The 576,716-nt window shown below is 32.8% G+C and overlaps 12 protein-coding genes and 6 long non-coding RNA genes across 22 annotated transcripts; 9 read left to right on the forward strand and 9 right to left on the reverse strand.

Moving 5' to 3' along the window:
• Positions 1-4,222: 4,222 nt before the first annotated feature.
• On the reverse strand, positions 4,223-41,525 carry LOC126887408 (zinc finger protein 239-like). Its single transcript, XM_050654925.1, has 2 exons — positions 41,263-41,525; positions 4,223-6,013 (listed from the first exon to the last, which is right to left on the reverse strand). Exons 1-2 carry the CDS (start codon positions 41,414-41,416, stop codon positions 5,001-5,003), a joined length of 1,167 nt encoding a protein of 388 aa, XP_050510882.1. The 5' UTR covers positions 41,417-41,525; the 3' UTR covers positions 4,223-5,000.
• Positions 41,526-51,717: 10,192 nt separating this feature from the next.
• LOC114328665 (zinc finger protein 227-like) lies at positions 51,718-93,307 on the reverse strand. 2 transcript variants are annotated; one of them, XM_050654917.1, is made up of 3 exons: positions 93,006-93,307; positions 76,043-76,687; positions 51,718-52,872 (listed from the first exon to the last, which is right to left on the reverse strand). In XM_050654917.1, the coding sequence occupies exons 1-3, from the start codon at positions 93,154-93,156 to the stop codon at positions 51,728-51,730; spliced, it is 1,941 nt and encodes a 646-aa protein (XP_050510874.1). In that variant the 5' UTR covers positions 93,157-93,307; the 3' UTR covers positions 51,718-51,727. The 2 variants fall into 2 exon arrangements, with proteins under 2 accessions (XP_050510874.1, XP_050510875.1); XM_050654918.1 differs by lacking the exon at positions 93,006-93,307 and adding an exon at positions 80,230-81,163.
• Positions 93,308-93,374: 67 nt separating this feature from the next.
• Positions 93,375-93,994, forward strand: LOC126887414 (uncharacterized). Its single transcript, XR_007699070.1, has 2 exons — positions 93,375-93,725; positions 93,825-93,994. It is a non-coding gene; the product is annotated as an uncharacterized LOC126887414 (long non-coding RNA).
• A 985-nt stretch (positions 93,995-94,979) lies between these two features.
• Positions 94,980-97,561, forward strand: LOC126887411 (uncharacterized). Its single transcript, XR_007699067.1, has 3 exons — positions 94,980-95,242; positions 95,440-95,736; positions 96,098-97,561. It is a non-coding gene; the product is annotated as an uncharacterized LOC126887411 (long non-coding RNA).
• A 1,180-nt stretch (positions 97,562-98,741) lies between these two features.
• Positions 98,742-106,109, forward strand: LOC126887413 (uncharacterized). Its single transcript, XR_007699069.1, has 2 exons — positions 98,742-98,996; positions 105,844-106,109. It is a non-coding gene; the product is annotated as an uncharacterized LOC126887413 (long non-coding RNA).
• LOC126887409 (uncharacterized) lies at positions 102,829-105,632 on the reverse strand. Its single transcript, XR_007699065.1, has 3 exons — positions 105,412-105,632; positions 105,178-105,326; positions 102,829-104,201 (listed from the first exon to the last, which is right to left on the reverse strand). It is a non-coding gene; the product is annotated as an uncharacterized LOC126887409 (long non-coding RNA).
• A 28,266-nt stretch (positions 106,110-134,375) lies between the features above and the next one.
• Positions 134,376-223,743, reverse strand: LOC114328666 (zinc finger protein 271-like). Its single transcript, XM_050652611.1, has 4 exons — positions 223,505-223,743; positions 148,620-149,313; positions 137,844-137,878; positions 134,376-137,488 (listed from the first exon to the last, which is right to left on the reverse strand). The coding sequence occupies exons 1-4, from the start codon at positions 223,650-223,652 to the stop codon at positions 136,851-136,853; spliced, it is 1,515 nt and encodes a 504-aa protein (XP_050508568.1). The 5' UTR covers positions 223,653-223,743; the 3' UTR covers positions 134,376-136,850.
• On the reverse strand, positions 200,484-201,315 carry LOC126887410 (uncharacterized). The gene is made up of 2 exons (XR_007699066.1): positions 200,970-201,315; positions 200,484-200,891 (listed from the first exon to the last, which is right to left on the reverse strand). It is a non-coding gene; the product is annotated as an uncharacterized LOC126887410 (long non-coding RNA).
• On the reverse strand, positions 221,738-223,481 carry LOC126887412 (uncharacterized). The gene is made up of 2 exons (XR_007699068.1): positions 223,077-223,481; positions 221,738-222,196 (listed from the first exon to the last, which is right to left on the reverse strand). It is a non-coding gene; the product is annotated as an uncharacterized LOC126887412 (long non-coding RNA).
• A 3,441-nt stretch (positions 223,744-227,184) lies between the features above and the next one.
• On the reverse strand, positions 227,185-319,160 carry LOC114328678 (zinc finger protein 239-like). 4 transcript variants are annotated; one of them, XM_050654921.1, is made up of 2 exons: positions 318,900-319,160; positions 227,185-232,808 (listed from the first exon to the last, which is right to left on the reverse strand). In XM_050654921.1, the coding sequence occupies exons 1-2, from the start codon at positions 319,051-319,053 to the stop codon at positions 231,775-231,777; spliced, it is 1,188 nt and encodes a 395-aa protein (XP_050510878.1). In that variant the 5' UTR covers positions 319,054-319,160; the 3' UTR covers positions 227,185-231,774. The 4 variants fall into 4 exon arrangements, with proteins under 4 accessions (XP_050510878.1, XP_050510881.1, XP_050510879.1 ...); XM_050654924.1 differs by lacking the exon at positions 227,185-232,808 and adding an exon at positions 241,466-247,177; XM_050654922.1 differs by lacking the exon at positions 227,185-232,808 and adding an exon at positions 273,467-274,710.
• Positions 319,161-319,266: 106 nt separating this feature from the next.
• On the forward strand, positions 319,267-383,503 carry LOC114328667 (zinc finger protein 226-like). Its single transcript, XM_028277586.2, has 4 exons — positions 319,267-319,508; positions 322,746-323,253; positions 360,085-360,450; positions 382,190-383,503. The coding sequence occupies exons 1-4, from the start codon at positions 319,383-319,385 to the stop codon at positions 382,558-382,560; spliced, it is 1,371 nt and encodes a 456-aa protein (XP_028133387.1). The 5' UTR covers positions 319,267-319,382; the 3' UTR covers positions 382,561-383,503.
• Positions 383,504-387,495: 3,992 nt separating this feature from the next.
• LOC114328661 (alpha-crystallin A chain-like) lies at positions 387,496-388,749 on the forward strand. Its single transcript, XM_028277578.2, has one exon. It carries the CDS (start codon positions 388,178-388,180, stop codon positions 388,610-388,612), a length of 435 nt encoding a protein of 144 aa, XP_028133379.1. The 5' UTR covers positions 387,496-388,177; the 3' UTR covers positions 388,613-388,749.
• Positions 388,750-391,509: 2,760 nt separating this feature from the next.
• Positions 391,510-400,030, forward strand: LOC114328671 (prefoldin subunit 3). Its single transcript, XM_028277589.2, has 3 exons — positions 391,510-391,801; positions 391,892-392,289; positions 399,646-400,030. Exons 1-3 carry the CDS (start codon positions 391,727-391,729, stop codon positions 399,737-399,739), a joined length of 567 nt encoding a protein of 188 aa, XP_028133390.1. The 5' UTR covers positions 391,510-391,726; the 3' UTR covers positions 399,740-400,030.
• Positions 400,031-410,729: 10,699 nt separating this feature from the next.
• LOC114328673 (c-Myc-binding protein homolog) lies at positions 410,730-430,433 on the reverse strand. Its single transcript, XM_028277591.2, has 3 exons — positions 430,096-430,433; positions 429,899-430,020; positions 410,730-415,324 (listed from the first exon to the last, which is right to left on the reverse strand). Exons 1-3 carry the CDS (start codon positions 430,117-430,119, stop codon positions 415,078-415,080), a joined length of 393 nt encoding a protein of 130 aa, XP_028133392.1. The 5' UTR covers positions 430,120-430,433; the 3' UTR covers positions 410,730-415,077.
• Positions 430,434-430,569: 136 nt separating this feature from the next.
• LOC114328672 (membrane-bound transcription factor site-2 protease) lies at positions 430,570-445,450 on the forward strand. Its single transcript, XM_028277590.2, has 2 exons — positions 430,570-430,940; positions 436,810-445,450. Exons 1-2 carry the CDS (start codon positions 430,866-430,868, stop codon positions 438,199-438,201), a joined length of 1,467 nt encoding a protein of 488 aa, XP_028133391.2. The 5' UTR covers positions 430,570-430,865; the 3' UTR covers positions 438,202-445,450.
• On the reverse strand, positions 445,382-450,504 carry LOC114328674 (LYR motif-containing protein 2). The gene is made up of 2 exons (XM_028277592.2): positions 450,168-450,504; positions 445,382-445,650 (listed from the first exon to the last, which is right to left on the reverse strand). Exons 1-2 carry the CDS (start codon positions 450,204-450,206, stop codon positions 445,432-445,434), a joined length of 258 nt encoding a protein of 85 aa, XP_028133393.1. The 5' UTR covers positions 450,207-450,504; the 3' UTR covers positions 445,382-445,431.
• Positions 450,505-492,682: 42,178 nt separating this feature from the next.
• On the forward strand, positions 492,683-493,582 carry LOC114328675 (outer dense fiber protein 3-like). The gene has a single exon (XM_028277593.2). The coding sequence runs from the start codon at positions 492,782-492,784 to the stop codon at positions 493,487-493,489; it is 708 nt and encodes a 235-aa protein (XP_028133394.1). The 5' UTR covers positions 492,683-492,781; the 3' UTR covers positions 493,490-493,582.
• A 72,360-nt stretch (positions 493,583-565,942) lies between these two features.
• On the forward strand, positions 565,943-567,174 carry LOC126886830 (uncharacterized). The gene is made up of 2 exons (XM_050653903.1): positions 565,943-567,069; positions 567,115-567,174. Exon 1 carries the CDS (start codon positions 565,980-565,982, stop codon positions 567,009-567,011), a length of 1,032 nt encoding a protein of 343 aa, XP_050509860.1. The 5' UTR covers positions 565,943-565,979; the 3' UTR covers positions 567,012-567,069; positions 567,115-567,174.
• Positions 567,175-576,716: the final 9,542 nt, after the last annotated feature.

The raw sequence follows: 576,716 nt of genomic DNA on the forward strand, positions 1-576,716 counted from the left end.
TATAAACACTATAATAAGAACTACGGGAAAGAAACACCTAACCAAATCTCCAAAGAAACATAAGGTGTGGATGACACCAGACATACTAGAACTAATGGATGAAAGACGCAAATTGAAGAATAATTCAGAAAAATACAGAGAGGTTGATAAGAACATAAAGCAAATAATAAAGAAGGCCAAAGAATCATGGATTACAGAACAATGTGTAGAAATGGAAGACTATGAAAGAAAGTATGACACATTCAATATACATAAAAAAGTAAAAGAACTTACAGGAACCCAAAGAAGACATCAGATAAGTTTGCTTAAGGACAAAGACGGAAATATTATTGTAGACTTAACAGAAAAAATTAATAGATGGAGTGAATACATAAGAGAATTGTTTGAGGACAACAGAAATAACATTGACAAGGTAAATGGTGAAACGGGACCTGAAATCCTAAAATGTGAAGTAGAAATGGCACTTAGAAATTCCAAAACTGGAAAGGCAAATGGACCCGATGAGGTTCCTACTGAATTACTAAAGCTCTTGAATGATGAATCAATAGGTATAATATTGCACTTATTTAACACAGTATACAATACTGGTATTATACCTCAAGAGTGGCTGCTGTCTACATTCGTTACACTGCCAAAGAAATCCAATGCAAAAGAATGTTCAGAACATCGAACAATATCTTTAATGAGCCATCTACTAAAGATATTTCTAAAAATCATATACAACCGAGTTTATCAAAAGTTGGAGTCAGATATTAGTAATACACAGATGGGGTTCAGAAAAGGACTAGGTACTCGAGAAGCTCTCTTCGGTCTGAATGTTCTTACACAAAGATGCCTAGACGTTAATCAAGAAGTACATGCATGTTTTATCGATTTTGAAAAAGCGTTTGACAGAGTACGCCACGATAGGCTAAGAGACATTCTTAAAAGAAAAGACATCGATAATAAAGATCTGCGAATAATTCTCAACTTATATTGGAATCAGAAAGCTAACATCAAAATAGAAAACGAGATATCAAAAGCAATAGAAATACGTAGAGGAGTAAGACAGGGATGCATTTTGTCACCACTGCTATTTAATGTATATAGTGAAAGCATCTGTCAGGAAGCCCTTTTGCAAGCAAATGAAGGAATCGTAATCAATGGAGAGGTTGTAAATAATATTCGATACGCAGACGACACTGTACTAGTTGCAAGAACAGTAGAAGAATTACAACGATTACTTACAAACATAAATATTGCTTGCAACAATTATGGCATAAACATTAATATCAAAAAAACCAAGTATATGGTCTTCAGTAAAATCATGACACAATCAGCACATATTAGTATAAACGGCATTCAAATTGAAAAAGTATCAAGTTATAAATACTTAGGAACTTTAATAAACGAAACTGGAGACCAAAACAATGAAATAAAAAGACGTATCGAAATTGCCAGGGCCACCTTCATAAAGATGAGAAAATTCTTCTGCAACAGAGATATAAGCATCCCTCTACGATTAAGAATGCTAAGTGGCTACGTATTTAACACGCTATTATACGGTGTAGAGGCCTGGACTCTCAAACAGAACAACATAAAAAATATTGAAAGTTTCGAGATGTGGTGCTACCGTCGAATGCTGAAGATAAGTTGGGTTGAAAGAATCACAAATCTTGAAGTAATACGGAGGATAGGAAAAGACCCAGAAATTTTATTAACGATAAAACGAAGAAAACTCGAGTATTTGGGTCACCTGATGAGAGGTCATAAATACGCATTACTTCAAAATATAATGCAAGGAAAAATAGAAGGAAAACGGAATCCAGGCCGTAGAAGAATGTCGTGGATGCGGAATTTAAGAGAGTGGTTTGGCTGCACCACTAATGAACTTTTTAGGTCAGCTGTAAACAAAGTCAGGGTAGCCTTGATGATTTCCAATCTCCGATAGGAGTGGCACAAGAAGAAGAAGAAAGTGGTTACGATACAACAAAGAGCAGTGTGGAATTCTTTATTATAAAACTTCATTAAATCCTTTGGAACCTTTTAAGAAAGTCAACTTTCAGCGAAGACGTCGCAATACAGTATCTTTGACCCCAAACCATTGTCATGAAGGCCCGGTAGCTATTTCTGAGAAGAAAAAACGAAACTTAATGGAATTACTACCTTACATCTCTGAAATTTTTAAGTTTGCCTTGCGAAAGTGATGTACGTGACGTATATACGTATATCCTGATTCTGTCGAAGATGAAGATGAAGTGGATGCAGATTAGTATTTTGTAATTAAGAAATTTTATCTTTTTTTTTGGGAAATTTTAGTATTATATAGCTAGGATATATGTTTTTCTGGTAGTGCAGGTTAATATAAATAAAATTGGTTTTATATAAATACAATTAGTTTTTATTTTTGTAACAGTAGAGTAAAACTCAAGTCTAAGGTCATTTATATTTTGGTGAATAAAGCGTTAAGTAGATATATTTTGTTGTGTCAATGGACATAAGTGTATTTATTTTCGAAAATCATTGTTACATTAAATAAATAAAGTTAGCAATTGGAAGTGTTCTATAAGTAACAATCAATACCCAGAAATTAAAATTTCGGCAATTAACAAAATTTGTTAAACTTAAGTTTGAAAAGTATCGCTACCTTAATCTCCATTTTTCTCAAAAGTTTAATTTCTTGACTTATAACCCTTTGCACAAACACTAACGATATATCATAGACATAGATTTAGCCATACGGCTCACACTCCCCCTAAGGGGAAAATTGACTCATCCCAGATACCTACGGTATCAAAAGAATTGAGCTCTGGTGGGACTCTTTCCCGCTTTCCGTGTTATCGAGCCCTAGGTGACTTGGAGTGCAGGTGTATCTCCCAAAAATTTTCGTACACTTCTGGCCGTCGCGAGTAGTACAGCTTTCTGCATGGTCTTATAAAGATGTTCATTCAGACCCAGCTTTTTTATGCTTTCGAGGAGGGTCTTCGGAATGACTCCAGTAGTAGACATAATAATCGGTATCGTCTGGGTACTTTGCACTCTCCATTGCCTTCGTATTTGAATTTCTAGATCTCTGTACTTGGCGATCTTTTCAGTAAATTTACTAGGTAGATTATTGTTGTAGGTATCGCCACATCAATTAGTGTTGTTTGTCTTGTTAATTTATTAACTAATACGAGATCTGGTCTATTATGTGCCACTGTTTGGTCTGTGAGCACAGTGCGGTCCCAGTATAGCTTGTAGTTGCCATCCTCAAGCATACTCTCAGGGACGTATTGATAATACGGGAGATGGTCCGTTTGGAGAAGTCCCAGCTTGATAGCTATCTCTTGATGAAGGATTTTTCCCACTGCGTCATGCCGTTCCTTGTATTCAGTTGCAGCAAATGCCTGGCAGCCCCCTGTAAGATGTTGGATCGTTTCTTGGGCTTGACATCCATATCGGCATCTGTCGATACGATCTGTTTTTTTATTACTCTATTTTATTTAACAATCTGTTCCGTTACAATCAGTTAAAGTTACGACTTTCTAAGGTTATGACATGTAGGTAAGAATTCCAATGAAAACTTTCCTTTCTAAATTATCAGCTAATGTATAGATCGTACCTACTACTAGTAAAATAAAGTAACACTTAAAATAGTTTAATTTTTCTAAAATCTATTTGGTAAGTCAGTTGGTTTATAACGCTTCAGTCTGCGAACTTCACCCTCCGTGTTTAATAATTTACTCGCGAAATCATTTGGATGCACACTAAGTCTTTTTTCATAAAATCCACAAGGAAAAGAAAAATTTTTCCTGTAGTTGGCTGTATACCATCAATCACAAAATTGGAAAGAAATCCTTTGTAAAAGGTATAAAATTTTTTTATTAAAAATCCCTTAAAAGGGCTACATCACAACAAAACGTTTTCGATTTTTATAAAAAATCATCATCAGTGTTCGATAAACTGGATGCTAGCTGAGCCACAAAAGAAAAATATCTGGGTAAAAACCCTTTACATAAAATATAGATGCCTTAAAAGTGCATACTTCAATAAAAAGGCCTGTGATGGTCACATATCCTGTTTGCCATGTGACCATCACAGGCCTTTTTATTGAAGTATGCACTTTTAAGGCATCTATATTTTATGTAAAGGGTTTTTACCCAGATATTTTTCTTTTGTGGCTCAGCTAGCATCCAGTTTATCGAACACTGATGATGATTTTTTATAAAAATCGAAAACGTTTTGTTGTGATGTAGCCCTTTTAAGGGATTTTTAATAAAAAAATTTTATACCTTTTACAAAGGATTTCTTTCCAATTTCTTTTTTCATACTTTTCATTGTATTTGCTGATTTCTTCTTTGATGCTGGTAACTTTCAGGTCTCTCTCTATTATTGCGTTGGGGACGTACCATGGAGTGTTTACTATGGTTCTTAATGCCTTATTTTGAAAACGTTGTATGATTTCCAAGTTAGAGTTGCTGGCTGAGGCCCATATCTTTCTGCCATAGGTCCATATGGGTTTAAGTATGGCTTTGTATACCACTAATTTATTTTCAATTGATAGTCTTAAATGTCTGCCCAGGATCCAGTACATTTGTTGAAGTTTGAGTCTAAGTTGCTTTCTTTTGGCGAAGATGTGTTTTCTCCATGTTAGTCTTTTATCTAGATGTATGCTCAGGTATTTGGTTGTATCTACTTATACTAATTGTTTGTTGTTTATGTATACTGGTGGACAGCTCTCTCTTCGCATGGTAAATGTAATGTGGGTCGATTTTGTTTCATTAGCTTTTAGTTTCCATTTGTTTAACCATTTTTCTATTTTATTCAAGTGGCCTTGTAAGTTATGCGAAGCTCTTTGGGGACCTGTGTGAGATGCGAGAATACCTGTCATCTGCGAATGTTGTGACTGTTGTCAATCTAGTTGTGTAGGTCACCAGTAAATAACAGGTATAATAAGGGACCGAGTACACTGCCTTGTGGGACACCAGATTTTATTTTAAATAGTTCTGAGTATGCATTTTAAGAGTTCTACTGGGATTTTATGCATAGTGTATTCTCAAGTGAGTCTTCAAATTACCTTTTTGAGTAAACTGCTTCAAACAAATTTCACACTTGTGAGGTTTTTCTCCAGTGTGTACTTTTAAATGACCATTTAAATGAAACTTATGATAAAACTGCTTCAAACAAATTTCACACTTGTAAGGTTTTTCTCCAGTGTGACCTTTCGTATGTTCATCCAAAGAACTTTTCTGAACAAACTGTTTAAAACAAACTTCACACTTGTAAGGCTTTTCTCCAGTGTGTGATCTCAAATGTGATTTCAAATTACTTGTGTTAGTAAACTGCTTCAAACAAATTTCACACGTGTGAGGTTTTTCTCCAGTGTGTGATCTCAAATGTGTTTTCAAATTACTTGTGTTAATAAACCGTTTCAAACAAATTTCACATTTATAAGGCTTTTCTCCAGTGTGACCTTTCATATGTGAACCCAAAGAACTTTTCTGATTGAACTGCTTCAAACAAATTTCACACTGGTAAGGCTTTTCTCCAGTGTGCACCCTCAAATGAACTTGCAACTGACTTGCTCGAGAAAACTGCTTTAAACAAATTTCACACTTGTAAAGTCCAGTGTGTACTCTCAAATGTCTTTTCAAACTACCCGCTTCAGTAAATTGCTTAAAACAAATCTCACACTTGTAAGGCTTTTCTCCAGTGTGCAATCTTATATGACTATTGAAATGAACCTTCTGAGAAAACTGCTTCAAACAAATTTCACACTTGTAAGCCTTTTCTCCAGTGTGCACTATCGAATGTGTTTTCAAATGTATTTTCTGAAAAAACTGCTTCAAACAAATGTCACACTTATAAGGCTTTTCGCTAGAGTGCGTTTTTATATGTCTATTCAAAGAAGCTATGTGGTTAAATTGTTTAAAACAAATTGTACATTTACATGTAGCACTCTTTACTGTTGTTTCTTCGGTGGTTGCATTTTGTTGTTCTGTAGGGCCTGCATGTTCAGTTTTCATGAGTTGCAATTTGTTCTGAGAAAAACCTAAAATAAAAAAAGAGTCTGTGTACTTTAAACGCACGTAAGAAGTTATACTTCTATTATTATGATTTCAACGAAATAAATATGTATTCTATCACAGTGGAGTGATGTTCGTTACTGTTTTCAATTTTAACAAGCTTTACACCAGTGCAGCGTTTCTCAAACTGTGCTCGGCAAAGCATCTACAAGTGCTCCGCTATATGGCAATAATAAACAGTTAAAACATTAGAAAAAAGCTCCGCTAATATGGCGATAATATGCGGTTAAACATTAGTTAAAATGCTGGTTTAACCAGTAAAAAACATTTTGAAAGTAAATCGCTAATAGTCTAAGAGCTAGTGAACCCTCCGACTAACGGTCGTCCTGTAAGGCTAGAAATTTTTCTAGTGATAATTCATAGCACACTAAGTCTAAAAACCATGACCTGGCAGGCATCAGCGGTGCACGTGTATCTACCAGGTAAATCCAAGAGTGCAAATTTAGGGGGTAAAATAAACTTTCTCCTGTAAGGTTTAAATTTAAATTTAAGTATGTGTTTAAGTAAGTCATTTAGAAGAAATATGTACAATGACAAGCGATTCTGAAGAGCATAAGACCTTGCCAGGCGAGGGGAAAGATTAGGGGTTTTTCCTAAAACTATTCTTTTTACATCGAACAAATTTTTTTTAGGTTTTTTGAATCATTTCAAACAGAAAAGGTCTTTAGTGATTTTTTTCGTAAGTTAATAGTTTTTGTTATATAAGCGATTGAAAATTTTGAAAATTGCGAAATCGGCCATTTTTAACCCTAAATCAGACATTTATCTAAAAATTTCAATGTTGCCAAGGTACGCAGATATTCTTTAAACATTGATTGATGAAATCTTGAAGAGGTTTTTGCAATAAAATATCTAAAACCCACTTGTTTTTTTAATTGCTAATCAAGCGGGCGCGACACTGTAGTATAAGTGAGGACGTTTGAGTTTGCATAAATTCATTATCTCGAGAATGGGCAAATTTCAAGAGAAATCCTTAGACAGGTCGATTTTTATTTTTGAATTAATACTTTTTGGCATAAATATATATATATATATATATATATATATTATATATATATATATATATATATATATATATATATATATATATATATATATATATATATATATATATGTAAATACCAAATAAATAAAAATTTAAATAAATGGTACAAAACAGCACACATCGTTTCTATCCTGGTTACGAGTTGGTGTTCAATAGGATGATACAGCGCTGTTTCGGACTCTCGTCACTCATCAGCCATCCGAGGAGAACACGAATTCGTAACCAGAACAGACTCGACGTGTCAGGGGAAATTCACAATTTCAGTGAGGCAGTACAAGAGCGCCATCTACTCTGATGGCAGTGCCGCACATCATCTCTAAAAGAGAAGATTCCTGCTATCTCTTGTACCGTATAGAACGATGCGTACATTCTGGGTTCGGCAGAGAGCGCTGCCTAACGCTAAGATGTAAATACCAAATAAATAAAAATTTAAATAAATGGTAAGAAACAGCACACATCGTTTCTATCCTGGTTACGAGTTGGTGTTCAATAGGATGATATACGGTACAAGAGATAGCAGGAATCTTCTCTTTTAGAGATGATCTGCGGCACTGCCATCAGAGTAGATGGCGCTCTTGTACTGCCTCACTGAAATTGTGAATTTCCCCTGACACGTCGAGTCTGTTCTGGTTACGAATTCGTGTTCTCCTCCTGATGAGTGACGAGAGTCCGAAACAGCGCTGTATCATCCTATTGAACACCAACTCGTAACCAGGATAGAAACGATGTGTGCTGTTTTTTACCATTTATTTAAATTTTTATTTATTTGGTATTTACATATTAGCGTTAATCAGCGCTCTCTGCAGAACCCAGAATGTACGCATCGTTCTATACGGTACAAGAGATAGCAGGAATCTTCTCTTTTAGAGATGATCTGCGGCACTGCCATCAGAGTAGATGGCGCTCTTGTACTGCCTCAATGAAATTGTGAATTTCCCCTGACACGTCGAGTCTGTTCTGGTTACGAATTCGTGTTCTCCTCGGATGGCTGATGAGTGACGAGAGTCCGAAACAGCGCTGCATCATCCTATTTAACACCAACTCGTAACCAGGATAGAAACGATGTGTGCTGTTTTTTACCATTTATTTAAATTTTTATTTATTTGGTATTAACATCTTAGCGTTAGGCAGCGCTCTCTGCCGAACCCACAATGTACGCATATATATATATATATATATATATATATATATATATATATATATATATATATATATATATATATATATATATATATATATATATATATATATTTATAAATTATCACAACAGTAATACATATTTGGAAATATCCCATTTTTAGCTAATATATGCTTATTTTGTCATTGACATTGACTTTGATTTATAAAAAATTTCTACCGATATTTTAAATTCAAAATTCAAATAATTATGTTTTTTATGCAGTCTGGGAAATATTCATTCTATTATTAACAGTTTTATTTTACCATTTATTGTTAGTTTAGTTAGCAGGTTTAATAACGAACCTAGTTTTATATGGTGAGTTACATTTTTACCACTTTTTGTCCACTTTATCAAATTGTTTATATTTTAGCTCTTGAAAAAGAATGCGATGGCATTCGAAAGCTTGAGAAATAAAAAATAGTCCTCTAAAATAGCCCCTTTTATTGACTCGAACCCACTGAAACTTAAATTGTTTTATTCCAAACAAGTCAACATAGTACTTCTTTTTCTTTACTTATAGTAAAAGAATATGGGTTTTTTCGATGACATCCTAAACGATTATGTTCAATCCACCGTCATAATTCTGAAGGAGTGGACCAAAATTACCATCAAACTTGCTGCTTTACACAATCAAAGGAATTTTTTACTGAAATGTAAATCAAATGGATGTTTCCCTAGACACGTTACAGATAGCCTTATTAATGTCAATTCCATCCTACATCATCGTACTGGGAATATTCACCATGATGCCCAAAGATTATGTAACAGGTTTGGAAAGAATATTATAAATTTGGAGATTAAGATCACTTTTACTGATATTTACTTTTTTGAAAAACAGTTAAATGAATTACGTACTAAAGCTTATAATGTTTTGAATTTTCACACATTCAATGAATTTAATAGGAAACAGAGAATCAGATATAATACACATTTTCATACAATTAAAAGAACACAGATCAATAAATTTAATAAATTGAAAGTTGAAGCTTTTGATAAGATACAATTTCAGGAAAAATGGTTTAAGAATTTAACTTCTGTTGAGTTTCCTTTTGAAGTAAAAAAACTTTTAGCACTGGGACCTAAGTTTTCTTTATGTCCATCTAAATCAGATATTAGAGTTCCACATTTACTTGCTGATATTGAGTCAATGATCAGACCACTCAATAATGGTCAAAAGGATATTGTTAGATCTAAATGTACAAATGCCATTACCAACTTCTTACATAAAGAAGTAACAGCATTTTCTAAATAAATATTATTTACAAACCAAACTATTTCTTAAGAACCATCCTGAAGTTTATATTGTCAAAAGCGACAAAGGTAATGTAACTGTTGCAATGTGGAAAGAGGATTACCTTCAAAAAACTGGAGAACTGTTAAATGATACTAAATATTACACTAAACTTAGAAGAAGTCCTGTTTGTACACTGCAGCAGAAAGCTAATAGTTTAATATCTGAATTGCACAAAAAGAAGTTTATAGATAACAAAGAAGCAAAGGAACTGAAAATATATAATTCTATTGCTCCACGTTTCTACGCTCTACCTAAAATACACAAACCCACTTTATCTATGAGACCGATTGTATCATCTATAAACACTCCCAATGGACCAATAGCGCAGCTCCTCACTGACATTTTAACTAATTCTGATAATGTTAATAATAACATGCATGTTAAAGACTCATTTGACTTCAGTTCTTTCATCAATAATTTTCAATTACCACCTGATTATTTGTTAGTTAGTTTTGATGTAACGTCCCTTTTCACCAATTTGCCTTTAGACTTAATTATAAACAGTTTGGAAAAGCATTGGAATGAGATTTCACAACATACCACTATTGATTCATTACATTTCAAATCACTCATTAACTTTGTTTTCGATTCAAATATTTTCATTTTCGATGGTGTTTTTTATAAACAAATTTTTGGTAGCCCTATGGGTTCTAGTCTTTCACCCATTTTGAGTAGCTATGTCATGGATGATATCATTAATGATTGTGTTAACAGTTGCAATTTTTTTATTCCTTTTATTAAGAGATATGTGGATGATTTGGTTTTAGCACTTCCAAGAGATAGAATTTATGAAACTGGCAACATTTTCAACAGCCATAATGAACATATACAATTCACAGTTGAGGAAGAAGTTGAGAATTCTCTACTCATTGTACAATGACTTACTCAAACACATACTTAAATTTAAACCTTACAGGGGAAAGTTTATTTTACCCCCCAAATTTGCACTTTTGGATTCACCTGGTAGATACACGTGCACCGCTGATGCCTGCCAGGTCATGGTTTTTAGCCTTGGTATGCTACGAATTATCACTAGAAAAATTTCTAGCCTTACAGGACGACCGTTAGTCGGAGGGTTCACTAGCTCTTAGACTATAATAGATTTTTGGTGTCAACTTAAAGACGAATTTAAAATTTTGTCATATAAAGCGAAAATTATTCTTCTCCCTTTTGAAACAACATACTTATGTGAAGCAGAATTCTCTGCCTATATGGCTACTAAAACAAAATATAGGTCTCAACTGAATGCGGAACCTGACATTCGATTGCAGTTATCCCAAATTCAACCAGATATTACTAACCCTGTGCAAATTAAGGCAGCGTAATTCTTCACATTACAATGAAGACATTACGTTTTTGAAGATTTTAGAAATAACATCTGTGTGTTTATTTTATTTTTGTTTTTTGTTATATGTAATTACTTAAGTTTCTTATGTTTGCGATAAAAAAAATTGAATAAAGTGAATAGAAAATGTAATGGTTAATATCCCCCCTCCCTCAACTGGTTTACTGTAAAGAGACTAAAATCATTAGACCGAAAGCAGTAGACCAAACTCATTAGACCGAAACCTCACTAGACCGAACAGTAAGAAACTGAAAAGCATTAGGTACATAATACAGGAAGCTCAAACAGGATTGTAATCTGAACAAGGGTAAAATCGACCTCCTTTGCCCTTTATCCAGGCTAAGGACTGGCAGCACAAAGTACTGGCAAGTTTAGAGGTTGTTTTTTGGTTTGCTTTTTGTTTAACGCATGAAAATTATTTCATATCAGACTGTACAGAGTAACAATTTACACAGTCTATTTATACAGTGCGTCCATAAAGTAACGCATAAATTCATTATTTCGTAAACCGGCGACTTTGAGGAAAAATCCCGAAACAGGTCGATTTTTATTTTTAAATTGCTATTTTTTGGCACATATATCATACTAGTCACGTCATCAATCTGGGCGTGATGACGTAATCGATGATTTTTTAAATAGGAATAGAAGTAATGTGATAGCTTATATGAAAGGGTATTCAATTCTCTATTCAAAAATACAAACCATAACATAAATTATTTATAGAGGGTGTTCAAAATTTATATTTATAAAATAATTAAATTATTTGAGACAAAAAGGAGAATTGTAATTTATTTAATTCAAAATACGTTTTCCTGTTGTCAGAAAACTGGAAAAAAATGTTCATTTGAAAAATAAACATTGATTTTCGCTTAAACGAATACCTATGTTCAAACTGCCATGAGGAGAAGGGTGGCAGCTTTAACATTGAATTTAAGTCAAAAAGAATATTTTTTTGTCAAATAAACATTTTTCCAGTTTTCTGACAACAGGAGTATTCTGAATTACATAAATTACATATATATTCTTGTTTGTCTCAAATAACTTAATTAAAAAAGTTTTTTTGAACACTCTACAAATAATTATGTTAATATTTATACTGTTGAATAGAGAATTGAATATCCTTTCAAATGAGCTATTACATGACCACTATTCTAGTTTAAAAAATCATCGATTACGTCATCACGTCCAGATGAATGACGTCACTAGTATGACATACAGGGTGTTAGTAAATAAGTATGAACAATTTTAAGGGCTAATTCTACATGAAAAAATAATGCCGGTTTGCTCTACAAACATCCGCAAATGCTTCGTTTACGAGATAAGGGGTGTTGAAATTTTTATTTCAAACTGCCAATTTATTTATTGCTCTAAGACCAGTTGAGCTATGAAAATAAAATTTGGTGAGTTTTGGGAGGTAGTTATTGTGCATTTTTTGACATACAATTAAGAATTTTGTATTCATCATTAGCGCGCATACGGGTAATAGTCTGAATTTTGTAAAGAAAAAAAGAGTACGCCACTGAGATATTTCAAATTAAAAATTATTTTTAAATTTACCGTTTTTATGCAGAAAAATGAAACATATTGGCCCGTATTTTTCATTTCTTAATACATCATCAAGAACTATCCAATATAATAATACTAAACTAGAACAATAACAGAAAATACTAATAAGATTTCAACTAGGTGCAAAGCTGCAAGTAAGGTTTAAAATGATCTCCATTACAGATAACAGAAGAATTTTATATTCATCATTTGCGCGCGTACGAATAATGGTCTGAATTTTTTGAAGAAAAAAATAGTACGCCACTGAGATATTTCAAACTAAAAATCATTTTTGAATTCCTCGTTCAATTTACGACAAACAATATTTCTTACCTTTTTTTCATATGAGGCGCCGTTTTATACAAAAAAATAAAACATCTTAACGCTTACAAGTTAGTTTCCATATGCATAGAAACTTAGTTCAAACACTTTATAAACGTTAAGATGTTTGATTGTTTTGCATAAAAACGGCGCCGCATATGAAAAAAGGCAAGAAAGATTTTTTGACGTAAATTGAACCAGCAATTCAAATATGATTTTTAATTTGACATATCTCAGTGGCGTACTATTTTTCTCTTAAAAAAATTCAGACCCTTACCCGTACGTGCGCCAATGATGAATATAAAATTTTTCTGTAATCTGTAAAGGAGGTTATTTTTAACATTTGTTGGTGCTCTGCATCTAGTTAAAATCTTATTAGTAATATTTTCTGTTATTGTTCCCGTTTAGTATCATTATACAGGGTGTTTCATTAATAATTGTCCATACAGTAACTGGAGAAACCTTAGCACAAAATACGAAGATTTAACCTAAAACAGTTAAATAAAATGTGGTTCCTTACTGAGTTACAGTATGTTTTATCTAAAAATTTAAAAACTATTTTTACTCAGCATTTTAAAACTATTCGACGTATCCTTTTCATACTTGGCAGAAAGTATACGTACTGTACAAACTACTAAATTACGTTAAACAAACGTTTCTGGCTATTACCAGAGGCGTACGACGGGGGAAAGTGAATGGTTGACCCTTTCCAAATTCTACGCCACTGGCATTGCTATTTTAGTTCAATTTTTGGATTCTCCAATACTTTCTATGAAAATAATATACTTCTCATTCGTAACGATAAAGTCATTAGTTTTCGAGATCTTTGAAGTTAAAAATGAAACGACACGTTTATTTTGATTAATGTATTGTGTCGCTTCATTTTTAATTTCAAATATCTCGAAAACTAGTCATTTTATCGTTACGAATGAAGAGTATATATTAATTACATAAAAAGTATTGGAAAATCAAAAAATTACACTAAAATAGCAATTTCGTCAGTTGCGTAGAATTTGGGAAGGGTCAATCAGCCACCATCCCCTGTCGTACGCCTCTGGTAGTAGCTAGAAACGGTTATTTATCTTAATTTAGTAGGGTGTACAGTGCCTACACTTTCTGCCAAGTATGATAAGGATACGCCAAATAGTTTTAAAGTACTGGGTACAAATAATTTTTAAATTTTAATCATATGAATCATATCATAAATGAATCAAAATAACTGTGCCGTTTCATATTTAACTTCAAATATCTCGAAAATTAATAACTTTATCGTTACCAATGAAGAGTACATTATTTACGTAGAAAGTATTGGAGAATCTAAAAATGGCACTAAAATAGTAATTCCTCCAGTGGCGTAGTATTTGAGAAGGGTCAACCATTCACTATCCCCTGTCGTACGCCTCTGGTAGTATCTAGAAACGTTTGTTTATCATAATTTAGTAGGGTGTATAATAATCGCACTTTCTGCCAAGTATGAAAAGGATACGTCGAACAGTTTTAAAATGCTGAGCAAAAATAGTTTTTAAATTTTTAGATAAAACACCCTGTAACTCAGTAAGGAACCACATTTTATTTAAGTGTTGGGTTAATCTGTGATAATGTATTAAAAAAATGAAAAATACGTGTCAAGATGTTTTATTTTCTGCATAAAAACGGTGCACCATATAAAAAAAGGCAAGAAAGATTATTTATCAAAAATCAAACGTGGACTTTAAAAATAATTTTTAATTTGAAAAATCTCAGTGGCGTACTGTTTTTTTCTTTAAAAAATTCAGACTATTACCCGTAGGCGCGCCAATGATGAATACAAAATTCTTAATTGTATGTCAAACAATGCGTAATACCTACCTCCTAAAACTCACCAAATTTCATTTTCATAGCTCAACTGGTCTTAGAGCAATAAATAAATTGGCACTTTGAAATAAAAATTTCAACATCCCGTATCTCGGAAACTAAGCATTTGCGGACATATGTTTATAGAGCAAGCCGGCATTAATTTTTCATGTAGAATTAGCCCTTAAAATTTTTCATACTTATTTACTAACAACCTGTATATCCCAAAAAATCGTAATTTGAAAATAAAAATCGACCTGTTTCGAGATTCTTCCTCAAAGGCGCCGGTTTACGAAATAGTGAATTTATGCGTTACTTTATGGACGCAATGTATAAAATAATACAAAAAAATACAATAAACAAAAAGACACATAATATACAAAATCTTAGCATAATTTACTGCAATCTTTTTAATTTATGTACCATTTCGGTCTAATGCTGTTCGGTCTAGTGAGGTTTCGGTAAGTGCTTTTCGGTCTAATGAGTTCGGTCTACTGCTTTCGGTCTAATTGTCGTGTACCCCCCCCCCCCCATATGGTAATAAGAGCTCCCTACAGAATTTCTTTCCTAAATAGTGCTCCTCGCCCAAAAAAACTTTGGGAAACACTGCACCAGTGGATACATAACTCGTAAGTAAATATTTCAACTTCCTGAGGAACTGTCATTTCTGTCATGTCATCATTCAGAATTTCCGTTATCAGTCTTCAGTTGCCACCAACTATTCAACATGTGAACCTGAGCAGAAAACATGTGATCTTTTGTGCAGCCATGTTCAATTTCACAATTATAATAATCAATGTTTCCATGACTGATCAAGTTTAAAGGGTTTTTATTTGAATATTTTTGTATTTTCGTGGTTAGCATCTTGTGAGTATAACCTATAACCTCTTTTTAAAACCGTAGTCAAAATTTCAAAAACTTTGCGTTAACTTATCAGGTTATACTTATTTTAGGTCAGCACTGATGATGATCTGTTATCAGATTGAAAAATAGTTCTGTGATGTAGCCCTTCTTAGGGAATTTTAATAAATATACATTTCATAAAGGATTTTACTTGTTTTTTGAAATAAATATATTTTAGTGAAATGAAGGTCAACTCGATTCAAGTTCTCTGTTAACCCAGATATGAAAATATCAAAAGGCACCGTTAGGAATATATTCCAACATGCAATTCAGAGAACTCATATGAAACGAGTCTTTGTACTCTGATACAGAGTATCTCTCTCTCTCTCTCCTGTCGTTTCCCCATTACTGAGGATCGTGATTTCTTCCAATATTCCTAACAATGTTTCTCCATTGGTCCCTATCCTCAGCTGCTCTAAGAGCTTCGCAGAATGAGTTTCCAGCTGAATGCTTTATTTGGTCAGACCATCTAGTTGGTGATCGTCCTCTTGATCTTCTTCCCGGAACGTTTCCAGAAACAATTAATCTCTCCAAACTGTCGTCACCTCTGCGAACCACGTGACCAAAGAATTGCAGAATTCGTTGCAGGCATATTGTGGACAGCCTTTTTTAATATTAAGTTGGTTTAGAATGGAAACGTTTGTCCTATGAGCTGTCCAAGGTATGCGCAGCATTCTTCTCCAGCACCGCATCTCAAAGGCATCAATTTTTTGGCGCTCGCATGTGCGAAGAGTCCAAGTCTCTGCTCCGTATAGAAATATTGAGAATACAAGGGCATTCACCAGTCTCATCTTGATATTTTGAGAGAGAGATCTGTCTTTCAAAAGTTTAGTTAGGCGACTCATCGCATTTTTTGCCATACCAATACGTCTCCAAACTTCTGCTTCACAGTTACCATCGTTAGATATTCTAGACCCGAGATAGACAAAGGTGTTTACTATCTGGTATTCCTGTAATATGTTGAATAGAAGTCAGTTGAATAGTGTCAAATCTGTCGACCACCATTATTTTTGTCTTAGCTTTATTGATTTTCAGACCAACTTTATTACTTTCGTACTCAACTCTTCGCAGAAGATCAAACATTTCTTGCTCATTTGCTGCTATAAGTGTAGTGTCATCAGCAAATCTTAAATTGGAGATTTTTCTACCAGCTACTGTTACTCCACCGGCCCATCCTTCTAAAACCATCCTCATGACATGTTCACCATAAATGTTAAATAAGTCAGGTGACAACACGCATCCTTGTCTAACACCTCTCTCGGTCTTGAATTGGTTTGAGAACTTCTGATCTAGTCGTACTGTCGCTATATTAGACTGGTACAGATTTTTAATAAGTGTCACCAGGTGCATTGGTGCGCCCATTTCTATTAAAATTGACCACAGATTTATCCAGCTTACACAATCAAATGCCTTTTGGTAGTCAATGAAGCATATAATCATAGGTACTTGAAATTCTCTAGACTTTTCAATGAGTTGTCTCAGGTTCAGGATTTGTTCCCTTGTACCTTTACCCTTTACAAACCCCGCTTGTTCCTTAGGTATTTGGTAATGTAGATAGGTTTTTAATCTGTTTTTGATGATATGCAACAAGATTTTACTAGCATTTTACTAGTGACAGTGTGCGGTAGTTTTCACATCTGGTAGTAGTTCCTTTTTAGTGTAGTGGGATATAAATTGAGGTACACCAATCAGATGGCCATTTTCCTGAATTCCAAACATCGACACAGATAGAATGGATGATATGTAATCCTTTGTCACCTAGTAACTGTAGTATTTCACATGGTATTGAATCAATGCCTGGGGATTTATTTCTCTTTAGTGATTTAATTGCATCTTTGACTTCAGCGAGTAAGACAGTAGGTTCTCTAGGGTAGTCAGAAGGCCACTGATTTTCTGCTGATACCTCGCTATTTTTATATAGCTCGCCACAGTAGTTTCGCCATGTTTCCAATATTTCATCAGTATCGTTATTTAAATTACCTTCCTTATCTATTACAGACCACGTTTGAGGTTTAAATTCTCTGGTAAGGAGTTTGATCTTCTGGAATAGGTCCCTCGGTTCATTTCGACAGCCATGTTCCTCTATATCTCTGCATATTTGAGAGATGTAATCAGCTTTAGAGTATGACATTAGTAAAAATAGAAAATATAGTTTCGTTTTGATTTAAATCTGTCTTCTGCCATCCCCCGATAGCGCTATTTCTAGGTCTACCTGTTGTCAAGGAGGCTATGCAAGAAGACAACTTTACATCAAAACTTCCGTAGTTCTCGGTACAAAATAAAACTATTTTTACTAATGCCATACTCTGTGGCTATGCAAGAAGACAACTTTACATCAAAACTTCCGTAGTTCTCGGTACAAAATAAAACTATTTTTACTAATGCCATACTCTGTATTAGAGTACAAAGACTCGTTTGGTATGGGTTCTCTGAATCAAATGTTGGATATTTTCCTAGCGGTGCCTTTTGATATTTTCATGTCTGGGTTAACAGAGAACTTGAATCGAGTCGACATTAATTTCACTTATTCCCCGTTAGAGGTTTTGATGTAAATTTGTCTTCTTGCATAGCCTCCTTGACAACAGGTAGACCTAGAAATAGCGCTATCGGGGGAAGGCAGGAGACAGATTTAAATCAAAACGCAACCGTATACTTTCTATTTTTAAATATATTTTAAACAGTTAAATTGTATTTTTATTTAAATATTAAATAAACTAATTTTAATAAACCAATACAGAAGTAAAAACTTCGAGATGTATTCTGGTATAAAATCGTTTATTTAAAACTATAAAATGTCATGGATTGCAGAACGTTTTCGTTCTAAACAGAACATCTTCAGTGCATCCTGCAGAGTATTTTGAAACTAGCACACTGTAAATAGTGTTAACATCATCATATATGGTTTACATCATGTAATATGTTAAAATGTTATGACTACAAGTCGATGTTAATAGATAAAGTGGAACACATGCTAAAAGGGTGCCATGGTTCCCTGCTCGAAGATGCTAGGTACTTGCCAATTCAATGGGCACAGACCAACCTTAATACTTAAAATAATACCAAAAATTAAAAACAATGGATGCATTCACCAGACTAGTGCACTGTGTCAGCGCTTTATTTAAGATTTTTCGAGTGAACGTCAATGTCAATGTAGGCTAAACTTCAATGTGTTGACGAAGACGTCGCCATTTTATTCAACGTATGATTTGCATCACTTCAATAGAGAGATATCGCAAAGTCAAACATTGGGGGCTATGATGTATCTTTACGTAAGCTGATTACGTACGGTAAACTCGAATTACAGGCTGTAATCTCCAATAACACATGTACGTAAAATCGGTATGATGTATCAAAGATATCCAAGCGGTTGCCTACCTTCGTATGTAATTTCTTTTAGGTAAACGCACGCGTAAACGTAATTTTTAAACTTCATTTCTAACTAAACTAAAATTATTATTTGCCGTTTAGTTAGGTTATGTTATGATATTAATGATTATTATGTTATTAAAACGTTTTTAACTATTTTTAATGGCAAATAAGCCACAACTTTACTAAAAAAATGATTTTATTAACATTATTATGAGTCATTAAAATCATTTTGTTTTGTAAAATTGTGGCTTATTTCCCATTAAAAAATAGTTAATTATTATAAAAATGCCACAAGGAAATAGCTTCAGAACAATTATTGTTATTTTTTATTTTGTGAAACCAAGTTGTTTGTGTGTTATACCTGTATTTAATTTTTAGTTTAATTAGTTTAGTACCTACTTCTATATTATATCATAAAGTGAGTTCTTGTTTTTGTTCTAAGTAGCTTTCACTATTTCCTACTAACACTACATCATCAGGATACAGTAAGTACCAGGGAATGTTACCCTGCTAGGCCTGGATCCCGCGTACCAAAAAAAAGTTGAATAGCAAGCTGAAAATTTGTTAATAGCTTAAGAGTGTCTAGTCAGACAAACTTTGAAGTACGCGAACACTGGAAGTTTTAATTGTGGAACAGTTTAAAAATTTGGAACGTAGATTACTAAAACTCTGTGTATTTTGTCAGACAGAACATCCAATTGATTTGTTACCCTTTCATTAAACTCTCATGCAAAAATCAGACTGATATTACTAACCAACATGATTCCTGTCATTTGGCATGTTCTTCTTGTTCCACACATTCAAATGCCCAGTTGGTGTTAAACAGCAGTCTGATTTTTGCATGAGAGTTTAATGAAATGGTAACAAAGCAATTGGAAGTTCTGTTAGACAAAATACATGGAACGTTTTCAAAAACGTTCCAAATTTTTAACCTGTTCCACAATTAATACTTCCCTGTTCCAGTGTTCCCATACATCAAAGTTTGTCTGACTAGACACTGTTAACCTATTAACAAATTTTCAGCTTGCTATTAATCAACTGTTTTGGTACGCAGGATCCAGGTCTATGCAGTTTCCTTGTTTACTGATCCAAAACTAACAAGTATAAATAAGAACTGAGTACTTACTGTGCCTCTCCCATATTTTCATGATGTGTCTAAGTAGTTTTATGACCCTGTAGTTTGTTCATTATTGTATTTTTTTTTGTTTTTTATAAACAGGTACAAATATACTGCTTCTCCATTCGTTTAGCATTTGTCCAACTTCCATAATTCTATTAAATAAACGTGTTAGCCAACTTATTCCTGTCTCTCCTAATGGCTTCCACACTTCCCCAGGAATATCCTCTGATTCCTTTTTTTTATTTTAAGTGCTTGAACCACTTCCTCATGGTTAATGCGACTTAACAGTAAAATCAAGGTAGGAAGTATATATCAGCATGTCTCCCAACAAGGATGGAAAAAATACAGTATGTTTAAGATATGCAACGACAGACACGTGTCTTTGACTCATCAGTACAGTATAGCCAAGTTAGAATAGGTCTGCGTTAACCTTTCCTTGTTTGAAAAACTCTAAACATTGATTGTTTTTAACATTCGGCATTCCTTTCCTCAGGTAGCTGTAGCTTCCTTCTTGGATGTATTAGTTGTTGCTCTGGAATCGTCAAGGTCTTCTAACATTATTGTTACAAATTGGTTGCATTGCTCCTGTAGTGATCTTTTCCCAAGCTAACATACACCTATTCTAACTTGGCTATACAGTACTGATGACGAGTAATGAGTCAGAAACATGTGTCTATGGTTGCATTCCATCTTATACATACTTTGTTTTTTTTTTCATCGTCATTGCGAGACATGCCGATATATACTTCCTACCTTGATTTTTACTATTAACTCACATCACTAACCTTCTCTTATATATTTGATGATGTTTACTAATTAGTAAACGTCATCAGTTCTTGTACGAATGAGTTTGATAAGAAACAAACATCCATAGAGATATAAAAATGCAACAGTTGTTGCCTTAAAAAGATTTTAACTAACAAGATTTAAGTAATGTAGCTAGTCAAATGAACCATTGAAAATGTAAATATAAACATAAAACATTAAGTTTGTCAAAAACCTATTGATTGAAAAACCCACCACTTTCAAGTGATCCTTATTTGATATAGACGGTGGAGAATAAAGGCAAAGAATCTGGCTACTTCATCATTTATTGAAGACATTTTCGTTTACAAATCTGTAAAAATTCTAGTAGGTATAGCATACAGAAATGTAGATAAACTGATAATGTTTATAGATTTGTAAACAAAACATCTTCACTAAATGGTTGAAGTAGCTGAATTCTTAGTCTGTTATCTGTATTTTGAGGTTGCAGTCATTAAGTTACAGGGCAGGATAAAAAAACTCTGTTAACACATTCATGGACACGCTTCACATGTAGGCACATCTTCTTATGGAGTAAGTTACTTCATATGCAGTTGTGTCGGTGAATGTGTTAATATCAAGCTTTCGCAAAATTTATTTGTTTCATCAAGTCTAAAATAAATTTATAATTATTTTCTCAATAAATACAATGAAATTAAGATGAAAAAGCATTGTATAAAAGAAGCATAAAAACTTACAACATGAGGTTAAATAGTCCATTAAATCTTAAACATTATAACTAAACATAAAAAATATAAGATTGTTAATCTATTAGTAATTACAATGTTTTATTTATTTTTATCTCACAGTAATAGTTTTTGGCACTGAAATATCTCATAAAAACCTGGTCGTCTGTTTCAAACGGATTACTGGTTGTCTTGTAATCCATCTCGTAACTGAAGTCACTCTAGATTTAAATTATGTCTTTCTGCCACAGAATTTAAGTTCACAAATAACAGATTTACAAAATTCATCTTTTCAAAATATAAACATTAAATTACTGGTTGTCTTGTAATCCATCTCGTAACTGAAGTCACTCTAGATTTAAATTATGTCTTTCTGCCACAGCATTTAAGTTCATAAATAACAGATTTACAAAATTCATCTTTTCAAAATATAAACATAACCCATTAAACTTAAAAACAAAGCAAAAGTTGGGTTAACATGAATTAACTGACAGTCAGGACATGACAGAACCCTAAATAACATAATACGTAATTTTTTTGATACATCATACCACTTTACACACTTCTGTTTTGACGACTGTAATCTGATGTACGTAATTCTGAACTTTACACATGTACGTAATCACTTTACGTAAACGATACATCATAGCCCCCATTATTACCATGTCAAGACGTAAATAACCGATAACTGTCTAATTCAACAAAGGCATCAACAGAGTTATTGCAAATGTTTTTTGGCGGGGCTTAACGTTATTAGGGAGTTTTTGTGCACACAAATACGTAAACGTAACGTATCATTTTGACATATACGCTTGCGCATTAATGGTTGAACTCCCGTAACTCGATACGTATTACCTAAAGTAACGCTCTGATACGTACGTGAGAACGCATCCCTATCGAGACGAAAGTCACCGAATGCACACGAGGATCTTGCCCGATTACCTACCAAATGAACATTTCATTAGCGTACTACCCTTAGACAAGGAAAGAGAGAGGACGAGTAATCCTATGACCAAAAGTGAAGCCAAACTGACACCAGAGATTTTGATCATCGACGTATCTTTGGGGTATTGTTATGCATTGAGTATTTAAAATAAAAACATGAAATGTATTTAAAATGAAGAATTTGTGTACGGTAAATGTTTTATTAAGTTTCTCATATTACGTACATATGTTTCAATACATACATATGTTTTTATTACGAATTTTAGATGATGATTTACTTTATTTTTTATGAAATTTTAACCTTCAACGAATACCCACCACTGGCAACCCATTGTTATTTTTGACGTGACCGCCATGTTTCTGGTGACAAACAAACCAAAAACCGGCTTCACTTTTGGAACGTGTGTGTTAAATGAGTGTTACCCGTCCTCTCTTTTTTCCTTGTCTAAGGTACTACCCGTTTATAAACATTTTAAGGTTATATTGGTTATTGGTTTAGTCTATTTGAGTAAAATTATTCTGTGTTTGTAATTGGAAATTGAAACTTCATAAAATATTTAAAATTTTATTGTTTTTTAAGTTGTCTATTAATAAAGCAAAACAAACAAATCTTGTAGTAATTTAATTAATAAATACAGTGATCACCACAATTAATAACTAGATAAACAAATGACCTAATTTCAGTAAATTTTTCAAATAAATATGACCAAACTATTTGCATTATACTGGAATTCTGATGTAGGTACAATAATTTACAACTAAAAAGTCGGAATAGAAGCAATTAAAACCATACAATTTCATCATTCATTTATCTTTTTTACATTTGTATATTAATTGTATATTGTGTGATCATTGTTTTATTTTTTTAATGTCAACGGAATTTAAAATTGACTTTACGATTTGCTTTACGTTACGTTAAGGCTGTTACAAAAACTACCTATTTTAACGTTCTTCCTCTATGACACGTTAGTCGCTTTACGTATACGGAGATGCGTTACGTTACGTAGCAACAAAAACTCCCTATTATGACAACAAGAATCTACAGGTCGAGCAAGTCTCGTAAATTTCACGATTGCGAGCCACGTTTCACGCAACCGTGTTTGCGTACTTGTGTTTCGAGTTGCGTGGTCGTGCGGAGTTATATTTACCAATTCGCGCAATCGTACTTGAGACGCTGTGTCAGGTGAGGTGTTTGAAAATTTGTGTAACTTGATTCTGCGGTGTGAAGGTGGTTAAACTTTTGGTTTATTTTTTTTCGCAGAAAATTTTTAGATGAAGTAATTGTATGATGAAGATAACACAGAAAATACAAGAGGGCAGCATACTTTGCAAAACAACTGTTACAATTTGAAATCAACAAGTTGTTGTCTTGCAGGTAAAAAATGTGACTTTTTAAAAAAATTATATCTTGGAAACTAAAAATTATTTTTATTTATAATTGAAACATGTAAAAGTATAGTACTCTCAAAAAAATTTCAGCCAAAAATATTCATTTTTGTAGAGTTGACTGCAATTTTTCGACAACAGCCCTTTTTTGCAGTGAGCAGCATAACAAGTCCAGTCTCATCTGAAATCAAAGTTTCTTGTAGTTTATACCTCTGGCTAGTGAATGAACAAAGGATTTTTTATTAGTTGAGGTCATTTTTGTTTTATAAAAAAAAACTACTTTAAAAATGAGAAAAATTGGGGTCAAAAATGTGTTTAAACTTATGTAAAATCTTCAAATTTCATTTTTTTTAATTCCTTCGTTCATATTCTAGCCAGAGGTATAAACTACAAGAAACTTTTTGATTTCAGATGAGACTGGACTTAGTTATGCTGCCAACGCAAAAAAAACTTAAACTCTACAAAAATGAATATTTTTGGCTGAAACTTTTTTTGAGACTACCTTAAGTACTATACTTTTACATGTTCCAATTATAAATAAAAATAAATTTTAGTTTTCGAGATATCGTTTTTTAAAAAGTCACTTTTTTTACCCACAAGACCTATGTAACCCCTTAAAAAAATGTTTCGAAGAATATGTTTGATGGCCAAGATGCATACATATATTTAGAAGGAAAGTTCCTGATTTATGTAGTATAATACATAATACCAAAGAGGAAGTAGCCCTAAGCGCCGGACTCCACTTGCGATTTGTAGTTGTGAAGATTGAACACATTCTTTCAAATAGAAGTCAATCCATGATTATTTAGTCACAAATGGATTGACTTGTATTTGAAACAATGTGTTCAATCTTCCTGATTACAAATCGCAAGTGGAGTGCGGCGGTAATAACACCAAAATATTCCATATAGGTCCATAGAAGGTACACAGACATTGAAAAATTCCTGGAATATCCCCGAAAACATGTTCCCTGAACATCCCAGGAAAATCCTGTGTCAGCATTTTAAACATTACCTGAATGTCTTATTGGAACATTCCATGAATGTCCACGAATGTTCTCTGGACATTCAAAATATATTTTGTAGACATTCCCTGGATATACCAGAAATACAGTGATGAGCGCTCTAATAACCGGCAAAATAGCACAAAAGATGTATTAAGTAGTGAGATAAAAAGACATTGTATACATTTAGATTGTATTGATTGTGTACCACCTTCAGACGTATCAGACGAGTTTGGAAACTACCACTGTCACAGTGACAATTTTAGTTGACATACTCCTCCGATATGTGTAAAGGTGGGATCAATATAACGTAAATTTAAAGGTTAATTTCGCTAAATTTCCCAGCTCGCCTAGTTTCATTTCTTTTTATCTCACAACTAAATATGTTGCCCATATTTTGCCGGTTATTAGGGCACTCATCACTGTACATCCTTGCTGATGTGACAATACCTCCTATCTGTTTTTTCATGAGTTTTGTATGAGAGATGGAAAAACATGTTTTAAGGTCACCTCCTGTGTTCATATGTAAGTTTTGACTTGTTTTGTAGTTCATAGATAGTTTAATTTACTACAAAACAAGTCAAAAAATATCATATGAAAACAGGAGGTGACCCTAAGACAAGTTTTTAGTTTCTCTTACAAAACTCATGAAAAAAAACAGATAGGATGTATTATTACATCACTGACGATATGTGGCCATACCAAATAATACATCCTTGATAAATATAAACATTTTTATTGAACAAAATCTTTTCATACATTTTTTTAATGCAATTTACTGATATTCCTAAATATTTCAAAAAAATGTGTCACATTTGCTTTGTAAACCTTTCTTTTGCCTTTCGTAGCCACATATTCCGTTTCCTTCCTGGTTTTTTGTAGACCACTTCTCCCAGCTGATTCTAAAAAAAAATAAAATAAATGGTAATTTTTCTATCCTTTACAATTAACAATCAGAAGAAATATTATTTACAGATAATGATATGCATAATAATAATAGGTTTGTTCTAGCATCAGTTTCAAACAGTTTGAATCCATCAGCGAATAGTGGACCAGCGCGAGTAGAGGGGATCGCACTGGTGACTGTATTATGTTCTTTTACTGACCAACTGTTTGCTGACGGTTTTTGACTAGTTTGACTGTTTGCTAGAATAAACCTAATAATAATGAATATTTTGTATTTTGACAATGACATCTGATGTGGAAGTCAAAACATTAATAAAATTATTTTTTCAAGTTAACTTTCACATGCGCGTCTTAAAATTGTACTTTTAATACTTATATCATAAATAACTATTAAAACTATCTTAAGAGGAAACAGTATCGATCAACAGGTAGCGAAAATGTGTTCCAAGATTGCGGCTGTAATTTTGAATATTTTTTCGAGATATTTGGCACACATATTCTTAATATAATAAAGAATGGCGGTACAGAGCCCAATTTGAAAAATATATTAATATGTGGAAATTACTCTGTAATTAAATACAATATAAAAAAAACGAGCTTGTACCGCCATTAAGAAGAACAAAAAATACACTTTCTTCAAATACAACTTTTTTATCTGATTTTGTGTTATTTTGGAACTACTAAAATTTTTTATTTCATTAGTAGTTCCAAAATTACACAAAATCTAGGCATCGGATAAAAAAGTTTATTTGAAGAAAGTGTATTTTTTTGTTCTTCTTAATGGCGGTACAGGCTCGTTTTTTAAATATTGTATAATTACAGAGTAATTTCCACATATTAATATATTTTTCAAATTGGGCTCTGTACCGCCATTCTTTATTATTTTACGAATACGTGTGCCAAATACTTCGAAAAAATATTCAAAATTACAGGAACACGTTTTGGCTACCTGTTGATCGCTACTGTATTAACTTAAAACATTGTAATTTGCTAAACCAGTATATTTTACTCTACTACTACTCTACTAGCTACCTCATTTTCCACTGTTTCTAAAGACTTGTTTACATGGGTAGAGTTTTGAGGAGAGTAGAGGTAGTACTCTACCAAAAATGGCTTGATACCATTCACATGAGGAGAGTACAAGTATAGTACTGATGCTAGTATAGTGAAACCGATTTTTGTATTTTTAAACACTCTTGATTATAAGTGCACCTTAAATTCTTAATTTTTTGCTTAAGCTCGTTTACTCCAAAGCCCCCTTTGCCATTCTTTCGACGATTTCATCCTGCGCAGCTTGCTGCAAACTTTTATTTCTGTAGTATACACTACCTAAATTCCATAAACACTGGTATTCGCCGTATTATAGCTCTACAAGTTTTAAAGTTTCATCTTCGGTGAACTTCATTTTCACTATTTACACAAAACACAATTCCAGCCAGAATGACAGCGCCCCCATGTACTCTCCTACCTACTCTATTCTGCCGTAATTGAGCGTGTTCCATGGGTAGAGTGTGCAGCTGAGTAGACATTTTGGCAGTAGTGGTGGTCATAGAGTAGTTACTTTGCCATAGGTTGCTAGTCACTCTACTTTAACTCCAACTATACACTCTACCAGCTATTCTACTGTGCTGAGCATTTTTACAGGTAGAGTTACTCTACTCTATCAAGTACTTGCATCATTACTCTACCCGTGTAAACAAGTCTTAAATCTACTGAATGAAAATCTACTTAATCTTAATCCACTCTTAATGAAAAATGTCTAAAATCATTTACCCACCTAGTATTATTGTAGAATTTAAGACAGTCCAGTGCCTTATAAATAATTTCAATATGAATATTTTTTCCTTTAATTCTCCTTTGATACCACTCCATTTTAGATTTTGGGGAACTTATTTCATTGTGTTTATAGCCCATATTTATTGAAGGAACCCAATCTGGAGATTGTTATTATCGATTAAGTCGGCTGGTTTTCCTATTTTCCTATAAGATTAAAATGTTAACATCTTCAAAAATCGTTACTGTTGTAATTGTAACTTACCAGATATAAAATGATTACAGCAGACAGGACAGGAAAATTTTCATTTCGCTAGTAAAACCTGTACATTGTATTGCATTTAACCATTGTTGTCTCTCAGATACCTTATTTAGTTCAGTTTAAAAGTGAACTTTATCTTGACTTTATCACAATTACTTTGCATTTCACACTTCAAAACACAACACCAATGAAGCATATTATCTTTCTAAATTAATACTTCCAGAGAAAATGTTAAATTAATCTTTGTACAACACAAAATTACAAAGAAATACAACTAAAATTATCTAAAACTCATGAAGAACAGATAGAATAAGATTTATCTTTTACACCCAGTAACCATATTGAGAATAGTATACCTACATATTATTATTATGAATCAGTAGAAACGATTATATTTAAATTTGGCCCCACCCACTCTTCTATGAAATTTGGTAAATATAACTCCGCACGACCACGCAACTCGAAACACAAGTACGCAAACACGGTTGCGTGAAGCGTGGCTCGCAATCGTGAAATTTACGAGACTTGCTCGACCTGTAGATTCTTGTATCATGACAACAGACGTTTGGTATTATGTAACTTAGAAATAATGTTGAGGAATACTGTAACGTTTTTTTTTATTGAAAAATGAATTTGGATATTGAGCAGGTTGACATGCATTTTAGTTTTGATGACTACCAACCATTTTATTGAATACAAATGTTAAAAAATTGAAATGTTGACCAAGTTAAAAAAGTTTACAGGCAAATCACATGCTTATCCAGCAAAAATATATGGGTAAAAACCCTTTAAATGTTAACAAAAAGTGTTACAATATTATTATTCAAAAATACAAGTAATGTTTAAAAATCTGTAAGGATATGGCCTTTGGCTTCCTATGACTCCCCACGAGGGATGTGGGTTGCTTAATTAACAATATGTCTTCACATTAAGGACGGTGAATATCAACTGGATTGAGAATTCAGAGCATTTCTGATTGACGTAGGAACGAGACTGTCGATGTAGCGTAAGGTTTTGTGAACTGATCTGATGGCTTCCTTCCAAATTGATGGCTAGTGCAACATTAGATCAATTCACAAAACCTTACGCTTTATTGACAGTCTCGTTTTAACATCAATCTGAAATGCTCTGAACACTCAATCCAGTTGATACTCACCATCCTTAGGGCCAATTTCTCATATCGAGTTCAACTCCAGTTTAACCTGAACTTTTAGTGAACATCAGTTTAAAGTCAAAATCGTCTTTCTCAATTCACGTTCAACCGATGGCAGTTTAAACTTGAACGATGCTTGAACGCTGGAATTCGGCCGTTCAAAGTTTTCAGAACCCAGTTCAGATGATTTTATGGATTACGCATGCGTTATATTAACACGAAACGCTGTCATAATATAAATATATTCTATTTTATTATATTAAGCCTAACGATACACGATAACTTTATTTCTGTTTTTATAACATTTATTTATAATTATTAAAATAACTAATTGACTATAAATACTTAAATTTAACTTTATTCAAAAACAGTCTTACAAAATGGCAATAGTTTTTTACCTTTTGCCATCTATTGGCATTTCTCGAAAGCTGTAGAACGTTCACTGACATGAACGTGCAATGAGAAATGCATTCCAAATAAAATCGAAGTTCACCGGTGAACTGCGGTCAACTGAACCATAGATTAAGGCAGGTATGAGAAATCGACCCTTAATGTGAAGACATATTGTCAATTAAGCAACCCACGTGCCTTGTGGGGGTCATAGGGAGCAAAGGCCATATCCTTACGGATTTTTATCCATCATTTGGATTTTTCAATAATAATGTCATTGTAACACGTTTTGTTAACATTTAAAGGGTTTTTACCCATATATTTTTGCTGGATAAGCATGTGATTTGCCTGTAAACTCTTTTAACTTGGTCAACATTTCAATTTTTTAACATTTATATTCACTAAAATGGTCATACTTATTTTAGGTAACAGCACTGACGATGATCTCCTTAGATCAAAAATGTTCTGTGATAGATGTGGCCCTTTGAGAGGTTTTTTTTTAAATAAATATACCTTTAAGAAAGGATTTTTATTAATTTTGTTACAAAAAAAGATTTTTGCGTGCTGTAAATGGGTACATATTTAACATTTGAAATATTTATTTTTGATATTTATTATTTTATTTTATTCATCAACGGTTAAACTATAAATTCATAACAATGACTATATCTACGGTTACAATACAAAAAGTTAATCAGTATTATTATACAATGCAATACAAAAAGTTATCTGTATTCATTACTCAAGTCAAGAGTACACAAAACCTGACGCAAGAATGAGCCGAAGGTGGCAAAGAAATCTATGTTATCATATTGATTGGCTAGTCTGGCAGTTCTTGAAATGAAGTTGTTAAATCCATAGTTAGTGCGATGTGCAGGGTATTGGAAACTAGCTATAGATCTGGTAGGTCTAGATGGAACATGTATATTAATTTTATTGAGCAAAGAAGAAGCAGCAGCTCTACCATGCAGAATATTGTAAAAAGTAATAAGATCTCTCTTCTTATGACCCATAGAAATGGGTGGCATATGGCATATTTAATGTAGCAAGTAAATCTGCATCATTGTAGTTGTCCAAGATGTTTAATTTGAAAGCAATATGTTTAAGGAATTTATGCTCAACACGACACAAGGTCTCAATATGCACACCATAAAAAGGTGACCAGACACAGGACGCATACTCAAGATGGGGACGGACAAGAGAGCAATAAAGCGTTTTTAAGGCAGTAATCCCAGTAAAGTCCTGTGTGCTTCTTATAAAGCCAAGCATCTGAAATGCCTTGTTGACTACATTATTTAAGTGATCAGAAAGTTGTAGAGTTGCATCCAAAGTAACACCAAGATCCTTGATGAAAGGTACAGTATCTAGGAAATGCTGTCCAATCTTATATTCAAAATGGATTGGGGATCTAGATCGAGAAAACGTAATGGCTTTGCATTTGGATGGATTCAGACTCATCCCATTTCTTGTACACCAGTCCAACAAATTGATTAACTCATATTGAAGGTTATCACAGTCATTGGGAGATTTAATCAGACAGCTCAATTTTAAGTCATCAGCAAACAGCAAAAAAAGGGAAGAAGAAAAACATTCGTGAATATCGTTTATAAAAATGTTAAACAGAAGAGGCCCAAGATGTGATACTTGAGGAACCCCTGAAGGAACAATAATTGATTTGGAAAGAAAATTACCAATTTTTACTATCTGTCTACGATTAGACAAATAGCTGCTAAACCAGGAAATCATTGGTTCATCAACACCAATCATTCTGAGCTTATGGACCAACATACCATGAGACACCCAACATACCCCCTCTTAAGGGAGTCCAACAAAAAATCTACGTAAGTTAATAGGTTAAGCTCAGTAGATCTCTGGGGTCTAAACCCAAATTGTTGATCGATAAGTTTAGGCTCGAGTAAAGGAGTTAAAAAGTCACAAACCAGACTCTCAAACAGTTTGGGTATCACACCAAGGACGCTAATAGGACGATAATTATTGACAAGAGATTTACCCCCGTATTTAAATATAGGCTTAAGAGGATGGGTACGTATTTTCTGCTGCAATGCTATTCAAATAGGGATTCATTTGTTTCGAATCCTGAGAAAGCTAATAAGTATGTTTAAAAAATTTAAACGATTTAAAAGAAGAATGAAAGATTAAGTTATTAGCGAGGGTCGAAAGTCCCTGAAAACTTCTATAATGTTTATTTTAATAAGTTACAGGGGTGAAAAACTAAGAGAAAATTTAGTGTGATTTTTAATTTCAAATATCTCATTCAAAATAAACTTTTTATTTATTCTAAGGGACTTTCGGCCCTCGGTAATAGTTTTATCCACTGAGATTGTTGGGAGAAAGGCTTGTTCTTAGCCCGACTGCGACCTATCTGGGAGTACTGTTCACCAGGACTCTTAACTGGGACGCAGATCTAAAGGCAACTTTAGATAGGGTAAGGAACAGAGCCAGACTTCTCAACCTTCTCTCTGGACGAATTGGCAAGACACACAAGAAGACTCTCTTACACACCTACAAGACCTATATTCGACCAGTTATCGAGTACAAATCATGCCTCTACTCTCTTTGCGCTAGAGCACAAAAAGAGAGGTTGTTGCGAGTGGAACGAAGAATCTTGCGTAGATGCAACTACGAGCACTGGAGATATCCCTCAAACGAAATCCATAACATCTCTAACATCCCCAAAATCAGTGAGAGAATAAACTCTCTGAACAGGAACTTCACAACCAAAGTAATCAACGGTCCCCCCTCCGACACACAAGAATCTCTCAAATGTTCCTGTTCATCTTCCGGCCACGTATTCTACCGCGCAAAGCCCAAATGCAAAAAGATTCATCCACCGTCTGCTCTAATGCAAACATGCATTGACGAACTCCCAGTAGAATACGAAAACATCCTCGAGGCTACCCCGTTAGCCTACCGCACCCACCTATAACACATCCTCTTCCCTACCCCGAACAGGGAGAAGTTCGTCCCAAGAAAATAGCCGCAACTATTTTCTCCACTCGAACTCACACTGTCCACGCTGCGCTCAAAGCCACCTCCTGACCGCCGACGAGGGACGCAGGCTTGCCTGTCTTGTACAATGGTTTCTAGGGAGATTGGTCGAGAGCAAAGCACGGACAGGACACGTAAATGTTTATGGAACCAACAACAATCCACCAAACTTTCTTCTCTGTTGTCTTTTTAGCCTTCTGGACACCACCGTCCGGCATAACCCAGGAACACCAGGACACGACACCTGCCCCAGTGTGTTTTTCGGACTGTTTGCTTTTGCGACCACTTTTTCGTTGTCCAACAATATACATTCATTACGAACCCTGAAGAGAACAAAATCCTAAACGGGGACACTCATTGATAGCATTTCCACATAGCAATTATTCTATACACGCAAATCAAACAATGAGATGATGGTAATAGTTTAGTCTTTCATTCTGCGTTTAAATTTTTCAAAAATATTTATTGGTTTTTTTCAGGATTCGAAAAAAATTAACACCATGTCCGTGGTAATATTTTCCAAATCTATCTTTGTCATACAACGCACTCAGTCTAATAGAATATTGTCAGTCAGACAGTGACAATCAGTGACAATTTTAAATATTTGACATGGCATCGGGAATATTTTGAGTTGTTGATTAAATAATATTGATATATTATAGTGTATTTCATAAATAATTGATAAAAAAGTTATTTACGTGAACTTTATAAAAAGTTATTTATTGTGTATTATTTATGGAAGATGCAAGCTAAGAATACATCAAGATATATTCTGTGATCCAAGTATTATGTTGTTAAAGATGTTCAAAATTGTAAGCATTCCATAGTAACAATATACATATTATTAAAAAATCTGATATTAAAATTTTATGATTAGTGATACTGGATGAAGATAGTTCATGGTTGGGCATATTGAGATTACTGTGAGAATAAACTGTGGAAAAATAATCAGCAAGTCGAGATTTTTAAGTCCATTAGGAAAAGCACTCTATTTTTTCCTTTATTATTAACAAAAGACCAGAATTTCTTGATATTTGAGGATATAGCTGTTTCAGTAGACTGAACATATTGTGAGTAGCATTCCAGAGTCAGTTTCTGGCACAATTGTCTAACCCTAGAAAACTCCCAATAGTCATTCAAAGAACCAGTTGACTTATATTTTTTGTGTAATTTTTTCTTTAAGATGATAAAATTTTTTAGATCCTGAGAGAACCATATTGGGAATTTTCTGGCTGAAAACTTCTTCAATGGTACAAATTTATCTATAGCTATAAAAATAATTTCATAAAATATATTTAACATAGTCTCGAGATTCGCGTTAATAAACAAAATGTCCCAATTAAACTGGTCTAGGAATAAGGAAATATTCTAATAGTTTGCAGACCTGACATCTCTGTAGTAACCATCATACTCGAGTCCAGGTTCATCATAAGTCAGGTTACATTTAATGGTAATTGAGAGTGGTGGATGAACCACTGGAGGAACCAGAAAAAAGTCTGCTGGCTCCATTTCTGCTAAGTGGTCATTTGTCAAGAAAAGATCTAAGAGACTGTTGTGTATTGTAACATGATGATTGCATTGGAAAAGGTTGTGGAAACTGCAAACATTTGACCTAATCTGGATGCAAGACACTTCCTGTAATGATGCTCCACCTGCAGTCACAACAGAACTAAAGGGACCATTTTGCCAGAGAGCATGAGGCAAATTAAAATCCCCAACCATGTGTAGGCTTAACTTAGGCATCAATAGAGCGAGTGAGTCCAGTGTCTCAGAGAAAGTGGTATACAACTGTGCCGGAAAGTTGGGAGGTAAATAGACTGCTCCTAATATAGAACTAAAAACACTGGATCCAACCTTAATGAAGACCTGTTCAATGCTATCTGGTACTTGGAGACGAGTCCTTGGTATTGACTTGTGTACAGCTATTAACACTCCTCCTCCTCCTCTCTTGAAGACACTGGTGTTAGCAGAGCGGTCACAACGATATATGTTAAAAATTAATAAATAGGTATTGAAATATAATAATAAATAAGAATAAAATAATAATAAATAATAATAATAATAAATAATAATAATAAATAAATAAATAATTAAAATAATTAAAATTTTTAAAAGTGTGTCTGTTAAAAATGAAATTTATTGAAATAAAAGTACAGTGGAACCTAGATAAGTCGGATTAATCAGGACCGTGGCCGATTCTGGTTATCGAAAATCCAAGTTAGCCGGAGAATATGGTAAAAATTAATAAAATTGTATATACTTACAAGTAAACCCTATTATAATTATTGCGAAAATATGAAATACATATGGACAATACGTGTAAATTACGTAAGTACAGTTGTATACAGTATTGTTCGTTTCTTGGTAAAAAACTCAGTCAGACTGAAAAAATTTTTGTTTTGTCTGATGAAAATCGGTCCAGGTTAGCCGGACTTTCAGGTTATCGGAGGTCAACTTATCAGGGTTCCACTGTAATTATTATTATTGGTTATATTGTTATTGGAGTACCTTTCCTGACCTATTTAGATTTTGTTAAAATTTAGAGTACTCATAGTGGATGATCAGCTGAAGAAAAATACAAAATTTTAAATTTTTATGTCAAGCCGTTTCCGAAATATGGTTATGTAAAGTTTTCCAAAAAGGTCCAAAGACAATACTTTATTGGAATAGTCGTAGAACCTGACCTGATTGAGCTAGAATGCTGGGAGAGGTGTCATTTTTCAGCATTTTTAAAGCTCTTTACAATGATATACAGCATGATGCTACGATAAACAAGTCTTTCTCAAACAAAAAAAAATATATTTTGATTAAGTTTTTTTCCAAAAAGTACATAATTTAAAATTTTCATAATATTCCTACAAATACATAGTACTGTTGTTAATAACATATAAAAATTTTATCATGGGATGGTGATGGGTTCAACATAAAAAAAAAAAATTTCACACATACAGTATGGTGCAAATGAAAGGAATAAATTCGTAATGTCGCAAACTGGATACTTTAAGGGCACCCAAAGTCCCATTTAACGACAATGTTAACATTATGTCACATAGCTCTATAACTAAAGCACTTAGAGACCTAATTTTTGTTTTATTTTGAAACTACATGTATTATTTAGTCCTGCGTAGATTTTTGTAAAGTTAGAGTAAAAGAAAAATTTATTTTAAAATTTTTTAAAATACTCTTACAAAAAAAAACCCAAAAAAGTTTAGATTTTATTTTTTATTTTACTTGTTTTTGTACATTTTTCAATAAAACTTTACGCGGGACTAGATATTGTCTATCTACAACTACTGTAAAAATTTGGACCTTCGATCATCTAAGGAACCAGCGATATTTGACATCAAAAGTTAAAAACCTAGTATTCAGGAAATCGCAAAGACGTAAAACACTCTAACAGGCTATAAAGCTACCGGTACACGGTAAGTTGAGTGCAGACGTTCAGAAAACAAATAGTTTTGTAACCATGGAAATTTTATATTATAATGTGTTATATACTGTTGGAAAGAGAAGATTTCAGAGAATAATTTTCAATCATAACCCAAAAAACTTAAAAAACTCAATTTTCGGACTGTGGGTGCCCTTAAGCAAAAATCCCAAAACAGGTCGATTTTTATTTTCAAATTGTAATTTTTTGGCATATGTATCATACTAGTGACATCATACCTCTGGGCGTGATGATGTAATCGATGATTTTTTAAATGAGACTATAGGTCATGTGGTAGCTCATTTGAAAGGTTATTTGGGATTTATAACTGGAATCTGATTCCATGATAAATAAAATTACCAATAAAATTTTTTTTGAAATGTGATTTTTTACATGAGAAAAAGTATTGTTTATAAAGAAAAATATATTTTGTGCCATAATGACTTAAAAACAATTGAAAGATGTAATTATATTACTATAATTGTGGCGTATAATATTGTCCACCACAGGAAACAACAAATACTAAAATGTAAATTACGATCTTCCCAGAACGCCTATTATAACTGAAACTAAAACCAATTGTAAAGCACATTCCAGTGATAGGTTAGGTAGATAAACAAGGTCAAAAATTAAATTTTTAAATATATTTGCAGTAGAATTCTTATATCTGGCGTACAAAATACGCCAGCACGTGTAGTTAAAGGTTAAAGTGAACATTAACTATAGTCCATCCGCTCTAACTTTTTCCATGCGTTACGACTTATTTTCAAACAAATTAAGTCAAAACTTAAAGTGAAACGTACGCCGATGTGTGTAGTATATAGTATACAGTATACAAAATGTATACAGGGTGTCCCAGACTAATTTACCCACGCTATATCTCTTAAATGAATAGAGATTTTCAAATGGGACAAAAGGTGGTATATTCTACTTGTAGTACACTTTAATATGGCGTACGAAAAAATCATCCCCTAAATAAACATCCCTTAGTTGCAACCCCTAACTTTAATTTTTTTAATAGCACTCTGTATATTTTTTTATACTTTTGGATGTGGTCTTCTATCGTCTATTCAACACAGTTTATTTATTTATTTATTTCTACGGTAGAACCATTTACAAAATACAAAAACAAAAAAAAATAGAATAAGTAAGATCATGTATAAAAAACAATGAATATAAGACAATTAACCAATAAAATTTGTAAAATAACACAGTACATATATCAAATCACAGTTAGAAAATGAAAAATATCACATATTTAACTAATTAAATTCTCAAGTTGCCTCTTGAAGTCATTAATGCCTAGACAGAATGGATCAAGTTTCATGTCATTGCAAAAACTGAGCATTCTCGACAAGGGAAAATGACGAGAATACTCAGTTCTATGAAAAGGAATATGAAAGAGTGCAGTGTGTCGAGTTCTATGAATTGTATTGAAGTACACATTATCCAACAACGAGGGACAATTAATATCATTGTTTAGAAGTTTAAATAAAAACAACATATCAGCTCTCAACCTGCGGTTCTTCAGTGTAGCAATGTTAAATTGAGACATTATTCCAGAATAATCTATGACAAAATTTTCAGTATTTCTTATATTAGTATGTGCTTTATAAGCCAAAGATCTTAGAAACTTCCGCTGAACGCTCTCCAATCCATCAATGTAGACTTGATGAAATGGAGACCAAACAACAGAGCAGTATTCAAGTCCTGAGCGCACTAGAGAGCAGTACAGTAATTTGAATACAGTAGGTGAGAGATCATGACTGTTGCGATAAATAAACCCAAGATTGCGAAATCCTGTTTCCTTAATTTTAAGATAATGGCTTCTAAATGTCAATGCACAATCCAATAATACACCCAAATCTTTAATCTCAGTAACTGAATTCAAGAGTACATCATTAAGAACATATCTATTAGCTGTTAGATTATTTATACGACCAAATGAAATACAAGAACATTTAGTCGGGTTTAGGCTTAAACCATTTTGTTTCGACCATAAACATATATTATTAACATCATCTTGCAGGAGATCTTTATCTGATATATCCTGTATGTAACGAAATAACTTAAGATCATCAGCAAATAGTAGAAAGTGTGAGTTTTTGATAGCCTTACCAATATCGTTAACGAACAAGTTAAAGAGCAAGGGACCACAATGAGACCCTTGTGGGACACCAGAACAACAATGGAATTCTTTAGAAACATAATTGTTGATACGAACTTGTTGTGTACGACCCATCAAAAAGTTTTTAATCCAATTAACAATGGGTTCATCAAAGCCAGATGCACGAAGTTTATGAACCAACAGGTTATGATTAACCCTGTCAAATGCCTTTGAGAAATCAGTATAAATGCTGTCGACCTGAATCTTATTCTCAAATGCACCCAACAAGTATTGTTGGTAGTTGACAAGGTTTGTTACAGTTGACTTTCCGTTAGAAAAACCATGTTGCTCATCAATAATTATGTTTCGGCAAGCCCAGGTAAGACCCATCGATACCAATTTATCTAGAAGTTTTGGGATTGCTGATTGAATAGTTATACCTCTATAATTATTTACACACTCGCGATTGCCAGATTTATGGATAGGTGTAAGAAAACTATTTTTCCAATAATGTGGAAATATAGATGATGATAATGATAAATTAAAAATTTGTTGTAAAGGGTTACAAAGGGAAAACACACAGTTCTTAATAAGTGCTGCAGGTATACCATCAGGCCCTGAAGAATATGTAGTTTTTAAACTCATAATTCCCTCAAAAACATCAGTCAGACTAAATTCCAGAGTTTGGATATCAACACTGTAGTCTAATTCAAAGTTAGGTAAATTATACTCACTATCATTATATATGTACCCGAAAAATAATTGGCAAATAGATTGACTATCTCCTCACCACACTGAGCTATTACATCCCCACCTTCATTAGACATCACATTAGGATAAGTGTTAGACCCACGTGTAGCATTAACATGTCTCCAAAAAGAGCGGGGATTGCTTGAAAGATTTGCTTGAATATTCTCTAAATAGTTTTTATAACATACTGCTTGTAATGATTTACATCTTTCCCTTAGCACTGAAAATTCCTCATATGAGTTGCCTGATGCTTTAAAATTCCGGTGAGCTATTTTTTTCTGTATGACAAGTTCAATCAATTCTCGTGAGAACCAAACAGGAAAGTTCAATGATTTAAACCGATTGACAGGAACAAACATACTGATGGCGTCATATAAAACATGGTAAAAATTATCTATGCAGCAATTAATATCTGATACATCTAATACCTCATTCCAAGGAATTGATGCTAAATGTTCATTTAAAACCTGATAATTACATTTTTTAAAATCATGATAAAAGACATCATATTTAAGAAACAAATTTAAATTAGCTGCTGGTAACAATATAGTATAAGCTGAATGATGCTGAGAAGTATTCAATAGAATATCAGTAGAAATCGACACAACTGCATCCCTCTGCGTACAGAAAACTAGATCTAAAAATGTATCATTAAGGTTAGGCAAAGTATTTACTTGTGACATATTAAGAAAATTGTAGCAAGTACAAATAATATTTGCTGAATAGTGTTGCGGACACTCAACTGTTACACCATCATTGAGATTATACCAGGATGCCTCAGGTAGGTTGTAGTCACCACAAATACAAAACTCACAGTCACTGAATCTATCTGCTAAGTCCAACATACAGGTGGAATGCTCCTCATATAATGACCCAGATGACAGCGGAGGAAAGTACACAGCACCAATGATTAACTTTTTAGTAGAACACATTACCTGTGCAAACACATGCTCCACAGAGGAATCGATGGGCTTAACCATCATTGAACGAAGACGCTTATGTTTTGGAAAATAAAATCGGTTCGTAAATAACCAAGAAAATATTGGTTTAGTTTTGTTAATTATGTATGTGTTCCAGACTAACTTATCAAGGCTATATTTCATAAACGAATAGAGATTTTCGAATGGGACAAAAACTGATCTATTACATTTGTAATACACTTTAATATGGCGTAGAAAAAAAATATCCCCTAAATATTCATCCTTTAGTTACAACTCCTAACTTTTTTTTTTGAATAGCACCCTGTAAGTTAGGGATGAATATTTAGGGGATGAATTTTTTTACGCCATATGAAAGTGTATTACAAATGGAATAGATCAGTTTTTGTGTCATTCGAAAATCTCTATTCGTTTAAGAAATATAGCCTGGATAAATTAGTCTGGGACACACAATTTAACAAAAATAAACTGATAGTTTCTAGGTTATTTACGAACCAATTTTATTTTCAAAAAATGTGTTGAATAGACGATAAAAGACCACATCCAAAACTATAAAAAAATATACAGGGTGCTATTAAAAAAATTAAAGTTAGGGGTTGTAACTAAGGGATGATTATTTAGGGGATGATTTTTTGTACGCCATATTAAAGTGTATTACAAGTAGAATATATCACCTTTTGTCCCATTAGAAAATCTCTATTCGTTTAAGAGATATAGCGTGGGTAAATTAGTCTGGGACACCCTGTATACATATCAACGTTCGCTTCACTTTGGGTTTTGACTTAATTTGTTTGAAAATAAGTTGTAACGCATGGGAAAAGTTAGAGCAGACGGAGTATAAAGTTACTTTAAAGTTGACATTTACCCATAGGAATTGCATTGCAAAGGTACCAACTTAAATTTAATGTTCACTTTAAGTTGGTTATGAAAGGGGGCGTGAGTTTGTGCAAAAAAATCGAATCGGAATATGTTACCTAACGGGGGCGACGATACAGCCTGGACTATAAGCTAACAACAAGAGTTCAAATTCCGATCTCCAGTTACGTCATGCGATGCGCGAACTGGGACGAATTTAAGGGAAGATACTATCTTGTTATTTATAGTATCATGCCTTATATGATATGTCACATTTGAAGAGGTGGATTCCAAAAGTGGATGCTTAAGTCATTTTTTTCACATTTTGAGGTTTTAGTTGGATCTGATTCTAGAGCATCATTTCTAACATTAGAAAAACAATTCATGTCATAACAGCTTAAGTCAAGTATACTATACAGATTTCAAATCAGTAATGTTTTCCAAAAGTGCTTTAGTCATGCCTTTTTCTATGCAGTTGTCTCCCATATTAATTTTCCAAAAGTGCTGACTAAGTCACTGAGTCACTAAGTCACTGACTAAGGTCATTTGAATTTTCCAAAAGTGCGTAAGTCATTGACTTAAGGACGTTTTGAAAAAAAAACCCAATGTTTAACTTCTTAAAAGCCAAGATTTTGTGTTCAAATCTTACTTTAAATTGTCTTGAAACAAGAATTTGAACCTCCAAATTATATGACTGATTCTATTCCAAAGTAACATTTAATTATATTCTTAAAAATAAAAAAAAAATCGTTCCTGAAAAATTTACCTTTTTGACTTACGACCTTTTGGAATCCACCTCTTCATTTGTTTTCATGAAAACTATAAAAATTAAACTATCATTCTACTTTTAATTATTTTAGTCTCACCTGACTCATCCTTGGGTTCATTCTTAACATCTTCAATTTCAATTTCTGTAGATAGCTGACTGTATAATATAGATTTACTCGATTCCAAATCATATTCCTCCTGCTCTTCTTTAATTTCAACTTTGAAATCTTTTATATCTTCTGTGGCTTCCATAATTACACAATATGCTAACAAACAAATAAAACTGACTATTTTTAATACAAAAGTAAAAAATTTTTACTTTTCAGTTTGTTGTTCACAGTTCACAAATGAAATGACATATGACATTAGTGATTCATCTTCTTCTTCTTGTAGTTTTATGGCCTCCACCTCCACCTCTTAGGTACTTGGCCAGTCCTCGTATTTAGACTAACTGGAAGGGAATCCTCTTTTCAAAGGGTCTGGATTTTTCCATATTCCCTTCTTTAAATTCATTGTAATATGATTTTGAAATAACTATTTTTATTTTATATTTTAATTTGAAATATTGTTAAAAATTGATTGATCTTTCTTAAGGTTTGGTCATTAATATTAGGTTATGTAGATTTTGTATTGAAATGGGGGTTGGACTTCCTACATTAACAAGTTCCTGATACAGGTCAAATTGATTTGTTTTGTTAATTGGGCATTCAAGTATCATATGAGTTATACTTCCTATTTGTCCACATTCACAAAAAGGAGTATCACTACAATTAATTTTAAACAAATGGTCTGGTGTGTGACAATGGCCCGTTCGCATTCTAATAATTGATGTCAAGTGCCTTCGATCCACAAATGTGAATTTGTGGAACCAAGGGTTTATAGAAAAATCACTTTGACATTGTTGATACCATTTCCCTTTAGTTTTAAACTGCTTTGTCCATTCAACTTTAAACTCATTTACAATTTTTTGTTTAATAAAAGGCAAAAAGTCAAATTTATCTATTTTAATGTCTGCAGGAACATTTAAAGTCTCGCCTATATTTGCCAATTTATCAGCCTCTGTATTCCCCTTTACTCCAGTATGGACTGGAATCCAAGCTAAGATTATATTAAATCCTGCTTCCATTGACTCAATAATAAGTCTTTTAGTTAGGTTTACAATATGGTTGTTTGTCCCCCAGGTGGTGTTATGTAATTTTTGGATAGCACTTTTAGCATCTGAAAAAATTATTGCTTCTTTAATATTTTTTTCAATACGAGCAGATACTGCCTTGTTAATTGCAATAATTTCTGCAGTGCTTATTTGAGTATGCTCATGTAATCTGGATGCAAAGTTATAATTGATTGAAGGTATGTGTACCCCAAAACCCACTGTCCTCGACTCGGGATCTAAAGAACCATCTGTAAATACCCATGTATAATTTCCATATGAAGCTGAAAATTCGTTAAGAAATTCCTGATGAGTATAGGTTTCCATTTTTTTGTGGGTTGAGAAAATTGTCTGAAATGTTCCCGTAAGATAATTCAGTTCGATCTGAAAGCAGGATTTAATGCTCTCTTTATATAGATTAATGAGGTATTTGTCAAAATTATTTTTGATTTCAATCAAATATGGTGGCTCTTGTGATTTCCAAAATCCTATTTTATAATTTACTTTGGTTCCCAACACTGACAGGATGTCGTTCAGTGGATTTTTCAGATCAGCTAGGATTTTCAGATAGAACTTAGCGCACAGTATTTTTCTTCTTGCATCTAATGAAATTTCTCCACTTTCTGCTAACAAAGCATTAGTGGGGGTAGATCTCATACAGCCTGTGATGATTCGTAAAGCTTTAAACTGAATTTTATCTAATATTAAGAGTGGGGACTTACTACAGGGTTTTAATATTGCACATGAATAATCCAAATGGGGTCTTACGATTCCTTTATAAATTAATGAGAGTGTATGGTGGTTTGCTCCCCACCAGGTTCCACATATTGCCCTCATTATATTCAAACCTTTTTGAGCTTGTGTTTCGATACGTTTAATATTTTCAATCCAGTTAAGTCGATTATTGAATATTATCCCTAAATATTTAATTGATTCTCTAATAGGAATTATCTCTCCCTCTATTTTTAACGGAATATTATTGGTGATGTTTTTCTTTTTGTTAAAGATTACTGCAGAGGATTTACCATGGGACAAGGGTAGTTTATTTTCTGTTAACCATTGAGTTATGTGAGTAAGACATATATTAGTTAATCTTATAAGATTATTTATATCTTCACCAACTGTTATGAGGGCTAGATCATCTGCATATTGAATTAGCCTGAAATTAGATGGAATAATGTCATGTAGCGCTTTGGTATATATGTTGAATAGTAGTGGGCTCAGGGGCGATCCCTGAGCCAGCCATTTATCAGTGATGTTGGGTCCAATTATTTGGTATTCTCTATCTCGGATATAAATATTTCTGTTATTTAAGAATTCAAAAATTAGGTTATTATATGTATATGGTATTTTTAAATCCGCCATTTTTCTATATAAAAGGTAGATATCTATATTATCATAAGCAGCTTTTAGATCAAGGAAGACCGTTAAAATCGCTTTTCTCTCAGTAAAAGCATTAAGTACTATGTGGGAAAGCGCTACATGCGCATTACTACATCCACTTTCTTTGCGAAAGCCCAGCTGGTAGCTGGGTAAAACACTATTATGCTCTACGAACCATTCTATTCTATTTTTAAGTATGTTTTCTAGAATGTTACCTACACATGACGTTAAGGCGATTGGTCGGTAACTTTCTGGACTGTTTGGACATTTAGTAGGTTTTAGGAAAGGTAATATTAGTGTTTGTTTCCACTGCCATGGTATCTTACTTGTTTTTAATATATTATTGAAAATTTTTATCAAATGGGATTCTGCTATTGTGGGTATGTTTTTTAACATCGAATAAGACACCTTATCCATACCAGTGGCCTTATCTTTTTTTGAGTATATTATATTAGTGTACTCAGTGTACGTTATTTGCTCAACAGTTTCATTGTTAGGGCTCAGAAGTTTAAACCAGGGATCTATTTGTCGTTCTGTATGTTCAGTTTTCATGACTTTCAATTTGTTCTGAGAAAAACCTAAAATAAAAATACAAACTAACTATAAAAGTTTGTTAGAAAGAAGCAGAAACTACTGGGTAAAACAAAGGTAGTAACAAAATTTAGAAGATGCGGGATCTTTCGAAAAGCAGACCATAAAAATCTACTTTTTTGCTGGAATCAAGGTTCGAAAATATACAGTAGATTCACAATTATCCGAGTCTAGGTTATCCGAGCCCTTAGGTTAACCAAGGCAAAAGTCAGTGAAGTTAGCCCGTATAGTCACCGCCTTATTTGCAGGAATTTCTTTGTAGTGTTTTGTCTACAACAACTGCTTTATTAAGAGTATATAGTTTAGCTCTCCAGGCCTAGAAGGCCCATGGATTTATTAAGAGCACAGGCGCAAATATTTTACGTCTATCCCTACCTTTTCTTTCTTTACATGGTAAATTACGTACAGTAAAATTCTCACTGGTATGGATATGTATATAAACACTACTTGACAATAACATTGTCACCATCAACTTTTACTAATTAAGTCAGTGTTTCAGTAATCATCTCTAATCAAAATCAAAATTGTATCTTGCTAACTTTTCGAGAAAACTGATTTTATTAGTACATTCTTTCACGGCTTTCGCTGTAAATTTTAAAGAACGGTTTGGATTGACATGAAATTTGGCATACGCATAGCTAACATGTCAAAGAAAAAAAGTGATATTGTACCGATGTGTGCTTTTGCCGTGGAGGTGTCACCCCCTGTTGGGGGTTAAAAAATAGATGTCCAAAATAAGTACGGAAATGGATATAGTAACTAATTTTAAGCAACTTACGTTCTATAGAGTTTTTTCGCCAAGTCAACACTTTTCGAGTTATTTGCGAGTGAATATGTTCATTGTTCAGCAAAATTACCACGTTTTTAGACAGTTTTTTTGCAAATAATTCAAAAAGTATTTCATCGAAAAAAATGTTTTTAGCAATAATATATCCCGTAAAGTAGTAAAAAAATATGTTGTATGCATGAGGTCCCTAGACCTAGTAGAACCAGAGTTATAGGTAATAAAAAATAGGTTCATATTCGCCAAATTCCAAAGAGAATATTTCAACGTGAAATATCAAAAAAAAACGAAGCACTTTTTGGGGAAAACTCATTACAACTTTTTTAAAGTGTATAAAAAAAGCTTTATTTCTGTTTTTATAAAAAAAAGTTTCTACCATCAAATGTAAGCAAGCTACGCTCAAAATAAAGTTGGTCCCTTTTGTTTTGGCAAAACAAAACGGGTCAAGGTCAAAGGCGACCTTAAATTTAAGGTGAAATTAGAAAAAATTAGGGTTAAGTTTGATCAGGTTATGTTTTAGTCATTAAAGAATATTTGAATGGTACACTAGCATTGTTTAAGAAAGGACACTTTCTAGGTCACTTTAATTTTCAGTTATTAACTTGTTTATATTATTTTTGATTAGGTTAGGTTTGATCAGGTTATGTTTTAGTCATTTTAAATCATATTTTAAAGGTAATATGTCACTTAAATTTTCAGTTATTAACTTGTTTTAGTCACTAAAAAATATTGAGAACTTGAGAATTATTTCAAATTATTATTTCACATTTGTCTATATTATTATTTCAAATATAATTTTTTTTATATTTTCACTTCATAAAAAGCGACTGTAGATGTGGTAACAATGTGAATGTATATAAACTTGCATATTTTAATCCGTGCGTTTAAAATAAATTTTGATCTGAATTTTATAGTGAAGTATTCTATTTTTTACAGTTCAATCTAGGGGCAATACGTAATCTGTTTCAACAAATTTTTTATTGCAGATACGTACATTTATTGTCATATATTTATCCCAGCACATATTTATCCATTTTTATTGCTACAATCCACTTTTTTCTCATCAGAATATCTTTGGGAAACCTGTGTCCTGATGTCCTCGATGAGCACAAATGCACAGCACAACATTGAGGGATTTTATACTCTTAAGTTTAATTCACACAGCGAAAAAAAAATGCAATATTTACTTAGAAATAGATTGATTTGAAGTGTTGACGTAAGTTTAGGTGACCTCCAACTACACGAGCGCCACCTACTGTGAGCTTTCCAGATTAGCTGCCATTACAATAGCTCTCCTACTAACTGGGATTTTATGCAGAGTGTTTTCTTAAGTGAGTCTTCAAACTACCTCTATGTGTAAATTGCTTAAAACAAATTTCACACTTGTAAGGCTTTTCTCCAGTGTGCGATCTCAAATGTATTTTCAAAGTACTTGTTCTAGTAAACTGCTTAAAACAAATTTCACATTTATAAGGATTTTCTCCAGTGTGCAATCTAAAATGACCATTTAAATGAACCTTGTGAGAAAACTGCTTCAAACAAATTTCACACTTGTAAGGCTTTTCCCCAGTGTGCAATCTTAAATGAGTTTTTAAATTTCTTTTATCACTAAATTGCTTAAAACAAATGTCACACTTGTAAGGCTTTTCTCCAGTGTGCACTCTCAAATGTACTCTCAAATGACCTGCTAAAGTAAACTTCTTAAAACAAATTTCACAGTTATAAGGCTTTTCCCCAGTGTGAACTTTCATATGTTCACCCAAAGAACTTTTCGGATTGAACTGCTTAAAACAAATTTCACACTGGTAAGGCTTTTCTCCAGTGTGCACTCTCAAATGAACTTGCAAATGACTTGCTCGAGAAAACTGCTTTAAACAAATTTCACACTTGTAAAGCGTTTCTCTAGTGTGTATTGTCAAATGTCTTTTCAAATCACTTGCTCGAGTAAACTGCTTCAAACAAATCTCACACCTGTAAGGCTTTTCTCCAGTGTGCACTCTCAAATGTCTTTTCAAATGACTTGCTCGAGTAAACTGCTTAAAACAAATTTCACACTTAGAAGGTAATTCTCCAGTGTGCACTCTCGAATGTATTTTCAAATTATGTTTCTGAGAAAACTGCTTCAAACAAATATCACACTTGTAAGGCTTTTCGCTAGAGTGCGTTTTTATATGTCGTTTCAAGGATGTAGCATTCTTTACTGTTGCTTCTTCAGTGGTTGCATTTTGTTGTTCTGTAGATCCTGCATGTTCAGTTTTCATGACTTTCAATTTGTTCTGAGAAATACCTAAAAAAAATACAAACTAACTATAAAATTTTGTTAGAAAGAAGCAGAAACTACTGGGTAAAACAAAGGTAGCAACAAAATTTAGAAGATGGGATCTTTCGAAAATATACAGTAGATTCACAATTATCTGAGTCTAGGTTATCCGAGCGCTTAGGTTAACCAAGGTAACAGTGAAGTTAGCCCATAGTCACCGCCTTATTTGAAGGAATTTCTTTGTAGTGTTTTGTCTACAACAACTGTTTTATTAAGAGTATAGTTTAGCTCTCCAGGCCTAGAAGGCCCATGGCTTTATTAAGAGCACAGGCGCAAATATTTTACGTCTATTCCTACTTTTTCTTTCTTTACATGGTAAATTACGTACAGTAAAATTCTCACTGGTATGGATATGTATATAAATACTACTAGACAATGACATTGTCACCATCAACTTTTACTAATTATGTCGGTGTTTCAGTAATCATCTCTAATCAAAATCAAAATTGTATCTTACTAACTTTTCGAGAAAACTGATTTTATTAGTACATTCTTTCACGGCTTTCGCTGTAAATTTTAAAGAACCGTTTGGATTGACATGAAATTTGGCATACGCATAGCTAACATGTCAAAGAAAAAAAAAGAAAAGTGATATTGTACCGATGTGTGCTTTTGCCCTGGAGGTGAGTGTCACCCCCTGTCGGGGGTTAAAAAATATACAGGGTGTTAGTAAATAAGTATGAAAAATTTTAAGGACTAATTCCACATGAAAAATTAATACCAGTTTGCTCTATAAACATATGTCCGCAAATGCTTAATTTCGGAGATACGGGGTGTTGAAATTTTTATTTCAAACTTCCAATTTATTTATTGCTCTAAGACCAGTTGAGCTATGAAAATTAAATTTGGTGAGTTTTAGGAGGTAGTTATTACGAATTTTTTGACATACAATTTAGAATTTTGTATTCATCATTGGCGCGCCTACGGACAATGGTCTGAATTTTTTTAAAGAAAAAAATAGTACGCCACTGAGATATTTCGAATTAAAAATTATTTTTAAATTCCACGTCTAATTTATGATAAAAAACGTTTCTTGCCTTTTTTTCATATGATGCACCGTTTTTATGCAGAAAAATAAAACATCTTGGCACGTATTTTTCATTTCTTAATACATCATCAAGAACTATCCAATATAATGATACTAAACTAGAACAATAACAGAAAATATTACTATTAAGATTTCAACTAGGTGCAAAGTTGCAAGAAATGTTTAAAATGATCTCCTTTACAGATAAAAGAAGAATTTTATATTCATCATTGGCGCGCGTACGGGTAATGGTCTGAATTTTTTGAAGAAAAAAATAGTACGCCACTGAGATATGTCAAACTAAAAATCATTTTTGAATTCCTCGTTTAATTTACGACAAAAAATCATTCTTTCCTTTTTTTCATACGAGGCGCCGTTTTTATACAAAAAAATAAAACATCTTGACGCTTACTAAGTATTTGAGGTAGTTTCCATATGCATAGAAACTTGGTTCAAATACTTTGTAAACGTTAAGATGTTTAATTTTTTTTGCATAAAAGCGGCGCCGCATATGAAAAAAGGCAAGAAAGATTTTTTGTAGTCAATTGAACAAATAATTCAAAAATGATTTTTAGTTTGACATATCTCAGTGGCGTACTATTTTTTTCTTCAAAAAATTCAGACCATTACCCGTACGCGCGCCAATGATGAATATAAAATTCTTCTGTTACCTGTAAAGGAGATCATTTTAAACATTTCTTGCAGCTTTGCACCTAGTTGAAATGGTACTAGTAATATTTTCTGTTATTGTTCTAGTTTAGTATTATTATATTGGATAGCTCTTGATGATGTATTAAGAAATGAAAAATATGCGCCAAGATGTTTTATTTTTGTGCATAAAAACGGTGCATCATATGAAAAAAAGGCAAGAAAGGTTTTTTATCTTAAATTAGACGTGGAATTTAAAAATAATTTTTAATTCGAAATATCTCAGTGGCGTACTATTTTTTTCTTTAAAATAATTCAAAATACAATACAAAATTCTAAATTGTATGTCAAAAAATTCGTAATAACTACCTCCTAAAACTCACCAAATTTCATTTTCATAGCTCAACTGGTCTTAGAGCAATAAATAAATTGGCAGTTTGAAATAAAAATTTCAACACCCCGTAACTCCGAAACTAAGTATTTGCGGACATATGTTTATAGAGCAAACTGGCATTAATTTTTCATGTAGAATTAGCCCTTAAAATTTTTGATACTTATTTACTAACACCCTGTATGTCCAAATTAAGTACGGAAATGGATATAGTGACTAATTTTAAGCAACTTTTGTTCTATAGTTTTTTCGCCGAGTCAACACTTTTCGAGTTATTTGCGAGTGAATATGTTCATTTTTCAGCAAAATTACGTTTTTTGCAAATTTTGCAAAAAAAAATTTAGGTGACCTCCAACTACACGAGCGCCACCTACTTTGAGCTTTCCAGATTAGCTGCCATTACAATAGCTCTCCTACTAACTGGGATTTTATGCAGAGTGTTTTCTTAAGTGAGTCTTCAAACTACCTCTATGTGTAAATTGCTTAAAACAAATTTCACACTTATAAGGTTTTCCCCAGTGTGCAATCTCAGATGATTTTTCAAAGCACGGGCTTCGCTAAATTGCTTAAAACAAATTTCACATTTGTAAGGCTTTTCTCCAGTGTGCGATCTCAAATGTATTTTCAAAGTACTTGTTCTAGTAAACTGCTTAAAACAAATTTCACATTTATAAGGATTTTCTCCAGTGTGCAATCTTAAATGATCATTTAAATTAACCTTCTGAGAAAACTGCTTCAAACAAATTTCACACTTGTAAGGCTTTTCTCCAGTGTGACCTTTCGTATGTTCATCCAAAGAAATTTTATGAGTAAACTGTTAAGGCTTTTCTCCACTGTGCAAACAATTGAAAAAAAAAAGATTCAAAATATGAAAAACGAATTAAAAAAGAAAACAGATATGAAAGCAACTGGAAATAAAAAAATTATTTTGAAAGATTGGGAAAAAATTGCTGGACATTATAGATAAAGATGAGAAAAACCCAATATTGCATAAAATTCCTGGAGCGGCGACAACGGGATTGAAGCCATTGGAAAATGTAGAAATGCAAAAACCAGCGAAGACAAGGCACGTTTTAGTCAGACCTCCTCCTCCTTCCTCTTATATTACACCATCACAAGCAAAAAGAAATAAGCTGGAAGGGCAAGAAACGGATGAGACTGCAAAATTATGCACAGCAGATCTACAAGGACTGGTTCTTCTTGAGCAGTTAAAACTTACGCGCATGCAGATCGAGCGAGAACAACTTTTATTGAACAAGCTACGTCAAAGTCTACCCGAAACCCAAGGTCCCGAAAGCGAAGGTCCCGAAATTTCAACTTCTTTATATTTAGATAAAATATATACAATGTTATAAATTATGAAATATGATATATTTTTTAAGGTACACACCCTGTATATTTTTATTTGTTTCAACAGTTTTTTAATATAATTTTGAATTTATAACTATAACAATTTATATAATTAAATGTTTAGTTGGTAAATTAAATGTTTGATTTCTTCTCTCTGTTGGAGTCCCCTTCTCATAACATTTTCAGTGTCATTTTCTAAATTGTATTGCTCTTCTTCTTCGTCATTCATGACATCTTCTTCTTCATTGACAGGAAGTGGATCATTTAAATACTTTGATATATTATGAAGTACAGCACAACTAATAATAACAGATGCAACTCTGTCTAGTTTTACTCTAACCATATATTGCAAAATTGGAAACCTTCTCTTCAGTTCTTCAGTGGAGAAAACTCCAATTTGAAATCCAGGATCACTTAAAAATCGAAGAAATATCTGCATTTCTTGTCTGGGATTAATTGCTCCTCCCCTTGTTTCTCCAGTGTCTTCAAGGAAATTTTCTGCTAACCACTCCACATTAATTCTCGAAAAACTATATAAATTATGATATTCCTCATCCCGACACTCACTTCGTTGAGAATATTTTCGACGTCTGATGTTCATAAATTGAGCCATTTTTAAACGTGTTCGATTAAAGTTCTATACAAGACTAATTTTTAAGCTGCACATTACCTGGCTTGAAAAATTCAAAGTTGTTACTTTAAAATTTCAGTAAATGCTGTATTTTATTCACATCTAAATAAGCTTTTACTACAAAAAGACAGAACATACTTAAAGCAAACAGAATAAACTTGTAAGTTTAAGCTACGACTTAATATTATTCACAAAAATGTTAGCTTTTGCTACGAAAAAGGTACTTTAGTTGCATACTACAATTTTATTCACACTGCCCAATAAATAGCTTTCCTACTAACTGGGATTTTATGCAGAGTGTTTTCCTAAGTGAGTCTTCAAACTACCTCTTTGTGTAAATTGCTTAAAACAAATTTCACACTTGTAAGGCGTTTCTCCAGTGTGCGATCTCAAATGTATTTTCAAAGTACTTGTTCTGGTAAACTGCTTAAAACAAATTTCACATTTATAAGGATTTTCTCCAGTGTGCAATCTTAAATGAGTTTTTAAATTTCTTTTATCACTAAACTGCTTAAAACAAATTTCACACTGGTAAGGCTTTTCTCCAGTGTGCACTCTCAAATGAACTTGCAAATGACTTGCTCGAGAAAGCTGCTTTAAACAAATTTCACACTTGTAAAGCGTTTCTCCAGTGTGTATTGTCAAATGTCTTTTCAAATCACTTGCTCGAGTAAACTGCTTCAAACAAATCTCACACGTGTAAGGCTTTTCTCCAGTGTGCACTCTCAAATGTCTTTTCAAAAGACTTGTTCGAGTAAACTGCTTAAAACAGATTTCACACTTGTAAGGCTTTTCTCCAGTGTGACCTTTCGTATGTTCATCCAAAGAAATTTTATGAGTAAACTGTTTAAAACAAACTTCACACTTGTAAGGATTTTCTCCACTGTGCAATCTTAAATGTGTGTTTAAATTTCTTTTATCACTAAACTGCTTAAAACAAATGTCACACTTGTAAGGCTTTTCTCCAGTGTGCGATCTCAAATGTCTTTTCAAACGACCTGCTAAAGTAAACTTCTTAAAACAAATTTCACAGTTATAAGGCTTTTCTCCAGTGTGAACTTTCATATGTTCACCCAAAGAACTTTTCTGATTGAACTGCTTAAAACAAATTTCACACTGGTAAGGCTTTTCTCCAGTGTGCACTCGCAAATGTCTTTTCAAATCGTGTGATTGAATAAACTGCTTAAAACAAATGTCACACCCATAAGGCTTTTCTCCATTGTGCACTCTCGAATGTGTTTTCAAATTATGTTTCCGAGAAAACTGCTTCAAACAAATGTCACACTTGTATGGCTTTTCGCTAGAGTGCGTTTTTATATGTCGTTTCAAGGATGTAGCATTATTTACTGTTGCTTCTTCAGTGGTTGCATTTTGTTGTTCTGTAGAGCTTGCATGTTCAGTTTTCATGACTTTCAATTTGTTCTGAGAAAAACCTAAAATAAAAATACAAACTAACTATAAAATTTTATTAGAAAGAAGCAGAAACTAATGGGTAAAACAAAGGTAGTAACAAAATTTAGAAGATGGGATCTTTCGACAAACAGACCATAAAAATCTACTTTTTTGCTGGAATCAAGGTTCGAAAATATACAGTAGATTCACAATTATCTAAGGGCCGGTTGTTCGAACGCTAATCAACAATGATCATTATTAAATATTTAATTACTGTCACCAAAACTGTCAATGTCAACTTTGTTTGGGTCGCTGAAAACATAATTATAATTACAATTATGAGATTTATTATTAATTATGTTAATAATTATTGTTATATTAATTGATTATAGTCTCAGAATTGTAATTAATTATGTTTTAACAATTGACATTGACAGTAATTAATTATTTGATAATGATCATTGTTGATTAGCGTTCGAACAACCGGCCCTTGGTCTATGTTATCCGAGCCCTTAGGTTAACCAAGACAAAAGTCAGTGAAGTCAGCCCGTATAGTCACCGCCTTATTTGTAGGAATTTGTTTGTAGCGTTTTGTCTACAACAACTGTTTTATTAAGAGTATAGTTTAGCTCTCCAGGCCTAGAAGACCCATGGCTTTATTAAGAGCACAGGCGCAAATATTTTACGTCTATCCCTACTTTTTCTTTCTTTACATGGTAAATTACGTACAGTAAAATTCTCACTGGTATGGATATGTATATAAACACTACTTGACAATGACATTGTCACCATCAACTTTTACTAATTAAGTCGGTGTTTCAGTAATCATCTCTAATCAAAATCAAAATTGTATCTTGCTAACTTTTCGAGAAAACTGATTTTAGTAGTACATTCTTTCACGGCTTTCGCTGTAAATTTTACAGAACCGTTTGAATTGACATGAAATTTGGCATACGCATAGCTAACATGTCAAAGAAAAAAGTGTTATTGTACCGATGTGTGCTTTTGCCCTGGAGGTATCACCTCCTGTCGTGGGTTAAAAAATAGATGTCCAAAATAAGTACGGAAATGGATATAGTGACTAATTTTAAGCAACTTATGTTCTATAATTTTTTCACCAAGTCAACACTTCTCGAGTTATTTGCGAGTGAATATGTTCATTTTTCAGCAAAATTACCACGTTTTTAGACAGTTTTTTGCAAATAATTCAAAAAGTATTTTATCGAAAAAAATGTTTTTAGCAATAATATATCCCGTAAAGTAGTAAAAATAATATGTTGTATGCATGAGGTCCCTAGACCTAGTAGAACCAGAGTTATAGGCAATGAAAAATAGGTTCATATTCTCCAAATTCCAAAGAGAATATTTCAACGTGAAATATCAAAAAAAAATGAAGCACTTTTTGGGGAAAACTCATTACAACTTTTTTAAAGTGTATAAAAAAAGCTTTATTTCTGTTTTTATAAAAAAAGTTTCTACCATCAAATGTAAGCAAGTTACGCTCAAAATAAAGTTGGTCCCTTTTGTTTTGGCAAAACAAAACGGGTCAAGGTCAAAGGCGACCTTAAATTTAAGGTGAAATTAGAAAAAATTAGGGTTAAGTTAAGCAAGATGGTTGCATTCGATTTTTAATCGATAGTTATCAATATTGAATAATTACTAAATCAGTAACGTTTTAATTTATTTTATATAAATATAATATAATAAAATACTACATAACTTCACTTTTTGACATAAATTTAATTGATAATATCGCAAATTGTGTATATTTTTTAAATAACTAAAGTAAATAAATTGTAAGTTACTCAAATAAATAATCGATTACTGCCATCGACCACTTACATTCAATCTCGATTAATCGCGGCAGGTAAAGTAAAATTCTTCTTTCAGTACAATAAACTGTTACTTTACTACCGCAAATGAGGGCAAATCAGTACAATAATGAATGACTTTAGTGACGGTTGGCGATAAAGATATTTGCAAGAAGTATACCATTGGCGACAGCGGTGGGATAGAAAAAGTATTTAATTATTTTTGAATGGTTAATACGAGATCTACAGAATTTAGTAAGGAAATGGATACGTCAGGACCCCCGCATGGTTTATAAAAATGAAAGAAGATGAAGAAAAGCGTAGACAAGAAGAGAAAGAGGAAAGGGAGCAGCGTAGGGAGGTGAAAGAAAAGCGTAGGCAAGAAGCCGAAGATATGCGTAGACAAGAAGAGGAACTGAAGAAAAAGAGAGTGTCACCGAAGAAGTAAGTCTCTGCATGACCACGGTTGAACAGGAAGAAGATAATGATCAGACTTCTCTGGAAAAAATTAAGAAGAGTCAAAAGAAAGATAATGACTTAAGTCTTACGAGAATGGGTTAAAAATGGGGTAAGACCTATTTGGCAGGAAATATCCAAATACAGTGGAACTATAAAGGCGTACTGGGCTCAATGTGAATTTCTATATCTTTCGAATGGTCTGTTATATCGGAAGTGGGAAAGTCCCGATGAAGTACGTATAGTTCAACAAGTGGTACTGTCAAAATCACACATTAAAAGTGTGTTGCAAGAACTTCATAGCAGCCTGTCTGGAGGACATTTTGGAGTAAAAAGGACACTGACCAGAGTTCGAGACAGATTTTATTGGATAAATTGTCGCCGAGATGTAGAAGATTGGTGTAAGAAATGCGATTTATGTAACGGTAGAAAAGGCCCTAGAAACAAGAAGTCGTGGTAAAATGGCACCACATCTTTCCGGAGATCCTTTTGAACGACTTGCAGTTGATATTCTCGGTCCACTTCCAACGACAGAGAGAGGTAACAAGTACTTAATGGTTGCAATGGATTATTTTTCAAAATGGCCTGAAATTGCACCCCTTCCTAATCAAGAAGCGACTACAGTAGCCGAAGCATTTATAACACACCTCGTATCAAGACATGGATTTCCTTTAGAATTGCATTAAGGACGAAATTTTGAAGCAGAATTATGGCTAGAATTAATGAAAATCTTGGGTATTAAGAAAACTCGCACTACAACTCTCCATCCACAATCAGATAGAATGATCGAAAGACACAATAGAACTATTTGTCAATATGTTTCTATGTTTGTTGCTGATAATCAAAAAGATTGGGATACTTTAATTCCTCTATTCCTGTTAGCCTACAGAAGTTCTGAACATGAAGCAACTGGTTATTCTCCATCTATGATGATCACCGGTAGAGAAATGAAGCTTCCTCAAGATCTTATTTTCGGAAGATTGCCTCCCTGCGAAGAAGAACGTTCATCCCTGACGTACATCGAAAATTTAAGAGAAAAATTAGAAAAGGTCTACGAATTTGCCCGTAAAAGTTTGAAGCTTCAAAGTGATAAAGCCAAGTCCAGGCTAGATATGCATGCTACGGGGACAAAATTCGAAAGAGGTGACCCAGTATGGTTATACAATCCAACACGTAAGAAAGGACTTTGTCCGAAACTTCAACGAAGCTGGGAAGGCCTGTACAGCGTCCTGCAGAAGATAAATGATATTATCCACCGCATCCAGTTTTCAGCTAGAAGTAAACCCAAGGTAGTTCATATCGAGGGACTTTTTCTATGTAGGATCAATCTACGGAACTGTCATAACAATATATTTTTTTGTTTGAGAAAAACTTGTTTATCGTAGCATCATGCTGTATACAGGGTGTCCAGAAACTCTACCGACAAACGAAGACAGGAGATTCCTCAGATAATTTTAAGATAATTTAACCCAATTCACTTAGTCCGAAAATGCTTCCTAAGGGAGCTAGAGCTCTTTGAAGATGGCGTCTTGTAATTAGTTTTTCTTAAATACCTCCAAAACGCTTCTATTTAGAAAAACGAAAATTGATATGCATATTTACTTTTCAGAGATGAATCGATTCCATCCATTGCAAATTTCTAGTACCGGTCATAGGCGTCCGTTTTGGGTAGAGCAACGGGTATTTTATCGCATAACTTTTTTGTCCTTAACTTTTATGCATTTTTGACACCGGATTATTAAATTATGAGGTATTCTAGTACTAAAAGGTACTCTTGATTTAAGTCGGTAGGACACACCGTTTTCTAGAAAAATCGATTTGAAAGTTTTTCGTTTTTGGAATTTGAAAAAAAAAATAAATAAAAGAACTTTTCAACAAAAAACGAAGTATTTTACCAACATAAAGTAAGAGTAACTTTTAGTACTCGAATACCTCATAATTTAATAATCTAGTGTCAAAAATGCTCAAAAATTCAAGACAAAAAAGTTATGCTATAAAATAACTGTTGACCTACCCAAAACGGACGCCTATGACCAGTACTAGAAATTCGCAATTAATGAAATCGATTTATCTCTGGAATATAAATAAATGTACCAGTTTTCGTCTTTCTAAACAGTTTTTTTTGAAATTTTTTTTTAATTCAAAAAGCGAAAAGTTTTCAAATCGATTTTTCTAGAAAACGGTGTGTCCTACCGATTTAAAACAAGAGTACCTTTTAGTACTACAATACTTCCCAATTTAATAATCCAGTATCAGAAATGCATAAAGTTAAAGATAAAAAAGTTATGCGATAAAGTAACCGTTGCCCTACCCGAAACGGACGCCTATGATCGGTACTAGAAATTTGCAATGGATGGATTAGATTTATATCTTGAAGATAAATAAGCGTACCAATTTTTGTTTTTCTAAATAGAAGCGTTCTGGAGATATTTAAGAAAAACTAATTACAAGACGCCATCTTAAAAGAGCTCTAGCTCCCTTAGGAAGCATTTTCGGACTAAGTGAATTGGGTTAAATTATCTTAAGAATCTCCTGTCTTCGTTTGTCGGTAGAGTTTCTGGACACCCTGTATATCACTGTAAAGAGCTTTAAAAATGCTGCAAAATGACACCTCTCCCAGCATTCTATTCTAGCTCAATCAGGTCAGCTTCTACAACCATTCCAATAAAGTATTGTCGCGGTGTTTTGGACCTTTTTGGAAAACTTTACATAACCATATTTCGGAAACGGCCTGAGATAAAAATTTAAAATTTTGTATTTTTCTTCACCTAATCATCCACTATGAATACTCTAAATTTTAACAAAATCTAAATAGGTCAGGAAAAAATTAATTCAAAGTGTGTTGATTTGACCTGGAATAGCTCTTTTGTATCACATGTTTAATATGCGTGAACTTGAACTAGGTATATTTGTTATTATTTAGATCGGTATAAAATATGCTGAAGAATCAGTATTGAAATATACAGGGTGTAACAAAAATACGGGTCATAAATTAAAGTACATATTATGGAACCAAAAATAGTTCGAATGAATCTAACTTACCTTAGTGCAAATATGCATATAAAAAAAGTTACAGCCCTTTGAAGTTACAAAATGAAAATCGATTTTCTCGAATATATCGAAAACTATTAGAGATTTTTTATTAAAAATAGACATGTGGCATTCTTATAGCAGAAACATCTTAAAGAAAAATTATAGAGAAATTTGTGCACCCCCTAAAAATTTTATGGGGTTTTGTTCCCTTAAACCCCCCCAAACTTTTGTGTACATGCCAATTAATTTATTATTGTGGTACCATTAGTTAAATTCAATATTTTGATAAATTTTTTGTCACTTAGTATTTTTTCGATAAGGCAGTTTTTATCGATATGCGGCTTCTTTTTTAATACGTTTACATACAAAATTTATGGGGGTTTTTTGCCTTTAAACCCACCCAATGTTTGTGTACGTTCCAATTAAACTATTACTGCGGTACCATTAGTTAAACACAGTCTTTTTAAAACTTTTTTGCCTCCTTGTATTTTTTCGATAAGGCACCTTTTATCGAGATGTGGCTTCTTTTTTAATATGGTTCAAAATATACCTAAAAATGTAAATCATAAATAAATTTTCATATTATTACCAAGTGTCCATAATCGTACTTAACCATATACAAATGTGGTGGATTTGACAAATATTCAAAATATCTCGATAAAAACTGATTTTTCTAAAAAGTACTAAGAGGCAAAAAAGTTTTTAAAACATCGTGTTTAACTAACAGTACTATAATAATAATTAAACTGGAACGTATACAAAAGTTTGGGGGGGGGGGGGTTTAAAGGAACAAAACCCCCATAAAATTTTTGAGGGGTTTTCAAATTCCACTATAATTTTTTCTTAAGATACTACTGCCATAATAATGCCACATGTCCATTTTCAATAAAAAATCTCTAATAGTTTTCGATATATTGAGAAAAATCGATTTTCATTTTGTAACTTCAAAGGGCTGTAACTATTTTTATGTGCACATTTGTACTAAGGTAAGTTAGGTTCAATCAAACTATTTTTGGTCCCAGAATATGTGAATAAATTTATGACCTGTATTTTTGTTACACGCTGTATAGATATATAGTAATAACTATGTAGGTGTTGGCCGATGTGTTACGAATCATTGTTATTATTGTTTACAATAATTGCTGTCTGCTACTCCGCTAAATAAAAGTATAATGTTAGCAGATTAATTCGTTTCTATTCTATTTAATTAACTTGGACCAGAATGGCATTATGTACACTTATTTGTGACACTGGGCAACAGGTACTCCAGAGATCACTTCTGACCTCATATTCGTTTTCAGCGAACCCAAAAACAACCAAATAATAATTTTTGACTAATTTTTTATGAATTTGCCGAAAACTCCAGAAGACGAGGAAAACAGTAGGTACCCTGCACACCAGGTACTACGGAGATCACTTCCAAAATCATATTCGTTTTCAGCTACCCCAAAAACCCCCGAGTAACTAAATTGAACTGATTTCCGTCGATAATAATTGACGAGTTCTGAATTTCTTTATTGTCTGTTTGAGATGCTCTTTAAGAATGCATTTTTTGTATGCAGTTTTTCAATATTATCTCATGGCTAGTGGTCACAAAGTTTTCTGGCGCATTCACGAATCGAATGCAAAAAGAATAGGGAACTTGCACTAAAAAATTTTTTTGCATAAAATTGTTAATTTATGTTTTAAAATGTTATATTCAAAATATTACGTCTTAAAAATGAATAGTGTACGTACAACATCTGATCAAAGTTCCGCGCCTAAAATTTCCGTTTCAAACAACTTTAAAAGCGAAAGCTGGGGTCTGACGTCACAGGCCACTCGTATCGTTTGCCCGTTCGGTGGGCTATTGCATTTAATGCAGTTTGCCCATAGATAAATAATATAGTTGAAATATTTTGTTTTACTCTGTGGCAAAAACGATTTTTTCTGTGACAGGCAAAATATTAACATTTTATCTCTGTTGACATGTATCAAAAAGTTCTTTTTTATGAAATTACTTTTGTCGTTTCTTGTGTTAAAGAACAAAGAAGAAACAAGTAACTTGAAAATAAACAAAACTTTTAGTAATAAAAGTAAGAGTAACTAAAAAGTATTGGTGCTACTATAGTATGCGGTCTACAGTCGGGTTTCTACTATAGCTTGCGGTCTACCGAGGGATTCGGTGTAAGTATAAGCTGAGATGATAAAGATATTATTAACTTGTAAAATTACAATAACGATTCTTCTTATTTATGCGTATTAGTAACTTTGTAAAGAAGGATTTTGTTGGCTATGTACACGTTCTATCGGTACGTCTGCTAATCACCATAATCTTTTCTCAGAAGGCTTTGAACACAATAATGAAAGGCTCCAGTAGGTACTAATAAACATTACAATAAAATATAATCTTTATTATAATGCAAATTACACCGTAATCTTTTCCAGGATATACGAAATCCTTCGATTAGAGGTAGGTAGATCAAACCCACGGGGTAAACCGTATACTATAATATAATGGTACCAAACTATTGTCATAAACGGTTTAAACATGCTAATTAATAACTCTTACTTATTTGCCTTGACACCTCGCATTTCTCCAATAGAATAGCTTTCACTACTTTTTATAAAAGTTGCCACCATGCAGACATCAACGGTAGGTAAGTTAGTCAGATTGACCTTTTGAAAAACCCTCGTCCGGCATATTATGCGTTTTACACTCTTTACAAAGTAGCACTCAACTTTATCAATTTCAGTTTAAAACTAAGCTGATTGGGGAACTATTATTACAATATATAAGATAAACATAAATAATACTTAGGAATTTTCCATTAAAGACGATTAAAATGTAATTTACCCATGATACCAACCCTAATCGCGTTGTTTCCGACTGCCAGCCCGGTTGACCGTGGCCCGTGACGTCGAACCAATAGAAGGACGTTCAAGAGCCTCCTAGAATATTTGTTTTTTTTTCGCATGCAAGCGTTTTAAGATCATGTTACCTTATGTTTTTTAATATCATTTTAATATTTAAAAATTTATGCAAGTTCCCTATTATTAAGATCCGTCTTGTCGTTTTTTTTTTCGGAGGTAAGGCCGATTTTAGTGTTTTATTGCTTCGCCTATAAGTATTACCGCAGCAGGATAAATCTTCGAGCATCTGACTGAATTAGACGTAACTTAACTGGACAGCTTTCTACTGGGATATTATGCAGAGTGTATTCTCAAATAGTGAGTCTTCAAAACACCTCTTTGTGCAAATTGCTTAAAACAAATTTCACACTTGTGAGGTTTTTCCCCAGTGTGCACCCTCAAATGAACTTTCAAATGACTTGCACAATTAAACTGCTTAAAACAAATTTCACACTTGTGAGGTTTATCCCCAGTGTGCACCCTCAAATGAACTTTTAAATTACTTGCACGATTAAACTGCTTAAAACAAATTTCACATTTATAAAGATTCTCTCCAGTGTGCAATGTTAAATGACTATTGAAATAAACCATCTGAGAAAAGTGCTTCAAACAAATTTCACACTTGTAAGGCTTTTCTCCAGTGTGATCTCTCGTATGTTCATCCAAAGAAGTTTTATGAGTAAACTGTTTAAAACAAACTTCACACTTGTAAGGCTTTTCCCCGGTGTGCAATCTCAAATGTGCTTTTAAATTACTTTTATCATTAAACTGCTTAAAACAAATGTCACACTTGTGAGGTTTTTCTCCAGTGTGTACTCTCAAATGTCTTTTCAAATGATTTGCTACAGTAAACTGCTTAAAACAAATTTCACAGTTATAAGGCTTTTCTCCAGTGTGAATTTTCATATGGTCACCCAAAGAACTTTTCCAATTGAATTGCTTAAAACAAATTTCACACTGGTAAGGCTTTTCTCCAGTGTGCACCCTCAAATGAACTTGCAAATTACCTGCTTGAGTAAACTGTTTAAAACAAATTTCACACTTGTTAGGTTTTTTTCCAGTGTGCAATCTTAAATGACTATTTAAATGAACCTTCTGAGAATACTGCTTCAAACAAATCTGACACCTGTAAGGCTTTTCTCCAGTGTGCACTCTCGAATGTGTTTTCAAATTACGTTTGTGAGAAAACTGCTTGAAACAAATGTCACACTTGTAAGGTTTTTCGCTAGAGTGCGTTTTTATATGTCGTTTCAAAGAAGCTATGTGGTTAAATTGTTTAAAACAAATTGTACATTTACATGTAGCACTCTTTACTGCTGTTTCTTCGGTGGTTGCATTTTGTTGTTCTGTAGGGCCTGCATGTTCAATTTTCATGAGTTGCATTCCGTTCTGTGAAAAACCTAAAATAAAAATACAAACTAAATATACAGTAAGAACCACCATACTAGATCCATAGGAACATTGAGCTATTGCATCCAGATACATCCCTAATAGCACACGACGTCCTTTGGACGTCCAAAATAGGTCCATTTTTGGTCCTTACGTCCATGGACTATAAACGGACGTCCTTTGGACGTCCCATGTTGGACGTCCTTCGGAAGGAATAAATATGGACGTCCGACGTTGGACGTCCTTCGGACGGAATAAATATGGACGTCCTTTGGACGTCCGACGTTGAACGTCCTTTGGACGTCCATACTGGACGAAATACGGACGTTTTATGAACGCTTATATATTTTATATTGGACACATTATACCAATTACGGGATCAAATAGCAAAATAATTCAATAAAATATCAACTTACGCGTTAACTTTACGTTAATGAAATACAGTCAAACCTGTCAGTAACGGCCACTAAAATGAAAGAACTATTGGCCGATATAGAAAGGTGGCCGTTATTGCCAGTTTTTGTAGTCTAGATATCCTGTAAAACTTGTGTTACTGGCCACCTGATAAAATCGGCCAGTTTAAAAATTCCCCAAACCAATTATATCTAGACTACAAAAACTGGCAATACCGGTCACCTTTCTATATCGGCCAATAGCTTTTTCATTTTTAGTGGCCGTTACTGACAGGTTTTACTGTAATTGGTTTGGGGAATTTTTAAACTGGCCGTTAGTACAGGTGGCCGGTGTTTGCAGGGGGCCGGTAACACAGGTTTTACTGTAGTTTAAATCGAAAAGATTAAATCTTAATTCAAAATTGTATATACAATTATTACAATTATAAACTATATAGTTTAATATCCAAAACATGTTTTTGATTTTATGTAATGTAATGAAAATCTTATTTGTAAATTATTGGTTACAATGTTTTACAATAGGAAATATTCAAGAATAAATAAAATAAAAGTTTAATCCTAACAACACAAAACATTCCAGGAATGTAGGTACTACCGTTCTATTCCGGATTCCGTGAACATCTATCTGATTAAATTATGGGTGGAAAGTTACCACAAGATATTCTATGAACATAGTACAATGTCTTCCTGGAGGGGTAAAATTTTCCATTACAAGATTTTAAGAGAGGCCATTTACTATTCAATTTGCGTTCATTTTCAAATTTGCCGCGCGAGTATCGATGTAGCGTCGCGTGGTCATTGGTCATCACATTTCATATATTTATTTCATTTTCATGGATAACCGATAACCTAAAAATTTAGTAAAAATTTTGACTGGAAAAAAATGCATCGATAAGGGGGTGTGGGAAATGGAAATTAGTGGCTTTTTTGCTGTACTCTCTGCTAGTTTTTGCTCTGGTCTCTGGCTGGATCTCTTGTTTAAACAATTTTGTAAGCATTATAAAATCCGTTTTCAATTTTCTTTATTCTTTATGAAACGAATCATTTATGCATGCATATTATTACCTGTAAATAGTAAGTATTTTTTTTGATTTTTAATTGTAAAGAATAGAAAAATTACCGTTCATTTTAATTTTTTTTAGAATCAGCTGAAAGTGATCTACAAAAAAAACCAAGGAGGAAATGTATAGCCTTGTGGCTATGAAAGGTAAAAGAGAGATATAAAAAGTGTATTGGCTAGTTGGAAGAAAGTCCACATTGTCCATGCATAATAAGTTATTACTTTATCAACAAATATCAAGAAGATAGCAGGAATAAGTCATGAGCAACAACTTCATAAGTTCAAGAATATTGAAAAAATCCAGCTCTTCGATACTACTGGGCAAACTAGAAGATTGAAGAGGACACAGCCTTTTGAACTAGTTTGAGTGATAGGTGATAGTGAAAAACGGAGCATAGTGCTTGTGTGCTGTGCCTGTGTATGTTAGAATAGTGCACGATCTTGTTAGATTAGTTAAGAGACGCTATGGGGTAAGCTCTTCATTTTAAGAAACAGTAGTAATTTAGGTTAAATTAAAATTGCTCATTGGGCAGTTATGACCAGATTGCTTTTTTATGTTTGGCAAAAAGGGCTTAAGTCAGAATTGCACATTGATAATGTTTTGATGATTTCTGGACCAGAAAAAAACTGTTGTAGATGTAAACTGTATGTACAGTAGAATCTACTACAGTACTGTAGAAATCATCAAAACATTATCGATGTGCAGTTCTGACTTAAGCCCTTTTTCCCAAACATCAGAGAATTTTAATGTACAATAATTCTCCTATCTGCTTTTTCATGAATTTTGTAGGAGACGAAAAACCATTTTTAGGATCATCTGCTTTCACATGTAAATTTTGACATGTTTTGTAGTAAATAGTTGAATTTACTACAAAACATGTCAAAAAATACATGAAAACAGGAGGTGACTATAAAAAAAGTTTTTAGTCTCTCTTACAAAACTCATGAAAAACAAATCGGAGATATGTCACATCAGTGACTATATCCAGGGAATGTCTAAAAAATATACTTTGATGTCCCAAGAACCAAATATAACCTACAGTCCATCTAATTTACTTACCGTTGCACGTCATTATCTACGCCAGAGATCTAAGTTGACATAGTTGCCAAAGTATAAAAAGATCCTGAATCCATTTTAAATCAAATTTATCACATAATTATTGTAAACGTGGATTATACAACAAAACAAATTAATATTCAATGTAAATAAGTAAAAACTTAAGAAATAGAGAACAAGAATTAAGTTATAATCTTTTAAGATTTGCAGTGCAAGCGTTTTTGCACTGCATTGTTAATAATTAAAAAACGGCTCCGAACTCTTGGCAAAAAGCCGGTAGGTTTCTTTGTATAAGTATGTCTACAATAACAACTAAAAAAGTTGTCAGATACCTCGATTATTCCAAGTCATTATAAAATTAGTTGAAATTTATATTTTTATAGTAGAAGATCTTTTTATAGTAAAGTAAATAATAAAAACAGTAAATATAATAAATAAAACAGATACTTATAGTAAAGAATATAAACAAATATGAAGTGTCATCACCGCAACTGTCAAATAAATGTTAGCAATTTATTCTAAAATGTCACCTTCGTTCGATTACAGTTACAGTGTGATCCGAACAAATCTGCTTCATAAAAACGCTTTATAATCCATTTATACAAATGAAATGAAACATATTATTGTGTATTTCTTTAGGTTAACATTAATAGAAATCTTCAAATATTATTTCTACGCGTATATAATAAAATATGTCTAGTGGCTGTAATTCCAGTGTACTCGGCAAAGTGATTCTAAAAAAGAACACACCTACCGCCTAAATATTTCGTGTTGGTATCATGCGACGTCACAGGCTATGACGCGGATGACGCGCAACAGTTAGTAAATTCGACGAAGTATGTAGATATATACAGGGTGTAACAAAAATACAGGTCATAAATTTAATCACATATTCTGGGACCAAAAATAGTTTGATTGGACCTAACTTACCTTAGTACAAATGTGCACACAAGAAAAGTTACAGCCCTTTGAAGTTATATATTATATTTATAATAGCACTAAGGGCCTTAGAGGCCCATGGCTTGAAAAGTTTGTTTTTTTTCTTCATTTTCACGTTTCTTTATGTACTGAGATCTTCTCTGGCTTGATATGTGATTTTTCTCCATTCCTTCCTGTTATTCATTTTTCTTTTCTGACCCTGTAGCACCATTCTTTCCAAATCTTTTTCGACCTCTTGCTTCCATCTATTTTTCGGCCTTCCTCTTCTCTTTCTTGAAGCTGTAGTGTAGTTTAGTACCCTTTTTGGAGTCCTCGTGTTTGGCATCCTTTCAATGTGACCTCGCCATCTAAGTCTCTGTGCCTTTATCACTCATTTGAAGTTACAAGATGAAGTGATTTTTTCCAATATATCGAAAACTATTAGAGATTTTTTATTGAAAATGGACATGTGGCATTATTATGGCAGCAGTATCTTACGAAAAAACTATAGTAAAATTTGGACACCCCATAAAAATTTTATGGGGTTTTGTTCCTTTAAACCCCCCCCCCCCCAAACTTTTGTGCACGTTTCAATTTAATTATTATTGTAGTACCATTTAAACACAACGTTTTAAAAACTTTTTTGACTTATTGCTTTTTCGAAAAGTCAATTTTTATCGAAATATTTTGAATATTTGTCAAATCCACCACATATTTGTATATGGTTAAGTACGATTATGGAGACTTGGTAATAATATGCAGACTTATTTATGCTTTACATTTTTAGGTATATTTTGAACCATAGTAAAAAAAAAGCCAGATCTCGATAAAACGTGCCTTATCGAAAAAATACAAAGAGGCAAAAAGTTTTAAAAACATTCTGTTTAACTAATGGTACCTCAGTAATAGTTTAATTGGAACGTACACAAACATTTGGAGGGTTTAAAGGAACAAAACCCCCATAAAATTTTTATGTAGACATGTTAAAAAAGAAGTCGCAACTCGATAAAAACTGCCTTATCTGAAAAATACTAAGAAACAAAAATATTGAATTTAACTAATGGTACCACAATAATAAAATTGAATTGGAACATACACAAAAGTTTGGGAGGATCTAAGGGATCAAAACTCCCATAAAATTTTTATGGGGTGCACAAATTTCACCATAATTTTTCTTTAAGATATTCCTGCCATAATAATGCCACATCGAGATAAACTGATTATTTAACATGTAAAGTTGACAAATAATAGATCAGCTGTATTAAATACAGTTGATCTAATTTTGACGTTTATAGTTGTCATTTTTTTAAAGTTGTAAAAGTTTTAAAGTATTGTAATATTCTAGGTATTTGGTGTTTGTAATATTCCACCCGCAGATACAAAACAACTACTAAAATCTATGACTCTCAATTTATGGAATGAAAAATGGAAAACATCTACGAGTAAGTTAAGAGACGTTAAAGAAGATACTGGTCCATGGAATCCACATACAATCAACAGATCGAATCAAGTCATCTTATCTCGTCTTCGGTTAGGACACTGTAAACTTACTCATGAGCATCTCATTACCCATACCGAAGCACCAAAATGCAGAAGGTGTAATATGCCATTATCAGTAAAACATGTGCTAACAGAATGTGATGAATTTGCCGCTTACAAACAATCTATATCTGGTTATTCAAACAATATGAAAGACATTCTTAACCTGCAAACCGACTGTAAACCTCTTTTCCAATTCCTTAATAAATGTAACCTAGCAAGTAAGATTTAATTGTACACAATTTCATACTTTTGTAAACTTATTAATTGTATTCTCGTTACCCCGCTGATGACCTTTGTGGTTAATGCGGTTATTTCTAAATAAAAAAAATTGTAGGTGTAATGAAAATTACATCTCTTGATCAACTATTTATGAATTTTCAAAGGGTTGAAATATTTAAAAATTACACTTAGAGCACCAAAAACTCATTTAATTCATCTTAACTAAATTTCACTGATTAAGTATAACCTTTTTTGTATAGTTCGTAATGAGGGGTAGTAAAATAAATTTAAGGATTGAAATACTCAGAAATTATATTAAGAATATCAAACCATTATTACCTAAATCATCCGTCCAAATTTTATCCTATTTAAGCTTTTTTGAGCAATTTTGAGAAATTAGGGGTAGTTTTTACCCTTAAAAATGGACTTTTAAAGGGTTAAAATAGTTAATAATTAAAGTTAGAGTATTAGATAATAATATTTAATGCATCTGAATAAATTTCACTCCTCTTAAGCTTTTTTATAGATTTTGGCAAAAAGGGGATAATTTTTCCCTTAAAAACTAAAAAGCGCCCTTCGGCACCCTATAGCTTTTGAAGTAGAGGGTAAGCTGAACTTAATTCCAAATTTTTATACAAATCGGTTCATTCTGCAAAAATTGCGAGGTTTTGTCCTGTTTTAAGCTTCATTTCTTGGACTATAACAACAGTGATGGATATAAGTCAATAGTCTGATAAACTAAAATGATTTTTATGTAAAGACGGTTTTTACGAGGGGATGATGGTATAGTTTTTGTAGTGTAGAGGATCCGATATAAGGTCGATTTGCACCGATCTGTTTAATGGATAAAAATTATTGGATGTGTAATTTAGTACGTTAACAATTATTACAAAAAACAAGGGTTGCCCGAATTAATCTTGTAACTATAATTAATTAGATAATAATTAAAAAATGACATTTTTTGGATCATTGTAAAAAAAGGTCTTTTATAATTTTTCTCTAAAGTTGATCGTTTTCGAGTTATAAACAATTTAAAACTGAAAAAAGGACGAGAAAGATGACAATTTTCAAGGCTCAAAAACACAAGTAAAATATATTATTTTTGTAATCATCAAGTACATAAATTCAAGTTCAAACCTTTTCCTATCAGGTCTCGATAAGAATTTTAGCCACGTTTTATTCCAGAACATATTTTTTTAATTGGTAATGAGGAAGGTTTTTTATGGGGAAACAAGTATTAACAACTAAAAAACAATGTTTCAGAATGAAATAAGTCCAAAAAACTGATCATGATAGAATAAGGTTTGAACTTGAATTTGGTACTTCGTAATTCCAAAAATTATATTTTATACTTATGTTTTTAAGCCTTGAAAATCGCATTTTTTCGTTCTTTTTTCAGTTTTAAATTGTTTATAGGAGACCTTTATAAAAGACCTTTTTTGATTAGAATGACCTAAAAAATCTGAAGTAATATCTGCCTGGGTCGAAAAATGTTTTTTTTAATTTATAAAAAAAATGTAATTTTTTTTATTAATTAATTACAGTTAGAACAAGATTATATCGGGCCACACTTGTTTTTTTTAACTGTTAACATGCTAAATTACATATCCAATAATAATTTTTATCCATTAAACAAGTAAACAGATCGGTGCAAATCGACCTTATATCGTATCTTAGACTATTGGATGTTGGTCAATTATTTATCCATCAACAGCAATTAATTAGAAATAAAATATGCCGTTAAAATGGGCTCTGCACTTTACAGAATGGGCATAGGGAATTACACTTATATAAGAAATAATGATACTCGAAGCCTCACCAAAGTCAACTACTAGATTCGCATATTCTTATGTTTTAGAAGACATATTTTCATAAAAAAAGAAGATATTCCAAAACTAATTCGAAGAAGAAATTAAATTTGAAGGAATATCTAACTGGATTTATTTGTTATAGTCTGATAAAGTAAAATTATTTTTACGTGAAGACGGTTTTTACGTTAGGGGATGATGGGATAGTTTTTGAATGTTGGTCAATTTAGCCATCAACAGCAATTAATTAGAAATAAAATATGCCGTTAAAATGGGCTCTGTACTCCTTTTCATTGCAGATATATAGGTTAGGGGAGTGCAATTAGAACGAAAAGACACAATGTTTCGGAAAAAATCAAACAAGGTTATATTTTTCTAATACTTTTTTTGTTAGTTTATAAATATGTTAAAGTAAAAAGTTCTACTCACAAACTTCGCCGCTAATTGTTTATTAATTGTTTAAACAATAACAATTATTATTTTGTATAAATAATGTTAAGAATATGGGTGAATTCAACATTTTATTTTGATAAAAAATGTTTTTATTTTAGTTTTGAGTATGCTGAACCCGAATCTGACATTAAAATTTGCAAATTAAAAATGGCGGATTTTTTCCTAAAAATCCTTAAAAGTAGTTGTAAAATCCGATTTTTTTTATAAAACGTGTTTGTTTACTTATATGTGGATATTTTTGAGAGGTTGCTGAACCTGAATCAAATTTTGATAATTTAAATTATAAAATGGCAGATCCAAAATGGCGGATAACTTAAAAAATAGTTGTAAAATCATAATTTCTTTACAAAATGTATTTATTTCTACTTATATTTATTCTTGAGAGCTTTGATAAACCTAACTTAAATGTTAACATTATAAACTATAAAATGGCGGATCCAAAATGCGGATTTTCTAAAAAGAACATAAAAAAGAACATTTTTCTAAAACATTTATTGTCTTTATTTTTAACAGGTTGTTAAATCTGAATTAAAGATTAAAAATTTAAATTTCAAAATGGCGGATCCAAAATGGTGGATATTTAAATGAAAAACAAGTAGAATCCAATCAAACAAATATGGAATTTGATTGTTAAAAAAACAATTAACAAATAATTTTCGCAATATTAAAAATTAAAATGTGTTAGAAAGAATATTTAAAAAAACAAATTTTCGATTAGAAAGATATAATTACATATTGGAACATAGTTTTTAATTCCAAACAACTTTTCTTTATAAAAATTTTCGTTACTGTGAAATATAAAGGTACTTTACTCTTGAGTGAAATTCATATTTTTTGACATAGCTCGTACAAAATTAACAAAATTTGATATTTGATGATTGCATCTTATGTTATATATGATGCAGAGTATTTTATAAAGAATAACTTTTTTCGTAAAACTGATATTAAAAAAGTTATCAATAGGTTCCCAGTTAAGCACACTGTATAAGAGCTAAAAAAAATTTTTTTTGTTGAACATTTATTATTGTTGAAGCTTATTATTAAATGTATTTTAGGTAAGTTTTACAGAAAAAAGTTTTGATCACTCTATATACATTTTTTCAGCTGGTAATTTTCGGTTTTTGTATTACATTTTTGCTATCTTTCTTAGTTTTCTCAAAAAGAAATTGTTTATTTCATTTTTAAACTAAAATAAGTCAGTGTTTTTTAAATATAATATCCCAAGTTTTAAAAAAATAGCAAAAAAATTGTATTAGATTTATTCAAACTTGAGTAATACCGTCTTAAAATGGTGGGAATTCTGTAAAACTACGTAGTTTTCAAAAATTACATTTTTTGAGACATCGTATTATTTGAATTAAATTTTTGATATTTTTTTTTGAATGAAACATCGTTTAGTAAGATGACTTAGAGGTAAGTTGTGCAAATTTGAGAGTTTTATAAGTAATATTGTATTAGTTACACATTTTTAAACAAAATTCATGTAAGGCTCACTTTCCGCCCACACCGTACTTATGTACATACATTTTATTTCTTTTTATTACAACCATAAGATAGCATATTTCATCTTCTTTCATGTCCAATTTGTAAAATTTCTTTTGATCCATCAGTTAAAGAATTACATTAAAAAAACCCAACCGTGCACTTCTTCCAACGCTAGTTTACAGTGCGCCAATGTGTGCGAGAAGGGTGACTTTAGCGTTATAAATAAAAAATTACAGAAGCTAGAGATTTAATTTTAGAAAAATCTTTATATAAGGTTTTTTTGTAAAAGTTTCTGAATTTTTCAACGCTCAAGTCAGTTTTTTTCTAAAAATTATATTTTCGGAGTTATTTAAAAAAACATCTAACTTCGCTGTTCATTTGTTTAATAAAAAATGAAGCACCCAATTCTCGAGTAGAACTTTTTGATATGTTGTTTATTAAACATTTCTTAATGAAATTACAAAAATTTTTATCTTGTTTGATTTTTTCCGAAGTGAAAATCTAAAAGCACTCCCCTAGGTTGTATGTTACTGTTTCTCGGAATCGTCTACAGCATTAAATTTTTTCTTTCCATAATAAATTAGCAATTAATTCCCGGGGGTTGAATTTTCGAGTTTTATCATTTTTTCGGGGGTGAGTTTTGCACTTGGGGATGCTGGGGTAGATTTTCGGGATTGGTTAATATACCAATCAAGATCAATTAATTAGCAATAAAATATGCCGTTAAAATGGGTTCTGTACTCCTTTTCGTTGCCGAGATATAGTTTGGGTGCTGCTAGCTTTACGGTAAAGTTAGCAGCACCCACTGTTTCTGGGAAACGGCTACAGTAATATTTTTTTTCTTTTCGTAATAAATTAGCAATAAATTAGCAATTAATTCCGTGGAGTTGAATTTTCGAGTTTCGTCATTTTTTCGGGAATGAGTTTTGCGCTAGGGGATGATGGGGTAGCTTTTCGGGATTGGCTAATATACCAATCACGAGCAATTAATTAGCAATAAAATATGCCGTTAAAATGAGCTCTTTACTCCTTTTCACTGCCGAGATATAGGTTGGGTGCTGCTAGCTTTACCGTAAAGCTAGCAGCACCCACTGTTTCTCGGAAACGGCTACAGCAATAAATTTTTTCTTTCTGTAATAAATTAGCAATAACATATAGTGTTAGTCTGAATTCGGTCTTATACAATGGTGCTGCTGACTTTACCGACATATATAGAAGGTTGACTTCTGTAGATTTGCCACTGCAAAATCCATATTGCTGAGACACTATTTTGTGCCTAAATACTAATGATAGATGTTCTGTTAATATGGCTTCATACAGTTTGGGAATGGTGCTTAATATAGATATAGGACGATAGTTCTGTATATCATGCTTATTACCGCTTTTATAAATTGGTGTTATATAACTCAATTTCCAGTAACTTGGGAATTGACCTGATGATAATGACTCATTGAATATATAATATAACGGACGTGCTAATAAAAAACTACAGTATTTCAATAAGACAGGAGGTACTGCATCAGGACCTGGACCTTTCGGTGGTTTCAGATTAGTTAGATGATGATAGACTTCGGAGATGCTAACAGAATAATTAGAAACATTCTGATCACTATCAGTTACGAGTATTTGATGTTCAGTTATATTATCCTTACGATACACGGGTAGAAAATAAGAAACAAACAGATTGGCAGATTCAGTCATAGAATTGGACCTAACATTATCAAGGAACATTTCAGAAGGTAGGGAATTCTGGTCCTTATTGGCATTCGCAAATTTCCAAAACAACCTACTGTCAGCCTGTATAGAACACTGGGCATCACTCACATACTGATTATAGCATTGTTTCGAGAGTACTTTACACTGAGATCTAAGACACGAAAATTTGTCATAACTGTCTAAATTCAACAATGTCTTGTGTTCTTGGTGTGCTATTTTTTTCCATATAACTAGTTTCCATCATTCAGGTGTAAACCACGGAGGAAATTTCTTAGCAGAATTTTTTTTTGGTGGGGACATGAATCTCGATTATTAAATATAAGACATTGTAAAATATATTAATCATTTCATCTAACGACTTGCCCAACAGCAAATCATCCCACAAAACTGCACATAAACAATCAATAATAACTTCAAAATTTGCATTTTTATTAAAATCGTAATAATATTGTTCAGGAATGTTATGAGTGTTAGTATTTTTAAATCTTAAAGAAGTTACAATAGGAGGGTGGTGACTATCGGGGGTAATGAGATCACCTATTGATTTTGAGACTATGAGAAAATACTAAATCCAATAGAACACCTCTCTAATTCACAATATTCGAGCACTGAAAAAGATTATTAAATGCAACCATATTTGATAATAAGTCAATAGCATTAGTTTCAAGAAGATTAGCTTGTACATTAGGTGTAGCTTCAGATGCCAGATTATTCATTCGCCAGTCACAATTAGGAACATTAAAATCGCCAAATATATGAAAACAAGCTTTAGAATATTCTTCGTTAGTGTGTCTACATCATGACAAAATGTTTCAAATACATCTAATGATGCCTTTGGCGGTATATAAACACTACCTATCACTTGAGGACAGTTATTACCAACTACAACAAACAACTTTTCAATAGTTCGAGAAGTGTCCAACTGACGGCTAGTGAGGGACTTGTGAACTGCAATTAAAACTCCACCGCCTCTTTGTAAGGTACTCGTATCTGCGGAACGATCTCTTCTGTATACATTATAGTCATCGAAACCTAATTCTCCATCATGAAATTCACCATTTAACCGGGTTTCAGTAAAAATAATTACAGTAAGGTCTCGTTTTATGCGGATTCTTTTTATGCGAATTCGAAGTTATGCGGTTTGTATTTCGTTCATAAATTTCTATTATTAACTATTCCCATCCAGATGTCAGTAATTTGACGGTTTGCAATTCGGGTATTCCCCTTGTTACATGATGCATGTAGCTATTATATCAAATCAATCTGAGTTTTGCATTTAAATCATAACCTGGAATTGTTTTGAAATTAAATTTAAATGTTTAAGTATTTAAGAGTATAAATGTTGCTGATTTCTAGTTACAGTATAATAAATAGCCCATTTTGATTTCTGGATTAAAACATTTAATTCAGTATCGCAAAGTTTTATGTTCCATTAGAAGATGATTTTGCAATTTCAATGTCATAAGTCTGCGTTTTTAACTTATTCTTTAAGATTCTACTTGGCCCAATGGAGAAACAAAAATCAAGGACATACACTTTTTGGTGGACGAACGTCCACCATTTTATGTGATTTTAGGAAACTACGGAACGTATCCCTACTTTTTCAATGCAAGTAAAGTCCTTTTTATGTGATTTTCTTATATGCTATTTCCTGTGGAACGTATCTACCGCATAAAACGAGATCTTACTGACATTCCTACAATTTTAGATGGACGAACGTCCACCATTTTATGTGATTTTAGAAACCTACGGAACGTATCCCTACTTTTTCGATACAAGTATAGTCTTTTTTATGCGATTTCTTTTTATGCGCTTTTCTCTGGAACGTATCTACCGCATAAAACGAGACCTTACTGTATATTATAATTTGTTGTGGAAATGTTGCGCTTCAATATAGATAGTTTTGTCCGTAGTCCTCTAACATTTTGATAATATACACTGAAATAGCCATTTGATGCATTATAATTTGTTGTGGAAATGCTGGGCTTCAGTATAGACAACTTGGTACGTGAACCTCCAACATTTTGACAAAAAATATTCAGTTCGTCAGAATTGACACTACCTAAAAGTCATTCATTTGTACGTGAACCACCTGCATTGCGAGACAGTCGAGGAGGTCTTGACACAAACTCTCTAGCTGTGAGCCTAGCAGGCCATGCATCTGGCTGCAGCATAGCTTCAAAGAATGATTGATGAATACCAATTTTAACAGAGCAATAGTAATCATTAGATGTCAATGACTTAAGTGAAAAATCTTTCTTCAACAAGGAATGTTTTTTTACTATGTAATCACACACCTGATGCTCAGATACACCAGGGCTAATATTATTTAAGTGAATAAATCTCATTCGCTCAACTCCGGCAAAATCAGCATCAGCAACGGTACCAACACTACGGTGTTGCGACTGTTGTCAATCTAGTTGTAGGTAGGTCAGCAGTAAATAACAGGTACAATAAGGGACCGAGTACGCTACCTTGTGGGACACCGGCTTTTATTTTAAGTAGTTCTGCGCGAGCATCTTGTTGTTTTACAAAAAGGTTTCACCACTTTTCACATGCATTTTAAGCTTTCTACTGGGATTTTATGCAGAGTGTATTCTCAAATATTGAGTCTTCAAACCACCTTTTTGTGTAAATTGCTTAAAACAAATTTCACACTTATAAGGTTTTTCCCCAGTGTGCCATCTCAAATGTTTTTTCAAATTACTTGCTTCGCTAAATTGCTTAAAACAAAGTTCACACTTGTAAGGCTTTTCTCCAGTGTGTACCCTTAAATGAATGTTCAAATTTGTTTTTCGAGAAAACTGTTTAAAACAAATTTCACACTTGTAACGATTTTCTCCAGTGTGAATTTTCGTATGCTCAATCAAAGAACTTTTACGAGTAAACTGTTTAAAACAAACCTCACACTTGAAAGGCTTTTCTCCAGTGTGCACCCTCAAATGTACTTTCAAATTACCTGCTCGAATAAACTGCTTGAAACAAATTTCACACTTGTAAGGGGATTCCCCAGTGTGCACTTTCAAATGAATTTTCAAATCTTGTGCAAGAGTAAACTGTTGAAAACAAATTTCACAATCATAAGGCTTTTCTCCAGTGTGCACGCTCGAATGTGTCTTCAAATGCATTCTCCGAGAAAACTGCTTCAAACAAATGTCACACTTGTAAGGCTTTTCACCAGTGTGTACCCTTAAATGAGTGTTCAAATTTGTTTTTTGAGAAAACTGTTTAAAACAAATTTCACACTTGTAATGATTTTCTCCAGTGTGAATTTTCGTATGCTCATCCAAAGAACTTTTATGAGTAAACTGTTTAAAACAAACCTCACACTTGTAAGGCTTTTCTCCAGTGTGCACTCTCGAATGTGTTTTTAAATGCCATTTCTGAGAAAACTGCCTCAAACAAATGTCACACTTGTAAGGCTTTTCGCTAGAGTGCGTTTTTATATGTCGTTTCAAAGAACCTGTGTGGTTAAATTGCTTAAAACAAATTTTACATTCATATGTAGAATTCTTTACTGTTGCTTCTTCAGTGGTTGCATTTTGTTGTTCTGTAGGGCCTGCATGTTCAGTTTTCATGACTTGCAATTTGTTCTGAGAAAAACCTAAAATAAAAAAAAGAGTGTGTACTTTGCACGTATGTAAGAAGTTATACTTCTATTATTATGATTTCAACGAAATAAATATGTATTATATTATTTATCACAGTGGAGTGATATTCGTTACTGTTTTGAACTTAGACCATAAAAACTGATAGACACGCCTTGTACCGAACCGTTGAAACAAAGACCTCCGCGAAAGTGACGTCACAATACGGCAAGAACTCGTTTGGATTCTTAGCAAAGCACTAATAAAATTACCCAATTTTAGATTAATTTTAATACAACTTCAATATTTTGTAGAAAATATGGAAGAAAAATCATGTAGCAAATTAATTAATAAATATTTTTGACTTACAAGTAATTTTGTAAAAATAAATGTTTTATTTGAAAGTATATCGTAGGTATATCTCTTCTTGTTTGATAATCAAAAATAAATTTAAAGGAGAGTAATTTTCTTTTGGGTGAAGTTTAAGTTTCAGGTTAGGTGAAAAAATATGTATGAAATCTATTAATTTATTGACCACAAAACAAAATAGCTTTTGTTAACTTACTTCTAACTCTTATTACATTATTTAGTTTTTACCTTCGTGGTACAAAGGTTTGAAACAAACGGTTTGTTTCAAAATCATGATCAAACATGTTTATGTACTTTGTATTCGTTAAACACATAACCATGCACGTTTAAGATCAATTTTGTTATTAATTTAGAATGGTTCAATTTTTTTGAATTGTACATAATTCTAATTTTGCTTTGAGCAATTTTGCAAATAGGTATGAATGACGTCTTTAGAAGGTTGAATTAAAAAAATTTTGCTATATTTGCTATGTATGATATGCTATAATTGTTGTGTCAAATGAATGGCGAATGTAAATTATCACATTCAATTGCACACAAACATATGTCACAATCTCATGTTTTCTTAACTTTCTTAACTACAAACCCAGCGATATAGTCAACAACATCGCACACATAAGATGTTTTTGAAAAACTTAAATTACTTACAGTATAATCATAGTTACTAGTTATTATTTCCCTATTATTTTCATCAGTTATAAAGTTGTCAATGAGTTGATGATCAACAGTTTTCATTTTCACAGTATTTGTTGTGCTCATTGCTAAAATTGGTTTGTTCTATGCAATTAGCCTGGGCAGATCCTGTAACACTTGTGTGCATTAAGAGTCTTTTATATGCATATTTAAATTATTTTGCCGTTGGGTTGTTGTTATAACCTCCATGACTCCTGTAATAGAACTAAACAAAACATCTAAGTGATCCTGAGAAAGTTTGTAGGCCGAAAGCTTCTTCAGACCTCTATCCATATCCTTCAAGTAATTTTTCCAAATTCGCATTAGTGACTTTAAATTAATGATCATACCAATAAAACCCGTTTTTCTTTGGCTTAGATGTAGTCTTATTTAGATATAGCACCATGCACCATTGTCGCTCTTCAATTTTTTGAAAAATCGCTTGTTTATGATGCTGCTGTAAACTGGATTTTAGGTGTTTTGCCCCTTTTTTTGTCGCTGCTTACAATTAAATGTACTGCAATATAACAACAATTAAAAAATTAGTGTATTGGAAAATTTTTAAATTGGAACAATTTAAAAAGCTTACAACGCCTATAAACACTTCTAATCTCTAACGTTTTCTGCCGTAAACTGACGTCACGCACAGCTGTGTGAATCGTTTTATATTGGCTTCACTCTTCGAGGCGAGAGAATAGCATTACGAGGTGTCTACAAGTTTTTATGGTCTAAGGTTTTCAATTTTAAGAAGCTTTACACCAGTGGATATATAAGTAATAAGTAAATATTTTAACTTCCTGTAGAACTGTCATTTCTGTCATGTCATCATTCAGGATTTCCATTATCAGTCTCCAGTTTCCACAAACTATTCAACATGTGAACAACTCAATTTGGGCTCAAATGGTACCCTGAGCAGAAAACGTGATATTTTGGGCATCTTGTAATCAATGTTTCCATGACTGATCGTGTTAAAAGGGTTTTTACCTGAATATTTTTGTATTTTGGTGGTTAGCATGTCAACATCTTGTGAATATAACCTATAACCTCTTCTTAAAACCGTAGTCAAAATTTCAAAAACTTTGTGTTAACTTATCAGGTTATACTTATTTTAGGTCAGCACTGATGATGATCTGTTATCAAATTGAAAACTAGTTCTGTGATGTAGCCCTTCTTAGGGAATTTTAATACATATCCCTTTTATAAAGAATTTTACTTGTTTTTTGAAATAAATATATTTTAGTGAAATGAATGTCGACTCGATTCAAGTTCTCTGTTAAGGCCATGGGTACATAATTTGCAAATATTTTACGGCTATCCCTACTTTTTCTGTCTTTACACGGCAAATTACGTGTAGTAAAATTCACACTGGTATGGATATGTAAACATTACTAGAACGTCTTCTTCTTCTTACTCTCTTTCTTGGCTTGCATATACTAGAATGTCATTCTACTTGAAAATGTCATCATTAACTTAAAGAAATGGCTTTTGAACGTTCTTGGATAACTGTTGTTTGTATAATTGCAAATTATTAATTCAGTTAATAAATATGATAATTTTTCACTAACTATGTATTCAGTGATTGTAATAATTTATACCTATGTACAACAAAAACTAATACTCAATCGAGAAAAGAGGAAAAGTGTAAAGTGATTTTTTAATAATATATTGTTACTCTGGAACGCTTATAATTTTGAACATCTTTAACAATAAAATACTTGAATCACAGAATATATTATCCTGATATATTCTCTGCTTGGATCTTCCACAAATAATACACAATAAATAACTTTTTATTAAGTTCACGTCTTAAATCAATTATTTATCAAATACACTATCAATATATTATTTAATCAACAACTTAAAATATTCCCGATGCCATAATAATATATCATGTCAAATATTTAAAATTGTCACTGATTGTCACTTCTGACTGACAATATGCTGACAATATTCTATTCGACTAAGTGCGTTGTAAGCCAAAGATAGATTTGGAAAATATTACCACCGACATTGTGTTCATTTTTTTCGAATCCTGAAAAAACCAATAAATATTTTTGAAAAATTTAAACGCTAAATGAAAGACTAAATTATTACCGAGGGCCGAAAGTCCCTTAGAATAAATAAAAAGTTTATTTTGAATGAGATATTTGAAATTAAAAATCACACTAAATTTTCTCTTAGTTTTTCACCCCTGTAACTTATTAAACTAAACATTATAGAAGTTCTCAAGGACTTTGGGCCCTCGCTAATAACGTAATCTTTAATTATTCTGCGTTTAAATTTTTCAAAAATACCTATTAGTTTTCTCAGGATTCGAAAAAAACGAATCCCCATTTGAATAGCATTGCAGCCGAAAATACGTACCCATCCTCTTAACCCAGATATGAAAATATCAAAAGGCACCTACGAAAATATTCCAACATTCTCAATTTATTTAAGAGTCATTTAGCTGCTTGAGGAAGAAATTTGTTTTCTATCCTATTTTGAAAATTAGTTTTTAAATTTGTAAACTCCATACCTACATCTGTCGCAGTTGAGTTAGTCTTTTCCCTAGACTCAATGGTTTTGTTGAATACATTTAACTGTCCCAGCACAAACCAAAAAGTGCTCCAATTTCTGTTGTGAAGAACTGTCGTAATACTAGAGGACAGTTTACTTCAGCAAGAAAATAGGATTTTAGGCCTTCGTACAGCTGCAGGATTCTTTCCACAACTGGTAATAATGACCGAAATCTTGTATTTCCATGTCTCACTAATTTTTTGTACTCGATGTCAGCTGTCTCATAAAACTCGTTTGTAACGCGTAGGTACAGTATACAAAAATATTTATATATTTTTATGATAGTCTCTATTTCGGCAGGAACCATCAACTCCATGTTGGATTGTATTGTAAACGATGTGTGCGCTGCAACCAATGCCTTTTAGGTTAACCTTCCTTGAGCCTGGAATAGACGAAATAGAGTAGATATGCCTTTCTTAGGTACAAAGTACTTAACAACTATCGGTGCCAATTTAGCACAATGTCTGTTTGATGTATCTGTTGAAATGCTCAAAAAACTCTTTCCTTGTGATCTCTTTCTATCAGTGCTATCACTCCCGCGATAATCGGTTGGCACTTGGTATGCACAGACCCGAATTTGAGCTCAAACAGCTTCGATATTAATTTAGAGAAGCAATCAGGTGTTTTAAAAATTATAGCTGACATTGCTGCATGGAATGCAAATAGCTTCTTTACAGTAATGGAAAGTTCATGTTTTGCGGGTTCAGCATTTTTCAAAAACGATGGTAGAAGAGTTTGGGACGAGAGAATGGCACTTGCGCTGGTCTTGTGTTTCGAGCACTTTAGATGATCCTTGATCAATGGCCGGGATGTCGGTGTTGTTCAAGTTTGACCGGGACGCTAACGCAAACCGGCCGGGACACCGGGACAGGGATCACAAACCATCCCGTTCGAACCGGGACGTATGGTAAGCCTATGCAGAGTGTATTCTCAAGTGAGTCTTCAAACCACCTCTTTGTGTAAATTGCTTAAAACAAATTTCACACTTGTGAGGTCTTTCTCCAGTGTGCACTCTCAAATGTATTTTCAAAGTACTTGTTCTAGTAAACTGCTTAAAACAAATTTCACAGTTATAAGGCTTTTCTCCAGTGTGAACTTTCGTATGTTCACCCAAAGAACTTTTCTGATTGAACTGCTTAAAACAAATTTCACACTGGTAAGGCTTTTGTCCAGTGTGCACCCTCAAATGAACTTTCAAATGACTTGCTCGAGTAAACTGTTTGAAACATATTTCACACTTGTGAGGGGATTCCCCAGTGTGCACTTTCAAATGTCTTTTCAAATCACTTGCTCGAGTAAACTGCTTCAAACAAATTTCACACTTGTAAGGCTTTTCTCCAGTGTGCACTATCGAATGTGTTTTTAAATGCATTTTCTGAGAAAACTGCTTCAAACAAATGTCACACTTGTAAGGCTTTTCGCTAGAGTGCGTTTTTATATGTCGTTTCAAAGAACCTGTGTGGTTAAATTGCTTAAAACAAATTTTACATTTACATGTAGAATTCTTAACTGTTGTTTCTTCAGTGGTTGCATTTTGTTGTTCTGTAGGGCATGCCAGTTCAGTTTTCATGACTTGCAATTTGTTCTGAGAAAAACCTAAAATAAAAAAAGTCTGTGTACTTTGTACGCACATAAGAATTTATACTTCTATTATTATGATTTCAACGAGATTACATGCAAAAGTAATAAGAAAATACCAAGAACCACAGCAGTGGCGGCCGGTCAGGGTCGGCAGTGCCGACCTACACATTTATATAGATAGATTTTTTTAATATTTGTATCTGTGAAGTAAAAAAAATCTGTCAGATAATACAGACTAAATTTTATTCATGGTTTTTAAAAGGATTTGATCAATCCGAGCGTTAAGTGATCCCTGCGCATAACAGACTTCTCAAAAAATGAATGATCCGAGCCATTCATCTGACTTTTCGGCTAGCCGTACAGAAAGCATCCGTAGCTGATGATTTACACGTAAAACTCACCGAAATAACAAGTCGATGAGCAAGCGAACATACATTCTCTCCGTAGGCAGGTACGGCATTTTTAAATCTGCCGGTCGGTAGTGCATCGCCAGATCGCATCGGCAGAAATTGTCAAAAATAATCACGCCGTTTTACGTCGTTTAATTGATATTGTAATTTTTTTAAGTTGTCAGGAATTATCATGTAGTGGACATGATGGATCGAAGCATTTGTTAAAAATCAAAGTAATTATAGAGAAAATAATAAAATTGTTTTAGAAATATTTACTTTCTGATTCGAAGTGTATTCGTAATACAGAATGAACTAATACATATAATCAAATAGTTACATTTTGAATAACGTTATTGAATCTGAGATTTAGAAAACCATTTGCTTTTCGCTGGAAGTAGATGAAACTTCTGATTATCATGTCATTCACAATTATCAATTATTATTGTTGTTCAATACGCGTTACGTCGTTACGTGGTAATATTTATGACAGGTTTTTAGGTTTTAGCAACGTGAGTAAAAGCAATAAGGCAGAATATATTTTTGATGTTTTAAAGAATTTTTTAAAATTTTTTGATATCAAAAATAAATTTTTAGGGCAAAGTGGGGCAATCTTATGACGGCGTTGCTGTGATGTGTGGTGAATTGCATGGTCTCCAGGCAAAAGTTAAAACTACATATTGTATCACAAGCTTTATTTACTCACTATTATGCGCATATAATGAATTTAGTTTTGCATGATACGTGTAAAAAATAAAGAATATCGTCTTTTCTTGCCAGTTTAGCTCACCTAAACGGATTACTGCTTTAGAACAAATTTGTTTCGAAAAAAAGCGAACAGTTTGTCAGACGCGATGAAATTTTAAATCTCGGTTAGTTTTATCTAAGCAGATTATCTCTGGTAGTTTTAGTATCTGTAGCAGATTTTCGTGAACAGCTTTTGGAAGTTTTTGATTTTATTATTGATTTTATTATTGATTTTTATTTTGATTTTGAAATTGGCGATACCTCGATCCGTGAAGCAATCGATTTGAGAACTTTCTTTTAAATTTAAATTCTTTTAAATATTTTTAAGACAGAGTTTGCCCAAGATATTCATTATTGTTCAAAATCAGTCAACTGACATTATTTATTCAGAGAATAGAATACGAAAGCTGGTGCAAAATCTCAGAGATTTTCGTATGGATAGTTTCCAATATATACGCAGTGACATTTTGGACTCGCTTGATATTTCCGAACCATACCAAAAAAGACAACAACATGATACATATCTCGAAAAACGAATAGGTATATCTTGAAATTTTGGATACCTACTAATATATGCAAATAGATACTCGTTTTTCGAATTTTGAAGATTTGCAAATTTTTGACCTCTTTTCCAAAGAATTTCCAAGATATGTATTATAACAAGTTAGGTACTTAAAAATTATGCCGATCCAAATATTTTCAGACAGTGGGATAAGTTACAAAATATGTATGTATAATTCTATGTAGTAAGTACTGCAATTCATTATAACGAACTGTTCATCAATTATCTTATCACCACTACCACCAATTTCTGCCTCAAATAAACGGGATTTATCTTGTCTCAAAAGAATCAACACGTATGGTCGAAACACCATGAAACAAGAGAGAATGTCAAGTACATCAAATAAAAAAAACAAAAAACAACAAAATCTCATATGATGATTTAAGCCTTTTAGTTTGATGGTATACCTATATGAGGAGACAAAAAACCTTGCCGACCCTGTCTCCAAGGCCACGAGCCGCCACTGTGCAACCTAAAGACCAACTGGGAGCTATTCCGACAAAAACTTGATGAGAACATTGAACTAAATGTTCCACTCAAGACATCACAGAACATTGATGAAGCCGTCGCAAATCTAACAAAAGGAATCCAAACAGCAGCCTAGCATGCAACTCCCAATGTTGCCGATAATAAATCCAAAGGTGATAATCCAATTATTGTAAAAAAAATCATGTAGAAACGAAGACTTCGTAAAAAGTGGCAAAACCATAGAACTAAAAACAATAAAAGAAATTACAACAGAACAGCATCTGAATTAAAAAGACTACTACACACAATAAGAAATCAGAACGTACAAGAGTACCTCGAAAAACTAACACCTACGGAAGCAACAGATTATTCTCTATGGCGTGCTACACGGAAAATGAAAAGACCAATACAACAAATACCTCCGCTTAGAGACTCTGCGGGAACATGGGCCAAAAGTAATAATGAAAAGACCAAGGCCTTTGCTGAACACCTAAGCAACGTCTTTAAATCCTACAACATGGACCAAAACGACGAAGATAATAATGAAATCTTAAATTTTCTTGATATACCTTTTCAAATGGATCTCCCAATCAAAAAATTTAAACCTAAAGAAATCCGAAATTATCAATGAAACCAATCCAAAAAAGGCTCCTGGATATGACCTCGTCACTGAAAAAATCTTGCAAAACCTAACTAAGAAAACAATCATGGCAATAACACATATATTTAATGCAATACTTACGTATGCACATTTTCCCAATCAGTGGAAAGTAGCAGAGATCATAACGTTACAAAAACCAGGAAAAGACCCCAAAGAACTGAACTCATAGAGACCCCATTAGTCTCTTACCTATATTATCTAAGCTATTTGAAAAAATGTTTCTACGTCGATGAGAACCAAAAATACAAGAAACAAGATTAATTCCAAAACAGCAATTTGGTATTCGTTGCAAACATGGAACAATAGAACAAACACATCGTATAATCCAACAAATCAGCAATGATCTAGAATCTAGAAAGCAACGAGGTACTATAGTGCAACTTTTCTAGATATCAGTCAAGCATTCGACAAAGTGTGGCATACAGGACTCCTCCATAAGCTGAAGAAAGATATTCTGTATCAATATTATTTAATTATAAAATCGTATCTGACAGATCGCTTTTTACTATTTAAAATAAAATCCGTTGTCCCACAAGGTAGTGTACTCGGTCCCTTATTATACCTGTTATTTACTGCTAACCTACCTACAATTAGATTGACAACAGTCGCAACATTCGCAGATGACACAGGTATTATCGCATCTCACACAGACCCCCCAAGAGCTTCGAATAACATACAAGCCCACTTAAATAAAATAGAAAAATGGTTAAAAAAATGGAAATTAAAAGCTAATGAAACAAAATTGACCCACAAAACATTTACCATGCGAAGAGAGAGCTGTTCACCAGTATACATAAACAACAAACAATTAGTACAAGTAGATACAACCAAATACCTTGGCATACATTTAGATAAAAGACTAACACAGTGAAAACACATCTTCACCAAAAGAAAGCAACTTGGACTCAAACTTCAACAAATGTACTGGATTCTGGGCAGCCATTCAAGACTGTCAATTGAAAATAAATTAGTGGTATACAAAGCCATACTTAAACCCATATGGACCTATGGCAGAAAGCTATGGGCCTCAGCCAGCAACTCTAACTTGGAAATCATACAACGTTTTCAAAATAAGGCATTAAGAACCATAGTAAACACTCCATGGTACTTCCCCAACGCAATAATAGAGAGAGACCTGGAAGTTACCAGCATCAAAGAAGAAATCAGCAAATACAATGAAAAGTATGAAAAAAGACTTAGTGTGCATCCAAATGATTTCGCGAGTAAATTATTAAACACGGAGGGTGAAGTTCGCAGACTGAAGCGTTATAAACCAACTGACTTACCAAATAGATTTTAGAAAAATTAGAACTATTTTAAGTGTTACTTTATTTTACTAGTCGTAGGTACGATCTATACATTAGCTGATAATTTAGAAAGGAAAGTTTTCATTGGAATTCTTACCTACATGCCATAACCTAAGAAAGTCGTAACTTTAACTGATTGTAACGGAACAGATTGTTAAATAAAATAGAGTAATAAAAAAACAGATCGTATCGACAGATGCCGAACTTGGAAATCATACATTTTCAAAATAAGGCATTAAGAACCGTAGTAAACGCTCCATGGTACGTCCCCAACGCAATAATAGAGAGAGACCTGAAAGTTCCCAGCATCAAAGAAGAAATCCAGTGAAAAGTATGAAGAAAGACTTAGTGCGCATCCAAATGATTTCGCGAGTGAATTATTAAACACGGAGGGTGAAGCTCGCAGACTGAAGCGTTATAAACCAACTGACTTACCAAATAGATTTTAGAAAAATTAAACTATTTTAAGTGTTACTTTATTTTACTAGTCGTAGGTACGATCTATACATTAGCTGATAATTTAGAAAGGAAAGTTTTCATTGGAATTCTTACCTACATGCCATAACCTAAGAAAGTCGTAACTTTAACTGATTGTAACGGAACAGATTGTTAAATAAAATAGAGTAATAAAAAAACAGATCGTATCGACAGATGCCGAACTTGGAAATCATACATTTTCAAAATAAGGCATTAAGAACCGTAGTAAACGCTCCATGGTACGTCCCCAACGCAATAATAGAGAGAGACCTGAAAGTTCCCAGCATCAAAGAAGAAATCCAGTGAAAAGTATGAAGAAAGACTTAGTGCGCATCCAAATGATTTCGCGAGTGAATTATTAAACACGGAGGGTGAAGCTCGCAGACTGAAGCGTTATAAACCAACTGACTTACCAAATAGATTTTAGAAAAATTAAAACTATTTTAAGTGTTACTTTATTTTACTAGTAGTACTATCTATACATTAGTTGATAATTTAGAAAGGAGTGAATGAAGTATTCATTGGAATTCTTACCTACATGTCATAACCTAAGAAAGTCATAACTTTAACTGATTGTTCCTAACGGAACAGATTGTTAAATAAAATGGAGCAATAAAAAAATGATTTCAACGAAATAAATATGTATTCTATTATTTATCACAGTGGAGTGATGTTCGTTACTGTTTTCAATTTTAACAAGCTTTACACCAGTGGATACATAACTGATAAGTAAATATTTCAACTTCCTGTGGAACTGTCATTTCTGTCATGTCATCATTCAGGATTTCCGTTATCAGTCTTCAGTTGCCACCAACTATTCAACATGTGAACAACTCAATTTGGGCTCAAATGGTACCCTGATCAGAAAACATGTGATATTTTGTGCATACATGTTCAATTTCACAATTATAATCAATGTTTCCATGACTGATCAAGTTTAAAGGATTTTTACCTAAATATTTTTGTATTTTGGTGGTTAGCATGTCAACATCCTGTGAGTATAACCTAAAACCTCTTTTTAAAACCGTAGTCAAAATTTCAAAAACTTTGCGTTAACTTATCAGGTTATACTTATTTTAGGTCAGCACTGATGATGATCTGATATCAGATTGAAAACTAGTTCTGTGATGTAGCCCTTTTTAGGGAATTTTAATAAATATACATTTTATAAAGGATTTTACTTATTTTTTGAAATAAATATCGATTCAAGTTCTCTGTTAACCCAGATATAAAAATATCAAAAGGCACCGCTAGGAAAATATTCCAACATGCGATTCAGAGAACCGATACGAAACGAGTCTTTGTACTCTAATACAGAGTATGGCATTAGTAATAGAAAATATATTTCGTTTTGATTGAAATCTGTGTCCTGCCATCCCCCGATAACGCTATTTCTAGGTAATGATTCGGTCTAGAACTTGAATCGAGTCGACATTAATTTCAATTATTCCCCGTTAGAGGGCCTTCTAACCTTACTACGGTATAAATAGTTTTATTTTGTACCGAGAACTACGGAAGTTTTGATGTAAATTTGTCTTCTTGCATAGCCTCCTTGACAACAGGTACACCTAGAAATAGCGCTATCGGGGGATGGCAGGAGATAGATTTAAATCGAAACGAAACTGTATATTTTCTATTTTTACTAATACCATACTTATACTTCGTATTAGAGTACAAATACTCGTTTCGTATGGGTTCTCTGAATCGCATGTTGGAATATTTTCCTAGCGGTGCCTTTTGATATTTTTATATCTGGGTTAACAGAGAACTTGAATCGAGTCGACATTCGTTTCACTTATTCCCGTTAGAGGGCGTTCTTTACTACGGTATAAATAGTTTTATTTTGTACCGATAACTACGCAAGTTTTGATGTAAATTTGTCTTCTTGCATAGCCTCCTTGACAACAGGTAGACCTAGAAATAGCGCTATCGGGGGATGGCAGGAGACAGATTTAAATCAAAACAAAACCGTATATTTTCTATTTTTAAATATATTTTAAACAGTTTAATTGTGTTTGTATTTAAATATTAAGTAAACTAATTTTAATATTTAAAATAATACCAAAAATTAAAAACAATGGGTGTGTTCACCAGACCAGTGCGCTGTGTCAGCGCTTTGAAGCTGCTTAAGATTTTTCGGGTGAACGTCAGTCAATTTAGGATAAACTTCAATGTGTTGACGAAGCGGTCGCCATTTTATTCAACGTAGGATTTGCATCACTTCAATAGAGAGATATCGCAAAGTCAAACATTATTACCATGTCAAGACGTAAATAACGGATAACTGTCTAATTCAACAAAGGCATCAACAGAGTCATCGCAAACGTTTTGGGGCGGGGCTTAACGTTATTATCACAACGGACGTTTGGTATTAAATGTAACCTAGAAATAATGTTGAGGAATACTGTAACGTTTTTTTATTTGAAAAATGAATTTGGATATTGAGCAGGTTGACATGCATTTTAATTTTGATGACTACCAACCATTTTATTGAATACAAATGTTAAAAAATTGAAATTTTGACCAAGTTAAAAAAAGTTTACAGGCAAATCACATGCTTATCCACCAAAAATACATGGGTAAAAGCCCTTTAAATGTTAACAAAAAGTGTTACAATGACATTATTATTCAAAAATCCAAGTGATGGATAAAAATCTGTAAGGATGTGGCCGTTGGCTTCTTATGACCCCCCACAAGGGATGTGGATTGCTTAATTGACAATATGTCTTCACATTAAGGACGGTGAGTATCAACTGAATTGAATATTCAGAGCATTTCTGATTGGTGTAGGAACGAGACTGTCAATGTAGCGTAAGGTTTTGTGGATTGATCTAATGTTACACTAGCGACCAATTTGAACCACTAACTACAAAAACCTTCCAAATTGATGGCTAGTGCAAACTTCCAAAATTCACAAAACCTTACGCTATATTGACAGTCTCGTTCTAACATCAATAGGAAATGCACTGAACGCTCAATCCAGTTGATACTCACCATCCTTAATGTGAAGACATATTGTCAATTAAGCAACCCACATGCCTTGTGGTTGGTCATTGGGACCCTGCAAGTTCGGCAAAGCGACACCTGGTTTTTACGCTCAGCAACTTTCTTCGCACTTTTAATTATATTGGCCAATTATATTAGTCCTGGTTACTGGATAATTGTCGAGGCAATAGCCCAAAAAAATAAGAAGACAAAGTAAGATTCAGGTTATGTTATTAAAAAGTAAACAATTGTATGTAGTAAATAAAATTAGTTAATAAAATGCAGTACTGCAAGCAAAATACAAATAGTTAAATTTACCTTTATATAATAATTGCATATCATATCAATATTGTGGAGCAATATATAATTTTTCTTGTTCAATGACAGTAGGTATAAAATATACGTCAATTTGACAATTTCAATTGACAATATGAATTATTTAAGAAAGATGCAATATTTCTCCGCTATTCGCGCACGATCGTTTCTCGTATCCCCTCCAAGAACTTGCACACCGCGAATAGGAAGCAAAGGCTATATCCTTACGGATTTTTATCCATCATTTGGATTTTTCAATAATAATGTCATTGTAACACGTTTTGTTAACATTTAAAGGGTTTTTACCCATGTATTTTTGATGGCTCAACATATAATTTGCCTATAAGTATAACTAAACTTTGCGTTTTACCTTGGTCAACATTTCAATTTTTTACCATTTGTATTCACGAAAATGGTCATACTTATTTTAGGTAACAGCACTGATGATGATTTCCTTAGATCAAAAATGTTCTGTGATAGATGTGGACCTTTGAGAGGTTTTTTTAAATAAATATGTATGTATACACCGCACTTAGGCGTCAACGCCCTTAGGTAGGGATCTATGGGGGAGTATCACCGAGCCGCAAGCCCTTATCCCTTGCCGTACTGCTCCCTCATATGTTGATCAGATGCCCGCATATTCCAGTTTAGAATTTTATACTGACGCGTCAGCCTTTTTGTTTTTCCGATGGCCTGGGCTGGGCTTGAACTCACATACCTCATGGCGAAGTCAAGTGTGGGTCAGCCGCTAGTCGCACTGAGCTATCTGATCGACCTAAATAAATATACCTTTAGAAAAGGATTTTTATTAATTTTTTTATACAAAAAGATTTTTGCGTGCTCTAAATGAGTACATATTTAACATTTGAAATATTTATTTTTAATATTTATTATAATTAAAATAAATAAAATTTTTAAAAGTGTTTCTGTTAAAAATGAAATTTATTGAAATAAAAGTACAGTGGAACCTCGATAAGACAGATTAATCAGGACAGCGGCTGATCCTGGTTATAGAAAATCCGAGTTAGCCGGAGAATATGGTAAAAATTAATAAAATACTGTATATAGTTACATACAAGTAAACCCTATTATAATTGCGAAAACATAAATTACGTACAATTGTATACAGTATACAGTATTGTTCATTTCTTGGTAAAAACTCAGTCAAACTGAAAAAATTTTTGTTTTGTCTGATGAAAATCAGTCCAGGTTAGCCGGATTTTCGGGTTGTCAGAGGCCAACTTATCGGGGTTCCACTGTAATTATTATTATTGGTTATATTGTTATTGCAGTATTTTTATTATAGGCACTAAAAGGTCTAAGGTGAAATTATACATAAATATGTGCAAATTGTATAAAATCAAAGTTTTCTTGAAAAGTTACCAAGATACGATTTTGATTTTGGTCAGAGCGCGATGATTTAATATACCACTTTGAAACATAACCGTGAGAATATATTATTGGACTTCATTAAGTTGGAGGGTCCGAGAAGTTAGCCACATTAGATTTTCACAGAACGTGGATTTTAAGTTTGACTGTGTTGCCATGTGATTATAATGTATAATATGTTGCACACTTCAAATATACAGAGAAAGCTTTGAAAACTACCTTTTTTACATTATTTTATGGATTTTGCTGTTTTTTAATTTATGTAAAACACGAACGAATAATTTGTTGTTTGTTTGATATTAATTGCAGTTAATTATTATAAATTTTTTGTGGCAATTGCCGTGATAGATTACTGGATAGCTTTGGCAATAGAGTCAGAACGTTTAAATTTGCGTTTGCCAGATTGCACAGATGTTCCGCAGATATAAATTTTATGACTTTCTTTTTATTATTTATTATTTGGAATGAATGTACCTACCTGAATACTGATATACTGTTAGTGACTGAAAAGTGTTCACTTCGTCAGTAGGTACGTTATTTTTGTGTGCCTTTTTAAAATATTAAAATGCCTACAACTATTGTCCCAAGTGAAAGATTTTCACTGTTTAACTTTATTATTTATACAAATCGTATTTTCATATAGATAATAAACTAAAAGTATATAGTAAAATCTTAAAGCAGCAGAATTTTACTTATTTTACACTTTTTAACTTTATTATTATTATTGATACTAAAATCTTGGTATTTTGATATAATTTTTAATATATCTGTTTCCCGCTTTAAAAATCATATTTCTTCCCTAACTTTTTAATACTTTCGGCTAGAGCTTTTGTATTGTGATTAGTGCTACATGACCTGTATGTATTAGATAACTCAAAACTGTTATACCTTGGAACATTTCTGAATTGATTTATGTGTTATCTTTTGTTTGTAATTGTACTGACCTATATGTTATCTTATTTTTTTTGTAACTTTATTACTCATATGATTATTTTTTTTTCTCAAACCACTTTGTTATGTTATATTATGATAGTTTAGAACACTGTAACATTTATATCTGAATAGGGCTTGCAAGTGAATAAATAAATAAATAAATTAGAGAAATTTAAAAGTTTTTCTCGGTATTTTATCTACATAGTTAATGTTTTCCATGTTAATAAATAAATTAATAAAAATATGTCACATGCTCTTTTCCGATTTATTCTAAGAATACATGGCAACACTGTCATGCCTTCATTTACTTATATCTGTAGCTAACTTCTTGGACCCTATCTATCTATCTATCCAGAATTTAATGCCCATATTATTTACTAATTCTGTTACTTTCTTTATGTTGTACCTGTAGATCGTGTCACAGCGCAGGTAAGATGAATCTCGCTAAGATGTATTTTTTAAGAAAACTGTGAGCACTCTATGTATTATTTTAAGTTATATGATCACTAACTATTATTATTAACACCTTAGAAAACAATTACAGTAATTTTGTAGATATTTATTATTTTCAATCCTTAGCACACTTCTCTTTTATAACCATAGAATACTGTTAATAGTGCAAAAGAACACTAGGGTATAAGTTTGTATTAAAATAATCACCAGTGAAATCCAAAAGTTGATTTGTTACGATGGGGCTGAGGGGGAGGCGGGAGATCAAGGAGTGGGGCGCCAGAAATATTAATGCCTAGTGGGGTTCAACATGTAAAATCCGGCCCTGTAAACAGTCTACCCTTTTATGAAACTATTAATATGGCATAGTATATTATTATGTATTATATCCTTATATTATGTGTCACATTTGTTTTCATGAAAACTATAAAAATTAAACTAACATTCTACTTTTAATTATTTTAGTCTCACCTGACTCATCTTTGGATTCATTCTTAACATCTTTAATTTCAATTTCTGTGGATAGCTGACTGTATATAGATTTACTGGATTCCAAATCATACTCCTCCTGCTCTTCTTTAATTTCAACTTTGAAATCTTTTATATCTTCTGTGGCTTCCATAATTACATAATATTATGCTAATAAATAAAATTGACTATTTAATCAAAGAATACTCCATCCAACATTACATGATTTAATACAAATTGTAAAAATGTTTACTTTTCATTTCAATTGTTCACATTTCACATGATCACATGCACAGATCACTTAACTCTCTTTAGACTAGACTTTAGATGTTTGACGCAGGTATCTCAAGGTCATACTAAACTAAATGTCATTTTTAGTAATGATACGTTTTTTGAGATGTCGCCATGCACATGGAGTGAAGATTTCTTCTATATCACTGAGTCTGAGTGTCATTATTGTCAATTGTCATCATTGTCAGTATGCCTTTATCTTTTATCTTCATGCCAGTAAAAATGTTTATCTGATTGTTAGCTATAATAAAAAATCCTGATTCAGATAAAATGGATTCAAATACAGTTTTTGAAACAAAACGAATGTGATTTGAAGATCCCTAGGAAGATCAAATTCCTAGCTTACATTTGCATGGTGAGTTCAACAAGTATTTTTGTTATTAGAGAACAAGTAACACAGTTATGTAGGGAAGCAAACGAATGTAACACCAAGTAAGTAACCCCTACAGAAAATATATAATTAATACAAATTATTTTACGTGAAATGAATATGGTTATTATCAAATCAATTATATTAATTTTTTGTTTTAGTTGAAAGTCCTTCAACAAGTAGAGATGCACACATGTTTCAATCATTTGGGATACCCTTTTGTAGAAGTATTTGGAAGATAACTATTAATAATTTCATTTGTAAAGATACGATTTGTAAAAAAGTATATACAAAGTGGTTTTGCTGGTATTAAATAAATAAATAAAAATACGTTGTCATGTCTTATTTTTTCCCAAATGGTATTTTGTATATTTGAAATTAAAAATAATTTGCATATTTTAAAACCAAATTATCTTTTTTTTCAACTATACAAATATTTTAACCTAACATTTTCTTCCCACCAAAATTACATTTTGAAATTCCCGCTTGCATTAGTTCCGATACAAACGGCATGGAGCGCTGTTTTTCATATTTAACCAAAGCGTTAAGGTGGATTTTCACAGATCCGATGTCCGACGGTACGATCATACGATAGAAATTTCAGAGAATTTCATTGGCTGAAAAGTGACAGTTGGGTTTTCGTACGAAATTAAAAAGTCATCGGAAGAAGTTAAAATTATTTTAACTTTTGCACGAAAATCGGATGAATTTTGACACTATTGACATTCTATCTTGAACGTCTTGAACTTTAACCTTAACTTTTGTGAAGTGTTTATGTTTTTGATATATTGAAATGGAACAACAAAATCGTAATTATAAATGGATGTTGTTCTGAAACTATTTTCTTGTGGCATTTTTGTAATTAACTATTTTTAATGAGAAATATGCCACAATTTTAATAAAAAAATGATTTTATTTTTTAGTAAAATTGTGGCTTATTTCCCATTAAAAACAGTTAATTATAAATGGATGTGATGGTACTTCTAACAATAACTCACATTTTTATCCTCTTCAAACAGATAATTTGACGAATCCATGATGATCCAAACAATAATAAGAATAAAATCGAAATAAAACTATCTATCTGTACCTGTTCCAACAGCAAACATTTGTTCATTTGTATCAAATATCAATCCATGGAATAATCTGACATATTACCCAAATGTCAAAAAATTTCGGATACGACAATCAAATATAATCCTACGAAAAAATTTCGTATTTCGTGTCTTCGGATATCGGATCTGTGAAAATTAGCGTGAAACATCTAGAGGAGGTAGGTGATCTGTGATCACATGTTTAGGGGAGAGATTAAATGTCCAGCAAACGACGGCAATGTTGCCAGATTCCTTTTAGCGGGAATTTTAAAATTTTATAGCAGTTTGGTTTTAAATTTGACAGTTCTGTTTTCTCAAGTCAAAAATCTTAACCTTACTTTTACAAGTGATTAGGATTATTATTATTATTTTATTTTTTATTTACATGTAAATTGAAACAATAAATATTGTGCTGTGTCATAATTTCAAACTCATTATGTTGCAGTCTTTTCCAGTTGATAAAATTGCAATTCAAAAACTTTTAGGTAGGTACGTGTAACTTCCACATTATTATTTATTTTTTAAGTATTAAGGTTGATGTTGATATCAAAAATTTAGATTTCAAAGATAGTTTTATGTAGGTAGATACTAATAGAGTAATACTAGATAATAGATTAGATACAAAGTAAGCTGTAAGTAGTATAACTGCCCATGTAATCACCTGTTATGTTTTTTTTTTTAGATTTGCACTGTATGGATGGCACAGGAAGAGAACAAGAACATGAAACATCTTATTATGAATGTATATGTATGTGATCCTCAAAAAATTATTTTACAAAACAAGATAGAGAAAGAGCTTTAAAATCCCAAGGATCCTGCAAAATGTTTATTTGGTGTACTAGTCGAATAATAGTATCTAAAAATATTGAAACTATTTTAAAACACATTACGGGCATGAGGATGATATAGAGCACTTACATAAATACCAAAATCAGATAAATATCTCTTCAAAGTTTATTTTGAGACTTTCTTCAAAAATGTAAGTAAAATATTTGCGTATCGACGGCGGAAAGGCAGGACTTCGTAACTGAAAAAATTTTATAACATGAGTTACTTCAGTTTTCGCTTTAGAATAAGTGTATCGGCAGCTATTAAACAGCGATTACAGCTGGGAAAGTTTCCGGAAGGCTTCCAAAAGGCTTTCCCAGCTCTAAAAGCTGTTTAATAGGTGCTGATACACTTATTCTAAAGCGAAAACCGAAGTAACTCATTTTATACAAATTTTTCAGTTATGAGGTCACTAAACCACTTTTTAAATATTACTCATGAATATTTACTACAGTTTACAATTTCAAACTAGTGTGTTTGATTCTCCTATACCTATATTTTACTTTTTTTAGTAAACTTCAGACTGTTCAGGATAGCATAATAGCATAGGAGGCGAATTAAAAAGAATTGATTTACTTACAAGAAAAGATATCACAAACATTAAACTCTCTTATGGCATTGATTTGAAAGATGGGTATATGTACAATGATGATGCAACCAGTGTTTATTTTTGGGTTGAATGCTTACAGACTCATGTCCAATATTATTTTACAAACAACAGGGCATACTAATGGATATTCATTCTGAATTTAACATTTATGATTTTTGTCTTATTTCCTTAATATTGTGCCAAAAGGAAATGTTAATTAAGTTTGGTAAATCCTTTATAGCAATCGATGGAACTCATGGGCTCAATTCCTATGACTTTGAACTTATTGACAGTATTAGTAAAAGATGAATTTGGGAATGGATTTTGTACTGCTTTCTTATTTTCAAATAGAAAAGATACCTACTTTAATTTACCAATTTTTTTAAATACATGTCTGTGTTGGTATTATATGTATAGTCAAATGTTTTCATATCAGGCATAAGCGATACCTTTTACAATGCCTCGTCAAATGTAATGGGTATTGCTCCTAATAGACTGTTAAGTGTCTGGCACATAGATAGGGCATGGTAAGTAAATCTTAATAAAATATCTGATTCTGAAAAAAATACTATTATGTATACAAGATGTATTAATGATGGTTTAGAGAGTATTAATAGCTTTTTGGGTAGACTTCTAAGTGATGTAGATACATACAATTTTAGTAAGTATTTCCAGTAGAACTACTGCAATAACATCCAACAATGGGCCTATTGTTATAGGAAGGGGTTGTGGAATTAATACCAATATGACCATTCAAAATTTTCATAAAATTTTGGATAAAAGGGTATCCATTAGTTGTTATCAGTTAAGTTTAAAACTTGGCACTCATGGAGAGCTATACCATAATATATAATAGGTATATCTCATAATATTACATCTCATATTGTTCACTACAGTAGTAATGAGTGAGCCTGCATACACAGAACCATAATAATATATTATAGTTCGTGTATGCAGGCTCAGTTTGGTGCCCATCTCGAACAAGCTCCACTTGGCTGGTACCACATACTTAAATCATTTATTTAGTTACACAGTACTACTCACATACCTTATGTGTCGTCAGTACCTTCCGTAAAACCTTCGTGATGCTACCCATACGTCATGGCCACTGAATGTGTTAAAGCTTGTTAATGTAGGAGAGTTATACTAAAATATATATCTTATATTATATTGCCTTAAATAGAAAAAATATCTTATTTAAATTGTATCCATGTAAGTTTTGATTTAATGAAATAAACCTTTTAATCAAAAAAGTGTTGTTTACTTGTGTACACCCAGCAATATCCTGATCATAGATAAATAATATAGTATTACCGGATCCTGATATGCAGACGCCAATAGGGCTTTTCATCGATTGTCATTTGTTTCGAGCTTCTGTCATGAGTCACATAATATTAATGTATCTACGCTATGTCATACGTCTTTGGTTTGTATCATTGGTATATACCAATAACGTATGACGTAGATATATTAATATTATGTGACACATGACAGAAGCTCGAAACAAATGACTGTGAATGAAATGCCCTATTGAATAGGGCTTTTCATCGATTGTCATTTGCTTCAAGCTTCGGTCAAGTGTCACATAATATTAATATATCTACGTCATATGTCTTTGGTTTGTATCATTGGCAATATCAATAACATATGACATAGATATATTAATATTAGACAACACATGACAAAAGCTCGAAACAAATGACTGAGTGAAAAGCCCTATATCATGTAAATACAAGTCATAAAGATGTCTACGGTTAAAATTTCACAGCCTAAAGACATCATTAATGTAACTTCTTAAGCCGTCACAAAATGACTGCAATAAGAAAATAGAATTTATTAACTCGCCTCGCCCCAGGCAAAGTAAAGGTGCTAGGCCACTAAGAATGTTTTTTTCAATTTTTTTTATTTTGCGGCTTTAGCGCTTAGCTATTTAGCCAGATACATGATGAGGATTAATACTATTATAATACATATTAAAACTAATTCAAATTACTAGTAATTTTATTAATATTCTGAATAATTATGTAACCACTTAATACTAAAATAAAAGTGTCCATCTATACTATCCCAACACATTTTCACCTTTGAAATCGTAAATTTCCATTCCCATTAAAAAATCATTTGTACTGTATAAGTATATTTCTTTTGAGCTTCATTTTTTTTTTCAAAATACTGCAACACGAGTTTTAAATTATGACACAGTACAATACTTGTTTCAATATTTACATGTAAATAAAATAATGCTAATTACTTGTAAAAGTAAGGTTATAAATTTAAGAATACAGAACTCTCTTTTAAAACCAAAGTGGCATTAGACTAATTTTAAAATTCCCGCTAAAAGGAAAAAGGTAAATCTGGCAACAGTGCCGTCGTTTGCTGGACTTAATCTCTCCCCATGTTTAGATGTTTCACGCAGGTATCTCAAGGTCATACTAAACGTCATTTTTAGTAATGATACGTTTTTTGAGATGTCGCCATGCACCTGGAGTGAAGATTTCTTCTATATCACTGAGTCTGAGTGTCATTATAATTTGTCAATTGTCATCATTAGAGAGTTATTCACAAACCATACATACTTATAGACGTTTCACGTAAATTGTCAAGGTCAAGACAGCAAATTAGTTACCATTCCAATCCAGAGATGTCGCTGTCAGTCAATTCTCTTGTCATATTTAACAACTGACAGTTGACAATTAAATTAATTTGTTATTTACTTTTTATTTTGCAGTTTGTGGCTTAAATATTTTATTATAGTGGTGTTACGTTTTTAATTAGATTTAATCACAATTTTAATCAATTGTATTAACCTCCTCTCCGTTTTTGTGAGTAGAATTTTTAGTTTACATTGATCATCCCGTGTTGTGTATCTCCACATTTAAAAAAACAATATAAAGGCTGTATGACACTATGCATTTTCTTGTATCATTTCTAATATCGTTTCTGATATCGTTTCTTGTATACATTTTCTTGTATCATTTCTTGTACGTACATTTGTGCCCTGTATGACACTATGCAAGTTCTTGTATCGAAAATTGTATGAAATTCGGCACGTGATTGGTCGAAATTTTGTTTGTCACCCTGTGTCACGTTATGGTAGTACTGAGTACTGCATACTGCATCTACAGACACAGCTGATTTTAAATATTTTATAAAATTTATAAACTTTTATATAATTAACATTTTAATGTTAACCAGAATTGTACGTTGACTGAGGTTGATTATTTGTGTTTTTATTTTGTTTTGATATTTGTGCTAAAATATTTGCATTAGAATTATCTTCAGTTTGATCCAAATTAGGAACTATTGTATTTTCGTCTATTAAAAAATTATGCACCATGAAACCTAAATTTATAGTTTGAACTTTACTAGGAGCTAAATATATGGTTATTAGTAGAACAGTAGTCCATACCAAACGGTATATTAAGTATCAATAAAAGATTTATAAATAATACCTACAAAAACACAAATAAATTCATCAATACATTATCCCATTTTCATTTCAGCCGCCATTATGAGTAAGTAATTTTGACATTTTAGATGTTTTACACGAAACCTTAATTCGCACACTTGATCCAACGTTGCCAATTGTACGGGTAACAGTCAATGCGCGGTAAATTTAAAAAAGTCGATGCATTGTGCCAGCACACAATGTGACACAATCATAATATAATGATTAGTAATATATTAATTTAATTATTAAAGGTAGTCAGCAACTGCGTGCGTCATACATATTATTTTTAACTATTTATAATGGGAAATAAGCCACAATATTATTAAAAAATGATTTTTATTAACGTTTCGACGCCCAAATCGGGTGCCGTTGTCAAAATACAAAATACATATTATATTTTCAAGTTTAATTTATGTCTTACTAATATACATACATGATAAAGCTCAAGCTAAAATAAGTTTATTCAAGCGTTTAAGCTATTAGGTCAGGATCCCGCGAATGAAAAAAAAAAAAAGAATGTGTGTGTACTTTGTACGCACGTAAGAAGTTATACTTCTATTATATGATTATATGATTATAAACGAAATTAATATACTTTTTATTTATATTTTATTTAAATATTAAATTAATTTATACTTACTACTTCTCAAAAAATTTTATTAAAACAGTGCCAAAAAACACATTAAAAATGCCACAAATGATTTCTGAACATTAATTGTCGGAAATTTTTTTAACTAAATACGTATTTTCTGAAAATAAAATTATATAATAAATATACTTACAATCATAAAATGTATAAAAAAAATAAAAGTTTCTATTGGGATTCGAACCAACTTACCACGCGGCTGGTATTGGCGTTGTATTGGGATTCACCCGCATTAAAACTTCGCCACAGAGACAGCTTGTCATTATGTGCGAAGATCGTCTAACTAAACAGATTAACCTTTTGACATTTTTAACTTATGTAAATCAAATTATTTTGATTTTGAATTGAAATGATTTAGAATTGAAAAAATACAACAAAACATAGAGTAAGAAGACAATATATTAGGTGAATATTAAGGTGTAAAATAAAAGTATTACATACTACTTATGTATTTTGGTAGATTCAAGGTAGGTATCGGAGCCCGTATAACGACTAATAAATTTCGCAATCACTTGCGTCGTGCAAAGTGGCTATGTTCAAATATCATAACAAAATTTGATCAACTATTTATAAAACACTTACCAGTGAAAGATTCTTTAGCTTTGAATAAGCGAGATCTGCGGCACTCATACTAGGCACAGTTTGATGAGCTTTCACATTGGCATGCAACAATAATCTCTTCTATGTAAATAAGTCCAAAAATATAATATGAAAACTATTTAAAAAGGCAGTATAACCATTAACTAACTTTTTGTTTGTTGTTTCTCTTCCTACAAATTTTAAAACGCAACAAGCATACATTATAACCAAACCATGCACAGTCCCACAGCTGCCATATTGGATAATTTTTGTCATGTCATTTGAACATCCAATCAGAACAAAGTTATAATGCGCATGTGCCCGGTCGCTAGGTTTTCCCATATAAAATTTCACCGTCATTACGCCCGTAAAGAAGTATAACTTCAAAAATTGATTAATAGCAAGCTGAAAATTTGTTAATAGGTTAAGGGTGTCTAGTCGGACAAACTTTGATATATGGGAACACTGGAAATTTTAATTGTGGAACAGGTTAAAAATTTGGAACGGTCAGACCACGAAAACGTCACATGTATTTTGTCCAAAAGAACTTCCAATTGATTTGTTACCCTTTCATTAAACTTTCATGCAAAAATCAGACTGCTATTTATCACCTGTCATAATTCCTGTCATTTGACATATTCTACGTGTTCCACTCATTTATAATTCTCATTTGGTGATAAATAGCAACCTGATTTTTGCATGAGAGTTTATAAGGGTAACAATTCAATTGGAAGTTCTGTCGGACAAAATACATGTGACGTTTTCGTGGTCTGACAGTTCCAAATTTTTAACCTGTTCCACAATTAAAACCCCTTTTCCTATATATCAAAGTTTGTCCGACTAGACACCCTTAAGATATTAACAAATTTTCAGCTTGCTTAATCAACTTTTTTTTCATACGCTGGAGCCAGACCTATATACATATATGTACAAGAACTGTAAGAAATTTTGTGAAAGTGGCTTACGAAAAAAAAAACAAACAGATCACTTCGTAGCGGCAATTAAGATTGCTTCATAGGGGTAACTTCAGACATGGCCTGTTCTGTTGGGCCATAACAGAGGGTTACTTTAAATTGTTGGCTCGAGTGGTGAAAGAATTTGGTAAGATACTGGGTGCTATGTAAATACCAGGTAAATTCAGAACCAAGTACTAACTTTTATTACAGGAGTGAAATGGAAAGAATAAGCTAAAGATAGCCTAACTCAGCGACCTTTAATATATTACTCAGACACATATTTGCTGTTTATTTAGCGTTTGCCTCTAAATCACCGCCTTTGAAATCAATAGGCAGTGATGTGTTGCTGCCATATCAATTTCTAAAAGTAAAAGTTGATATAAAAATAGTGTTTTTCAAACTAAGCAATATCTTAAGGCTTAAGAATTACAATAAAACGAACGTATATAGTCGTACCGAATTTATTTTGCAAACATGAAGTTGGTCGAGTGCAATCAATTACACAGTTTAAAAAAATACCTCTAATACAAAGTATAACAATACTTGAATATATGCTATACAGGGTGTTATAACAGAAAAAAATAATAAGCAGTAAAATATGATCACTGTTTACAATTAAAAGAAAATATGATTTAAAAATTGTGGCCTTCTATGGAAAGTTTTTGTTATCAATGGGTTAAAGTGTTTTTCACTCAATAATATGTAGTATGTGTAATAATATGTGTAGAGCACCAATTCAAGTTAAACTTGTTATTGATTTTTGTGTTTGTTATTGTTTTGTATTTTTTATGACTCTGTAAGCATTGTCTATAAAATTGTACAATTTTCTATGACAATAAAGCATATTTCTATTCTAAGTTGTCTATTTCTTAAACCAAAGCATTGATTATTACTACGAAATATTATTTTGTAGAAGTTGTCAAACAAATAAAATATTTGGGAATCATTATTGATAATTTATTTATCAACATTAAAAACGATTTATTGATTACAGTTAATTTATTTAATGGAAATTAAGGTAATAATAATAATAATAATGTTTATTCAACACAAATATAACAATATACATAAAATAATAAACTATAAAATCTTCATGCGACTAAAAACATATCAAAGTGTAGATATAGTTAATAAGAATAAACATAGGAAGCCACAAGAAAATAAATTTGCACGTAGCTATAGCCCAAAGTAACTCCTGTTGTTTATCCAAATCTTCACTAGTCAAAAGCCTTTAAATTAAAGTTCCAGCAGTTTTTCCTTTTTCTACATATACAGTATGTCCCTGTAAGTTGTATCCATATGGAAAACTTTTTTATTATTAATTTTACGAAAAAAAGTTATTCTTTATAAAAAGCTCTGCATGGTCCAAAACCTAAGATTTAACCATCAAATATCAAATTTTTTGAATATTATACGAGGTATGTCAAAAAGTTTGAATTTCACTCAAGAGTAAAGTAGCTTTATTTTTCACAATATTGAAAATTTCTATTATGAAAAGTTGTTTGGAATTAAAAACTGTATTCTAGTATGCAATTACATCCTTCTAATTGAAAATTTTTTTTTTTGAAAAAATTTGGGTAACTAACATTATTTTCGGTTATTTTAATTCAGATAACTCTTTTATTATTAATTTTACGAAAAAAAGTGATTATTAATAAAAAGTTTTGCATGACCTAAAATCTAAAATACAACCATCTTTTGTCAAATTTTATCAATTTTATACGAGGTATGTCAAAAAATATGAATTTCGCTCAAGAGTAAAATACGTTTATTTTTCACAATATCGAAAATTGTTATTATGAAAAGTTATTTAGAATTAAAAATTATGTTTCAGTATGTAATTACATTCTTCTAATTGAAATATTCTGAACTATAAAGGTTCTTTACTTTTGATCTAAATTTATCTTTTTTGACATACCTCGTATAAAATTGATAAAATTTGATATAAGATGGTTGTATTTTAAGTTTTAGACCATCCAGAACTTTTTATTAAGAATCACTTTTTTTCGTAAAATTAATAATAAAAGAGTTATCAGAATTGAAATAACTGAAAAAATAATGAGTTATACATAATTTAAAAAAAAAAAAATTTTTCAATTAGAAGGATGTAGTTGCATATTAGAATATAGTTTTTAATTCCAAACAACTTTTCATAATAGCAATTTCCAATATTACGAAAAATAAAGCTACTTTACTCTTGAGTGAAATTCAAACTTTTTGACATAACTCGTATAATATTCAAAAAATTTGATATTTTATAGTTAAATCTTAGATTTTGGACCATGCAGAGCTTTTTATAAGGAATAAGTTTTTTTCGTAAAATTAATAATAAAAAAGTTTTCCATATGGATACAACTTACAGGGACATACTGTATAAAAGAGCTGGTGTTTGTTCCTAAAAACAAATACATAAATAAAAATTTTACGTTGTGTACCATAAAAATCATACAAATGTGGAAAGTACCACAAAAGTACAGTACACACTTGATACTCCGACATGCTCGGTAGTCTGACCTTTTGGTCCCATACCTGTCGGACTATCAAGGGACAACTGCATTTTAATATTAGGACAGTTATACCTATAAGGTTTAGGTTAGTTTAGTTAGTTTTATATAAGGGCAGTTGCCATAATAAGCCACAACAAAAAGGTATTAAAAGAAAAAGCTATAGATCCGAAATGGGAAGCTACTACGTTTAGTCTATATATAAATGAAAGTAAAACAAAATATATAGAGTGCACAAAGTAAAATCAACATGAACATCTGAAGGTAGAAAACCATACCTACGAATATGCCTCCCATTTTCACTACCCAGACTCAATAATAAATGACAACAACGCCAGTCAAGAAAAGCATGGATTCTTAGCAGCAATAAGTGATTTTATGCATACAAAGACTTGACGACGAAAAGTAAGTTACTAAGTCTAACCTTAGAATCTACAAAACAAATCTACACATTGCAGTGATGGTTTGTGGAGAATTAAAATGAACCACGAGCTGGATAATACTAATGCAGAGCGCAGATATTGTTAGAATTGTAAAATCTCAAAGACTAAATTGGCTTGATCACTCAGAAAGAATGCCAGATAATCGAGCTGTACAAGTAATCTAGAGATGGAAGCCCCAAGGAAATAGAACAAGAGGAAGGGCCCATAAAAGATGGATAGACGATATAGAGGGGGATCTTAAAACCATGAACATCAGGAAAGTATCTGGCAGGGCAGAATGTTGTTAAGCACACCAAGACTCACAAAGGGTTGTAGCACCATTAGAAAAAGATTGAAGGACAGTTTAGGCTATATGCATTAAAACATGGTGAGATTTGCATCTAATCATATTGTAATAAACTATATCTTAATATCTTATACTTACATGGTCCAGAGAAGTCTCTTCATTATTTTCTTTACATTTACTTCTTTCATCAGCTCTTCTCTTGCATTCTAGATTACCTTTTCTTTTTATTGCCTGCTTTGGTAACCCATGTTTTAGTTTGGAATATCTTTTTAAAGTGGCTGGCTTTCCTAATAATTAAGTTTGAATTATTACTTAGGTACATCTTTATTATTGTAGACATTTTTTAAAAACCTTATTAATTGAATTACTTACCACTTTTATACAATGTTTATTGCATATTCTTTCATATTTTAATTTTAGTTCTGTTCTCCTTATGGCTTTTACATATCCATTAATCCTTTGCTCCCGACTTTGTTTTCAGTTAGGATAACTATTTACATTTATTTATTTATTTAAAAGATAATCTGTCAATTGTCAAATTGGTGTCAAATATTGAGATTTTAGTGACTTGGCAACGTTGGATCAAGTGTGCGAATTAAGGTTTCGTTGTTTTACCAGCAGGTTTTACGTTTTTGCTCTTTGCGCAGAAATTGGCGCAGTTCTTGTACAATAATCTGTGCCTGACACAAATTCTTGTATAGTTTCTGATATCGTTTCTTGTATCTGTGTATGACACTATGCATTTTTTTGACATATCAGAAACGATATTAGAAATGATACAAGAAAATGTATAGTGTCATACAGCCTTAATAGATCCTGAAACAGTTTATTCCAATATACAAGTGTGTCATAAACATTTCGGGCCTATATATTTTTGGAAGTTTGTGAAAGATTATAAGGTATTTATCTAAACAATCATCCTACAAGATTATTTCAAAAATTTTCATTCAACTCAATATTACACATCAGTGCTTTCACGTGACACATGGCAGTAGTGTTTATAGCATTTTGAAAACAAATTGGAATATTTGAAGTTTTCAGTAAAACATTGAATAAAACATTGAATTGTCTTTCTGTTGTTTTAATTTCCTGCGAAATTTCATCAAAAATCCCGCAAAATTTATAATTTGAACTTCCCACGTAACTAAAATTTGTCAATTTAGTTCCCATTCCAATCAAGAGATGGCGTTAATTCGATCCGAAAGATTAACATGGCCGTGAAACGTCTATGAGTATGTATGGTTTGTGGAGTTATTGCCACCGGCAAATAAAGGATCCTTTATTACAGGATACTTTAATAAAGGACAAATACAGGACGGGTCTAAAAGAGTGGTATTGCAAACGCAGTTAAAGAATCTTTTATTTTGACAAATGACATGAAATATTTTTGTAAATATAAAAATAACCTATCCTATAAAATTCCATTTGTCGATATAAATTAAAATAAGATAATTGAAGAGTAAAACGTTAAATTTACTTATTTTGTCATTTAAAGATGTTTAGAGAACAACATAATATATCCCATAATACTCATCGTTCAATAATATGGAAGTGCAATAAATTGGAAATACTATTTTAGGAGTTTTTAAATACTTTTGCATTATGGGTATATGTAATGGGGAATTTCTGGAGAATATATTATTAGGGAATAGTGGATATCCATTCCTCAACTACAACTACCGAATGACACCATTCCAGAATTTTCAGACAGAAGTTGTGTTTTTATAATTCATCACAAATCCCTTCAAGAATTGTTATTGAAAGAACATTTGGTATTGTGAAGAGATTTCCCATTTTACCATATGTAATGAGATGCAAGTTACCTTTTATTCAAAGAATAATATCAGCTTGTTCAGTTTTACATATTGCAGTAGTACATAATAGAGAAAACTTTGAAATACTGGCAAATGAGTGTGCTGTTGATATTGATATAGAAGCTGTGGCAGTACATTTTCAACCAGGAGCTAATCTAATGCGACTAAATTGTGTGTGTGTTTGTTTAAAATTATTGTTCGACATTTAAAGCTAGCGCTTAAACTAATTTTATTTTTATTGGACTGCAGTTTGTTAATAAATTTATAAATAAATATAAATATTATATTGGTGACTGATTTTAAATATTTTATGATCATTAGCAGGTTTTAAATAATAAATTTATAAATATATACATACATGCTATTGGCGTTTGATGTTTTATCCATTATGGCCTTCTCTTTCTTTCTTTTCACCTCTGGATAACTAGTTATCAGGAAGTTTATCTGACAGATTAGATACTAATAGATATCTGACAGAGAAAAACTTCCCGTTAACTAGTTATCCGGAGCTGAAAAGACAGATACTAAGGATACTGTTATATAAACTTCCCAATAATTAGTTATCTGAAAATGAAAAGACCTCTAATCTGTCAGATAAACTTCCCGATATACAAAAAGATAATGGAAGAATTAAGCTTTATACTGGTTTTTATTAATTTTTTTGGCAATGTTTAAATAAACAAATACTGATGGCATGAAATGGATCACGAACAAGGAGGAATGAAGAAGGAATTGGAGATTGTGTTTACCATTAAACGCATAAAACTGCAGTATCTGGGACACATATGATAAATCAGCACCGTTACTCCCTGCTGCAGTACATATTGCAAGGTACAGTCAAAGGTAAGCGAAGACCTGGAAGAGGGAGAATATCAATGGAACTGTTTCGAATCGCAGCTAGCAAGGTTACGATTGCTATATGATTTCCAACATTCGAAACGGATAAGAACCAAAAGAAGAAGATGGCATGAAAATGAAAGTGTATTAATACTTTTGATTAAAAACTTTATAGATTCTAATCTATAAAAGATTAAATTTTCAAAAATAAATACTTGAACCTTTGTTTTATTTTGTTAACCTGTTGTTATATATCTGTTGAATAGAACTCTATTTTGAATCTAGAATTTTAACAAATCCTAACTTTCATTAAAATTTATTGATCTTATATCTTCAATCTCTTATATCTTCAATAAATATTTATTTCTATAGAAAAATGTAAAATATATTGAGTTTAATAAATGAGTTACTGATATTTTAAGTCTGATCATTGTAATTAGTAACAATTTAAAATTATTTACGTAATATTCCTTTTTACAACTTCTTGTAATAACTCAAGCTTCAATAAAATGTTCTTTTCTATATTCGTTTGGGTCAAAACATCAATAAAACCCAACCCAAATAAAACCCAACATACAACTTTAATGATGAAAGTTTAATCAAATATCAATCCCACAATACATAAATTATCAATCCAAAGAAGCGACAAGATAAATTCAAAATACAAGTGAAGTTAGACCTTTCTTCACATTTTTGACACGTTATGTCAAAATAAAAGAACTTTTATTAAAATAAAGGTGTCCTCTAATTTTCCTTAAATACAGGCGGCCTGTATTTTATTAAAAGACAAAAATAAAAGACGCAATACTGCGCATGCTTATATGTCAAAATAAAGGATCTTTTATTACAGGTCGACTTAAAAGACGTTGGCAATAACTCTCTTGTCAGTATGCCTTTATCTTTTATCTTTATGTCAGTAAAAATGTTTATCTGATAATCTGATTGTTAACAATAGGGCTTTTCATCGATTGTCATTTGTTTCGAGCTTCTGTCATGTGTCACATAATATTAATATATCTACGACATACGTCTTACGGTGGCAATACCAATAGGGAGTTTTTGTGCACACAAATACGTAAACGTAACGCAAGGTTAATAGATTAGGGCGTAACCCCTATCTATGAACCTTGAACGTAACGCATCTTTTTGACATATACGCTTGCGCATTAATGGTTGAACTCCCGTATCGCGATACGTATTACCTAAGGTTACGGGCTGGTACACTTCGCGTCAAAAAAAACTGGTACAAGTCTTATAACCGAAAATCGTGTTTTTCTAGTTGTGTAAATTGGTCTTGTCACATATGTCATTCTTATTTCTAGGCAACGTTGCCCGTTCAACTAAAATATTATATCAAACCAAGTAAAAGCAGTGCGGCCGACCGCAAGTTTTTAGTAGGTTTACTAAAAATTAAAACAACATCGAGCATTATCGATTAGTAAGTCACATTTATTTAAACATGCATCCTAAAAAATTCTCTTATTAATTTTGTAATGTTCCATCATCTCAATTAAGTACCCATAAATTAATTCGTGTTCTATTATAATTTATGACAGATATGACATGAATGACAGATAATAACTCTAGACATGACATTAAATTATTATGTTTAATTTAAAATCGAGAAATGTGAAGGGTTTCTCGTAAAGTTGTGGGATACTAATAAATAAAACACACTGGAAAAATTAAAATTTAAAATTAATACAAAATGAATAACTTTTACAGTGAACAATTGTGAAACTTAAATATTATGTATTACAATAAAATTCGAAACTGCTGAAATATTAAGCACATAGGTGGAAAATGTCGCCTGTCAAAATGTTCAATGTGTTTTATTAAATGTATTCATTTTTTTTTCGAATCATGAGAAATATAATAAGAATTTTTCACAGAAATACGCCAAAGTTAGGCCACACACATTACCATAATGTTTATCGGTTGCGTTCCGTCACAGTGAAGTTATTATAAATATTGACAATTTGAACTGTCAAAATTTCTATTTTATCATTTCTTGTTTAAAAAAATAATAAAATTGATAAGGTAGCCTCAGTTGAGGAGAAAGTAATAATAATAAAGATGTTTTATTCAGTCAATAGTGTGCGAACAATAAGGTAAATAATAAAGTGGTCCTAACTTTAACACACATGCCTACTAGTGGCAAATGTATAGGTATTTTTCAAAATGTTGGAATGTGTTTAAATCTTAGAACAATTTTAGCTTTTGTTTTTAATACAGATTTTAATCCCATATAAATAGCTTTTCATGATTTTTGTTGTAAAATGATTAGGGAAGCAGGAATTTAACAGTTTAGAATTTTACATTGAGTTACCTATGGCCCGTTTTACGATTCACCACCATGATTTTTGAACGTTATTTTTTGTATTTAGATTTAGTGTAATTCCATTATCTGTGCTGGCAACAACTTCGTGATTCACGAGCCAATGTGTCCAGTCTGAACACAGGTTTACATTGGGAAAAAAAAGTGCACCAGTTTTTTTTGACGCGAAGTGTACGTTAGGTTCATACGCATCCCTATCGAGCCGAAAGTCACCGAATGCACACGAGGATCTTGCCCGATTACCTACCAAATGAACATTTCATCAGCGTACTACCCGTTTATAAACATTTTAAGGTTATATTGGTTATTGGTTTAGTCTATTTGAGTAAAATTATTCTGTGTTTGTAATTGGAAATTGGAACTTCATAATAGATTTAAAATTTTATTGTTTTTAAGTTGTCTATTAATAAAGCAAAACAAACAAATCTTGTATTGATTTAAGAAATACAGTGATCACCACAATTAATAACTAGATAAACAAATGACCTAGTTTCAATAAAATTTTCAAATAAATATTACCACACTATTTACATTATACCTACTGGAATTCTGATGTAGGTATACAATAATTTACAACTAAAAAGTAGGTATAAACAAAAATAAAAAAATTTTAACCTAAGGAAAAATAATATTTTTATATTTAAATAGAAGCAATTAAAACCATACAATTTCATCATTCATTTATCTTTTTTTACATTTGTATATTAATTGTATATTGTGTGAACATTGTTTTATTTTTTTAAATGTCAACGGAATTTAAAAATGACTTTACGATTTGCTTTACGTTACGTTAAGGCAGTTACAAAAACTACCTATTTTAACATTCATCCTCTACGACACGTTAGTTGCTTTACGTATACGGAGATGCGTACGTTACGTAGCAACAAAAACTCCCTATTAACGTATGACGTAGATATATTAATATTATGTGACACATGACAGAAGCTCGAAACAAATGACTGTGAATGAAAAGCCCTATAATAAATAATCCTGATTTAGATAAAATGGATTCATTCAAATACAGTTTTTGAAACAAAACGAACGTGATTTGAAGATCCCTAGGAAGATCAAATTCCTAGCTTACATTTGCATGGTGAGTTCAACAAGTATTTGTTATTAGAGAACAAGTAACACAGTTAGTGGTGTAGGGAAGCAAACGAATGTAACACCAAGACCAAGTAAGTAACCCGTACAGAAAATATATAATGAATACAAATTATTTTACGTGAAATGAATATGGTTATTATCAAATCAATTATATTAATTTTTTGTTTTAGTTGAAATAAGTCCTCAACAAGTAGAGATGCACACATGTTTCAATCATTTGAGATACCCTTTTGTAGAAGTATTTGGAGGATAACTATTAATAATTTCATTTGTAAAGATACGATTTGTAAAAAAGTATATAAAAAGTGGTTTTGCTGGTATTAAATAAATAAATAAAAATACGTTGTAATGTCTTATTTTTTCCCAAATGGTATTTTGTATATTTGAAATTAAAAATAATTTGCATATTTTAAAACCAAATTATTTTTTTTTTCAACTATACAAATATTTTAACCTAACATTTTCTTCCCACCAAAATTACATTTTGAAATTCCCGCTTGAAATTAGTTCCGATACAAGCGGCATGGAGCGCTGTTTTTCATATTTAACCAAAGCGTTATCGTGAAACATCTAGAGGAGGTAGGTGATCTGTCATAGATAAATAATATATAGTATTACCAGATAGATAGGCAACTCACTGTAAAAATTTGGTTCCTTACGCCATTTGCGAGCGATGTGTTAACTAATCACCATTTGGCGGGAAATTCAAATGGACAAGCATTAATTTTATCCGTTTAGCGCCTCTTGCGGGCAATTTCGTTACTAATTAAAATATCTTGTTATTTTACAAGAAATAATCTCACCTATATTATTAAAATAAAATACCAAAACTTACTAAGCTTGTTAAAGTATTTTATTTGAATAATATCTAAGTAATACTCATAAATTATTCGGAATTCTCAAGTTGCAAAATATGTTATTTTTGCTGTCAAATTTAGTAAGGAAAAGGGATATAAAAAAGTTAGACAATTTTTTTCTAAATATAGGTACGTGTATTTATTTGTTGTTTCAGATAAAACAGTTATAAACTAATTACTATTTACCTATGCATTTTCTAACTTTTCTATGATTTGTACACAACAATAATAAACCATGTTTATTTTTTTTATTAACACAATACCAAAGTTCTTTCGCAACTAAAACAAAACTACACACTACACTTTATAAACCAAGGATAAGGAACCAACTGAAATTGAAATTACTAAGAATAAATCGTTACAGATAATACAATAAAAACTGTAAACTAATAGAAAATTATTTGTATTTGCAGTTTTGCACTACTCTCTAACTTCTAACTGTCATTACTGTCGAGTTAAGCCTCGTTTGATTATTTTATTTGTGACATTCAGGTATGGTGTAATGGTGTTTTAACATAAATGATTGGTTAAATTCTTCGTGAGCGAGAAAGGCTGTCGTTTCTCTTTATTTAGCTGAGCGGTGTGGAAGTGGTGGGGGAAATTCCCCAATTTTTCCATATGAGATTCCGGGGCATGGTGATCTGTGATCACATGTGCGTGCGCCGTGCACAAATGAAATGACAAATGACATTATTGTCAAACACACACACAAGAAATATCCTTAAAGCACAGAATACCAATAAGGCCGTGCGTCGTGTTAGATATGGCAACACCGTCGAGCTGTCAAATGGAAGGCCTAAATAATGGTTCCATTGAAGGCACAGTTAAACCACACCTCTTTAAAATTTCAAAATAACGTTGTTTTTGGGTATCGTTATGTACCCTCATCATTAACAATAACATTGTTGCAATTTGTACATGAGAATTTTTTGGAACTTAAGCTGACATAATATCCAGCTAAGTACTGCAGAAACAAAATATTTCTTGAGATATTTCTCTTAAATTATTATTTTAAGTTTTCATAAATGGTTCAATATCTACTTCATCATTACTTTCATTAGATATACATTTTTAAATGCTCCAAATGAGAAATCTTTCATTTACGGTACCTATTTTCCAAATGTAAATTGTATTAATTAGTAAAAAGACTTGTTCGAAGTTGTTGGTTATTCATCAACTTAATTCATCTTTTAATAATAATGTATGGTTAATATCTACTTGAATTTCCATTTTCTCTTCCATTTCCATTTCATCAGATAGTAACCTGACCCTTTCACTGAAACTACAAAAATCCACTATCACATAACTTGAAGCCATTATAGCCAGCCATACATCGATTTTGTTGCTGGCTATTTATAACTAATTCACTCCTTTTCATGGGACTGTAGCTTTTGACATTATTTTTACCTGAAAATTTACCCTGAAATTCAACCTTAAAATATGATAAGGCGCTATTTTGCTAAGGCACCCATATTCAGGATTAGGGGATATCAACCTGCCATTATCACAGGTTATGGCACGAGACTAGTTTTACTTGAGTATGGCAAGCATTATCACAAATGATGGGTCCAGGGGAAAAACATGATAAGCGCCATTTTGCTAATTTCACAGGAGAGTGAAAAAACTGATGAATATATGTAACAAACATTATTTTCAAGATTCACTCGAATATAAATGACCAAATAAAAATGACGCAATCAAATGGACTTTCTGAAAAGGGTCAAATATTTCCCTGGGCGCCTGATATGGTTATAAGTTTCATTCATCAATATTTAAAAATGAACGATACTTTATCACACAGCGTAACGCAAACTGCCTTGTGGCTGTGGCGCTCTTGCTAATGCTGAGAGCGCCAAAACCGGAAATGGTAATAACGACACAGGCGCACTATCCAGATTATAAGATAACTAAATTATATGACTTTATTCCACAATGAAGGCAACGCCCAAAGGAACGTGTTAGACCAAAAACAGATTTTTCATTTTTTAGGGTTATGCCCAAGCAACCAAATAACGTTTACAAAACGTTGAAAAAACGTCATAATTATCACCAAACCACGTCAGTTTATCACATTTTTTCGACGTCGAAAGTCACGTGAATATGTCCCACCATAATTGACATCATTTTTATCACCTTTTAAATACGTGATATCAAAAACGTAGTTTTTTTGTCGTTTTTTAGATTATGTTTCATTTTATGGTTTTAAAGATACACAATAATTATTCGCATGGGCATTGTTGGTATTGCAATTTTTCATTTAACCGTTTTAAATTTAGCCCATAGGCTAAAAGAATCCCTCAATGCAACATACCTATAGGTATAGAATTTTCACTTTTAATATATTATAGCCCAGGAACCGAAGCTTTTCACCTCGCAATTTTTACAGAATGGATCGATTTGCTTGAATATTTGAGAATAAGTAGTGGATAGTCCAAGGATTAAAATCTATATGATGCCGAAAGGCGCTTTTACCATGGGGGTGGTTGCCACCTCGGGGTGGAAATTTTTTATTATATTTTGACCGCAAAAGGCGATAAAAACAAGAATTTTAAGTAAAAAATGCTCTATACATTTTTTTGATAAAATTAATAGTTTTCGATGTATGTATTCGCTATCGAAAGTGTTAGTCATATCGAAAAAATCAATGTTTTTCGATATTATACTCATTTACGATTCACTCAATTTTTGCCGTAGAAAAAATTTTTTCAAACCAAGCTCTTGGGAATTAAATAAACTACAATTTCATATTTAAACATTTTCGTATCTCGCATGCTAATCTTTCTATTCTGAAGAAAATGACATTTTTTACCAAACTACAAAAATTCATTATTCGCCTTTAACTCCAGTTTTTTAAAAACTAATCATTTTAAGTCGATCAAACTTCTGGAATCTATTAATAATATATAAATAAAGAAGAATTAATAAGGCCAATGACTAAAACCACCGCCAACTGACATTATTATGCTTCCAATTGGATTTCTCCTTTTTTTTTCCAAAAAAAGATTGATTTTTTAACCGTAACTTTTTTATTTTTTATTGTAGAAAGTTTGGCAAAAAAGAATTTTGTAAGTTTTTACAAGATCTATAAGGCTATTAATATTAAATCCTTTTAAAATCCTCAGTCACAAAAAGAGGTGACTTTGAAAGGGTTGGTAAAGGTGGTTTTGCATTCTTGGGAATTAAATAAGCTACAATTATATATTTGAACATTTTTTCATATCTCTAATGCTAATCTTTCTATTCTGAAGAAAAAGGCATTTTTACCAAAATACAAAAATTCGTTATTCGCTTTTAACTCCATTTTTCTAAAAACTAATCATTCTAAGCCGGTTAAACATCTAGAACCTATTAATAATATATAAATAAAGAAGACCAAATAAGATCAATGACTAATTTTAATCAGGGTGGTGAGTAGGGGGAAGTTTCCTATCACTTTTTCGCTGAAAAAAATAGGGACTGACATTCTTTTTATTATGTCACTTAATTTTTGAGCTAGAGACTATTTTTTATTTCTGGAGATAGATCTTTTTAAATACTTTAAATTAGTTTAAACAAGTTATCCTCGAAAAATGTATAGTTCTTCCGTCTTTTGACTTTGAAACTACAATATTTAGCATTTGACGAAGAAGAGCTTACATATAATAAAGTATAGTTCGATTAGTATTGGTCTTAAGGAAATTAAAAAAAAAACAGTTTTGTTTATTTTTTCAAAAGGTACATTTTTGTTAAGTAAAGTTGTTTTGATAAAACGAAAACTTTTGAGTTATTAGCAGAAAACTGATTAAAAACATTGATTTTTTCGATATAAAATTAACACATTCGATGGCGAATAAATCGAAAACTATTAATTTTATCAAAAAAATGTATAGAACGTTTTTTGCTTAGAATGAACGTTTTTACCCACTTTTGCTGTCAAAATAAAATAAAAAATTTCCACCCTCGACATGGGGTGGCAACCATGGTAAGAGCGCCTTTCGGCATCATATAGATTTTGATCCTTGGACTATCCACTACTTATTCTCAAATTTTCAAGCAAATCGAATTATTCTGTAAAAATTGCGAGGTTTTGTCCTATTTTAAGCTTCATTACTTGGACTAATAGGTATTACCCACATAACAATTTCATGTTCTTAGTAGATTCATAGAACATACTTTTCAGTAAAAGTATATACTGAGAATATGCGTAATTACCATTGCGAATGTGCAGAGCACATACTGAGTATATACTACATTACAGTACTTTATGTATATACTCTATGTATATACTTAGAATGTACTACCGCACTTCTTTTCAGTATATACTAAGAATATACTTTTTAGAACATTCCAAGGACGTGCTATAAACCTTCTATTTATATACTTAGAACGCTTAGAACGTACTACCGCACATCTTTTTAGTTTATACTAAGAACGTACTTTTTAGAATATTCCAAGGAAGTGCTATAAACCTTCTATTTATATACATAGAACGTACTACTGCACATCTTTGTATTAGAATAATATATTTTTAAGGATATTCTAAGAAAGTGCTGTCAAGTGCTATATTGCTCAGAAGTATATGTTTTCAGCATCACCTAATCTCATCTTAGGTTCTACTGGTTCTACCAAATACCTATTATATTTAAGGTAGTGTCGCCAAATAAGGCCAGTGTCTTAATTAGGCCAATTGCAAATATTTTCTTAAATATATATATTATATATTAGATGTCACCGTAAATGTCTTTCTCAGTCAAAATCGTCTACGCCATTCAGTCGGTAGTATCACATAGCAGCGCCAAGTAGACTAGACACGTGTTTGTTACGATGCGGAAGTTCGTTTATAAATTTTAGGTAAGTTATAAAATTACTAAAATGGTACTTAATGAATATAAGCCAATTATTTTTTCCTTGTAAAGCGATAGTAAATTAATACTTTTTAAGGAACTGCAACTGTTTTTTCTCTATATTGCTTTTTATTATTTTTTTATGTTAAATAAGAAAAGTAGACAGTCTCCTAATAAAGCCAATTGTCCTAGATGTGTGTAAATGTGCGATATGTGTGCTTAATGTATTGACAAATTTTTGTTTTTAATATGAATACAAGTTTCTTTCACTAAATTTTGTATTTTTTCTTTAATTCTTAGGTTTAAAATTTATTATCCACCTCAATTTGCGTAAAAAATCACACTGGCCTTATTGAACTACCAGTTCATAATAAGGCCAAATAATCCAGATTTATTCAATGTTAAAATTTTATATTTCTTTATTTATTTAATAAGTATTTTATCCTGAAATTCGATAGCTAAAATGTTACGCCCTTACCCCTCCAAAGGTACTAGGAAATTACTTTGCCCAAACGGCTATTGTATGGACATCAACTACTGCTACCGACAATACCAGAAGTTCAACAAGGGCTACAACGTGACGAATTTGGACACGCTATCGTGGTTGTGAATTGTTACATATGTCGCCAATAAAATCACAAACAGCGAAACACAAGAAAAAGATGCAAAATTTGTTCAAAGCCGGGTGTGTAATCAACATTCAATAACCAGACCAAAATGCAACAATTGTATGAAAAGTTTAGCTACGCATTGGAATTTTATTATTTACAATAAAAAAAAATTAATAGCCCACATTTTGTTTGCAATCTACACCAAGGCACTCTTGTACCTTTTCAGTAAATCATGTCACAATATCATTCAAGTTTTTTGTCAATGTCTGACTAATTGGCTCGGCCAAGGGCATCAAATTCACACACAAAAAAATTAAACGTTTTTTGTCACTTTGGATTAATTGAAAAATCTAAAAATGTTTATTCAAATTTTTTGTATTTGATCTTTTAAGGCCAAATAAAAAGAATTTAAATAGCATATTAGTTACATGTGTGTACCTTCTCAGTAATTTAAAGTTTAATCGCTTAAAAGCAAAATAGAACCAAATTAAGGTATGCACTTTACTTTTAATTCCTTGTGTCTGTAACCCTAACCACAACACAATAATAATATGTAAAGTTTTCTACGATTACACTATTATACATAGCATTACGTTCAAGATTAAAATAGTACAAATTATCAATACAGTGGAACCTCGATAACTCGGATTAATCGGGACCGCGGCCGATCCGGGTTATCGAAAATCCGAGATAGCCGGAGAATATGGTAAAAATTAATAAAATACGGTATACTTACAGATAAACTCCGTTAGAATTGAAATAACATGAAATATATTTATAAATATGCACAGTACCTACTCATTAAAATTACAAAAAAAAAAAACACCAAACACAAACGTAAGCAAACGGAAGCGAACAATACAAGACACACAATACAGTCACAACGATGTAATGTTATTTAAGAACAGTGAAAACTAAAGACCATTGTTTATAAAAGAATTTTTTAAATAGTCTTTCCTAAACAATGCTAAGACAGTTTGAAATAAAAAGGAATAGGTACTACAGACAGGTGGCTGTTGTTTCTGCGGCGTGTGCTATGAGTCATTTTTAATATCGTATAGTTCAAATTACACACATACACATTATCTCTCAAATATTATGTTACATACATTTTTATTGTTGACAGGTTTGTCTGATAATTAACTATTTTGATGGGAAATAAGCCACAATTAAATTGAAAAATACAAAATATTGAAAATCAAAATGTTTATCTGATGAAAATCGGTCCGGGTTAGCCGGACTTCCGGGTTATCGGGGGCCGACTTATCGGGGTTCCACTGTATATCAATTATCCCGCAGGCAATATTATTCTTTGACCACAGATGAGCCTTTCCCCGAAAAATCCCCGACACGACGTGAAAAATAGGTTAAAATTTTAACACACATTAATGTGTCAACACACCAAACATCAAACCAAAATATAAGATTACTAAGTTGTGGTCTGAACTTATATTTCTAATATAAAAATTGAAATTCAAATATACAATTGCAATTTCTTATCAAATTCAACCTTTCGGTTACTAGTAAAACTATAATAATATATTTATATATGTTTTTATAATTTCCGTCTAAAATTTTTTGTTTTTTCCTATTTTTCGGCTCGTGTCGCCCCCTTGAAGTTGCCCATGAGTGCTCAGCACCCCTTAGGCCGATGCCACATTATGCGTTTTGACCGGATGCGGTGAAAACGCATCCGTTTCCAACGCAACCTGACCGACCTGTCACACTATGCGTTTAGTCTGGTGCAGTTTGTAAGAGCGTACCGATTACTCAAAACGCATCCGTTTCCAACGCAACCGGACCGATCTGTCACACTATGCGTTTTCACCGGATGCGGCGGAAACGCATCCGGTCAAAACGCATAATCTGACATTCTATTGTCTGAGAATAGGTTTTGTATATTATTATATAGTATAGTATAGTTGATCCAAAAGATGGCATAACCCAGACATTCAAAGTGAAAGTTATCCTTCAACAACAAATTGTTCTATATGGTCCACACAATATCCAGAAAAAAGTCACACCATTTTGAGCGTCGGGTTTGGGGGAGAGGGGGGAAAAATCGCTAAATTCGTAGTTTTTTAAGTTTTTCGCCAATATTTCTAAAACTATACGGTTTAGCATGAACAACCTTCTATACAAAATTGTTCTACATTAAATTTGAAATAAAAAAGGCCCTATGCATAATCTTTCTAAAATGAATGGTTTCAAAGTTACGGAGGTAGTATAGTATAACTGGTCCAAAAAAGGCCTAACCCAAACATCCAAAGTAAAAGTTTTCCTCCAACACCAAAATGTTCTATATGGTCCACATATTGTTCAGTAAAAACCATTTTGAGCGTCCGGTTTGGGAGGGAGATGGGAGAGAAGCCGGTAAATTATTAGTTTTTTTAAGTTTTTCATCAATATTTCTAAAACTATGCTTTAGCGTAAACAATGTTATATATAAAAATGTTCTACATGAAATTTAAAACAAAAAATGTTCCATACATAATTGTTATAAAATCAACGGTTCCAGAGTTACGGAGGGTGAAAAGTCGAGGTTTTCGATACTTTTTATATTTTTTGGGCAATATTTATGATATAACAATACCAAGAACCCAGACATGTAAAGTGAAAGTTATCCTTTAACACCAAATTGTTCTATATGGTCCACATAATGTTTAGAAAAAAGTCACACCATTTTTAGCGTCGGGTTTGGGGGAGAGAGGGGGGAGAAATCGGTAAATATAAAAAGTATCGAAAACCTCCACTTTTCACCCTCCGTAACTCTGGAACCGTTGGTTTTATAACAATAATATATAGAACCTTTTTTGTTTTAAATTTTATGTAGAATATATATTTTTCTATAGAACATTCCTTACACTAAAGCATAGCTTTAGAAATATTGACGAAAAACCTAAAAAAAACTACTAATTTACCGACTTCTCCCCCATCTCCCCCCCAAACCGGACGCTCAAAATGGTTTAACTTTTTACTGAACAATATGTAGACCATATAGAACAATTTGGTGTTGAAGGAAAACTTTTACTTTGGATGTCTGGGTTAGGCATTTTTTGGACCAATTATACTATACTACCTCCGTAACTTTGGAACCGTTCATTTTAGAAGGGTTATGCATAGGGACTTTTTTATTTCAAATTTAATGTAGAACAATTTTGTGTAGAGGGTTGTTCATGCTAAACCGTTTAGTTTTAGAAATATTGACGAAAAACGTAAAAAACTACGAATTTGCAGATTTCTCCCCTCTCTCCCCCCCAAACCCGACGCTCAAAATGGTGTGACTTTTTTCTGGACATTGTGTGGACCATAAAGAATAATTTGGTGTTGAAGGATAACTTTCACTTTGGATGTCTGGGTTTGGGTCTAACTATACCATACTAATATGGGATTTTATGCAGAATGTATTCTCAAGTGACTCTTCAAACTACCTTGTTTAGGCAATACGTAAAGTATCCTTAACAATAGTAACCTATACTTATTGTACGGTTATAGAGTATATTCCCATAGGTAAGCTGGTTAAGAGTAGATAACGATTTTTCATATGTAATTTAAAGTATTATCTGCATAAATGGCACAAAGAATATTTGCTACGAGAGGTATATGGTTCAAAATGCATACAGTATCACGACTAATAAGTTATGTTCACATACATGTAGAGTACTTACAGTTTTATTCCTTGATGACGTGTCACATCAGAGCTCTGATTGAATTCCATAATCCATTTGGTTCATTTGTAAGGCACTCACTAATACGCTAAATAAATCATCGTCGATAATACTGAGCAGATTGAATTATCTGAGCGGTATAAAACGATAGCAAAAAAAGCCGGTAAAATGCGGCCTTTTTACGAATAGCGGGAGCGTCGATAGATTAGAGATGATTCTCGTTAGGAAGCTTTTGACGATCTGCACCGGCGAGGGGTTCAAATGCGAGTCTCAACAATAACCTGGAGTTTCCAGAAAGGTTACATAAATACTACTTGAATTTTAAGTAATCAGTAGTACAGGGGCGTAACTAATTATTTTAGTGAGCCGTGTATAATATATTTATTGTACATATTGCCGGGGGCGACAGGCGAGAGAGATGGCCTATATCACCTCGAAGAGAGGGGATTGGCAAAGATGTGCACAACGATAAGAAATGTTTGAAGAAATTAGAGTTTATATACACAAGGGGTAACAACGATAAAATGGAGGAAAACGATAAGTTTTCCCCCTAGGGATAGATTTTAATCTTCCAGGGGAATCACAGCGATTTTCGTAATACCACGAAGAAAATCACCGTGAGTAGTGTGAATCTTGACAGTACGAACTAGACCATCCTTACCAGGCAATACATCTATTACCCTGGCAGTTGGCCATAAGAGTGGAGGAGTACCATCCTCCTTCAACAGAACCAAATCCCCGATCTTGACAGGGTCAGTAGGGTCGGTCCATTTATTTCTTTGCTGCAGGAGGCAAAGATAGTCTTTTTTCCACAATTTCCAAAATTGCTGTTGAATTTTACTAATACGCTGAAAAAGATTCAACCTATTTTCAGGTATCTCTGAAACACTTGGTTCAGGGGGCGCGGTTAAACTTCTTTGAACTAAGAAGTGAGCTGGAGATAGGAAAGCGAAGTCATTGGCGTCAGACGACATCCTAGTGATGGGTCTCGAATTTAGAATAGCCTCGATTTGGCATAATACTGTGTTAAACACTTCAAAGGTGAAGTGGGAATTTCCTATAATTCGATAGAGGTGATACTTCACACTCTTTATTCCTACCTCATGGAGGCCGAATTGATGGGGGTTGCGGGGAACACCCATCTTGAAAGTTATGGAGTTTTGAGTACAGAATTCCTTAATCTGTTCCGAATTATTTTGATTTAAGAAAAAATCATAGAATTCGCGCATTTCATTTTTTGCCCCATGGAAATTTGTGGCATTGTCGCTCCAAATAATACTGGGCGTGGATCTTCTGGCAATAAACCTTTTCAGAGTAAGAATATAGGCTTCTGCGCTTAATCCTGTGACGAGTTCGATATGAACACATTTAGTGCTCATGCAAATGAAATAGGCTACGTATGCTTTGTAAAGCGGTGCCTTCCTCAAATGTGAGGACTTAATTAAGAAGAACCCCCCATAGTCCACTGAGACGACTTGGAAGGGTCTAGTGGGGAGTACACGATCGGGATGCATATCTGCCATCTGTTGAACAGAATTGGGTGTCATGAATCGGAAACAGTTTACACACTTACGAATTAAGCGTTTAATCTGTCTTAATCCGTCAATTGGCCAGTACTTCATTTTGACATACGAAAGTACTGTTTGCGCGCCTGAATGTAATAACTTATGATGAGCTTGAGTCAAGATTAGTTCTACAACTCGACATTTAGAAGGAAGTAGAATGGGGTGTTTTTGATTATACGATATGGGGGCGTGTCGGAGACGTCCTCCCACACGAATCAGCCCATCATTATGTTGTAGGAAGGGGTTGAGTTTACGAATGGCTTTATTGGTCACGAGTTTAGCATTTTTCAATTCAAGAATCTCTTTTTTAAAGTAGATACTTTGGATATACCTGATGATCGCGTGATCAGCGATCTCCATTTCGGGTGGCGTCAATATATCCGTATCTCGTGGAGAGTTATTTATTTTCTTTTTAATATTACTGATGAATCTAAAAAGATAAGCGACAATTCTTTGAATTTTACGAAAAGAAGAAGATTTAGCGAATAGATTTTCAAAGGTGTCGTTGAGTTCGTGATTTGTTGCTATGTTTGAGACAACTAACTTCCTTAATTCAGGAAGATCATCCTGAAAATGAGGAATTTGATGAAGAGAAAAATCGATGGGATTGTCTCTAATAAAGCTAGGTCCGCATAACCAGTCTTCGGTGGTCTGGGGATTATCAAAGACATTTATCCCTCTGGAAGCGGGGTCAGCGATGTTTTCGTGACTTCTGACGAAATGGAAATCACAAGGAAAAGTTTCCAACAAGGAATTGACCTTTTGAATTCTGTTTTGTACAAAAATGTTCCAAATGTGTTTTTTAGAAAGTATCCAAGACAAGGCAATTGTAGAGTCAGCAAAGAGATGAGATGAAGATATACTCAAATTTTTCTTGAAGATGTGAAAAAGTCTATGAGCCAGAGTGACTCCCAACACTATTCCACAAAGTTCCAATTTGGGGATGGTGAGTTTATTTTTTAGCGGAGAAATTTTGTTTTTAGAAGCGATAAGCCGCGACGATACAGAAAAGTCTGAGTATGTCGCTTTGAGATACACACAAGTGCTGTATATTTTTTCCGATGCGTCGGTGAAAATAATTAATTGAACATCAACAACTTTCTTTTGTAAAAGTAAGCATCGAGGTACCTTGACCTCTTCTATAGTTTTGAATGTCGATAAGAGGTTTTGCCAATTTTTCATAATGATGGGTGAGTCAATGGGTTGATCCCAGTCCAATTTCTGGGACCATATTTCCTGTATCAAGAGCTTAGCGTTCACAAGGACAGGGGATAACCATCCTAGCGGGTCATACAAAGTAGCAATGTAGGAGAGAATAGTACGTTTAGTAACAACATCAGCCAATTTGAAGATAGGAGTTTTAAACGAAAAGTGGTCGCGTTCTGAATCCCAGAATATGCCTAAGACTTTATCAGATCCCGTGAAGTTAAGACTGACTTCAGAGACGGGATTTAAATTGTGTTGAGACAGAAATTCTGAAGAACTGCAGTTCCACTTGTGGAGGAGGAAACCATGGGTTTCTAGCAAAGAAGTTAATTGTTCGAAAAGACAACTTAATTCATGAAGACTGTCAGCACCGCTGATCAGGTCATCCATATAGATAGATTCTTGCAGAACACTAGTAGCAAGTTCGTGGGTATGTTTGTTGTTGTCAGCGATGTGCTTGATAACTCTTTGAGCGATAAATGGGCTACTTGGGAGCCCGAAGGGTAATCTTTGAAATTGATAGCACCGTAAAGGCTGCTGAATATTGTCCCTAAAGAGAAAATTTAACAGAAATGTTTCAGTGGGACAAATGGCGATTTGTAGGAACATAGCCTTGATGTCGCCTACTAGTGCGAATTTAAACTGACGAAACTTAGCGAGAATGTCAAAAAGTTCATGTTGGACGACATAACCTTTGTCTATGACGTCACTGAGGGAGATTCCCGTAGACGATTTATTGTTTGGATCGAAAACTATACGAGTGGAAGTAGTAGAGTTGGATTTGAAAACGGGAAAGTGAGGGAGAAAGTAATTAGGTTTACCTGAGTCATTTAGCATTTTTAACGGCACTTGAATTATTTGTCCGTTATTGAGATATTCCGATATAATGTCCTGATATTTTTCCAATAAATCAGGGTTGAGTTGAAAACGTTTCTCGAGACTGAGAAAACGTCTTTTTGCCGAGAGAAACGAATTTCCCATGTCTATATCTTCGATAGGGAGTTTGAGATTGAGTGTGGACTCATATCGTCCATTGGGGAGAACATTAACATGTTTTACAAAATTAATTTCAGCGGGGTGATCATTAATGAGATCGGTGTTCTGAGGAGCGGCTTCTTCCAGCTCCCAGAATTTTTGTAAATGATCGGATAGTTCCTCGTTGGACACTACCGGCTCATTTACGGCGGAAGGAGTGTTATGAGAACAACAAGTAACGAGAGAGTTTGAATAAAATTCCAAAGCCTTTTTAGTATTTTTCGACTTAAGAGCAAAGTCTGGAACTGACCCTGATATCGTGTACCCGAGTAGAGTGCGTTGAAGAACGGGAAGACCTTTTCCCAAACGAATTATTTCAGGTTGAATGATATCGTTATACAGGTCTGCACCGAGCAGGATACCAATTGGGGATGTTACATGGAACATCGGATCACCTAATGGTATCTCTGAGGGTATGTTTAGTTTGCTCGCCGAAATAGAAATTTGAGGAAGCGGATTTGTTATCTTTGGGAGTACAGAGCACGAGATGTCAAAAGGAACGTCGTTAGCGACAGCGAAAATTGTTGTATCTACAATAGATTGAGACGAGGATGAGGTGGAGTTAATTCCATTGATCCGTAATTTTCCATCTCTAGTGGTGAGTGACAGTTCCTTTACGAGGTCAGCACTAATAAATGAAACCTGTGAGGCCGAGTCTAAGAGTGCCTTTGCGAAGACCCTCTTGCCGCTAGGAGCGACAAGATAGACCTGGAGTGTGCTTAGTAACACCAAATGATTATCAAGCGAGGCTGCAGATAGAGCCATTGAATGTGGAGTCGAATTTTGAAGATTAACTTCCGTTTCAGGAGCTCTAACATGTGAGGGCCCCTGTTGTGAATTACCCTGTGTATGGGAGTTATTTGAGATAGCGGTTTTATTATGATTATTTGAGTTGTGTTGGCCAACAGCCGCGGAAGGGTTACTATGACCCGTTTTGTCGAAATGGAGCAACGTGTGATGACGAGATTTACAAACTATGCAAGAGAATTTGGATTTACACTGATCGAGCATGTGAGACCCAAGACAATTAATACAAAATTTATTTTGTTTGACAAAACTAAAACGTTCTTTAGAATTCAACTGCTTGAACTGAGGACAAGAGTAGATCGAGTGAGAGTCGTTGCAATAGGAACATTTCTTAGGACCTAAGCGAGGCGAAAGGTTACTGGTAGAAGTGTCTGAGGCTAGGTGTAAAGAGTGTCTGGAAGTAGTAGTCGATTTTGGTTTTGATTGAGATTGAATATTCTCAAGATGAACAACGCGTGTCTCGATTTCCCCTAGAAAATGGACAAAATCAGGGGTAGCTTGGCTACCACCGGATTGGAACTCAAGAGCCCTAATGGTAGGTGCGTCGAGTTTCTGAATAGCGATATGTATGAGAAGTAAATGCAAGAGATCTGAAGGGGGCCTATTCAAGTTCAATAGGGCCTTGAAATTATTTGACATGACCGTATGAAAATTTCTTAATTGTGAGTGATTTGCGTTTCCAGAAATAGGAGGCGCATCAAGAATTTGAGAGATGAGAGTTTTGATAAGCGATTTAGAGTTGGCGTACCTTTGTGTCAGGTTATCCCGGGCTATTTTGTAATTGTCACCTGTGAGTGGGATATGCTCGAGAAGCGTCAAAGGCTCGGAAGTTAGAAAACTTTTGAGGTAAATGAGTTTTTCCAGATCACTTAATGTAGTATCAGATCCTATTATTGTATCAAAGGTCTCAATGAATGAATTGTATTCAGTAACTAAGCCACTAAATGGTTTTAACTGAATACGAGGGAGGTTTACTGTTCGTTGCCTAGCCATAGACTGTGAGGTTAGAGAAGAATTAGGGTCAAATTGGAGGGAGGGGGTAGCAGTCACATTAGAACTTTCAATGACCTCTAACCTTTCTTCCAATAGAGAAATTGTATCCAAATATTTATCAAAAACCACAGAGGAATCAGTAGAGGGGGTAGGTTCCTCGGGGATCGTCTCCAGCACATTTTGAGCATCGCGGAAAAGTCCGTAAGAATGTTTGAGTTGTGAAATTATTTCACGAATTTTATATTTGTTTAGAGAATTAAGAGTTGTGGGAACCGAATCAGCCAACTTGGTTATATCAAGTTTTGCGGTGAGCCTCTGTCGGTTATATTTTGATCGGTCAGCCATGTTGCGAGAATGTGAGATTAGATAGATTATTTGCAAATGTCTAAACCTATAAATCGATGCGAAAATGAGAGAATATGTACAATATATTATATATTACACGTTTAATAGTGTGAGATTGGCTTAATAGTATCACCCTGTATGAGCGCAGATTAGTATATGAAATGCAAAACTATAAAATTTCAAAATATATGCAATTTTCCAAAATGGGTATTTTTCAGCAAGTGTGAGACACCCTTAACAAGTATTTAAATTAATTAAATTGAAGGAAAAAACAATTATTTATTTTCTATAGTTTTCTAGAAGTGTAAAATGAGCTTAAGCGAAGCTAAATGTAGCAAAAACTTACAATTTATGCAAGAAAACAAAATTATTTTTAATAATTTTTGTAACCTGTGAACCAGGCTTAATCGGATTCAAAATTATAAATTTAATTTAAATCAAAAGGTTGAACAAACAATGTTAAAATTATAACACCCGTACTATCAGCCAAGAAATGAGTACACTTTTTGTATACTATAAACAGAAAAATATATTTACGAAAATAAAATAATGTAATATATCGATACATTTTTGGCAAAGTAACGTAAGTGACATTTTTGGCGAAAATCATGTTTTTTCATTAAACTAACGCTATTAGTGTTTAGAAGGTACTGCCAAAGTGTAGTAAGCCTAGAATTACTTTAAACCTTTTTTTTTTAAATATTTTAAAAACGTATGTCCAGAATTGTTTTAATCATACCCGCAAAATAAACGCAACTTTAGCACTATTTCCGTAATAATAACGTAAGCAAACGTCGTTTACCGCCATAATAACGTAAGTACCGGTCGGATTCTGTTACTTACGTCAGATTTTCGCAGTCAGTGTTTGGCTTACGACAGTGACAGATTCGTGCTACAATCGACTAAATTATTGATTTTAGGTAAGTTATAACAAAAAACATGTATTTGTAGTTATTTCAAAAAACTCTAAAACCTTAACTAACATTATGAACCTGTAAAACTCCATTTCATATTTAATTTCGTTTATTTATTACAAATTATTTTGACATAACCTAAAAAAAAATTCGGTTGAATTGTTTGTTAAAAAATCTTTGTAAATTTTGATATAAAATATAAACTGTTTGTGAAAAAAATAAGTTTAAAATTGTAAAATTATCAATTTGAACTCTTGTATCTAGAAAACGGTTAGAAATAAAGAAATACTGCTTGCATGTTTCTATTCTGATTTGCATAGAATAGTGCAGTCACTGAAGGTTTTTACCTCCGATTTCGTTGAGCCTTCATCGATTTTCATGAACATTGGTGAGTAGTTAGAGGATACCTCAAGGAATAAAGGTGACATGATGCAAACTTGCGCTTTTACCCTGGGGGTGATGCTACCCCTTCTCGGGGGTGAAATTATTTTATTAAAAATGATACCATAAGTCGATAGAGGGACAAATTCTAAGCCAAATTTGTTATATAACGTTATTAAAATAAATCAATACATTTTGAGTTATTAAATAAATATCAAAGATTTTATTTTTTTCGTAAAAAATGCCTGTTTTAAAGTTGTTTTTCACGTATAACTCAAAAACTATAAGCTTTTACAAAAAACTTATTATTGACGAAATTGAAGATAATAAAAAACTAAATACACACCCCTTACATAAAGAACTAAATTAACATTAATTCAAAGTGAGTTCTGGGTAATTGAGTGTATATTATTTTCGACGAGTACTCAAATCTAAGCATTCAAGCTTAAATAACGGGAAAACGATGCACTTTATAAAATCTGCAAAGCACTTGTCAAAGTACTTCGTAATACCTATCAAATGAGCTGCAGAAGAAGTTAATAGCTTCGAAATTAAGCAAGTTATGATGAAAAGAAGAGAACCCTTTCGAATTTTTTAGAAAAAAGTTTATTAAGAACACTTGTTTAGAACTGAATTTTATTTACCATTTATGCCTTACCGACACTTGATCAGTGCCTAGATATTTTTAAGCTAAACTACTGTTAATAAACTACAAATAAAAAAATGAATACGTAATTGCAGATTATCCTAAAGCGTTTGTTTTTTTAAGGTCGAAAGCGACAAGAAAAGGTCGTTTGTGAACCTGAAAACATTTATAAGCAACTGCTTCCAATATCCGAATTTAAAAAAAGGGATCTGGAAAAACTTTGCAAAAATAATGTCATACCTGCCAGGTTTCATGATGAATATTTTAAATTAAAATGTAAGTCTTCTCTTCAAGATGAGTTAGCAGAGACTGATGCAAAGGATGACACTGATGATGAAGCCTCCAAAACTTAATAAAAAATATTATGTATTTAGTTTATTATGTATTTACTAGCAAGAATTTAATATTTCCTTTAGTTTTTTTTTCATCTAGCTATATAAATTCACTTAAATAAATATCAGATTGTTGTAACCTTATTATAATAAACGATTGTTTGTGGTAGGGGAGCAAAGTATGCTAAATGTGCAGTCACTCAAGCGCTTTGGTGACCTATTGGGTTGTGAAGAATAGGTCCTAAAACCAAAAAAAGTTAAGTAAAGTTTTCCATTTTAGTGGGCGCTTGCCATTTTTTAATTTAATTTTCCATTTTCAACAATAGTTTTTTCCTATTATAACGCCATCTATCCATAATTCGAAAAATTGTTTCGAATAAAAGTTACTTATTTTTACGTAAGGAATCCAAATCGGCAATAAAAAATGAGGGCCCCTATTTAAGATTTTAAAGTAACCCCCCACCCCACCTCCGCGGGGGTTCGTGTTTGGTGCCATTCGATAGATTTTTAAAAAATATTGAACAAGTATATTTTACAGTTTTTCGATCTGATGTTCCTTTCGCGAAATATCGCGGGATTCGTATTTAAAATATTAAATTTACCCCCCACCCCTCTCCGTGGGAAGTCGTGTTTGGTATCATTCGATAGATTTTTAAAAAATATTGAGCACATATTTTTTAGTTTTTCGATCTGTCATTCATTTCGCGAAATATTCGCTTTTTTCTTGTGAAACTTTGGGACTCACCCATTTCCTTACGCCCCGCCCAAATCGTCAGATTTTTAAAATATACACTCTTTTGCATGTACTTAATTTACCTTATCTTAATCTGACAATTTCGAGTTTTTTTAAGGATAGATTTTTTATTTCGGGCCCCCCTTAACGAACTCCCCTGTGTTAAGAGCCAATATATGGTAAAGGTACATCTGCAGGGTACCAGGTTTCTCCCCATATGATAATCTGACGCGCTCGAGTAACTGCAAAAATCCCCGCTTGGGCTCCCCTACCATTGTAATTCTTTCCAAATTACTTTAACTGCTACAATTTCCCGCCAAAGTGACGTATGTGTGTGCTTACGTTACATTTTTTATCAAGACTCAAGATTTTAGAACCCGTAAAGTAACTTAAGTATCAATTAACCGCTAAAACTATACAAAAACTTTAAAAAATATTGTTCTTTATTAAACTGTAGACCTCAAAAAACACCCTGGTAAATTTTGTATAATTTAAATAAGCTTAACCAGGTTAAATTAAAAACGTGGTTTTTCTACAAAAACGTTTTTGGTGACTTACGTTACTATGCCAAAAGTGTATCGATATGCAAATATTTTTTCATACAAACAAAACGACTCCTTTATTTGAACAAAGCAAGTAGTTTCTGAAATTGCACGTGTAGACCGGGCTTAACAACCTACCAGCTATTGTAGAGACGTGCTGGGTTAAATACTGAGAATTTGAGTGCAGAAAGAGAGGAATATTTTATTTTTGTGCCGGGGCGGCGTGGCTTGGAAATTTCCAAATGCAACAGAAAGACACTATAAATGAAAAACCGTTATTCTCAGAATAGAGATTATCAAAATATGCAAATACGAAGGACCTTGAGGATTTAATTAATAAATAATTAATATGATACGGCTCGATGGAACAGAAATGTTTAGGCAATACGTAAAGTATCCTTAACAATAGTAACCTATACTTATTGTACGGTTATAGAGTATATTCCCATAGGTAAGCTGGTTAAGAGTAGATAACGATTTTTCATATGTAATTTAAAGTATTATCTGCATAAATGGCACAAAGAATATTTGCTACGAGAGGTATATGGTTCAAAATGCATACAGTATCACGACTAATAAGTTATGTTCACATACATGTAGAGTACTTACAGTTTTATTCCTTGATGACGTGTCACATCAGAGCTCTGATTGAATTCCATAATCCATTTGGTTCATTTGTAAGGCACTCACTAATACGCTAAATAAATCATCGTCGATAATACTGAGCAGATTGAATTATCTGAGCGGTATAAAACGATAGCAAAAAAAGCCGGTAAAATGCGGCCTTTTTACGAATAGCGGGAGCGTCGATAGATTAGAGATGATTCTCGTTAGGAAGCTTTTGACGATCTGCACCGGCGAGGGGTTCAAATGCGAGTCTCAACAATAACCTGGAGTTTCCAGAAAGGTTACATAAATACTACTTGAATTTTAAGTAATCAGTAGTACAGGGGCGTAACTAATTATTTTAGTGAGCCGTGTATAATATATTTATTGTACATACCTCTTTCCGTAAATTGCTTAAAACAAATTTCACACTTATAAAGTTTTTCTCCAGTGTGCACTCTCAAATGTTTTTTCAAATTACTTGCTTCGCTAAACTGCTTAAAACAAATTTCACATTTATAAGGATTTTCTTCAGTGTGAACTTTTGTATGTTGATTTAAATAACTTTTCTGAGTGAACTGCTTAAAACAAATTTAACACTTATGAGTAGTGTGACCAACTCCAATTCAGTCGACTTCGGGACAAGGCTGAAAAGATACCTGAAATCCGGGCCTTTTCAATGAAATCGGGCCATTTTTTTAACGCAGAAGTTTAATATTCTCATTTTATTTATTATTTAACATTTTTATGTTGACAATGATATATTTGATGGGATTCAGCCACAATTGGTTGTAATAATAGGTTTGTTCTAGCATCAGTTTCAAACGGTTTGAAACAGTGGACCAGCGCGAGTAGAGGGGATAGCATTGGTGACTCTATTATGTTCTCTCACTGACCTGTTTGCTGACGGTTTCTGACTAGTTTGACTGTTTGCTAGAACAAACCTAATATGTAATTACATTTTTGTTACTTTTTGACGTTTCGACTTCCAATCCGGAAATTGTTCTAAAAAAAAAGTTAAATTAGAAAATACACTGATGCTGGATTTCGATGTAAATATAAACTTAGGTTAATATAAAAATGTAATTAGCATTACAACCAAGGGTGGCTTTAATCCCATCAAAAATATTACTGTCAAACATGCAAAAGAAAACCGCTTCAGAACATTTTTATGTTAATTACTTCTTACAATTTATATTGTAGCTTGTTTCTAAAAATCATATTTGTGTTGCGATGAAATATAATACCACCATAAAAAATGTTTGCATTTTGAATCTGGTATTAGAATATTACACTATAGAAATTGTCGACTTTTTACGTCCCACCAATTCAATTTTATGTGAATTCTTAGAAAAATAACGTATTCAAAAGTTAAAAATACAATTTTACCAAAAAGTTTTAAATTCGGATGGCCCGGAAACCTTATCCGGGACGCCGGGACACAATTTCGTAATTCGGGCCATGTCCCGGATTTTTCGGGCTAGTGGGTCACATTACTTATGAGGCTTTTCTCCAGTGTGCCCTTTTGTATGTTCATCTAAAGAAATTTTATGAGTAAACTGTTTAAAACAAACTTCACACTTGTAAGGCTTTTCTCCTGTGTGCAACCTCAAATGAACTTTCAAATGACTTGCTCGAGTAAACTGCTTAAAACAAATTTCACACTCGTGAGGTTTTTCTCCAGTGTGCACTCTCAAATGTACTTTCAAATGTCCTGCTCGACGGAACTGCTTAAAACAGATTTCACACTTGTAAGGTTTTTCTCCAGTGTGCACTCTCAAATGTCTTTTCAAATCACCTGCTTCACTAAATTGCTTAAAACAGATTTCACACTTGTGAGGTCTTTCTCCAGTGTGAACTCTCAAATGTACTTTCAAATGTCCTGCTCGACTGAACTGCTTAAAACAGATTTCACACCTGTAAGGCTTTTCTCCAGTGTGCACTCTCAAGTGTATTTTCAAATCACTTTTTGCAGTAAATTGTTTTAAACAAATGTCACACTTGTAAGGCTTTTCGCTAGAGTGCGTTTTTATACGTCGATTCAAAGAACTTTTGTAGTTAAATTGCTTAAAACAAATTTTACATTTACATGTAGAATTCTTTACTGTTGTTTCTTCAGTGGTTGCATTTTGTTGTTCTGTAGGGAATGCCAGTTTAGTTTTCATGGTTTCCATTCTGTTCTGGGAAAACCCTAAAATAAAAATACAAACTAAATATATAATTGTTTACGCAGAAACTACAAGGTAAAACGTTGTAGCTAAAACCCTTTAGCTAAAAACTTTAAATAAAAAAGCTGTAGCTTTAAAAAGATCTGTCTCGAGGCATCAAAGTCACTAACGAGTCTCCCATGCCAATCTCGAGACCACAAGTGATCTCGAATAGATAACACCTTGAGACTAATCTCGAGATTTTATCTCAAGTGGACAGTTACCTTAAGGTTTCACCACTTAAGGTCTGCGCTCATTAGATCGAATCGGTCGGCAACGGAACGAACCGATACAGCCCAGAATTAAATGCCTAAGCGCGCATTTATCAGCAACACATCGGCAAAATCTCGCCAGCTCAGTCAGTATACAATATTTACATATTTCCGAGAAGATAAATCCAAAAACTATTATTGTTAATTTGTTATTTTGCTTAAGTTTATTAGTTCCTATATTAGATTTACAATCAAGATGCAGTAGAAATAAACAAACCAAGACACTTCAAATGCTACTAGGAGCACTCCCGAATCATAATTTACAATGTATATACATTGTAAATCCTAACTCATGATTTCTAAAGATTATACATTGTAAATTATGATTCGGGAGTGCTCCTAGTAGCATTTAATGTGTCTTGGTTTGTTTATTTCTACTGGATCTTGATTGTAAATTTAGTATAAAGTTAATTATGCAATCTGTAATATATTTAAATTTTGCAATAAGTATATTGATTTTGTTATATTTCAATATTTCTTATTTATATTGACGATTTATGTAATTTGAGTAGGTACATCGTATTTGCTATTGTTTTTTTCTGACTTATTTTAAGGTTTGTCTATAAAATTGTACAATGTTCAATGACAATAAAGCATATTTCCATTATATTCTATTTTAGTGCACGGCAGAGGAACAACAAATAAACTTTCAAAAATAAATGAGTGCCTGAAATTTGTAAAAAACGAAACACGGAAAGGGAATTTGCTACTTTATTCCTTGATCTAATCGACCATCAAAACAAATTTTATCGATACAGTAGAGCGTCGATAATCCGAACTAATTGGTACAGGGGTAGTTCGGATTATCGAACATATGTTCAAAATACATACAAAGCTCATAAACATAGTGCATACATACGCTTTAGTTACAAGGAATAAAACACCTGCATAATAAACAAATATATTGTATGTATTTCTGCATAAATAAAACAAAAATTCGCGGTCATATTTTACCCATATTGTCATATTAAATCCAAAAATTCGGTCCGCGATCATATTTTTTAACTTTATAATTTTTTTGCGTTCGGACTAGCGAACGTTCGGATCATCGACGGACGATCATCATAATCTGGTCTATTATAAAAACTGATCTAACAAAACAAAATACATTTAATTATTTCACTTTAAAAATCATAGGTACTATGCTTTCTTTGAAAACTTACATGTACCATTATTTATTATAATGATACTTATCCGACAGCAACACATTGAATTCAGCATCGACTAATATCCGCTTACATTAAAAGAAAGACAACCTTTGGACCACCCACGTACATATTTTTCGGTTTGTTTTCTTCTACAACGGACGGACCGTTGTGGAAGCGCTAACTATACCTACACTGGGTATCGAATCGCTACACTGCACTACGGCGAACAGCAAAAGAATTCTCTTCCGATATATCGGTGCGTTGCGGTGTGAAGCGATGTTCTACGATTCCGTAAAGTAGGCGCTGAGTCATTTGAATACACAAAAATATTAAAATTCCGATCGATATGGTCCGTTCCGTATTAGTGGGCGCCGGCCTTTATGCATTTTAAGCTTTTTACTGGGATTTTATTTCTTTGGGTGCCGTCTTCTTAGCGAAGGTTCCCTTGCCTCCTCTGACCAGCCGCCACTGATAATATACAACCTTGTCTAACTCCTCTTTGGATGCTTATAGTTTCTGTATCACCCATTTCGGCTCTAACAGAGGCGTTTTGATTCCAGTAAAGTTCACGTATTGTATTAATGTCGTTTGGATCCAGGTTCTTTTTTTGCAAGCATCCTATTAGCTGATCATGTTTGACTTTGTCAAAAGCCTTTTCATAGTCTATAAAGCACAAGTAGACATCTTTTTGTTGATCCCGACACTTTTACATGAGAACAATGAAACTGAACAAAGCTTCTCGAGCCGTTTCGAAAGCCAAATTGTTCCGGACCCATCTGGGTGAGACATGAGATATGTGGCATGAGACTTATTAATCGAAAGTCGTTACATTTTTTTGCGTAGTTTGATTTAGGTATAGGTACAAACGTAGACGTTAACCAATCTTGTGGAAATGTACCACTCTTGTATATACTGTTCAAGAGTCTTGACAATAGTTCTAAATTGTCTTCTTCCAAAAGTTGTAATAATTTCACTATGAACATAGTCAGGTCCAGAGGCTGTTCCGGTTTTCATATTTTTTAAGGCGTATTTTATTTCTGATGTTAAGATGGGCAAGTCGGTATTTTCGATGTTTGTTTGTCTATCAATATTTATTGTTCTATTGTCTGAGAATAGGTTTTGTATATATGGGATTTTATGCACAATGTATTCTCAAGTGACTCTTCAAACTACCTCTTTCCGTAAATTGCTTAAAACAAATTTCACACTTATAAGGTTTTTCTCCAGTGTGCACTCTCAAATGTTTTTTCAAATTACTTGCTTCGCTAAACTGCTTAAAACAAATTTCACACTTGTGAGGTTTTTCTCCAGTGTGTACTCTCAAATGTTCTTTCAAATGACCTGCTTGACTAAACTGCTTAAAACAAATTTCACACTTGTGAGGTTTTTCTCCAGTGTGTACTTTTAAATGCTCTTTTAAATGACCTGCTTGACTAAACTGCTTAAAACAAATTTCACACTTATGAGGTTTTTCTCCAGTGTGCAATTTCAAATGTCTATTCAAGTTAACTTTCTGAGAAAACAGCTTAAAACAAATTTCACACTTGTAAGGCTTTTCTCCAGTGTGCATTGTCAAATGCCTTTTCAAATCACATGATTGAATAAACGGCTTAAAACAAATTTCACACTTGTGAGGTGATTCCTCCTTCGTGTGTACCCTTAAATGTATTTTCAAACCACTTTTTCGAGTAAACTGTTTAAAACAAATTTCACACTTGTGAGGATATTCTCCAGTGTGAACTTTCGTATGTTCATCTAAATAATTTTTTCGAGTGAACTGCTTAAAACAAGTTTCACACTTGTACGGCTTCTCTTCAGTGTGCACCGTTAAATGTCTTTGTAAATCACCTGCTTGACGAAATCGCTTAAAACAAATGTCACACCTGTACGGTGTTTCTCCAGTGTGCACCCTTAAATGTCTTTTCAATTCATTTTTTCGCGCAAACTGCTTAAAACAAATTTCACACTTGTAAGGCTTTTCTCCAGTGTGAACTTTCGTATGTGATTTCAAATGGCATATTTGACTAAACTGCTTTAAAACAAATTTCACACTTGTAAGGTAATTCTCCAGTGTGCACTTTCAAATGAAGTTTCAAATCGTATGCTTGAATAAACAGTCTAAAGCAAATCTCACACTTGTAAGGCCTTTCTCCAGTGTGCACTCTCAAATGTCTTTCCACTTGACTTTTCTGAACAAACTGCTTAAAACAAAATTTGCACTTGTAAGGCTTTTCTCCAGTATGCACCCTCAAATGAACTTTCAAATGACTTGCTCGAGTAAACTGTTTAAGACAAATGTCACACTTGTAAGGCGATTCTCCAGTGTGCACTCGCAAATGTCTTTTCAAATCGTGTGCCTGAGTAAACTGCTTAAAACAAATTTCACACCCATATGGCTTTTCTCCATTGTGCACTCTCGAATGTGTTTTCAAATTATGTTTCTGAGAAAACCGCTTCAAACAAATGTCACACTTGTAAAGCCTTTCTTTAGTGTGCGTTTTTATATGTCGTTTCAAAGAACCTATGTAGTTAAATTGCTTAAAACAAATTTTACATTTACATGTAGCATTCTTTACTGTTGTTTCTTCAGTGGTTGCATTTTGTTGTAGTGTAGGGCATGCCAGTTCAGTTTTCATGATTTCCATTCCGTTCTGGGAAAAACCTAAAATAAAAATACAAAGTAATTACAATATGCCTCAAAATAAAGTATACCGAACTGAAAGCTATTGATCACAGTTGTCATGGAGAGATTGAAGTAGTTTGTATAAGTCAAAACAATATTTGACTTTTGCTCACAAAAGTGGTGTAACAATTATATTGATGATGGTTTTAAGTGCTCAAGAAAAATCATTTATTGTTGAGACCTATTTTCGCTCATACGGAGTAGGGCGAGATGATGGGCCTAGATTAAAATTTGTTTCCACGAGGTTTGAAGAACGTTTCAACAAACGATCTCCTACAAAGCGCAGCATATTGTTGCTGGTGATAAAATTTAGACGTACTGGTTCCATACTTACCCAACGAAAAGGAAGATCTGGAAGGAGGAGAACCTCTAGGGACAACAACAATATGGGAAGAATTCTTGATAAAATCTTGGCTTGTCCTGAGAAAAGTCAACGGAGAATTTCAAAAGAGCTTGCTTTAAGTAAGTCTACTGTCCACCGAGCTGCAAAGGAGTTGGGAGCTTTTTCTTATCGCATTCAAGTGGTTAATAAACTAAGGGTGGCTGATAAACGCGAAAGAGTTGAATACTGTGGGAGAACATTGAGTATGGTTTACGATAATGAAAGCTTTCTCATGAATATTTGGTTCTCAGATGAAAGCCATATAACATTGAGTGGAGACATTAATAAACAAACAACACGATTTTTAGGATTTGAAAAGCCACAAGAGTTTATTGAGAGACCTCATTATAGTGAAAAGGTGACAGTGTGGTGCGCCATATCAAGTCATAGGATAATTGGTCCATACTTTTTAGAGGAAAATGGCAGACGTGTAACTGTTAATAAGCAGCGATACAAAGAATTGATTGTAATACCTTTTTACCAAGATCTTCGCCGGTCTTGCCGTGCTAGAAATTTACCATTCCGCTCACAGTGGTTTCAACAAGACGGGGCCACAGCGCATACCGCGGCAAAAACTTTAGCTTTGCTGCGACGCTACTTCCCAGGGCGTCTTATATCAAGAGGAAGTGATTACCCCTATCCATCTAATTCACCCGATCTTACACCACTTGATGCGTATTTGTGGGGGATTCTTAAAGAAAAGATTTACAGGGAGCCAATTCCGCATGATATTAACACATTGAAAGATAACATTCGTCGAGTTATAAATGAAATTTCAAGTGATGTTTGTAAGGCAATGATTAACAATCTTCAAGAGCGATATGAAAAATGTATTGTAATCCAAGGAGGACATACTTAACACATAATCTGTACTTATAAGTAATGTTAGCACTCTAGAGACATAAATTATAAATTATTTAATTGTTCAATTATATATTTCATTTTCGGTATACTTTATTTTGGGGCATACTGTATATAATTTTTTTAAGCAGAAACTACAGGCTAAAACAAAGTAACAAAATTTAGGAATAATGAATATAATATAGTCTGGGCACAGTATACAGAGGTTAAACAGTAAAATCACTCCGCTGTCGGCACTTTGATCTGGACAAGTAATACAAGTAAGACTAGACAAATAGTGATTCACCAGTGGTACACTGCTTTTTTGGTGACCCCACAGAGTCGTACCAAAACTTTTTGAGCCTACTACTATTTATTAAAATAAAGAATGCGGCTTCCCATATTTAACTGTTCTTAAATAATAATAATAATAGCGTTTATTGTCCAACAGAATCCATTTACAGGACAAAATTTAACGCAAAAAAATTAAATAAAATATTTTTAATTCATAGGTACCGATAACACGTTTATCAAAAATTTTACAAAAGTAAATTTTTAACATAAATAAATAAATTATTAATCACCTACGTAGATCTTGGCCATAGAAATAAGTTGCTTTAAACTGCAGTTAAATATATCGCAGTAACTACTTAAGGGCACCCAAAGTCCCATTTAACGACAATGTTAACATTATGTCACATATCTCTGTAACCAAAGCACTTAGAGACCTAATTCTTTTTTTTATTTTGAAACTACATATATTTTTTAGTGCCGCGTAGATTTTTGTAAAGTTGGAGTGAAAGAAACATTTATTTTAAAATTTTTTAAAATACTTCTACAAAAAAAAAACTCAAAAGTTTAGATTTTATTTTACTTGTTTTTATACATTTTTCAATAAAACTTTACGCGGCACTTGATATTGTCTATCTACAACTACTGTAAAAATTTGGACCTTCTATCATCTAAGGATCCAGATATATTTGACATCAAAAGTTAAAAACCTAGTATTCGGGAAATCGCAAAAACATAAAACACTCGAATAGGTTGTAAAGCCACCGGTCCACGGTAAGGTGAGTGCAGACGCTCAGGACTCAGGGGCGCTATTCTTGACCACTCGTCGGCACTCGTAAGTACAATAAATGTCATTCGCAGGATTGAACGATGCGAACGAAATAGAGCTTTTCGTATTCTTGAGCACTCGCAACAATTGCGAACGTTCCAAACTCGCTACGAGTGCTTGTAATCATTCGCATCGTCTTCGCAAGTGAAGATTGTAAGGTTTTATGTTTATTTTTAAATGGAATTTGGAAATTGTATATTTAATTGTTGCTGTGACTTTTATGTAGAATAATAATTGGTGCGATAAGCTTTATACTTTTATTCATTCATTAATAGTTAATACATTTTTTAATTTTCCAGGTAAAGTTAAATAAGAAGAAAAATTATTTTGAGTAAAGGCATTTGAAAATTTTGCACTTAGCAAATTAGGATTTTTTCCATTAGGTTATTCCATTCAAAAGTTACCGAGCTCAGAAGTATGACTCAATTTTTCTTTAAAAAAGGGAAAACGTTTGTGGATATGTATATATGTATGTGTGTGGAAAAGTTAAACCGATCTGAATTTTTTTTCGCTGTTTGAAGAGGGGGTCAGGGCCGATTCAGAACCGGTGTAGTTTGTGACTTTTGACCACCCATCAGCCAGCGATAGGACTTGAAAGGTACAAAACGGCGTATTTTTTGGGTTTATATATCTTCGGTTCAAGAAGAGACAGGAAAACCGCAAATACACCAAATCAATAGTGTTGAGTTAAGCTTTCAAATGGTGTTAAGCCGTCAGGATCAGACATACACACGGCTCAGTATAGCCGAAAAACTGAAAAACTAAACTTTGAAAATTTTGGTTTTTCGACAATTACTCAAAATTTCAACCTACGAATTGCGCCAATAACTGAGCGTTTGTAGACTCTAGACGAATCTAACGGTGTATACCTCATATCTTGGAAAATTCAAATTTTTAAGTTATATGCCTCATAAGTATGATCAAATCTATTTCCTATGGGAAAAACGGTTTTTCAAGCTCAATAATTTCTGTAATAGCTTCAGCTGTCATACTTGACCTTAGATCCATCAGATACTACTGGTCAATACGTTTCAAACTCATGTTTATTGATAAAAATCGGTTAAGCCGTTTAGAAGTTATTAAGCTACAAAAGTATAATCCAATTAACGATTATTCCCGAAATGGTTTATGTAGTTGTAGTGGTTACGACGCTAAATTTGATCTGGCAACGGGCAATCCGAGTTCATTTACCGGCCATCTCAATATATTTTTTAATCTATTTCGAATAGAAAAAAATCTAGTGTACATTCGATGGACACTAGATCATTTGGGAGATAATGCAACAAAGGTAATTTATAAAACTTATAACGTGTAATCGAGGAATATTGCATTCAACTTCATACATTTAATTTATAAATAACTTTGAAAAACTCCTGATACAAGAATAAAAAACCGCTAAACGCCGTAAAAATGAGTGGCGCATACAATATTCCAGCTACAAAAGATCTGCTATGAATATTACGTGGCGCGAAAATGTATTTTCATTTTGATGCAAAACAAAATTCTAGTTTTATTTTAAAAGATTGTTTCATAATATTTGCTAAATTTGAAGTAAACGCGCCACAAAAGAGTTTCAAAATTCAAACTGTATCAAAGTTACTCTTTTGTGGCGCGTTTACTTCAAATTTAGCAAATATTATGAAAAAATCTTTTATTAAAATAAAACTAGAATTTTGTTTTGCATCAAAATGAAAATACATTTTCGCGCCACGTAATATTCATATCAGATATTTTGTAGCTGGAATATTGTATGCGCCACTCATTTTTGCGGCGTTTAGCGGTTTTTTATTATTGTATACTTTTTGCGCAGAAACTACAGGGTAAAACGTTTTAGCTAAAAGCTTTAAATAAAAAAGTTGTAGCTTTCAAAAAGATCTGTCTGAATTTTTGGCGGGAAATTTTGAGACTAAAGTCACAAACGAGTCTCCCAGGCCGATCTCGAGACCACAAGTGATCTCAAATAGACTACACCTTGAGACAAATCTCGAGATTTTATCTCAAGTGGACAGTTACCTTAAGGTTTCACCACTTAAGGTCTGCGCTCGTTAGATCGAATCGGTCGGCAACGGAACGGACCGCTACAGCCAGAACTAAATCCCTAAGCGCGCATTTATCGGCAACGCATCGGCAAAATCTCGCCAGCTCAGTCAGTATACATATTTCCGAAAAGATAAATCCAAAAATTATTATTGTTAGTAGTTTATTATTTTGCTTAAGTTTATTATTAGTTCCTATACTAGTTTTACAATCAAGATGCAGTAGAAATAAACAAACCAAGACACTTTAAATGCTACTAGGAACACTCCCAAATTATAATTTACAATGTACATATATACATTGTAAATCCCAACTCATGATTTCTAAAGTTTATACATTGTAAATTATGATTCGGGAGTGCTCCTAGTAGCATTTAATGTGTCTTGGTTTGTTTATTTCTATTGCATCTTGATTGTAAATTTAGTATAAAGTTAATTATGCAATCTGTAATTTATTTAAATTTTGCAATATATTGTTTTTGTTATATTTCAATATTTCTTATTTATATTGACGATTTATGTAATTTGAGTACATCGTATTTGCTATTGTTTTTTTTCTGACTCATTTTAAGATTTGTCTATAAAATTGTACAATGTTCAATGACAATAAAACATATTTCCAATATATTCTATTTTTGTGAGCGGAAGAGGGATAACAAATAAACTTTCAAAAATAAATGAGTGCATGAAATTTGTAAAAAACGAAACACGGAAAGGGAATTTGCTGCTTTATTTATTGATCTAATCGATCATCAAAACAAATTTTATCGATACATACTTCAGAATGCATTACGAAAAATATTAATCTGATCTATTATAAAAACTGATCTAACAAAACAAAATACATTTAAATATTTCACTTTAAAAATCATAGGTACTATGCTTTCTTTGAAAACTTATATGTACCATTATTTATTATAATGGTACTTATCCGACAGCAACACATTGAATTCAGCATCGACTAACATCCGCTTACATTAAAATAAAGACAACCTTTAGACCACCCACGTCCATATTTTTCGGTTTGTTTTCTTCTACAACGGACGGACCGTTGTGGAAGCGCTAACTATACACTGGGTATCGAATCGCTACACTGCACTACGGCGAACAGCAAAAGAATTCTCTTCCGAGATATCGGTGCGTTGCGGTGTGAAGCGATGTTCTACGATTATGTAAAGTAGACGCTGAGTCATTTGAATACACGAAAATATTAAAATTCCGATCGACATGGTCCGTTCCGTATTAGTGGGCGCCGGCCTTTATGCATTTTAAGCTTTTTACTGGGATTTTATCTTCTTCTTTGGATGCCGTCTTCTTAGCGAAGGTTCCCTTGCCTCCTCTGACCAGCCGCCACTGATAATATACAACCTTGTCTAACTCCTCTTTGGATGCTCATAGTTTCAGTATCACCCATTTCGGCTCTAACAGAGGCGTTTTGATTCCAGTAAAGTTCACGTATTGTGTTAATGTCGTTTGGATCCAGGTTCTTTTTTTGCAAGCATCCTATTAGCTGATCATGTTTGACTTTGTCAAAAGCCTTTTCATAGTCTATAAAGCACAAGTGGACATCTTTTTGTTGATCCCGACACTCTTACATGAGAACAATGAAACTGAACAAAGCTTCTCGAGCCGTTTCGAAAGCCAAATTGTTCTGGACCCATATCTTCTTCGCATTTTTTGTAAATTCTGTTATGGATAATTTTTAGAAATAGTTTCAGAATATGTGGCATGAGACTTATTAATCGAAAGTCGTTACATTTTTTTGCGTAGTTTGATTTAGGTATAGGTACAAACGTAGACGTTAACCAATCTTGTGGAATTTTACCACTCTTGTATATACTGTTCAAGAGTCTTGACAATAGTTCTAAATTGTCTTCTTCCAAAAGTTGTATAACTTCACTATGAACATAGTCAGGCCCAGAGGCTGTTCCGGTTTTCATATTTTTTAAGGTGTATTTTATTTCTGATGTTAAGATGGGCAAGCCGTTATTTTCGATGTTTGTTTGTCTATCAATTTATGGGATTTTATGCAGAATGTTTTCTCAAGTGACTTTTCAAACTACCTCTTTCCGTAAATTGCTTAAAACAAATTTCACACTTATAAAGTTTTTCTCCAGTGTGCACTCTCAAATGTTTTTTCAAATTACTTGCTTCGCTAAACTGCTTAAAACAAATTTCAAATTTATAAGGATTTTCTTCAGTGTGAACTTTTGTATGTTGATTTAAATAACTTTTCTGAGTGAACTGCTTAAAACAAATTTAACACTTATGAGTAGTGTGACCAACTCCAATTCAGTCGACTTCGGGACAAGGCTGAAAAGATACCTGAAATCCGGGACTTTTCAATGAAATCGGGCCATTTTTTTAACGCAGAACTTTAATATTCTCATTTTATTTATTATTTAACATTTTTATGTTGACAATGATATATTTGATGGGATTCAGCCACAATTGGTTGTAATAATAGGTTTGTTCTAGCATCTAGCATCAGTTTCAAACGGTTTGAAACAGTGGACCAGCGCGAGTAGAGGGGATAGCATTGGTGACTGTATTATATTCTCTCACTGACCAACTGTTTGCTGGCGGTTTCTGACTAGTTTGACTGTTTGCTAGAACAAACCTAATATGTACATAATTACATTTTTGTTACTTTTTGACGTTTCGAGTTCCAATCCGGAAATTGTTCTCAAAAAAAGGTAAATTAAAAATCAACTGATGCTGGATTTCGATGTAAATATAAACTTAGGTTAATATAAAAATGTAATTATCATTACAACCAAGGGTGGCTTTAATCCCATCAAAAATATTACTGTCAAACATGCAAAAGAAAACCGCTTCAGAACATTTTTATGTTAATTACTTCTTACTATTTATATTGTAGCTTCCCAGGCAACCAAGAGACGTCAACAACGTCGAGGAAACGTCAGTTTTTGGTTGAATATACACACGTGGTTGAACATTACGTCATACCGACGTCTTTTGTAGATGATTTTAAATGCGTAAAATTAATGACGTTTAAAGTACGTTTAAAAGACGTTTTCATTTCAGACAGCCGAAGTCTGACGGCTGACGTCACGAAATTGGGAGAAGCTTAAAAGTTACAAAACAAAGGTTATAGGTTATATAAAATTAACATGAAGTAAAACTCCCTAGTGTAGTTGGTATATTTAATAAAAATTATAAAAATTTTTTTTTTTTTTTTTTAAAAATCCAAACGGATTACGTTCAAAACGTTTTCAGACTTATCAGTCCATCATCAGTGAACTCTCTGTCCTTGCTAAATAGCCACAATGCCAAACACTGGTCAAGATGTATGTTCTAACTAGGTTATGTTTGTATCGTCGTTTCATTACATTGTTTGATATCGTATTTTGCCTATTTTGGATTCATTTGGCTTTTGTTGGCTGTTTTTTAAAACGTTTGTTTGTCATTTGTGAATTTTATAAATTTACCATAATGCAAAGTGATTATTTAAGGAAATTATTATTGGAAACTCAAAATGTTGGAGAAAAAGGTAGGCCAAACAATTTTGATTTACTGTTCATTTTTCCCTGATATTTATCAATAATGATGAATTTTGCAAGCAATAACATTATTTCTTTTATTGTTTTAGATATTCATATTGAAGCTGAAAATAATTGGAGATTTAGATCCATATACAATTCAGTCCATCAGAATTGGATTTTACAGTAAAATGCATATTCCACCAATTACTATTATAATGCTATTATAGATACATATTTATACATATTATCTAGTAGAGTCTCACAGTTACTACTTTAAGCAGCAGATGAAAGCATACAAAAGCCTTCAGGCACATAAAAGCCTTCACAACTGGATTTGTTTTGAAAGGAGTAAAAATTGTTAATGATATTTATATTATTGTTGGAAAGGTATGTCTTTATTTTATTTATTCACCATTAAGAAATATATGAATAACAGTATTAGCGTCTTTTGGATAAATTGGTTTTAAATATTAGATTTATTTACGTTTATATATCTTTATGAAACCAGACATATTGTCGTCCTAATTTGTAAACTGTGTAACTCTATATTTCTTTGAAAATGAGTTATTACTGCCATTTATTTGAAAAAATCCCTACTCGTTTAAAAAAGGATGCACATGCATATTTTACCAGAATAGTAAATAGTGACCTCTTTGTATACTATTCGTATATTAAACAATATAGGTACAAATGTTAGTGATATGTGTACCTATCTATAAAATATTCCATTTTAGCATCCTATCTTTTAAAACAGGAGATACGTAGTATTCACATTAGTCATATTTAGAGAAATAGTTTTTTGTGTCTCCTGTAAAATTTGGATAAATGGAGTTGCGCAGTTTACAGATTAGGTCAACGACATGTAGTTGCTATGATAGAAAAGAGAATAATAAACAGTCATGATTGTTTGTTCTAAAATTATATTATATGAATGTCTGATTTTAAAATATTCCCAATCATTGTAAAGAACGCAAATACTCTAATAAAAATAAATTTTGATAGTTGAAGCATTCCCACAAAGATAAAATATTTTTTTTAGGTGAAGCATTCCCAAAAAGCTAATGCTAAACCACTAGGTGCTTGGGTGATAGCCAGTTCCAATGGCATAGCAAATGCACATTGCATGTGTCTGGCCGGTAATAGTGAAGTTTGCAGCCATATTGCAGCAATCTTATTTGCAGCTGAGTATGCCCACACCAAGACAGAAGAAAAAGAACCCAATGCATGTACAGATGTTACAGCTATGTACATTCTCTGATGAAAAACTAATGAGTTTTGAAATTGTTCGGTCAGAGTGCTTGTTGCGCTCTCTAAACGAACTGAAATATAAGACGGCTTTGGCGTCATATTGCAGTGATATGAAAATGGTTAGTCATTTTTAATTATAATGTACTTCTTCATCATGAGTATTTATGTATAGGGCTTTTCATTCACAGTAATTTGTTTCGAACTTCATACATGACTGTCATGTGTCACATATTAATATATCTACGTCATACGTTATTGGTATATACCAATGATACAAACCAAAGATGTATGGCGTAGATATTTTAATATTATGTGACACATGACAGAAGCTCGAAACAAATGACAGTCGATGAAAAGCCCTATTAGTCTTTTAAGTGTGTATTATCAGATATCACGTGTAAATTGTTTTTATCATTTTAATTTGGTCATTACAGTCCCTTAATCAAAAAATATATTTTTGAGGTGTCTGTAGATCTTTTTGTATGCAAAAATTTGTAATAATTATTTGAAATCAATTTGAGGATTTTGAGAGTATGGAAATATATGTGAGAACACATACTATTATAGTTTTGTCCCATTTTTTATCATTCAATCGTCTTCCTTAAAATTTATAAATATAAAGCAGATAGTTTTCATTGAAATTCAATATATTGGCTCTTATTTGTATGTATTCAATTCTGACTAAAGGTACGATTCTGAAAACGACTGCAGAAGGCAACTGCAAACATCAGTTGCAGTTCTCGGCGTTATGGACGTTACTACTTTGCACTATGAGACTGATTCCGACATCTGACTGCAACTGCTGTCCGGCAGAACGTCAGTTGCTAATAATTATGCAAATTAATAGTGCAAAATAATGACGTCTGTCATGGTAACAACTGTAACTGCCGTCTGCAGTCGTTGTTGGAATCGTACCTTTAAACTGTGTGGTATAATTATAATAATTATATATATTATATAACTTAATTGGTTTAAACTTAAGTTTGTTATTAAATTGTGACTTAAATGTTTAATTTGTTAATAAATGATTTATTAGTTTATATGTTGTTTCACTTTTGACACAGTAAATATTTATAATATAAAAAGTGGAAATTCTATGTATGTTATATATGTTGCATTGAGGATATTGTAATTCTATGCATTTTAACGAGCATTCCATCTGGTTTTACTTAAATGGAAAAATTGCAATACTAACAATGCCCATACGAATAATTGAATGGGTCTGCCGAATAATGTTGTAAGCGCCACATGGTTTGTTTTTGAGAAGTCAAAGAAAAAGTTTTATTGTGATAATGGTGAGTTTATACATTTTAAGGGTTAGTAATACAGTTTTTAAATACAAAATACAAACTGTATTACTCACCTTTATAATGTATAAACTCACCATTATCACAATATAAAACTTTTTCTTTGACTTCTCAAAAACAAACCATGTGGCGGACCCATTCAATTATTGTGTGTTTCTAAAACCATAAAATGAAAAATAAATCTAAAAACCGACGCAAAATCGACGTAAAAACTACGTTTTTCATTTCACGTATTTAAAACGTGATAAAAATGACGTGATTTATGGTGGGACATATTCACGTGATTTTCGACGTCGAAAAAACGTGATAAACTGACGTCGTTTGGTGATAATTATGACGTTTTTTCAACGTTTTGTAAACGTTATTTGGTTGCCTGGGTTGTTTCTTAAAATCATATTTGTGTTGCGATGAAATATAATACCACCATATAAAATGTTTGCATTTTGAATCTGGTATTAGAATATTACACTCTAGAAATTGTCGACTTTTTACGTCCCACCAATTCAATTTTATGTGAATTCTTAGAAAAATAACGTATTCAAAAGTTCAAAATACAATTTTACCAAAAAGTTTAAAATTCGGATTGCCCGGAAATCTTGTCCGGGACGCCGGGACACAATTTCGTAATTCGGGCCATGTCCCGGATTTTTCGGGCTAGTGGGTCACACTACTTATGAGGCTTTTCTCCAGTGTGACCTTTTGTATGTTCATCTAAAGAAATTTTATGAGTAAACTGTTTAAAACAAACTTCACACTGGTAAGGCTTTTCCCCGGTGTGCAACCTCAAATGAACTTTCAAATGACTTGCTCGAGTAAACTGCTTAAAACAAATTTCACACTCGTGAGGTTTTTCTCCAGTGTGCACTCTCAAATGTACTTTCAAATGTCCTGTGCGACGGAACTGGTTAAAACAGATTTCACACTTGTAAGGTTTTTCTCCAGTGTGCACTCTCAAATGTCTTTTCAAATCACCTGCTTCACTAAATTGCTTAAAACAGATTTCACACTTGTGAGGTCTTTCTCCAGTGTGAACTCTCAAATGTACTTTCAAATGCCCTGCTCGACTGAACTGCTTAAAACAGATTTCACACCTGTAAGGCTTTTCTCCAGTGTGCACTCTCAAGTGTATTTTCAAATCACTTTTTGCAGTAAATTGTTTTAAACAAATGTCACACTTGTAAGGCTTTTCGCTAGAGTGCGTTTTTATATGTCGATTCAAAGAACTTTTGTAGTGAAATTGCTTAAAACAAATTTTACATTTACATGTAGAATTCTTTACTGTTGTTTCTTCAGTGGTTGCATTTTGTTGTTCTGTAGGGCATGCCAGTTTAGTTTTCATTATTTCCATTCCGTTCTGGGAAAACCCTAAAATAAAAATACAAACTAAATATATAATTGTTTACGCAGAAACTACAAGGTAAATCGTTGTAGCTAAAACCCTTTAGCTAAAAACTTTAAATAAAAAAGTTGTAGCTTTCAAAAAGATATGTCTAAATTTTTTTTAATTTTTGGCGGCAAATCTCGAGACTAAAGTCACTAACGAGTCTCCCATGCCAATCTCGAGACCACAAGTGATCTCAAATAGATAACACCTTGAGACTAATCTCGAGATTTTATCTCAAGTGGAGAGTTACCTTAAGGTTTCACCACTTAAGGTCTGCGCTCATTAGATCGAATCGGTCGGCAACGGAACGAACCGCTACAGCCTAGAATTAAATTCCTAAGCGCGCATTTATCAGCAACACATCGGCAAAATCTCGCCAGCTCAGTCAGTATACAATATTTACATATTGCCGAGAAGATAAATCCAAAAATTATTATTGTTAGTTTGTTATTTTGCTTAAGTTTATTAGTTCCTATACTAGATTTACAATCAAGATGCAGTAGAAATAAACAAACTAAGACACATTAAATGCTACTAGGAGCACTCCCGAATCATAATTTACAATGTATATACATTGTAAATCCTAACTCATGATTTCTAAAGTTTATACATTGTAAATTATGATTCGGGAGTGCTCCTAGTAGCATTTAATGTGTTTTGGTTTGTTTATTTCTACTGCATCTTGATTGTAAATTTAGTATAAAGTTAATTATGCAATCTGTAATTTATTTAAATTTTGCAATATACAGGGTGGGGCATTAGTGTGACAAAGTCCAATTACTCGTTTGTCGTAAGAGATACGAAAAAAAGTTATTTAGGCAAAAGTTGGGGCACTGATAGGACCATAATTTAAAAATATTTTCAAATATACAGGGGCGTGCGTATTGGCAGGGTGACACAAACTTATGTTTTTTTAAATGGAACATCTTGTATATTGTTACATTTTTGGATTCTCTTTAATGTTTCCTTCCTTAAAATATATGGTTTTGTAATATTATACCAGGTAGTTTAAAAGATAATTACGTTTTTTTGTTAATTTCGTAGCAACATTTTCACCCTGTAGAATTGTAGTGATTTGACATCAAATTTTTATTTTATGTTCAAATGATTTTTAATAGTCTACTATTGTTAAGCATTAACAGTATAGCGAAATGTTAAATTTTAGTATACAGGGTTGGTCGAAACTCGGAATGAGTATTTTCTGCGTTTTCTTAAATGGAACACGCCCTGTATTTTAGTATTTTAATGAAATGATATTTTATGGTACTTTTATATTTCTTAAGCATTCCCTATACCTAAGTGGTTTAATTTGTAAGTTATTCGTGATTCTTTAAGCCAAGCATTAATTGCAACAAAAATTACGTGAAATTTTATTAGGTGGCCGTGAAAATATCCAATCAAAAATAATTTTTCGAAAAAAAAATACATAATAATCTAGCCTGATCCTTAATTTATTAATATTGGATGAGATATCCAAATAAATTCGTAGTTAAGATTGTTGGTGCGCAAAATATTAATTAAAACATACAATATTCTACCTAGTCGGCTGACACTAAATTTCCTTAAAAATTTGATATTATACTATTTTTATAGTTCCAGTTGCTTTGTTACCATTACTAATATGAATTTTTCTAATGAGAAACCGATTAATACGATTTTTGTGCTACTGGAGTATAACAAAAATGTGCTACTAGGAATAAGAATAAGAAATTCACTGATAGATGACAACTAAGAAGAGAAACGCTTGAAAATATACTAGAACGGTTTCAACGGACTGGACACTTAGATTATGATAAATCTGATTGAACAAAAACTATTGTAAGTGGAGAAAACAGGAATTCAATGTAATCCTTAGTGTCACTGAGGATCTGCTTATTAGTACAACTGTTCTTACAATTTAAGTATCAAATCTATTGAAACCGTTTTAGTATACTTTCAAAAGTTTCTCTTTTTGGTTTTCGTCTATCAGGAAATTGCTCGTTATATTATTGCATCGATAAATCTGTATTGCAAGTAGCTCATTTTTGTTATACTCTCCTAGCACAAAGCCATTTTAATCAGTTCCTTATTAGAAAAATTAATATAAGTAATGGTGACAAATCAACTGGAACTATATAAATAGTGTAATATCAAATGTTTAAGCAAATTTTGTGTCATAGCCAACTAGGGAGAATTTTGTATGTTTGATTAATAATTTAAGCACCAACTACCTTAACTACGAATGTATTTAGATATCTCATCCAATATTAATAAATTAAGGATCAGGCTAGATTATTATGCATCTTTTTTTCCAAAAAATATTTTTGATTGGATATTTTCACGGCCACCTAATAAAAGTTCACGTAATTTTTGTTGCAATTAATGTTCGGCTTAAAGAATCACGAATAACTTACAAATTAAAGCACTTAGGTATAGGGAAAGCTTAAGAAATAAAAAAGTACAATAAAATATCATTTTATTACAATACTAAAATACAGGGTGTTCCATTTAAGAAAACGCAGAAAATACTCATTCCGAGTTTCGACCAACCCTGTATCCTAAAATTTAACATTTCGCTATATTGTTAATGTTTAACAATAGTAGACTATATTCAAAATCGTTTGAACATAAAATAAAAATTTTATGTCAAATCACTACAATTTTATAGGGTGTAAATCAGTGATATTCAACCTGCGGCCCGCGGGCCGCATGCGGCTATCTAGCGTTTTTTATGCGGCCCGAAGGCTAACTAAAGGACCTTGTGATTAAATTATTTGTCAAATTTCACGTGTTTTTCAAATTATTTGATAGTGTGCCGATGTGTTTAGGCGTGTTTGGCGTGAGGCAGACAATAATGAGTTTAATTTTAAGTTTTATTGAACTTTTTACGAACTCTTATTAAAAAGCAGGGTATTATTAACTTTTAGTAATAAATTATTAAAGTTAATGAACAAATACTCATTTTAAAAAAAATCACAAGATCATGTAATCACAAGAAAAATTCAGGTCCGGATTAACAAAACAAAAATTAAAAATAATTGTGACCTTGAAACAACACCCTGTATATTAAAATTTTCAAAATTCGTTTGCACATTTTTTGAAAAGAGCACCAAAACTATGTTTAATTGCTCGCTTCAATTTTTGGCGCAGATAATTGTTTAATGACATTAATTTTGAAATGTTTTGAAAGTTCGAGTTCTTAAAAATTTCGACATAATTTCAAAATTAAAGTCATTGAATTGTCTGCGCAAAAAATGGAAGCTCCATTAAATCTCTTTTCAAATGTGGAAACGGGTTTTGAAAATTTCAATATACAGGATGTTGTTTCAAGGTCACAATGGATTTATAATTTTATTTAATCCGGACCTGGATTTTTCTTGCGATTAGTAGTTGGGTGGTTTGGGTTCTAAATGTGACATATGTGTACCAAATATCAAAAATTATACAAGGTGGTTCTAAAGTTATGGGTCCAGAAAGAAATGGGCAAAATCGATAAAACAACCTGTAACTCGGTTATAAAGTCGGTGGAGCAATAAATTTGGTATGTCTAGAACCGGCTCATTTACCTCTATTCATCATTCAAGTATTTCCGTTTCCCAATGAAGCACCCTGTATACTACTTCATCTTGATTGCGGCCCGCAAGCTGTGGCAATAGCTACTATGTGGCCCAGGAAAGAAAAAGGTTGAGTATCGCTGGTGTAAATATTGCTACGAAATTAACAAAAAAACGTAATTATCTTTTAAACTACCTTGTATAATATTACAAAACCATACATTTAAAGAAAGGAAACGTTGAGGATAATCCAAAAATGTAAAACTATACAGGGTGTTCCATTTAAAAAAACATAAGTTTGTGTCACCCTGTCAATACGCACGCCCCTGTACATTTGAAAATATTTTTAAATTATGGTACTATCAGTGCCCTAACTTTTACCTCAATAACTTTTTTTCGTATCTCTTACGACAAACGAGTAATTGGACTGTGTCACACTAATGAACCACCCTGTATAGTGTTTTTGTTATATTTCAATATTTCTTATTTATATTGACGATTTATGTAATTTGAGTACATCGTATTTGCTATTGTTTTTTCTGACTCATTTTAAGATTTGTCTATAAAATTGTACAATGTTCAATGACAATAAAGCATATTTCCATTATATTCTATTTTTGTGCGCGGAAGAGGAACAACAAATAAACTTTCAAAAATAAATGAGTGCATGAAATTTGTAAAAAACGAAACACGGAAAGGGAATTTGCTACTTTATTTCTTGATCTAATCGATCATCAAAACAAATTTTATCGATATGTACTTCAGAATGAGTTACGAAAAATATCAATCTGATCTATTATAAAAACTGATCTAACAAAACAAAATACATTTAAATAGTTTACTTTAAAAATCATAGGTACTATGCTTTCTTTGAAAACTTATACAGGGTGAGTCATGAGGAACTGTACATACTCCTACCTCGTATAGAGGTCCCTATGGGGAATAACAAATGACCATTAAAAAGTGTCTGCTCCCATTGTTTAATAATATACAGGGCGAGTTTCGCATTTAGACAGAAATTTATATTCGTCATAATTTTTGAACCGTCAGATCGGTGTGTCTCTTATTTTGGTCAATCGTTACACTATTACCACCTAATCAACTGATTTATTCAAACTAGAAAAAAATCAGGTCCGGCTTTAAAAAATTAGTTCGTTTGGGTATTAGAAAAAATTTCACCCTGTATACGCTTTTTGAAAACTCTAATATTAATTTTACAAATTAGACAAATAGGCAATTAAAATGACATATTTATTTTTTCCCCACACGATTATTTAATTTTTTATAAAAGAAATCAAATTTCACTATCAATTAAAAATTTGGTAAAGTGAACCATAGATTTAAAAAAAAATTAACTTTTATTACAAAAATTAATTTTTTAAACAAATATTTGATTTATGTTACCACCCAATCAACTGATTTATTGAAACTAAAAAAAATCAGGTCCGGCTTTAAAAAATTAGTTCGTTTGGGTCTTAGAAAAAAATTTCACCCTGTATACGCTTTTTGAAAACTCTAATATGAATTTTACAAATTAGACAAATAGGCAATTAAAATGGCATATTTATTTTCTTTTTCACACACGATTACTTAATTTTTTATTAAAAAATCAAATTTGTCAAAATCGCAATTTTACCATAAAAATAAAAAAAACTTCAACAACGTTTTTCTTAAAATTAAAAGTTTCACCATTTTTTTTCTATAACAGGTCTAGATCTAAAACTCCCCATAACACTTCTTTTTGGACTCTATAGTTTAACATAGATGTGATCAAATAGATAAATTTTAAATTTTTTCACTTAATTTTTGCGATTTAACTTTGCAATTCACGAAGCTGCATCTTTTATTTTTAAAAATTCATAACTTTTACGAGAAGAAGACTGAAAGTCTACAACAATTGTCATAGTCTTCACAATGGTAAGAGATATGTGCTGTAAAAATTTCAGAAAAAAAAATTAAAATGGAACGTTGTAGCGAGTTAAGCCGTGATTTCATCTTTTTTTTTTCATTTTTAGGTTAAAATTCCGATTTTGACAAATTTGATTTTTTAATAAAAAATTAAGTAATCGTGTGGGGAAAAAATAAATATGCCATTTTAATTGCCTATTTGTCTAATTTGTAAAAATCATATTAGAGTTTTCAAAAAGCTTATACAGGGTGAAATTTTTTCTAAGACCAAAACGAATTATTTTTTTAAATCCGGGCCTGATTTTTTTCTAGTTTGAATAAATCAGTTGATTGGGTGGTAACATAAATTAAATATTTGTTCAAAAAAAATTAATTTTTGTAATAAAAGTAAATTTTTTTAAATCTATGGTTCACTTTACCAAACTTTTAATTATTATTCATAGTCAAATTTAATTTTTTTATAAAAAATTAAGTAATCATGTGGGGAAAAAAATAAATATGCCATTTTAATTGCCTACTTGTCTAATTTGTAAAATTCATATTAGAGTTTTCAAAAAGCGTATACAGGGTGAAATTTTTTCTAAGACCCAAACGAACTAATTTTTTAAAGCCGGACCTGATTTTTTTCTAGTTTGAATACATCAGTTGATTGGGTGGTAACATCAATAAAATATTTGTTAAAAAAAATTAATTTTTGTAATAAATGTTAATTTTTTTAAATCTATGGTTTACTTTACCAAACTTTTAATTCATAGTCAAATTTGATTTTTTTATAAAAAATTAAGTAATCGTGTGGGGAAAAAATAAATAGGCCATTTTAATTGCCTGTTTGTCAAATTTGTAAAATTCGTAATAGAGTTTTCAAAAAGCGTATACAGGGTGGAATTTTTTGTAAGACCCAAACGAACTAATTTTTTAAAGCCGGACCTGATTTTTTTTCTAGTTTGAATAAATCAGTTGATTAGGTGTATGGTGGCTCCTGACTTCTGAGCCACCCTGGATACTTAGGGGTTGGTTACCCCCTACCATAAGGGTTGATGAAATAACTCTTTTCACAGTAGATGCATTTATTTCTATAAGTCAGAGTACTAACGGTAAAGAGCTGGTGGTACGTTAGTTCTCAGTAGCTGTGATGTTTTCCCTTTGGGATCTCGAATATTAATTAATTTACTGTTCGCGATGGAATTAGAACTAAACCTCGATATTCTCTTGTTATTGTTTTGATATATAATGAAAGTAAGATTATTTTGATTAAAAGCGCTGAGTCTACTAATATATAAAAATAATGAATACTATTGTTATTTTAAACCGACCTTGGTCAAACCTAAACTGTTACACTGATATGTGCTAATTTAGGTCGATCGTATTTACTATAAACAAACGTAGTTTTGTTTTGCTAAAGATATTTTTAATTATTAAAAGGATTTGTTTTAATAAGAAGATTACTAAGAGATGCCGTGTATCCCAACACATCTTCCTTTCCTTCCAAAAATTTTCTGACTACGGAAAAGGAAGAAAATTTTTCTATTAGTACCACCACTTCCTTACTGCGTTTTACTAAGTACAATATATACATTTTTTCCTATAAATAATAATTAAATACAAAAAAATAAAAATGTTCGTTATCGACATTGTTCCCGTTTCACTTGTCACTCACTGTGTTCTCGGATTGTAAGCATATAATCTATTCTTATGTATTTCCTTGATTTTATTGTTTTCCGATCTGATCTTACAATTAACATTATTTACCTCTGTTATTGTGAAAGGGCCTACATAAAGACTATGACTATCAAACTTACCATTCTCTTCCCTTTTTACCAGGACTAGGTCTCCTATTTTAAAGTGTTGTGATGTTGTTTTGGGCTTATTTTCTTCTTGCCGCTCTTTTTTGTCTTCCTTGCTTTCATTGCTTCTAGTGAATTGACCTATCATATCTATGTATTCTGTGTCCTCTGGTTTCGAAGAAGTGTCCGATATCACGTCTTCTTTGACATGTGTTCTATTCGGTTTGTTAATTTGACATTTATGTCATTGTTTAACGTATTTTCTTACGTCTTTTTCCAAATGTTTCCATCTAAATCTTGCTTTTAGCTTCTTTATTAGTCTAATTTTCTTTAAGTGTCCTCCAAACATCGGGTGATTATGATATTCTTCTATTAACCTGTGTTTTTCTTTGTCATCTTCTATTGTTTCTGGTACTTCACATATGTATATTTCAACATTCTTTAATATTTCGTTTCCTTGTTTAATAAATTCCTCCATTGTGCACACTTTAAAAATAATATCGTTTACGTATATTTTTACTTTACGTACTGAATTCTCTACCCAGCTTATCTAGCTGTGCCAACATTTGGTTTAAATCGAAATGATTGAATCCTGTGGCTATGCTCTTGCTGCACTTTATTTTGTTTTTGACCCTAATGCTCAGCCTTGGTGAGATTAGTTCTGCTCCAAAAGACAAAATTGGTAGTCTATGCGCCTCTAAATTATTTACTTAGCACCTTTCTTACTGTCTGTTTGTGGGCTTCTGGCTGTAGTGCGAGTTCACTTTCTGCCTTCGTTTGCCTTGCTTCCTTCTTATTTTCTCTTGCTTGAGCTCGTGTTATAGCTAATATATGGGTATTGTCTATGTATAGGTTCTTTAGTTGATGTAATGTTATTCTTGAAAGACTATCTGCATAGTTATTTTTCCCTGTTATGTATTCTATTTCGAAATCGTATTCCTCTAAATCTAATCTGATTCTTGTAAGTTTCGAAGTTGGTTCTTTCATTGCAAATAAATGTGTTAGTGGTTTATGATCCGTTTTTACTAAAAATGTTGGTGCTCCATATAAATAACATTTGAAATGATTGATTCCCCAATGAATCGCTAGTAATTCCTTAACGATTATAAGTTTATTACATTCTCCTTTATTGAAACTTCTTGATGCGTATGCTATTGGTAGGTCTATTCCGTTATAATCTTGACTTAAAATTGCTGAACAACTCTCGTTGGATGCGTCTGTTGTTAGGATGAATTGTTTATTGAAATCCGGATATTTTAGGATCGGTGGCTTTATCAGAGATGATTTAAGCTTATTGAATGTTTTTCACATTCTTCTGACCAAAAAAATTCTACTCCTTTTCTTGATAATCTGTTGAGTGGTCTGCATATTTCAGCAAAATTTTGAATAAAACGTCTATAATAGTTACAAAATGCTACGAATCTTTTTGTTTCTTCCGCTGTCTTAGGTGTCGGGTATTGTTCAATCGTTGCATATTTCGCTTTGTCTGGTGATACTCCTTCCTGAGAAAGATCATGTCCTAAATATGTTACTTCTCTTCTAAAAAATTGACATTTTCCTGGGTTAAGTTTCAAATTGAATTTTCGACATGTCTCGAATGTCTTTGTAAGGTTGTCTAGGTGATGTTTTTCGGATATTCCTATCACTACTATATCGTCCATGTAAAGAAATGCTTTGTCCGGTGTTAATCCCGAAAATGCTATTGACATCATCCTTGAAAAGCTATTTGGGCTTACATTTAATCCAAAAGGTAATCTGGTAAATTGAAATGCTCCATTTTCTGTGCTAAACGATGTGTATTTTCTCGATGATTTTTCTAATGGTATCTGGTGAAAACCTGACATTAAGTCTATAACTGAAAACCATTTTGCTCTTCCTAGTTGATCTAGTATCGAGTCTATCCTTGGTAAAGGAAATTTGTCTGTGACTATTTTCTTGTTCAGTTGTCTAAAATCTATGCATAATCTCCATGCTTTATTTCCATCTATCGCCTTTTTCGGTACAAGTACTACTGGGCTGTTGTATTCTGATGTAGACGGTTCTATTATTCCTTGGTCTCTCAGTTTTTGTACTTGTCGGTTTAATTCCTCTGTTTGTGTATGAGGTGTCCTATAGTTTTTAATGTATACCGGAGTTTGGTCTTTAACTCTCAGTTTCTGCTCGTAGAAGTTGTTACATGTTAGCATGTCATGCCTTAGGGCGAATATATCTGAATAATCTTCACATAAAGATACTAACTTATCGCGTATGTATTCTGGAATGTCTAACTTCAATGATTCCCGTAATTCCTTTTTCCTATCCTTGCTGTCGTTGATCAGTCTATATATGTTGAATAATTTAATGTCTAATGTTTTGATTGCGTTTGTCTCTACTTTTACTGTTTCGTAGGTTGTGTTCAAAATTTTGATGTACGGATTATTACTTGAAATAATTGCTCTCGCTATGAATATTCGTGGTTGTATTTCTTGTTGTTCCACTATCCTGTCGTTCTTCAGCGTTTGAAAAATTTTTACGACTCTGTAAATTTCACATCTATGCGGTATTATTATCGTGTCATTATCTATATTATCCAAAATATTTGTACTAATGTAACAATCGTTGTCCTCTTTAATGTGCATTTTAAGGTTAGCGTAGTCTAGTATGCATTGAAAGTTTGAAATAAAGTCTCTCCCAATGATTCCGTCGGTTGGAATAGGAAAGCTAGGTTCCACTAACTGAAAGATATGTTCAAATCGAGATCCTTTTACTTCTAGCGTTGTTTCAACTTCTCCCATTGTTTGTAATTCTCCTTTAGTTACTCCTTTTATTTTCGCTTTTGTGTTTGGTTTCACATGTTCATTCATAAAATCTTGTGAACATTTCAGTATTGAAATATCAGCTCCTGTGTCTATGATAAAGGTATTTGTGTTTTCTAGGATTCCTGTTTTCATTCGTACAAAATTCGTTAGGTTTAAATCGAAGTTGTAAATATTATACTCCACTTCTGACTGTGTACTTTCCTTGTTTCGTTCATTCAAAACCCCAACTGCTGGTTTTCTGTTTCCTCTTGGCTGTCTTCTAACTCAAGTAGCCTTACGTTTCTGTTTCGTCCTCCTCTCTGGTTCCCTCTGTATGTTTGGTTGTTGAATTGTCTATATCCTCTGTTGGAATAATTCCGTTGGTTTCCTGTTTCTTCTCCTTCGTTCCGTTGTCCGAAGTGATTTCTTCTTCCTCTATCGTATCTGTTATGGTATCCTCTTCGGTATTGCTGTTGTCCTCTCCTATTTTGATAATTCGTCCTATAATTGAACACTCTTCCCTGTGTGTTCTCCTCTGTCGTATCAATCGATAAAAATTTAGATACTACTTCCTGCGGTGTTGTGAAATTACCTGCCTCCAGTATTAACTTAGCTCTATCCGTATTAACGTTTCGCTTCATTGTTGCTACAACTGTTTCCGTTGTGTATTTTTTCGCTAGCTCCAATGGCATTCCTTCCGCTATGTATGCTACCTTCAACTGTTCCGCTTATTCCTCTACTTCGGATGCGTACACTGCTGCATCTTTGTTTCCTTGCCTTTTCTTTGCTAACTTGTCTATTATCGTTTTCGGATTGTCGCCTCTTAATTCCTTCTTCAGTGCCGCTGCTATAAGTGGGATCGTATTCTCTGTGGTTATCAGGTTTCTAGCCTTATTAGTCAATCTTGTTTTTATTAATGTTATCGCTGTTTCTTCATGTCCTTCTGCTATTTTTCCAAGTAACTCTAATGCGTCTAAAAATGGTTGTAGTTTCCCTGCGCTTCCATCAAACTCGTTGGGCAATACCTTGCTTGCAATATTCAAAAATTCGTTGATTGTCAGAGCCATGTTTAATATTTTTATCTCTTGTTTTATGTCGCTTTTTCCCTCTTTTATTTCCTCGTCAATTTTTTCCTCTATCTCCTCGTCACTTTTTTCCTCTTCTACTTCTTCGTCGCTTTGTTCTTCCTCTATTTCCTTGTCGATTGGTTGGTGTATTGAACTTGGAACTACTGTCCTTAAGTTTACAGCTTGAAATGAGCGTATAACTTTGTCTCTTATTTTTCCGAAATATTTGTTGCACGCTTCTCTTTGTTTGTCCGATAGCGCTTCCCAATTTTTCTTCGTTAAATGTGTGAATTTGTTATATAATTTAATTAGCTGTGTCGTTACTTCTTCTTGTATATCCTTAGATTTAGGTAATTTCTTCTTCAAGACCCTTCTACTTTGTCTTGTTACTTCTTGCGTAATCTCCTCAACTATTTTGATGAAGTCTTCCCAAGTAACTTTGTTGCTACTCATTTATTCATAATTTTCTTATTCCTGTACCCGTAACGAACGCATAAATTTGACAGTCTTACGATGTATAGTAAATATATATAGATGTAAAATAATATGTCAAAAATAGTAAAAAATATAGTAAATTGCCATAAAAAATCAGTATATCACTCAATATAAATCACCATTAAAAAGCAGTAGACCAATAAAAATGTAATAAAAATCAGTAGTCAAATAATAAATGGATAAAAAGTCAGTAAAGATAAAAATATATGTTGGTAAATATATAAAAATCATATAAAAATCAATATCAAATAAAAATGTATCATTACGTCCTATAAATAACCATATTTGTAAAAAAAATTCCTTATATATATTGGTAAATATTGGTATTATAAGGAAATTAAAAATAGAATAATTAAGTAAAAATAGGTAAAACTTAAAATATATATTATTAATTAATGTAATCAAGGTAACAAATAACGTTTATACTTTATACTTTATATTATACGAATCAGGAAATACCATAAAAATAGCTAATATGGACTTACAACTTTAAACGTCTGTGTTCGTATCAACAAAAAGTCCTCGCTGCACGTTCCATGGCATTGTCCATTGTCTCACGATGTTCCATCTCCATACCAAGTTCCATTTTCCATATCTCAGCTCCGTCTCAGGCCTGATGTCTCCATCCTTTTTATGTGGGCACCCCGCTGCTATCTAGGGTGGTCGAGGTGCAAGAACATTGACGTGTTTTCCCATTTCTCGTTCTAGACTGCTAGTTCTGGGTTCTCGCCTGGTCTTGGATCGCCATATGGTGGCTCCCGACTTCTGAGCCACCCTGGATACTTAGGGGTTGGTTACCCCCTACCATAAGGGTTGATGAAATAACTCTTTTCACAGTAGATGCATTTATTTCTATAAGTCAGAGTACTAACGGTAAAGAGCTGGTGGTACGTTAGTTCTCAGTAGCTGTGATGTTTTCCCTTTGGGATCTCGAATATTAATTAATTTACTGTTCGCGATGGAATTAGAACTAAACCTCGATATTCTCTTATTGTTTTGATATATAATGAAAGTAAGATTATTTTGATTAAAAGCGCTGAGTTAAAAATAATGAATACTATTGTTATTTTAAACCGACCTTGGTCAAACCTAAACTGTTACACTGATATGTGCTAATTTAGGTCGATCGTATTTACTATAAACAAACGTAGTTTTGTTTTGCTAAAGATATTTTTAATTATTAAAAGGATTTGTTTTAATAAGAAGATTACTAAGAGATGCCGTGTATCCCTACACAGGTGGTAATAGTGTAACGATTGACAAAAATAAGAGACACATCGATCTGACCGTTCAAAAATTACGACGAATAAAAATTTCTGTCAAAATGCGAAACTCGCCCTGTATATTATTAAACAAGGGGAGCAGACACTTTTTAATGGTCATTTGTCATTCCCCATAGGAGCCTCTATACGAGGTAGGAGTATGTACAGTTCCTCATGACTCACCCTGTATGTACCATTATTTATTATAATGATACTTATCCGACAGCAACACATTGAATTCAGCATCGACTAATATCCGCTTACATTAAAATAAAGACAACCTTTGGACCACCCACGTACATATTTTTCGGTTTGTTTTCTTCTACAACGGACGGACCGTTGTGGAAGCGCTAACTATACCTACACTGGGTATCGAATCGCTACACTGCACTACGGCGAACAGCAAAAGAATTCTCTTCCGATATATCGGTGCGTTGCGGTGTGAAGCGATGTTCTACGATTACGTAAAGTAGGCGCTGCGTCATTTGAATACACGAAAATATTAAAATTCCGATCAACATGGTCCGTTCCGTATTAGTGAGCGCCGGCCTTTATGCATTTTAAGCTTTTTACTGGGATTTTATCTTCTTCTTTGGATGCCGTCTTCTTAGCGAAGGTTCCCTTGCCTCCTCTGACCAGCCGCCACTGATAATATACAACCTTGTCTAACTCCTCTTTGGATGCTTATAGTTTCAGTATCACCCATTTCGGCTCTAACAGAGGCGTTTTGATTCCAGTAAAGTTCACGTATTGTATTAATGTTGTTTGGATCCAGGTTCTTTTTTTGCAAGCATCCTATTAGCTGATCATGTTTGACTTTGTCAAAAGCCTTTTCATAGTCTATAAAGCACAAGTAGACATCCTTTTGTTGATCCCGACACTTTTACATGAGAACAATGAAACTGAACAAAGCTTCTCGAGTGCCCATACCGTTTCGAAAGCCAAATTGTTCCGGACCCATATCTTCTTCGCATTTTTTGTAAATTCTGTTATGGATAATTTTTAGAAATAGTTTCAGAATATGTGGCATGAGACTTATTAATCGAAAGTCGTTACATTTTTTTTGCGTAGTTTGATTTAGGTATAGGTACAAACGTAGACGTTAACCAATCTTGTGGAATTGTACCACTCTTGTATATACTGTTCAAGAGTCTTGACAATAGTTCTAAACTGTCTTCTTGTAGCGGTTATGCTACTAATCCTTTAAATTAATCCCATTTACTGCCCCTTTATGAATTTCATCTTGGAGACGCCTATGGGAATGCCTACATTCCCATATCAGTTGCCTGCATTCGCAACGAAGCGAGAAGAAGGCATGAGTTGATCGGATCGAGAACAAAATCGATTTTGGTCGATTGGAACCTCAGTTTTGTCAGCAAACTCGTCAAGGTAACACGCCGCATTATTTATAAGTGGCGGAGTTTGAAGCTAAATCTCAAAATGAAACATAACTAAAAGGATATCAAACATCAGCCAATACCATGTGCCAAAAATAGTATATCAAAATTAAATATATCTGGGGACCTATTCACATAAAAGGAATTATAATACCGCTGGTGTGTTGCTTGCTCAAGTAAGTATATTGATATATTTCTCATTATTTCTACATTATAAAATAAAATTCACCATCCTAGATATCTCGTTCGTTATCTGCAGATATTAATTTTGGTTAAGAAATTATTTAAATTTCACATTATAATTTATATTATGGCAACGATCTTCATTTCCATTTGCAAAGGAACAGTCAGTCAAGGCCATAGGTTTTTAGTGTTAAAGTTAAATTCCAATTTCTCATTAGGCTTTTTCCTCTACGTTTTTTTGAGGTAATAATATAAAAAAGTTTTAACGAATATCAGACATGTCATGCGCATGTCCCTGCCATGTCTGATTTGAATTAGTTTCAGGAATTTTGACATGACATGTATACCTAACCTGAGTTTTTTTGTTTTGGTTTCCAGTACAGTGACCCTGTGCTGTCTACACATAGTGTTATAGATAATGTAATTAAATTGATAAAATTTCTTTTAGATTCCGCCACTTAGTTATTTAGTCACGTAACGTGACTCTATCACGTTTATTATGTACCTGATTTTTACATCAAGGATTTTCCGGTAGGACTTAACCCACCACAGCAGCCAAATAGCTTTGTTGTGCCAAGAGGATTTTCCTGAAGACTGTAGGATCTTCCTAAGGACTTTTCATAAAGGACTATTTGCCCCTTTTAACAACCGGCTGTTGTAAAAGCTAAGTTTTTACCTTTCTTTTATATACTTTTGGTTCATATAATTTTAGTACAGTGTAAACTTTTCGTATGCATACGATCAGGTAGAGTACATATTTTCGTGATAGATAGGGTTTTAGGTCGTTGTTTTTTTTGGTTCAATATAATTAGTAGTTTGTTTAAATAAATAAAATTAGGTCTTTTTTAATAATAATTATAAATAATTGTAGCTTAAAATTTGATAGGGAATCGGGCGGGGGCGAGGGGGGGGGTAAAATTTTGTCGCGGATTTTAAATAGGGAATATGTCTAGTTTTTTTTTGCAAATAGGATATAACGAGTGCTGACCAACTCAATATATAATTAATTAGTATTTTTGCTAGATGAGATACTTAATTTTTGGTAACCGTAGCGTTCTTGTTGTGTACCTATCTCACTCTAGCCTAGTTCAATTTAGGGAATATTACTAACTTTTAGTTGTAAGGACTTTGTGCAACTCTAACGGACTTTTGATTTGGATTTTGATATTAATACCTTTGCTTGACCCAGTGAAGTGGATAATTGCTTGTTAAGTGGCCTTTGCGGTCCTATTTGATCTTTTCACCATCTACTATCACTGTTATTAAGTTGCTTTATATGTAAATTGTTAATATATAACATATTTATTGTTAATATATTTGTTATTAGGAAGGTTGATGTTTTATTTCAGTCTGTATTACCAGTATATAATATAGCAAGACAAGGTTAGTATTTAGTATTTTGTATTTCAGGTGGTCGTAACCAGTGTCCTATAGTTCCTGTTGTTCGTTACTTCAAAAATCTCGAGCTGTTCAAATTCTGGGCACAAAACTTAGTTCTTTTCTTTTTTTGCTACAGTCAAGTAGAGTGAGCTTTCAAATATTGTGCCCCAGAAGTTGAGCTGTGCGAGTTGGCGCCCATTTTCTTCTCTCTTTATCGTCCCTTTTATCTTGATCGCTCTCTAGTGGTCTTACCTAGTTGTATTAAGTTCTGTATTAACAGGTCTCATTTTCTTCCTAATTACTATCATTTCATTATCAAATCTTTCCTTTTTATATCTCTAAAGCCAATATTCGGTGTATAGAAGCTAGCCCGAATACCCACTTCAGATTTAGTGTCTCTCTGCCCATTTAATTTGTCCTTCTGAGCTAAGCCCCTCTTCTTTTTGTCTTAAATCTCTTCTCATTTATTTTTCCCCCTATTTCGTCAGTTATTTTCTTCAAAATCTCTATACCCAGAGTATAGAGGTTTCATTCTTCCAAAAGTTGTATAATTTCACTATGAACATAGTCAGGTCGAGAGGCTGTTCCGGTTTTCATATTTTTTAAGGCGTATTTTATTTCTGATGTTAAGATGGGCAAGTCGTTATTTTCGATGTTTGTTTGTCTATCAATATTTATTGTTCTATTGTCTGAGAATAGGTTTTGTATATATGGGATTTTATGCAGAATGTATTCTCAAGTGACTCTTCAAACTACCTCTTTCCGTAAATTGCTTAAAACAAATTTCACACTTATAAAGTTTTTCTCCAGTGTGCACTCTCAAATGTTTTTTCAAATTACTTGCTTCACTAAACAGCTTAAAACAAATTTCACATTTATAAGGATTTTATTCAGTGTGAACTTTTGTATGTTGATTTAAATAACTTTTCTGAGTGAACTGCTTAAAACAAATTTAACACTTATGAGTAGTGTGACTCCAATTCAGTCGACTTCGGGACAAGGCTGAAAAGATACCTGAACTCCGGGACTTTTCAATGAAATCGGGCCATTTTTTTAACGCAGAACTTTAATATTCTCATTTTATTTATTATTTAACATTTTTATTTTGACAATGATATATTTGATGGGATTCAGCCACAATTGGTTGTAATAATAGGTTTGTTCTAGCATCTAGCATCAGTTTCAAACGGTTTGAAACAGTGGACCAGCGCGAGTAGAGGGGATAGCATTGGTGACTGTATTATATTCTCTCACTGACCAACTGTTTGCTGACGGTTTCTGACTAGTTTGACTGTTTGCTAGAACAAACCTAATATGTACATAATTACATTTTTGTTACTTTTTGACGTTTCGAGTTCCAATCCGGAAATTGTTCTCAAAAAAAGGTAAATTAAAAATCAACTGATGCTGGATTTCGATGTAAATATAAACTTAGGTTAATATAAAAATGTAATTATCATTACAACCAAGGGTGGCTTTAATCCCATCAAAAATATTACTGTCAAACATGCAAAAGAAAACCGCTTCAGAACATTTTTATGTTAATTACTTCTTACTACAGTAAAACCTGCCATATCCCGATCAATGTGGCGACAGACCGATCCGGATATGAAAAAATCCCGATATCAAGACCACTACTTCTTTTACAGTCTCTGAAACGTTTTCTCCTTCATACATTTCAGTAATCAACGCCGCCAATAACTTTCGTCGATAGACACGTTTTATAGATGCTATAATACATTATTTCGCCATCTTTTAGTTCTTCTTTTAGTGCGTTGTCCAACAGCAGGACTGCCTTTCTCGGTAGATCCGGACGGCGCAGAACCGTCCGGATATGGGGAGGTCCGGATATGTACTGTATTTATATTGTAGCTTGTTTCTTAAAATCATATTTGTGTTGCGATGAAATATAATACCACCATATAAAATGTTTGCATTTTGAATCTGGTATTACAATATTACACCCTACAAATTGTCGACTTTTTACTTCCCACCAATTCAATTTTATGTGAATTCTTAGAAAAATAACGTATTCAAAAGTTCAAAATACAATTTTACCAAAAAGTTTAAAATTCGGATGGCCCGGAAACCTTGTCCGGGACGCCGGGACACAATTTCGTAATTCGGGCCATGTCCCGGATTTTTCGGGCTAGTGGGTCACACTACTTATGAGGCTTTTCTCCAGTGTGACCTTTTGTATGTTCATCTAAAGAAATTTTATGAGTAAACTGTTTAAAACAAACTTCACACTTGTAAGGCTTTTCCCCGGTGTGCAACCTCAAATGAACTTTTAAATGACTTGCACGAGTAAACTGCTTAAAACAAATTTCACACTCGTGAGGTTTTTCTCCAGTGTGCACTCTCAAATGTCTTTTCAAATAACCTGCTTCACTAAATTGCTTAAAACAGATTTCACACTTGTGAGGTCTTTCTCCAGTGTGAACTCTCAAATGTACTTTCAAATGTCCTGCTCGACTGAACTGCTTAAAACAGATTTCACACTTGTAAGGCTTTTCTCCAGTGTGCACTCTCAAATGACTTTTCAAATCATGTGCATGAGCAAACTTTTGCAAACAAATTTCACACCCATAAAGCTTTTCTCCAGTATGCACTGCCAAATGTCTTTTTAAATTACCTGCTTCACTAAACTGCTTCGAACAAATCTCACACCTGTAAGGCTTTTCTCCAGTGTGCACTCTCAAGTGTATTTTCAAATCACTTTTTGCAGTAAATTGTTTTAAACAAATGTCACACTTGTAAGGCTTTTCGCTAGAGTGCGTTTTTATATGTCGATTCAAAGAACTTTTGTAGTTAAATTGCTTAAAACAAATTTTACATTTACATGTAGAATTTTTTACTGTTGTTTCTTCAGTGGTTGCATTTTGTTGTTCTGTAGGGCATGCCAGTTTAGTTTTCATGATTTCCATTCCGTTCTGGGAAAACCCTAAAATAAAAATACAAACTAAATATATAATTGTTTACGCAGAAACTACAAGGTAAAACGTTGTAGCTAAAACTCTTTAGCTAAAAACTTTAAATAAAAAAGCTGTAGCTTTCAAAAAGATCTGTCTGAATTTTTTTTTTAATTTTTGGCGGGAAATCTCGAGACTAAAGTCACTAACGAGTCTCCCATGCCAATCTCGAGATTTTATCTCAAGTGGAGAGTTACCTTAAGGTTTCACCACTTAAGGTCTGCGCTCATTAGATCGAATCGGTCGGCAACGGAACGAACCGCTACAGCCCAGAATTAAATGCCTAAGCGCGCATTTATCGGCAACACATCTAGTCTAAGAGCTGGGAGCGGATTTTGTGCGTGATAAGTAATATGGAAAAACTATACGGGGATAAGTTGAATTAGTTGTGTACATGACTTTCACCAACGGCCGGAAACCAGAGTTGGGGCCGAGGGTAGTTATAAGGGGTCAAAGTCGCGGATTTTATTATTTTTTTTATGACGATCATGATCGAGATAGTGCACCAAAATTTGGGAATAAGTAGGACGTACCTAAGTAAAATCTCTAGGGGCTCAACGCTGCGTGGCCGACAAAGAGGTGGGGGTAGGGGTGAATATAAAAAATATAACGGGTTTTTTTGCGACGTTCGTGATTGAGATAGTGCACCAAAATTTGGGTATAAGTAGACTATAACATAAGTAATTAAAATCCCCAGAGCCGGAAACCAGAGTGGGGAAGGAAGGTAGTTATAAGGGGTCAAATTTCAGTTTTTTATTATTTTTTTTTGTGACGCTCATGATCGAGTTAGCTCGCCAAAATTTGGGAATAAGTAGGCCATGACGTAACTAAGTAAAATCTTCAGGGGCGGAACGCTGCTTGGGGTACAAAGGGGTGGTAGGCAGGGGTGAGTATAAAAATATATGGGGTTTTTTTTGCCGTTCGTGATCGAGATAGTGCACCAAAATTTGGGAATAAGTAGATCATGACATTACTAAGTAAAATCTCCATAGGCGGAACGCTGCGTGGGGGACAAATTTTTTGCCGGGTCACAAAAAAATAATACACACTGTGATTTTGACCCCTTAAAACTACCCTCATCCCCAACTCTGGTTTCCGGCTCTGGGGATTTTACTTAGCTAAGTCATGGTCTACTTATTCCCAAATTTTGGTGCACTATCTCAATCTAGCACGTCGAAAAAAACCCCTTATATTTTTTATATCCAAACCCCTTTATCGGCCACGCAGCGTTCCACCCCTGGATATTGTACTTAGTTACCTCATGACCTACTTATTCCCAAATTTTGGTGCACTATCTAGATGATGAGCGTCACAAAAAAAAAATAATAAAAACCGCGATTTTGACCCCTTATAACTACCCTCATGCCCAACTCTGGTTTCCGGCTCTGAGGATTTTACTTAGTTATATCTTGGTCTCCTTATTCACAAATTTTGGTGCACTCTGTCAATCACGAACGTCGCAAAAAACCCCTTATATTTTTTGTATTCACCCCTGCCCCACCCCTTTGTCGGCCACGCAGAATGCCACCCCTGGAGATTTTACTTAGTTACGTCATGACCTACTTATTCCCAAATTTTGGTGCACTCTCTCGATCATGAGCGTCACAAAAAAAAAATAATAAAATCCGCGAATTTGACCCCTTATAACTACCATCATCCAAAACTCTGGTTTCCGGCTCTGGGGATTTTACTTAGTAATGTCATGATCTACTTATTCCCAAATTTTGGTCTACTATCTCAATCAAGAACGTCGCAAAAAACCCTTTATATTTTTTATATTCACCCCTACCCCCACCCCTTTGTCGGCCACGCAGCGTTCCGCCCCTAGAGATTTTACTTAGTTACCTCATGACCTACTTATTCCCAAATTTTGGTGCACTATATCGATCATAAGCGTCATAAAAAAAATAATAAAATCCGCGACTTTGACCCCTTATAACTACCCTCGGCCCCAACTAATTCAACATATCCCCGTATAGTTTTTCCATATTACTTATCACGCACAAAATCCGCTTCTATCTCTCCGACTAATCGGCAAAATCTCGCCAGCTCAGTCAGTATACAATATTTACATATTTCCGAGAAGATAAATTCAAAAATTATTATTGTTAGTTTGTTATTTTGCTTAAGTTTATTAGTTCCTATACTAGATTTACAATCAAGATGCAGTAGAAATAAACAAACAACATAATTTACAATGTATATACATTGTAAATCCTAACTCATGATTTCTAAAGTTTATACATTGTAAATTATGATTCGGGAGTGCTCCTAGTAGCATTTAACGTGTCTTGGTTTGTTTATTTCTACTGCATCTTGATTGTAAATTTAGTATAAGGTTGATTATGCAATCTGTAATTTATTTAAATTTTGCAATATATTGTTTTTGTTATATTTCAATATTTTTTATTTATATTGACGATTTATGTAGGTAATTTGTGTATATCGTATTTGCTATTATTTTCTCTGACTCATTTTAAGATTTTTCTATAAAATTGTACAATGTTCAATGACATAAAGCATATTTCCATTCTATTCTATTTTTGAGCGCGGAAGAGGAACAACAAATAAACTTTCAAAAAATAAATGAGTGCATAAAATTTGTAAAAAAACAAACACGGAAAGGGAATTTGCTACTTTATTTCTTGATTAAATCGATCATCAAAACAAATTTTATCGATACTTCAGAATGAGTTACGAAAAATATCAATTTGATCTATTATAAAAATTGATCTAACAAAACAAAACACATCATTTAATTATTTCACTTTAAAAATCATACTATGCTTTCTTTGAAAACGTAGCAACACATGACAGCAACACATTGAATTCAGCATCGACCATCATCTGCTTACATTAAAATAACGACTACCTTTGGACCGCCCACGTCCATATTTTTCGGTTTGTTTTCTTCTACAACGGACGGACCGTTGTGGAAGCGCTAACTATACACTGGGTATCGAATCGCTACAGTGCACTACGCCACTACGGCGAACAGCAAAAGAATTCTCTTCCGAGATATTGGTGCGTTGCGGTGTGAAGCGATGTTCTACGATTACGTAAAGTAGGCGCTGAGTCATTTGAATAAACGAAAATGTTAAAATTCCGATCGACATGGTCCGTTCCGTATTAGTTTGCGCCGGCCTTTATGCATTTTAAGCTTTTTACTGGGAAAAAACTAAGTTTTCAATCTAATAGCACATAAAACAACATCCACAAATGTCATTCTACATCCTACCAGACCGAAAACAATGGGAACCTTCTCTGGTAATACCTACGAGGCTTCTACAATTTGCAAGCCATAACCGATGCTGACACTAAGGAAGATGTGGGAATTTTACAATTTATAATTCACGTCCCATCTGCTCAGCGCGGTAAAGTTCCAACGAGAATGGTTCCCTTCGTACTCCAATCGGAGTAAACATGTAAATCAAAATGAATAACCATTTTCAATTTCGTTGCAACACGAAACTACAGTGGCATCATTACTCCAGTTCAATCAGAGAGTGCAGCAAGCACCTCTACCGGTTTCGAAACTTATTAGTCTCTCATCAGGAGGCACATATGCTGCTCTCTCTGACCCAACTAGGACAATCCCCGGCGTGCGGTCACGGATTGCAACGAACGAATTGGCAAGGATGCCCTAGCGGCAACTACTATCAAAAAACTAAGTTTTCAATCTAATAGCACATAAAACAACATCCAAAAATGTTGTTCTACATCCTACCAGACCGAAAACAATGGGAACCTTCTCTGGTAACACCTCCGAGGCTTCTACAATTTGCAAGCCATAACGGATGCTGAGACTAAGGAAGATGAGGGAATTTTACAATTTACAATTCACGTCCAATCTGCTCAGCGCGGTAAAGTTCCAACGAGAAGGTTCCCATTGTTTTCAGTCTGGTAGGATGTAGAATAGCATTTTTGGATGTTGTTTTATGTGCTATTAGATTGAAAACTTAGTTTTTTGATAGAAGTTGCCGCTAGGGCATCTCTGCCATTTCGTTCGTTGCAATCCGTGACTGCACGCCGGGGTTTGTCCTAGTTGGGTTAGAGAGAGCAGCATATGTGCCTCCTGGTGAGAGACTAATAAGTTTCGAAACCGGTAGAGGTGCTTGCTGCACTCTCTGATTGAAGTGGAATAATGATGCGGCTGTAGTTTCGTGTTGCAACGAAATTGAAAATGGTTATTCATTTTGATTTTTTACTGGGATATTATGCAGAATGTATTCTCCAGTGATTCTTCAAACTACCTCTTTGTATAAATAGCTTAAAACAAACTTCACACTTGTATGGCTTCTCTCCAGTGTGCGTTCTTAAATGTATTTTCAAAGTACTTGTTCTAGTAAACTGCTTAAAACAAATTTCAGTTATAAGGCTTTTCTCCAGTGTGAACTTTCATATGTTCACCCAAAGAATTTTTCTGATTGAACTGCTTAAAACAAATTTCACACCGGTAAGGCTTTTGTCCAGTGTGCACCCTCAAATGAACTTTCAAATGACTTGCTCGAGTAAACTGCTTGAAACAAATTTCAAACTTGTGAAAAATACAAACTAAATATATAATTACTTTTTACGCCGAAACTACAGGGTAAAACAAAGGTAATAAAAGGGCCTAGCCGGGTAGCGATTTTACAAAATATACCCGCTCTTAGCACAAGCTCCGCCTCCTACGCATTCATCATCCAGAACTATAAGTATCCCTACCCGCTATCAACACATTTTACGAAATTAGTAATTAGTACTAGGTAACTCGAAATTTTGCGATATTAAAAAGACCGTGAAAAATTATATTGATAATGGTAGATAACACAAAATCGCAAAAATTCGAGTTACCTAGTTGTAGTATACATTGTATAGAATGGGAATAGAACTTATCTAGTTGTAGTATTAAAAAGATAGTAAAAATTATATCGATAATGGTAGATAACTCAAAATCGCAAAATTTCGAGTCACCTAGTTGTAGTATTAAGGGGACGTATACCTTAGTACTATCCGTTGCAAGATAATTCGGATTTATATGTATATCTATTTAATATTCTATTATCACATTTTAGTATAAATAATATAATTATTCATTTAAAGCGTACTTCCGCATACTTAGTACGCTTTAAATGAATAATTATATTATATATACATACTAAAATGTGATAATGGAATATTAAATAGATATAAATATAAATCCGAATTATCTTGCAACGGATAGTATATTTAATATATGTACACCACTGGTTCCCAACCTTTTATGTCTGGCGACTCACCTTTTAATATTTTTCCATATTCACGACCCAACCTTCACCTCCATCGGTTGTAGTAAACCCGACACATTTGGACCAATTAGTTCCATTTTTGCAAATAAAACTATCCAAGGAATCGAAAATGTCTTGACCAGTTGTAGTGGTGTGAAGTGTGTGACAATAGCTATTTGTATAACAAGGGAGGAAAGTGCTACTTTTCCTCCCGAGAATGAAGTTTAGTCATTCAAGGGAGGAAAAGGCACTTTACTCCCATGTTATACATATGGTTTTTTCACCTTCCTCAAATTAATAACAAGTAATTTTTTCATTTTTAATTACTTTATTTATGTAACTAACCAACAAAATTTATTAGAACTAAAACTAACAGGTAGGTACAATATAACTGTCAACTGTCAAATATAAGTCAAATTATTAATGTAAACATTCTTAAATCAAAATAACAATTTACTGTTTTTTACGATTCTGCAAAATACAGGGTGTTTTATAAATAAACGTTAAAATGTATAGATACTTACGTAATAGAAATTAGATATTGTACAGGGCGTCAATAAGTTATATTTCATAAATGAAATACCATGACGTCACTTTTACTTTTCCTCCCTAGGGAGGAAAAATATTTTCCTCCCTAGGGAGGAAAAGTACAACTTTGCTCCCTACAATCAGGTCCGGAAAAGTATACTTTCGGTAGAGGTAGGTGGAAAAATAACATTTCTTCTTCAACTGATCCATTGTAACTAAACCTTACTAAGCATAACAAATTAATTTTGTCAGCAATATCTGTACTTTCGTCTAATTGTAAAGAATAAAAGTCATTTTCTTTCATAGCCGATAATAAACTCTCCTTCACGTTAACAGATATTTCCTTGATTCGACGTTTCACTGTACTGTGTTGGATAGATGTATTTTATATATCTGCTGATCTGCTTTTTCGTCAAACAGAAGTGACGAAATTATTTCTTCCCCGAGCAAAATGAGCTTCTCGCCTGCTGTGTGCGGACCGCTATTTTTTGCTATTCATGCTTCATACTTTCGTAGAAGATGAACGAATATGATCACCTTCGCCAGTAGATTGCAGTTTTCTCTTAACACAAGGTCCACTTTTCAGCCAGTTTTCCGTCGTTAAATAGTATAAAAAGTAATGAAAACTTTTACTAATGAACAGGGCCGTCTTAACCATACACGGCGCCGGGGTGCAAGACTCATCTTTGCGCCCCCCTTTTGTCAGCAGAATATATAGGTTATAGGTACGCTAAAATTAAAACTAATTATTTTTGCTTTCTTTATTTATACAGGGTGGCCAAAGAAAACAGTCCACCTCGATATTTGGCAGTAGTTATTAGATTTTAAGGAAATGCCGAAACAGGTCAATTTTTATTTTTAAATTACAATTTTTTGATATATATTTCATACTAGTGACGTCATCCATCTGGGCGTGATGACGAAATCGATGATTTTTTTAAATGGTAATAGGGGTCGTGTGTGGTAGTTCATTTGAAAGGATGTTCAATTCTCTATTCAGCAATATAAACATTAATATCTTTATTTATACAGGGTTGGACAAAAAAATAATTTTTGAATTAAATTAATTGGCAGAAAAAGAAGAATCTATGTAATTTATTTAACTTAAAATACATTCTATTGCTGTCGGAAAATAGAAAATCATGTTTATTTGGCAAAATAAACATGGTTTTTCGCTTAAATTAAAGGTTCAAACTGTGTGACAGTTTCAACTGTCAATTTTTTTCTATTTTCTGACAGCAGTACAATGTATTTTGAGAAAATAAATTACATATATTCTTCTTTTTGCGTCAATTAATTTAATTCAAAAATTATTTTTTTGGCCACCCTGTATAAATAATGATATTAATGTTTATATTACTGAATAGGGAATTTAATACTCTTTCAAATGAGCTACGCATGACCCACTATTCCTATTTTAAAAAATGATCGATTACGTCATCACGCTCAGATGGATGACGTCACCAGTATGAAGTATATGACAAAAAATTGCAATATAAAAATAAAAATCGAAATGCTTCTGATTTTTCTTAAAATCTAATAACTACTGCCAAATATCGAGGTGGACTGTTTCCTTTGGCCCACCTTGTATATTAAAAAACATGGTTTCAGTATTTAAAAAAGATCAATCTTATAAACTATAGGTACCATATTTTTTCAAAGTATACCAAAGTCAACTTTTCTAGCTTTTAAGTTGGCAAAAGTTTTTATTGCTGCGGTGATATCTATTTTTTCTATGGATGCTATACAATGTGCAACTTCTCTCACTACATACATTCAAAATGAACAATTTCACAGCAGTGAGAAAAGTCGGTCATTGCAGTGAGAAATATTTTTTCTCACGGGTTCTCCTACGGATTCATACATATGATCGCCGTTTCCATGGTAACATGCACAATACAAACACAATTTTATTAATGTTGTCAAGCAAAATGTGTTACCAGTAATTACCTTTCAAAATTGTTCAAAAATAACAACTTAATTAGAATGTTAAATAAATAAGGTATATAAATTATAAGAATATTAAATACCTACATGTAAGCATATGTAAATTATTTTAATTTATGCTTATAATATACCTAAAAGCACCTGAATGATTTAATTTTGAAATTTGAATTTGAACTCTTGGCAACACCGCATCCATAGAAAATCCAATGTACAACACATGAGAAAATGACATATTTCTCCCTCGTTTGATTTGCGGAACTCGACTCGTGCCAACAAACTTCTGCTCTCGTGAAATATATGTCTTTTTTCTCACTTGTTGTACAATGTACTATTTACTTACTTTTCTATAGGTACCTACTTATTAAAGCCAATTATTTTTGATCAATTTAAGTTTAGAAAAAGACCTTTGTCCTTCAGCTATTTATCTGGAATTGTTAAATATAATATCCTTAGAATGTAGAAATATTTGGGAAAACGGAGAGTAAATTATTTTAGAATATATATAACTTAAGATATCGAGTGGAGTTGTGTCTATATTTTTAAAAAATATTGGTAACAATTCTAACTCATGGAATAGATCTTCACCATCTATATCAGATCTACTTCCAAGCGCTAGTTTTTTTTTGTAAATTTAAACATTGTGTTGTTTTTTAAGTTTTCTTAGGAGTTTCTACAAAACAATATATCATGAAAGAAAAATTATAATTATGTTCCCTCAACATTTCAAATCTTACAAGACGGTGATTCATTGTCACTCGATATTCAATATTGGTCAAAATAGTATAGGCGTCACCTTTTTGAAATTATTGTCGGAATAATCTAAATGGGTTTCATATTTCATTTCCATATCGTAGGTGTAGTAAGAATTAATAGCCTTTGTAAAAAATATCGAAAGTGCACTTGTATGTTTTTGTTATTTGTAGTTTTTTTAAGGACAAAAAGCGCAAGTTTTCAGTTTGCGCCCCTTGGACTTGGCGCCCGGGTGCCTCGCACCCTTGCACCCCCGGGTTAAGACGGCCCTGCTAATGAACACTTCTTTTAAACGAAAACAACGCTAGAAAGAGTATCAAGCCACTGCCGTATGTTAGATATTACACGGGCAAATACCAGAGCCAGACTGAGAACAAGAACCGAGTTTTTGGGTCCGAGTAAGAGAGCGAGTGAGAGAAAACCGGTCGGACTGGCGCCTGTGAGAAAACCGGTCTGTACGCTACTCAGTAAGCCACGACCCACCTGAAACCCGTCCGCGACCCACTAGTGGGTCGCGACCCACTGGTTGGGAAACGCTGCTGTACCCGATTTAAACACACTTCGGTTGATTATGACATTTTTGCAAACCTAACCTATTCGATTTAAGTGCTGAAAGACAGAGAGGGAATCTCGGGGAAATAATAATACAGTTTTATGGTTTGACAAATTTTTTATTCTTTAACCTGCATTAAAACTTACAGATAAAAAATAATTAGGTGAGTAAGCGCAAAATTTGCTTGCAATACTATTTAAATGCGAGAAGGGGTGGGAACCACCCCCAAGATAAAAGCGCACATCGACATAGGTAGACTTTGAATTAGGAGATAAGTAGAGGCTATTCCCAAAATTTCATTAAAATCCATGCAGTAGGATATAATTCGGAGGTAATATCCTATTCTTGCTCCCATTGACTGGCGTATATATATGTGGTTGCAATGTATGTAGATGAATGCAAAAAATATGAATTTCTAATAAATTTTGCTACACATTTGTAAAATTTCGAACGCTTTATTAATTTTTTAATTGATATTTATACAAATTGAAGAGTCTCAGATGCAGAATCCACCAATTTAATAAAAATTAAAATGGTAAATAGTAATTTAAACCTGAGACTTTTCGCGTTGAAAGTTCTAACTGGTACATCCTTAATCTCTGACTTTTTCAATTAATAAGACAGCAGACGACGAATATAGAAAACGAAAGGGAAACGATCACATTCCGCCTTCATTCGCCTAGGAAAAGGACAGCAGAGGAACTTTCAGTACTCAAACCGAGTAAAGGAAATAAAATAATAAATTATAGTTTTGCTTGTTTCCGATTCAGAGGGTTGCACACCAGCTAGACAGGCTGTTTCTACCATTTCAGGCGTCTTCAGTAGCTTTTGTTAGCGTGCACACCTCTGAATCGAAAAATAGCTCCACCATAATTTTAAAGGGAATCTGAAAAATAATTCAAACTTCCCATTAGACGCGATACAGCGACATCTCATAACAAATTGAAGAGTCTCAGATGCAGAATCCACCAATTTAATAAAGAGTCTCAGATGCAGAATTTTCGTTTCCCTTTCGTTTTCTATATTCGTCGTCTGCTGTCTTATTAATTGAAAAAGTCGCAGATTAAGGATGTACCAGTAAGAACTTTCAACGCGAAAAGTCTCAGGTTTAAATTACTATTTACCATTTTAATTTTTATTAAATTGGTGGATTCTGCATCTGAGACTCTTCAATTTGTTATGAGATGTCGCTGTATCGCGTCTAATGGGAAGTTTGAATTATTTTTCAGATTCCCTTTAAAATGATGGTGGATCTATTTTTCGATTCAGAGGTGTGCACGCTAACAAAAGCTACTGAAGACTCCTGAAATGGTAGAAACAGCCTGTCTAGCGGGTGTGCAACCCTCTGAATCGAAAACAAGCAAAACCATAATTTATTATTTTATTTCCTTTACTCGGTTTGAGTACTGAAAGTTCCCCTGCTGTCCTTTTCCTAGACGAATGAAGGCGGAATGTGATCGTTTCCCTTTCGTTTTCTATATTCATCGTCTGCTGTCTTATTAATTGAAAAAGTCGCAGATTAAGAATGTACCAGTAAGAACTTTCAACGCGAAAAGTCTCAGGTTTAAATTACTATTTACCATTTTAATTTTTATTAAATTGGTGGATTCTGCATCTGCGACTCTTCAATTTGTTATCAGATGTCGCTGTATCGCGTCTAATGGGAAGTTTGAATTATTTTTCAGATTCCCTTTAAAATGATGGTGGAGCTATTTTTCGATTCAGAGGTGTGCACGCTAACAAAAGCTACTGAAGACGCCTGAAATGGTAGAAACAGCCTGTCTAGCGGGTGTGCAACCCTCTGAATCGAAAACAAGCAAAACCATCATTTATTATGATATTTATACCTTCAAAAATTACAATAACCATTACAAAATCATATTGATTTACAAAAACTAACAAACATGGTTACCAAAAACGTATGTATATTTAATGAGTGTAAAAAAGCGCCGAGAACGCCCGAACTACATAATATAATATATAGTCCAGACGCGCGACAGCCCGAGCGCCCGCCCTGTCATAAGCGCTGCATTAACAATTAGAAAACAATAAATTGAAGAATCTCAGACGCAGAATCCACCAATTTAATAAGAATTAAAAATGGTAAATAGTATTTTAAAACTGAGATTTTTCATGTTGAAAGTTCTTACTGGTACATCCTTAATCTGCGACTTTTTCAATTAATAAGACAGCAGACGACGAATATAGAAAACGAAAGGGAAACGATCACATTTCGCTTTCATTCGTCTAGGAAAAACGGACAGCAGAGGAACTTTCAGTACTCAAATCCGAGTAAAGGAAATAAAAATAAATGATGGTTTTGCTTGTTGTCGCTGCCTCTAGAGGTAGGCACACTATCGAAAGCTACTGAGGACGCCTGAAATGGTAGAAACAGCCTGTCTAGCTGGTGTGCAACCCTCTGAATCGAAAACAAGCAAAAACCATCATTTATTTTTATTTTTAGAAAACAATAGTTTAAAATAAAATAAGCCCAAAATACTCATCGGGAACGAATACAAGGTTTGAACTTTAATTTAGGCACTTGGTAACCTGAAAAATAAAATTCTTTTCTGGTGCTTTTGGGCCTTGAAAATCGGCATTTTTCGTTTTTTTTTCAATTTTAAATTGTTTATAACACGAAAACGATCAACTTTAGAGAAAAATTACAAGAGACCTTTTTTGTCCAGAATGATCCGAAAAATTTAAAACTATTGAGTCTAAATAAATAAATCTAAAGGCCGTGCCGAAAATATTGATTTTTGCAATTTGTTTAAAAAATTTGGACCACTTTTCGCGTGCGCCACTTCTTAAACCTTATTCTGGGGTGTCTCACGAATGTGATGATGCAAAAAAATCTCATGGGAATATTTTTTCCAACCAACCCGCCGTTTAGCCTTGTCAATAAGTATTACCACAGCGGGACAAATCTTCGGGCATCTGACTGGATTAGACGTAACTTAACTGGACACCACTTATGCATTTTAAGCTTTCTACTGGGATTTTATGCAGAGTGTAGGGGAGAGTTGGACAAAACGGGATACCATTCTTGTTTATTTTTATTACGGAAAAAATATTAAATAATAATCATATTATTTTTTATAGGTATAACATTTATTGAAGCACACAAAAAACATATTTTTAGCTATTTTTAATGACTGGAAAATAGTAAAAGCCTGGATAGTAATGACTGGAAAATAGTAAAATAAAATTTATTAAAGTCTGCACATTCCGTTTTAGCATACCACGGTTGGATAAAACGGGATAGGTTCACAATATTTAATTTTTTGCATAAAATTATCTAAAAGGTATATTTAAGTAGATATAAGACTGCAAAGCAAAATTTACCTTTGAAAAAACAATATCTTCAGTAGTCAGAAACTTAAAAATAAGCCTTTTTATGTTTTATTGTAAAATGGGAAATTTAGGACTAGGTACGTATATCAGAACAAAAGTCACATAAAATATGTTGTTCTTTTCTGCAGTATGAGAACACGCTTTATCGCTATTTAAAAAATTAATAGGCCAACAAATAAATAGGTGGATAAAACGGGACATAAAAAATTGTATCCCATTTTATCCAACTTATAAGTGTCCCGTTTTGTCCAACTCAGACATTTTCCAAACAAAAATGGCTCCTGCCTAAACTTGAAAGTAAAATTAGATAGACTACACATGAGAATATTCGTTAATGAGTGCTTAATTAAATGTAATAGTCACCGGAATTATATGTTTAGATATGTATGCAATCTAATGTAGATAACAACGCACTTAAAAGTACAAAGTACCAAAAAAATTGAGTCAAACAATTATAAACACAACAACTTTTCATCAAATAATGGCATCGAGGTAAAACGAACTGAAAACGTTAAAATGACGACTAAGAACAAGTTTTCGTCGTTGTCCGATTGATAGCAGCACTAGTTGGGTCTCTAGGCTAGGTATCCCGTTTTATCCGACTATCCCGTTTTATCCAACTCTCCCCATTCTCAAATAGTGAGTCTTCAAACTACCTCTTTGCGTAAATTGCTTAAAACAAATTTCACACTTGTAAGGCTTTTCTCCAGTGTGCAATCTTAAATATGTTTTTTTTATTACTCCATTTTATTTAACAATCTGTTCCGTTAGGAACAATCAGTTAAAGTTATGACTTTCTTAGGTTATGACATGTAGATAAGAATCCCAATGAAAACTTTCCTTTCTAAATTATCAACTGTATAGATCGTACCTACTACAGTGGACTCTCTCTATAACGAACACGGATATTACGAGATTTCGCTTATAACGAGGTACATTAGGTGTGGGTAGGTAGGATCAAATTCCTATTGAACTATAAGCCTCTATAACAAGGCATATTTGGTTATACCGAGCAAAAATAAAATCGAAGAATATGTGTCTTTACCTGCTTTTAGCGGTGTACTGGCTATAAATAAATACTCCAACTGCCTGTATATAGAAATGTCCAACAATGTGTTATTATCGAGGCCAGTGCTGTCATAAACTCCGCCGCCTGTAATAAACTTGAATATTGTAGGAAATTTACAATTTACGATGGCGCTCATTGTTCAGATCGACCATCGACAGCTACGTAAGAGGCATCAAGATATTTCAATATTATTGTTGTCTAATATAAGGGGATCCGCTTATAACGGGGTCATTAGTCCGCCATTTCAGTTCTCGTTATAGAGGGAGTCTACTGTACTAGTAAAATAAAGTAACACTTAAATAGTTCTAATTTTTCTAAAATGTATTTGGTAAGTCAGTTGGTTTATAACGCTTCAGTCTGCGAACTTCACCCTCCGTGTTTAATAACTCACTCGCGAAATCATTTGGATGTACACTAAGTCTTTCTTCATACTTTTAACTGTATTTGCTGATTTCTTCTTTGATGCTGGGAACTTTCAGGTCTTTCTCTATTATTGCGTTGGGGACGTACCATGGAGCGTTTACTATGGTTCTTAATGCCTTATTTTGAAAACGTTGTATGATTTCCAAGTTGAGTTGCTAGCTAAGGCCCATAGCTTTATGCCATAGGACCATATGGGTTTAAGTATGGCTTTGTACACCACTAATCTATTTTCAATTGATAGTCTTGAAAGTCTGCTCAGGATCCAGTACATTTGTTGAATGAGTCAAAGTTGCTTTCTTTTGGTGAATGTGTTTTCTCAATGTTAGTCTTTTATCTAGATGTATGCCCAGGTATTTGGTTGTATCTACTTGTACTAATTGTTTGTTGTGTATGTATACTGGTGTACGGCTCTCTCTTCGCATGGTAAATGTAATTTTGTTTCATTAGCTTTTAGTTTCCATTTTTCTATTTTATTTACATAAGTGAGCTTGTAAGTTATGCGAAGCTCTTTGGGGGTCTGTGTGAGATGCGAGAATACCTGTCATCTGAGAATGTTGCGACTGTTGTCAATCTATAAGTTGTAGGTAGGTCAGCAGTAAATAACAGGTATAATAAGGGACCGAGTATACTACCTTGTGGGACACCGGATTTTTTTTAAATAGTTCTGAGCGAGCATCTGGTTGTTTTACAAAAAGGTTTCACCACTTTTCACATGCATTTTAAGCTTTCTACTGGGATTTTATGCAGAGTGTATTCTCAAATAGTGAGTATTCAAGCTACCTCTTTGTGCAAATTGCTTAAAACAAATTTCACACTTGTGAGGTTTTTCTCCACTGTGCGATCTCAAATGTGTTTTCAAATGAACTTTCTGAGAAAACAGCTTAAAACAAATTTCACACTTGTAAGACTTTTCTCCAGTGTGTACCCTTAAATGAATCTTCAAATTTGTTTTTCGAGAAAACTGTTTAAAACAAATTTCACACTTGTAAGAATTTTCTCCAGTGTGAACTTTCGTATGTTGATCCAAAGAACTTTTATGAGTAAACTGTTCCAAACAAACCTCACACTTGTGAGGTTTTTCTCCAGTGTGCACTCTCAAATGTTTTTTCAAATGACCTGCTAGAATAAACTTCTTAAAACAAATTTCACACTTGTGAGGTTTTTCTCCAGTATGCACTCTCAAATGCATTTTCAAACTACCAGCTTGACTAAACTGCTGAAAACAGATGTCACACTTGTGAGGTTTTTCTCCAGTGTGTACTCTCAAATGTATTTTCAAACTAAATGCTTGACTAAACTGCTGAAAACAGATTTCACACTTGTGAGGTTTTTCTCCAGTGTGCACTTTCAAATGTTTTTTCAAATGACCAGCTAGAATAAACTTCTTAAAACAAATTTCACATTTGTGAGGTTTTTCTCCAGTGTGCACTCTCAAATGCATTTTCAAACTACCTGCTTGACTAAACTGCTGAAAACAGATTTCACACTTGTGAGGTTTTTCTCCAGTGTGTACTCTCAAATGTATTTTCAAACTAAATGCTCGACTAAACTGCTGAAAACAGATTTCACACTTGTGAGGTTTTTCTCCAGTGTGTACTCTCAAATGTGTTTTTAAATGATGTACTTGACTAAACTGCTGAAAACAGATTTCACAGTTGTGCGGTTTTTCTCCAGTGTGTACTCTCAAATGTGTTTTTAAATGATGTACTTGACTAAACTGCTTAAAACAAATTTCACACTTGTGAGGTTTTTCTCCAGTGTGCACTCTCAAATGTCTTTTCAAATAACCTGCTTGACTAAACTGCTGAAAACAGATTTCACACTTGTGACGTTTTTCTCCAGTGTGTACTCTCAAATGAGTTTTCAAATACCTTTCCTGAAAAAACTGCTTCAAACAAATGTCGCACTTGTAAGGCTTTTCGCTAGAGTGCGTTTTTATATGTCGTTTCAAAGAACCTATGTGGTTAAATTGCTTAAAACAAATTTTACATTTACATGTAGAACTCTTTACTGTTGTTTCTTCAGTGATTGCATTTTGTTGTTCTGTAGGGTCTGCATATTCAGTTTTCATGACTTGTAATCTGTTCCGAGAACAACCTAAAATAAAAAAAAAGTCTGTGTACTTTTGTACGCACGTAAGAAGTTATGCTATTATTATGATTTCAACGAAATATATATTTTTTAAACACTTTAATTGTATTTTTATTTAACCCTCCGGTGTCTACACTGCGGTACTCCGTACCGCAATTTACAGTTTTAATAAATTTTACCAGTATTCTTTCCTACACACCACCACTATCTATTTAGATATGTGCCAGTGAGTACCTTTAAAATACTACCTAGGCTACTGCATTTTTTAAAAAGTTTTATCAGTTTGATATTCAGCGTGGAAGTGAGAGTTGTTCAATAATTTTTTTTGCAAAAATCAAAGTGATAAAAAAATTCAATGAAATGTGTGTCTGTAAGACTAATCAATTATTTTGTATTTATTTATTTTACTTTTGGGAAGTTTGTGAATTTTTTTGTGGTAAACGTTTTCTTTGATCAGATTACATCGTAAGACTGACTCGTTTTCTTTTATTTTGCCCCTGAGTCGTTACATTATGTTAAGGAGATGGGTACGTATTTTCGGCTGCAATGGAATTTAAATGTGAATTCATTTTTTTAGAATCCTGAGAAAAATAATAAGTATTTTTGAAAAATTGAAACGCAGAATGAAAGATTACGTTCTTACCGAGGGCGGAAAGTCCCTGAAAACTTCTATAATGTTTATTTTAATAAGTTACAGGGGTGAAAAACTAAGAGAAAATGTAACGTGATTTTTAATTTCAAATATCTCATTCAAAAGAAACTTCTTATATATTCTAAGGGACTTTCGGCCCTCGATAATAATTTAGTCTTTCATTCTGCGTTTAAATGTTTTAAAAATATTTATTAGTTTTGTCAGGATTCGAAAAAAGTGGACACCATGTCCGTGGTGATATTTTTCAAATCGAACATTCGCTATCTTTGTCATACAACGCACTGAGTCAAATAGAATATGATGACAAGACAGTGGCAGTTTTAAATATTTGACATGGCATCGGGAATAGTTTGAGTTGTTGATTAAATAATATTGATAGTGTATTTGATTAATAATTGATTTAAGACGTGAACTTAATAAAAACTTATTTACTGTTTATTATTTATGGAAGATCGGGATATTATTTATGGAAGATCAGGAAACAGAGAATACATCAGGATATATTCTGTGATCCAAGTATTTTGTTGTTAAAGATGTTCAAAATTGTAAGCGTTCCATAGTAACAATATATTATTAAAAAATCACTTACACACTTTTCCTCTTTTCTCGATTGAGTATTAGTTTTTGTTGCACATATAAATTATTACAATTACTGAATACATAGTTAGTAAAAAAATTATCACATTTATTAACTGAATTAATAATTTGCAATTATACAAATAACAGTTATCCAAGAACATTCAAAAGCCATCTCTTTAAAGTTAATAACATTGTAAAGTAGAATGACATTCTAGTAATGTTTACATATCCATACCAGTGTGAATTTTACTACGCGTAATTTACCGTGTAAAGACAGAAAAAGTAGGGATAGCCGTAAAATATTTGCGAATTATGTACCGATGGCCTTAAAGTCATACAAAAAAATGTTAAAAATAAGGCTTTTAATTTGTTAAAGCCGGAGATACACATACCTGTTACTAGCACACTGGCATACCAGTAACTAGCAAGCACCAGCTACTGACCCCAAACTAGCAAGTGTGTACGTTAACTGGCATGCTAGCTAATCGCAAGGAATTTGATTTTTCTTGCTAGTAGCGTGCTGTGAGATGCAAGGCGCATGCGTGTGTGTGTCACTGGCATGTGTGAACGCGCGCTACCGCTATGGACATGCCAGTAGCTAGCAGAGATTTTTAAACTTGTTAATTTAAAAAATGTTTCGTTGGGGGGATGAAAAAACCATCAAATTCATTTTTATTTCTAGAAAATTAGAGTGACTTTGAAATTAATCTAAATTCTAAATCATCTCTATATAAAAATAAAATAGCCGGTGACAATGTTTACACCAAAATTCAAGATGAAATGGGTCGGATTCATTATTTAATTTCTAACAATAAATAATTATCCGTGGCCATAAGCGAAATTTACTTGTTTAATTCATTCCGAATACCTTCCATGGATCGCCTTTTTGTTGTTGGAAACTTAAAAACTTTTAATTACAAAACAAATACAGTAGACTCCCTCTATAACGAGAACTGAAATGGTGGACTAATTACCTCGTTATAAGCGGATCTGTTATATCAGACAACAATAATATTGTTCATACATATGAACATTAACTTCTAACTAGTTCTCTAAAACATTTACTTCCTATAGTGAAGCCATTCGGAGCAATATAAGATGCTAAATATTGTTTCCTTAACAATAACGCTTCGCCATCATAAATTGTAATATTTCTTATAATATTCAATATCGGTCGATAGATAAACGAAACAGGAAGTTTATTACATGCGGTGCATTTTATTACAGCACTATCCTCGATAACCACACAGATGTTGGGGATTTCTGTATACAGGCAGTTGACGTATTTATTTATCGCCGTTACAGCGCTAAAGACAGGTAAATATACATATTCTACGATTTCATTTTTCCTCGTTATAATCAAATATGTCTCGTTATAGAGGTGTTACAGTTCAATAGGAATTTCATGGGACATCTAGTGTACCTCGTTATAAGCGAAACCTCGTAATAACCGTATTCGTTATAGAGAGAGTCTACTGTACTTTAGTTTCATATGAAAGCCGCTCGATTGTTTACTAGCACTGGCATGTGTGAAAATCTCCCTGCTTTTTCGCCTTGCCAGTAAAGGCATGCTAATTACTCGCAAATGTGTTTTGTGCATGCCAGCTACTCAGCATTTTTGAAAAACGATGCGATGGTAGAAGAGCTTGGGACGAGAGAATGGTACTTGGTCTTGTGTTTCGAGCACTTATCAATGCTTGATCAATGGCCGGGATGTCGGTGTTGTTCAAGTTTGACCGGGACGCTAACGCAAACCGGTCTGGACGCCGGGACAGGGATCTCAAACCGTCCCGCTCAAACCGGGACGTATGGTAAGCCTATGTAGAGTGTATTCTCAAGTGAGTCTTCAAACTACCTCTTTGTGTAAATTGCTTAAAACAGATTTCACACTTGTAAGGCTTCTATCCAGTGTGCGATCTCAAATGTATTTTCAAAGTACTTGTTCTAGTAAACTGTTTAAAACAAATTTCACAGTTATAAAACTTTTCTCCAGTGTGAACTTTAGTATGTTCACCCAAAGAACTTTTCTGATTGAACTGCTCAAAACAAATTTCACACTGGTAAGGCTTTTCTCCAGTGTGCACCCTCAAATGAACTTTCAAATGACTTGCTTGAGTAAACTGCTTTAAACAAATTTCACACTTGTAAAGCGTTTCTCCAGTGTGCGATCTCAAATGTATTTTCAAAGTACTTGTTCTAGTAAACTGCTTAAAACAAATTTCACAGTTATAAGGCTTTTCTCCAGTGTGAACTTTCGTATGTCCACCCAAAGAACTTTTCTGATTGAACTGCTTAAAACAAATTTCACACTGGTAAGGCTTTTGTCCAGTGTGCACCCTCAAATGAACTTTCAAATGACTTGCTCCAGTAAACTGCTTGAAACATATTTCACACTTGTGAGGGGATTCCCCAGTGTGCACTTTCAAATGTCTTTTCAAATCACTTGCTCGAGTAAACTGCTTCAAACAAATTTCACACTTGTAAGGCTTTTCTCCAGTGTGCACTATCGAATGTGTTTTCAAACGTATTTTCTGAGAAAACTGCTTTTAACAAATGTCACACTTGTAAGGCTTTTCGCTAGAGTGCGTTTTTATATGTCGTTTCAAAGAACCTGTGTGGTTAAATTGCTTAAAACAAATTTTACATTTACATGTAGAATTCTTAACTGTTGTTTCTTCAGTGGTTGCATTTTGTTGTTCTGCAGGGCATGCCAGTTCAGTTTTCATGACTTGCAATTTGTTCTGAGAAAAACCTAAAATAAAAAAAGAGTCTGTGTACTTTATACGCACGTAAGTTATACTTCTATTATTATGATTTCAACGCGATTACATGCAAAAGTAATAAGAAAATACCAAGAACGAAGAACCACAATTATGCAACCTAAAGACCAACTGGGAGCTATTCCGACAAAAACTTGATGAGAACATTGAACTAAACGTTCCACTCAAGACACCACAGAACATTGTTGAAGCCGTCGCAAATCTAACAAAAGGAATTCAAACAGCAGCCTGGCACGCAACTCCCAATGTTGCCGATAATAAATACAAAGGTGATAATCCAATTATTGTAAAAGAAAAAATGATAGAGAAACGAAGACTTCGTAAAAAGTGGCAAAACCATAGAACTGAAATCAATAAAAGGAATTATAACAGAGCAGCATCTGAATTAAAAAGACTACTACACACAATAAGAAATCAGAACGTACAAGAGTACCTCGAAAAACTAACACATACGGAAGCAACAGATTATTCTCTATAGCGTGCCACACGTAAAATGAAAAGACCAATACAACAAATACCTCCGCTTAGAGACACTGTGGGAACGTGGGCTAGAAGTAATAATGAAAAGGCCAAGGCCTTTGCTGAACACCTAAGCAACGTCTTTAAACTCTACAACATGGACCAAAACGACAAAGATAACAATGAAATCTTAAATTTGCTTGATATACCTTTTCAAATGGATCTCCCAATTAAAAAATTTAAACCTAAAGAAATCCGAATGGTAATCATCAATCAAATCAATCCAAAAAAGGCTCCTGGATATGACCTCGTCACTGGAAAAATCCTGCAAAACCTAACTAAGAAAACAATCATGGCAATAACACATATATTTAATGCAATACTTACGTATGCACATTTTCCCAATCAGTGGAAAGTAGCAAAGATCATAATGTTACAAAAACCAGGAAAAGACCCCAAAGAACTGAACTCATATAGACCCATTAGTCTCTTACCTATATTATCTAAGCTATTTGAAAAAATGTTTTTACGTCGATTAGAACCAAAAATACAAGAAACAAGATTAATTCCAAAACAGCAATTTGGTTTTCGTTGCAAACATGGAACAATAGAACAAACACATCGTATAATCAAACAAATCAGCAATGATCTAGAATCTAGAAACAAGAGGTACTGTAGTGCAGCTTTTCTAGATATCAGCCAAGCATTCGACAAAGTGTGGCATACAGGACTCCTCCATAAGCTGAAGAAAAATCTTCTGTATCAATATTATTTAATTATAAAATCGTATCTGACAGATCGTTTTTCATTAGTAAAACAACAAGATGCTCGCTCAGGACTATTTAAAATAAAATCCGGTGTCCCACAAGGCAGTGTACTCGGTCCCTTATTATACCTCTTATTTACTGCTGACCTACCTACAACTAGATTGACAACAGTCGCAACATTCGCAGATGACACAGGTATTATCGCATCTCACACAGACCCCCCAAGAGCTTCGCATAACTTACAAGCCCACTTAAATAAAATAGAAAAATGGTTAAAAAAATGGAAATTAAAAGCTAATGAAACAAAATCGACCCAAAAGACATTTACCATGCGAAGAGAGAGCAGTTCACCAGTATACATAAACAACAAACAATTAGTACAAGTAAATACAACCAAATACCTGGGCATACATTTAGATAAAAGACTAACATGGAGAAAACACATCTTCACCAAAAGAAAGCAACTTGGACTCAAACTTCAACAAATGTACTGGATCCTGGGCAGACATTCAAGACTGTCAATTGAAAATAAATTAGTGGTATACAAAGCCATACTTAAACCCATATGTACCATGGCATACAGCTATGGGGCTCAGCCAGCAACTCTAACTTGGAAATCATACAACGTTTTCAAAATAATGCATTAAGAATCGTAGTAAACGCTCCATGGTACGTCCCCAACGCAATAATAGAGAGAGACCTGAAAGTTCCCAGCATCAAAGAAGAAATCAGCAAATACAGTGAAAAGTATGAAGAAAGACTTAGTGTGCATCAAAATGATTTCGCGAGTAAGTTATTAAACACGGAGGGTGAAGTTCGCAGACTGAAGCGTTATAAACCAACTGACTTATCAAATACATTTTAGAAAAATTAGAACTATTTAAGTGTTACTTTATTTTACTAGTAGTACTAGCTATACATTAGTTGATAATTTAGAAAGGAAAGTTTTCATTGGAATTCTTACCTACATGTCATAACCTAAGAAAGTCATAACTTTAACTGATTGGTCCTAACGGAACAGATTGCTAAATAAAATGGAGTAATAAAAAAAAATGATTTCAACGAAATAAATATGTATTCTATTATTTATCACAGTGGAGTGATGTTCGTTACTGTTTTCAATTTTAACAAGCTTTACACCAGTGGATACATAACTAATAAGTAAATATTTCAACTTCCTGTGGAACTGTCATTTCTATCATGTCATCATTCAGGATTTTCGTTATCAGTCTCCAGTTGCCACCAACTATTCAACATGTGAACAACTCAATTTGGGCTCAAATGGTAACCTGAGCAGAAAACATGTGATATTTTGTGCATCCATGTTCAATTTCACAATTATAATCAATGTTTCACAATCAATGTAACAATTATAATCAAAGTTTAAAGGATTTTTACCTAAATATTTTTGTATTTTGGTGGTTAGCATGTCAACATCTTGTGAGTACAGTAGAACGTCAATAATCCGGATTAGTTGGGACCGGACCCCATCCGGATTATCAAATTATCCGGAATATCGAAATTACCTAAAAAAAGCCAGTATACACATTAAAGTACAACAAACGTTTTAAAATTGTATGTTTTCTCTTGTAGAGTAAAGTGTCTAAAAATAGAGGTGAAATTAATCAAAACATTTTTTTTATGTTTAAACGCTGTATTGTAATTAATTTATAATAGCAGCATGTGTACAGTAAAAAACATCAGACATTATTTGGGCTTTTAAAAAATGTGTAAAATATTTTTGAACTGCGGTAGAGGTTCGTTTTTCGCACCTAAGTTCTTAATTTATTTTAAAGGAATCAGATATTTTTGCTAGATACAAATCCGGATTATTGACGGTCCGGATTTTTGACGTCCGGATTATCGACGTTCTACTGTATAACCTAAAACCTCTTTTTAAAACCGGGCCCTGATTCTAAATCAAATTTCGACCAAAAACAAGTCGCTTTCAATATGGCGACTGTCGAAATTATTTGACACGGAGATGAATGAATGGCCAAAAGCGAGGTTAGGTTTAGTTTAGATGTGTTTTGTTTATTTCTTGCAAGGAAAACTAAATCAAAAGGTATTATAATATAGCTGGGTTTAATTGAAATTTGCTTGTTTTGAGGAATTAGATAGAATAGTATTAAATTAGAAATATAATAATGGAGAATGTCCACAACATGAATCATCAACTCAATGAAAGATGTGAGGTAATAATCTGGGAAAATTAGTAAAAAACAAGGAAAATTAATTACCAGCTATTTTATTGCTGGACATGCTGAAATCAAATCTTAAGATTTCCTATATTAGTAATATAGCTGTGCAAAGTCCACAGAAAGTGTGCTATTTTGTTTATAAACAAATTAGCACTCCGAAATCTTTTTTTTTTATTATTGCTCTATAACTCCGAAAATTTTAACTTTAAACCAAAACACTCACATAAAAATTGACAGTAATTTAATTCTGCACATTGATAATTTATTTCAATTTCCTTCGACGGAAATTTTCTTCGGAAAATTCGGGTTTTCCAAACAAAATCTTTAATTTTCAACTAAAATTTGAGGGAAGTAATTATTTATCAATAATTAAATAATTTGGTGACAGTGACATAAATCTTTTTTGTTATGAGTGTCTTGAAGATATGAAAATTTGTATGTACAAAGAGGACCGGAATTAAAAGGTATCTAATGGTTCAAAGATTAAAATCCTGTTGTTTATAACTCTGTCGCAAATGCCGGTCAAATTTGACCGGTTATACCTGGAATCACTCCTCGCAATTCAATTTGTTTTTCTTCGAAAAGGACACAGAAGCCGTGCTCTTTTCAACAGCGTTAACTTAATTTAATTTAATCTAATATTTTCTGAGGGGTTCTATTTGTTTATAAGCCAAAAAATTGTTTCTTTATAACATTCCTGAGACCGCTCAAATGGTCCAATTTCAATCCTGTAAGGTACGTTGAATAGGTATAGTGCTTTTTTATATGAAAATCATAGTTATTCTGGTGTATCATAATCTTTCTGGTTATTATTTCGACCGAAATTTTTTAATTAACATTTTAATTATTGCTAAACTATTGGTTAGATTGTCGCCGGTCTCCTGATATACAGAGAGGGGCTAAATTATGGAATAAATTCATTTTCTCTAAAATGGACGATTTTAGAGAAAAATCCCGAAACATGTCGATTTTTATTTTTAAATTAAATTTCTTGGCATATATTTCAAACTAGTGACGTCATCCATCCGAGCGTGATGACGTAATTATTTTTTTAAATAGGAATATGGGTTCGTGTTGTAGCTCATTTACAAAGGCGTTCAATGCTCTATTCAGTATTATAAACATTAATATCATTATTTATACAGGGAGGCCAAAAAAAATTTTGAATTAAATTAATTGACGCAAGAAGAAGAATGCATGTAATTTATTTAACTCAAAATACATTCTATTGCTGTCAGAAAATAGAAAAAAATGTTTATTTTGCAAATAAACATTGCTTTTAGCTTAAATTAAAAGTTCAAACTGCCAATAGGTAGGAGGGAGGCTGTTTGTGATTTAATTTAAGCGAAAAGAAATGTTTATTTGTGAAATAAACCTTTTTTTCTATTTTCTGACAGCAGTACAATGTATTTTGAGTTAAATAAATTACATACATTCTTCTTTTTGCGCCAATTAATTTAATTCAAAATTTTTTTTGGCAACCCTGTATAAATACCTAATGATATTAATGTTTATATTACTGAATAGAGAATTAACCGCCCTTTCAAATGACCTACCACACGACCCCTATTCCCATTAACAAAATTATCGATTACGTCATCACGCTCAGATGGATGACGTCACTAGTATGAAATATATGCCAAAAAATTGTAATTTAAAAATAAAAATCGACCTCTTTCGGGATTTTGCTCCAAAATCGTCCGTTTTAAAGAAATGAATTTATTCCATAATTTAGCCCCTCTGTATAATCTACTATAATAAATCTTTCATGTCTTCAATTATTTAATTATTGATAAATAATTAGGTACTTCCCTAAAATTTTAATTGAAAATGGCAGATTTTTTGGGAAAACTCGGATTTTCTGAGTAAAATTTTTGTTGAAGGAAATCGGAAAAAAAAATAACTTTGTGCAGAACTAAATTACGGTGAATTTTTATTTGAGTGTTTTTGGCTCAAAGGAAAAATTATAGGAGTTACAGACCACTAATTGAAAAAAAAAAAAGAAGATTTAGGAGTGCTAATTTGTTTATAAATAAAATAACACACTTTCTGCGGACTTGTCATACCCCATATTACTAATATATGCAATCTTAAGATTCGATTTTAGCAATAAAATAGCTGGTAAATAATTTTTCCCAAAAATGGTATTTTTTCGATAATTTTCCCAGACTATCAACAAAATCCAAGAAACCGAAGCGCCAACCCAAATTCTGAGCAGTCTCAACATGATAAGGTTAATATCCCCAAGAATCGCTATACTCTCCGGCTGTCATGGCGGTGTCGAAATGAAATTGCGACTGTCGAAATGAATTAGAATCACGCCCCCGTACTCAAAATTTCAAAAACTTTGCGTTAACTTATCAGGTTATACTTATTTTAGGTCAGCACTGATGATGATCTGTTATCAGATTGAAAACTAGTTCTGTGATTTAGCCCTTCTTAGGGAATTTTAATAAATATACATTTTATAAAGGATTTTACTTGTTTTTTGAAATAAATATATTTTAGTGAAATGAATGTCGACTCGATTCAAGTTCTCTGTTAACCCAGATATGAAAATATCAAAAGGCACCGCTAGGAAAATATTCCAACATGCGATTCAGAGAACCCATACGAAACGAGTCTTTGTACTCTAATACAGAGTATGGCATTAGTAAAAATAGAAAATATACGTTTTCGTTTTGATTTAAATCTGTCTCCTGCCATCCCCCGATAGCGCTATTTCTAGGTCTAGAATCTAGAGAACTTGAATCGAGTCGACATTAATTTCGCTTATTCCCCGTTAGAGGGCGTTCTAACCTTACTACGGTATAGTTTTATTTTGTACCGAGAACTACGGAAGTTTTGATGTACATTTGTCTTCTTGCATAGCCTCCTTGACAACAGGTACACCTAGAAATAGCGCTATCGGGGGAAGGCAGGAGACAGATTTAAATCGAAACTGTATATTTTCTATTTTTACTAATGCCATACTTTGTATTAGAGTACAAAGACTCGTTTCGTATGGGTTCTCTGAATCGCATGTTGGAATAATTTCCTAGCGGTGCCTTTTGATATTTTTATATCTGGGTTAACAGAGAACTTGAATCGAGTCGACATTGATTTCACTTATTCCCCGTTAGAGGGCGTTCTAACCTTACTACTGTATAGTTTTATTTTGTACCGAGAACTACGGAAGTTTTGATGTAAATTTGTCTTCTTGCATAGGCTCCTTGACAACAGGTAGACCTAGAAATAGCGCTATCGGGGGATGGCAGGGGACAGATTTAAATAAAAACGAAACCGTATATTTTCTATTTTTAAATATATTTTGAACAGTTTAATTGTATTTTTATTTAAATATTAAGTAAACTAATTTTGATACTTAAAATAATACCAAAACCTAAAAACAATGGGTGCGTTCACCAGACCAGTGCGCTGTGTCAGCGCTTTGAAGCTGTTTAAGATTTTTCGGGTGAACGTCAATGTCAATTTAGGCTAAACTTCAATGTGTTGACGAAGCGGTCGCCATTTTATTAAACGTAGGATTTGCATCACGTCAATAGAGAGATATCGCAAAGTCAAACGTTATTACCATGTCAAGACGTAAATATCCGATAACTGTCTAACCTAGAAATAATGTTGAGGAATACTGTAACGTTTTTGATTGAAAAATGAATTTGGATATTGAGCAGGTTGACATGCATTTTAATTTTGATGACTACCAACCATTTTATTGAATACAAATGTTAAAACATTGAAATGTTGACCAAGTTAAAAAAAGTTTACAGGCAAATCACATGCTTATCCACCAAAAATACATGGGTAAAAACCCTATAAATGTTAACAAAAAGTGTTACAATGACATTATTATTCAAAAATCTAAGTGATGGATAAAAATCTGTAAGGATGTGGCCTTTCGCTTCCTATGACCCCCCACAAGGGCTGTGGATTGCTTAATTGACAATATGTCTTCACATTAAGGATGGCGAGTATCAACTGGATTGAGTATTCAGAGCATTTCTGATTGGTGTAGGAACGAGACTGTCAATGTAGCGTAAGGTTTTGTGAATTGATCTAACGTTACACTAGCAACCAATTTGAACCACTAACTACAAAAACCTTCCAAATTGATGGCTAGTGCAACATTGGATCAATTCACAAAACTTTACGCTATATTGACAGTCTCGTTCTAACATCAATCGGAAATGCTCTGAACACTCAATCTAGTTGATACTCACCATCCTTAATGTGAAGACATATTGTCAATTAAGCAACCCACGTGCCTTGTGGGTGGTCATAGGAATCAAAGGCCATAATCCTTACGGATTTTTATCCATCATTTGGATTTTTCAATAATAATGTCATTGTAACAAGTTTTGTTAACATTTAAAGGATTTTTACCCATGTATTTTTGGTGGCTCAGCATATGATTTGCCTGTAAGTATAACCAAACTTTGCTTTTTACCTTGGTCAACATTTTTGTATTCACTAAAATGGTTATATATATATTTTAGATAACAGCACTGATGATGATCTACTTAGATCAAAAATGTTCTGTGATAGATGTGGCCCTTTAAGAGGTTTTCCTAAATAAATATAACTTTAAGAAAGGATTTTTCATTAATTCTTTTTACAAAAAAAGATTTTTGCGTGCTGTAAATGAGTATATAGCGTGAGGCAGATAAAGGGCCTATTAGAAATATCTCGAGAACTAAAGACAACTGAATTATGAAAATTGGAATAATGGGGTTTTGACGACTGATCTATTTAATGAAAATACAGTATTGCCCAAAATAAACAGTACTGAAACTACTAAGTACTAAGGCCTAATTGTTAAAAATTGTGTTAAATACAGAGGAGAGAGTGTTTCTTGTGGAACATTATTTTCGCTCATACGGAATTGGCCGACGTAATAGTGCAAGTCTGCAATACGTGTGTGATCAATTCACACAATGGTTTAATAAACGTTCTCCAAGTAAAGCTGTAATTTTCAACAAACTCCAAAATTACAGCATTACTTGAAGAACGTTTATTAAACCGTTGTGTGAATTGATCACACACGTATTGCAGACTTGCACTATTACGTCGGCTGATTTCGTATGAGCGAAAATAATGCTCCACAAGAAACACTCTCTCCTCTGTACTTAACACCATTTTTAACAATTAGGCCTTAATAATTAATTGTTTAAGGATTACTTGACAGGTCTATACTAGTTAATTTGAATATGACAGCGCGCACAAAGAGATATCTGTGTTTCAGTTTCAGTACTGTTTATTTTGGGCAATAAACCGGTTATACCGGAAGTTGCTTATAACTTCGTTTTTGAAGTTATACTTCTTTAGGCGCGATTTCATTGAGGGTGAAATTTTATTAATCTGCGCGCATGGGCAGTATGGAGTTAGTTACTAAATGTTTTAATATATGTATGTATCAGTCCAGAAAAGGTGTGGAAAGAATATACCTATTAGTGTTTTTAAATATATTTTTCTACAAACGTGTTAAAAATGCAATTTATAGCACTCCATAGGAGCGTTAAAAATGCTACTTTAAAGCACCAGTGCTTCAAAAATTTTAAGGCACTGCAGTTAAAAGTGAATTGTCAAATTGTGAAACGACAAAATATTTATATTTCATTTATTAACATTAATATTAATAATACAACTTGCACAATTTGAAAAAGGTGGTTTAAAAGGTTTTTTAAAATTTAATTTAAACTGTATTATTGCATTTTTAACACGTTTGTAGAAAAAAACTATTAAAATTTGTTAGAATATACAAAAATAAAATTAGAAACTTTCACATATGTGCCTTAAAATTGCACTTTTAACATTTATATCATAAATAGCTAACTATTATTATAATTTTTGTGTATTTGGACTTGTCTACCTGGGGAATAAGATAATAAGTAATAATATTTAAAGATTTTATAATTCACTTCGTCTGTTTGTCACTATGTCTGAGAAATCTTGTAGCCCGGATAATCAAAAGGGTATAGCTCTGTGGTAGAGCGTTGGGCTGGAGATGAAGAGGTCCCCGGTTCAAATCCTGGTGTTTTCTAATCTTTTTTTAATTTTTGGTATTGTTTTAATAAAATTTTTGGAAAGTAGTAAGTAAGAATTAATTTGATCTTTAAATAAAATACAAATAAACTGTCCGAAAGTATATTTATTTCATTGAAATCATATTTAGAAGTATTGGGACCGGGCAAGTTCGGAAAAGCGACACCTGGTTTCTACGCTCTGCACTTTTATTCGCACATTTAATTATATTGGCCAATCATATGGTCCTGGTTACTGGATAATTGTTAAGGCCATAGTCCAAAAAAAAAATAATAAGAAGAAAAAATAAGATTTAGGTTATGTTATTAAAACGTGAATAATTGTATCTAGTAAATAAAATTAGTAATTAAAATGAAGTACTGCAAGCAAAATACAATTAATTAAATTTACCTTTATATAATAATTGCATATCATATCAATATTGTGGAGCAATATATAATTTTTCTTCTTAAATGACAATAGATTAGAAATGTATGTCAATTTGACAATTTCAATTGACAATATGAATTATTTAAGAAAGTTGCAATTTTTTTCCGCTATTCGCGCAGGATCGTTTCGCGTATCCCTTCCAAGTACTTGCACACCGCGAATAGCTTCTTACGTGCGTACAAAGTACACACACATTTTTTTTTTAAATGGGACACCCTGTATATTTTTACATTTTTGGATTCTCCCCGATTTCTTCTTTCTTAAAATATATGGTTTTGTAAGATTATACAGGGTCGGTTAAAAGATAATTACGTTTCTTATTAATTTCGTAGCAATATTCACACCCTGTAGAATTGTGGTAGTTTGACATAATAAACTATGTTTATGTTCAAATGATTTTTAATATAGTCTACTATTCTAAGGGCCGGTTGTTCGAAAGCTAATCAACAATGATCATTATCAAACATTTAATTACTGTCACCAACTGTCAATGTCAACTTTGTTTGGGTTGCTGAAAACATAATATGAAATTACTTAATCAATTATGTTAATAATTGTTATGTTAATTGATTAACTAATCTCATAATTTTAATCAATTATGTTTTCAGCAACCCAATAAAAGTTGACATTGGCAGTTTTGGTGACAGTAATTAAATATTTGATAGTGATCATTGTTGATTAGCGTTCGAACAACCGGCCCTTAACAATTATTAGTGTAGCTAAATTTTTAATTTTAGTATACAGGGTGGGTCGAAACTCGGAATGGGTATTTTCTGAGCTTTCTTAAATGGAACACCCCATATTTTAGTATTGTAATGAAATGATATTTCATGGTACTCTTTACTTCTTGAGCATTCCCTATACTTAACTGCTTTAGTTTGTGTTTAATTGTTAATCGCACCAACAATCTTAACTTCGATGGTATTTTGATACCTCAACCACAGAATAACTAACAATACAGAAGCGACACTCAGGCCGAAAACGGTAACATAAATTTCATGCTCATGAGTCACGTAAATGGTGCAACCTCACTTTTGCGACTGACAGTGGGGTGTATTCTGTAACATTTCCGTTAAATTTAAGAGGCCTCTAAAATTTAACTTTTAACGGTCCTCTAAAACTTTTGGGTTAGATTGACATTCTGTATACACATATTATAGAGGACCGCTAAAATAATATTTTTTTAGAGGAATCCTCCAAAAGGTTTTGGAACAAATACGGCAACGTCGCACGTTGATCGTTTTTGAACTACTTTTAACCTAGAAATTGACCGAAAACTGACTGTCAGAGGCCAAAAACCTTAAGAAGAAGAAATTGACAGTTTCCTAGAATATTTATTGTATTTAGTTATTTTTTAGTAAAACTCATATTTTCCAATTAAACATTTTTATTTATTAAGTTATACATTAAAATATTGCTGAAAAATTGCATATCTTATTTTTTCTCCCCTTCGACACTAATTTTGGTCAAATGGTCTATTTTCAATAACATTAAGGTCATCTTATTAATCTGCATCTGGTTATAACCCTTCTGAAACTTCACCTTTATAAACATTTGGTACGTTTTGTAATGTTCCACAATAACTTTAAATAATTTTACCTGCATTAATAGGATTTAATTGCATTGACAAACATCTTTGACTTCCAACACTTTTTCAATCACATTTCTAGGTACTTAGGTAGGTACCTACTTCTTTTGAAATGGTAATTGTATCATAGTTACTTTCAGGTCAATTACTTTTTGTTTTTGTTGTAATCTGAAATCAGCTCTACAAAAAGAAACAAAAATTTGAATTTTGTTACTTATAAGTGTAGTGTGTCGATTGTAAAGTAAAATGAGACTTACCTTTCATTATTATTCATTAAGTACTTCTTCGCCAAATACATTATAAAAAGCCATTTGACATTTTTAAATATTTATCTCCAGTATAATACAAGAATAACAAACTACTATTCATACAAACATAACCCAACAAAAATAATCAAACCACATTTAACGGACTGCTAAAAATTTAGCGGGTACGTTTTGACATCCTCTAAAATATTTTTATTTAGAGGGAGTTTTAACGGTTTAGGTTATGATTTTAACGGATGTATGATTTACAGAATACCAAAATATTTTTAGCGGGAGCTAAAATTTTAGTGGCCTCTAAAATTTAACGGAAGTGTTACAGAATACACCCCAGTGGGGTGTATTCTGTAACATTTCCGTTAAATTTAAGAGGCCTCTAAAATTTAACTTTTAACGGTCCTCTAAAACTTTTCGGTTAGATTGTCATTCTGTAAACACATATTATAGAGGACCGCTAAAATAATATTATTTTAGAGGAATCCTCTAAAAGGTTTTGGAACAAATACGGCAACGTCGCACGTTGATCGTTTTGAACTACTTTTAACCTAGAAATTGACCGAAAACTGACTGTTAGAGGCCAAAAACCTTAAGAAGAAGAAGAAAATGACAGTTTCCTAGAAAATAATACTTATTTATTATATTTAATATTATTTTTTAGTAAAACTCATATTTTCCAATTAAACATTTTTATTTATAAAGTTATACATTAAAATATTGCTGAAAAAATGCATATCTTATTTTTTCTTCTCCCCTTCGACACTAATTTTGTTCAAATGGTCTATTTTCAATAACATTAAGGTCATCTTATTAATCTGCATCTGGTTATAAACCTTCTGAAACTTTACCTTTGTAATCATTTGGTACGTTTTGTAATGTTCCACAATAACTTTAAATAATTTTACCTGCATTAATAGGATTTAATTGCTTTGACAAACATCTTTGACTTCCAACACTTTTTCAATAACATTTCTACGTACTTAGGTAGGTATTACCTACTTCCTTTGAAATGGTAATTGTAGTTATTTACTTTCAGGTCAATTATTTACTTTGTGTTTATGTTGTAATCTGAAATCAGCTCTACAAAAAGAAACAAACATTTGAATTTTGTTACTTATAGGTGTAGTGTGTCAATTGTAAAGTAAAAATGAGACTTACCTTTCATTATTATTTATTAAGTACTTCTTCACCAAATACATTATAAAAAGCCATTTTCCATTTTTAAATATTTATCTTCAGTATAATACAAGAATAACAAAGTACTATTCATACAAACATAACCCAACAAAAATAATCAAACCACATTTAACGGACTGCTAAAAATTTAGCGGGTACGTTTTGACATCCTCTAAAATATTTTTATTTAGAGGGAGTTTTAACGGTTTAGGTTATGATTTTAACGGATGTATGATTTACAGAATACCAAAATATTTTTAGCGGGCGCTAAAATTTTAGAGGCCACTAAAATTTAACGGAAGTGTTACAGAATACACCCCAGTAACAGTTGTTTATAGTTAAATTTTATACAGGGTGCACCAAACCTCTGGTTTTCTTTGATTACGGCTAAATTATGGGATATACACAAAAATGTTTTTAACAAAATTAATGTATATCGAAACCTTCTATAATTTAAAATTATTTCTGATTATACAGGGTGAGTCAGAACGACGGTACGAACCAAAGTTGTGTTTTTTTAAATGGAACACCCTATATATTAAATCATTTTTGAATATATTCTTTAAAAATATTAAGAATTTGTATAAGGTATTATAGGCCTAAAGTTAACAATTTTCGAAATATTTACACTTTTATTGAGAAAAATGGTAATATTCAAAGGGCTGTGAATTAGGCTTTCAAGGTAATAAAAATTTAAATGCTATGTCAAAGTTTTTTTAGTATACTGTTATTTTTAAATAAATTAACATATTTGACATATAGCCATAGAGTATACAGTGTGATCACTATTTGCAAATATAACATTTTCTCATTTTCTTTAAATGGGACACCCTGTATATGAGTATTGCCTTTTGTAGTAAATATTACAACCTTTCTTTTGGTATAAGGTTGTATGCACCTAGCATGTTTCGTTTTGTAGATATTTAAAAAAAACTATAGATTTCACGTTTTTGCGGATTTTTATTAAAAACATTTTTTGCAAAAAAAATAATTATAATCTGGTTTTAGAAACATACATTAAAATATCAAATATGAAAATAAAAACGTAATTAAAGATTAAAATAAATCGCATACTAGTACAATTCAATTGAATTTAACAACTTAAAATTATTTTACAAAAAATATTTTACCATACTAATGAATGCATAAATTAGTTACTAAATTAAATAAACAACCAAGTTTGATATCTACCCTAGAAATTTTTCTAACACAGAAACTTTCCTGTACCAAATTAATTGTTAGTTAGTATATTGTATTTGCGAGTAAGATCAGTTAAACTTTCAATTTACCTACCTCTTAAATTGACTTACATCTTGAGAACATAATTATAAAGTATGCTTTGAAACAAATGAATGTTAAATGTATCAACCAAATTATTTATTAATATAAATAGTATTAACTGGTGTCACAAAAGCTGGTAATACTTTTGTAGTTGAAATTTTTGTAACAATTTTTTATATTTTAAATTTCAATTTTTCAACCGAACAATTGGTGGATATGACATTTGTTTTGGGCGAAACCATTAGAAATTATTACCAGCTTATGTGACACAACTAATATGTAAATACTATTTACTTCATAATATACTTCTATGACGTTCATTTGTTTCAAAGCATTCTTTATACATTCTCAAGATGTAGGTAAATTAAAAAGTTAAAAACTGATATACAATTTAACTAACAAAATTGGGTACAATAAAGTTACTAGGGTAGAAAAATTTCTAGGGTAGATATCAAATTTGGTTGTGTATTTAATTTAGTAACTAATTTATGCATTCATTAGTATGGTAAAATATTTTTTGTAAAATAATTTTAAGTTATTAAATTCAATTGAATTGTACTAGTATACGATTTATTTTAATCCTTAATTACGTTTTTATTTTCATATTTGATATTTTAATGTACGTTTCTAAAACCAGATTATAATATTTTTTTGCAAAAAATTTTTTTTAAAAAAATCCGCGAAAACGTAATATCTAGTTTTTTTTTAAATATCTACAAAACGAAACATGCTAGGTGCATACAACCTTATACCAAAAGAAAGGTTGTAATATTTATTACAAAAGGCAATACTCATATACAGGGTGTCCCATTTAAAAAAGAATAAGAAAATGTTGTATTTGCAAATAGTGATCACACTGTATAATCTATGGCTATATGTCAAATATGTTAATTTATTTAAAAATAACAGTATACTAAAAAAACTTTGGCATATCATTTAAATTTTTATTACCTTGAAAGCCTAATTCACAGCCCTTTGAATATTACCATTTTTCTCAATAAAAGTGTACATATTTCGAAAATTGTTAACTTTAGGCCTATAATACCTTATATAAATTCTTAATATTATTAAAAAATATATTTAAAAATGATTTAATATATAGGGTGTTCCATTTAAAAAAACACAACTTTGGTTTATACCGTCATTCTGACTCACCCTGTATAATCGAAAATAATTTTAAATTATAGACGGCTTCGATATACATTAATTTTGTTAAAAACATTTTTTTGTATATCCCATAATTTAGCCGTAATCAAAGAAAACCAGAGGTTTGGCGCACCCCATAATATGTTTTATATTTTATTTATTTTTCTAGTTAAATTTTATATTTCATTTTTAATTAATAACTATTTGTCAAAAATATTACATCATTTGGAATGGTCTATTCCTTAGAACATCAAGTTCTATTCTATAACTGGTGCACAAGGTCAAATATTTCGGTCCCAACAAAATCAATGGAAACAACAGTCAGATTCGCTTCTGTATGGTTAGTTATTCTGTGCCTCAACCACTATTGGCAATTTTGAGTATCAGTATAGATTAATACGTATTTATTTCCAAAAAATTATTTGTGACTGAATATTTTTGCGGCCAACCTAATACAATTTCATCTATTTTGTGTTGCAATTAATGTTTGGCTTGAATCACCAATAACTCACAAATTAAAGAAGAAGTTAGGTATAGAGAGGGAATGCTTAAGAAATTAAAAAGTACCATAAAATAACATTTCATTACAATACGAAAATGCAGGGTGTTCCATTTAAGAAAACTCAGAAAATACTCATTCTGAGTTTCGACCAACCCTATGTATACTAAAATGAAAAATGTAACTATACCAATAACTCTTAACAACAGTAGACTATATTAAAAACCATTTGAACATTAATAGAGTTTATTATGCCAAACTATTACAATCCTACAGGGTGTGAATGTTGCTACGAAATTAATAAGAAAATGTAATTATCTTTTAACCTACCCTGTATAATATTACAAATAATATTACTGTAAAAATATACAGGGTGTCCCATTTAAAAAAAAAAACGAAGTTACAATCAACTTCCGGTATAACCGGAAGTAGCGAAGAGAAGAAAATATTTTCATTAAATAGTTCATACCTCAAAACCCTTGTATTCCAATTTTCATGATTCTCTTAGCTTTAGTTCTCAAGATATTTCTAATAGGCTCTTTATCTGCCTCACCCTGTATATTTAACATTGCAAATATGTATTTTTATCATAATTAAAATTTCTAAAAGTGTTTCTGTTAAAAATGAAATTTATTGAAATAAAAGTACAGTGGAACCTCGATAAGTCCGATTAATCAGGACCGTGGCCGATTCTGGTTATCGAAAATCCGAGTTAGCCAGAGAATATGGTAAAAATTAATAAAATACTGTAAACCATATTATAATTATTGCAATTATTTCATTTATATGAGATTCTGACCAATAGAAAGCTACAGTAGATACGATGTGAATTGAACCACAGGACGTTTTGGGGTCCGGTCAGTAATTCTACGGCGAGCCAGTGGCGGCTTTTGGGGGTAGGCAGGATAGGCCGGGCCTACCCAATAATTGTAAGAGCTTTAAAATTGAAAAAGATATATTCAAAAATTATGTTAAAGCATGTAAATAACTTTTAAATGTACTAAATCACTCAACACATCAGCGTCCGTTAAGACAAGTTTGTTATTATATCACAGAAAGCATCGAATCGTATTCAGGCATTTTATATATCATTAATAGGCCCGCTCGCACCAGGCCGACCTAGCTCACATCTCCGTAAATACAAAAAGCGTTTGAAGTTAAGCAGCTTGCCGGACAATGATTTTATTTGTCGTGTTATGCTTGGTGTATAGGCCCGAATCGAACTGGCCTTCGCCCAGCCTCGTTGCCACTTTAAACATAATTATCGAATTCTAATATAAATTTTCTTTTAAATTTTAATAAAAAAATATGTAACATAATCTATAATTGTAACATATTTTTAGACAAACAAAACAATTGTAAACAAGTGCACGTTTGCGCAAAATGAGTTCAAAAAAATTCGTAAAATTCGAAAAAAATTTGTTCGATTTTCACTGTTATTACTAGTGGTTTGGCCGATCTCGGTTGATTGTTTTTCTTGAAATAGTGCGATAGTTTTATAATTGATGCATAAAAATGAGTTTTTCTGAGGCTTTACTAAATCTGTTAAAGTTACCTTCTAAATATTTTTATACATAAAAATAAATTTATATTTGCATATTATGTATTACACATACTTATATGTAATTTGCTGGCTTGGCCTACCCAAAATTTTTCCCCACCAGCCGCCACTGCGGCGAGCATAGAAATAAAGATAAACCATGAGATAAACCATTCATAAATAAAAAGACTAAGTTTTCACTCCAATGGCATATAAAACAACATAATGCTATTCTACACCCCACCAAAATGGTTATTCATTTTTCATTCATAAATATTTGCAATTGATCATTCCTTGTAGTAGTCCACATGGACACGGGTGTGGCTTATTACTTTCTAACGTATCTTATTGGGCAATACTGAAGTGTAATTGGTCAAATTGTTCGGAAGTGCCTTACACTTAAATCATATCGTTATCTGGCCAAAATTCCTTCTTATGTTTCAAAGGCGGCAAGCAATATAAACAGTGTCGTCGTCACAGCCTTACAATTATTTATTGTATTTGTATAATAAAACTGTTGTCTCATTTTTTTTAGTCTTTAAATTAATAAGCACATTAAATTTTATTTGTATTATGTACTTTTAATCATCAATTTTAAATAAATTTTAATAACTGTAATATATGTTTATACAGGATGTCCCATATATTATACAAGATTTGATGATGCGAAATTGCGCAGATTGGATATCGTAATTAATGGCAATCATCACAGTGACCAATAAGAATTTTTTGACTATAATGGTCTTCAGTTAGAATGGGCTGAACAAATTTTATTAGTTTGCTATAATATAAAAGATCATTTGTAATCTGCAAATTATTTTAGATTTGCTTTGTTCATACTATTTCAACCTTTAGTTGTTATATTTAACCGCTGTGTCTAGGTACACGCTAACGTGTACGCAAATAAAAAAGTTAGGTATAATACAGTTAGGTATAATACACGCGAATTAAACTTATCAAGCCAGTGACGTCATTATTGAGCGTGTGCAGTGACTGTATATTTGGTACCTACACGCTATTTTTATATATTATTTAGTGTTTGTTTGATAGAAAAATATTTGTTATTAAAGGGAAGGGAAGCAGAACTATTCAGATGTTTCAAACTTGATAATTGTAATAAATCAAAGTATGTATATATAAAAGTATATTTTTCTACAACCACTATTCAAAGTGCACTTTTCTGCACGGTTTTATGTTAGCAAACTTGATATTTTCTCACAGTATAAGATATTTGACATTAGTGTGCAGAAAAGTGACGTTTCTGTGCCGCAAAGTGACGTTTCTGTGCCGCAAAGTTCTTTTCTGCACAGTTGACTACCTCATTCTGAGTAACGTTATATTCTGTTTACATCCGTGGTTAAACTTTAGACAAATATATAACCTATAAGACAATTATTATATTTAACTATAGCATAGAAACTAAATTATGGATGTTACAACTGTTTTATTTTACAATTTTATTCTTATTAAACATTTTATAATTATCAAATAACCAATAAGGATTTAGCAACCTGTGCAAGAGACGTCGAATGAAGTAGGTTTTGTGTAAATCCGTGACTGCATAAATATAATGTCAATAATGTGTAATAATTGTTTAAATTTAAACAAATTAAGGCAGTGCATTAATTTTTTAACTGATTTCTGTGCAATTTATTTAGGTATAAGGAATTTAAATTGATTAGTAGGTATTAATTAAATACAGTTTAAAATTTATCACATAGGTATCTATTATAATTAATCGTCGTTTGGAAATTGTGATTTTTATTTTTAGGAAAAACTGTGCTTGTAGAAAAAGTATAGTGTGAAACACGTGCAGAAAGGTAATTTCTCACTCGTTTGAATTGCGGCACTCGCTTGCGCTCGTACCGCAACTTTTCAAACTCGTGAGAAATTAGTACCTTTCTGCACTTGTTGCACAATATACTATTTTCTACGAGCGTGCAAAAATGTCTACTTTCGCGCACGCATTTTAGTTTAGAAAGTTTCACTTTTCCGCACGCGTGTTACTTTTCCGCACGCGTGTTAATTTAGATATGTTAATATGGCCTTAAAGTAATTATAATACATGCAATAAACTAATATTTAGATATTATTTACTAATTTATTTCAAATATATCTTATTGTGTTCCTGTTTTAATGAAAATAACGCGACAATTCGATGAAATAAAATTATTTTGACATAATATTCGAAAGCCAAATCGGTAGACAATAACAGTCGTTTTGAATCATCGTCATGGACACCAATATCGTCGTCATGCTAACTAATTATATTGAAAGTTTGGTTTTGACAACCTTGTCAAAGAATTAATTTGTGTATGTATTTTCATATTAATTAAATTAATTGATTAAGATTTGGTAATTTTTTAAAGACTTAGAAAAAATATTGTTCCTAACTCTTGCAGAAAGTCTCTTTTCCGCACTAGACTGCTTACCGAACTCCCGCTTCGCGTCGTTCGGCAAACTGCAGTCGCGTGCGGAAAAGAATGACTTTCTGCACTTGTTAGGAAAATAACTATTTCAGGTTAGCAAAATAACTATTTAGTTGACATAACATGTACAAAATATTGTTAAAATAATTTTTATACGCAAGTTAATTATTATAATAAACTATTCTAAATAGGAAATAAGCCACAATTTAACTAAACAAATGATTGTATTACCGTTTTGACGTCCAAATCCGATGTCGTTGTCAAAATACAAATATTAATGTTGTTCTGAAGCTATTTTCTTGTGGCATTTTTATAATCAAGTATATTTAAATGGAAAATAAGCCACAATTTTACCTAAAAATGATTTTATTAACGTTTCTATTTTAAATTAAAATCTAACGATTTTATTATTGTTTTTTAAAGACAGATCACATGCTATGATTTTTTGTGGCGGATATTCTTGAGTTGGGATTGATTTCATGTAATCGAATGAACTATCTTTTAATAAAGTCGTCCCAGGAACGCAACTCATCAATATTGGCAATATCATTTTAAAGTCGTCTACTAAAGTCGTGTCTGAATTGCCGATATAAATGAGTCAGATTAAATAAAATATTAGAAGAATTTTTTACTAAGCAACAACATTTTTGTTTATTTAGTATTATTTTGTATTTTGACAACGACACCCGACTTGGGCGTCGAAACGTTAATAAAATCATTTTTAGGTAAAATTGTGGCTTATTTCCCATTTAAATATACTTGATTACAAATATTAGTCAGATTAAATAAACTATTAAAAGGAATTTTTTACTAAGCAACAACATTTTTGTTTAAGAGGATCGGTACGTATTTTCGGCTGCAATGCTATTCAAATGGGGATTCATTTTTTTCAAATCCTGAGAAAACTAATAAGTATTTTTGAAAAATTTAAACGCAGAATGAAAGATTACGTTATTAGCGAGGGCCGAAAGTCCCTGAGAACTTCTATAATGTTTATTTTAATAAGTTACAGGGGTGAAAAAACTAAGAGAAAATTTAGTGTGATTTTTAATTTCAAATATCTCATTCAAAATAAACTTTTTATTTATTCTAAGGGACTTTCGGCCCTCGGTAATAATTTAGTCTTTCATTCTGCGTTTAAATTTTTCAAAAATATTTATTGGTTTTTTCAGGATTTGAAAAAAATGAACACAATGCCGTGGTAATATTTTCCAAATCTGTCTTTGTCTTACAACGCACTCAACCGAATATAATATTGTCAGCATATATTGTCAGTCAGACACTGACAATCAGTGACAATATTAAATATTTGACATTGCATCGGGAATATTTTGAGAAATTGATTAAATATTATTGATATATAGTGTATTTGATAAATAATTGATTTAAGACGTGAACTTAATAAAAAGTTATTTATTGTGTATTATTTGTGGAAGATCCAAGCAGAGAATACATCAGATATATCCTGTGATCCAAGTATTTTGTTGTTAGAGATGTTCAAAATTGTAAGCGTTCCAAAATAACAACATATTATTAAAAAATCACTTTAACACTTTTCCTCTTTTCTCGATTGATTATTAGTTTTTGTTGTACAAATAAATTATTACAATCACTGAAAACATAGTTAGTAAAAAAATTATCACATTTATTAACTGAATTAATAATTTGCAATTATAAAAATAACAGTTATCCAAGAACATTCAAAAGCCATCTCCTTAAATTAATTATGACATTTTCAAGTAGAATGACATTCTAGTAATGTTTACATATCCACACCAGTGTGAATTTTACTACACGTAATTTGCCGTGTAAAGACAGAAAAAGTAGGGATACACGTAAAATATTTGCGAATTATGTACCCATAGCCTTAATTTATTCATATTTTGTATTTTGACAAAGGCATCCGATTTGGACGTCAAAAAGTTAACAAAATCATTTTTTAGTTAAATTGTGGCTTATTTCCCATTTAGAATAGTTGATTACAAAAATGACACAAGGAAATAGCTTCAGAACAAGTTAATTATTATTGTGAAAGCTTTAGGTCTTCCTTTTATTTTAATTTTGAACGGTAATACTATTTCACTTATGACTAAAAAAATATATATTAATTTATAGTCTCTTATCTTTTTTATACTGTTTTAAAATTTTGTTAAACTCATTAAAAGAACTAAATAATTGTTCACACTCCATAATTAATTTAAAAACAAACACTAAACAAATGAGACATAAGAAATCTCTTTACGAATCAATATTAAAGTGTAAACACAACGCGATTAAACACATTCTAACACTCTGACTCTCTGATACTTGCGGTATATTCTTACCACAGCGTACACGCGGCTCAAGTTAGCGTGTACGCAAAAAACCAGTAACAGTGCACGCTAAATAGTGACGTCACTGACTTGATGACGTTTCGCGTGTATTCTTTTTCTCATGATCATCTTTCAGTGCGTCACAGTTTTTCGATTTCTCTCTAACGCATTAAATTGTATGTGACAGAAAAAAAGGCACGTCTTTGAATACTTTGGTAATTATTCTAGTTCGGTGATTATTCTAGTTGTCGATAGATGGCGCCATAATCAAAAAAGAATTATTTATTAAATAAAATAATAATATTATCAATATAATCTGTACAATTTATAAGACTATACAAATGAAAGAAAATACCATTTTATAAATGCAATAGACACAATTGATTTGATTTTATTCCAAATTGAAAATAAAATTTGACAACTGTCAGATTTAACAAAAATGTCACGTTAGAATAAATGTCATAAATGTGTATTATCACGGACTAACCTTTTTTTCTATAATTTGTGACGCACTGAAAAATGTTCATGAAAAGGAGAATACCTAACTTTTTTTATTTGCGTACACGTTAGCGTGTACCTAGACACAACGATATTTAACAAAGTGAATCAACAGTACCACTCTGACTCTGAAATTATTTATTTATTTATTTATTTATACGGGCAAGCCCAATTCGGTAATACATTAATAAGATATTGATAATTACAGTGTTGAATATATAAGAATAAAATGAGAGAGTACAAAACATTTAAAAATACATGACAAAGTAAAATAATTACAAAACATTAATTACTAACAAATAACAAGGTTATGACATTGCTAAATATTTAATTTGGTTAACTGGTTCTTAAAAACATCACAGAGTTTGGTTCTTAAAAACAACAGAGTTACCAAAAAGTAAAAGGTCACCTAGGGAGTTAGCAAGTCTTAGTGTTCTAGGAACAAAAGTAAACTATGAGTAATTATATCTATGAAAAGAAATATGAAAGGTTTGAATTTGTCTTGTTGATCGTGGTGGAACAAACAACAATATTTTAGCAAGGAGTTCAGGGCAGTAATATATGCCATTGATAATATTAAACAATACTGTAAGATCTTTACGCTTCCTACGGACATCCAGAGGAGAGATATTCAAAAATCGTTCCATATCTGTATAATTATAATTGATGTGTTTTTTGAACCCAATATATCTAAGAAAATTATGTTGAACACTATCAAGTTTGTTCTTGAGGTGTAAATAATGTGGGGACAAAACTGGAGAACAGTAGTCAAGGTGCGTCCTGACTAAAGAACAATAGAGCATTTTAATAGCGAACACGTTCGTGAAATCACGAGTTGTCCTTTTAACAAAGCCAAGCATTTTCATGGATCTTTGAGTAATATTGTTGATGTGATGGTTAAAGCTCAGAGAGGAATCAAGAACAACACCTAAATCTTTAATTGAGTCTACCGTATCCAATAATTGATCATTTATGGTATAATTAAATACTGATAAATGATGATTCCGACAAAACCGGATAATGTGACACTTGTTGACATTCAAATCCATCCCATTATTAAGACACCAGTTGGCTAAATTATCTAAATCTGATTGCAATGATATTGCATCATCTTGATTATTAATGATTTGATAACATTTAAGATCATCAGCGAATAAGAGAGCAGAAGTGTTAGAGAAGCAGGTGACGATGTCGTTAATATACAGGTTAAACAAAAGTGGACCCAAATGAGAGCCCTGTGGTACACCAGAGGTTACTAGAAAAGTGTTGGAGTAATGATGATTAACCCTAACCTGCTGTGTTCTATTTGTTAGGTAACTGCCCAACCACTTCAACACAGAACCTTCTATGCCATATAATTTGAGCTTATGTAACAAAAGATCATGGTTCACCCTATCAAAAGCCTTGGAGAAGTCAGTATACACTGAATCAATCTGCAACCCCCTCTCCAAAGCTTCAGACAAGGTATCAACATAAAGCAACAAACTAAGTTCTGCTGATTTACCACAAGAAAATCCGAACTGTTGAGAATTTAGTATCCAAGAGCAGTCATAATTAAGGTAATCAGTAACAATACTCTCAAATACCTTGGGAATTGTGCCGAGAATAGAAATAGGACGATAATTCGTTATGTCAGCTTTATTACCTGCTTTGTAAATTGGAGTGACATAGGATAGTTTCCAAAAGTCAGGAAATTCCCCCCAACTGAAGGGATTTATTAAAAATATGATACAGCGGCCGAGACAGAATAAAAGAGAATCGTTTGAGAAAAATGGGAGAAATACCATCTGGCCCAGGTCCCTTATTGACATTAAGAGTTGAAAGTTTTTCGTATATTTTTGAAATTGGTATAATATAGGAAGATACACAGACCTTAGACTGTATTAAATTGTCATTATGCTTAAGAGTTTTATTACTAAAAACTGAAGAGAAATGGCTAGCAAATAAATTTGCAATATCGTTGCCATTAGAGGCTAGTGTATTGTTGAGTGACATTGAGACAGGCATACTATTATTTTCTTTCTTACTGTTTACAAATTTCCAAAAATTTTTTGCATTAGCTTGGATCGAAATCTCAGTTGAATGTATATAATTAGCATAACAATTTTTTGATAAAATTTTGCACTGAGCTCTAAGTTGACTAAAACTTGCATAATTCCCAGGAGACCTGTTACTCTTGTAAATTAAATGGGCAGTCTTTTTGTCACGTATTAATTGTGTAAGTTCACTAGAATACCAACCAGGAAATTTCTTTGTACAAACTTTTTTCAATGGTACATACATATTAAGCACACAGTAAAGAATATCATAGAAAGTACCTATCATCTCGGAAAGTTCTTTATCACTTATAAGACTGTCCCAATCAATTGCTTCTAAGTATTGATAAATGCAAGGAAGATTAGCTTTATGAAAATCATAGTAGTATTCACCATCGCCTGCAGTAGTGTTTTGATCAAAGTGTAGCTGTAAGATAGTTTCAAGTGGAGGATGATATAAGTCTGGAGGAATCAATATATCAACTGCCGAGGTTATCACAAGCTCTTCTGATGAGAGAACAAGGTCTAGAATAGCGCCTCTAGAATTGACAATGTTATTTGATTGGAATAGATTATGAAGAGCACACATATTTGAGATAACACCAATCGCCTCCGTTTCTGCAAACGATGTATTAGGTTTAGCAGTTGCTGATGAGCAAAAGTCTTCAAGTTCCCAATCAGCTGATGGCAGGTTGTAGTCACCAAAGAGGTATAATTTAGAATTTGAATATTGTTCACCTATACTTATAAGCTGATCGAAGTGCACTTGGTACTTGTTAGGTGTAGACTTTGGTGGAATATACAATGCTCCCAAGATAAACTTACCACACAAGTGAACAAAAAGTTGCTCAATGGAGGAATCTGACGGAATAATTTTTACGGAAAATTTCTTCTTAGTGGCTATTAAAACTCCTCCTCCTCTTACAAATTTGCTAGATTCAGGTGTACGATCTTGTCTGAAAATGTTGTAATTTGTCAATCCAAGTTCAGCATCATTGAAATCGGCAGTAAGCCAAGTTTCTGTAAAAATGATTACATCGTAGACAGAGTTTGACACATTAATACTTAAATCAGTTAATTTGGTACGGAGTCCTCTAACGTTTTGGTAATAAAGAGATAGCTTGCCCGGGTTTAGTGGTTTTTTGGTTCCTTTGGACAATTTTTGGTACGTTATTGATATATTTAATTATTAGATCTTGTTCACCTGCATCTTGACGGGCTAGTGGTTCAGTCTTGACGGTGTCAAACAGTTTCCGTTGAGTAGGTGTTTGGTCAAGAGATATGAAGATCTTTTTCTCTCGACTAACCTTTATCTTGTTTTTAATTATCAAATGAACATCCTCATTTGAAGATAATATTAATTTGAGTGGTCGATGCCCATTTTTGTTTTTCTTGCCAAAACGTACCATTTTCATACCATCCCATTTAACAGAATCATCAGCAGTAGATAGAATATTTTTCACTTGTTCAACGTCTTCAGGAGTATTGTTTGGTTCAGGAAGATTAAATATGAGTAAATTGTTTGATCTCTTTTGAAGTTGGTGTAATTCATATGTTACTTCCTCCATCGAGAAGGGTGCTTTTTCCTTGAGTTTAGAGATGTCCCTTTTTAAAGTAGTGACTTCCTTTTTAAGGCTTTCCATTTCACGTAAAATCTTCGGTACACTTTTAAAAGAAGAGCGACATTCATTGCAGAAATAGATAATGAGTTCTTTTCTGCAGTATAACTGCACGAAGTTCAGAGGCAGCTAATCCTGTGCAATCTTCAGTTGGATGTGAGACTACATGACAACTGTCACAAGCGACATACTTATCCCCAAGTTTGTCCCTGCAGCAGTAACAAATGTCAGCCATTTACAGAGAATCAATCAGCCTAGGTCACAAATTATAAGTTATCTCCTGGACTATAACAGAAAACCATAAAGTGATTAACTGTTATCAGCTGTTTTGCTTATTGTTTTGTTTTTGCACTTTTTATTGCAAAAAGTGATAGAAATATGTTCAAAAACAGTATTGTATAACCACTATAAATATGTATAAATTTTCTTTTGACCAGTGAAGAAAATACTACAGAAATCACTGGCGAAATAGCGAAATTTTTAAACGACTTCCAACCACATGAAATCAATAAAAACTAGCACAGACAATCAACACTGCCATTATCGACAATTTCTTAATGATTTTCTTGATCTCCTTCTTAATGATTCAAATTATGTACAAAAATATCTAAAGTTGATCCCAAACCGCTTTTTTCAGTGCGTAATAGATTGTAAAATTCTCCCTAATGTATTACAGTTGGAAGTGACAGAAAAAACAACGTTCCTAGGTGATTATTATGCATTGAACTTAGACAATTATGTATTCGTTGACGGGTACTTGCATATTAAAAAATGACTTATAGATGTAAATTTGGTTGGCGATTACAGTACTCTAAATAGATAGCTAATCAATGATGCGAATAAAGATAATTTGACACAAAAGTAATGGATCGTGACAGTATTTTCACAATATAGGCTCATTTGTCTAGGCTCATTTCTTTAGTTCTCAAATTAATAAGCATGGTAAGTTGCATTTGTATTATGTATTTTTAATCATCTTTGTTGTCAATTTCATAAAGGAATGTGAATAATTAACAATATTATTACTGTTTAACAAATTTTAGACCATAATTTAAAATAAAAGTTTACTCATTAATTTCTATTGTGCCGCCTATGTTTTACCAAAGACGCCGACACCCCGTGTGAATTTTGTTTTTATACTTGTCCAACTGACATCGTATAAACTGTACATAAATCTAAATTAAATCGATAATTTTTGATAATTTCCTGTCGTCAAGTAGGTATATTAAGTCAGATGCCCTTCCTTACTAGGAAAAAATACATTCAGTGACATTAATGACAATTGTGGTTTTGTTTAAATGTTGGGGTGGTTTTTATGAGCGATTAAAATTTTTTCTATACTACCCTGTTGCTTGATCAACCTGTATTTTGAAATTCATTGTACATTCATCAGTAAGTGAACAGTCTACCCTTTCATGAAACTAATAATAGTAATAATACGGCATAGTATTGGGATAAACCGTAATCGTACCCCCTCCTAACTGCCAAAGTGTCATGGCCGCCGTCGGGACCTATTGTGCTGACATTTACAATGTTTACATATAGAAAAGTTTGTTTTTTTCTGCTTATAATGCCGTTTTCTAAAGATATTAGTGAACAAAATCGATTTGCTAACAATATTTAATATATTTTAAATGTGCTAAAATTGGATTCAACAGCAAAAGTCGCATAAATAACATATAAATAACGAATTTGTTCACCTATTACAAATGGGGTTATGTGGTTGTAACTGTTTATTTTGGGAATAAAATGAAAATGATCAATTAAACGACTGGAAAACTGTAAGTATTACAATTAAAACATGTTTATCCTATCACAAGAGTTCACTTCATTTTAAGAAAGCTAATTATTATTATACAATAGACATTTATAAACTGCCATGTACTTTTAAGGTTACTTTTGATCTGTTTTCAAAGCTTATGATTAAATGTTACCTCTTTATTAATTAGATTTGCCAACAAAAGATGCATGATTAAGGCCAAATGCAATTCCTTTGCTAAAGTCATAAAAAAAGTACCAATACAGTTAAAAAAATTATTTTAAAAAGGTCTCTCAAAAGACATGAAAATATACAACAACTCAAAAAACTAGAGAATGTAAAGAAAGCCAGGTTATTGGAAATGGAATTCCTGTTTAATTGAAAGCCAGTAAACTATCCAAGACTTTTCAGAATCAAATGTGTCAACTTGTAAAACGATTCTTCTGACATTTTTAGTAAAAACCAGATTATCCTCAAGAAAAATTCTGTTTTAAGTGAAACTCAAAGTCATATATATAAATATAATTTTGTGAATGTGTCATCTTTGAATGAAACAAATTTTTTACCTAAACAATTAAATGTATGGATCTAATTAAAAACAATGCTGAATCAAGTACAGTTACAGAAATACAATCCTTTGAACTTCTAAATGTGATTGTTGAAAGTGTTGAAATAGCTACTGCATAGGGATTCGAAAGGGATAGACTTGTTATGAACGCACTTGATCATGTACTTCTTACTGTTATAAAGTTGAAACAAAACTTATTTTATGCTTTTTTATCAGTCACTTTTAATTGTGTATCAACTTTACGTGGTACATCGTGCAAAAATTGCTAAAAATGCAAACATTATATTTATTTTCTGTGTTACATTGGATAGTATGATTGAATGTCTTCCTCTTTTAGATAGTGAAGTGAAGAACATCTTGAAGTTCCAATGATGTTTCAAGATGAGGTAAATCGAAACAATTGTATGTTAGAAGGACAGAGAATATGAAGAAATGTTATTGCTGCATATTTAGTGTAGTGAAATACAAACTTCAAACATTATAATATATTTTTTGATTTCAAACATTTCATATGATTATGAAAGAACATCTTTCTTTTTAAAACAATGAAGAAGTGAAGAACATAATAAAGTTCCAACGAAAATGATTCCAGATGAGGAAAATCGAAATAATGGTTGTATGTTACATGTATAGAGAATACGAAGAAATGTTATTGCTGCAAACTAGTGTAGTGAATTAAAAACTTATTGTCAAATACAAATCAATTTATTTCATACTTTTATAATATATAGTGATATAATTTTATATGTGTTCAAATAAAAATATTAATAAATAAAATACAATAAACACAAATCATGTATATCTTACAATGAATTACAAAATCAAAAATTAATTACAAAAATATCAAAATAAATCTAAAATATTAAAAAGTTACATATAATTTTTATAGTACCTACATACTTTGGTTGGTACTCTAATAATTTGGAGATCCATTAAAGTTTGTAGATGGAAATTGCAGGTATCTAAAAAATATAATAATATAAAGTAACTCAACAATCTCTTTTTAATTAGGGTAGCAGTTGATAAAGATGACCCTTGCTCTGGAAATCAAATGTATCTAAAAAAAAATTAAGTAACAGCTTTCTAACAAAACAATCTTAGCACTAAACGGAAACAAAGATACTGGTAAGTATTAAAACATTTTTTGAAAAATCTTTCTGAAAGTGAAAATAAAGACTACTCTCTATGGGAACAACTAAAACTGGGCATGCTTTACAAAAAAATGTATCCAGAACAAACTTCTTCTCTATAAGGCAATACTACGACAAGTCTGGATGTATAGGATTTAAATCTGGGGAACTGCCAGTAATACAAATATGCAAAAACTATTAAGATTCTAATCCGAAGTCTTTTATGATGTCCGATGTTTTTAGTACCACTACCAAATATCATGCTAAACTGAAAATTATAGGGTAAAAATCTGTCTGATCACCCAAACTTTTAAAAGCTGGATGGTTATCTGATCTAGTCCAGAGGCTGGTTTCGGTATTGCAGCTATAAAATACTTAAATAGTAAGCATGGAAATTTTTATTATGGTCCGCCTTGAGGCAAACTAGGGCACTAGAGGGTTAAGAAAAGTTACAGATCTCTACACCACTGGGAAGTAGATAGTAGTTACTAATTTGTAAAAAAGTCAGAAATATGGTAATGTAGACTAAATTAATATAAATATGTAAAGAGTTCTCACCCCCTGAGTGTAGTTCCCACTGTGTCATTTTTTATATCTGTCATATTGTTATAATGATAACAGATTGCATTAAAGTTAAAATAAAAAAGAATTAAAGAAGTTCATAAAAATATTCTATTTTTGAAAAAATATTTAAGTGCTTAAATACTTTTTTAGATAAAATATACATAAAATTTATTTTTTCTACAACCGTGTTAAAAATGCAACTTTCAGCACTCTATACAAGCGTTAAAAACGCTACCTTAAGGCACTAGTGCTTTAAAAATTTTATGGCACTGCAGTTCGTATTGACTGTATAGGCAATTTTGATGTAATGTCAAAAAAATATAAAAATGGAATGTCAGTTCAAGTAATAGTTATTTATGATATAAGTGTTAAAAGTACATGTTTAAGGCACGCATGTGAAAGTTTGCAGAATGAGCGATAGCGAGTTCTGCAATTCAAATGAGTGCCTTAAAAATGTACTTTTTAACACGCATATCATACAATATTTTTTCTACAAACGTAATTACAGGACAATATCTACAAAAACTTTTACTTGAACTTGACTGACATTCCATTTTTATATTTTTGTGACATTACATTAAAATTGTCTATACGGTCAATACGAATTGCAGTGCCATAAAAATTTTAAAGCACTTGTGCCTTAAAGTAGCATTTTTAATGCTCTTATGGAGTGCTAAAAATTGAATTTTTAACACGGTTGTAGAAAAAAGTTTTTGTAGATATTATTCTGTAATTACGTTTGCAGAAAAAATATTGTATGATATGTGTGTTAAAAAGTACATTTTTAAGGCACTCATGTGAATTGCAGACTTTCACATGCGTGCCTTAAATGTGTACTTTTAACACTTATATCATAAATAACTATTAAAAAACTAACAGAAAATAGTAAAAATATTTGATTGAGCATAAGTAAAAAAGTCACTCTCTCAACCAATAAACATTTGTGATTAAAATTAATATACTTAATTGATTATAATATGAATGTGTTCTTGTAGAGTTTTATATAATAATTTCCATTTGACTAAAGAGACACAAGCTGGAATACTTAGGTCAATAATACTTAGGTATGAAACACCCTAAAAAATATGAACTTTTGCATTTGATAATTCAGAGAAAGATCCAAGGTAAATGTGGTTCTGGTAGAATCTCACAATCATAGATGAACAATCTAAGACCATAGTATGGAAAATCGACTCCATCATCATTAGTTAGAGCTGCTGTCAATAAAGCCACAATAGCGAATATGGTAGCCAATATGAGATCCAACAATTGATAACAGTCATGGAACTAAAAAATGTATTATTTCAAAGTGTTTATGGGATAAAATTAGTAAGAGTGACATGATACCTAACAAAAATTTGATTCAGAAGATTTAACATAAAACTTGTAATTCTCTTATACTAAACTCACAATAAAGATGCACCAGAAATAAACAACCCAAGACATGTTGAATGATACAAATAGCACTCCCGAATCATGATTTACAATGTATAAACTTTGTAAATCATGATTTGTGAGTGCTCCTCATAACATTCATCATGTCTTGTGTTTGTTTCTTTCTAGTGCATCTTTATTGTGATTTTAGTATTATAATTATATACAGTGTGTCCACGGTTGGGGTGCCCAAGAGGAAAAACTTTTTTATTTTCAATTTTAGCGAAAAATGTCATTATTGATAAAAAGTTTTGCTTGTTCTAAAACCCCATAAAACGAAATAAAATTCAAGTTTTTTAAATCCTGCTTAATTTTGTAGCCAATTTTATGTAAATCCCTATTTTATGTAAATTTTTGCACTAAGTTTGAAATCTTAACAATAATCTAGTGTTGCCAAGCCACAATGTAGCTTAGTAACTATCAACTTCGATAAATAATTTGCGAATTGTCAATTTTTTTGACAATGTTAAGCTATCAATAAAGAATTTATCTTGTGATAAATTTCATTAATAAAATTGTTGTATTAATAATTATTTAATTAATAAATAATTGGATGATTCAAGGAGAACGACAAAGTCTGGCTTCGTAATCCCGAGAAGTGAAAGGGTTGTTCTCCCAAGTTATTATTGTTACAATTTCGAACTTAGTGCAAAAATTTATAGGGATTTACATAAAATTGGCTATAAAAATAAGCAGGATTTGAAAAACTTGAATTTTAGTTCATTTTATGGGGTTTTAGAACAAGCAAAAGTTTTTATCAAGAATGACATTTTTCGCTAAAATTGAAAATAAAAAAGTTTTTCCTCTTGGGCACCCCATCCGTAGACACACGGTATTACTATTTTTATAATAAAAAGATTATAATTTATAAAATGTGATGCTGTATATGATTTCAAATATTAATCTTTTCTATTACCATACAAAAAAAATATTGCCTTTACTCAAAAACATTTTATTTATCATAAAATTTTTAAAGATATATTTAAAAAGTTCATAAATATTAATATTAATTTATACAAAAACATTAAATATTTTAGTTTTACTGGTTTATGGCTGTAAGGTGTCTCTGAATATTTTTCACTCTTTTATAAGATGTTTCGAAAATTGAAATATCTCTGAAAGTTTTTAATATTTAAAATCAGTTTTCATAAATTTATCATCGGTTAATATTAGAGATCATAAGTTCACAGTGGCACAAACAACTGAAAATATCTTCTGCAAGTGGAAGAAGACTAACATACATTTTACATACATTAATTGTTTTTATTTATTTGGTTGGATCTATCTATGTGTACTCAAGCTTTAGCTATCTTCATTGTAAGAATTTTAAGTTTAGCGTGATATTTGGTAGTGGTACTAAAAAAATCGGACATCATGAAAGACTTTGGATTGGAATCTTTGTAGTCTTTGCATATTATGTGTTACTGGCAGTTCCCCAGAATTAAATCCTGTACATCCAGACTTGTAGTAGTATTGCCTTATAGAGAAGAAGTTTGTTCTGGATACATTTTTTTGTAAAGCATACCCAGTTTTAGTTGTTCCCATAGAGAGTAGTCTTTATTTTCACTTTCAGAAAGATTTTTCAAAAAATGTTTTAATACTTACCAGTATCTTTGTTTCCGTTTAGTGCTAAGATTGTTATGTTAGAAAGCTGTTACTTAATTTTTTTTAGATACATTTGATTTCCCGAGCAAGGGTCATTCATCTTTATCAACTGCAACCCTAATTGAAAAGAGATTGTTGAGTTACTTTATATATTTTTTAGATACCTGCAATTTCCATCTACAAACTTTAATGGATTTCCAAATTATTAGAGTACCAACCAAAGTATGTAGGTACTATAAAAATTATGGGTTACTTTTTAATATTTTAGATTTATTTTGATATTTTTGTAATTAATTTTTGATTTTGTAATTCATTGTAAGATATACATGATTTGTGTTTATTGTATTTTATTTATTAATATTTTTATTTGAACACATATAAAATTGTACCACTATATATTATAAAAGTATGAAATAAATTGATTTGTATTTGACAATAAGTTTTTAATTCACTACACTAAGTTTGCAGCAATAACATTTCTTCGTATTCTCTATACACGTAACATACAACCATTATTTCGATTTTCCTCATCTGGAATCATTTTCGTTGGAACTTTATTATGTTCTTCACTTCTTCATTGTTTTAAAGAGGAAGATGTTCTTTCATAATCATATGAAATGTTTGAAATAAAAAAATATATTATAATGTTTGAAGTTTGTATTTCACTACACTAAGTATGCAGCAATAACATTTCTTCGTATTCTCTGTCCTTCTAACATACAACCATTATTTCGATTTATCTCATCTTGAAACATCATTGGAACTTCAAGATGTTCTTCACTTCACTATCTAAAAGAGGAAGACATTCAATCATAGTATCCAATGTAACACAGAAAATAAATATAATGTTTGCATTTTAGCAATTTTTGCACGATGTACCACGTAAAGTTGATACACAATTAAAAGTGACTGATAAGAAAGCATAAAATAAGTTTTGTTTCAACTTTATAACAGTAAGAAGTACATGATCAAGTGCGTTCAAAACAAGTCTATCCCTTTCGAATCCCTATGCAGTAGCTATCTCGACACTTTTAACAATCACATTTAGAAGTTCAAAGGATTGTATTTCTACTGTACTTGATTCAGCATTGTTTTTAATTAGATCCAAACATTTATTTGTTTAGGTAAAAAATTTGTTTCATTCAAAGATGACACATTCACAAAATTATATTTATATATATGACTTTGAGTTTCACTTAAAACAGAATTTTTCTTGAGGATAATCTGGTTTTTACTAAAAATGTCAGAAGAATCGTTTTACAAGTTGACACATTTGATTCTGAAAAGTCTTGGATAGTTTACTGGCTTTCAATTAAACAGGAATTCCATTTCCAATAACCTGGCTTTCTTTACATTCTCTAGATTTTTGAGTGGTTGTATAATTTTCATGTCTTTTGAGAGACCTTTTTAAAATAATTTTTTTAACTGTATTTGTACTTTTTTTATGACTTTAGCAAAGGAATTGCATTTGGCCTTAATCATGCATCTTTTGTTGGCAAATCTAATTAATAAAGAGGTAACATTTAATCATAAGCTTTGAAAACAGATCAAAAGTAACCTTAAAAGTACATGGCAGTTTATAAATGTCTATTGTATAATAATAATTAGCTTTCTTAAAATGAAGTGAACTCTTGTGATAGGATAAACATGTTTTAATTGTAATACTTACAGTTTTCCAGTCGTTTAATTGATCATTTTCATTTTATTCCCAAAATAAACAGTTACAACCACATAACCCCATTTGTAATAGGTAAACAAATTCGTCATTTATATGTTATTTATGCGACTTTTGCTGTTGAATCCAATTTTAGCACATTTAAAATATATTAAATATTGTTAGCAAATCGATTTTGTTCACTAATATCTTTAGAAAACGGCATTATAAGCAGAAAAAAACAAACTTTTCTATATGTAAACATTGTAAATGTCAGCACAATAGGTCCCGACGGCGGCCATGACACTTTGGCAGTTAGGAAGGGGTACGATTACGGTTTATCCCAATATTATTATTATATCCTTATATGATATGTCACATTTGTTTTCATGAAAACTATAAAAATTAAACTAACATTCTACTTTTAATTATTTTAGTCTCACCTGACTCATCCTTGGTTTCATTCTTAACATCTTCAATTTCAATTTCTGTAGATAGCTGACTGATAGATTTACTCGATTCCAAATCATATTCCTCCTGCTCCTCTTTAATTTCAACTTTGAAATCTTTTATATCTTCTGCGGCTTCCATAATTACACAATATGCTAACAAATAAAATTGACTATTTAATACAAATTGTAAAAATTTTTACTTTTCAGTTGTTCTCGAGTTCTCGTTCACAAATGAAATGACATATTATGACACATTAGTGTCAAACACAAACACACACAAACAAGAAATCTCCTTACGCCTTACCTTAAAGCACAAAACAAAACTATTCCAAGATTATTTGAAGAAAAGGACGTGCGTCGTGTTACATATGGCAACACCGTCGAGTCGTTAAATAGAAGGCCTAAATAATGGTTCCATTGAAGTCACAGTTAAACCACACCTCTTTACAATTTCAAAATAAGTTGTTTTTCGGTATCGTTCCCCTTATTATTAACAATAACATTGATGCAATTTGTAAATGAGAATTTTTTGGAACTGACATAATATCCTGCTAAGTACTGCAGAAACAAAATTTCTCTTAAATTATTATCTTAAGTTTTCATAAATGGTTCAATATCTATTTCATCATTACTTTCATTTATCTAAATGCCCAATCATAATAATTAAAACAACATATTGTTACTCTGCATCCCACCAGACTGAAAACAATGGGAACCTTCTCTGGTTGCACCTCTGAAGACTTCTACAATTTGCAAGCCACAACGGATGCTGAGACTAAGGAACCATTCTCGTTGGAACTTATGCCCTTCGTTAGGCGCGTGGTCTACAATCGTAGACCACTCTCCTTTAAGTGGTCACCAGTTGCATAAAACTGCACATACGCCCCCATCCCGCTTAGTAGCTGTCACTAATTTCCAACTTACTCTTCAGTTTGCTAAACGCCGCCGATCTGTTTGCATTATTTTTTTACCATTATTCAAAGAGCTCTGGTCTACAACTGTAGACCACGCGACTAAGCGCGTTCCAGTTTTTAGTTGTATATATAAAGCTAATAATATGTAGCCTGCTGTGTATATAAAGCTAATAACATAAATGAAAATGTTTCAAGAAGCGACTTCATTGAAAACTTAGCATGGGAACTAATCAAACAGCAAATTAAATATGGATCAACTATGCCTTCCCTGCTAAGAGAACTTAGACGACGAGCTCGGTTACTGCTCGGAGTTCAAGAAGTCGTACCCGCCTCTTCCCCTAACATTCCAACAAAATACGTGGGACAATGTTGTATTTGTGCATGAATTTGTACAATTTGTGTATGAAAGATGTGGCACATTTGCATTCAAGGATCATTTTGGGGATATTTGCACTCAATGTTTGACGGACTAAAATTGATGTGCCACTTTGACCATTTATTAGTTTTGTTCTTTTTCTACTTTTTAGTTATATTCTTTATTATTTATTCCTATTGGTCATTCTATTAGTTCAAAGATAAAAAATATTTGTGTTTTTTACTAAATTGAGCTTATTTTTGTGACCATTTTCATTTACTTGCGAATAAAGACCCAAAAAATCATGACCTCGTTTTTAATTTTTCCATTGTCAAAATGAGAAAAGCCAAGGAACAAAAAACATATCTAGTATCAAAGTGCGAACATAAACAAACATGTTGTTAACCACTAATTTGTTAATTTTGTCAAAATCCGGTGTATTATACGACAAAAAACTATTGGTCATAAGTCACACACAATCTCAGCATCCGTTATGGCTTGAAAATTGTAGAAGCCTCGGAGGTGTAACCAGAGAAGGTTCCCATTGTTTTCAATCTGGTGGGATGTAGAGTAACATTATGTTGTTTTATATGCCATTAGATTGAAAACTTAGTCTTTTGCTAGAAGTTGCCGCTAGGGCGTCTATGCCATTTCGTTCGTTGCAATCCGTGACTGCACGCCGGGGTTTGTCCTAGTTGGGTCAGAGAGAGCAGCATATGTGCCTCATGATGAGACTTTTAAGTTTCGAAGCGGTTGGGGTACTTTTACTGCACTCCTTGATTGGACTAGAATATGGTACGGCTCAGGGCCCCCGTAAAGGCTACTGTTGCCTGTTGGCAAAAAAGGATTTTGGCGCCCTTTATATGGCATTTTGGATCATGTTTTTTATTTATTTTTTTGAAGGCAGGTACGTAGGTGCTTGAAATAAGGCAAAAAACTGTTCAAATTCTTATTCACATCAAATTTAACACATTTACTTAACTAATAGGGGTATAGACACGTTGTTTATAAAATACTAGAAATTAACCCAAAACTCAAAATCAGATCTTTTTTAGGAACAAATAACAGAAATATTGTCCAATGCCTACATATAAAAAATATGTCAGTCGTTCCTCAAGAACAGAATATGTCGCTAAAAATCCGAAAATATTATCATACTCATTTAATAAGTCAAATCGGTTTTTTTTTAGAAAGCTTGAATTTGATCTGTAATTTTTAAGAAAAAGCTAATTTGAAAGGCGATTTTTGGATCATGAGGGTCTCATCTCGATGTTCATAGTCAAACCGGTTTGGTTTAAATTTCCTCCTGACCGTTAGTATTAACGGCGGAAAGTCTTCTTCAATTTATATAGACTTTATTGGAAGGCAATATGTTTAAAATATCCCAGGTTGTCGAGGCGTTTAAGGATACAGAAAATATTTTTACCAAGAACCAGGGCAAGGCTCTAAATCCATATCAGAAAATGAAAGATTAATCAAGACGGAGAGATTTTTCATCATATATTCTCTTCATGATACAGAGTGCTGCTTGTGTGAAGAAAATTTCTCTAATTCACAAAAATAGACTCTTACTTATTTATATTTTTTATAATTATAATTCCTACGAATTTTCTAGTTTCTTTTGTTATTATTAGTTAAGAAAAAAGTTCCTGCTTTAATACCATATAGGAATACCTACAGATTCCTATGTAATAAATTTTTGTTTTTTAAGTTATCTTTTTTTATTTTAATTTTCTTTTAATAAAATAACTTTCGTAGTTTTAATTATAATGACCAATAACAAATATTCAGAGTATTAATTAACTTAATTAAATTTTAAGTAGGTATTTTTGGACGTTTAATTCAGACAGATTTGTTCTGTAGTCGGAATGTTTTTGACAGATTTTTTCTGTAGTCGGAATACTACAACAATAAATAAAGCTAACTACTGATTTGTATGATTTATTATAAGAATTTAAATAAAAATACAATATTTCCATAAGTTTACAATATTCCTGGAATGTTTCCGGCGTTCGAATCTTCCCGGAAATTTTACATCACTATGATCCAAAGAACTTTTCTGAGTGAACTGCTTAAAACAAATTTCACGCGTATGAGGCTTTTCTCCAGTGTGACCTTTTGTATGCTCATCCAAAGAAATTTTGTGAATAAACTCCATTAGAATTAGGCAAACTCCATTAGAATTAGAGTTAGGCTTTTCTCCAGTGTGCAATCTTAAATACGTTTTCTATTACTCCATTTTATTTAACAATCTGTTTCGTTAGGAACAATCAGTTAAAGTTATGACTTTAACTGACCCCGCCCAATAATGCCCCCCCCCGCCCAATAAAAACACACATTGTATATTAAAAGTTTTTAATAAACATTAAATATAAATCATCATATATTTATAAAAACTCAGCTAATTTAAAAAAGTAAATTAATATTAATCCTATCGTTTTTCATACTAACATAATTGATTACTTTACTCCAGCAGTTTTTATAAATAATGAAAATCAAAAATTTTCTACATCTAAATCTCCAGTCATAATTAAAAACCTTAATATAGAATAACTAAAACAGCTTTTATATTCTCAAATTGCATATATGCATATTGCATATACAGTGGAACCTCGATAACTCGGATTAATCGGGACCGCGGCCGATCCGGGTTATCGAAAATCCGGGTTAGCCGGAGAGCATGGTAAAAATTAATAAAATACGGTATACTTATAGATAAAGTCCGTTATAATTAAAATACGAGAACTCGTAACATGAAATATATATGCAAAGTACACATCTAACTTAACTATAGTTGTATAGAGTATAGTATATGGTATTGTTCATTTCTAGGTAAAAAAATTCAGTCAGTTTCGGTTGTGTCAATTTCGTCTGCCATCGGAACAATGTTATGATACTTTAGAACAGTGGCTCTTTCATTGTTTAAAAAATAATTTTTTAAAAGACAGTTGGAAATAAATAAAGGAATAACAGGTGCCTGTTGTTTGCGATAGCCCGAGAAAATGAACATCGCTCTGCCGCCGCCGCCGCGTGCCATGAGTCATTTTTACTATCGTATAGTTCAAATTACACAAATACCCATTATCTCTTTTATGGTCGAAGCGAAGTTTTATCAATGAAACTCGATATTTTTAAGACATTCCAGAAGAGGCTACAGATAAAATTTTTTAACATAATACATACATTTTTATTGTTGAAATGTTTGGCTGATGAAAATCGGTCCGGGTTAGCTGGACTTCCGGGTTATCGGGGGCCGACTTATCGAGGTTCCACTGTATTTATAAATAAGAAATAATTAAATACAAACCTCTAGTAGACCAGTAAGGATCTGTGAAAAAACGTCTATTTTTGGATGTGAGAGGTGGCATTCGGATTTTTGCAGATAAAGTTAGGTGACGCCTTATTCAGTAATAATAATTGACTTATGCTACTTCTCAAATATGCCCGGAACATTAATAAAAAAATTAAAATATTTAAAAATTTCGAAAAACGTCGATTTTTTTCTGCTTTCTTTGCTTATAACGTTAGAACGATTCGTTTTGGAACAAAGTCGTACAAAAATAAAATAAAGATACTTGAATTTTGTATGATATACGACTGGTCAAAAATGTCTTAACATATTACCTTTTCTGCAATATAGCAATAAATACAAAATAGGGGGGCAAAATACGCCTGTTGTTATTCAATGTTTTTAACCACTTTGGTGGCACTTAGAACCTTAGTAATTCACTTAGGAAATTCTTTGTAACATACTTAAACCGTGTACCAAATTTCATTAAAATCGACCTAATAGATTTTGCAAAATAAATTTGCAATCTAAATGTTTTAAAAAAAGTTCAAATTTTTTAAAATCTTTCCGAACAAAAAGTAGACCATTTAGAAGTTGTCTAATTTTTTTACATATGAAGAGGTGCTCTACCTATTTAATACACTTTACAGAATTAAAATCGGATTATTTAAGGGGCCTCAGCAATGTTTTAAACTTATAAACAATTTTTGGGCTTATAAACAAATAGCTTTGTTTAATAATAAAAAAATTAATTTTTAGCAATGCAAATAATCAAAACCGGTATAATTTGACTTAAACTTTCAAATGCTGTCAGCAGCATTGCTATTTTATTTTTTAATCAAAAGTTATTCGCGTTCAAAAATTACAATTTTTCGAATTTTTGAAAGTTCCACTGTGTTTATCTCGAAAACTATGCATCCTACGAAAAAACTTGTAAGAACATTTTTTGCTTACAATTGCCCAATAAATACAAAAAAATGTTTTATTTTGCGAAAAATCGATGTTATGTAATTCCTCAAGTTCTTTGTTTATAACAATCTTATCGACATCCGGATCAACTGTTACCCAAAAAAATCGTGTTCTACGGGTCAAAAAATACATAAAAATCTTGGGTAAGGCCATCTAAATAAAGGAGCCCGTAGCACCCCCTCCTGGCCACAGGACTAACTTGTTTATAAGCCAAAAAATTGTTTATAATTTTAAAATATTGCTGAGGCTGCCTAAACAATCCGATTTCAATTCTGTAAAGTGCATTAGATAGGTGGAGTGCTTCTTTATATGTAAAAAAATTGACAAATCTTTGTATGTTCTAGTTTTTGTTGTGCCAGATTTTAAAAATTTTAATTTTTTAAAAAAGTTTAGATTGCAAAATTATTATTCAAAATCTAGTAAGTCAATTTTAATGAAATTTGGTGTACGATTTTAGTACATTACAAAAATTTTCTAAGCGAATTAGGAAGGTTCCAAGTGTACCCTAAGTAATGGAAAATCATTGAATAAGGACAGGGTTGTTTTGCACCCTTATTTTATATTTATTGCCATTTTGCAGCAAGGGTGATAAATTAAGACATTTTTAACCAATCGCATCTGATAGAAAATTTTATTATCTTTGTTTTATTCCTATACGACTTTGTTCCAAAATAAATCGTTTTAAAGTTATAAGCAAAAAAATTAGAAAAAAAAAAACGAAATTTTTTGAAATTTTTAAATATTTTATTTTTTTTATTAATGTTCCGGGAATATTTGAGAAGGAGCATAAATCAATTATTATTAACGAAGTTATCACCTAACTTTATCCGCAAAAATCTGAATGCCACCTCTCACACCCACCTAAAAACAGATCCTTACTGGTCTATAGGGAGATAAAACGCTTAAATGAAAAAATAGCAAAAATAAAACCTTGGATAACTGTGGGGTTGATATCTTTAATCAAACGACGAGATTTAAAAAAAAATAATAAAACAACTTTCAATGCATTTTAAAAGCATTCATTTTTTTTCGAATCCTGAGAAAACTAAAAAGTATTTTTAAAAAATTTAAACGCAGAATGAAAGATTACGTTATTACCGGGCCGAAAGCCCTGAAAATTTCTATAATGTTTATTTTAATAAATTACAGGGGTAAAAAAAAAGAGACAATTTAGTGTGATTTTTAATTTCAAATATCTCATTCAAAAGAAAATTTTTATTTATTCTAAGGGACTTTCGGTCCTCGGTAATAATATAGTCTTTCATTCTGCGTCTAATTTTTTCAAAAATATTTTTTTCAATATTCGAAAAAAAATGGACAACATTTTTGTGTCAATAGTTTGTTCAAAGCAAAAAAAAACAAAAACGACTTATATCAAAATAAAATCCATGAAACTGGTGCAAACACAAAAAAATTTGAAATGCTATAAATAATATCTCTGGTCGGAAGCAAACGTCGAAGTATAGGAAGTTAAAGGCACATCAATTGTTTTAGCAACTTTATCACTTCTTCTTCTTGCACTAAAAAAATTATCAATTTTTGGTAGCTTTTTTTTTCTTTCCTCTGCTTCAACTTTTTGCTTCCGCTTAGCACTTCCAGATTTATGTTTGTGCATTGTACTACCTTAGTTACACTTAGAAAGAACAAAATGCAAAAAAACAATGCGAACAAGACAACAGTGTTATAAATCTTAGATCACGGTCAGCTCTTAGATATTTCAAACTGTATTGATTCAACTTACTGACTTCTTCCACACAGGAAGGACGGAAGTTCTGATACGTACTTGTTAGTTCATTTCAGTTATCAATAATTATTACTTAAAAGTAAAAGTAAAGAATGATGATGCTATAAATACAAACAAAAGAAGGATTTTGCGTCGAGTTTATTGTTTTGGGATTAGGTATTTTTATAACATTCCTCAATGCAAGTATAAAACTTGCAATGACTTTGTCAATTTGCAAAATTTTACAACTTTCTAGTTTACGACTAATCCATGAAACGTGCTGATATAAATATAAGTTTTTGAGTTAAAAGGTACCTACAGGCGGTAATTCTTTACATGTGTTGAAACCAGAACTTGGGTTCTAGTCACTTTTAGTAGATAAAACAAGTACAGGACCTTCCAAAATTTTTACACTTTTTCACTATTTTTTACACGTTTTTCACTACGTATTTTTTACACGTTTGGGCTTAAGTAAGAGTTTATCCTCGTCGCCAATGTAATGTATCAGCGCTAGCTATTCAGCTGACACGTGCTCGAGACGTTACAACTTTAAATAAAAGCCGGACATGAACGGACTATTTTTATTGTACAGTTGAAGTAACATACAAGAGGTCGAATCCAGGTTACAATTGTCTTATATACTGTTACAAAGTAGTGGGATGGTCACTGCTGTCAACAATGGGCAGTGACACCGCGCGAAATACGAATAACTTAAAACCTAGTATATCACAGTTTTCCTTGTGTCTAATAATAATTTTTGTTTTCAAATTTTTTTATAAATAGGTATTCTTCTTTTTAATTTATAAGTACCTACACAAAAATAAAAATTTATTAAGAAGTTACATTTTCTATTGTGTACTTGTGTAGTGCAAAATGTCCCCATCAAATTAGAAAAAAAAAGCAAAGAGCACACTAGAGCGGGCCCCTGCGAGGCCCACGGAATCATGCTCAGTACGCCACTGACTCGCGAAATCATTTGGATGCACACTAAGTCTTTCACTAAGTCTAACTTCACTTGTAAGGCTTTTCTCCAGTGTGCACCCTAAAATGAACTTTCAAATGACTTGCTCGAGTAAACTGCTTAAAACAAATTTCACACTTGTGAGAGGATTCTCCAGTGTGCACTTTCAAATGAATTTTCAAATCTTGTGCATGAGCAAACTGTTGAAAACAAATTTCACACCCATAAGGCTTCTCTCCAGTGTGCACTGTCAAATGCCTTTTTAAATTATGTTTCTGAGAAAACTGCTTCAAACAAATGTCACACTTGTAAGGCTTTTCTCCAGTGTGCGATCTCAAATGTATCTTCAAAGTACTTGTTCTAGTAAACTGCTTAAAACAAATTTCACATTTATAAAGATTTTCTTCAGTGTGAACTTTTGTATGTTCATCCAAAGAAATTTTATGAGTAAACTGTTTAAAACAAACTTCACACTTGTAAGGCTTTTCTCCAGTGTGTACTCTCAAATGTACTTTCAAAGCACCTGCATGACTGAACTGCTTAAAACAGATTTCACACTTGTGCGGTTTTTCTCCCGTGTGCACTCTCAAATGGCCATTCAAATGATCTACTCGACTAAACTGCTTAAAACAAATTTCACATTTATAAGGATTTTCTCCAGTGTGCAATCTTAAATGAATATTGAAATGAACCTTCTGAGAAAACTGCTTCGAACAAATTTCACACGTGTAAGGCTTTTCTCCAGTGTGAACCCTCAAATGAACTTTCAAATGACTTGCTCGAGTAAACTGTTTAAAACAAATTTCACACTTGTAAGGGGATTCCCCAGTGTGCATTTTCAAATGAATTTTCAAATCTTGTGCAAGAACAAACTGCTTCAAACAAATGTCACACTTGTAACGCTTTTCGTTAGAGTGCGTTTTTATATGTCGTTTCAAAGAACCTGTGTGGTTAAATTGATTAAAACAAATTTTACATTTATATGTAGAATTCTTTACTGTTGCTTCTTCAGTGGATGTATTTTGTTGTTCTGTAGGGCATGCAAGTTCAGTTTTCATGATTTCCATTCCGTTCTGTGAAAAACCTAAAATAAAAATACAAACTAAATATATAATTACTTTTTACACCGAAACTACAGGGTAAAACACAGGTAACAAAAAGGCCTAGCCGGGTAGCGATTTTACAAAATATACCCGCTCTCACCACAAGCTCCGCCTCCTACGCATTTGACATCCAGAACTGTAAGTATCGTTATATATACAGCTATCAACACATTTTACTAAATATACCCGATTTAAACACACTTCGGTTGATTATGACATTTTTGCAAACAATATTCGATCTAATTGCTAAAAGACAGAGGAAATCTCGGGGAAATAATAATGCAGTTTTATGGTTTGATAAATTTTTTATTCTTTAACCTGCATTAAAACGTGCACTAAAACTTACAGATAGAAAATAATTTAAGTGGGTAGGCGCAAAATTTGCTTGCAATACTATTTAAATGCTTTCATTTTTTTCGAATCCTGAGAAAACTAATTAGTATTTTCAAAAAAATTTAAACGCAGAATAAAAGATTATATTACTTTATTAAAATTTGTAATGGTGGCACACGAACTGTTTTTTTTTAATAATATTGTTTTTATATTTGGAAAGGATTTCCTAACAATCCATTCTATCTACACACACCCAAACTTATATGGAATTATCTGATATTTCTTACTATTTCGTGCGGATTTAAAAAAAAACGAACAAACGAAGTCAAACAATATTTATTTTAAAGCAATTTTATAACAAATATATAACAATTAAATAAAACAATAAAGTATTTAACAAACAAATTGAAAGTAGTTGTTTTAAATTCAATAGCATACAAAATTTCAATTTAAAACGAATAATGTTTAACTTGTTTTTATTTTTTTTTTTGTATTTTGTGGTAGTCAGTGTTATCACCTCTAGTCCTTATGCAAGCTTCAGTTTGCGTGGGCACGCTCCTAATCAAATTATCAACATTTTGTTAGGGTAGGTTGCTCCATCCTTTAAAAGCAGCTTGTACTAGCCGTGCGGTGTTTTGTAGTTTATCCCGGCGAGCTCTAATTTTTCTTTTAAGCATATCCCACAAATACTCTATAGGATTAAGCTCGGGTGAGCAAGCAGGCCACTCCAAACAAGGGATACCTTCTGCTTCAATGATGTCTGTAGTCACTCTAATGGTATGTAGAGGTCCATTATTATGCAATAAAATTAAATTTTCTCCTGTTGCACCTCTCCAGAGCCTGACTACAGGTTATGAATATACCTGTGACCAGTTAAAGTTGATTGGATGAAAATTAAAGGAGCTTTTTTACGGATCACAATTCCTCTCCAGATTACACTTCCCCTTGTATTTTTGTGAACCGATCTGACAGTTTTCGATCTTGCTTATCTTCCTCGACCTCTAAGTACACGATTTCGTGGGTCATCTGATTTTCTATCTGATTACATTAAATCCTGACTGTTTTTGAAAATAGCACATTTTGTCAATTCCCAATGTTCCAGTTTTGGTGGTGAAGACACCAATTTAGGCGATCAATCTTGTGCTGCCTGGATAACTCGGGAACACATAACTGTCTCCTGCTGAATACTTCTTGGTACGAACTCTTCTTCTTATCGTTTGAACTGAAAAAGTTACATCTGTAGCTTCAAAAAGCTGAATTTGGAGCTGCATGTGAGAAATGTTTAGGTGCCTTTCAGCTGATTAGACCAGTGTTTCCCAAACTTATCTAAAGCGCGACCCCTTTTTGTTAAAAAAATTGTTCACGACCCCCTACTCATCACCCAAACCAAAATAGCGACAAAAATAGCGTGCCTAATTTACAACTGATGGTTTCTCAAATTTTATTTTACTTTACTGTTTAAATTCAAACTAAATACATTTAAAAAATTCAACAATTATTTTAATAATTGCGATCTGTCCCACTAGTACACTAGTAGTACTTCTGCCAGACTAGCATTTACAATAAAAATAAATAATAAAAAGTCGACTGCACATTGTACACCGCGACATCTTTGTGTCTACATCGCAATACTTTTCCATGATATTCGCGAAGGCTCTACTCCTTACTTCGCTACTAGATGGCACTCTGGAACGTTCTCGTAGCCTCGTTTTGGCTTTATATAAGCGGCGATGTGCAATGAGACCTCAGTTCGAAACAGCACGTTGTGGCGAATGCAGCGGTATTAAGTAATGAGTAAATATTTTGCGACTTACGTATTCCCGTTTACGTATTTACGTCTACGATAAATTACAAACTATGGATAAGTTTTTAAAAAGAAGTGCAGAACCATCTACGTCTGAAAGTGGCAGTAATAAAAAGAAAAACAGCCTTTACAGTGATGAATATCTTAAATATGGTTTTACCATTATTTCCAATAAACCACAATGTGTTATTTGTGGAGAAATATTGTCAAACGAAAGCATGAAGCCATCAAAGTTACTTCGACATTTAAATAGCAAACATCCAGATAAAAAAGACAAACCCGTAGAATTCTTTGAAAGAAAGCTGAACGTCCTTCACAAACAGCAAGATATTTTTAAATTGGCAACCACTACTAACGAAAAAGCATTATTAGCAAGTTATAAAGTTGCTTATCGCGTTGCCAAAACTAGTAATCCGCACACAATTGCTGAAAATCTGATTTTGCCAGCAGCTGTTGAAATGGTATATATAATGATTGGTGAAAAAGAGTCTGCAAAGTTAAAAACAATACCTCTGTCAAATAATACTATCCAAAGATGAATTAGTGATATGGCAGAAGATATTCAAGCGCAAGTTGTGGAAAATCTTAATAAATGCACGTACTTCTCTCTTCAAATGGACGAATCCACGGATATATCTAACTGTGCCCAATTTATTACGTTTGTAAGATATGATACAAATAATGGCATTCAAGAAGATATTTTATTTTGTTCCCCATTGGAGACCAATACCACTGGAAAATGTTTATTCGACAGTTTTGTGAAACGCACAAGTAAATATGTTATTGACTGGGGAAAATGTATTGCTATATGCACAGATGGCGCTAAAGCTATATGACAGGACATCAATCTGGTTTTGTCGTCAGATTACAAGAAATAATGCCTAATGCCACATGGAGACATTGTTTTTTACATCGAGAAGCTCTGGCGTCAAAAGCTTTACCTCCTGAAATGGACTGTGTTATGAAATCCATCATTAAAGTTGTAAATTCCATTAAAGGAAAAGCTTTACAGACCCGTATTTTTCGAAAAATCTGCGAAGACATGGGTGCTATATTTCAAAATCTTCTTTATCACACCGAAGTAAGGTGGCTTTCAAGGGGCAACGTCTTAAAAAGAGTATTTGACTTAAGAGCAGAGCTTTTAATGTATTTGAAAGATGAGAAGTCCCCATATGAAAATCAATTTTCCGATCCTATTTGGCTTTTGAAACTAGGTTTCCTTTCTGATATATTCGAACAATTAAATATTTTGAACAGTAATTTGCAAGGTCGCGACATTAATATAATTACAGCCACAGATAAAATTAAGGGGTTTATAAGAAAAATCGATTTATGCTCAACTTCACTTGGCAAAAAGCAGCTCGATTCATTCCAGTGCGTTCAGGAAATTATAGAAAATGTATGTTACAGTGCTACAAATTTTGAACAAGTTTATGCAGGCATGCAAGTTACTTTGCTTAATTTAAAACAACAGCTCTGTGATTATTTCCTCGAAGAAATTCAAAACAGTTACGACAGTTGCAGATGGATACTGAATCCGTTTTTAGCCGATTCCTTTCAACATGCTGAAATACCAATAAACATGAAAGAACAACTTACTGAAATATCAAGTGATGGAATGTTGAAGCTTCAATTTTTTTCCCAGAACCCGGACGAATTTTGGACCAAAAAGATGCAGGAATACCCTCAGTTGGCGAATGAAGCTGTAAAATGTTTGGTTCCATTTGTAACATCATATTTATGTGAGTTAAGTTTCTCGTCTATGACTGCCATTAAAACAAAAGTGAGAAATCGTCTCGTACTTGAAAACGATATAATTGTGTGTGTCTCAAATACACAGCCTAGATTTGAAAGACTAGTTTCAAAAAAACAGGCGCATGGGTCTCATTAACATTGTAATATTTGACTTTATTTTTTTCTTTTACTTTTAAGGACTTTTAATATTTAGTTTTATGTTTCGTTTGATAATTAATTGTTAATTTTTATTTACGGCTTTATTAAAATAAAAATACATGATTTAACAAAGTAGTGTTTTTGTCTTATTTTGGAAATTTCCGGCGACTCATTGCGACCCCCCAGGGGGTCGCGACCCACACTTTGGGAAACACTGGATTAGACAATTAAACGATCGTGGAGAGCCGTTATTACTTTTGGCGACGTTCCCTTAATTTATTTTTGAGCTTTCCTAGTTCCTGTTACCTAGCATATGTTTTGGACAGAACGCCCTGTATTACGCCTAGCTCTGCAGCTATGTCCATCTGAGAACATTACTTTCTCCACAAGACCAATAATCTTTCCTCGTTGTAAGTTCTATAACTACACATGAGGCATATTTTCGTTTTTGGACGCAAAAGTTAGTTTATTTATTTTCGTTCAACTTGCAACTCAAGCAAATAATCTATACCGTACCGGGCTGTATTATCCGATTGTCTTATATATTTGTTTATTTTCAATAAAAACCTTTAATCTTCGCAACAATAACAAGTTTTTTCAAAAGAAATAAATATTACTTTGAAACACATGGTGATTCCATATAAGTTTGGGTGTGTGTATTTATTACATTGCACACTATAGGTAATCTATCTCCATATTATTTCGGTTTAGATTTGTTCGTACGCACACGTTAAAATTAGCATTATCAGAGCGTTTCAACTTCTAAAGGCCGCGTCTCACCATCAAATAATTTGATCAAACAGTTTGAGCAAACTCCGGAAGTACGTCAAAGTGACGTCACAATTGCAGTTTTTTTGAAATTCTAAAAATCTGTGCTCTCACTATCAGTCTAGTTTGATCAAATTTTTTGTATTGAGTTGTCTAACTTGTTTGTTTCTTAAGGCCCCGTCTCACCATCAAATAATTGACAGTTATTTGATCAAACTTGACAGTTAGTGACACAAACTATACATACTAACTGTCACTTTGTGTCACCAACTGTCAAGTTTGATGAAATAACTGTCAATTATTTGATGGTGAGACGGGGCCTTAACAGTTCTGGATGACGACGTATGCGTAGGAGGCGGAGCTTGTGCTGAGAGCGGATATTAAACGTGTGTAAAAGTGGCTCTTTTAGCACGGCAGTAGAAAAATGTCACTTTAATGTGTATACACGTTTACACCCTACGACAGTGGCAGTGAAAGTGAGGAAGACGGGATTATAGAAAGAAGCTAAAATATATATTTTAAATGTATTTTAATTATTTCTGTAGGTACTTACGTATTTATTAAGGTTTAACATATTTATGCGCTTAAATACATAATTATATAAATGTTTTATACAGAATTATTTTTATTTTGTTCACATAAAGCATAAAGGTATTGTTCGAAAAAAAAATGTTTTAAAACCCCTGACAGCCACAAAATGTCAATAATATTATGTAATTTCTAAGTTATTAATAGTTATCCTATAGAAAAAAGTATATTTGCTTAAAACCTGTGTCTGATCAAATTTGGCATCACTGTTGGTCATAAGAACCTGCACTGTAAAGTCAAGGTGGGAAGCACAATAGAAACATTTATTACGGTCCGCCTTGAGGCGGACTGGGGAACTAGGGTTAAAAGGGTTAAAATTGGTGGAACGTACTTTTAAAAATAAAAAACATATTTTTCTTTGTTTTTCGCTTTTAAGTAGTTTTATACATGGTTTTTCAAAAAAGGTAACAGGTCTTCTAGGATACGTAAAAAACTGAAAAATAATTGGAATTTGCTTAGTACAATTTTTTTTCCATTCTCAAGATACAGGGCGTTGATTATACAAAATTTTACACATTTTTTACGATTTTGCCGAAACTACTGGCAACATTGTATAAAATTTTGAGGGGTTTCAAGAGGTAGTTGTTGTGCATTTTTTGACATACAATTAAGAACTTACTAAGGAAGTAAAACTTCACTTGTAGATAGATGGTATATAAATTTATTAAAAATTTTATCTAACAAGATCCAAATTAGATTGAAGTGGGCATATCACTAGTACAAGAAACACAAACGTTTTCGGACCAATCAGTCCATCATCAGGTTGAAAACCTAAAATAAGCAAACCACTGTATAACAAGCAAAGTTGAAATTTTGACTGTTAGAAAATTACTTTAGATACAAAGTAGTTGGAACTAGCTACATAGTTAGGTCGAAAGACCTTAGTAAAATATGAATTAGGCCATTTCGGCTACAACAATGTCGACAATAAGTCGATGTTACAAGAATATAAAAATGTTTCTAAAGAGACTATAAAGTAGTCTTCATCTTGGCTTCAAACTGACAGACTGAAATATGACATTGAAAGAAAATTGTCCAATTTTCTTTTATTCTTCTTTCGTCCTCGAAGTGAAGTATAATAGATATAAATAATGTTTTAATAATACTTAGCTTACTCCCGAGGAATACAAATCCAAAGACACAAAAATTATATTAAATATATTTACTAAAAACACTAATATATTCTTTTCACGCCTTTTTTTGCACTGATATAGTTATACAAAACTTGAAAGATTTAGCAACTAACGCCATACTGTCTGTGTGCGCATGCACGAAGAATAATAAAAATTCACTCCCCATCGCGCCTAAAGAAGTATAACTTCAATAATCACTATATGCGCCAGTCGCAAACCTAGTGCTTAATTTTTTTTAACAAAATCTGAAAGAAAATCCAAAATTTTTACTTTTTGCGACAATATTTTCCCGTGAACTCGAAAGACATTACAAAATAAATTATAGAAGGTAAAAACATGTTGAACATACAGTCCCTGCTCAATTTATTAGACTCACCCGAGAAATATCAGTTTTTTTTTAATTTCAAGCACCTTAAAGTATCTTCAAAGTCATATACGAAACTGCTAAATGGGTTAAATAACAATTGCTTAATAATCATGCTACATAATTAAGCTAAAAATGGTAAATTTTTTTATTGAATAATGAAAACTTGACAGATGGCAATAGAATGGAATAAAAGGGCGCAATGACTCGATTTTTTCAACTTTAGTTTTTTAGTTAAATTAGTGATTGGTGTTCAATTTTTGTAAAATTTGCAGTGGTGAGTGTTAATATTGTTTTAATAGGTATGGATCCCGCTTATGAAAAAAAAGTTGATTAATAGCAAGCTGAAAATTTGTTAGTAGCTTAAGGGTGTCTAGTCGAACAAACTTTGATATATGGGAGCACTGGAACAGGGGCAGTTTTAATTGTGGAACAGGTTAAAAATTTGGAACGGTCAGTCCACGAAAACGGCACATGTATTTTGTTCGACAGAACAGACTTAAACTCTCCGAACAGAGATTAAACTCTCATGCAAAAATCAGACTGCTATTTATCACCAAATGGGCATTTTAATGAGTGGAACATGTAGAATATGTCAACTGACAGGTGATAAATAGCAGTCTGATTTTTGCATGAGAGTTTGATCTCTGTTCGGAGAGTTTAAGTCTATTGTGTCGGACAAAATAAATGTGCCGTTTTCGTGGTCTGACCGTTCCAAATTTTTAACCTGTTCCACAATTAAAACTGCCCCTGTTCCAGTGTTCCCAAATATCAAAGTTTATCCGACTAGACACCCTTAAGCTATTAACAAATTTTCAGCTTGGTATTAATCAACTTTTTTTTCATACGCGGGATCCAGACCTATAATGTTGTTCTATGTGAACGTTAGTTTTTAATTTTTTTAAGATATTAATAGAACTATGTTAATTTCTAAAAGATGAATATTTTCGATTGGAATTTTTTCATATGGGTGATTGTAAAAATCTTTTTGTTGAGTAAATCTCATCTGTTGCTGCTATTTTAGAAAATATCGCATGTTGTCAAAAAGAAATAGCAAAAAATGCGGTGTATCTTAATCTTTAGTTCGAAGGTTGAGGCAAAAACCTAAAGGGAAACAGTATGTTACATCGATTTGGAGAGGTTGGTATGGCAGAAAGATTTCAGTCACTCCGAGAGGGCAATGATTTTTATTGAATTTGGCTGTAAAACACAAAATATCTACCCATAGCGATATAAGGAATAAATTGGAAGAAGCAGAGTGTTCAGTATCGGAGTCCACTGTACGCCGAAATTTGTACAGTATGGGATTCAAATGGCATAGGCCAGTTCAGAAACCAAAACCATCACCACAAATGCTCTAGAACCGCTAAGTTTCGGCAAATTTGCATACATATTATATGGCTATAAAATATTAATGCAAATTTGTCCAAACTAAGCCTTTTTGAGCATTTGTGGTGATAGTTGGTTGTCTAGTTGGTTCCTTAACTGGCCTATCACATTTGAATCCCATGCTGTACAAATTTCGGCGTACAGTGGTCTCCGATACTGAACACTCAGATTCTTCCAATTCATTCCGTATATCGCTATGAGTGACTCTTCTGTATTTTACAGCCAAATTCGTTAAAAATCGTTGCCCTCTGGGAGTCACTGAAATCTTTCTGCCATATCAACCCCTCCAAATCGATGTAACATGATGTTTCCCTTTAGGTTTTTGACTCAATATTCGAACTAAAGATTAAGATACACCGCTTTTTTTTTTGCTATTTCTTTTTGACAACATGCGATATTTTCTAAAAGAGCAGTAACAGAAAAGATTTGCTCAACAAAAAGATTTTGAATTCAGAATTGATTTTGAAAAGACATTTGAAGAATAAGATATGAAAAATTAGTCCAAATTGTAAAGACAAAAAAAAAGAGAAAAGGGACTCAAGAATAATAACAAACCTTTACCGGAATCAAAGAGCACACATTGTAATAGATAAGGAACCCGGTTCAAAAATTAGAAATAAGCATTACTATCTGAGAGTGAAAGAATAATAATTAACAAAAGAACTATTAACAACATAAAATATGCAGATGACACTGTGATGATGTCAAGGTCTACTGAACAGCTCCAATTACTACTAAATAAGATAAGCAGTTTCTGTGAAAAATATGTACTAAAAATGAATATAAAAGAGACTAAATATATGATAATAACAAAGAAAACAAACCTACACACAAACATACAGTTGGGAGATGTATCATTAGAAAGTGTTGATAGATAAAATTATCTGGGAACCTGGATTTCACAAACTAATGATAGATCAAACAACAGACATAAGAGCCAGTCTAAAAATAGCAAGAAATGCGTTCGTAAAAATGAAAACAATTCCTGCAATAACGATCTTAGATTAAAACGTAGAGTCGAGAGAGAGATATGGATTTGAAAGCTGGACACTGAAAAAAGAACACATAAATAAGCTAGTCATTTGAAATGTGGTGTTATAGAAGAATGCATAAAATAGTTTGGAGACAGAAGAAAACGAACATGGAAGTATTGGGAGAAATGGGCAAATACTTAATATGAAACAATAAACACAATAAAAATAAGAAAGTCACAATATCTTGTACATGTAATGTGGGAATAGCGATATGGAAAGCTAAGATTGATAATACAGGGAAATATAAGAGGCGGAAAGATTATAGGAAGGAGAGTGTCATAGTTGAAAAATTTAAGGTACTAATTTAAATGTAATTAGTTCAATGGAACTCTTCAAAGCAGCAGTAGAAAAAGTAAAGATAGTCATGATGATATCCAACTTCTGAGGATATACCTTCTTCTTTTTGTATAGACATGACTTTGTATGTTTTTTCAATGTGCCTCTAGCAAGTTGTCGTTCCATCGTTTTCGTGGTCTTCCCACTGATCGTCTTCCTATTGGGGAACCGGTCTCTCGCTGTCCTGACTATCCTATTTGTTGTCATTCGGCTTATGTGGTCATTCCATTCTATTCTTCTGTTTCTTACCCAGTTATTAATGTTATACACCTTGCATCTCCGTCGTATATCTGTTCTTCTAGCTCTGTCCCATAGAGTCTTACCATCGATTTTTCGAAGGGGTGCCTCTTTGTGCCGGGTCGTGTTTCTGCCGCGTATGTCATTATTGGTCTGATGACTGTTTTGTAAATTCTGCCTTTCATTTCTTTTCCGATATGTTTATTTCTCCATATTGTGTCATTCAGGTAACCTGCGGCTCTATTTGCTCTATTCAGTTGATCTTCCACTTCTGTTTCGAGACTTCCGTAGCTAGATAGTGTGATGACTAGGTATTTAAACTTAATCACTTGCTCTATTATCTGACCTTCCAGCTTCCAATTTACATCTTATTGGATCTGCTGTTATAACCAGGCATTTTGTCTTTTGTGAGGAAATTAACATGTTAAATTTTCTGGCGATTATGTTGAATTGGTGCAGCAAACTTTGGAAATCATCTTCACTTTGAGAGATTAGTATTGCATCGTCCGCATAGCAGATTATTTTAAGTTGTTTTTCTCCCATTTGGTATCCTTTTTTAGTCCTTACTATTTTTATTATTTCGTCCATGATCAGGTTGAACAATAAAGGACTCAAGGAATCCCCCTGTCTTGAATTTTTTATAACTTAACGTTGGAAACAACGAGACTATCTATTACTTTAATTATTATTACTAAGCTGAAGTTTCTTTTCTTCAGTTGAAATTGAGGTAAGTTTTTTTATGTTTTTCGTAGCCTCTGCCTCTATTAGCTGTATTTACGTATCTGCCATCTAAAATAAATTATATTTATAATATATTATATCGATGGTTAAGAGCGCAGATATAGTATGTCCAAATATCTTAATTGTTGAGGAGAACGTTTTGAAGTTTTCGCGTTACTTTTTGTTTGATACTGCTGATATACCGATATATCATAATGTTTGGGTAATAAGTTCGGGTATCATTATTAGCTTAATGTAGATATTTTTTAAAATTTTATTTATTATTTTGTTAAAAAATATTTTTTTTAAATGCGTATGGACATACAAGATAAGGGTTGTTACTGCATGTCCGGACAAACAATATTTACAGCCATGATAAGTTTGATCGCGTGAGCACTAATATTGTATGTCCCAAAACATACTATGTTTGTGCACTTCCAAACGGACATAAAATATCTGTGCAAGTCGGTTTTTAGTAGAAATGGGAAATACTATATTTTGGCAAAGCGGTTTAACCCATTTACAATCATTCTGGACTTACAGTAATTATGCAGAACATTCATATGACCCTACTGAATATTCTTATATTATCTTAAAATCAGCAAAAAGTGGACATACTATATCTGCGCTCTTAACCATCGATATGTAAATAAGTTTTAGATTTTATTGTAAAATTGTTACTGTAACATCTTTTTATCTCTTTTAATAGCAAATATTAATTCTGTTCACACAGCAAGGGTTTATAACAATTTCTTTTATTTGTTTCAGAGCTGATAGAAAAAACTGAGCATCGGAAATCGGAACACAATCGGAATATGAAGCTAGCGGGTTTAATGTAAGATCCAATAAATAATTTTAGACGATAGATTGTATTTTAATTGAGTGATTAATGAATAGTTATATAAAATGGTATTGTATTTTTATTCACATTGTTTTATTCAAATTGTGGCTAGTATCTCAAAACAAACCTTAAGCAAGTTTGAAAAAACAAACCTTCAGCAAGTTTGTTATATCAAGTTTGAAAAAACAAACTTCATGCAAGTTTGTCACACTCCAACTAGCAAGTTTGATTTAATCTTGCTGCAAGTTTGCAAAGTTGCCATGGCAAACCTGCAGCAAGCTTTCATGTTTGATGTATCAAACTTATTGCAAATTTGAAACAAGTTTATATTGTTATCTGAGATGTGGTTATAAATGGATTTAGTAGTTCAAACAGTAATATTATGTTGCCTTCGAAGAAGATGAATGACGCAACAAGTAAAACTATTTTGGGTTTATCCCATGTACAGCCGGTTCCTAAAAAAACTGATACGACTCTTGGTAAGATTTGATCATGTTGAGCAGTGTATTTGATTGATCTGACATTATATTTATTATGACATACAAATAATAAAATAAACAAACAACAAACAACTGATTACATATTACGTTAATTCATAAATTGTACTAATTATTAAGGTCTAAATGTTTATATTATTTTAAATCTATCTAAACTTTTATATTAACTATCTAACTGATAGTTTTTACATCAAATAGATCACATAATTATTGTAAACGTGGATTATACAACAAAACAAATTAATATTCAATTCAGCCCTGTAACTTATTAAAATAAATATTATAGAAGTTTTCAGGGACTTTCAGCCCTCGGTAATAATGTAGTCTTTCATTCTGAGTTTAAATTTTTCAAAAATATTTATTAGTTTTCTCAGGATTCGAAGAAAATGAATACAATTAAAATACATTGAGAATTTTGACATGCGTCACAATTTTGCATTAACTCAATGTAAAATTCTAAACTGTTAAATTCCAGCTTCCCTAATTATTTGACATCAAAAGACATTAGAAACTATTTGTAGAGGATTGAAATCTGTATTGAAAACAACTGTTAAAATTGGTCTACGTAATTAAACATATTCCAAAATTTTGTAAAAATGTAATACATTTCAGTTTTCAGCCCAAACTTAGGCCACACACAATGCAATAATGTTCACATTTTTGAACTGTCAATATTTTTATTTTATCATCTATTGTTTAAAAAAAAACCCAGTTGATAAGATACTCTCAGTTGCGGAGAAAGTATTAATAATAAAGATTAATAATAAAGTCTAATAACCGTGGAACAGAATAAGCTATCTGACAAATTTTAAGATTTGGCAGTGACATTGACAGTATGTAAATATTAAGTATTTATCCTTCAAAATACACTGCTCAATTTTCTACAAAATACGCTTCAAGAGTCGTATCAGTTTTTTTTGGAACCAGGTGTACATATTGGGACCGTGCAAGTTCGGAAAAGCGACACCTGGTTTCATAGCTCAGCAACATTTTTACCACTTTTAATTATATTGGCCAATTATATTAGTCCTGGTTGCTGGATAATTGTCAAGGCCATAGCCCAAAAAAATTATAAGAAGAAAAATTAATATTGAGATTATGTTATTAAAAGGTAAACAATTGTATGTAGTAAATAAAATTAATTATTAAAATGCAGTACTACAAGCAAAATACAATTAATTAAATTTACTTTTATATAATAATTGCATATCATATCAATATTGTGGAGCAACATATCATTTTTCTTCTTCAATGACAGTAGGTATGAAATATACGTCAATTTGACACTTTGAATTGACAATATGAATTATTTAAGAAAGTTGCAAGATTTCTCCGCTATTCGCGCACGATCGTTTCTCGTATCCCCTCCAAGTACTTGCACACAGCGAATATTAGAAGACCCGTTTTTGGTTCATTCAGTCATATATTATGTTTCCTGCTTTACTAGATGATCCTAATACGTTTTACAACTCTTTTCTAATGAGCATCGCTTCATTTTTTCATTTAAGTAATGCCATATTTAGAATATCCATTTTTATGTGAACACTGTGCAGTGACTGAACAAGATTTATGTAAAAATTGGACCTGTCGAATCAATAAGAGTCTTTGACTCGACACAAATCGACTCGACTGGATGTGATTGGGTCAGTGTGAAACAATACAAAAACGTGTTTGATTTACTTAAGTATTACCGCAGCAGGACAAATCTTCGAGCATCTGACAGGATTTATTAGAGGTAACTTAACTGGACTCGCTTGGTGCGAAATGAGCCTAAGGTTTCACCACTTATGTATTTTAAGCTTTCTAATGGGATTTTATGCAGAGTGTATTCTCAAGTGAGTCTTCAAATGACCTCTTCGTGTAAACTGCTTAAAACAAATTTCACACTTATAAGGTTTTTCCCCAGTGTGCAATCTCAAATGTTTTTTCACATTACTTGCTTCACTAAATTGCTTAAAACAAATTTCACACTTGTAAGGTTTTTCTCCAGTGTGCGATCTCAAATGTATTTTCAAAGTACTTGGTCTAGCAAACTGCTTAAAACAAATTTCACACATGTAAGGCTTTTCTCCAGTGTGAACTCTCAAATGTCTCTTTAAATCTGGAGCATGAGCAAACTGTTTAAAACAAATTTCACACGCATAAGGCTTTTCTCCAGTGTGCACTCTCGAGTGTGATTTCAAATGCATTTTCTGAGAAAACTGCTTCAAACAAATGTCACACTTGTAAGGCTTTCCGCTAGAGTGCCTTTTTATATGACGATTCAAATATCGTGTGTAGTTAAATTGCTTAAAACAAATTTTACATCTATATGTAGAATTCTTTACTGTTGTTTCTTCAGTTGTTGCATCTGGTTGTTCTGGAGGGCCTGCATGTTCAGTTTTCACGACTTGCAATTTGTTCTGAGAAAACCCTAAAATAAAAAAGAGTATGTGTACTTTGTACGCACGTAAGAAGTTATACTTCTATTATTATAATATATTTTAAACACTATAATTGTATTTTTATTTAACCCTCCGGTGCCAACACTGCTATACCTCAATATTTACCAATATTCCTTCCTACACACCACTATCTATTTAGATATCGCCGCTTCGCAAGAACGTAGGCTTGAGTCAAAATTTGACGAAATTGACTTATTAATGCAGATCTACTAAAAATAAAATATCTACCGCCTGAATAAAGACCTATGTCGTTAATAATAATAGTCGCTAAAAGATGGCACCAAGTGTCATTGCGACCGTGCAAGTTCGGAAAAGCGACACCTATTTCTACGCTCTGCACTTTTATTCGCACTTTTAATTATATTGGCCAATCATATGGTCCTGGTTACTGGATAATTGTCAAGGCCATAGACCAAAAAAAATAATAAGAAGAAAAAATAAGATTCAGGTTATGTTATTTAAACGTAAACAATTGTATGTAGTAAATAAAATTAGTTATTAAAATGCAGTACTGCAAGCAAAATACAATTAATTAAATTTACCTTTATATAATAATTGCAAATCATATCCATATTGTGGAGTAATATATAATTTTTCTTCTTAAATGACAATAGGTATGAAATGCACGTCAATTTGACAATTTCAATTGACAATATGAATTATTTAAGAAAGTTGCAATATTTCTCCGCTATTCGCGCACGATCGTTTCGCGTATCCCTTTCAAGTACTTGCACACCGCGAATATTTGTTTGGCGCGAAAGTAGTTAAATACTTAACATTTTTGTATGAATACAGACGTGAGTTGTTACGCCGCAGAATATGAAGCAAATTGTTATGTTCACTTCTCGACAAGAACGACCGTTCTTATATTTACGATCAATTTTTGTGAAAATTCTCTCTAAAATAAAGACCATTTTTGTAGTTAGGTCAGCGTTTTAACAAAGTTGAAGTAAATGTTTCTCAGGAAAAAAGACTCAACTCTAATAGGGGTAACAAAATGATAAAATTTAACCACCTTAACACTTTATAAATTTATCTAGTTATCACAGTTTGTATTTAGATATACAGTATAGCCCGAAATAAACTGTACTGAAACTGAAACATAGGTTTCTCTTTCTGCACGCTGTCATACCCAATTTAACTTGTATAGACCTGCCACGTAATTCTTAACAAGTTACAAGACTTGCCAAATAATTCTTACTTGGCAGGTCTATACAAGCTAATTTGGGTATGGCAGCGTGCAGAAAGAGAAACCTATGTTTCAGTTTCAGTGGCTATATCTACTGTATTTCTAACAAAATGGTATAGGTAATATCTTTACAGTAACAACTTATTCGAAGTTATGCCCATGATCATATCTATAAAATTTTTAAATGCCTCTCCTCTAAAATTGTTCTTTTGACTTATGCCTACGTTCTTGCGAAGCGGCGGTATGGGCTAGTGACTGGGTGCATTCAGCAGATTCAATAGATGACTAATCGCTTAGTGATTTTCTGCTGAATGCCACATAGATTGTCGATTAGTTATCATTCGATGACTTATCGGTTTTGAAATATGATTACTTAGCAAATTGAAATAAGATTGACGTATGACGTGTGTCTACCACGTATATTTTAAGTTATGAATTGAAGGCAAGGAAGGCTGGAAGGCATATAAATCACGCTGATAAATATCTGAGCTGCTGTGTTGGATTATTCCTATGTACCTATTAGGTTTACCTATGTCGCAAGAAATTCAAGAATTTGAAACTATGTATTAATTAAATGGGGTTATTTATAAATTACCATTTCATAATAATTTTCATTTCTGTTCTTGGGGTGTCTTTCACGTATTTGCATCATTTTGAAAAATGTGACAGTTGTCATAACCTATTTCGTATGTACATGAAAGCAATGAAAGTATACCATTCAGAAGAATCGTTAGCGATTACACATCGCTAAGTAATCGATTAGTTATCACAGTTTTCTGCTGAATGCAGCCACTATCTTTAAAATACTACCTGCGGCTATTGCATTTTCTGAAGTGTTGCATCAGTTTGATATTGAGCGTGGAAGAGAGAGTTGTTCATTATTTTTTTTTGCAAAAATCAAAGTGAGATAAAACTTCAATGAAATGTGTGTCTATAAGAATAATTCAATTATTTTGTATTTAGATATTTTACTTTTGGGATGTTACTAGCACACTGGCATACCAGTAACTAGCAAGTAGCAAGCACCAGCTACTGACCCCAAACTAGAAGTGTGTATGTTAACTGGCATGCTAGCTAATCGCAAGGAATTTGATTTTTCTGGCTAGTAGCGTGCTGTGAGATGCAAGGCGAATGCGTGTGTGTGTCACTGGTATGTGTGAACGCACGCTACCGCTATGGACATGCCAGTAGCTAGCAGAGATTTTTAAACTTGTTAATTTAATATATATTTGTATAACAAGGGAGGAAAGTGCTACTTTTCCTCCCGAGAATGAAGTTTACTGCCCGACGCGTAGCGGAGGGCAGTAATCATTCAAGGGAGGAAAAGGCACTTTACTCCCATGTTATACATATGGTTTTTCCGGTACACGACAATTAGACCGAAAGCAGTAGACCGAACGCATTAGACCGAAAAGCACTTTACCGAAACCTCACTAGACCGAACAGCATTAGACCGAAATGGTAAATAAATTTAAAAAGTTTGCAGTAAATTATGCTAAGAATTTGTATATCTGTCTTTTTGTTTATTATATTTTTTTTTGTATTATTTTATATATAGACTGTGTTAATTGTTACTCTGTACTCTGTGCAGTCTGATATGAAATAATTTTCATCCGTTAAAAAAATTAGTGAAGGTAAAAATAAATTAAGGGTAGAGTGACGTTAACACCATTTTAACTATTTTATAATAACCATCCAAATAACATTTAGTTGTAATTACATTAGTCTTATCTCTTTTACTGCGACAAGTAAAAAGAACTGCTTTTCGGTCTTCTGCTGTTCGGTCTAGTGAGGTTTCGGTAAAGTGCTTTTCGGTCTACTGCTTTCGGTCTAATGATTTCGGTCTCTTTACAGTAAACCGGTTTTTCCACCTTCCTCAAATAACAAGTAATTGTTTCATTTTTACTTTATTTATGTAACTAACCAACAAAATTTATTAGAACTAAAACTAACAAGTAGTTACAATATAACTGTAAACTGTCAAATATAAGTCAAATTATTAATGTAAACATTGCGAAATCAGAATAACAATTTACTGTTTTTACCATTCTGCAAAACACATAGTGTTTTTAAATAAACGTTAAAATGTATAGATACTTACGTAATAGAAAATAGGTATTGTACAGGGCGTCAATAAGTTATATTTCATGAATGGAATACCATGACGTCACTCTTACTTTTCCTCCCTAGGGAGGAAAAGTACAACTTTGCTCCCTACAATCAGGTCCAAAAAAGTATACTTTCGGTAGAGGTAGGTGGAAAAAAATGTTTCGTTGGGGGGGGGGGGGGGGGCGAAAAAACCCTAATTTCACATGGAAGCCGCTCGATTGTTTACTAGCACTGGCATGTGTAAAAGTCTACCCTACTTTTTCGCCTTGCCAGTAAAGGCCTGCTAATTACTCGCAAATGTGTTTTGTGCATGCCAGCTACTGGTATGCTAGCTACTTTTCTAATTTACAGGCATGTGTGTAGTCGGCTTAAAGAATAAACAGACAAATAGACCAGGGCGCATCTGTAACAATATTAGTACATTTGGACGTTGAGAGGTGACTCAAATTTTTTTGTAGAAATTGCTTGAAATTAACTCAAATAATAATATTTGAGTTATCCTTCCTCTCAAAAAGGTCCGGAACATTGTTTAAATAATCAAAATGTCAAAAAATTAAGGAAAAATTCGATTTTATCTTTGTTTTTGGATTATAACTTTAAAAGTATTCATTTCCGAGAAAAGTTGTACTGACATAAAAGTTGCGAAATGAAATTTCCTACAATATAGAATTGGTTAGAAATTTAAAAAATAATCACCCTTGTTGCAAAATAGCAATAATTGAGAAAAAAACATACAAAAACAAGTATTCGCATTTTACGTTTTTTAACCATTTATGCTACACTTAGGACCTTCATATTTCACCAAGAAAAACTTTATGATACAGTAAAGCAATACTGTAAATTTAATTAAGATCGGTTCAATAAATTTTGCAATCCAGCTTTCGCAAAAAACACTAATTTTTTCAAAATGTTACAGGACTGAAAATAAAACAGATAGAAAGTTGAAATTTTTTTTGCGTATAGAGGTGTACTGTACCTTTCATTTGATATTTGCAAAATTAAAATAGATGAACTACCACGGTGTCAGAATTTTTTTAAAATAAACATTAATTATTGGTGCTACGCGCAGGACAGCGGATAGTTTGCTCTGATTGGGCATTTCAATTACCTTTGATAATGATTGATACATTTTAATTTTTATTACATTTCGATATAAATAAATAAATTTGTTTATTGCAAAATAAAAACACATACTCCATCCTTTGAAATAACACTTTTTTTTGGCAAAAACTTTCTTTGTTCATATATTTTAACTTAGAGAATAAAAGCTTATTATTTTTAAACATATGCAATTGTTTAAACAATATTTCACAAACAATAATAAAATTAATTTGATTTTTGTGGAATTAAAATATTAAAATACAACAAAATATAGAGTAAGAAAATAATATATTAGATAAAGATTGGAAGAAATTTTGGTGGAAATCAAGTTGTGTGAATCGAACACTGCTGTCCTGCGCGTAGCACCAAAAATTAATGTTAATTTAAAAAATTTCCTGACGCCGTGATAATTCATCGATTTTAATTTTGTAAATTGCAAATGAAAGGTACAGTACACTTCTATAAGCAAAAAAAATCACCTTGCTATCTGCTTTATTTTCAGCCCTGCAACATTTTAAAAAAATGAATTTTTTTCGCGAAAGCTGGAATGCAAGCAAGCAAGCAAGCATAGTGATTTAACCCAGCCTGAGAGACTTGCTCACCCCTAGAGAATGACATTCGGGTGATACAATTCATTGAGGCGAGGAGGATTAACTCCCGTAAGCAGGAATCACTCCACCCCGCCTCAATGCTCCAGACCATCCACTTACCCCCCGATAGCACTCTGATGCGCTATAGGGGCTCTCAATCAGCAAAGTGCTTATCATATGGGAGTCTTGGGTACACGGACTCCCATATGAAATCCTACCCCGATCAATGCAGGCCAGCGTGAGGCGCTCTATTCCCGCTATCTCTAGTGACTTATCTTCGATCTGTTTTGCTTGCTCGGGCGCCGAGTCCCCGCTCTGGGCTATGTCCAGTTCGGCGACTCGGCGCTCGAGGATGTGGGCCCCTCATGCCCTTTTTTGGGTTTTGTTACTAATATTTTTTTTTTGTGGCTTTCGCCTATTGTTAATATTTTATTGATTTGTTTAGTGGCTGAAGCCGTTTTGAAGTTTTTTGTATATTTTTTTTTGAGGGATGTCTGAAAATTATAAAAATCAACATTAATAAATATAATGAGATGCCAAAGGTGAGCAAGTTGTCTTCTTTTGATAGAGCTACGATTATCTAGCCTTTATTATATATTTAATAATATTTGTTGTTTGGGTCTCCTATGTTTCCATCTATGGTACACATCATACCTTAATATCTCTTGCAAGATCCGGTTTGGGTGGTCTTCTAGCTCAGCAAATTTTGTTCTGGCTTTTTCCTCCATAATATCCAGTACTCTTATTTGTTTTAGGTCTCTAAATAAGAACCGTTCGGCGACGTATCTGGGCACGTTTGCAGCTTCTCTGAGGCAGTTGTTGTGTGCCGCTTGTATCTTCTTTTTGTTACTTTGACTTATGTGACCCCATGCAAGAGATGCGTATGTAATTATTGGCAGTATAATGCTATTTATCAGTCTTAATTTTGTTTTCATAGCTAATTTGCTTCTTCTTCCTGTGAGTCCTCTTATTGCCGATCTGGCCGCTGCTGTTTTCTGGACTGTTGCGTTGACATGTGATGTGAATGTAAGACCTTGGTCCATTGTGATTCCTAAATATTTAACTTCGTTTTGCCATTCGATGGGTCTGTCTTGCAATGTTAGCTGTTCTTCTGGGTTATCTCTTCTCTTTTTGAAGATAACCGCTTGGGTCTTATCTGGATTTATTGCTATTTTCCATTGGATACTCCATTCTTCTATTGTATCCAATGCCGTCTGTAGATTTCTTACAGCTATATCTAGGTTCATGTGTTTTGCAGCAATTGCAGTGTCATCTGCATAAAGGCTGATCAATGTTCCGGGTGTTCTTGGAACATCTGCTGTATATATGGTATACAGAAGGGGTGATAAAACTGCCCCCTGTGGTACTCCAGCTTCCGGCATTCCGTGTTCTGATAGAACTGGTCCTATCCGGACCCTGAACTTCCGGTCGCTTAGGTACGAGGAGATGAGTTTCGTCATGGCCCCGCTGTATCCATAATCTCTCATTTTGTATGTCAGTCCTTCATGCCACACTCTATCAAAGGCTTTGCTTACATCCAGAAAGGCTGCTCCCGTATATTGTTGGTCATTGAATCCAGCTACTATATATTCGGTAAGTCTTAATATTTGAAGTTCGCTGGAATGTTGAGCTCTGAATCCAAACTGTGATTCTGGGATTATGCCTAGCCTGTCTGTCTCTGATTGGAGCCTGGTTTGGATGACCCGCTCTACTATCTTACTGACTGCTGGAAGTAAGCTAATCGGCCTGTAATTTTGAGGAAATATGTGGTTCTTTCCTGGCTTGGGTATCATAATTACATGGGCTTCCTTCCATCGATTTGGGAAGAGCCTGTATCTTAGTATTGCGTTTGTTATATTTGTCAAATACACAACTGCTTTCGAGGGAAGATACTTCAGAGCTCTGTTAGTGATTTCGTCTGGACCAGGTGCTTTCTTTGGTGAACTTTTTCGAATCAGTTCACTTATTTCTCTTGGTGATGTGGGATTTATTATTTCTTCTTGTTCTTCGGGCGTTTCTAGTTCTGTTTCTTCGACTTCTTCGATAAAGTCTATATCTTCGTCTTGGTGATAATTCAGTGTACACTCTCTTTCAAGTGTCCTTCTCATCACCTGGAATGCAAAATTTATTTTGCAAAATCTATTCAAACCGATCTTAATGAAATTTAAAGTGTTGTTTTACTATATCACAGAGTTTTTCTGGGTAAAATATGAAGGTCCTAGGTGTAGCATAAATGGTTGAAAAATGTAAAATGCGAATACTTGTTTTTGTATGGTTTTTTCGCAATTATTGCTATTTTGCAACAAGGGTGACTATTTCTTAAATTTTTGACCAATTCTGTATTGTAGGAAATTAATTACGCAACTGTTATATCAGTACAACTTTTCTCAGAAATGAATAGTTTTAAAGTTATAATCAAAAAACCAATAAAAAAATCGAATTTTTCCTTCATATTTTGACATTTTGATTATTTAAACAATGTTCCGGACCATTTTGAGTGGGAGGATAACTCAAATATTATTATTTGAGTTATTTTCAAGCAATTGAGTCACCTCTCATCGTCCATCTCAAGACAGATGCGCCCTGGACTAAAAATATACTTGAAATAATCAAAATTTTGCAAAGGTGCATTCAAAAGTACATTAATTCTGCGATTAACGTTTATTAATCTTTAAATATATAGTAACAAGATACAGAATCACATTGGTTTAGCTGCCTTTGCATTGCTGGCAGTTGTTTGAATACAAGAGTGTCAAATGACGCATTTTAGATGATTCCGGCGGTTGTACATACATAAGTAGTAGGTTCTGAATATTGTACTATTATTGCAGAATAGTAAGAATTTTGAAATACCATACCATCATATTATGAAATTTTAAAAAAATATGCACTTACAAAATTTTCGAATTTATTTCTGCCATATTGGATCCGCCATTTAGTTTTTCAAAAAAATTGTGTCAGATTTTTAATCAGCGATCTTAAATTAACAAGTTTAGAAAATATTGCGTTTTGATTGATATCTTCAATCTCTTTCCACCAAATTGTAACCGCAATTTTGTTTAAAAAAAATATCAGGTTCGTAATCAGCGATGCAAAAAACCCTTAAAGGTTCATAACCACGTTTTCGGCATTTGGAATCACAGTGCAGAGGGTGTAACATAAAAAACCAACTATTTACACTTGAAAATATTATTTAATTTTAATACTGAGAAAAACAATATTCTTTTCCGCAAATCGCCAGGAAATTTTGACATTCCTGTCAAAATTTCTTGAAGAAAAAGTCAGGACTTCCTTACTGTAAGGAAATGTCATTTCCTTACTGTAAGGAAATGATATTTCCGTACAGTTGTTAGTGTTCTACATAAATGATAGAAAACACATTGCTATTAAAACCTTGTAAATTACCTTAATCATTAAATTTTCTTTATCTGGAGCTTCCTGGATAAATTTTTCAATTTCTTCCTTCGTTAAAATCTTAGATTTCTTTGCCCTATAACCTTGAGCTTGCCGTTTCAATAAAGAACGAAGTTTTGAGTATGTAGATATATCTACATTGTGTTTAAGTGCAAGGGTTGACTTCAGCATTGAATAATTGGCCCATAATGTTGAAGATTTCATCTTTAAACAAAGGTCTAGGAAGTATGCCATTACAACATTTTCTGAGAAAGAACTCGTATTTTTACTCATGCGATAATCCATAAAACGTCTGTATGCATTTTCGTACTTTTCTCTTGATTTCTTTGGCAATAATTCTAATGAAGCAGTATTCACTGCCTCAACCAGCTCTGGAGGAGTCCCAGGAATGGAAATTTCATCATCACTTATCATTTTACTTTCGAGAACACCAGCAATTAAATTTATAAGCGTCAAGTTTGACAATTCAACCTCAATACGTTTCCATAGTAACCCAAGTAATTTTATTAGGAATTTCAAAGCACCATTTATTTGGGAATAAAATTATCGCGTTTTTTTTAAATCAATCAATATCTGTCGAATTTTAAACGATTTGCGGAAAAATAGTATGTTTACCTCGTAGGAAAAGCCACATTCCTGGACTCTGTGTTGCTGTCTCGGCTTGCGCCTCGACTTAGCAATCTTCACAGTCGTCCAGGAATGTTAAGCTTTTCCTACCCGGTAAACAATGTACTATTATAATAATGTCTATGCACCTAAAAATATTTACAATTTACAAAAATGGTTATTTTCCTAACTAGTACGGAAAGTGATACTTTCACGCCCGAGACTGGGCCCGAGACCGGCAAGCAGTCGAGTGCGGGGAAGACACTTTACGCATGAGTTAGGAACAATATTTTTTCTAGGGCCGTACGTTTGGAAAAAGCCACAAAAAATAGAGTTATATCAGTTTTTATTTAGAAGTGAAAATACACAAATTAATTCCTTGACAAGGTTGTCAAAACCAAACTTTCAATATAATGGGTTACAACGAGCACTATATTGGTTTCCATGACGACGATTCAAAACCTTTGTAATTGTCTACTGATCTGACTTTTAAATATTATGGTCAAAATAATTTTATTTCATCCAATTATCTCGCTAATTTCATTAAAACATAAACACAATAAGATAAATTTGAAATAAATTAGTAAATAATATCTAAATATTAGTTAATTGCATGTATTATAATTAGTGTGACCAACACCAATTTAGTCGAATTCGGGACAAGACTGAAAAAACTACCTAAAATCCGGGACTTTTCAATGAAAATCGGGCCATTTTTTTTTAAATATAAAACTTTAATATCGCCTTTTTATTGATTATTTAACATTTTTCTGTTGACAAAATTTTTTTTGATGGAATGGGTTGTAATGATAATTACATTTTTGTTTTTTGACTTTTTTTGGTTTTGACATTTCGGCTTTCAAGTCGGAAATCGTTCTCAAAAAACGAAAAATTAGAAAATCAACTAAAGGTGGATTTCCATTTAAATTGAACCTTGGGTTAAAATATAATTATCAGTATTTGATATTCAGAAGACGATAATTAAAATACAGAATCCGGAAAAAGTCCAGAATTTGAGTTTTCGTAGAAATATAATACGACGATATAAAATGCATGCGTTTTGCATGTGGTATTAGTACAACAGTGTAGAAATTGTCGACTTTTTTTTGTCCCACCAATTTAATTTGATGTGAATATTTAGACTTAGAAGAATGATGTATTAAAAATTTCAATATGGAATTTACCAAAACGTTGAAAATTCGGATGGCCCGGAAGCCTTGTCCGGGATGCCGGGACACGACTTCGTAATTCGGGCCATGTCCCGGATTTTTCGGGCTAGTTGGTTACACTAATTATAATATATTATAATGCCATATTACAAGGTATTTTACTTTCCCGCACGGCGTGCGGGAAAATTTACTTAAACGCACGCCGTGCCACACTTAGGGAATTTCTCAATTTATTAAGAGTTGTATTTCCATGTTTCACTAATTTTTTGTGATGTCAGCTGTCTCACAAACCTCGTAGTTTGTAACGCGTAGGTACAGTATACAAAAATATTTGTATATTTTTATGATAGTCTCTATTTCGGCAGGAACCATCAACTGCATGTTGGATTGTATTGTAAACGATGTGTGCGCTGCAACCAATGCCTTTTAGGTTAACCTTCCTTGAGCCTGGAATAGACGAAATCGAGTAGATATGCCTTTCTTAGGTACAAAGTACCTAACAACTATCGGTGCCAATTTAGCATACTGTCTGTTTGATGTATCTGTTGAAATGCTCAAAAAATTCTTTCCTTGTGATCTCTTTCTATCAGTGCTATCACTCCCGCGATAATCGGTTGGCACTTGGTATGCACAGACCCGAATTTGAGCTCAAACAGCTTCGATATTAATTTAGAGAAGCAATCAGGTGTTTTAAAAATTATAGCTGACATTGCTGCATGGAATGCAAATATCTTCTTTAGCAGTAATGGAAAGTTCATTTTTTGCGGGTTCAGCATTTTTGAAAAACGATGGTAGAAGAGCTTGGGACGGGAGAATGGCACTTGCGCTGGTCTTGTGTTTAGAGCACTTTAGATGGTCCTTGATCAATGGCCGGGATGTCGGTGTTGTTCAAGTTTGACCGGGACGCTAACGCAAACCGGTCGGGACACCGGGACAGGTATCACAAACCGTCCCGTTCGAACCGGGACGTATGGTAAGCCTATGCAGAGTGTATTCTCAAGTGAGTCTTCAAACCACCTCTTTGTGTAAATTGCTTAAAACAAATTTCACACTTGTGAGGTCTTTCTCCAGTGTGCACTCTCAAATGTATTTTCAAAGTACTTGTTCTAGTAAACTGCTTAAAACAAATTTCACAGTTATAAGGCTTTTCTCCAGTGTGAACTTTCGTATGTTCACCCAAAGAACTTTTCTGATTGAACTGCTTAAAACAAATTTCACACTGGTAAGGCTTTTGTCCAGTGTGCACCCTCAAATGAACTTTCAAATGACTTGCTCGAGTAAACTGTTTGAAACATATTTCACACTTGTGAGGGGATTCCCCAGTGTGAACTTTCAAATGTCTTTTCAAATCACTTGCTCGAGTAAACTGCTTCAAACAAATTTCACACTTGTAAGGCTTTTCTCCAGTGTGCACTATCGAATGTGTTTTTAAATGCATTTTCTGAGAAAACTGCTTCAAACAAATGTCACACTTGTAAGGCTTTTCGCTAGAGTGCGTTTTTATATGTCGTTTCAAAGAACCTGTGTGGTTAAATTGCTTAAAACAAATTTTACATTTACATGTAGAATTCTTAACTGTTGTTTCTTCAGTGGTTGCATTTTGTTGTTCTGTAGGGCATGCCAGTTCAGTTTTCATGACTTGCAATTTGTTCTGAGAAAACCCTAAAATAAAAAAAGTCTGTGTACTCTGTACGCACGTAAGAATTTATACTTCTATTATTATGATTTCAACGCGATTACATGCAAAAGTAATAAGAAAATACCAAGAACCACAACTATGCAACCTAAAGACCAACTGGGAGCTATTCCGACAAAAACTTGATGAGAACATTGAACTAAACGTTCCACTCAAGACACCACAGAACATTGATGAAGCCGTCGCAAATCTAACAAAAGGAATTCAAACAGCAGCCTAGCATGCAACTCCCAATGTTGCCGATAATAAATCCAAAGGTGATAATCCAATTATTGTAAAAAAAATCATGTAGAAACGAAGACTTCGTAAAAAGTGGCAAAACCATAGAACTGAAAAGAATAAAAGGAATTACAACAGAGCAGCATCTGAATTAAAAAGACTACTACACACAATAAGAAATCAGAACGTACAAGAGTACCTCGAAAAACTAACACCTACGGAAGCAACAGATTATTCTCTATGGCGTGCTACACGAAAAATGAAAAAACCAATACAACAAATACCTCCGCTTAGAGACTCTGCGGGAACATGGGCCAAAAGTAATAATGGAAAGACCAAGGCCTTTGCCGAACACCTAAGCAACGTCTTTAAATCCTACAACATGGACCAAAATGACGAAGATAATAATGAAATCTTAAACTTTCTTGATATAAAAATATTGAATGGGTGCATATGTGAGTCCATATTAAAAGTAGTAATGAAACACACACTTACTCACAATCATTTAATAATACTTTGACCACCGGTTTCGATCTCCACACTATTCAGATCATCTTCAGGTCGCCGTTACAAGTAGTTAAATGATGCCGTTACAAGGGATGCGTTGCCAGTTCGATGATAACATGTTTATACGTCCAACTTATGCCAATAGGATAGCTACGTAAGGGACAGGGCAAGCAGACATGTTTCGCAGGTCAAAACATAGTGAAATTTTGAAATTTGAATGGATCCTGAAGGAAGATGTGTTTTGAGAAACAGAGAATGTTGTGTTAGAAGTGAGAAAGACAACGTTCGAGTGGGTATGTTTTTAATGTAGCTAAGTACGAAATAGCTCTAATGTAGACACTTGTACTAATGTGAAGGTCTTTGCTCGTAGATGTTTTGAGATATGGGCAAGGGTCAAAATATGGAAAATGACAAATAGGAAAAAATTTTAAAAAATGTATGTATTGTTCCCAGTCAAAGGACTAAGGGATTTCATATATTTAATATAATTGTAGGTACCTGACACTTTGAAATCTATGAAATGTAGAGGATTATAAGAAAACTAGTTAGATAAAAAGATAGATAAAAAAGTTTGTCAAAATAATATTGGTTGAAAAACTGTAAAAAATTATAGGTGATCTGAAAAGGAAGGGTTTTTTTTGTTTGAGCTATTATATGATAGAATATGTTCAGAAAGAAAAATTGAATAAATAATGATAGGGTGCAGGCACTTACTTGAGAATAGTTTTAAAATAAAGAAATAAATTAACACATAACACATAGGATTTTTACAACTACACAGACAAAACAACAAATGGTATAAATTTTTGATGGGAGGTAGCACTACATTTCCAAATTCACTAAATAACCGATTTTTAATTTTTTAAAATAAAATAACTGATTTGAAAAGCAACTCCAAAATTCTTAAACCAGATGGAAACAAAATAAAGGTTTTTTACATTTACCAAATACCTTAACATTATCAAACAATGGATAATAAAATGACCCGTGTTGAGCTGCCCCCCCCCCACTTGCAAAAATTAAAAAACAAATAGCCCTGATTTATGAGCTATTGATGAGCTTTCATATTCCGCAAATTAAAAATTTTGAGCTCATTCCAATGAGCAGGAATTTAATATTTTAGTGGGGGGGGGCTGAGTCAGCCCCCCCCCACTTCTGAAAAATAGGGATATTGAATCGATTTTTGCGCCAGAATTACGAGCTATTTATGAGCTCTTGAAATGATATAGTTTCGATTTTTGAGCTCATCCCCTTCACCCCCAAACAACCCTTGAATTGATTTTACTTAAGAGAAACATGCTGACATGCTGAAAAAAATTAAAATATATCGTATCACGGACATTATTCCAATAGCTTATATATTCTAAGAATAAAATCTTAAATCATGCGCATTTCGATTATTGAGCTACAACCCCTTCGCAAGAAAACCACCCCATTTTCCAGGCTTAAGAGAGAGTTGTACTTAAAATGCATTAAATTAATTATTTGGCGACTAAATATCGTTTAATAATTTATGAGCTCCCAAAATCCGCGCCATTAGGCCATTAAATTGCAATTTCTTTTGTATAGTGCAGTCACTGAAGGTAAAAATCAACTATTACCTTCAGATTCGATGAACCTTCATCGATTTTCACGAGAATTGGTGAGTGGTTAGAGAATACCCCAAGAAACAAAGGTGACATGGTGCCACCTTGCTCCTTTATCCTGAGAGTGGATACTACCCCTTCTCGGGGGTGAAAATTATTTTATTAAAAATAACTCCACAAATCGATAGAAGGACAAAGTATAAGAAGAATTTGTTATATAAAGTTATTAAAATAAAGCAATACTTTTTGAGTTATTAAAGGTCAAAGATTTTAATTATTCGTGAAAAAAATGCATATTTTAAAGCGGTTTTTCGCAAACCACTGAAAAACTGTAAGTTTTTACAAGAAAGTTAATAGAAGTTTAATTCGTATAGCTTATATTCTAAGAATAAACTCTTAAATCACGCGCATTTTGATTATTGAGCTACAACCCCTTCGAAAGAAAACCACCCTATCTTCCCGGCTTAAGAGAGAATTTCACTTAAAATAAATTCAATTAATTATTTGGCGACTACATATCGTTTAATAATTTATGAGCTCGCAAAATACACGCATTTTAACTATTGAATTGCAATTTTCTTTCTATAGTACAGTCACTGAAGGTAAAAATCAACTATGACCTTCGATTTCGGTGAACCTCCATTCATTTTCACGAAAATTGGTGAGTGTATAGAGGATACACTCTATATGGTTTTAGCCTGGGGTAGATATCACCCCTTCTCGGAGGTGAAAATTACTTTATTAAAAATAACCCCACAAACCGATAGAGGTACAATTAGGGGTAGTTATCACCCTTAAAAAACCAAAAGCGTACAATGGCTCAATATAGAAAATGAATTAGAGGGTAAAATAAGCCTAATCCCAATTTTTTTGTACAAATCGATGCTGGACGAAAAAATTGCGAGGTTTTGCCATTTTTTCAGCTTCATTTCCTGGCCTATATGTTAAAATCATGATAAGTAGTTGAAACGGTCAAAATAAAGAGACGCACAGTCATCAAAAAATCACGTGAGATTATACAACTCATATAATCAACATTTACTGAATCGATCCAGGAATAGTCAACTCAAACTAGTAAAAGTTGAATTAAATTTTTGAAATCAACTTTTACTGCTCGTTTCAGTTGGAGTTGACTCGAACTAGGAAAAGTCAACTCTAACTGAGAATCAACATGAACTGTGACATATCCATCAAAAATGGCATTTTCAGATATATTTGTTAGTTTAACAAAATAGGTAGGTATACAATTTTAAAATAAAATTCTCGCTAAAAACTTCTTTTTGCTTTTTATTAAATTATTTTAATACTAAACAGAAATGGAATTAAAATGATCAGATTCTGCGAGACAAATGACCTATTAATAGGAAACTCGTTTACACAGCAAGTACTACAAGATAAATATACATTTGTAGCAGAAGGCAGAGATGCAAAAAGCATAATAGATTACGTAGTCTACACGCAAGAAATAAAACAAAATATAAAACAAGTCTGGACAGAACAGAGAGCAGAGATCGGAACTGATCACAGACTGGTAATGGCAGAGATGACATGGCGAAAACCGGTACAACAAGAACAGATAGAATACAGCAGAACAGGCATAAAGAAGCTAAAAGATGAGCAAAAGAAAAGGAGATATCAAGAAGAAACTGATAAGGAGTTCAAAATGGAGGAGAGAAAGAAAATAGAAATGGATATGGAGGAAAAATGGGAAAAATTTAAAGAGATAATAATGAAAAAAGCAGAAGAGATATGCGGAAATCTAAGTCAGAAAATTAAACAAAAAGACGGAATGGTGGAATGCAGATATACAGGAAAAAGTGAGGAAAAAGAAAAAGGCATGGAAAAAATACATAGGAACAAGAAAAAAAAAGAATACCAAAAACACAGAAACACAGTGAAAGAACTAGTTAGAAAAGGAAAGAAAGAGAGTTGGAAGAAGTTCGGTGAATCACTAAACCAAAATTACAGAGACAACAACAGATGCTTCTGGAATAAAGTAAGGAGCCTAAGAGGAAAGAAAAGAACTCAGAGGAGTAAAAGACAAACACGACAAACTAAAGACAAATACAACAGAGATACTAGAGGTATGGAGAGAATATTATGAAGAGAAATATATGGGCGAAGAAAGTGAAGAAACAGAGACAGATGGAACCATAGAACAGACAGCAGCAGACTAATACCAAATGGAAGAAATAAGTACAGAAGAATTGGAAGAAGCGATAAGTAGAATAAAAATAGGAAAAGCGAGCGGAGCAGATAAAATTGATCCCGAAATGATAAAATGGATAGGGAAAGAAGGAAAGAAGTGGTTGTTGAAAATAATGAGAGAAGCATGGAGAACAAACAAAATGTCGAGAGAATGGGAAGAAAACTTATTGATCCCAATTCACAAGAAAGGAGAAGAATCCACCTGTGGAAACTATAGAGATATATGCCTCTCATCAGTAGTGTTCAAGCTCTATACGAGAATAATAGAAAGAAGATTAAGAACAGAGGTAGAAGAAAAACTTGACGAACAAACAGCATTCAGAGCCAAAAGGCAAACAGTAGACAACATAAGCATACTACGAAATATAATAGGAAAAAATAACGATCGGGGAACAAACATATATATAACCTTCATAGACCTAAAAGCAGCGTTCGACTCAGTCGACCGGAAAGTATTGTGGAATACTATGGAGGAGCTGGGAATAACGAGGCAACTATTAGAGATAATTAAAAGTACATACAGCAGAGTGGTGGGAAAAGGACAAATGGGAGGTAGCAGATCACTAGAATTTAGGATGAACAAGGGTATAAAACAGGAAGATAGCCTAAGCCCATTCCTATTCGTCATAATTATGGATAAATTATTTAAAAATGTAAAAAGAAGAACAAACCACTTAAAAACAATAATAGGCTACCCAGCGACACTCAACCTTTTTTTTTCCTGGGCCACATAGTAGCTATTGCTACAGCTTGCGGGCCGCAATCTAGGTGAAGTAATATACAGTATGATACAAATGAAAGGAATAAATTCGTTATTTCGTAAATTGGCGGCTATAAGAAAAAATCCTGAAACATTTCGATTTTTTATTTTTAAATTATGATTTTTTGACATATTATGTTATACTAGTGATGTCATCCATCTGAGTGTGATGACGTAATCGATGATTTTTTTTAATAAGAATAAAGATCGTGTGCTAGCTCATTTGAAAAATTATTCAATGCTCTATTCAGCAATTTAAACATTTTTTGCATATTTCATTTTTGAATATGAAGATTCGCACAGGCATGATCAAGCAAACAACGTGAAGAGCAAGTAAGCGCAACTTTTGAGAGTTTTATAGTTATTCGGTGTTAATTTCCAGAATTCTCAATATTGATTTGCGTCTTTTTTTTCTTTTAAAATTGCCTTCAGATTTGTATCATCTTTAAAATCAATTAGTTCTTCTGACAACTTTGCGCTATTAAATCCCAATGCCGCAAATTGTGTAGTAGCTGCTACTTCTAAGTGCCAGGGATTTTCCACTAATAGAAGATATTTCCTAATTTTTCGCAAATCATTAAATCTTTCCTGAAATTCATCGCTCAAGAAAACTAAGTAATTAGAAATAGTAGCAAAGTTTTCTGGAGATACATAAATTCCATCTTGTTGATCTTTTACCAATGTCGAAAAGTTATACAGATTTTTTATATTAATTTTTTCGATATACATACATCTTTAGCTTGTCCTCGAAAGCAAATACTTTATTCTGTAACTGCGAAATAATTTTATGTTTACCTTTTAATTTGTAAACGACGATTAAGTTCGCCAAGTTTTCCTGGTTGGTTTCACCACCAACTATCTTACTCAAGTTCAAAATAATTTGATCGTTTACAGAGCTCTTAAGTTAGCCTTCGGGCCACATAAAAAACGCAAGAGGGCTGCAGGTTGGGTATCACTGGGCTACACGCACCTAACACCAGTTATGATAGAAGGATTATTGTATGCGGACGACGTCGTTCTCTTAGCAGACAACCCGAGAAAAATGCAGCGACTAACTGATGTATGGACTGAGGAAATAGAGAAAATGAAATTAGAAATAAATATCAGCAAATGCAAGACGATGAAAATAGGTCAGCAGGAGCAGGAGATTAAAGGCGAAATACGAGTGTTCTTTAAAGGACAAGAATTGGAGAGGGTGACGGCCTACGAGTACCTGGGCACGATAATATCGAATGACGGAAAGGTAGACCTCGGAATTGCAAATAGGACAAAGAAAGCTACGAAAATATATTATGCGATTAATAATACGATACTGGGAAAACGGGAAATCAGTCAGGAAACAAAAATGCATGTATATAATACAATCACAGTACCAACTCTTCTATATGCAAGCGAGACATGGGTCACAAATAAAAGAAATGAAAGTGCTATAAATGCAGCAGAAATTAAACAGCCGAGAAAAATAGCTGCAAAGACGAAGATGGACAGGGAAAGGAACGAAAACATCAGAAACGTGCTAAGTCAGGAACCAATAGAGAAAAAAATTGAAAAAAGAAAACTGAATTGGTTTGGACATATAACTAGGATGAACGAGAACAGACTAGTAAAGAAGGTGACAGATGCCAAAAGACAGGGGAAAAGAAGAAGGGGCAGACCTAGAAAGGGGTGGATGGAGCAGATCGAGGAAATCGGGACAAAGAGAGGGAAAACAGTGCAACAGATGAAGGAAATGGCAGGAGACCGGAAGGCGTGGAAGAAATGGGTAAAAGATGGATACGTGATACCAAAGTCCGACGCTCTTATAGGGCATAAGGACAACAAGAAGAAGATTAAATTATTTTATTATTAAAAAAAAAGTGTTTTTATTAAAACTGATGCCTCTTATTTGACTCCGTATAGATAATTATTTGTAAATATCTAATAATATTCTTATAAGAAATATCTAATATCTCTGTGTTTTATTCTAATTTGCAATATAAATTAAAATCAAAACAAGATAGTTTTACTCGTAATACAGCACCGCCGTAAAAACCTTTGTACGGCTCTGTACGTGACTATTGTTTGTTTTTTAACCAAGAGGAGTGATTCAAATTTACCGCACTGTAATGCTTAATATAAAAACAGTTGATTTTAGAACTCTTTAGCGATGTGTATAATATAATATGTATGGATTATCATCGAAAGCTGATATGATCAACGAAAAAAAAAGATGAATTCTAGTAACTTTCTTGGGTGTGAATCTGTCTTTTTAGTTTACTCCTTTTGGTTAAAAAATCAACTATAAGACATGTTTGTGCTGCTAATCCATCCATCCAATGGCACTACAGCATAAGTCGAGCCTTGGCCTCCTTCAACAAGCTTCTCCAATCATTTCGATTTACCGCTGTTCTTTTCCATGAACGCGTTCCCAGGAAGTTCCTGGCATCCTCATCGACTTCGTCTTCCCATCTCTTTTTAGGTCTTCCAACAGGTCTCTTTCCCTGCATTCTTGCATTTAGCAATTTTCTGGGAAATTATATTCTCATGCATGCGGACCACGTGCCCTGCCCACAGTAATCTCTGCAGTTTAGTGTATTGTGCTAGAGTTGGTTCGCTATATTGTTCGTATATTTCTCTATTATACCTAATTCGCCAGTTGTTATTTTCATTTATTGGGCCCAGTATCCTACGTAATATTTTTCTTTCAAATACATCTAATGCATTGGCAGATTTCTGTGTCACCACCCATGTTTCGCAGCCATAACTTACTATGGGCCTGATTATTGTTTTATATACCCGGAGTTTTGTTTTCCGGTGTACGTCTCGCGATTTGAATATGTGGCCCATCGCGAAATAGGCTTTATTTGCCAGCACAAGCCTTCTATTTATTTCCGGTTCTTCTTCATTGCTTGCGACCAGATCCATTCCTAGGTACGTGAATCTATTCACATGTTCTATATCGTCAATAAAGTGTTGTTGCGCCGGTCTATTCGATCTGGTTTGTACGAGTAGTTTTGTTTTATTTGTATTTATTGCTAGCCCTACTGCTTCTGCACTCTGTTTCAACTCAACGTAGGCTTCTTCTGCTGCATTCATTGTTCTGCTCATTATGTTTATATCATCTGCGTATGCTGCTAATTGGGTAGATTTGTTTTTAAGTATGTTATTTCCGCTCACCGTCAACCGCCTAATTACATATTCAAGAACAAGATTAAAAAGCGTTAGAGACAGTCCGTCGCCTTGTTTCAGTCCTTGCGTTATCGTAAACGCATCAGTGATCTGTCCTTGAATACATACCTGTGCTTCTGTTTCTGTCATTTGAACTAGTCATATTAATTTTGATTTGGTATGCCAAATTCTTCCAATATATTAGGTAGAATTGTTCTATCTATTGAATCATAGGCTTGTTTAAAATCAACAAAGAGATTGTAAACGTCCATGTCATATTCCCATGCTTTGACTAGTATTTGTTTAACTGTAAATAGTTGGTCAATGGTAGATCTATTTTGCCTAAACCCTGCTTGATATTCCCCGATGATTTTTTCCGTGAGAGGTTGAAGTCTTCGATTAAGGATGTTTGTGAATATTTTGTATCCCGAACAAAGTAAAGAGATGCCTCTATAATTCTGACACAACAGTTTGTCTCCTTTTTTATGAATAGGGCAGATTATACTTTTCTTCCATTGTTGGGGGATTTCTTCTATCCATATCTCTCGTATTAGCTGGTACATCTGTTGTGTCAAATTCCTTAGTCCTTGCTTGAGTAGTTCTGCCGGTATTTTATCTATTCCCGGTGCTTCATGGCTTTTTTGTATGTGGATTGCCGGTTGGACCTCCTCTAGCGTTGGGGGTCTAGTTAATTCATTTTATTCTCCATCTTCCCCCAGCCCTTGTTGTTGTACCTCCTGCCGTGCCTGCTGCTGCCTCTGTTGTTGTAATGGTGGTTGTGCCTCTCTGTTTAATACTTCCTTAAAATATGTCATCCAGATTGTCTTATGTATCGATTATCATCGAAAGCTGACATGATCAACGAAAAAAAAAAGACGAATTCTAGTAACTTTCTTGGGTGTGAATCTGTCATTTTAGTTTACTCCTCTTGGTTAAAAAAATCAACTATAAGACTTAGACATGTTTGTGCTGCTAATCGCATACCGTGAAATCCGGCAAATGCGCCTTCCTATCTTTACCGTACTGCAGTCTCAGTGTGACAATTATAATAGATCTCCTACTAACTGGGATTTTATGCAGAGTGCATTCTCAAGTGAGTATTCAAACTACTTCTTTGTGTAAATTGCTTAAAACAAATTTCACACTTGTAAGGCTTTTCTCCAGTGTGCGATCTTAAATGTATTTTCAAATGACCTGCTGTAATAAACTGCTTAAAACAAATTTCACAGTTATAAGGCTTTTCTCCAGTGTGAACTTTCATATGTCCACCCAAAAAACTTTTCTGATTGAACTGCTTAAAACAAATTTCACACTGGTAAGGCTTTTCTCCAGTGTGTATTGTCAAATGTCTTTTCAAATGACTTGCTCGAGAAAACTGCTTTAAACAAATTTCACACTTGTAAAGCGTTTCTCCGGTATGTATTGTCAAATGTCTTTTCAAATCACTTGCTCGAGTAAACTGCTTCAAACAAATCTCACACCTGTAAGGCTTTTCTCCAGTGTGTACTCTCAAATGTCTTTTCAAATGACTTGCTCGAGTAAACTGCTTAAAACAAATTTCACACTTATAAGGTAATTCTCCAGTGTGCACTCTCGAATGTGTTTTCAAATTATGTTTCTGAGAAAACTGCTTCAAACAAATGTCACACTTGTATGGCTTTTTGCTAGAGTGCGTTTTTATATGTCGTTTCAAGGATGTAGCATTTTTTACTGTTGCTTCTTCAGTGGTTGCATTTTGTTGTTCTGTATGTTCAGTTTTCATGACTTTCAATTTGTTCTGAGAAAAACCTAAAATAAAAATACAAACTAACTATAAAATTTTGTTAGAAAGAAGCAGAAACTACTGGGTAAAACAAAGGTAGTAACAAAATTTAGAAGATGAGATCTTTCGAAAAGCAGACCATAAAAATCTACTTTTTTGCTGGAATCAAGGTTCAAAAATATACAGTAGATTCACAATTATCTGAGTCTAGGTTATCCGAGCCCTTAGGTTAACCAAGGCAAAAGTCAGTGAAGTTAGCCCGTATAGTCACCGCCTTATTTGCAGGAATTTTTTTCTTATACTTTTTCTTTCTTTACATGGTAAATTACGTACAGTAAAATTCTCAATGGTATGGATATGTATATAAACACTAAATTACGTACAGTAAAATTCTCAATGGTATGGATATGTATATAAACACTACTTGACAATGACATTGTCACCATCAACTTTTACTAATTAAGTCGGTGTTTCAGTAATCATCTCTAATCAAAATCAAAATTGTATCTTGCTAACTTTTCGAGAAAACTAATTTTATTAGTACATTCTTTCACGGCTTTCGCTGTAAATTTTAAAGAACGGTTTGGATTGACATGAAATTTTGCATACGCATAGCTAACATCTCAAAAAAAGTGATATTGTACCGATGTGTGCTTTTGCCCTGGAGGTGTCACCCCCTGTTGGGGGTTAAAAAATAGATGTCCAAAATAAGTACGGAAATGGATATAGTGACTAATTTTAAGCAACTTTTGTTCTATAGAGTTTTTTCGCCAAGTCAACACTTTCAAATATAATTTTTTTTTATATATTCACTTCATAAAAAGCGATTGTAGATGTGGTAACAATGTGAATGTTTATAATCTGTTTTAACAAATTTTTTATTGCAGATACGTGCATTTATTGTCATATATTTATCCCAACACATATTTATCCCTTTTTATTGCTACAATCCACTTTTTTCTCATCAGAATATCTTTGGGAAACCTGTGTCCTGATGTCCTCAATGAGCACAAATGCACAGCACAACATTGAGGGATTTTATACTCTTAAGTTTAATTAACACAACGAAACAAATATGCAATATTTACTTAGAAAGAGATTGATTTGAAGTGTTGACGTAAGTTTAGGTGACCTCCAACTAGACGAGCGCCACCTACTTTGAGCTTTCTAGATTAGCTGCCATTACAATAGCTCTCCTACTAACTGGGATTTTATGCCAGAGTGTTTTCTTAAGTGACTCTCCAAACTACCTCTATGTGTAAATTGCTTAAAACAAATGTCACACTTATAAGGTTTTTCCCCAGTGTGCAATCTCAGATGATTTTTCAAAACACGGGCTTCGCTAAATTGCTTAAAACAAATTTCACACTTGTAAGGCTTTTCTCCAGTGTGCGATCTCAAATGTATTTTCAAAGTACTTGTTCTAGTAAACTGCTTAAAACAAATTTCACATTTATAAGGATTTTCTCCAGTGTGCAATCTTAAATGACCATTTAAAGTAAACTTCTGAGAAAACTGCTTCAAACAAATTTCACACTTGTAAGGCTTTTCTCCAGTGTGACCTTTCGTATGTTCATCCAAAGAAATTTTATGAGTAAACTGTTTAAAACAAACTTGTAAGGCTTTTCCCCAGTGTGCAATCTTAAATGAGTTTTTAAATTTCTTTTATCACTAAACTGCTTAAAACAAATGTCACACTTGTAAGGCTTTTCTCCAGTGTGCGATCTCAAATGTCTTTTCAAATGACCTGCTAAAGCAAACTTCTTAAAACAAATTTCACAGTTATAAGGCTTTTCTCCAGTGTGAACTTTCATATGCTCACCCAAAGAACTTTTCTGATTGAACTGCTTAAAACAAATTTCACACTGGTAAGGCTTTTCTCCAGTGTGCACTCGCAAATGTCTTTTCAAATCGTGTGCTTGAGTAAACTGCTTAAAACAAATGTCACACCCATAAGGCTTTTCTCCATTGTGCACTCTCGAATGTGTTTTAAAATTATGTTTATGAGAAAACTGCTTCAAACAAATGTCACACTTGTATGGCTTTTCGCTAAAGTGCGTTTTTATATGTCGTTTCAAGGATGTAGCATTCTTTACTGTTGCTTCTTCAGTGGTTGCATTTTGTTGTTCTGTAGAGCCTGCTGCATGTTCAGTTTTCATGACTTTCAATTTGTTCTGAGAAAAACCTAAAATAAAATTACAAACTAACTATAAAAGTTTGTTAGAAAGAAGCAGAAACTAATGGGTAAAACAAAGGTAGTAACAAAATTTAGAAGATGGGATCTTTCGAAAATATACAGTAGATTCACAATTAATTATCTGAGTCTAGGTTATTCGAGCCCTTAAGTTAACCAAGGCAAAAGTCAGTGAAGTTAGCCCGTATAGTCACCGCCTTATTTGAAGGAATTTCTTTGTAGTGTTTTGTCTACAACTGTTTTATTAAGAGTATAGTTTAGCTCTCCAGGCCTAGAAGGCCCATGGCTTTATTAAGAGCACAGGCGCAAATATTTTACGTCTATCCCTACTTTTTCTTTCTTTACATGCTAAATTACGTACAGTAAAATTCTCACTGGTATGGATATGTATATAACTACTACTAGACAATGACATTGTCACCATCAACTTTTACTAATTAAGTCGGTGTTTCAGTAATCATCTCTAATCAAAATCAAAATTGTACCTTGCTAACTTTTCGAGAAAACTGATTTTATTAGTACATTCTTTCACGGCTTTCGCTGTAAATTTTAAAGAACCGTTTGGATTGACATGAAATTTGGCATACGCATAGCTAACATGTCAAAGAAAAAAAGTGATATTGTACCGATGTGTGCTTTTGCCCTGGAGGTGAGTGTCACCCAGAGATATGTAAAGAAAATAGATCGGGCTAGTCATATGCCACTCAATGCATCGGGGTGTAACGTCGATATCAAATACGGTGGTCTAGCTATCTTTGTCTGTCGTGCGAGTGTGAGCGTATCTACCAAGAGGTGGGTGTAATGGAACGACAGTTACATAGAGGCGGCAGCCATCATATGCTAGAGAGAGAAAGCTAAGCGCCGGTAGAGAGAGATGGATAGACCACCGACCAGAACTGCTCCGCGTTACGCTATTTTTCCAAGTTGGCCAAATCTATGAGTATAAGATCTTTGTTGTCACCCCCTGTCGGGGGTTAAAAAATATATGTCCAAAATAAGTACGGAAATGGATATAGTGACTAATTTTAAGCAACTTTTGTTCTATAGAGTTTTTTCGCCAAGTCAACACTTTTCGAGTTATTTGCGAGTGAATATGTTCATTTTTCAGCAAAATTACCACGTTTTTAGACAGTTTTTTGCAAATAATTCAAAAAGTATTTTATCGAAAAAAATGTTTTTAGCAATAATATATCCCGTAAAGTAGTAAAAACATTATGTTGTATGCATGAGGTCCCTAGACCTAGTAGTACCAGAGTTATAGGTAATGAAAAATAGGTTCATATTCGCCAAATTTTAAAGAGAATATTTCAACGTGAAATATCAAAAAAAACGAAGCACATTTTGGGGAAAACTCATTACAACTTTTTTAAAGTGTGTCAAAAAAGTTTTACTTCTGTTTTTATAAAAAAAAGTTTCTACCATCAAATGTAAGCAAGTTACGCTCAAAGTAAAGTTGGTCCCTTTTGTTTTGGCAAAAAAAAACGGGTCAAGGTCAAAGGCGACCTTAAATTTAAGGTGAAATTAAAAAAAATTAGGGTTAAGTTTGATCAGGTTATGTTTTAGTCATTAAAGAATATTTGAATGGTACACTAGCATTGTGTAAGAAAGGACACTTTCTAGGTCACTTTAATTTTCAGTTATTAACTTGTTTATATTATTTTTGATTAGGTTAGGTTTGATCAGGTTATGTTTTAGTCATTTTAAATCATATTTTAAAGGTAAATATGTCACTTAAATTTTCAGTTATTAACTTGTTTTAGTCACTTAAAAATATTGAGAACTTGAGAATTATTTCAAATTATTATTTCACATTTGTCGATATTATTATTTCAAATATACTTTTTTTATATTTTCACTTCATTAAAAGGCGACTGTAGATGTGTTAACAATGCGAATATATAAACTTGCATATTTTAATCCGTGCGTTTAAAATAAATTTTGATCTGAATTTTATAGTGAAGTATTCTATTTTTTACAGTTGAATCTAGGGGCAATACGTAATCTGTTTCAACAAATTTTTTATTGCAGATACGTACATTTATTGTCATATATTTATCCCAGCACATATTTATCCCTTTTTATTGCTACGATCCACTTTTTTCTCATCAGAATATCTTTGGGAAACCTGTGTCCTGATGTCCTCGATGAGCACAAATGCACAGCACAACATTGAGGGATTTTATACTCTTAAGTTTAATTCACACAGCGAGACAAATATGCAATATTTACTTAGAAATAGATTGATTTGAAGTATTGACGTAAGTTTAGGTGACCTCCAACTACACGAGCGCCACCTACTTTGAGCTTTCCAGATTAGCTGCAGTTACAATAGTTCTCCTACTAACTGGGATTTTATGCAGAGTGTTTTCTTAAGTGACTCTTCAAACTACCTCTATGTGTAAATTGCTTAAAACAAATTTCACACTGGTAAGGCTTTTCTCCAGTGTGCACTCTCAAATGAACTTGCAAATGACTTGCTCGAGAAAACTGCTTTAAACAAATTTCACACTTGTAAAGCGTTTCTCCAGTGTGTATTGTCAAATGTCTTTTCAAATCACTTGCTCGAGTAAACTGCTTCAAACAAATCTCACACCTGTAAGGCTTTTCTCCAGTGTGCACTCGCAAATGTCTTTTCAAATCGTGTGCTTGAGTAAACTGCTTAAAACAAATGTCACACCCATAAGGCTTTTCTCCATTGTGCACTCTCGAATGTGTTTTCAAATTATGTTTCTGAGAAAACTGCTTCAAGCAAATGTCACACTTGTAAGGCTTTTCTCCAGTGTGCGATCTCAAATGTACTCTCAAATGACCTGCTAAAGTAAACTTCTTAAAACAAATTTCACAGTTATAAGGCTTTTCCCCAGTGTGCACTCTCAAATGTGTTTTTAATCTACTTGCTTTATTAAACTGCTTAAAACAAATTTCACACTGGTAAGGCATTTCTCCAGTGTGCACTCGCAAATGTCTTGTCAAATCGTGTGCTTGAGTAAACTGCTGAAAACAAATGTCACACCCATAAGGCTTTTCTCCATTGTGCACTCTCGAATGTGTTTTCAAATTATGTTTCCGAGAAAACTGCTTCAAACAAATGTCACACTTGTATGGCTTTTCGCTAGAGTGCGTTTTTATATGTCGTTTCAAGGATGTAGCATTTTTTACTGTTGCTTCTTCAGTGGTTGCGTTTTGTTGTTCTGTAGAGCCTGCATGTTCAGTTTTCATGACTTTCAATTTGTTCTGAGAAAAACCTAAAATAAAAATACAAACTAACTATAAAAGTTTGTTAGAAAGAAGCAGAAACTAATGGGTAAAACAAAGGTAGTAACAAAATTTAGAAGATGGGATCTTTCGAAAATATACAGTAGATTCACAATTATCTGAGGCTAGGTTATCCGAGCCCTTAAGTTAACCAAGGCAAAAGTCAGTGAAGTTAGCCCGTATAGTCACCGCCTTATTTTCAGGAATTTCTTTGTAGTATTTTGTCTACAACAACTGTTTTATTAAGAGTATAGTTTAGCTCTCCAGGCCTAGAAGGCCCATGGCTTTATTAAGAGCACAGGCGCAAATATTTTACGTCTATCCCTACATTTTCTTTCTTTACATGGTAAATTACGTACAGTAAAATTCTCACTGGTATGGATATGTATATAAACACTACTTGACAATGATATTGTCACCATCAACTTTTACTAATTAAGTCGGTGTTTCAGTAATCATCTCTAATCAAAATCAAAATTGTATCTTGCTAACTTTTCGAGAAAACTGATTTTATCAGTACATTCTTTCACAGCATTCGCTGTAAATTTTAAAGAACCGTTTGGATTGACAAAAATTTGGCATACGCATAGCTAACATGTCAAAGAAAAAAAGTGATATTGTACCGATGTGTGCTTTTGACCTGGAGGTGAGTGTCACCCCCTGTCGGGGGTTAAAAAATAAATGTCCAAAATAAGTACGGAAATGGATATAGTGAGTAATTTTAAGCAACTTTTGTTCTATAGAGTTTTTTCGCCAAGTCAACACTTTTCGAGTTATTTGCGAGTGAATATGTTCATATTTCAGCAAAATTACCACGTTTTTAGACAGTTTTTTTGCAAATAATTCAAAAAGTATTTTATCGAAAAAAAATGTTTTTAGCAATATTATATCCCGTAAAGTAGTAAAAATAATATGTTGTATGCATGAGGTCCCTAGACCTAGTAGAACCAGAGTTATAGGTAATGAAAAATAGGTTCATATTCTCCAAATTCCAAAGAGAATATTTCAACGTGAAATATAAAAAAAAACGAAGCACTTTTTGGGGAAAACTCATTACAACTTTTTTAAAGTGTATAAAAAAAGCTTTATTTCTGTTTTTATAAAAAAAGTTTCTACCATCAAATATAAGCAAGTTACGCTCAAAATAAAGTTGGTCCTTTTGTTTTGGCAAAAAAACGGGTCAAGGTGAAAGGCGACCTTAAATTTAAGGTGAAATTAGAAAAAATTAGGGTTAAGTTTGATCAGGTTATGTTTTAGTCATTAAAGAATATTTGAATGGTACACTAGCATTGTTTAAAAAAGGACACTCTCTAGGTCACTTTAATTTTCAGTTATTAACTTGTTTATATTATTTTTGATTAGGTTAGGTTTGATCAGGTTATAGGTCTGGATCCCGCGTATGAAAAAAAGTTGATTAATAGCAAGCTGAAAATTTGTTAATAGCTTAAGGGTGTCTACTCGGATAAACTTTGATATATGGGAACACTGGAACAGGGGCAGTTTTAATTGTGGAACAGGTTAAAAATTTGGAACAGTCACACCACGAAAACGGCACATTTATTTTGTCAGACAGAACAGACTTAAACTCTCCGAACAGAGATTAAACTCTCATGCAAAAATCAGACTGCTATTTATCACCTGTCATAATTCCTGTCATTTGGTGATAAATACCAGTCTGAATTTTGCATGAGAGTTTAACCTCTGTTCGAAGAGTTTAAGTCTGTTCTGTCGGACAAAATACATGTGCCGTTTTCGTGGTCTGAGCGTTCCAAATTTTTAACCTGTTCCACAATTAAAACTTCCCTTGTTCCAGTGTTCCCTATATCAAAGTTTGTCCGACTAGACACCCTTTAGCTATTAACAAATTTTCAGCTTGCTATTAATCAACTTTTTTTTCATACGCGGGATCCAGACCTATTATGTTTTAGTCATTTTAAATCATATTTTAAAGATAATATGTCACTTAAATTTTCAGTTATTAACTTGTTTTAGTCACTAAAAAATATTGAGAACTTGAGAATTATTTCACATTTGTCTATATTATTATTTCAAATATAATTTTTTTTATATTTTCACTTCATAAAAAGCGATTGTAGATGTGGTAACAATGTGAATGTATATAAACTTGCATATTTTAATCCGTGCGTTTAAAATAAATTTTGATCTGAATTTTATAGTGAAGTATTCTATTTTTTACAGTTGAATCTAGGGGCAATACGTAATCTGTTTCAACAAAATTTTTATTGCAGATACGTGCATTTATTGTCATATATTTATCCCAGCACATATTTATCCCTTTTTATTGCTACAATCCACTTTTTTCTCATCAGAATATCTTTGGGAAACCTGTGTCCTGATGTCCTCGATGAGCACAAATGCACAGCACAACATTGAGGGATTTTATATATCAATAGATTGATTTGAAGTGTTGACGTAAGTTTAGGTGACCTCCAACTACACGAGCGTCACCCACTTTGATCTTTCCAGATTAGCTGCCATTACAATAGCTCTCCTACTAACTGGGATTTTATGCAGAGTGTTTTCTTAAGTGAGTCTTCAAACTACCTCTATGTGTAAATTGCTTAAAACAAATTTCACAGTTATAAGGCTTTTCTCCAGTGTGACCTTTCGTATGTTCATCCAAAGAAATTTTATGAGTAAACTGTTAAGGCTTTTCTCCACTGTGCAAACAATTGAAAAAAAAAAGATTCAAAATATGAAAAACGAATTAAAAAAGAAAACAGATATGAAAGCAACTGGAAATAAAAAAATTATTTTGAAAGATTGGGAAAAAATTGCTGGACATTATAGATAAAGATGAGAAAAACCCAACATTGCATAAAATTCCTGGAGCGGCGACAACGGGATTGAAGCCATTTTACAATGTAGAAATGCAAAAACCAGCGAAGACAAGGCACGATTTAGTCAGACCTCCTCCTCCTTCCTCTTATATTACACCATCACAAGCAAAAAGAAATAAGCTGGAAGGGCAAGAAACAGATGAGACCGCAAAATTATGCACAGCAGATCTACAAGGACTGGTTCTTCTTGAGCAGTTAAAACTTACGCGCATACAGATCGAGCGAGAACAACTTTTATTGAACAAGCTACGTCAAAGTCTACCCGAAACCCAAGGTCCCGAAAGCGAAGGTCTTGAAATTTCAACTTCTTTATATTTAGATAAAATATATACAATGTTATAAATTATGAAATATGATATATTTTTAAGGTACACACCCTGTATATTTTTATTTGTTTCAACAGTTTTTGAATATAACTTTGAATTTATAACTATAACAATTTATAGAATTAAACGTTTAGTTGGTAAATTAAATGTTTGATTTCTTCTCTCCGTTGGAGTCCCCTTCTCATAACATTTTCAGCGTCATTTTCTAAATTGTATTGCTCTTCTTCTTCATCATTCATGACATCTTCTTCTTCATCGACAGGAAGTGGATCATTTAAATACTTTGATATATTATGAAGTACAGCACAACTAATAATAACAGATGCAACTCGATCTAGTTTTACTCTAACCATATATTGCAAAATTGGAAACCTTCTCTTCAGTTGGCCAAGGCACCTTTCGATTATGACTCTTTTTTTCATGAAAAGTGTGTTAAACGCAATTTCTTCACGAGTTTCGGGATTTCTGTATGGCGTCATCAGCCAACGTCTGATTCCATAACCAGAATCACCTAATAACACCATATTATTATGCCGCATATTATTCATTTCGACATAAATTGCGGAATTCTTTAGTATCCTACTGTCGTGTACTGACCCAGGCCACTGAGCGTCTATGGAAGTAAATTCTTCTTTTGCATTACATGTTGCCTGTACATTTATGCTAAAGTAACCTTTATCGGATTTCGGAATTCTTATATGTGTACAATCAACAGCACCAAATGCACAAGGAAACTGATACTTAGCACTCCACTCTTGTTGTGCTTCAGCAATGTTATTTAAAGGAAAACGTAACCAAATATTTAATTTTTGAATTATTTTAGTCAAAACAAATTTCACAGTTTTACTCACTGTTGTTCGATGAACACCTTCATCCTTGCCAACTCCAATTTGAAATCCAGGATTACTTAAAAATCGAAGAAATATCTGCATTTTTTGTCTGGGATTAATTGCTCCTCCCCTTGTTTCTCCAGTGTCTTCAAGGAAATTTTCTGCTAACCACTCCACATTAATTCTCGAAAAACGATATAAATTATGATTTTCCTCATCCCGACACTCACTTCGTTGAGAATAATATTTTCGACTGATGTTCATAAATTGAGCCATTTTTAAAGGTGTTCGATTGAAGTTCTATACAAGACTAATTTTTAAGCTGCACATTACCTGGCTTGAAAAATTCAAAGTTGATACTTTAAAATTTCAGTAAATACTGTATTTTATTCACATCTAAATAAGCTTTTACTACAAAAAGACAGAACATACTTGAAGCAAACAGAATAAACTTATAAGTTTAAGCTACGACTTAATATTATTCACAAAAATGTTAGCTTTCGCTATTAAAGGTACTTTAGTTGCATACTACAATTTTATTCACACTGCCCAATAGCTCTCCTACTAACTGGGATTTTATGCAGAGTGTTTTCTTAAGTGAGTCTTCAAACTACCTCTTTGTGTAAATTGCTTAAAGCAAATGTCACACTTGTAAGGCTTTTCTCCAGTGTGCGATCTCAAATGTACTTTCAAATGACCTGCTAAAGTAAACTTCTTAAAACAAATTTCACAGTTATAAGGCTTTTCCCCAGTGTGCACGCTCAAATGTGTTTTTAAACTACTTGCTTTACTAAACTGCTTAAAACAAATTTCACACTGGTATGGCTTTTCTCCAGTGTGCACTCGCAAATGTCTTTTCAAATCGTTTGCATGAGTAAACTGCTTAAAACAAATTTCACAGTTATAAGGCTTTTCCCCAGTGTGCACTCTCAAATGTGTTTTTAAACTCCTTGCTTCACTAAACTGCTTAAAACAAATTTCACACTGGTATGGCTTTTCTCCAGTGTGCACTCGAAAATGTCTTTTCAAATCGTTTGCTCGAGTAAACTGCTTAAAACAAATTTCACAGTTATAAGGTTTTTCTCCAGTGTGCACTCTCCAATGTGCTTTCAAATTATGTTTCTGAGAAAACTGCTTCAAACAAATGTCACACTTGTAAGGCTTTTCAATAGAGTGTGTTTTTATAGGTCGTTTCAAGGATGTAGCATTCTTTACTGTTGCTTCTTCAGTGGTTGCATTTTGTTGTTCTGTAGAGCTTGCATGTTCAGTTTTCATGACTTTCAATTTGTCATGAGAAAAACCTAAAATAAAAATACAAACTAACTATAAAAGTTTGTTAGAAAGAAGCAGAAACTAATGGGTAAAACAAAGGTAGTAACAAAATTTAGAAGATGGGATCTTTCGAAAAACAGACCATAAAAATCTACTTTTTTGCTATAATCAAGGTTCGAAAATATACAGTATATTCACAATTATCTAAGTCTAGGTTATCCGAGCCCTTAGGTTAACTAAGGCACCGCCTTATTGGCAGGAATTTCTTTGTAGTGTTTTGTCTACAACTGTTTTATTAAGAGTATAGTTTAGCTCCCCAGGCCTAGAAGGCCCATGGCTTTATTAAGAGCACAGGCGCAAATATTTTACGTCTATCCCTACTTTTTCTTTCTTAACATGGTAAATTACGTACTGTAAAATTCTCACTGCTATGGATATGTATATAAACACTACTTGACAATGACATTGTCACCATCAACTTTTACTAATTAAGTCGGTGTTTCAGTAATCATCTCTAATAAAAATCAAAATTGTATGTTGCTAACTTTTCGAGAAAACTGATTTTATTAGTACATTCTTTCACGGCTTTCGCTGTAAATTTTAAAGAACCGTTTGAATTGACATTAAATTTGGCATACGCATAGCTAACATGTCAAAGAACAAAAAAAGTTATATTGTACCGATGTGTGCTTTTGTCCTGGAGGTGAGTGTCACCCCCTGTCGGGGGTTAAAAGATAGATGTCCAAAATAAGTACGGAAATGGATATAGTAACTAATTTTAAGCAACTTTTGTTCTATAGTTTTTTCGCCGAGTCAACACTTTTCGAGTTATTTGCGAGTGAATATGTTAATTTTTCAGCAAAATTACCACGTTTTTAGACAGTTTTTTGCAAATAATTCAAAAAGTATTTTATCGAAAAAAATGTTTTTAGCAATAATATATCCCATAAAGTAGTAAAAATAATATGTTGTATGCATGAGGTCCCTAGACCTAGTAGAACCAGAGTTATAGGTAATGAAAAATAGGTTCATATTCTCCAAATTCCAAAGAGAATATTTCAACGTGAAATATAACAAAAACGAAGCACTTTTTGGGGAAAACTCATTACAACCTTTTTAAAGTGTATAAAAAAAGCTTTATTTCTGTTTTTATAAAAAAAGTTTCTACCATCAACTGTAAGCAAGTTACGCTCAAAATAAAGTTGGTCCCTTTTGTTTTGGCAAAAAACGGGTCAAGGTGAAAGGCGACTTTAAATTTAAGATGAAATTAGAAAAAATTAGGGTTAAGTTTGATCAGGTTATGTTTTAGTCATTAAAGAATATTTGAATGGTACACTAGCATTGTTTAAGAAAGGACACTTTCTAGGTCACTTTAATTTTCAGTTATTAACTTATTTATATTATTTTTGATTAGGTTAGGTTTAATCAGGTTAAATTATTTCACTTTGAGGAATAAACACGGTATGATTGTTACACCCGGTATACAATGACAATTTACCTGTCTAGCAACAATATTATTATGGCGATATTGTTAAAGAATAAGGCTATAACATACTAAAAAAATCACTCAAATCAGACAACAGGTTTAGAAAATTCGAGACATCTAACTTGAATAATTCATCGAGTGACCCGCTTTTTATGATCGCAAGTGTAGGTTCATATTCGCCAAATTTCAAAGAGAATATTTAAACGTGAAATATCAAAAAAAAAACGAAGCACTTTTTGGGGAAAACTCATTACAACTTTTTTAAAGTGTATAAAAAAAGCTTTATTTCTGTTTTTATAAAAAAAGTTTCTACCATCAAATGTAAGCAAGTTACGCTCAAAATAAAGTTGGTCCCTTTTGTTTTGGCAAAAAAAAAAAACGGGAAGATCACCCCTTAATTAGCAACTTATATTAAATTAATCGTTACCACTTCACCAGTTATTTTACTTATCTTGTGTTTATATGATCTGTAAGTTTCATCGATTCAATTTGCTTATTTTTGAAAAAATTTGGTTTTAAAATAAAATTTTTAATTTTGAAAAAAAGCATTTTTTTCAAAATAACTTAAAAATTGTTAGAGATACCAAAAATCTCAAACAATATAAAAAGTCTGCTTTGGTTTTCTGAATATTTTGTGTAAGACAAAATTTGGTTAAGATTTGGTGTTTCTAAATTTGCATCCACTCGTGATAAGTGACTCGCCCAAGCCATTTTAACTACGGCCCTTTCAAAAATAATTACTTTGAACCGATGAAACTTACAGATCATATAAAAAATATATACACGAGTAAAGAAACTTGTAAAGTTGTAACGATTAAGTTCATTTGAGAGGCTAATTAGGAGGTGATTTTCCCGATTTTTTTTTACAAAAAAAAAGAGACTAACTTTATTTTGAGCGTAACTTGTTTACTTTTGTTGCTACAATTTTTTTTATAAAACAAAAATAAAGCCTTTTATAAAAACTTTAAAAAAGTTATTACGAGTTTTCCCCAAAAATGCTTTATTTTTGGTTATTTCACATTAAAATATTCGATTTGGAACTAGATGAATATGAACCTATTTTTCATTAGCTATAACTCTGCTTCTACTAGATATAGAGACCTAATATACACACCGTTTTATTTTTCACTTTTTTACAGGCTATATTTTTGCTAAGAATGTTTTTTTCGACAAAATACTTACTTTTTAAGATATTTGCGAAAAACCGTCTAAAAACGTGGTTATTTTGTTGAAAAATAAACATATTCACTCGCATATAACTCGAAAAGTATTAATTTGACGCAAAAACTCTATAGAACAAAAGTTGCTCAGAATTAGTGGTTTTATCTATTTTCGGACTCATTTTGGACATATATTTTTTCATCTCCGAGAGGGTGTGAAACACACCCCCAGGGCAAAAGCACATGTCGGCACAATATCACTTTTTTTATTTGACTTGTTAGCTAAGTGCATGCCAAATTTCATGTCAATCCAAGCAGTTCTTTAAAATTTAGAGGTTTTGCAATATTTTACCGTTTAAGAACGTACTATAATAATTTGTACATATTTATGTATAATTTCAAACCATTTTAAAATTTTTAATTATAATAAATATTTCAAATGTTAAATCTGTAACGAACTGTACTCATTTACAGAATGCAAAAATCTGTTTTTGTAAAAAAAAATTGCTGAAAAATCGTTTATAAAAGGTATATATTTATTTAAAAACGCTCTCAAAGGGTTTCATCTATCACAGAACGTGTTCGATCTAAGTAGATCATCGTCAGTGCTGTTATCTAAAATAACTATAACCATTTTATTGAATACAAATGTTAAAAAATTGAAATGTTGACCAAGGTAAAAAAAGTTTGGTTATGCTTACAGGCAAATCACATGCTTATCCACCAAAAATACATGGGTAAAAATTCATATCTCTAAACAGCCTACCCTTTTATGAAACTAATATGGCCAACGAATATATACTCTAATATTAATAGAAAGGTACGGCCATGTAACGTTTTAGCATAGGATTTTGCGTTCCAACTGAGTTGGTGCCATGGAGGTGCATAGACCTGACAACGACTACGACATCTTAACCGATCTCATTACCGCCTGCACTGCTGCCGCAACATCCCTCGTCAACAAGCTTATAAACGTGACCATCTGTTTCATATAAAAGCTTCTTCTAGCAGCTATATATTCTTTGATATGGCATAGTATATTCATAGACATATTAACTATAGACCAGGCTAGGTATATGCCGCTCAATGTATCGGGGTGTAACGCCAATATCAAATACACTGCCTTCCTAAGCCAAAATGACATAACTGAATATTTGCGTAAAAGGTTGTGTAGGGTGTTTATTTATTTATATATTTATTATTTATTGACAGATTGAAGTTCATTAGTACATAATATAATTAAAATGTCACACAAACTAGAAAAACAATTCAAAATAAGATCTAGAACAATAATAAAATTACTTGCTCTCATTTAACAATTGAGAGCTAGTCCTATCATATAAAGTAATAAAATCTAAATATCTAAAACATCAGCCACTTTATTGTCATATTCTTTATGTGTATCAGATGGTATTACTTTTAAAAGAAACCAACTATCGATATGGAAAGATCAATGGAATCTTTACTGCTTAACAAACCCCACAAGATACACCACTTTACAACCAGTGATTCCACAAAGTACCTGGTTTAAAAGTTTTAAAGTTCCACGTAAATATATAACAACTATAAATCGACTAAGTTTTGGGCATGCTTGCTATCCAAGTCATTTATATAAAATACATGTGATTGAAGACGATAATTGCAAACATTGCGGAAAACGGGGTGACCTTGATCATAACTTTTTTGAATGTACTAAGTTTCAACAACATTCAAATTCTCTTTATAAAAATTTAATTAAACTTGATATGCATGCACCATTCAATATCCAGTCTCTGCTGGCTATACGCTCAAAACAAATATACAATATCATTATAGATTTCTTGTCACATACACGCACGGTCCTATAAGATTTGTACGCGAGCATGATATTTTTTATGATTTAAGTTCAGATTTGCATCCTTTTTTTCTATCATAAATAAATATTATATCACTTTATCGGAGATCCATTATTGTTTTTATTGTATTGTATTATTTATTGTATTACTATATTGTTTCTGTTTAATTTTGTATTAGGGATAGGATTGTATATTTTTTATTGCAACTGGCTGAATGACGAATGGCTATGCCATTAAATAAAAAAAAAAAAGAAAATATCTAAAACATTTTGCAATTGACCAATACAACTCATCTTAGGACAAAGACTAACAGTAATTGACAAATCAGTCCTGAAGTTAAAACATTAGGTTAAATATAAATGTAATGATGTGATGGATGGCAATGTGGCATTGAAAGTGTTAAAGTGTTTGATTTTTCGCCAACGATAAACCCGAAAATTTCGAGAATTGTTGCGAAAATTAAATGTTAACTGACAGTACCAGGTGATTATAAAGTGAAGAACAATAAAATAAGTGTAAATCCACTGCGAAAAAGTGATATTCGGTGTTAAAAACAATACTGACAATAAGAAAAAGAAGTAAGGTTATATTGATAAGATAAATAAAACCGTGACCAGACACCTCGTAACGCGACAGTTCGTAACCGGACAGTTGGTAACGGACAATTCGTAACAGCGACAGTTCGTAACGGCGACACTTGGTAACGGCGACAGTTCGTCACTATACAAATTCGTAACGGACAATTCGTAACGTCCAAATTGAATTATTCTGTTTATTTTTGTTAACGTGGAAACTAACTGTTATTACAGTTATAATTGAAATTATGTTTATCAATTTAACTAATCAGTACGGGGATAAACATGTTTAACACATTTTATATTTTGTGTTTCAGTGTATATTAAAAGTCTTTAAACACAAACAAATATTTAAATACATACAAACTTTTAACAATATTCTTAAAAGTTTACTCCTCTTATTGTTCCTTAAATTTGCGTAAGCCTAAACAAAGGTATAATGAAGTACTGAATTCCTGAAATCTTTAATCTGACAACCGTCTTTGGTCTTTAGACATTCCAAACTCTTTAAATAAACATTTTGTAAAGAAAAGATTATAATTACCTGTTATTATAAATTATAATAAACCTTGTGATTGCTAATAGCTTTGGGTCATTCAATCAACGGTTATAGTTGATAAGAGGGATGGCTTGGAATACTTTAATACTTGGTTTAAATACTTTTATTATATTATTAAACACGAAATATTTTTTTTTATTTATTTATTTATTGCTTATTTACAATCTACTTCAATACAGTAATAAGTAAATATGATGTATGTTCTTGGCTTGTGGCAGGTGTCGTCCATTGACGACTCTCTGGAATTTACCTAGCAGCTAGGTCTTCTGGCCAAAGTCTTTTCAGACGTCTGTCAACCAGTGGGGGGTTGAATAATTCATCTATGAGATGGTTTGGATGGTCTGCGCTGCGATTCATGTACCTTCTGGAGTGGTCAGCAATCACATCATTGATGAAGGGGATGTTGAGGTCTGCATGAAGGGTTTGGTTTGACACATACCATGGGGCTTTAGCTAACATACGAATAGTTTTTGACTGGAATGTCTGTAGTATTTTGGTGTTGGATGGTTTGCTACAGCCCCACAGCTCGATTCCGTATGTCCACACTGGTTTGAGTATTGTTTTATAGATGGTCAGTTTGTTTTCTAATGAAAGTTGCGATCTTCTGTTGATTAGCCAGCTCATATTTTTAACTTTTAGGTCGAGGTGTCGTCGTTTGGCTGCAATATGTGATTTCCAAGTAAGTTTTTCGTCTAGATGAAGGCCCAGGTACTTTACTTCTGTTTTTATTGGTATAGGTGAATTATTTAGGTGTAGTTGTGGACATCTAATTCTTCGATTTGTGAAATTTACTTGACAAGACTTGTTTGTGTTGACGTTTATTTTCCAGCATTTAAGCCAGTCTTCTAGTTCATTGAGATGATTTTGCAATTTGTTAAATGCTAATATTTCGTTGATGTCTGATGCTAGTATACCAGTGTCATCCGCAAATGTTGCCATTAGTGTATTTTCGCTAATAGGAATATCAGCAGTGAAGATTTGGTAAAGGAATGGGCCAAGTACACTGCCTTGAGGTACTCCGGATTTTATTTGGTGGTAGTTGGATAGAGTACCTTCGTATTTAACTTGGAAGTATCTGTCGGACAAGTATGATTTAAGGAGGAGGTAGATTTGGTCAGTTAGCTGAGTTTTTATTTTAAAGAGAAGTCCCTCGTGCCACACTCTATCAAATGCTTGCTGTATATCGAGGAATGCTGATAGACATATTTGTTTCCCTTCTAGGCTCTCTTTTATTTTGTTGACTAATCTATGGCACTGTTGTATGGTTGAGTGATTTGAGCGAAAACCAAACTGATGATCTGGGATAAGGTTTTCTATAGGTATTATTGTTTCTATTCTGTTAAGGATTAACCTTTCGAATACTCTTGATAAAGTCGGAAGGAGACTTATTGGTCTGTACGAACTGGCTTCAGTTAGAGGTTTACCAGGTTTAGGTATCATTATAATTTGTGCATACTTCCATTGCACTGGAAAATAACATAGTCTCAGGAGGCTATTAAAAATAATGGTTATTAAGACGACACCTTTTCTTGGGAGTTTTTTTAAGATTTCGCCAGTTATGAGGTCAAATCCTGGAGCTTTATGAGGGTTAAGCAGGTTGATTTCGTTACGGACTTCATTTGGTGAGAAGTATTTTAGTGGTAATGATAGCTGACAGGGTGCATTGAGGAAGTCTCTAATTTTCTCGTCGTTAATATCGTTGGCCTCTGGGGTGGAGAAGACGGTTGATAGATGTTCTGCAAATCTGTTGGATTTTTCTATATCTGATCGAGCCCAGGCTCCATCATTTTTTCTAATTGGTGATTTCATTACTACCGGCTTTTTGAATTTCTTTGTGGCTTTCCAAAGAGAGTTGTCGTCAAGAGAAAGGTTTGTGACATATCTTTCAAAGGATTCGTTTTTGGCTGTTTGGATAGCGGAATGAAGTCTGTGTGTGAGTCTGTTAAGATTTGTTTTATCTATCGCGTTTCTTGTTCTTTGCCATTTGTGACGGGCTCTTCTTCTCTCTTCTACTAGTGTTCTAATATGGAGGGGTATACTATACCTTTCATCGATGGTTTTTTCCTTTACAGGAGTAGCTTTCCAAGCGGCCTGTTGTATTTGTTCCGTTAAATATTTTACAGCTTCTTCAATATCGTTTTTGTGCTTGAGTCGAATGTCAAGAGATATTTTATCATTTATTTCTTCTTTGAATTGAACCCAATTCGTGTTACTGGAACATAGCCTTGGTGCAGGAGTTTTCCAAATTATATTGGTACTTAAGGTAATCAAGATGGGACTGTGGTCCGAATGGAGATCAAAACTGGGGGTGATGTCGCTGTGTATTTCAGGTATTCCCTTAGTTATAGCAAAGTCTAACAGATCAGGAATTTTGTTGTTATCAGTGGGCCAGTATGTGGGGGTACCAGTTGTTAGGTATTTCAGGTTATTATCTTGTATGATCTTTAATAGATTTCTGCCTTTTGGAGGTATCAGTCTTGCTCCCCAGGTTGTATGTTTTGCATTCCAGTCCCCTGCCACTAGGAAATGTGAGCCAAGTTGTTCAAAAAACTCTCTGTATTCCTCCAGATTTATGGTGTGGCGTGGTGGGCTGTAGATAGAAGCTATTGTTAGTGGAAAGGTGAGCGCATGTACTTTTATGATAGTACTCTGAATTTTGTTGGTGATATATGGAGCAAGTTCGTAGTGTTTTATAGCTGTACGAATTATTACAACTGAACCAGCATGGGCTGTTCCATCTGGATGGTTTGCGTAATAGACAGAGTAGTGTGGAATTTTTATAAAAGACCTCTCAGTTGTGTGACTCTCGGATATAAGTAGGATGTCTATTTTGTTTAATTTTAGAAATAGTATAATTTCTTGCACATGGTTTGTTAGACCATTTGCGTTCCACTCTGCTATTCTAAGTGAGTTAGCCATTACGACGTTCTATTTATCACTGTTGTAAGCATGCTTAGTATCATGCTGTTTTGGTTTATCAATTGTGCAAACATATTTTTAAATTAGTTGAGGAACTCTGTAAGTTTATTTGAAAGGTCTGAATTATTGTTGTTGTCTTGTGAAGAAGTATTAGTTGCTGCAACTTGAGCATATGTTACATGTGATTGGTGTATGTGGTGAGCATTAGTGTTATTATTATTTAGGCTTGCAACTCTAGGTACAGGAATGCTGCTTATTATATTTTTGTTTTTCGAATTGACTAGGTCTTTATATATAGCACATCCTTTATAGTTTGCTGGATGATTGCCATTACATAAGGCACATGTTGCTGGTGTGTCGCGTGCTTTTTTGCAGGTTTTTGTGTCATGTGATCCTCCGCATTTAACACAGGCGAATGGCCTTAGGCAGTAACTTTTTGAATGCCCGTATTTTTGACACCTTGTGCATTGAACTATTGTATTTTTTATTCTAGGTGGTTCTACTGTTATTATGCAGTTTCGTAGGACTTGTAGGTTAAATATGTTTTTGTTGTTTTCGTTTGGCTCTATATCGACAAAGAATAAGGGCAATGGTTCTTTGGTAACTCTATGTCTAACATTAATTATGTTGCGAACTTTAAAACCCTTATTATTTAATTCATGCGAGATATCTGCTGTGGGTATTGAACGGTGTAATCCTCTTATGACAACTCTATAGGCCCTCTCTTGTTTCGGTTGGTAAGTGTGATGTACAATGTTTTCTTTTCTAAGGTGCTGTATGAGTGTCCTGTAGGTGTCTGAGTTTGTAGGGTTAATTTTTACTGTATTATTTGAAATGGTTTTGGTGTAATAGGTTTCTGCCGCAGTTGCAGTTGAAAGGTTTGCTATCATAGCACTATAGTCAGTAACTCCATAAATATAGATTGGTGGCGGTGAGGGATCTTTTTTGGTGATATTTGTGTTTTGTGTATTTGATAAATTGTCTGTTTGTTCATCTAGATTTTCTTTTGAGAGGGAATCAAATCTGTTTTGTGTTTGGATTTGGTTGGACTTTTCTGAAGTTGTTTGTCTTTTCATCCTTTTTCTCTTATTGGCAACTTCTTGCCAAGGATGTTTATTTTGGTTTTCAAACACGAAATATGAAATGCCTTAAAAATGTTTATCCTGATACTGATTCGTTAAATTGATAACCATAATTACATTTATAACTGTAATAACAGTTAGTTTCCACGTTAACAACAATAAACAGAAGAATTCAATTTGGACGTTACGAATTGTCCGTTACGAATTTGTATAGTTACGAACTGTAGCCGTTACGAAGTGTCGCCGTTACGAACTGTCGCTGTTACGAATTGTCTGTTACCAACTGTCCGGTTACGAACTGTCGCGTTACGAGATGTATATATATATATATATATATATATATATATATATATATATATATATATATATATATATATATATATATATATATATATTGTATTTGCGTCCCTCGTGGCTTCTGTATAGTTTTGACTCTTCGTGACTTCCGATCAATATACAGCGTGTATATTAACAAGAATAATTTCATACAGTTAGCGCTCGCTTTGGCATCCGTTATACTGGCAACAACGTACTTATAATATCAAGTAAAATATTTAACCTTGGTCGTGTTTAAGTGCAAATTTAGTTGTAGAACCCAGACAAATTCTATTTATAACTTTTGCCAATTAGGTGGTTTTGCTCGGATATACGATAAGGATTTGCTGTAAATTGTTTGTTTTCGTTTTTTTATACTCTTAAATCAGGTTAGAAAAACTTATTTCTTGGGTGTAGTTATGAATGATGTATTTTCTAAACTTTTAGATTTTCTATTTTATTTCGACGGAAGAAGATTATGGATTTCGGAAGATTTCGATGGAATAAGTTATATTGTAACATACTTAACAATACCACTATATACCCTTGACAAATTTTTATTTTTTAAAGTTAATAATTGTTTGATGAGCCTTTCGATAAGTTAGGTTAGGTATATTATTAAATTTTATTTTGATAATAATCGGTACTGTTTCTCTCTCTCTCTCTCTCTCTCTCTCTCTCTCTCTCTCTCTCTCTCTCTCTCTTCCTGTAATCCCTTCCCAGCGCATCCTTATCTGTTTTATTCTTTCGAAATTTGCTATACAAGTATTTTCCATTGCTCTCTGTTTCTCGCTCTCTGTTTGACTTCTCTCCATCTCAGGCCAATTCTTTCATGATCTCTTATTACAGTTCTTCTCCAGCTATTATCAGGTCTTCCTCTTCTTCTTCTTTCGTCTGGTTGGTATTCGAGTGCTTGTTTGGTTATATTATTTCGATCCTTCCTCAGAGTCCGTGTAATTCATTTCCATTTCCTATTTTTAATCGTGACTGTTATTTTCTCTTGTTTTGTTCTTCTCCGTAGATCTATGTTTTTTATTTTATCTGGCCAGTATATTTTTAGGATTTTCCTCAACGATTTATTTATAAAGGTTTTTAATTTTTTGCTAGTTGTTTCTTCCTGTCTCTTCCTGTAAATATTTTGATTTTGGTTAATTCTGATATATCGCGTGTGTTCAAGATTTTCCTTAATGCATTATGAATATATAATGAGTGCATATTGTGCCTTTACTATCCTTTTTTCTACATCTGATCTACTAGCGCCTTTTTTTTCCATGGTTGATCCCAGATAATATGTAAAGTTATCTACCTCCTGTATTTGTCTTCCTTGTATTTTAATTTTAGTTTCTTGGTTGCTGTTTTTTAAGTTTTGTTTTTTTTTGTCTTTATCTTCAGGCCCATTACCCTGGAGTATTTTGCAAGCTTCTTTTGCTTATGGCTGCTATGTTCGGTTAGGGGAAAAATGTCATCTGGGAACTACAAATCCTCCAACTAGTCATGCAATTTCAATCTAATACCTGTTTTATTATTGCTTACTTTCTGCATGATCCAGTCCGTTATTATTAGAAATAATGTCGGGGATAGCACACATCCTTGCTTAACTCCGCTTTGTATAACTACATCTACTACCATTTTTCCCGCATGTTCTAGTCTGGCTGTATATTTCTTGTCAAATAGTCTGATTAAGTTGATGTATTTTATCGGTAGTCCATATAGTTTTAGAATCTTCCACATTTGTTCTCTGTTTATACTATCGAATGCCTTTTCAAAGTCAAAGTCAAAGTAAACATTATGTTTATATTTTTTTGCCATTCACTAGCTTGTTCCAAGATAATTATAGTCACAGTTCACAGTCTATTCAATATGATATTTGACATTATTTTGAATGTGGCACTTAGCAGTGTTATTGCTCGCCAATTCTCGCATTTATTTAAATCGCCCTTTTTTGGTGTCTTAATGGTTACACCCTCGTTCCATTTCTGTGGGAGCTCCTGGTCGGCCCATATCTTGAGTTTGTGTAACATTTCTACTAATTTGTTTGCGCCCGCCTTTATTAAATTTATCGGTAGGTTGTCGCTTTCAGCGGCTTTGCCATTTCTTTAGTTGATTCAGTGTGTTTTGTATTTCTTCTTTCGTAATTTCAATTGTTCTAATGTTTATTTCCTGTATTACGTTATCTTCGTCTATATCTGGTGTTTGGAGTATATTTCCTCGCAGTGTTGTTTTCATCTTTGTATTATTTTATGTTCTGATTTAATTATATTTCCTCGTTTATCTTTGATTTGTTTATTACTGTTTAGTGTTTTCCCTGTCAAATTTCGGATGATATTGTACTGTATCTTCAGGTTGTTTTCTTGCGCAGCTTTTTCTGACATTTTTACCATATCATATACATAGTATCTTTTGTCTTTCCTGGCTTGCTTTTTAACCGCTATATTTTTTCTTTGTATTTCCTTTCTACTGCTTTTTCCTTCTTCGGTTGCTTCTTTTTATAACATTTTTTTTTAAGTTTCTTTCTTTCTTCTCTTAGTTGCAATAGTCCAGAAAAATAAGGTTTTTGTCGGGACACTTGACCAGTCAGGTTGCAAATGGGTTTTTTGGAGTTATACCTATTACATTATAAATACAACAATGCCCGTCACAGTTCGGACGAGAATTTTAGTAATTAACAAATAAGGGTCAAATATGACAGTTTTTCGTTTAAATCGCTACAGGTAAAAATAAGGTAATTAAATATCTTATTTAGATTATTCACCTTTTAGTAGATAAGCAAAGGTTTAAAATTTTTTAAATTTTGATCCGATTATTTGTTACTTCGGAAATTGCAAAATAAAACTAAATTTCGAAAATAAAAAAATTGTTATAACTTATAAAAAAATCGTTATAAAAATGAAATTAAGACTTTGATATTGCATGAAATGTTGAGTCAAACAGTCCATAATGCACAATAAATTTGAAGACGATTTGTCAATTAGTTTAAATTTTATTCGATTTGCTTATCACAAAGAAATTTTATTCGATTTTTGCAATGTTATTGTTCAGAAAATTATAATAATACAGCAATTCTGTGGAAACCACAGGAAAGAAGAATACTTATATTTTTAACTTATTTAAAAAATCAATAAGAAGTCATTTTTAGCATTCTGAAAACATTTTACGAAAGTAGAATCATTTTTGGCTTCTAAACAATTTTAATAACCATATTAACATATTGACTAAATCTGCGTTGGGATTTGAAAAGCTGATATTTTTACACGAATTTTCAAAAAAAAACTTTTCGCCTAGGTTAATTACGAGCAAAGTTAGCCACTTTTATTACTTATTTAATTCACAGTTACTTCTATGTACATAAAATTCTCCTGTAACAATGTTAGTTATCATATTCCTCCGAAACGGCTTGACCGATTTTTATGAAATTTTACACGTATATTCTGTAGGACTGAAAATAGGTGGTAATCTATTATTTACACCCATACGTTATAAGGGGGGTTGCCCCCTGCCACTTTTTTATTGTTTTGGAGAAAATTGTCTACCTTCATTTTATATTATGTATCATTAAAAATATATACAACCCTTAATTTTCACCTTTCTACCACCAACCCCTATTTTTTAATAGTTATCTATTTATTTACATCTATAAAATTCTCCTGTCGTAATGTTAGTTGCCATAATCCTCCGATACCGCTTGAACGATTTTTATGAAATTATATATGTATACATATACTTGTATATGTATACATGACATTTTGTATTGTTAGGTGGGTATATGTGTACATAACATACTCTACAAAACTACAGGTATATATAAATTAAAAAAATAATGATCAAAGTCCATCAACAAACTCCGGAGATATTAAGCGCAACATATCTTTGAAAAGTTAATTTCATTTTTTGAGTGCACGGATTTTAATAATTCCGCTCCACAGACCACGAGTCGATTTCGTTAGGACGTCATTTTTAAAGATATATTAACAACTCTGTTCAAGTTTACTCAAACTTTTACACATAAACTATATACATACCTTGAACTTTAAAATAGCGCTAGTTAGGTTTCTTAATTGTTATAAAGAAACTAGCTGTGAATTAAATTAAAAAAAGTGCCTAACTTTGACCGTAATTAATCAAGGTAAAAGTTTTTTTTAACATTTATGTAAAAGTACACATCGAAAACAATGTGATAACTACAGGGGTAATTTGTGTTACTAAAAGATAAATTTTTCATATCTACAGTATTTTTTGATAAAATGCATATTTTTCGAGGTATTCTCAAAAAACCCTCTAAAAAAGTCGATTTTTTCGTCGAAAAACTGTTACTTTCAAGCGCGAATAACTCGAAAAATATTAGTTTTACGAAGAAAATGTAAAAAACATTTCTTTCTTAGAATTACTTTTTACATCGATTTACATGGTTAAAATGCAATAAAAATTTCCCGTCCCCGAGATGGGGTGGCAACCACCCCAAGCTTTTAGCGTACAGCGGCATGATATAGAAAATGATCCTTGGCCTATTCCCTACGCCCTACCTTCTGTGAAAATTTCAAGTAAATCCATGCTGGACGAAAAAATTGCGAGTCAAAATGCTTCATTTCCTCGACTATAGAAGGAGGAGAAACAATCAGTAAATGTAACGAATATAAATACCTGGGTATGAATATGAAAATCACGAATGAGGGAACACTAGACGGAGCCGTTAAAGAACGAACCACTCAGGGCAGGAAAGCAATTAGGCTCCTAAACTCAGTACTCTGGGACAAGCAGGTAAACAACCAAAACAAGAAAAAGATCTATAACGCCGTAGTGAAAAGCATTATAACATACAGCTGCGAAGTATGGCATATGAAGGAAAAATCAAAACGAATGTTAGAGGTCACCGAAATGGATTTCTGGAGAAGGGCTGCAGGAAGATCAAGAAGAGAACATGTCACCAATGAACGGATACGAGAAATAATGAAGGTCACACATACAATAAATGACGAAACCAACGAAATACAACTACGATGGTTTGGTCACGTATAAAGAATGCATGAAGACAGAATCCCAAAACAAGGGCAAAAATGGAAACTGCAAGATAGAAGAAGATGAGGTAGACCGAGGAATAGTTGGCAGGCAGGAATAAACAAAGCCATGGATGAAAGAGGTCTGCAAGTAGATCAATGTACAGACAGAGAGGAATGGCAAACGGGTATCGGAAGACGAAAAACGTTATAAACCGATAATATAATAATAATGTAAAAGTACCAGCTTTTTAAATCCTAAAGTCTAGGGATGGCGCTTGTTGAACAAAAAACCGGTTTTTGGTTATACCGGTTTTTTTAACTTACGGTTTAACCTGGCGGATATAACCGGTCAAAAAATCGGTTGTTCCAAAAACAGGTTTTCGGTTTTTTTTAATCAAAAGCAAATACTCAATAAGTTATAATGTTACATTTATATTGCACTTTAGTTTGCTCAATTTTCCTCCCGAAAAATTCCCCAACCAATTCAACCTATAAAAATTTTCCCAGGCGCTTTCAAGTTACCCTAAAAATGGGCCAGAGTACCCCAATCTCTGATTCGTCGCTCGTTGTAGACGGCGTCGGCGTATATTGCGTTGTCAATAATTGGGATATTCCCAAAAGTGATGATCCTATCGATCTATCAAAATGTCCCTTGGATCTATCAAGTTTTAAAAAAATGTCCAAATGACTTATAGGTATTTTACAAAATAAATTCGATAAACCAATTCAGTATTTACTTCTCTATTGCCATCAAAAAATTTCAGTAGGTAATATTTTTTAATACGTTTGTATAATACCTACCATTTATTTCGTAACAATTATTTATTGTTTAAAAATTACATAATGGAGGTTCCTAATCGTATTTCGGTATTCACATTATACAAGAGTCTCAAGTCTCAAGTACTCAAGTATAAACAATTTTTTAGCTGATGATGGTTGGAATATCGATTTCAAGCAGATCACATACTTTTATGTAAATATTATCATCACATGCACCATTTCACCAGTCTTTGAAATATTTTTTATTAATCTAAATAACTATTCTCAAAATTGTTTCATAAAAGCTGATGTGATACTTTCGTCCAGTTCTCTATTAATAAATAAAAGTTGAATTATGGTTGTTTGGGTTAATTACTTCGCATTTATTATTTATAATATTATATGATTAAGATCGAAAATATATAGAAATTTCTTCATTTTTCTCTAAATTAATTTTTTTCCACAGGCAACTTATTCGGTTTTTCAATGGTTATTACTTTAAAAAGAAAAAAACCGGTTATAACCGGGACAAAAAAACAACCGGTAAAACCGGTTGTTTCGAATTAAAAAAACTGGGTTTAGGTTATAACCGGTAGGTTTTTTCCATCCCTTAGTCGATTAATTTAGTTTGCAGTCAATACTAACAAAGTTATTCAAATTGTTATATAAGCCAAAAATGACTCTACTTTACTAAAATATTTTCGGAATGATAAAAATGAGTTTTTATTATTTTTTTAAAAACTTTGAAAACATAAGTATTCTTCTTTCATGTAGTTTCCACAAAATTGCTGTATCATTATTATTTTATGAAGAAAAGCATGCTTTATCATTGCAAAGAAAAGGATTTTTTATTAAACAAATTGAATAAAATGTAAACTAATTGACGAATCACCTTGAAATTTTTTGTTATATCTGGACTGAACATGGACTGTTTGACCCAATTTTTCATGTAATATCAGTCTTAAGTTTATTTTTGCAAAAGTTTATTTTTGCAACTTCCGAAGCAACAAATAATCGTACCAAAATTCAAAAACTGCCATTTTAAACCTTTGTTCATCTACTAAAAATGAATACTCTATCTGACATAAGATATTTAATTACTTATTTTTACCTGTAGCGACTTAAACGAAAAGACTGTAATTTTCAGGGCCGTGCCGTTCTATGATGCGGTGAGGCAGCCGCATCAGGCGGCATCACAAGGGGGCGGCATAATCAGTAAAATCTAAAATCTTCTTCTTCTTCAAGTGCCGTCTCCTAATCGGAGGTTGGATATCATCATCACTATCTTTAATCTATCCACCTCTGCTCTAAAGAGTTCTATAGAACTGCATCTAAACCAGTCCCTTAAATTCTTTAACCGTGACATTCTCCTTCTTCCAATGGACACGCGCCAACTCGTAACTCTTAACGACAAACTTTTTCAAATCAAAATGTACACCGGCCAATTCGTAACTTTTTTACTACCTGACCCTCCCAACTTGCAACTTATACAGGTGAATTCGAAACCATTGTTTAATTTTAATTCTATTTACACATAAACATTACATCTACTGGTAATGCAGCAGAGTTATGCTCCACGTAACGTAGAGCCACACCCAGAGCTTTAGTGGCATCTGCGTGTGACACTCAATATGACAGGGAAACTTCTTCCTCGCTTTCTTCATCTTCATTAGTCATTAGGGTTGCCTTGAGGTTGAACCAAGTCTACAATGTATTCATCCGTAAATTCTTCGCTCCCTTTGTCGTCAGCTTCAATCCATTCTGTAATTACACTTTCTTCTTAGTTTTCTGATCCATCTTGTATAGGGGAACGGGGAAAAATGGAGCTTATTCAAATTAGAAATCAAGCCATGGAGTTAACGACTAAGCACAAATGATGACACTGGCTCTGCATCGGTGACATCAATCTGAGATGGGTGGAAGAGGGAGAGAGACAGGCACAGAGACTCAAAATCAACGACAAAGTAAACTTTCAATTATTAGTTAGGCTAACTTTCGGATAATCCGACCTTTTCGGAATCCGAACAGGCTGTCCCCCCAATTAGTTAGGATTTGCGGGGTTTTACTGTATATAGGTACCTACTATAATATCTGCGTTCCAATCGGCTGGTAGTCTGTTTTGTTCATATTTTTTGTTGTATTAGCTGGTTTATTTCCTTATGTAATTCTCTTCCTCTGCATTTTTTTCCACTGTTATTTCATTTTCTTCTGCTGCTTTTCCGTTTTCTATGTTTTTAATATTTGTTTTTGTACGTTTTCTTCTGTGAAAATTTCTACTTCGTTGTTATCTTGTTCTTCTTCATCTGTTTCCTTCATACCGAATAGCATTTTTTCGTAATATTCTTCTCATATTCTGCTGATCTGTTTGTCTTCAAACAGGGTTTCTCTTTTTTTTGTTTTTTAGTACTCTTGTTTTAATGCTGGACGTATTTTTTTATCTGACTTTTTTGTAAAATTGTTATATTTGATGGTTTTCTGTCTTTTTTAATGTCCTCCAGCGAAACCCGTCATTTTTCTTCTTTTTATTTGTTGAGTTTGCTGTGTTTCTCGCTATTTTTTATTCTTCCCTGTTTTGTTTTGACGGATTGGTTGTTTATCCACGTCATTCTAGCGTAGTTTTTTAGTTTTCTGCGTTTCGCAGTCTTGATCGTACGTAAATTACACATTTAAAATTGAAAAGGATTTATAGGTTCCAAATTAGCTAAAAGACGGTGTTTCAATCCCTGTTTGTGTATTATCGCTCCAAACCCTTCTTGGCAGTAGCGCACCCGGGGGGGGGGGGTTTGGGAGTTAAACCCCCTTTCCCCCAGGGCATATGAAAAATATATAAATAATAGCAGGAAAATGTAACTTGTCTTTCACAAAATATAGAAAAAAATTTCGACGCCCAAGCCAACCCCCTTCCCCCCAGAGAAAAATTATAGGTGCGCTACTGCTGCTTGGATGTGTCCCGTTTTTTTCAAATTTATGATATGGTCACCCTACAGTAGAAACGCTTCTTAATTCACGAGAGTATTCTACACACTTGTTCTTAATCCAGGATACAGTTTTTTGTGTCAAATTAGAATTTCATAATGGTAGATAAGTTTATTTTAATTTTCTAATCTATTTCAACAGTAGGACCCCCGCATACTGCAGACTTTTTACCTGCCGATAGTTTAGTCGGGTTGGGCAAAATTAAAGATTTTTCTTTTTAAAATATGTAAGAATGTAGTTCGTTGGTATGGCATGAGTGCTTTAATTTTTTTAAGTATGTATTCTATTTGTTTTTAGTTTTGTAGACTAGCAGACTTAACTACTTTATTAATGTGAAATTTAAGACTTACTACTATATTTTAAATATTTTTCTAAATATTATTATTTTCTATATCCTTACATAAAAAAATACATTGAGTGTATGAAATAAGTAAGCAATGTTTTAAACATTTTTATTATTTTCCAGACACCTTTGCACCTATTAGTTGAACAAATTATATTATTAAAAATTTTGTACTTACTTTACTTAAGCCGTCCTCTTGTACCCTACGCTGTCGAGGTAAAAGTTTTGTAATAAAAAATTAAGAATTCAATTTTAAAACTTCTATAATATGTTACAATTGAGCAATTAGACCAGCAGATTCGGCAACTGGTTATGATAAATTCATCAATTTTAATGAACATACTTTTTAATTTTTTATTTTTGCAGTGAAAAAAAAATACATTGTTAATTATACATAAAAATATCATTAATATATCACAACAATATTTTTTTCAACATACTACAATAATCAATTATAAAAATATCCGAAGTCTAAATTCCAACATTTGAGGTGACAACAGCGCAGTGGAAGCCATGAGGACATAAACTCAAATATACGGAGACCACTACAACCGCAAACTGAATAAATATATATTTGGATGCCATCAAAACCGTTAAAGTGATTTTAGATATACAGCAAGCGAACATGGCGCGCCTGACGGCAATTGCTCCAAGTAATGTGTATATTATTATACAGATAACGTGACTGAGGACGTCCGGCCAATATTTTGTGTAAGCATTGTAGGAAGTGGTACCTTTCATTTGCGATACATTTTAGGGAAAGTCCTCGTGGCAACCGTATATCGGAGTTCACGAAGACCTGGAAGCCACGAGAGACTACGGTTTAACATGGGGGGACGTCATAAGATGCTAAATATATATATATATATATATATATATATATATATATATATATATATATATATATATATATATATATATACAAATCGATGGAGGTTCAACGAAATCGGAGGTAATAGCTCATATCCACCTTCAGTGACTCCACTAAAAGGGAACAACTTTATTTTGAGCGTCGCGTCACTTGCTTAATTTTGGTGCTAAAAATGTTATAAAAATCAAAAACAAAGCTTTTATTAAACACTTTTAAAAAATTTTGATGAGTTTTCCCTGAAAAGTCCTTAATTTTTTGGTTATTTAACGTTGACATGTTCAATTTGGAATTTGACGACTAAGAACCTACTTTTCATAACTCTGCTTCTACGGGGTTTACAGACTTAATTCATATTCTATTTTTTCATGTTTTTATAAGCTACATTTTTGCTAAGAATATTTTTTCGGATAAAATACTTACTTTTTGAGTTATTTGTGAAAAACCGTCTATAAATTTGTGTTTTTTTTTTTGTTGAAACATGGACAGTTTCACTCGCAAATAACTCAAAAAGTATTATCTTAAACGTGAAAAGATCCAATAAAACAAAAGTTGCTTAGAATTAGTCAGTTTATCCATTTTTGAGAAGGGGTGGCTTTCACCCTTCAAGTAAAAGCAACCCTGGGCTCACGTCCAAAACTGAAGTAAAGGGGAAAAGGAACCTAAATTCATATTTTCAAGCAAATCCGTCATTTACCTAATAGGCAAAATGCCTGTTTTTCTTCGGCTGTGCCTCCTACTCAAATGAAATATTATCATCTCGTCTCTTTCGTTGTAGATATGTGCTTCTTTTTGAAATGCTATTTATCCCGTATTATTCTAACTATTCTGTCTTCTTACATTTTACTGGTAAGCCTATTCCATTCTCTTCTTCTTTTTTGCACTCATTCTTTGATGTTGTTTATTCTGCATATGTGTCTAATCTCAGTACTCATTTATCTGTCCAATAGTGTTTTTGCGATTATTCTTCTTACTATTCAAAACAAGTAATTGGAATTCGTAAATCCTAGGTTTTTATCCAAAGTGACCGAAAGTAGAACCGGAAGTCGATATTTGAACTATTCGTGTAACTTTGCGTCCGTCGATTGATATACGATTTCACTAATTTTGAGTAATTTTTACTAAACTTTCGGTCATAACTGTTTAACCTGAACTGACTTCCAAACCTGAACTAAAAATTCATGCTCGACTTTTCAATAAGCTTCGATTGCTATGTCACAATGTACTATTTCTGCAACTATAATATGGCACTTTCCGGTTAGAATTATTTAATCGGAAATGATGTAAGAATCAAAAATATACATTTGTTTTCATCTTGCTAAGGCACGCCGAATAATATATCGCTTATACTATTTAGGTGACTTTAAAATGGTACTTCCGCTTGCAACCCTAAATCCGAAAGTCGGGCGTCAAATTTCTCATCTTTAATACCACCCTTGGGTTACAAGCTTTCATTCGATATCTCATTTGTCATTCTATCGGTATTAATAACGGAAGAGTTATATTCGCGGACAGACAGTCACGAAACCGGAAATATATATTTGTTCTCGTCTTACTAAGGCGCGTCGAATAATATATCGCTTGTACTATTCTGACGATGTTAAAGCAGTATTTTCGGTTTCATTTCTAAAACCAGAAATCCTTGGTCAAATTTCTACCCCCTTTAGTACCTTCCTTGGTTATAAACTTTCTTTTGACACCTCATTTGTCATTCTACCTAGTATAATGACGAAGAAGTTGTGTTTACGGACGGACAAACATGCATGAAACCGGAAGTATATATTAGTTTTCGTCTTGCTAAGGCCTGTCAACTAATATTTCGCTTGTACTATTTCCTCGATTTTAAAACAATATTTCCGGTTTCAACTGTAAAACCGGAAGTCGGAAATCAAATTTCTAATATACCTCTAATAAAATTTTTGGGTTAGAAATTCCCATTCGACACCTCATTTGTCACTATTTATTTTAATAACGGAGGAGTTATATTCGCCGACAGACAGACTGACGGACGGACAGGCATGAAACCGGAAGTATATATTAATTTGTTCTCATCTTGCTAAGGTGCGTCGAATAATATATCGCATGGACTATTTCGGTGACTTTATAACAGTACTTCCGGTTGTAACTATAAAACCGGAAGTGCAAGGGCAAATTTACCACATTTAATACTATCCACACAGAGGCGATTAGGCCTTACATGGGCATCATTTTGCAAAGTAAGCCATATTCTAAAAAGCTCAATTCCTAGGTGTATTAAGCGAAAGGTTTATAACCAATGTGTTTTGCCAGTACAAACTTATGAAGCAGAGACTTTAGCACTGACGCAAAAATCAGCAAATAACATCAGAGTCACACAACGAGCCATGGAACGTGCAATGCTGAACGTGAGCCTTCGAGATTACATAACAAACCAACAAATCAGGCAAAGATCAGGAGTTCAAGACGTCATCGAAAACGATACGACGCTTAAGTGGAACTGGGCAGGGCACTTAGCTAGAACACAAGATGGACGATGGACACAACGAATCATGGAATGGAGGCACAGAAACTATAAAAGAAGCCGAGGACGACCACCGACTAGATGGACCGACGACATTGCAGGAAACTGGCTACAAGAGGCCCAGTGTAGAGAATACTGTAAAGAACTGAGGGAGGCCTACGTCCAGCAGTGGACGCGATTGGCTGATTGATTGATTAATACCATCCTTAGGTTATAAGCTTTCATTCAACATTGCATTTAGCCTCATTTATTATCCTTCTATCTGGTCTAATGACGGGAAGAAGTTGTGTTTATAGACAGACAGACAGACATGCATAAATTCAACGTTTTCACATTTTTTTGGAATGGGCGAAAACAATATTTATTTTTATTTATGTAACAGCGATAGTTATATTCTGAATTACAAACATATATACATACCTACCTTAATACATGTGTTAATGAAAATTTAAAGAATTGTGGAAAATTTCTGTGAAACAAAATATCCTCGCGTATGACTATTAATAAAATAAAATATACCTAATGCAATTCAATACATTTTCTAACACATAAAAATGAACAATACCAGTAAATCACCTGTAAGCAAGACGATTGTAAAATATGCGGGATAGAATGATTCAATAGTCGAGCAACAGTGTTGCCAGCTAAGTCGAGGCCATAATGTCGTATGATAGTTTAACACATGAAGGATATACACATTGAATATACACATAAAAGCGACCTCCAACGGCAAATGGCTGAACTATAAGCGACGTTACGGACTCATTTTGTTTTAAGATTTACAGGAATTCTAAGACACCAACAAGATTTGTAACATTTTTGTTTGGTAGGTAGAGGTCTCTAGTTTCTCATTCAACAAAACTTTGGTAGAAAATGACAACCAGTTAAAAGAACTACATGAAAAAAATTACGGACTCCGTATATTGAGGCCGTAAATCGCTCGAGTCCGTTGTGTATGGTCAAAACCTTAATACCGAGTCCGCAATGTTAAGAGGATATATATATATATATATATATATATATATATATATATATATATATATATATATATATATACATCTCGTAACGCGACAGTTCGTAACCGGACAGTTGGTAACAGACAATTCGTAACATATATTCGTATATATATATATATATATATATATATATATATATATATATACAGTGCTGTTTTTGTGACGGTACGCGCCGGTACGTCGTACCGGCACCTCTTGGGACAAAAAATAAAAAAGTCAACAAAATTATAGACAAATTCCTGAATTTTTCCCTTGCTCCCAAATAGCTTTAAAACGCCATTATTGAGGATAAATTTAAAAAGTTTTTCCGGGGGTGGACCCCCCTTATGAACAATCCCCAGACCCCCAGAAACATTGCGTACCGGAACCTAAGCGTACCGGAACCATTGCGTACCGGAACCTTATATTGTTCCAAAAACAGCACTGTATATATATATATATATATATATATATATATATACATCTCGTAACGCGACAGTTCGTAACCGGACAGTTGGTAACAGACAATTCGTCTATATATATATATATATATATACATATATATATATACATCTCGTAACAGCGACAGTTCGTAACGGCGACACTTCGTAACGGCTACAGTTCGTAACTATACAAATTCGTAACGGACAATTCGTAACGTCCAAATTGAATTCTTCTGTTTATTGTTGTTAACGTGGAAACTAACTGTTATTACAGTTATAAATGTAATTATGGTTATCAATTTAACGAATCAGTATCAGGATAAACATTTTTAAGGCATTTCATATTTCGTGTTTAATAATATAATAAAAGTATTTAAACCAAGTATTAAAGTATTCCAAGCCATCCCTCTTATCAACTATAACCGTTGATTGAATGACCCAAAGCTATTAGCAATCACAAGGTTTATTATAATAGAGAGTTATCAAGTAACTCTATGAGAATACGGTAACGTTATAAATAACATGTAAAGTATACAGTAAAATAGCGTTACCGTATTCTCCTAGGGTTACTTGATAACTCTCTAATAACAGGTAATTATAATCTTTTCTTTACAAAATGTTTATTTAAAGAGTTTGGAATGTCTAAAGACCAAAGACGGTTGTCAGATTAAAGATTTCAGGAATTCAGTACTTCATTATACCTTTGTTTAGGCTTACGCAAATTTAAGGAACAATAAGAGGAGTAAACTTTCAACAACATTCAAATTCTCTTTATAAAAATTTAATTAAACTTGATATGCATGCACCATTCAATATCCAGTCTCTGCTGGCTATACGCTCAAAACAAATATACAATATCATTATAGATTTCTTGTCACATACACGCACGGTCCTATAAGATTTGTACGCGAGCATGATATTTTTTATGATTTAAGTTCAGATTTGCATCCTTTTTTTCTATCATAAATAAATATTATATCACTTTATCGGAGATCCATTATTGTTTTTATTGTATTGTATTATTTATTGTATTACTATATTGTTTCTGTTTAATTTTGTATTAGGGATAGGATTGTATATTTTTTATTGCAACTGGCTGAATGACGAATGGCTATGCCATTAAATAAAAAAAAAAAGAAAATATCTAAAACATTTTGCAATTGACCAATACAACTCATCTTAGGACAAAGACTAACAGTAATTGACAAATCAGTCCTGAAGTTAAAACATTAAGTTAAATATAAATGTAATGATGTGATGGATGGCAATGTGGCATTGAAAGTGTTAAAGTGTTTGATTTTTCGCCAACGATAAACCCGAAAATTTCGAGAATTGTTGCGAAAATTAAATGTTAACTGACAGTACCAGGTGATTATAAAGTGAAGAACAATAAAATAAGTGTAAATCCACTGCGAAAAAGTGATATTCGGTGTTAAAAACAATACTGACAATAAGAAAAAGAAGTAAGGGTATATTGATAAGATAAATAAAACCGTGACCAGACACCTCGTAACGCGACAGTTCGTAACCGGACAGTTGGTAACGGACAATTCGTAACAGCGACAGTTCGTAACGGCGACACTTGGTAACGGCGACAGTTCGTCACTATACAAATTCGTAACGGACAATTCGTAACGTCCAAATTGAATTATTCTGTTTATTTTTGTTAACGTGGAAACTAACTGTTATTACAGTTATAATTGAAATTATGTTTATCAATTTAACTAATCAGTACGGGGATAAACATGTTTAACACTTTTTGTATTTTGTGTTTCAGTGTATATTAAAAGTCTTTAAACACAAACAAATATTTAAATACATACAAACTTTTAACAATATTCTTAAAAGTTTACTCCTCTTATTGTTCCTTAAATTTGCGTAAGCCTAAACAAAGGTATAATGAAGTACTGAATTCCTGAAATCTTTAATCTGACAACCGTCTTTGGTCTTTAGACATTCCAAACTCTTTAAATAAACATTTTGTAAAGAAAAGATTATAATTACCTGTTATTAGAGAGTTATCAAGTAACCCTAGGAGAATACGGTAACGCTATTTTACTGTATACTTTACATGTTATTTATAACGTTACCGTATTCTCATAGAGTTACTTGATAACTCTCTATTATAATAAACCTTGTGATTGCTAATAGCTTTGGGTCATTCAATCAACGGTTATAGTTGATAAGAGGGATGGCTTGGAATACTTTAATACTTGGTTTAAATACTTTTATTATATTATTAAACACGAAATATGAAATGCCTTAAAAATGTTTATCCTGATACTGATTCGTTAAATTGATAACCATAATTACATTTATAACTGTAATAACAGTTAGTTTCCACGTTAACAACAATAAACAGAAGAATTCAATTTGGACGTTACGAATTGTCCGTTACGAATTTGTATAGTTACGAACTGTAGCCGTTACGAAGTGTCGCCGTTACGAACTGTCGCTGTTACGAATTGTCTGTTACCAACTGTCCGGTTACGAACTGTCGCGTTACGAGATGTATATATATATATATATATATATATATATATATATATATATATATATATATATATATATAATCGGTTTAAAACGTCCTCCGACGTCTTCCGATGCCCAATCTGCATGCATCTCTATCTTCCCAAAGGTATTCGTCTAAACCTCTCTCTCGGATCTCTCTGTCTATTCCTTCTCTCCAGCTCTTTCTGGGTCGGCCTCTTTTTCTCTTTCCATGTGGTGACCAATCTAGAATCTGTTTTGGCAGATGTCATGGAACCAAATAAAACAACTAGTTCTACAGCTGAAGTCCGGTTCGAATATAAAGCGGTGTTGCCAAACCTCAATTAAAGCGAATAATCATTGGAAAGCGTAACTTAATAATGTTTAGAGAGAAGCTGATTGCACTGAGAGGGGTGGATATTTCTGAAGGGTTGAACTGGATATCATCCCCTATCGCGGTGCAAAGAATATTCTCGCGAAACTAGGGCAACATCAAGAAAAGTGAAATCTTATAAATATGACAGACTCAGATGATACGTATTCAGAGGGAGGAAAAAGAAAAGCAGGAACTTGGGATGATGTATTCAAAAACTCCAAAAAAACCTATAGATCACCAAAAAAACGGGATGATTCAAACCCAGAAATGCTAGCCCAAATGATGGATTTGCTAAAAGGACTGGCTGAGGATACAAAGGAAATAAAAATCAACAGAAAAAGCAGGCGGAAACCATGAATATGCTAACTGAAGAACTAAAAGAGCTCAAAGAAGAACAAAAGGAGTATAGAAGAGAAATATGAGAACTAAAACTAGCTAATGAAAAAGCGATTAAAGAGATAAATCAGCTGCAAAACCAATTAAGTAATACGAATATAAGATTACAAAAATTAGAAGGAGAAAAACGAAAAAGAAACATTGTGATTCAAGGACTTCCAATTGACACGGACAATCCCAATATACTAAAGAATAAAGTAGAAAGTTTCATAGACAAAGAAATGGGAGTTAAAGTAAGGGTAAACGATGCAAGAAAGCTAGGAGACACAACATGTCTAGTAGAGTTGGATAATAAATACGAAAAGTCAAAAGTAATGCAAAATAAAATGAGGCTTAACCAGATAAGGGACAAAATATATGTAAACGATGATCTAACAAAAGACGAAAGGGAAATACAAGATAAAATTAGAATAATGGCTAGAGAGCAGCGAAACAAAGGAAAAATCACAAAAATAGGATACCAGAGATTAATAGTAAACAATGAACTATGGAAATGGAACAAAGAAAGTGGGCAATTGGAAAAAATAAAAGACATCTCAAAAAACTAGAATCAGATGCAGACGAAGATGAATCAACAAAGACGACACCGCAGGGAACACGGACACAAAAAAAGGAAATCAAAAAACAAATTAATAAAATAACAGAAGAAATGGTAAAAGCAGCAACTTGGAATATAAGAGGATCCTATCAGGAAGGAAAGCTGAAGCATTTAATAAACGAAGTTAAGAAATGTAAGTTTGATCTAGTAGCTCTACAAGAGGCAAAACAATTGGGGCAGGGTAGCCAGGAAATAGACGACTATATATTTTTCAATAGCGGAGGCTCTAACAGACGCTGGGCACAGGTTTTATAATAAGTAAAAAATTGAAAGAATTTGTTTCAGACTTTAAAGCAATTTCGGACAGGATGTGCACTCTCAGATTAAAAGGTAAATACCAAAAAATAACATTTGTTAATATACATGCACCCTCGGAGAAAAAAGGAATGGATCTGAAAGAGCAATTTTATAGCAAATTAGATGAAGTATATGAGGCTATACCCAGGTATGATATGAAGATCATTCTAGGAGACGCTAATGCCAAAATAAGCGGAGAAGAAATATTGATGCCCACTATAGGCAAGGACAGTTTACATCCAGAGACTAACGAAAATGGATATTTCCTGGTAGATTTTGCCAAAGAAAAGGGACTTATAATAAAAAGTACGTACCACCAACGAAAGGACATTTATAAGGGAACATGGAAATCTCCAGACGGCCGTACAGTCAACCAGATCGACCATGTTTCAATTGAGAAAAACGAAGAACATTGCATAACAAAGGTGAGAACATATAGAGGACCTGATATGGACTCAGACCATTATTTGGTCGGAATATGGATGAAACAATTAGTACCAACTCTTCGAAACAAAAAGAGATTAAAATACGAAAGAAACAAACCAATCAGATTACAGACAGAATGTGAGCAAACGCTGTATGGACAAATTATTAACAACAAATTAGAGAGCATAGTGGATGAAAAGAATGTAGAATGCATGTGGGGAACATTAAAAGATGTAATTAAAGAAGCAGCAAATATTTCCAGCACCAATGACAACACAAAGAAAAAACAAAAAGAATGGTTTGATGAAGAATGTGAACAATCATTGGAAGAACGGGCCAAGCTACGATTAAAAATGATAACTCAAGGAACAAGAGAAGCGCAGGAAAATTACACTAAACAAAGAAATAGAACCAAAAAAATACTACGAGAAAAAAAGGAAACATTATTAAGCTAAACTGAAAAATATAGAGGAAAGGAAATTAGGAACCTGTATCAAGGGATAAAAAATGAGAAACGAGGGCATCAACCGAAAACTGTACATTATAAAGACAAAAATGGAGAAATGATTATGGGTGAACCAGAGATATTAGAACGCTGGAAGCAGTACTTTGATGAGTTTCTAAATGGACCTGAAAAGACAGACGATAATAACGAGGAAACAGAGGATCTAGTAAATGAAATACAAAATCAACAGGGTGAAGAGCAGGCTCCGACTATAAGCGAAATTCAGAATATCATCGATAAATTAAAAATGAACAAAAGCCCAGGAAGCGACGGCATAACAGCTGAAATGATTAAATTTGGAGGAAATCAGTTAGTAGAAAAATCCATAAACTAGTTAATAATATATGGGAACAAGAAATACTACCTGAGGAATGGACAGAAGCAATACTGTGTCCTATTCACAAAAAAGGAAATATGGCTGATTGTCAGAATTATCGAGGCATAGCGCTGCTAAACATAACGTATAAAATATTGGCTATGCATATTAAAAACAAATTAACAACGAAGGTTGATAAAAGCATAGGAGAATATCAAAGTGGGTTCAGAAAAGGCAGAAGTACTGCGGATCAGGTCTTCACACTACGAGAAATACAGGCTGAAAGTTACGAATATAATAAAGACACCATGGTTCTTTTGACTTTAAACAGGCTTTTGATCGAGTGAAAAGAAGCGAGTTTTTCACAGCATTGCAAGACATGGACGTTTCTCCAAAGCTTATGAGAATTATAAAATTAACTCTCCAAAGAACAATGAATAAAGTCAAGATAAACAATACTATTAACAGAAAGCTTTGAGGTCAAACAAGGAGTGCGGCAGGGTGATCCATTATCCTCTATAATGTTTAGCATATTACTAGAAAAGGTTATACAGGAAGCAAACATTAATAGAACAGGCCTGATATACCACAAAAAACATCAGTGCTTGGCATTCGCAGACGATTTGGTAATCTTGGCTAGGAGCAAAATAGAACTTATAGAAACAGTCATGAAACTCGAGGAGAGGGCAGCAACCAAAGGATTGTATATAAATGAAGCAAAAACAAAGTATATGGAATGGACAAATAAGCAATTCGTTCGGGAGCAATACATAACAATGACAACAGCGAAGGGAACACAGTATAAATTCGAAGAAGTTGAGAGATTTGAGTACTTGGGAACTGTCTTCACAAGAGATCCTAACTGTGAAGAAGAAATACAAAAGAGAATTATGTCGGGCAACCGCGCTATATTTGCTCTTAATAGGTTGTTAAGAAGTAAAAATATATCACGAGGAGCAAAACTAAGAACTTACAAGACCGTAATAAGGCCGATAGTAACGTATGCTTCTGAAACATGGGTCACAACAAAAAACATCAAGAGTTGTTATTAGTTTGGGAGAGGAAATACTGCGCAAAATCTTCGGTGGGAAAAACTTAAATGGACAATGGGTAAGAAGAACAAATAAAAAACTAACTGAGCTCTATCAAGATCGTAACATACTAGCAGTAATTAAGGCGCAAAGACTTAGATGGTTGGGCCATGTGCAGAGGATGATTCCATCTAGAATTCCCAGAATGGTACTATCTAGTGCATTGGCAGGGAAAAGACGAAGAGGAAGACCGAGGTCACGATGGAGTAATGGAGTTAGAGAAGATATGAGAAGAATTAACGTAAGGAACTGGGAAAGAAAAGCGACTGACAAAAGGGAGTGGAAAAGAATAGTACATCAAGCCATGGGCCTACTAGGCTCGTAGTGCTTACATATTATTATTCTAAATGTAATTGTGTGGAAAACGCAGTAAAGTCGTTCATAAAGAAATCAATATGTGGCCATAATGTGTTTGCTAATTTAATAGTTTTACAGAGATAGGAATTTGAACCATAGTTTGCACGGTTAATGACTTCGTGGAAGGTAGTCACAGAACGGGTGGTTCTTGAAGGTACACGTAGACCAATTTTATTTAAGAATGGGATACAGAATTTATGACCATGAATTAAGTTATATAAGAAGCAAAGATATTTATTTTGACGACTCTGTAATGAGTCAAGTCGAATAATTTAATAATTTGCAGTAAAGACTCATAACTTTGACCAGTGAAATGCATCTTATAAGCATAATAACATAAGAATTTACGCTGAACTTGTTCGATTTTATTAATGTGACAATTATATTGAGGTGACCAAAACATGATGCATAATCTACAGTCCATCTAATTTACTTACCGTTGCATGTCATTGTCAAAGCCAGAGATCGAAGTTGACATAGTTACCAAAGTATAAAAAAATCCTGAATCCATATTAAATCAAATAGATCACATAATTATTGTTAACGTGGATTATACAACAAAACAAATTAATATTCAATGTAAATAAGTAAAAACTTAAGAAATAATCTTTTAAGATTTGCAGTGCATGCGTTTTTGCACTGCATTGTTAATAATTAAAAAACGCTGGACGGAAGGGCCGCCCGAGAACTTTATCGTACCGATCTATTATCGTTATGGTACTAGATACTGGAATTCTATAAAAATAACAAAGTTACTCGTTATTTTGATATTTTAGAAACACCTACTGTACTTAAAATTATTTTATGGTTCTACGCATCATTAATTCCTGCATTTGAGAAAATGTTCGATGCCATATTTCGGGGACACACTATAGATGTGTAGATTATTGCATAAATCAATAGAATATTATAGTCATACTTTCATTTCAAATTAGTTCATTTTTCTGAGAAATTAATAGTTTACAATATTTGCATTTCATTCTATTTCGATTACGCCAGTCAATGCGCGAGATTAAGAACAAGATATTATCTCCAAATTCTATCCTACTGCATGGATTTTAATGAAATTTTGGGAGTAGCCCAATCTCCTAATTCAAAGTCTATCCTATATACTATGGCGCTTTTATCATGGGGGAAGTTCCCACCACTTCTCAGGGGTGAAATATTTTTATTTTCGAATTACATGGAGAAAAAGGAAGATTTTTAAGAAAATTTAAAAATTCATTCTATAATTTGATCACATTTTTTACAAAAACCATTCATTTTAAACCCGTTCAACTTTTTGAAAGTAGAAATAACACTACATATATATATTAAAATGTATTGTAGAAGGAAAACAATGCATTTAAATTATGGTGGATGGGGAGTTAAATGTATATACTTTTCATTTTTCCTTAAAGTACATTAGTCATATATTTTTTTTCACCATATCTCGCTTAGTTTGTAAGTAACCGACATTTAACGGTGCTCGTTTTAAAGGCCTTTTCAAACACTGCAAAAGGTGTTGGTAGCATTATACACCTAAAACCTACCGTTCCTCTGTTATTTCAAGTTGAATACAACAATTTGAGCATGCACCAAAAAACAAACTATTTTCACCTACCATATCTCTTTTTGTATTATAAATAGAACATTTACGAAGGAACGAATCTCTTTATTATTTATAATCTAAAAAATGTTTTATATAGTCTTTTTAGTTCGATGCATAGTTTTTAAGGTATTCACAAAAAATCCGTCCGAAAAGGTGTCATTTTTCAATGAAAATGGCCAATTTTCAACTACGCATAACTCAAAAAGTATTGAGTTCTCAAAAAAAAGTATAGACCAGTTTTTGCTTATAAATAGGTTCTTTAGCCACTTCCGTGCTTATTTTGACCAACAAATTTTCCACCCCCTTGAAGAAGTGGGAACCGCCCCAAGATAAAAGCGCCATAGTATATAGGGTAGATTTTGTTTCTTGAGCTATTCCCTACTTACTGTGAAAATCAAGTACAACAATGTAGTAGGATGAAATTCGGAGCCAAATACCCTCATTGACTGCCCTACAATAATGCTCTGCTATGAACGCGTGAGAGAGGACACACATAAGATTATAGCAAAATTTCTATTTACCGTAACTTTTCGAGTTTTTTAGCTACAGCAATGAATTTTATGTCATTGGAAAGGTAATTTTGCATTCTTTCAAAATGTGATAAAATATACAGGGAGTATCTAAAAAATTAAGATTTTTTATTCATTTCCGGTTCAACCGGAAGCCATATTTTTGGTAAAATTTATTGTGATAATAGATAATAAAGTACCATATACGTCTGCAAAATTTCAAACTTTAGTTTTTATTAAGAAGGAAGTTACGGGCACTCGAATATTTTTTTATAAAAAATTCATAACTCCCCTCCTATGGGGAGTTAAGATATATGACTAATGTCATTCAATTTACTGATAGGACATCAAAAATATATCAAAAAATAAAAAAATTCCTTGGAGCCATTTTTGAGAAAATCTAGTTCAAATTTATGTCAAAATTTGACCCCTTAAATATAGGCAACCCGTAACTTTTTCTGAAAAACGATAACATCCTTCTTATAGCCCCATCTTTAGGCTATATAACGACTTTTTCAAATTAAACTTATCTTAAACAAGTTTTTAGATAGATAGGGAAATGTGTCGGGTGGGCGGTCGGCCATGTTGGCCGCCATTTTGAATTTGGAAATGTCAAATTCCGTATTTTTATTTACCTATCGATGAGCTTACTTTGAGTTGAATTTCATTCATTTCGGTCAAAATTTTCAAAAATGGGCCCTAAATAACCCCCCTATTTCGGCCCCCCTTTGAGAGGTTTTTTTTAAAAGCTTAGTTTCTCGACAAAATTCTCTTAAACTTACTCCTACCGAATTTCATCAAAATCGGTCCAGTAGTTTTTGCTGGGCGGTGGCGACATACGTACGTACGTACATACTTCCGACATGTTTTTTTTTATTTGCTTTTTAGACTCAGTAGGACTCAAAACGTCGAAAAAAAAGTGAAATCTGAAAAAAATTTTTTTGCACGATCCTATAACTTTATTATACTATACTACGTATATAGTACGATAAAGTAAAAAGGCTCCGAACTCTTGGCAGAAGCCGGTTGGTTTCTTTTTATATGTCTACAATCACAACTAAAAAAGTTGTCAGATACCTCGATTATTCCAAGTCGTGATACAATTAGGTGAAATTTATATTTTATAGTAGAGAATCTTTTTATAGTACAGTAAATAATAAAAACAGTAGATATTTTTTTTTTCTTTTTTTTTTCTCTCTGATTCTGGCTTTGGTTTAGAACTAGAACCTTTAGCCACGTAATTGTATAACTTATCACTAAGTCAGGGGAGTAATGTGTAGTGTGTGTGTGTTGAGTAAGTGTCTTGTTACTTTGCAAAGTCGACGTCATTGTCTTTGCAAAGAGACGCTAATTGTTTCCGAACGTCTGCGGTCCCTCAGTAGATAGATATAATAAAACAGATACTTATAGTAAAGAATATAAACAAATATGAAGTGTCATCAAAATGTTACCAATTTATTCTAAAATGTCACCTTCGCTCGATTGCAGGTACAGTGTGTTCTGAACAAATGTGGTTCATAAAAACGCATTATAATCCATTTATACAAATTAAATGCAACATATTATTGTGTATTTCGTTAGGTTAACATTAATAGAAATCTTCAAATATTATTTCTACGTGTATATAATAAAATATGTCTAGTGGCTGTAATTCCAGTGGGCTCGGCAAAGCGATTCGAAAAAAGAACACAGCTACCGGTGTGTAATTAGACGAAGTATAAATGTGGTCTAACCAAAGAACAATAAAGAAGTTTTAAAGAACGACCAGTCGTAAAGTCATAGCTACATCTTTTAACAAATCCAAGCATCTGTAATGACTTAGAAACCATGCTATTAATGCGTAGGTTGAAATTCAAGTTAGTGTCAAGAATAACACCCAGATCTATAACTGAGTCAACTAATTGTAACCTAGTGCGGGGGTCACCAATTAGCGGACCGCGGTCCACATCCGGAACATGAGCTACTTTTGTGCGGACCGTCATTAAATTCAGAATATAGCGTTTGGCAATTTTGAAAATGTTTGGCCATGAAATTGTGTACTATTTTTGGCTCAACTTATGTGTGCGAAGCCGCTTTATCAACGTGCGAAGCAACTTTATTAAAAATCGGTACAGATCTCAGCTAAAAGATGAATATCTTAACTCCACAATGAGAATCAGTTGCACCAAACTCACTCCAAACTTCAGACAGGTTGTACATAATAAAAAATGGAATTTTTCTCACTAATAATTTAATTTTGTAAAGAATGACAAATTTTCTGATTCGTTTTTTTGTGGATTCCTGTTCAAAAATGTCCCCTTAAACAAATCAGAAGGGGCCCGGGATACCACGCAAAACAATATACACCGTTCTTAGGCGTCAACGCCCTTCGGTAGGGATCTATGGGGGAGTATCACCGAGCCGCAAGCCCTTATCCCTTGCCGTACTGCTCCCTCACAGGTCGATCAGATGCCCGCATATTCCAATCTAAGCGCCAGATTCATATTTAGAATTTTATACTGACGCGTTAGCCTTTTTGTTTTTCCGATGGCCTGGCTTGGGCTTGAACTCTCGTACCTCACGGCGAAGTGAAGTGCGGGTCAGCCGCTAGTCGCACTGAGCTATCCGATCGACACGCAAAACAATATTTTTATATAAATTCAAAATTACCTTTTAACCCCGAAAATTGTATTTAAAATAAGGTCTCTTGTCATTTTTTTCAAAAATTGATGGTTTTCGAGTTATAAGCGATTTAAAAACTAAAAAATGTGAAAATACCTACGCATTTTCGAGGTTTGAAAACTCATATGTAAATTATTAGCTTTCCGGTTGCCGAGTGCCTAAATTAAAGTTTATAAATTCAATCTCAATATTCTAACGAGTAATCGGGACCTACCTACTTCAATATAGGCTATAGACCCTTGTTTTTTAAGTCGCCATACATCGCAATTTATGGTGCGTCTCTGTCGCACTTATTATACATATTATACGTACTTATGCAAAAAATGCCAAACAAATACTTCACATTTATTAAAATTTTATAATTTATTATTAACATATTTTTTTCTTAATAATTTATTTATTTATTCAATTAATTATTGTTAATGTCCTAATTAAATACGCCAATAAAAACAAATGGTCGAAATTGAAATAAACCCCGATAACTCATCAGAGTCTTGAAATTGAATGTTTAAACTTCAATTTAGGCACTTGACAACCGCAAAAACAATAATGTACACATGAATTGTCAAGCTTCGAAACTGCTAATTTTCGCATTTTTCAGTTTATAAATCGCTTAAAACTTGAAATCTATGAAGTTTTGAGAAAAATGACAGAAAATCGTTTTTTTAAGATGACCCAAAAATGCTAAAAACATATTTTCGGGAACAAAAAGGTGATGATTTGGATTTATTAAAAAACTGTTAAAAAAATTTCTGCCTAAAAATTTTGCACTGCACTATTCTGATTTGTTTACCGAATTGGAACAAGTAGACAGGTTGTGTTAACTCCGGACCCCGGAAGTGTCATAGGTTTTCGAAACGGACCCTCAGGAAATATAATTGGTGACCCCTGACCTAGTGTCCCGTATATAGTAATAATTATTCTCAAAGTTTCTTAGTCGAGTAAAAGTTATAGCATGGCATTTGTTTGCATTTAAGTCCATACCATTTAGTGAGCACCATTCCACAAGATTATCAAGATCTGACTGCAAATTGTAGCGATTCAAATCAGACGTAATTATGTGAAATAATTTAAGGGTATCAGCAAATAGAAGAAATTGAGCAAAATTGAAACTTTTATTTATGTCATTTATAAATAAATTAAAAAGAATAGGTCCTAAGTGGGAGCCTTAAGGTACCCCCGATTTAACTATAATTTCATTAGAGAAAGAATTCTTAATACGAACTATCTGCCTTCTATCTAATAGATAATTTCAAATCCAACTAAGCAGAGGATCAGAGAAACCTAACTGTTCGATTTTATGTAACAATAACGTATGGTTGACCCTATCATATCAAATATTTATAACGCTATATCTTATACTACTATACTATATACAATATTACATTCATTTATATAAAACACTAAGGGCCGGTTGTTCCAATGCTAATCAACAATAATCATTATCAAATATTTAATTACTGTCACCAAACTGTCAATGTCAACTTTGTTTGGGTTGCTGAAAACATAATTAATTACAATTATTAGATTTATTATCAATTATGTTAATAATTATTGTTATATTAATTGATTATAGTCTCAGAATTGTAATCAATCATGTTTTTAGCAACCCAAACAAAGTTGACATAGCGTTCAAACAACCGGTCCCTTAATATTCCTTATAGTCTTCCATACATTTCTTGACCAATTGCTTCCATTGTTTTCTGTCCAAAGCTTTTTCTCTCCAGTTCACAATATTAATTTTTTGTAAGTCCTCGTATACACTTTCTTTCCATCTCCTTCTTGGTCTACGTCTACCTATTCTTCTTTTTTGGATTGGCATATGTGATGGTACCATTTTTGGCATTTTTCTCTTCCCATTCTTTCAATGTGTCCTAAATATCGAATTATTTGTGCTTTGATTGCTGTCATTATTTTTGGTTGATTATATAGTTGTTCAAGTTCCTTATTATTTCTTCTTCTCCATTGACCATCTATTTTCACGCCTCCATATATTGCTCTTTGTATTTTTCGCTCCCATCTTTCTAAAAGGTCTATTTCTGATTTTTTAAGCACCCGTGTTTCACATGCATATGTAGCTGTAGGTCTGATAAAGGTTTTGTAGATTCTTATTTTTGTTTTTCTTGAGACATATTTGGATTTCATTAATGATCGCAATGCCCCATACTTTTTATTTCCTTTTGCTATTCTTGCTTTTATCTCCCCTTCCCCATGCCCTTTTCATCTATTACACCCAGATAAGTAAATTCTGAAACTCTTTTAAACGTGCATGAATTTTCTCCTTCTATCTCCAACGTGAAATTGTCCTCTTTTTCTTTATCTGTTTCTCCCATTATCATGTATTTTGTCTTTTCCTTATTTATGAGGAGAGCAAACCTTTTTGCTTCTTTTATTATATTTCTCATTAATTTTTTTAGCTCAGTCTTACTTGTCGTTAATAGTGTTAGATCGTCTGCGAATGCTATACTTACATTGATGGCCATTTTTAAAAATCGTTTCCTGTGTGTTTATTTTACTTTTTCTAATTATTCTTTCCAGTATTACATTAAAAAGAGTCGTTGATAGTGGGTATCCTTATCTTAAACCTTCCTTTGTTTCAAAATTATTTGATTTATGCCCCTTCCAAGCTATTTCGTTTGTGGTGTTATCCATAGTCATTTTTACCATCCTGACGATTTTACTTGGTAGGCCCATCTCTTTGATTTATTTGTACATCTGTTGCCGCTTTACCGTATCGTAGGCCTGTTTAAAGTTGATGAACAGAACATATACTGCTATTTTATGTTCGTGGCAAGTAGTCTGAATTTCTTTTAACGCAAATATTTGGACTGTCGTCTACCTATTGCTTCTGAATCCTGCCTGATATTCGCCCAATATCTTTTCCGTGTTTGTACCAATACGCATCAAATTTACTAAGCACAATAGACGTATCTTGCATGAAAGTGCTTCAAACAACACGAGTAAATTTGATGCATATCAGTATAAACACCTAACACAACCTTTTACGCAAATATTGAGTTACGTCATTTTGGCTTAGGAGGGCAGTACAGTGGTCTAGCTATCTTTGTCTATCGTAGGAGTGTGAGTGTATCTACCAAGAGGGGGGAGTAATGGAACGACACAGACACGAAGTACAGCGGCAGTGGCCATCACATGCTAGAGAGAGAAAGCTAAGCCCCCATAGAGAGAGATAGATAGACCGCCGATGAACTGCTCTGCTTTACGCTATTTTTCGTACCTTGCCTAATCTATGTATTATTAGAGAGAGAGAGACACATACTTTATTGATATAATGTACCAAAATGCCCTCGACCGAAGTCTTTCAGCCATATTATTATATCTATGAGCATAATTATTAATATATCCTTATATGATTTTATTAATATCCTTAAATGATATGTCACATTTGTTTTCATGAAAACTATAAAAATTAAAGTAACATTCTACTTTTAATTATTTTAGTCTCACCTGACTCATCCTTGGGTTCATTCTTAACATCTCCAATTTCAATTTCTGTAGATAGCTGACTGTATAATATAGATTTACTCGATTCCAAATCATATTCCTCCTGCTCTTCTTTAATTTCAACTTTGAAATCTTTTATATCTTCTGTGGCTTCCATAATAACACGATATGCTAACACAAATTTATAATTTTTATAACAAATTAATAAATTATGACTAAAAAAAAGTTTTTATGTTTTTTGTTTATCTTATACTTTTATTGGCATTTGACATTGTCAAACAGTCAAACATATGACGTTACGTCTACGTCATTGGTCAAAGAAATGTCCTCATATCACAGAACACAGAATACCAATCACAAAAAAGAAGAATACAAGGAGTTACAACTTCATATTTGTTTTTGTTTGTGTTTGTCAGTAAATAGTAAATTTAAATAAAAAATTCTAGTTTTAAAACAAAAGTACAGTTTAGTGCTTTGCACATAAAAATGGAAAACTTGAATGTAACAATACAAGATTTTATGCAGATTTGTCGCAGTTGTCTTTCTAGAAATAATTTGTCCCCCATAAACCAAAATAGTATAAATATATTTGATAAAATTGCTGATGTGAAGGTGAGTTAGCATTAGTAGATATAATTTTAAAATGTTCTGTTTAGTTAAGAAATTATTTAAAAATATTAAATACTTAGTTCCATTACGTTCTTTGCATGGGAAGTCACCTTTCTTGAGTCACAGCAGGGGGAGGTCCCGTGTCTCCCCTAGCTTTTCGGGTGCTTTAAACTATATATGGTTATCCAAAGTATACAAAATATAATGAGCAACATCTTCACGTCTGAACACTTTTTACAGCTATCCATATTTATTCTTTCTTTACTTACACAGCAAATTACATATAGTAAAATTCTCACTGGTATGGAAGCTGTAGGATGTGTAAACATTAGTTGACAATGACATTGTCATCAGCAACACAGAGGTTTCTATTTCGTTCAGTGTTTGAATGTTTTTGGATAACCGTTACTTGTATAACCACGTAAATTATTAATTAATATAATTAATAGGATTATTTTTTCACTAACTATGTATTCAGTGATTACAATAATTTATATACTATGGCATGCTTAGATACATTTTGAACATCTTTAGCAAACAAAGTACTTGGATCACAGGATATACTCTGGTATATTCTGTACTTGGATTGTCCATAAATAATAAATAATTTTTTATTAATTTCACATCTTAAATCAATTATTTATCAAATAAAATATCAATATTATTTAATAAACAACTCAAAATATTCCTAAAGCCTTGTCAAAAATTTAGTAGCCTTGTCAATGTCAACACTGTTCTGTTTGACTGTTTGTGTTGTATGACAAAAATAGTGAATGTTCAGTTTGGAAAATATCACCATGAATTCCTGACAAATGAAGACCCGAGATTCTTCTTCTTCCTTTATTGGGTTATATAAACCCAAGATTCTTCAGATAATTTCAAGACAATTTAACCTAAATAACCCAATTCACGTAGACCGAAAATGTTTTCTAAGGAAGCTGGAGCTCTTTGAAGATGGCACCTTGTAATTAGTTTTTTTAAATACTTCCAGAACACTTCTATTTAGAAAAACGAAAACTGTTACTGATCTTCCAGAGATAAATCGATTCTATCAATTGCGAATTTCTAGTACCAGTCATAGGTGTCCGTTTTGGGAAGGGCAACAATAGGAACTTGTACTAAAAAATTTTTTTGCATAAAATTGTTAATTTATGTTTTAAAATGTTATATTCAAAATATTATGTCTTAACAATGAATAGTGTACATACAATATATGGTCAAAGATCCGCGCCTAAAATTTCCGTTTTAAACAACTTCAAAAGCGAGAGCTGGGGTCTGACGTCACAGGCCACTTGTATCGTTGGCCCGTTCGGTGGGCTATTGCATTTAATGCAGTTTGCCCATAGATAAATAATATAGTTGAAAAATATCTTGTTTTACTCTGTGGCAAAAATGATTTTTTCTGTGACAGGCAAAATATTAACATTTTATCTCTGTTGACATGTATCAAAAAGTTCTTTTTTATGAAATTACTTTTGTCGTTTCTTGTGTTGAAGAACAAAGAAGAAACAAGTAACTTAAAAATAAACAAAACTTTTAGTAATAAAAGTAAGAGTAACTAAAAAGTATTGGTGCTACTATAGTATGCGGTCTACAGTCAGGTTTCTACTCTATAGCTTGCGGTCTACTGAGGGATGCGGTGTAAGTATAAGCTGAGATGATAAAGATATTAACTTGTAAAATTACAATAATGATTCTTCTTATTTATGTGTATTATTAACATTGTAACGAAGGATTTTGTTGGCTATGTACACATTCTATCGGTAAGTCTGCTAATCACCATAATCTTTTCTCAGAAGGCTTTGAACACAATAATGAAAGGCTCCAGTAGGTACTAATAACCATTACAATAAAATATAATCATTATTATAATGCAAATTACACCGTAATCTTTTCCAGTATATACGAAATCCTTCGATTAGAGGTAGGTAGATCATACCCATGGAGTAAACAGGTATACTATAATATAATGGTACGAAACTATTGTTATAAACTGTTTAATTAATAACTCTTACTTATTTGCCTTGACACCTCGCATTTCTCCAATAGAACAGCTTTCACTACTTTTTATTAAAGTTGCCACCATGAAGACATCAACGGTAGGTAAGTTAGTCAGATTGACCTTTTGAAAAACCCTCGTCGGTCATATTATGCGTTTTAAACTCTTTACAAAGTAGCACTCAACTTTATCAATTTCAGTTTAAAACTAAGCTGATTGGGGAACTACTTATTACAATATATAAGATGAACATAAATGATACCTAGGAATTTTCCAGTAAGACGATTAAAATGTAATATACCCGTGATACCTACCCTAATCGCGTTGTTTCCGACTGCTAGGCCCGGTTTACCATGGCCCGTGACGTCGAACCAATAGAAGGGCGTTCAAGAGCCTCCTAAGATATTTGAATTTTATAGCATTTTCAAAGCTTCGTAATTAGCGTACGGGTTAAAAATATTTGTTTTTTTCGCATGCAAGCGTTTTAAGATCATGTTACCTTATGTTTTTTAATATCATTCTAATATTTAAAAATTTATGCAAGTTCCCTATTATTTTATCACATAACTTTTTGACTTACTTAAATTTTAAGAGTTTTCGACACTGGATTATTAGATTGTGAGATATTCCAGTACTAAAAGGTACTCTTGCTTGAAGTCTAGAAGGTAGGATAAAAAGTTTTCTAAAAAATCTATTTTAAAAATTTTTCGTTTTTTGAATTGGAAAATAAGCCTGAAAAAAATTTTCAAATAAAAAATTTTGGATTCTACCAACTTAAAGCAAGAATAACTTTTAGTAGTACACTACCTCATAATTGAATAATCTTGTGTCAGAATGCTCTAAAATTAAAGACAAAAAAATTGTGCTATAAAATAACTGTTGACGTACCCAAAACCGATGTCTATGACTGGTACTAGAAATTCGCAATTGATGAAATCGATATATCTGTGGAAAATAACTATGTAGGTGTACCACTTTTCGTCCTTATAAGTAGAAACATTCTGGAGGTATTTAAAAAAAACTAATTACAAGATGCCATCTTCAAAGAGTTCTAGCTCCCTTAGGAAGCATTTTCGGACTAGGTGAATTGGTAAAATTGTCTTAAAATTATCTGAGGAATCTCCTGTCTTTGTTTGTCAGGAAAGTTTCTGGATTCTCTGCTCTGAAAGCTTATCCAAAATGGATTTATAAAGTTTCAGATGTTTTCAGTATTTGAAAACGTGTAATATATTATTTTTTAGATAGATCTGGATGACGATTTGCCAAAACAACTATGTAATGAGTGTGTCACTAAAACAATCACTATTTCTTCCTTTATACAGATAGTAAAAAGTAATGATGTGTATATACGACAAGTATATGAAAGCAGTAAGAAGATCAAGTTACATCCGCAGATTGATGATCATGAATCAGATATTAGTTGTGATGCTGACCAAGATATATTTTCCAAAGATGAGATTTCCGTTAATGACAGTATTTTAAAATCTGAAAATGGTGAAAGTGAGAGGGAAACATTAAACGATATTGGTATTAAACATGAAAGCACTAAGATGTTTAAATGTAACAACTGTGATAAAACATTTGCTAAAAAGCATAATTTAAACCAGCATTTAAAAGCTCATAGCAAATTAACTGTATACGACTGTAAAATTTGTTTAAAAAGATTTCAACGAATATCTAGCCTACGGAGACATGATAAGATAGTTCATAAGGGAATTAAACCCTTCAAATGTGAAATATGTAATAAGGGTAAGTTTATCTACCATTTTTAATCTTCTTGTAGTTCCTTCTCCTATCGAAGGTTGGCTATCATCACAGCTCTTCTTCTTCTTCTTATTAACTCAGGCGAGACTCGTTAGTCTCTGGCACTTGGTCATAAGACCTTTGTACCAAACCCTGTTCTTCTCCTTAAACTCTAATAAGTCCTGTGGCCTCCACGAAGGCCAACAGTTTTCTTATTGGTAGTTTTAGGATATCTTCTGGTTCAAACCTCATTTGACCAGTGAATTCCTGCCTTATATCACCTAGCACAGGCGTCACCAATTAGCGGACCGCGGTCCGCATCCGGACCGTGAGCTAGTTTTGTGCGGACCGCGATTAAATTCAGAATATAGTGTTTTTCAATTGAAAATGTTTAGCCATGAAATTGTATACTATGTTTGTCAACTTATATGTGCGTAGCCGCTTTTTCAAGAATGAACTTTAAAATCGGTACGGATCTGAGCTAACAGATGAATCTCAACTCCTTACCTAATGAAAATTAGTTGAACTAAACTCATTCCAGACTTCAGACAGGTGTAACATTTTTTTACATAGAAAACAATTTTTTTAAATAAATTCAAAATTATCTTTTTGCCAGAAAATGTATTTTTAGGTTTTTTTGGGCGATTTTAAACAAAAAAGGTTTCTTGTCATTTTTCTTAAAAGTTGATAGTTTTCGAGTTATAAGCAATTTAAAATGTGAAAAATGCGAAAATACTCACACACATTTTCGCGGCTTGAAAACTCATGTGTAAATTATTAGATTTCCGGTTGACTAGTGCTTAAATTGAAGCTTATACATTCAATTTCAAGATTCTAACGAGTAATCGGGGCTGATTTCAATATAGATCGTTGTTTTTTAACTGTTAATCGCCGGTCGTCGCACTTTATGATGCGTCTCTGTCGCATGTATGCATATTATACGTACTTATGCCAAAAATTCCCAACAAATACTGGACATTTATTAAAATTTTATAATATATTATTAACATAGTTTTTTTAGATAATTTATTTATTTATTCAATTAATTATTGCCAATGTGCTAATTAAATACGCCAATCATATAGTGCGATACGCACCACATAGTGCGACTTGCCGCCGCGGCGGATTAAGTGTCGAGAGGACGCGTATAATTAACAATTAAAAACAACGGTTTAAATTAAAATATGTCCGATTACTTATAAGAAACTTGAAATTGAATGTTTAAGCTTCAATTTAGGCACTTGACAACCTCAAAAATAATTATTTACACATGAGTTTTAAAGCTTATTTTCGCATTTTTTAGATTTTAAATCGCTTAAAACTCGTAATCTATCAACTTTTGCGAAAAAAGATATTTAGATGATATTTAGATATTTAGATGACCCAAAAATGAAAAAAACATTTTCGTGGGAAAAATACGTGATGTTTTGAATTTGTTAAAAAAAAGTGTTTCAACAATTTCTGCCTAAAAATTTCGCCCGGTACCCTTCTGATTTGTTGTTATGATGGATATATTTTTTACCAAGCATCCACAAAGAAACCGAATTAGAACAACCGGATATAGGTAGCATTAGGTCCGGACCCCGGAAGTGTCACAGGTTTTCGAAACGGACCGCCAGGGAAACAAATTGGTGACCCCTGACCTAGCACACTGCAATGGCATAGTACCTATGTGTATGACAGTCTCTTCTTTCATTTCGCACTTTCTGCACCATGGTTCATTCACCTTACTTAGTTTGTATAGGTGATTTCTTAAACGGCAATGTCCAGTCACCATTTCAGTGACCGTTTTGATCTCTCGTTTATTGAGGTTCATCAAACTATTCGAGAGATTTTTTTGTCAATATTCTTGATTATTTTTTTAGTCTGGATTTGCCCTGAGTGGTTCTGCATTTCCTTTGATGATTCTTTATCAGCCATTTCTGAACCTCGTTTTTCGTAGCATCTTTAGTGATGCCACAGAAAGGTTCTGGGCCTTCAAAAGTTTCTCTCGAGCTTTGTTTCGCTAACATATCTGCTCGTTCGTTCCCATGCACCCATTCATGACCCGGCACCAATATTAAAGACACTTTATTGTCTTTTGCTAGGTTGTTGAGGAGATCTTTACAGTTTCTCACCAGTTTTGATTTGGTGAGAGGGTTCTTTACAGCCAGAATAGCCGATTGGCTATCTGTGTAAATGTTGATCCTCTTAGCTTTAGGGTCTTCATCAATGATTTCATCAATGCAGGCCACCAAAGCAAAAACTTCAGCGTGGAACACCGTTGTATGTTGACGTAGGCTGTAAGATTTATTATAGTTGCATGTTTGCCCAAAGACTCCTGATTCAGTACCATGGGCAGTTTTAGATCCATCAGTGAACCATATTAAGTCCCCATTATTTAATATTTGGGACTTTTTGTTCTCTAGATGGTATAATTGTGTTAATCTTCTTAGTGAAGATCAGTTCTGGTGTCATCATATTTGAATTCATTATAAAGATGGAATCCTCAAGTATAGTCCCAATAGTGTTTGTGTGGCTATTCAATACATAATTCGGCCTCTAAGTATTGTTTGCTTTGAGTCTCCGGATGGTCATAAAGGCTTCCGCCTAAATATATAATTCCAGCGGAGGGAGACCTGTAATTGCCTCTAATGAAGCCGTTTCTGTACTATTCAAGGCTCCTGTTATATTTAGAAGCTCTTGTCTTTGTAGGGTGGTGAGAGTGGTCACACAAGATTGCAAAGGCGTCTTTCTCCACCGGAGTATGTTGCTTAGCCCTATTGGCTATATTGGTAATATGAGTAGTCCAATTGGGGTTTAAATGGGGTAGTGATGCGCATTATAAGGTGTTGCTTCCAGATAACACCTCTAGCCTCTCCTACTCAATTCCTATCCTCACCTCCAAGAAGTGTGATCTTAAACACACGGGTGAACCCCGGTAAACCTGAGCAACCCTACTGGAGATTGGGTAACCAACTCCAATGGAAGGTAGGGTCAGGGTGGACGAGGAAGGGAGAAAGTATAGCTTGTTCAGAAGCTATAGCCAGCAGCCCTGGCACTAGACTCGGGTGCAGTAGGCTGATAACCTGCTCACCTTAAACTCAGATATCAGGAATGCTACAAACAATGTACAAACCGGACGAACCAATGGACAACGACCAAAGCTACGGATTTACGATTGGGAACCTGGAATGTCCAAACCATGCTGCAGGCAGGCAAAATGCAAAGTATTGCACAGGAACGATGGAAGTACGAAGTAGATATAGCAGCTCTCCAAGAAATCAGATTTAAAGGACATGGTTGCATAAATAAAAAGAATACAGTATGTACCACTGTGGAGCAGAAAGACAAGGAGACTTTAGAGTGAGTTTTATGGTAAACCATAAATGCCGCAGGTCGGTGTTGGGTTTCACTCCAGTTAATGAAAGAGTAGACAAAATACGCCTACGGGGAAAATTTCGTAATATTACAATTATTAATATCCATGCCCCAACAGAACCAGCAGATGAACTAGTAACAGATCAATTCTATGACCAACTACAAGTAGAATGTGAAAACGTACAGAAGGGAGATGCAGTTATAGTCCTGGGTGATATGAACGCGAAGCTGGGAAGAGAGATAATATATGCAGAATCCTTTGGTAAGCATAGTTTACATGATATTACCAGCAATAACGGTATAAGAGTGGCACAGTTGGCAATGACAAACAAACTCAGAGTGGTTAGTACGTGTTTCCCCCATAAAAATATTCATAAAGGAACCTGGACGATACCGGGTACCAGAGGCGTGCGGTCCATGGAAGCGGGGGAAGCGCCGCTTCCCCATACCTACTTCGATATAAGAAAATATATCTATTATTAATTAATACCTATTTAATAACAACATTTTTTCCCTAATCCAAGTAATCTACATATTACCTAGGCATACGCATTGAAAAATATTAAAAATTAATCGCGTACGAACGAAATCAATATGCACACAATTCAACTACATATTCGGTCCACTCCTGACAGAAGCGCATCTCAAAATCGCCGCTTGTCAAGCAGTTGTCCGGTGTAAAAATTGGTCAGGGTTCAATGACTGCAACCCATTAGTCGCGTGAATTTTGGTACTCTGGAAGCGTTCGTCCTAGCGCATCCTAGCGCCTTCCGACTGTTACTGCTGCAGCGGTGGTTAGGTACGTAAATGTACATTCGCTTAAAGAATATGTATTTCGATTTAAATTTTTTGCAGATATTTTTCCTTTTACTGATCTTTTATTTGACATTTTACAGATGAGGTCAAATGACATTGCATTTTGTATAAGACAAATTGATGACTTTATTAATACGATAATTAAAAAACGAGAGCAGTTTAAAAATATTTGGGATAAAACTGAAAATATGGGATTTGAACATGAAAGAAAAATAATGAAGATTGATAATGTCGGCAACAGAGAGACCTTTTGATAATATTCTATAACAAATGAATTCTAACTTTCAAAATTTTAACGATTTAAAATTTGTAGAATTATATATAATCTTAATATTTCTAATTATAATTCATCAAAATTTCCCACAGAGGAATTTACTTCACTACGATTAAATAATGAAAATCTTTTGATATCCCAGCTTTGCATTCTCAGTTAAGTATCGTTTATGAAACAACTGACATTAGTGATAAAGAAATACCCAGAAATCTGGGTATTTCTTTATAACTACTGGTTTAAACAAGTCACTGTGTGAAGTGGTCAAGTTGTGTGAAGTAGTAGGTACTAACTATCCCAGCGACAACTGCATCAGTTGAACGAAGTTTTTCATTATTAAAATGCATTAAAAGTTTCAAATTAAGAGTTTAAAAGAAATTCAACAAGCGAAATTTAGCCCTATTATCCATTGAAAAAGACTGCATTCAACAATTATCAGAAGTTGATATTAGAATAGACCTCAAGTATAAATAAGTGTCATATTGTTGAAAGTTGTGTGTTGTGGAAAATGCCTCGGAATATAATTTTTTTTAAATAGAACTCTTCTTTAGGAAACAAAGCCCGGCGCGAGGACTCAAGGCCCGAGCTAGCAATATAGATCAATGATAGGTCACTAGTCACTAGAAATAGCGGGAATAGAGTGCCTCACGCATTGATCGGGGTAGGATTTAGTGTGTAAGTCCTTGTACCCAGGACGTCTCACATAAGCACTTTGCTGATAGAGAGCCCCTATAGCGCATCAGATTGTTATCAGGTGGGAAGTGGCTCGACCCTCGACCCTTAAGAAAATATTTTTATATCCTTATTGAATCGCTTCCCCTTCCGAAAAAGTCACCGCACGCCACTGCCGGGTACTAATAAATTTAATCAAATTGACCACATATTAATCTCTGAACGGTGGGCAACCTACGTAACAGATGTTAGATCTTATAGAGGCGCAAATTGCGATTTGGACCATTTCTTGGTTATATCGAAGATAAAACAAAGAATATCAATGGTAATAAAAGAGACAGGAGCCAAACAAAGAAAATGGAATACATATATGTTTAAAAACCCTAAAAAGAAGAATGAGTACCAGCAGAAAATAAAATTAATATTAAATGAAAAAGAAGAACAAAACAACATTGAAGAAGAATGGAATGTTATCCAAACGACAATTACAAATACAGCAAAGGAGACATTGGGTGAAACCGCACACAAAAGAAACGAGGAATGGTTTGACCAAGAGTGCCAACAAGTAATAAATAGCAAAAATATAGCTAGACAGAAATGTCTACAAAGAGATTCCCGATTGAATAGAAGGGCATACGAAGAACTGAGAAAAGATGCAAAGAAAATATGTAGAAGGAAAAAGAGGGAAATGTTGAATAGAAAAATACAACAAATTACAGACTATAATAAGAGAGGAGAGACTAGAAAATTTTACAAGGAAACCAAACAATACACACAAGGATACATGACAAGAACAACAGTTTGCAAGGACAAAAATGGGGCAATTATAAGTGAGAAAGAGGAAATAATTAAAAGGAAGGAGCATTTTCAAGACTTCCTTAACCCAGAAAAAGAACAAAACCAGGATGAGAGAACGATATCGGCAAATTGTTATGGAAGCTACCCACGCCTAAAAATTTGGGCACAGTACTTAAAGAAGAAAGTTATGGCTGCGAAACATGGGTGGTGACACAGAAATCTGCCAATGCATTAGATGTGTTTGAAAGAAAAGTATTACGTAGGATACTGGGCCCAATAAGGGAAAATAACAACTGGCGAATTAGGTATAATAGAGAAATATACGAGCAATATAGCGAACCAACTCTAGCACAACACACTAAACTGCAGAGATTACGGTGGGCAGGGCACGTGGTCCGCATGCATGAGAATAGAATCCCCAGAAAATTGCTGAATGCAAGAATGCAGGGAAGAAGACCGGTTGGAAGACCTAAAAAGAGATGGGAAGACGAGGTCGATGAGGATGCCAGGAACTTCCTGGGAACGTGTTCATGGAAAAGAACAGCGGTAAATCGAAATGATTGGAGAAGCTTATTGAAGGAGGCCAAGGCTCGATTTGGGCTGTAGTGCCATTGGATGGATGGACTTAAAGAAGAAGGATGAAGAAATAATTCACCACACAGCAGAACAACTAGTTGAGCAACCAACATTGGAAGAAACGATAAACGTCATAAAACATCTGAAAATTAACAAAGCACCTGGCACAGATGGAATAACTGCAGAACTGATAAAGGATGGTGGACAGGTGCTATGGAAGCGTATCCATAAACAAATCGACCGCATTTGGACACTAGAAGTTATCCCAGAAGATTGGAAAGTAGGAATCATACTTCCTATTTACAAAGGGGGAGACAAACGGCTCTGCAAAAATTATAGGGGCATAACAGTTTTAAATATCGTCTACGAGATATTATCTAAATCTAAAAAATTTTCTATGGACGAATTAGAGTCATCCATTAAAACAACTAAAAATACAGCTCCTGGAATAGATAATATACACTATGTTATGCTAAATAAGTTAGGGATGGCTGCAAAGGAGATGATCTTGGCAATATACAATGATATATGGATAACTGAAAATTACCCCTCTAGTTGGAAAGAATTCTTAGTTGTTCCTTTTCCAAAACCAGATCGAAGTCCTGAATCACCAGATTCATATAGAGGTATCTCTTTGGGATCTTGTATTGCTAAAACTTTTGAAAGAATGGTTAAAATCAGATTGGAGAAGTGGCTAGAACTTAATAAAAAAATGTCAATGACCCAATTCGGCTTCAGAAAAGGTTATTCTGGTACAGAAAATCTAAGTCATTTAATAACAGATATTAATTTATCCTTCACTAACAATAAATCAGTTACATCTCTATTTATAGATATTGAAAATGCATACGATAATGTTAACCTCAACATATTGTATAACAAAAGGATTGAAGTTGGATTACCAGAGTCTTTTAACACAAAAATAATCAAGTTGTATAGTAATAGAAAATTATATCTTCAAATTAACAACGAACGCTTAGGACCACAAATAGCTCAAGACGGATTACCACAAGGAGGAATATTAAGTCCAATTTTATACCTAATATATACATATGATTTGGAAAAATCGGTAACAGATACTAAAATATTACAATTTGCAGACGATTTGGTAATTTATAGTGACCAAACAGAAATAAATACAGGTGTAGAAAAGGTAAAACAGAGCTACACTGCAATTAGAAATTGGGCGTTTAAAAATGGTATGTCCCTTTCAAATAAAAAAACACAAGCATGTATATTTACCAAACGTAGGAAAGGCATTCCAAAGGAAATAGAAGTAATAGATGGTATTAAATTTCCGGTTATAAAATCAATAAAATATCTTGGGGTAATTTTGGATCAGAAACTCTTATGGAAGGAACATATAGAAAACACAGTTAAGAAAGCAGAAAGAGGAGTGAACGTGTTGAGAACCATTTCACATTCTAAATGGGGAGCAGATCCAAATATTTCCTTACTGATGTATATATCCTATATTAGATCAATAATAGACTACGGATCTATTTTCTATGCAGATGCAGCAAATGTTCATCTACAAAAAATTGAAAATGTTGTCAATAAATGTTTAAGACTTTGCATAGGTGCTTTAAAATCTACTCCAATAAACAATCTACATGTGGAGTGCGCAGAGATGCCATTAAGGTTAAGAAGAAATAAACTGTGTAGTCAATTCTTAGTAAATTTATCACATAAAGAATCAGAAATAATTAATAAAATTCATTGGCTTTCGATAAATGATTTAATAAAAGGTTATTGGAAAAAAAAGAAATCTCCCTGTATTGCTGAATGTTATAGAGAACTGGCAGAATATAAATAAACTTTACATACAACCCCAATTAATTTAAATTATATTTTTAATACAGTACAATTAAAAAATTTAAAAATAAACTTCCTAAGAGATTATTCCAATTACCCAACATGTATTAGAGATGTGATGTTTAAAGCTGATATTAAAGAACTATCATCAAATGCTTATCAAATCTACACCGATGCTTCCAAAAGTACTAAAGGAACAGCATGTGCAATATACGATCCTCAAACAAATGAGAGTAAGATGTTTAAATTAAACGCAAATAGTAGCATATACTCAGCTGAATTAATAGGCATATTAGAAGCCCTAAAATACTGCCAACATCTTCCAAACAAGAAAATTAATATTTTCTCTGACAGTAAAAGTGCTTTGCAAAAAATTAAGCACCTTCAATCTACATCTAAAATAAATTATATCATCTTAGAAATATTAGAAAAAGTTGAAGAATTAAATAAAGATTTCAAAGCAATACTCTAATATGGGTCAAAAGCCATTGTGGAATACTGGACAATGAAACAGTTGATGTCTTAGCTAAAAGGGCCATACACGAAGGAGAAGGAACAAAATACAAATGTACAACAAATGAAATAAAAAAAATTATTAACAACGTTTGGAAATCAAAATGGGAAGAAGATAATAAAAACAATCAAAAAGGCAAACATTACAAAGAAATTCAAGAAACGATTCCCAAAAAACCATGGTTTATAAAGGGGAATCCTTCCAAAAATGCAATAAGAAAAATTTGTCGTTTGAGGTTTAATCACGTACCGGTTCCCAAATTTCTATTTAAAATTCGTTTAAAAACCGATCCATATTGCAATTGTGGAGAAATAGGAGACGCAGAGCATCAAATATTAAATTGCTCTCTAATACAAGCTCAAGTGACAATCTTTTTGGACAAAATTTATAAGTTAAAGGATGTCATACATCCAATTAATTTAAAATTCTTATTAAATCAAAGTAATAATCCACAACTGGTCATTTTATTATGTGAGCATATTAAAAATATTAAACTGGAAATATGAGTAGCTATGGTTAACTATCTGTATTTAGAATTAGATAAATATTGTAAAAAAAATGTAAAAACAATGTAATAAAAAAAAACAAACCATTAAGAAGACGAATAACCTTCGCGAGGATGAATCGGGTTTTAGTCTTACCGTAATGAAAAAAAAAAAACAAAAAACAAAAAAAAAACAAAAAACAAAAAAAATATATATAAAAAAAAATAAAAAAGATACAAAAAAAAGGAAAAAAAATATAATTGAATAAAAAGATGAATAATATAATGAAAACTAAAAGTAAAAAATGTGAATGTAAAATAATAATAATAATAATGATATGATGATATTGTAATGTATAAATAGGGAAGTAAAATAAACATAGAGTAGTTGAAATTAATGTAAAAATGAGCAAACTCGGTTAGATGAGCGAATGGACCCTAAGGTCCGCAGTCATACAAACCCAAGAAAAAAAAAAAGATATTATCGGGAATCGCATACAGTCGCCTGGAATCGTTTTCGGAAGAAATTATGGGTGAATACCAACGTGGTTTCAGACCAAAGAGGTCAACTATAGACCAAATATATATGTTAAGAACTATACATGAAAAATGTGTTGAATATAATATACATATTTACAACTTGTATATCGATTTCAAACAGGCGTTTGATGGAGTAGATCGACAAAAGATGTTAAAGCAGCTATCTATGTTAGGGATACCCAATAAGTTAGTTAAACCAAATACTATAGACTAGACTGTAATACATACAACTCTTGACATATCTAGCGGTCTTGTGGTGATAACCAGAGCAATCTAACTGTTTAGGCAATACGTAAAGTATCCTTAACAATAGTAACCTATACTTATTGTACGGTTATAGAGTATATTCCCATAGGTAAGCTGGTTAAGAGTAGATAACGATTTTTCATATGTAATTTAAAGTATTATCTGCATAAATGGCACAAAGAATATTTGCTACGAGAGGTATATGGTTCAAAATGCATACAGTATCACGACTAATAAGTTATGTTCACATACATGTAGAGTACTTACAGTTTTATTCCTTGATGACGTGTCACATCAGAGCTCTGATTGAATTCCATAATCCATTTGGTTCATTTGTAAGGCACTCACTAATACGCTAAATAAATCATCGTCGATAATACTGAGCAGATTGAATTATCTGAGCGGTATAAAACGATAGCAAAAAAAGCCGGTAAAATGCGGCCTTTTTACGAATAGCGGGAGCGTCGATAGATTAGAGATGATTCTCGTTAGGAAGCTTTTGACGATCTGCCCCGGCGAGGGGTTCAAATGCGAGTCTCAACAATAACCTGGAGTTTCCAGAAAGGTTACATAAATACTACTTGAATTTTAAGTAATCAGTAGTACAGGGGCGTAACTAATTATTTTAGTGAGCCGTGTATAATATATTTATTGTACATATTGCCGGGGGCGACAGGCGAGAGAGATGGCCTATATCACCTCGAAGAGAGGGGATTGGCAAAGATGTGCACAACGATAAGAAATGTTTGAAGAAATTAGAGTTTATATACACAAGGGGTAACAACGATAAAATGGAGGAAAACGATAAGTTTTCCCCCTAGGGATAGATTTTAATCTTCCAGGGGAATCACAGCGATTTTCGTAATACCACGAAGAAAATCACCGTGAGTAGTGTGAATCTTGACAGTACGAACTAGACCATCCTTACCAGGCAATACATCTATTACCCTGGCAGTTGGCCATAAGAGTGGAGGAGTACCATCCTCCTTCAACAGAACCAAATCCCCGATCTTGACAGGGTCAGTAGGGTCGGTCCATTTATTTCTTTGCTGCAGGAGGCAAAGATAGTCTTTTTTCCACAATTTCCAAAATTGCTGTTGAATTTTACTAATACGCTGAAAAAGATTCAACCTATTTTCAGGTATCTCTGAAACACTTGGTTCAGGGGGCGCGGTTAAACTTCTTTGAACTAAGAAGTGAGCTGGAGATAGGAAAGCGAAGTCATTGGCGTCAGACGACATCCTAGTGATGGGTCTCGAATTTAGAATAGCCTCGATTTGGCATAATACTGTGTTAAACACTTCAAAGGTGAAGTGGGAATTTCCTATAATTCGATAGAGGTGATACTTCACACTCTTTATTCCTACCTCATGGAGGCCGAATTGATGGGGGTTGCGGGGAACACCCATCTTGAAAGTTATGGAGTTTTGAGTACAGAATTCCTTAATCTGTTCCGAATTATTTTGATTTAAGAAAAAATCATAGAATTCGCGCATTTCATTTTTTGCCCCATGGAAATTTGTGGCATTGTCGCTCCAAATAATACTGGGCGTGGATCTTCTGGCAATAAACCTTTTCAGAGTAAGAATATAGGCTTCTGCGCTTAATCCTGTGACGAGTTCGATATGAACACATTTAGTGCTCATGCAAATGAAATAGGCTACGTATGCTTTGTAAAGCGGTGCCTTCCTCAAATGTGAGGACTTAATTAAGAAGAACCCCCCATAGTCCACTGAGACGACTTGGAAGGGTCTAGTGGGGAGTACACGATCGGGATGCATATCTGCCATCTGTTGAACAGAATTGGGTGTCATGAATCGGAAACAGTTTACACACTTACGAATTAAGCGTTTAATCTGTCTTAATCCGTCAATTGGCCAGTACTTCATTTTGACATACGAAAGTACTGTTTGCGCGCCTGAATGTAATAACTTATGATGAGCTTGAGTCAAGATTAGTTCTACAACTCGACATTTAGAAGGAAGTAGAATGGGGTGTTTTTGATTATACGATATGGGGGCGTGTCGGAGACGTCCTCCCACACGAATCAGCCCATCATTATGTTGTAGGAAGGGGTTGAGTTTACGAATGGCTTTATTGGTCACGAGTTTAGCATTTTTCAATTCAAGAATCTCTTTTTTAAAGTAGATACTTTGGATATACCTGATGATCGCGTGATCAGCGATCTCCATTTCGGGTGGCGTCAATATATCCGTATCTCGTGGAGAGTTATTTATTTTCTTTTTAATATTACTGATGAATCTAAAAAGATAAGCGACAATTCTTTGAATTTTACGAAAAGAAGAAGATTTAGCGAATAGATTTTCAAAGGTGTCGTTGAGTTCGTGATTTGTTGCTATGTTTGAGACAACTAACTTCCTTAATTCAGGAAGATCATCCTGAAAATGAGGAATTTGATGAAGAGAAAAATCGATGGGATTGTCTCTAATAAAGCTAGGTCCGCATAACCAGTCTTCGGTGGTCTGGGGATTATCAAAGACATTTATCCCTCTGGAAGCGGGGTCAGCGATGTTTTCGTGACTTCTGACGAAATGGAAATCACAAGGAAAAGTTTCCAACAAGGAATTGACCTTTTGAATTCTGTTTTGTACAAAAATGTTCCAAATGTGTTTTTTAGAAAGTATCCAAGACAAGGCAATTGTAGAGTCAGCAAAGAGATGAGATGAAGATATACTCAAATTTTTCTTGAAGATGTGAAAAAGTCTATGAGCCAGAGTGACTCCCAACACTATTCCACAAAGTTCCAATTTGGGGATGGTGAGTTTATTTTTTAGCGGAGAAATTTTGTTTTTAGAAGCGATAAGCCGCGACGATACAGAAAAGTCTGAGTATGTCGCTTTGAGATACACACAAGTGCTGTATATTTTTTCCGATGCGTCGGTGAAAATAATTAATTGAACATCAACAACTTTCTTTTGTAAAAGTAAGCATCGAGGTACCTTGACCTCTTCTATAGTTTTGAATGTCGATAAGAGGTTTTGCCAATTTTTCATAATGATGGGTGAGTCAATGGGTTGATCCCAGTCCAATTTCTGGGACCATATTTCCTGTATCAAGAGCTTAGCGTTCACAAGGACAGGGGATAACCATCCTAGCGGGTCATACAAAGTAGCAATGTAGGAGAGAATAGTACGTTTAGTAACAACATTAGCCAATTTGAAGATAGGAGTTTTAAACGAAAAGTGGTCGCGTTCTGAATCCCAGAATATGCCTAAGACTTTATCAGATCCCGTGAAGTTAAGACTGACTTCAGAGACGGGATTTAAATTGTGTTGAGACAGAAATTCTGAAGAACTGCAGTTCCACTTGTGGAGGAGGAAACCATGGGTTTCTAGCAAAGAAGTTAATTGTTCGAAAAGACAACTTAATTCATGAAGACTGTCAGCACCGCTGATCAGGTCATCCATATAGATAGATTCTTGCAGAACACTAGTAGCAAGTTCGTGGGTATGTTTGTTGTTGTCAGCGATGTGCTTGATAACTCTTTGAGCGATAAATGGGCTACTTGGGAGCCCGAAGGGTAATCTTTGAAATTGATAGCACCGTAAAGGCTGCTGAATATTGTCCCTAAAGAGAAAATTTAACAGAAATGTTTCAGTGGGACAAATGGCGATTTGTAGGAACATTGCCTTGATGTCGCCTACTAGTGCGAATTTAAACTGACGAAACTTAGCGAGAATGTCAAAAAGTTCATGTTGGACGACATAACCTTTGTCTATGACGTCACTGAGGGAGATTCCCGTAGACGATTTATTGTTTGGATCGAAAACTATACGAGTGGAAGTAGTAGAGTTGGATTTGAAAACGGGAAAGTGAGGGAGAAAGTAATTAGGTTTACCTGAGTCATTTAGCATTTTTAACGGCACTTGAATTATTTGTCCGTTATTGAGATATTCCGATATAATGTCCTGATATTTTTCCAATAAATCAGGGTTGAGTTGAAAACGTTTCTCGAGACTGAGAAAACGTCTTTTTGCCGAGAGAAACGAATTTCCCATGTCTATATCTTCGATAGGGAGTTTGAGATTGAGTGTGGACTCATATCGTCCATTGGGGAGAACATTAACATGTTTTACGAAATTAATTTCAGCGGGGTGATCATTAATGAGATCGGTGTTCTGAGGAGCGGCTTCTTCCAGCTCCCAGAATTTTTGTAAATGATCGGATAGTTCCTCGTTGGACACTACCGGCTCATTTACGGCGGAAGGAGTGTTATGAGAACAACAAGTAACGAGAGAGTTTGAATAAAATTCCAAAGCCTTTTTAGTATTTTTCGACTTAAGAGCAAAGTCTGGAACTGACCCTGATATCGTGTACCCGAGTAGAGTGCGTTGAAGAACGGGAAGACCTTTTCCCAAACGAATTATTTCAGGTTGAATGATATCGTTATACAGGTCTGCACCGAGCAGGATACCAATTGGGGATGTTACATGGAACATCGGATCACCTAATGGTATCTCTGAGGGTATGTTTAGTTTGCTCGCCGAAATAGAAATTTGAGGAAGCGGATTTGTTATCTTTGGGAGTACAGAGCACGAGATGTCAAAAGGAACGTCGTTAGCGACAGCGAAAATTGTTGTATCTACAATAGATTGAGACGAGGATGAGGTGGAGTTAATTCCATTGATCCGTAATTTTCCATCTCTAGTGGTGAGTGACAGTTCCTTTACGAGGTCAGCACTAATAAATGAAACCTGTGAGGCCGAGTCTAAGAGTGCCTTTGCGAAGACCCTCTTGCCGCTAGGAGCGACAAGATAGACCTGGAGTGTGCTTAATAACACCAAATGATTATCAAGCGAGGCTGCAGATAGAGCCATTGAATGTGGAGTCGAATTTTGAAGATTAACTTCCGTTTCAGGAGCTCTAACATGTGAGGGCCCCTGTTGTGAATTACCCTGTGTATGGGAGTTATTTGAGATAGCGGTTTTATTATGATTATTTGAGTTGTGTTGGCCAACAGCCGCGGAAGGGTTACTATGACCCGTTTTGTCGAAATGGAGCAACGTGTGATGACGAGATTTACAAACTATGCAAGAGAATTTGGATTTACACTGATCGAGCATGTGAGACCCAAGACAATTAATACAAAATTTATTTTGTTTGACAAAACTAAAACGTTCTTTAGAATTCAACTGCTTGAACTGAGGACAAGAGTAGATCGAGTGAGAGTCGTTGCAATAGGAACATTTCTTAGGACCTAAGCGAGGCGAAAGGTTACTGGTAGAAGTGTCTGAGGCTAGGTGTAAAGAGTGTCTGGAAGTAGTAGTCGATTTTGGTTTTGATTGAGATTGAATATTCTCAAGATGAACAACGCGTGTCTCGATTTCCCCTAGAAAATGGACAAAATCAGGGGTAGCTTGGCTACCACCGGATTGGAACTCAAGAGCCCTAATGGTAGGTGCGTCGAGTTTCTGAGTAGCGATATGTATGAGAAGTAAATGCAAGAGATCTGAAGGGGGCCTATTCAAGTTCAATAGGGCCTTGAAATTATTTGACATGACCGTATGAAAATTTCTTAATTGTGAGTGATTTGCGTTTCCAGAAATAGGAGGCGCATCAAGAATTTGAGAGATGAGAGTTTTGATAAGCGATTTAGAGTTGGCGTACCTTTGTGTCAGGTTATCCCGGGCTATTTTGTAATTGTCACCTGTGAGTGGGATATGCTCGAGAAGCGTCAAAGGCTCGGAAGTTAGAAAACTTTTGAGGTAAATGAGTTTTTCCAGATCACTTAATGTAGTATCAGATCCTATTATTGTATCAAAGGTCTCAATGAATGAATTGTATTCAGTAACTAAGCCACTAAATGGTTTTAACTGAATACGAGGGAGGTTTACTGTTCGTTGCCTAGCCATAGACTGTGAGGTTAGAGAAGAATTAGGGTCAAATTGGAGGGAGGGGGTAGCAGTCACATTAGAACTTTCAATGACCTCTAACCTTTCTTCCAATAGAGAAATTGTATCCAAATATTTATCAAAAACCACAGAGGAATCAGTAGAGGGGGTAGGTTCCTCGGGGATCGTCTCCAGCACATTTTGAGCATCGCGGAAAAGTCCGTAAGAATGTTTGAGTTGTGAAATTATTTCACGAATTTTATATTTGTTTAGAGAATTAAGAGTTGTGGGAACCGAATCAGCCAACTTGGTTATATCAAGTTTTGCGGTGAGCCTCTGTCGGTTATATTTTGATCGGTCAGCCATGTTGCGAGAATGTGAGATTAGATAGATTATTTGCAAATGTCTAAACCTATAAATCGATGCGAAAATGAGAGAATATGTACAATATATTATATATTACACGTTTAATAGTGTGAGATTGGCTTAATAGTATCACCCTGTATGAGCGCAGATTAGTATATGAAATGCAAAACTATAAAATTTCAAAATATATGCAATTTTCCAAAATGGGTATTTTTCAGCAAGTGTGAGACACCCTTAACAAGTATTTAAATTAATTAAATTGAAGGAAAAAACAATTATTTATTTTCTATAGTTTTCTAGAAGTGTAAAATGAGCTTAAGCGAAGCTAAATGTAGCAAAAACTTACAATTTATGCAAGAAAACAAAATTATTTTTAATAATTTTTGTAACCTGTGAACCAGGCTTAATCGGATTCAAAATTATAAATTTAATTTAAATCAAAAGGTTGAACAAACAATGTTAAAATTATAACACCCGTACTATCAGCCAAGAAATGAGTACACTTTTTGTATACTATAAACAGAAAAATATATTTACGAAAATAAAATAATGTAATATATGCAAATATTTTTTCATACAAACAAAACGACTCCTTTATTTGAACAAAGCAAGTAGTTTCTGAAATTGCACGTGTAGACCGGGCTTAACAACCTACCAGCTATTGTAGAGACGTGCTGGGTTAAATACTGAGAATTTGAGTGCAGAAAGAGAGGAATATTTTATTTTTGTGCCGGGGCGGCGTGGCTTGGAAATTTCCAAATGCAACAGAAAGACACTATAAATGAAAAACCGTTATTCTCAGAATAGAGATTATCAAAATATGCAAATACGAAGGACCTTGAGGATTTAATTAATAAATAATTAATATGATCCGGCTCGAAGGACCAGAAATGTTTAGGCAATACGTAAAGTATCCTTAACAATAGTAACCTATACTTATTGTACGGTTATAGAGTATATTCCCATAGGTAAGCTGGTTAAGAGTAGATAACGATTTTTCATATGTAATTTAAAGTATTATCTGCATAAATGGCACAAAGAATATTTGCTACGAGAGGTATATGGTTCAAAATGCATACAGTATCACGACTAATAAGTTATGTTCACATACATGTAGAGTACTTACAGTTTTATTCCTTGATGACGTGTCACATCAGAGCTCTGATTGAATTCCATAATCCATTTGGTTCATTTGTAAGGCACTCACTAATACGCTAAATAAATCATCGTCGATAATACTGAGCAGATTGAATTATCTGAGCGGTATAAAACGATAGCAAAAAAAGCCGGTAAAATGCGGCCTTTTTACGAATAGCGGGAGCGTCGATAGATTAGAGATGATTCTCGTTAGGAAGCTTTTGACGATCTGCCCCGGCGAGGGGTTCAAATGCGAGTCTCAACAATAACCTGGAGTTTCCAGAAAGGTTACATAAATACTACTTGAATTTTAAGTAATCAGTAGTACAGGGGCGTAACTAATTATTTTAGTGAGCCGTGTATAATATATTTATTGTACACTAACCTTACATGTATAAAATTGCTTTATTATTGTTTTTGTATAAGTGTTTGAACTATTTTTGTTTTAATTTAGTTTAGCAAAATTAGCTCGTTATTCAAAAAATAATAAAATTAATTTGAATGTTTACGTCAAATTTTACGTTGTCAAAACTTACTTTCACCGCAAGCCGACAGTGGCGCTAGTGGCAACGTGCTTCGCGTGCTTCCAGATTTCTGTGGGAGTTGGATGTATTACAGTCAATAGTATTTGGTTAAACTTATGCGGATGACTATGGAGGGTTCCAAAGCTATGGTGAAAATAGATGGAGATATGACAGAGGCGTTTGATGTTGAAAATGGAGTTAGACAAGGCGATGCCTTATCAACAACACTTTTTAATCTAACTTTAGAAGCTGTTGTTAGAAAATTGGATATAAACGGCTGTATTAATACAAGATCTATGCAAATATGCGCATATGCGGATGATGTTGCCATAATAAGCCGCAACAAAAGGGTATGAAGCGAAAAAGCTATAGAGCTGAAACAGGAAGCTGCTACGTTTGGTCTATATATAAATGAAAGCAAAACAAAATATATGGAGTGCACAAAGTCGAATCAACATGAGAATCTGAAGGACAACCATACCTACGAATATGCCTCCACTTTACCTCTAAACCGTGAGTCTAAGCTTAGAATCTACAAAACAGTAATTAGGCCAGTCGGCACATATGGATGTGAAACGTGGACTCTCTCAACCAATGATAAAAATCAACTGAGAATATTTGAGCGCAAAATACCAACAGCGATGGTTCGTGGAGAATTAAAATGAACCATGAGCTGGATGAACTAATGCAAAGCGCAGATATTGTTAGATTTGTAAAGTCACAAAGACTAAACTGGCTCGGTCACCTAGAAGGATGCCAGATAATCGAGCTGTACAAGTAATCCAGTAAGTAAGCTGTAAAAGTAGTTCCTTCTCCTACCGGAGGTTGGCTATCATCACAGCTATCCGTACCTTATTGGCGGCTGCTCTAAAAAGATCTACTGAGCTGCAACTATACCACTCTCTTAAGTTTCTCAGCCAGGAAATTCTTGTTATGCCAGCTTTCTTGTTTTGATGTTCTTTATCACCTCGCAATCCTTTTCTAGCCTTCTTATAACACTTTTTGTAACTTGTTGGATCCATGGTATTTTCAAAATCCTTCTGTAGAACCACATCTTAAATTCTTTATATTGTCTACTTTTAGTGTTCAACTTTCCATTCCATACAACAAAGTCAAGAACATGTAGCATCTTAAGGCTCTTATCCTCAGCTCCAGAGGAAGGTCTCGATTAACAAACATTTTGTTCATTTTTATAAATGATTGTCTTGAAATTTCAATGCGTGTCCTGGTTTCTCTACCTTGGTCATTCTTTTCATTTACCCAGGTTCCCAGATATTTGAAGTTATTCACTCTTTCTACTTGTTATCCCTCGTTATCTAGCCTTCCTAATGTATGTTGCTTAGAAATAATCATGAAGGTTTTCTTAACGTTCATTTTTAGTCCATATTTTAAACTGACTTGATGTAGTCTATTTTCTAATCGTTGCAGTGCTTCTAGACTGTCTTCAAAAATGGCGGTGTCATCTGCGAATCTTATGTTGTTCAAGATTTTTCTGAATTATTGATATACCCTCTTCTTTTTCTAATATTGCTTCCTTAAAAATAGCTTCGCTGTACAGATTGAATAACAGTGGAGACAACAGGCAACCATGTCTAACTCCTCTTTTGATGTCTATGGTGTCTGTTTCGACATGTTCGATTTTAACCTTTACTTTTTGATTCCAGTACAGATTGACAATAACCCCTATATCTCGACAGTCCTCATTATTTTCTTTTAAAAGTTCTACGACTTTCTGATGTCGTACTCTATCAAAAGCCTTTTGATAATCTATAAAGCAGACATAGAGATGCTGTTCATATCTAATCTTTGGACTGAAAAGTTCGTAGGCTAACATAGAAAGACATTTTTTTTTTGACTAAGTATTTCACTAGAATGTTTTTAACTGATAAAACGTCATAGCAACGCATCGTTTCCTACTGACAAAACTCCTTAGCGACGTGATTTCTCAGCGACAAAATTATGACAGATCCGTCACGAAAGTGACTGGTAATAACAAATAAACAAAGATTATATTTCGTTGATATGGTGCATTAATTGTCTCGTGAAATAGTCTTGTCGAATATCATTCGAGAGAAAATTATTTACCGGCAAAATTTTCTCCTGGTTTCATTCAAGTTCGTTGCCTTTTGGTAATTTTCGCTTATGAAATTTTGACAAAATCACTCGACTGACGTCTCGTGATTTAAGTCAAAATTTAATTCGCGAAAATTGCCAGGCAACAAACTTTCATACCAGTCGAAAATATTGCCGGCAAAATTTTCCCTCTTGTGATATTATACACGATAAAATTTGATTTTATTATTCAATATAGTTACCTCTGAAGGTGATACAATGATTATAACGGTCATACAACTTTTCAATACCATTTTTATAATACAATTTGTCTTTAGCATCAAAATAAGCCTCATTTTCTGCGATTATCTCTTCATTGGTATTTTCACAGCGAGCATCTTCTTGAGGTCAGCGAACAGGTCGTAGTCGCTGAGAGCCATATCTGGTTAACAGGGTGGCTGCGGAAGCAATTTGAAGCCCAATTCATGAAATTTTGCCATCGTTTTCATTGATTTGTGACACGGTGCGTTGTCTTGATGAAACAACACTTTATTTTTCTTCAAATGGGGCCGTTTTTTCGCGATTTCGTGCTTCAAACGCTCCAATAACGCAATGTAATAGTCGCTGTTAATGGTTTTTCCCTTTTCAAGATAGTCGATGAATATTACACCATGCGCGTCCCCAAATACTGATGCCATAACCTTGCCAACCGACTGTTGTGTTTTTCACGCTTCGGAGTCGGTTCATCACATGCAGTCCACTCGATAGACTGTTGATTGGACTCCGATGTGAAATGATGGAGCCGTGTTTCATCCATTGTAATAAACTTACGTGCATAGAAATCGGCCCACCTAAAAATTTGGTCATTTTTGAAGTCTTGTATTTTCTAAACCTGTTGGCCGATTTAAGTGATTTTTTTAATATGTTATAGTCTTATTCTTCAACAATATCGCTGTAATAATATTATTGTTAAAAAGGTAAGTGTTATTTTATACCGGGTGTAACAATGATAGTGTGTTTTTTCCTCAAAGTTCGGAACACCCTGTGGAATATTCTAGCATATCTAAAATATTGAAATCAAAACTCAACTGTAGCCTTAAGCTTTCTTAACATTTTGCTTTTTGATTCATTCGCTTATGTTGGATAATAAAAAAGTTAGGTATTTTAACAACTATCAACGTTCTTCATCAATACAGGGTGTTTCTAAATAAGTGCGACAAACTTTAAGGGGTAGTTCTGCATGAAAAAATAATGACCGTTAGGTTTATAATCGTATGTTCGCATATGCCTCGTTTCAGAAATACGGGATGTTGAATTTGTTCGTACAATCTGACGATTTATTTATTGCTCTAAAACCGCATGAGATATACAAGTGAAATTGGGTAGGTTTTAAGGCGTAATTATTGCGCATTTTTTGGCATACAGTTAAGAATTTTATGTTCACCATTAGCGTGCCTACGGGTAATATGACCAGTATGCACGCCAATGGTGAATATAAAATTCTTAATTGTATGTCAAATATGCGCAATAACTACCTCTTAAAACCCACCAAATTTCATTTGCATATCTCAACCGGTTTTAGAGCAGTAAATAAATGGTCAGTTTGTAAAAAAAAATTCAACATCCCGTATCTCGAAAACGAAGCATTTGCGGACATATGTTTATAAATGAAACGGTCATTACTTTTCATGCAGAATTTCCCCTGAAAGTTTGTCGCACTTATTTTGAAACACCCTGTATTGATGAAGAACGTTGCTAGTTGTTAAAATACCAAACTTTTTTATTATCCAACATAAGTAAATGAATCAAAAAGCAAAATGTTAGGAAAGCCTAAGGCTACAGTTGAGTTTTAATTTCAATATTTTATATACGCTAGAATATTCCACAGGGTGTTCCGAACTTTGAGGAAAAAAACACACTATCATTGTTACACCCGGTATAAAATAACACTTACCTGTTTAGCAATAATATTATTACAATGATATTGTTGAAGAATAAGGCTATAACATATTAAAAAAATCACTTAAATCGGTCAACAAGTTTAGAAAATACGAGACTTCAAAAATGTCCAAATTTTTAGGTGGGCCGATTTCTATGCACGTAAGTTTATATCAACGCAAAAATTCGGTTTTATTACGATTGAAGAGCTTCGAACACTTCTCATAATCATCAATTCGTTTTTGAGCTCTCGCGGCACCCACTTTGCACAGAGATTTCGCATACCCAAATATTCATGCTCAATATATCCAACACGTTCCTTTGATATCTTTAGAGTCTCGGCTATCTCGAGCAACTTCACTTTACGGTCATCCAAAATTATTTTGTGGACTTTTTTGATGATTTCGCGGTAACAGCCCCTTTGGGGCGTCCACTACGTGCATCGTCCTCGGTGCTCATTTCGCCTCCTTTAAACTTATAGACCAGAGAAATTAGCAATTAAATGGCCTCTTTCGTGACATCCGTTGATACAGCTATCTAAGAACTGCTTTGGGTAAATTTAGTTACAACAATATCCAATATAAAAATTATGCAAAAGATTTACCGTACTTTTTAACTTATAAACAATATATAAGCAATTAAAAATCGCTGTTTGATTTTAAATACAAAAGGTGGAGACCGGTAAATTGTATGAAATAGTGACACAATTTTTCTGAAGAAGCATAGAAAATTCTTTAAAATGATAGTTTGTAAAGTTATTTTTGTTCATCTGTTGCTTAGTTATTGGGAAAACAGCTCCAAAAGTCGATTATTTGAAAATGATTAATAACTTTTCTGAAAATAAACAAAAAACTTTAATTTTGCGTCAGAGTAGGAACAATGTTACAAGCATTTTGTTATTAAAATTTCAAGAAGGTCCACTTAATAGTTATTGCAAAATTGCATTTGTTTTTCCCAAAAAGCTTTTATCTACAACGTCATTATGCGTAAGCTGTTCTAAAGACACCAAATTAAAGAAAAAAGATCATTTTATTAAACTGAATTATTAAGTGGTACAAAAATGTATTCTAAACATTGTAAAATATTTTTGAAAAAGTGGTATGATTTTAAGCTTATAAACAATTAGAATAACTCAGAGGCATTAACATGTAGGAAGTTAGTATTTTTTATTTGACATGTTGGAATTTTTATACAAATTAAAACAAAAAATATAATGCCCTAAGGCCCTTAAGACCCGAGTTAACCATTTTTTTTTTCAAAAATTCACCGTGGCTTTGTTTATAAACATTAGGAAACTTAAAAAGTAACATTTAAAAGAATCGAAGTTCAAGTATAAACAAAAAGAAAATCAAAACGATTCTTCTAAAAGTGAGCTGTCCATGATGCGCCAAAAATGGAAGGTTTAAAAGCAAAGCGATTGTTTGATTTTACTGTCGAAAAATGAATTCACAACTACGCATTTACAAAAGTCGCAATAACTCCGGTTCTAACCAACGAAAATTGATGTTCCTTTTTTTATTTGGGGTGCCTCGGTGCATAGATTATAAAAATATGATCAGCTAATTTGTGATTTGTTTATTTAAGCCAGTATTTTGTTTAAACCATTTAAAATAAATATTTTTTTGCCAAATTTTATATTTTTATTATTATTATTAGTATAAAAGTTAATGAAATGATGGGCTACATAAATATTTATGTATTACGATTATAAATAATATTATTTAACAATAAATTTTACAAAAAAATATTAATTTTTATTTAAAATCAAAATGTTTGCATTGTTAATTTTTCTTGAGGTATGCTTAGGTATATTTTTTGTGACAATTACTTTTCTTGACTAAACCCTACAAGGCTACAAATATTATAAACTTCGTATAATTATAAAATATGTTAAAATAAAATTAAGTCTGTCAATTTTAATGGGTTCATTATAATATATAGGTATAAATTGATAAAATTTGATATTTGATAGTTGCATCTTAGGTTTCAGACCATGCAGAAATTTTTATGAATTTTACCTGTGTTTTATGATTACTGAATAATAATGATATGATTACTTATGAATTTAGAAAACTCATGAACCACGAAGTAAGAGAACTTCTGAAAGGAGAAGACATCGTCAGATTTATCAAGGCACAGAGACTCAGATGGATGGGACATATAGAAAGGTGGCATCCAGAAGCCGTTATTAAGAAAATTTCCAAATGGAGACCTGTATCAGACAGACCACGAGGAAGACCCAAAACTAGATGAGAGAACCAGATAGTGGAGAACCTTAAGAAGATGGGAGTCAGAGAATGGGTAACCAGAAGCAAAAACAGGAACGAATGGAGGAAAAGTGTAGAAGATGCCAAGTTACACAACCAATTGTAAAACCAAAATGTTGATGCGGATTGATTCACTGCGACAAATGAATTGGAAGAGTTGAAAGACTGCGGCAAACACTCCGCTAGGAGTGTATGTAGATGCCATGATGATGATGATTATTTATGATTACTTAATGAAAAAATAATGAAAAAATGGCTTTCGGTTTCAGATTTTTAATTCCAAACAACTTTTCATAATAACAGTTTTTGATATTGTGAAATACTGTAAAGCGGGATTTATAATTTTTGACATGACTGCTATAAAATTGATAATAAAAAAATGTGGTTCCAGGTTACGTAGATACGTATAATGTATATTATTTATTTTTAGCACATAAGCAAAACGCTCGGACAGGCCGATTTTTAAAATAATCATAGTATATTATAGCATCAATGTTTCGAACTGTACGCGATCCCCGATCCCTCTTCAAGTGGCAAACCTAACTTTGATTTTTGTAAGTAGAAAAGTGCATCATGTGGCATATCATTTAAAAGCTTTTCAAATATTGATTACAAAAATGTAAAGCAGTTAATTCCTTTTTGAGAGCGTAGGCGCAAACTTTCGTTCGAATTATATTTAAATCCATTAATTTTTTTCGAATCCTGAGAAAACTAATGAGTATTTTTGAAAAACAATTTAAACGCAGAATGAAAGACTACAATATTACCGAGGACCAACAGTCTCTTGTAATAAACAAAAAGTTTCTTTTGAATGATATTTTTAAAATTAAAAATCACACTAAATTTTCTCTTTTTTCACCCCTGCAACTCTTTAAAATAAACAAAGCAGTTCTCAGGGAACTTTGACCCTCGATAATACTGTAATCTTTTATTCTGCGTTTCAATTTTTCAAAAAAAAAAACGTATTACTTTTCTCAGGATTCGAAAAAAGATGAATACATTCAAAAAAAAATTTGACCGAAATTTTGAGCCTACGCTCTCAAAAATAATTAAAGTATTAAACATTTTTGTAATCAGTATTTCAAACGCTTTTAAATGAGATGTCAAATGATGTTATTTCCTATTTAAAAAAAATCAAAGTTATGACTGTCACCTAAAGAGGGATCGCGCAAAGTTGTGCGCAAAATGTGCTAAAAATAAATACGTTAATAAGGGGGGCAACAATTATTCCAGTGCACTGTATGTATTGTACATATACAGTACATTCATAAAAGGTGGAAACGGTCTATTATCTCATGACTTTATTATTTTCAGAGTTAAAGCTCTGACATGTCGATTTTTATTTTTAAATTATGATTTTTTGACGTATAGTACATAATGGTGACGTCATCGATGATTTTTTTAAATGGGAATAGGGGCCGTGTGGTAGCTCATTTGAAAGGTGATTTAATTGTCTATTTAGTAATATAAACATTAACATCATTATTTATACAGGGTGGCCAAAAAATAATCTAGGAATAAAAATAATTGACGCAAAAAGAAGAATGTATGTAATTTATTTATCTCAAAAAATGTTGATTTCATAAATAAACATTGCTTTTCGCTTAAATTAAATGTCAAACAGCCACACACCTGCCTCTTGGCAGTTTGAACATTTAATTTAAGCGAAAAGAAATGTTTTTTATCAAATAAAAAACAGCGCGATGTTTTTTTATTTAATTTATTTTATGTTATTCGATTTGACGCAATTTTATTTATTGTATTAAATTTTACTTAATTTTATTTAATTTGATTTAATTTTACGTAATTTTCTTTAATTTTATTTTATTTTATTATGTTTCCACTTTCCGCATGAGTTAGAAATAATATTTTTTCTAGGGCTGTACGTTTGGAAAAAAGCCACAAAAAATAGAGATATATCAATTTTTGTTTAGAAGTGAAAATACACAAATTAATTCTTTGACAAGGTTGTCAAAACCACACTTTCAATATAATGGGTTATCACAACGACGATATTGGTTTCCATGACGACGATTTAATACCATGGTAATTGTGTACTGATTCTACTGATCTGACTTATAAATATTATGTCAAAATAATTGTATTTCATAGAATTATCGCGCTAATTTCATTAAAACATGAACACAATAAGATAAATTTTAAATAAATTAGTAAATAATATCTAAATATTAGTTTATTGCATGTATTATAATACATATACTATAATGCCATATTACAAGGTATTTTACTTTCCCGCACGCCGTGCGGTAAACTTTCGGAAACGAAATGCGTGCGTGAAAGTGGCTCTTTTAGCATGGCCGTAGAAAAATTAATTTTTTTGATTTTTTTGTAATATTAATTGTTAACCACTTAATGCACACATTAATTTCGAGGTGACTGTCAAAAAATGATTTATTTTTTTCATTTTATGATTCGGTTATGCATTATAAGGTAATTAAAAAAAACAATTATAAGGGGCGTAGTAAGTGTATTTTTCATAACAAGGGCGTATTAAAAAAAAAATTAAAAATTTTTAGTATTTTTAATTTAGTAAATTTAATATATAAATTTTAAGTATTTTTATATTAGAAAATTTATTATTTATGTACAATTAAAAGCAAAGATTTATAGGGGCGTAGAATTATAGTAAAGGCATAAATAAAAAAAAGTTTTATTTGAAGTCTGATGATAAAGTTGTAAAAAGGTCAAAAATATTTTGTGGACCGCTCTGTAATACTGTAAACACTGCAATTGTAGATAATAAAATAAAGATCTACTACCTGACAGTAACGAAAATAAAATAAACTCTAAATATTGCAAACACAATACAAGAAACATTTACCAGCTGACAGAAACGAAAATAACTTAATAAATTCGTTATAAACCAAATACGGCCTTAAAACATTTCAACGAACTTACAGTTACCATTAAAAATAACATAATAAATTCGTTATAAATCAAAAACAGCCATACAATATTAGAATAGCGCTGTACTACTGTAGCCCGTGTGAGACACGTGCAAGTACCAAAATTTTCAGCAAGCTGCTCCGTGGCACGTTATAATGCATTAAATGGTTAAAAGATATTATTTGTAACTGTAATAGATAAATGTTAGGTTATTTTTTACTTGATTAACTTTCAATACTACTAATAATAAGAGAGATGTAAAATTTGGCAAAAAAAATATTTATTTTAAATGGTTTAAACAAAATACTGGCTTAAATAAACAAATAACAAATTAGCTGATCGTATTTTTATAATCTATGCACCGAGGCACCCCAAATTAAAAAAAAGAACATCAATTTTCGTTGATTAGAACCGGAGTTATTGCGACTTTTGTAAATGTGTAGTTGTGAATTCATTTTTCGACAGTGAAATCAAAAAATCGCTTTGCTTTTAAACCTTGCATTTTTGGCGCATCATGAACGGCTCACTTTTAGAAGAATCGTTTTGATTTTCTCTTTGTTTATACTTGAACTTCTATTCTTTTAAATGTTACTTTTTAAGTTTCCTAATGTTTATAAACAAAGCCACGGTGAATTTTTGAAAAAAAAATGGTTAACTCGGGTCTTAAGGGCTTTAGGGCATTATTTTTTTTGTTTTAATTTGTGTAAAAATTCCAACATGTCAAATAAAAAATATTAACTTCCTATATGTTGATGCGTCTGAGTTATTCTAATTGTTTATACCTTAAAATCATACCACTTTTTCAAAAATATTTTACAATGTTTAGCATACATTTTTTAACCACTAGATAATTCAGTTTAATAAAATGATCTTTTTTCTTTAATTTCGTGCCTTTACAATTTATGTAAACCTAACAGTTGACGCATAATGACGTTGTAGATAAAAGCTTTTTGGGAAAAACAAATGCAATTTTGCAATAACTATTAAGTGAACCTTTTTGAAATTTTAATAACAAAATGCTTGTAACATTGTTCCTACTCTGACGCAAAATTAAAGTTTTTTGTTTATTTTCAGAAAAGTTATTAATCATTTTCAAATAATCGACTTTTGGAGCTATTTTCCCAATAACTAAGCAACAAATTAACCAATATAACTTTGCAATCTCTCATTTTAAAGAATTTTCTATGCTTCTTCAGAAAAATTGTGTCACTATTTCATATAATTTACCGATCTCCACCTTTTGTATTTAAAATCAAACAGCGATTTTCAATTGTTTATATATTGTTTATAAGTTAAAAAGTACGGTAAATCTTTTGCATAATTTTTATATTGGATATTGTTGTAACTAAATTTACCCAAAGCAGTTCTTAGATAGCTGTATCAACGGATGTCACGGGAAAATCCTTAGTTCTCTGGCCTATTAGCAAACTATTTCTCAACGGTAGATTTTCCTGTTGCAGATTCCGGATAATGTTTATTAAGCCAAGTATTGGCTTCAACATTATTTTTTTTTCGCCAAAAGCAATGCTCTACGTATTAAAACACGAAATTCGTTTTTATCCATTTTTTTTAAACTAACACAAGTTGTGTGTGTGTGTGTGTGTGGTTGGGATATTGACTGCGAAACCTAAGGCTTCATTCGCCTAATCATATTTACCTTTGATTCTTATAGCAAAAAATAAAATTTATTAACATTTTATATCAATAATATTAATGTTTTAAACAATATCAGTATGGTAAAAAATTCTACATCATACAATTGGCAAACTTGCAAATCACATAATAATAATGTTCGTACACAGTTTTCCAATATTATCCAGTTCCATATCCAGTTCCTAATCCAGTGGTTATATTTCTCCCGTATTGTCCAGTGTCGCTTCCAATGATTGATTTTTTTTTAATATTTTTTTTTTAAATATTTTTTTTATTATATTTTTTGATTGTGCTCATAATTCTTTTTTTGTTTTTTTTATTTATTGATTTTTTGGTCTTTTTTTTATCTCATTTTTTTATCTTTTTTAACCAAATTTTTTTTTTTTTTGTATTAAAATGATTTTTTTTTATTATCTTTTCTAATTATGTAGTACAATTTTGGTATACATTTTCTTTATAAACTAATACTTCAAATTCTTACTAACACAAGTTGCTTCACTCAAAATGCTAAATCCCATAAACTAAACTAATAGTTAGTTAAAATCTTTTGAAGGTTAGGGCTAGCGTTACCAGGTGTCCCGATTTGCGCGGGACGTCCCGATTTTCAGGGGTATGGGGACGCGTACCGATTTGTACCTGATCGGGACACTAAATGTCCCGATTTTCACCCACGAAATCCAATTTCAGGAGGACTTGTGTCCTCGAAAACCAATTCACGAGTGAATTTTATAACTATGTTATAAAAAACAAGGCACTCCTAAAATCGGCAAAATCGAATGAAAAATATAATTTTAATAAAAAATAAATAAGTTACTGAATCTACAATTTTTTTTGTAATTTCGTCTGATTATTATTATTTTGTAGGATTAAATACAGATTAGAGAAACACCTTGTAGTCCAGTAAATGAACGGGAAATACGGCGATACCGTGTAATTTTCAGGATCAACTCCGAATTGCATGAAAATTTAGAGGGCTTGTGCCGTTGGTTGCTTTTACTCGGGGGGTGACAGTCACCCCTAATTGGGGGGTGAAAAACCGTGCATCTAAAATAAGTCCGGAGAAGGATAATTTGACTAATTCTAAGCAATTTTAGTTCTATAGAATTTTAACTTAGTTAATACTTTTCGAGTTATTTACGATTGCAAATGTTTATTTTTGGACAAAAAAATCACGTTTTCAGGCGATTTTCACAAATAACTCAAAAAGTATTTGATGAAAAAAAAATTTCTTAGCAAAAAAATGTATCATAATATAAAAAAATTTAAAAAATTGTGAACTCGTAAAGTCTATAGACCCAGCAAAAGCAAAGTTGTAGCTCATGGAAAATACGTTCTTTTCGTCAAATTCCAAATCAAATATTTCAACGTGAAATAACCAAGAAATGAAGCAGTTTTCGGGAAAAACCAATTAACTTTTTTAATAAAGCTTTATTTTTATGTTTTAAAAAATTTCTAGCATCAAAACTAAGCGACCTATGCTCAAAATCAAGTTGACTCTTTTTTTTTTTGTAAAAAAATCGTGAAAATCTCCCCCTACTTAGCACCCCAAATGAAATTAATCGTGACCGCTTTACAAAAAGTTTACTTTAAAACACTTAGTAGTGGACAGAAGTAGACAGTAAGTAGAACCTAAAACGAGATTATCATGCAATTCGGAGTTGACTCTGAAAATTACACTCCAAGACGGTCATTTACTGGGCAATTGTTGTTTATTTGTCCCGATCTACAACCTTAAATCCCGATTTGTTTTTGCTTATGTACCGATTAAAAACAAATCTGACCTGGCAACACTAGTAGGGCTGACTAAAAATCATATGGATTTAATAGATACCAGTAGTTCCATCGATATGTCAGCCTACAAACTGTTCATCCCACCGTTATGTAGTCGTCTTTGCGCGAGAACGTTCAAAGCGAACAGATCTTCTTTCGTTCCTAGTCCTCCTCTGAATCCAAACTGGGTGTCATCTATATCTTCTTCTATTTTTTTCTATAGTCTTCCATGTAATATTTTGAGTATTGAGTATACATAGTAGCGAGAAAGTATGGAAACACGGTAATTTCTCAGAAACCGCTAGAATAGTCCATTCTTTCACGGTTTTTGCCCTAAATTTTAAAGAACCGCTTGGATTGGCATGAAATTTGGCATACGTATAGCTTACATATCAAAGAAAAAAAGTGATATTGTGCCGATGTGTGCTTTTGCCCTGGGGGTGACTTTCACCCCCTCTTGGGAGTGAAAAAATATATGTCCAAAATAAGTCCGGAAATGGGTAAATTGACTAATTTTAAGTAACTTTTGTTCTATAGAGCTTTTTCGCTAAGTCAACACTTTTCGAGTTATTTGCGAGTGAATATGTTCATGTTTCAACAAAATAACCACATTTTTAGACGGTTTTTCGCAAATAACTAAAAAAGTAAGTATTTTGTCGAAAAAAACGTTTTTAGCAAAAATATAGCTTATAAAAAAGTAAAAGAATGGTGTACACGTTAGGTCTCTGGATCTCGTAGAACCAGAGTTATAGCCAATGAAAAATAGATGCATATTCACCAAATTTCAAATAGAATATTTCGACGTGAAATATCCAAAAAATTAAGGACTTTTTGGGAAAAGCCCATTATAACTTTTTTAAAGTATTTAAAAAAAGCTTTATTTCTGCTTTTACAAAAAGTTTCTAGCATTAAATTTAAGCAAGTTACGATCAAAATAAAGTTGGTCCATTTTGTTTTTGCAAAAAAAAATCGTGAAGACCACCCCCTAATTAGCAACTTAAATGAAATTAATCGTTACCGCTCCACAAATTATTTTACTTATGTTGTGTTTATATGATCTGTAAGTTTCATCGATTTAAAGTGCTTATTTTTGAAAAAATTTAGTTTCAAAGTAAAATTTTTAAAAATTTAAATTTTGAAAAATATGCTTTTTTTTCAAAATAACTTAAAAATTGTTAGAGATACCAAAAATCTCGAAAAACAAAAAAAGTCAGATTTGCTTTTCTGAATATCATGTATTTTTTTGTTTTTCTGTTAGACAAAAATTTATTGATATTTGGTGTTTCTAAATTTGCATACATTCGTGATCAGTGACTCGTTCAACCCCTTTTAACTACAGCCCTTTCAATAATAAGGACTTTGAACCGATGAAATTTACAGATCATATAAACAATGTATACACGAGTCAAGAAACTTGTGAAGCCGTAACGATTAAGTTCATTGAAGATATTATTAGGGGGTGATTTTCTCGATTTTTTTACCAAAACCAAAAGGTACTAACTTTATTTTGAGCGTAACTTGTTTAATTTTCATGCTAGAATTTTTTTTTATAAAACAAAAATGAAGCTTTTTTTAAACACTTTAATAATGAGTTTAGCCTTACACCTAAAGGTAGAAAGGCTTAGGACTAAGTAAGTAAAGTAATAATGAGTTTCCCCGAAATGTGCTTCATTTTTGGTTATTTCACGTTAAAGTATTCCATTCGGAATTTGACGAATATGAACCTATTTTTCATTAGCTATAACTCTGCTTCTACTAGGTGTAGAGACGTGATATATACACCATTTTCTTAAATTTTTTACAGGCTATATTTTTGCTAAGAATGTTTTTTCGACAAAATACTTACTATTTGAGTTATTTGCGAAAAACCGTCTAAAAGCGTGGTTGTTTTGTTGAAAAAATGAACATGTTCACTGCCAAATAACTCGAAAAGTGTTGACTTAGTGAAAAAACTCTATAGAACAAAAGTTACTTAAAATTAGCCAGTTTATCCATTTCCTGACTTTCTTTGGACGAATATTTTTTCACCCACAAGAGGGGGTGAAAACCACCCCCAGTGCAAAAGCACATATCGACACAATATCATTTTTTTTCTTTGACTTGTTAGCTATTTGTATGCCAAATTTCATGTCAATCCAAGCGGTTCTTTAAAATTTAGAGGTTTTGCAATATTTTACCGTTAAAGAACGGACTAGAATATCTTTTATAGATTTTGGTGTGTAAGGGTCTTCTAAAGCGGCCGATATTATAGTAGTAGGTAATAACCTGTTGTCAAATCTTCCGTTTTTCTGGAAATCTAATGTATTTTCTTTATAGATATAAAAAAAAAGAAAAAAAAAATATAAAAAAAATAATAATAAACAAAAGATATAAAAAATAAAAATAATAAACAAAAAAATATATATTATATAATAAATAAATAAAAATGTATATGTGTGTATGTGTCTGTATATTATATTATGATATATGAAAATGTGTAATATATCGTAATTTAACTTGTGAAATTGCGTTCATACCAAACTAGACTGGCTAATTGGCTATGCCAAGGCCATAAAAAAATGTATTTTCTTCTTTCAAATAGCTCACCCTGTATATTTTTTGTGTCTTGAAGTCCTTAAGAAATACAGATTATTTTTCATGTTATATTCCCTATACCTAATTGCCATAATTTCAGAGTTATTACTACATGTATTTAAAAAAAAGTTTTTAAACAAATTGTAAAAATCAATATTTTCGGCCCATAGATAGACATTATTTTAGGTTCTTTGGATCATTGGGAACAGAAAAGGTCTTTTGTAATTTTTATCTAAAGTTAATCGTTTCGAAGTTATAAATAATTTAAAACTAAAAAAATCGAAAATGACGATTTTCAAGGTTTAAAAACACAAGTAACAAAAAAAAATCTTTGAAATTACGAAGTTCCTAAATTCAAGCTCAAACCTTTTATAAGGCTCCGTATAATAATTTTTGACACGTTTTATTCTAAAACATTGTTTTTCTAATTGTTAATGAACCGCATATGAGAGGACATAAAATTAATAACTAAAAACAGTGCCTTAAAAAGAAATGAGCCCAAATTACTTATAGGTAACTGATAAAATAAGGTTCTAGACACTTCGTAGTTTAAAAAATAATATGTTTTATTGTGTTTTTAAACCAAGAAAATCGTCATTTTTCGATTTTTTTCTCTTTTGAATTGTTTATAACTCAGAAACGATTAACTTTACAGAAAAATTACAAAAGACCTTTTTTTGTTCCCAGTGATCTAACTAAAGAATCTAAAATAATATCTAACTGGGCCAAAAAAATTGATTTTTATAATTTAATTTTTTTTTTAATAAATGTAGCAATATCTCCGAAATTATATAGTCCAGAAAGCCACTGCGCATCCTCTAGGAAAATATTCTGATTCGGATGTTTTGCACAATCTTACTCAAAATGGACCCCTTTTAACAAATTTGCATGTTGCCAAGTCAAGCCAAATAGGTCAAAAAGTTTTTAATCTTTTTTTTGTTTTTTCCCTAAAATTCTTTTTTTGAACATGGAATTATGTTTTTTTAGGCTTTTTGGATCATTCCAAACAGAAAAGGTCTTTAGTGACTTTTCTCTAAAGTTGATAGTTTTTGACATATAAGCGAATAAAAATTTAAAAATTGCGAAATCGGCCATTTTTAACCCTCAAACTATGTGAAGAACTGAAAATTTCAATGTTGCCAAGGAAGTTAGATATTCTTTAAACATCGATTGATGATATCCCGAAGAATTTTTTGCAATACAACATTGAAAACCCCTTTGTTTTTTAATTGCTAATCAAGCGGGTGCGGCACTATTTTCAACCGTTGCATGTACATAATAATATATGTAATATGTATGCGTAAATATTATGTGCTGAAAAATATTCTGATTCATTTTTTTTACCATCTTGCTTGAAAAGGTTCCCTATTAACAAATTTGCATGTTGCCAGAGTCAAAAAATGTTTTAAACATTTTTTTTTAAACTGCTTCAAATGTTTTCAGACTACATCTACATGCAACGCTTGAAAATAGTGTCGCGCCCGCTTGATTAGCAATTAAAAAACAAAGGGGTTTTCGATATTGTATTGCAAAAAGCTCTTCGGGATTTCATCAATCGATGCTCATAGAATATCTGCGTACCTTGGTAACATTGAAATTTTCGATTTTCCACATAGTTTTTGAGGGTTAAAAACGGCCGATTTTGCAATTTTTTAATTTTCAATCGCTTATATCTCGAAAACTATCACATTTAGAGAAAAGTCGCTTGAGATATTTTCTATTTGGAATGATTCAAAAAAACTAAAATAAGTTGTCGGATACAAAAAAAATGGTTTCAGAAAAAAACAAAAAAAAAACGTTTAAAAAAATTTTGACTGCCTTTTGATCCTGGCAACATGAAAATTTGTTAAAAAGGGGTCCTTTTTGAGTAAAGCTGTGCAAAAAAAATTGAATCAGATTATTTTTCCGCACATATTTTTACGCATATTACATAAATGCAACGGTTGAAAATAGTGTCGCGCCCGTTTGATTAGCAATTAAAAAACAAAGGAGTTTTCGGTATTGTGTTGCAAAAAACTCTTCGGGATTTCATCAATCGATGTTTAAAGAATATCTACCTGCCTTGGCAACATTAAAATTTTCAGTTTTTCACATAGTTTTTAAAGGTTAAAAATGGCCGATTTCGCAATTTTTAAATTGTTAATCGCTTTATTGTCAAAAACTATCAACTTTAGAGATAAGTCACTACAGACCTTTTGTGTTTGGAATGATCCAAAAATCCTAAAAAACTTGTTCGATGCAAAAAAATAATTTTTTAGGAAAAAAAAAACAAAAAAAAAACGTTTAAAAATTTTTGACTCACTTTTGGACCTGACAACATGGAAATTTGTTAAAAGGGGTCCTTTTTGAGTAAGATTGTGCAAAAAATCCGAATCAGAATATTTTTCCTAGCGGATGCGCAGTGGCTTTCTGGATTAATAGCATTTAGGTATAGGGAATATAACAAGAAAAATAATCAGTATTTCTTAAGGACGTCAAAACGCAAAAAATATACAGGATGTTCCATTTGAAATAAGAAAGTTAATTAGATTTCCAGAAAAACGGAAGATTTGACAACAATGTAATTACCACTACAGGGTGTCTGCGTAACTTTGCACCATATGGGAAACTTTTTTAATATCAATTTTACGAAAAAAAGTCATTCTTTATAAAGTGCTCTGCATAGTCTAAAACCTAAGATGCAATCATCAGATATCAAATTTTGTCAACAGTATACGAGGTATGTCAAAAAATATTAATTTCGCTCAAGAGCAAACTACCTTTATACTTCAAAATATCAAAAAATTTTATTATGAAAAGTTATTTGTAATTAAAAACCATATTCAAATATGCAATAACAGCCTTCTACGTGAAAAAAAAAATTCTGAGATTTTCCTAAATTACCGATTCCGAACATCATTTTTATTTATTAGACATGTAATAACTCTTTTATTAATAATTTTAGGAAAAAAACTTATTCTTCATAAAAATCTGTGCATGGTCTAAACCTCAAGATAAAACCATCAGTTTTCCAAGTTTGTTAATTTTATACGAGGTGTGTCAAATAATATGAATTTAGAAATAATATAGAAAGAATTCTTTCTAAATTCATATTATTTGATACACCTCGTATAAAATTAACAAACTTGGATAACTGATGGTTGCATCTTAAGGTTTAGACCATGCACAGATTTTTATGAAGAATACCTTTTTTTCCTAAAATTATTAATAAAAGAGTTATTACAGGTCTAATAAATAAAAATGATGTTCGGAATCAGTAATTTAGGAAAATCTCAGAAATTTTTTTTCTCGTAGATGGCTGTTATTGCATATTTGAATATGGTTTTTAATTACAAATAACTTTTCATAATAATTTTTTTGATATTTTGAAATATAAAGGTAGTTTGAGCGAAATTAATATTTTTTGACATACCTCGTATACTGTTGATAAAATTTGATATCTGATGATTGCACCTTAGGTTTTAGACTATGCAGAACACTTTATAAAGAATGACTTTTTTTCGTAAAATTGATATTAAAATGTTTCCCATATGGTGCAAAGTTACGCAGACACCCTGTATAATATCGGCCGCATTAGAAGACCCTTACCTACCAAAATCTATAAAAATCGTTTTAGCGTTTTCCGAGAAATTACCGTGTTTCCATACTTTCTCGCTACCCTGTATATTATTAAGTATGTATGTGTTTTACTTCATAAATTTTTAGAATTTGCAACTCCTCTACGTAAACAAGAACATCTTCGCATTCACACAGGAGAAAGGCCATACGTCTGCAACATCTGCGGTTTTACCTTTAAGAAATATTCCACTTACTACGCCCATGATATACGACATAAAATAAAAAGAGGGGAAATCCCCAAGAGCACTAAAATACCCAAAAAATATCCAACGAAACCGCCCAAAAATAAAAAAGATCTAGAATGCGAGTTTTGTCAAAAGTCTTTTTCATCCAAGCAAGCGGTTTCGGTGCACAAACAGATTCATTTCGGAGAAAAGTGTTTTTTGTGTACGGAATGCGGAAAAAGTTTCATGAGGAAGAACCATCTAGAAGTACATGTTAGGATTCATACTGGTAAGTATTTTACCACGTTTTTATATACTTCACCTGTTCTTTGTCTGTCACTTTGTCCGAGAAAATATGTTCTTCTTCTTTTTATGGTTCCTATCCGTTGCGGATGTTGGAAATCATATTGGTAATCATAACCTTGCTCGCTGCAGCTCGAAACAGTTCCGTTGAAGTTTTCTTAATTTATTTATTTATTTATTTATTTATCTATTTATTTATTTATTTATTATTCAAACAAACTATTAGTTTTTTTACATGAATAAATATTACTTATATACATAGTTTCAAAGTACAGAGTATACATTCATCAGTAATTAATTAAAGAAAAGTAAACATCAACAAAAAAAAACAAATATATAGCTATTATGAAGAACTGTAGAGTATGAACACCATCAACGGTAGTGAAAGCTGTAAATTTATTAGATGGACAAATTAATAATTCCAGTTACTATTTTCAATCGAAACTTAGCAGGAGAATCAGCCCAATTTAAATTGAATAATTCATTAAAATGGTTTGCCAACCGGAACATGGTTACAAGAGGTGATCTATTGATCGAAAAAACATGAGGTATGTGAAACATAGGGCTAGAGCGCATTCTTCTGGCTGGTACGCTAAATTTAACCAATTCAAGCAATTCGGTAGAATTAATTTTATTATTAATGATCTTGTATAAAAAAGTCAATACAGAGATTTGTCTCCTATTCTCTAGCGATAAAATTTTAAATTCTTTTCTTGGGCTGGATGTTCTAACAGTATGATAATCAGGATACCTACGGAATTTTCTTAAATAAAGGGACCTCAAAAATTTATTTTGTATTTTTTCTAACCGCTCTAAATTAGGTTGATACTCTGTGTACCACACTTGTAACCCAAATTCTAATTTGCTCCTTACTAGAGAATAATATAATATTTTGAGCGTATTTATGTTAGTAAAGTTATTTGACTGTCTTATTATATAACCCAATGTTCTATTTGCAGATTTTGCGATATTTTTAACGTGGTTACTAAATGATAACATACTATCGTACGTTATCCCTAAATCTGTTTTTTCCGAGTCCCGCTGTAGACTTTGTTCATTCATTAGGTAATCGAATAAGCACGGATTTTTTAAACGCGTTATTGACAATACAGAACATTTATTTATATTAAAATGCAATTTATTTTGACAACTCCATTCATACACCTTGTTTATGTCTTTCTGTAACATGACACAATCTCTAACTGTTTCAACCCGCCTGTACAATTTCAGATCATCTGCAAACATTTGATACATAGAATATTTAAATACCTTAGGTAAATCATTTATAAAGAGTAGAAACAGTAGTGGCCCTAGGTTGGATCCTTGCGGAACCCCCGAATTCATTTCATATTTTCCAGATGTATTCCCATTGTGTTTAACTACTATGCCTGTATTTTCTAAGTAATTTTTTATTAATGTAAGAAAGTTTATTGATAGTCCGTATCTGCTTAGTTTTTTTAACATAATATCATTATCCACTTTATCAAAAGCTTTTTTGAAATCCGTGTATATTACATCAAGTTGAGATTTACGTTCAATAGTTTCTAATGCATCGTTAGTAAAAAGTAATAGATTGGTATTACTTGATTTGTTGGCATTGTTTACAATAAATTATTTGTTCCAACAATTTAGCTGGAGAGCACATAATTGATATAGGCCTATAATTTTCAACGTTCATTTTATTCCCGGATTTAAATATGGGTGAGACAAGTCCCGTTTTCCACATTGAAGGAAATACATTAGTTGATAATATAAGGTTGTAAATATGTAGTAAGGGCTGTCGCACCCACTCACCACACGCTTTGAGCATAAAAGCAGGTATTCTGTCAGTTCCCGCAGATTTCTTAGGTTTTAATTTATTTATCGCATTATTGAAATCAGTCTCATCAACTGAGTCTAAAATAAAAGTATCATTTGTTATATCTATATCTCTATTAAAATTTAAATTATAAGAAGGTTTCTCCTCTGCGTATACTGATGCAAAAAATGTTGCAAAACTTTCGGCAGTCCGTTCTTCCGGTATATCTTGTCCGTTGTAATAATATTTATCACTGTTAGACGTCTTTTTATTATAATTCCAAAAATTATTTACATCAACACTTATCTCATTTTCTATTTTATTTATATATTCTTTTTTTTTCGTCTTAATTAATTTACTTACCTCTTTTCTACATTCTATATATTTATTTTTGTAATGATCAGACATATTTTTTAATTTTCTGTATCTGTCTTTTTCTTTTAGCGCCCTATTTATGTCAGGTGTAAACCAAACCGGTCTTAATTTCGTATTTTTATGAAAAACATTTTTTGGAACGCACTCGTCAACAACCCTATTCCAGCTATCATAAAAATTTAGTACAGCCTTGTCTACATCAAATTTTTCTTCCAATACCGCATCCCAATTCATGTCCCTAACACGTTCACTAAAGGTTAAAAAATCAGCTTTTTTATAATTTAGTCTAGTTACAATTTCCGTATTCTTTGGTGTAATGCTTCTTTCTATATTTATATTAATCTCAAGCGAGGGATGATATATATCTTCATTAACAAAAGGCAAAAAGTCCCTATTTACTACAATATTTCTAAAATTATTTTCAGATGATATTACCAAGTCCAACGTTCTGTCCTGAAAGTTTTTAATGTTATTATATAATACATACCCATTAAAATCCATAAATTCTTGAAAAATTTCTAAAATATTATTGGATACGTCTAAGTTATATACAGTGCCCGTGATGGCTTTTATATTAAAATCTCCGAAAATATACGTATTATCAGAATGTGTTAGATTATTCTGTAAAAATACAAAAACCGCTTCGTATACATGTGATGGGCTTCCCGAGGGAATATATAGAGCACAGAAGTTATATTTGTTTTGACCAATTTTCATTTCAATAATAAGCGCTTCAAACGATGTATTATTTCTAATAATTTTCATTATTTTATGTTGATTTTTTACTGCGAAAAATACTCCGCCTCCGGTGTTTTTATTTGTAAATACTAAGTCCCTATCACACCTTACCAGTTTATATGTGGCCAGATCTATTATTTCCCCATCATGCACTCCCGCCTGCAACCATGTTTTAATCGCGATCACAATATCAAAGTTCTCATGTTCTCAAATTCCGCCCCCATGATATTCTCCTTCTACCGAGTCCTAGCTTACCTTTGACTTTACCTTACAAAATGGACTGCAGCAAGGAGTAACGGTGCTGATTTGTCATAACCTGTCACAGATACTGCAGTTTTATGCGTTTGATGGTAAACGCAATCTCCGATTCATTCTTTCTAGAACTTCCTTGTTCGTGATCCTTGCTGTCCAGGATATTCTCAGCATTCTTCTATAGAGCCACATCTCAAACGTTTCAAGTTTTTTAATAGTGGCCTCTGTAAGCGTCCATGCCTCCGCTCCGTACAATAATAGAGAGAAAACATAACATCTCAAATGTCTCATTTTTGTATCTAGGTGCATATATGTTGTGGCTTTTGAAGATGACGCTCATTTTGTTAAAACCCGTTCTTGCCTTTCCTATGCGGCACTTTATTTCCTGTACGGTGCTCCACTGCTCATTTATAATACAGATAGTTTCAAAAGTTATGCATCACCCCTCGTAATCACGATGTTTACGCTTTTATAAATCCGTATCTTTATCACATATTTAATGGGTCTTTTTTTATAAAAAATATACCTTTGTTGGTTTTTTATTTTATTTGAATACCCATTTAATTGACCTGGTTTTGCCAAGGTGTAAACATTTGATAAATTTATACTGTAGGCCAGGGTAATAAGGCAAAGATATACCCTGTTCGTGACACTCGAGCAGCCAGGGTAATGAAGCGTTTTTTCGACAGGTAATCCCTATGAGAACAAATTGTAACTATTTCCTGCGTAGGATCTGGCGGCCATTTTTATTTATAAACAATTTAATGTCAAAAAACGGTATTTTTTCCGTTTTTTCTCAAATCAATGGAAAACAGTGTACCTTGTGGTTACATTAGTACAAACATCTTCGAGAGCATGAAAGAAGCTTTAAAATGACGTATTACATAGGTTGATATACTTACTAATTGTTAATATAATTGAGAAAAAAGGTCTAAATTACAAAAAAATTAATTTTGCTATAACTATTGTAAAAATTAGTTCGCAGCTTTGAAATTTTTGTCAAATGAGGGTTCATTGGTGCTCAACACGTGACAAAAATTTCGAAGTGATTCATTCAATTGTTTATATTTTATTCAAATTGTTTTTCCCAGAGAGCTTTTTTTTGTAATAACATAAGTCAGAAAAACAGAATGATAGAACCATTACGCGGTGTCAAATGAAAGAGCATAAGTTAAACTTTCAAACTTGTTTAAAAAAAGTTACTAAAGAGTGCATTTATTAGTAATAAATAATTATGCAAAAGTCTCGTCAATTTTTCCTTATAAACAATTTGAATAACTTTTTTGTTATGGTCGGTACAAACATTTTTTTGCACATTCTAAAAGATGGTATTTTTATACGAACTTAAAAAAAAATAATTTAGCCTAGGTCAATTAGGGCCAAAGTTAGCAACATTTTTTAAAAAATTTACAGCTAATTTGTTTATAATAAGTAAGGATCGAAAATAGCGCTCTTTCGCTTTTAAAAACACGAAGTATTCATAAAAAATTTTTGGCTTTATTTGATTTTCAAGGAAATCGTCAATAAAGCTTCAAAAATGAAGTACAAACGCAACCCGCTTGCAACCGACGAAGTAGACGCATAAAATCCATGCGACCTAAAATTGAAACATAATCAATCCTACAGTTTTTTGTATCTTGGGAATCAACCAATGAATTTTAATGTTTTTTTTAATTTGTATATACTTTTAGAGTACTTTACAAGTATGGAGTCAGTTAATTCATAAATTATAATAAACAATTTAATTTATTTAAACAAAAAAAAACATTTTATTTAATTATTTTCCGTGTTTTAGGTGCACAACTACCAAGTAATGTTATGTACATAATAATTGATAAAAAATTGTTGTGAATATATATAATATATACAGGGAGGGGCTAAATTATGGAATAAATTTATTTTCTCTCAAATGTAGGACTTTGGAGAAAAATCCCGAAGCAGGTCGATTTTTATTTTTAAATTACAATTTTTTGGCATATATTTTATATTAGTGACCACCACCTGAGCGTGATGATGTAATCAAGGGCGCCCATATAAAAATTTTTAGGGGGGGGCCAAACGTGAAGATGTTGCACATTACATTTTGTATATTTCGGATGACAATATATACAGTAGACTCTCTCTATAACGAACACGGATATAACGAGGTACATTAGGTGTCCCATGAAATTCCTATTGAACTATAACGCTCTATAACGAGGCATATTTGGTTATAACGAGGAAAATTTAAATCGAAGAATACTTGTCTTTACCTGTTTTTAGCGTTCTAATGGTCATAAATAAATAAATGCCCCAACTACCTGTACATAGAAATGCCCAACATCTGTCTTATTATCGAAGCCAGTGCTATAATAAACTCGGCCACCTGTAATAAACATCTGCCTGTTTATCGACCGATATGGCGAAGTCTCATTGTTCACTGTTCAGGTTGACCATCGACACATAATAAACTACGTAAGAGGCATCAAAAGATTTCAATATTATTATTGTTTGATATAACGAGATCCGCTTATAACGAGATAATTAATTCACCATTTCAGTTCTCGTTATAGAGGGAGTCTACTGTAGTTTAAACCACCTAAAAACCTAGTTTGAACCCTGTTGTGAGGAATTATTCATACATTTAAACACTAGACCAAGTTTTTAAATGGAAATGTCATGGGTACCACAAAAGTTGAGCCTCTCTTTAAAACCCGTTTGAAAAGAATACAATGCTTGCAAAGCCTTCCCTTCAACTTTGGCGAGCAGACTAACCAAGAGTATGTGTCGAACCAAGTTTTTACTTTAAAATCTTAAAAAGGAGCCCCCTTTATTTTTGCAGATATAGAATCCTTATGAAAAATAAGGCACACATATTCCAAACATTTTTAGAATTGTTGATAGATGGCGCAAATAAATCGCATTTTCCGAATATAGCGCCATCCGTCAACAATTCTAAAAAAGTTCGAATAAATGTTACTTATTTTTTGAGGAGGAAACTCAATCTGCAAGAAAAAACGGGGGTTCCTATTTAAGATTTTAAAGTTAACTCTCACCCCACCTCCAAAGTGTGGAATGAAAAATCCTGTTTGGTGTCATTCTATAGATTTTTGAAAAATATTAAACACGTGTTTTTTAGTTTTATTTGGAAGTACATATATTTCTCGAGATATTAGACCGTTTCTATAATTTTGCTGTGGTATCACGATATACCGTTTTTTTCCGATTATAGCGCTATCTACCTATCCACAATTCGCAAAATGGCTCGACTAAAATTTGCTTATTTTAACAAGGAAAATCCAAATCTGCAACAAAAATTAGGGGTTCCATTTAAGATTTTAAAGTTACCCGCTCCACACCCAGGGGTTGAAGTGGTGGACTTGTTTAGTGTCATCGCATAGATTTTTGAAAATTATTGAACACGTATTTTTCAGTTTTTCGATCCGATGTTCATTTCGCGAATTATTCGGCTTTTCCGCTACTTTTGGGACACCCTGTATATAACACTCATTCATCATGAAAGATCACCTGTTTTTCATTTAAATAAAATTGTTCTGTTCATCATAATGCACACTTTAAAAATAATCTACTTACTAAAAAAATACTTTTGCAAACTAAAATTTGACTATGTTCAATAAATTTTAAAAATTATTTTTGAATATGAATTTTTTCAAAATATAAAATATAATTACTTTATACCAGTTGTTTAAGACAAATGGCTCATTAGTGATTATCGATCAGAGATCGGAATTCTTGCTGATATGGTTTTTTTGCAGTATAAATGATTCATTTAATTTGTAATTTTGGGTGTCGATTACAGTGTATATGTTTCCCACGCCTCTAATCTCTGTCAATGTTTTCGTTAGTAGCATACCCTGATTGTGGGAAATGTGTATTATGCACATTCCATACAGACCACTGTCGCAGACACAAAGATTTTCTGTTAAACTATTAATAACTACCCAATATGTGAATTTTTTTTATTAATAAATATGTTGTTTCCAATTTATCTCTCAAAATTATCCAATAATGTTTTGACAAAAATGCGTTTATGTAATATAAATTTAAATTTTTTCTTTCCCGAAAAGCTAGGGGGGGGGCACGGCCCCCCCCTGCCCGTGTGTATGGGCGCCTATGGATGTAATCGATGATTTTTTTAGAAATAGGGGTCGTGTGATACCCCATTTAAAAGGGTGTTCAATTCTCTATTCAGTAATATAAACATTAATATCATTATTTATACAGGGCGGGCAAAAAAAAATAGTTTTGAATTAAACTAATTGACGAAAAAGGAAGAATGAAGACAATTTATTTATCTCAAAATACTTTCTATCGCTGTCAGAAAATTGGAAAAATGTTTATTTGGCAAATAAACATTGATTTTCGCTTAAATTAAATGTTAAAACTGCAAAGAGGTTGTTTGTGATTTAATTTAAGCGAAAAGAAATGTTTATTTGTGAAATATTTTTTTTTTCAATTTACTGACAGCAGTACAATGTATTTTGAGTTAAATAAATTACATACATTCTTCTTTTTGCGTCAATTAACTTAATTAAAAAATTATTATTTTGGTCACCCTGTTTTAATAAGGATATTATTGTTTATATTACTGGATAGAGAATTGAACACCCTTTCAAATGAGGTGTCACACGACCCCTAATCCCGTTTAAAAAAATCATCGATTGCGTCATCACGCTCAGATGGATGACGTCACTGGTATAAAATATATGCCACAAAATTGTAATTTAAAAATAAAAATCGACCTGTTTCGCGATTTTTCTTAAAAGTCATCGATTTTAGAGAAAATGAATTTATTCCATAATTTAGCCCCTGTCTATATTATATTATAAAGTGAGCACGTAAAGTTGGAATAAATACATTTTCTCGAGAATGGACAATTTAAAAAAAATCTTGAAACAGATCAATTTTTATTTTTAAATTACGACTTTTTGGCATATATATTATACTAGTGACGTCACCCATCTGGGCGTGATGACGTCATCCATGATTTTTTTAAATGAAAGTAGGGATCGTGTTATAGCTCATTTGAAAGATAATTCAATTCTCTATTCAGTAATATAAACATTAACATAGTTATTTATACAAGGTGTCCAAAAAAATTTTTTTTGATTTAAATTTATTGACAAGAATGTGTGAAATTTATTTAATTCAAAATGCATTTTACTGCTATCAGAAAACAGAAAAAAATGTTTTTTTTGGCAATATTGTTTTTTGCTTAAATTCAATATTAAAGCTGCTACTCACCAGCCTCGTGACAGTTTGAACATTTAATTTAAGCGAAAAGCCATGATTATCTTTTAAATAAACATTGTTTTCTGTTTTCTGAGCGCAGTAAAATGTATTTTGAATTAAATAAATTACATACATTCTTCTTTTTAGGTCAATAAATTTAATAAAAATTTTTTTTTGACAGTGTATAAATAATTATGTTAATGTTTATATTACTGAATAGAGAATTGAATTACCTTTCAAATTGGCTATCACACGACCCCTATTCTCATTTAAAAAAATCATCGATGACGTCAACACCACCAGATGGGTGACGTTACTAGTATGATATATATGCCAAAAAGTTGCAATTTAAAAATAAAAACTGAGCTGTTTCGGGATTTTTTTCCAAAATCCTCCATTCTCGAGAAAATGAATTTATTCCAACCTTTACGTGCTCACTGTATAATAAAAGAAAAATTTCTATAAAAGTGCGACTTTTACTCTATAAGTTTGCTTACAGTTGCAGTAATTTGAATTTTGTAATTCATTGTTTACGAAATCATTTTTGTCTTAGATTTTATATGTATATGAATAAAAAATATAAAGTTTTTTTCCTCTACCAAGGCCATAACTGTACCAAATTTTCTGGAGGCCTAGGATAACGGCGAATAGCTTTTTCTAATTCATCCCATAAATGCTTAACAGGATTAAGATCTGGGCTGCATGCGGGCCATTCTAATCTTATCAATCCAACCTCTATTTTATGAGTCAATCAGCGTTTTACTTACAAAAAATGATACAGCTCTTACAAGAAAAGAGATATTCGGATCATTCAAAAAACAAAATTTTAATGATTTCTCCGGGATAATATGACAGGACTATGAAACAAAATGAGCCCTTCCATTTTTCCACAAAATTTTTTAAAGTTAGAAGAAAATACAACGCTTCCATTCATCCCTGTATAATGTTATGCAAGCAAATTTTTTTTCCGGAAAAATACGAAACGATATCAATATAATTATGTATCTACAAATTGGTGCAAGAATCTTAAAAATCGGAGCACAAATAATGAAGTTATAAACTATTAAACTTAATCAAAAATTTTGGGTGGCGGAATTTTGTACCGGTGAGTGTAGTAATACCTATACATTTATTACAATTTTTGTTCACCTAAAACACGATAAAAACATTTTTTTTAAAAAGAAAATTTTTTAAATAAATTAAATTGTTTATTAAATAATTTATAAATCAACAGACTCCATATTTGTAAAGTACGCTAAAAGTACATACAAATTAAAAAAAAAACATAAAAATCCATTGGTTGGTTCCCAAGTTACAAAAAATTGTAGGATTTTGAAGTTGATATTTCAATTTTAGGTCGCACGGATTTTATGCTTCTACTTCGTCGGTAGCAAGCGGGTCGCGTTTATACTTCATTTTTGAAGCTTTATTGACGACTCCCTTAAAAAGCAAATAAATCCAAAATATTTTTCTGAATACTTCGTGTCTTTGAAAGCCAAAGAGCGCTATTTTCGATCCTTATTTATTCTAAACAAATTAGCTGTGAATTTTTAAAAAAATGTTGCTAACTTTGGCCCTAATTGAACTAGGCTAACTTATTTTCTTCTAAGTTCGTGTAAAAATGCCATCTTTTAGAATGTGTAAAAAAAATGTTTGTACCTGCCATAACAAGAAAGTTATTCAAATTGTTTATAAGGAAAAATTGACGAGACTTTTGCATAATTATTTATTACTAATAAATGCACTTTTTATTACCTTTTTTTAAACAGATTTGAAAGTTTAGCTTATGCTCTTTCATTTGACACCTGCAGAATGGTTCTAACATTCTGTTTTTCTGACTTATGTTATTGCAAAAAAAGCTCTCTGTGATAAACAATTTGAATAAAATATAAACAATTGAATGAATCACTTCGAAATTTTTGTCACGTGTTAAGCACTAATGAACCCTCATTTGACAAAAATTTCAAAGCTTTACACCAATGTATACAATAGTTATTGCAAAATTAATTTTATTGCAATTTAGACCTTTTTTCTCAATTCTATTAACAATAAATAAGTGTGTCAATCTTTGTAATCCGTCATTTTAAAGGTTTTTCCATGCTCTCAAAGATGTTTATACTAATGTAACCACAGGGTACACTGTTTTCCATTGATTTGAAAAAAAAAACGGAAAAAATGCCGTTTTTTGACATTCAATTGTTTATAAATAAGAATGGCCGCCATATCCTACGCAGGAAATAGCTACAATTTGTTCTCATAGGTATTACCTGTCGAAAAAACGTTTCAGTGCCCTGGCTGCTCGAGTGTCATGGAAAAAACCTTATTACCCTGGACTACTGGTGAAATTTTTCAAAACGTGATTAAAAATGAATCGTATTTTAATTTCTGAGTTGGACCGTATATGAATTATCGATTTAGTTAAAGAAGGCCATTCACAGCGGTTCGTGGCGGAAAAAGTGGGTGTTTCTCAGAGTGATGTCTAGCGGATATGGAATAGGTTCCTGGAGAAAAACTCGATACGAAATAGAGCTCCGTCTGGTAGACCTCGAGTTACCAATGATCGACAGAATAGATATATCAGAATTTCCATCCGTAGAAATTCTTCTATGTCTGTACCAGCCTTCCAAAGAGAATTCAGGCATGCTGCAGGAGTCAGAGTATCGTTGGCTACAATAAGAAGAAGAATTTTGTACTCAGGTTTGAGGAGTGGTCGATCAATAAGAGTTCCTCAGCTACAACCTTACAACCTAGGCATGTTTTGGACCGCCTCTAGTGGGCTCAAGAATACATACAGCTCCCCCAACAGTTTTGGAACTTTGTGCTTTTTTCAGACAAGACCAGAATATGTTTAAATAGTGATAACCAGCGAATTCGTGTGTGGAGAGAGAGCCAACAAGAGCTGCACAACTAGGCACACGCGAATTCGCCGGTTATCACCATTTAAACAGATTCTGGTCTCGTCTGAAAAAAGCACAAAATTCCAAAACTGTTGAGGGAGATGTATGTGTTCTTGAGGCCACTGGAGGCGGTCCAAAACATGTCTAGTCTCCAGTGGAGTAGCGTGAGTGTCGGCCGCCCGGGGCGGAAGACAATTTTGCCGCCCTCTTATTTAGGTATTTTAATTTATTGTATAGTATACATTACATACATTAATTATAGAGAACTTTTCGGCGAGAACAGTAATCATTATTTTGCATTATACAGGTTGACTTTAAATAAAGAAGTTTATCGAGGTTTTACAATCACGTTTATCAATACAAAATTTCTTTTACTTTAACCAATTAGATACATCGATATAACTTAGGTACCTATCACTTAAGATTAGGTACACCTTGACGATCGACAAAATTAAATAAAATCAATTTTTTAATTAGAACTAGAACGATATAGTCCTGTCGCCAGGTGGGGAACAACGGCCTCCTTAATTCAGATGGACTTACCCAAGTTTTTTTTATGTATTTTGACCCGTAAAACACGAATTTTTTGGGTAACAGTTGATCCGGATGTCGATAAGATTGTTATAAACAAAGAACTTGAGGAATTACATAACAGCGATTTTTCGCAAAACAATACATTTTCTTTTGTATTGTTTGGGTTATTCTAGGCAAAAAATGTTCTTACAAGTTTTTTCGTAGGATGCATAGTTTTCGAGATAAACGCGGTTGAACTTTCAGAAAATCGAAAAAGTGCAATTTTTGAACCCGAATAACTTTTGATTAAAAAATAAAATAGCAATTCTGCTTAGTGCATTTGAAAGTTCAAGTCAAATTCTATGGGTTTTGATTATTTGCATTGCTAAAAATTAATTTTTTTATTGTTAAACAAAGCTATAAACACATAGTGTTTCCCGTGCCCAATGTATGCGTTTTAATGTACGTAATCTACATAGAAATTCTCTATATCTACTCGTTCGATTTCAAATGAGAAATGCATTGAAAACATCATTCAAGCACTATGTGTTTATAGCTTTGTTTAACAATAAAAAAATTAATTTTTAGCAATGAAAATAATCAAAACCGATAGAATTTCACTTGAACTTTCAAATGCGGTAAGAAGAATTGCTATTTTATTTTTCAATCAAAAGTTATTCGGGTTCAAAAATTGCATTTTTTTTATTTTTTGAAAGTTTAACCGCGTTTATGTAGAAAATTATGCATCCTACGAAAAAACTAGTAAAAACATTTTTTGCTTTGAACGACCCAAAAAATACAAAAACATGTTTTGTTTTGCGAAAAATCGGTGTTATGTGATTCCTCAAGTCCTTTGTTTATAACAATCTATACATATAACAAAATATATTCTATATTTCTATATATTCTATATTTATAACAAAAAATTCGTGTTCTAAGGGTCAAAATACATAAAAAAACTTGGGTAAGTTCATCTGAATTATGGAGGCAGTTGTACCCCTCCTGGCGACAGGACTAATAAAATAATGTTAGATTTTTATCTTTATTGAAAATTAATATGAGTATTTGTTAGAATTAAAAACAAAACTTCAGTCTTCAATTAAAAATTTATACGTCTACTTTTTTTAAGAGCAAAGTCTTTTAAGTAACGTTTACACGTATCCAGTAACTGGCGCCAGTCTCACTGGAATGCGAGTGCTTGACTAAGACAGCGCTGGGTAGGTTCGTTTACACGTATCCAGTAACTGGCGCCAATCTCACTGGCACTCTTATTAAAAATCCTAATACTGCCACTGAAACCACAGGTACGACAGCGCCAGCGACTGGAACGCTGTGTTTACACGTGTCTACAACCACTGGCACGGGGTTAGAGGGGACGCGGACGAGGGCCACTGGCAGACAGCGCTGGACTGGAACAAAAAAGCGTTTACATGATGCCAGTACCATGCCAGCACTGTCGTTCCAGTGCGACTGGCGCCAGTTACTGGATACATGTAAACGCGCCTTTATTGCACCGTCAATGTCTATCGCATCACATACCTCTTGCTCAAAAGACAAAATAGCCAAATTAGTTAGTCTTAGAGTACTCATTGTCCATCTTAAATAATTTTTAATCAATTTCAATTTTGAAAAACTTGTCTCACAGCTGGCATTGCTTATAGCAACTGTGAAAAATATTCGGAATATTATTAAAATATTGGGCAGAGTATCTTCCAGCTTGGATTTAACAATAAATTTAAATAATTCAAGTGAGTCTGCATTAATCAATTTCGTTGCATGTAGCAGCAACGAAAGTCCGCAGTCGAAGTTTTTATAGTTTGAAACCCTGCTCGTCAATTTCGTCAGATGCGTAGTCTATATTTCTACCTTCAGTGTTGTCTGGATCTAATAATATAGCCGGCGTTAGATAAACAAACTTATCTGCTAAATTCTGTAGTTGTTGAAAACGCTCGAAAAATTTCTACAATAACTATCTAACGAAGAAAACAGCTTTCGTCTCAACTCATTTTCATACGACAAGTCAGTACCTCTAGTTCCGTCATCAGAAATATGCTTTCTTGTTATGCGCCTCCGAGGTTTTATGGAAATTCCAAGTTCTTCACACTATTTTTGCATAACCTACAGTGCCATTTGCTCATTCCTCTATTTTCTCTGACAATATCTTCTGCAAAGCATTTACTTTCTGAGCGCACAATCTTATGTAAAGTCCCCTTGTTTGTAAATATTTTTGTGCATCATTCACTTCATGTAGCACCGGTTGCCACAGGCCCAAAAAACAAAGAAAGGAAAATGACTGCATCGAAACTAGTAAAGCACCTGCATCTGTCCTAGTGTTTAAGCTTTCACCTGCCTCTGTCAGTTTTTCCAAAGTGACAAGAATGTCTTTGTAATGATGCCATGTCACATTTACGGCATCGCCTTTTGCACTCCACCGCGTGTCTTGAATCCTTCTTTTGCCTGTAACTGCTATCAGAACTTCCCAACGATGTGTCGATGAGGAAAAAAAAGAATAGCAACGTTCTAAAGTGCCAAAAAAGTTGTGCTCATTGTTAGTCATAAACAGGGAATTCCCACAAGTTAGTATAGAGGTTGTTGCCAGTCGCTACAAAATATTATTCAAAGAAAAGGAATTCCCCGAATTCGTCACAAAATAAGTAATGAAAAATTCTGTGCTCGTTCCAATCGGTCCGAATTTGTAGTTGCAATGAAATATAAAATGGTTCAAATATTTACAAAATATTTTTATTATTTATTGTTAAATTTTGCCGTCCCCTAAAAAGTGCCGCCCGGGGCGGGCCGCCCCTGCCGCCCCCACTACGCTACGCCACTGCTAGTCTCCTCCTCACTCCTCAAATCTGAGTCTAAAATTCTTCTTCTTATTGTAGCCCACGATACTCTGACTCCTGCAGCATGCCTGAATTCTCTTTGGAGGGCTGGTACATACATAGAAGAATTTCTACGGATGTAAATTCTGATATATCTATTCTGTCGATCAGTGGTAACTCGAGGTCTACCAGACGGAGCTCTATTCCGTATCGAGTTTGTTTCCAGGAACTTATTCCATATCCGTGAGACATCACTCTAAGAAACACCCACTCTTTCCGCCATGAACCGCTGTGAATGGCCTTCTTCAACTAAATCGATAATTCTTATACGGTCGAACTCAGAAATTATAGGACGATTCATTTTTAATCACGTTTTCAAAAATTTCACCAGAATAAATTTTTCAAATGTTTACACCTTGGCAAAACCACGTTAATTAAATGGGTATTCAAATAAAATAAAAAACCAAAAAAGGTATATTTTTTATAAAAAAGACCCATTAAATATGTGATAAAGATACGGATTTATAAAAGCGTAAACATCGTGAATTATAGGGGTGATGCATAAGTTTTGAAACTATGTGTAGTTTCCAGGTAGGTATTCTTTTTCTCATGATCATCTTTCAGTGCGTCACAGTTTTTCGATTTCTTTCTAACGTATTAAATTGTATATAACAGAAAAAAGGCACGTCGGTGATTACTTTGGTAATTATTTCTAGTTCGGTGATTATTCTAGTTGTCGATAGATGGCGCCATAATAAAAAAATAATTTTTTTTAATTAGATAATAATATTACAAATATAATCTGTATAATTTATAAGACTATACAAATCAAAGAAAATACCATTTTATAAATGCAAGAAACACATTTGATTTGTTTTTATTCCAAATTGAAAATAAAATGTGACAACTGTCAGATTTAACTAAAATGTCATCTTAGAATAAATGTCAAATGTGTATTATCACGGACTTACCCTTTTTCCTATCATTTGTTACGCACTGAAAAATGATCATGAAAAGGACAATAGGGCTTTTCATCGATTGTCATTTGTTTCGAGCTTCTGTCATGTGTCACATAATATTAATATATCTACGTCATACGTCTTCGATTTGTATCATGGTGGATACCAATAACGTATGACGTAGATATATGAACTTTATGTGACACATGACAGAAGCTCGAAACAAATGACTGTGAATGAAAAGCCCTATATACTGTTTTACGCGCTCTATCTGCGTTCCATTAATGTACAGGGTGTCCCAAATTGGTATGTTTTGCAGTGTATACCGAAAACTAGATGAGATAGAAAAAAAGTAGTTAAGATGCCATGACTTCTTTTTTCGTTAAAGTAACGAATGCCCAATGAAATCATCAATAGCTCCTCACATTATCGAGATACTGGACGATTATTGAAAAATGTCGAAAACGACAGGGTTACAGATCTTCTGTATTAAGAAACATTTTTTAAAACTTTATAGGAATTTTTAATAGATATATTATGGATGGATTCAGTGGCATACAAAAAACTTTTTTAGGGGTCTCGCTAAGGAAATATACAACTATAATAAACAACATTTTTGTTTATTTTAGTAATATTTTGTATTTTGACAAAGGCACCCGATTTGGGCGTCGAAACGTTAATAAAATTATTTTTTCATTTTAATTGTGGCTTATTTCCCATATAAATAATTAAAGGAAATATAAACCATACTTATGTTTCTTTAAATGGGACACCCTGTATATTTTGACATTTTTCGTTTATCTTTTTAATTCTCTTTAATCTGATATGACATATCATATATCTATTTTCAGTTGTTGGAGCTACCGTGCAAATAAATTGTTTATAGTTGACGTCAGTTTAGTTACCCAATCAGGTTAGTTACCCAACGTATTAAAAACTCTCGCTTCATTATTTTTTTCATAATAACGCCGTGGTTGTACGAAACATCCATACTGTAATAAAATTGAATTTTTTAAAAATTCTCTTGTATGGTTGCTTTCTTTCTGGATATCGTTGAAAATATAATTCAGATGCAGCAATAACATTCTTTTGACATTCAATATATGCCAAATGCATATCGTATTTTTCATAATTTTCAAAATTCATGTTTTTGTTGACAATACTTTAGGTGGCAATATTAATTCTGACAGATAACACAGATGACATATGTTTTGTTTTATTTTCCATGCCAACATTACCAAAGCCTACTTGATGAAATGAACATTCTTACAAGATAATATGTCATTTTAGATAGAAAGTATAAAAGACAATAATAATATATTGTGTAAAAAAATTATAAATGGAAACGAAAAAGGTAATAAAATACAATGTATTCTATTTCGTGATAATTTTATTTATAAAATATGGAATCAACAATTTAAAAATAAAAATTCACTTTGAACCAATAATAAGCAGTTAAGTATTTAGTATATTTTCAAGTTAGGTAGGTACTGATTTTATTTTAATAAATAAATTTAATAAAACTGTCGAGGATTGGTACCCTAATATTAAAATGTTAAAATACGTTACCGAGTGTTTTATTTTTAAGTGCCTTTAACCTGACGTCAACTATAAACAATTTATTTGCACGGTAGCTCCAACAACTGAAAATAGATATATGATATGTCATATCAGATGAAAGAGAATTAAAAAGGTAAACGAAAAATGTCAAAATATACAGGGTGTCCCATTTAAAAAAACATAAGTATGGTTTATATTTCCTTAGCAAGACCCCTTAAAAAAGTTTTTTGTACGCCACTGAATTCGTCCATAATATATCTATCAAAAGTTCCTATAAAGTTTTTTAAAATTTTTCTTAATAAAGAAGATCTGTAACCCTGTCGTTTTCGACATTTTTCAATAATCGCCCAGTATCTCGATAATGTGAGGAGCTATTGATGATTTGATTGGGCATTCGTTACTTTAACGAAAAAAGAAGTCATGACCTCTTAACTACTTTTTTTCTATCTCCTCTTGTTTTCGGTATGCACTGCAAAACATACCAATTTGGGACACCCTGTACAGATGAACCCCGTTTATATTCTCCTTGTTGATAATCATTTATTTTATTTTTTGATTTTTCATTCTACTCCGTATAGAGCCTCGTTAAAAATTCTCTCTGAGTACATATTAATTATTAACGGCGATAGGATACATCCCTGCCTAACTCCACGTAGTATTTTTATGTGATCTGTTTCTTCTCCGTTAATTTTCATATATTATGCGGTCTAATTCCAGTAGAGTTCTGAAATTATTCTGAGGTCTTTCTCGTCCAAGTCTGCTTCTTTTAAAATGTTAATCATCTTTTGGTGTTGAACTTTTAATCTTTTAGTCGATTTTAAACATACTTTCCGACTAGCTAGAGATCTGAAATTTTCAATCTTCAACAGGCTTTGTATTGAGTTTTATTTGGAATTTTAAGCTATTTTAAATTTTATATGCTAAAATTAGTTCTCACTTTTCTCAAAAGATGGCGCTACTAGTTTTCTTAATAGATGGCGTTACTTTCTATATCATGTAAAATTTTCCATTCATTTATAATGTTGACATAAGATATTAGTTCAGAGAAATAAGGAAAAAAATATCCTGTTGGTGACACAACCCCCTCCAGGCCGAAACCAAATTTTTTGAGTAGTATGGACATCTAATATAATAACCTATATATATTTCCTGCAGCCGATTTTGAGGATATACATAGTTATAAACAAATAAAGATCAAAAAACGGTAAATTTTCGCTTTTTTCATCTATTACTAAAAAATTAGGCATTTTAAACAAATTTGAGAGTAAGAAACTTATAAACTGTATAAAAAACTTCAATATGGCGTTCGCTGAATATGTCTATCCTTATTGGTTCCTTAGAAAATTGCAAAATAAATAATAAATTTTGAGTTTTTATAAATATTCATAACTTATGTAGAAATTAACTTACAACCTTCTTATTACACGGAATGTTGAGACTTATGGTGCTTAAATCATACCCTAAATTTCAAAGCAATTGGTCAAATAGTTTAAAAGTTATTTAATTTGTTTATCCCAAATTAATTTTTTTTGTAACACTGTAAGTCAGAAAATTATGAAGTTACAGTAATGCTTTAGATAGTTTATGAAAGAAGAAAATTTACAGTATTAATTTAATTAAAAAAATGACAAAAAATAATTATAAATATTGCAAAATTATTTTGCAAAAACATGTGAATTAAAAAAAATGGGGGGAGGGGGGCTAACTTTGTCCCTAATTGTCCTAGAACAGTTATTTTTCTTTCTAAATGTGTATAAAAATTCAGTCTTTCTAAATATGAAGAAATAATTTTTCTACGGGTAACGGTTAAAAAGTTATTCTAATTGTTTATAAGTAAGCAAAAAATCGACATGTTTTTGCAAAATAATTTTACACTGTTTAAAATTTTTTTTGTCATTTATTTTTAATTAAGGTAATAGTATAAATGTTCTTCTTTCATAAACTGTCCGAAGTATTATTGTAACCTCATAATTTTCTGACTTACAGTGTTGCAAAAAAAAATTAATTTGGGAAAAACAAATAACTTTTAAACTATTTGACCAATTGCTTTGAAATTTAAAATATAATTTAAGTACAGGAAGTCTCAGCATTCCATATAATAAGAAGGTTTTAAGTTAATTTTTACATAAGTTATGAATATTTATAAAAACTCAAAATTTATGATTTATTTTGCAGTTTTCTAAGCAACCAATAAGGTAAGGATGGACATATTCAGCGAACGCCATATTGAAGTTTTTTATACAGTTTATAAGTTTCTTACTCTCAAATTTGTTTAAAGTGCTTAACTTTTTGGTAATGGACAAAAAATGCGAAAATTTACAGTTTTTTTATCTTCATTTGTTTATAACTATGTATATCATCAAAATCGGCTGTAGGAAACATATAGGTTAATAATATAGATGTCCATACTACTCAAAAAATTTGGTTTCTGCCTGGAGGGGGATATGTCACAAGAAAAATCTTATTTCTCTGGACTATATGTTCAAGCTTTAGATTAGAGATATCATCATATACCAGTTCAGTAATATTGTTAAATATACCAAAAATCAATATAACTTTCAATAAATAAAAAAGTTAGTCATTCAATTATCTACATATTTTTTAAGGGGATAGGCGCAAAATTTCGGCTCCAATGCGATTTAAATGCATTCATTTTTTTCTAATCCTGAGAAAATTACTAAGAATTTTTGAAAAATTTAAACCCAGAATGAAAGATTAAGTTATTGCCGAGAGTAGAAAGTCCCCGAAAACTTCTATAATGTTTATTTTAATAAGTTACAGGGGTGAAAAATAAGAGAAAATTGAATGTGATTTTTAATTTCAAATATCTTATTCAAAGAAAACTTTTTCGTTATTCTAAGAGACTTTCTACGCTCGGGAATAATGTAGTATTTCATTCTGCGTTTAAAATTTTTAAAAATATTAGTTTTTTCAGCATTCGAAAAAAATGAACACCATGTCTGTGGTGACATTTGCCAAATCGAACATTCGTTATTTTTGCCATACAATACGCTCAGTCGAACAGAATGCGGTGACAAGACAGCGACAAACAAGGCTACTAAATATTTGACACGGCTTCGGGAATATTGTGAGTTGTTTATTAAATAATATTGATAGTGTATTTGATAAGTAATTGATTTAGCACATGAAATTAACAAAAATTTATTTATTGTTTATTATTTGTGGACGATCCAAGCAGAGATAACACCAGAATATGCTGTGATCCAAGTATTTTGTTGTTAAAGATTTTTTAATCGTTTCGTAGTAACAATATATTATTAAAAAAATAACTTTTGATCTTTTTTCGAGTATTAGTTTTTATTGTATAGTATATAAATTATTGTAATCACTGAATACATAGTTAGTGAAAAAATATTCATATTAATTAACTGAATTAATAATTCAAATTAATAATTAAGAATATAAAAATAAGAGAAGAAGTATAAATAGAACCGTTAGAAACTTATATAGAAGAAAGACAGCTGGGATGGTGGGGACACCTTCAAAGAATGAGTGATAATATACCTGTTAAACGAATCTGGGAAAGTAGAAATATAGAAAGGAAAAACGTGGTAGACCAAGAAAACAATGGAATGCAATAATAATGGATATTTTGGAAAAGAGGGGAACAACATGGAACGATGTTTAAACACTAACAGAGAACAGAAAGATATGGAAGAAATTTGTCAAGAACAAAAAAGAATGAAACAATCAGAAAGAGATCCCTACACCTCAGGGTAGAAGGGATAAAGATTATATATAAATATTAATAATTTAAGCGATTAAACAAGTAAGGGTTATCTAAGAACATTCAAAAGCCATCTCTAAGGTAATGATGACAATGTCATTGTCAACTAATGTTTACATCTCCATACCTGTGACAGTTTTATTACACGTAATTTGCCGTGTAAAGAAAGAAAAAGTAGGGATAGCCGTAAAATATTTGCGCCTACACTCTTAATGCTTGTATTTTTTATTTCCCACGTTAGTTGGTGCTACAACTTATATACATTGCTCATGTACATTGCTTATTACACTCTAAGTGGTAGTAAATCGCCTTCCTAATTTATTGTTCATTTTCCTACTCCTACATTTTTGTTGAAAAAAATCTTCCATTTATCTTTACCATTTTTGTTGGTCATTCGAGCGGTTTTCGTTCAATTCGGCCATCCATTTAAGAGATATGTAATTAGTCGATTCCACATGTTTGGTTCACTCTGTACATACTTTTATATATTTAATTTTGTAACGATATGCCTTCAGCCTGGCGTTTAGCAGCAGAGGACCGAACGCGCATCGATTTGAACTGATGCTAATTCACGGGATCTCTTCAATACAGAGTACCTTCGCCACAACAGAGTTCCGACTCAATCCGTCGCATAACTGCTGCAGGTTGAGTTCCTTCTTAGTTCAGTACACTAAGTGGAACTGCCTGTACGATCCTCGGCTGCCCTCCTTGGATCCACCGGTAGTGGAGGGAGTCTAATGGGAGCGGGTTGGAATCGATGCGCGTTCGGGCCTCTGATGTTGAACGCCGGGCTGAAGGCATATCGTTACAATTATATTAAAATTTTAGGTGAAAAACCCTATCAATGCAACGACTGCGGTAAAGATTTTCGACAGCCAGGAGCTTATAAGAATCACTTACTGATCCATAACAACAAACGTCCACATAAATGTGATGTATGTGAGAAGAGTTTTGTTCAAATCGGCCATCTTCAGAGTCACATTAAAATCCATACTGGGGAGAAACCATACGAATGTACTCTTTGCGGAAAAGCTTTTGCTCAAAGTGGAAATTTAAGGGCGCATACACGAATTCATACCAATGAGAGACCGTTCAGATGTGAGATTTGCTGCTTGGGATTTTTTGATTCTAGCTCTTTGAAGAAACATAAGAGAACACATGATAGAATTGAAGTTAAAAATGAAGATCCAGGCCAGTAGGTTGAATTTTTCTGTATGTACTATGCACGAGAATCATGTGATTTCTCTTATTGTGAAATACTTATCATGTTACATATTGTATATACTGTAACATAAATTAAACCTAGATGGGAAGAAAGGATGCTCAGAAGTTGGGAAGATTTCCAGGTCTAAGGTCGTTCAATTTGCGAACCGGCTCGCCAGTGTTTTGAAGGACACAACGGCGGGTAGTGGGGTCTGCAGATCTCTAAATGAAGAAAGAAAACACTGAAGTCAGAAAGAAAGTAAAAAGGTGAATCGTGGTAACTGAAAGAAAAGTGGATAAAAACGGATAAAGTAAAAAGGAAAAAGGGCGACAATTTAGTTTTTCTTTGAGCAACAAGGAAAACTCAAGAATCCTACATTTTAGAGGATTTATAAACAAATAAAAAATATAAACACAATAGAACATGGTAATTATATTACTAAAATGTTCCAAAAATGGAACAATCCCCATTTATTGTACCTTATTTGGTCGTTTTTAAAAATCATTAGAATTTATTGGCAGTCCGAGAGAAGGTAGGTTTAGTAAAGACAGAAATAATAGTCAGGTATCTACTAATTATGTTGATTGTTGTCTAAATTATAAAAATTCAGATAATTGTACATATTAAACTTATTTTATGAACAATAATGTTCAATACACAATGATACTTGTAAAACAATTAAATAATATTCAGAGAGGATCTAAATTATGGAATAAATTCATTTTCTCTAAAATGGACGACTTTGGAGAAAAATCCCGAAACAGGTCGATTTTTATTTTTAAATTACAATTGTTTGGCATATATTTCATACTAGTGGCGTCATCTCATACTAGTGACACTATGATTTTTTTAAATGGGAATAAAGGGGCACTTCATTTGAAAGAGTGTTCAATTCTCTATTCAGTAATATAAACGATAATATCATTATTTATACAGGGTGACCAAAAAAAATAATTTTTGAATTAAATTAATTGACGCAAAAAGAAGAATGTATGTAATTTATTTAACTCAAAATACATTGTACGGCTGTCAGTAAATAGAAAAAAATGTTTATTTCACAAATAAACATTTCTTTTCGCTTAAATTAAATCACAAACAGCCTCCCACCTACCTCTTGGCAGTTTGAACATTTAATTTATTAAATAAACAAGCGAAAAGCAATGTTTATTTTCCAAATAAACATTTTTTTTCTATTTTCTGACGGTGATAGAATGTATTTTGAGTTAAATAAATTGCATACATTATTTTTTCGCCAATTAATTTAATTCAAAAATTATTATTTTGGCCACCCTGTATAAATAATGATATTAAGGTTTATATTACTGTATAGAAGTATAGAGGATTGAACACCCTTTCAAATGAGGTGCCACACGACTCCTTTTCCTATTTAAAAAAATCATCGATTACGTCACCACGCTCAGATGGATGACGTCACTAGTATGAAATATATGCCAAAAATTTGAATATAAAAATCGACCTGTTTCGGGATTTTTTTCTAAAGTCGTCCATTTTAGAGAAAATGAATTTATTCCATAATTTAGATCCTCTCTGTATATTGAAATGTCCTGGTAAAACATTGAATTACAAAAAAATCTGAATAATACAATTTTCTTTTAAATTAAAAAAATGAAAATGAACAACAAAAATTCGGATTTTACCCCGGTCATATTCATTCATTCATTAAGCACTACAACAATACCTAGGGATTATGGCTAACGCCATTGCGTTTAAAATACTATTTTTCTGCTGTCGTGATTCTTCTCCATTTCTTCCTGTCCTTTTTCCAGTCTTTAACATTCATTGTTCTTATATCTTCTACATCATCCAGTCATCTTCTAGACCTTCCTCTATACCTAGGCCATAGTGGTGTCCACTTAGTTATCCTTTTTCAACATAGACTGTCTCTATATGTTCTATCCATTCTAAGCGAAGAGATTTTATGTATCTTATTATATTTTCTCCCTTTAATTGTTCTTCAATTTCGGAATTTGTTTTCATTCTTCTCTCTCTCTCTCTCTCTCTCTCTCTCTCTCTCTCTCTCTCTCTCTCTCTCTCTCTCTCTCTCTCTCTCTCTCTCTCTCTCTCTCTCTCTCTCTCTTGTTACATTGTGACCCAGTATCGTTCTCATTATTTTTCTTTCAAATTTTATAAGGCTATCATCTTCCTCTTTCTTGTTAATCGTCGTTGTTTCCATCCCATACGTATCAACAGGTCTTATTAAGGTCTTATATAGGTTCATCTTTGTTCTCTTACTTAGAGTCGTACTTCTCAGCAGATTTCTATTCATTCCATATGTTTTTTTACTTTTCAGAATTCTTTTCTCTTTTCCGGTTTTCCCTATTGTTACTCCCAAGTAAAAGGTGGATATATACAAAGGCGCAAAAAAAATGAAATTTGCAAGGAAAATAAGCAAACAAGTGCCAGTATCAATAATAACAAGAGAAAGACTGAAGCTGAGACACATAGTACATATGTAATAAGAGAAAGACTGAAGCTGAGACACATAGAAAATGATTTCTTTCTTTCTTTCTTTCTCGCCTTCCTTATACTCTTTCGGGTGTCGGATTTGGGTTTAGTTTAGCTACATATTATCTATTTCCTTTCCATTTAGAGAGGTCACGTTCCATCTCGCTATTCCTATTTGTTCTGATTCGTCATTTACAAAATTAGTATTTGATTTTTCATTATTGTTATTACTACCACTACTACTTATACTACCTATACTACCAATATTTCCACCACCCATCCTATTTCTATTATTATGTTTAACATTTGAATTCCTAAACCTAATCTTATCACTAATCAAGTCTATACTTTTATTTTCATTGTCCAGTGTATTCGTAATTTCCTTGTTTTCTGATCCTTGTCTGGCCTCTACGTCGTCTCTTCTCTGTCGCTCTGCTAGTTTTTTGACTCGCTACCTCCACTACTTTTTCCTCATTGTAGTTCCATCTCCATTCCTTACCATCCACTGTAATTTTGTTGTACCCAATTTTCTCTGTTTTTTATTTATCTCTCATCTCCCTTGCTTTGTCTCTTGGAGATTTCATTTTGTCTCTCTCTTTTTTTGTAAGGTCCTCGCTGTTATCCAGATTTTCTTGGGTTCAACATTTTTTAGTTTTTTCTTATTTCGTAGAATGGCTGTTTTTTCTTCTCCGTTTCCTAGTTCTATTAAGCATGTTCTAATTCCAATTTTGCATGCTCTTTTAATATTAATATTTACTCCTAAATGCTTTCCAATCATATTTGCTGCTCTTTCTTTCAATGCTGCCGAATCGTCAGTATCTATTTTTAACCCACTAATAATTAAATTATTTTTTGTTTTGTATAAAAAATGATATAACCTTAAGGCTGTATGACACTATGCATTTTCTTGTATCATTTCTAATATCGTTTCTGATATCGTTTCTTGTATACATTTTCTTGTATCATTTCTTGTACGTACATTTGTGCCCTGTATGACACTATGTAAGTTCTTGTATCGAAAATTGTATGAAATTCGGCACGTGATTGGTCGAAATTTTGTTTGTCACCCTGTGTCACGTTATGGTAGTACTGCATACTGCATCTACAGCTACAGCTGATTTTGAAGATTTTATAAAATTTATAAACTTTTAATTAACATTTTAATGTTAACCAGAATTTTACGTTGACTGTTTGAGGTTGATTATTTGTGTTTTTATTTTGTTTTGATATTTGTGCTAAAATATTTGCATTAGAATTATCTTCAGTTTGATCCAAATTAGGAACTATTGTATTTTCGTCTATTAAAAAATTATGCACCATGAAACCTAAATTTATAGTATGAACTTTACTAGGAGCTAAATATATGGTTATTAGTAGAACAGTAGTCCATACCAAACGGTATATTAAGTATCAATAAAAGATTTATAAATAATACCTACAAAAACACAAATAAATTCATCAATACAGTATCCCATTTTCATTTCAGCCGCCATTATGAGTAAGTAATTATGACATTTTAGATGTTTTACCAGCAGGTTTTACGTTTTTGCTCTTTGCGCAGAAATTGGCGCAGTTCTTGTACAAGAATCTGTGTCTGACTCAAATTCTTGTATCGTTTCTGATATCGTTTCTTGTATCTGTGTATGACACTATGCATTTTTTTGACATATCAGAAACGATATTAGAAATGATACAAGAAAATGTATACGCTGTGAGCTCGTACGTAGAGGGGATATTTACAAATTCGCGAGCGCCAGTAGTGGCAAGTCTGTAAACGTTTACCGGAAATTTTACATAAATGTCAAAGTGATTAATTTAAAATTAAAATTAAAAACATTAATTATAAAAAATATTAGTTGGTCAAAGCTGTGGTATATATTTTTAGGTCTGGATCCCGCGTATGAAAAAAAAGTTGATTAATAGCAAGCTGAAAATTTGTTAATAGCTTAAGGGTGTCTAGTCGAATAAACTTTGATATGTGTGAACACTGGAACAGGGGTAGTTTTAATTGTGGAACAGGTTAAAAATTTGGAACGGTCACAGCACGAAAACGGCACATTTATTTTGTCCGACAGAACAGACTTAAAATCTTCGAACAGAGATTAAACTCTCATGCAAAAATCAGACTGCTATTTATCACCAAATGGGCGTTTTAATGAGTGGAACATGTAGAATATGTCAAATGACAGGAATTATGACAGGTAATAAATAGCAGTCTGATTTTTTCATGAGAGTTTAATCTCTGTTCGGAGAGTTTAAGTCTGTTCTGTCGGACAAAATAAATGTGCCGTTTTCGTGCTGTGACCGTTCCAAATTTTTAACCTGTTCCACAATTAAAACTACCCCTGTTTCAGTGTTCCCATATATCAAAGTTTATTCGACTAGACACCCTTAAGCTATTAACAAATTTTCAGCTTGCTATTAATCAACTTTTTTTTCATACGCGGGATCCAGACCTATTTTACCTTAAATATACTTACGTTTTAAATACTGAATTTAAGTTTTTCTAATGTTCCGTAATATGTAATTATAAATTAATCTACTAATCTTAGCGCGATCTACACGATAATTGTGAAAGTATCCGAAGTAAGAAATTCATATTTTATCAATAGAACGTCAAAATGATTAGCAAAATCTTAAAAAAATCGATTACAATTTAATTACTTTTTTGCATTGTAAATATTAAGCTATAAGAATTAAATAATAAATTTAAAAATTACCGGTGAAAGTTGAATTAGTAATCCGCCAGGAGCGACACCAGCGAAGCTCAGAGCGTATAGTGTCATACAGCCTTTAAAAATAAAAAATGGGAGAAAGCACGAAACAGATCAGAATGGAGAAGTAACCAGGAACCAGGAACAGACCAAGACCCAAAAAAGAGTTGTCGGGCCAGTGACGATTATGAAACTATGGGAAACAAGAAAATTCTATCGTGTAACGCTATTGGTGCTTTCATTTAGAAGATCCAAGCAAAAAGAAAGTGAGTGGCTAGAAAGGTTACAGATATCGGATTGATTGCAATATCAGCATGACGACGAAATTATTATTGAGACACACCCTACTTCGATAATGTTTTGACGTACTTGACATCAAAATAAATACAATATGGATTGACATAATCCAAAATATTAAAAATGTCTTAGAAGATGTCTTGGATTTGGAAATCATCAAAATTACAAGTACCAATTAAGCCGTGCCTATCATTCCTCGAGGATAAATGTTTTCATAAAGCCAGACTTACGCTAAAAGAATTTGGAGTGAATTGGTTGGATTTAATACAAGCTCAAGACAAAGTGAACAATAATTCTGCCTTTCACAAGATGGACGCCGTATTTTTTCACCAAGATCGATTTGAACTACTCGTCGATGCTAGGGGATTTCGCCCGGAGGATATCAAGTGCAAAATGACAACAAATTTGGTAGAAATAATCGGACAGAGGCAAGAGGCTTTAAATAGCGGTAGTAAAAGTATGTCGTTGTCAAGAAATTATCACTTGCCGCAGCATGTTAAACCGGAAGACGGAAATTGTTGTTTTTCTGCAGAAGGAATATTATTGGTGACGGCTCCGTGGAGAAGCTAGTAAAGTTTTGAAATTTTATCGTTTTTTCTTTATATCATTTGTGAATATACCTACTTATTACTCACTTCTTTTGAATGACTATCTTGGGAAATTTATATGCAAAAAAATAAAATTTAAAGCATTTTAATATACATACATATTTGTGTTTTCTGACTATTGGGACCGTGCAAGTTCGGCAAAGCGACCTCTATTTCTACGCTCTGTACTTTTATTCGCACTTTTAATTATATTGGCCAATTATATTAGTCCTGGTTACTGGATAATTGTCAAGACCATAGTCCAAAAAAATAATAAGAAGAAAAAATAAGATGCAGGTTATGTTTAGCAAACGTAAACAATTGTATGTAGTAAATAAAATCAGTTATTAAAATGCAGTACTGCAAGCAAAATACAATTAATTAAATTTACCTTTATATAATAATTGCATATCATATCAATATTGTGGAGCAATATATAATTTTTCTGCCTCAATGACAGAAGGTATGAAATATACGTCAATTTGACAATTTCAATTGGCAATATGAATTATTTAAGATAGTTGCAATATTTCTCCGCGACTCGCGCACGGTCGTTTCTCGTTTCCCTTTCCAAGTACTTGCACACCGCGAATAGTTATGGTACATCGGGGCAGGGCTGGATTTACATATGGATTGAAAATGCTATAGACTAGGGCGGCACATTTTGGTAAAATAGTAAAAAATGGCATGGGAGGGCGGCAAATTATGGATAGTCCAGGGGCGGCAAATCTTCAAATCCGCCTCTGCCCTTCAGAGACTTAAACCTCCTACGACGGATTCATTGTATCACCCCTATCTTACGGACCAGGTCCATAAGAACCTGGTCTTCAGCGTTTCTGGGGTCCAGGCTGCACCGGGCGCCAATGTCTGCCAGAATCAGCAGGGTCTGCAAATCGTCTAACACCCTGTATAGGGTTTTTCAACGATTCTCATTTCTTTTTCATGTAGAATTAATCTTAAGACTTAATTATTGGCCTAAATCACTAAAAATTGCCCAAGTAATTATGATACCGAAACCTGGTAAAGCTTTAACGGATGTTTCATCATACCGCCCAATAAGTCTACTGGCAATAATGTCAAAACTTCTTTAAAAGCTGTTACTTAAAAGAATTATGAGCGACCTAGAATTCCAAAACTGGATCCCAGAACACCAATTTGGATTCCGGCAAGCTCATTCTACAGTGCAACAATGCCATCGCATATCAAATGTAATTAATATAGAGCTTTGGACAATAAACAGTATTGCACAGCAGCCTTTCTGGACATCAGCCAAGCATATGATAAGGTATGGCACCTAGGATTACTTTATAAAATCAAAAAATCTCTACCCAATAAATACCTTGACTTATTAAAATCATATCTAAATCACAGAGAATTTGAAACTAAACTGGAGGATAAACTATCAAACCGTAACAAAATTCAATCAGGAATCCCACAAGGTAGTATATTGGGTCCACTTCTTTATGTACTGTACACATCCGATTTACCAACCTCTCCACAAACCACCATTGGAACTTTCGCTGATGACACACCAATATTTGCAACTGAAGAGGATCCAACAGCTGCAGTATTAAAACTTCAAGAACACCTAGACCAAATTGGACCGTGGTTAAAGAAATGGAAGATAAAAGCTATGAAACTAGTCAACACATATAACTTTCACACAAAGGAAAGGCCAATGCCCAAATATATTAGCCTTAATCAAGTCAACATACCTCAACAGAATATCGTCAAATACCTGGGGCTTCATCTTGATTCTAAATTAAACTGGAAACAACACATTTTAAAGAAGAAGAAACAAATTGAGTTGAGAGTGAAAGAAATTAATTGGCTTATAGGTCGAAAATCTCGACTCTCAATTGAGAACAAACTGCTCATTTATAAAACAGTCATCAAACGTATATGGACGTACGGTATAGAATATAGAACTATGGAGTTGTGCCAGCAAATCAAATACAAAAATTATCCAAAGAAGTCAATCAAAAATTCTACGCACCATCGCAAATGCCCCGTGGTACATTTCCAACCAAACCCTTCATAGAGACCTAAACATCCCGTTAGTCAGCACAGTAATTCAAGAAAGAGCCAACAGACACCACGAGAAATTGGAAGGCCACCCCAACCAATTAATATTACCAATACTGCAGCCACTAAACAACAGAATATTGCGAAGATTATAGCCCATAGATCTTCGCTGAAACTGAGGTGAAACCGCTGGGTGATGTACCTCATAACGCCATTTTAGTGTACAATACTATAGTTAATATATATATAAGTTATTGTACTTGTTATCAAATTAACTCATAGAATATGTAATTCTGATTGTTAATAAATGCGTACAAAAAAAAATGTAGAATTACCCTTTAAAATTTGTCGCACACCATGTATTAATGAAAAACACTGCTAGTTGGTAAAGGACCTACCTAACTTTTTTCCGACATAAGCGATTGAATAAAAAAACAGAATGTTAAGAAAATCGGAGGCTATAGTTGGGTTTTAATTTCAGTATGTAGTTTATAAATGCTAGAATATTCCACGCCACAGGGTGTTGTGAACTTTGAGAAAAAAAAAACAGTTTGGTACACCCGGTATACAATGACAATAATTTACCTGTCTAGCAACAGCATTACAGCGAGATTGTTTAAGAATAAGGCTATAACATATTAAAAAAGTCACTTAAATCGGACGATAGGTCTAGGAAATTCGAAACATCAAAAATTTCCCATTTTTAAGGTGGTGCCTTAATTTCTTGGGGTAGTGTATTATTAAGGCCCTGTATTTGACAGCTCCCCTGTGTTGCCACATCTAATATGACGCATGGCCTGGTCAAATAAAGATGTGGTCTGCATTCAATAATCTAAAATGGAGATTTGATATAAAGTTGCATAATTTTTTTATATGGTATGGTTGTGGTAAATACGTGCCCAAAGATAGTAGAATTTTCAACACCCTGTGTTTATTCTGTAATTTCAATTTTTTAAGTAAGAGGCTACATACATGTATTATCGAAGTGCAAATGGAAGAAGATTTGACTGACACGTGACAGTTCCTTCTTTTCAATAAATAAAGTTTCCTATTAATTACAAATTTTAGAATAATGGAAACAGAATCAAATATTACTGAACTAGGAGATAGAAAGTCCTACGCGGGCATCCCAGAAGCCGAATTTGTGGTAAGTTCTTTCATAAAAATACAAAAGCATGCGGCTTCTAAAAATAAATGATTCTAACCTATTTTCACCTTATGAAAATTTAAATTCTAGGAAGATGTAGACGCTTACATGCAACGATCTGAAAATAACAGTAACGTAGACGAAGTTTTAAAAAAATTAGACAGCCAGCATGCCAAATATAAATTCATGGAATACAATTTATTGTCAAAGAAGAAACGGCTACTCAATCAAGTCCCAGAGTTGAAAAGATCCCTCACTATGATAGAGAAACTTGAGGAGGAAAAGGAAGAGTTCGAAACGCAGTTCCTGCTTAGTGAGCAAGTTTTTGCGAAAGCCAAAGTTCCTCCCACTGAGACTGTGTGTTTGTGGTTAGGTGCAAATGTAATGTTGGAGTATACCTTAGAAGATGCGAAAAAACTGTTGACTCAAAACATTACGGCAGCGACGCGGAACTTGAGCTATGTTGAACATGATTTGGACTTCCTAAGGTAATTCTATTATTTTGACATTTTGTTTATTTAACCCTTAACCCGAAACATTGGCGTAATAGGCCAAAACCCTGAATATCTGCTGATCGCGGCAACAGTGTAACCCTTACACGCACATCGGTTTAAATACATTCTGAGCACTCTGTACTCTGTAGTAAGCTTAGTCTTTTAGTGTTGCTTCATTGTAAAGCATACTTTACAAAGTTTATTGAAGCAATATCAATATTCATCAATATGTTGAACATGTAAATGAGTACATTGAAACAATAATATGTATGGCAATTATATTGAAGAATATCAAATAAGTTTGATTTTGATTGAAGTCCCATCAATATATTGAGGCACTGTCAATATTATTGACACTGTGTGAGGGGTATACACCATATTGTTTATTTAGCCCTTAACCCGAAACATTGGTGTAATGGGCCAAAACCCCCGAATAGCTGCTGATCGCGGCAACAGTGTAAACCTTGCACACACATCGGTTTAAATACATTCTGATTTAGTGTTGCTTCATTGTAAAGCATACTTTACAAAGTTTATGAAAGCAATATCAATATTTATCAGAACATGTAAAGACCCGTGTTGAGCTGCCCCCCCCCCCACTTGCAAAAATCAAAAAACAAATAGCCGTGATTTATGAGCTCTCATATTCCGCAAACTAAAAATTTTGAGCTTGTTCCACTGAGCAGGAATTTGATACTTTAGTGGGGGGGGGGGGGCTGAGCCCCCACTACTTAAAAATAGGAATATTGAATCAGTTTTTGCGGCAGAATTACGAGCTATTTATGAGCTCTTGAAGTTATATAGTTTCGATTTTTGAGCTCATCCCCTTCACCCCCAAACAACCCTTTAATTGATTTAACTTAAGAGAAAAATGCTGAGAAAACTTAAAATATATCGTATTGCGGATATAATTCCTATAGCTTATATACTCTAAGAATAAACTATTAAATCACGTGCATTTCGATTATTGAGCTACAACCACTTCGCAAGAAAACCACCCTATCTTCCCGGCTTAAGAGAAAGTTGTACTTAAAATGCATTAAACTAATTATTTGGCGATTACATATCATTGAATAATTTATAAGCTTCCAAATTACGCGCATTTAGATCAGTAAATTGCAATTTATTTTGTATAGTGCAGTCACTTAAGGTAAAAGTCAACGATTACCTTCAATTTGGGTGAACCTTCATCGATTTTCACGAAAATTGGTCAGTGGTTAGAGGATACGTCAAGAAACAAAGGTGACATGGTATCACCTTGCGCCTTTACCCTGAGGGTGGATACCAACCCTTCTCGGGGGTGAAAATTATTTTATTAAAAATAACTGCACAAATCAATAAAAGAACAAATTAAAAGCAAAATTTATTATATAAAGTTAATAAAATAAGTCAATACTTTTTAAGTTATTAAAGATCAAAGATTTTAATTATTCATGAAAAAAATGCATGTTATGAAGCGGTTTTTCGTAAATCACTGAAAAACTAAGTTTTTACAAAAAAGTTAATAGTAGTTTAATTCGTATAGCTTATATTCTAAGAATAAACTCTTAAATCACGCGCCTCTCGATTATAGAGCTACAACCCCTTCGCAAGAAAACCATCCCATATTCCTGGCTTAAGAGAGAGTTGTACTTAAAATAATTTAAATTAATTATTTGGCGACTACATATCGTTTAATAATTTATGAGGTAAACCTTCGATTTCGGTAAATCTCCATTCATTTTCACGAATTAACAATAACAACTTGGGGTTTTAACCTGGGGTATGTCACCCCTTCTCGGGGGTGAAAATTACTTTATTAAAAATAACCCCACAAATCGAGAGAGGGACAAATTGTAAGCAAAATTTGTTATATAATGTGATTAAAATAAATCAATACTTTTTGAGTTATTAAAGATCAAATATTTTAATTTCTGTGAAAGAAAATGCATGCTTTAAAGCGATTTTTCATAAATAACTCAAAAACTATAAGTTTTTACAAAAAAGTGTTAATTGAAGCTAATAAAAAATATAATAAATTGCTTACTTGAAAAACCCTTTAATGTTAATTTAAAGTAAGTTATTGGTAATTAAATGTATATTTTTTTCTGTGACTGTTTAAATATAAGGACTCAAGCTTATATAACGGGAAATAGACACATTTTATAACACTTAGGTACAGTAGAACCTCGATTATCCGTCAGGGCACCGGACCAAGGGTATGACGGATAATCGAAAAGACGGTTAACAGAACATTAAAAAAAAATAAAAATTGATAATAAAACTCTCAAATTTTATTTGTATGTTTTATTTGATGATATAAGAGAAATTTGTGTTCGTGTTAATATTGTCGAATTTGGTTTAAAATATTCTGAAATCTTTGTTTGTTTTACTGATGCTTCACATTTTGCAAGGACTGATTTTCTTATTCGGCGTAAGATCATGCAATCTACTGTATTGGATTCTTTTTGTCGAGAATACCACTCGATGAATGGTTGGTTGCATGTGAGATGCAGCTTGTCTAGCTGCTTTAGGCAAATCTTTGTCAGTTGAAAAAGCATCATCGACGTCGCCACCGTCAAATTCCAAGTTTGTGTCAGCTTCTAAATCTGTTTCGTCAGCCTCTGTTTTGCCATTTCAACAATTTCATCATCTGTCAGCAATCGATAGTCATTTGCGTCCTCATCACAAATTAACCATTCGTCATCTTTGGGCAACGAAAACAAAACAGTTGATTCAGCCATAACTTCATTTGTTACCGCACTGTACATTTCAGCGAATTTCGATTGGCTTATCACAATGCTAAAAAAATGAATTGATGACTCAATTTTTTGCTTATGTACTTAATACAACTTATGTTCGGACCCTGACGGTTAACAGAGGTGACGCTTAATGGAGAGACGGATAATCGAGGTTCCACTGTACTAAATACTTGTCAAAGTACTTAGAAATACCTATCAAAAATGAGCTCCAGAAAAAGTTAATAGCATCAAAATCCGCTCACCAATTTCCTTGAAAATGAATGGAGATTTACCGAAATCGAAGGTCATAGTTGATTTTTACCTTCAGTGACTGCACTATAGAAAGAAAATGGCAATTCAATAATTGAGATGCATATATTTTGCGAGCTGCTCATAAATTATTAAACGATATTTAGTCGCCAAATAATTAATTTAAGTTATTTTAAGTACAACTCTCTCTTAAGCCGGGAATATGTGATGGTTTTCTTGCGAAGGGGATGTAGCTCAATAATCGAAAGGCGCGTGATTTAAGAGTTTATTCTTAGAATATAAGCTATACGAATAAAACTACTATTAACTTTTTTGTAAAAACTTACAGTTTTTCAGTGATTTACGAAAAACTGCTTCAAAACATGCATTTTTTTCACGAATAATTAAAATCGTTAATCTTTAATAACTTAAAAAGTATTGACTTATTTTAATAACTTTATATAATAAATTTTGCTTATAATTTGTTCTTTTATAGATTTGTGCAGTTATTTTTTATAAAATAATTTTCACCCCCGAGAAGGGGCGAATTTCCACCCTCAGGGTAAAGGCGCAAGGTGGTACCATGTCACCTTTGTTTCTTGAGGTATCCTCTAACCACTGACCAATTTACTGATTTAAATGCGCGTAATTTGGAAGCTTATAAATTATTAAATGATATGTAGTCGCCAAATAATTAATTTAATGCATTTTAAGTACAACTTTCTCTTAAGCCGGGAAGATAGGGTGGTTTTCTTGCGAAGGGGTTGTAGCTCAATAATCGAAATGCACGTGATTTAATAGTTTATTCTTAGAGTATATACGCTATAGGAATTATATCCGCAATACGATATATTTTAAGTTTTCTCAGCATTTTTCTCTCAAGTTAAATCAATTAAAGGGTTGTTTGGGGGTGAAGGGGATGAGCTCAAAAATCGAAACTATATAATTTCAAGAGCTCATAAATAGCTCGTAATTCTGCCGCAAAAACCGATTCAATATTCCTATAAATTCCTGCTCAGTGGAACGAGCTCAAAATTTTTAGTTTGCGGAATATGAAAGCTCATAAATCAGGGCTATTTGTTTTTTAATTTTTGCAAGTGGGGGGGGGGCAGCTCAACACGGGTCATGTAAAGAGTACATTGAAACAATAATATTGAAGAATGTCAAATAGGTTTGATTTTGATTGAAGCCCCATCAATATATTGAGGCACTGTCAATATTATTGACACTGTGTAAGGAGTAGTTAGTTAGGAGGAGGAGGAGTAGTTAGTTATTTATTTTATAAATTTGCATTGCTACACTTTTTTAAACAGGTATTTGAAGGTACTTTTTTCACACTTTAAATTGAATTTAAAAAAAGTTACTTTAAGCCAAATATTTTAAATTTTGTGGACATATTACCTTTATCCACATAGTAAAAATAATTAAAAAATGTTAGGGTTAAGTGGATAAAAGAGTTAAGTATCAAAAATGGGCATTTATTGTCAAAAAAAATTGCAATACGAACTGTAAAATTAATAAAAACATATTTTTTAGTAGGTTGTTTTTTTCTTTTTGGGATTTTTTTTATTTTCCTCCATCGCGTTTTCATAAAACCATCTATACTCTTCGGGAACAAATTTTATTCGGTCTCTTAAATTTCCCAGTTTTTCCAAACTCAAACTACCAGTTTTATTTTCCAGTCTTCTTGGTCTATATTCTATATATTCAGTTGTGGTCAGATGTGCTGTCCTTTTTTTTTCTTAAATCTACTTGCTGAAATCGCATGTAGTCATTAAAGTATCTATGTCTTATAGAGATAGAAGCCTAATTCGTCCATTCTTATCCAGTTTACGTAACACGAAAATTGACCTTTTGATTTGAAGAGTTTGTTTGCTTTTTACACAAATAGAGGTTCGTCAGCAGACCTTCAAAGAAGTAGAAAACATTCTCCATATTTACACATTTTACATGGATAAAGGTATTATGTCCAAATGCGATTTTGGACATAATACCTTTATCCACTAGAATTCGAAAATCTAGTGGGACATATTGCTTTAATACCTTCCTGTTATTTTTATTTAGCTAAAAATAGGATATTTTAAAATTTTAAAAGGTAAAACAACATATTATAAGAACAAAAACCTAATAAAACAATTTTCTCAAAAAATGTGACATATGACCTTTATCCACTTATGTCTTCAATTGTATCCTGCTTTATTATAAATGCTGAAATGAGTGCAACTAGGTGTTGAAACAGTTGCTCATCCATTCCTAAAAAAAATTTGTAGTTATCTGGCTCACTGTGGAGTCCTAGGAGCAATTCCCGATATCCATGACTTGAACATCTAGTTAACCAGTTTTTTATCCACACTGTTCTTTGCCTCCTTTTTTTCCTCTTCTTGAGAACCAAAGCAGATGTGATTAGAAATTTTAGATACATTCTCGTTGATTGCACAATTGAACCTGACACTTTATTGATCAATATTATTGAGTTGTGTAAGGGCTACAGTTTTTTGACCATTAATTCGTCAATAATATTGACCATGTAAAATACGCTTAACAGTCATTTTGTAGGTAAACATGCAGGTCCAGTAGGCCAGATATATCAGATTCCGGTGTTTCTATTGTTACAGATTGTGTATTGGTGAACAATAAGTATTTTATATTTTGTTTATAATAACCATAATTAATCGAACAATTTGTATTTTTGTAGTGAGCATGGGTAGGGCAGGACCCAGTGACATTGGTAATACTGAACCAGTAAATCTGGCTGACTCAGATTTTACTAATAAAATACAAAAATTAAAGAAATTATATTTCATCATTTCAGATTATCAGAAAACTAAAACAATAGTAATGAGTAAAGAGCCAATCAAATACAAAAATAGAAATTAATGGAAATAAAATATGTTGGAATTACATTGTCCAGCTACGGAGACTTGTATAAAGATGTGAGAAATCGAGTACAAAAAGCAAATAGATTGACAGAATGCCTTAATAACACTGTCTGGCGAAACCGACATATTAACACTGCATGTAACTTTTTTAGTATTGTAATATAATTCAAATCCTTCTAACAACTTATAGTCCTATGTTTTGGCTATCTGTGGGCAAATTTTGAGCCAAATCGATTGTGATGTATTTTGGGAATTGAGGAAAATTTAAAAAACGGTATTTTAACGTTTTCTACACTATAAAATTTGATCAAAAACTTGGTTTGAATGAAAATAACTTGTTATAATGCCATATAATGACATTTTTGAGTCCCTTCTATTAAAATATTATGTTTTCCATTGATACTTTACGATAGAAAATGCAAATTTGTTTAAATAAATACCAAATCATTGTAAAATCGCTTAAAATAACATTTTGAGAAAAAAAAGAAGAAGACAATTCCACCTTAAATGTTTTATTTCTACATAATACCAATTTCTCGATATACCAGTTTCTCGATACCAATTTTCAGACAAATCGGAGATCCAAAATTGAGTGATTTGAAATGGAATCACTATTTTTCTTTGCTTGTTTATATCTAACATACCTTACAATTTGTTGCCATTTTTTTCAATAGACCATAATTATTATGTTTTGCATTACTGCTAAAATTACCATGTTTCGGGTTAGGGGCCGTTCAAGTATTACGTAACGCAGGTTGAGGGGGGTGGTCAAAAATTGCACGCAATACTTGAACGCTCCCTTATGCGTCTTGTATTTGCCACACTAAATGCATAGTACATTTTTTATGTGATGACCTGAGAAAGTTTTTCTATTTCAGGGGGTAGGTGCAAAATTTTTGAATCCAATGCTATTTAAATGCATTCATTTTTTTCGAATTCTGAGAAAACTAATATCTGGACCTCGGAGGTAAACTACACTATGTCGACATGGCGTTTTTCTGAACAAGTTTTTTTAATCCACTAGTTTTATTAGTTGGATTATAGAAATTGATTATATATTATCATTAAAATATAGACATATTGTCTGTCAAACAACTATGGCATATATCAGATTTTTATTACCATTCTAAGTGCTCTAAACTTTGTTGCAAACACACGCTAAACACAGTTGTTTGAAATGACATAGTGTAGTTTACCTCCGAGGTCCAGATATATATTTTTGAAAAATTTAAACGCAGAATGAGATTACATTATTACTGAGGGCCAAAAATCCCTTTGAATAAACAAAATGTTTTTTTTTGAATGAGATATTTGAAATTTAAAATCACACTAAATTTTCTCTTTTTCTCACCCCTGTAACTTATTTTTTTCAAAGACACTTATTAGTTTTTTCAGCATTCGAAAAAAATGAATACATTTAAATAGCATTGAACCACAATTTTGTGCCTACCCTTAATGCTGATGTATTTTAAAAGAATGTATACTATGTGACTCTTTTTTAGAGATCAATTTACAACAACTGAAGTGAACATGGCAAGAGTATACAATTGGGATGTCAAAAGGCGCCAAGCATTAAAAGCAACAGCAGCAAAATAATACAGAGACGTTTTTGATAGAGGCCAATATAATAATTGCATTTTCTCATTAAATTATTTTATTTTTATTAATAAATTAATATTTACCATCATTGTAATCTACATCCAAGCCCTTGATTTCAAATTGGCTGCCACAGAAGAACGATTTTGTTTCTTAAGTATTAAAAATCAAATAATAATTAATGTGATCTGTATTTCTCAAGACATGTGACATCAATTGCACTATATTTTAATTATTTTCTTTGCTTATTTATAGTTAATTTCATTTTTATTATTAAAAAATTGAAATCTATTAGCTTTTTTATTTTCAATGTACATACTTGTAACTTATAATCAAATATCTTGCCAGTCTCCCTGATGTAAGTGGTCCATTAGTTTAGTTTAGTTTTAGTTTATTAGGTCCATTAGTTTATTAAATAAGTTATTATTTATACAAGATTGCACAAAGGTGTCTTAAATCTCTTATGAATGCTCTATAACAGTGTTTCCCAAACTTATCTAAAGCGCGACCCCTTTTTGTTAAAAAAATTGTTCACGACCCCCTACTCATCACCCAAACCAAAATAGCGACAAAAATAGCGTGCCTAATTTACAACTGATGGTTTCTCAAATTTTATTTTACTTTACTATTTAAATTCAAACTAAATACATTTAAAAAATTCAACAATTATTTTAATAATTGCGATCTGTCCCACTAGTACACTAGTAGTACTTCTGCCAGACTAGCATTTACAATAAAAATAAATAATAAAAAGTCGACTGCACATTGTACACCGCGACATCTTTGTGTCTACATCGCAATACTTTTCCATTATATTCGCGAAGGCTCTACTCCTTACTTCGCTACTAGATGGCACTCTGGAACGTTCTCGTAAACTCGTTTTGGCTTTATATAAGCGGCGATGTGCAATGAGACCTCAGTTCGAAACAGCACGTTGTGGCGAATGCAGCGGTATTAAGTAATGAGTAAATATTTTGCGACTTACGTATTCCCGTTTACGTATTTACGTCTACGATAAATTACAAATTATGGATAAGTTTTTAAAAAGAAATTCAGAACCATCTACGTCTGAAAGTGGCAGTAATAAAAAGAAAAACAGACTTTACAGTGATGAATATCTTAAATATGGTTTTACCATTATTTCCAATAAACCACAATGTGTTATTTGTGGAGAAGTATTGTCAAACGAAAGCATGAAGCCATCAAAGTTACTTCGACATTTAAATAGCAAACATCCAGATAAAAAAGACAAACCCGTAGAATTCTTTGAAAGAAAGCTAAACGTCCTTCACAAACAGCAAGATACTTTTCAATTGGCAACCACTACTAACGAAAAAGCATTATTAGCAAGTTATAAAGTTGCTTATCGCGTTGCCAAAACTAGTAATCCGCACACAATTGCTGAAAATCTGATTTTGCCAGCAGCTGTTGAAATGGTACATATAATGATTGGTGAAAAAGAGTCTGCAAAGTTAAAAACAATACCTCTGTCAAATAATACTATCCAAAGAAGAATTAGTGATATGGCAGAAGATATTCAAGCGCAAGTTGTGGAAAATCTTAATAAATGCACGTACTTCTCTCTTCAAATGGACGAATCCACGGATATATCTAACTGCCCAATTTATTACGTTTGTAAGATTGTACAAATAATGGCATTCAAGAAGATATTTTATTTTGTTCCCCATTGGAGACCAATACCACTGGAAAATGTTTATTCGACAGTTTTGTGAAACGCACAAGTAAATATGTTATTGACTGGGGAAAATGTATTGCTATATGCACAGATGGCGCTAAAGCTATGACAGGACATCAATCTGGTCGTGTCGTCAGATTATAAGAAATAATGCCTAATGCCACATGGAGACATTGTTTTTTACATCGAGAAGCTCTGGCGCCAAAAGCTTTACCTCCTGAAATGGACTGTGTTATGAAATCCATCATTAAAGTTGTAAATTCCATTAAAGGAAAAGCTTTACAGACCCGTATTTTTCGAAAAATCTGCGAAGACATGGGTGCTATATTTCAAAATCTTCTTTATCACACCGAAGTAAGCTGGCTTTCAAGGGGCAACGTCTTAAAAAGAGTATTTGACTTAAGAGCAGAGCTTTTAATGTATTTGAAAGATGAGAAGTCCCCATATGAAAATCAATTTTCCGATCCTATTTGGCTTTTGAAACTAGGTTTCCTTGCTGATATATTCGAACAATTAAATATTTTAAACAGTAATTTGCAAGGTCGCGACATTAATATAATTACAGCCACAGATAAAATTAAGGGGTTTATAAGAAAAATCGATTTATGGTCAACTTCACTTGGCAAAAAGCAGCTCGATTCATTCCAGTGCGTTCAGGAAATTATAGAAAATGTATGTTACAGTGCTACAAATTTTGAACAAGTTTATGCAGGCATGCAAGTTACTTTGCTTAATTTAAAACAACAGCTCTGTGATTATTTCCCCGAAGAAATTCAAAACAGTTACGACAGTTGCAGATGGATGCTGAATCCGTTTTTAGCCAATTCCTTTCAACATGCTGAAATACCAATAAACATGAAAGAACAACTTATTGAAATATCAAGTGATGGAATGTTGAAGCTCCAATTTTTTTCCCAGAACCCGGACGAATTTTGGACCAAAAAGATGCAGGAATACCCTCAGTTGGCGAATGAAGCTGTAAAATGTTTGGTTCCATTTGTAACATCATATTTATGTGAGTTAAGTTTCTCGTCTATGACTGCCATTAAAACAAAAGTGAGAAATCGTCTCATACTTGAAAACGATATAATTGTGTGTGTCTCAAATACATAGCCTAGATTTGAAAGACTAGTTTCAAAAAAACAGGCGCATGGGTCTCATTAACATTGTAATATTTGACTTTATTTTTTTCTTTTACTTTTAAGGACTTTTAATATTTAGTTTTATGTTTCGTTTGATAATTAATTGTTAATTTTTATTTACGGCTTTATTAAAATAAAAATACATGATTTAACAAAGTAGTGTTTTTGTCTTATTTGTCTTTCCACACTTTGGGAAACACTGCTCTATAAAACCAAGTAGGTTAAATAATTCGTCAAAGAAATTGATCCTGAAGCAAGAAAAAAGGGGCTTAAAATAAACAAATCAAAAACGAAGTACATGACTGTCAAAAGAACGCGTGGATGCCTTCACATCTGGGCATAGAAATCAATCAGAATAATTCCGTAAGTACCGAAATTAATGCATGTATTTCTATTGGGAATAGTACATAAAAAAATTGCTGGCATAGCCAGACAGGCAAAGACCCATCCAGGGCCAAAAGAAGAAGATTAAATAACTATACGAACAACTCATAGAGTTATATATTAGCATAGAGAGAGTGTCATTCAGAGCGAAGTGACGACACCATCTTTTTTATTTGGATTAGTGCTGTTTCACTCTTACGCATAGTAAAGCTGTTACAGTTGTCCTCCTCTTCCGTGCCTATCTTCACACTGAATGTCATCGTAGATTTTCGATACAATGTGTTAGAAAGAGATGCCGCAAACCAGTCCACGAGATCTTGTCGTCAGGAAGCGCGGAAGGTAGGCTCCCTCTATGTTAATATATACCTCTATGAAACAACTACAGGAATAAAAAACTGTCAGAAGAGGTATCAAAATAAACAAATGTCAGATACAAAACAAAGGGCCTAGCCAGGCAAGATGATGAAAAGTGCCCCCAACTCGATTCGAATTCCATATAGGTCACTGTTGAGCATATATAGTGAAACTAACTTTCTGAAATTTTTAGCCCCCTAGGTCGTCATGTGACCCACCTAGAGCCTAATTAGGCTTTTTATGTTTTTATTTTTTATCTCAGCCGCATCGAGAACTAGCGAAAAACTTTAAATAAAAAAGTTGTAAGCTTTAAAAAGTTCTTTTTTTTTGTGAATTTGATGGCCTTGGCTGAGCCAATTAGCCAGACATTTTATTTTAAAAACAAACAATTTTTTTTCAATCAGAGGAATTTTTTCTGTATTTCTAACTCTAAATATATGTACATAAGAAAATAACATACTATTCTTTTTCTCAGGATCATCTTTCAGTGCGTCACAGTTTTTCGATTTCTTTCTAACGCATTAAATTGTATGTGACAGAAAAAAAGGCACGTCCGTGATTACAGACATTTACAACATTTATTCTAGTTATTCTAGTTGTCGATAGATGGCGCCATAATTAAAAAATATTTTTTTTTAATTAGATAATAATATTACAAATATAATCTGTATAATTTATAAGACTATACAAATCAAAGAAAATACCATTTTATAAATGCAAGAAACACATTTGATTTGTTTTTATTCCAAATTGAAAATAAAATGTGACAACTGTCAGATTTAACTAAAATGTCATGTTAGAATAAATGTCATAAATGTGTATTATCACCGACTTACCCTTTTTCCTATCATTTGTTACGCACTGAAAAATGCTCATGAAAAGGACAATACTATCTAAATAAATACACTGTTTTGGATGTAAATATTTTTTTGTATATATTTATTTTTTTTATATATTTTTTTTATTATATTTTTCTTTTTTTTTACTACGCTAAGACATACACCCGATTCAACTTCTCGGAGGTTTACATCTTCTTAGTTTTTTTTTTCTTTTTTTTTGTCTCTTTCTTTTACACTTATTTTTTCTTGTTCTTTTTTTTCAATTTTAATATACAATAATTACTTAAATCTACAGGGTTAAAAAAATTAACAACAAAACACACATGTTTGTTTTGTTTTAACAAACATGCCTGTTTTGTTTTAACAAAATTACTTAAATACAGGGTTAATTATATTGCTACAATTTATATTTACAGTTTTTGATATGTTCGTAAATTGTTTTTAATATCTTCGTATTAATATTAATATCTTATTAATATCTTCAGAAAAAATCAAATTCTTTAGGTAGACGGGAAGTGCAATTTTTAAAATATTAAGATTATCATAAAATTTGTTTATATTTACTGATTGATGGGAACATTCGAGGAGAATATGTAGTAGATCACCTTCTTTTCCACACTCACAGTTAGGTGACTCTGTGAGACCCAAACTGAACATATGAAGGGGAGTAAGAGCGTGATTACATCTCAATCTATTTATAACTCTTACGAAATGGCGATTTGATACAGAATGAAACCATCTTTTTATGGGAATTTCAGGCTGCATTTGTTTGTAATTACTTCCAGTTCTCGTGTTTCGATAATACGTTTGCCAGTTTTCTTTTTGATGTCGTTTACTAATAATATCAATATCCGAAATGAGTAATAAGTTCAGGGAAGTTAAAAAGTTCTGTCCGATTTTTTTTTATTTTTGTCAAGAAATTTAAATTTCAGAACGATTTTAAAATTTTAAATGAGTATAAAAAAATAACTAAGACATTCGTTTTCACGAAAAAATATATAACGTGTATTTTTGCATAATATTTCACATTGAATTGTTTAAAATTGGTGAAACGCACCTTTAAAAATAAAAAACCGCATTTTTTTCGTTTTTTGATACAATTTTATACATATTTTTCAAAAAAAAAAAAGGTAACACCGTCACTACAATAGGTAAAAACTGAAAAATAATTAGGGTTTGCTTAATAAAATTTTTTTGTGATGCCAACCATTTTCATTATGCAGGGCGTTGAAGAAAACAAAATTTTACGATTTTGACGAAACTACTGGCAACATTGTAATAAAATTTGGCGAGTTTTAAGAGGTAGTTGTTGTGCATTTTTTGACATACAATTAAGAATTTTATATTTATCATTGACGCGCATAGGGGTAATGGTCTGAACTTTTTAAAGAAAAAAGATAGTACGCCACTGACATATTTCAAATTAACAATCGTTTTTGAATTCCTCGTTCAATTTGTGACAACAAATATATCTTCCTATTTTTTCATATGACGCGTCATTTTTATTAAAAAAATAAAACATCTTAACCTTTACAAAGCATTCGAACTTCTATGAAATAGAATACTACTATTAGTCCTGTAGTATACTATCCTTTAAAAAACTAATTCGAATACTTTCGAAGCGTTAAGATATTTTATTTTTTTGCAGCAAAACGGCGCCTCGTATGAAAAAATAGTTTTTTTTATCGCAAATTGAACGAGGAATTCAAAAATGATTGTTAATTTGAAATATGTCAGTGGCATACTATCTTTTCTTCTTTGAAAAGTTCAGACCACTACCCCTAAGCGCGCCAATGATGAATATCAAATCCTTAATTGCATGTCAAAACATGCACAATAACTACCTCTTAAAACCCGCCAAGTTTTATTACAATGTTGCTAGTAGTTTCGGCAAAATCGTAAAAAATTTGTAAAATTTTGTTTTCTTCAACGTACTGTATCTTGAAAATGGATGGCGTTACAAAAAATTTTTATTAAGCAAACCCCAATTATTTTTCAGTTTTTTACCTACTCCAGTGACGGTGTATGAAAAGTATGTATAAAATTGTATCAAAAAACGAAAAAAAACCGAAAAAATGCGTTTTATTTTTAAAGGTACGTTTCAACAATTTTAAAAAATTCAGTGTGAAACATTATGCAAAAATACACGTCATATATTTTTTTCGTGAAAACGAATGTCTTAGTTATTTTTTTTATACTCATTTAAAATTTTAAAATCGTTGTAAAATTTAAATTTTGCGCCAAAAATGAAAAAAAAAATTTTTTCGGACAGTACTTTTTAAAGTTAACAACTTTTTTTATTTAATTTAAAGTTTTTCGCTAGTTCTCGATGCGGCTGAGATAAAAAATAAAAACATAAAAAGCCTAATTAGGCTCTAGGTGGGTCACATGACGACCTAATGGGCTAAAAATTTCAGAATGTAAGTTTCACTATATATGCTAAACGGTGACCTATATGGAATTCGAATCGAGTTGGGGGCACTTTTCATCATCTTACCCGGCTAGGCCCTTTGTGAGGTATGGATATAAAATAAAAATGTATACAACAGTAAATAAATGCAATAAAATGTATAGTCGCCATCGTATTATTGCAGAAATCGTCCTCTTAAACTTATTACAAAGTCATTTATATTTGAGTGGTAAGTTTATGGCACAGGTGGAAAGTAATAAATGTTGATAACGATTAAAGTAAACTGTGAATCTGAGGTATATTAATGTCATTGTGGGATGCTGGGACTTTATTCCACTAAAACATCAGCAGTTTACCCGTCTAAATTGCCATCATTTTGTACTCTGCACAGAGTATAGCGAGAAACCAAATAAAAATAGATGGTTTCGTTTTGATTTAATTCGAGTCTATTACCATCCTCTTGACACGTGTTTCTAGGTTTACATGTTCCCAACGAGGTTTTATAAGAAGACTGAATTGAACCAAAACGCACCGACTCGTTGGTAAATATATTTAAATATTCTACCAACGTATGTCTTTAGCGACATCTAACGAGGTAAGATGAAGTGAGCGTCGATAACGATTAAAGTAAACTGTGAACATGAGGCATATTCATGCCATCGGGCATTTATTCCACTAAAACATCAGCAGTTTATACTGTGGGTTTTAAATTTTGTTTAAAAATTATATTAGTTTCGAAATCGTCCATAAATATATTAGCCAATAATGGTCTCTTCTTCATCTCCATTATTGGCTAATATATTTATGGACGATTTCGAAACTAATATCATTTCTAAACAAAATTTAAAACCTACAGTATGGTGGAGATATGTAGATGTGTTTTCTGTGGCCTCATAGATCAGAATTGTTGGATACATTCCTGAATATTATAAACGATCAAGAAGAGGCAATAAAATTTACAATGGAAAAGGAATACAATAACACTTTGCCTTTCCTCGATGTTTTAGTCTCAAAGAAGGATACTGGATATGAGACTCAAGTGTATAGAAAACCAACACACCAACAGATATCTCAATTACAAATCAAATCACAACATCAACGTTAAAAAGGGAATCATTAAATCCTTATATGATAGAGCCAAAATTATTTATTCTAACGAAAATTCATTTTTAGAAAAAAAAAAGAATTGTTAACATCTGTTTTATTAAAAAATGATTATCCTTTATCGTTTATAAATAGGCATTTTCAAGATTGGATCGAATGGAACAGAACAACTTAGAACGGGATCCTACAACATTCACAAGAAATAATACGAGGAAAATATCAATACCATATATAAAAGGACTATCCGAAAAACTTAAAACAATAGGAAATAAACTGAACATTTCCACAACATTCAAAACAACAAACACATTGAGATCTATTCTATCTAAAACTAAACCTAACAATGAACAAGAAAGAACAAAGAATTGTATTTATAAAATACCTTGTGAATGCGAACAATTTTATTTACGTGAAACATCAAGACCATTAAACGTTAGAGAATTTGATAAATCTCAAATATGTCAACACGCATGGGATAATGAACATCGAGTTCAGTGGAGATTCAAGTAAAGTCCTGAAAGAAACCGCTAGTAAAAAGAGAAAAATCAAAGAAGCGGCTCTAATTATGCTAAACGAAACCAATTCCTCGGTAGAATGCAGTAGGATATGGTTACCCATACTAAAAGAGGAAGTATAGAAAGAAAATACCACGATTAGTAAGTCAATAACATATCCAGTTAGTATATATTTTAGTATTATTTATATATCTATTGTTATTAACAGGGCCGCGTCAAAGCTTTCAGGCGCGCCTTTCCTCCTTCCTTTGTACGCAGGTTTTTGTAGCTTACGGTATACCTACAAACTATTTTTTATGTGTTTGGAAAGTATCATCATCATCATAATCTAACCGTTATCTTCCACTGCTGAACGTAGGCCTCCTCTAAGTTTCTCCATGTCTCCCGATCTTGAGCTACCATCTATCCAGTTCCCGGCAGTTCTCTTTACATCGTCAGTCCAGCGCGTTGGTTGTCGATCTCTGCTTCGTTTGTCCGCCAGCGGTCGCTATTCCAATAATCTTCTAGTCTAGCTGTTGTTCGGTGTTCTTGCCACGTGACCTGCACATCTCCATTTCTTTTTTGCTGCATGTTCTACTATGTCTTTGATTTTTGTTCTTTGCCTGATATTATTTGGTATTTTGTCTCCTTGTGAGTCTTAGCATGGCCCTCTGGGTAACCCTTATTTTCTGCTCTTAGATTTTCAGCAGCAGGAAAGTAATATACTGATAAGTTATTATGAATACTATAAATATTTACAAAAAACAACGATTACATTATCAGAGAACAAATAAATACTATGTTATAATAATTATTATAACAAAAAGTGTATATTTTATTGAACAATATGTTCTTAGAAAAAATATAGCTTATAAAAAAATTAAAAAAAAAACTTGTGCACGCATGAAGTCGGTAGATCTAGTATAGGAAGAATTGTAGCTCGAGAAAAGTGGGTTCTAATCCCTCAAATTCCAAATCGAACATTTCAACGTGAAATAACCAAAAAATGAAGCACTTTTCGGACAAAACTCGTTATGACTTTTTTAAAGTCTTTAAAAAAAGCTTTATTTTTGTTTTTTAAAAAAGTTTCTAGCAGCAAAAGTAAGCCAGTAACGCTGAAAATAAAGTTGCTCCCTTTTTTTGGGTAAAAACATCGTAATAAATATTTCCGCTTAATTAGCATCCCAAATGAAATTAATCGTTACAGCTTTACAATTTACTTCACTTATTATGTATATTTATATGATCTGAAAGTTTCACCATTTCAAAGTGCTTATTTTTGAAAAAAATGGTTTTAAATAAAAAAAAAATAATTTGAAATTTTGAAGGAAATGCCTTTTTTTAAAAATTTTTCCTAAGAATATATTTTCGATAAAATACTTACTTTTTGAGTTATTTGCGAAAAACTGTCTAAAAACGTGTTTTTTTTTGTTGAAAAATGAACATATTCACTCGCAAATAACTCGAAAAGTAGATATTGACTTAAGTAATATAAAAATTTTATAGAACAACTTAACTTTATAGTTACTTACAATTCGTCAATTTATCCACTTCCGGACTTATTTTGAACGTATATGTTTTTAACCCGTGAAGAGGTGGTACGCCCCTAGGGCAAAAGCACACGTCGACACAATATCATTTTCTTCTTTGTCATGTTAGCTATGTGTATGCCAAATTTCATGTTATTCCAAGCTGTTATCTAAAATTCAGAGGTTTTGCAATATTTTACCGTGAGTGAATGCAGTAAAAGTTCAGTTTCATGACAGAAATAACGGTTTGTGCACATAGGAGATCAAAGTAGTAATAACTGCTATTTTTATTTACCTACGATTGGTAAATTTTCAATTTTACAAGATACTAAAATATTACTAATATTTCTGGTAATTTCGGTATTATCAAATTTTTGTTGGCACCTACCGGCGCCTTTTTCGTTCGGCGCCGGGGGGTACTGCTCCTCTCCGCCCTTATGGACGACGCGGCCCTGGTTATTAATATTATTTATAATTTATTTCAGAATTTGGTATTATTTTTGAAAGTAAACTAAATGTAAGACCAAATACTTACGATGTCGGGATAGTATCACGAGGTTTTTTCCTGGTTTTCCCTCGTGATTTACTATGGAATCTGTAACACGAGAATTTTACTGTCAACGTTGCATTTGGTTGTCTTTAGTCAGATCACATGCTATGATTTTTTTGTGACGGATATTCTTGGGTTGGGGTTGATTTCATGTAATCGAATGAACTATCTTTCAGTAAAGTCGTCCCAGGAACGCAACTCATAATTATTGGCAATATCATTTTAAAGTCTTCTACTTTAAAATGTATAATATATGTCTGAATTGCTGATATAAATGAGTTATAAATTATTAGAAGAATTTTTTACTTAGCAACAACATTTTTGTTTAATTTAGTAGTATTTTGTATTTTGACAACGACACCCGATTTGGGCGTCGAAACGTTAATAAAATCATTTTTTTAGTTAAATTGTGGCTTATTTCCCATTTAGAATAGTAGATCATTTGTGTAGAATATGAAGCTTGGAACACTTTGAAAAAAAGAAAGGGCAACTGTTTAGATAATTTAATAGTGTCAAATATAAATATGGAATAATTTTTAGTTAAGGTAAAAATATACATGGCAATTCAAAGCGAAAATCCCCATAACCTTATCTACTTGCGAAAAGAATTTTGTTTATGGATTACTTACAATCTGATAAAACAATAAATTCCGAATATTATTGTAATCTTTTAGACCAACCGAAGAGAAAAGACTCGGTCTACAGAAGAAAAAATCATTTTTCATCAGGCAATGCACCATGACTAAAATCCATGAATTAAAGTTCGAATTGTTGGAGCATCCACCGTATTCACCAGACTTGGCCCCTAGTGATCATCAAATAATGAGGTCAAAAAAGCTGTAAAAGCGTATTTTGTAGTCCTTCTTGATTCTCACTTCAGGGATGGAATACATCAATTGCAATCTAGTGGAACAAGTGTATTTCACTTCACAAAATTGTGTTTTTCTTATTGATCTTATAAAAACTTATTGAAGAGCCTATTACCCCTATCTGATATAAGTATTAAATTAATGAACGATGAATTACCAGTGTACTTGTAAAGCTCTACTGTGCAAAAAGTATCTTCTGTAACAATGATTTACCAAACGAACCTTTTAACAGTTGTTTATAAGGTTATGAGGTCATTTTCATAAAAATCTACATAATGAAACAGTCAAATAACGTTTTAACTAAATATAAACTTTATTATACAAACAAAACTTCACTTCTCATATAAAAAAGGAACTTAGTGTATATTGGAAAAATATTTTGTGTATTTAAATATCATTTAAAAATCCTTTTTGGATAAACAGAAGCCTAATATATTCTTAAAAGTTGTAAATGCGAATTTTAGTAGTTGACTATTAGAACATTTATTACACTCGGAAAAATGAAAGAATATCCATGAACGAACATATAAAATACGCTGTATTTTCCTGTCACCGCGTCACAAAGAAAATTGTCCAGTGCAAGTACATGTAACAATAATAATTATTACATGTACTTGCGCTGGCCAATTTTTTGTGTGACTCAGCGACAGGAAAATACAGCGTATTTTATTTGTTCGTTAATGGGTATTCTTTCATTTTTCCTGCTGTATAATGTTAGGTATTAAATTATAGTCTAACTATGACTGTTAATTTTTTCTGTATATAAATACAGGATTAAAAATACCTCACTACAAACAAATTCGATTCGTAAATGATAAATGGCAATACTGGCATTCAATTAATCTACTTATATGTAAATGCAGCATTATAGATTTTGCCAGTGTTCCAGATTCCTAGATACCAAAGTCTCCATAACTCATCGTGACGTCCCATGTGACTTTTGATTTGACACCGTAATCAAAATGCTATCTTGAGGCTCAAAGCTAACAATACATTGAGACTTAATAACGTATTAGCTACACCAATATTAGTCACTGCTCTTGAGGAACCTACCTTTCAAAAGAACTCGGACATTTTTACAGACAAGTCAAGTAACATACTATCTAGAATCTAGAGAACATAATATTTCTTACTCCGCTGAGGATTTATTATGGTGCACTAAGGGATGAAGTACTGCCGAAGAAAGATAAGAGGCCTTTGATACCAAAACTTCCTATCCGCTGGATATTAAAAAAAAGATGCGATCGTTCCAAAGGAAAAAATATCCGTTATTATAGTAATACTGAATGCTTCTAATTATATTAATACTGACATTTGTATTATAAATGAATGCCAAAGGTAATTGAAATGTATCAACAACCATAAAACAACGTCAAGATAACAGGTTAATTATTCAAGTTTGATAATTCAAATTACACTAGAAAACAAGCAATTTGCTGTAATACGAAAACCAAACCGAGTCATTTTTGTGACAGCCTTAATAGTCCAGTCAATGAGTATTTTCCCGCATAATTTTCTGAGGCTGTACAGATTTACACCAAAATTAAGTTCTACTTACTCTCAACTTCATGGTTGACAAGTTGACCCAGTGCCGTAAGGTGCTTTTACCCTGGGGGATGTCGAACCTTCAGCCAAATTGTATTTGTATTATGCTGTATTTTACCTTCACTGACTAGACTATAATTTTTATTACGAATGGCAGCAAAATTGTAGCTAAGAATAAGTATAACACTGAAACGGCAAACTTTTGTCAATAAATTTTGATAATTACTCAGTTTTTTCTGCTGTCCTCACTAAACATTTTAAAACATGTATGACATAATACTATGTTGTCAGATCATACAAGTCTTGAAGCACGGTGAACAGCTCACATCATTTTTAGAAATGAAAATAATTTTAATGAAAAATGTTTCTTGATAAAAGGTATATTTATTTAAAAACACTTAAAAGGGCCACAAATATCACAACAAAACGTTTTCGCTCTGTAAAAAGATCATCATCAGTGTTATAAGCCTAACATGCTAAGCCACCAAAAATAAGTTTTAACCTTTGTATTTTTGGATGGCTTAGCATGTTAGGTTTGTAAACCTGATGATGCTCTTTTTACAGAGCGAAAACGTTTTGTTGTGATATTTGTGGCCCTTTTAAGGGTTTTTAAATAAATTTAATTGTTATCAAGAAAAATGTTTCATTAAATTTACTTGTAATTAATGTAATATGGCCAGCCAGAGGAAATTCTTTCTTGTTGGTGGATATAAATGAAAATGTTGTTAGCACCAGGATTCGAACTCATATGATTTGGCTTAGAAGGTCAGTATCTTGCCCCTGAGCTACGGCCGTCCACTCTAAAAAAGATAACGCACTGATGCTCACGATAATGGGTCAGCACATTCATAGAATACCTATTACTCAACAATTTTTAGAAAAAGACATGGTTACACAATGTGCAAGTTTCAGTACAGTCCCGACTTTTAGACGTTTCCAAAACTGAAATGAAAGAAGGTTTGATACTTTTTGATATAGATAATGTTCCACTTTAAGAAGAGTGAAAAACTGTCGAGTATGAATTAATATTTCGCTATAAGTCAAATGTGCTGCACATATGGTGCTGAAGTAATGTGTCCCGACACAGAAAGAGGAAGAAAGATTGAGGATTCTAGAGAGGAAGATAATTTGGAGGATAGCAGGCCCACTAAACTTAGGTAATAATAAATTTAGAAAACTTACCAAGGAAGTAAAACTTGTAGGTAGATGGTATATAAATTTATTAAAATTTTTATCTGAAATGATTCAAATTGGATTGAAGTGGGTACATCTATAGTACAAAAAACACAAACGTTTTCGGACCAATCAGTCCATCATCAGGTAGAAACTTTAGATCCAAAGTAGTTGGAACTAGCTACATAGTCAGGTCAAAAGACCTTAACATTACAATAATTAGGCCATTTCGGCTACAACAATGTCTATTATCTATGTCAATGACATTGTTGTAGCCGAAATGGCCTAATTATTGTAATGTTAAGGTCTTTTGACCTAACTATGTAGCTAGTTCCAACTACTTTGGATCTAAGTTTCTACCTGATGATGGACTGATTGGTCCGAAAACGTTTGTGTTTTTTGTACTATAGATGTACCCACTTCAATCCAATTTGGATCATTTTAGATAAAAATTTTAATAAATTTATATACCATCTACCTACAAGTGAAGTTTTACTTCCTTAGTAAGTTTTTTATTATGGTATACAGCCAATGAGAGGAATCTTTTCCTTTATATTTTAAATTTAGAAAACTCATGAACCACGAAGTAAGAGCACTTTTGAAAGGAGAAGACATTGTCAGATTTATCAAGGCACAGAGACTCAGATGGATGGGACATATAGAAAGGAGAAATCCAGAGGCTGTTATCAAGAAAATTTCCAAATGGAGACCTGTATCAGGCAGACCACGAGGAAGACCAAAAACCAGATGGGAGAACCAAATAGTCGAGGACCTTAAGAAGATGGGAGTTAGAGAATATACAACCATAAGCCAAAAACAGGAAAGAATGGAGAATTATTAAAAAATACGCCACGACACACAGCCAATTGTAAAACCAAAATGTTAATCCGGACTGATTCACCGTGACAAATGAATCGGAAGAGCCAAAAGAGGGAGGCAATCTACACACAGTGTAGATGCCATGATGATGATAAGTCAAATGTTATTCCTATTTTTTTTTTCTATTACTGTTAAATTTAGTATGAAAACAACTTCATATTTGCCACTACTTACAACTTTTAAGAATAACTTCTGTAAAACTGAAGCAATTTAGATTGTATTCTAAAAACTTCTTATGTAAAGTACATATTATGTATATTAAACAACTATTCTAAACAAAATAACAGCGATAACAATGATATTTAAGTACACAAAACCAAAAATTAAGTAATACGACCGATAGTTTAAGCTGCAATGAAATACTAAGCGACTATTGAGGAGGTTCTGCAGCGGCAGGTGCAGGTTCTTCAACAGCTGGAGGCTGTTCTGCGTCTTCAGTAGGTAAAACTTCGGGTTCGTCAGTCGTGGGAGGAGCTTCTGACTCGTCTTCAACTTTCCTCAAACTCTCTAACTCTTCTTCTAGCTCCTTACAACGGGTAGTCACCTCCTCTAGTTTTACGGTAAGAGTTTTGTGTGTTTCAAGGCCAGCTTGTAGGGATAGTTTATCAATTATGTATCTAATATGAAATTAAGGAAAATGGAAAATCTATTATATTTTAACTCAATTAAGTTCTTAACAAAAATCAAATACTTTTGGACCATATCTCACAACACTTCTGTACAGGAATTACTTTTAAGGATGCCACTAGACATATACATCTAGCAAATAGAGAATACAATGGATTCAAGAAACTTTTATCATCAAATAATATAGTCACAAAAAAAACGAAAATATTGATATACAGAACTCTTATCAAGCCCATCCTAACTTAAGCATCAGAAACGTGGATGATGACAAAAGGCAATGAAAAATGTTTAGACTGTTTTGAACAAAAAATCTCACGACATATTTATAAAGCCGTGCAGGAAATCCGTCGGATACAGGACCCCAAATCTATCGAGACACTTCTACTAACAGCAAATATTCACATATTACACGTAAGTACAATTTATTTAAGATATTTAATATCTTCCTTTATCTAAACCGCTAGACCATAAGTTCCTATCAACAGATGTCAAAATATCAACATGAATTAAACCCTAAAAGCTAACATCAGACCGTCACTAGGCATTCATTTAGATAAAATAGCAATTGTCATGTTACGACACAACGGGGTCGTTACAAAATGGATTATGGCGTAGACACTATAATTTTGAGCTTTACCGCCCTAAGGGTAAGAACAGAACAAGTGGGTCTAGGTGGAGGTGGAAGTCGCGGTTGATATCCATGTAAAACAAACACATTGTAGTGAATGGGAGAGAACAGAGCAGTAAGTCGCGGTGGAGGTTTGGCGTGATGCCATCCAGGAGGTTTACATCGATGCTTTTGAAAATAAAATGAGTTTGTTTTACATGGATGTCTACTGCGTGGCCTACAAGGATGCTTCCCTGCGATTGGTCCGTTCGAAGCTAAGTTGTCATTACCTGCGCTACCTGAGTTGATACTTTTTATATAATCCTTCTTTTGTATTCAGTTTATTTTTGAATTTCTAAAGTAATTAAATTCAGTAAATTTTGTTTACCAATATTTTTTATTCAACCAATATCCTACTTTTTAATGTTACCGAATCCAACAATGACATGGAGGCTGCCACAGAAATTCTCAAAAAACTTCACCATGAACCTATTCCTATTCGCTCCGCCACCAGATTTGGCAAAAGGAATAAATTTGGCTGTATGGCTTTAAAAATCACGGTTCCAAGCAGCTATGATGTTCAAATGGCACTCAAGGGTAGATCCAAATTAAAAGGTAGTAAGATCTTCATATCGAGCGATTTAACTAAACTACAAAGGGAACACGAACTCAAAATTAAGAACGAGCTGAAGACCAGAATCGATAATGGCGAAACTGATCTAAGGATCAAATACTTGAATGGAGTGCCGTCTATAGCTTCAAAAAACTGAAAAATCTAAAACTCAATACTGTTCCTCCCAATGACCACAAAATCAGTGTTTATTACCAAAATGTACGTGGCCTTCGGACAAAGCTTGGCAAGTTATTGGAAAATACTCAAGGATGCTTTTATAATGTTTTGGTGTTTACGGAGACCTGGCTAACTGAGGGAATTACCGACGCCGAGCTGAACCTAGCGAACTTTAATGTCTACAGAAGTGATAGGTCATCTTCAACCAGTGCCTATTCTAGAGGAGGAGGCGTTCTTATTGCCGTATCCAAGCAATTGAATAGTAAGCATTTGCCATCTTCACTTGATATCGAGCAACTGTTTGTAGCCATTATCAATGGTAACGAAACCATTATTCTCGGCACTGCATATTTTCCCCCAAAAAGTGACTGAGAAATTTTCCATCTTCAATGACAATGTTGACAACACAGTCAACAATTTCAATCCATCCCAACTATGCCTTTTGGGTGACTTTAATCTGCCTAATGTATCGTGGTCCCATGACAATTTCAGTTCATCAGCCACATTTAATCACCTTGCTACTCCTAACGAAAGAACATCCATTGATATTATCTCAAATCTATCCTGTCTGCATAATCTATACCAGATTAACGTTTGCCCAAATACCTCTAATTCTTTATTAGATTTGATACTGGTCCAAAATAAAGATATCGCCGTTGTTGAACCTACAGACATTTTAATCCCTCCTGACCAATATCATCCCCCACTGGTGTTTGAACTACCCACAACTACCAGATATAATGAGGGACTTTTACCGGAGGGTTACTATCATGACTTTAAATCAGCAAACTTTTCTCTAATTAAAGGCTATCTCGATTGTGTCAACTGGGATACTTTAATGATTGGATGTTCAGTCGATGAAATGGTTAACATTTTATATGATATTCTGTACTCAGCTATTGACATCTATGTTCCTGTTAAAAAATTCTCTTCTAGAAAATTTCCTATCTGGTACTCTTCGGAACTAAAATCGTGTATTATTAGAAAGAAGACAGCACACAGGAGACTTAAAGAGTCCAAGCTGCCAAAAACCAGTTACCTTTACAAACAGTTCTCAGAGCTCCGATCTCAGTCCCAGATACTTGCCAAGCGTGACTATTTAAACTTTACATTGTCTACTGAAAACTCTCTTCCCGGCGGTCTGAATAAGTTTTGGTCTTTTATCAATAACAAAAGAAAATCAAATGGAATTCCTTCTGAGTTATCTCACAACGGCAAAACTAGTTCATCTGGTAAAGATATTGCGAATTTATTTGCTGATTTCTTTTCATCAGTTTACTCCTCTGTTGTTGTTGATTTCCCCGAAGACATCACTTCTTCACCCTTAAACCTATCATCATGTAAACTATCCATCTCTGACATTTACTCTAAATTGTGTAACCTCAATCCTTCTAAAGGCCCGGGACCTGATGGCATCCCATCAAGCTTGCTCAAGTACTGTGCATTTAATTTAGCTCGGCCATTATTTCTCATCTTTAACAAGTCTTTAGCTAGTGGAAGCTTTCCAAATGTTTGGAAGACCAGTTTCCTATTGCCCTTACACAAAACAGGTGACAAAAGTCTTGTGTCCAACTATAGACCTATTAGTATCCTAAACTCTATTCCTAAACTATTCGAATCACTTGTCTGCGATTTCCTTACACCCTCCTTGAACGGTGTTCTATTGGAACAGCAGTTTGGTTTCAGGCGCCATAAGTCAACTGAACTCAATTTGCTGACATATACTAACTTCTTACTGAACGCCTTGGACGAAGGACTACAGGTGGACGCCCTGTACACCGACTTCTCTAAGGCTTTCGACAGAGTTAATCACAATATTCTATTAGAAAAATTGCAGCGATTAGGGATACATGGTTCACTTCTGCTGTGGCTTAGGGAATATCTTCTGGACAGAAAACAAATCGTCAAGCTCTACAGCTATTTTTCCTACGAAATAGTTGTCCCTTCGGGCGTACCGCAGGGATCTCATTTTGGACCTTTGTTGTTTAATGTTTTTATTAACGATATAAAAGACTGTTTCCAATATGCGAAATTTCTTTTATTTGCTGACGATGTTTAAGTTTTACTGCCACATTAGGAATCCACTCGACTGTTTAAGGCTTCAGTCCGATTTGAATCGGTTGAATGAATGGTGCAGCAACAATGACATGGTTCTCAACTCCTGCAAATGTTTTCACATTTCATTCACGCGTTCGAAAAGTCCTATCTCTTTCACATACAAAATAGGTGATATAAATATCACAACAGTCACATCCATAAAAGATCTTGGAGTTACACTTGACTCTGGACTATCTTTCAATATTCATATAAGCAATATCATCTCAAAATCGCTTCAACTGTTAGGTTTTATTAAAAGATGCTCCCAAGACTTTAAGCAGTTGAGATCGTTTAAACTGTTGTACTGTGCAATGGTGAGGCCAATCGTGGAATATGCATCTCGCGTCTGGTCACCCGCCTATGAGACATACAACTGTAAGATTGAAAGGATCCAGCACCTATTCCTTAGGTTCGTCGCATTCAAAACAAACCGTAGACACTGGAATTATATGGATCTTGAACTAGAACTTAACATTGACACCTTATCAAGCAGACGGAAAAAGAAGGACATGTACATGTTGTATAATATTATAAATTCAATTCACGACTGCCCTGAGCTCCTGGAGGAAGTAGGTTTACATATTCCCTCCAGAATCACACGTTCAAGATCTACGTTTCATACTCCCATCAGCAGAACTAACTTCACTGCAAATTCTTTCATCTCGAGGGTTTCTAGACAGGCAAATGCTTGCTCCAATTGTGTGGATTTCTTTGCGGATAGTTCGCGATTTTTAAAACCGCTAAAGGATTGCACCCTCTAGTTTTATGTTCTTGAATATTTTAAACTTGTGATTATATATCTTTACCTGTTATTTTTACTTTTTGACTTGCTTTATTGTCGTAGTGTTTATTGTATCTTATTGTATTTTACGTATATTTGTAATATTTTGTTAGTTCTACATATCTTCTGTACATATCTTCTGTACATATCTTCTACATATCTTCTACTTGACTGACACAACATCGCAAAAGCACAGTGTTTTTGTCATTCAAATTTCATTAAACTACTTCACTTGATAGTGGTTCTAGCTCGACTGACAGCGCAGGTGACCTCCTTGCTATGTGCTGTCGACATCGACCGCGACTTAACTAGTAGCATCCACCGCGACCTACACCTCCACCTTGACCCACTTGTTCTGTTTTTACCCTTATAGTGAACCTATAGTTGATTTTTTAACCAAGAGGAATAAACTAAAAAGACAGATTCACACCCAAGAAAGTTACTAGAAAAGTCACCAAATTCATCTTCTTTTTTCGTTGATCATATCACCTTTCGATGATAATCCATACATATTATATTATACTAACATATCGCTAAAGAGTTCTATTATAAAAACAACTGTTTTTATATAAAAGTAGACTAAAAATCTAAAAATTAAAGTAATAATGCAGAAAACACAAAAAATCGCCGATATACTTAATTAACCCGATTAACCTATAAAATGACAGAAGTGCCAACATTTCATAAATGTCATTAGTGTCAAAATTTAATAACAGTGGAGTAAACTTGCCTGCGGTTGGACCAATTAGAAACAAGCATTACGGCGCAGTAAATGTGAATCACTCCTCTTATTTAACCTTTAACTACCCGCGCATCAAGTTATAACATAACTACACGCGTGGCGTACTTTGTACGCCACAAGAAAATACACTTAAAAACAGCGGATTTGTTTAATTTTTTTTGAAAAAATACACTTAGTTGTTTGTTATTGGGACCGTGCAAGTTCGGCAAAGCGATCTCTATTTCTACGCTCTGTACTTTTATTCGCACTTTTAATTATATTGGCCAATTATATTAGTCCTGGTTGCTGGATAATTGTCAAGGCCATAGTCCAAAAAAATATTAAGAAGAAAAAATAAGATGCAGGTTGTTATGTAAACGTAAACAAGTGTATGTAGTAAATAAAATTAGTTATTAAAATGCAGTACTGCAAGCAAAATACAATTAATTAAATTTACCTTTATAAAATAATAACTGCATATCACATCAATATTGTGGAGCAATATATAATTTTTCTGCTTCAATGACAGAAGGTATGAAATATACGTCACTTTGACAATTTCAATTGACAATATGAATTATTTAAGATAGTTGCAATATTTCTCCGCGACTCGCGCACGGTCGTTTCTCGTTTCCCTTCCAAGTACTTGTACACTGCGAATAAACCTTATTCGGCATCAGTGAATACTTGGAGTTCCTTTTCAGTAAGCCAATTGGGATTTATAACTGGAATCATGGAATAACTGGATTCCATGATAAATAAAATTACTAATAAAAAATTTTTTTAAATGTGATTTTTTACAGGAGAAAAAGTATTGTTTATAAAGAAAAATATATTTTTTGCCATAATGACTAAAAAACAATTAAAATATGTACTTATATTACGACTTATAGTAATATAATCCTGGGGTATATTGTCCACCACCGGAAACAACAAATAATAAAATGTAAATTACGATCTTTCCAGAACGCCGATTATAACGAAACTAAAACCAAATTATAAAGCACATTCCAGTGATAGGTTAGAAAAATAAGCAAGGTCAAAAATTAAATTTTTAAATATATTTCCAGTAGAATTCTTATATCTGGCGTACAAAGTACGCCAGTGCGTGTAGTTAAAGGTTAAAAAACAAACAATAGTATCGGTAGGTCTACCAAAATAAACATGCTGAGAATGAATTAGATGGAGCCGTCAAACACATTTGTAGATCAGTTGGAATGAGGAAGCAAGGCAGGCCCAGTGCATGATTTAAGAACCAGGAGGAAGACGAATTATGAGTGTTAAGAGTATGAAATTGGAAAACCAATAGTGTAGGAAACAGAGGTTGAACCTTGCAAAGTGGACACAAGTCCGGTTTTATTTTTTTCTGGCATATCAAGGGGTGATTGTTATAAGACTAACTTTTTCTGAAAAAATTTCGCCCCGGAACCCCCCTTTTCACCCCTTTAAAGGGGGTAATTTATGGTTTTTGCAGAACGTAGCCCTTCCTGTACCTTTTACAAAAAATTTCTTTTATAGAAATATGAAGAGGACTATATTTTCTACGATTTATTTCCGACAGCATCTCTCTATCATCCACCGTTTAGCAAGGGTGGCGCCCCAAAGTTGACAAGTTTTTAAAAAAGATGTTTTAAAAAAAAATATATTTTTCCCTGACTGTAACGGAAATTAAAAAGAAATGCTGCGGAGATTATTCACAAATAGATGATTTATTTTTTGGTATAGGTTTCACTTAAGGGTAATTGCCCTTTTTTTAATTACAGGGTGTTACATTTTAAAAAACCCCTTTTTATACCATCTGAACCATTTATGCTAGAGTAAAAAGACTTTCAGCGATTACCCATGTATTGGTGTTATTTACAAATTTGTATAATGCACCCCCATTTTTTCTCCGGAACCACCAAAAAAAAAAAGAAGAATTAATAAATAAAGTGATTTTCTTGGAATCCTTCACACACAATGCCCTTCATTAATATACTTCATATATCATTTTGTGCAAGTTATTATTACCCATGCATGGACACTAAAAGCGATTTCCTAGTGTAACCCCTGTAGCCAAAAACAATAAATAAAATGGGGGGTTGAAAATTTTTTTTTGTTTTTTGCTTTTTGATCCATATGGGCATATGCTTCATCAATAGTGCTTTTCAAAAATATATATAGTTATTGCAACATCCCTGCGCAAACCACCCCTATCCTTGAAAATATACTGCAGAAACTACCCCTATACCTTATCCAGCATGTTTTTACGATTTTCTCATTACCTATTCAGTTTTTTTAAACAAAACTTATACAAGGTTAAAGACCACTATTTACTCTAAAAATTAGGTCCTATTCATTTTTTTCGTTTAAGCAACCGCTACGGCACAGTGGCGCCGTAAACCTCATATATGCTTTGACGGGCTCCAGTTTTTCTTTATTTTTTCGTCATCTGTTTGTTTTATTGATAAAGTACTTATGTAAAATAAAAGAACACAGTGTAACCTACAAATCATCACCTATGCACATTTTACATTCTTTGCTCCCCAAAGCTACAGTGGTGGCCCAAAATAAATTTTTTCATATTTTCGCCACCTACACGCATTTTATTGCGTTAATGCTACCTTAATAGCACAATATTCACCCCTAAGTGGTCGCTAAGCAGTGGCGGATCCAGGGAGGGGTGATGGGGCGATCACCCCCACCCCTCTCAAACCAAGTGATATTATATTTGAAGATTATAAAAATATTCATTTATTTTTATAGAAATACTTATATTATATTAATATTATTTTTATAAGAATGACTTTTTATGCTTTAGCGACAGTGGCGGATCCAGCATCGTTAAGAGGGGGGTGCCAATTGGTTAAATTTCTATAAAAATAAATGAATATTTTTATAATCTTTGAATATAATATCACTTGGTTTGAGAGGGGGGAGGTGATCACCCCCATCACCCCTCCCTGGATCCGCCACTGCGTAGCGACCACCTAAGGGTAAATATTGTGCTGTTAAGGTAGCATTAATGCAATAAAATGCATGTAGGTGGCGAAAATATGCAAAAATTTATTTTGGGCCACCACTGTGGCTTTGGGGAGCAAAGAATGTAAAATGTGCATAAGTCATAATTTGTAGGTTACACTGTGTTGTTTTATTTTGCATAAGTACTTTATCAATAAAACGAACAGATGACGAAAAAAAAAAAACAAAACCTGGAGCCCGCCAAAGCATATATGAGATTTACGGCGCCACTGTGCCGTAACGGTTGCTTATACGAAAAAATGAATAAAATATAATTTTTAGAGTAAATAGTGGTCTTTAACCTTGTATAAGTTTTGTTTAAAAAGAATACATAGGTAATGAGAAAATCGTAAAAATATGTTCGCCAAGGGATAGGGGTAGTTTCTGCAGTATATTTTCAAGGATAGGGGTGGTTTTCGCAGAGATGTTGCAATAACCATATATATTTTTGAAAAGCACTATTGATGAAGCATATGCCCATATGGATCAAAAAGCAAAAAACGAAAAAAAATTTTCAACCCCCCATTTTATTTATTTTTTTTTGCTTCAGGGGTTGCACTAGGAAATTGTTTTTGGTGTCCATGCATGGGTAATAATAACGTCCACAAAATGATGTATGAAGCATATTAATAAAGGGCATTGTGTGTGAAGGATTCCAAGAAAATCAATTTATTTATTAATTCTTCTTTTTTTTGGGGTGGTTCCGGGGAAAAAATGGGGGTGCATTATACAAATTTGTAAATAGCACCAGTACATGGGTAATCGCTGAAAGTCTTTTTACTCTAGCATAAACGGTTCAGGTGGTATAAAAAGAGGTTTTTTAAAATGTAACACCCTGTAATTAAAGAAAGGGCAATTACCCTTAAGTAAAACCTATACCAAAAAATCAGTCAATTATTTGTGAATAATTGCCGCAGGATTTCTTCTTAATTTCCGTTACAGTTAGGGAAAAATATATATTTTTTTTAAAACATCTTTTTTTAAAACTTGTCAACTTTAGGGCGCCACCCCCGCTAAACGGTGGATGATAGAGAGATGGTGTTAAAAATAAATCGTAGAAAATATAGTCCTCTTCATATTTCTATAAAAGAAATTTTTTGTAAATGTTACAGGAAGGGCTACGTTCCGCAAAAATCACAAATTACCCCCTTTAAAGGGGTGAAAAGGGAGGTTCCGGGGCGAAATTTTTTCAGAAAAAGTTAGTCTTATAATAAGCACCCCTTGATATACCAGAAAAAAAATAAAACCGGACTTGTGTCCATTTTGCAAGGTTCAACCTTTGTTTCCTACACTACAAGGCGAAGGATAGAAAGGAATGGAAGCTGATTCGACAAGCCAAGACCCACCAGGTGTTATATTGCCAATGATGATAATCACGCCATTAACTGATTTTGGTAACTTCGAGGTGGTTAAAGAATTTAAATTACAGCCCCTGCTCAAATTATTAGACCCACCCTAGAAAGACCTGTTTTTTGAATTTCAACTTTTTAAAAAATATCTTCACAGTAATACAGAGCTGCTTAAAGGATTGCATATCAATCAGAGAATAATCATGCTACATAATTAAGTTAAAAGTAGTGAAGCTTTTTGATCGAATTTTTAAAACTTGCCAATGAGCTAAAAATGTGAAGTAACTCGAGTTTTTCCAACTGTAGATTTTTACTTAAATTAGTGATTGGTATTTAACTTTTGTAAACTTTGCAGTGACCTCAATAGGAACAACTTAAAAAATATATCCAAGAGCTCAAAGAATAAGAAGCAATGAGGTCTTTTGTAATTTATGGAAGCAAAGCTTGAATATAGAAGAAACAACATCAAAATATACAGTAACGTCACAGAAATGATATTATTCCAGAAATTAGGAGCGATCGCAAAAAGACAATAATAAGCAACAGGACACTATCAGAATTTGAAACCAATATTAACAGAAATAAGTGAAAAAGGGAGAAACAACAATAGAACTGGATCCCGCGTACCTACCAAAAAAAAAGTTGATTAATAGCAAGCCGAAAATTTGTTAATAACTTAACGGTGTCTAGTCGGACAAACTTTGATGTATGGGAACACTGGAACAGGAGAAGTGTTAACTGTGGAACAGGTTAAAAATTTGGAACGCCAGAGTATGAAAACGTTTCATGTATTTTGTCGGACAGAACTTCCAATTGATTTGTTACCATTTCTTTAAACTCTCATGCAAAAATCAGACTGGTGTTTATCACCAACTGGGCATTTTAATGAGTGGAAATGAAGAACATGTCAAATGACAGGAATCATGTTGATTAATAATAGCAGTCTGATTTTTGCATGAGAGTTTAATGATAGTTTAACAAATCAATTGGATGTTTTGTCTAACAAAATACATGGGACGTTTTCGTAATCTAACGTTCCAAATTTTTAAACTGTTCCACAATTAAAACTTCCCCTGTACATCAAAGTTTGTCCAACTAGACACTGTTAAGCTATTAACAAATTTTCAGCTTGCTATTAATCAACTTTTTTTTGGTACGTGGGATCCAGGTCTACAAGAATGACTTAAACAAAACAAAAAAAAAAACATAAAAGATTATCATAAGTATCAAATGGTCCTTGAGTAAAAGAAAAAATAGATTAGTATGATGAAGTTAAACAAGAAACAGAAAATAAGAAGTACAATGGAACATGCTGGAACAATGGAAATGGACATACGAAAAATATATTGAAAAATATTAAAATATACCAGAAAAAATACTGTACATCACTGAATAATACAAAGTGTAATAAAAATATTGTAATTTTGTCATCACATAAGATATGTGGGATTACTGAGATTAAGTACCTAGATTATTAATTCAGCATTTTCATTTTAGATTAGATTAGATGAAAATACACTAGCTAAAATATTACTACAAATATCGCTTAAGTACATTGATCTACAGAGTAGAAATTTAAACAGAAACTGATCTACAGAATTTAAACATAATGAAAGAATAATATCAAATTTAAAATTAACGAGTTACTGAAAATCAAATTTAGTACAAAAACACTACAGTGGCAAAATAGACCAGTTATCTGTGAAAAAATGTCTATTTTTGGATGTGAAAGGTGGCATTTGGATTTTTGCAGATAAAGTTAGGTGACACCTTCAGTAATAATAATTGACTTATGCTCCTTCTCAAATATGCCCGGAACATTAATAAACAAATTAAAATATGTATTTAAAAATTTCGAAAAACTTCAATTTTTTCTGCTTTCTTTGCTTATAACTTTAAAACGATTCGTTTTGGAACAAAGTCGTACAAAAATAAAATAAAGATAATTGACTTTGTATGATATACGACTGGTCAAAAATGTCTTAACGTATTACCTTTTCTGCAATATAGCAATAAATACAAAATATGGGGGCAAAATACGCCTGTTGTTATTCTATGTTTTTAACCACTTTGGTGGCACTTAGAACCTTAGTAATTCGCTTAGGAAATTCTTTGTAACATACTTAAACCGTGTACCAAATTTCATTAAAATCGACCTAATAGATTTTGAATAATAAATTTGCAATCTAAATGTTTTTAAAAAAGTTCAAATTTTTTAAAATCTTTCTGAACAAAAAGTAGACCACTTAAAAGTTGTCTAATTTTTTTACATATAACCAGTGCTCTACCTATCTAATACACTTTACAGAATTAAAATCGGATTATTTAAGGGACCTCAGCAATGTTTTAAACTTATAAACAATTTTTTGGCTTATAAACAAATACATAGCTTTGTTTAATAATAAAAAAATTAATTTTTAGCAATGCAAATAATTAAAACCAGTATAATTTGACTTAAACTTTCAAATGCTGTTAGCAGAATTGCTATTTTATTTTTTAATCAAAAGTTATTCGCGTTCAAAAATTGCAATTTTTCGAATTTTTGAAAGTTCCACTGCATTTATCTCGAAAACTATGCATCCTACGAAAAAATCATGATTCCTCAAGTTTCAATTCCTCATGATTCCTCAAGTTCTTTGTTTATAACAATCTTATCGACATCCGGATCAACTGTTACCCAAAAAAATCGTGTTCTACGGGTAAAAAAATACATAAAAATCTTGGGTAATTCCATCTAAATAAAGGAGCCCGTAGCACCCCCTCCTGGCCACAAGACTAATTTGTTTATAAGCTAAAAAATTGTTTATAACTTTAAAACATTGCTGAGGCTGCTTAAACAATCCGATTTTAATTCTGTAAAGTGCATTAGATAGGTGAAGTAATTCTTTATATGTAAAAAAATTGACAAATCTTTGTATGTTCTAGTTTTTGTTGTGCAAGCTTTTAAAAATTTTTAATTTTTTAAAAAAAGTTTAGATTGCAAAATTATTATTCAAAATCTAGTAAGTCAATTTTAATGAAATTTGGTGTACGGCTTTAGCACATTACAAAAATTTTCTAAGCGAATTTGGAAGGTTCCAAGTGTAACCTAAGTGATGGAAAAGCATTGAATAAGGACAAATATTTTATATTTATTGCTATTTTGCAATAAGGGTGATAAGACATTTTTAACCAATCGCATCTGATGGAAAATTTAATTATCTTTGTTTTATTCCTTTACGACTTTGTTCCAAAATGAATCTTTTAAAGTTATAAGCAATTTTTTGAAATTTTTAAATATTTTATTTTTTTTATTAATGTTCCGGGCATATTTGAGAAGGAGCATAAATCAATTAATATTAACGAAGTTATCACCTAACTTTATCTGCAAAAATCTGAATGCCACCTCTCACATCCACCTAAAAACAGATCCTTACTGGTCTAAAATTAAAAAATGAAATGTTGAGGGATTAAAAAAATCCAACAAAGAAACAAGAATATCTGAAAGGCTCTCCAATAAAATTTAAAGAAACCAGAGAGGAATTTTGCTTTTGTGGTCATCATAATTATCATTAGTGGTGCTACAACGCTAGTTTAGCCTCAAGCTTCCCCAATCAATTTTGCCAGTTGTTTCTGTTCATCAGCAACTGTTCCTCACATCCGCGTTCTCGCGTTCATACTGTCTCTCCATCTCAGTTTTGGTTTACTACTACTCCTATTTACTACTGGTACCAATAATAGGCTTCGTTTGAGTGGGTAATTTTCATTTGCTCTTGACACATGTCCAGCCCATTTAAGACTACTATTACTATTTCTTTATACTTATTGTATAATTCGAAGTTATGTCACCTTCTCCAAATACCATTCTCACAGATTGTGCCCATTGATTGCATCACAGATTGATTGATCTCTTCATAGGGAGATAAAATAAACACTTTGCAAAGAAAGATGATATAGGATAGAAGTATCATGGCTCCACAAACTGTAAATATCTGTGTATTTTCATGGCTTAAAGCATACTCATTGTATGTCCATTTTTTCTATTATTGAGTTATGCACTGTACCTTTATGACCTCCTAACAGTCTCATCCTGCACAGACATTGCATGTCGTAACGCGTTTGGTGTGTTATAAATTGCATTTCAAAACTGTGCGCTATAGCACTGTACTACAAGAGCTTAAACATTCAAACTCGATTTTCTCAAAAACTACATGCACAGACATACAATAAGTGTGCTTTTAGCCATCGATGTGTAAACTGACCATACATTTATCTCAGATTCAACATTTCTAGAAGTGTCATATACAGTAGAGCGTCGATTATCCAAACGTCGATCAACCGAACGACCGGTTATCCGAACTCCCGTGCCCTGCACTTGAGTACTGATCAAGCGTTAATAATTAACGCTTAAAATATCTTCAATTTTCTTCAATTGTGTATCCAAAAATATGTTGTTGCAAAAACTGCACTGTTTTGCTTAATTGCTATTTGTCATTATCAAGGTATAAACAAATATAGTTATATAAATATGGTTTTTATTCACTTGTGGATAAATATGTATGACAATCTCAATATAGTTCGATTATCTGAACAAATCGGTTTTCTGAACAACCATGTCCCCCAATTAGTTCGGATAATCGATGCTCTACTGTACTAATCAATGACATAAACTTGTAGTAATTTCTCTCAGTATGTAAACACGAAACTGAATGTATGTTTGACCTTCGACATTTATTTACGGAGATAGGTACAAATGTAAACACCTTAAGATATACTTTACCTACAACTATCTTCACTTTCTATGGGTACAGTTCCTTTAAATATCCACTAAACTTATTATGAACGCCTACTTACAGTCCCGGCGCTAGGGTATAAGGTGCCTGCCTGCAAAACTAGCATAGGCGCCCCCCAAACAGGGGCGCCCGCCTGCAGTGCTTCCCTTGCAGGCTCGTTATCGCCGGCCCTGCCTACTTACATAACATGTCCATATGTTTTTACTCTTATGAAAATTCTTGATACCAGTTAACATGATGCCAATAAAATTAGTAGTCATTATTTTTGCTATTATTACCAAGTTGTATTAAACAAATAGGGAATAAAGATAAACCGTAAAAGCAAATTGAAAACTGCAATATTATATACCTACATCAAAAGTATGCATTGAAACATCATTGAGGAAATCAGTGAAGTTCAAATCTTTCATAAAAAGACCCCTTTCAGATTACATTAAAAAAGGATACGATAAAGCATCTTCTGGTTTATCTACTTCTTCATATAGATTTACTAAAACTTTAGTTAAGGCATCCATTATCCCAGCTTTTTCTAAATATTTGCGGAATTCTTCCCTTTTTCCTTCGGACGGCTTAAAACATATTATGATAATTAAGATATGAGCATTTAAATCTTAAGAATATTTTAAATAAAATAGTATTCTTACCTTATAAGCTTGTGGAGTACTCATATTAATTTATTGGATAGTAGATAGTACAAAATTTGCTGACAATTTATTATTTTTTTATAGGACGTTTTTATTCAAAAAGTTGACAGAATGGCAATTCTGAAATACTTTTTATCACAGTTGACACAGTCCTTATATTAATAATTATAAAAATTTCAATTATTTTAGAAACGTGTTAAATTATTTTACAAAAGAAAATTATGTTTAAATTCCGCCCTTACGATTTAGAACATTTTCAAATAAAATAATCAAAATATAGAATAAAACTAGAGATAACTTTCTACCTTCCGCAAAATATCGAGAGGGAACTTGAAATGTTGCTAACTTAATATTGGATAAGTTTAATCAATCTGCTTCCATTAAGGTGGCTTTGTACTACATCTGTCTGATTTGAAATATTATTTAATCAGTGATACGTCAATACAATCCTATAAAACTATTGGTTCAATAAAAACAAATCAACAAAATGACATAAGGAGTGAAGTCAACTAAATCTCGGCTTAATTTATGCATTGTCGAAATGTCAATTTTAATTAAATACGAATGTCTGAATCACAAGTCTAGACAAGACCATAAAGAACCATTTATCTACTTCTTTTTTATAAAAGACAGCTAACCCTTACTAACCAACAAATTTTGCCGGAAAGGAAAAAAAGAAGATTCTGTTAAACAAAATAATAAACAGCAAAACAGAGAACTAAAAATAAATAAACTGGATATTATAAAAATTATGAAATGTTAAAAGAAAAATGGATATAATTACCGCTCTTATTGTTATAGCTGTGATTTATGGAGTATTGCTATTCTTTGACAGTTTTTTTAAGGTAAGTAATTCATATTGTGCATAAATATTGATCATTTTTTAAAAAATCATTCAGATATTGAATTAGAAATATTTGTTTTAATTGTCTGGTAGTAGCACAGTCTTTTGTATAACTTGATTTTCTCCAATTCAACTGGTGTATACAAAAATGTTATGGGAAACTTTCCTGTTATTAATTTTAGGAAAAAAAGTTATTCTTCATAAAAAGTTCTAGGCATGGTCTTAAACCAAAGATGATCATCAGATATCAAATTTTATCAGTTCTATACAAGGTATGTCCAAAAATATGATTATTCCTCAAGAGTAAAGTACCTTTATATTTCATAATTATAATATGCACTTTTAGGTCATTATTTTATCTATTGCTTGTTTACAGTCTTCTTCAAACCAAGGTTTTTTTCTTTGATGTTTTTTAATTCTACCACTCTTGTAGATGTTTCCGATAGTCTCTCGATCTTTTCCCTTTCACACGTTCAAATATGAAAGATTTGCTAATCTATGCAGCATAGTTCATCCTTTCCATGAGTTCCCTATTGGCAAAATTTGAGCAAGAAGGTATGATAGTGTAGAGTTTAGAAATCATTACTAGTAACAGCATCATTTAGGATATTGTTATTGGGACCTGTTGATGCCTTGCAACTTATAGATAGAGAATACCAGTCATCGAAGTAATACAACAATCGATTGTAAATATGTCCCTCTTTTATTTTCATTAATTATGAACTCACCTATACACTTTTCCAAGAAATTAACGAACCACCTTAAAAATTGGTCATTTTTCTGGTCTCGAATTTCCTAAACATGTTGTTCTTTTAAGTGATTTTTTTAATATGTTATAGTCTTATTCTTTAACAATATCGCTGTAATAATATTGTTGCTAGACAGGTAAATTGTCATTGTACACCGGGTGTACCAATCAAACTGTGATTTTTTCTAAAAGTTTGCGTCACCCTGTGTAATCTTCGAACATTTATTAAATACTATAATTAAAACCCAACTCTCGACTTCAGAGGTAAACTACATTATGGCGACATGGTGTTACTTTGAACAAGTTCCTTCAATCCACTTATTTTATTAGTTGGATTATACAAATCGTTCATATATTATCATTAAATATGGTCATATTATCTTTCAACCAATTATGGGATATATCAGATTTTTATTAACATCCTAAGTGCTCTAAACTTTGTTGCAAATACAGGCTAAACACAGTTGCTCGAAATGACATAGTCTAGTTTACCTCCGAGATCCAGAACTAGCCGAATGTCTTCTTAACATTCTGTTTTTTGATTCATTTGCTTGTGTTGGATAATAAAAAAGTTAGGTACTTTAACCACTAGCCTTGTTTTTCATCAATACAGGATGTTTTTAAATAAGTATGGCAAACTTTTAGGGGCAATTCTGCATGAAAAAATAATGATAGTTTGCTTTATACACATATGTCCGTAAATGCTTTGTTTCCGAGATATGGGGTGTTGAAATTTTTCTTACAAACTGACGATTTATTTATTGCTCTAAAACCGGTTGAGATATGCCAATGTAATTTGGTGGGTTTTAAGAGGTAGTTATTGTGCATTTTTTGACATACAATTAAGAATTTTATGTTCACCATTGGCACACATAAGGGTCATATTACCTGTATAATGAAATAAAAATGCTAAAGAGATATTGAGGGTGGACAACTGGAGCACAGACAGAGAATCATGGAGGCGGATGCTGGAGGAGACCAGGGCCCGACTTAGGCTGTAGCGCAATAGGAGAGAGAGTATTAACGAAAAACAAGGCTAGTTGTTAAAGTACCTAACTTTTTACTCATAAGCAAATTAATCCAAAAATAGAATGTTAAGAAAACATGAGGCTATTATAAGTGGTCCTGTCGCCAGGGGGGGTACAACGGCCTACTTTATTCAGATGGACATACCCAAGTTTTTTTTTTATGTATTTTGACCCGTAGAACACAAATTTTTTGGGTTGATCCGGATTTGATCCGGATGGGTTGATTTGAACAGTTGATCCGGATGTCGATAAGATTGTTATAAACAAAGAACTTAAGGAATTATATAACAGCGATTTTTTGCAAAACAAATAATTTTTTGGTATTTTATGGGTCATTATAAGCAAAAAATGTTCTTACAAGTTTTTTTGTAGGATGCATAGTTTTTGAGATAAACGCGGTTGAACTTTCAAAAAATCGAAAAATTGCAATTTTTGAACCCAAATAACTTTTGATTAAAAAATTAAATAGCAATTCTGCTTACCGCATTTGAAAGTTCAAGTCAAATTATACTGGTTTTGATTATTTGCATTGCTAAAAATAAACAAAGCTCTAAACAAATAGTGTTTGCTGTGCCCAATGCATGCGTTTTAAGCAACTACGTAGAAATTGCCTGTTTGTAGGCTTGACTACTCGTTCGATTTTAAATGAGAAATGCATTGAAAGCATCACTCAAGCACTATAATGTGTTTAAAGCTTTGTTTATCAATACAAAAATTAATTTTTAGCAATGTAAATCAAAGGTATAACCAGGATGATCCTAAGGGGAGGGTTACAACTTCAAAATGGCTTGATTTGTCAACAACACATATTGGTCTTAAGCGTATAGAGCTCAAAGTAGATCCCAATGGGGGGGGGGGGTTATAACCCCCATCCACCCCCTGGTTACGCCTAATCAAAACCGATAGATTTTGACTTGAGAACTTTCCAATGCAGTAAGCAGAATTGGTATTTTATTTTTCAATCAAAAGTTATTCGGGTTCAAAAATTGCAATTTTTTGAAAGTTTAACCGCGTTTATCTTGAAAACTATGTATCCTACCAAACAACTTGTAAGAACATTTTTGCTTAGAATTACCCAAAAAATACAAAAAAATGTTTTGTTTTGCGAAAAATCGCTGTTATGTAATTCCTTAAGTTCTTTGTTTATAACAATCTTATCGACGTCCAGATCAAGTGTTACCCAAAAAAATCGTGTTCTACGGCTCAAAATACATAAAAAAATTTGGGTAAGTCCATCTGAATAAAAGAGGCTGTTGTACCCCCTGGCGGCAGGACTACAGGGTCACGCCAACTTTAAGAAAAAATCACAGTTTGATTGGTACACTCGGTATACAATGACAACCTACCTGTCTAGCAACAATATTACTAGGGCGATATTAAAAATATTAAAAAAATCACTTAAATTGGACAACAGGTTTTAGTCTGGGCTGATTATCAGAGAATAGACCATTTTTGGGAAAAGTTATTTACCAGCAATTTTATTGCTTGAATCGAATTATAAGATCCTATATATTAATAATATAGGTATGCAAAGTCCTCAGATAGTGTGCTACTTTTTTTATAAACAAAATGGCGCACGAAAATCGTGTTTTTTTCAATTATTGCTCAATAACTCCGAAGATTTTAACTTTATAACAAAAACACCCAAATAAAAATTCACCGTGATTACATTTTGCATAGAGACGTGTTTTTCCCGATCTGCTCCGACGAAAATTTTGGAAAATGCGGGTTTTCCCAACAAAATTTTTAATTTTCAAATAAAGTTTTAGATAAGTAATTATCTACCAATAATTAAATAATTTGGTGACTTAAAAGCCTTCTTGGTTTAGATTATAGTTCCAGAAGCTGGTGAAAATTGAACGAATATTTTAGCACCAATTCAATTGTTAATTAATAATTTACGGTCGCAATAATAACCAAAATAATTATGATACACTGATCAAACTTTGAAATATTATAAACATGAGATGCCTATTTGACATTTTCTCGACAAAATATAAATTTTTAATTTTTTTGCATAATCTTTAAATGTTAAAAAAAATAGTTATAAACAAATTAACGTTTCTCAGAAAGTTTTTATTATATTATAATTTAAAAAAATAGCTAAAATGCGCATTTAAAACATTTAAAACAGTTATGAAACAGCAAAGTAAACATACGATTACTACGGTGTTTATAATTTTTTTTTAATTCTTTCAAAGCGTAGAAGTGAGTTTAAAGTACAAGCTAATTATTTACAAAAAAAGTATCGATTATAAGTTTAATGGTTATATTTTAATTAAAGATTATAAATATATTTTTTTGTAATTTACACGCGCGAAAGTAGAATAATACGCTACTGTAGCTAAAATTTTCACTCGGAGCGACGACCGGCGGCCGCGCGACGTACACTTTTAATAAATAATGTATGCTGCGTGTCAGTCGCTTCGAGTGAACATTTTAGCTCCGACTCTGTATCAGGCCTACTTTTGCGCTAAAAATTACAAAAAAAAGTATTTTTAATCTTTGATTAAAATATAACCATTGCACTAATTTTTGACATTCTTTGTGAGTAATTAGATTGTACCATAGACTCACTTTTAAGCTTTGAAACAATTAAAACAAATTATAAACAACGGAGCTTTCGTATATTTACTTTGCTGTTTCATAACTTTTTTGCAAATGGTTGGAAAATTTTTTTAAAGCATTCATTTTCAAGACCTATGAAATACGCATTTTAAATATTTTTTAAAATTAGAATATAATAAACAATTTCTGAGAAATGTTAATTTGTTTATAACAATTTTTTTTAAACATTTAAAGATTATGCAAAAAAATGAACAATTTGTATTTTGTCGACAAAATATTAAATAGGCATCGCACCTTTATAATCTTTCTAAGTTTGATCAATGTCTCATGATTATTTTGGTTGTTATTGCGACTGTAAATTGTTAATTAACAATTGAATTGTTGCTAAAATATTCGTTTCATTTTCACCGGCTTCTGAATTTATAATCTATACTAAGAAAGCTTTTATTTCACTAAGCTATATAATTATAATTAAATAATAACTGGCCCAAAAAAATTATTTGAAAATTCGAGATTTTGTTGGGAAAACCCACATTTTTCGAGGAAAATTTTCGTCGGAGCAAATCGGGAAAAACATGCCTCTATGTAGAATTAAATTAGGGTGAATTTTTATTTGAGTGTTTTTGGGGTAAAGTTAAAATCTTCGGAGTTATAGAGCAATAATTGAAAAAAATACGTTTTGTCGGCGCCATTTTGTTTATAAAAAAAGTAGCACACTATCTGCGGACTTTGCATACCTATATTAATAATATATAGGATCTTATAATTTGATTCCAGCAATAAAATTGCTGGTAAATAACCTTTCTTTGTACTTTACTAATTAGACCAGCGTATTATAACTATTTTTTTCAAAATTTAAAGATTATGCAAAAAAAAAGAAAAATTTATATTTTGTCGATAAAATATTAAATAAGCATCTCATCTTTATAATCTTTATAAGTTTGATCAATGTATCATGATTATTTTGGTTATTATTGCGATCATAAATTGTTAATTAACAATTGAATTGTTGCTAAAATATTCGTTTAATTTTCACCGGCTTCTGGAATTACAATCTATACCAAGAAAGCTTTGATGTCACTAAGTTATTTAATTATTGAGTAATAATTACTTACCTAAAACTTTATTTGAAAATTAGAGTTTTTGTTAGGAAAACCCGCATTTTCCGAGGAAAATTTTCGTCGGAGCAAATCGTGAAAAACATGTCTCTATGCATAATTTAATTTAATTTTATTTGAGTGTTTTTGTTGTAAAGTTAAAATCTTCGGAGTTATAGAGCAATAATTGAAAAAAATACGATTTGTCGGCGCCATTTTGTTTATAAAAAAAGTAGCACACTATCTGCGGACTTTGCATACCTATATTATTAATATGGAGGATCTTATAATTCGATTCCAGCAATAAAATTGCTGGTAAATAACTTTTCCATGAATTTTGCTAATTAGCCCAGAGTATTTAGGAAATTTGAGACATCAAAAATGACTTTACAACCAATTCAACATTTTAATATATTGACTTGATTTTAGACATGTGCTCATTATCCATATTTACGTTTCCTGGAAGGAACAGGATTCAAAGTAAAATTTCTGAGCATCACTTGGCAGACCAGAGCTTTCAACAGAACCTTAATAAGATTGGGCACAAGTAATCCCCGTTTCTGGAATATATGGTTTAGCTTAGGTCTCCATCTAAGCCTGATACTCTTACCAGTCTCAGTTCTTATGTTATTTTACAGCATATCCCAAAATTTTGTTGCTAGTGACAAACAGGATACAAGATTTGTGATCGAACCAGTAGTACCAGGAGTAAACTTACCAGCTTCAGAGCTGGGATATTATGGAGCTACTCTCATTGTAGCCAGTATAGTCCACGAGCTAGGCCATGCTCTAGCTGCCGTGATGGAAGATGTAAGCATATTGGAAGTTGGTGCTAGCATATTTTTCGTACTTCCTGTTGCCTACGTAAATTTAGCTACAGATAAACTATTTAAGATAGAGAGGAAAAAAACTCTTCAAATACTTTGTGCAGGTGTTTGGCACAATGTTGTTCTTTCAGCGGCTGCTTTCGCTCTTTATTTAATACTGCCAATACTATTTAGCAGTACCTTTTATGTAAATAAGGGAATATCTGTTACAGAGATTGCGAAGAAATCACCTATTATGGGCGCTAAAGGATTAGCAGTAGGTGATGTAGTTTTTAAAATAAATGATTGTAAAGTAACAGACGAAAACAGTTGGTATGAATGTTTTGGAGAAATAAAAAAGCATCAGATGGCGCTTTGTATCGATACTGATTTAATACATAATTTAGACGAAAGCGTACCACTGAAGCACTCAGAAAACGGAAATTTGGACTGTTGTGATGGTACTAAGTTTGAAAATATATGTTTTGAGTACTTGGATAGTAATGATGGAATATTAGAATTGCCAAGTCATGCTTGTTTGCCTGCTCGAAAAATCGTTGAGGAATCTCCACATATTTGTACTACCTTTCCTCATTCTTGCCCATCAAATACTTACTGCTTCAGACCAATACCCGGAAATTATACATATTTGATTAAGCTTACATGCAAAAATAAAATGGTTATATATTTAGGACATCCTGCAGATATATACAGGACAGTAGAAGTTTCTTCGTATATACCTAAATTTATTTTTACCACCCCGACATTGCCGGACACAATAACTAAATTTACAAAGTATTTAACTATCATATCTTTGGGATTAGCGATAGTTAACATAGTACCGTTCATGTATATGGATGGGCATTACATATTAGAAGTGTTGGGCTATATGCTGCTAAGGAAAAAATTAGGAAAAATTAGGTATAAAGTAATAGTAGCAGTAATAACAGCCTTCTTTACAATAATTCTGGCTGTTCATTGTGTTATGTTCCTATATAGAAACGTTTTTATGTGATTTATTAAAGTAATATTAATTTATCCCATGAATGACTAAACATTATTAAAACACACAAAATTAACCGAACACTCTAAAAATGGGACATATCAGATGTCTCTAATTTCCTAAACTTGTCCGATTTGAGTGAATTTTTAGTATGTTATAGCCTATTGTTTACGAAAATCGTTGTAATAATATTGTTGCTAGACAGGTAAGTGTCATTTTATACCGGGTGTAACAATCATACTGTGTTTTTTCCTTAAAGGTCGGAACAGCTTGTGGAATATTCTAGCATATAAAAAATATTGAAATTAAAACCCAATTCTAGCCTTAGGTTTTCTTAAAATTTTGATTTTCATTCACTTCGACGCTGCCAAGCCAAAACGGCATAAACGCCAAAATGAGCACTTTTTAGTTAGCTGCACGAAAAAATAGGATTTTAATTTCCGCACCAGACAGTCAACGCGGAATAACCGCAGACAAAGTGAAATAGGTGTAATAGAGGTTTAAAATTTTTATAAACGCCAGCCTAGTCACGCACGTGAACACCGATTGACATAATCGCCAGTGCAAGTAAGATTACCATTGTGTACAGTTCGGTCCAGTCATAATAGTAAAGGTACGTATTTTTACAATGTTTATGGATAAGTAACATGATATTACTTACCTTTGCAATATTTTCAATTCGTATTGATTTTTGAAGCGTAAACACACTGAATTTCTTTAAATATTATGAGGCGTTTATGCCAAAACCACATATTTACATTCCTCAATGGTATTCTTATGCAGGTTTCTTATTTAAATATTGCGCAAATAAAAGGTTTATTTTAAAATTTTCTATTGTAACTTTGTACTAGTGTGATGAACAATTCATTTTGTATTACAGCATATAATTCAAATCAATTTTATATAGCTAAAAATGGCGATCGATTTTTGGCGTTTATGCCATTTTTTGTTGCAGATGAATAGCAGAAGTAAAAAAATAACGGCCTTACTAAATGAAAATAAAACATATACCGAATCATTACAAAATGATTATACTGACTGACAATAATTCCCCTTAGAGGTTTATGACATTTATAATGCCAACATTGCAGAAGCTTTTAGCAATGACATTATCATTTTTGAGGAACCACCAGACGTTGCAGTAGAAGAAGAAATATTTAGTCACGATCTCACATCATGTTTCAACTTAGCAGCAGATAATGGTTTGGGTGCCGGTATAAGTAATGATCAAAATAAGGAAAATACAAGCAATCAAATCAATACGGATGTTGAACCAAATATTGACAGTGATTATGAATTAGAACCCGCTATTATTAGATATCCGCTTCTATTTGCGAATTATTTAATTTAAGGATTTCATCCTAGCACCAAAAACACCAAGAATTTAGGGTTTTGTTTTTAACTTAGAATGTATTTTTGATTAATAAAAAATAAAGCATATCAAAAATCTTCGTAATTTCATAATTTTTCTTGTTGGCATAAACGACAATTTTTAATTTTCGTTTTTTTTTTTCATTAATGGCATATATCTCTTTTAAGCGCCATATTGGCTAACTTTACAACGATGCCATCGACACAAACGCCATAGGTAAGTTTGGCATATTCACCAATGTTATATCTTGATTGGACATAAGCGCCATTTTCTAGTTTTTAATTTATTTCAGACAGTATTTTCAGCCACATTAATGTTCACAATATATTATAATTTGAAAAGTCACTGTGCAGATAAGCAGAATTGGTAAAAATAAAAATAATCAGTTTTTTGTGTTTCCTGAAAAATCAAGTTAATGTCGCTTATGCCGTTTTGGCTTGACAGCGTCGACTTATGTTCGATAATAAAAGAGGTATGTACTTTTATATTACAAATGAGGTATGCTATTTGGTCTTGATCAATATCATTCCAAATTTCGAGAGCTACTGTTTCTATCTATTGTACGGTTCTAGAAGGTGGCAAACGCTGTCGTAGTGTTCTGCCAATTATGTCACACAAATGTTCGATTGGGTTAAGATCTGGACTATACGATTGCCAATTCAAAGTCCGAAGATTTACCCGTAATGAGACTAACATTTTTTTACAAAATTTCGCCCCGGAAGCCCCCCTTTCATCCCATTAAAGGGAGTAATTTGTGGTTTTTGCGAAACATAGCCCTTCCTGTACGTTTTGCAAAAAATTTACTTAGTAGTAAAATAAAGAGGACTATATTTCCTACTATTTATTTCCCGACAGCATATGTCTATCACACTATCACCCACCGTTTAGAGGGGGTGGTGCCTTAAAGTTGACAAGTTTTTAAAAAAGATGTTTAAAAAAATTATTTTTCCACCTACCTCTACCGAAAGTATACTTTTCCGGACCTGATTGTAGGGAGCAAAGTTGTACTTTTCCTCCCTAGGGAGGAAAATATTTTTCCTCCCTAGGGAGGAAAAGTAAAAGTGACGTCATAGTATTTCATTCATGAAATATAACTTATTGACGCCCTGTATAATATCTATTTTCTATTACGAAGTATCTATACATTTTAACGTTTATTTATAAAACACCCTCTATTTTGCAGAATGGTAAAAAACAGTAAATTGTTATTTTGATTTAACAATGTTTACATTAATAATTTGACTTATATTTGACAGTTGACAGTTACATTGTACCTACTTGTTGTTTTAGTTCTAATAAATTTTGTTGGTTAGTTACATAAATAAATTAAGTAAAAATGAAAAAATTACTTGTTATTTGAGGAAGGTGGAAAAACCATATGTATAACATGGGAGTAAAGTGCCTTTTCCTCCCTTGAATGATTACTGCCCTCCGCTACGCGTCGGGCAGTAAACTTCATTCTCGGGAGGAAAAGTTACACTTTCCTCCCTTGTTATACAAATAGCTATTTCTCTAACTGTAATGGAAATCAAGAAAATACCCTGTGGTAATTAATCACAAATAAGTGGCTGATTTTTTGGTATACGTTTCATTTAAGGGCAATCGCCCATTTTTTAATTACAGGGGGTTAACATTTTAAAAAATCCCTTTTTATACCATCTGAACCGCTTATGTTAGAGTAAAAAAACTTTTAGCGATTATCCATGTACTGGTGCTATTTACAAATTTGTATAATGCGCCCCAATTTTTCGCCGGAACCACCCCAAAAAAAGGAGAATTAATATAGAAAGTGATTTTCTTAGAATCCTTCACACACCATGCCCTTTATTAAAATACTTCATATATCATTTTATTCACGTTCTTATTACCCATGCATGGACACCAAAAACGATTTCTTGATGCAATCCCTGTAGCCAAAAAAATAAAAATAAAAAGGGTGGTTGAAAAAAAAAAGTTTTTTTGCTTTTTTACCCATATGGGCATATGCTCCATCAATAGGGTTTTTCATAAGTATATATGGTTATTGCAACATCCCTGCGGAAACTACCCTATCCGTGAAAATAAACTGCAAAAACTACCCCTATCCCTTGGCGAGCATGTTTTTACGATTTTCTCATTACCTATGTATTTTTTTAAGCAAAACTTATACAGAATTAAAGACCACTATTTTCTCTACAAATAAGGTCCTATGCATTTTTTTCGTATAAGCAACCGTTGCGGCACAGTGGCGCCTTAAACCTCAAAAATGCTTTGGCGGGCTCCAGTTTCTGTTTTTTTATTCGTCACCTATTCATTTTATTGATAACGTACTTATGGAAAATAAAAGAACACACTGTCTGCTACACATTATGATCTATGCATATTTTACTTTCTCTGCACCCTAAAGCCACAATGGTGGCCCAAAATAAATTTTTGATTATTTTCTTTATTAATTCTCCTTTTTTTTTTGGGTGCTCCCTGGGAAAATATGGGGATGCATTATACAAATTTGTAAATAATACTTGTACATGGGTAAACGCTGAACGTTTTTTTACTCTAGCATAAGCGATTCAGATGGTATAAAAAGGGGTTTTTAAAATGTAACACCCTGTAATTAAAAAATGGGCAATTGCCCTTAAGTGAAACCTATACCAAAAAATCAATCATCTATTTGTGAATAATCTCCGCAGCATTTCTTTTTAATTTCCGTTACAGTTAGGGAAAAATATATTTTTTTTAAAAACATCTTTTTTAAAAACTTGTCAACTTTGGGGCGCCACCCTTGCTAAACGGTGGATGATAGAGAGATGCTGTCGGAAATAAATCGTAGAAAATATAGTCCTCTTCATATTTCTATAAAAGATTTTTTACGCTAGCATAAGCGGTTCAGATGGTATATATAAAAAGGGGCTTTTTAAAATTTAACACCCTGTAATTAAAAAGTGGACAATTGCCCTTAAATGAAACCTATACCAAAAAATCAGCCACTTATTTGTGATTAATTACCACAGGGTATTTTCTTGATTTCCATTACAGTTAGAGAAAAATAATTTTTTTTAAACATCTTTTTTAAAAACTTGTCAACTTTGGGGCACCACCGTTCTAAACGGTGGGTGATAGACATATGCTGTCGGGAAATAAATAGTAGGAAATATTTTTACTCTTTATTTTACTATTAAGTAAATTTTTTGCAAAACGTACAGGAAGGGCTACGTTTTGCAAAAACCACAAATTACCCCCTTTAAAGGGATGAAAATGGGGGTTCCGGGACGAAATTTTTTAAGAAAAAGTTTCATAATAAGCACCCCTTGATATAACAAAAAAAAAAATAAAACCGGACTTGTGTCCATTTTGCGAGGTTCAACCTCTATTTCCTACACTAATATTCGATTACAGTTTGTGAACGTGAGGTCTTGCATTATCGTGCATTAGTAAAAGATTGTTACCAATATAAGGAGCCGATAGCATGGTAACTAAGTCCTTCGCTATGTAAGATCACTGCTTGAACACACTGAACATACTAAAAAAATCACTCAAATCGGACAACAGGTTTAGGAAATTCGAGACATCTAAGATGTCTCATTTTCAAGGTGTTCCGTTAATTTTGCCGCTGTGTGTATAATTAAACGTTTTGTAAATGTTTTTAAGTATATGGATACATCACAAAATTATGTGAAAATAACTTATATCGCGAACTCAATCGACTGTAGGTGGCAGTGCAGTTGCATGAAAACGGCCGATGTAATTGGGATAACATATTTTGGTATAATTAATATTGTTATTGACGTAATTAATTAATATAAATAAATTATTCATTAAATGAACACATCCGACAAGCTTTGATCCGACGTTGATACATAGGTCAACGGATGCTTTGTTTATATTTTCATCCCAATTCCTCTAGTTCCAAATAAGCGGCAGTACCCTTGCTTGAGCTCGCGTCTAGGTATTGAAAAGTGACTTCTGTATAATGGTACTTAGCTGATCTACATAGTAAGCAAAAAATATGTATATAATCTTTATGAAAAGATATGTGTACTGGGGCTCCTGGTTATATTATTGAGATCAACTATATTTTGCTCCCTTCCACAGGCACTCAATAGTCCTTACCACCTCAGTAGTCCTTTTTTTGGTATACTTGTTAATCTGTTTCTCTCTGAACACTTTCTGACTTAGTATTTGGTGCAATACAGAGTTTGCGACTGTTGTATTTCGATTCCTGTTGTATTTTTAGTTTAAGGAGAGAGGAGAACAACCCAAATAGTTGCTGAGTAGGTGCCACCAAATACTATAGACTGTAATACATACAACTCTTGACATTTCCCATTACATTTGAGGAAGCAAAAAAATAGCGCCCTCCAGCGGTCTTGCGGTGATAACCAGAGCAATCTAACCTTACATTTATAAAATTGCTTTATTATTGTTTTTGTATAAGTGTTTGAACTATTTTTATTTTAATTTAATTTAGCAAAATTAGCTCGTTATTCAAAAATTAATAAAATTCATTTGAATGTTTACGTCAAAGTTTACGTTGTCAAAACGTAGTTTCACCGCAAGCCGACAGTGGCAAGGTGCTTCGCGTGCTTCCAGATTTCTGTGGGAGTTGGATGTATTACAGTCAATAGTATTTGGTGCCACAGAGTGTGTTGCCATGACGTAAAATCATAGTTCAAGTTCAAAAATCACGTAACATTATCTTCAACAATGTAACATTATAATAGCTTTACACCGTTTACGGGCATTTCACCCAGTGTATTTTTAGTGGCTTAACTATGTATACCTTGTAATCAGCACTGATGATGGAATTATCATTCCGAAAACGTTCTGTGATATAGCCCGAATGGGTATTTTTAATAATTATACCTTTTATAATAAAGGATTTTTTAATAACATGTTTGTGATTTATGGTATACAGCCGACTACAGGAAATTAATTTTCTTGTGGATTTAATAAAAGATTTTCTGAGATAATCTTTTTTTCATGTTTCAAGAGGGGGTTAGGGTCGATTCAGAACCGCTGTAGTTTGTGACTTTTGACCACCCATAAGCCAGCTACAGGACTGGGTAGGTACAAAACGGCAAATTTTTTGGGGATATATATCTTCGGTTCAAGGAGAAACAGGAAAACCGCAAATACGCCAACCAAATGGTGCCTAAGCGGTCAGGATTAGACATACGCACGGCTCAGTATAGCCGAAAAACTAAACTTTGAAAATTTTGGTTTTTCGACAATTACTCAAAATTTCAACTTACGAATTGTGCCAATAACTGAGCGTTTATAGGAGTACTCTAGACGCGTCAACAGTGTATACCTCTAATACCTCATATCTGGGAAAATTCAGTGTGTAAGTTATAGGTAGGCTTTATGAGTGTGATCAAATCTATTTTCTATGGAAAAAACGGGTTTTCAAGCTCAATAATTCCTGTAATACCTTCAGAGTTATCATATTTGACTTTGGATGCATCAGATACTACTTATCAATACATTTTCGCGCCACGTAATATTCTTATCAGCTATTTTGTAGCTGGAATATTGTGTGCGCCACTCATTTTTACGGCGTTGTAGCGGTTTTTTATTCTTGTTGTTTATTTAACAATAAAAAGTCATACCAATAAAACAGGAGCGTCATTTGAAATTTTGTTTGGGGGGGGGGCAAGCACTATAGATACAATACATTATATATGATGTAATGATGAATATTGATGTATTTTTTGTAAATTTCAGTCATTTTCATGGACAGGGGGGGCAAATGCCCCCCCCCTGGACGCCTAAATGACGCCCCTGCAATAAAATAGATATAAAATGTTTAGTTTTTGACATTTTAGACATTCATGAGTGAAACATTTTTGTACATTATATTACAATATATTATATACAATAAGTATAATAAATTATTTTGCTAAATTTAAACTTGTTTCTAGTTCTTTCAAACACCTTTCCCCATAAGTTAGGCAAGATCTAATGATTATTTCATCAGTGTGATGTGAGTTATTCCTAAAATCAGTTCTGGTCCATTCTTTTAGTTCTTTTCTGTACATTTCGTCGGGTACTTGCTTAATAGTACGGAAAATTTTTCTGTATAGTGTTTTCACTTCTTGCTTTAGGATAAACTGAAAAATATAAAGACATTTAGTTCACTATTTACTGCATATACAAAATTGTTTTAGACAATAGGTATGCACAATATAAAAAACAGGACATATACTGAAATTATGATTACTCTCCACTTTTTACGCTATATAAAAATACAAATGTTAAAGACCGCAGTGAATACAGAACAATATCATTAATGATCTCAAATTATTCTTGAAAATAATACATGGTCATATATTTTTTTATAAATACAAAACTGGAAAAAGGAATAAATGATAGTAGTGTTCAAAAACAGACTAGGAACCACAGATGAGTTATTTGCTTTCAATGTGATAGTTCAAATATGCATAGATATGAATGTGGATGTGCATATTTGTTACATTGATTTTGAAAAAGCATTTGACAAAGGCAAACATGCACAAAAACAGTCCAAATCCTAAAGACAAAAACATAGACAAAAGGGACTTAAGAGTAATAACCAACTTTTACTGGAATCAAAGAGCACAAATTGTAATAGACAACAAACCTCGTTCAGAAATTGAAATTGGGAGAGGAGTTAGGCAGGGATGTGTATTATGTCTCTATTACTATTCAATGTATACAGTGATGAGCGCACTAATAACTGGCAAAATAACGCAAAAGATGAAAAACATATTAAGTCGTGAGATAAAAAGAGATGAACCTAGTGGAGGTGTTAAATTTAGCGATAGTAACTTATAGATTGACATTATATTGATTGTTTCCCACCTTTAGACGTATCGAACAAATTTGAGAAATGCCACTGTGACAGTGACAGTTTTAGTTGACATATACTCCTCTGATACGTCTAAAGGTGGAGTTGACATACTCCTCTGATACGTCTAAAGGTGGGAAACAATCAATATAATGTCAATTTGTATGTTACTGTCGCTAAATTTAACAACTCTACCAGTTTTATTTCTTATCTCACAATTTAATATGTTTTCCATCTTTTGTGCTTTTCCATCTTTTGTGCCGGTTATTAGCACGCTTATCACTGTATAGTTAATTCATTTTTGAAGAAGCATTGCTGTCTGAAACTGAAGGAGTAATAATTAATGGAAGAACTATTACCTAACAATGAAAGATATGCATATGACACCGTGATTATGGCATATTGGGAGAGGAGTTAGGCAGGGATGTATTATGTCTCCATTACTATTCAATGTATATAGTTAATCCATTTTTGAAGAAGCATTACTATCTGAAACTGAAGGAATAATAATTAATGGAAGAAGTATTAACAACGAAAAATATGCATATGACACCGTGATTATGGCAAGCTCTGCTGACTCAAACCCCAACTATTAGGTACTAAGTAAGACAAGCAGTTTCTGTGAAAAGTATGAACTAAAAATTAATATAGAAAAGACTACAATAATGAAGAAAACAAATATATACACAAAAATACATTTGGGAGATGGACCAATAGAAAGGGTTGAAAAATACAAATTCCTGGGAACCTGGATTTCAGAAAATAATGATGACACAACAGAAATAAGGGCCAGGACAGAAATAGCAAGAAATGCCTCTGTAAAAATGAAAACAACTCTGCAATAAAGACGGGGCCCCCGCTACCATATGTGCAAAGTACACGGGCGCCATCCATTAGGGGCGCCAAAACCTTGGGTAAAAAATTGAAAAAAAAATAATTTTAAAACAAAAGTTGAGAAATTAAATAGGATTAGGTATAAATACAAACGAAACCTATTTAAATTTTAAGTGACAGCGATAATCTTTTTAAACGTTGTTTTGTTCTTGAAGAACGACTGACAGAGGATAATAAAATAAGGATAGAGACTCCAATCATTTGTTTTGAAATTACAGCGTTAAAGTTATTTTCATTACTTGATGATACTGACCCCATAATTATATTACAATATTTATTTGAAAACAATGTTACCTCCACCCTTTCAAACATATGCATTTGAAGAATTCTTTTGACATTGCCTAATCTGTAGCTTGTGGCGAACGATCTTTTTCAAAGTCAAAAATCATTTAAGGACAATTTTTCAAGAAAGATTGCCTGGGCTAGCAATATTAAAAAATTTTTTTGATGGTATAAATTTTAGCGATGGAATTAATGAATTTGCAACAGCAAAGTCTCGGGAAATATCGTTACTAAAATTAATAGCTATTTTTTATTTTTTTATTGTACCTATAGCCCAGTAAATGAACGTGAAATACGTCGATACCGTGTAATTTTCAGGGTCACCGCCGAATTGTATGAAAATTTGGATTTAGGTTCTAGTTCCCTCCACTTCAAATTTGGACTTGTGCCGTTGGATGCTTTTGCTTGGGGGGTGAAAGTTAAATAAATCCGGAAATGAATAATCTGACTAGAGCCACTTTTGTTCCATAGAGTTTTGTTACTAAATCAATACTTTTCGAGTTATTTGCGAGTGAAAATGTTTATTTTTCAACAAAAAAAAAACAGGTTTTTAGGCGAATAATTTTCGCAATTGACTCAAAAACTAAGTAGGTATTTTATCGAAAAATATTATTAACAAAAATGTAGCTTATGGTAGGGGAGCCCAAATGGGGATTTTTGCAATTACTTGGGCGAATATTATCACATGGGGAGAACCCTGTGTACTTGTACCCTGTACATGTACCTCTACATTGGCTCTTAATACAGGTGAGTTCGTTAAGGGGGGTCCGAAAAAAATAGCTACCCTTAGAAAAACTCACAATCGTCAGATTAAGATAAGGTAAGTTAAGTACATGCAAAACAGTGTATATTTAAAAAATCTGACGATTTGAGAGGGGCGTAAGGAAATGGGCGAGTCACAAAGTTTCACAAAAAAAGCGAATATTTCGTGAAATGAACGTCAGATCGAAAAACTAATCTAAACTCTAAAATGATACTTAACACGATCCCCACTGAGAGGGGTGGGGGTAAATTTAAAATTTTAAATACGAACACAGCGATATTTAGCGAAATGAACATCAGATCGAAAAACTGAAAAATACACCTCCCTACGGAAGTGGGGTGGGGTGTTACTTTGAAATCTGAAATATGAGCCCCATTTTTTATTGCAGATTTGGATTCCTTACGTAAAAATAAGTAACTTTTATTCGAGACATTTTTTTCGAATTATGGATAGATGGCGCTATAATCGGAAAAAACGGTTGTTGGAAATGGAAAATTAAATTAAAAAATAGAAAATCCCCCACTTTGTGCAAAACTTAACTTAACTTTTTTGGTTTTAGGATTTACCCTTCACAGCCCAATAGGTGATCATAACGCTCGAGTAATTGCAAATTTAGCATACTTTCCTCCCATACTATTATAAAAAAAAAACACAAAAAATGGTATATTCATGAACTGTATAGACCTAGTAACACCAAAATTAAAGCTCTTGAAAAATACTTTCTTATTCGTCAAATTCCAAATCGAATGTTTCTACATGAAATATCCTAAAAATGAAGGACTTTTTGGGAAAAATTCATTAAAACTTATTATTTGTAAAGTTCAGTTTTTTGCTTTGGTTTAAGCACCTACTAAAATACCTACCTACCTACAAAGAAATGAATAAATAAACTTGAAACAAAATGCCTTAAGGGGCGCCAAAATCGTTTTTTGCACACAGGCGCCAGTAGCCATTACGGGGACCCTGAATAAAGACTAGATTAGAACTGAGAAGAGCTCTGATATGTTATATGTTTCTGATACTACAATAGGGGTTTGACAACTGGACACTGAAGCAAAAACACATAATAAGTAATTAAGCTACAATCATTTTAAATGTGGTGTTACAGAAGGATGCTTAAAATAGCATGGACAGAGAAAAAACAAATATGGAAGTATTGCAAGAAATGGATAAGGAATATGAAATAATAAACATACAATATTCGATAATATAAGGAAAGATGAGAGAAGGAAGGAGTATGGTAACAAGAAAGTGTCATGGTTGAAAAATGGAAGGGACTGGTTAAATCCAGTTTAATAGAAATAGTAGCAGAGCAAAGATAGTGATGCTGACATCCAACCTCCACTTGCCAAGTGATAGCATTTAACACATTCGCGGACACGCTGTCATTTTATACATGTATTCTTATGGAGTAAATGACTTCATATGCAGTCATGACCGCGAATGTGTTAAAGAAGAAAATCCTTATTAAAGATGTGTGTGTTTAACCCCTTCGCTACCAGGTGGTACCTATTTAACTTTCGTTCTTATAAACCATAGTTACTTAAATTGCCATTATGTGCAGTGTGCTCCCGGCTCATGAGTGAGACGTTGGTCTATGGATTATTACCTCAAATAGGTATAACACCACAAAAATAAGATTTTTTATCTTAGCTGCTGTATTGTTATGATACCTGGTTGAGATAGAAATCCTATTCACTGACAGATACTTGAAATAAAACCCTTGAATAAAGATACTCGTAATATTTGCCTTCGCCTTAATAGCAGCAGAGTATAGCAAAAGCAAGTTAAGTTTAAGTCACTCTCATCTACAAGATCAAGGAAATTTTGGAGATTATTTGGAAAACTATCTGAAAAATTACCTGTTTCAAATTTAAAATAGGTTTATGCAGTTTCGACATAGGATTAGTTGCTCGTTTCAGCAATATATATCGTTTAAAAGTTAAAATTACTTAAATAGTTATATTTTGGTATATAAAAACAATTCATAATAATATAATCTTGGTTGGATATAGGTTAGGTTAAAATTCCTAACTTTTCTTTTTAGGATGATGGTAACTGATTTGTGTTTGCCATGGTTTTTATCAGATTTGCTGAAAATAATTGTTAAAGTGTTGGACAAATATTAAATTATTATTTATTACTATGTTTATTATAATAAATAAATAAGTACTTCTTCTGCCAATTAAAAACCGACAACCGACACGAATGTAATAAAACGAAGAAGAATTAAAAAACGAAGAGTGGCATTTAAAATTTAAAAATTATAACCTTAAATAAATTTAGAATTTAGATACTTTAAAACTTTTTTAAAACACAGATAAGGTTATAAATGTTTTGATATGTAAGGTTGAATAGATATGGTATTTGTAGAGCAAATTTTTATAAGTGTCCTGTGGTGAAAATCTGTGAACTAGTTTAAAAAATGAGTCCTTCAAATAAACGTTTAGCCAAAACAAAAGAAGTTTCCAGCCCTAAACGTTACCAGTTGCGTGAAAAACCAAAAATCTCCTATAAGCAGATTGATAAGTGGTGCATTGAAAATAGGGTTCTTCCATTGAGCAATGTGGAAACTGCAAAAAAGAAAAACAGTACTTCTCCATCTAGCTCAAAGACTGTAGTGAATAAAAAGTCACCTAAATCGCCAGACACAACTAATAAAAAAGTACAAATCTCCAAAACGACTACCCCCAAATCTTCAAAAACTACTTCTCAAAGAAAAAATAAATCACCTAGCAGGAAGAAAGAAACTAAGGCTAGTAAATCTTCACCAGGGAGTCAACAAAAAATATATCAGAAGCTTGATAAGTGGTTGATCGACAAGAGAATCCTGCCTTCGAATGCTGTAGAAACTGTAAAAAAGAAAATGGATACTTCTCCATCTAACTCAAAAAATGCAGTGAATGGAAAATCAAAGAAATTACTAGATACAGGTAATAAAAACATAGAAATCTCTAAAACTTCTCCTAGTAGATCACCAAAAACTCTTTCCCAGACGAATTGTAAATTAACTATTAAGAAAAAAGAAACTAAAGATAGCAAATCTTCACCAGGAAGCCCACAAAGACAAAAAAGGAACAATACAGTTGAACAATCTACTTTAAAGAAACAAGTTACCAAAGACAACAAACGAAATAAGAGTTTAACTAACAAATTACCACCAAAATTTTCCAATAATATCAAACAAACTACTCATAAGAAAGAAAAAGCTAAAGAGAATAAACTAAGTAATCTTAAACTTTTATCAGGGCGATCCCGAAGAAAAAATAGAGCTGATAAGTCAATTAGTCCACTCAAACAATCAACTTTAAATGAATTTCTTACCAAAAACGCAAACAAAAAAACAATCTTTAAGAGGTATGACTCATTTGATAGTATTGATTTACCAGTTTTTACAAAAACAAAAAGAGTTACGAAAGCTGCTAAAGTAAAGGAACAAAAGTCATTATTTGAGAAGTATGGTGTTGTGATACCTACTGTGGATGAAATATTAAGTGATAAAAAAGACCTCGAACTCTGTAAATCAAAGTTAAGTGATTTTAATCTTATTAGTGAAGATAGCTTGGAGTTGCCTGTATTAGAACAATTAGAAAGTCCTTGCAAGGTACCAAATCTGGACTGTAAACATTTAACTGATAAGGAGTTGGAAGTGTACTTTAACAATAATATTAGTTTTCTTAGTGATATATTTTCGGAGAAGATTAAGAACACTCGGCATGAAAGATACTTTAACCAAACAAACAAAGTGCTTACCTTTTCTGTTAACGATTTAACATATAATACCAGTACGATTGTGTTCAGTTATGAACAGATAAGGTTTTTAGTGAAATTGTTGAGCAAACATTTCGATCCAGATGATACGAGATCACAATATTTGTTTCAAGTGCTGTTACCTGAGTTATGTTTGAAAATTTTTACTAAAACACATGATATGACTGAAGTTGAAGCCGTTGTATATTTAGATGAAAAACCTGTTGTGGATTAGTATTATGACGTAAGAGTAAACATTGCTACTTAATGACACAAAGTATATATTTTTATAACTGAAACTTTATTTTGTTAAAAATGTAAGTAACCCTAATTATCTAATGTTTAATTGTTAGTTTCAGAAATTTTTGTTGTTTTGTTATATACTACTTAACTGTTTTATACTAAATGGATACTCCTTGCTTGTTCCTGGCGATTAAGCAGTTTAAAGTCTGAATTAGTGTGTCAACGTATATTAGTTTCATGTGCTGTGATGAAGACTTAGATTGGATCACAATTGTTAAAGTACCTGGTGTATTTGTTAGGCACACTAAGGGCCGGTTGTTCGAATGCTAATCAAGAAGTTAATTATAATCAAGTCCCCTTAATCATCAAATAACAAATCCATTGTTCGTACGGCAATCAGTTGATTGTAATCAATATGTTAATTATCATTATGATAATTCACATAATTGATTGATTAATTAATTATTAATTATTAATTAACATAACAATTATTAACATAATTGATTACCTAATCAATTAATCTCATAATTGTAATCAATTATGTTTTCAGCAACCCAATCAAAGTTGACATTGACTGTTGGTGACAGTAATTAAATATTTGATAATGATCAGTTGATTCCATTTTTGATTAGCGTTTGGACAACCGGCCCTATTACTTTATTCATAAAATTTGGTATGTTATTTTTTGATTTTTTTTAAATTCCATACTTAGAAACGAACAGCTGTACATACCTTGTTGAATATTAAATTTTATCATTTAATAGATGCCTTACTCAGTCTTAAATAAGAGTTTCCTTAATTAACTGTGTTTAATTGAATTTCATATTCCAATCTTAGATCTATTTATTTGTTATATTGAGATAGAAATATGAAATATGATCTGTCCTCTTCTTGTGCTACTTTTTTTAATAATTTAAATAACCAGTCTATTTTGCCTTTATTTATCTCTAAAAACCTAATTTTTGATGCAGGGAAACCAATTCTCAAATTCCACATGTACAACATTCTTCTGTGGTCCGAATTATTATTTTTTTCTATTTTGCTTTGCATTATATTATGTAGTATTTATTATCTTTTAATTCTCTCCTAAGGTGTCCCAAAGATTCAATTATTTTTTCTTTTTATATGTTATATAACTTCATGTTCTTTACCTATCAGGCCCCTGAGCACGCCAAATAGAATTCTATTTTGCTGATGTCACAAAATCGAATTTCACAATGCAAGAATCGACGGCTGCTAGGTAACGTGACGTCACTAAAATAGAATTCTATTTTGCGTGCTCCCAAAGCTGGCATATCAATTCCATATTTTGTCATTCTATTGACTCACGAGTATTTTACATTTAGTGCAGTTGTCAGAGATGTGACCTCTAAAAATCAAAAGAACAAGCTAAATTTTGCTGAGAATGTCACTTTTGGAATCCCAAAAAAGATGCAAAAAGTTTGACACTTCTATCCTCGGGCTTGGAGATGGAAAATATCGATTAACCAAGTGATAATTTGCACAAAAATCTTTATTAGCACTTATACAGTGTATTCATAAAGTGTGGAAACAGTCTATTATCTCATAACTTAATTATTTTAAGAGTTAAAGCTGACAGGTCGATTTTTATTTTTAAATTATGATTTTTTGACGTATATCCCATAATAGTGACATCATCGGTTTGGGCCCGATGACGTCATCGATAATTTTTTTAAGGGAATAGGGGTCGTGTGGTAGCTCTTTTCAAAGGTTATTTAATTCTCTATTCAGTAATATAAATATTAACATCATTATTTATAGAGGGTGGCCAAAAAATAATTTTTGAATTAAATTAATTGCAGCAAAAAAAGAATATTATGTCATTTATTTAATTTAAAATACATTTTACTGCTATCAGAAAAGAGAAAAAAATGTTTATTTCACAAATAAACATTGCTTTTAAATTAAATGTTCAAACTGCTAAGAGAGGCAGGTGAATGGCTGTTTGACATTTATTTAATTTAAGCGAAAAGCAATCTTTATTTATGGATTAAACATTTTTTTATATTTTCTGGCACCAGTAAAATGTATTTTGAGTTAAATAAATTACATACATTCTTCTTTTTGCATCAATTGATTTAATTAAAAAATGATTTTTTGGCCACCCTGTATAAGTAATGATGTTAGCGTTTATATTACTGTATAGAGAATTAAATCACCTTTCAAATGAGCTACCACACGACCCCTATTCCCATTTAAAAAAATCATCGATGACGTCGTCCCTACCATTTCCAACTATCGAATGTGCAAAATTGGGTTTTTCATATTCGATACCTTGTCCTTGCATTATATGTGATACATCTTGTGGCAAATTCTCGTTATTGTAGCTTGATTAGGAGCGCGGGAAATATGCTGTTTAAACCATCGAATATGAACATTTTTCCATTTGGTTGACTGCAAACTGACGAAAATGGTATATTCGATACTTTTGTTTTGTATAAATATAACTAAAGGTATATTTTTGTACAACGCTAAATGTCGAATGTGTCACATTCGTTAGTTTGTGTTGTAATTTATCTCAGTTATTCAATAATTATAATCTGTAAACTGTCGAAAATGCTAAACTGCTGAGAAGAACAAAATGCACGTTTTTACAATTTGTGCGAATTTTGTTTCAGTATCGCTTCCAAGAAATTCTTGTTAGGCAGTTTATGATTTCATTTTAACGGATTTTCGCTATTATACATTCGCTACTTTGAAATATCGGACCTAAACAAATCTTTGATTAATACAGAAAGCAAAGTAACGAATGTGATTTTTGGAATGAAAAGAAAAAATGATAAGCAGTTCAAATTTGTTATCAATCTAACAAGGATTAAACATTACATACAAAAAATATAAAAATTTTTCAATTTGTCAATGCGCTGATTTAGGAGTCTCTAAAAAAGAGTTATTTGGCTCTCCTGAAAAGTACCACTTTTCACATTCGATAGTTGGAAATGGCAGGGACGACGTCATCACGCCGAAATCGGTGACGTCACTGTTATGGGATATATTTCAAAAAACAAAAAAATTTAAAAATAAAAATCGACCTGTCAGAGCTTTAACTCTGAAAATAATTAAGTCATGAGATAATAGACTGTTTCCACACTTTATGAATGCACTGTATAGCTTCAACCGTTCTCTTACAAACAACGTTTGAAGCGACCTGCGATTTTGAATGTCAGTTACCTACATGCGCGAAATCCGATATCTTGATCAGAGTGTCCTATTGACAAAAATCAATATGCGTTATAAAGGTGAATAGTGCAGCTTTCATATGCAATTATTGCATTTTGTCGCCAATTAAGTCAGTTTGTATAAAGCTGTTAAATAAATAAAAATTGCGCGATTTTTGTCATTTTTTATGATTTCCTTGAGATCAATAAAGTTGATTACTTCCATTGACCGGTCACTATGGGATTTCTATTGTTAAGTCTAATTTCCAAAACGTTAACATGAAATTTCGATTTTATTAGACCTATTTGAAATGCCTCCGTATTTGTTGAAAAACTCAAAATCGTAATTTCATGTTATATATTTTGAAGATTAGGCTATAGCGACCGATCAATGGAAGTGATAAATTTTATCAATCTCATGGGAATCATAAAAACTGACAAAAATCGGGCAACATTTATTTATTTAACAGCTTTACAGAAACTCTTCATTTGCGGCAAAATGCAAAAATTACATTCGAAAACTCCACTCTTCACCTTTAAAATGCATTTTGATTTTTGTCAATAGAACACTCCAGTGGCGTACTGATAGATCAGCGGGCCCTGGTTCCACTTGGGATGCGGGCCCGCTCGCCCAATAAAAACACACATTGTATATCAAAGTTTTTAATAAACATTAAAATTTAATGTTTATTAAAAAATAAAAAGTAATTTCTGAAGCGGTAACGATTAATTTAATTTTACTTTTGATGTTAGAAACTTTTTTAAAAAACAAAAATAAATCTTTTCAAATACATACTTTAAAACATTTTGAGTTTTCCCCGAAAAGTGCTTGATTTTTTTTGTTATTTCACGTTGAAATATTCGATTTGGAATTTGACTAGTAAGAACTCACTTTTTATTAGCTACAACTGTGCTTCTACTGGGTCTACAGATCTTATAATACATAAGTACACCATTTTTTTCACTTTTTTATAAGCTACATTTTGCTAATAATATTTTTTTGATAAAATTCTTACTTTTTGAGTGATTTGCGAAAAACCGCCTGCAACGTGGTTTTTTGTTGAAAAATAAACATTTTTACTCGCAAATAACTCGAAAAGTATTGACTTAGTGAAAAAACGGTATAGAAAAACAATTGCTTAGAATTAGTTAGTTCATCCAATTCCGGACTTATTCAGCCCCTGTGTTTCTTAATAAATATTGTTTTTAAATTTTTTGTTTTTGATATTGCTAGGTATTCTTCGTTTTTATGTATAAATACCTACACAAAAATTAAAATTTATTAAGCAGTTAGATTTCATAGTATGTACTGTGTAGGTACTTGTGTGGTTCAAAATGTCCATATTAAGTTAGAAACAAAAGAAGCAAAAAGGGCGATAGAGCGGGCCCCTGTGGGGCCCGGGCCCTGGTTCCACGGAATCCTCGGAACCATGCTCAGTACGCGACTAGAACACTCTGATAAAAAATATCGAATTTTTACTGTCGAGTTATTACAAATTTTATTTAAAAAATTGATTAAGCGCATGTAAATAACTGACATTCAAAATCACCGGTCGCTTCCAGCGTTGTTTCTGAGAGAACTTTTTGCTTCATCCTAAAAAGTGTTTTGAAGATAAACATTTTTGTTCAAAATTATCTTAGCTATATTTCTTGTTTGGAACATTTTTTTCTAGAGCGTATTAATTCTTGGTAAATCGATGTTTTGCGCCCCCCTACGAGGATGCACCCCTGCCTACCACCCCTTTGTACCCCAAGCAGCGTTCCGCCCCTGAAGATTTTACTTAGTTACGTCATAACCTACTTACTCCCAAATTTTGGTGCACTATCTCCATCATGAGCACCACAAAAAAATAATAAAAACCGCGACTTTTACCCCCTTATAACTACCCTCGTCCGCCACTCTGGTTTCCGCCTCTGAGGATATTACTTAGTTATGTCATGGTCTACTTATTTCCAAATTTTGGTGCACTATCTCAATCACGAACGTCGCAAAAACCCCTTACATTTTTTTATATTCACCCCTGCCCCACCCCTTTGTTCCACTCCTGGAGATTTTACTTAGTTACGTCATGACCTACTTATTCCCAAATTTTGGTGCGCTATCTCGATCATGAGCGTCAAAAAAAAAATAATAAAAAACGGAATTTTGACCCCTTATAACTACCTTCCTTCCCCACTCTGGTTTCCGGCTCTGGGGATTTTAATTATTTATGTCATGGTCTACTTATACCCAAATTTTGGTGCAATATCTCAATCACAAACGTCGCAAAAACCCGTTATATTTTTTATATTCACCCCTACCTCCACCCCTTTGTCGGCCACGCAGCGTTGAGCCCCTTGAGATTTTACTTAGGTACGTCATGACCTACTTATTCCCAAATTTTGGTGCACTATCTCAATCATGAGCGTCATAAAAAAAATAATAAAATCCGCGACTTTGACCCCTTATAACTACCCTCGGCCCCAACTCTGGTTTCCGGCCGTTGGTGAAAGTCATGTACACAACTAATTCAACATATCCCCGTATAGTTTTTCCATATTACTTATCACGCACAAAATCCGCTCCCAGCTCTTAGACTATTAGCTCGCTCATCACTGTATAGTATGGTGTAAATTAAAGGAATAAATTCGTTATTTCGTAAGCCGGCAATCCTAAAGGCTGTATGACTCTATGCATTTTCTTGTATCGTTTCTGATATCGTTTCTGATATGTCAAAAAAATGCATAGTGTCATACAAAGATACAAGAAACGATACAAGACTTTGTGTCAGGCACAGATTCTTGTACAAGAACTGCGCCAATTTCTACGCAAAGAGCAAAAACGTAAAACCTGCTGGTAAAACATCTAAATGTCATAATGACGGCTGAAAATGAGATCATATGATTTATGTCTTGATGAATTTATTTGTGTTCTTGTAGGTATTTTTTATAAATATTTTATTGATACTTAATATACCGTTTGGTATGGACTAATGTTCTACTAATAACCATATATTTAGCTCCTAGTAAAGTTCAAACTATGTATAATTGCCCAATGGATAAAGCCGCCCTGATCACGATATGCGACAGTCGCAAAACTTGTACTTAATTATTATTTAACAAAATCTAAAAAAAATTTCCTTTTTGCGCCCACATTTTTGTCTATAACTCTAGAGGTATTGCTCCTACAAAAAAAAATATACAAGATAAAAGTTTCGTTATTCAATTTTACAAAAAATTTAACTAGCTATAAATTTAAAATTCAGTGGTATTGTTTAAAAAATAGCAGTAATTGGGAAAAAAGTGCGTTTGAAAGTGCGCTTGAAAGCCTTTCTTTATATGAAAAAAAAAAAAAGAAGTTTTGAATATTTTTTATCTAATACGACTATTTTATATCAAACAAATATTCAATCATCACGACAGGCGTTTTTGGAAGAATTCGTATTAGTAATTGATTGTAATTCGCAGAAAAACTTTTTGCAATTATCTCCGTTTATTGTTTATGTATAATTTTAACTTAAAAACTCTCAAAATTAAAGAACTCTTTATGATCTACAAGCTTTATTTGAAACATTTTTCTCTAAAACGCATGAGAAACGACTAAGTAGAAGTACTTATAGACAAAAAATGCTTTTTTCACTCCTTATGATTATTTAATAAAAAACGAAGTAAAATTAGCTCCACGTCTTCACATTATTGTCATCAGTTTCTCTCCCATAAACCTCTTAGAACTATTAAACCCCTGTTTAAGATTTTTCACGTTTTTCCCTATTGACGTATATTGAGAAACCGAGATTAGACATCAAAAATATATAGAACAACTTGAACAAACCTTGAACTCTGAAACAGTTTACAATGATATGTAAGAGCTGTGGCAAACGACTGCCGAAATAATAACAAAGACAGCTGACAATATATTTGGAAGGAGTAGGCAGAAGAGGGCAAAAACATGGTATCACGATGAATGTCGGAAACAGTTGGAAAAAAGACAAACAGTAAGGAAGACATGGATATAACTACAAACAGACAAAAGTAAAAAGGAATACGACGACTGCCGAAAAGAAACAAGAAAAATGATACGCACAAAGAAAAGAAACTATGAACAACAAAAATATGAAGCTATGGAGAGAGACCGACCCAAACCAGTCACCAGAGAATTCTATAAAGCAATCTACACAGAGAAAACAGGATATAGAACCAATTCTATCCATACACTGAGAGACAATCAAGGGCATATGGTAATCGACGATAAATAACTAACAGAAGAATGGAAAGGGTATTTCAGGGACCTTCTAAACATCATACAGGAAGAACAGCACAAAGAAGAGATATAAGAATGATATAACAGCAGACATGTCCGTCGAAAATCTCTCTTTTGAAGAAACCCGAAAGGCCTTAAATAAGCTGAAAAATCACAAAGCGCCGGGTACGGACGAGATACCAGCAGAATTTCTGAAATATGGTGGAGAAAAACTACATCGCCAAATCCACCAATTAATAACACATACAGGGTGAGTCATGAGGAACTGTACATTATACTCCTACCTCGTATAGAGGCCCCTATGGGGAATAACAAATGACCATTAAAAAGTGTCTGCTCCCATTTTTTGATAATATACAGGGCGAGTTTCGTATTTTGACAGAAATTTATATTAGTCATAATTTTTGAACGGTCAGATCGATGTGTCTCTTATTTTGGTCAATCGTTACACTATTACCACCTCATCAACTGATTTATTCAAACTAAAAAAAAATCACGTCCGGCTTTAAAAAATTAATTCGTTTTGGCCTTAGAAAAAATTTCACCCCGTATACGCAATTTGAAAACTCTAATATTAATTTTACAAATTAGACAAATAGGCAATTAAAATGACATATTTTTTCCCACACGATTACTTAATTTTTTATAAAAAAATCAAATTTGACTATGAATTAAAAATTTGGTAAAGTGAACCATAGATTAAAAAAAAAAATTAACTTTTATTACAAAAATAATTTTTTTAAACAAATATTTTATTTATGTTACCACCCAATCAACTGATTTATTCAAACTAGAAAAAAATCAGGTCCGGCTTTAAAAAATTAGTTCGTTTGGGTCTTAGAAAAAATTTCACCCTGTATACACTTTTTGAAAACTCTAATGTGAATTTTACAAATTAGACAAATAGGCAATTAAAATGGCATATTTATTTGTTCCCCCACACGATTACTTAATTTTTTATTAAAAAATCAAATTTGTCAAAATCGCAATTTTACCATAAAAATAAAAAAACTTAAACAACGTTTTTCTTAAAATTAAAAGTTTCACCTTTTTTTTTTCTATAACACGTCTAGATCTAAAACTCTCCATAACACTTCTCTTTGGACTCTATAGTTTAACAGAGACGGGATCAAATAGATAAATTTTAAATTTTTTCACTTAATTTTTGCGATTTAACTTTGCAATTCACGAATCTGCACCTTTTATTTTTAAAAATTCATAACTTTTACGAGAAGAAGACTGAAAGTCTACAACAATTGTCATAGTCTTCACAATGGTAAGAGATATGTTCTGTAAAAATTTCAGAAAATTTTTTTTTAAATGGAACGTTGTAGCGAGTTTAAACCGTGATCAGTTTTTTTTTTATTTTTAGGTTAAAATTCCGATTTTGACAAATTTGATTTTTTAATAAAAAATTAAGTAATCGTGTGGGGAAAAGATAAATAAATATCCATTGTAATTGCCTATTTGTCTAATTTGTAAAATTCATATTAGAGTTTTCAAAAAGCGTATACAGGGTGAAATTTTTTTTAGACCAAAACGAAATAATTTTTTTAATCCGGGCCTGATTTTTTTCTAGTTTGAATAAATCAGTTGATTGGGTGGTAACGTAAATTAAATATTTGTTAAAAGAAAATTAATTTTTGTAATAAAAGTAAATTTTTTTAAATCTATGGTTCACTTTACCAAACTTTTAATTATTATTCATAGTCAAATTTGATTTTTTTATAAAAAAATTAAGTAATCGTGTGGGGAAAAAAAATAAATATGCCATTTTAATTGCCTATTTGTCTAATTTGTAAAATTCATATTAGAGTTTTCAGAAAGCTTATACAGGGTGAAATTTTTTCTAAGACCAAAACGAAATAATTTTTTAAATCCGGCCCTGATTTTTTTCTAGTTTGAATAAATCAGTTGATTGGGTGGTAACATAAATTAAATATTTGTTCAAAAAAAATTAATTTTTGTAATAAAAGTTATTTTTTTTAAATCTATGGTTTACTTTACCAAACTTTTAATTCATAGTCAAATTTGATTTTTTTATAAAAAATTAAGCAATCGTGTGGGGGAAAAATAAATATGCCATTTTAATTGCCTATTTGTCTAATTTGTAAAATTCATATTAGAGTTTTAAAAAAGCGTATACAGGGTGAAATTTTTTCTAAGATACAAACGAACTAATTTTTGTAAAGCCGGACCTGATTTTTTTCTAGTTTGAATAAATCAGTTGATTAGGTGGTAATAGTGTAACGATTCACCAAAATGAGAGACACATCGATCTGACCGTTCAAAAATTATGACGAATATAAATTTCTGTCAAAATGCGAAACTTGCCCTGTAGATTATTAAACAAGGGGAGCAGAAACTTTTTAATGGTCATTTGTTATTCCCCATAGGAGCCTCTATACGAGGTAGGAGTATGTACAGTTCCTCATGACTCACCCTGTATATGGTTAGAAGAAAGGATACCAGCAAGATGGAAGGAAAACATCATAGTGCCCATCCACAAAAAAGGGGACAAAACAAAATGCGCGAATTACAGAGGAATTTCATGCACTCTTAAAGACGGCATATAAAATCCTCTCAAACATCGTTCTTAGTAGACTAACCCCTTATGCTGAAAATGTCCTAGGAGAATATCAAGCCGGTTTTAGGGCAAACAGATCCACAATAGATAAACTATTCACGCTGAGACAGCTTCTAGAAAAGGGATGGGAGTATAACAGACCCATACACAATCTCTTCATAGACTTTCGACAGGCATATGACAGCGTAGAAAGAAGCCAAGTATGGAATGCCATGGCGGAGTTCTCAATACCAAAGAAACTCATTCGGATGACTAAAGTCTGTATGGAGGGTGGAATATCAAAGTACGTGTAAATAATAAACTGTCTGACAGCTTCGAAATCAACAGTGGACTCAAACAGGGTGATGCGTTATCTCCACTACTTTTTAACCTTGTATTAGAGAAAGCCATGAGGTCGGCCGAAATAAAAACAGAACTGCTATCGGTTCAAGGTCCCAAGTTAATACTAGCATACGCAGATGACATTGATCTCGTTGGAGACTCCATTATATCCACAAAAGCCATTTTCAACAAGGTGGAAGGAGCAACAAGCGAAGTAGGGCTGAGGATTAATGAAGAGAAGACGAAATATATGTATATAAATAGAACGACACGAAGAGACAGGATAGGACAAAATGTGACTGTCAACACCTTCAATTTCGAAAGAGTACAACGTTTTAAGTATCTGGGGGCCGTAATCACAGCTGACAACGATGTTACTGAAGAAATAAAAGACAGAATCCAATCAGCAAATCGCTGTCTATTCGCACTGGATAAGCTTATAAAATCAAAAAATCTTACAAGAAGTTCCAAGATCAAAATCTATAAATCCATCGTCAGACCTGTACTAACATATGGTTGCGAAACGTGGACCATGACCAAATCAAACGAAGAAAAGCTCAGACGTTTTGAACGAAAAATACTTAGAAACATTTCGGACCTCACCACGACGGATCAGAACCAACTTCGAATTAAAAGAACTCTACAATGACACCGATATTGTTCAAGAAATTAAATCACAGCGACTAAGATGGGCAGGCCACGTGCACAGACTTCATAACTAAAGACTTGTAAGACCACTCGGACGTCCCAGAATGCCATGGAGAGATAACATCCAAGCAGATCTCCGAAAAATGAACATCCCATTTGACCCTAGGTTGATGGAAAACCGAACAAATTGGAAGAAAGTTGTACAGTCAGTCAGCACCCACCCAGGGGTGATAGCGCTACGTGATGATGATGATATTAGATACCTACCTTGCTTTATTCCCAAAATTTTATTTATTTATTTATTTATTTTACGGGCAAGCCCAATTCTACAAAAATACATAGTGTACCGAAAAAAACAATAACATAATATAATATAAAAAACAGACATACAGAAATATAAATATAATATTAGAAGTAAATATGTACTATGAAATAATATCATAAAATCAAGTTAACAAATTACAGACGCTTCACTCAAATATTGATCCCATGTAAATTTCTTTTAAAACGACTGATGGAGTTTTCGAACAGTTGTAAATTGTAAAGGGAGTTTGCTAAATTCAAGACTCTGGGTACGAACGAAAAAAGTGAATAATTAAACCTGTGGAATGGTACATAAAATGTTCGCACTTGTCTAGTGGTGCGAGGTGGTACAAACAGTGCGATCTTATTAAGTAGTTGAGAACAACTGCATATACCATTTAAGATCTTGAATAATAGCAAAATGTCCCTTTGTTTTCTCCTGCTTGCAAGAGAAGGGACCTGCAGTTGATGCTGCCATACAGCGTAATCTTGATAGGTATGAAGCTTAAAAGCAATGTAATGGAAGAAACTATTTTGGACTTGTTCAAGTTTCCTAATGTAGACCAAGTAGTGTGGGGACCACACTGAAGAACAATACTCGAGGTGAGACCTGACCAAAGAGAAGTAAAGAACTCTAATACTGGATATGTTTGTAAAATCACGAGTTGTTCTTTTTACAAAACCCAGCATTTTCATAGATGTTTGAATGATATTGATGATGTGAGTATTGAAACAAAGAGAGTTTTCCAGTGTAATCCCCAAGTCCTTGATTTTATTAACAGTGTTGAGCAATTCTCCATCAATGTATTAGTTTGATAATATTGGGTGGTGAGTACGGTTAAAGTTAATTACATGACATTTGATTGAATTAAGGTTCATACCGTTAAGTGAACACCATGCAGAGAGGTTATTCAGTTCTGATTGCAATATGGCAGCATCATAATGATTTTTTATAACTTTAAAGCACTTCAAGTCATCAGCAAATAGCAAGGCGTTACAATCGTGAAAACAGTTGGTAATATCATTAATAAATATATTAAAGAGTAATGGACCCAAATGGGACCCCTGTGGTACACCTGACTTAACTGGAAAGGTTTGTGAGTAAAAGTGGTTTACTCGAACTTGTTGAAATCTTTCGGTTAAATAACTCTGTAACCACTGCAACAAAGGTCCACTTATGCCATAGGAGCTAAGCTTTTGAATCAGGAGTTCATGATTTACTCTGTCAAAGGCCTTGGAAAAGTCAGTATAAATTGAATCAACTTGAAGTCCCTCCTCCAAGGCCCCAGACAGAAAATCAACATAGGTCAACAAACTCAGTTCAGCAGACTTACCTGTAGTAAAACTAAATTGCTGAGAGTTTAGGATCCCGGAGCTATCGAAGGTGAGGAAATCAGTTATAATACTTTCAAAAACCTTTGGTATAACACTAAGAATATATATAGGGCGGTAATTACTAATATTAGATTTATTACCAGATTTATATATTGGTGTGACATAAGAAAGTTTCCAAAAGTCTGGAAACTGACCTACATCCAAAGATTTATTAAATATATGAAACAAAGCTATTAAATATAAAATTACATTGAAAAAGATTATGATAAGCACACATATTTGAAACAACCTCAATGGCATCAACTACAGCTAGAGGTGATGAAGTTTGTGAGGTTGCAGAAGAGCAATAATCTTCAACTCTCCACCTAGCTGAGGGGAGATTATAGTCACCAAATAAGTGAAATTTCAGGGATGAAAACTGTTTACTTAGAAGCATCAGTTGGTCAGCATGAACTTGATAGGTGTAGGCTGGAGATTGAGGTGGAATGTATAGAGCTCCCAGAATAAGTTTGCCGTGGAACCGTACAAACAGCTGTTCAATAGAAGGATCAGATTGGATTCGTAATGATGAATATTTCTTTAAAATAGCTATTAATACTCCACCCCCTCTAAGAGATGAACTAGAGGCAGGTGTACGATCTTGTCTATAGATATTGTAATTGACAAGACCAATTTCAGCATCAGCAATGTCACTATTGAGCCAAGTTTCTGTTAGAATGATAATATCATAGGTACAATTGAAAACATTGAGGCTTAATTCAGTAAGTTTTGTTCTGAGACCCCGGACATTTTGGTAATAGACTGTAAACTTGCCCAAGTCAGTAGAGTTTAAAGGTTTTTTTGAATGATTTTAGGTATGTTATTGAAATACTTAATCGTGAGATTAACCTCTCCAGCATTTTGTCTCTCTGAAAGCTCGGACCTAAGACTATCTAAAAGCTTTCTTTGGTTAGGGGTTTGATCTAAAATAAAATATATCTTTTTTTCACGACTTACTGTTTGTTTGTTTTTAATAACATGAAGACACACATTTTGCTTTTAAATCTTGTACCAAACAATTATAATATTTTATCAAACTACATATTTTGTTAATAGTGGAGTCACTGAAGGTTTTCACCTCCGATTTCGTTGAACCTCTATCGATTTTCATGAAAATTGGTAAGTAATTAGAGTATACCTCAAGGAACACAGGTGACATGATGCCAACTTGCGCTTTTACCCTGGGGGTGGATGCCACCCCTTCTCGGGGGTGAAAATTATTTTATTAACAATAATACCATAAATCGATAGAGGAACAAATTATAAGCAACATTTGTTATATAAAGTTATTAACATAAATCAACACATTTTGAGTTATTAAAGACAAAGATGTTCTTTTTTCGTAGAAAAATACACGTTTTAAATCGGTATTTCACGTATAACTAAAAAACTATAAGCTTTTACAAAATAGTTATTATTACTGAAATTGATGATAATAAAAAACTGAATACACTCCTCACTTAAACAGCTAAACTTATGTTAGTTCAAGGTGAGTTATTGGCAATTGAATGTGTATTTTTTTCGACGAGTACTCAAATCTAAGTATTCAAGCTTAAATAACGGGAAAACGATGCAATATACAGGGTGTTCCGAAAAGATTGGTCATAAATTATACCACAGATTCTGGGTTCAAAAATAGGTTGATTGGACCTCACTTACCTATATACAATATTGCACACAAAAAAAGTTACAGCCCTTTGAAGTTACAAAATGAAAATCGATTTTTTTTCATATATCGAAAAGTCTCAGAGATCTTTTATTGAAAATGGGCATGTGGCATTTCTATGGCAGCAACATCTTAAAAAAAATTAAAGTAAAATTTGTGCACCCCATAAAAATTTTATGGGGGTTTTGTTCCTTTAAACCCCCCCAAACTTTTGTGTTCGTTCCAATTAAATTATTAATGTGGTACTATTAGTTAAACACAATGTTTTTAAAACTTTTTTGCCTCTTAGTACTTTTTCGATAAGCCAGTGTTTATCGAGATATTTTGAATATTTGTCGAATCCACTACATATTTGTATATGGTTAAGTACGATTATAGAGACCTATTAATAATCTGAAAATTTTTTTACAATTTGCATTTTTAGGTATATTTTGAAAAAGAAGCTACATCTCGATAAATGGTGACTTATGAAAAAAAGACTAAGAGGCAAAAGTTTTAAAAACACTGTGTTTAACTAATGGTACCACAATAATAGTTTAATTGGAACGTACAAAAACATTTGGGGGGTTTAAAGGAACAAAACCCCCATACAATTTTTACGTAAATATATTGAAAAAGAAGCCTCATCTCGATAAAAACTGGCTTATCGAAAAAATACTAGGAGGCAAAAAAGTTTTAAAAACGTTGTGTTTAACTAATGGTACCACAATAATGAATTAATTGGAACGTACACAAAAGTTTGGGGGGGTTTAAGGAAACAAAATCCCCATAAATTTTTTATGGGGTGGACAAATTTCACTATAATTTTGTTTTAAGATGTTCCTGCCATAAGAATGATACTTGTCCATTTTTAATAAAAAATCTCTAATAGTTTTCGATGTATTGAAAAAAATCGATTTTCATTTTGTAACTTCAAAGGGCTGTAACGTTTTTTATGAGCACATTTGTACTAAGGTAAGTTAGGCTCAATCGAACTATTTTTGACCCTAGAATGTGTGGTATAATTTATGACCATTCTTTTCGGGACACCCTGTATAAAATATACCTGCTAATCATTTGTCAAGGTACTTCGGAATACCTATTGAATGAGCTTCAGAACAAGTTAACAGCGTCAAAATTAAGCAAGTTATGATGAAAATAAAAGAACCCTTTTGAATTTTTTAGGAAAAGTGAAAAATAAAACATACGTAATTTCCACAAAAATTAAAATTTATAGTAATCCTTACAAAAACTTCTATATATTAGCATAAGTAATGATTTCAATAATTTTGACCGGTTTAAAACCCATATTTTTGAACAAAAGATAGAATTTAAAATAATCATAAGTTTTAAAATTATTGTAATTTTTATATTCTTTTGATAATAACTCCAAAAATACTCAATATACGTAAAAAATGATACATATCCAAATTTTAGTTTTTTTATGACAAATATTTTAATTGTTTTACTATTTACATAGGGTGAAAATAACCGAGATAGAAACGTTTAAATCTTAAATTTGGCTGCGAAAACCATGCAACCGGGGCCATTTAATCTTTTATTTTTAAAAAAGTAAGGGGTCTAAAAGATTAAATTTAACGTGGTTAAATAGCCCTTGGAAATAAGTTTCAAACGGTTTTTAGATAAACCTGATATCTTAAAAATAAACGGAGTTATTAAAAAAAAAACAATAACATTTTTCGGAAAAATTTTTAAAAGATAAATTTTGAAAAAAATTTGGTGCATAAATTTTAATGCTATTAACATGTTAGGGGGCTCATTTGATAGATATTTTTAAGTGCTTTCACAAATGTTTAATAAGTTTATGTTATAAAATGCATCATTTTCCCGTTATTTCAGCTTGAATACTTAAATTTTTTTACTCGCCGAAAAAAATATATTAATTTACCTATAACTCACTTTTATTTAACATTAAAAGGTTTTTCTAGTAAAGAGTTTATTTAATTTTTTATTAGCTTCAATTTTGGTAAGAATAACTTTTTTGTTAAAACTTATAGTTTTTGAGTTATGGATGAAAAATCGGTTAAAAACATGCATTTTTTTCAAGAAAAATTAAAATCTTTGATCTTTAATAACAAGATAATATATTGCACATTCGGAAGTCGTGACGTAACTGGAGACCGGCAAGTTCGTAATGGTTCGTAATCATTCGTAATATCCGATTAGTTTGAATTGTTTGCGGTGTAAGCTAACTGTATTTTATATTTTATTTATGTCAGTTATTTTGACAGGAATTTTGTCACTAATTTTTTTTCGAATACATTGAAGTTTAATGTTATGTTACTTAATTGAATAATTTCATCGCAGAATGCATACAAATCCCATTTAATTTTAACAAGAATTAAAATTCAACTTCCGGTCTCCATTTACGTCATCATGTGCGAACTCGGACGTATTTGAGCTACGGGAAGACACTATCTTGTTATTTATAGTATCATGGCTCCACATAGGAGAGCACGCCAAATAGAATTCTATTTTAGTGACGTCACGTTGCCTAGCAACCGTCGATTCTCCCATTATGAAATTCTATTTTGTGACGTCAGCAAAAATACTCCAAAACTACCCGAAAAAACAAGAGGAAGATGTGTTCAGTTCAGTCAAAAAAAAAAAAAAAAAATAAAAAATAAAGCAACCACAATAAAGTGCCAAAGAAGCAATAAACCAGCATGTAAATAGGATTTAATCACCACATATATTCCACCACAAAAATTCTTTTTTATTTTTGTATTTTACTAGTGACAACTTAAGGGTTAATTTACCAGAAGAAAATATCGACCCATCTAATAGAATAACGTTGTAACTAACATTTTTGACGATTTTGAGTTTAGTGTTCTTGTAGGTATAACTTTTTATGCTCTAAGGGTCGATTTCTCGTACCTGCGTTAATCTATGGTTCAGTTGAACCGGGTTCACGGGTGATCTCCGGTTCTGTTTCGAATGCATTTCTCATTGCGCGTTCATGTCAGTGCTCGTTCTACAGCTTTCGAGAAATGCCAATAGATGGCAAAAGGCAAAAAACTGTCGCCATTTTGAACTACCTTTTTTATGCTGTTTTTGAATAAAGTTAAATTTAAGTATTTATAGTCAAATAGTCATTTTAATAATTATAACTAAATATTATAAAAACACAAATAATGTTATCGTTTATCGTTAGGCTTAATATAATAAAATAGGATATATTTATATTATGACAGCGTTTCGTGTTAATACAACGCATGCGTAGTCTATGAAATCATCTGAACTGAGTTCTGAAATCTTTGAACGGCCGAATTCCACCGTTCAAGCATCGTTCAAGTTTAAACTGCCATCGGTTGAACGGGAATTGAGAAAGACGATTTTGACTTTAAACTGACGTTTACTTAAAGTTCAGGTTAAACTGGAGTTGAACTCGATATGAGAAATTGGCCCTATAAGTATCTGCCAATATGATCGGTGTGGCTGTAACTGCATTTATAAGAAAGATTTTGAATGGAGTAATACCGTGAATATAAAATATAGTTGAATTATTTGTAGAATAACAGAACAACTACAACTACCTACCGATACAACGTATCGAAATATTTTTCATATTATTTCACAAACTACACCGTAAACTGTCACAATTTTATTCGCCGCACTGGCTACTAAGTTCCGATAATTTTGTGAAGGTAGATAGGTACTACACTTGTGTCAAACAAGAACATCGTAAGTGAAGCTACAAAATTATCCGATGATCTTTATATTTATATCAAAAACTGTAACTGCCACAGTTCAAAAACCTACCCTCTAATCAAAAAAGGAGACCATATTCTAAAAGAGGAGTTCAACATTTATATATTTAAAATAAAAATGTATACCATTTTTTATTCAGTTGCAATGCGAAGGCAAAACAATCTTACTTTTCAATTAGAATACGGAGTGCAGTCCAGTCCCTTGAATCGCGATTTTCGGCTCTTATTGGAGCCTTCATCGGAAAGAACGTAGGCACTATTCTCCATATTTTAACTGATTCGTATCGAGAGGTTTTCCCACCCATTGCAACTGAAGTGATGATAGTAGGTAGCTAGCGCCATCTGGCATTGAAAGACGAAGTAGTTTTCAATCCTAATAGTAAATTATTAATATTGAAAATATTAAAAATATTACTAAAAGATTTTTAAATTGAAAACTTATTGGTACACTTTCCTGGTGACACCTCCAAGACTTCTACAATTTGCAAGTCAAATGGATGCTGCAGTGAAGACGAGAGGGAAGGAATTCTACACTATGCAATTCACATCCCCCGTCTGCAGCTGGTAAAGTTCCAACGGAAAAATGCACCTGGTTACTCTACGGAGTAATACGACTATAAAATAAAAATGTATACCATTTTTATTCAGTTGCAATGCGAAGGCAAAACAATCTTACTTTTCAATTAGAATACGGAGTGCAGTCCAGTCCCTTGAATCGCGATTTTCGGCTCTTATTGGAGCCTTCATCGGAAAGAACGTAGGCATTTTACCCAGTAGTAGTCTATTTTACCGTGGTAGACTCTACTCCGTAGAGTAACTAGGTGCAGTTTTCCGTTGGAACTTTACCAGCTGCAGACGGGGATGTGAATTGCATAGTGTAGAATTCCTTCCCTCTCGTCTTCACTGCAGCATCCATTTGACTTGCAAATTGTAGAAGTCTTGGAGGTGTCACCAGGAAAGTGTACCAATAAGTTTTCAATTTAAAAATCTTTTAGTAATATTTTTAATATTTTCAATATTAATAATTTACTATTAGGATTGAAAACTACTTCGTCTTTCAATGCCAGATGGCGCTAGCCACCTACTATCATCACTTCAGTTGCAATGGGTGGGAAAACCTCTCGATACGAATCAGTTAAAATATGGAGAACAGTGCCTACGTTCTTTCCGATGAAGGCTCCAATAAGAGCCGAAAATCGCGATTCAAGGGACTGGACTGCACTCCGTATTCTAATTGAAAAGTAAGATTGTTTTGCCTTCGCATTGCAACTGAATAAAAATGGTATACATTTTTATTTTATAGTCGTATTACTCCGTAGAGTAACTAGGTGCATTTTTCCGTTGGAACTTTACCAGCTGCAGACGGGGGATGTGAATTGCATAGTGTAGAATTCCTTCCCTCTCGTCTTCACTGCAGCATCCATTTGACTTGCAAATTGTAGAAGTCTTGGAGGTGTCACCAGGAAAGTGTACCAATAAGTTTTCAATTTAAAAAATTTTTTAGTAATATTTTTGATATTTTCAATATTAATAATTTACTATTAGGATTGAAAACTACTTCGTCATTTATATATTTACTTCTTATACTGAAAAAATGTCACGTGCACATAAAAAATAATTCAAAGACATTGGACCTTTTTTTATCATTTCTGAAGAATCATAAATGCTGGTCACAACTTTATTCTTTACAGCGGTGGTGTTCTCCTACTTTTTGAACTGATGTTTTGGTGAACTCACTATTTATTCGAATTATTCACAATATTAATATAATGTATTAATATTGGCGGTAGGCGCAAGATCTTGGCAAAATGGTGTTTACATGCATTTATTTTTTTCGAATCCTGAGAAAACTAATACATTTTTTTAAAAAATTTAAACGCAGAATGAAATATTACATTGTTACCAAGGGACGAGAGTCCCTTAGAATAAACAAAAAGTTTCTTTTTAGTCCAGGGCGGATCTGTTTTGAGATGGACGTTGAGAGGTGACTCATATTTTTTTGCAAAAAGTGCTTGGAATTAACTCATATAATAATAATTGGGTTATCCTCCCACTCAAAAAGGTCCGGAAGATTGTTTAAATAATCAAAATGTCAAAAAACGAAGAAAAAATTCGATTTTTTTCTTCGTTTTTTGATTATAACTTTAAAAGTATTCACTTCAGAGAAAAGTTGTACTGACATAAAAGTTGCATAATTAAATTTCCAACAATGCAGCATTAGTTAAAATTTTTAAAAGTTGTCACTCTTATTGCAAAATAGCAATAATTGCGAAAAAACCATAAAAAACAAGTATTGGCATTTTACGGTTTTCAACCATTTATGCTACACTTAGGACCTTCATATTTTACTCAAAAAAAATTTAGGACATAATAAAACAATACTGTAAATTTCATTAAGATTAGTACAATATATTTTGCAAAATAAATTTTGAAATCCAGGTTTCGAAAAAAAAAAAATCATTTTTTCAAAATGTTTCAGGACTGAAAATAAAGCAGATAGCAAGTTGAATTTTTTTTACGTATAAAAGAATGCTGTACCTTTCAATTTTTAGGAATTTTTTAAATAAACAATAGTTGATTTCCAGAAAAATTTCTTTAAATTTTTATATTATATATTATTTTCTAACTCTATATTTTGTTGTATTTTAATATTTTAATTTCACAAAAATCAAACTAATTTGATTATTGTTTGTGAAATATTGTTTAGACAATTGCATATGTTTAAAAATATTAAACTTTTATTTGTTAAGTTAAAATATATGAACAAAGAAAGTTTTTGCTAAAAAAAAGTGTAATTTCAAAGGACTAAGTATGTGTTTTTATTTTGCAATAAACAAATTCATTTATTTATATCGAAATGTACTAAAAATTAAAATTTATCAATCATTATCAAAGGTCATTGGAATTCCCAATAAAAGCAAACGTATCCGCTGTCATGCGCGTAGCACCATAAAATATGAAGGCTCAAGTGTAGCATAAATGGTTGAAAAACGTAAAATGCGAATACTTGTTTTTTATGTTTTTTTTTCGCAATTATAGCTTATTTTGAAACAAGGGTGACAATTTTTAAAATTTTTAACTAATTATTTAATGTAGGAAATTTACTTACGCAGCTTTTATGTTAGTGCAACTTTTCTCGGAAATGAATACTTTTAAAGTTATAATCAAAAAACCAAGAAAAGAATCGAATTTTCCTTCATTTTTTGATATTTTGGTTATTACAATAATGTTCCGGACCTTTTTGAGTGAGAAGATAACTCAAATATTATTATATGAGTTATTTCCAAGCATTTTCTGCAAAAAAATATGAGTCACCTCTCAACATCCAAATGTACTAATATTTTTACAGATGCGCCCTGGTCTATTTGAATGAAGTATTTGAAATTAAAAATCAAACTAAATTTTCTCTTTTTTCATCCCTAAACTTATTTAAAAAACATTATAGAAGTTTTCAGGGCTTTCGGTGTTTTCGGCCGGTAATAATGTAATCTTTTATTCTGCGTTCAAATTTTTCAAAAATACTTAATAGTTTTCTCAGGATTCGAAAAAAATGAATGCATTTAACTAGCATTGGACCAAGATTTTGCGCCTACCCCCGTAAATTCTAGTCTCCATATTACCAAAATTTAAATTGATTTTTTAATAGTAAATAATAAAACTGAAAAGTTAATGAAACATTATGATAACGGTAATTTTCCTTTTAGTGCGATTGTTATCTATGTATCTATTCGCGAAAATGGATTACCTCCTTCCTTGCGCCTGCATACAAGAGATGAGTTCGTGCAACGTACTGGCCTAACTGTTACTCCCTCTCTTGTCTCCGCGATGTATCTCGACATGGCAACGTTGCGCATTCTCTTCCTGCAGGAAAACCTAAAACCCGAAAATGAAAACCAGTTATTTTCGATCCCCTGTACGGCGTAGTCGTGTAGATCCTCATTTCCACCGACTCGTTGGCGGCTGCGATGTCCCGTTTACGCCCGTGTTTTAATTCATGTACCCAACTCGCTGATGCTGCTGAAACGGTTGCCACCCCCAACGCTGCGTGAATCGTTTTTGTGTTTATTTTTATACGGGATTTAGTGACCTTGACCTCTGCCATCCTATTTATAACTTACGTCATCCCTTATGATTACTATGGATGAGACAAAGGTAGATCATAGATGTTTTTCTTGTTTGGTGTCTGTCTGTCAATCTTTTGTACCTACACAACACACCGCTGGGACTATGCCACTTTTATTAGAGGTCTTGGTTGACTATTTGGGCTGTAAATAGTGGATTGTTTATGTAGAATAGCTCACAATATGCAAATTACACCAAAATAATGTTAGTTTCATTCACCACTACACTTTTTTACTACATTTTACTAATTTTAGACATGTACCAGTACATCCTAACACATCTCTAGAGTGTTCTGGATTTATTTACTAATATACACATCTGGAGAACACCAACAGGTATTTGTCCAATATTATCTTATCCATGTAGACCCATACGAGTCTATACACTTAAACTAATTGCTTTTATGACAATTTATTTAGCTCATAATCAAAATCATGCCCGATTCAATAAAACAAATTATCTTTCTACTAATAAGAGGAATGTACTGGTACATCAGAACAGAGATCTCGATTTTTTTTTTGTTTTATTTACTAATACATAAACCTAGAAAAAGCCAACAGGTTATATCTTGACCAAAAACAAATCCTGTAAATCCATTTAATTCAATTCAAGGATAAAAATGACACAGCTATACAAAAAGCACGAAGTTTTGGAAATATTGGATTTAGACTAAACAATAATATTGGTCAAACGAGTTAGAGCAATAATATAGGTCCAAGATCGTTTTTGTCAATATTGACAAATACTTAATTTCATAAAACACCAATATTAGATTACCATGATTTTATGTTGGCTTTACATATTCTCCAATATGGGTTAGTTTATTTCCTTTCAAATATCAAATATTTTCTACAAACCGTGTGTTAAAATATAATTTAAACAACAGGTTGATAGAATTAAAAATGCAATTTTTACATTGAAAATTTAATATAATCTAATTTCAAAATAATATTCGCTTCCTATGTCGTCAGTCATCATCCTGTAGGTGCTTCTCGGTTCTGACTAGTCTGATGTCCTCCTGCCATGTCTTTCTAGGGTGTACTCTTCTTCGTCTGTGCACTCTGGTCTCCACTTTATCATATTGTTTGGTCACCTGTCTCCATTTATTCGTCTTACATATCAGTACCATCTCAAACACTTGGCTTCAATGGTGTTAATTTTTGTTGTTTCAATACCCATTGTTTTCCACACCTTGCCATTTCCTATTATGTCTTCAAGTGTTAGCCTACAACAACGTCTCTCCAAAACCCCATTTCCGCTGACAGTAGCTTTTTTAGTAAACATTCTGTCATTTGCCAGACCTAAGCTTCATAAGTTGCAATGTTTTCGACTATGGTCTTGTAGGTTCTGATTTTTATAATATGTCTAATTTTTTTATTCAACAACATGCAATTTAGTTGTTTTGTTACCTGCTTACCTTGTCCAACTCATTTCCTTATTTCAGTCTCACTAGAGCCCTCTTTAGTAATGGTAACTCCAAGGTGCTTATATGACTCAACATCCTTAATTTCACAGTGTTAACACTAGATTATTTTGATCTGCTTTTCCAACATTTATAGATATTCGGTCTTTGCCATATATATCGTCAAACATCAAGCCTTATATTCTTTATCACACTTTCCGATCATATATCTTACATTATTCCCATCCTCAGCTAATATGACCTGGTCTTTAGAAAAGTGCAAAAAAACATTATTATCATCTATAGATTTCTTCTTCTCTTTTCATCATAACTCCGGATGGGTCTTTGCCTCTCTGGCTGTGTCTTTCCATTCAGGTCTCTCTTCTGCCCTTCTTCTCCATTGTCTTAACTTCATAGTTTTCAGGTCGCCTTCCACGTCATCCAACCATCTCATTTTGGGACTTCCCTGTTTTCATCTTCCGATCGGCTCCCATTGTAATATATTCTTAGTTGTTTTTGTATCTCCTTGTCTCTGTACTTGATCTTGATTTAGTGACTTTGACCTCTAGCATCCTATTTATAACTTACGTCATCCCATATAATTACTATGGATGAGACAAAGGTAGATCATAGATGTTTCTCTTGTTTGGTGTCTGTCTGTCAATCTTTTGTACCTACACAACACACCGCTGGGACTATGCCACTCTTATTAGAGGTCTTGGTTGACTATTTGGGATGTAAATAGTGGATTGTTTATGTAGAATAGGTCACAATATGCAAATCACAGCAAAATAATGTTAGTCTAATTCACCACCACACTTATTTACTACAAATTACTAATTTTAGACATGTACCAATACATCCTAACATATCTCTAGAGTGTTTTGGTTTTATTTATATATGTATACACATCTGGAGAACACCAACAGGTATTTGTCTTATATTATTATCTTATCCAAGTAGACCCATACGAGTCTATACACTCAATCTAATTGCGTTTATTTAACTCATAATCAAAATCATGTCCGCTTTAATAATACAAATTATCTTTCTAGTAATAAGAGGAATGTACTGGTACATCAGAACAGAGATCTCGATTTTTTTCGTTTTATTTACTGATACACAAACCTGGAATAAGCCAACAGGTTATATCTTGACCAAAAACAAATCCTGTAGATATATTTAATTTAATTCAAGGATAACAATGACAAGTATAATAATAATAATAATTTTTTGAAGTACCTATTGGATATAGACTATACAATATCATTGGCCAAACGAATTGTAGCAACATAGGTCCAAGAAAGTTTTTGTCAATATTGGAAATACTTCATTTCAAAAAACACCAATATTGGCTTTGTGTATTTTATAATATGGGTTAGTTTATTTTTAAATATTAAATATTTTCTGAAGATGTTATTTAAAAATATAATTTAAACAACAGGTTGATAATATTGTTCTGAAGCTATTTATTTGTGGCAATTATGTAATTTATTATTCTAAATGGGAAATAAGCCACAATTTAACTTGAAAAATGATTTTATTGACTTCCAACTCGGACAGATAAACAATATTAATTATTAACTTGTTGTTATGTTCATATAACAACAGGTTGGTAGAATTAAAAATGCAATTTTTACATTGAAAATTTAACCTTCGGATGACCAACCGGGGGAAATTGTGACTCCAGCTTATGTTTTTCTTTAACAAATTCAAAAGTATTTTCAATTTTTAACTCATTATTTTTTTATTTGACTTTAATATCATTCTAGATATCCTCATATTTTGAAATAAAAAAAATTCCTTATATTTTACGAATAAAAAATATATTCTGAAGTTGATGTTTAGTAAAATATCGTCTATTATGTGTAATTTCAAGTAGTTTTACGCTAATGACGTCGACTTTGCAAAGTAACAAGACACTTACTCAACATACACACTACACATAACACTAATACTCATGTTGTGACTGGCTGAATGACATAAAGTCCATGCCATAAAAATAATTAAAGAAAAAACTTCATTTTTTTTGTTAATTGTCATTTTTGACATTTTTGACCTGGGTCATTTTCCCCCCCTTGGTTATCCTTGTAACAAAAAAAGGTTGATCATCGGAAGGTTAATATAATATCTAATTTAAAAATAACATCCGTTTCCTATCTCGTCAGTCATAATCCTGTAGATACTACTCGATCCTAGCTAGGCTGATGTCCTCCTGACATGTCTTTATAAGGTGTCCTCTTTTTCGTTTCTGCACTCTGGTCTCCACTTTTTCATTTTGTTTGGCCACCTGTCTCCATGGTATTCATCTTACATATCCTTACCATCTCAAACTCTTGGCTTCAATGGTGTCAATTATTATGGTTGTGTTAAAATCCATTCCCTTCTTTATATCTCGTCATTTCTTAAGAGCAAACAGTAGCGATCAACAGGTATCAACAAACGCGTTCCAAGATTGCGGCTCTAATTTTGAATATTTTGTCGAGATATTTGGCACACATATTCGTAATATAATAAAGAATGGAGGTACAGAGCCCAATTTCAGAAATATGTTAGTATGTGGAAATTACTCTATAACTAAATAAAATATTGAAAAAAGGAGCATGTACCGTCATTAAAAAAGACAAAAAAATACACTTTCTTCAAATAAACTTTTTTATCCAGTGCCTAGATTTTGTGTCACATTGGAACTACTAAAAATCGATTTTTTTATAACAAGAAATCGAACTTAACTGACTTGGCAACATTTCGCGCCTATGTGTATAAAAATTATTGTTTTTGATAGTATAAACGTCACTGTCAGTGTCGAATTACCGACGCAATATTGCCTCACTTTTGAAAGTTCGCAGAACTTTCGCAATCTTGGACCGCGTTTGTCGCTACCTGTTGATCGCTACTGTGTGCTCTTAATGTTGCTCTGAAGCTATTTTCTTGTGGCATTTTTATGATTAACTATTTATATGGGAAATAAGCCACAATTAAATTGAAAAAATAATTTTATTAACGTTTCGAAGCCCAAATCGGGTTTCCTTGTCAAAATACAAAATACTACTAAAATAAACAAAAATGTTGTTGCTAAGTAAAAAAATTCTTCTAATAATTTATTTAATCTAACTAATATATATTGGCAATTCAGACGTATATTATACATTTTAAAGTAGAAGACTTTAAAATGATATCGCCAATATTTATGAGTTGCGTTCCTGGGACCACTTTACTAAAAGATAGTTCATTCGATTACATGAAATCAATCCCAACCCAAGAATATCCGTCACAAAAAAATCATAGCATGTGATCTGTCTTTAAAAAGACAACCAAATGCAACGATGACAGTAAAATTCTCGCGTTAGAGATTCCATAATAAATCACGAGGGAAAACCAGGAAAAAACCTCGTGATACTATCCCGACATCGTAAGTATTTGGTCTTACATTTAATTTACTTTCAAAAAACTAATACCAAATTCTGACTTTAATACAGTGTGTCCACGGATGGGGTGCCCAAGAGGAAAAACTTTTTTATTTTCAATTTTAGCGAAAAATGTCATTCTTGATAAAGTTTTGCTTGTCCTAAAACCCCATAAATGAAATAAAATTCAAGTTTTTCAAATCCTGCGTAATTTTATAGCCAATTTTATGTAAATCCCTATAAATTTTTGCACTAAGTTCGAAATTGTAACAATATTAACTTGAAAGAACAACCCTTTCGCTTCTCTGGATTATGAAGCCAGACTTTGTCGTTCGCCTTGAATCATCCAATTATTTTTTAATTAAATAATTATTAATCCAATAATTTTAATATTGAAATTTATCAATAAAGATAAATTCTTTATTGAACGCTTAAGATTGTCGAAAAAAATGACAATTCTCAAATTATTTATCAGAGTTGACAGTTACTAAGCTACATTGTGGCTTGACAACACTAGATTATTGTTACGATTTCGAACTTCTGCAAAAATTTATAGGGATTTACATAAAATTGGCTACAAAATTAAACAGGATTTGAAAAACTTGAATTTTATTTCGTTTTATGGGGGTTTAGAACAAGCAAAACTTTTTATCAAGAATGACATTTTTCGCTAAAATTGAAATTAAAAAAGTTTTTCCTCTTGGGCACCCCAACCGTGGACACACTGTATGTTTAAATTATAAATAATATTAATAATACATAGATATACGATAAGTAATACTAAAATATAAAATTTGTACTAACTCGTTATGTTATTGACTTACTAATCGTGGTATTTTCTTTCTATTGACCTCCTCTTTCAGTATGGGTAACCACATCCTACTGCATTCTACCGAGGAATTTGCGACACAATTGGTTTCATTTAGTATAATTAGAGCCGCTTCTTTGATTTTTCTCTTTTTACTATCTGATTCTTTCAGGACTATACTTGAATCTCTCCACTGAACTATATGTTCATTATCCCATGCGTGTTGACATATCTGAGATCTATCAAATTCTCTATTTTTAATATAAGACTGATGTTCACTTATTCTAACGTTTAATGGTCTTGATGTTTCACCTAAATAAAATTGTTCGCATTCACAAAGTATTTTATAAATGCAATTTTTTGTTCTTTCTTGTTCATTGTTAGGTTTAGTTTTAGATAGAATAGATCTCAATGTGTTTGTTGTTTTGAATGTTGTTGAAATGTTGAATATATTTCTTATTGTTGTAAGTTTCTCGGATAGTCCTTTTATATATGGTATTGATATTTTTCTCGTATTAACGTTAATAAAATTATTTTTTCAATTTAATTGTGGCTTATTTCCCATACAAATAGTTAATCGTCATTTCTTATTTTATCGTAAAGTGTTAGCCTACAAAAACATCTCTCCAAAACTCCATTTCCGTTGACAGTAGCTTTTTTAGTAAACATTCTGTCATTTGCCAGACTTCAGCTCCATAAGTTGCATGCTTTCGACTATGGTCTTGGAGATTCTGATTTTTGTATCTTGTCTGATTTGTATGGTTCACAGCATGCAATTTAGTTGTTTTGTCACCTGCTTACCTTGTCCAATTGTTTTCTTAATTTTAGTCTCACTAGAGCCCTTTTTAGTAGTTGTAATTCCAAGGTGCTTGTATAAGTCAACATTCCTAATTTCACAGGGGCAATAATATCCTGGTAACACAATTCTCCTTCATTTCTGGCCACAATTTTCTGAGGGAATTTCTATCATAGTCTTTTTTTTAGCTCTGCCAATATCATATCTGTTTCTAAGTTTCCGGTTGTTCTTTTTTCTAAAAGCTATTTTAGGTTGTCAGTACAAGACCTTCTTGGACGGAATGTTTGATATGAAGACTGTTTTCCATTCGAGTGGCAGTTCTTCACTTCTTCGTGAATCCGGTCCATACTTTAAAAGTTCAATGGAGATACCTGTAGGTCCAGAAGTTCGTCCATTTTTCATTGATATTAGAACTTTCTTTACTTCAGTTGGTGTTATTGAGTTGTATTCTATAAAAGATGTCTCTGACTGGAAATAATGGCCATTATCTTCAACAAGAAATTGTATTATGGACAATTTTCATTCAATAGGTTTTGATAATAGCTTTTGAAATCTTTTAGCCGTATTAGGCTGGTATGGACTTTTTCCTCTTTATCTGTTTTTAATAATTTAATTGTTCTCCATACTTCGCTTGCTCGGCTGAAGTATATGCTCTAGTTTATTTGTTTACATCGATTGTCCCATGTTTAATTTTTTGATTTTAGCACTGCTTTTTTGACATTTTTACAGCATGTTCTCTAGTTTTACTGATCTCTTGTGTTTTTTGTCTTAACCATATGTTATGTGCCCTTTTTTTCTGCTACCTTTACTCTAATATCTTCACTCTACCTTCTCTTCTTTCAATACCCTGTCCGATTATCGAACGTTGGTGATCATACTGGCAATATTAACTTTGTTTACGGTAGCTTCAAACAGATTGGCGGTGGTCTCTTGATACCACTTTCGGAGATTACGGAGCCAGGATGTTCTTCGGCCTGGGCCTCTTCTTCCAGCGATCTTGCCCTGTATTATGAGGTGTAGAAGGTTATACCTCTCTGGATGCCTTATTCATCATCATCAGTAGCTCGACAAGCCTTTTTGGGTCCTGGCTTGTTTTAGGATTTTCCGCCATTTTGTTCTGTTCCTTGCTTTGTTCTTCCAGTGGGTAATCTCAAGTGTTTTCAGATCTTGTTCCACTTGTTCCATGTATCTAAGTTTGGGTCTTCCGTTTGACCTTCTCTCTACTGGTGTTTGCCTCATTATATGTTTTGGTGCCTTTCTATAGCATTAAATGCTTCTATCATTTCTCTTTTGCTTCTAGCTATGATATCAATTATCGATGGATACTATCATAAGCACTCTCAAAATCAAAGAAGAGAGGATGTCTGTCTATATTAAATTCACTAGTCTTTTCCAAGATTTGCCTCAAGACGAAGATCTGATCTATTGTGGACTTCTGCCTGCAGAAACCACATTGATATCCCCCAACTATTTGTTCCGCATATGGTCTCAATCGCTCATACACAATATTTGACAGTATTTTATATGCCACAATCATTAGCGTTATTGCCCGGTAATTTTTACATTCAAGCTGATCTCCCTTTTTATGTAGTGGAATAATTACTCCGGTATTCCAGTCTTGTGGCAGTTGATTATTATTCCATATGTTCACTATTATTTCCTGTATCGCATTCAATAGGGAGTCTCCGTAGGCACATCAAAGAAACATGAAACTTAAAACATGAAACATAAAACGTGAAACACGTTTCATGAAAATAAAACAATGCTAAACAAATAGAAGTCCGCATACCAATGAAACGAGTGTGATTCATGCGTGTGAAACATTTTTACCTTACGAAGGCGCACACCAAAGAAACATGAAACGTGAAACACGTTTCATGGAAATAAAACACTGCTAAATAAATAGACGTCCGCATATCTATGAAACGAGTGTGATTCATGCCCATGAAACATTTTTATCTTCTTGAAACGTGTTTCATGAAATAGGACGTGTTCTATTTTTCGATATCAGTTTCATTGTTTTACCTAATTAATTACATGCGTAAAATGAATGCCGACCAAGAATTTAATATTGCATTGGATTCTGTGGTGGAGCAGAACGAAGAGTTGTACAATAATTATAACCTGAAATGGTACTCGAATAGACAATAACAAGAAAATATCGTTTTTTTAAAGCAGGACCCACAATAAAACAATGTAAATGTTTGAATATTCATTCTATAAAATTATTGAAATTTAGCAAGATGATTATTTAATTCGTTTGCAACCAAATATTACATATGTACTATGGTTATGATTTTTGGACATTAATAAAAGAGTTGCCACAACAGCAACGACCTCGTCATTATCACTTACCATTATTTACTATACAAATTTTATTTTTGTTTCTTTGATTAGTATATTAGTGTAGGAAACAGAGATTAAACTTCGCAAACTCGACACAAGTCCGGTATTATTTTTTTTCTGGTATATCAAGGGGTGCATATTATGAGACTAACTTTTTTAAAAGATTTGCCCCGGAACACCCATTTTCATTCCTTAAAGGGGGTAGGGAAAAATCCTACTCCATCAGTAGGGTTTTTTTTTATATATTATGGTTATTGCAACATCCCTGCGGAAACTACCCCTATCCCTGAAAATAAGTTTGGCGAGCATTTATGATTTTCTCATTACCTATATATTTTTTTAAAACAACGCTTATACATAATTAAAGACCACTATTTGCTCTACAAATAAGGCCCTATGCATTTTTTTCGTATAAGCAACCGTTACGGCACAGTGGCGCCGCAAACCTCAGAAATGCTTTGGCGGGCTCCAGTTTTTGTTTTTTGTTTTCGTCACCTATTCATTTTATTAATAATATACTTATGACAAATAAAAGAACACACTGTTTTCTACATATTATGACCTATATGTATTTAACTTTCTTTGCGCCTTAAAGCCGCAGTGGTGGCTCAGAGTCAATTTTTGCCTATTTTCTTTATTAATTTTTCTTTTTTTTTTTGGGTGGTTTTGGGGAAAATATGGGGGCGAATTATACAAATTTGTAAATAATACTTGTACATGGGTAATCGCTGAAAGATTTTTTACGCTAGCATAAGCGGTTCAGATGCTATATATAAAAAGGGGCTTTTTAAAATTTAACACCCTGTAATTAAAAAGTGGACAATTGCCCTTAAATGAAACCTATACCAAAAAATCAGACATTTATTTGTGATTAATTGCCGCAGGGTTGCTTCTTGATTCCCATTAGGGTTAGGAAAAAATATTTTTTTTTTAAACATCTTTTTTAAAAACTTGTTCAACTTTGGGGCGCCACCTCCGCTAAACGGTGTGTGATAGATATATACTGTCGCGGAATAAATTGTAGGAAATATAGTCCTCTTCATATTTCTATTGAGGAATTTTTTGCAATGACGTACACGAAGGGCTACATTTCGCAAAAACGACAAACTACCCCCTTTAAAGGGATGAAAATGGATGTTCCGGGGCGAAATATTTTAAGAAAAAGTTAGTCTCATTAAAAGCACCCCTTGATATACTGAGAAAAAAATATAACCGTACTTATTTGCGAAGTTCACCCTTTGTTTCCTACACTATATAACATGAACGGTTTCTTCACAATTTATTTGTTTCATGTTTCACGTTTCTTTGATATTAAAAAGCAATTAAAGAGCGGCACCGACAGCAATGACCACGTCACACGTCACTATCCATTGCCGACTATACAAATTTTGTTTTTGTTTTATGATTAACTTATCACATGAAACGGTTACTTTTTTTACAATTTATTTGTTTCATGTTTCACGTCTAATGTTTCACGTTTCATGTTTCTTTGATGTGCGGCCTGCCTAACGAAGGGGGGGTTTGTTTCTCTGGTATCCGTTTGATCCAGTATAATTCCATCGTATAGTGGATCTCCGTTTTGTTCAAACTTTTCTTTGAAGAATTCAGTCCATCTTATTAGTAGTATTTCACTCTGTTGAGTTACTATATCTCCTTCTTTGTCTCTGCACATCATTGTTCTTGGTTTAAATTCCGCTTTTGTTAAGTTGTTGGTATAATTTTCTGGTTTCTGTTGGTTTATTTAATTCTTCAATTTCTTGGAGTTCGTTTTCTTATGATGCTTTATTACATGGCCGAAATATTGTAACTTTCGAATTTTTATTGTTTTTGTTTTTTCTGTGCTCTTATTTATTCGATGTAAAACTATTTCATTTCATTTCATTTTTACTCCACCATTCTTTTGTATTCCTTCGATCTAGTATTTGTTTTCCCAAGGCTTCAATAGTTGCTTCATTTATACTTTATATAGTACTATCGATACGGATTTAGGGCAGATTAATATGCGTGGTGGTCAAATGAGGTTCAAGAAAAAATAAAGGAGAAGCAAGACATTGCTTAAACAGTAGCCTTTTTCAAATGCCCTGTCAAACTTAAACTAAAACTACATTTTCAAAGTCCAAATGATAATCTCCCATAAGGAAAATCGTTGCGTGGCAAGATTATGAAAAAAATTAAAGCTGAAGATCAAAGACGACCTAGTGGAAGACGTTTCAACAAGACATGCGTTTCTATCTACATTAGCGATAAACTGTTCTCTTGACAACAAACTCTCTTGAAGCATTGTACTGATTGTACTTCTTCTTCTTCTTTTGGTGCCTATTCGTTTGGAATATTGGCGCTCATTCTGGCTATAGTTATTTTATTAACTGATGCTTTAAATAGATTAGTTGTTGTTGTGGAGAACCATTTCCTCAGGTTCTTTAACTATGATATTCTTCTTCTCCCAATTCCTCGCTTTTCGAATACTTTGCCTTGAAGGATTGCCTTCAGTAACCTGTATTTAGTGCCTTTTCTCATTATGTGTCCGAGATATTCTAACTTTTTCCTTTTAATGGTATACATCACCTCTCTTTTTCTTCCCCATTCTTCGTATTATGGTCTCGTTGATTATCTTGTCCGTCCATGATATTCTTGGATTCGCCTGTATAGCCACATCTCGAAGGCTTCAAGTGGAAAGTGGAATGAAATAAGAAATTTTATATTAGGTATTTGTTATTTTATTATTTCGAATACTTTCTCTCTCATAAACCGACTATAATACTGCGCATAGATGCCATTCCCCACCACCGGCACCTTTAGAATCTGTGTACTGTATGTAGATTAAAACACGATAGTTATAAAGATAAATTTATTCACTTTTGTCGTATTATATACCTGATTTAAGTTAAAAAAATGCTTTATACTCAGTTACTGAGTTAACCTCCTTTTTAACATGGCCTTCGCACTTCACAAGGTGCTACATCCTCAGCAGTGATGTACAAATGTACAAATCATTGTCAACCCTAAGTCAAACGAGTATCCAGGCTTCTTGGGCAATTTGGGCAAATAAATGGGACCTAGAGTTGCTGACTTAGCTTCTGGAGGAAATATTCTGGTGGTTTAGTTTTGAAAACTTTCGTGTCAATACCAGTATATTTGGCTGGACCAGGAGACCTCACTAAATCATGTAGGAAATGTTATCTGGAGCTTTGGGTCCTAAGGTGGTGGGAACGTCATACTGGAATTTATGCAGTACATATGTGGCACTGATTAATACCAAAATGAGACTAACAGAATAGAATAGAAGGGAATAGAAGAGGAGGACCAAAGAAGAAGTTTAGGTACAGTATCCCTCTGAAAGGCGTTAACATTGATATATCTCCAGAGAGAAACTTGCGGAGAAATGTAATAAGGCAACCCGCATAGGGTTAAATATAAAGTCATGTCATCTGCGAATCTCAAATGAATGTGCTTCTCTCTATGTATGTTGATACCATACTGGTTCAGATCCCCCTTCTTACAAGTATGTTCTAAAAGCGTCGTGAATAGCTTTTGAGAGACAGTGTCTCCTTACCGTACTCCTCGCTGTATACAGAATTTATTTGTCTCTTGTTCAGATAGTCGTATGCTAATCGTGGCATTTTGATAGCTATATTTGATTATGTTAGTGTATCGATGGTCTATTCGGCATTCTGTCAATGCTCTAAACATTTTGTGCTGTCTTATGGTATCAAATTATTTTTCGTAGTCCACGAATTTCAGTGCCAGTGATTCTGCAAATTCAGTATTCTGAATATGTTAAGGTTCTTTCTCACTAGTAAGTGTTTGTTAGTGCTGTCATCGTCATCATCATCATCATCATTATCACCATCATTATCATCATCATCATCATGATCGTTCAACCCGGATCTATCCACTGCTGGAGATAGGTCTTCATAAGCCTTTTTAGTCCATTCTTTCACGGTTTTTGCTCTAAATTTTAAAGAACCGCTTGGATTAACATGAAATTTGGCATGCCTATAGCATACATGTCAAAGAAAAAAAGTGATATTGTGCCGATGTGTTCTTTTGCCCTGGGGGTGACTTTCGCCCCCTCTTGGGGGTGAAAAAATATATGTCCAAAATAAGTCCAGAAATGGGTAAACTAACTAATTTTAAGTAACTTTTGTTCTATAGAGCTTTTTCGCCAAGTCAACACTTTTCGAGTTATGTGCGAGTGAATATGTTCATTTTTCAACAAAATAACCACATTTTTAGACGGTTTTTCGCAAATAACTCAAAAAGTAAGTATTTTGTCGAAAAAACGTTCTTAGCAAAAATATAGCCTATAAATAAGTAAAAAAAATGGTGTACGCATTAGATCTCTGGATCTCGTAGAACTAGAGTTATAGCCAATGAAAAATAGATTCATATTCACCAAATTTCAAATAGAATATTTCGACGTGAAATATCGAAAAAATTAAGCACTTTTGGGGGAAAACCCATTATAACTTTTTTAAAGTGTTTAAAAAAAGCTTTATTTCTGTTTTTACAAAAATTAATAGTTCTAGCATTAAATTTAAGCAAGTTACGCTCAAAATAAAGTTGGTCCCTTTTGTTTTTGCAAAAAAAAAATCGGGAAGACCAACCCCTAATTAGCAACTTAAATGAAATTAATCGTTACCGCTCCACAAATTATTTTACTTATGTTGTGTTTATATGATCTGTAAGTTTCATCGATTCAAAGTGCTTATTTTTGAAAAAATTTGGTTTCAAAATAAAATTTTTAAAAATTTAAATTTTGAAAAATATGCTTTTTTTCAAAATAACTTAAAAATTGTTAGAGATACCAAAAATCTCGTAAAACAAAAAAAGTCATATTTGCTTTTCTGAATATCATGTATTTTTTTGTTTTTCTGTTAGACAAAAATTGATTAAGATTTGGTGTTTCTAAATTTGCATACATTCGTGATCAGTGACTCGTTCAACCCTTTTAACTGCAGCCCTTTCAATAGTAAGGACTTTGAACCGATGAAACTTACAGATCATATAAACAATATATACACGAGTCAAGAAACTTGTGAAGTCGTAACGATTAAGTTCATTTAAGATACTAATTAGGGGGTGATTTTCTCGATTTTTGTACCAAAACCAAAAGGGACTAACTTTATTTTGAGCGTAACTTGTTTAATTTTGACGCTAGAAATTTTTTTTATAAAACAAAAATGAAGCTTTTTTTAAACACTTTAAATAAGTTGTAATGAGTTTTCCCCGAAATGTGCTTCATTTTTGGTTATTTCACGTTAAAGTATTCCATTTGGAATTTGACGAATATGAACCTATTTTTCATTAGCTAGAACTCTGCTTTTACTAGGTGTACAGACGTGATATATACACCATTTTTTTTTTAATTTTTTACAGGCTATATTTTTGCTAAGAATGTTTTTCGACAAAATACTTACTATTTGAGTTATTTGCGAAAAACCGTCTAAAAGCGTGGTTATTTTGTTGAAAAAATGAACATATTCACTGCCAAATAACTCGAAAAGTATTGACTTAGTGAAAAAACTCTATAGAACAAAAGTTACTTAAAATTAGCCAGTTTATCCATTTCCTGACTTTCTTTGGACGAATATTTTTCACCCCCAAGAGGGGGTGAAAACCACCCCAAGGGCAAAAGCACATATCGGCACAATATCATTTTTTTCTTTGACTTGTTAGCTATGTGTATGCCAAATTTCATGTCAATCCAAGCGGTTCTTTAAAATTTAGAGGTTTTGCAATATTTTACCGTTAAAGAACGGACTATTTCCATGTATTTCTGTTTTGTGCTGTTTGCGTCCAATTTTTTTCGATTCGTTTGATGTCATCAGGCCATCTTGTTGGCGGACGACCTATACTTCGATATGCTTCTTGTATTGGTCTCCAGTGTATTATTCTTTCCACCTCAGGTTAGTGCTGTATCCCGATCTAAATTTAGCTTGTTCCCTTAGACCATTTAGCACTAAAAACACCGAAATAAATCGATTTTTAAATACAGCATCTAGAGACTTTTCAGAATTTTTTGCATTGTGTTCAGGATGGTGTCAGGAAAATGTCTACTATGTAAAAATGGGTAGAAATGGATAACTGAGTTTTAAATTGCATGAATATGCACAGAAAAGTGAATAAATATGTCAAAATGAGCATATTAAGGGCCAGATTAAGACCTACTTAGTATGTGGTTAGTCACCCTGAACTATCGGTGCGAAAAGTTTTTTTCCCTTACCTACCCTGGATTGTTTTTGTAATGTTTTCGGAGATGGATTCGTAATGGTCTTGGTGTATGGTGAGGCGTCGATTTCAAGAAGTGTTGCTGGCTAAATGGGCGCAGTTCCCAAAGGCCATAAAAAAAGGGCCAGATTTTGTTACTCGGGAGTTTTTGGGGTCGCTAAACACGACTACAATATCAGAACCAACCCCTGGAGCACCTAGTGCCCATCGGCTCTTCTAAGGCACGTCATCTGGAGGTTCGAGGGTTATCGGCACTAAATTGATGCAAACAGATTACTTGGAGGTTTTGGGAGTCGTTGAGCACAAATACGCCATCAGAACCGACCTCCGTAGCATATGGTGCCCAGTGTCACTGCTAAGGCACGTCATCTTCTAAAGTTTTGAGCGTTTTTAAAGGCACCAGGTGTTCTCAGCATTCGAAAAAAATGAACACATTGAAAATTTTGACATGCGTCAAAATTTTGCATTTTGGTCCGATGAAATGTCCGATCCCCTTAATAGGGCAGTCAATGAGGGTATTTGGCTCCGAATTCCATCCTACTACATCGATTTACTTGATATTCTCACAGTAAGTAGGGAATAGATCGAGAAACAAAGTCTACCCTATGCCGATGTGTGTTTTATCGTGGGGGTGGCTCCCACCCCTTCTCGGTGGTGGAAAATTTTTTGGTTAAAATAGCCACGGAAATGGCTAGAGAACCTAATTCTAAGCAAAAACTGTTCTATAATTTTTTTTGAAAACTTAATAATAATTTTTTAGTTATGCGTGGTTGAAAAGTGACCATTTTCATTGAAAAATGACACCTTTGCGGACGGTTTTTTGCGAATACCCTAAAAACTAAGCATCTAACGAAGAAGTTATATAAAATATTTTTGTAGCTTATAAAAAAGCAAAGAGATTATTTCATTCATAAATCTTCTAGTTATAATACAAAAAGAGATATGGTAGGTGAGAAGAGTTTGTTTTTTTGGTGCATGCTCAAATCGGTGTATTTAACCTGAAATAACAGAGAAACGGTAGATTTTACGTACATAATGGTACTAATACCTTTTGTAGTTCTTGAAAAGACCTTTAAAATGAGCAACAATAAATTTCAATTACATTCAAACTGAGCGAGATATGCTGCAAAAAATTGATGACTAACGTATTTTAAGAAAAAATGAGAAGTATATTTAACCCCTCATCCGTCAGAATTTAAATACATAGCTTTTCCTCTACAATACTTTTTATTGTAGTGTTATTTCTATGTTCAAAAAGTTGGACAGGTTTAAAAGGAATGGTTTTTGAAAAAAATGAAATCAAATTATAGAGCGCATTTCTAAATTTTCTTAAAAACCTTCCTTTTCTCCATATAACTCGAAAATAATAAGAGAAACGAAAAAAAGATACTGCACAAAAATGTAGGGTCTTTTTAGATAAAAATTTTGTTTTTATTTATCATTACTGTATCTTTATCATTTTCAAGTTACATGGAGAAAAAGGAAGATTTTTAAGAAAATTTAAAAATGCGCTCTATAATTTGATCTTATTTTTTTTTCAAAAACCATTCATTTTAAACCCGTCCAACTATTTAAACATAGAAACAACACTATAATAAAAAGTATTGTAGAAGGAAATCGATGCATTTAAATTCTGACGGATGAGGGGTTAGATATACTTCTCATTTTTTCTTAAAATACATTAGCCATCAACTTTTTTGCAGCATATCTAGCTTAGTTTGAATGTGATCGACATTTAATATTGCTCGTTTTAAAGGTATTTTCAAGCACTACAAAAGGTATAGGGTCATTATACATGTAAAATCGACCGTTTCTCTGTTATTTCAAGTTATTTTTTTTAAATACACCGATTTGAGCGTGCATAAAAAAAATAAACTCTCTCACCTACCATATCTCTTTTTTTATTACATATAAGTAGAAGATTTATGAAGGAACGAATCTCTTTGCTTTTTTATAGGCTATAAAAATATTTTATATAGTTTTTTCGTTAGATGCATAGCTTTTAGGGTATTCGCAAAAAACCGTCCGCAAAGGTGTCATTTTTCAATGAAAATGGCCAATTTCAACTGCGAATAACTCAAAAAGTATTGAGTTTCAAAACAATATTATAGAACAGTTTTTGCTTAGAATTAGGTTCTCTAGCGACTTCCGTGGTTATTTTAACCAAAAAATTTTCCACCCCGAGAAGGGGTGGGAACCACCCCCAAGATAAAAGCATAGCATCAGCATAGGGTAGATTTTAAAAAGAGAGATAAGTAGAGGCTATTCCCAAAATTTCATTAAAATCCATGCAGTAGGATATAATTCGGAGGTAATATAATAATTTAATCCAAGATTTAATAAAATGTAATGTTTTTCCACCTTTCAATATATCCTATCTATTGTCTCTGAACAGCAAGAATATATATGATTGTATAATGAAATTTATCTGTGAAACTAAAATTAACCTCTAAACTTATTAATCCTGATAATTTGGTATATTATGTACGTATGAAAAAAGAAGAAGAAGAAGATGTATAATGGAAAATGTGGTGAGCAACTTGGACAGTCCATAGCGGCCAGCTTTTGAACTGAGTAGAGAGCTGTAGAAGAGTTTGCTATGGAACTCTAAGGACCTCATTGCCTTCTTTATGTATGAACAGAAAACAAAAAAGTTGTGACTGGCTAATTGACACCCAAGTCTATGCTTGCTCCCATTGACTGGCGTATTGGGACCGTGCAAGTTCGGCAAAGCGACCTCTATTTCTACGCTCTGTACTTTTATTCGCACTTTTAATTATATTGGCCAATTATATTAGTCCTGGTTGCTGGATAATTGTCAAGACCATAGTCCAAAAAAATAATAAGAAGAAAAATAAGATGCAGGTTATGTTTAGCAAACGTAAACAATTGTATGTAGTAAATAAAATCAGTTATTAAAATGCAGTACTGCAAGCAAAATACAATTAATTAAATTTACCTTTATATAATAATTGCATATCATATCAATATTGTGGAGCAATATATAATTTTTCTGCGTCAATGACAGAAGTTATGAAATATACGTCAATTTGACAATTTCAATTGACAATAATATATGAATTATTTAAGATAGATGCAATATTTCTCCGCGACTCGCGCACGGTCGTTTCTCGTTTCCCTTTCCAAGTACTTGCACACCGCGAATAACTTAAATAAATAAATAAATTGTTATGGATTTTATTAAAATATCCTGATACAGTCAACTAAAAATAATGTCAATATACTTGACATGATATTTTGACATTTTTACATTCATTATACTAGTTTCACCTTTCGCATAATTCGGGGTTTTTGTTAATATTTTTTGTTTGCTGTTTATACAATGCCGAGGAAAAATATTGGTCCAGGTCCCGGAAAATATCAACTACCTCCTGTGGTAGGATTCGAACAACACGATATCTCCAAATATCGCAACCCATGTTACTCCATCGGCTTACAATTGGGATATGGACAAAAATTGATTGGACCGGGTCCTGCGTATGGTATACACAATATGACTAGATACGGTAAGGCTAGCCAACCGGCATACTCTATGAAATCAAGACCGAAAGACCTTACTATATTTAAACCACCTGGACCTGGAGCTTATGCTCCAGAACTTGCGCCTAGAATGGCCCAACGTAGGCCGCCTGCCTACTCGCTTTCGTTTAGAAACCCACCAGTAAGACCTTTCTCGACACCAGGTCCAGATAAATATGACGTTCCCACCACCATAGGACCCAAAGTTCCAGATAAAATTTCCAAAGCAGCGTACAGTATGTCCTTTAAACATTTCCTGCACGATTTAACAAGGTCTCCTGGTCCAGCCAAATATACTGGTATTGACACGAAAGTTTTCAAAACTAAACCACCTGTGTATACTCTATCACCGAGAATATTTCCTCCAGAAGCTAAGTCAGCAACTCCAGGTCCCATTTATTTGCCCAAATTGCCCAAGAAGCCTGGATACTCGTTTGGACTTAGGGTTGACAATGATCCGTACATCACTGCTGAGGATGATATGCCTTGTGAGGTGCGAAGGCCATGTTAAAAAGGAGGTTAACTCGGTAACTGAGTATAAAGCATTTTTTAAACTTAAATCAGGTATATAATACGACAAAAGTGAATAAATTTATCTTTATAATTTCTGTGTTTTAATCGACATATCATTTTCTTCTTCTTCAAATGCAAATACACTAATGGATGTTGGCGATCACATTTTCCATTAACTCTCTGTTTCTTGCAATGTGGATCAGTGATTGTATGTCGGTAATCCCTGTCCATTGCCTTATGTTTCGGAGCCAGGACATTTTCTTGCGTCCTATTCCTCTCTTGCCTTCAATTTTACCCTGGATTATAAGTTGAAGAAACTGGTATTTTTCGTTTCGCATGATGTGACCCAAATACGCCGTTTTTCTTTTCTTGATGTTTTCGAAAAGCTGACGTTCTTGGTTGATTCTTTTAAGGACATCCACATTTGTGACTTTCGCCGTCCATGGTATCTTTAGGATACGGCGATAAAGCCACATTTCGAAGGCTTCTAATCTGTTTATATCCCTCGTTTTGAGTGTCCAGCCCTCTATGCCATATAGCAGCACCGACCACACGTAGCATTTAGTAAACCTTAGTCTCAGTGTAAGGTCGAACTCTGAGCAGCTCAGTACCTTCCTGAATTTTACGAAAGCTTGTCGAGCTTGCTCAATGCGACATTTTACTTCCCTGTCCGATGCCCAGTCTTCAAAAAGCCACGTTCCTAGGTATTTGAATTTGCTCACTCTCTCAATGGACTTAGTATTCAGTGTTATGGTGGAGTTTTCAAATGCATCCAAGTTTCTGGAGATGATCATGAATTTGGTCTTTTTGGTATTAATCTCTAATCCCATTATCTTACTGTATTCTCCGATTATAGTGACAAGTTGTTGAAGATCTGCTATGTTGTCGCAAATTAAGACAGCATCATCAGCATATCGTATGTTGTTGATTAATACTCCATTCACTTTGATTCCCATCTCTGCATCTTCCAAAGACTCTTGAAATATGGCTTCCGAATAAATGTTAAATAAAAGAGGGGAAAGCACACATCCCTGCCGAACACCCCTTCTTATATGTATGGATTTGGATATAGAATTGTCTATTTTTAATTGTGCTGCCTGATACCAGTACAAGTTTTCAATGCATCTTATGTCTTTTTGGTCTATATCAAGCTTCTTGAGGATCTGCATTAACTTGTGATGTTGGACACGATCATTAAGGTATCAACAAAAAACTGGAGGCTGTTAAACTTCTTATGTTAATGTTCATATTATTGAATAAAGAATTGAATAACCTTTAAAATGAGCTAACACACGACCCCTATTCCCTATTTAAAAATAATGGGGGGGAGGAGTGGAAGGGAGGGGGTTAACAAAAGACAGATGCACGTACCGTAAAATGTGTCCCCCTTAGATCAAAAATTGACCTGTTTCGTCATTTCGTTAAAATCTAATAAATACTGCCAAATATCGAGGTGGACTGTTTTCTATGGCCCACACTGATAATAGTATGTACCGGGTATCCCAATAAGAATGGCTCTCGGCCATATCTCAGGAACCGTTTATAGTACAGCTTTGAGAAAAAAATATTTATAACAAAAGTTGCCTCGGGAAAAGCCTAGACATGATTTTCATAATTATAGGTCCACCGCCAGAGGGCGTAATTGAATATCAAAAATTAAAAAATCAAAATTTTACAAAATTTACCTAATGAAAGGGCACTGGAAATCCAATCATCGTATGTTTCATAAAATTCTGCGCATATTTGATTTCGCAAGTTTAAGTTTACCTTTGAAAATAAGAGGTGGGGGTTAGTGGGAAACTTCTTATGAAAAAATGGCTGTAAGTCCGGTTCTGCTAAATCGAATTTTGTATACTTGGTCTTGTTGAAAACAGCTCTTTTTCGTCAATGTAAGCGTCTTATTTTCGAGATAGTCTAATAAGTATTATGCGAGCCAGGAGGCGTTATTTAATTATTTTCAGAAATCTAGTTTTCTTTGGAAAATATTAAATATAAGTATGCATTTTTAATCTCGTATTACAAAATCAGAACAAATTAGCAACATAATACCGAAAACTGCATGTTGATACCTTTTTTCTATCTCGAGATATCTTAAGAAATGTGTAAATTTTAAACATAACTGTAACTGTCACAGGGAAACGAGGTTAAGGAAAAGTAGTGTGCTATGGAAAAAACAAATAAACATTTTCCAGATGTAAACGTATATAATTAATTAGAACAACAATAAGACAAACAACACTATAAAATATAACAAAGAAATAAAAGCAACTACTTACTTAGTCTTAGTGACTATATAAATGTTAAAATTGTTACCCATCATTTTCGATGCAAGCATTTACTCTTTCAAGAGTAGATTGAACAGCAGTCTCAATTTCTGCTCTCGCAATGCTTTGAATGGCGTTTCGTATTCTTTAGATTCTAGATAATATTTTCTCGATTAGTGGGCATAGCGGCAAAAACAAGGTCTTTAATCTGACCCCATAAATAAAAGTTTAAAAAAAGTTAAATCTGTTGCTATTCAATCTCCTCCTGAAAGAGTAAATGCTTCCATCGAAAATGATGGGCAACAATTTGAACATTTAAGCAGTCACTAAGACTAAGTAAGTAGTTGCTTTTATTTCTTTGTTATATTTTTTAGTGATATCTGTCTTATTGTTATTCTAATTAATTATATGCGTTTACATCTTGAAAATGTTTATTTGTTTTTTCCATAGCACACTACTTTTCCTTAACCTCGTTTACCTGTGACAGTAACAGTTAGGTTCAAAATTTACACATTTCTTAAGATATCTCGAGATAGAAAAAAGATATCGACATGCGGTTTTCGGTTGATGTTGATAATTTGGTTTAATTTTGCAATACGAGATTAAAAATGCATACTTTTATTTAATATTTTCCAAAGAAAACTAGATTTCTGAAAATAATTAAATAATGCCTCCTTGCTTGCATAATACTTATTAGGCTATTTCGAAAATAAGACGCTTACATTAACGAAAAAGATCTGTTTTCAACTAGGCCAAGTATACAAAATTCGATTTAGCAGAACCGGACTTACAGCCATTTTTTTATAAGAAGGTTCCCACTCACCCCCACCTCTTATTTGCAAAGGTAGACTTAAACTTGTGAAATCAAATATGCGCAGAATTTTATGAAGAATACGATGATTGGATTTCTAGTGCCCTTTCATTAGGCAAATTTTGTAAAATTTTGATATTTTAATTTTTGATATTCAATTACGCTCTCTAGCGGTGGACCTACAAGTATGAAAATAATTTCCAGGCTTTTCCCGAGACCACTTTGTTATAAATATCGGACACAGTTCGGACGAGAAATTTAGTTATTAACAAATAAGGGTCAAAAATGGCAGTTTTTTCGTTTGAATCGCTACAGGTAAAAATAGGGGAATTAAATATCTTATTTATAATATTCTTCTTTTAGTAGATGAGCCAAGGTTTAAAATGGCACTTTTTGAATTTTGTTCAGATCATTTGTTACTTCGGCAATTGTAAAATAAGGCTAAAATTTCAAAAATAAAAAATTTGCTACAACTTTTGCCATAATGGCCTTAAGACTTTCTACCCCAGGCTGTGGGTGAAAAATAGGTCGATTTCAGGATATAATTCAGGAATTTTTGAAACCTATCAGGTGTTGTAAAGGACGATGCCAGGAATAACTTCTACTAAAATGTAACCAAAAATAGTGTGCGCTTTTTTTTAATTGCGATTTTCATTTGTTAAATTTGCAATTTTTATTGATTTTTAATTTTGTAGCTTAGGATATTGATTTTAGAGAAAAACTTTTTAATAGAAAGTTGTAGTAAATTAAAAAACCTACAATTTGAGCTATGGTAAGTTTAATTTCGTTAATTGGTTATTGCAAAACAGCCTGCGAAAGGTCCAAAATGGCCGTTTCTTATAATTGCATTATTTATTGTACAAATATTTTTTTTTTATTTTTTAAAGCTTTAAAATGAAGATCTTTCAATTCCAAACATAAAAAAAATTGTAAAGCCAGATTAACGAATTTGTTGCTTAGATATTATAAATTGTTTATCGCAAGAGGTCAAATGTCGAAGGCTATAACTTTTTGAAAAAAAATCGTAGAAATTTAGTGAATCATCCAATCTCTTTCGAAAGATTTATATTTTCATATTCTGATGTAAATAAATGCGTAAAACATTTTTAAACCTCTAATTTTTGAGTTTGAAAATAAGGGGGCGAATTTCGTTATAAACATTTAGAGCTGAAGCGGCCCTGTACATCCTATGAGTTTTTAACTTACAGATTATTGTTGCTAAAGATGAAACAAAGATTTATAAAAAAATAAAAAATTTCTACGACCAACTGACGCCGAGATAATTTTTGGGTTTGCAAATAAGGGGGCAAATTTCGTTATAAACATTTAGAGCTGAAGCGGCCCTGTACATCCTATGAATTTCTAACTTACAGATTATTGTTGCTGAAGACAAAACGAAGATTTATGAAATGATGAAAATTTTCTACAACCAACTGAAGCCGAGATAATTGTTATTTTTTTCTTAAGTCGTAGTGCCTTTATTTATAACAATTAAGAAATTATTTTACAGTCATTGACTAAAGAAAGACTTATATTATCTTAAAATGAAAATTATTATAAAATATAATTACATTTAATTATTAAAAATTATTTTTAAAATCGGTGCTTTTGCGAGCGGCCGAATTTTGCAAATCGCCTGGCTCGCTTCAAATCCGCGCGGTCGGAAAATTTTTACGTAACTTGTATTAAATTTTGACAAAAAACAATTTAATAATAATACCGTTATAATATACAATCTATTTACCACTGTATTTGTTTTTCTTGATAAACTTTTATATGTGAAATTTCATTTCTGAAGAAATAATATTACAAAAATGATACATATATATGAAATATATAACTATATTTTTAATTTTTTCATTGTTATATAAATATAATAATAATAATGTTACTTTTTACTATCAGGAGCGTTATTTGAAATTTTGTTTGGGGGGGGCAAGCACTATATATACAATACATTATATATGATGTTATGATGAATATTGATGTATTTTCTGTAAATTTCAGTCATTCTCAGGGCCAGGGGGGCAAATGCCCCCCCTGGACGCCCAAATGACGCCCCTGCTTACTAGAATATACAATATAAAACTTTTTCTTCGTGTAGTGACTATTCTTTTTGGATTTCACATATAAAAGTTTATCAAGAAAAACAAATACAGTGGTAAATAGACTGTATATTATAATGGTAATATTATTAAATTGTTTTCTGTCATTTAATACAAGTTACGTAAAAATTTTCCGAGCGCGCGGATTTGAAGCGAGACGGGCAATTTGCAAAATTCGGCCGCTTGCAAAAGCACCGATTTAAAAAATAATTTTTAATAATTAAATGTGATTATATTTTATAATAATTTTTATTTTAAGATAATATAAGTCTTTCTTTAGTCAATGACTGTAAAATAATGTCTTAATTGTTATAAATAAAGGCACTATGATTAAAAAAAAAAACAATTATCTCGGCTTCAGTTGGTTGTAGAAAATTTTTATTTTTTTATAAATCTTCGTTTCGTCTTTAGCAACAATAATCTGTAAGTTAGAAACTCATAGGATATACAGGGCCGCTTCAGCTCTAAATGTTTATAACGAAATTTGCCCCCTTATTTTCAAACCCAAAAATTATCTCGGCTTCAGTTGGTCGTAGAAATTTTTTATTTTTTTTACAAATCTTCATTTCATCTTCAGCAACAATAATATGTAAGTTAAAAACTCATAGGATGTACAGGGCCGCTTCAGCTCTAAATGTTTATAACGAAATTTGCCCCCTTATTTTCAAATCCAAAAATTAGAGGTTTAAAAATGTTTTACGCATTTATTTACATCAGAATATGAAAATATAACTCTTTCGAAGGAGATTGGATGTTTCACCAACTTTCTACGATTTTTTTTCAAAAAGTTATAGCCTTCGACATTTTACCTCTTGGGATAAACAATTTATAATATCTAAGCAACAAATTCGTTAATCTGGCTTTACAATTTTTTTTATGTTTGGAATTGAAAGATCTTTATTTTAAAGCTTTAAAAAATAAAAAAAAATTATTTGTACAATAAATAATGCAATTGTAAAAAACGGTCATTTTGGACCTTTCGCAGGCTGTTTTGCAATAACCAATTAACGAAATTAAACTTACCATAGCTCAAATTGTAGATTATTTAATTTACTACAACTTTGTATTAAAAAGTTTTTCTCTAAAATAAATATCCTAAGTTACAAAATTAAAAATCAATAAAAATTGCAAATTTAACAAATGAAAATCGCAATAGAAAAAAAGCGCACAATATTTTTGGTTACATTTTAGTAGAAGTTATTCCTCGCATCGTCTTTTATAACACCTGATAGGTTTCAAAAATTCCTGAATTATATCACGTTTTTTCACCCACAGCCTGGGGTATTTTTATAATACCACGGTTTTGTTATATACCTACAGGACACAACATGTTTCGAAAGAACAAAATATGAATTTTTAGTAGGTATATTAGGCCATTAAAATGTTACATTTTTTAGGCCATACCGTGCATTTGTTAGAGGAGTCAATTTTATTTCTTTAATGTGTAGGTGGTATCAGTAGACGCTTAAGTTCAAGTTTTTGGGGTCGCGACCCTTGTCCCCCGGCCGCCATATTGGAAATAGGGTGCAAAGGGGTTTCGCGCTATATCTCGTAAACTACCATCCCTACGGAAAATCTAATTAAATATAAAATGTAGCAAATTAAATTTTCTACAATTTTGTTTCTATTACTTTTTATCTTCAAGTGACCAACAAAAAAGATATAAACAAAAATAGGTAAAAATTTTTTAACAAGTTTCCTTTTGGAGGTTATAACTTTTTTTCAGTTCATTTTAAAATAAAATAACACTTTATCAATTTTGTAGAGGGTTTTTCAGTGAACAATTTCCACTATAAGGTTGTTTAATTCTATTTATTAATATAGGTTTTACAGCGCTCCAAACTTGACCAGATGCTCGAATGCTCACAGGGATACAATAAAAAAAAACGTTAGGCATACTTTTCTCCGAAACGGCTTGGTCGGTTTTTATGAAATTTTATACGTATATCCTATAGGACTGAGAATAGGTTTCAATCTATTTTTGATACCCATAAGTTATAAGAGGGGTTGCCCCCCTGACATTTTTTTTAAATTTTTTTGGACAAAATTATCTACCTTAATTTTATATGATGTAGAATTAAAAGATACATACAACCCTTAATTTTCACTCTTCTATCACCAACCCCTATTTGTTCATAGCCATCTATATATTTACATCTATAAAATTCTCCTGTCACAGTGTTAGTTGCCATATTCCTCTGAGACAGCTTTACCGATTTTTATGAAATTATATATGTATATTTGATAGGTCTTAGAAGCAGTCGTAATCTGTTTTTTATAATCCTGAGTGATAAGAGGAGGTCCCCCTAACATTTTGTAATGTATAAAATAAAATTTTGTAATATATAAAAGAAAGTCGAGGTTATGTTAGTTACACCATTTATAACTCGAGAACGACTGAACAGATTTTTATGAAATTTTACATGTATATTGTAGAGGACTGGGAATAGGATAATATGGAGTTTCATACCCGTACGTCATAAGGGGGGTTGCCCCCTGATATATTTTTTTAATTTTTGGAAAAACCGTTTTTTACTATTTTTATGACATGTAGAAGCAAAAGATACATACAATCCTAAATTTTCAATTTTCTATCTCAGACCGTTATTTTTTAATAGCCATTTAAATATTTTACATCTATATTATATAAAAGAAAGTCGAGGTTATGTTAGTTACACCATTTATAACTCGAGAACGACTGAACAGATTTTTATGAAATTTTACATGTATATTCTAGAGGACTGGGAATAGGATAATATGGAGTTTCATACCCGTACGTCATAAGGGGGGTTGCCCCCTGATATATTTTTTTAATTTTTGGAAAAACCGTTTTTTACTATTTTTATAACATGTAGAAGCAAAAGATACATACAATCCTAAATTTTCAATTTTCTATCTCAGACCGTTATTTTTTAATAGCCATTTAAATATTTTACATCTATATATATACAAGAAAGTAGAGGTTATGTTAGTTACAACATTTATAACTCGAGAACGACTGAACAGATTTTTATGAAATTTTACATGTATATTCTAGAGGACTGGGAATAGGATAATATGGACTTATATAATATGGTTTTATACCCGTACGTCATAAGGGGGGTTGCCCCCCTGATATATTTTTTTAATTTTTGGAAAAACCGTTTTTTACTATTTTTTATTTTTTATTGTTCCTAACTTATGCGGAAAGTGTCTTCCCCGCACTCGACTGCTTGCCCGAACTCCGCTATCGCGTCGTTCGGGTCAACGGCAGTCTCGTGCGTGAAAGTATCACTGTCCGCACTAGTTACGAAAATAACTATTATTTTATTACTCCGAAAACATTTTACTAAAATAGAGTCATTTTTGTCTTACAAACAATTTGAATAGCTTTGTTAATATTGACTGTAGAGTATTGTAATGTAAATGTAATTGTAATGTATTGTATTGTAGAGTAACAGCTGATATTTTTACACAAATTTTCAAAAGAAAACTTTTCGCCTATGTTAATTACGGTGAAAGTTAGCCACTTTTATTATTTAATTCACAGTTACTTCAATATACATTAAATTCTCCTGTAACAGTATTAGTTACCATACTACTCCGAAACGGCTTGGTCGATTTTTATGAAATTTTATACGTATATCCTATAGGACTGAGAATAGGTTTCAATCTATTTTTGATACCCATAAGTTATAAGAGGGGTTGCCCCCCTAACATTTTTTTTTAAATTTTTTTTGGACAAAATTATCTACCTTAATTTTATATGATGTAGAATTAAAAGATACATATATATATCAATCGGTTTTAAAACGTCTTGCGACGTTGTCCGATGCCTAATTTCCATGACACTCTATCATCCCATTGGCCCTCTCTAAGATCTCTTGCGCTCATCGCCTTCGTTACTCCCTCTCTCCAAGATTTCTTGGGTCTTCCTCTCTTTCTGCGGTTTGGTGGTACCCATTGCATAATTATTTTAGGGAGTCTTGAGTTATCCATCCTCTGGACGTGTCCGTACCATATCAGCTGTTTTCTTTCTATGTCTGTTGTTAGAGAGCCGTCAACCCCCATTTGCTGTCTTATCTCATCATTACGTATTCTCTCTCTGCGTGACACTCCTACTGATCTTCTAAAAGCGTCCATTTCTACTGCCTCCAGCTTTCTTCTGTTGTTTTCGGTTATCCGCCAAGTTTCTGCTCCGTACAATAGACTGCTTTTAATAAGAGATTCGTAGATATTGTGTTTTCTTCTTTTTCCTATTTCATGATTCCACAGTACGCTGTTTAGACAACCTATTGTTTTTCTGGATTGTGTTATTCTTCTCTTTATTTCTTCATCATCTTTCCCGGTTGTGTCAAAAACGATTCCTAGGTATGTGTAATGGTCGCAGGGCATGATGATTTCATTATTTTCTAATGTGATGTTCGATAGTTCGGTACCTATTGGCAGGTATTTTGTTTTTTCTGTATTAATTTCTAGTCCCCACTTTCTATATTCTTCTTGTAATTTCCTTGCCATGTACTCTAAATCATCTTTATCGTTTGCTATAACAACCTGGTCATCAGCAAACTGCAACGTATATAAGCAAATCTCTCCAAGGTCTACGCCCATGCCTCTGCATTTTCGTTTCCACTCTTTCAATGCTTTTGCAACATATATTTTAAATAAGGTCGGTGATACACAACACCCCTGACGTAGACCTTTATTAACCAGGAAGCTTTGCGATAATCTGTTTCCAGTTTTTATTTGTGATGTTGACCCTTCATACAAATTTCTTAAGGCTTTTATTAAGGTGACACTAATATTCGTCTGTCGTAACACGTTCCAGAGTTTGTTTACAGGAACTGTATCGTACGCCTTCTGCAAGTCAATAAACATGAGGTGGGTTTCTTGATTTGTGCTTAATTTTTTTCTATTAGTTGTTTGAGGCAGAAGATATTATCAGTACAGCTTCTTCCTGTTCAAAAACCGGATTGTTCTTCTTCCTCTTGGTCTTTGTACTCCTTCTCAATGCGGTCTCTAATTATTCGTCCATACAAACGGCTGAATGTACTAGTCACTGATATCCCTCTATAGTTTTCACATTTAAGCTTATCTCCTTTCTTATGGATCGATGAAATATAAGCAATTTTCCACTCGTCGGGTACGGGAGAACCATCTATAAATTGATTTATGCACCAAGTGACGGTTTCAAACAATTTTTGTGATCCACATTTTATTAGTTCGGCTGGGATATCGCCTGGTCCTGGAGACCTACCGTTTTTCAGTTCTTTTATAGCTTTTCTAATTTCTGTCACTTGTATTGTTATATCTTCTCCTTCAATGTTAACCTCTGTTGGTGATTGAGTTAAGTATTCGTCCCTATTTTCTGTCAGTAGTTCCCCATAGTACTTTTCCCATTTTTGTGTGGATATTAATTGAATGTTTGTGCTCTTCCTTTCGTTAGTTCTTATTTTATTGAGGAATTTCCATGTTTCTGTACATTTTCTGCCTCCCAGGTAGGTATTAATTTCCTGGCACTTCTTATCCCACATTTCTCTTTTTGCTTTAACTGTTGTTCTTCTTGTTATTCTTTTGAGTTCCAGGTATTCATCTCTATCTTTTTGTTGTTTACTGCTCAGCCATCTGATATACGCTTGCTTTTTCTCTTCTACGAGTGCTTCTATTTCTTTGTTCCACCATAGTTTTTCACTTTGTCTTTGAGTGTTAAAGCCGAGTGCTTCTTCTGCAGCTTTTTTAACGCTAACGACTACGTTTCTATATACCTCCTCTACTGTTGATGTTTCAGTTATATTCATTAGTTTGCCATCCAGTCTTTGTTGATATAGTATTCTTGTACTCTCTTGGGTCAAACTATCCAAATTATAACTTCTTTTTTCCAAAGTTTCTTCTTGTTGGGGTTGACAATTTGTTTGATTATGTGTTATTTTATATCTAAATGGACAGGTTACTTTTGATTTTACGACATAATGATCTGAACCACATGTTATTCCTCTGTATGCTCTTGTGTCCTGTACTTGCATATTAGTATTTTGTTTTATGATGATATAGTCTATAATTGATTTTAAATTTCTTGTAGTTTGGGTCCAGGTGTACTTGTGTACATCTCTATGTTTAAAAAATCCATTGGTTATTTTTAATTGATGGTTTTCACATATTTCAATTAGCCTCTCACCATTATCATTCTGGTTTATTTCTCCGTAGGGACCTACCACCTTATTATCTACTTTACGACCTACTCTACTGTTCAGGTCTCCCATAACTATCAATTCTCTTCTATTTCCAATTTTCGTAATTTCGTCGTTAACTTTAGCAAAGAACTCATCTTTGTTTGTGTAAGGTTCATCATCACTGATTGCATAAATTCCAAGTATCGTAATAGGTGTTTCTTTTATCGTTATGTTTACTCTTATTATATTTTCGTCTATTGCTTCAAAGTCAGTGATTTTATGTTTATGTTTTTTGTGTATTAGAACGGATACTCCTCTTTTCGCTCTCTCGTGTTTTGAAACTCCGCTGAATATATGTACATAATTGTTTACTTTTTCTATACCTATTCCTTTCTTCTTTGTCTCGGTTAAGACAACTATATCCATATCTAGTTTTTTAATTTCTTCAGTTATTTCTTCCATCTTTCCGCTGATACTCTGCACATTCCAGGTGCCAATGTTCATAATCCTTTTCCGTCGCCGAAGTCGTTTATTATTTAATCCGTCCGAGATTCCGAGGCAATCTTTAGGCTTTTTGGTATTTTTCTAATTTTTACAAGTGACAGGGAACCGGCCTGACGTCTTAACCCCCTACCTGGAGGACCGGGTAATTTGTAATCAAGGTTTTCTTCCTTTAGATTGGTTGTCTTACAGGACTAAAGAGCCCAATCTGCTCCTTTTCTTTCGCCGTCGATGTTTCTTCGCCAACCAGAATCCACAACCGCCCATTTTAGATCCGATTCTGCAGTGGTATGCCGAAAAAACAGGCCTGCCACTTCCGCCATTGACGCCGAACCGAAGATCCTCTTCTACGCCGTCTCCGCCGTTGTGGTCTTCACCCGTATCCCTGGGCAGGGGTCCGCGTTATACCCCACAGAACTGGGTCCCTACCTGAACTTCGCCACCTGTTCACTCCGGCCTACTGAAGTGAGAGGTGCCCACCCCCGCGACATGGACGCGCCAGGTAGGAATTACCCATGTGAGTATTAGAGAAGATGGCTCTAACTCTCCATGGGCCGAGTTAATGAACATGTGTGATCCCAGGCTCAAAGGCATTAAAAGATACATACAACCCTTAATTTTCACTCTTCTATCACCAACCCCTATTTGTTAATAGCCATCTATATATTTACATCTATAAAATTCTCCTGTCACAGTGTTAGTTGCCATATTCCTCTGAGACAGCTTTACCGATTTTTATGAAATTATATATGTATATTTGATAGGTCTTAGAAGCAGTCGTAATCTGTTTTTTATAATCCTGAGTGATAAGAGGAGGTCCCGAGGTCCCCCTAACATTTTGTAATGTTAGGTGGGGATGTGGGTACATAACGTACTCTATAAGACTACGAGTACATACAAATTAAAAAAGATTATGATCAAAATCCATCAACAAGCTCCGGCGATATTAATCGCAGCATATGTTTGAAGAATCAGTTTCATTTTTTGAGTGCACGGATTTTAATAATTCCCCTCCACCGACCACGAATCGATTTCTTTAGGACGTCATTTTTAAAACTTTATTAACCACTCTGCTGAGGTTCAAAGTTTACTCAAACTTTTAAACATACACTATATACCTTCAACTTCAAAATGGCTCTAGTTACGTTGCTTAATTGTTATAAACAAAGTAGCCGTCATTTAAATAAAAAAGTGCCTAATTTTGACCGTAATTAACATAGGCAAAAAGTTTTTTTTTGAAAATTCGTGTAAAAATACCCGTTTTTCAAATCCCATTGTAGTTTTAGCCTTAAGTCAATATTAACAAAGTTATTCAAATTGTTTGTAAGTCAAAAATGACTCTATTTTAGTAAAATGTTTTCGGAGTAATAAAATAATAGTTATTTTCGTAACTAGTGCGGACAGTGATACTTTCACGCACGAGACTGCCTTTGACCCGAACGACGCGATAGCGGAGTTCGGGCAAGCAGTCGAGTGCGGGGAAGACACTTTCCGCATGAGTTAGGAACAATACTTTTTCTAAGGCCGTACGTTTGGAAAAAAGCCACAAAAAATGGAGTTACATCAATTTTTATTTAGAAGTGAAAATACACAAATTCATTCCTTGACAAGGTTGTCAAAACCAAACTTTCAATATAATGGGTTACCACGACGACGATATTGGTTTCCATGACGACAATTCAAACCCATTGTAATTGTCTACTTATCTGACTTTTAAATATTATGTCAAAATAATTTTATTTCATCGATTTATCGTGCTAATTTCATTAAAACATAACCTCAATAAGATAAAATTTGAAATAAATTAGAAAATAATATCTAAATATTAGTTTATTGCATGTATTATAATGTATTATAATGCCATATTACAATAGATTTACTTTCACGCACGCCGTGCAAGAAAGTGCAACTTTCGAAAAAAAATGCGTGCGTGAAAGTGGCTTTTTAGCACGGCCGTAGAAAAATGACTTTTTAATGATTTTTTTTAAATACGTTAAAAATATGACTATTCTTCTTTCAGGTGGTTTCCACAGAATTGCCATAATATTATTATTTTCTGAACAATAGCATTGCGAAAAAAAGCTTTGGGATAAACAAATTGAATAAAATTTAAACTTATTGACAAATCTTCTTAAAATTTTTTGTGCATTGTATGAACTGTTTGACTCAACTTTTCGTGCAATATGAAAGTCTTAAATTAATTTTCGCAAAAGTTATAGCAAATTTTTTAGTTTCAAAATTTTAGTTTTATTTTGCAATTTTCGAAGTCACAAATGATCGGACCAAAATTCAGAAACTGCCATTTTAAACCTTGTCTTATCTGTTAAAAGAAGAATAGCATAAATAAGATATTTAATTACCCTATTTTTACCTGTAGCGATTTAAACGAAAAAATTGGTATTTTAACCCTTAAATAACTAAATTTCTCGTCCGGGTGTTAATAACTAAATTTCTCGTGACGGCCATTTTTGTATTTATAATGAATTAGGTATACAGTGTGTCCACGGATGGGGTGCCCAAGAGGAAAATCTTTTTTATTTTCAATTTTAGCGAAAAATGTCATTCTTGATAAAAAGTTTTGCTTGTTCTAAAACCCAGGGGCGTAACAGAAGCCCCCGCAGCGTGAAGCTTGCGGGGGGCCCCAATCGCTTAAGGGCCCCATCTTGTCATCTGATATTATGTAAAAATCTGTTATTGTAATATTATTTTACGTTGTGTGTTTAAAATTAAAAAGGTAAATTTCTAAATAGACGTATTTGCCCAGTGAATCATCTCATAATATCTAGAAACTTAATCCCTTCCGGCTCCGGCCTACCGAAATTTTATGGTAACGACAATAAACTATAATGCTTTGTACGTGACTATTGAAAGATTTGAGAATTGCAATTTGCCGACATGGGATTTCTCTTTAATCTTTGCCTACGTTTAGTATTTCGATACAATTATCCAGAGGCGTAACAGAGGCCCCCGCAGCATGAAGCCCCAATATGTCAAGTGCCCCATCTTGTTGTCTAATATATGTAAAAATGTGTTTTTATATTATTTGCATACACACGTTTTTAAACAGTGCAGTATTGAAAATTAAGTTGTCCATCCGAATTAATAAAATTGTAGATATATTCGCTGATACTATTAGTAATAATTACTGATAATTAGTAAACATAGTAATGATTACTAATGTAATCATTTAGTAATTTTTGTTCTATTTTATTCTATACCAATAAAGATGAAAAATGTAAGTCGTCATAAACAATGCATGAATACACCAATAGCTCAGTAAATGACAGTTTTGGAGTGAAATTATCAGCGTCACGACGGACGTATTTGCTTGACAATTTGGATTTAGGTTCTAGTTACACTCCACTTCAAAGTTAGATTTATGCCGTTGGTTGCTTTTACTTCGGGGAGTAACACCCCTCCTTGGGGTGAAAAACATACGTTTAAAATAAGTCCGGAAATGTATAAATTGACTAATTATAAGCAACTTTCGTTCTTCTATAGAGTTTCTTTATCTATGCTAATACTTTTCAAGTAATTTGCGAGTGATAATCTTTATTAAAAAAAAACAACGTTTTCAGACGGGTTTTTCGCAAATAACTCAAAAATAAGTATTTATCGAATTAAATATTAGATATCGAAAAAGTATTTTGTAGCAAAAATGTAGCTTATAAGATTCAGAAAATGGTGTACTTATTCATGAAGTCTATCGACACAGTAAAAGCACAGTTGAAGCTCATGAAGAATTATTCTTATTTGTCCAATTAAAAATCGAATATTTCAACCTGAAATAACCAAAATGAAGCAATTTTCGGGAAAAACTCTTAAAACTTTTTTTAAATGTTAAAAAAAGCTTTATTTTTGTTTTTTTATAAAAGTTTCTAGCATCAAACCTATACGAGTTACGCTCAAAATAAAGTTGGCCCCTTTTTTGGTAAAAAAAATCGTGAAATTCTGACCCTATTTCGCACCCCAAATAAAATTAATCATTAGCGCGTTACCATTTACTTTAAATATTTATTGTTTATATGATCTGTAAGTTTGACCGGTTCGAAGTTCTTATTTTTGAAAAAATTTAAAGTTTTTTTTATTTTGAAAAAATGCCTTTTTTTCAAAATAACTTAAAAAGTATTAGTGATACGAAAAATCTCAAAGAGTAAAGAAATGTAGGTAGGTCTTGCTTTTATAAATATTTTGGCTTTATTTTGTTTTTCTGTAAGACAAAAATTGGTTAAGACATGGCTGTTTAAAATTTGCATATACTCGTGATTAGTGACTCGTTCAAGCCCTTAAACTAGAACCATTTTAAAAATAAGCACTTTGAATTGAACCGGTGAAACTTACAGGTAACTTATAAAAAAGTTAGGTAATTTGTAAGGCGATAATGATTAGTTTCGTTTGGGGTGCTAAATAGGGGGAGATTTTCACAATTTTTTACCAAAAAATGGGATTAACTGTATTTTGAGCGTAACTGGCTTAGTTTTGATGCTAGAAACTTTTGTAAAAAATAAAGCTTCTTTTAAACACTTTAAAAAAGTTCTAATGAGTTTCCCCGAACAGTATTTCATTTTTTGGTTATTTCACGTTGAAATATTCTATTTGGAATTCGACGAATAAGAAAAACTTTTCATGAGCTACAAGTTTTCTTTTACTGAGTCGATAGACTTCATTTTTGTTTCACTTTGTTTATAAGCTAGATACATTCTTGCTAACAATATTCTTTTCGATCGAATACTTACTCTTTGAACTATTTGCGTAAAATCGCCTAAAAACGTGGTTTTTTTGTGGAACAATAAACATTTTTACTCATAAATAACTCGAAAAGACTTGAGTTGACCACTTCGGTGGGGACATTGATTTACTGGGCTGTAACACATATAGGTATTTGTTACACATGTCGCATTGGGTAATTTTTTAAAGGGGGCCCCATTTCCCATTCTGCGGGGGGGCCCCGATGGAGTTTGTTACGCCACTGCTAAAACCCCATAAAACGAAATAAAAATATGTAGTACCTAAAAACCCATTTGCAACCTAGCTGCTCAAGTGTCCCGAACATGGTATATTTTTATCTTATTTCCCTGGCGTATAGGGCTTTTCATTCACAGTCATTTGTTTCGAGCTTCTGTCATGTGTCACATAATATTAATATATCTACGTCATACGTTATTGGTATCTGGAATGATACAAACCAAAGACGTATGGCGTAGATATATTAATATTATGTGACAAATGACAGAAGCTCGAAACAAATGACAGTCGATGAAAAGCCCTATAGTGCACAGATCAAATTCTCAAGCACAAATGTCCAAAATAAATATTCTCTTTTAACAACGTTTTGTTTACTGCTTTTATTCTGCAAAAACACCCTTTAACTTGAAATGTTATGGGTTTGTAGACACCTAAAGATGACAATAAATGTGTACCTATTATAACATTCTGCTAAAAAATAAAAATTATTTTTAAACTTTTTTCTGTTTCAAAAATTATGCAATACTTTCTGTCTTCTTCTTCTTCTTCTTCTTCTTCTTCTTCTTTTTCTTCTTCTTCTTTCTTCTTCTTCTTCTTCTTCTTTCTTCTTCTTCTTCTTCTTCTTCTTCTTTTAATAGGACTATGTCCTCTTTCTTCTGTTGCAGTCTCTGCTGCAATCCGGAGCTCCAGCTCTCGTACCATCGTTTTTTGGGTCTTTCTATGGGTCGCTTGGTGTTGGGCTTCTGTGTCTTCGCCCATTTCGCCATACGTTCAGTGTCCAACTGATCTACGTGGTATCTCCACATGCGTCGTCGTGCGCTTGTTTATTTCACTACGTCTTGAATGCCTAGCTCTCTCAATGTGTCATCGTTTTGTATTCTCTTCCTAAATAAGCTAGCAACCTACCCTTCGTAAAAAAACAATGCTCAAAGAACTGCAACAGTAGCCTCAGATAATTTTTGTGATTAGTGTATTTTTAATGTAACACTGCCCTAGATAAACAGCAGTAGATTGAATAAACGATTGGTTTCGTTTAAAATAAATATATTTGTCAATTTTAACAATTTATCCAAGACTAGTAAGCTACAAAAAATTTCTACAATTTTCAACAATCCACTACTTACAGCTTTGTGCATTTTATTTAACACACAGAACTGACCTACTTTTGTAACATTGCATTTTGTTTGTATCTGAAATTGACACTACAATGGCATGAAATAATAAACTTTGTTTGCAACTGTTTTGTGTTTGATTTTTTTGCATTTAACCTTATTTCAGCATTTAAGACCGGTAGGTACACGTAACAAACTACACAACACAAAAGAAACTGTTGATGGCCGTGGCTCAATGTTTGTAGAAACCGTATTGTTGCTATGTAGTTTTTGAAATCGTACTCGTACTCTATTTGACTCTGAATGCTAAGAGGGTAAATGGTAAAATATTGATATACTTATTGTCTTAATCAATACAATGTGATGAGATTTATTTATCATAAGAGTCTATTTTATGTTATTGTTACCACAATACGACGAAAAGGATTTTTCTGTAAGTTGAGAGATTAAGTGAAGCAAATACCATAGGTTTAACTAACTTTATTTTAACTCCAAAACTCACTTAATTACAAATACCATAAATTCTAATCAGATTAATAATTATCGCTTACAATTCACACTGATATTGTTTACAAAATAATTTACTAATCCTAATGCCGCCTAGGCGGGCTTATACAGGGTGTTTCATCAATAATTGGAAATATTTGAACTGTAGATTCTTGGGCTCAAAATATTAGGATTTAACCCAAACCATTTAAATAAAATGTGGCTCCTTACTGAGTTACAAGGTGTTTTATTTAAAAATTTTAAAACTATTTGTACCCAGTACTTTAAAACTATTTGACATATCCTTGCCATCAGGCGCAGATCTAGAAATTCATATTAGGGGGAGGGGAGCAGACTTAGCGCAAATAAAATATTATATTTTCCAGATTTAGCCATACGAATTGCACTTACTCTAAGAATAAAATACACTACAGTCGGAAAAATAAAAGAATACCCATGAGCGATCACATCAATCACATATTTTGTATTTGCTGTATTTTTTCCATAAATAACAAACGAGAGAGATATTATTAATAATCTGAATAATATGTGATTGATGTGATCGTTCATGGGTATTCTTTCATTTTTCCGACTATATATAATCCCAGATATCTACGGTATAAAAAGGATTGATAGACAATTCACGAATATTAATCTGATCACTTTTCGTTCTTTACCATAAAGATTAACCTGTCTACCATCAATGGGTAGGTAGGTACGCATGGATTATCTAGTGAAATACAAATTCTTATATCTTTATTGTATCGCAAATTTGAAACGTGACTTTTCATGAGATAAGGTTTATACCCAGTGTAATGTATTTGCATTTTAAAATATCATTTTTGTTATTCATTGAATTGAGAAAAATATTTAAGTTGTTTATGGTTCCACCGGTACCCAAGCGCCTGCAGATTATTTTTTAGAGAAGGTTGTTTTATTAGATTTTATGGCTTCTTTCAATTCTTTGGAAGAGGTTGTCGTGTAATTTAGTGTTGTGCTAATGGCTTAAAGTTTAGAAAAAAAGTAATACATAATAAAAAAATACTTATAGACTAAATACAATAGGTGGGTCCATAGACCCGTTGACCCGGCCCCCTGTATCCGCGCCTGCTTGCCATACCTGGCAGCAAGTGTAGCTAATGTACACCCTACTAAATTATCTTAAACAAACGTTTCTGGCTACTACCGGAGGCGTACGACGGGGGAAAGTGAATACTTGACCCTTCCCAAATACTACGCCACTGGTGGAATTGCTATTTTAGTGCAATTTTTGGTTTCTGCAATACTTTCTATGAAATTAATATACTCTTTATTCGTAACATTCAAATGAGGATGAGATATAATCATGAGACTGCGTAGAAACTCGCAATCTATTAAGCGCATTGTGATGGAATTGATCATGCTGCTCTGACCGCAGCATGGTCGCTTTCTTCCTTGACAGATACTACTGCACTGGAGTGAATTAATGATCCATACGATATACAGGGTGTCCAGAAACGCTATCGACAAACGAAGACAGGAGATTCCTCAGATAATTTTAAGACAATTTAACCCAATTCACCTAGTCCGAAAATGCTATCTAAGGGAGCTAGAGCTCTTTGAAGATGGCGTCTTGTATTTACTTTTTCTTAAATACCTCCAGAACGCTTCTATGTATAAAAACGACAATTGGTACACATATTTATCTTCCAGAGATAAATCGATTCCATCTATTGCGAATTTCTGATCATAGGAGTCCGTTTCGTGTATAGGGCAGCGGTTATTTTATCGCATAACTTTTTTGTTTTTAACTTTTAAGCATTTTTGCTACTGAATTGTTAAATTGTGAGGTATTCTTGTACTAAAAGGCTCTCTTGCTTTACGTCGGTAGGACGTAGCACCGTTTTCTTGAAAAATCAATTTGAAAATTTTTCGTTTTTTGAATTAAAAAAAAATTGATTTTTTTTTTAAATTTTCACCAACTTAAAGCAAGAGTAACTTTTAGTACTAGAATACATGATAATTTAATAATCTAGAGTCAAAAATGCTTAAAAATTCAAGACAAAAAGTTATGCGATAAAATAACCGTTGACCTACCAAAACGGACGCATATGCCCTGTACAAGAACTTCGCAATTAATATAATCGATTCATATCTGGTATATAAATAAACGTACAAGTTTTCGTTTTTCTTAATAGTTTTTTTTTTAATTTTCTTTGAAAATTCAAATAACGAAAAAATTTTATCGATTTTTCTAGAAAATGGTGTATGCTATCGACTTAAAGCAAAAGTACCTTTTAGTACTAGAATACCTCACAATTTAATAATGCAGAGTCAAAAATGCATAGAAATTAAATATAAAACGGACGCCTATGACCGGCACTCAGGGCCGCCGCTACAATGTGTGCATCGCACACGGGCGGCCAACAATAGGGGCGGTCAAAATCAGGCCATTGATGATAATTTTTTTTTTAAACGAAAATAAATTCAAGTAATTAAACAGTACTTAATGATTCAGATAATTCTAATTCTAAACTCTAGTACTGAAAACAATAATTATTATTATTACCTGTTAATACTAAAATGCGTTTCATTTATCATTTTTTTCGCGAATCTAAATATGTTTCTATTATATTAGATTGTAGCCCAAATATAACGCACGTAAAACAAATAACAATTATTGTAATAAGATGTGTTTAACTTCAACACCAGTTCGGATATTTAAATACTTCTTGGACTTTTCGCCTGTAACTGACGTAACTGGACAAGGTCTCTTTGAATTTATAGAGAATAAACTTGAAGGATTAAATATAAATATGGATAAGTAGCGTGAACAGCATTACGATAATGGAGCCAATATGCGTGGTAGACACATTGGATTGCAGAAAAAAATCTAGAGAAATATTCTCGAGCATTTTTTATTCCCTGTTTTGCACATATTATGTAGTTTAAATCTGGTGGTGAATGATGCAATAAAGTTGCAATAATGATGCATTTAAGTCGATGGAATTTTTTAATACTGTAGGTACAGGAAAAATATGTAGTTTTTTCTTCTTCGAATATTAGATTGAACATTTTTTTAAAGCACCTTCCAAAGTTGACATTAAAAGCATTGTCGGACGTCGGACACGTGATGGGAGAGTCGGATCGATGTAATCGCAGCATCAAAAACACAGATAAGTAAAATGTATGATGCTTTAGAATAATTCTTCTTCTTCATGTACCATGTCCTTTCAGAACGTTGGTTACCATCATAGCTATCTTAATTTTATTCACTGCCACCCTAAATAGCATGCTTGTATCAACACCATACCAATCTCGCAAGTTCTTCAACCATGAGGTTCTTCTTCGTCCTGGACTGCGTTTGCCTGCTATTTTTCCTTGCATGATATTTTGTAGCAACCTATATTTGGGACCTCTCATTACATGTCCGAAATACTCCAGCTTTCTCTGCTTGATGCTTTTTATGATCTCAGTAGTCTTGCTGAGACGTTCTAGTATTGTTGAGTTTCGAATATTCTCCACCCAGGAAACTTTTAAAATTCTTCTATAGCACCACATTTCGAAAGCCTCAAGGCGATTTAGATTGATTTTATTCACAGTCCAGGACTCGACCCCATAAAGTAAGACCGAGAACACGTAGCAGCGAAGTAGGCGGATCCTAAATGCCAATGCAAAATGATAACTAAAGGAATATGAATTTTGAAATTCTAATTCATGTGTTCTGTGGTGGTGTGGCAAGATATTTTAAATAAAATAAATGAGATTAGCAAAATCCTTCAACGTCCAAAATTTGACATAAAATCTTCACTTGATGCACTGGATAATTTAAAAAAATATTTCATACCTAAACGTTCTGACGATCATTTCAAAATTTTGTAATCGAATTCCTGAGAGATATCTACAAAAGCTGACAATACAGAAGATTTTCCTATTTCTTCTACCGAAAGAATTAAAAGAGAAGTGCATTTTGAGTATGAATGAACTGATGAACCTATTTTATCTCTAGAATTCTCATTTGAAATAAATTTTTATTTTAAGATTTTGGATGTTGCTATAACAGCAATTGAAGAATGGTTCCAATTACTTTAACGGCACACAGACATTTTTAGTGTAATATATGGCATAAGCAAATTTAAAAACAATGATGCACTTAAAAACCAATTGTCAGAAAGTGTATAAAGCCCTTACAGACATAAACAGCTCAGAGACTGACATTAGTGCAATCGATTTATATGAAGAAATTCAACCATATTTTACCACAGAAAAAAGTCCTAGCGATATTCTTGAATAAATTTAAGAGAATAATCTTATATCAACATTTCCAAACTTAACTATAATCGTACGTATATTCCTAACTCTACCCGTTACTGTAGCTACAGGTGAGCGGTCGTTTTCAAAACTTAAAATTATTAAAAATTATTTGCGATTCTCAATGAAGCGAGATAGACTTTCTGCTTTAGCAATCTTATCTACCGAACATGAAGTGTGTGCGACATTAGATATTAAAAACAAAGACATTGTCAAAATGCTTCCCGAAGTGAAAACACGAAAAGTTCGTTTTTAGTTTTTTTATGTGTTTATGTTCTGTTGTTCACGTTTTACTTTAATAAAATGGAAGTTTAAATAGGATGTACATATAATGGGCATTGGATCGTAATCATGGATATTAATCTAACTGTTCAAGTATTTGTCTATTTACAAATTATTATTGCAATGCATATTCTGCGCATTTCTTTAAATTCTAGTATCCACATACTTCTAAAGTGTTGTGAGGGGGCGGCAAATATTAAGTTGCACACGTGCGGCCAACACTTTAGCGGCGGCCCTGCGCTGGCACTAGAAATTCGCAATAGTTGGAATTGATTTATCTCTGAAAGATAAATATGCGTACCAATTTTTTTTAAATAGCGTTCTGAAGGTATTTAAGAAAAACTAATTACAATACGCCATCTTCAAAGAGCTCTAGAAGCATTTTCGGACTAGGTGAATTGGGTTAAAATATCTTAAAATTATCTGAGGAATCTCCTGTCTTCGTTTATCGGTAGAGTTTCTGGACACCCTGTATAATTAAATAAATCAATATCAAGGTAACTATCTAAAGTAATAGGAATTATACTTAGTTCTAAACTTGAATATCTTATACCTAGATACTAGATAGAAAAAAATATAGATTTTAAAGTCAAGCAGTGGCGGCTGGTGGGGTAAAATTTTGGGTAGGCCAAGCCAGCAAATTACATATAGCTATGTATAATAATACATAATATGCAAATATAAATTTATTTTATGTATAATAGTGTAGGAAAGAGAGGTTGAACCTCGCAAAATGGACACAAGTCCGGTTTTTTTCTGAAACTAACTTTTTCTTAAACAATTTCGCCCCGGAACCCCCATTTTTATCCCTTTAAAGGGGGTAATTTGTAGTTTTTGCGAAACTTAGCCCTTCCTGTACGTTTTGCAAAAAAATTACTTAATAGTAAAATGAAGAGGACTATATTTCCTACTATTTATTTCCCGACAGCATATGTCTATCACCCACCGTTTAGCGGGAGTGGCGCCCCAACTTTGACAAATTTTTAAAAAAGGTGTTTTAAAAAAATATTTTCCCTAACTGTAATGAAAATTAAGAAGAAACCCTGCGGCAATTAATTACAAATAAATGGCTGATTTTTTGATATAGGTTTCATTTAAGGGCAATTGCTAATTTTTTAATTACAGGGTGTTACATTTTAAAAAAATCCCCTTTTTATACCATTTGAACCGCCTATGCTAGAGTAAAGAAAACTTTCAGGGATTATCCATGTACCTAGTGTTATTTACAATTTTGTATAATGCACCCCCATATTTTCCCCGGAACCACCCCAAAAAAAGGAGAATTAATAAAGAAAATATTAAAATAAAAAATTGATTTTGAGCCACCGCTGTGGTTTTAGGGTACAAAGAAAATAAAATATGCATAAGTCATAATGTGTATCAGACAGTGTGTTCTTTTATTTTCCATAAGTACGTTATCCATAAAATGAATAGTTGACGAAAAAATAAAACAAAACTGGAGCCCGCCAAAGCATTTCTGAGGTTTGCGGCGCCACTGTGCCGTAACGGTTACTTATACGAAAAAAATACATAGGGCCTTATTCGTTGAGAAAATAGTGGTCTTTAATTCTATATAAGTTTGTTTTAAAAAATGCATAGGTAATGAGAAAATCGTCAAAATATGCTCTCCAAGGGATAGGGGTAGTTTCTGCAGTTTATTTTCAAGGATAGGGGTAGTTTCCGCAGAGATGTTGCAATAATCATATATATTTATGAAAAAACCTATTGATGAAGCTATATGGGTCAAAAAGCAAAAAAAAAATTTTCAACCCCCCTTTATTTTTTTTGGCTACATTAAGAAATCGCTTTTGTTGTCCATGCAAGGGTAATAAGAACGTGCACAAAATGATAATATATATGAAGCATTTTAATAAAGAGCATGGTGTGCGAAGGATTCCAAGGAAATCACTTTCTTTATTAATTCTCCTTTTTTGGGGTGCTTCCGGAAAAAAATGGGGGTGCATTATAGAAATTTGCAAATAACACTAGTACATGGGTAATCGCTGAAAGTTTTTTTACTCTACATAGCATAGGCGGTTCAGATGGTATAAAAAGGGGTTTTTTAAAATTTAACACCCCGTAATTAAAAAATGGGCAATTCCCCTTAAATGAAGCCTATAACAAAAAATCAGCCGCTTACTTGTGATTAATTTCCCTAGGGTTTGTTCTTAATTTTCATTACCGTTAGGGAAAAATATTTTTTTAAAACATCTTTTTTAAAAATTTGTCAACTTTGGGGCGCCACCCCCGCTAAACGGTGGGTGATAGACATATGCTGTGGGGAAATAAATGGTAGGAAATATAGTCCTCTTCATTTTACTGTTAAGTAAATTTTTGCAAAACGTACAGGAAGGGCTACGTTTCGCAAAAACCACAAATTACCCCTTTTAAAGGGATGAAATGGGGGTTCCGCGGCGAAATTTTTTAAGAAAAAGTTAGTCTCATAATAAGCTCCCCTTGATATACCAGAAATAAAATAAAATCGGACTCGTGTCCATTTTGCGAGGTTCAACCTCTATTTCCCACACTATAAAAATACTTAGACCACAGAATAAATAACCACACAGAAGCGAATCTGACCGTCGTTTCCATTGATTTTGTTGGGACCGAAATATTTGACCTTGTGCACCAGTTACAGAATAGAACTTGATGTTCTAAGGAATAGACCATTCCAAATTAGGTAATATTTTTGACAAGTAGTTATTAATTAAATATGAAATATAAAATTTAACTATAAAATATAAATAAAATATAAAATAAATATAAAATTTAACTATAAACAACTGTCACGTCAGTCGCAAAAGTGAGGTTGCACCAGTTACGTTGACACATGAGCATGAAAATTATGTTACCGTTTTCGGCAGGAGTTTCGCTTCTGTGTAGTTATTTATTCTGTGCTTAAACGGTAACTGTAACATATTTACATTTAATTATATTTTTAAAACTAAATCAAATTATGAACTAAAGTATACAAATAGTTTACATATTTTATTATTTATAGAGCAGGTCTATTCTTCTCTCTTTGCTTTGTGCAAATTTGTCAGTTACAATTCGATAATTGTTACAAGTAGCAACGAGGCACGGCGAAGTGGGCGAAGCGAAGGCCAGTTTGAATCGGGCCTATACACCAGGCATAACACGACAATATAAAAATCGTTGTCCGGCAAGCTGCTTCACTTCGAACGCTTTTTGTACGGAGATCTTATGTGAGCGGAGTCGGCCAGCTCCGAGCGGGCCTATTAATGATATTTAAAATGCCTGAATACGATTCGATGCTTTCTGTGAATTTGTTAATATACTACATTCGCTCTCGCGAGATTTTTTTTGAGACATTCGGAATAGGAAACGTACAACACAAAAATTCCTACCTCACACTATTAACTGCTAAAATCAACTCAAATCAACTTAATCTTTCATTAAAAAAAGAAGAATTATTAGAAATAGTGGGAGTGTCTACTAATCTCATAAAATGTTGCGAAGTTTATTTCTACAAAATATTTTTATTTTGTACAATAAATAATTTTCTCATTTGCTATCAATACATTATAATGGTTTAAATAAATAAATATTGATTGGCGTAAGGTTTATGTTATTTTTATGTCTGTTTACTATTAATAATATTGGATATGAGCAGGTGCGTTGGTTTTGTAGTAATTTCCAGTCACTTCTGACAACTGAATTTTTCAAAAAAGAAATTACTAACGTCAGTGTCAAAAAAAATCTCGCGAGAGCGAATGTAGTATAACAAAGTTGTCTTAACGGACGCTAATGTATTGAATGATTTAGTACATTTAAAAGTTATTTACATGCTTTAACATAATTTTTGAATATGTCTTTTTCTATTTTAAAGCTCTTAAAATTATTGGGTAGGCCCGGCCTATCCTGCCTACCCCCAAAAGCCGCCACTGAAGTCAAGGTCAAAACACTATAATATAGGCATACACTACATCCCTGTAAGAAATCTCTTCTAGATTATTGTATCGTTGATTAACGTTTGAACCGAATATGCAATAATCCGTTAACTTTTGAATGAATAATGTTCATCAATTTACAATTGACCAGAACACGGAATTTGAATAATTATGGACACAAAAGTAGAATGTAAATTAAACATTTAGTAAACGCACCATTGAAGATTGCAGTTCGGATAACAACGACGTAATACAAAGCTCTCGTTGTATCCAACATGTTTGGCGCGAATAATAACAAAAGGACACCGCACAATGGTCGATATTGTTACCAAAACATTAAACACACATGGAAGCGATGATATAGTACGTGTATGTATAAAAACATGACAACTGTTTGTAATTATCTAGATAATTTCGGCGTAATTGCAACTTTTGTGATAATAAAACATTATAAACCTCTTTAGGCAGTCGAAGTTATTCCCAAAATGCCCCATAATTGTTTGCCTAAAGATTAAATCAAACGATTAAATGTATAAAGATTTAAATAAGAGTTTTTAAAAGCTTAATCAATTCTAAGAAGTTTAGTATACATCGTGTTTAGCTTTAAATTAGATATACAGCCTATAAATGGCAACAATGCGCACCGTCGAGCAGTGGCGGCTCGTATAACTTTAGGAAGGTAGTGCCAGAATCCGGGCAGCTGCCTAAATTTTTTGTGGCGGTTTTACGATATGGTCAAAAAGGATATAAAATATAAATAAAAAAAATATCGATTCTTATCTACCTGTTCATTATGTTTAATTAGAGTATCACGATAAGCTGAATTTAATTGGGTTTTTATATTTAACTTACCAAGCATTGAAAAGCTAAAAACGTTATTCATGTGCACTTTGGATTTTTCATGGGATTTCAATTTCTCCCATATATGTACAAGATCATCGGTGCCTTTGTTTGACCAAGTCTCGTCACCTCCAAACAAAACGCATACAAAACAGAAGAGTTTATTAGTTTGTTCGCAACCACACAACCAGCTATTTTTATCATAAATAATTTTAAAACTTTAAAAGGGTAAACCCTGATTTATCATAAATAATTTTATTAAACTTACGACAGCGAAATTTTTGTCCATTTCCACTTTGTTTTTCAATTTTTAAATCGGGTAAAGGCCGACCGAGTTCTTTAATTTGTAGTTTTTTTTCTAACTAAAAACCACCAAAAGAGTTTTTTAATATACTAATTTGATTCATTGTCAATAAATAAATTAAACGCAGAAAATAATCAAAATATTATTTTTATACCTACGACACCCACGATCACAACGCACTAACTAATAATTACAAATTAAAAAATATAGTAGAGTATAAACACAAATATACAATACAGTAGTAGACAATAAACACAGTAGCGTCAAGCGAACGCGTAAAGAAACTAGAAATATGTAGATCTAAAACATTGTATCTTAAGATCCACTAACTTCCTTTTCGAGATTTCGAGCCTGGCACGGAGACTCCAATTTAAACGTATGTTAAAAGTGCAATACCGCTCTCTCTCTGTCACTTACACAGGATGCTCATACAATCTTTCTCTTTTCTCACGAGCCACTATGCCGTTCGGCACTGGGATTTTTATGATTTTCATCCTTTATCCGGTCAGCTGTGGGTGGCCAGAGTCGGTAGATTTGCATTGCGCTACACAGTTGCCAGATTTGATATAATTTATAAAAATAAAGAGAAATATTCACAAAAAAAATAAACAGGCATTAAAATGTTTTTAAGATAAAAAATATGTTTCTGCATAGTTAGCAAGGTAGTGCCATGGCTCTATGGCACTACCTCACGGGCCGCCACTGCCGTCGAGTACCTACCAGACAGACGAGCCGTTAAATACCGCTATGAATTCCACGATTTTATTGGTTAGAACTACCCACGTGATATCTGTGTTCGTATTGGTCAGAGTGACAATCAGCTGTTAGACATCATTATGTGATGGAATTTTTATTTTGATGTAAATAAATATTTATTACTGATAATTTGTATAAGCAAAATTATTGTACTGCACCTACAGTGACTCACAGCCTCAATTCTGAAATGATACAGTCGCTACTCAATAAAACTGTAGCTTGTGTCAGTGACTCAATATTAGAAAAAAATTACATACTGAAAGTAAGTTACTAACTATAAGTCCTTTAAAATAGCATAAGCTATGTTTTGGGTTTCAGATATACCATACTTAAATAACAATAATCCTTTAATTATTTTGTGTATGATTTTGATATCATCTAAAATTAATAAAGAAAACAAAACTCCTTGTTGCTTATTTCTTTGGCTGATAGATTTATTTCTTGCAGTTCAGCTATGTCGATTATTATTTTGTAATATCCCTCTAATTGTTTCAGGGTTACATCTTTTTCCAAACTGTCTGTCCACCTCATCTCTCAATTTTGGTGCACTTTTTTGGGATTATTTGCTATTTCTCTGACAATACATCTTATTGTTCGTCCGCTATAACTTTTCCCATGCGTCACGATTCATTTTCAAGCAAATTAAGTCAAAACATTAAGTGAAACGAATGTCGATGTGTATATACATTTTGTATACTGTATACTACATACTACACACATCGGCGTACGTTTCACTTTATGTTTTGACTTAATTTGTTTGAAAATGAATCGTGACATATGGGAAAAGTTGTAGCGGACGAACTATAGCTATTAGGACTTGGGAGACGGCTGCTCTGAAAAGTTCGTTTGATGTACATCCGTACAGTGTATAGCATCTCCCTATGCTTCATTTTCCTTGAATCTTTCCCTGCATAATGAGTTGGAGCAAGTTGTTTTGGCCCATACATGGCAACATTTTTCATACGAATTTCTAGTTACATACAACCTATCTTTTCATGTTGTAAGGCCAAACCCAGTTATACCAGGAAATTGGCTCAGGTCATAGCATTATTCTCTACATATAAAAACTTAAGAAAGTGTGTCCTTTTAGGTGACACAACAGATCGAATACAACAAGCCATGTGTATCTTTTTCGGTACACAGTGTTGAGGACAGTGTGTATCTAAAAGGATACACTGGCGCTGGGAGTGTTAATTATTGCATATTTGAAACCCAAAACATAGCTTATGCTATTTTAGAAGACTCATACTAACTTACCTACTTTCAGTATGTAAGTTTTTTCTAATAAATATTGAGCCACTGACACAAGCTAGCTTTATTGAGTAGCGACTGCATCATTTAAGCTGTGAGCCCCTGTATATGTTTATCAGTCGTGGCCTAGCTACACATTAAAATTGTTTCGTTGATCATTCCCTGCTTTGCTTTCTTCAGCGTGCACACTGATTTTTGTACAGCAGCTTTTGTAGCCAATAGTTACTCTTGTTTGTTTTCTAGATTTTTCCTAATCAGGACTTGATTTCTTTTTGGTTAGTTACTGTCTCCCTTCTACAATAGAGAGAGAGTTTGGGGCTTATTATTCGTTAAAGTGTTGGAATGCTTGTGGGTTTTGATATATGTACATACTACCACAACTCTCAATACAAAATTTGACCAAACTAAACTGATAGTGTGACCACTAGATTTTTATAATTTGAACAAACTGCAGTTGTGACGTCACTTCCTGAGTTTGCTCAAACTGTTTGATCAAATTATTTGATAGTGAAACCACGACTTTAAGGATTTAAGTAACATCAATTTAATTTGCAATAAAAAAGATCATGAAGATTTGACGATGCTTGTAAATACATACACCCGATTTAGATAATTTAAGTGACAGCAATGTTTAGTGATTAATTATTTATATGGGAAATAAGCCACAATTAAAATGAAAAAAATAATTTTATTAACGTTTAGATTTGTTTATATTATATGTTTAGATTGTCTTGTCAAATATACATGCAACAAAAAATTTAATCAAAATTTGCATAAAAAAAATTGAAGTGTTTTAAAAGTTTCAATATGTAAAAACATTGAATGAACCACAGAAACGGTTTTTCTCCACAAAGAAACAAAAATCGTAGCAACATATTAATTAGTGATACGTTTAAAAATCCAAATGTAAATGAAATATGAAATTTCAGACATTTTAAAAGGACACAAGACACAACATGCCCTATATTTCACAAAATGCCGAAGAAAATCATAATTATATAATATAACATATAATTTCCCCTAAATTACTTTTCCCCATATCCAGTATATTTACTTTTATGTAAATTATCTGTTTTTAATTTTCATGCATTTATAATTTAATTTATAAGATCTATTCTAGTGCTGCTGTGTTTGTATTTTGTACAACTGAAATAAATTAAAATAATATTATTACTATACAATAATTGTTTATATTTTTTATGAGATAAAAGAAATATTTTATGAGACTAGGTACAGTCTAGAATGAAGACTAGTAGAAACGAATAAATATTGTTTTTTTTAATCAATACTGTTTTTCAATATTGATTTTCTACCACACTTTTATTTCTATCACAAAAATTGTCAATTGTAAGATAAACAAGAAATATTTATCCGTTATCCTCGGTCAGCAGACTTGTTTTCTTGAAACGACACTTTGCATACAATATTGGTATTTAAATATCCCGCTCTGTCATTCTTAATCATTTGACCAATACGAACACAGATATCACGTGGGTAATTCTAACCAATAAAATCTTGGAATTCATAGCGGTTATTAACGCTTCGTACCAGACAGTCCCCACACCCCACGCTAATGCACCAGATTCTCGGCGATTCTAACTCCGTCCTCCGCCGTTATTCGGCGATTAAACAACGATAGTGGACTAAGCAATGTTGCCGATTTTAGCGCTTCGTTCAATCTCCTGTACCTAATCGAAAACTAAACGCATTGTATTATTTAGACGTGTTGTTAAAATATGTAAACAAATCATTATTCAGGCTGTACAATAAGGGCATGTACATATTATATGAAATTATTAATATAAATTATAGTCGTGTGGACTGTATTTTTTAGGTTGCTGGTTCAAGTGGAAATTTTGGGAGGGATTATGTTATATAGATAATGTTATAAGTTCATAAAAAAGAATGTGTGTGTACTTTGTACGCACATAAGAAGTTTTACTTCTATTATAATATAATTTCAAGGAAATAAATATACCTACTTAACAGTTACAATACAAAAAATTAACAATAATTACCAAAAATGAACCAAAATTAACAATGCCAAATATTAAAAAAAAAAAGAAAAAAATATGAATCGTCCGGGATTTGAACCCGCAATCTCGCGATTTTTTGATCTCTTGTCCAATGCTCTACCAACAAGGCCGTCAAGCCGCATGCAACTTACCTTTCAGATATACATAATTATACATCACGGTGACAAGTGAAATATAAAAATAGATGTTTTATTATTTTACGCCCAAGGAAGACAAATCCAAAGACACAAAATTATAATAAAAAACCTTTTAAATCAGCTTTTTCAAATTGCGCAAGTTGTATTATTAATATTAATGTTAATAAATGAAATATAAATATTTTGACGTTTCACAATTTGACAATTCACTTTTAACTGCAGTGCCTTAAAATTTTTAAAGCACTAGTGCCTTAAAGTAGCATTTTTAACGCTCCTATGGAGTCCTAAAAATTGCATTTTTAACACGTTTGTAGAAAAATATATTTAACCTTTAACTACACGCGCTGGCGTACTTTGTACGCATGATATAAGAATTCTACTGGAAATATATTTAAAAATTTAATTTTTGACCTTGCTTATTTTTCTAACCTATCACTGGAATGTGCTTTACAATTTGGTTTTAGTTTCGTTATAATCGGCGTTCTGGAAAGATCGTAATTTACATTTTATTATTTGTTGTTTCCGGTGGTGGACAATATACCCCAGGATTATATTACTATAAGTCGTAATATAAGTACATATTTTAATTGTTTTTTAGTCATTATGGCAAAAAATATATTTTTCTTTGTAAACAATACTTTTTCTCCTGTAAAAAATCACATTTAAAAAAATTTTTTATTAGTAATTTTATTTATCATGGAATCCAGTTATTCCATGATTCCAGTTATAAATCCCAATTGGTTACTGAAAAGGAACTCCAAGTATTCACTGATGCCTAATAAGGTTTATAACAAACAACTAAGTGTATTTTTTCAAAAAAAATTAAACAAATCCGCTGTTTTTAAGTGTATTTTCTTGTGGCGTACAAAGTACGCCACGCGTGTAGTTATGTTATAACTTGATGCGCGGGTAGTTAAAGGTTAAAAACACTAATATATTCTTTCCACACCTTTTCTGGACTGATACATACATAAATTAAAACATTTTGAAGTATAACTTCAAAAATATAATATGAAAACTACACACACCGGCAAAATTAGCCGAACACGTTAAAAATGGGACATGTTTGATGTCTCGTATTTCATAAACCCTTAGTCCGATTTGAGTGATTCTTTTAGTTTGTTATAGCCTTATTATTTAAGAATATCGTTGTAATAATATTGTTGCTAGACAGCTAAATACCATTTTATACCGGGCGTACCAATCATACTGTGTTTTTTTCTTAAAGTTTGGAACACCCTGTGGAATATTCTAGCATATGTAAAATATTAGAATGAATACTCGATTGTAGACTTAGGCCTGCTTAACATTTTTCTTTTCGCTTCATTTACTTCTGTGAGATAATAAAAAAGTTATGTGCGTTAACAACTATCCATGTTTTTCATCAATAAATCCTCATAGTAGGGGAGGAAAGTATACTAAATTTGCAGTTACTCGAGCGTTATGGGGACCTATTGGATTGTGAAGAGTATGTGCTAAAATCAGAAAAAGGTTAAGTAAATTTTTCCATAAAGTGGGGGACTTTTCATTTTTAATTTAATTTTCCATTTGAATCAATCATTTTTCTCCGATTATAGCGTTATCTATCCATAATTCGAAAAAATTTGTCGAATAAAAGTTGCTTATTTTTACGTAAAGAATCCAAATCTGAAATAAAAATTGGGAGCTCCTATTTAAGATTTTAAATTAAATCCCCCACCCCACCTCCGTGGGTGCTCATGACACCCCACGGAGAGGGGTGGGGGGTAAATTAAAAATTATAAATACGAACCCTGCGATATTTTGCGAAATGAACATCAGATCGTAAAACTGCAAAATACACGACCTATTCAATATTTTTCAAAAATCTACCGAATGGCCCCAAACACGACCCCCCACGGAGGTGGGGTAAGGGGTTACATTAAAATATTAAATAGGAGCTCCCAATTTTTATTGCAGATTTGGATCCTTGACGTAAAAATAAGCAACTTTTATTCGCAACATTTTTTCCTATTATGGAAAAATGGCGCTATAATCGGAAAAAACGATTGGTGGAAATGGAAAATTAAATTGAAAAATGCAGAGTCCCACACTTTATAAAAAACTTAACTTAACTTTTTTTGGTTGTAGCACCCACTCTTCACAATCCACTCCAGGTCCCAAGAACGCTCGGGTAATTGCAAATTTAGAATACTTTTCTCCCCTACTATGAGGATTTATTGATAAAAAACATGGTTAGATGTTAAAGCACATAACTTTTTTATTTTCCAACATATGCAAATGAATCAAAAAAGAGAATGTGAAGAAAGTATAATTCTACAATCAAGTTTTAATTTTAATATTTTATATATGCTGAAATATTCCACAGGGTGTTCCGAACTTTAAGAAAAAAACACAGTATGCTTGTTACACCCGGTATAAAATCACATTAACCTGTCTAGCAACAATATTATTACACCGATATTCTTAAATAATAAGGCTATAACATACTAAAAGAATCACTCAAATCGGACCACTGGTTTATGAAATACGAGACATCAAACATGTCCCATTTTTAACGTGTTCGGCTAATTTTGCCGGTGTGTGTATTTAAAACGGCAGTATAACTATTAACTAACCTTTGTTGTTTCTCTTCCCACAAATTTTAAAACGCAACAACCATACATAACCAAACCGTCAACCGTCCAAACCACAGCTGCGCAACAGCTGCCATATTGGATAATTTTTGACATGTCATTTGAACATCCAATCAGAACAAAGTTATAATGCGCATGCGCCGGGATCGTAGGTTTTAACCTATAAAAATTCACCCTCATAGCGCTCGTAAAGAAGTATAACTTCAAAAAAATCTTACCCAAAATCCTGTTCGGTCACTGTTCACTGTTCGCGTTTTGATCAAACACATATGCCGGTTTTACACGCGGATTAACTGGTTCGAGCACGAGTTTTAATTGTCTATATCAAATTAGTATCGTATACTATTTGCGCAGAGAAATAGCGTTTGTTTAGTGACAACGGCAACCCAGAGAAAGGTTGAGTTAATAATTGGATAAAAGTCCAACTGATATAAATATGTTACCACGAAAGCTGATACATAAGAGAGCGATCTTTACCCTAAGGCTGGTAGTACCAGAGAGATTAAATATTGAGGTGGAACCCAGAGAGAAAGGTTCAAGCGCGTGATAGTCTTTACTCTTCGGGGGTAGCACAAGAAGAGAGTGAATATATTTTCAGTTCACAAAATGTCCCAGCAAAATATCTGTATCGGGGAAAAAATCTAAACCAAACTGTCCACTTTTAGGCCACTGTAGCGACATAACTTAAAGAAAAAAGACCCAGATACAATAAATATTTAAATCAGAAACTTTTCTTATTGGAACCCCTTTCTGGTTACATCCTTAATCTCTGACTTTTACAATTTATAAGTCAAGAGATGGCGAATAAAGAAAGAGAAAAGGATTCTACAATATGCAGTCACATTCCGCTTTCATTCGTCTAGGAAAAAAAGGTCCGAAAGAAAGTTCCTAATACTCAAAATCTGGATAAAGATAAAAGTGAAAATGAAAGACAGTTTATGTTTCCTTTCGATTCAGAGGCGATACACAGTCTCCAGACAGCTATTTCTGTCTTACGACGCCCTCAGTGGACCTGCGTGCACACCTCTGAATCAAAACGAAACCAAACTTTCTATTTAAGTTGAATTTCAAAAATAGTTTCAAATCCACTTTTAGGACGCTGTAGCGACATTTCTGAAAGAAAAGAGAAAAGTCCCAGATACAATTTTTGAAGTTATACTTCTTTAGGCGCGTTGGGAGTAAATGTATATGTGCGCGAATTCATCAAAAGTCTTGGTCCTGAGCGCAGCTCAAAAGTTATACGTGCTCTGATTGGGTAATTACAATGACCTGTCAATAATTGTTCAACATGTCGGTTACGGGTAAACAAATAATGTTGTGTAAGTATATTAGTATTTATTGTTGTAAGGACAGAAACAAAAGCAAGTTTACAATTGTAGTGACCTTTTAAATAGTTTTTAAAAGCAACAAGTACGTAATTGTAAATGTTTCAGTATTGTAATAAAAAATTAGATAGGTACCTATTTGGAAAATGTAAAATGTAAGTACCTACTTTGTAGGTAATGCTTTGATTTACATAATTTGATTACCAACAAAATTTCTACCAATCTTTATATATTATATTGTTTTCTTACTCTATGTTTTGTTGTATTTTATTATTTTAATTCCACAAAAATCAAACTAATTTGATTAAATTCAGAACTGTCAAAAAGTTTAAAACGTTCAGTTGGTCTGTCTTCCCACATGACGGGCGTAGATAAATGCTAAGGCGATTTGATTTCCAACCAACTCATCCAAACATACGCGGGTTCGATCCCTGATGCAAATTTTTCTTTTTTTTTTATTTTTTTTATACATTTTATGAGTTTAATATTTAAACAAAATATAAATAAACTGTTTAAAGTATATTAATTTCGTTGAAATCATATAATAGAAGTATAACTTCTTACGTTCGTACAAAGTACACACACATTCTTTTTTTAAGTTGCTTTAGTTTGCTTAAACGAAGATTATCTTCAAGTTGATACCTTCTCTAAAGAGTCATTTAGTAATGCGTGTATAATTTTGATTTTATTTTTTTTAATCATCTTTTAAATGCCGGTTTTGAAAAAATATTTTGGGGTATGCCACTATTTCAGCAAGACCTGTTTTCATTAAACAGACTAACTATGGATTATAAAAACAACAACTGTATGTAGTAACAACAAAATTTAACAAAATCCAAATTAAACTTTATTCAAAAAATAAGATTATAAAATAGGAAACTCTAGTAGCACTTTTCAAAAAAAAACCAAATATTTCTGCAACACTGACCCAATTATGTAATTCCTCAAGTTCTTTGTTTATAACAATCTTATCGACATCCCGATCAACTGTTACCCAAAAAATTCGTGTTCTACGGGTCAAAATACATAAAAAAACTTGGCTAAGTCCATTTGAATTATGGAGGCCGTTGTACCTCTGGCGACAGGACTATATCTAGACGTGTTGTTAAAATAATGTAAACAAATCATTATTCAAGCTCACAATGAAAACAACTTTATAGCTTAATCTCAAAAAATGAGGTAACGCCAATTTGATATCATAATTGGTATACATTTAACAAGAATGAAAGTCAACAGAAAAAACAAATAAACAAATAGTGAACGCTTTTAACAGGATAGCTTTGATAATCACCACATACCACATAGTCTATAATAGATCAGGGCATTTAGGAAAAAATAAATCGATTTTTAAATACAGTACCTAGAGACTTGTCTAATCTTCGTACTCAGTGGAGGCAACTTCAGTAATAGAAACACCAATAGCACTTAGATTGTTTATTGATAGCGGTAGACACGAGGGTAGTTACCCCGAGAGAACGTTGAGTACTGATATGTGGCTTGTACGCGAATTAGTTGAAGACTCTATTTAATGCTACATATTGATTCTACGAAGGAATGAAGTTAAAGGCACATCTGGCCTGGTTTAGTTGATTCTTGAGAATGATTATAAAATGTATTCTCTCTTGTTGGCAACATGAATTGTGTCATAGCCCACGCGACAAAAAGAACAAAGGTTTTACTTTGTCAGCTAAATTAATGTCCACTGCCAAAATATTGTTTATGAATTGCAACAATCCAATAAATGAAATATCCCACACCCATATAACAATTTCATGTTCTTAGTAGATTCATAGAACATACTTTTCAGAAAAGGTATATGCTGAGAATATGCATAATTACCATTGCGAATGTGCAGAGTTGATACTGAGTATATACTACATTATAGTACTTAAACGTTCTACGTATATACTTAGAATGTACTACCGCACTTCTTTTCAGTATATACCAAGAACATACTTTTTAGAAGGTTCTAAGGACCTATAAACCTTCTATTTATATACTTAGAATGTACCATCGCACATATTTTTAATTTTTAGTATATGGGAAGAATATTCCAAGGAAGTGCTATATACCTTCTATTTATACAGGGTGTTTCATTAATAATTGTCCATATAGTAACTGGAGAAACCTTAGCACAAAATACGAAGATTTAACCTAAAACACTTAAATAAAATGTGGTTATTTACTGAGTTACAGGGTGTTTTATCTAAAAATTTAAAAAATATTTTTGCTCACCATTTTAAAACTATACGACGTATTCCTTTCATACTTGGCAGAAAGTGTGACTACTATACACCCTACTAAATTATGATAGACAAACGTTTCTAGCTACTACCAGAGGCGTACGACGGGGGATAGTGACTGGTTGACCCTTCTCAAATTCTACGTCACTGGAGGAATTATTATTTTAGTACCATTTTTAGATTCTCCAATACTTTCTACGTAAATGATATACTCTTTATCGGTAACGATAAAGTCGTTAGTTTTCGAGATATTTGAAGTTAAATATGAAACGGCACAGTTATTTTGATTAATTTATGATATGATTCGTATGATTAAAATTTAAAAAATATTTGTACCCAGTACTTTAAAACTATTTGGCGTATTCTTATCATACTTGGCAGAAAGTGTAGGTACCGTACACCCTACGAAATGAAGATAAATAAACGTTTCTAGCTACTACCAGAGGCGTACGACAGGGGATAGTGGCTGGTTGACCCTTCCCAAATTCTACGCCACTGATGAAATTGCTATTTTAGTGTAATTTTTTAATTTTTCAATACTTTTTATGTAAATAATATACTCATCATTGGTAACGATAAAATGATTAGTTTTCGAGATATTTGAAATTAAAAATAAAGCGACACAATACATTAATCAAAATAACCATGTTGTTTCATTTTTAACTTTAAAGATCTCGAAAACTAATGACTTTATCGTTACGAATGAAGAGTATATTATTTTCACAGAAAGTATTGGAGAATCAAAAAATTTAACTAAAATAGCAATTCCGCCAGTGGCGTAGAATTTGGAAACGATCAACCATTCACTTTTCCCCGTCGTACGCCTCTGGTAATAGCAAGAAACGTTTTTTAACATAATTTAGTAGTTTGTACAGTACCTATACTACCTGCCAAGTATGAAAGGGATACGTCGAATAGTTTTAAAATGCTGAGCAAAAATAATTTTTCAATTTTTAGATAAAACACCCTGTAACTCAGTAAGGAACTACATTTTATTTAAGTGTTTTAGGTTAAATCTTCGTATTTTCTGCTAAGGTTTCCTCAGTTACTATATGGACAATTATTAATGAAACATCCTGTATACTTAGAATGTACTATCGCACATATTTTTAGTATATGGGAAGAATATTCCAAGGATGTGCTATATTTCTTAGAAGTATGTTTTCAACATCACCCAATCTCATCCTAGGTTCTATTAATATATTATTATATTTACATATTCTAATTGCATATGAGAATGTAGTTATTACAATCTACAATATTACGTAAAAAGTAAAGTATAAAATATATAAACTTTAGTTAGTTGTATAGGTACCTATGTATAATAAATATTATATGGGTAAGTAGGTATATAAAATATAAGTTGGTAATATATTTAGTTATTATGTGCAACTCAAATCAAAATGGTATATTAGTGGAGTCACTGAAGGTTTTCACCTCCGATTTCGTTGAACCTTCATCGATTTTCATGAAAATTGGTAAGTAGTTAGAAGATACTTCAAGGAACAAAGGTGACATGATGTTAACTTGCGCTTTTACCGTGAGGGGTGGTTGCCACCCCTTCTCGGGGGGACATTTTTTTATTAAAAATAATACCAGAAATCGATAGAGTTGCAACTTCTAAGCAAAATTTGTTATATAAAGTTATTAACATAAATCAATACTTTTTGAGTTATTAATATCAAAGATTTTATTTTTTCTTAAAAAAATGCATGTTTTAAAGCTGTTTTTCACGTATTACCCAAAAACTATAAGCTTTTGTAAAAAAGCTATTATTACCAAAATTAAAGATAATAAAAAATTTAATACACTTCCTACTTAAAGAACTAAACTAATGTTATTTTAAAGTGAGTTATGGGTAATTGAATGTATATTTTTTTCTATGAGTACTCAAATCTAAGTATTCAAGCTTACATAACCGGAAAACGATGCATTTTATAGAATATACTTGTTAAGCACTTGTCAAAGTACTTCGGAATACCTATCAAATGAGCTTCAGTAGAAGTTAATAGCATCAAAATTAAGCAAGTTATGATGAAAATGGTGTACCGTCAAAAGGACGCGGAAAAAAGGACGCGCGACAAAAGGACGCGGACAAAAGGACGCTTGACAAAAAGACGCCTAGGAAATAAGGACGCGCGACAAAAGGACGCGTACCAAAAATGGACCTGTGGTCAAATACCTCTCTCACTCTAATACCCGAAAGTTAAGTTAGGACCGAAGGGTTAGGTCTTCCTCCTTTCCCTGACCGCTGCGCGCAATTGCAGTCTGCGCGATGTATTATACCCTCGTTATTGTTGTATATCGAGTAAACGACCGAGTCAAGATTTACTATAACCTTCTTGGAAGAAAGTAAATCCTAATTATTGCTGTAATATAATAAGCAACTGGGAGATTTCGGTAGAATTTAAGTTTTTCTATTACATAAGTACATAAATATCCATGCTACATTTACATTTTTGATACGCGTCCTTTTGTCGCGCGTCCTTATTTCATAGGCGTCTTTTTGTCGCGCGTCCTTTTTTCCGCGTCCTTTTGTCGCGCGTCCTTTTTTCCGCGTCCTTTTGACGTAGATTCGATGAAAATAAGAGAACCCTTTCGATTTTTTTAGGAAAAAATTAAAAACTAAACATACGCCATTTCCGCAAAAATTAAAATTTGTAGTAATCCTCACAAGAATTTCTTTATGTTATCATAGTTAATTATTTCAACAAATTTGACCGGTTTAGAATGCATATTTTTGAAAAAAAGGTATAATTTAAAAAAATCAGAATTTTTAGAATTATCGTACTTTTCATTTTCTTTTGATAATAACTCCAAAAATACTCAATATACGTAAAAAATGATAAATAACTAAATTTTAGTTTTTTCTGTAACAAATACTTTACCCATTTTACTATTTTCGTAGAGTAAAAAATAGCCGAGAAACGTTTAAAATTTCAATTTTGCTGCAAGAACCATGTAACCGGGGCCATTTAACCTTTTATTTTTAAAAAAGTAAGAGGTATAAATGACTATTTTGACGTTTTTTAATAGCTCTTGGAATACAATTTTAACCAGTTATTAGATGAACTTGCTACTTTAAAATTTAACGGAGTTATTTACAAAAAAACAATAACATTTTTTAGAAAATTTTTTAAAAGATACATTTTGAAACATTTTTGGTGCATAAACTTTAATGCTATGTTTATGCACTTTTGGATGCGTGTTATGCATTTAAAAATGCAATTATACTTTCCACCCATTTTTCCATAGTAGGTTCACTTTTTTTTATAGCTACATTTTATCTATTTACAATTTACGTTGAAATTCTTGTTAACAGCTAGGAAACCTTAAAAATAATGATATAGATATTTATCGTAAATTACAAAGAAAAAATATTCTAAATAAAATAAGCCACAGAAAAGTAGTTATTACCGGATTCTACTGTATAAGGGGTAGTGCTGGTTGACTTTCTGACTTTCTTTGGACGAATATTTTTTCACCCCCAAGAGGGGGTGAAAACCACCCCCAGGGCAAAAGCACACATCGGCACAATATCACTGTTTTTCTTTGACTTGGTAGCTATGTGTATGCCAAATTTCATGTTAATCCAAGCGGTTCTTTAAAATTTAGAGGTTTTGCAATATTTTACCGTTAAAGAACGGACTAAGTATTTTCGAAAACAATACATCACTCGAAACGATAAATATTTGTTTTCTCTTGTATATCTCACAATTTTAATCTCAACATCGTATATATATCTTTTTTAAAGACTTACTAACGTTCTCTATCAACACCAGCAAGCTATTTGTTTGATTTAATGATAAATTCGTAAACATTTTAAGTATAATGTAAATTACAATGCACCATTTTATAAAGTATCCAATAAATTGAGTGGTTCGCTTATTTTTAGAACGAAATTTAAATAAATCCGAATTGTTAACTGGCAATAAACTCTGTAGATCAATAGCAAATTATAGGTTTTTACTAGTTTATTTGAATATAATTTTCCAGAACTCTAAAGGTAAGTGTACACCGTAGACTTTTTAGGTAGATTTAGGGCCGGTAGATACTTTCTTTCCCGACTAAACCTCGGTTAGAGAAATTTTTTTCTTCTTCTTCTTTTTGTATAGACATGACTGCTTGTTTTTGCAATGTGCCTCTAGTAAGTTGTCGTTCCATCGTTTTCGTGGTCTTCCCACTGATCGTTTTCCTATTGGGAACCGTCTCTCGCTGTACTTACTACTCTATTTGCTGTCATTCGGCTAATGTGGTCATTCCATTCTACTCTTCTGTTTTTTACCCACTTATTAATATTATTTACCTTGCATCTCCGTCGCGCGTCGTTTATCTGTACTTATAGCTTTGTTCAGTGGCGTAACAAACTCCGTCGGGGCTCCTCCGCAGAATAGAAAATGGGGCCCCCTTTCAAAAATTACATTATGTGTTAATGTATTTATGCACTGTTACTAAAAAAAATATTTTTGATCTTTACTGGTATAGAATACAATAGAACAAAAATTGAGAGCGTAGGCGCGAAATTTCGTGCCAATGCTTTTTAAATTCATTTTTTCGAATCGTGAGAAAACTAGTATGTATTTTTGAAAAATTTAAACGCAGAATGAAAGATTACATATGAACCCTGAAAACTTCTATAATGTTTAATTTAATAAGTTACAGGGGTGAAAAAAAAATGTTTAGTATGATTTTTAATTTCAAATATCCCATTCAAAAGAAACTTTTTGTGTATTCTAAGTAACTTTCAGCCGTCGGTAATAATGTAATCTTTCTTTCTGCGTTTAAAATTTTCAAAAATTTTATTACTTTTCTTTGGATTAAAAAAATGAATGCATTTAAAACGCATTAGTCCGAAATTTTGCGCCTACACTCTTTAAATTATTACATTATTACATAGTATTATACTATGAGACGAACAACTTTCTTTGTGCACGACTCTCAGCGAATATATCTTTAATTATTTTATTAATATCTATCTGATGGGCAACTTCGTTTTCAATACTTATAAGCGCTAGAGAAGATAACTGTGCTTCTGACATTGTACTACTTACGAAGATATGGTTTTAATATTTTAAGTTTAGAAATATATCTCTCTAAACTAGCGGTCATAACAAGTTAAGTTGAAAACATGGTGTACGCATGACACACTTCTGGTACGCAAGATGCAAGCACTAGTGCAATGAAAATCTATAAGAATAATTAATAGAATAGAATAATTTTTGCTGCATCATAAATTGAGTTCCTTGATTCCAACTGTGTCCTTAATGATTTTCTAACAAATTGCAGTTGCTCCAAAAGCTCATTACTTAAATCTGACGGGTACCCAGCAACTAATTTACTGGCTCCTGCAAAAATTTCTGAATCCAATTTGAAAAGATATCCACTTCTAAGATGTAAGACTTTAAAATCGTTGTTCACTTTGTACATACAGTGGAACCCCGATAAGTCGGCCCCCGATAACCCGGAAGTCCGGCTAACCCGGACCGATTTTTATCAGACAAACATTACAACAATAAAAATGTATGTCCTTTATGCTGGATTTTCCAATTTCTTTTCAACATCTTAAAATATTTTCTTTTATCTTTCCTTATAAACATATTGTTCGAATACTATATCTTATATTTTTCAGGCTAATTTTATTTATCATAATAAACTTTCTTCGTAAAAATTTGTCGCTTTAGCGAATTCCTATGTAGTTCATTCGTTTCAATTTTCAATGTCAAACACATTATACAATGAGAGATAATGCGTATTTGTGTAATTTGATACATAATATACCTTAGTAAAAATGTGTTATCGAAACCAACAGGCATCTGTAGTATCCTTTATTTACTTGAAACTGTCTTAGCATTGTTTAGAAAAAACTATTAAAAAATTATTTTTCAAACAATGGTCTTAGTCTTCACTCTTATTAAATAACATAAGTTCGTTCTCGTTGCGAGACGATATTGTGTGTAGTAAAGTCGCATTGTTCGTTCCGTTCTGTAATCGTTCGTAAATATATTCAGATTTTGTGTTTGCGTGATTTTTTGTCTACGTAATGGCAATAAAACTTAAAATGTTGTTTTTGTTTCAAAATGATAACAAAAGACAGTTTGGACAATCGGTGCAAAGATAAGAAAGCTAAAAATGAGACTCTCGACGACGCTTTGTATGTGTGGAACGCGAACGTGGTTTACAAGTGTCTGTGTGCCAATTATAACGGAGTTTATCTGTAAGCATACCATATTTTAATAATTTTTACTATTTTCTCCGGCTAACCCGAATTTTCGATAACCCGGATCGGCCGCGGTCCCGATTAATCCGAGTTAACGGGGTTCCACTGTACCTATAAATCCAGCTTGAATTTGTTCAATGACTACATCGAGATTTCCGAAAAACACGCCTATTCTATAATATTATATTTCTTCAGGGTTTGAGATGCGTTGATTATGTAATAATTCATTAAAATATTTCTTAACTGTACCAAACCTTTTGATTTTAAAATACAGGGAAAGTTACAATTAGTAGCAAAATCTTTGGATTCTTGTAAAATGACGCATCGTTTTGCCTAAAGATTTGACAAAAATTCTTTAGAGTTATCTAAAAGTACTACTATTTTGTAAAATAGATTCGAAGACATATTCAAACTGTTCCATTTTACTTTTTTAATTATTAGTTGTCATTCTCTACTCACGATCTGTGGTAGTTAATATTATTTTAGACAGTATTTTTAAAATTTTCATGTAGTTCTGCTTTACACCAAGCAGAGATTGAAATCTGGATGCCCATCTAGTCACCGATAACGTTTTTAGAGTAAGCGATTTTGTTTGGACGTTTTTCTGCATTCTTTGGTAAATCGAAACGAGGGAAGTCTTTGAAGATTTCCAGGCACTGCTTAAAAACGTTGCGTATGCATGCGTAAAATAATATATCAATAACAAATTTTTACATAAATTAGACGACAAGATGGGGCCCCGGATACATTGGGGCCCCCCGCAAGCTTTATGCTGCGGGGGCCTCTGTTACGCCCCTGGCTTTGTTGCATAGAGTCTTAACATCGATTTTTTGAAGGGTTTTCATCTCCCCTGTTTCGAGCAATCTTTTTATCCTCTCTGTGTCGGGTCGTGTTTCTGCCGCGTATGCCATTATTGATCTGATGACTGTTTTTTAAATTATGCCTTTTATTTCTTTTCCGATATTTTTATTTCTCCATATTGTGTCATTGAGGCAACCTGCGGCTCTGTTTGCTCTATTCACTTGATCTTCCACTTCTGTTTCGAGCCTTCCGTAGCTAGATAGTGTGATGCCTAGATATTTAAACTCCATCACTTGTTCTAGTATCTGACCTTCCAGCTCCAATTTACATCTTATTGGATTTGCTATTATAACCATGCATTTTCTCTTTTTTGGGGAAATTAACATGTTAAATTTTGTAGAGGTTATGTTAAATTGGTTAGGACGAGTAGTAACTGACTTCCAAGCAATATCAGAAAGACTGTGCTATTTAAGATTTCGTGGGAAGTATAGAAATATTAGCATAATTAATGCACATGCTCCTACCGAAGAGAAAGACATGGAAACAAAAAATGAGTTCTATGAACAACTCGGTGAGCTAATTGGGAAAATACCAAAATATGATATAAAAATAATTGTGGGAGATATGAATGCGAAAGTAGGAAGAGAAGAAATTTATATGAATATAACAGGAGGTAAAAGCCTACATAAAGAAAGTAATGACAATGGCAAAAAACTAATAGAACTTTCAATGGAACATAACCTTAAGATAGTAAGTACACAATTTGATCATAAAGATATACACAAAATAACCTGGATCTCTCCTGATGGAAAAACGAGAAACCAAATAGACCATGTCCTCATTGAAAGAAAACACAACAAATCTGTGACTGATTGTAGAAGTTACAGAGGAGCAGACGCGGATAGCGATCATATATTGACAATAGTCAAACTTAAGCAAGAAATTCCCAAGCTAACAAGAAAAGGAACACAACGGAAAAAATACCAATTAGAGCGACTCCAAGATAAAGAGGTAGCAACAAGAACAGAGGAAGAGATAAACAAGAGATTGGAAAGAATCACGACCGGGAACCTAGAAGAGGAATGGGAACAAATACAAGCAGCTGTGATAGAAGCGGCAGACCATAGAGAACAATGGTTTGATGAAGACTGCAAAAGAATTCTAAAGCAGAGAAACAACGCAAAAATGGAAAATATTAGAAACAACACAGAAAAAAGTAACGAGTATTATAAAGAAAAGAGAAGAGAAGCTAAGCGATTATGTAGGCAAAAGAAGAGAAAAGCACTGGAAAAGCAACTAGAAATAATAGAAGAAAACTATGTCCAAAAAGAAGTTAAAAATTTTTATCAAGGAGTAAAAAAAACACGAGGGACTCAAAATAAATGCATAATGTTTTGCAGAAATAAAGATGGTATGTTGCTGGGAGACAAGACAGAAAAATTGAATAGATGGGCAGAATACTTCGGAGAATTATTAAACGATAAAGCCCAAACAGAAACAGAAATGCAACAGCGAGGGCAAGAAATCGAACAACAACAAATACAAGAAGCGGAACCACAACAAACACAAGCACCGACAGAAAGGGAGATAATAACAGTAATAAAGGACATAAAAAATAATAAAAGTGCCGGAGAAAGCGGAGTTCCAGCAGAGATATTAAAGGTAGGAGGAAATATACTGCAGCAAAAAATAGCTGGACTTATAAAGAAAATATGGGACAACGAAAAAATGCCGGAGCAATGGAACACAGCACTCATCTGCCCAATTCACAAGAAAGGTGATAAGACCATATGTGAAAATTACAGAGGAATCGCACTGTTAGAAGTGGTGTATAAGGTATTAGCAAAAATTATAAGAACTAGATTGAAAGCTTATGAATCAGAGATAATAGGAGAATACCAGGCTGGTTTCAGACAGGGAAGAGGAACAACCGATCAAATTTTTTTGCTAAAGTTATTGCAAAACAATAGTTATGAACAAAATCTAGGATTACATATGCTCTTTATCGATTTTAAACAGGCTTACGACTCAATCTCACGAAACGGGCTATACGAAGCAATGAGAGCACTAGGAATATCAGAGAAACTGATACGATTAGTTAAAATGACGTTAACCAACACAGTCAATAAAGTCATGATAGAAGGCAGTTTTTCAAATCAGTTTAACGTCAACAGAGGATTAAAACAAGGGGACCCCCTGTCAACAGACTTATTCAATCTAGTATTAGAAAATATAATTAGAGGAGCCAATATCCACAAGCGGCACGATTCTTAACAGAAGACAACAGTGTATAGGTTTTGCAGATGACTTGGTGTTTCTGACGCGTTCAAGAATAGAACTTCAAAAAATGTTCAAGCAATTTGAAGAAGAAGCAAAAAAATATGGCCTGACTATAAACCAAGGAAAAACCAAGTATATGGAAATGAGAGGAGAAAATGCTGAAGAAAATAAGTGGATTACGCTAAGGACAAATGACAAAGATTATAAATTTGAGAAGGTAACTGAATTTGAGTACCTTGGAGTTACAGTTACAAATAGAGGAGACGAAGAGAGAGAGATAGATAAACGGTTGTTCTTCTTCTTCTTTGAGTGCCTCTCCTATCGGAGATTGGATATCATTAGGGCGATTCTAATTTTATTTACTGCTGTTTTGAACAATTCGTTAGTGGTACAGCCAAACCACTCTCTCAAATTTCTCATCCAGGACATTCTTCTACGGCCTGGATTTCTTCGTCCTTGGATTTTTCGGTTGTTAAAAGGTAGCAAAGCAGTAGGTTCATTAAACGCACTGTTGAAGGCAAAAAACGTGTCCAGGGCAGCCAAGATCCGAGCGTATGAAGCAATAGTGAGACCAACGGTGCTGTATGCATGTGAAACTTGGACAATGAACCAGAAAGTAGAAAAGAAGCTAGATATTTGGGAGACAAAAATATTGAGAAAAGTTTTTGGTGGTATAAAGGAGGATAACGGGGAATGGCGCAGAAGAACAAACCAGGAGCTAATGGAGATGTATAAGAAACCTAAAATAACTCAGAAAATCAAGGCACAGAGAGTTAGATGGTTGGGCCATGTTTTACGAATGCCACAAGAAAGAAACGTCCTAAGAGTTTTATCAGCAGGAGAACAAGGGAAGAAAAGAAGAGGGAGACCACGAAGGAAGTGGTTTGATGCCGTCCGGACTGACCTAGAAGAAATGGGTACAAGAGACTGGAGAGGACAAGTACAGGACCGCAAAAAGTGGAAGAAATTAGTCAAGACTATCGAAGCCAAGGGCCTCTAAGGCCTGTAGGGCTGTTATATATATATGTTAAATTGGTGCAGCATACGTTGTAAATCATCTTCACTTTGAGAGATTAGTATTGCATCGTCTGCATAGCAGATTATTTGAAGTTGCTTTTATCCCATTTTGAATTATATTTTTAGTTCTTACTTTTTTTATTATTTCGTTCATGATCAGGTTGAACAATAAAGGACTCAAGGTATCCCCCTGTCTTATCCCATTGCCGGCTTCAATTGGGTCAGATAGTTCATCTTAGCCCCATCTAAGCGGGGTTTAATCGGGACAGAAAGTACCGGCCCTTAATCTAGTTTCAGCACATCTAGAGATGTCTAAGTGAAATCTACAAGTATAAACACTTTTGAGAGAGCACTAGTTAGAGTGTCTCGCTATAGTATTCATGCTATCGGTAGCATGACAATGTGACAATGTAAACGCTTCATAGTGTGCATTTCTAGACTTCACTAGATCTATTTGTTGAAGTAAATAGACTCGGTCCACTCTAGGTAGACGGGATACACACACAACATAGCAGTTTTGATCTGGTTATTTGTTTACTTCAAGATGGTAGACAGCGAAAGTGATAGTAAATAAAGTGAAAGAACTGATTTCCATTAAGTGGATCTTTCAATTTTTTAATTTAATTTTCCGTTTCCAACAATCGGTTTTTCCGATTATAGCACGATCTATCTATAATTAGAAAAAAGTCTCGAATAAACGTTACTTATTTTTACGTAAGGAATCCAAATCTGCAATAAAAATGGGGGCCCTTATTTAATATTTTAAAGTAACCCCCCACCCCACCTCCTTGGGGGATCGTGTTTGGTCTCATTCGATAGATTTTTCAAAAATATTGAATACGTGTATTTTGCAGTTTTCCGATGTGATGTTTATTTCGCGAATTATCGCGGAGTTCCTATTTACAAATTTTAAATTTATCCCCACCCCTCTCCGTGGTGGTCGTGTTTGCTATCATTCGATAGATTTTTAAAAAATATTAAACACGTATTTTTTAGTTTTTCTATCTGACGTTTATTTCTCGAAATATTCCTTTTTTTCTTGTGAAACTTTGTGACTCACCCATTTCCTTACGCACCGCTTAAACCGTCAGATTTTTTAAATATACCTACACTGTTCTGTATGTACTTATCTTAATTTGACGATTTCGTGTTTTTCTAAGGATATATTTTTTTCGGACCCCCCTTAACGAACTCCCCTGTATTAAAATCCAATATATGGTAGGGGTACATTTACAGGGTACAAGGTTTCTCCCCATGTCATAATCTGACGCGCTCGAGTAACTGCAAAAATCCCCGCTTGGGCTCCCATACCAATACAATATTACGAGATGTATCCCGACTGTGGAATTGTTCGTGTAAAGAATACTGACATAGGTAAAAAAAGCTAAAACTTTAGCAAATGTTGCAAAGGTAAGCGTGAGTCTTTCTGAAGGTACCAGTCTGAGATGAATATCTTGTTTATTTGTTTTTGGAGCAAGCTTTCGTAAAAAAATCGTCTACGAAATTCTATCATCCTTAAGCAGTTCCTTGAACGATTTGGCCTGAACCCATCTGCTTCTCTTCTGTATATCTAATTTCTGACCCAAACTTTTTTCTTTTTCTTTCTTACAATAATTAACAAAACTGCAGTGGCGGCTGCAACGCATTATTTGCGTTTGGGGTATGACTGTGCTGTTTCTTCTTCTTCTTTAGGTGCCGTGTCTGTATTGAGACGTTGGCCGTTATCATGTTTACAATTTCTTGAAACCTTTCTCTATCGGCTGCTGCGCGAAGTAATTCTTCTACTGTGTAGCAACACCATTGTCTAATATTCCGCAGCCATGAAAGTTTCTTTCGACCAATCCATCTCTTTCACTTTTCTTTGTATTATAAGGCGAAACAGATGGTATTTAGGTCCTCGAATTATATGGCCGAAGTATTTTGTTTTTCTCCTCTTTATGATGCTTATGAGCAGACGTTCTGACTTCATCATTTGATGTAACGATATAACCCACGATATCTTTAGGATTCGTCGATAGCACCACAATTCGAATGCTTCTAATTTGTTTAGCATTGTAGTTTTTAACGTCCATGTCTCACAACCATACAGTAGGATAGATCACACATAACATTTCAGGACCTTCTTGCGAATATCAATCAGGTTTTTGTTATATAAAACTACGACTATCCTGCGTCCTATTCCAAATGTTAACATAAACTAAGTGACTGTTTACATTTATACAGTGCAGTGTATACATCAAATAAATAAATCTAGCTAGAACTATTCTAGCGATGCTCTATGGCGCTCTAGTGAGACTTAAATTTTGCTTTAATGTAAACACGCTTTTAGACTGATCTGGTTAGAGAAAGTCTAATCTAGCTAGATCGTGCTGTCTAGTGTACGCTTACCTTAAAAACCAACAGTGCTCTAACAACAGTAATAATTTAGGAGGAGTTTATATGTAACAGGAACTTCCTTCAGAATACGTTAATAGTTAAGTAGTTGGTACCGTATTCGTAAAAAAAGATCAATATAAAATATACAAAAATATTTCTAATAATTTCTATATATGGGCCATTCCACGAACATACGCCTGTTTTGATTACTTCGACAACGAATATTTTACTGTGCAACATAAGAAGTACGAAAGTAAATGGCGCTAATAATTATTCCAATAAACAACAATGTAATTTGCAATTTACTTTCGTTCTTCTTATTTTGCACAGTAAAATATTCGTTGTCGAAGTAATCCAAAACAGGCGTATGTTCGTGGAATAGGGTATAGTCTAGGAGCCAAGAGGGGGGTTGAGTATGCACTTTTATGTATGTGTTATAGTCAAAGCCCGAATTTCAGGCACTCCTAGGTTTGGTTAGGCAATCCTTAGGTCTGACTGACGGTCTTAGTCAAAGCCCGAAATAAATTACAGTTTCGGCCTTTGACTATTCAAGCCTAGGAGAGACTAAGTTGGTCAGGCAAAGGTCGAAATTCAATTTTATGAAATCGGGGTTTGACTAGTCAAACCCCAATCAGCTATTAAAATGTAATTTGTTAGATTAGGTTTAATAAAACGTCATTTTTTAATTTTAATGTTTATTCTTACATGTTGAGCCATTATGGCATTATGGCATTTAGAGTTGCACAATACGTTAGACCTTTTACTACATAATCTTGAAGAGCATTTCTTATTGCAGTAGCATTTTATGAAGCCTTGTCCTCCAGATTTATGTTTTGTACTAACTTTTCTTAGAGACAGCTTAATGCCTGGAACATTTTCGAAATTAAAAAAATTCCCTTTGCATTCTCTTGTTTGATTTGTTGAAGAATGTGTGTTTATTGTTTCGTATTTCGTACCAACTCTATATAAATCGTCAATTGTTTTATCTCGTATGATATCCAAACTATTTCGAGCATCTCCTTTAGTTCTATCCTTCATATCTTCAAAACCTTCATAGTATGCACCAAGTGTGCTGTCAGCGCACACAACATGTACCACCTAATTACAGATTATGCACCTATGTGCGCCAGAGCTCTCTTTTTGGCAAATAAAACAAACCACATCTGAAGAAGTAATCTGAATTGTTTAACAATTTTCTTCCTCTCCTAGTGACGACGGACCAGGGTCTTCATTAGTATTATGGTGATCCTTAGTTTTTCTCCGATTGTAATATCTTCTTTCACAGTTGACGATGACATTCCCATTTCATCTGTTTGTCCTAAAATAAAATTCATATTATACTCCGTCAAAATAAATTACGTGTAAATAATAATCACACTCTGTTCGCTCAACTCAGACGCATTTTGGCAGATTCAGAGTAGGAAACGTACAACACAAAATTTCCTACCTCACAATAAAGTTTCATTAAAAAAAGAAGAATTATTGGAAATATTGGGGGTGTATACTAAATACGGAATATATGTAAACTCATACAATAGGGAACTTGCATAAAATTTTAAATTCTAAGAAATGTTATAAATCACAATAGAACATAATTTCAAACATGTATCAAAGATAAAAAAGTTGTTTTTGTGTTCTGTTTGGCCCCTAAAGACGATCCCAAATTCAAATTATAGCATCAATATTTTTTCAACAAAATAACCACACTTTTAGACGGTTTTTTTGCAAATAATTCAAATAGTAAGTACTTTGTCGAAAAAACATTTTTAGAAAAAATATAGCCTGTAAAAATTTTTAAAAAATGGTGTATATATCACTTCTCTATACCTAGTAAAAGCAGAGTTATAGCTAATTAAAAATAGGTTCATATTCGTCAAATTACAAATGGAATACTTTAACGTGAAGTAAACAAAAATGAAGCACATTTCGGGGAAAACTCATTTCAACTTATTTAAAGTGTTTAAAAAAAGCTTCATTTTTGTTTTCTAAAAAAATTTATAGCAATAAAAGTAAACAAGTTATGCTCAAAATAAAGTTAGTCCCTTTTTTTTGGTAAAAAAATCGGGAAAATCACCCCCTAATTAGTATCTCAAATGAACTTAATCGTTATGACTTCACAAGTTTCTTGACTCGTGTATGTATTGTTTATATGATCTGTAAGTTTCATCGGTTCAAAGTCCTTATTTTTGAAAGGGCTATAGTTAAAGGTGGTTCAACGAGTCACTGATCACGAATGAATGCAAATTTAGAAACACCAAATCTTAATCAATTTTTGTCTAACAGAAAAACAAAAAAATACATGATATTCAGAAAAGCAATGCTGACATTTTTTGTTTTTCGAGATTTTTGGTATCTCTAATAACAATTTTTAAGTTATTTTGAAAAAAAGCATATTTATCAAAATTAAAATTTTTAAAAATTTTTCTTTAAAACCAAATTTTTTCAAAAATAAGCACTTTTGAATCGATGAAACTTACAGATCATATAAACACAATAGAAGTAAAATAATTTGTGGAGCGGTAACGATTAATTTCATTTAAGTGGCTAATATAATTAGGGGGTGGTCTTCCCGATTTTTTTTTGCCGAAACAAAAGGATCAACTTTATTTTGAGCGTAACTTGCATACATTTAATGCTGGAAACTTTTTATAAAAACAGAAATAAAGCTTTTTTAATCACTTTAAAAAAGTTATAATGAGTTTTCCCCAAAAAGTGCTTAATTTTTTGGATATTCACTTCGAAGTATTCTATTTGAAATTTGGTGAATATGAATCTATTTTTCATTGGCTATAACTCTGGTTTTACGAGGTCCAGAGACCTAACGCGTACACCATTTTTTTTTAAATTTTTTACAAGCAATATTTTTGCAAAGAACGTTTTTTAGAACGAAATACTTACTTTTTGAGTTATTTGCGAAAAACCGTCTAAAAATGTAGTTATTTTGTTGAAAAATGAACATATTCACTCGCAAATAACTCGAAAAGTGTTGACTTGGCGAAAAAATGTACTTAAAATTAGTCAGTTTATCCATTTCCGGACTTATTTTGGTCTTATATTTTTTCACCCCCAATAGGGGGAGAAATTCACCCCCAGGGCAAAAGCACACATCGGCACAATATCACTTTTGACATGTAAGCTATGCGTATGCCAAATTTCATGTCAATCTAAGCAGTTCTTTAAAATTTAGAGCAAAAACCATGAAATAATGTACTAAACGCAGAAACACAAAAAATCGCTAATATAACCTAATTAACCTATGAAATGCCATTAGTGTCAAAATTTCATAAATTTTATTAGTGTCAAAAATGCATAACAGTGGAGTACACAATGACCCTGAGGTTGGACCAATTACAAACAAGCACCACGGCGCGGTAAATTTGAATTACTCCTTCTGGTTTAAAAAACGGACCATAGCCACAAATGATCTTTTAGAATATTCTGGTTATAGGAATACTTTTGCTTGTCACGAAGGCTAGTTATTCCAATAAGCGGGTTCGACTGTATATACATTTTAATTTTTAATTTAGATGACTTAAAATGATATTGCGAATGTTTTATATACATTTATATAATATGTATATAAGTATAGTGGCAAATGTTCAGTTTGACAATGTCGCAATTATAAGAACATTAATCGTAAAATAAAAAACATAAAGAATTTGTTCAGTGGAAAGATTTAAGTATAGCCCTGAAAAAAATATATGGTAAAAAAGGAAAATTAAAGAAGTGGCTTTCATTATATTAAATTGATACCAAACGCGTAGTTTCTAATAAAGCCTCTATTTTATTTTCGTCCGGTCACCCATATTTGTATATAATGGCCACAGTTCTCCAACTTGTTTTCCCGATTGTTTCAGTCTTCCTTACAAGTTTCTAGCCACTACGTTTCTAGCCACTTTTTTCCGTGGTCGTCCTCTTCTCTTTTTTCCTTCCCCTCTCAGCAACGAGTTCTTTGCCCACCTTCCGTCAGCCATTCTCGCAAGATGACCTAACCATCTAAGTCTCTCAGTTTTGACGATCTGGCTCTGATATCTGCATTTGTTCGTCTCCTCAAATATCTTCCTCGTGTCTAGTACTCCCTTGTATATTTTCCTTAGAACGCCCGCTCCCAGATTTTCAGCATATTTTCTTGATCTTTGTTCATAAATCATATTTTGTAACGAAAAAGCGATGGACTACCCCAGCTAATTGAAACAATATCCGAAAATATTACCCCAATCAACTAAGATAGCCATCGTTACACCCTTAGCTTAGCTCAGTCACTCAGGTGTGTGTTCGTCTTGTCCTAACCTTAGAATGAACTCTGAAAATTGGAATGGAAGCAAACAAAACATAGTTTTTAACTAATCATGTTTATTGTTCATAAAGATATAATAAATAAAATGACTTAGTAAATTGCATTAACAAATGTATTTAAATTCTTGCCAAAAACTAACAATTCTGGATTATACTTATGGCTTTTGGTAGCTGATGGTATCTTCTTGATGTCGTATGGTACTGCTGTTGTAGACTTCTCGTAGGCCTGGGCGGATCTTCGGCGCAAGGCCCCTGCAGCTAGAGGTGGTGGTTGTGCAGTCTGGATGTCATTGTCTTTGCCTTCAAGTGTGCATCACCGGTGATGTGAGGCTTAGGTTCCCGAAGAGGGAAAGGTTGATCTCTTTCCAAAAAACTGTAACAGTAGAACACATATCAACAATCAAGAAGTAAAACCAAATTGTACCTTTGCCAAATAGTATTCAGAAATAGTAATTGGCAAGGTTAAATTACATAGAATTAAGATGAGGAGAATAGTTAAAATTTTGATAACTAAACGTGCATATTAATAGATGAAAAGAAATATAGAAATCAAACACATTGTTGAACATTTGAAGGTTAGATAAAAAAAAACATTAGAAAAACTGTTAGACGGAGAAATATAATTACTGTAAGATATTATTCTTACCCCAAGAGATGATTTGATGGAATGAAAATGATTTAATTTTGGAGCTACTCTGCTTTTTAAAACATTTCCACCTCCATTTTGAGAATGAGATATGGGGGTTGTCACTGTCATTAAAATGACATGACAACGAACCTTGGACCGAAATTTGAAATAACGAACATGGAACACGAGAGAAGATACAATGTAAATAGGGTTGCCTATTATAGAATGGACGCCAACCGATTTTTATTAAAGGGGAAAATGGGTAAACCAAATAGAAGAAGATAATTATTAATGAAATATTAAAGAAAATAAGGTAAAATAATTATTTAAAAACAAAATATCAAAGATGTGACGTTTGTAACGTTACACACTCCTCTCACCCATCAGAAAAATTTTGAACACACGTGAGAAATTTTTCTCAAAGAAAACAGGAATGTTACAGTTTCACTTCCGTAAAGGACTGTCGGCTGGATAACTGTTCAGTATTGTCTCAATTTTGCCTATACAGAGATGTTTTTTGCTCTTAATAGTTTGTGTAGGGCTCCGAGTTCGGAGACGTATTGGTCTGGCAAAAAATGCGATGAGTTGCCTAACTAAAGTTTGGAAAGACAGATCTGTCTCTCAAAATATCAAGATGAGGGTGGTGAATTCCCTTGTATTTTCAATATTTCTATACGGGGCAGAGACTTGGACTCTTCGCGCACGCGTGCGCCAAAAAATTGATGCCTTTGAGATGTGGTGCTGGAGAAGAATACTGCACATACCTTGGACAGCTCATAGGACAAATGTTTCCATTCTAAACTAGCTCGAAATTAAAAAAAGGCTGTCCACAATATTATGTCTGCAACGAATCCTGCAATTTTTCGGTCATGTGGTTCGCAGAGGTGACGACAGTTTGGAGAGATTGATTGTTTCTGGAAACGTTCCGGGGAGAAGATCAAGAGGACGATCACCAACTAGATGGTCCGACCAAATAAATAATTCAGCTAGAAACTCATTCTGCGAAGCTCTTAGAGCAGCTGAAGATAGAGACTAATGGAGAAACATTGTGAGGAATATTGGAAGAAATCACGATCCTCAGTAATGGGAAAACGGTAAGAAAGAGAGAGAGAGAGAGAGAGAGAGAGAGAGAGAGCTCCGAGAGTCTTCCTTCCTCTCGAAATTCGCTTCTGAATTTCTTGGCTTTCTTTCCGCTTACTTGTTAGGGTTACTCCTAGATACTCAAACTCCATTACCTTTTTGAAGCAATATTCTTTACTCTCGTTGTTTATGGTAGTCTTGAGTTGTGTATCTTCATAAATTTGATCTGCCCTATTTCCATATACTTTGTTTTATGCTCATTAATTATAAGTCCATACTGATTGGCCTTCGCTTCAAAGAATTTGAAAATCCTCAGCAGTTCTCTTTCAGTTCTGGCCATTAACAGTACATGATCCGCAAAGGTCAGGACCTGGCTTCTGTTATCATAAATCATACCTTTCGTTTGTATTCGTAAGACGAAGCCGATTGACGTTTAGTTAAGCCAACGATGGATTTTTAATCTCCTAATGTTTTTACCAGAAAAACTGACAAATTTTACAAAAATCATATCAACAAAGTCAAGTATCGTCCGCGAGATGTCTGTGTTCAAAACTTTTTGTGTGTACCTCGTATTAAGCATTAATTTGATGTTTTGTTAACGAGAAGTAATTTTTAATGAAAGTAGTATATATACTAATAAGAAATATTTTTTTAAAAAATATGTGTGTAATACTAGACAAATTTTAACACGAAATAAAAAAAGGGAAGATTAATTTCGACTCAAACCACAATAACGAAAAAACCTCCCAGAGTGGAATTAGTACTCGCTAAAGAAGTAAAGATCTTAGTACTGGCTAACTGATGTGGCGACCTTTAAATTCTAATGAACGAAATAAGACAGACCTATAATATGCATGGAATAAGACAATGAACTTAATAACTTAATATTAAAATACTAAATATATTGATAGATCACAAGACAAAATTACAATACTTAGCGTTATTTAGTGTGGAATTTCATGATAGTGCTCATATCTGCCAAATTTTAAACCACATTGTGTATCCGTTATTTTCTTGTATTCACGTGACGATGTGTGTTATATCTGTGTAGATGCTAAAACAGAATCAGTTTTTAAAGAATTGTCCACAAAAATGAAGCCCGTTTTATTTTTAAGTTGTTTAATATCACTCGTTTTTGTACATAGTGAAGTGAATAACCCTCAATCCAAAAATTACACCATTATAGATTATCCAAATTTGTATTCGACTCATGTTTGGTATTTATGTAGCACCGTGTACTTTTGTGTCAAACCAAGCCTGCTAGACCCTTTTGAATACTTCAATTGTTCTAGTACAAAAGACGTTACTAGCCAAGTGTGTTCCTGTCTGCATACGTATGAAAATAGTGGTAGCCCTATAATTTTCATAGCCAAACAATTAGCTTTCGTGGATACAGAACAATCGGTTATACGTTTACAGAGTGGAACAGTTTGTGACTATTATGAAGGAACATGCCAAGACCCAAAAATCAAAAGTTCTGCTGGTGTTTGCTGGGAACATAAGAAAGCAAACCATATACGTAGCTATATGGTAGGAGAATATACCATAAATTTAAACACATTTCTGGTTTTTGATTACGAAGGAAAGAGAACTACACTGCAATTATTGCATTTTACCGAAGACAACTCACTATTGTGGTGTACCAATAGGCTCGATATGGTAGTTTATAAAGGCTCTGTAGAGGATTACAACCAAGATAATGGTATTGCACATAAGTCACCTAGAGAATTGGGGTGTCATCCAAAAAATTGTAAATCTGATAATAATAATATAATACTCATACAAAATAAACCTAATATGAAAATGTTCATTATGATACCGTAAACAAGGAAATCAAGACACCATCTGTAAGAATTATTGATTTTAAGAATGAAGAGAATGAGTTATACAAAGAAAATTAATCTAGATCAGCGTTTCCCAACCGGTGGGTCGCGACCCACTAGTGGGTCGCGCGCGGATTTTAGGTGGGTCGCGGCGTGGCTCTTACAGTAGCCGAATAATGTACATTATAATCATCATGGGTGAGGTATGGGTCGCGAACATGAAAAAACATGAGAAGGTGGGTAGCCAGACATAAAAGGTTGGGAACCACTGATCTAGATAGTTGGTATGTAATATTATATCATTTTATTTTTTTTTAATAAATTTTATTCTTAAATTTTTTTATTACCTTTAATATAAAGCCTTACTATCACTTTTATTATTATATAGGGTGTTTCATTAATATGTCTAAAAAATTTCTTTCCTATCTTTAAAACAATTAACCACAATTTTAGTACAAAATAAATTTATTTCCACTGTTAAACAAATTTTGTTACTTGCTAAAAAAATCTTCTAATAATTTTTTGTGTACCGATAATTAACCTTTCCGTGGCCGTGCGGGGTATTTTAGGTACCCCAAATGCGGTTTTGTTTTTATAACTTTTCAAAATATATTTATCTTTTTTCTCTCTCCAGGTAATCCTAGAAAATACATTCCCAAATCGTTTTTTATAAAAATTATTAGATATAATTTCAATTTTCTACAAAAATTGAAATTGTAATTACTTGGGGTACCTCCGTTACCCCGCATAGCCTACTGCGTTTTGAAATCAAAGGGTCAGTTGACACCGGAAATTACAGAAAATCAGACAGAAAAACTAAAACATCATGTAGTACATTCAGAAAACCCATTTGCAGCATACATGGAGAAGATAGCAGAAAATTTGTATGTCCTGACTGTAAAAATTATGAATAAGAGCAAATTCCAATAAAAGGTCACAATAAAAAAATGTAGGTACATTGTTTAATAATAAAAACAAATTATTTCAGTGACTAGTGCTTTACTGTATAACTTTCCAAACAATAATGTATAATTTAAATGATATATTAAAGTATTTTAGTGGGATGCCATAGTTACCCCACACGGCCTGAAGCGTAAGTTTTTGTAACACGGTTCCGGAAAGGTTATAGTCTAAGAGCTAATGAACCCTCCGACTAACGGTCTTCCTGTAAGGCTAGAAATTTGTATCATCATCATCAACCCGTACGCGTCCACTGCTGGACATAGGTCTCCCTCAGCTCTTTCCATTCATCTCTATTTTGTGCGGCTTGCATCCAGTTACCGACAACATGTTTCAAATCATCGGCCCATCTGGTTAGTGGGCGTCCTCTGCTCCGTAGTGCTTCTTCTCGCGGCCTCCACTCGACAATACGTTTTGTCCATCGGTTGTCTGGCAATCTGGCGACGTGTCCTGCCCAATTCCACTTAAGTGACGCGATTTTTTCGACAGCGTCTGTTGTTTTTGTTCTACGGCGTATTTCTTCGTTTGGGATTCGGTCTCTCAGGGAGATACCCAACATCTGGCGCTCCATAGCCCTCTGAGTTACGCGAATCTTGTTCACTACCTTTTTTGTTAGTGTTAATGTTTCGGCTCCATAAGTGAGTACAGGCAACACACATTGGTCAAAGATTTTCCTTTTGAGGCATATGGGCAAGTCCGATTTAAATACATAGTTAAGTTTACCAAACGCTGCCCAGGCTAATCCTATGCGACGTGGGAGTTCGCACGTCTGGTTATCTCGTCCCAACCGAATTTCATGTTTCAAGTACTTATAAGATGCAGTCTGCTCAATATCCATTCCATCAACAACAATATTACGATTTAGCACCAGATTAGTCATTATTTGCGTCTTGTTGATATTAATCTTTAGTCCGACCTCTAAGGAAGCGTAATATAATTTGTTCAACATTATTATTGCATCATCCATACGATCGGCTATAAGGACGATGTCATCTGCGAATCTCAAATGACTGAGCTTCTCTCCATTTATATTGATACCATATTCGTTTAGATCTGCCTTCTTAAATGTGTGTTCTAAAAGGGTTGTGAACAGCTTTGGTGAGATGGTGTCTCCCTGCCGTACTCCTCGCTGTATACAGAATGTATTTGTTTGTTGTTCAGACAGTCTTACGCTAGCCGTTGCCGTTTGGTAGATATATTTGATCATGTTAATGTAGCGATGGTCTATTCGGCATTCTGTCAATGCTTTTAACATTTTCTGCTGGCTTATGGTATCAAATGCTTTCTCGTAGTCCACGAATATCAGTGCCAATGGTTTGTTGTATTCCGCAGACTTCTCTATTAAGTTTTTTATTACCAGTAAGTGGTCGTTAGTGCTATATCCAGATCTAAATCCAGCTTGTTCTCTAGGTTGATAGAAGTCTAACTTAGCCTCCAGTCTTTTTTTGATAATTTTTGTGAAAAGTTTATATATGTGTGATAGCAAACTGATAGGACGGTAGTTTTTCAGATCTGTTATGTCACCCTTTTTGTGTAATAAAACAATGACTGCATTGTTCCATTGAGAAGGAGTTTTTCCTTGGTAAATGCATTGGGTGAAAAGTTTGACCAAAGCCTGGATAATTTTATTTCCACCGTGTCTGATTGCTTCGATTACTATTCCGTCATCGCCAGGGGATTTATTATTTTTCATTTCTGATAGTGCCTTTTTAACTTCATGTGGTGTTACTTCTGGCATTAATTCTGATCCCTGGTTTGTGATTTTGGGCAGGGGCTGATCTTGCCTTTCGTTGGTGCTCTCATACATTTCGCGATAAAACGATTCGACAACCTTGAGGATTTCGGCTTTATCCGTGGCAATGTTACCATCTTTGTTTCTGATTTTGTACATATTTTTGTTACCGATGTTATTCGTATTACGCCTCAAAACTTTTAAACCTTTGTTTTCTTGAATTATGTGAGTTATTTCTCTTGTGTTGTTTTCTCTTATGTCTTTTCGGATTGATCGGTGGATATCTTTATTTAATTTCTTCAGTGTTGTGTAGTTGGAGTCGTATTTTTCCGTCAACTGTCTTCTTTTACTTATTAACTCTTTGGTATTTTGGCTTAATTTTTCTTTATGGGTCGCGACAGTCGGGCAGCACTCCCTTTCTGTTTCTTTTAGTGCTTTCTTTATGACATTATTTGCTTGTTCAATGTCTTCTATGTCGTTTTCAAGGTCTTGTATACGTCTGGTTAGTACATCTTCATAGAGGTTGTTGTTTCCTGGGGGAATCCATTTCGTCTTTCGTGTTTTGAAGATCATCTTGGTTCTTTCGAAATTGACATTTAATCGTATTTTTGCTCGGATTAATCTGTGGTTGCTTCCTACCGAAAATTTGTTAAGTATTTCAATGTCTTTAATTATTTCTTTTCTGTTTGTTATGATAAAATCTATCTCATTTTTGACACTGCCATCTGGGCTTATCCATGTCCATTTACGCTGAGGCTTTTTATCGAAAAAAGAGTTCATCATGGATAAATTTTCCTGGTGTAAGAAATTAAGCAGTCTTTGTCCTCGTTCATTTCTGTCGCCATACCCATACTTGCCCATTGCTACTTCTGCATCATCTTGTTTGAAGCCAATTTTCGCATTAAAGTCGCCCATAATTATTGTATAATATGCTGGTGTAGTATGTAATGCTGTTCCTAAGTCATCATAAAATTTTTCAATTTCTTCATCGGAGTGGCTTGTCGTTGGAGCATATGCCTGAATTATCTTAAGGTTATATCTTGCATTTAGTTTGAAGATGAGGTATACAATCCTGGGACTTATGCTGTTAATTTTAGTTATATTTTGGGTGTGTTTTCTATGTATAATAAATCCTACTCAACCGTGTGAAGTGTCTTCTTCTCCTCTAAAATGAAATAAATGTCCCGATTTAAGAGTAATTTGGGCTTCTCCTCTTCGTCTGATTTCGCTGAGGCCGATGATGTCCCATTTTATTGTTTTCAGCTCTTCCTCCAGTTCCATCATCTTCTGGTCCGATATAAGGGTTCTAACATTTGTCGTTCTTTGTGAAATTTGTATAGTGATAATTTATAGCACACCAAGGCTAAAAACCATGACCTGGCAGGATCAGCCGTGCACATGTATCTACTAGGTGAATCGAAAAGTGCATAATTTAGGGGAAAAATAAACATTCTCCTGTAAAGTTTAAATTTAAGTATGTGTTTGAGTAAGTCATTTAGAAGAAATGTGTACAATGACAGGCGATTCTGAAGAGCATAAGACCTTGCCAGGCAAGGGGAAAGATTAGGGGTTTTTCCTAAAATTATTTTTTTGCATCGAACAAATTTTTTTAGGTTTTTTGAATCATTCAAAACAGAAAAGGTCTTTACTGACTTTTCTCTTAGGTTAATAGTTTTTGTTATATAAGCGACTAAAAATTTTGAAAATTGCGAAATCGGCCATTTTTAACCCTAAATCGGACATAACTAAAAATTTCAACGGGCGCGACACTGTTGTATAAGTGAGGACGTTTGAGTTTGCATAAATTCATTATCTCGAGGGTGGGCAAATTTGAAGAGAAATTTTCAGACAGGTCGATTTTTATTCTTAACTTAGGACTTTTCGGCATATTATATAATACTAGTGACGTCATCCATCTGGGAGTGATGACGCAATCGATGATTTTTTTAAATGAAAGTAGGGGTTGTGTGATAGCTCATTTGAAAGGTTATTTATTTCTCTATTCAGTAATATAAACATTAACATAATTATTTATATAGGGTGTACAAAAAAATTTTTTTCTTCTTTTTGTCTAAATTAATTTAATAAAAAAATTTTTTTTTGTATACCCTGTATAAATAATTATGTTAATATTTATATTACTAAATAGAGTATTAAATAACCTTTCAAATGAGCTATCACGCAACCCCTACTCAAATTTAAAAAAATCATCGATTACGTCATCACGCCCAGATGGATGACGTCACTAGTATTATATATATGCCAAAAAATCCTAATTTAAGAATAAAAATCGACCTATCTGAAGATTTCTCTTCAAATTTGCCCATTCTCGAGATAATGAATTTATGCAAACTCAAACGTCCTCACTTATACTACAGTGTCGCGCCCGCTTGATTAACAGTTAAAAAACAAGGGGGGTTTTGATATTGTATGGCAAAAAGTCTTCGGGATTTCATCAATCAATGTTTAAAGAATATCTACCTACCTTGGTAACATTGAAATTTTTAGTTAAATGTCCAATTTAGGGTTAAAATGACCGATTTCGCAATTTTCAAAATTTTTAATGGCTTATATAACAAAAACTATTAACCCAAGAGAAAAGTCACTATAGACCTTTTCTGTTTAGAATGATTTAAAAACCTAAAAAAACTTTGTTCGATGCAAAAAAAATAATTTTAGGAAAAACCCCTAATCTTTCCCCTCGCCTGGCAAGGTCTTATGCTCTTCAGAATCGCCTGTCATTGTAAACATTTCTTTTAAATGACTTACTCAAACACATACTTAAATTAAACTTTACAGGAGAATGTTTATTTTTCCCCTAAACTATGCACTTTTCGATTCACCTGGTAGATACACGTGCACGGCTAATGCCTGCCAGGTCATGGTTTTTAAATTTGGTGTGCTATGAATTATCACTATATAAATTTCTAGCCTTACAGGAAGACCGTTAGTCGGAGGGTTCACTAGCTCTTAGACTATTAAAAAGGTCTTCAGTCAAAAATATGGATTTTGACTTTAGTACGTTAAAAACTTTATAAAAGATATTAAATTTTAACGTTAGTTGAATTTAAAAGTTAATTTCAAAATAGAAATGAAAATCAGCCAATTTTTATCCATTTTTTACTGTTCTAAAAGATTAGTCAAAATCGATATTTTTGATTTACAACCTTTTTTATGTGACTCATTTATATCGACAACTCAGATGATGCGCATCAGATATTTTCCATCTTTTGCGTTATTTTGCCGGTTATTACCGCTCTCATCACTGTATATAAAAATTATAGGCATAATATACAGTGATGAGCGCGGTAATAACCGGCAAAATAACGTGAAAGATGGAAAACATAATACATTTTAAAGTAAAAAAAGATGAAACTTGAAGAGGTGGAAATTATCGATATAAACGTATAAATTAACATTACATTACATAGTTTCCCACCTTAAGACGTATCCGAGGAGTATGATAACTGTCACTGTAACAGGAGAATTTTATAAAATTCTTCTGACTCCTGTCTCTTGAAGTTTATATCAATAATTTCCACCTCTACTAGTTTCATCTCTTTTTATTTCACAATGTAATATGTTTCCCATCTTTTGCGTTATTTGGCCGGTTATTATAACGTGCTCATCACTGTATAATAAATAAAATTAAATCTAAAACAAGAGAAGGTATCAATCGAAGTAGCACAGAAAACGACAATAAATATCGTTCCCATACCACCAGATTGAAAACCGGTGGAATACTTTCTTTCGTTACAACCTCCTGAGATTTTCAAAATTTATAAATCATACAGGATGCCGAGGAAATTAAGATAAGATAATTTTAAATAATTCACAACCCATCTGCTCAGCGTGGTAAAAGTTCCAACAAGAAAGGTTCCTTAGTACTCAACAAAAGAGTAAATGAATTAATAGACCAGGGCGCATCTGTAAAAATATTAGTACATTTGGACGTTGAGAGGTGACTCAAATTTTTTTACATTAATTGCTGGAAAATATCTCAAATAATAATATTTGAGTTATCCTCCCTCTCAAAAAGGTCCGGAACATTGTTTAAATAATCAAAATGTCAAAAAATGAAGGGAAAATTCGATTTTTTTTCTTGTTTTTTGATTATAACTTTAAAAGTATTCATTTCCGAGAAAAGTTGTACTGACATAAAAGTTGTGTAATTAAATTTCCCACAATATAGAATTGGTTAAAAGTTTAAAAACTAGTCACCCTTGTTGCAAAATAGCAATAATTGTGAAAAAACCATACAAAAACAAGTATTCGCATTTTACGTTTTTCAACTATTTATGCTACACTTAGGACCTTCATCTTTTACCCAGAAAAACTTTATGATACAGTAAAATAATACTTTAAATTTCATTAAGATCGGTTTAATAGATTTTGTAAAATAAATTTTGCAATCCAGCTTTCGCAAAAAAATCATTTTTTTAAAATGTTACAGGATTAAAAATATATAATAGCAGATAGCAAGTTAAATTTTTTTTGCGTATAGAAGTATACTGTACCTTTCATTTGCAATTAGAAAAATTAAAATCGATTAACTACCACGGCGTCAGGAATTTTTTTAAATAAACATTAATTATTGGTGCTACGCGCAGGACAGCGGATAGTTTGCTCTGATTGGGCATTCCAATGACCTTTGATAATGATTGATACATTTTAATTTTTATTACATTTCGATATAAATAAATAAATTTGTTTATTGCAAAATAAAAACACCTACTCTATCCTTTGAAATAACACTTTTTTTAGCAATAACTTTCGTTTTAACTTAGAGAATAAAAGTTTATTATTTTTAAACATATTCAATTGTTTAAACAATATTTCACAAACAATAATAAAATTAGTTTGATTTTTGTGGAATTAAAATAGTAAAATACAACAAAATATAGAGTAAGAAAATAATGTATTAGATAAAGATTGGAAGAAATTTTGGTGGAAATCAACTTGTGTGAATCGAACACCGCTGTCCTGCGCGTAGCACCAAAAATTAATGTTTATTTAAAAAAAATTCCTGACGCCGTGGTAACTAATCGATTTTAATTTTGCAAATTGCAAATGAAAGGTACAGAACACTTCTATAAGCAAAAAAAAATCAACTTGCTATCTGCTTTATTTTTAGTCCTGCAACATTTTAAAAAATGAATTTTTTTTGCGAAAGCTGGATTGCAAAATTTATTTTGCAAAATTTATTAAACCGATCTTAATGAAATTTACAATGTTGTTTTACTGTATCATAAAGTTTTTGTGGGTAAAATATGGGTAAAAGGTCCTAAGTATAGCCTAAAAGGTTAAAAAACGTAAAATGCGAATACTTGTTTTTGTATGTTTTTTTTCGCAATTATTGCTATTTTGCAACAAGGGTGACCATTTTTTAAATTATTAAAAAATTCTATATTGTAGGAAACTTAATTACGCAACTTTTATGTCAGTACAACTTTTCTCAGAAATGAACAGTTTTAAAGTTATAATAAAAAAAAAATCGAATTTTTCCTTCATATTTTGACATTTTGATTATTTAAACAATGTTCCGGACCATTTTAAGTGGGAGGATAACTCAAATATTATTATTTGAGTTATTTTCAAGCAGTCCCTGTAAAAAAATTTGAGTCATCTTTCAACGTCCATCTCAAAACAGATGCGCCCTGGACTATAAAATGTATGAACATTTTCAACTTCTTTGCAACACAAAAATGCAGCAGCTGCATAGTACCAAATACTATGGACTGTAATTATCCAACTCCCACAGAAATCTTGAAGCACGTTGCCACTAGCGCCGCTGTCGGCTTGCGGTGAAACTACGTTGTGACAACGTAAAATTTGACGTAAACATTCAAATTTAATTTTATACATTTTTGAATAACAAGCTAATTTTGCTAAATTAAATTAAAATAAAAATAGTTCAAACACTTATACAAAAACAATAATAAAGCAGTTTTATAAATGTAAGGTTAGATTGCTCTGGTTATCACCGTAGACCGCCTAGATGCCGCTATTTTTTTGCTTCCTCAAATGTAATGGGAAATGTCAAGAGTTGTATGTATTACAGTCCATAGTATTTGATAATACTGTGGTTAAATCGGAGAGTGCAGGAATAGTCTATACCGGTTTCGGAGGTTTTTTCCTCCTCATCAGTAGTCCCATATCCTCTTCTCTCCGATTTCCACAGGTATCATACTTTGGGCCTTTCCGAATGGCAAAGAATGAAATGCCGCGGATGAACTAGAGCCATCTACCGAAAAACAAAATAAGTTATCAATCGAAGTAGCACAGAAAACGACATTAAATATCGTTCCCATACCACCAGATTGACAACAGGTAAAATACTTTCTTTGGTTACAATCTCCCGAGATTTTGAAAAATTATAAATCATACAGTAGAGCCGAATATACCACACAATCACCAACAGAAGTATTCGTTGAAGGCGAAGAGATAGTAGTGGGAGTTGATATGGTGAAGAAAGCTGTAAATGAACTAAAAAATGGTAGAGCTCCAGGGCCAGAAAATATTCCTGCCGAATTAATAAAATGTGGCACAGATAAACTCTTTCAAGCACTTACTTGGTGTATGAACAAATATATAAACGGTGTCACACCACCCAGTTTATGGAAAGTAGCTTATATTTCTTTCATTCATAAAAAAGGAAATAAGTTGGATTGCTCAAATTACAGAGGAATATCGGTAACTAGTACACTAAGCCGGGTGTACGGGCGCATTCTTAGAAATCTCATTGAGATGGAGTATAGGGAACAAGAAGAAGAAGAACAGGCTAGTTTCCGCGCTGGAAGGACTTGCACAGATAATGTCTTCTGCCTAAAACATTTAATTGAAAACAAGAATGTGTGTGTAATTTGTACGCACGTAAGAAGTTATACTTCTACTACATATTATGTGATTTTTAAGACAATACCAAAAATTTAAAAAAAATAAAAGAATAAAACGCACACAAACACATTGAAAAATGCCACAAAGAAAAAATGATTTCTGAACGATAATAATTGTTGGCAAAAATTTTAAATACGCATTTTCTGAAAAAAAAATTATATAATAAATATACTTACAATCATAACATGCATAAAAAAATAAAAAAATAAAACTTGCATCGGGAATTGAACCCTTGAATTTCGTGCCGCTTTGACTCGTAATCGAACGGAATGGGACGTTTCGATGCCGCCGGTTCATCGCCGGCCGTTTCGATGCCGCCGGTTCATCGCCAGTCCATTTCATCGCCGTCATATCTCGCATTTCCTAGAATTCCTAGTTAATACTAAAAATAACTAATAATTGTAACTGTCGAAAATTCGGAAATATATCAGATAGCGATTAATTGACTGGCGATGAATCGGCCGGCATCGGCATCGAACTGGCGGCATCGAAACGGCGGCGATGAAACGTCCTAGACCCTAATCGAAGCGTAGACTCACTCGTCCAATCCCACATTATTTATCATGTGGAAAAATACGGTAACTGAACGTTTTACTGTTTGACAGTTGTTTTGAAAATTAAATAATTATGTAGTTTAAATGTTGTGGAAGAAAATATAAAAATATAACAAAACAGTAAGAAAACAATATATTAGATGAAGATTGGTAGAACTTTTGTTGGTAATCAAATTAAGTATGTAAATCAAATCATTACATACCTACTAGATAAATAAATCTACGCCAAAAAATCATAATTTAAAAATAAAAATCGAACCTAATTTGGGATTTCTCTCTAAAATCCGCATTCTTGAGAAAATAAATGTATGTATTTCAACCTAATCCAAATGTATAATTTACAATATGATTATAATAAAAACTACTTACCAAATTAGAATGAGTTTTCCTTGTCCAAAATAGTCCAAGAGTCCAAAAATATAGGTATATGAAAACTATTTAAAAAGGCAGTATAACTATTAACTAACTTTTGTTTGTTGTTTCTTTTCACACAAATTTTAAAACGCAACAACCATAAATAATCAAACTACAGCTGTGCCACAGCCGCCATATTGAATAATTTTTGACATGTCATTTGAACATCCAATCAGAACAAAGTTATAATGCGCATGCGCCCGGTCGCTAGGTTTTCCCATATAAAAATTTACCCTTTATCGCCGGTAAAGAAGTATAACTTCAAAAAAATCAGCAACCAATCAAGAGACCTATCTCATGTTTGTTGACCTCCGTAAAGCATACGACAGCGTTCCTGTGACTAAATTGTGGAAATCACTACAAGAAACTAACATCAGCTACTCTCTACAAAGCCTTAAAAAATCTATATGAAAATTCTTCATCACAAGTAAAAATTGGCAACACACTATCTAAAAAGTTCATAGTTAACAAGGGACTGCGCAAAGGCTGCTGTATTTCACCAACTTTGTTCAAGATATATGTTGCAAAAGCACTAAACCAGTGGAAACGTAACTGCCACGGTATGGGTATAGACCTCGGAGAGGTTTATTTATATACCTTACAATTTGCTGATGACCAAGTCATCATAGCTAATGATAAAGACGACCTACAGTATATGGAAAGAAAACTAAAGGAGGAATATGAACAGTGGGGCTTGGAAATTAATGTGGAAAAAACTACATACCTACCCATAGGAGCTGAGTTATCCAATATCGAACTAGAGGATAATGAACAAATCACATCCTGTAGTGAATACACGTACCTGGGAGTAATCTTCGATACAACGGGAAAAGACGATGAGGAAATAAAGAAAAGAGTAACACAAGCTAGAAGAACAATTGGCTGCCTAAATGGAATACTTTGGAACTCCGAAATAGGAATACAGCGAAAATACAATATCTAAGAAACACTTATTAAAAGCAGCCTACTTTACGGAGCAGAAACTTGGAGAATAACAGAGAACAACAGGAAAAAATTAGAAGCTGTAGAAATGGATGTGTTTAGAAGATCGTTAGGTATATCCCGTAGGGAAAGAGTTCGAAATGAGGAAATAAGACGACGAATTGGAATAGATGGTAACTTAACAACAGACATTGAGAGGAAACAATTGATTTGGTATGGTCATGTTCAAAGAATGGAAGACACAAGATTGCCCAAAAAGATCATGCAGTGGGTACCACCAAACCGCAAAAAACGAGGAAGACCCAAAAAGACATGAAAAAAAGGGGTAACCAAAGCAATGAGTACAAGGGATCTTAGAGATGGCCAATGGGATGATAGAATGACGTGGAAGTTAGGCATCGGACAACGTCGAAAGACGTTCTAAAACCGATACATACATACACAAATCATACAGGATGCCGAGGAAATTAAGATGAGAGCATTTTAAATAATTCACAACCCATCTGCTCAGCGTGGTAAAAGTTTCAACAAGAAAGATTCCTTAGTACTCAACAAAATAGTAAATGAATTAAAATGTATAAACAGTATTAAATCTAATGGAATGTAATCGAATTGAATTGAATCGAATATAATCGAATATATTAGAAGTATTCACTTCTGTTGGCAATCCGCAATACAAGTGCTACGCTCTAATTTCTTAAATTTTGGAGGTTTTGCAATATTTTACCGTTAGTGAATGGACTATAGGGAAATGCGTTATTTATAGGCCTGGATCACGCGTACCAAAACAAGTTTATTAATAGCAAGCTGAAAAGTTGTTAATAGCTTAGCGGTGTGTAGTCGGACAAATTTTGATATATGGGAACATTGGAACATGGGAAGTTTTAATTGTGGAACGTATTTTAATTGTGGAACTTGTCACTCTGACAAGTTTAGGATTGTGAAAACTAGCAGGTTGTTTTTAGGTTTACTGAATAGTGCTTTTCATTCACAGTCATTTGTTTCGAACTTCTGTCATGTGTCACATAATATTATTATATCTACGACATACGTTATTGGTACATACCAATGATACAAATCAAAGACGTATGACGGAGATATATTAATATTATGTGACACGTGACAGAAGCTCGAAACAAATGACAATCGATGGAAAGCCCTATAGCAAACTTTATATAATATATGAAAATATGTTTGTTCGACAAATATGTTAAGCATTTTAATAAGTCTGACACGTAGAAACTGTCAAATGACAGGAATTATGTTGGTGATAAATTTAATAGCAGTCTGATTTTTGCATGAGAGTTTAATCATAGAGGTATATAGAGGTACATATAGTGGGCCTACACTCCGCGCTTCCTGACGATAAGATCTCTTTGACTGGTTTGCGGTATCTCTTCCTAGCACATTGTATCGAGAAACTAAAATGACATTAAGTGTGAGTATAGGCACGGAAGGGGAGGACTACTATCGCAGCTTTACTATGCGTAAGAGTGAAACAGCACTGCAGTGGGAGCACGTAAAATAGAATTCTATTTTAGTGACGTCATGTTGCTTAGCAACCGTCGATTATCTCCCATTATGAAATTCTATTTTGTGACGTCAGCAAAATAGAATTCTATTTTGCGTGCTCTGGGCCCTGATTCAAAGAATAAAAGATGGTGTCGTCACTTCGCTCTGAATGACACTCCGTCTATCATTATTTAAGTCTATGAGTTTAATAAAAGGGTCCGACAGTTCGGTCCGACAAAATACATGGGACGCTTTAATAGTCTAACGTTCGAAACCTGTAACCTGTTCCACAACTAAAACTTCCCTTGTTCTAGTGCTCTCGTACATCAAAGTTTGTCCGACTAGACACTGTTAAGCCATTAACACATTTTCAGCTTGCATTAGTAAACTCTTTTTTGGTACGCGGGATCCAGGCCTATTAGTGTTGAATTTAATGATAGCGGTCATATCTGCAACTGATTTAAACCACATTGTGCATCCGTAATTTTTTTGTAATCACGTGGAGATGTATATTATGTCTATTATGTCTGTGTAGACACTAAAACAGAAGCAGTATTTAAAGAATTGTGCATAAAAATGACTCCCGTTTTATTTTTAAGTTGTTTGATATCTTTCGTTTGTGTACATAGTGAAGTGATAAAGCCTCAATTCAAAAATTACACCATTATAGATAATACAAAGTCGCATTCGATTGGTGTTTGGTACTTATATAGCAGCAAAGAATCTTATTTCATACAAAATGGGAGAGAATCTAGCAAATACCTGAATTGTTCAGACGGCTTCACCAAATATTTGTGTTCCTGCCTACAAACCTTATCAAATAACTCCTTAAGACCAGGATTACTTAGTAATCCTGGTACCATTCAAATACCTATCAAAGACATACAAGAAGTTTTAGTGGATATAGAAAAATGGTTAGTGATTTTACCGAGTGGAACAGTTTGTGACTATCATGAAGGAAAATGCCTAGACCTAAATATTAGTAAATCCCTTGGTGTTTGCTGGAACAAAGAAAGAATTAAAAAGAAACCCGATATAGAGAGCTATATAGTGGAGGAATATACCATAAATTTAAACACGTTTATAGTTTTTAAGTACAACGGAAATATAATTACACTACAACTATTGTATTTAATCAAAAACAACACACGTTTGTGGTGTACTAATAGAGTAGATATGGTGGCTTTTAAAGGCTCTTTAGAGGATTACTACCATGATCACGGTACTACAAATACGTCATCTAGAGAGTTGGGGTGTTATCCTAACATTTTTTATTCAAATGATAAAAACACAGAAAGTAAATCTGATGATAATAATATTGAAGCTAATACCATGTATGGAATTATGAATTCTCAAAAGTTCCAACAATTTTCTGAAAGCTTTTGGGTCATTAAGTTTGTATGCGTACCCGTTATTACAACTTTGATATTATTACATATGATTCTATCCTGTCTGCAGTTCAAGGTTTTAAACGATTTAAAAAATGGAAGATGTGTTCAACAGGAGAAGAATTCGGAAAAGGATAATACAGAATTAAACAAAAATCAATCCAATACAAAGGAAACTTACTACGAAAGTGTTGACTATGATGCCATGATAGACCAGTAAGGATCTGTTTTTAGGTGGATGTGAGAGGTGGCCTTCAGATTTTTGCGAATAAAGTTAGGTTAGGTTAGGTTAGGTTAGGTTAGGTTAGGTATAATAAAGTTAGGTGATAACTTCGTTAATAATAATTGATTTATGCTCCTTCTCAAATATGCCCGGAACATTAATAAAAAAAAATAAAATATTTAAAAATTTCAAAAAATTTCGTTTTTTTTCTACTTTTTTGCTTATAACTTAAAAACTATTCATTTTAGAACAAAGTCGTATATGAATAAAACAAAGATAATTAAATTTTATATCAGATGCGATTGGTTAAAAATGTCTTAATTTATCACAATTGCTTCAAAATAGCAATAAATATAAAATAAGGGAGCAAAACAAGCATGTCCTTATTCAATGATTTTCCATCACTTAAGTTACACTTGGAACCTTCCTAATTGGCTTAGAAAATTTTTGTAATGTGCTAAAACCGTACACCAAATTTTGCAATCTAAACTTTTTTTAAAAAATTAAAATTTTTTAAAATCTTGCACAACAAAAACTAGAACATACAAAGATTTGTCAATTTTTTTACATATAAAGAAGTACTCCACCTATCTAATGCACTTTACAGAATTGAAATCGGATTATCTAAGCAGCCTCAGCAATGTTTTAAAATTGTAAACAATTTTTGGCTTATAAACAAATTAGTGCTGTGGCCAGGAGGGGGTGCTACGGGCTCCTTTATTTAGATGAACTTACCCAAGTTTTTTATGTATTTTAACCCGTATAACACGAATTTTTTGGGTAATAGTTGATCCGGATGTCGATAATATTGTTATAAACAAAGAACTTGAGGAATTACATATCATCGATTTTTCGCAAAATAAAACATTTTTTTTGTATTTCTTGGGTAATTCTAAGCAAAAAATGTTCTTACAAGTTTTTTCGTAGGATGCATAGTTTTCGAGATAAACGCGGTGGAACTTTAAAAAAATCGAGAAATTGCAATTTTTGAACGCGAATAACAATTGATTAAAAAATAAAATAGCAATTCTGCTGACAGCATTTGAAAGTTTAAGTCAAATTATGCCGGTTTTAATTATTTGCATTGCTAAAAATTAATTTTTTTATTATTAAACAAAGCTATTTGTTTATAAGCCAAAAAATTGTTTATAAATTTAAAACATTGCTGAGGCCCCTTAAATAATCCGATTTTAATTCTGTAAAGTGTATTAGATAGATAGAGCACCTCTTTATATGTAAACAATTTAGCCAACATCTAAATGGTCTACTTTTTGTTCAGAAAGAATTTAAAAAATTTGAACTTTTTTAAAAACATTTAGATTGCAAATTTATTATGCAAAATCTATTAGGTCGATTTTATTGAAATTTGGTACACGATTTAAGTATGTTACAAAGAATTTCCTAAGTGAATTACTAAGGTTCTAACTGCCACCAAAGTGGTTAAAAAATATTGAATATCAACAGATTTATTTTGCCCCCTTATTTTGTATTTATTGCTATATTGCAGAAAAGGTAATACCTTAAAACATTTTTTACCGGTCGTATATCATACAAAATTCAATTATCTTTATTTTATTTCTGTGCGACTTTGTTCCAAAACGAATCGTTTTAAAGTTATAAGCAAAGAAAGCAGAAAAAAATCGATGTTTTTCGAAATTTTTAAATATTTTAATTTTTTTATTAATGTTCCGGGCATATTTGAGAAGGAGCATAAGTCAATTATTATTACTGAAGGTGTCACCTAACTTTATCTGCAAAAATCCGAATGCCACCTCTCACATCCAAAAATAGACGTTTTTTCGCAGATCCTTACTGGTCTATGAACAAACAAATAAATACACCATCTGTGAGAATTGCTGATTTTAATAATGAAGAGAATGAATTATACAAAGAACATTAATCTAGATAGTTGGTATGTAGTATTATATCATTTTTTGTTATTAAATTTTATCTGATTGTAAATACCGTTTAATTACTTTTAAAATAAAACCTTATTATCACTTCTATTATTATATAGGGTGTTTCATCAACATCAATATGTGTAAATAGTTCTTTACTATCTTTAACAGTGACTAATGAACCACAATTTTAGTTTAAAATAAGTTTATTTTGACGTTTCGATTTCAAATTCGGAAATCATTCTCAAAACACAAAACAGTAATAAATTAAATAAATCTTGTTTGTGTTACTTGGTAAAAAATAATAATTTAATTTTATCTTAGTCATTTATATGAAAATTCAGATATACACTGCTTTTCAGGTACAACTATCTATCTTAACCCTCTAACCGTTATGACCGTAATATAACTTAAAAATGATATTGTTTGAAACTAGAAAAATAAACACCGTCTACAGACGGTCATAACGGTTAGAGGGTTAAATTACTTTTGAACCCCTGATTTTTAGAAAAACGCAAAAACACATCATGTATTTGAATGGGCAGACATTATTCCGTATTTAAGCTTGCCTGGATAGGCACCCTCTCACCCCTCGTATCATCCCTTTTTTTAATTACTTCCACTTTTTTTTATTTTATATTTGGATTCTTCTCTTTGTACTGATGTCAAAAATGTATTCATGATGCTTGAAGTGAGTAGTTTATGAGAAAAATAAATACCAAAGCAAGAAAACTGGATTGAAAAAATTTATTTTTTTAACAATTTTATTACAAACATTTAGAATGAACATTTCACTACCAAAAATTTTAATAATAATTATTCAGAATGACTTTTAAAATTCTGAATAATTATAATTATTATTGTTAAGATTTTTGGTAGTGAAATGATCATTTTAAATGGCTGTAATAAAATTGTTAAAAAAATATATATTTTTTTCAATCCAGTTTTCTTTGCTTTTATATACATTTTTGAAATCAGTACAAAGAGGAGAATCCTAATATCAAATTAAAAAAGATGGAAGTCATTTAAAAAAAAATTAAGGCATGATAGGGGGGTGATAGGGTGCTTCTCTCGGCAAGCTTAAATACGGCATAATGTCTCCGCCTTCAAATATTATTTGACGTAATTTTCTGATTTTTCTAAAAATCAATGGTTCAAAAGTTTGAAGGTGGATAGTTTTTTCTGAAAAGCATTGTAGGTATATTGTTAGTAAGCTTTAAAAATCAATGGATTCAATTCCAACAGTAGGGAACTTGCATAAAATTTTAAATTCGAAAATAATGCGATAAATCACAACAGAACATAATTTAGAATTTAGAATATCAAAAAAGAAGGTGTTTTTGGCTTTCGTTTGGCACCTAAAAACGATTAAAATCGAGAGGAAGTGCGTCGAGATCGAAAATTGTAGGGAATTTTAACCAGTCCGACACTACTCTGGTCTAATTAGCAAAATAGAAGAAAAAGTTATTTACCAGCAATTTTATTGCTGGAATCGAATCTTATTATTGTATGTCTTAATAATATAGGTATGCAAAGTCCGCAGATAGTGTGATACTTTTTTTTATAAACATAATGGCGCCCGAAAATCGTGTTTTTTTTTTTTCAATTTTTGCTCTATAACTCCAAAGATTTTAACTTTACACCAAAAACGCCCAAATAAAAATTCACCACAATTAAATTCTGCATAGAGACCCGTTTTTCCCGATTTACTTCGACGAAAGCTTTCCCCGGAAAATGCGGGTTTTTCCAACAAAATCTTTAATTTTCAACTAAAATTTTAGACAAGTAATTGGTAATCAATAATTAAATGACTTGGTAAAGTAAAAGCTCCTTTTGTATAGATTATAATTCCAGAAGCCGATGGAAATTGAATAGAAATTTTAGCAACAATTGAATTGTGAATTAAAAATTTACGGTCGCTATAATAACCACAATAATTACGATGCATAAGAATAGCTATGATTTTTGTATAAAAAGACATTATACCTATCTAATGTACTTTACAGAATTGAAATTCGACTATTTAAGCTGCCTCAAGAATATTTTAAGATTATAAACAATTTTTTGGCTTATCAACAAATAAAATATCTCGGGAAATATTAAACTGAATTAAATCGTGAAAATGGTATTGGAAAAACAACGGCAAGACGCTTCTTTAAAAAGGAAAAACATTTAATTATGATGAGTGGTTCCTGAGATACAGCCGGTCAAAGTTGACCGAAATTTACGGCAATGATATAAACAATAGGATCATAATTTTTAAACCGTCACCTTTTTAGTTTTGTCGTCTTTCTCCACACCAATTTTCATATCTTTAGAATACTCATAACATATATTATTATAATAAAAACTATCGATAATTCGTGTGAAAATTGCCAAAAATACCAAAATTCCAATCAAAAATTAGGTTGGAGAAAAATGTAATCTCAAAATTCAAAATCGGTATACGCTAAAAAAATCCATTTTCTCGGCTTCCCATGGTGCGATTTTCTTCATTCTTTTTTTTGTTTCCAAGTAACTCGAGTAAATCCATCTAACTATCGCATTATTAAATGTCAAACTTGCATTGCTTTTGTTTTGTTATAATATATTAAATTATTTATACAGAAAGAAAACTACATATTTTTTTCAGTTGTAGACTTTTTTTTAGATAAACTTACTTCAAGTGTACCTTTTAATGTTAAAAATACAAATATTTTCATTTGAAAGCTGTATAATTATTTAAACAATCTTTATTTAAACAAATTAAAATTTTTTGTTATAATAAATAAATTAATTTATTATAACAAAACCAAAGCAAGTTTGACATTTAATAATGCATTAGTTCGATGGCTCTACTCGAGTTACTTGGGAACAAAAAAATAATGAAGGAAATTGCTCCATGGGAAGCCGAGAAAATGCATTTTTTAACGTATATCGATTTTGAACTTTGAGGGTTACATTTTCTCCAATCTAATTTTTGATTGGAATTTTGCTATTTTTGGCAATTTTTACTCGTAATATCGATAGTTTTTATTATAATACTATATGTTATGATTACTTTAAAGATATGAAAATTGGTGTGGAGAAAGAGGATGAAAACTAAAAGGTGATGGTTTAAAAATTATGATCGTATTATTTATATCTTTGCCGTAAATGCCGGTTAACTTTGACTGGTTGTATCTCAAGAACCACAATCATCACAATTAAACGATTTTTTTTTAAAGGAAGCGTCCTGCCGTTTTTTCCAGACCGTTTTTACCATTTAATTTAGTTTATTATTTCGCGAGATATTCTATTTGTTGATAAGCCAAAAAATTGTTTATAATTTTAAAATATTCCTGAGGCCGCATAAATAGTCCAATTTCAATTATGTAAAGTACATTATAGAGGTATAGTGTCTTTTTATAAAAAAATCAGTTATTCTTATGTATCATAATTATTGTGGTTATTATAGCGACCGTAAATTTTTAATTAACAATTCAATTGTTGCTAAAATTTCTATTCAATTTCCATCGGCTTCTGGAATTATAATCTATACAAAAAGAGCTTTTACTTTGCCAAGTCATTTAATTATTGATTAACAATTACTTATCTAAAATTTTAGTAGAAAATTAAAGATTTTGTTGGAAAAACCCGCATTTTCCGGGGAAAGTTTTTGTCGAAATAAATCGGGAAAAACACGTCTCTATGCAGAATTTAATTGCGGTGAAATTTTATTTGGGTGTTTTTGGTGTAAAGTTAAAATCTTTGGAGTTATAGAGCAAAAATTGAAAAAACACGATTTTCAGGCCCCATTTTGTTTATAAAAAAAGTAGCACACTATCTGCGGATTTTGCATACCTATATTATTAATACATACAATAAGATTCGATCCCAGCAATAAAATTGCTGGTAAATAACTTTTCCCAAAAATGGCCTATTCTCCGATAATCAGCCCAGACTACACGTAGAACACGTCGAATGACAGGAAATATGTTATAGGTCAGTTAATGAGGGTAATTGGCTCCGAATTCCATCCTACTACATACATCGATTTACTTGATATTTTCACAGTAAGTAGGCAATAGCTCAAGAAACAAAGTCTACCCTATGCCGATGTGCGCTTTTATCTTGGGGGTGGTTCCCACCCCTTCTCGGGAGTGAAAAATGTTTTAGTTAAAATAGCCACGGAAGAGACTAGAGAACCTAATTTTAAGCAAAACCTGTTCTATAATTATTTTTTGAAAACTCGATACTTTTTGAGTTATTCGTGGTTGAAAATTGGCCATTTTCATTGAAAAATGACACCTTTTTGGACGGATTTTTGCGAATACCTTAAAAACTATGCATCCAACAAAAAACTATATAAAATATTTCTGTAGGTTATAAAAAAACACAGAGATTCGTTCCTTCATAAATCTTCTAGTTAAACTACAAAGAGGGATATGGGATATGGTAGGTAAGAAGAGTTTTGTTTTTTGCTGCATGCTCAAATCGGTGTATTCAACTTGAAATAACAGAGAAACTGTGATTTTAGCTCTATAATGATACTTGATACTAATAAATTTTGTAGTGCTTGCAAAGACCTTTAAAATGAGCAATACTAAATGTCGATTACATTCAAACTAAGCGAAATATTCTGCAAAAAAAGTTGATCACTAATGTATTTTAAGAAGAAATGAGAAGTATATTTAACCCCTCATCCATCAGAATTTAAATACACCGTTTTCCTTTTACAATACTTTTTATTATACAGTAAGGTCTCTTTTTATGCGGATTATTTTAATGCGATTTTGAACTTGTGCGGTTTGTATTTTATACAAACATTTCTTTTATTAAGAACTAGTATAATTCATATTAACTATTGCCATCTAGATGTCAGTAATCTGAGGGTTTGCAATTTTCGGGTATTCCCTTGTTACATGATGTAGCATGTAGCTACTACATATATCAATATGAGTTTCGCATTAAAAGGTATAACCTGTAATTGTTTTGAAATTAAATTTAAATGTTTAAGTATTTAATGCCTGTTTGCACCAACAAATTTTAAGCTTCAGGTTAGCCCAGTTCCTTTTATAGATAGGGCCGCTTGAAGTCTCACTTACTTTGCACCATAATTTTCGATTCTTTTCTATGAAGTCCACATGGCAATCCATTGCGATAATCTGAAAATTGATCTAAGACTCAATGGTGCAAAGCGTATGATTCGTAAGCTGAGCTTAAGGCATGTCTTAAGCTTAACATCTGTTGGTGAAACCAGGTATAAGAGTTCAAATCTTAAGCTCCAGCTTAGCCCAGCTCAGCTTATAGATAGGGCCGCTTTAGGTCTAACTTACTTTGCACCACAATTTTCTATTCTTATCGGTTTAATCCACATGGCAATCCATTGTAACAAGCTGAAAATTGATCTAAGACTCAATGGTGTAACACATATGTTTCGTAAGCTGAGCTTAAAGCACGTTTTAAGCTTAAGATCTGTTGGTGCAACCAGGCGTAAAAATGTTGCTGATTTCATATTGCAGTATAATAAAAAGCACATGTTGATTTCTGGGTTGAAACATTTAATTAAGTGTCATAAACTTTTATGTTCCATTAGAAGAAGTTTTGCAATCTCAATATCGTAAGTCGTAATTTTTTCTTTAAGATTTTATTTGGCCCAATGAGAAAAAAAAACATCAAAGACATACAGTTTTTGGTGGACAAAGGTCCACCATTTTATTTGATTTTAGACAATTACGGAACGTATCCCTACTTTTTCAATGCAAGTAAAGTCTTATTTAATGCTATTTTTTTATATACGCTTTTTTGTAGAACGTATCCACCGTATAAAACGAGACCTTACTGTAGTGTTATTTCTATGTTCAAAAAGTTGGACTGGATTAAAATGAATGGTTTTTGAAAAAAATAAAATTATAGAGCGCATTTTTAAATTTTCTTAAAATTTTCCTCCATGTAACTCGAAAAAGATAAGAGATACGAAAAAAAGATACCACACAAAAATGTAGGGCTTTTTCAGGTAAAAATTTCCTTTTATTTTTCATTACTGTGTCTCTTATCATTTTCAAGTTACATGGAGAAAAAGGAATATTTTTAAGAAAATGTAAAAATGCTCTCTATAATTTGATCTTTTTTTTTCAAAAACCATTCATTTTAAACCGGTCCAACTTTTTTAACATAGAAATAACACTATAGTAAAATGTATTGTGGAAGGAAAACGATGTGTTTACATTTTGGTGGATGGAGGTTAAAATTACTTCTCATTTTTTTCTTAAAATACATTAGTTATCAATTTTGTTTGCAGCATATCTCGCTTAGTTTTTATGTAATAGACCTTTAATGTAGCTCATTTTAAAGGTCTTTTCAAGCACTACAAAAGGTACTAGTAGCATTACACACCTAAAATCGACCGTTTCTCTGTTATTTTAAGTTGAATACACCAATTTGAGAATGTACCAAAAACCAAACTATTTTCACCTACCATATCTCTTTTTGTATTATAACTAGAAGATTTATGAAGGCAAGTGTCTCTTTGTTTTTTATAACCTACAAAAATGTTTAATATAGTTTTTTTAAGTTAGATGCATAGTTTTTAAGGTATTTGCAAAAAACCGTTCGAGAAGGTATTATGTTTAAATGAAAATGGCCAATTTTCAACCACGAATATCTCAAAAAGTATTGAGTTTTCAAAAAAAATTATAGAACAGTTTTTGCTTAGAATTAGGTTCTCTAGCGAATTCCGTGGTAATTTTAACCAAAAAATTTTCCACCCCTAAGAAGGGGTGGGAACCACCCCCAAGATAAAAGCACACATTGGCATAGGGTAGACTTTGAATTAGGAGATAAGTAGAGGCTAGTTATTCCAAGCATAAGTTTTTCTGTTTATTATTTTATATAGATAGATTCGATATCGGGTTTCATAGGCATTCTTCATTTCTACATAACTCAATTAATTGAAGTATCTTTTCATTGGTCCATTCCATGATTCCATATTGCAAAATTATGTTTTCACGACTACATAATAAACAACCCTCTCAAACTAATGTTTGTAAATAAATTAAATCAGTACTTCTAAACGAATTCGTTCGCTACCGTCTATCCACTGCCCACATTGAACAACGATTTCCTTTGATGATTCGCTAACTTACCGACATCGGTTGAAACATGTGCGAATGCGAACGAATTCGTTCGGTCGTGCTCGATTCGCTGTACAAATACAATAAAGTTAACGAACGAATTCGTTCGTTCGTTCGTGTTCGCTTTGATTTAAATGCGCCTTAACGTTGGCTATGGTAGGGGAGCCCAAGCGGGGATTTTTGCAGTTACTCGAGCGCGTTAGATTATTACATGGGGAGAAATGTACCTCTACCATATATTAGCTATTAATGCAGGGGAGTTCGTTAAGGGGAGGGGGGGTCGAAAAAAAAATCTATCCATAGAAAAACTCGAAATCGTCAGGTTAAGATAAGGTAAGTTAAGGACATGCAAAACAGTGTATATTTCAAAAATCTGACGATTTGGGGGCGTAAGGAAATGAGCGAGTCAAAATTTTCACAAAAAAAGCGAATATTTCGCAAAACGAACGTCAGTCCCAAAATTTCACAAGAAAAAAGCGAATTTTAGAAAACTAAAAAATACGTGCTCAATTTTTTTCAAAAATCTATCGAATGATACCAAACACGACTTCCCACGTAGAGGAGTGCGGGTAAATTTAAAATTTTAAATACGAATCCCGCGATATTTTGCGAAATGAACATCAGATCGAAAAACTAAAAAATACACTTATTCAATATTGTTGAAAAATCTATCAAATGGCACCAAAGATGACCCCCCATGGAGGTGGGGT

The sequence above is a fragment of the Diabrotica virgifera genome, chromosome 6, assembly GCF_917563875.1.
Source record: "Diabrotica virgifera virgifera chromosome 6, PGI_DIABVI_V3a".
NCBI classification, from domain to species: Eukaryota; Metazoa; Arthropoda; class Insecta; order Coleoptera; family Chrysomelidae; genus Diabrotica; species Diabrotica virgifera.

Coding starts and splice junctions, on each gene's coding strand:
- LOC114328672 (XM_028277590.2), top strand. CDS start 430,866: ATGGATATAATTACCGCTCTTATTGTTATAGCTGTGATTTATGGAGTA. Junction 430,941..436,809: donor TCTTTGACAGTTTTTTTAAG/GTAAGTAATTCA, acceptor ACTTGATTTTAG/ACATGTGCTCATTATCCATA.
- LOC126887408 (XM_050654925.1), bottom strand. CDS start 41,416: ATGGAAGCCACAGAAGATATAAAAGATTTCAAAGTTGAAATTAAAGAA. Junction 6,014..41,262: donor TGAACCCAAGGATGAGTCAG/GTGAGACTAAAA, acceptor TTTTTATTTTAG/GTTTTTCTCAGAACAAATTG.
- LOC114328661 (XM_028277578.2), top strand. CDS start 388,178: ATGTCTTGGATTTGGAAATCATCAAAATTACAAGTACCAATTAAGCCG.
- LOC114328674 (XM_028277592.2), bottom strand. CDS start 450,206: ATGTCGAAACTGCATAAACCTATTTTAAATTTGAAACAG. Junction 445,651..450,167: donor CTATTTTAAATTTGAAACAG/GTAATTTTTCAG, acceptor TATATTTTTCAG/TTTATCCTAAAGCAAGAAGT.
- LOC114328678 (XM_050654921.1), bottom strand. CDS start 319,053: ATGGAAGCCACAGAAGATATAAAAGATTTCAAAGTTGAAATTAAAGAA. Junction 232,809..318,899: donor TGAACCCAAGGATGAGTCAG/GTGAGACTAAAA, acceptor TTTTTATTTTAG/GTTTTTCACAGAACGGAATG.
- LOC114328667 (XM_028277586.2), top strand. CDS start 319,383: ATGGAAAACTTGAATGTAACAATACAAGATTTTATGCAGATTTGTCGC. Junction 323,254..360,084: donor ATGTGAAATATGTAATAAGG/GTAAGTTTATCT, acceptor ATAAATTTTTAG/AATTTGCAACTCCTCTACGT. Junction 360,451..382,189: donor ACATGTTAGGATTCATACTG/GTAAGTATTTTA, acceptor TTAAAATTTTAG/GTGAAAAACCCTATCAATGC.
- LOC126886830 (XM_050653903.1), top strand. CDS start 565,980: ATGACTCCCGTTTTATTTTTAAGTTGTTTGATATCTTTCGTTTGTGTA.
- LOC114328675 (XM_028277593.2), top strand. CDS start 492,782: ATGCCGAGGAAAAATATTGGTCCAGGTCCCGGAAAATATCAACTACCT.
- LOC114328666 (XM_050652611.1), bottom strand. CDS start 223,652: ATGGAAGCCGCAGAAGATATAAAAGATTTCAAAGTTGAAATTAAAGAG. Junction 149,314..223,504: donor TGAAACCAAGGATGAGTCAG/GTGAGACTAAAA, acceptor TTTTTATTTTAG/GGTTTTCCCAGAACGGAATG. Junction 137,879..148,619: donor ACTGGAGAAAAGCCTCATAA/GTAGTGTGACCC, acceptor TGTTGTCCCTAG/AGGTTCTCCTCCTTCCAGAT.
- LOC114328671 (XM_028277589.2), top strand. CDS start 391,727: ATGGAAACAGAATCAAATATTACTGAACTAGGAGATAGAAAGTCCTAC. Junction 391,802..391,891: donor TCCCAGAAGCCGAATTTGTG/GTAAGTTCTTTC, acceptor TTTAAATTCTAG/GAAGATGTAGACGCTTACAT. Junction 392,290..399,645: donor CATGATTTGGACTTCCTAAG/GTAATTCTATTA, acceptor ACTCTTTTTTAG/AGATCAATTTACAACAACTG.
- LOC114328673 (XM_028277591.2), bottom strand. CDS start 430,119: ATGAGTACTCCACAAGCTTATAAG. Junction 430,021..430,095: donor GTACTCCACAAGCTTATAAG/GTAAGAATACTA, acceptor ATATGTTTTAAG/CCGTCCGAAGGAAAAAGGGA. Junction 415,325..429,898: donor AAACCAGAAGATGCTTTATC/GTATCCTTTTTT, acceptor ATTTCATATTAG/ATACATAATTGATAAACTAT.
- LOC114328665 (XM_050654917.1), bottom strand. CDS start 93,156: ATGGAAGCCACAGAAGATATAAAAGATTTCAAAGTTGAAATTAAAGAA. Junction 76,688..93,005: donor TGAATCCAAAGATGAGTCAG/GTGAGACTAAAA, acceptor TTTTTATTTTAG/GTTTTTCTCAGAACAAATTG. Junction 52,873..76,042: donor CAAGCAGTTTATTCGAGCAG/GTAATTTGAAAG, acceptor TTTTTATTTTAG/GTTTTTCTCAGAACAAATTG.